We start from the raw sequence: 562,952 nt of genomic DNA on the forward strand, positions 1-562,952 counted from the left end.
AGTCCAAACCCTTGACTTCACTGGTTGACTGCTGACTCTGACATCATGTGATTGTTAAACTCACAGGATTGGCTGGAGATTGGAACGTCGTGTCCCCTCCGACCGCCCTGCCATTGTTCTTGTTGGCCGGCCCCGCACTTGACACAGATGAAGCCTTGATGCTTTTTAAGCATGCGCTTTCCTTTTGTCTCGAGTGGTGTGATCAGCCTCGCACCAGAGAGCTGCTTTTCAATCAAGTCCACACTGTGGAGGAGATTTTGAAGTGACTATATTTGATGGTTGATCACAAAGCTCAACAAATAATTCTTTTGACAAACTGTGTTTGCAGAAGGGCATTGTGGGTCTTGAAAATAAGTCAAATATTGATTTCTACAGCAAACATTCTGAAAATATTTCATTATCCTTCTTTATAAGTCTGGCTGTCCTTGAGCATCCAGCACTGTGTATTGAAATGAAAATAAATCAGCTGCAACCTTTTTCAATATTGCTTATAATGAAACACAAACGCAGTTTATTATTAACACATGGCATTATGGATACTGTCATCGCTCTTGTCTTGTGAAATGAAAAGCTATTAATGTAATAAACTTCCGGATGATATTCATAATTCATTATTAACCAGTATTGTTGAAGCATCTTTCCAGTTTCACCTTATGAGATTACCATATAAATCAGGTATGACTTCATTAAGGAATTAAATGCATTGATAGATTTTATTCAATGCCTAACCCCTTTTACAGGAGCCTTACATTACATGTTAATTATCACTGCAGGGGTCTTATCCATACATGTTGTTATTGTACTTTTTATTACTGATAGGGCTCGATTTATTGCTGGGTCTCTGATAAGTTAGAATAGTGATAGTGCTGTGCTCGGCTTAATGTGAGGTCAAAGGAAAAACACACCAGACTTTATCTGGGAAACTCCAGACACTGCAGGACACGATATTTATGGCATGTTATGGAGTTTCTATCAAGTAATTGTATTTTCCATCATGGACATTTGTATTGCGAAGGCCCAAAATCTCTTCTGTTTGACACAGCAGTGTCCTTCTAGTGGTAGAAACGGGTAAAGCACATCATTTGCTCTTCTGCACAAGAATAACCAGCAGATGGCACACACATAACAGTCAATACAGGACTATTTGAACTCTCCTATGCTCTCAGCATCTTTACAACCAGACTACCAAGTGTCGTGCTGTAAGTACACATGTTTACATCTGTTTCAGACCGTGGTGGAGGGGAGTCAATGCACGAATTTCTGAGCATTTAAGGTGGCAGTCACTGGAGAATGAGGTCAGGTGAAGTGCTTTCTATTCATCATTTCCGAAAATAATATCCTGTGTTGCTATGGCATTCGGGGAAAAAACATGTCCTTCAGCTAAGAGACACTTATTAAAGAAAATGTAAACCTTGACATTAATTTAAATTTGACATCAAACTTTCTGACACTCGCGGACATCGAATATATAAGCTAATTAGTCATTAGCATACCGGCTGCTGAAGCATGAATTGGAAATTAGAGCGGCAAAGAAGGTCATCCGGGGACTTCCACTGTCCAAGCGTTGTTTATTTCTCCACTAAGTGGAAGCAGACACTTTAACATTTTGTGCCAAGATCTCCTTCGGCTCTTTTTACAGATTCCAGCAGGGTCCGCTGAGGAGACAGACGTATTCGTCGATAACAGCTTGTCTCGTGGCCAGAGGGGTCAGAGCAAAGTGACTTTATCAAACCTGTGAATGAGTTTCACTTTCCAGGGAAACCATCTTTTTAAAGGCACTCACATAGAGTCTGCTGTTATTGTCAAAAGCTAAAACCTTTTCCTTGCATATTGCTGAGCCGCATAATATTTACTCAACATGCCAAATCGTAAAATAAGACGCGTCGACTTGACGCTATGCAGCAGGCTATTGTGGCAGAAGCAGGTAAATTGGTTTCTACTTAGTTCGTCATTATCATCACTTTTAAAGGTAATTGTTCCCCGTAGATCTACTGCAGTTGGCGCTTTTCGGGGCACTTTTTAATTCACCAAACAAGCAAAATGCTAATAGGCGCCGGCGCTCCAATAATTGCGGGCAATTATCTCAAAAGTCCTATTTTAATCTAATTGCGGATAATGAAATCATGAGAAACAAGGGGGATAATTTCAGGGGAATATATACATATCAAAAACCCCACTTTGACTGTCGAGTGGGTCTGCTTGACGTCACCAAGCTCTAGAGGAAAATATCCCGCCTCAATATGACCAGAATAACACGGGTCAGCTGAACATCTCTCATAACCTCACACCTGCTTTAAAAAAAAAACTTTTCTATCTCGCTCTTGCACACATCCTCACGTGACATCGATAGGAGCTCATTTTCATTTGCACGCCGGGGCGAAAATGAAACATTTCATAACCGAGAGCTTCACATTTCCCTTTATGTTTCATAAGTCAGTTCAGTCACGGCGTGCCACACTGCGGCGAGGCTCTGCGAGGGGTACGAATTTCATCAATGCCCGTGCGCTGGTGAGTTGAACCGAGGAGAATCTCCTTCAGTTAGCAAAGCCCTGAAGGGGGAACTGAATCCAGCCAGTCAAATAGAGTCTCATGTGTGGAATTGAATGCTCACTCGAGGCATTGGAATGTACATGAGGAGAAACGTACCAGCCTTGGCTCAAAGGGTACAGCTACAATGTTTATGTGTGCAGTCATTAATCATCCAGAGCAAACAGATGGACGAATTAAAGGAGAAATGTCACGGGAGCACACATCATCAAGGTCCTTGAGAAGAAATGAATGCTACTGCTTGGATGGAATGAATAGGTTTACAATTATTTTGCTCGTTAATCAACTTAGAGGGTATCAACCAATCCTTGGACAATTGAACACAAAGTCCTGCAGGATTGTTACGCTCAAATCATACAAATTGGAGCCTGTCAGTCGGAGATTTGAATTAATAATTTGTTTCTACATTTCAATTATGTTGCCGTGAAGCAAACCTGGTGCTGTAGTGAGAGTTGCATCAGTCCCAAGGAGGTCAGCTCCAGCAGGATGTGTCCATTGTTTTTCTTTTGTTTTTTTCACACACAATCATGCACACAAACAAACCAATTCAAACACTGGGTGATTACTCAAATCCAATTCACGCTAACTGCGAAGATGTTACTATAATCATTATTTTTGACCACTATTTCATCCTTTTGTTGTTGTTTTGTCATATTGTGTCAAGTTGACCTTGTTTTCTTTTCTTTTCTTAACATTATTGTACCTGTAAAGTCAAACCAATGACAAGAAAACACCTGCTGACACTCGTTGGCCCCTACATTCACACTATATTCGGGTTTAAATTACTTCTGTTACCATTTATCGATGTGAATCACAACCTATTGGATTATAGGAGGATGTGAATATCAACATTTTTGTAAAATACTATTTCATATGAATAAATATATACATACATGGTTACTCAACGTGCCGTAGAAACTATTCAGAGCACTAAACGGCTTTCTTTCGGCTCCTCATGCTTCACAATTGTCTTGAAACAGACTAAAGATAACAAGACTGATTGTCCTGCCAGTGTAATTAAAAGAGATTGGCTGGAGTTGCGTAAATACATCTTGTAAAGGAAAAATATTAATTGCCGTACTTTAAAAATAGATCTCTTTGTGTCAAGATCCAAACATAATTTTCTTATGGCTGATATCACAATTGAATTATGCTACATTTACATCCAATCAGATTTTAATGTATTTCTTTACAATGTTTCCTTCAATGACGCGTTGAGAGGATATAAAGGCGGTCTGTTTTTAGACAGAAATGTAGCAATAAAGTCTTCATAATAGGACGACTTGACCCCGACCCACCCACACTGGTGGTGTTACTCATGTTATCTAATTGTACTTCTTCTCAAGATTGTGTGTGCAGGTGCAGCTACCTCACTGTCCTCTTCTGTTGCAGTGTCAGAGAGGCACGATGTGTACACTGTTATCATTTTAGCTCATATATCATAGCAAAGCAGAGGTCTAATCAGTTTAAACTAATATCACATACAATGGCACAGGAATGGGAAGAGCAGAAAAATCTTCCCGTTATTCTGACATAACGTCTCGTGATTTAGGTCGCTAGCAATAAGCGAAAAGTGTTTTGGTGTTGCTTTTTTGGAGCCGTTACATGTTATATGTTACAGAAAAAACTAGTAAACTGTGCATAGTTCCTTTTATAAATGAGCTGGAGTCACTGAATTAGTCTTTAAACTTGATTTTATTTCACTGCTATGGTGGCTTTGCTTCCTTTCTGCCAGAAATTGAAAAACATTTTTTTACAGAATTTTAAAAATTGAATCTTGTAAACCATTTCTATTCGAGTGTCCTGAAAAGTTCCAACCACAGACCTGATAAAGTAGTGTCTTCTTTCTGCCAACACCCATCAGTGCAATGTGTTGCATTTGATAGAACATTACAGCCTACAGCCACCTGCCAGTAATGACACGAATGGATAGTAATCCCCACATTTCTGTTTACTGCTCACTATGGAGTAATGCATCTGACACGGCACAGATGTTTACATTTATTCTGGCTGATAAGACCTCAGTCGATCTTTTCACAGCAGTCATTGTGTTTGGACATTGCAAGAGCAATGAATATGATTAACTTAAACTAAACAAGCAAAAAGGGATCACACTATACCGACTGTTGCCTATCTTATCTTTTAGAATTTATTTAAAAGTGCTTTTTACGTATTTATTAAGCATTAAATTGCTAGTTTCTGCATCAGAGATAGTTTTTCATATTAAGCTGCAGCCAGATCACTATCCATGGCTTTTCTTTTAAATCTTCTTTAAATGTCCCATAAAAGTAAAGATGACAGCCTTTTGTTTTTATGGCGCTAAACGGCCTCTAGATATTAGGATGACAAGCGCTCTGTGCATTTTGTTAAAGACATTTAAGACCTATCTCTTTAATCCGCCTTCAATTTTGAGTTATGTTATAGCCTTGAAGTTTCTAAGCTTTAATAGTTATTTTACAATATTTTTTTCCGTGCTGTTTATTTTATTTCATTGTAATGATTTTTAAAAAATGGTGTGTATTACATAGCGTATTAAATTCGTGTTCATACATGTTGGGCTGCTAAATGTATCAAATTACCATATTTAATAATACAAAAATCAGTATTTTTGTTTCAGATTAAGATTATTAAAAAATATATATTTTAAAAGCATCGTACATTTTTTGTCTTGATTAAATACATTTAAAAAAGGAGTAGAGTAGTACCAGCAGTGATACTAAATGAACAAAGCAAGATGCTCAGAAAAAGAAATCAAACCAGAGACACGTCGATACGTCCTCACACACAAGCAACCGGTATCACAGATCTGGCTTTTGTGTCAGAGTTCACGCAAAAAAGACACTTTCCATCTCCCCATTTGCACTCGCACAATTGTGTGTGTGGGGAAGTTAGATGTCACACTCTTTGGATGAAACACTTCAACACATCACTAGAATAGGAGTTTTCATTCCAACATGTTGCCCTCCGAGTCTCACATCGCCTCAAATCTATAAAAAAACAAGATGCTTACAATTAAGACCTGAGAAATGATCCTGGACATGTTGGGGGTCCTGTCTGGATAGGTGGTGTAGTCCTGTTTCCCCTCAGTGAGCCAGCCGACCCCAACACACACCGCCCGGACACTGACAGGTGCAGAATCGTTCTACTTTTGATCTCTCCGCAGAGTGCCTCTCTATGATTATCTCAAGCTCGCTGCCTTTGATTCATTCGATGCTGCACTGTGGAATCCATCTATTTTAGTTTGTCTAGAGCGTGGCTTTTCTTGTGTTTTCAGATGGCGGCGGTGGAGAGCAGACGGGCACAGCGGGCCAGTGTTATAAAGGAGTACACCTACACTTTTTCATGCACACAACTCTACTGTGGGAAATAAGAATAACCGTTAATTTATGCACTTGCAGCCAATGTTATGTCTGAGTCAACCTCCTCTTTGTAACCGCATGTTGGGTTCCAACACATTCACATGGGAGGAGATGGCCCTGAAAGCCAATCAGGATCTGGTATTGTAACTGCATGTGGACTTCATTCAACAATAAAAGTCAAATGATACATTTCTCGCAAAATATATAAGGAATGTGCTGAATTTCACGAACCGCAGAATATGCTAGTCAATCAAGGCTGCAAAACAATCGATGAGTTGATATTGATGGTGGCGACCAAGAGGCAGAAATGTCCCAGTGTGTCCTGAATGTACTCCTATAAAAGGAACAGGTTGGTTCTCTTTTGGCATCTGAATCTAGTGTGACGCAAACAAATATTTGGATTATGAATGATGATTGTTTTTTTTTTCTTCTGGGAGAAAGAACCAAACACAGCAAAACCTGAAGAGGAGGAACTGATCTGCTCTTTGCTCTTTGTGGCTTTTGTTTTAGTGCTGCTGGAAGTCGTGTGTGTGTGTGTGTGTGTGTGTATGTTTTTCCCCTGAGTAAAAAAAAAAATCCCAAAAGCTGCACTGCCATACAGAAAGTACACACATCCAAGTACAACCTTTAATGCTGAATAACAGTTTGAGACGCATTCGGCTGAATTACCTTTTTCAATCATTATTATTATTTACAGTGCTTTACCTTGCAAAGCCAAGATAATCACTCGAGATGTTTGTGAAAACATAACAAGGAATAAAACCCCAAATAAAACCATCTTAGATGTATCGGCCTTGTCAGTATTATTTCCAGCTTGTGGCTAAGATCAATAATTGCCCCGCAGTTAATCACATCAAATGGCCTCATTAAAGCTGCCACAGATATTGGCTTTGCTTCGCAGGGAATCTCTTTGCATCTTCTGTCTCTTTTCTTAAGGTGCTGAGCAAATTGTTTTTTTATATATATTCTGCAACAAGGCTTGTCTGAATAACATTTTCTTTTTGTGTATCACTATGTTTATTGAGGCGCAACGCTTCTTCGACAGGCCAAGTGAAAGACAAGCAGAACACTCTCACTGTGAATCCCTGGTGTTGAAGAGACGTTGCCGCGCTCACGGTGTGCGATTGCTATATTTATTTTTTACGTCCAATATGATACGACCAGACAATGCCAGATGTTAACCAGATTTCCGTGATAGTATTTCCGATTGTGTCATCAAATATGTATCACTTTATTTCTGTTTGTATATATATATATATATATAAAATGAATGAGCAGAAATTCAAATGACATTTTCCACAAAGAGAGCGAAGGAGAGAGTTTTCTTGGCCTTTACTCCTGTACAAAGGATGTCTTTTAAAATATGACTTGCATTACTTACGACTGCATGTCCCCCTGTTCTTGCTGATTCACATCCTTCACTTTATTCACAGAATGTACTATGAATACCGAAATTTGCCAATGTGATAGAGGGTATTCAAAATACGAAGGAAAAAGAAAAACAAGAATTATTTCCACTTAAGAATGATAACATGATACATACTGTTTAAGGGGGAGTGGATTCCCGGGTCACGGGAGGACAGCGAGAAGGCTATATGAGCATAAGTTAGCGTAATGAAGAGCACTTATGACAATGCATGAAGTAGATGTTGAGGAATTTCAGTCTGGATCAAAGTGTAACAATGACTGTCTGAACCATGGTCATATAACATATTGATAATTGTGCTTGAAGTAATATACAAATAATTTGACTTTTATTAATTTTTTCCTTTGCAAATATGAGTCTTCCAAATACTTTAGCGCGTAGCTCTCAATAAATACCATTGTTGTAGATTCATCTTAAATCTACTTAATCAAATCATTTCACTGAAGTCATGTGTTGCACCTTTGATAAAGCATTATGCTCTCAAATCTCATTTAGCATTTCACACATTAAAATAGTTTCACTAATACTGACCTTGTTGTGAGGTACAAACAGAATTGTAAAAGATGAGATTGAGCTCTGGATCTAAGTGGAATCATTGGTGGGAAAATGGAGCAATCGGATGCTAATTAAGATAGCTGGCTCCAGAGAAGTTGGCAAAGTGGAAACCATTATCCACAAATGGTATCAGTGACGTGCCAATTCAACTTGTGATACCTGCGAAAATCTATCTGTATCCTTTTTATTTATCTTATCTCACATCTCTCTCTCTTTAGAAGCTGCATCAATTCCTCAAACGGGTAATTTTCTTGACCTTATATATCACCTGCTCTCTACATTTTGAACATCCAACAGTGCCCGGCGGGGAATCAAATTTGTCTTGCCACCTTACAGAAATAAATCAATACTGATAAATAATGATGAGTCTCACAATTACACAGACACACGCCACCCCTGTGAGTGATAGAGCTTCACCCCGGAGGCCAAACGCATGAATGCACATATGGTGCTCTGAATTTCATTGTGAATCTCCACAGCTGCGGTGTTTTAGCCATGCAGCGCACCATGCTGAACTTGTTTGACCTTTTTGGGGGAGAAGCATTGAGTGAAGCCCGAGAAATCTACGCTTCTGCAGCGATACATTAACGGTAAAAGTGTATATTCTATTCTAATCAGTCAGTGAGGTGCAGTCTTTCAAAGTGGAATGTGTTGGTGCTTGATAGCATGTTGGGGGAAGGAGTGTTTGAGGATTTGTGCTTTCATGTGGCTCTCGTGGGGACAGCTGCATTATCTACAGCACACATGAAGTATTGGCCTCTCTGGGAATTCCTTTCAAATGCTCCTGTACGCCTACAAGCTTATTAAGTGGGAACGAATAAGACATGCAGTCTGTGGCTTCTCTTGTTATTCTGTAACCACCGTCAACACTGTCAATGGGAACTGCTCTCCAACAGGGCTCGGAAGGGAAAATGCAATGGATATCTGTACGAGCATTCTGGGTAATTATAGGCTTGCAGTGTCAGCATCCTCATTTAGCGTATTCATATCCATTTAGTACTCTATATGAGAGGAGTAATATTTGAGACTAGTCATGGTCATAAACTCGTAATGAGCGTCCAGTTCATCGGTTCATCAGAGGGGATTATCAGAGGCTGATACTGTGCTGAAGTGATAATGCATGCCGGGAGGTTTAGCATATTTCTCTCTGGAGCCCCTGCATGTGGCTTGAACTGGTGTCACAGACGGTTGACGATGGACCCGATTCAAGGAGACCGACGATGACCGCTCTGCTTTGAAGATTGCCATGTGCTCGTCCATGCCGTGTCGCTTCGTGCACACGTTTCCTGTGAATCAGAGGGCTGCAATGAAGGTTTGATTGACCTCAGTGTGGCAGCTCCTTTCTGGCTTGATGAGGACAAGTGACACATGTACACACACATACACACACATTTCATTTACACTACACACATACACACACTTTGCACACTGTCTATATTTAATATTTTTATATTTAATTTAATTTGTCATTAGTATTGTGTATGCATATATGTTATATATATACATTTATATTTTACTTTGTATACTCCTATATCTTTCATCCCTGTTTTTTATATTTTATTTTTTATTCTCGTGTGTTTAGTTTATTGGTGCTGCTACTGTGACGACAAATTTCCCCTTGGGGATTAATAAAGTATATATCTATCTATCTATCTATCTAAACGTAATGATTTACATTACGGAGAGATTCATTTTGTCTACAAAAGGAAAGCGAGGCACCACAATGTGACCGTGTTAACAGATTTATGTTCCCACAACAGGAGCAATACACGCCCACACACACAAACTAAAATAGACAGCCAGTGTGTCATTTCCTAGCTTTTACAAAACCAAAAATACTCGAGCAAATGTGTTAGGAATGGATTTAACAGTGTCTGTTATAAAGTAGGCTGCCATAATTAGCATGTCTTTTTAACTGTAGCTCAGCAGTAGCTACGTTTGTGGGGTTACAGGTGACGGTAAAATAAAAGCACGAGCAGCATTGTGTGAAAGCCTGGATGCCATCAGAGTTTAGAATAATGTGAGGGCTTCTGTCCTGCTGCTTATTGGATTTGGGGAAGTTTATACTTGAGCAAACACAGCGAACATTAGCCTACTAGAGATTACATATCTTAGGACGCTGATTGGCTAAATTGTATGCCACTCATTTATATCTTTAATCAGTAATTGACTAAACTGCTTCTTAGACCCGTGTTTTTGGGGCCAAATCGATTTGGCCCCAGCGCAGCTGAGACAGGCGGAGAATACGTGCAGGAAAAGCATATATTTTGCGCAGATATCCTATTTTACAAATATTATTGGGTATGTTCCATATTTCCATAACACACATATTACCAATTTGTATTTTTTGTTTTTGTATTTTGTGGCTCAAGGTGGGGCCAGGCCCCATGAAACATTTCTTATATGTTTATTTTCCAACACAGTGAACAACTCCAATGTACTTTTCATTTAATATTCACGCCTGCTTTTACTATTCGGATCAACCACCCACACAATACTTATTTCAATGATCCCAGACAACATGCTTGAGCTACTGGCTCGCTCCTCTTGAATCTGCACACTCAGTATTTGCGATCGGCCACATTGGATAATCAATAATCGAAAGAACACTGGACCAACTGCTATAAAAAAGGGGCAGGGGTAGATAATAGGGCTAAATACAGACTCCCTTGCATTTTTGCTCGTATTTGTTGCATTATGTATCTGAATTATTGATAATCATATAAACAATTAACACAATCCACACATTATTGCTTTAAATGTTCTGGTTAAGTATACTGGACGTAACATAAGGACACCACACGAACATCCTGATAATATACATTTCCTGGGTTTCCATAATTTATTCAGCATTTCCTGCTCTGCCATTCATCTACAATAATTGAGACTTAACATTTTAGTAATGTGCTTCTTCCAGACAGCAAGTATATGCAAATTCAACCTTTTCCTCATGCAGTTGGAATCTCTCAAAAACAGCGACAGCAGAAGTGGAAACTAACAAGCAATCAGCGGGCCACGAAGGGTTACCGTTGCAGGGATTTCAGCAATGCACAATTTGTCAAAGACCCTAATGAAAATGCTATAGCGGCACACAGAGATGTTTTTCCATCTTATGTTGTGGATATTTTTGTCTCTGGTGTGGATACAATACAATAAATCCAATTAAGATAAAACTTGCTTCTATCTAATAAAAAAATCATGCTAAAGCCAGGGTGAACAGAGCACCATATGAATTCCTGATCTTAACTGATGTTAATAATTCAATTAAAATCAATTCAGTTTATTTGTATAGCCCAATTTCACAAATTACAAATTTGTCTCGGAGTGCTTTACAATCTGTACACATAGACATCCCTGCCCCAAAACCTCACATCGGATCAGGAAAAACTCCCAAATAACCCTTCATGGGGAAAAAAGGGAAGAAACCTTCAGGAGAGCAACAGAGGAGGATCCCTCTCCAGGATGGACAGGTGCAATAGATGTAATGTGTACAGAAGGACAGATTTAGATACAGCTTGCATAACAGAAAATGTACCCGTTAAATCCGTACAGATGTATTCCTTCCAGTCATTTTTGTTCGTCGTGCTTGTTGCTATGGTATTCTGGATCCCAATGATGCTCATCTTGGGAAAACAGCAACAGAGAAATGTTTTCACTGTCTGAAAATGAGATAATGGGGTGTCCAGGACCATGTAGTTGGTTTAGTGCCTGCCAATGTGCCACAAGTATCTTCTGAATATGAATGTACTGCAACAATGGAATGCAAAACCAAGCCTGTTCCCGCCCCTGGGACCCGTGGTGATAACATATGAGCTGTAGTGCAGGCTCTTGTTCCAGTTGCAGAGGTTGGGTCAACATGATTTCTTCGGCAGCTCTAAGGCTGGCAAGAGAATACAACCCACGGGCGTTAAACTCCTGAAGCTCATGGTCATGCTGCTTTTTGCCGTCGTTCTGAGCATCAGGCAGGGTCATCAACCAACCTTTGTTCCCGTGCAACAGAGCTCATTCATATTGAAATGTTTCTTCAAGGGAATTCAAACCAGGAGCGCTCACATTGGGGATGTACAGCTGTGTTAAAAGGGTCCCGCCACGCACCTCGCCACACATCAAAGTGCCGCGTGCAAACATCTTCTGAGCCGATTGAGATGAATGAAGGGCATCGCCGTGGGCTAAATCAGCTGAAATAATAACAATAGATATGCTCTGTTTTACCAAAGTGCCACACCGTTTTGCCAAGCATGACATCACCCACTGCTCAATCCTACCCTCCGGCGGGCTCGCTTACCGAGAGAAGTGCCTTCACTCAGGCACAACGTTGCCGTTTCTGTGAACTCGGCTGGACTTTTGTATGCAAACGGAGGCAAGCTTTTCAAGCCTGATATCAACCTGAGTCGATTGCACAAAGGCACTGAGGTATAAACCCGTCCTGATATGTCGCCGGTTGTGAATAGGACATATTTGTTTCTTCGCTTTTTCTCCTCACTGGATACAAGTGGGAAGTCGAGCAGACTTTTTGAATCTTGTCGAAAGAACAGTTCACATCTCCACTGTCCTTTCTGTTGCACCCATAGGCATCCTAAACAACCTGGGTGACTGAGACTCTTCGCAGACATGTTCAGAGCTTTCTTCCACTGTCTTGGTGCCATAGCAACAGAGTATGAGGCTGCGTTGGCTTATCTTTACAGGACTGAGGGAACATGGGAGTCCACCTGTGTCCATCAGACAGTCTTGTTCACTCGTTTCACTCTTCAGTCTGACATTGCCTCTGCTCTCATCGATTTCCATGGGGGGTTCGATGTCCGCCGTCCAATCACCAGAGACAGATGTATCTGTCTGAATGCAATTTCACGTCGACAGGTGATGCGTTGCCGCGACAACATACTTTGTGCGGGTGTTTTAAGATCGGAGCGAAGCCAGTCAGAAGAGAAAGTTCTAAAAACACAACTAGCCGACCATGTCGGGCGATAATGAGAAGACATGTACATGTAAAATTAATTTGTTCATCAAGGGGGGTCAGATCTATTATTGAGCAGCCCGAACATAATGGAGAGGATAATGAATGAATGATTCACGACTGTATAAGCCCGGCGTTGAGCCTGGGAGGATTTGTGTACACGTTTTAGATTGTTGAAGGTTCACAGTATATTGTAAAGAGGTGGCAGTTGGTGCTTAACGGTACAGTTGCACACATTTAGAGCAGCCTGGATAGCAGCTTCAATGTATGCAGCAATCCCCTTTGTTGTTTTTGTTTACTCTTGGGTTTAACCAAGGCAAACCTGTTTCTGCTTTGAATACACTTGACTCAAATGGAATGACTACCAACACTGTAACCTCTTTGTCTTTGGTGTTTCTGCATGACTGTGTTTCAGTCTCCCCGATGAACACATGGTGAGACATGATGAACACATGGTGAGACCTCCCACAGTTTATTATTTACCCACTCGGAGCAATCACATCCTGAATTAGTTTGCTCGTGATATTCTGCAATTTCGAAATTAAAGCGCCACCTGCCTTTTCTCACCGGGAGCCAGCCCTCTCGCAACGGCATTTAGACTTATCTGCCTGCTCTTTGAAAAACTTCTCTCAAAAGTCTGTGTGTTCATTGCTTTAACCGAGCCAACTGGGGTGTACAATTGAAATGCAGTCCACGGAAACTCAATAAATATGATAATGTTGTTTAAAGACTGCATGTCCAGGATCTTTAGAAACAAATAGTGTGCATACATACTGTAGCATGTCACGGTTATCTGAAGAGGATGCATTACAACTGAAAAAGGCTTTCAAGGCAGAAATAGGTTCTCCAGAGCGCCTCCATCTAACATTTCATTGGCTTATCCTAGTTCATCAGCGGGACTGTGGCACAGCAGCATATGTGGAATCTGCTTGATATTCTTCCCACCTACATTGTATTAACTATTCATGGCCTGGCAGAGTGAGTTATTACAGTGAATGAGGGGGTCAGAAGAGAGAAGTAGCAGAACCAATAGCAACACATAAGCAAGGCATCAGTGTTTAGGGCAAACAGACATCATTCATGATTACAACCTCCAAAAAAAGACTGAAGGCAATTGTCTGTGTGTGTTTGCCTTGAGTTTCAAATCCTCTCGTTTTTTCCTTTTGAGGCTAAAAGGAAACTTAAATAAAGTGGTGTTTTATCTTCATATGTTACAAGCTTGAGACCCCGTCTCATAAAGTTTTATTATCAACTGTACGGCTGTTCATTTAAAATGATGTTCATGTTTTGTTATTTTTTTGCTTTTTTAATATCTCTGGGAAAACTCGGTTGGAAATTGGCTATAGTTTTGTGTGCTTTCATGATCCCTCTTTCACAGGCTTATTGAGCACAACTGAATATAATTTGTTTTCACCCGAAATTGATAGTTCCTTTGCCAGCCACATAGCAGCAGTCCTGTCGTCAGTTCTATAAAAATAAAAGATCTCAACAACTTAAAAATGGATTGCCGTAGAATTTGGTGCAGACTATTATTTCTAAAGCAGACCAAATATTGTACAACATAATGATATTTACATTAGCATCAACTGCAATGTGTTAATATTAAATATTAAACATTTTACGTGAACATTTTCATGTTAGCATTTGGCACAACACTGCGTCAGTGTGAACTCATAGCGCTAGCCGGCTGTAGATTCACTTTTTTCATATTGATGTGTTTTTATCTTGTAAAAATACAAAACCAGCAACAGAAAAAGAGGGAAAAAAAGTTAAATCAAGTTAAAAAATAAAATCAGAAAATTCAAACGTATTCATCTCTATAAACTTAATGTTTTAAATACTGTTCTGAATATCTTACTTACTGATATTTAGAGAAAAGAAAAATATTTTTTTTAACTTTTCGGTGTCAAGTTACAGCTTCAACCCAGCACTTCAGCAGAGCTCATGAATTAAAGTATAAGGAAAGAAACTTCAAAAATCCAGGAGGCACTGTCCACCCCAGTTCTGTCCCGGGGCAAAGCACGGTTTATCACCTCGTATCTCCTCTGGGGTATTAAAGGATTTTCACATTTCTCTTTCTCCTCCAATCACTTCTGTTTTTGCCCCCGAAAACCTGAATTAAAAGCTAGCGAGGGGCCGAGCGGAGGTTGAGAAAGAGAGAGCGATGTGCTAATTCAGATCACATATACTCACGCTGACTGGAATCCTCCTCTCCACAGTCCTGCTGTGCAGTTTGTATTGGGATGAAACTGAGCTGTCACAGAATAACAAGTGGAACAACAACAGAGTCATGCAGTCGCCGACACCTCAGCCAGGAAGAGACTGAGCCCACTTTGTTGTGAAGATAGGAGAGACGAGGCAATGCAGGACATCTTGTGCTGTCTGGTCATTCTACCCCCCCCCCCCCCCCCCCCCACACACACACACACCCCATGCACTTCACCCATAACTTCAAGCCTGTTCTATTGTTCCCAAAAGCTTGTATTGGCAAATTACAGCTCTTTGTTTACATGTAAACCAGCTGAGATATTACAGAACATATGTGGTGTGCAGAAAATCCACATGCAGAACGAGAGCAGCGGCTGTTTACAGTGTTGAAAACATATTTGATACACATGTTTAATTATTAAAAATACTCACGTGTCTCTCTATTTACCCACATATTCCGTTTGTTGTCATGTTCTTTTGTTCGTTGCTTCTTTTTCTGTCAAATTCAGTAGCCAAAGCACAGTTTTGCCTTGCCTGAGGCATCTGGTTCTAATCCTCAGTCAGTTTAGCCAAGAGCCATTTTCATGCATCCTGTCTTCCCTGTGAACATGGATGGATGCGCTCCTTTGAACAGCAGGCTCACTCATGCTGGCAGCGGCCCTGTGGAGATGTCGGACGAGCTAATGCTCGTTTATTAAATGACTTCCCGGAGTTGGGCAATGATGATAATAAAAGTGAATTATTATCAAAACAGGAACACTTCATTATTTCACAGCCCTTTTATTCAATGCAGGCCTTTATGTGTGTGTTTGTGAATAAATGTGTGTCCGCAAAAATCCGCCTGTGTGCCTTGAGGCTCAACCTGAACAGCTCTTACTTTCATAAGCTTTCATGCCAAAGTGCCAAGCTTCACGCTGCGTATCTCAAATCGAGGGCTCGTTTATTGTCAATTTCCTCAGCCAAGGTTTCTGTGGAGGGAAACATCCACACATTGAAAACAACACTGACACAATAACACATCAGTTGTCCACTTCTTTTGTGTTTGCTTTTTTGAAAACAAGTATGGATTTCCCAAAAAGTCCCTCTAAAGGAGGTAATTGTCAAGTTTTTTTGTGAAGCCAGGGAGTTTGTGTGAGGTTGTTTCTTTACTGAAGGGATTTCCAGATAATCTTCCTTTTCTAAAAATCTAATATATTTCTTTCATCATCTACAATTATGAGCATTTTGTTGTGTATAGTTGAGAAAATAATAAACAATTTGTTCTTGGGAGATTATTTATCGGGTTCCTTTGTGCAGCTCAAAAATATCTTTCTTCAATATTTCTTCCAGCTTTACTTTGAAATGATTCCCAGCAGCGGATATATATGACAACATATGATGAAACTGTTTACGAGGGAGTTAACACGGCTTCCTTAATCTTTTCCGCTTTTTGTAGACACAGTAGCTCAGACACCCGTTTCAGTCCAGCTGTGATGTCAGCAGGGTAATAAACAAGACAAAAATAACAACACAGATCGTTAAAGACAGTTTTTCAGACGGTCTCTGGTTATCATCCATCTGACGGATGATTGAGTGACGGGTACAGACGGGTCCGTTCTCCTCTGCCTGGAGGAGTAACACTGTGCAGTGGATGCTGGTGTAGTGCGTCTGCCCAGCGCGCCGAGCGGCTCAGCGCTGCCGGGAGAAGAGGTTTTTCAGGGCATTGTTGTAGTTCTTGTTAAAGGCGGTATATATGAGCGGGTTAAAGAAGGAGTTGGAGTATCCCAGCCACAGGAAGATGCTCTTCCAGATGGGCGGGATGTCACAGGAGCACAGTGGGACGATGAGCTCGGTGATGAAGAAGGGGATCCAGCAAAGTACAAACACGCCGATCAAGATGCCGACCATTAGCGCCGCTTTCTTCTCCTTCTGCTCACGCCATGTGTCGCCATCGGTCTGGAAGGTCACGGTGGCGTGGCGCACAGTGAACACCATCTGCGGCTGATGCGCTTCGTCCTTTACCTTGGAGGTAACCGATCAGAGAATAATACAGTTACATCATTGAACAAGCTTTTACACTCACACGTCAGTATATATATATTATTTTTCCTAAATACTTTCAGACCCATTTTTAAAAAGTTGTGTTTATTCACCACGCCCCCAGTTTGTTAGAGCCTTTATAAATAGAAAAGCAATATCCTCAACAATGTAGGACATTATGGCTGCTCAACAAAAGATGGATTATTGGCTGAAAAGAAATGCGTATCAACAAGCCAAAACCTATTCCTTCATCACACACACGCACACAGACACGCACACGCACACACACAGACACGGGAAATGAAATGTCAACATCAATATGCACACTTTCTCCTATTTGTTGCTTAGCACAGTTCAAGGCTGACTTTATTTTTTGTTTATCCGTTGAAGTTGTGCCTGACTTCGTTCAGGAGGCAAACAGCCTTCATAAAGACCTTCTAAATGTGTCTGAAGTCAAGCAGACTGACACGCTACACTTTTCAACATTGAAACAGGAATCTGGAGATGGAGAAACTTGTTCACTCTGGAGTAAATGTAGTTGAATCCATACGGGTCAGGAGGGCCTATAACTGATGAGATGGCTAAAGCAAGTCCATCGACAGCAGAGGCGAGAGGTTAAAAGCTTCGTGCTGTTGGGAAGGAGGGTTCAAATCATGTGGATGGTTCAAGGAAACCTCAACATTAGATTGTGTAGGAGCTAAAATAACAAATGATCTTCCTCTGCACCGTGCATCAGTGTTGAGGTAATATACTCTAGCTATGCAGATAGCCATATATATAATATATATATATATATATAGAGAGAGAGAAAGCTTATCCTCCTTTTTTTACGAAGCCTACCAAGTCTTTGCAAACCAAGAGATCAACATAAACATGACACTAAAGAGAGGCGATGGTTAGCTTAGCACAACAACTGGAAGCAGTGGCTTCAACAATAAACATGATGATACAGTTATTTTCAGCTGAAATGTAAAAATTATAATTTGTGTTTTTTTTGAGGAGTTTAATGCTGGCAGTACTATTTATTGACTGGTTCACTCAATCAAATCAATATTTTTTATCAAGGATCTTTCTTAAAATATGACTACAGATATTCGAAAGCTTTATCTTAAAACACCGACAGAAGCTTTGAATGTAACTAAAACAATCCGACAGTGCAGCTCGAGGGCGGAAGGAGCCGGTCCGTGAGCGTTCTTTTATTTAATGTGCCGCGTGACTGGCCCACTGCAGCAGCCACAACCCACACAGCCGGCGCTGCCTGCCAGTGAGTGCAGTCGTGGTCTCTATTGGCATCACTTTAAGGGGGCTGGTGTTGGTGCTCTTTCAAAACGATACCGAGCCATCCCGGGTGGAGGCGAATGTGAGTTTAAGTATCTCACGCTGCATTCTTTTCCCCTTCAGCTGTCTGTGACACCATCGCTGCATCCTGTGCTTAGCGCCACCCAAGCCTATTGTGATTGTTTTAAACAAATTCAAACAAGCCAGAGTGTTTTTTTCTTCGCCCAATACCATAACCATAATGTGCAGCTTTTAAAACATGTAGTTGTATCACTGACAGCTGTGAAGATCTGGAGGTCTAGCTTCTCCAGACTTCAGACTATATGACTGGCGTTGCCTTTTCTCTGACGAGGACAGTCTCCCACCTGGCTGTCTTTTTAAAAATCTCCTCAATAATTTCTCATTTCTTCATATGTTAAAAGAAAACAACTGTTGAAGGAACCAACGCAAGTGTAGGATAGATACTGTTGGGCTTCAGATTATTCAGTCAAGCCAGAGAGAGTCTTAGGGTTTAATTAAATCTATAATCTAAAAAAAAAAAAAATTATGTTACAACGCTACAACATTAAACAGCGTTCATATTGGTGGTGACATTAAGCTTTTTCTGAAACTACATTTCATGGCTTCTGGTACTGTATTGTTGAATTATTTGTGCATCTCGGCCAAGAATCTGCGCTCATCCATAAACTACATTTGTGGTGTGTGTATGTGTTTGAGTGGGTGTTGTTTACGGATGAGAGCATGTTTATTATCTCGCATGTGGAAGCCATCACTCACATTACAACTCCGTGCCGACACTTTGCAGGGCTCGGTGCCTCGACACTTCGATGCGCGCTGGGGAATGATGACACACTTTGGCTGGGTAACGAGACACGTCTAATACAACTAACTATAAGCAGGGGGTATATCATTGGAAAGCAAAATGACTAATACATCATATTCAATGTAATTGCTATAGCTACAAGATTGATTGCCTGTGTAATGAAACTTGACAAAATTAGCCCACCAAAACATTAAAAGACAAGGCGAATTTATGCAACAATTGGTTCTCCTTGTCCATAAATTCCTAATTCTGGGCCGACTGATGTCACACATGCAGAACTAAGAGGTACCTTGAGGACTGGCTGACTTAAATAAAAAGGAAAAGAAAAGTCCTCCGAATGTTCAGACGTTGAATGATTGTCATAAAAAGCCTTTCGTAGGTGAAAGGAAGCAGTGTCTGCTCTAAGGTGTCTAAAAGTGGCATAATCTCTATCACTGAGGTGCTATTGGGGCTTTTCAAATTGCATTTCCCACCATAAGGGCAGGTGAAAAGTGGATGCAGGCTAAATTTTCGCGGGGTAAATGTGTCCTCTGATGTGTTTGCTAATGCTTCCGGAATAGATCTAGACCTTTTGTGTCTGCTGATGAGAGAAGCGCCAATGCCAGGAAGGTGCAGTGGCCCATTAAAGAAGCTGGAGGTGGTATTTATAGCCTTCTACCTTCTGCCTATGCACATTGCCATTAGCTGGTGGTGATGATCAGGATAGCTGCAATTATTTGCCTCTATGCTCATTCATCAGATGTATTATTATATTTCCCTGATTGCTGTTGAATATCTCATCAGCCAGAATGATAAATAAATGCACAGCAACTCATATCTGTGGGTTTGGGGCTTCAGTTCGAGGGGGAAATATTCATCATAAATATGGTGTCATATAAACTGTCCAACACAGATTATTTGTACTCTCAACACATGACTTATTAGAATGTACACAAAACTGCTGACTCGCGTACAACTCGTCACACTGCGCCTGCTCATTAAAGCTCTCGGATTGGTTCCATGGAGTGTCCGTCTACCACCCAGCACCTTGCCATCTCCCCCCTCCAGTTTGCAAGCTTAATCACAACTAACTCTTTTAAATGGAGAATTTAAACATACTTGTCCGCGTTACCTTTTTGCACCGACGCCTCTATTCATCATCCACAGAACTGACGGTCTAGACGTAAACAATATTGTCAAGATGAACAATTCGGATTCTTCAGAATTTTTATATAATACACCTTCACATACAAGCTCTACTGCGTTTACGTTCAGCCCCCCCCCCCTCCTCCGCCTCCCCGATGATGGATGCTGGTCCTCTCTATGCCTTTGAATACCTGCGTCTGATGAGGGCCACGTAGGGAGCAGATTATTATGCAAGTGAATGTGAGTGTGGAATTGTCCTGGCTTCCCTTCCTTGCTGCTCCGAGGTAAAAGGTGTCCTCTTTACTAAAAGGGACTTCTCTTATTGATTTGAAGACACATTTTTCTCTCCCAATGGCCCTTTTCCCCACACTCAGAGTCTAATGCCGGGCATTTGCCTCGGGCATAATGCTTCTGCTTTCTGCATCAGCACACTCCCCAAAGTGGGCTTGCTCTCCGCCATCACTTCTCTCCTCGGCTGGCTGTCTCCCACCTCTCTTCAATGGTCGCCAGTGTATAACCTCCTGTCAGGTGAATGCTGCCGTTTGCTCCCGCTGGCTTATCTGCTGTTCTTATCGTACCATGTACACGGCAGCTTTCAATGACAGACGGGACATTTACTTTAATTCTTGAAGTTCTGAAATTAAATAATTGTTGACTTTGTGGACCTAATGTGTGCTAACTTGGATCTTGACGCCTTTCTTTCCTCTAACTTTGCAGTCAACCTAAACTGGGTGAACCTCTGTCTCCAGGAAGGCCAGTCTCTATGCCGCTGAAAATGGAAGTATCCTGGCACACTGAACTTTGCCACAGCCCCAAGCGTTTCTCACTTCTGTCCGCTAGTCAAGTAAACTGTTGGCGGTCACAGCTTATTTGCACTCCAAACATTTGGCATATTTCTTCCACAACAGCATCGCAACATAAGCTTTAAACCAAATCTTACCGACTGATTGGTTTCAAAGAGTACATGTAATATCCAACACCATGAAAAGGGGATTTATAGAGGGATTAATGAAGGATTTGAACAAAGGAAAATTAATAATCACCTCAGCCATGGGTGTTATTGTGTTGGTCTTGCGGGAACCAATCCGAAACTTGGCAGCCTTGTAGATCTTCCAATAAACAAAGAGAACCACACAAAGTGGCAGATAAAACGCTCCGAAGGTGGAGAAGATGGTGTAGGACGGGTCCTGGCTCACCTGGCACTTCATCCCCTCTGTGTAGGTCTCCCCCCAGCCGAAAAGAGGCGACAGGGAAATGATGGAGGACAGCAGCCACGTGAGTGCGATCATCACGTTGGAGATCTTTTTGCGCGTCTTGAGCGTGTACTCCAGGTGCCTGGTGATGGACCAGTAGCGGTCCAGAGCGATGGCCGTAACGTTCCAGATGCTGGCTGTGCAGCAGAGCACGTCGAAGGAAATCCACACCTGGCAAAGCACCCGGCCCAGTTTCCACAGCCGGCCGTTGAGCTCATGGACGAGGCTGAGCGGCATGACCAGAGCGGCCACCATCACGTCGGAGATGGCCATGGAAGCCACAAGGTTGTGTGGCACCCGGTGGAATGTCCTCACCCTCAGGATGGTCACCAGCACCAACAAGTTCCACACAAAGGTGGCCGCCACCAGCATTGCCAGTAATGTAAGAGTGAGCACGCTGAAAACAGAAAAAGGCCGGTAGATGTTTCCCCCGGAGTCACGGCCGTCAAAGGGTCCACTGAAGTTGGCTTTCAATATGCTGGTGTTGGGATACGTCATGGTAGCTGCTCACGGCCCCACAGCCGAGGGCCCAGATGATTCAGAGACAGTTTCTGCAGACGGTTGATGCATACTGCAGTTGGGAGAGAGAAGAGGGATAAATAATTCCTATGTGATTGTTATGAGTATCTCACATCTGAAAACGTTTTGTATTCATAGAAATTCAACAATATATGCTTACAGCGGAAGACGCAATCCTCACAAAAAGAGTAGCTTTCACGGCTGGCTTTGCCTCGTTGTGTAAATGCCCGAGTGTACATCACTGTTTCGTTCACAAGAGAGGCCCTTCAGTGGTTTGCTCACAATAGTAAAAGGCACTTGAGTTTCTAACAGCCGTCATGCAACCTGCGTACAACTTTCAAGAGCAATTTCATCTGCTATTAAAAAGACTCAAAAGTACTCTGGGACATCTCGACTTCTAGAAGAGACCATAAATATTCAGTTTCATCATCCCACTGCTGTCTTTTGATTTGCATCAAAGTGAGACTATGTTACAAAATGAGCAGTTTTAAGTGGAGTCTTTGTTGTAAACTTATCTGGGAATATTTCTCTTTCGTATTCCAAGAGAGAGATCCCTCCGCTCAACATTGTAGAGCTGTATGTTTTAAGTGGTTGCGGAGAGCAGCATCTATTTCCCCTAAAGCAAAAGAGACCGTTGAAGAGATACTCTGTAATAACATAGGATTGTCTCCATTTCAGATTCACAAAAGAAAGGATTTACCATGGCAGCTCCATCAATACATTCACAGGAGAGGCTCAGCTCAAAGTCAACACTACGGGATGTCTAAAAGTTCAGAAACGATGCATTTCAAATCACCAACCAGGGATCTTTAGGCTGGATGTTGTTAAGTGTGATATTGATCTTTACAGCTTCTATATAGTGTATAATGTAATAGACACACTAAATAATGAATGGCATAATTATAGAAAAACAACTATTATATGAATGCAGTGTCTATATTTTGAATACTAACTTGAAATGAAAGTACACAGAAGGATTTATCCGACATTGGAAATCCTTCATGTTGGTTCAAAATACATTTATATGATAACTTTGAGGCATCTGACTCACAGAAGCATAATTTTTTCAGCAGCATCACTGGGGCAATAACGATTTCATGCATCGTGTCTCGGAAAATATATTCAGATGTGCCTCGTCTAACAATATCATAATAAGTTAACATTAATCAATTATCATTTCTTATTTATAAATCACTTTAAACTCCTCCTGCTTTCACCTATCCCTACGAATTGCTCGTGCTTCAAACAATCCTCCCAGGCGTTTAAAGAAAATACAGATCACAGTTTCTTACCTTGAGCCACTGTATTATTTACCAGACTGACTGAAAAATATTAACCACAATCTTGAATATTAATACAAATATTAATGCTGCATGTCTTCTCCTTGTGACATTGTAAACACAGGATCTAAATGATCCCAGGACTAAGTGTTCATAATGAGTGTAATTGTCCCCAATTGATTTTGATTTGATTTGCAGGATTTAAGCAACAGCATCATATTCGTGTGGCTGTTTGGCCTCGAATAACCTGACTCGTGGCTGTATTATTGAAGCATTAACCCGATATGGAAATCAATGAAAAGTTTGTGTTGATTTTTCTGCAAAAGATTTAAATGTTTCTCATGAAATGTTTTATTACTTCCAACATGGATGTTATGTTTTCAATGTGTTTGTTTGTTCATTAGCAGGATAACGGAAACAACTTATGGCCCGATTTTCATGAAACTTGGTGAAAAGGTGACACACCGGACCAAGAAGAACTCATTACATATTGGAGCGTATACACTAGCATTGCGAGAAAGTGTATTAGGGCCTTGGCTGAGGGGTTCTCTTCTCCGACATATATGTGTTTACACCCAGGGGGTTGTATCAGGAGGATCTGCTTGTTATCAGTAACTCATCAAAGGCCAGAGGAGTCATGTCCCTGTTAGCCGGTATATTTATGTGACATGTGCCACTGTCTCTTAGCATCACAGACCATGCCTTCTAATCAAAGGGTCCAACTAAGCACATTAAGCCCCCTTCTTCTTCTCCACACGTCTATTAACAAACCCAATAGCCATGAAATTGGACAACCGTTTTGAAGGCAACAGGCTATCCAACATGCGCGCTTCAACAGCGGCTGTCACTCACTCTGCGAAAGACACGCCACACAAGGCAGAAAAACACATGCAAATGTATATGTGCATATGTGAAAGGAGTAGGGCAGGGGAGACACTGACAGGTAGTAAGACAGGAGTGACACTCACTGGCGTCAAAGGACAATAACTGAATACATTTAGCTCTATACTTAGAACTGTTTTTTAGACAGCGAGGTGGGGAAAGTGTCAATTCAGATTAGTCACTGTCATGAGACTTGCTAGCGTCAGCGAGTTCACTGGCCATATTTGCCCTGAGAGCCTTGTGGGGTTTAAGCTAACCATGATAAATTAAATGGGGACATCGGGTGATTACAATCTATTACCATAAGGCCGTATGCTTTTACTTTTGAATTGCATGTGGGAGGAAAGAGGTGGTAATGATAGCTCTAATAGAAAATAATTGTCATGATGATCACAGAGCTGCAGCAGAGATATTTCTAGACCGCGTATATTTCATTCTTATTAAAAAAAGAGCTAATCAAATCAGTTAATACGATCTTATCTGAGCGTCACAATGCTTCGCAAGAAAGCCACAGGCCAACTTAGATTAATCTGTTTTGATTTTACTGATGTATTAATTAATTATTCTCTCTAATTATTACTCTACTCGTTTTTTTCTGGCCACCAAACAAATGAGAGTATCATTTTTCGGGAAAAGAATAGTAATTTGTCACATATATTTGCTTTTTGTTTATCTTATTCACTATTTTCTTTCTTTATGTCTCTTCCATGCAATCAGCCTGCAGATATATATATAGAAACAATTAAAAACATGGAATGCTGTCAGCTGCAGACGCTGGCAAAAAGTACTTTTGACATCTCAGTTCCATTACATCCTGTCCCAATACACACTGTTACAATCTCATTAAAACAGCACGAGTGTGAATGTCATCCTCTTTGTTAAACGGCTGCACGCTCATTTGTGACACGGTGCTAACCCCCGAGGCTTCAGAGAGCTCTCATGTGCAGCTGTAAGGTATGAAGAAGATCTCCTCTGACTCTGGTTTTTAAATCATCAGTGGCAGCCTCACGTTATCTTTGGCTGAGCGGAATATGATTCCAAACAGATTCAGCCTATTATGAGATATTTAAAAAAGGAGGACAATCTAGCTCCCGGAAATAAACACATGTATGTATGTGTGCATTATTTATTGAAATAAAGTGTTTCTGAAAGACTTCTATTAACTTGACCGTACAGATAATTGAGGATTCCCTGGGGGGGCTCACGTTAGGGGACTTGTTTCTGATTATATAAGAGTATCAACCGAGACACTTGTTACACAACATCTAAACACAGCCTCACTTTTCAGCTATTCTAGAAGAAAGAAGAACAAGAAGAAGAAGAACAAAAAGACAGCTCATCAGTGTTAAGAGAATACAACAAATCATATCCGGAAATAAATAACTCACCCATTTAGCAGTCCTGCACGAGGAGACGTGTGCTCGGCGTGAACCTCTCCATCGCGATGCGCTTGTCGGCGGAGTGAGTGAACCGGCTGGCCCCCGTGTTGAAGACGGCAGCAACACGCCTCGCGCTGAGGACACCGAGCCTCTGGAATGAACCATGCGGTGGTCGGCGGGGGGAACCGAGTCGGTCCGTGTACGTAATGTTATTTCGTTTTTTCGTTTCATTCCAAATACGGAATACGGAAAAATGGTTTTTTTTTTTTTTCCGAAAAAAAAAAAAAAAAAAAAAAACGGAATACCACCTATTTCGTTCGTCGCCGTGAAACCAAAAAAAAACGGAGATACGAAGCTTAAATGATGAAAAAAAAATAAAGTGATATGATATTTATTATAGAAAGATTATTAAGAATATTAATAAATCATAAAAATAAAAAAACGGATATTTTAACGATTTTAACGATGCAAACACATACAGGGTAACGTTAATAAGAATCAATATTATAATATAAAAAGAATAAATAAAATATGGATTATTAGTGGTGACAGAAGACACGGAAGAAGTTACATCACAGCAACAACAATCACCTTCTTAAATCATGTTGTGTGTGTGTGTGTGTGTGTGTGTGTGTGTGTGTGTGTGTGTGTGTGTGTGTGTGTGTGTGTGTGTGTGTGTGTGTGTGTGTGTGTGTGTGTGTGTGTGTGTTGTTTTTTTGGAGGGATTTGGAAAGGAACAAACAAAGAATTTATAACACAAGGCAACAACAGAAAACACTACATAACAGGAGGGTTAATGTTGCATTTTGCATTGTGTTTTATTTTGTGTTTTCCTTGTTTTATTTATTTCAGGTTTATACGTGTTATAGTTTTGCTTTTGCTTTGATACTGAAGCACGCAAGATGGACCATACTCAGATATTGTACAACTGTACTTGTATGTTAATGTAGGTGTAAGGATGATGAGTGTGTGATTGTGGGAAATAAAAAAAACGCGAAATTTGTATTCGGTGTCGTATAGAATGACGTCGTGGCCATGGGTAGACAAGAAGAAGACAGGGTTAAGACAAAAGACAGCGGTGACGGACTGAGGCTACAATAACAGTCTCCATGTGCAAACACTAGTGAAATTTATTTGCGAAATAACGAAAAAAAAAACTATAAGTGTGTGTATATGTGTGTAAGGTTAATTATATACCTCTTTACAGTTGTTTTGTTGTTCTCTTCGTCAATGTCAGGCCTCCCAGGTCAGAAAAAAAAAAGTTAAAAACTAAAATTTGTATAACTAACACCACATCCTCATTACACCAAATCAATTACTAAAATTGATTATCATTTTTAGTGGAATTTTTTTAGTTAAACACCCCACATAGACAATATGAAAATACATGAAAAAACAATTTTAATTAAAATTTAAAAAAAAATCTAAATTTAAATTAATTTATTTTATTTTATTAATGTAATATTAGTGAAATTTTTTATAGGTGATGTAGATGAATGTATCATGATGAAGACATGATGAAATGCCTACAAAAAAACCAAAAAGCTTTGTATGTAAAAAAATCAAAATGAAAAAATTTAAGTTTGTTTCAGTTATAATATAGTATAAGATTAGACATTTATAATGTATGATGACAATACATAGTCATATATAAAGATGACAGATCACAGCACATAGTCATCCTCTTGGTGCAGAATGCCTGATCTGCAGTAACTTGAAATGTCTGTCACAAAAAGTCCCCAAGTCAAGTGTGTGTCCTAGTTAGTACCACTCTAATTAGTAGTAGAAGAGAGCACCATTGTGTGAGGAGACATGAAGAGTGTCCTAGTGTCAATAAAGGTGTATTTAGGGTGTAGGGGAAATAAGAAACATAGTATGGCTGTGTGGTTCTCGTGGTAGATGGTTCATGGTAAGAGATGGTAATACAGACTGAAAACTGAAAGGCTATTGTATTGGTTATAAGAGGGGTGATTGTATATCCATTGTAGTATTTTATTTAGTGTTTATATAGTTACTAAACTAATTCTACCTCACTCTTTCACTCACAACAAAGGCCCAACCCACAACCACAACACATAACCAAAACCATATCTCAAACCATATAAACAAAATCAACATGTAAATCAATGATTAATAACATTTTCATTTATATTTTAAAAATTAAAATGCAATTTTAATAATTATTCAGAATGGTTAAAGTTAGATATTGAAATGTGTTATTGTTAAGTAAATCTGGGGGAAATCTGAAAATAATCAAAAATTGAATCTGAAAAAGAAAAATAATTATCTACAGAATCATATCCCAGATGACAGAAGAAATTAATCGAACCGAACTTAAACCCATTTAGCTAACTGAGTTGGTAGATTTGCTCAATCCGAACTGGTGGATCAGGAGGAGCTGGACATGATGTTGAGATATTTCAGTTATGTGCTAATGGCTCCATGTCGTGTTAACCGAATCAGTTGGCATGGAAAGCACAGGATGTGTGGTATGTTCAAGGATTTCTTTTGTTTTTCTTTTCTATTTTTAATTAATCAAATATGTTTTTAGATGTTTTTGCAATAATTGGCATGGTTAAAAATACATCCAATGGTTATTATATGAGGGTTAAATAACATGGTTGTGTTGCATGGATACAGTTTGTGACAGCCATTGAATTATTATTACAGGAGGATGGATAGAGCTGTCCTGTCAAAAGAGTGGCACAGATGTGTTGGCCAGACTGGCTGCCTGCCAGCAAGTGGCTCAAGACCTGTGGTGCAAGACTGTGGGAAGTGCCAGAGACAAGACAGACCAGGGTTCCAAGATGAAAGTTTTGTGCTTTAATTTGCTGCAGTGACAAGGATGCTCGTGTACTTGACAAATGTATACATATGTAATGTAGTGAAATTTCTAAGATGGACTCAAAGACAACTGTCAAAAGATGGACTCAATCTCATTTATCTATTTTCTTTTTTTGTTGTCAACGCTGTTCTTTTTTTTGTGTTAATTGGTATGTTAAGCTTTTGTTTTTTTTTTTCTTTCTTTTTTTGTTTTCTTCAAATGTTCTTTTTCTTAAACTTAACATGTAAAATGAATAAACATAAGTGTTTTTATTTCTTTTTGTTCTGTCATTTTTAATCTGTGTAACACCAACTGGTGAAAGTCTGGACCTATTGTGAGTGTGCCAGTGCGTGACACGTGTGGTTTTGTGCCAGTGCTTGTGCAGGTAGTGAGTGTGCACCTGAAACACACAACCACACTCACAATACACTAACACCACTACGGGAAGTCAAGATAACTTGATACAATACATGTTAAGTATCACATGCACATGTTAAGGGCTGATAGTGATCACTTGGGTCAGGACAATCGGACCAGGGGTGACAGGATGACACTGGAGGATGGAGGAGGACGACCCCACCTCACTGGGGGTGAATAGTAAAGCAGTTTGGCTGGGTGACACCTCAGTTTGGATGCCAATGAGATTACTTCAATGACACCTAGAACAACGATAATGACTGAGCACACCACAGGCACTACATTCAAAAGCAAAGAACAAACACAATGATAAACAATCAAATCACAAAATACTGATAATAGGCAATACAGTACATACTGAGCATACTAGCAGGTATCAAAGCTCAGGAAGAGCAAGTCAGGGGAAGTTCATTCATCATCACACAGTTTTTAGTTTGGAACAGGGAATTTTTTGATGATGTAAATCATGATGTTGAATTAATCAGAGATGGAAGAATCAGATGATGTAAGACTACAGATACAATTCAAACACATGAAATGCAATCATAATTTAATGCAATACCTAACTAATTGCAGAGGAATTAGGGTTGGGGAGTTTTTAATTTGAAAGAAGAAAAAAAATTTTAAAAATTGGAAGATTGATCTAAAGAAAGAGAAGAATATGCAGATATAAGAAGCTAACTTCGCTAGCTGAGCTACTGTGTAACTGAAAGAGCTAAAGAAAACTATATGTACTGCAATATCTGTTGCTGCTGAAGCTAACTTAGGCCGCCACCTGTTGCCTGAGCTAAACCTGTTGAATTTAAACCTACAAGAGCCTGACAACATATTGCTGCTCTAAGCTAAAGATATTAAAGAAAGCTATGAAATGACTATGCATGGAATGCCATGAGATAGCCTACTATAATACATTACTATAACACATAGAACAACAGAGATATATCACTATAATAAACTTTGTGAGACATGTGCAATAATGTACAAACATAAACCATGTTAAACAATGATACAATAACTCATGGAGTTTATACACAAACATGTTCACTCAACATGTGACTCATCAGAATGAATTGACACACTACAGAATGAGAGGAGAGAGTGAGAACAGACATACATGATGATGATGTATTGTAATTAGACAGGTTACATGTTTGACATAACAAAACAATACAAATAACAAAAATATATACAATTATAATAAAACAAAAAAAAAGAAAGTAGCTAAACTAACCATAAACTAAGAACAAAGAAATTATAGGTACTATGGAATCACATAAACGAATATATATAAATACATACCATATATATTACATATATACACACAATATACATATACATATTAACATATATATATATACACATACACACAAACTATACACACACCATATAAAATACAAACAAAAGCGAAAAACAAAACAAAACTTATGATGAACACCGTTGATGTAATGATAAGAAATGAAGCAAAGGTGATGATAAAATGAAATCTCAAATGCTAGTGATTAAGAAATTAACTCATGTGCTAATATCTTTTGCTGTGGAATCCAGTCATACTCTGTCTAATTTTATTTATCTCTTCCATGTGGATCAAGTTGTGGTCAAATGCAATGAACTCTTGTATGAAATCCCCATGATGAAATAACCAAAATATAAAACAAAAATAAAATATATATATCAATAAATAAAATACAAATATAATATAACATAAATAAAAAATAATGCTAATATGTATCGTATGTGGTGAAATATATACTATACTATCTATATATGGATAGAAACAAACATTAACAATTGAACCGATTCTATATTATGTTACTGCTGTAAAAAACAAATAAACAAAAACATAGTGTTGTTTAATTACAATTAAAATAACAAATCTTTAACCTATTCTTTCTTCTACATGAATATTAAAATTTAATTAATCTTTTTATATTGCTTTATTCATATTATAATTCGATTAATTATATTTTATTATTTTTTTTATATATTATATTTAATAATTAATATTCTTCTTATACGGAATATATTCGTTCTTTTATTTTTAAAAATTTATATGTAATTATTTTATTTCTATTGTTTTTAAACATTTCCGTTCTGTGTATTTTTTATTTTTCACGGCAATTTATTTATTTTTCATTTTAAGGTTTTGGTTTCAGACGTTTTTTCACGAAAACGAAAAACAAAACGCATTTTTCCGTTATATTTTCAAACGGAAACGAAAAAACAAACTAACAAAACGTACACGGACCCGAGTCCAACTCAGGCGGTAAACCCTGCTGTTGTCGAGGCATGCGGGAGACTCGCGCGCGTGTTCTTTGTGAGCAGCGCGCGCGAGCAAAAGCCGCCTCGTCAGAGGCGCGCGTGGCGGAGGGACACGATGCCTCGGTGCTGCCAGACTGTTCCCGCTGCGTAATGAACATGCCCTCCTGTAATTAGTCGTATTATGCAGTCATCAGAGGTAGGTTGTTTGAGGACAGGGATCCTGCTGCTTTATGATGGATGATACTTCCACGCGACCAGGCGATACCCCCCCCCCCTCCTATGGATTTGTCCCATGTCCTGCAAATTAATGCGCATTACGCGCAAAGTAAATATCGTATATCACGTTGCCAGCAGCGTGGCTCTGTACAACTTGAAGTTTCTGCGGATTGGGCTTCATTTGGGATGACAACTTCTTTTGTTTTGAAGACAGGCAAGAGTGACATTTCCATCAGCACCCCCCCCCCCCCCGCAGAACCAGCTCATGTTTGCGCGCTGCGGCACATTAAAACATTAAATAGCCGAGAGTTTTTTTCAGCGTGAGAAATACGATGTGTGGCGGGAGTGCGTGACTTAAGACCGAAATGCGTGAGTCTCACGCTCAATGCGTGACACTTGAGAGCCCTGACAGAACACTGTGATTGTTTGATAAACCATAATAATCTGTTTGAGGGGGCTTTCAGTCTGAAGCCCCAACACTGTCTTCTATCTTGATTTCGAATGTTGATACCTTCCTCAGCAATAGACCTGGAGCTGTCAAAAGACCAGGAGCGTATACGATAGGCTACAGCAACATGATTATAATGACGTAATGAGGGGCATGGAAAATAAAAGAGAACCAACATAAAAAGGCATCAGAGTGCAAGAAGTTGTGGCACATTTATATTGAAAGAGCTGCATCGTGTTAAGATTAACATGGTTTTTGTATGTGTCTATTTAAGTTTTAAATATGACTGTTAAATACTAGCCTAAAATGTTCTAATCCAGTTGGTTCACTCGGCATATTTAGTGTATATGGCACTGTGTCACGTTTTCGCCACTGGAATGGCAATCCTGGAGGCCTGTACCTGGCATGACTGGCTGGAGGGAGGTCATGTGAGAAGAAATGCCGAAACACAGATTTAGGATCTGTGTCATGCTATCTGGAAAGTCATTACAAAGAGACAGGGCAGACTAAAATGTACGAATTGTAAGCATCACAAAAACGACAACATGTTAGCTATGTAACTTTTTGCATTATTGATCGTACAGAGGGCAAAATGACCGTAAACAATCCTTATAGTTCACCTGGCAACGCTGCGGCCACTGCATTTAATGTTCTCCATTGTAAGGACACCTTGTACATCAGTGCACAGCATCACGTGTTCATGCACACCGGGCCTTTGGATTGGCCATTTGATCACATTTGATGTACCTTCGAGGCATCCAAGAGGACACCATTGCAGTGTTTTCCCCGAGTCAATCACTGACTGTAACGAACATCCAATGGTCCTTATAAAGCAACAGTCCTGAGAAATGCCATTGCCAGCGCCTTAGGAGGCTTGTTCATCACCAACATGAAAACAAAACTATTTGTGGCGGCACAACCTGCATTAAGTCCCATGTTGGAACTCTGAGTATAAGCGGCTTTATTGCCGCTGCTGCAGTGTAAATGTCCCATTGCACACCTTCTACTTTCTTTACTCCAGCAACCTCAGAGAGTACAATGAGTGTTTATCTAATTGCCAATTGTGCCGAAACTCACTTCCTCCACTTCCTGTTTGAAACATCTGCTGAAAGAGGATGAGTGTGCTTCGCTAACTAACCAGGAAATATGCAGCTGCACACATGTATAGGCACACTTTGCGTTTATCACGTCACCCTCTGCTCAAGAGAAATATTTGAGTAGCTGTAGGGCCCTTTCCCTGCCCCCCCCCCCCCCCCCCCCCGTTATTCCTCCTCCCACTTAACACCCTCATACAGGTGCGTCACTGCCGAATAACTTGCTTTGTGAAATTGTGTCTCACTAATTATAGGACTATGAAGGCATTAATATAACCCACTTAAAGTGTCAGTGCAAAGTGCTCTTTATTAAAACACTTCCAGCGGTTTAGCTGTTTAGTGGAGAACATTAGCTGCAGCAGATTCATATGAAAACACAGGATGGACTTGTATCATGCAGTGTTGTTTTTGCAAAAAAATAAAACATAAAGTATGAGCACTAATTAGCTTAACAGTTACCTCTGTATCACCGGAGAAATCACAGTGTGTCCTGTTTGGAGCAGCTGTGGCTCAGTTTCCTTATACTGAATGCAAACATCACAGTTCCTCTGCTCTGCACCCTTGTCTGAGGCAAAAGAAGAGTCTTTTTATTCCTATTTTCTCTTGGCACATTGCAGTAAATCACATCTCTGACCTTGTCCTGCCAGGCTTGTCTGATCCTGATGAATAGCCAGTCATCAATTGTTCCTGTTAGAACCATCATTTGACTCTGTCAGCAACTACAACCCCACATCGTAGGTCCTATACAATTACAAAAGAGAGACAAATATGACGTGATCCTGGATTGGGGATTTTGCTGGTGAACATCAGTTCCGTGGTGTGTCTGACCTTCATATTTGTGTCATAAGTGATTGAATGTTAAGCACAGAGAATCATGGGATTTCCTCTTCGGACAACCCCTGTTCCGTGATTACAAGGTCACATGGGAACGTTTTGAACATGCTAAAACCGTAAAGCAGTTTAATTATTTATTGGGTCTTACATTCACGTTTATTAATTTTTACAAGTATTTGCGGCACTCAGAAAGACCAAGATGTTTTTGTTTCAATGTTGTTGTCTTTTCATTGGGATTTTAATCCAAAATGTGAGGTTATATGTGCCATAGAAGATTAAGGGCTAAACCTTTTGAACCGGACTGAATCTCTATAAGCTCTATATACTGTCATGCGTCTTTGACAGGTAACGCTGTCTGTTTGCACTGGATGCCACCCACTCTTAATGAGATCGTCAGTGTGTGTCAGTAGCTGGCGAGGCAGGAGTAGGTTCAGACCGGCAAGGTGTTAGGCTGTGATGTGATGAGGCAAGCAGCACTGGGCCAGGAGATGAAGGAAAGGAAGGAGGGATTCAATAAATTGCAACGACGGAGCAGTGTATGTCCTCTACGATGTTCTGTTGGCAGAGTATACAGGGAGCAGCAGCTCCTGCACTTAAACGAAGCTCATAACTTGTACTATATGCTCTTAAAAAGTATTTGCCACGGTTGTGGCAACGTGCCAATGACCTCAGGTACAGTGTGCATGCCGGCGGCCGGCAGCAGGTCTTTGGTATGCGTGGTAGTTATAGAGGCTGCAGTGTAATGGTGTTTTTCTTTTGAATCACATCCTCCCTCCTCTGCATGTATGTCTATTACTTAAATTTAATACATTTGCACATTTCTGCCAAATGAAAAGGATTCTTGCTGTCATCAAAATGTTTTGTGTGAAAGGTGTAGATGTGAATATGGATTGCGATGCCATTTGGTACACTCATTCAAATTCCTCTCCGGATATTTTTTTTCTCCTTTCCATATATAGAGCCATCGTCACGTCACAAGTTCAATGAGTCAGTGCTTTGGTGTTGTGATCCAATACAAACGGGCGATGACATTGTATTTCCTCTCTTAAGCTGTTATTGTCTTCTATTCCTTTTTCCTGAAACGCCAAGTAGTTTTTTTTTAGGTTTTTTCACATAATGTGAGGGTCAGAAGATTTGTTATTGTACAGCAATCATATTGATAAAGTACTCTGACCCCATGTGGTGCTGTGAACTTTCCAAGGCTGAATATAGTTTAGTAAATGACAGAATGAGTCTTGTGTTGTTTTTCCTCCAGAGACTCTTTTCAGAGTATAATAAGAAGAAAGGGCAGATTGCGAGGGCAAAGCTTTATGATGTGTTGCCTTCGACATTAATGTCAGTGTACAACACCTCTTCTTCCAGAGCTCATGAAGTTATGAAAAGCAAAATGACTGGGGCAATCTTATCCAGAGATGCTTTTAGTATCTTTATAATGATTTTTTTCTCAGGGAATAATAGGTTTTTAAATATTCCCGTCCTGTTTGCCACTGATATCTGGCAATTTAAATGAACATTTTTAAATAAGTACATGAATTGTGAATCTTTGGTCACATAATTCTGAAATTGAAAGGTATTAAAGACGTCAATCAAAACATGAATACACTACATGAATACACTCGCATTTTATCGTAATATTGATCAAGTTCATAATTCACACTCCCTGGGGAGAATCTAATTGTTCCTAATGAGTTTATTATCTTCATGAATGAGGCTTTTAATTCAAGTGGTTAAATGTCATTTTGTGTAAATCACTTTTCAGAGCATCTCGACTTCACCCTATAATTATTCTGCATGATAATCTATTCTGCATTTTTCTTTTTAAAGTGCTGTGTTTTGTTACTTGGTATTGGACTACATTGCATACAGTAGGCATTGTTGGCCAAGTTTAGTTTTAAATACATTCTGATAATCTTTTGACTGACTCCTATCCCTAAATACCTTAAATAATACACTCCTTTGAATAATTGAAAAAGAGTAGCTTACACATGAAACAAAAGCTAATTTGATCATTTTAATTTAATTATTCTTCAACAAGATTTTTTAATTTAAATAGTTAATGAATTGTTGGAGTCTTTTTGACTGGAAATTGTCTAATTTCAGATGTTATGCCTCAAGTGATCCCCTGGCTCATCTTTTAAGTGAATAGCCTGAGGTATTGCCCTAAAAATAAGAAAATGAATAAAGCACTCAAGGTCATGTGCCAGGAAACTCTTCGACGAGCCATCCATCTCCTGCTTCTAGGGACCGGCCAAGGTAAAACAGGCTGAGGCTTCATATTTCTTTAAAATGACATTAGCATTTCCAAGTACACCAACGAAGAAGTGTGGTTTAGAATTTCAATAACTCATCTATAATTGCGCTTTGACTTCAAACAATAAGGTTCAATCATCGTTCGTTACATTCATGTGTTCAGTAGCGGGTACACATGCTCGTACAGTTTGCTTACAGGCATGTTGATTTCCCTCGTTATTCTTGTGTATGGGGCCTTGAACGCTTTCCTGCAATCCTCCACACACACACACACACACACACCTACACACACACACACATCCCAAGTCTGTGATTCACATGTCATCTCAGACACCAGTCAGTGTGCCGGGAGCACTTGTGTAACAATCTGAAGGGCCTTTTAGTCTGTAATTTGCTGCAATCAGAGAACCTGGACCTTTGGGTCGCAGTGAGTCAGATACTTGAAATTGATCCCTCGCCAGACACCAAACAATGATGACATAACTGTCCTTTTGTTTCCCTGTTTGGAGGCCTGATCCGAGGAAGGTGTCTTCTTCACACCTGATCTCAGGGGAAGGCGTATAAATACCACACCATCTCAGGGACCCTCTGTCCATCAAACACATTTCATGCTTTTCGAATGTCATTTTTTCGCCACCTTGTTTTTGTGGAACGACTGCAGTTAGGTTCAGGGAACTAATCCACGTAGGTTTCGAGAAAATATCTTGGTTGGACTTAAAATAAGTATGTAAATGAAGTTAAATGTATACAACATAACATATGTATGGAAAACATGTATTTTAAACATCAGTTGAAAATAACTCGACAACACTTTGGGACACAAACACCGGTCTTGAACACTCGTCTCCTGGTTCAGAGTCCTGTGTTAGTTCAATTTGATTACAATTACAATAGTCCATAATGCAATTTAAATTACATCTGTATTAATTGTGCAGCCATTTGCAGCTCTAAGTTTTAGACTGGAGCTGAGGTTTTGATCCTGGAAAAGTATCTGGTTTCATCCTTCCTTTATTGTGATCCTCATTTAATCTAATATAACATTTAAATTAAACACCAAGCCACACTGACATAGCTTGCAGCACTATTTCAAAATAGCATCTGCTCATAGAAAGTGCTTTTCAACATATTCTGTATCTCGCAAACAGATTACACTTCCCTCCAGCTGCAGTAATATTCCCCTTGACATTAAAATTCTTCTTTTTACATTTTAAAATCATATTGAGCATTTAGTGGAAATGCATTTTACTCGAATAACAAATTCACTTCAGGCTGAAATATCCTCATCATGATCAAACAGATAATTTATAAAGCGGATCTGATGAACAGGTTAGCCAACAGTTGCACATCGCGCAGACGCGGAGCAACCTCGGTGTTCATGTGGACTCATGTTTCTGCCCCACTGGGAATGATGGTCGAACACTCGCTGCCCTCCCAGCTCTGCTTTGGTCTCCACCAACCTCCGCAGGGAGTCGGTGCTGGGCAGCTATCCCACAGCTGCAGGTTCGGGGAATCTTTTTCTCTGGTTGGCTGCTGCTGCTTACTCTATTGTTAAACTGCTTCACACACTTGTTGTTAATGCTTCTGCAGTTGTACTGATAATCCATCCATCCATCCATTCTCATCCGCTTATTCCGGGGTCGGGTCGCGGGGGCAGCAGACCCAGCAGGTTGACCCAGACTTCCCTCTCTCCCGCAACATTTTCCAGCTCTCATTCTGGGGGATCCCGAGGCGTTCCCAAGCCAGCCGGGAGATGTAATCCCTCCAGCGTGTCCTGGGTCTTCCCCGGGGTCTCCCCCCAGTTGGACGTGCCTGGAAAACCTCTCACGGGAGGCGTCCAGGAGGCATTCGAATCAGTCCTGATAATGTAACAGTCCAATTATGACCTTTTTAAGGAAAAGTCATGTATGGAACGCTGGAAGTGTCGTTTCATTGTCTCTGCTGTGGCAGTTTGGGTGAGATGCTTATCTCCGCTTCACAAGGTGCTACCATCTGGTGTGGCTCTGTGCAGCTTGTGTTGCTTCAATGCCTCACATGGTGTTGGTTGTTAAATTGCTCTCTGATAAATTTATTTGTGGCCCACATATTCTGCTGGCTGCTAATTTTCTGCTATCACTTCCCTTCGTTCTGCTGTTGATTTGTTTTCGCCGAGCCTCTCGTCTCTTTGGCATGTGAATTCTGAAGCCTTCCTGCTGTAGATTTGCAAAGTGGTGAAATGTGAATACTCATGTTGGATTATTGTGAGTGTTTTGGGGCCATTCTGCCGAGTTTGTGCCTTTCCTGTCCCCAGGACATTACTTGCTAAATATGCATGAATTGTATCTGCATAATACATTTCATCATCAAGAAAAGTGTCCTGCCCTTTGTCTTGATTACATTTTAAAGATACAATATGTAAAACCTTCTTAGAAACTGAGACAAATATAATGTCATCTTTCCCCTCTCTATAACAACACTACACCTTACCATGAAATATGATACAAAACATTTGTTTTGTATTATTGTGTGACCATTTTAAATGTAGATGTTAGATACATTTTCTCATGGGAAATGTTGTCCCCAGTGTTTCTCTCAATCCTCTTAACTTATACATTCCCTTTCTCACAATTTAGGCCAATATACAAGTCACACAATCAGCTGGAAGTAGCATCATTTGAGCCTCCTGGTGTCATGGAGTGTCACGGTTGTCGCAGCGAGAGAGGACCCAAATGCCGACATTACTGCACAAACTAATATTTAATTCCACAAATTCCACAGACCAGACAGGCACGACAAAACACGGACCAAACAATACGAAGCCACACCGGGAATGAGACAAACAGGGTTAAAAAACACAGGCAAAGTGAGAGGATTGGACAACGGGGAACGAGACACAGGTGGACACAATGAGGGCGGGACCAGCAATCACACAGAAGGAAACAATCAGGGCCAGGGCAGACAATCACAGGGAGAACGAAGACACAAGAACTTCAAAATAAGACAAAAAACGAGACACAAACTCCAGATCCTAACACCTGGAGGCCATGGGAAGACCAATAGTGGGTAATCTCTCTCTGTCCTCTGTATTGTTGATCATATTGTAAGTATTACTGAGAATGTCAACCTCAACATATATTTATGTTACTTTAATTATTTTGAAGATATGTTTTTTACACTAAGATAGTTTTGGTGAATGTGCTATAGTTTAATCTTTTAACATGTCATGTGACTACTTTTCTTGTATTTTTTATGCAAAAAAATAATAATAAAAAATTGCCTGCAATTGACTATTATACATTTTAAATGTATTTTAGATACATTGCTGGAAAAAACTATAATTCAGTTTAATTTAGAAAAATTATCAAATACAAAGGGCACCGATTCGGTAAGAGGTCATTCTCATTGGTTTTTTCTGGGTTGCCCAGAGAGTAATATTATATATTGGCTTTAGGGATGTAAACATGACTGAATTGTGCCCTTTTGAATCATTATTTTTTTGTAAGAATGGCTTCTAAATAGAAACTCATCGCAATGCATTAATAGTCATAGTCACATTTTCTCCACAGACTTTCTTATTCAGCGAAGAAATCAGTAAATATTTAAAGTCAATGCGGTGGGATTATGGGGCAGCTTGCTTTCCTGTTCTTCACATCATAACACATCTGAACCTTTGAGTGCCTGATTTGTGTTTTAAGCTGCTGCTGCAACCAGCTCTGCATACCGATGGCCATCTGTTTAATAATCTCAGCATCTTTTGATGAGCTAACTCTTATGAGAAGAGACTGTCTGCTTCAAGTGTGTATGCTTTAACACGTGAGAGGTTTAGATTCTTCATCTTGCAGAGAGTTAGAAAAAAAGCTAAAGCCAGGAGATAGTTAGCTTAGCATAACACAAAGACTGGAAACAGGGGGACACAGGTCCGCCATGTAGAACCGATAAAGCTTACTAAATGTCACATTATATCTCATTCGATTCATCTCTGTGTGTAAAAATGTCTCCAGCCATGATTTAATATCAGCTTGCTGGACTTCTTATTGGCTCTGTATCACCGTGCAGTCGCCAGGAGTATATATCTAACTTTGGACCGGGACAAATTGGATCACAGTTACAGAAGGCATTAAGATTATCTTTCCTATTGGCATTGGATCATCATGGCGGCTTCCACGTTATCAACAATGTTGAGGTCTGTTAGTTTGTTATAAAGTCACACACAAACAATTGTGCAATATTTCCCACTCTATATGTTATTTTGCAGCATTTCGAGCACGAGCCACCTTCAGTGATTTGTCTACAGGCACTGTTGTTCTGCATCTTGTTAACATGCCGCTCACAAACCTCTGTGTGTGTGTGTGTGTGTGTGTGTGTGTGTGTGTTCTTTCTCAAGTATTTTAGAGTCGGAATGACTTTGTTCACCGCGTACAACGGCAGTTAAAGTAAACAGGCTTCGTTAATTTGTGTTGACACATGATGCGACAGTTATACAATACACAATTGACAAACTTAGTGCACACAATTCACATTTAATGCAGGGAAGACAAACGGAACCAGCTCAAATTAACATAAACAAGTGTAGTTGAAGAATTATTGAGCGATGTAAGTTACTAAATAAATAATAAGCAGTTAATGCAGAAGTCAAAGATGTGCAAAACATCTGTAGACATGTGACAGATTTAATTAGATGTCAGCTGTTCAGCTCTAAATATGTGACACTGACTTATATTTCTATCTTTTTTAAAAGTAATTTACAGACCACTAACGCATGTGTTCTCTATAATTATTCCCTTAATTACAACTGTTAATTAAAGACTGTGTATTTTGATTAACATCAAGTTTCTATTTGGTTTGTGTCCTAGAAGACTATATCAACTCTCAGTTAAAAAAAAAATCATCAATTTAAAGTAATAATTATTGCAACAGATTTCACTCTTTGGTGTCTGCTGTCCTCACATCTGGACTGAGTGGGTTTGTTTTAAATATGGAGCGATAGGAGTCAGGGATTAGCAGCTAATTAGTGTACCTGTGTCATGGGATTAATTAATTCAAAGCATTTACATATATTATAATTGTCTTTCCACAGTTGTGCCTCAGTTGTAATACTGAGGATTGTTGAAGTTTATTTGCTTCCCATATAAGCCACTATGTCAAGCCGATGCTTGTTGTTGTTGCCCGATCAGCTTTTTGGAAACACACTATTAAACCCTTACTTAATACCAATATTCTAAATTCATTTAAAGACTGTTCATCACGGTCTTGGTCTACGTCCAAGGCAATACTGTCATTTTTGTAATGAATGTTGTCAAACACCTGAAACCACAATACTCCTAAAAACGCCAATTTATTACTTATTGTATACACAACAAATATAACGACTGTTGGAATACTTATGACCAAAGAGATACATTTCTTAAAAGTAATAAAAGTTCATTTTAATGACGATTGAAAATGGATTAAAATCTCTTTTTTTATGCTTTGTGTAATGCACACATTTACAAACTAGAATGTAAAACTTAAACTGAGTGGATTAAGTTACTGTATTATTAAAAATGATACAAAAGTTCTAGAACATCAGACGGTTCATATATTCTGGTGGCAATTCAGATTTTAAAAACGTTTTGAAAATGGACATATTACCACTTCCCTTTATGTCATTTTATTGTGCTTCTCAGAAGACGCTTACTTATTTCTTCTCCAAATGTAAATGTGTGATCCAACGATATTAAATAATCATCTATTCTGATCACAAATGATTTGTTTTATAATAACTTCTCATCAAACAGTTCTTCAGTGCAGCTGATGAAGCATTAACTGTGCTCAGGGAGACTTCTAACAAAACCTCAAACCTCACGCTCAAACATAAAGGCTAGTATTAAGCTGTATTTCTAATTAAAGCATTAAAATCCACGGAAGGTGGGGTCATGAGCTCATGTTCATGCATTTAGATAGATCAGCATCTTGCTGCACACGTTGAAGGATCGAAGCTTTAGATTTAGTCACTACGTTTAAACCTATTTGTATTTATAACTTCCACAAACTCACTGTTAGTTGATTCCAAAAGGCTAAAGAAAACTCACAAAAATGTCAGAGATAATTGATGCTCATCTGCGTTGCAGATCATGCTTCAATATTTTAATTTAGCTGTACCCAGCAGAGTGAGGGGGCTTAAGAAGGGAGGATAACTTGGCACAAGGTAGGACTTCTGTTTCTCAAACCAATCTCTTTTCTCTGCATAATTATATAAATTTAATTAATTGATGCACATTTGCATATCTAGGTTATTTCTCTTTTGGAGAAAAAGGTCTTTGGAGAGTATAGAAACAATTAAATCTCGCCAGACAGTAAAACACCTCTGTTTCCTCCTTCACGTCTGCCTTCTCCCCACAGGGTTTTACTCTAGGGAAGATTTGGCCTCAGTACACTAGTGGAAAATGTGATAACACCACAGTCACATCCAAGAAGCAATTTAATGGACTTGGCAGTCACCCTTAAGCACACACTATCACCGGACATCTTTAAATTAAAGTTGTTGGTCTCTATATAAATGGAACTATTTGTTTTGTCAGGGAGGGAATAGTTGAAATTAAGTTCCCAATGAAATGTTTGATCTGATACTGGGTGGTAAATGGTATGGGAGGACTGTAATCTTCTGCTCTTGCCTGAGAATGCTTCACTGCTGCATTGTACTAGCACTGAGCAAACAGTGGATACAGCCATAGCTATATTTAATCACAGCTTATGTTTACATTGCTAGGGGTGTAAATAGTACCTCACTATTTGAGACTGAAGTGGCATTCTGCTGGAGTTTAACTCTGAATAACAGTTATTATATTTTCTCCACGAGGGGCCAATGAAGCAGTTAAACTGTAATAACATGAGTGTGAGTGCACACTCCCAATTCCTCCCGCTCCCATTTAAATTCAATGATGCTTTCCAAAGTGATGCTGCAACTAACTAGAAAAGGGCAAACACAAAAAGTCCCCACTATAATGGCCCAGAGCCTAAAGGTGAAATCTTACAATGTCTTGTTTTGTCCTGCAAATGGTTCAAACCCCAAACATATTCAGTATTCAGGAAAACAGAAATATTCCCATATGAGGAGCCGGAACCAGTAAACTTTGACTTCTTTTGCTTAAAATGTACCTAAACGGTTTATTTATTCTGAAAATTCAGTCCAACAATCAAACATATTGAGCTTATGATAATAAAAGACCAAAAAAGATTGAGTAGTATCGAGTGGTGAGGTTGCAGATTGTATCCAATTTAAGGCCTCACTGCTCACCGCTCCCTTCCAAGCATGTCAGAGAACGAGCGTGGCCTTCAGGTACCGTCAAAAGGGGAAAGCCCCTCTTTGGACCCAGTGTTTTGTCTGTCCATTTCGGGTTATTATAGAACGCTTCAACATGGCAGCCATCCGTAAAGAGGACCCGTTCCCTGTAGATGCGTAGGGCCCATCCGAAGCGAACTTGAACACAATGATTCTCAGTTTGTCGGTGATTATTGTGGCTACAAAGCCCTAACAATCCTACACACTGAGCTTTTAAATAATGAATCAAATATCAATTACTTTCCAAAAAAATGTCCAAAACCTTTCACTGAGCTCACAGAAGACATATAATCATTTTCAAATTTAAAACCAATCAACTTATCAATTGGAAAAATATGTTTTAATCAAACTTTAATGAAAAGCCCTCCTTATTGAGCCACAATCTGCAGGCAGCTCTGTAATTCCAAATGTACTGCAGAGTGTAATATTGCATCAAAATCAATGCTTCTGGAAGTGGAATTACTGACTCAAACATGTACACAAAACTAAATTAGTGATTTTCCACTTCTGTGTGATCCATTAGTCTTTTTCTGCGACGACCCTGAAAGCAAATCATTTCTGTATTATGAAGCCTAATGAAGATAATAACAATCTGTAGAATTTCCCCCAAATGGGGCAGTCAAATAAATAGCCAGTGTGAGTTCATCATCCGGGTCACGGATATCCACCCACAACATCGGGCACTTTTGTAATCCAATATCTGTAAACGCCATAATAACACTTCAGCAACCGCAGCACAAAGCAACATTATATGGGAAGTTTGTTGTCAATAAGTTTTCAATCCAAATATTTAGAAAAAATGACATCCTGTCTCTGCATCTTATTACAATAGTTTGAAATGATAATATGTTGCATTACATTTCTTTATTTTCCCCCAGTGAAAAGAACTGCGCTGTGCTGTCACCATGTACATCCAGAGAAACATTAATTGTATGTTGTATTTTTTTCCCCCTCCGCTGCTTTCATCTGAGGTTGGTTTCCATTCAGCTCAGCATCCTCATCAAAGGCTCACAGCCATTGGACATGTTTGATATTCTGTTCTTTAAAGCCGCATCCAGCTAGAGGGCACTTGTACACTTGGTGTGATTATCTCTGCTGTATCATGTCACAAACACAGGCGAGAGATGCGGGCAGGGAGTGGGAGAGGGCAGACAGGGGTTTGATGAACTCGTCGGGGGTTAATGAAAAACTCAAGCAATTATGTTTATTGTTTGTTTTTTTAACCTTGTTTCAATTCATACTTAGAGCTCAATGTTCATTATTTTATTTATTTATTTGAACAACAATGTTAGATTTGACCTAAAAAAACAAAAAAAGTACTGTGAACCCCTCTGGACCCCCCAAATCCTTTTGATTTTTTTTTTATCCTTTTGATTTTTTTGACCCGATTCAATATTTAACCCTCCTGTCGCCTTCGGGTCAATTTGACCCGATTCAATGTTTAATGTCGGTGTTCTTTCGGGAGTCAACAAACAAACATAAAGTACCTCACACTTAAACTTGGAAAACAATATTAATTCTAATAATTTTCTGGAGATTTTAATAGCTGGGGTCATATTGACCTCAAGGGTAAAATATGTTAGTAAATATAAAGGTAACAGGAGGGTTACATTGAATCGGGTCATATTGACCCGAAGGCGACAGGAGGGTGAAACATTGAATCGGGTCAAATTGACCCGAAGGCAACACAAGGGTTAACTGATGAAATTTAGTTTTGAATCATATGCTCAATCAATATCTCTCCACAAGCCTGAACCACTATGCCATCTTCTGGTGCAGCATGAACGATGTTAGATCCATCATATTCTCCATGTGGAGCGAGTATAGGCTGCCCCCTGTTGGTGATTACTGTAAAGTGCACACTTGCACGATGTAAGTTGATTTGATTGTTTTCTCAGATTTTGCAGAAGTCGTTCTTGACGTAGTCGCTTCTGAGGTCAGTGTGCCACACTTTCCCACTGCCCTCAGATGTCACCAAGAGCTCTGTGGCAACCGGTTTGCTCGATTCAGCCGTGTGCAAACATGTAGAGATGACATGGATCAAGCTCATGGCGGTCATCAGGAGCATCAGGAAACCTGAAGGTGAGGGACATAGTAAACCACACAACAAATGACAGATTTGGTTGTTGAATGTGCATGAAGTGACATCGTCTTACCGCAGTAGACTGTGTTTTCGCTGAGATCGTGGTAGCGATAGCTTCTGGTGAACATTGCACCAAGGCCCAGAACGAGAATGGCGTAAACGCTGAATGTGTAGCGCATGTACTTGGCTAGCAGGCAGCTCTGTAGGATGAACCTGCAACATTTACAGTAATTTCTTTGAAATGAATAAAATAGTTAATTAATTTTCATTTTGCTTCACATACAAAAGGCTATATTAGGTATTTGGCATCCCTTTAAATCTCCAGTTCTTTTTGCCTTACCATATTATAGCGAACGTGGAGATTATGGTGAGGACAATGGTGCTCATCAGTGGGTCCGGCACACTGGCTTTGTACTTGAGCACGATGCCAAAACCCACCACAGCGTTCAGGAGAGACCACCAGCCAAACACGGCCAAACCATTCTGGGTCTGCCTCAAATGATTATACGGACCCATTTATGTAGAAATACATGGAAAAAAGAGCAATGGTGATGAAATGCTTCATATTCCAAATATATTTGACAATTTGACATGGCTTTCATTTGGTACGCGTCCTTGAGTAAATTAGCGTCTTCACCAGGTAACGTGTCCACAAGACCACACGAGGGCTGTTAACGGATAACCAGGCCGTGTGCTTGTTGAGGTTATAGTAGGATGTGTAGAGCATGGAGAAGCTGAGGACTGGGAGAATCCACTCAAGTATGACGGCTCCAAATATATCGCTGTAGAAAGCAACAGCAGCTTTTATTGCTTGTGCAAACACATTTCTTACATGTCGTTGTAGGAGCGGCATTATAAGACCAGTGTCTCTACTTACTGTCGCTCCCATAGAGGCAACCTGCACATCCTTGCAATGTTTATCATGGTCCACATCAGATAAAATGTTGGGGGGTGGATTTCCGGAGCATTGTCATGTCTGCAGATGGAACAATAACACTGAACTATGATCACAGACAGCACTTCAAAGTTATGACCTTTGAGGCTTTAATAGAATCAAATCCAGCGGTTGATTCGGTTGAGTCTGAACCGTTTATGCAAAAAACATTCAATGTATTTACATTCTGTATTTATCTTCCTATATAGTATTTTTCATTATAGCGGCGGAGTCCGCCATTCCCGCCTTGGATTCAAGTTGCCTACGTATTCCTGCCCACAACATGAGCTTGTTTGATTGCACTGTAAACAGATACACCAGTTACTATTATTTATATACGTATACGATCAAACGCTGTTTGCTGCCCCGAGAATTCTGGGACCTGTAGTATTGAACTGCACAGGTGTCGCCAAATAAAACAGGAATACAAGAGAAGTTCTGGTGAACTACAATATGTTCTTGTATAAATAGCCCACTCATGCTACCTTTGAGAAAGGTTGACCACTGCATACAAGAGCCACGCCTTAGACCACAAGTCCACGATATCCCAGTAACTGTTGGACCACCAGTCCATCGTCACCTCCAGGGGAAACGTCTCACTCACATTCCTGTATGAGGTCTTAAACAGAGCTGGAGGCCAAGACAGAAGTAAACAATCACTGATTCCCGGTTAAGATACATGAGAACGTCCCACACAGTGACACACTATGGCTGTAGGGCATGTTTATGATAATATATCAGTGTGTTGAGATTTGACATACACTCTCCTAAAGCACTGAAAAACGAAACCCATCATATTGTATGCTACAGACTATCAGTCTAGAATCTAGATAGTGAAGTGTTTGTGTGTGTGTGTGTGTGTGCTTATACGGCCTTGTTTCATTGGCCTCCATCCAGGTCAATAGCTTGCTAAATGAACCCAACATGACTGGAGGGGCAAAGGTCTTTCAAAAAGAAGTGTTCATGCATGACAACTTGGCATTTTTTTATTACATTAAATATTCTTGACTTAATAAACCTCTTTAATTGTTATTTATCACACATATTACACAACAACTGCTTAATTTCGTCATTGTGATCGATGAGTATGTGACATTAGCATCTACACTCAGTTAAAAATAAGTAGTGCGGGGGAAAGCAAGAGCGCCTGCTGGCCCCTGACAACACACACACACATACACACAGACACACATGCACACATACACACACACACTTTAAAACATTGAGTTTAATTCTCTTATTATAATTTGGCTTCTAATTTTGAAAACACACACACAAGAACACATCACGTAGAAAACAACAAATTATCTTGATGACAAAACTCTGAACATAAACTTCTGCTTCGTTTCCATGATTTAAATATCCAGTAGACGTGGAGTCACTCACCGTTGGGCACACTGCCGTCCTTCGCCAGGTAACGGAGGATGTCTGAGATCACCTGAGCAGTGACAGCCAGGGCGACGCTCCCGGCTTGTATCACTTGTTTAGCGTTTCTCACAGAGAGGGGAGACATCTGGAGCTTCAGGAGGTTGACGACAGATCAGAAAACTGTGAGGCACAATAATTATCACCACAATCGAATGTGTTGGACTTTGGATGGCTGCATATGCTGTTAAATGTGACTGAACACCTGATTAGTTGGTGTGTGTGTGTGTGTGTGTATATGTGTGTGTGTGTGTGTGTGTGGAAGAAATAGAATAAGCGCTATTTCTCACTTCACGTCTTACAAAAGACAGGTACAGACATTAAAAAACCTTAATCGATACATTTGAGCAGAACAGTTTTCACTGGCCAACAGGAATATGATTATGCTCAAAAGAATATTGATTCGTCAATTAATTATTTAATAAAGGTGTCAGCTTCTCGGTGATGCATGAATATAAGTGTGTGCATGAATATATTTTTGGAATAAACCTCTTTGCCATTATTTGGCTTTACAGATATTTTTATTTTCATATCCTTGTGCATCAAAACATGTATTCCATTTCTTAATATTCTCATCAACCCATTATTTGTTCAGTGTAATGTTATTTCTTTAGTTATTTCTTTTTGATGAAAAACATGATACAAAAATGAAGAAAAAAATATATATTTCCTTTTATCTTCCATTTAGTCATTTATTTGATCAAGAAGCCATTTTTTAATGAGATGTGCGTAATCTTCAAAGTGTTTTGGTTTTCATATTTCTGCAGTATTGACACATCCTTTTCATATTTATTGTTACATTCGGTCACTCTAACTCACATTCAGAGAAATAATTTACTTTGGCTAAAAGCTATTTCCACTGGTGACAAATTGGGTCTACTGTCACTGTAAAGCGGCCTCTTGTGATGCTTCCACGTGACCAGGGCAACGCGTGTCGCGAAGACGACGCAGGAAATAGCCAAGATAACAGCTGAGGAGGCAAAAGGAGATTAAATATCTGTATGAATCAATGACATATATTGGAAAATGTGTGTGGCGTTGATATCCCTCAAATGTCAAACAATACCTTCAAAGATGTACACGGGACTTCCAGGGGACTCAGAATTGCTCAGGGTGCCGGTCAACCACAGGATGACGACGGGGTAGATGGTCACAATGTAACGCACGTGCTCGTCAAGGTGGAAGTTCTCCAACAGAAACCTGGGGGCGGGGGGGGGCAAAGATGACAGTCTCCCAGGTGAAGAGAAAACAGAGAGGGCTAAATGACAGATGGACTCACCAGACCAACAGCTCCATCAGAAGCAGCAACAGTGACAGCATCGCGCAGTCACATCTAAAGGTCTCAGTCTGATACTGCAAGTATATCGTCAGGTTCAGTAGCGTGAAGAGGGTCCCCCATGTTGCCTGCACTGCTACTCCATTTTGCACCTGATTCAACACGATGAAAGAAGACTTCATAAAGCATGTAAAGCTACGAGCAGCTCCGATGGCAGCAGGCAATATTCTCATCCGGAGGTATTTGGCCTATTTTCTTGCAGCTTTAAACTCGGTTTACTGTACTGGATGCTGGCGAGTCACGGTGCTTTATCTAACTCTTCTTTAATGTGAAGCGCACGGCGAGGAGGGACTGGAAACCAATCTCGAGGTTTCTCATGTAGCCGAACTCGGCTGCTTCTCACCTCCTAATCTCGGGCCGCAGTCGATTTTACACAAGCAGTCGGACTGGGCATTTCGGCAAGAGTTCCCTCTTTAGATATGGGCGATGGAGCCGTGACTGACTTCTTTAACCTTTTGTAGTGTGTCAGCAGTTTGCAGTGGGATTTAACAAATGGAAGGGTACCAACTGAGTGATAAAATGTGTCCTTCAAGGAAAAGTTTGATATTTTCGAAAAAACTTGTAGTTGCTTTTTTGCAGAGTATTAGATGAGAGAATAGTTCCCATATGCAGGTCTGTATAGTACCAAGCTACAGCCAGCTTATCTAAGCATAAAGACTGCCATGAGTTTTAAAAAACATCTTATTTAGTTTAAGAAGTAAGGGACCTTTCTCAAACCTTAAGTTAATCAGTAATTTTTCCGTTTAACACATTTGTGGAGATACAAGGTTTTCAGTGAATATGGCTGTTAAAGCTTACAATTACAACTTTCGAAGAAAGTCGCTGTCATGGTTACATCTCACATCTCATTTTTATGCTTTTAAATATTGATAATCTTTCCCAGAATTAGCAATATGTTCCCATTTGCATCGAGAGAAATCAAAGGATGTCAATGTCCAATTCTATTAAAGATTAAAATGTGCCCTTATGAAGGTCACTACGAAGACACGTACTCTGTAGGTGTAACGGAGAGTGTCTTTTTAATCACTCCAAAGGGCACATTTGTTCACAGAATGAGTGAACTTTATTAGCTTTTACAAGCTTTTTAGTTACAGTGTCAGTAAACCAACGACTTCCTCCCTTTTAAACTTGTTGTTCCCTTTGAAGCCAAGTGGGGATAGAAGTCAATACACACACAAAAAGGGCCTATAATATAATTGTACCAATATTCTGATGAGCCAGAGGTCTGCTTTGTAATATTTGTTCAAGCAGGCTCCATAGACCTTCAGTCCATGACAGGAGAAAAATAAAATCATGTAATCGGTGAGCGTCATGAGTGTGGAGATTATCAGCGTTGGCATCAAGCACCTAGACACACACACAAAAACAAACGCACATTACAGCTGTTAATCAAGTTTTTGGAAATAGAGGAGCACAATTAGGTGGCCAACCTGAACTTGTCACACTTACTCTCTGTCAAACAGAAACAACCATGCAATGTTCAAGCAAATATTGAGGAGGATTGAGACATGAAATCCATAGGGTAGCACCGCAGGCGTGGTGTACATCCAGTCGTACGCACCTCTGCAGAGAGCAAGGATATCGTTGTCTTATTTGTGAGAGAAAACACACCACAGCAAACAAATTGTTTCCCTGGGGAAATAATCAGACTCTTTCGTACAAAGCCAGAGAAATCGGCAACATTGAAGAGCAAACGACTGCACAGAGGAAGACTAAATTACCTCTGGACTTGGTGTAGTGATTCGCTGCATGCAATAATACAACAGGGGAAGATACAAGTATTAAGAAAGCGGCAGTTATGCAGTATGATGCGGCTATTAAGCATTATTGTCTTTTTGTAAATTGTAAAAATATGCCAAATAGTACTACCTTCGACAGAGTCCCACTAGAAAGTATAAAAACATGGCAAAAACCCAAAAATATGTGAAATCCCAGACAAACAGAGCCCACGGAGCAGGAGTGAATGGTGTTGTATACTTGAGTGTCACATCATCTGTTCTTTGCTTGAAAACACCTGTAATGAGATAAGAATAGCTTAGTACTTTTGCCTTTACGAAACATTCAACTGATTGGATTTATATGACAAATGTTTACCTGATTTAGCACCAAATCCTGAGAGGATGTTGAGCGTGATTGAGAATGAAAAGGCAAACAATCCAAAAAACATGAGCACAACGCGACCTGTGATGCGGCTCACCATGTTGATGTTCTGAGGGTAGAAGTCCACAAGGGGTTTAGATCAAAAAAACAACAACAAAAGCACAATATTTACATTCTCAATATAGACATATCTGAATTGTAAAACCCACCTCTTTATATATCCACTTATGTGCTGTGTTTATAGTGCTTCCTGGGTCAATGTAGTCCAGTTCTCACAGGCGGGTGTAGGAAAGTTCCTCCCATAACTTGTCCCAGCATGATATGATCTATATTGTGTCATCTCTTTTTATTGCTCCCGCACTGACCATCCGTTATCTTTCGCCGTCATAAACGCTGCTGTTCAAAGCAGGGTAAAGATTAAGACATCATTTTTTACGTCAATAAAAAGTTTTTGAAATCTGCAGGATGACCTTGATAGTCCGGCGAAGCCTGAAATATAGATGAGCGTGGATGTAGGACTCTTTAGAGTAGTTTATTTTGAAAATGTCCCCTTTGTGCTTCTTTAGTTAGAGCGAATAGATGGGGGGGGGGGGGGGGTGTACGGATTACAAGAGTTCATATCAACCAGGCTGCAATTCTCAACATCTCTCTTTTACAATACCGCATCAAATAAAATCTAGTATAATGAGGTTATGGCACTAGGCTATTACCAGAAATAATGATGTTGATTGTGTGTGCGTCTGATAGATTTGCCGTTACGTAAAATCCCTGCCGCTCTTGTGTGTGCAGCTCTGCTCCACACAGTGGCACCATTGCATGACAGTGTGGCAGTGGGGTCCTGTGAGAGTGTAATCAGCGTAATTCCATTAATTCAATTTTAAAAGCATATGAGAATCATCTCTCCACTTGTTTCCACATAAAAAGGACTTCCCCGCCTCCTACTAGTAACACTTAGTTGTCTTAGCTAAACTAGATGGTACACAGTTTTCACAAGTCAGTCTTTCCCACCTCCAGTCGGAGATAGAAAAAGGTATTTCGTTTCCATTTGTGCAATTATTTATATGATCCAATTATACTGCCTCTGAGGACTGAGTTAGAGGGCCGGCTGTGACGCAGCAGCACAGCTGAAGCTCAACCTTTATAAAGGGAGCGCTCGACCCGGCAAACCTCTCCTGCTGGTTCCCTCACCCGGCACCAGATGTTGGCCTTGTGGTGTATTGTATTTACCGCTGTGCAATAATTAATGCGGAGCTCCTGAGGAGAGCTTAATGGTTTTTATGGCGCCTCAAATGTGTACTCATATACACGATTATTGCACACACACAAATGATATACTGTACACTCCAGTTGAGTCATACGTGTGGGAGAAAGCTCTGATGCTCATGAACAGCCGTTATTAGTGACCATCGAGTCAACAAGCTCTCGTATGAGACTACATTTACCAAAAGAACACTTCCCGCTGCTGTTGACTTCACAGAAGCGTCATTTGGCTTCATTTGTGATCGGTTGCGATTCCACATTGTGTCTGGATGACTCCTTCAAGTTTACCGACTGCCGTGACCCACACTGCTGGCAGAGGACAAGGCCCAATTTGTCGGCTGCTCATCATCTAATAACGGAGATCATATCCAATTACACGCCCGCCATCTTTGATCACTTACACGATGAGAGATATGTGCATGATGGGAATTATAAAGGATCACTGTCACTTCGGTAACACATTACGATTCACTTTATGACTCATGTGGGTCTCGGCGACAGTGAGTTCTCCAAGCATTTATGCATCGCACAGCGATTACGTCCGAACTTTTAAACGTCCAAATATTGTCAACATTCTTTTGACGGTGGATGGCGGCAAGAAAAGCAATTACCTTGAACTGACAGGCAACCGGATAAACGGAAAACAGTTTGTGGCTTGAAATCTTGATCTAAAGAAAAACAAAAATTATTTGGAAAAATCGTCGAATATTTATGCGCGGCTTCCTCGGCTTCGTTTCTGTGCAGACTAGATTGGACAATTGGGACCTTCCTACACGAACCGCTCTTTAATTAGGGCGCCATGACTAACAAGCTCTGTGTATTTGGAGTTTTTATCTCCTCACAGCTCGTGCTATGTGACTTTCACACTGCATTTGTGGACGACATTTGTGGATCCCTCTAAAACCAGCTTTAATGTCACACTTAGACTGCCGTGACCAATAGTGGCGGCTGCGCCAGCTGGATTACAAATGAGAATGGCAAAGGACAACAAAGGTGAGTTAGCCTCTGAATGACATCACGATGTACTGTGAGTCCCAGAGCCATCATTTAGACATTAATTTAAAAAAAGGGCTAAAACTGTCATGTATGAAGAATCCCAGCTCTTTATTTCTCGGGATAAAAGAAGACTTTTTAAGCTCCAAAGATGTTCTTGCTGTGGCACTACTGAACAAAAATAGCAAGGAACCAGACAACAACAGGGTTTGTGAAGAAAATAAAAATAAATCACCCCCTTTGACCAGCAGTAGACCCCATATGTTCAGCTTTGAACAGGGATCACATCCAATCTTACTCCTTCCCGTCTTTGCCCCATTACAAGCGATAAATCTCCACATATGAAACCACTTTGGTCTGTAAGCTGTCAAAATATTATTTTCATTCCTCCAAACGACCCCGGCAACCACTGCTGTCTTCCGCTGTGCCATGTTATCGCCGAGCATCGAGTTTGGACACAACGCAGGATATTTTCTCTCGTTTCAGGACGTGGGATGTGCACAAACTGCACAACCTTTCTCAGTGACACGACTGTTCCGTCACTCAAACCCCGGGCGCTGCTCGTGGAGTGTGTAGCCTGGAGGTGGGGGGGGGGGGGGGGGTCACAGGACCCTTCAGACAAGCCACTTGATGTAGGACTAAAACCAATTTGCAGGATTTGGAGGCCCAAAGTCAACTTGTCAACTAGACTTCGAATTGCACTTCAAAGACACGACAGACACATCCCAGATCTGTCGTGGAGCTACAGCCAATGAGGGCGCAAGGCACCGGAGAGTCTTCTCACATGCTGACATGCCTATATGGGCTCTGTGTTGCATTGGGAAAAAAGGACCAACGTTTGTTGACGTTGCACATAGGGTGTCGGATGTTTGCATGAATAAACACATCAGCCTACAGAAGAGGAATAGTAACGACATGTGGCCAATGTTGGACCGAAGTCCTGTTTGTTTGACCCTGTGTGGAATATCGTGCATGTTATATTACGTCAGCTGCGTCACATACACACGCTAAATGAAGCATGGTGCGCTGACCACGCTGCGTTATTCCACGCTTTGGCCTCAGCACAGTCTTTGGTCCAGCAGCTCCAAGTCCTGTTTGCTTGTAAGGTCTGGGGTTGCAAGCAGACATTTAACTTTTATTTTTAGGGGTCACAAGCCAATAAATAAAATAAAAAACACTGTTAGACAACGCTCTCCATCATCAGAACACCAAATTAGGGAATTTCTTTCAGAGGAATGGTGTTCGTCCCCCGAATCGATTTTCAGAGTCTTGGATCTCTGCCAAGGAGCACGGAAGCTGTTCTTGCACTTTATGTTGGCTTTTCCTTTTATTTGTCCCCTTTCGGTTTTGTGTGGAGTCACACACACACACACACACACACACACTGTTGTACACACACAAATGCAATGATTTTAGAATCATGTTCCCGTCACTCCGTTCGACTCTTAGTTCTCACATGTCAATCTGAAACTCACACTGCACCATCCATCATGTTGAGCTCGGTGCGAGGAGCACACACTGTATAAATGTCAAGAGAAATACGACTGGGTGTGCCTTACCTTAACCTGGCCCCTCTAAACTGCAACGTGATTAATTATACACACAGTGTAACTGTGGTTACTGTTTAACTGTGGTTACTGTTGGTGGTGGGTATAGAGCGATGATCTCCTCCTGTCAGCCCGGCCACACAGCTTTCCTTCAGCACGTGTCTGCCCCTCCGCAGCATGCCGCTCATTCACTCGGCTTTCTCTCTTTGCGTCCCCCGTGATTTACTTTCATATCCTCCCCTCCCCCCAACACACTCTTTCATCTCTGCGATAGTGTCAGAGCTCTAAGCTCCCAGCAGCAGAATAAATGGCGCTTTAGTGGCATTGTTGGACTGAAATGTGGAATTGCGTGACTCCAGGAAAGGTTTGCAAGGGTTTGTTTCTTACAAAGACTTTGTTTGCCCCTCGAACTACCTTTAAGAAAATTCTATTCTTACATTGCATATCGATGTATGTTCATTTGTAATGAAGAAGCCATTCTACTCCAATTAGGGATTCAACACATTTCCCACTATAAATCCATTTGTTCCATAAAGGCATGTATTGTGTGGCTGCAGTGCATTATGGTCTATTGAAGCCCCTGTCAGCAAAGCCATTAAAGCCAGTAAAGCAGTCCCCTCTCTTACACACTGGTTTTCAGGCACATTTCTTAAATTTATTCAGCTCAATTGAAAGTAATTGACACTGGTTCATAGCTAGAACAGTGTGACTGCATTTTGTAACCCAACCACATCATTACCTTATTATATGAATACTTGATAATGTGAGTCTATTTCAACTCACATTTAAACCCACTCAGTTCCAGAGCTTCACTGGAGTTAAAACGACAACGACTCTCATGTCTGCTGTTTTAAAACTGGTATTGAAAATGAGAAAGATGTCATGATGAATGTGACACCAGCTGACTGTCTTCCAAGGTGACACTCTTTAGCGAATACGAGAGGAGCCCTTCTGACTCCTGTCACTTCAATTGGGCTCCAGTGAATTAAGGGTCCGGACAAAGAGACCGTCAGAGACGAAGAAAAGAGGGAGAGCGGGAGAGGTCAAAGGGCAAGAAAAGCGTCGAGAAAGCAGAGCAGTGAAGCGAAGATAATGCAGTCGCTGTTTGGTTCTCTCAGCAGTTCAGGCAGACATTGCTCCTGCAGTCTCGACCATAATACCATGAGGACATGGCAGCTGCAGCGCAGGATGACAACAGAGTGACACACACATTCCTATCATGCTAATATAAACAACTATTTCCCAGTGACGGAGGACTTGACAAATTCAAGGCTCTGATGTTATAAAAGCCGGCTGGAATGTATAAAGCATGCTTAGTCAAGGTTGCACATCGCTCTTAAGAACGTCCCCATAACCGGAGGGTCAGCGTTTCAATGTGTTCATCTGCGCTTTTAACTTGCTCAATGACGAACGACAGCATTATGTATTGACAGAAAAGGGATAGCAGAGCTTTCGGAAAAGACTAATTTGGCTTTCTTGTTGGGAATTAAGAAGATAAATATCACTTTCAAGTCTGTAAACTTAAGCTAACTCTAAGCTAAGCCCAACCATAAAGTTCTCCCTAAACCTTTGATGAAAGGGTTTTGTTGCCTAAACCTAACTTTCGTTTTTTTTTGCGGAACCTAAATACAAGTTGTGTTGAAGGACACTAAAACATTTGAAAAGGTTCACATTTTGTGAATATTTCACAAATTGCTGTGAGACATGTTAAAATGTTATCCTGGATGCATTCAATTATAATGGCAAGCAGTGATGAGTGAGGGTAATTATTTGAGGCATATTTACAGCACAGTTTATTTTGTTTTCCATTTTTCTTTCAAGCTATGTTTTTTTTCACATTTTTGGGAAGGTGGGTTTTAGAGTTTAAAAAAAAGGGTGAGAAGCCTGTTAACATCGTGTAGCACTGGTTGCCTCATGAAGCCACAGTGACAATGTGAAAGTGCAGCTCCTTACATCGTAGCATGTGTGTATGGTTCTGACTTTATGCCTTAATCCACAAATCTTGTGGCAACTTGCTCAGCCACGGCACCCACAGGGGACCGCTCCAACATTCTCACTGGTGCCGTTCAATATTTAATACTTCACTGTGAATTTCTTTTGTAAAGTTTAGGGAAGTGTGAAAAGCACAAGTCCCATGGAAGGATGGAGAAGGGCAGGCGTACGAATGTGGCAAATAGAAAGCGCTCTGTTCAGGGAGATGAAGTTGTTAAATGGAGGAAAAGACATGAATGTAAAGTTAATGGAAAAGACGAACTTGTTGACTCTCGAATGAGAGGAGACAGCTTCTATTAATTGTACATGTGTTTTACTGACGTGCGATGTGAATTCCTGAGACTTCAGCACTCAGATATAGTTATATTCAGATATAAAATGACTCAATTTATTTGAATGAACCCTCACCTATAGGGACCTCGTAGAAAATGTCATGTATTCCACCCACTGCGTCTGAATTATTCAGCTTCAATGCCATTTCTATTCTTAGAACTTCTAGTGGTGTTTGCATGGCTGCAGAAGGACCATAAGTGTACAGTGAACAACATAAGTTACGTTCTGTACGTTGCATAATGCCGACAGAACATAAGCAAATCGTACAGCTCTGTTCATTAGCTCAGCTCTTTCCTGTGAATACTCTGGTTAAAGAGTTCCAGATATGTGCATGAGCACATGTAATGAGTTCAGATGTTTCTAATGGGTTCTGGTAAAAAAAGATGTGCAACATTAATTGGGCAATTATACATGCAACAGTTCGATGTTCCTCAACTTCAGACCTTCGTGTTCACGCCATCTGCTCGTTGCTTTAAAATGTGCATACATACCGCGAGGTTAAAAAGACAACGTTTACACGTCAGCTTTCAGGCTGGAATGAATTTGCTTCAAGACAAAGAGGCCTGAATTAAATCAAGTCTAAAAAGCAATAGAGTCTTCAAAGGAACATCAAAGGTTTGCAGACGTCCCTCTGGGCCGTTTCATGAGCATTGATCCAAAATGCCCCGTGGGAGCGTACTCACGGTCTCCCGCCCAGGGAAACTGTTTTCATCCAGCCGGACATGGCTGCTGAGATCCAGCTAATCTCTCAAGTCTGTAATTGTTCTGAGAGAAGCAGCAGAAGAAGAAGAAGGATGAGTGGCAGCCATCCTGTTACCTTAGGGTCAATTTGACCCCATTCAATGTTTAACCCTCCTGTTGCCTTTATATTTACTGACATATTTTACCCTTGGGGTCAATTTGACCCAGCAATTAAAACCTCCAGAAAATTATTAGAATTAATATTGTTTCCCAAGTTTAAGTGTGAGGTACTTTATGTTTGTTTGTTGACTACCTAAATAGCCCTTTAAATATATAAAAAAGTTGATATTTCTTATATGTTTGACACAGTGAAAAACAGCCTGGGGTCAAATTGACCCGAAAGAACACCGACATTAAACATTGAATGGGGTCAAATTGACCCTAAGGTAACAGGAGGGTTAAATATTGAATGGGGTCAAATTGACCCAAAGGTAACAGGAGGGTTAAGGAAAAGATGGGAAGGTAAAGCTGAAACGCTTAAAATGATGCCACGAATACAAATTTGATTGTTTTTCTTTTAGATGTCATGCAATTCGGATTGTTTTTTATTATTCACTCAACATTCCAACGGCAACATTCATCTCCACATTCATCTCATAAAAAAAGTGTTTCTCGTGTTATTTGTTTTGGATAAACATACCCATGAGGCTTTCCACTGTTACAGGGCTGTCATTGCCATGGCGGCATCAGCAGAATTTATAATGAAGTCGAATCATTAATGATTTACATTAACATGGCCCGTGCTATATCTTACAGCATCCTACATCTTTATCAAATTAAGATTGCTGTGTTGACAGAGTCAATGCATGTTAAGCACACTGAGAATGTGTTAGTGCTGACATTAACTTGTAGCAATATATCTAAAAAGCAATAACTATATTATAAGACCATCGTTGGAGTTTTTTGAAAGAGAGTTTAACAGTTTTTGGCTTTGACGAACTGCCAAAGTAGGATTTATTAATAATTCTGACAACAAAGTAATATAACAGTTACCTTACACTCTGTCATCTTTTGTATTTGTGCAACTATACTCCTTTTATATGAATTATTGATAAATAGCTGGCTGTTGCATGCTGAGCCAGAGAGAGGTGTAAAATATGGACTGGATTCAGCCACAGACAGGATCTTCAACTGCTCTGACAAAACGCTCACATTTCATCTGACATGTAAAATGTGTTATAACACTGATGCTGTCACAAATTGTGAATATATATATAGTGTATCCTCTTTTCCCCAGTGGCACTTTTAAACAAAAATATACCAATACAATTTAAATCTTGTTGAATTGCTTTGTTGACAAGCCCCGGGGATCGGAGGATTTTGTTTATTCCCTATGTGCATATTTGCGTGTTCTCAGCCTCAAGACACATTTTGATAGAGCCAAGCTTTTTCACACCCTTTGATGTGTCGGCCAGCATCATGGATGTACTGTACTTGCAAAGATGCTGTGACGCAAATAAGATCACACTGGTCTCCTGAGGGACTCACTGCACCAGAGCAAGTTTCCTAAAAGACTCCACACACAGAAAACCATCTTTCATTTCAACACAACCTGTAACCACACACACACACACACACACACACACACACACACACACACACACACCCTCCTTGTTTAAGCATAATGGAGAGCGATGATGTTGTTCTTTAGACAGCTCTGCAGTCACCGTGACCGCTCAGTTTTCCACCAAGAAAAATATGTCACCACACAGGGATCAGTTTGAAATAAAGCATCACGTAGATAATTACACCTCTGGGGTCATTTTCTCGATTTTACACAATTTCTTAAAATCACCTTTTAAAGTCAAAGGTGAATGAAAGGTAGAACATGGTTTAAAATGATCACAGTATATTATGAATATGGAATTGTACACATCCAGGTCGTACTTAATTCGGCCCCATGCACTGGCAACAAAGTTAATCAATCTCATTTGCATACAGTGCAGTGAGGCCACTCATTACCGCTGCTTATTTTCTCTCTCTCTCTCTCTCTCTGTGCTGTCACAGGGGGGTATTGATTTCCCTGACACTTCATGGGAATGCTTTTATTGACTGTCTGCCAAGAATAAATGGTTGATTACTGGTTGATAAAAAGGGTTCAGCCTTCAATAAATCCCCTGATAATGTCTCAATGCAGAATTATTTTAAAGCAGGATCACATAACTGATTAGTTTCGAGCACATGTCCATATAACACACACCCGATGCCTAGTAAGTTCAATCTTTGCTGCTGCTGCCAGGGTTATGCCATTGAAGTAAGCTATGCAACTTTGTTATTAGATTCAGGCACAGAGCTCTCTCCCGGCAGAGTAGCCTCCAGTCATTCATCAGTATCACTGCTCCAGAGAGACAGAGAATGATGGGAGAAGTGTGTGTGATGTACCTCGGTGCACTGTGCAGCACGACTGTCTCTGTCATTTTGTGTGTGTGTGTGTGTGTGCATGCGTGAGAGATTTAGGTGACAGAAACTGCAAGAAAGGATCTCATACTTCACGAACCAAATGTCACGATGTTCCATTATGTATTATGTGCAGCTCTTTTATAAATACGATACATGATAATCAAACATTTGCCCTAACCTGAAATTCAATACGCATTACAAAAGTACACAGAAACGTATTAGGTGATGGCAGTTGAGTAATGTAAAAATAGGTCTATTATTTTTATTTTGTAATTTGCGATATTGGTCTTTACAAAAAAAATAAACTGAATAATATAATGTAAAAAGCTGTTCCTCAGCACATGGTTTTGTCTCACTTTTGAATGGTAGCAAATTACTAATTTATGAATAATTTTACTCTTCTCCTTCATGTTGGCTTAAAATGTGTGAATAACCCCCCTTAACCCCTAACCACGTAAATACATATGTATACCATTTTTAGAATATATATTTCATTACATTACATGTCATTTAGCAGACGCTTTTATCCAAAGCGACAATAAGTGCATTTAACCAAGAGTACAAACTCAGAACAACAAGAATCCAGAAAGTAACATTTCTTCAAGAAAGTTAAAACTACAAAAGTCCTATAAGTAAATTCCATTTAAATGCCACTGAAGTGCTAATCTGATTTTTAATCCAGATATAGTCGGAAAAGACTATATAATATAATACAACAAAGAGATACGTTTTTATAGGGTACTTATAGAGCCTACGACGAGGCTACTAATAATTTAATACATCTTTAACAAGAAACCATCTCTCAATGAATGTGGATGAATGGACCGCCGGAGAATCCCAATCGGAGGCTCCATGCCGGACTTTGCCTCTCGCCATCCCGGTGAAGCGCTGTTTCCCAGGTTCAGTGATGCCTCTGCAGCTCACAGACGGAGCGACACAGGAAGATCCTCCGGTGCATGGGACCTGGACGTCCAAGTGACGTCCTGCGCGGTACATCCCGACGCGTTTCATTCTGAAGGCACAGAAGCAGCTTCATCATAATTCACGGGATTACTCCGGAGGCGGTCCTCGGCCGGCCGCTGCTGATAAGGTAGGGAGCAAATGCGCAAATTGTTGATCTGGTTTCCATTCATTCTGCAGTGGGGATTTGTTTGCACTTGTCATGACTTACAGGAGACCCATCTCTTTTATCCAAACATGTTTCGGCAGACACTTTTAAAAAAATGTTCTCGCGCGGGCAGTCCGTTCTGGTTTTCATGTCGGATTGCGCGCGGTGGACTAGATTGATTGGTGTTTTTTTCCCCCCTCTCACAACTTTCTTGTAAACCCGGGATACTAAAAGAAATTAGCTAATTTGTTTTGACCAAGTTGTTGGACTGCATCCCCCCCTCCCCCTCGTGGCACATTGACAGGCGTCCTTACCACTCGCCGTAAGTGATACTGATGCGACGGGTACATTATCCATCCGAGAGCCTTGACGGAACAACCGCGTCTGCAAATGCGTCTTTGGGCATTTTATTATGAATATTAGATGCAGAATATTGATCAGGCAAGAGAGGCTGAACAGCCACCACCTGTGAGACCAGTGTAATGGTCAGCTGAACCTGTGCCCCCAAATCCCACTGTGCCCGTGGCTTTGAGGTGTTCATCTGAGCACATCTTGCACTCCGAAGCTGCAGACACTCCAGTGATGGCTTCTGGGACACTCTGCCTGCCTCCTTATAGCCATGTCTGTTTGCTCGATGTGTTCATTCTGGCTCTCTGTCCCCTTGGATATCGGTTTGGTGCTGCATGTGATCTGCACAGAGAGCATTGCTCCAGACTGAACGTGTGATTCCAGTCATTAAAACACTGCCACAAGTGCAGTCGAATGTCTTGTGAACATTCAGTCGGCATAAAAGAACAACATTACATCTGTAAGTTACTCATAACTCCAGTTGTGATATGAATGTCTCATGCACAAGTTACTGGAACAGGAATATTGACTGGAAGCGGCAGGCCACACAGATCCTCCAGATTTTAGGTAATGTGCTTCAGGATAAGAGGCATATTTAATGCCCCCCCCCCCTCTCTTTATCTCCTGTTTCTTGCCTGTACTCCAAGTGAAAAGCATTGCACGGTAGACATTTTTCCAAGTGCATTCTTTTATCTCTAAGAAACCGATGTTCACGATTCTGATGTTCCCGATTTCGACGTTCCCTCTGTGCCTGCACGTCACTTCCTTAAGTCGTCAACCACACCTCACCCCCACCCTCATTTGAGACCCTCTGCATTTCACCCGTACGACTGACTGCGGTGGCTTCACGTGACAGTGGGTGTTGGAGTGACCATTAGCTGCCTTTCCTCCTTGCTCGACAGATAATGATGCACTCTGTGCTGAACTCTGAACCCTCCAACAGCTTTTCCCCTTTTGTCTGGATGCTGTCATCAGCTGTAGTGACTTCCCCCTGTCTCATTTTCATATATCTTATTCACCTGATATGAGCGAAAATAATTTATAGATTTTCTTTTGGTGTGTGACTTCCTGGTATTATTCCCATGTCAATTAGAGGAGGGCTTATCTTAGTTGTTAGTTAAAACATGATGAGATCCGCTCAGCTGCAAAATACCTGTAAACACTGCTTCAGCTGCTTGCTTTGCACATGCCTGTGGAATATTAAGGATGCTTTCGAGGGGAGATAAGGGCTGTTGAATATTTAAAAATCTCTGTATATTATTCACACTTCTACCATACCCGGCAAGCCTCGCTTTTCCATGTAATTATGCAGATAATGCTATCCGGATGTTAATGTGTCATCCCAAGAACGTCCAAATAGCCTCGTTTGTGTGTTTGATGCTCCGTTTTGAGATAGTCTTCGAAGCCATGGAACCCTAAAATTAAAAAGAAATTATAAAAGGGCCATCAGGTTTGAGCAGAGCAAAGAGCAGAAGGAGGCAAGACTATAGTACGGGCACAAATATTGCTTTCTAACGCCCCAAGGCTTTACAATAACATAAGGGATGATGACAGCAATGAAGATTGCGCAACGCACAGTGGTGACATAGCTGTTACTCATGACTTATCCCCCTCGGGTTTTATTTGGGAAGGCCAGAAGTCACAATCGTGTTGTAATGACGGTCGTAGATGACGGCAATGATGAGTCAGCGATAGCAGTATTCTCTGATGCGCTGTAGTTCCAGGCTGTGTTCTTTCCTTTGTAGAATTTTAATTACACTGCACTGTTCACGGCCCGTCAGGTGCCACAACGTCTTGTTGCTCCTCAGCACGACATTCTCCGTGTCTTGAGTCTTCTCTCTTCCACCAGTCAGAATTACTAGCTTATTTTAAGAGGACTCTTCAAGCACCCCGGCACTAATCTCCACCTGAGCACTTTCCCGCTGCACTTTGCGTGTGTGAATGGTCGTACGGGAGCCGTGAGCTGGCCAAATACATCTGTTTTCATCTTTTTTTCCCGTGGATCTTTTTTTTCTTGATACTTCGGGGAGGAAACCAGTGGAGAAGCTTTTATGTTTTTTGTGCTCCAACTGTGAGGTTTAGAGAGAGCTGAACTTTTTCTTTAATAAAGTCTGTATTCACTGAAGACTACAGGTCTGTCTTCTCAATGCCCTCGAAAACAGGCCTCTCTGTACCCGGGCACATTGTTACTCGCGCTATTCAGAGCTCCAATAATTGTATTAATCCCACTCCTCTGAGATTATCTGCCTTTCGAGGAGTTTTTTGCAGAAAATGTTTTCCCCTTTCTGCTCCTCTTGTATTTATTCCTAAAATTAGTCGTTTTTTCCCTCCTAATCTTCAATGTCAGCAATCACCGTAAAATGTTCATTTAGCGGCCCCCTTCACTTAATTAGTATTGTATTGTCATTAGTATTGTATTGTGTATGCATATACTGTATGTTGTATATATATATACATATATATTTTATTTTGTATTTTATATTTTACTTTGTATACTTTGCACAGTCATTGTATTATATTTGTTTGTGTGTGTGTATATACAGGACTGTCTCAGAAAATTAGAATATTGTGATAAAGTTCTTTATTTTCTGTAATGCAATTAAAAAAATATTAAATATTAAAAAGGGTTGCAAAATTTCAGTTGATCTGTAATGAATCCAGAATGCAGTTGATTTGTAATGAATCCAGAATGCATGACATTTTTGTTTTTTTAATTGCATTACAGAAAATAAAGAACTTTATCACAATATTCTAATTTTCTGAGACAGTCCTGTACATATATACATATATGTTTCATTTTATCTACATATATGTATACTATATATACATATATACTTCATTTTGTATTTAATATTTTACTTGTATACATCTATATCTTTCATCCCTGTTCTTTATATTTTATATTTTATATTCTATTCTCGTGTGTTTAGTTTATTGGTGCTGCTACTGTGACGACAAATTTCCCCTTGGGGATTAATAAAGTATATATCTATCTATCTATCTATCTATCTAATATACAAATGTAATTCCTTTTGGAGGTTGAACCGATTAGCCTTATATTGTGCTGCAGCGGAGGCATGAGGCAAAGTACAGTACTCTTACTGATGAGGTCACCTTGCTGTGTACAGTATGAGGGAGCGCTGCGTGTGCAGCAGCAGCAGCAAGTCACAGCTATTGAATGTCTGACGAAGAGCATTGTTTACCATTACAGTTTCCCTTCATGCCTGCGGGACTTATACAGTCTCTGCCTCAGGCGTTCCCTCTGTGTTGACAGTGTGTGTTTGTCTTGCTCACATTATAAACAGACAGTCGCTCGCAGTACGTCGTTTCTCATCCTTATCGCTCCACACTTCCGTCAAGCCTTCTGTCTCGTTCTTATTTTCATTCGTGACGACATGCCAACGCAGCCGTCTCACCTTTTCTTTTCTTTTTTACCTTACAAAACATGCGGTGACACCGGGGTGCCTTCGCACGTGGGATGTCATTCATGCCACAGCATGCCATGTCGTAACGCTTTGGTGTGATAGCCCGCTTTCCATTTGTCTTACAGCAGAAAGCGGGGCGCTCATCTGTTGCTATGAAGATGTACTGTCGACCTGCGTCCGACAGGGGACAACGTCGGTCCTGGTGGGAGAGAGCGAGGGGGAAAGGGGCGGCGGCATGTCTGTATGCCTTTCAGCTATTGGAGCATGATCCGACTGCGAAAGGCCACTGCCATTGTTAGGTAACATAATCCACCGGGGAGGACTTCGGCCAGACACCGGTGGTGGACTGCCTGCACACCCCCCACTCACTCCCACCTCTCAGTACTAATGCATATCCCTTCATGTGCTGGAATCAGCTGCTGAATGCTGAGCACTTTTCAACTGTCACTGAACCTGTGTTTTGGGGCGATATTGTAAACATTCACTTATTGTTGCCAGACACAAACGGTGTGCTCGCTGGCAGCTTGTTTAAACTGTCTTATTGAGAGCGGTATATATTCTGCTCTGCTTCACTGTTGAGTGGAGAAATATAGACAAACAAATACCTCATAATACTAAGTCATTCCAGAGATAAGTCTGTGTGGATGGTTTAAATAAAGGAGGATGGCGTGTAGGGCCACCTGCAGAACTGATAACACAAATAATGGGTCCGATTTGTGATTTGAGAGTGCAATTGGATTGCTTGGAATCTAATAAGTATAGACATTATTCTCATAATCATCATCATGGTGACATATATATTGTAGGAGGCTATGTACTCGCACTCAGACTACATAAACACAGGCAAACAAACGCACACTCATACAGATACAACGGACCCTTGAGAGGAGATCAACCGGGTTTGGGCTGCCTGATCAGCCTTTATCTATTGCGCAAGCTGCATACTGTATGTTTTCCTCATTTTGGGTTTATTGCAATACATAACTTAGTTTTTAAAGCCACTTGTAAGTACATGGAAAAAGTACTTTAATAGAAACTGTTATATGACCATCGCGAATTGTTGCATTTATTAATTATTTTATTAATTTTGATATATTTCGTTTTTGGACTAGTCAAATTAATTGCTGAATTAAACCGTCCACCCAGGACATCCCAGACCCATCTCATTGACCCAGAAGGAACGTACTAAGTTACATTCCACATCTATTTCTAACCAAATCAGGTTATCAAATATCTTTAAAAGTCAACTAACAGTCATGCCGTCAAACGACCATAAAAGGTTCATATATTCACTTTTCCCACACACAATTTCATTTTGTTTGTGAGTGAACAGCCCCTCGCTGCTAAGTGAAGCCCTTCATTTCCTTAATTGTGAGGGCTATTCACGTGAGTGGGTAGTACACATATTTCTTGTTCATAAAATTACCTCTTTTTAAAACAAGATTTTGCTAGCATAATACAGAAGGCACATATCGATTATAAAGCAATCACGCCTCAGAAATGTCTGAATGCTGATGTTTTACAAACATTCTGAATAGTTCTAATGAAGGTTTTCTCCTATAATTCCAAGCATCGTTCAATATCTAAATCTAAGCTCTGGCAAGTCAGTAGCAGAGCTGATGTGTACTTCTTTGTATTACAGTCAGTTAGCATGTGTACCCAGTAAATGCAGAGAGAATCATCTGCATGCAGACTGATGCTTCAGGAAAGTCCTGATGGCCTGTCTATCAGACTGACAGTGATGATAAGATAAGATCAGATAATCCTTTATTCGCCCCGCAGTGCGGATATTTACAGGATTACAGCAGCAAAAGGGTAGTAGGACATAGTAGGATTAAATATAACAAAAGGCAGTAAACGGTAAATAAAACAGTAAACAGTCTAATTGAATAATACATGCACTAATATATAGTACAGGCAGAATAAATACGGCTAAATGGTATTGGTATTAATATTGCACAGGTTGGAGTGGATGAAGTGTTTTTAAGTGTTGTTGTGGTCCACTGAGCGCTCAGCTGGCTGTGCAGCGAGAGAGAGGGCTGCTGCCTCTTTTGAGAGGATCTTATAAAGACTGCATATTATGATATGGAACAATGTCAAGTCAATGTATGTTCTTTACCACATTGTAATTCAACTGGATAGAATTCCCTTGAAACCACATTTATTTTTTGCCATTTTCTGACTAAATAATAGGCAACTTAGTCTTTTATCCAAACAGTGTCAGATGAAAGCATGTGATGAAATAATTTGTTTGTTACTGAACGGATAGATACTCATGCCTTTCTATGCTCTGACAGTTGTCTAGAGAGGATAATAGATTCTGTTATCATTCCAGCATTTTAAAAAGGTGTCTTACTCCTCGATCAATAAATGATCATGGGGCAAAGTATTTTCACGGTGATTGTCAAACCTCAGCCGCCTAGATGGGATGATGGGTGGAACAGGAATGTGGTGTCATCCTATTTAACCCTGTTCCTGCATAAGTGTCACATCCTATATTTAAAAAATAATGTGACATTTTCACCACTCCCCGGCACTTTTGCAAACCGACCGAGATCCGGTTCCATCTGGTTCCATCACTTCACTTCATGCAATATTTAAAACGGATCCACTGTCAAAAAAGGATGTTTCATAGATGCATATTTGCTGAGATTTCATGGTCAGCGGTAACTTCGGTGACTAATACTTGCTTCACAATAAAAGCCACGCCATGATTCACCAGTTGGACACTTTGAATGTAAACCAACAGCAGCAGTGTGACATGTTGGGTTTGCTTAGGCAGTCACGTGATGCAGCTCTGATTGGGAAAGTAATCACCTATAGGCGGATCAATACTCTATCCAGAGATATGGAAGTTGCAGAAAAAAATGCCAACCATAAACCATAGCAACGATTCTCTTTTATATCATGAAAATCTCTAGAATCCTAACTTTCCCACTTTCATCCATGTGAGTACTGGCTTTGCGGTGCAGTGAGGGGGGGGGGGGTGGAAGCTTGTTTTTCGACCTGCCGGCATTCCTCCACACCCACCGCTTTCTGCACTGCCCTGTTGCTGCCTCTCAGTGGCTGTGACAGGGGAAAGGAGGATGACGAGGAATCGGGGGCATGACGAAGATCTCCCCAGCGCTGACATCTCTCTCTCTCTCTCTGAGTCGTCGGGCACTTTCACACAACGAGAGAGTGTGTGGTCACAGTTACGTTCAGCCATTTTAGAGCTCATAGGCAAGTGTGGGTCCGCACAAAGCCGGCGGCGCACATGACTGATCCACAAGGCCAGAGTTTACAACTGGCTGCTGGGAAATGAGGAAGCATTTAGCAATCTGTTTATAATATTGTTTTATTGAAACTCATCAGAATTCCACTAACCTATTTATTGGTGCCTCATCAATTATTATACATGTTTTATAACAGCCTCTCCCTTCAGCCTAGTATACAGAGTTGTCGGCATTAGACGGTGAGGGCGTCTCCATTGCAGGCCCAGGTTGGGTTGGTCATGTGACCCAACATCAATATATATAATATATCAATATATATAAGTACATTGACAGAGCCGCCAGCCAACGCTGCTTGTTTTCAGTAGTGGCGTTTGCTTTTTATTTTATGTCTTTTTTTTTTTTTTTCTTTTCTTTTTTTTTTCTTTTTTTCTTCTGTCTTAGTTACGGGACCACGACACTTTTTTCGATAATTTTACTTTTTTCTTGTGTGGCTTGTGTTGAGTGTCGGTGTCGGGCAAACAAAAGCAAAAGGCCAAAGCGTCAGCGTGTCGCCGTGCTCAGCTGATCTCAGCTGATGCCTGCCTGGCCTGGAGAAAGAGACCCTCTGGAGTGGTCTGGGCTGATGGCTGGGGCTCGAGGCGCGGGCGGCTGCAGAGCGGGAGGCAAGCGGAGAGGAGAACGAGATACGAAACTCGGTACCGCCGATCATAACGGGGAACGTGGAGGTCTTTGATAATAGAAGGGATGAATGAGAGAGGCGCTGTTGAGAAGCAGCCCTTGTGTTTCACTGAGTCGTTTCTTCACTGAGAGCTGCCGCGGATCCGGCTCAGAGCTGTTCGTTGCCTGAGCTTTCTGGACTCACTGACGAGGCTGACAGGGCGGGCGAGAGAAGAAGGGGAGGGTGGGTGTAGTGTGGTGAAATGGGTGGTGTGGTGGTGCTGTGTGAGTGCGCGTGAAGGCGGCGCTTCTGTGGCCGTGGGGAACTTGGCCGGGGGGGCCGCCGGCCTATTTCCGCCGCGAGGCCGTCCGCCATTGTGCCCCGCGTTGTCGTGTGGACGCTCATCAGCACTGTCTGTGTCTGACTGTGTGAATCCACTCCACTGTGTCTGCTCTGTTGCCTGAATCATCAGCCTGGGCTTCACTGGGCCTGGTAACCACCACCACACCACAAGCCATTGCCACCTGCCAATAATCCATCAATACGAATACTGCTAAACAGGAACAATAAAACTCTGACTTGCTTGGCTAATACTCTATACGCCCGCCACCATACTGCCCCTGGCCTTCCCCCTCTGCTGAGGATGCAACAGGTGGCTGACACCCAGGTTCCTGTGAGACTGGAGGATGGAGAGGCTGACCTCTCTGGGAGGAGGTGGTGGACTGGGATGTGTTGGCTGGACAGGACTGATGGACACGTGGACAGATGTTGTGTGGATGACGACGGGAGGATGACCGACTGCATCACCACCGACCATCACTGCATCAACATCACCATCCATCAATCAAGACTGTGCGCTGGACCCCAACAACAAGCCCTTTCACACACCCTCAGATCAGACCTGAAGGCCGGATGAGCTGAGCTCAGGTGAAACTAAACTGGGAGGAGGTGAGGGGAAGAGCTGGAGCCTGTGGCTAGCCAGGGGCAAGGAGACAATGAGGGGGAGGGGCCAAGGAGAGGAGCAGCTGGACTGGAAACTCAGGTGGGTGGAAACAAGGGTGTGGGGTGGTGGGAAGGTGGAGACTGGCTTCAAGTCAAGGGGGGCAGCCAGCCAGCATCTGCTCCTGGAACACCTCCTCCCTTCACCTTCTCATCCCCCCCTCCCCCCACCTTCACACCACCCACACACCTCTCTCCCTCCTCCCTCCCCCTCTCCTCCCACCCTCTGCCTCACCGAGAACCTGGCTCCTGAGCCAACACCCTGACCCTCTCTCTCCCTCGACTGACCAGTGACCAGGTGAGAAGAAGCTACACCAGCGCAGTCCTGCAAGGTCCTGATGGTCTGATGGCATCCAGCCTGGGGGTCCCAGGACCCTGGCCGCCTGTTCAACCTCAGCCTCTGGCTGGCCCTGCGGGGCCCTGGGGAAGGTCCCTGGCCTGTCAAGACGCCACCTGGTCCTGATCCCAAAGTCAAGTGGTCACTTGGCCGCCCTCCTCCGCACCGACCGGCCTGATGAACCCGCTGGTGGGTGGGCTGGAGAGGCTGGTCTTGGCTCACCTCCGGCCGCAGGCTGGTGAAATCTACCACCCTCATGCTTTGCTTGCTCAGCCGCACCTGGGACTGAACCCTCAACGCTGTCATCTTCCTGCTGACCTTCAAAGAGTGCCACCGAGATTCACTGAGGACTTGCTGAGTGTTCTCCTCTGCCAGCGTGCACATGCCACCATCCACTGAGTGCTGTCTGGCAGTGTGGAACGGTGGTGGACCCACCTGCTATCTCCTGGATCACTCACTACCTCACAGGCAGGAGATGTCAGAATGGGGAGGGGTGGTCTCCTGGTGTCTGGAGTCTGGGTTATGCTGTGTTCTGTCTGCTTCTGTCCTGTTACCTTCCTGACCCTGTACACCAGTGGAGTGTGTCACGGACCATCTGCAGAAGTAGAACCATGGTGGTGAGGTGGTGGTGGCAGGTGGTGGGAGATGGGGAGGGAGGAGGAGCAGGGTGTGAGTGGTGAATGACTGAGGTGTGAGACTTCAGGAGGGTGGGTGAACCTCAGGCCATGAGACCAGAGAGTGGGAGATGGTGGTGGAGAGGGGGAGGAAGGTCCTGGGCCTCTCACCTGGGGTGTGAGCGACGGACTGGTGGGAGGAGTGTCAATACCGAAAGTAGCCTGCTGAACTGGAAGTCGAACATGCTGGAAAGAGCAAAGCAATGTACAAGAAGGCAGAGTGACACCAAGTCGGTTGTGGCCAGTGTGCTGCACTTTGCTTCAACATGCTGGGGTTATTCTACCAGTCGCTGCAGTGTGCTGCCGTCTGCTGCTGAGTGCATTGGAGGCTGCAGCACCAGGGGAGCAGCATCGCACCCTGAAGGAGGTTTGGTGGAGAGGCTCCGTTAGGAGCTGCAGGTGCCAGCTGTGGAGAGGAGGGCACCAGGAACCAGTGGAAGCTACAGGTGTCCACATTGGTCCTCTCCACCACCTCTCCACACCTCCCTCCAGAGAGAGAGAACCCGAGTCTCGCCACGCTCCCACTCACAGAGAGCAAGGAGTACCTCCTCTTGAGGCTATGAGACGGCTATGAGGCTCATATATAGTTCACCTTCTCTTTCAGATCACCCTAACCTTTCTTATATTGTGTTTTGTTTTTCTTGTGTGTTGCTTTATCTATCTATCTATCTATCAAGGAAAGCTCAGCTCCTGTTTATTTAAAGCGAGGAGATTTATTCAAGAGCTCGTTACACAAGATAAGCTGCACAAGGTACAGCTCTAAATGGAATAGATGATCCAATTTGTACATGTGCACAAGTGCCAGGGTTAAGTGCCCGACTGAGATGAATAGAGGCGATAGGCAAGAGAGGATCATTTCAACAATGGGTATTTGAAAAGCTCTTTAATTTATCTCACCACTTTTGAATATTTCTTTTAATAAGGGTTTATTTATTAAGCTCACCCAAACGTGGACGGCACTCTGTCAGTTCACAGAGAGCAATCGTTGGAAAGATGGCCCGCGAGGAATTGTGACACATCAGTGGCTGACGTTTGTGTTGGGCCTAACATGCTCAATAGAGCGAGCCACTTGGATCCCATCGTCCACAATGAGAACCTACAAGAGATGGTCTGAGGCAGAACTTCAGCCGTGAGGTTTGACGCGGGTTGTTTCGGATCCAAAATGTCGTCAGCTCAGGCGGAAAGCCCCTTCGTGTTCTTGATTTTAATTGAGAGAGAGCCCCTCAAGCGTGCTGCCAATCTTCCGAGTCGAAGAAAGCCGACAGGGAACATTTCCTGAACTACTCATCGTCCTTCAGCGCCTTTTCTGTCTCTTCCTGTTATGAGAGAGTTTCAGCCATTATTCTTTTAGAACCATACCTTATGAGACGTCGTGTACTTCTTCTCTGATGTGCGTGAAGTACATGCATACGACATGCAGCAATAGTGATGTGGCTGCATGATCTATAGGATGATTTAGGATTAGCGTCGCAATCCAATTTCACAAGACGGCGATAATAATCTGTTTTTGAACTGATCACCTCTTAATCATGTTGGGAAAATATTTATTCCCAGATGGAAGAGCCGCCAACACTTTTGACCTGACACTTGAATAATAGATCAATAAAAGAGCCGGGGGAGGGTGTGTGTGTGTGTGTCTGGGGGGGGGGGGGGTCCAGCTATGATCCTAACATGCGCTTGAGTTTCATATCGGGCCCCATGTACGGTGGAATGTCCATGTGAGGAAAGGCAAGGCCTTAAAACTCTGCCAGATTTCATTTCACGCTCCGCCGAGCACAGCCTCTGAGACGGTGACATTTACATGGCCCTCTATACGACCGCCAGTTGCTGCCGGCCCAAGGCACTGGCTGCATCCGGCACAGGGGCCAGTGAATGGGGAGCCAATGCGAGCCGGAGAACAAGAAGGAGATGGCTCATGTGCTGCGCAGAAGATGAGCGCGGAGCACATGCGTTTATGTTAAAAGGACTGTATCACATCAGTCATCTTTCGGATAAGGATTTCTCTCCAGAGGAACATGCAAATATATGCATTATGTAGTGATAATTCATCCTCTTTGTCCGCGTCATCGCTAAGATGTTACATGCAGCTTCTGTGCTGACCTTTGCAAATGATTATTGCTGCTTTGTGCAGCAAATATGCAAATGCATGAACTGAAAGATATTAATACAGTTAATTCAGGCAAACTCCTTTATACAGACAAATGGTACTGTGCGTGTGTGTGTGTGTGTGTGTGGGAGGAGACCATTGTTCTGTCAGTAAGATCATCTTTTCAGGGATTATCTTCGACAGAGACCAACTGGTCATCTCTTAACCAAAAGGTCACCGGGCTAGTTTAAAGAGCTCTTTAACCCCTCCTGTCCATGCTCGCTGTAATCTGATTGGCTCTTTCGACGTCTCGTCGCTGCTTCACTTCAGCCAGCATGAGTAGTTCAGTTCGTGCCGAGCTCCATATTGGCTCTTTTCTTGTTGATGGTGCTCCCCCTGAGAGGTTTCCCAGGAGGTTGAAATAAACATGCTAAGCAGCTGAAAATGCTGAAATGTTTTTGGCTCCATTTAAAGGAAAGTAGAGGAATGTTTCTTCCTCTGAAACCGTTACAGACTGCTTTCACAGGTCTTCCGGTAAACTCCTGAAATTGTATAAAGCAATGCACATTTGGCTTATATAATTACTGCACAGGACAACTCGGGTATCATCTCCTCGTATCGTCTGAGAGGGTTCTCCCGCTCAGCCAATTGGCGCACATTTCCTGCTCCTTTCGGTCTTCAAATCCTGGCTTTAGTTTTTGTTTTTGTTCCCTGGTAAGTCACTTTGCTCTGATATCTTCTCCCAGGTGGTGTGAAACTATAGAGCCGTGTGTGGAAACGCATCACTCAGTGTGTGTGTACCGGGAGCGTGTTCAACTCAGAAAGCCGCGGAGTCGTACGTGACAGCCTTTCATTGTCCGCACATTATTTATTTAATTCACAACATATTTCAAAAACAAATGTTGAGCCCGTCACTGTCCCTGCGATATAATCCGATGTAGAGGTAGATGGACATAATGACGGCACCAGATCGAGAGCAGGTGGAGGTCAGCGTCGCCACCGCACAGTCTCAACTGGCCTGTTCGTCATGGCGCGGTGAATCAAGCCGATGAGTCCGCACTGCTAGTCCATGACAAAGTGGTAAATCGAGCTTTGCCGCGTACTAACTGCCATAATGAGATGGTAACAAAGTTATGGAATCATTAGTGAGCATGTGTCCCGGCAGGACGGCGAGGGAAAGTGAGCTCAGGGAGGTTACAGCGTGACAGATGGTGATTGAATGTGTGTGTGTGTGTGTGTGTGTGTGAAGGAGTGAATACCCAGTGCTGTTACTCAAGGTTGTTTTTGCACAGAAACAAGTGAACAAATGAGAGATTACACTTAGTGTAGGGATGGTAGCTTTTACTTCTTCATGAGGAGGGCTAGTTTTGACAGGAATATTATTTTAATATTGTTTATAGTTTGGAGGAGTATTCATTTGAAGCTCTTGCTTCAATATTGTCTGTGTGAATATTTTTATTATATTTATTTAATTGGTAGTTTTGACAAATATCTCATTTCAATTTAGCCAGATTCAAGGCTCCCTAATCAGTCACATTTTCTGAGTAATAATTCATCCCAAACAATAATTAAAATGGAACTAAACCAAATGTCATGTTTGCATTAATTCCTGGATTATCTCTTTGGTTTATAGCCACAATCATTTGTCAAATTACGTCTCTGCGGATTACAGAAGCCAGCGAACAACAGAATTATTCTCATAATTTACACAAGACGCGGGACACAAATATGTCAAATATGTCAAAACAGTGGTGTAGAATAAACGCAGATCCTTGTTAGGTGTTTTTTAAGTTTGGTCATAAATCACTATGTTGCATTTTGGCTGCAGGGAGAAAAAAGGGAGGGAGAGCGAAGGAAAGAGGGGATGTAATTGGTATAAAACACAACCGGTGCAAAGGCAGCAGGCATGGATGAGGTAGGAGGGGAAACATCTTCTCAATCTAATAAACACATCGACAGTGAAGGGCAGAGGCCCTATTTATGACTAATCATCTAGATTGCTGCTATATTTCATGCTTTCTTTTTCATACAGCTAACAGTCAGGACAGTATGAGGGCTTGATGGTTTATAGTTTGAAAAAACTATTTTAATACAGACTTGAAAAGTCAGTCACTGTTATTCTGGTGTGCCTGCATCATACACAGTCACTCACCGTTAGTCATTTGACACCACGGGGAAAAGACATGGTCTCATTGTATCCAAATTAGTCTCATCTTTAAAAAAAAAAAAATCCACAATTATTTTAATTGATGAAATAGTGTAAATACTGTTACAATTATTGCGGATAGAAAAATGATTTGGAATTATATTATTGTTGAAAAAAAGAAATTTGAGTCCATCTTACACTTCATCATGTTGTCTTTCCAATCTTCCAGAGAGTGTATCCTCAAAGTGTGATAACTGCACTTTTTCTAGAGTAGCAATTTCTGTGGCTTATTTCAAACTCAGATAATAACAGTGTAACAGTGTATATGGCTCTGCACCTGCCCAGGGGCCAGAAGGGCAATGAATCAGCAGACCCCGCCATCGATGTCGTCTTCATTTCGGCTCTTCTCGTCTCTTGACCTCCACACCCTCTCGTTTGTGACAGAGAAATTTAGTGTCTAGATTTATTAGTAATTTAATTAGCGAGGAACAAAAAGGTCAGCGCTGAGATCTTTGCACATGTGCGATAGATAGAGTTCTCTGCTAATTGAGCACAAAACAGACAGACAGCTGGAGGTCAGACATCAGTCTGGCCCTGTGGGCTGAATGATGGCACTGCTGTTGAATTAGCTGGCTTCTCTTCCAGTTATTGGTCACCACTTGTTCAGGTCACCACTTACGCCTGTATTCTCTTATGCCGTTATTAGTATAGATAGTCTATGTTTTTGACTGACTGGCGTGTGTGCATGTGAAAGGGAAAGGGAAAAATGACTGAATGTCCCTGAGAGCAAGTTATTGCAGCTTGCACGGTGACTTCAGCACCACGGACAGCGCCTCATGCTTCATGCAGATCATATGGCTCTTTATCTGTATTGCAGCACTCCATCTGTTCCACACACACACACACACAAACACGCACACAGATACACACACACACACACACACAGACACACACAAACACACACATACACACATTCAAAAGCAAACGTATGGATTAATGAGCGTGGCTGTGGAGCAAGTTTCCGCGATAAGCTCAGCAAACACAAGTTCACAGCCTGCAGAAGGACCGTGGCTTAATTTATGTTATTTTATCTGCTTATTTCCACAGTTGGCTTTGACAATTTACGGATTTACAGAAATTTAGTTTGACTCTTTTTATTGCAATATGTGTGCAATAAATGCCAACGGAAAGGCTATTTTTTTTTAATCACTTACACACATTCTACAATTACAGTCTCCTATAGTGTATAGATAATATCTGAAGCGTCTGTTTGAATTGGTCATTCTTCAACCTCTACCGCCCCATGACCCTTGTTTATGAAAAGGTGTTTGTATTAGTTCAACCTCTAGTGTATCCTGGCTGGCAGTCTTTGATCAAAAGGATGCCTGGATGACTGAGTGGGATGCTCACCATTCACTCCTGTTTAGGTAGATGAAAATCATCAAGCCATCTATCCACATGACAACACTTGGAAGAGGTGCAGCCTTAACCCTCCTGTTACCTTAACATTTACTAACATATTTTACCCTCGGGGTCAATTTGACCCCAGCAATTAAAACCTCCAGAAAATTATTAGAATTAATATTGTTTCCCAAGTTTAAGTGTGAGGTACTTTATGTTTGTTTGTTTGTTGACTACCTAAATAGCCCTTTAAATATATAAAAAAGTTGATATTTCTTATATGTTTGACACAATGAAAAACAGCCTGGGGTCAAATTGACCCCAAAGAACATCGACATTAAACATTGAATGGGGTCAAATTGACCCTAAAGGTAACAGGAGGGTTAAGTTGTTTCATCCCAACTCTAATTGAATATTCATTTCCATTTTAGTAACTTCCCTGACTCCATTCAGAGAGACGTTTCATTGAACTTCATAGTCTGGATAAGACGGTTCTGGCCCGGATTATGCTTTGAAAACTTTGGTCTTGTCTTCGTATTTGCCAAAAAAAAGAACGAGTGGAAAATGCGAACAGGCACCTATTTACTCACTAATTTGAGATCTAAAGCAAATCAATTAATGCCATAGAGTTTCTTTAGAATGAGATGTATCTAATGCATTATGGACAGCAAGCAAGCCTTTGTAACGTAATTAGAAAGTTGTGGAGAAGAGGATTCTGTTTTTTTTGCTCCCTAAATGCTTTCCACACTGCCAGGCAGACAGAGAGTGAAAGCCTGCGTGTCGAAAGCATGAAATACTGGCATCCGTGAGGACACCCAAATCTCCTTGGCGGTTCTGGCAGAGCGAGAGAGGGGAGTGCACATGCAGCAGAAACTGGCTTAGTCAGGGTCATCACTAGCCAATAGCTTTGGATTGCTGTCACAAACCAGGGCATTTTCTCAGGCTCCAATAAGCTAAGTGAGAAAAGATCTTGACGCTCCGATGCCAACAAACACTTTTCTCACGGTCTTTATCAGCCATAATTATCGTACATTTTATGGACTGGTTCAGATTGCAGTGTGTGTGTGTGTATGAGTGTTCGTAGCCACAGCAGCGGGACATTTTGTGGTCCAAATGAAATGAAATGTCATCTCCTTGAGAAAATAAAAGTTGTTTTGACATCGATATGCTTCTGAAAGCACCGACGTTCTTTTATTAACTGACAATGACCAAATAACTGACTGCAATATGACACAAAAAACCGACAGACTTTTTGTATCGCAACTCAAATTTGCTTTCAATCCAATGTCTCCTTCATGTGTGGACATACATCTTGTGTGTATTGAGCTGCTAACACTTTGCTAACGTAATTTTTCAGGCTACAAAGCTACTTAGCGAGTTGGCTGCTGCTCACGATAAGCTGAACAACTTTCAGTATGACGGTAGATGTGAGGATCTTTCAGTTTCGATGCTACATCATGTGTTCCTATCTCTTAAAAAAACACTGCTGAGAGAACACTGGCAGTCTTTGGCTTGTAGTGTGTTTACATTGTGCTGCTGCCGGCTCAGCTTTCAATCAAAGACTTACACGAGCGCGCCCACTCAGAAGCTTGGAGGCAAATGTTCCTGATGTACCTCAAAAGATGTACCTTCTTCAATAATGAATGACAGAATTGTTCTGATTCATTGTGTACCCCACAGAGACGCTGTTGTCTAATCCATATTCCATGTTGAGATGGCTGAACCCCTCTAAAAAGTAAAAATAAATCCTCATTGAATGTTTTATTCCATTTTCGGTGAACAGCCACAGCAGGGGGCACGGTACCTCAGTACGGCTGAAGCCGAACGTTGTCACGATATCTTTGTTTACCGCTCCGCGGTGGGGTTATTCTTTGTGCGTCAGAGTGCCTGGATGCTCTCCACATGATGGGTCTTATCACTAGAGATGCATTTAAGCACATATCGCTGTTCAGTGGCCCACAAAACAACAGATGTACTTCCTGTGTTGACAGAAACAATAGCCTCTCCAAAGTCACTGTGCATTTGTTTGATGTGATGAAACACAGTCGGACCCTCTCTGTTCAACCTAGCTGAGGGTTAGTCACGTTCAAGAGGTTCTAAGGATACAAGGATGCTTTTTGATTTATTTGTATTCTTTTGTTGAGCCCTGAATTGCGCACAATGTGAGCAAATGCGCATATTCGGTCCAAGCAATAGATTCTGCACTGACACAATGCCACCATGCATGCAAGTGCTCAAAAACACACGCTCGATGATGTCATTTGTATAATCTGATGGAATCTGGGCCAGCGTTGACGAGAAGGCAGCCAGCGGGATGAGCAGTCACTGTCATAATGATTTGTTGTGTAGGAGGGGAGGTACGGGGAAAAGAGGAGTGTGTGTCTGTGTTCCTGCGTAGTGGGGAGGAGTGTCACCTAGTAGGCATAATTCTCTTGCTCATTTGCTTTATATGAAGGTTGCAACAAAACAAAATGTACTGAAGCATGAGTCATTATACCTTGTGCTGTTGTAATTTATGCAGTCATTTGAATTAAAACAAAGTGGTTCTGCGCCACGTGCACCGTTACGCCGTTAGTCATTTATGTTTTGTTGATCCGAACAGGAACATGAGCAGGAAATGTGACAAGGAAAAGATAAGAAAATGGAAGATCATTCTTACTTCAGAAGATATATTTGGAGAACGGCTTGAGTTTGGTAAACGCTGTGATTAACTTGTCGCGTTTACAGCCAGCTGTGATAAATGGCAGATTTCCTTCAGGCTTAAACCCAGTCATTCAGTAATTTTGAATGTACTCGGCCTTTAAACGTTGGCATTGCTTCTGCAATCTCTCATGTTTCCAAATGCCAGACAATTTGAAGGCATCATCATTACGCAGTTTGATAAAAAACATTTGCTTTTGGTCGCAAGCCACACAATAAATTGTTGGAAGAAATCCTGAACAAATTACAGCGGACATTTAGACATCTAATTAAGCTTTTACTCATTGCCAAACATGAGCTATGATTATTTTTTATTCTCGGGGCACAGCAAATGAAAAGGACTTTTTAGTGGACTTGGAGAGGTGTTGTCATCTTCGTATAATAATTGTGTTTTTCACAGTTAACTGTAAAAACTCAGCTTGAAGCTATAGGATAGCTTACAATCAATAAGTGCCGATTGATCTGCACAGGTCCAAAACAAACTAGACCAGACCGTTGTGAACATCCTCTGATTGCCCCAGAGCAAACATCCATGAAGATGATTAACAGGCTCCTGTGTATGATATAGAAAAGAGGGTGGGCATGTTTGGGCCACAAAAGGTGTTGTTGCTGCATCTCGTTTCTGGTGAAGAGGGGGCTGAGCCGCAATGCAGACCCTCATCCATGATCCTGAGCTTATAGTGACCGAAAGGATGAGATACAAGCGGCCAGAATGAGCTTCCTTCGTTCGGTGGCTGGGCTCGGCCTTCAAGATAGAGTCGAAAGGGGCAACGGAGGTGGTTGGGCCATCTGATCAGGATGCCTCCCTTTTTGAGGTTTTCCAGGCACGTGTACCCGGTGAGAGGCCCCGGGGTCGACCCGGAGCACACTGGAGAGATTACATATCTCGTCTGGCCTGGGAACGCCTCGGGGTCCCCAGAAGGAGCTGGGAAGCGTTGCTGGGGAGAGGGATGTCTGGAACACCCTGCTGGCCCTGCAACCCGGCCCTGGATGAGCAGAAGCTAATGCATGGATGAATGTTTGATATCCACTACCGTTCAAAAGTTTGGGGTCACTTAGAAATGTCTTTATTTTTCAAAGAAAAGCACTGTTTTTTCAATAAAGATAACATTAATCAAAAATACACACTATACATTGTTAATGTGGTAAATGACTATTCTAGGTGGAAACGTCTGGTTTCTAATGAAATATCTCCATAGGTGTATAGAGGCCCATTTCCATCAACTATCACTCCAGTGTTCTAATGGTACATTGTGTTTGATAATCGCCTTAGAAGACTCATATCTGATCAGAAAACCCTTGTGCAATTATGTTAGCACAGCTGAAAACAGTTATGCTGGTGATATAAGCTATACAACTGGCCTTCCTTTGAGCTTGAAGTTTGAAGAACAAAATTAATACTTCAAATATTAATCATTATTTCTAACCTTGTCAATGTCTTGACTATATTTTCTATTAAATTTTCAATTCATTTGATAAATAAAAGTGAGTTTTCATGGAAGACACGAAATTGTCTGGATGACCCCAAACTTTTGAACGGTAGTGTACATTGTATACATTTAACAAACAAAAAACCCCACAGTAGATCAGTTTGAAGACTTCTATTCTGCTAGATTGCCTAATTAACTGATGACCTCTGTGCTTCCATCTTACTCTCTATTTTACACAGCAGTTTTATAATGTTTTGTCCTTCATGCCAATTCACAGGAAGGCATTGGTTTAAGTTGCAGCCAGTGAACAAACAGCTCTGTCCAGAATTCAACTTCCTATTCTTTATTTGAAAGTGTCGTGTACATATTTCATTTGTGTGGTGGTACATTACTCATGTGGATGCTCAATGTGTGTATGGCTGTGTGTTTCTGTGCATGAATGAATGTGTATTAAGCCGATGTTCGTAGTAATCCTGTACACATGTGTTGCACGGCTGTGTGTTTATGTGTATTTATGGTGCTGGATGCATGCAACGTGTCATTATGGGAGGCAGGCGTAGTGTCTGGAATGGTGCTGCTGGCTGCTGGCCTCACCGTACAAGAATCTCCTCAAACGATGGCGCTTACTGTCGATCCTGGCCGATGATGTAACCGCTGCACTCGCTGGCAAATATAACTTACACTTGATTTATTTTGAATGACTTAACTCTCTCAGTTCCTCTGGTCCAGCTGGGCATGTGCAGAGGGGAACGTGTAGAGAGCACTTGGACACTGAGTTGCCAAAATGTAAGCGCAGTCTAACACATCAGCAGGTATTGCAGAGAGCCCTCAAGCCTCTTTAAATGCAGTCTGTAGACAGTAACCGATAATTGTTTTCATGATAGATTAATGCTGACAAGTTTACGTGGGCATGCACCAGGTTGTGTCGTATTCCATCTCAGCCTTATTGTGTTCAGCGTGTGTAATCCCTTTATATTCCCCACTGATACCTACCTTCTCTTCAGATTATCTGAGGTAGAGATTAAGGAGTGCTCCTCTCCCCAGCACAGAGGGACACATGGTTCCAAATAACAAAACCAGTTTCATCAACGATACTATATATATATAATATACATACATTTGTTATCACGAACAGATGGTGCTTATGATCACGCATGTGTTTTTCATTTATACAAGCCCTCACGTATAATAAATAAATAATATAATACACTTGATTTATTGTCTCGCATCTTGTATAATCGTCCTTTCACAGAAATGTGCGAATGTAATATAGGCCTCATAACCAGGAATGCATCTCTTTAAGATGCCCAAGCATTATCCTTTCTAATGAGTCATGCTTTAAACTGTATTAAACGTATAACCCACAGACTCTTGTGAACAATTACACACTCAGTAACGAGTTCATGGTAAGGTAGCATTTAGCGTGTACACTGATGTCATTATTTGACATGCTCCATGAGGTTGCTCGTGTCAGCTGGATGGAGGGGTGAGTGTTGAGTCTGCAGGTCCCTGTTTCAGGCTCTGCACGCAAATGAATGTTTCTGTATATATTCACTTTTATGTCGGCGTGGATGCCATCTCTTCTTTATTTATCTGGTTAAATTGTCAGATGCAACAAATGTTCAGGAGCCATCAACACAGTGGAGCGTATGTTCCTTTCCAAAAGGGGGGGGGGGGGGACTAATGAGACTGCAGGAGTGGAACATTAGAATTACACGAGCATATCCCATGTCTTCTGAAGTCTCTGTAGAACTATCACAGCCCTGCCGTACGTGAATTCAAAGTCGAATTTGGTGCAGAGGCACAATAAAAAAACAACACTTGCAAACCGACAAACAGTTGGAAAACAACAGGATAAAAGGAACCTTTTTACGGGGGTTTGATTATTTATTTTCTTTGATTTTAATGCAGTATGTGTTTCTCGAAGATGTTTATAAGCTGCAATGTGGTTGAGAGATCTTCGGCTGTTTCAATTCCATCACGGATAACACTTTTATGACCCTATTAAGAGAATAGCTTGACATTCTGCAAACTATTCCGGTAATGAAACAAAACCCGCAAACAATGTCAAATATTATTCTCATAAACCGAATGTGAGCGTTCTTTGTCATCCGGTATAAGGGCACAGTAGAACAGTAGAAAGTCTTAGAACACCGACATTTATCCAGTTTTTATTGAAATGAACACAGTTTCATTTCTCAATGTTCTCTGAAATTAAAACATAAAACAAATAAACAATTGGAGATAACATTTTTAAAAATCATGGAATCGTTTTGTTAAAAAAAATGTAATCTACATTATTTTCTAATCAAAGTAGCCACCATTTATTAAATATATTATTATTTGCACTCGTGGCATTCTTTCTACAATGGAAATAAAATATTGCTCAGAAAGTTCTCCCCAACACTGTTTCAGGTTATTTTCTGGACTTGAACTGCTTACATTTCCAATGTTCTAAAACTTTTGCCCGGTAGTGTTCAAAAGTTTGGGGTCACTTAGAAATGTCTTTATTTTTCAAAGAAAAGCACTGTTTTTTCAATAAAGATAACATTAATCAAAAATACACACTATACATTGTTAATGTGGTAAATGACTATTCTAGGTGGAAACGTCTGGTTTCTAATGAAATATCTCCATAGGTGTATCGAGGCCCATTTCCATCAACGATCACTCCAGTGTTCTAATGGTACATTGTGTTTGCTAATCGCCTAAGAAGACTAATGTCTGATTAGAAAACCCTTGTGCAATTATGTTAGCACAGCTGAAAACAGTTATGCTGGTGATATAAGCTATACAACTGGCCTTCCTTTGAGCTCGAAGAACAAAATTAATATTTCAAATATTAATCATTATTTCTAACCTTGTCAATGTCTTGACTATATTTTCTATTCAATTTTCAATTCATTTGATAAATAAAAGTGAGTTTTCATGGAAGACACGAAATTGTCTGGATGACCCCAAACTTTTGAACGGTAGTATATATAAATATATATATATATTCACGATATCGTTGCATCTTGAATGGCAAGTGTCCACTGGTGCGTTGGAGCAGAATAACAGTCGGGTTCAAATGAGACGAAGGAAATGCAAGAAGTTAATTACATGAGTGCTGTGGAGCAGGTACATGAACAAGGTGCCTGAGGCCAAATGAGCTACTGTACAACGACGTGTGCAGAGGAGTGCAAAATTATGCAACAACTTTGCATGGCAATGACAGTTCATCACGGTGAGAGAAGAGAAGCCGATGTTTTATTAAGCAGCCTAACAGTCAGCGGTGCACTCCTCAACCTTTCCGCTCCATGCAGGCAGGATTGATGTCACACATTCAGAGATCGTTGTTGTCCCTCTCTGTTTGTGTTTATCTGTGAGACGTCTCCTCCCCACCTCAGCTCGCTCAAAGTCACTTTTCACAACACTCTGCCTCACGATTTGTATTCATAAATTACATCATCACTTCATCCTGATTAATCTCACATCATCAGACGCAGTGTTTCAACAAAGACTCAAACCACATTTCGAGAGCCAGAGGATCGTTGTTAGACTTGATTATTATTTTATTTATGAGGGTTAATAAATATAATGGACTTCAACCGGTACAGACGAATAATAAATCTACTGGAAGTCCTATCGGTGATCAGGATTAATTATGTTGTAACTTTTAAATGTTTTACCATTTTTTAATTTAGTTTATTCATTAATGTTTTTGGCAGGTTGTAATCATTTGAGATTCTTTTTTTTCTATTTGTACAGTTTACAGACTACACTCTAATAAATGTGCCTCTTCTCTCTTCTCATTACTTTTCTTGAGATTGACATCTCAACAATCATTTTGACATGTTATAGCAGGAAGAGAAAAGTTTATTTATACTATTATAAGTTTTTATTCTTGGTTTGACGAGTCAACATGTTTGTCATGAAACTTGTTTATTGTAACCTCAGAACCAATTAACTGCAATATTGCCAAATGTTTATCATTATTATGCTATTGTAGCAAATTACTTAACATTATTCAAAAGCCTAATTGAAAATGATAAAAACATATTGTTACTATAAATCATGGGACAACCCATATATTACATCACATAGTATTTTACAACAGTGCAGTGTTTTAGAGGTCATACGGGAGAAAGGTTATCTACAGTCCGTCTATTTAATACAATACATATGATGAATTAATTATTTTAGATTAACTGTCATTTTGTTATTTTAGTTGATAGTTGAAGCCATTGTTATAAAGGGTTGTCAATAAACAAAACCAATGCCTGAAGTAACAATAAACATCAAAAGTAGCTTTAAAAAAGAATGACTTGTTATCTATGTCTTAGGCGGCCAGACAGAGTGCGATAATACCGTATATTGTTAAAGTCAGCCCTTCTCTCAAGGCCTGTGTCTTTTATAATGCTATTGAACAAAGCGATGATACTTGTATTCACTGGGTTTGAAAAGCACTGTTATTATCCTCTCTCATTCGTCTTGTGTTCTTTCAATTCTGTTAAAGATTATAGATGACCTGTCTGTCGGAAAATCTGGACTACGTCTCCTGATAATTTGACAAAAATCCTAATTTTGTCTCCGACATATTTTCTCTTTTAAATAATCTTTTTGTTCCTTTGTTGGTCCTCTGAGCTGTACCATGCATCTGTTCCTCCGCCGTAGCTCATCCACGTGGAGTCCCACTCTACTTGGGCTGCTCTCTCCCTCTGCGCTCCTTCCCTCAATGGGAGGGTTTAACGGTGTGTGTTATGATAGCTTCTGCTTGCTGCCCTGAACTGTAGATAGAGCTTAGCACACTTATTGGGTCAGTAATGGGATATCTGCTCCCTTCACATTCATAGGTTTGATGTATGAGGTCTGTCTGTCTTGTTTTGCCTTATTTCTTCCTCCTCACACATGCGTTTTATTCTCTTCATGCAAAATCCTGTTCTCTCCTTCACTTAGACAGCAACATGGATCAATTCTGCATCAGATTGATGAAGACACTGGTCTTTGACTGTGGTTTGTAGACTGGAAGCACTCCATCAAAATCCACCAAAAGCAATGTGTTTTCATCATTTGGTGGCAAGAAATAGTCTGACACGCAAAATGATGATAATCAAAACACTTCGTTTTGATCGTTGATATGAGTGAGTTTACATTATTATCTTCTTTAAACCTTGAATATATATATATGTATGTATATATATACAGTATATACAGGACTGTCTCAGAAAATTAGAATATTGTGATAAAGTTCTTTATTTTCTGTAATGCAATTAAAAAAACAAAAATGTCATGCATTCTGGATTCATTACAAATCAACTGAAATATTGCAAGCCTTTTATTCTTTTAATATTGCTGATTATGGCTTACAGCTTAAGAAAACTCTAAAATCCTATCTCATAAAATTAGAATATTTCCTCAGACCAAGTAAAAAAAAATTTTATAACAGCAAAACAAAATCAAACATTTGAAAATGTCCATTAATGCACTCAGTACTTGGTTGGGAATCCTTTTGCACGGATTACTGCATCAATGCGGCGTGGCATGGAGGCAATCAGCCTGTGGCATTGCTGAGGGTTTATGGATGCCCAGGATGCTTCAATAGCGGCCTTTAGCTCATTTGCATTGTTGGGTCTGGTGTCTTTCAGCTTCTTCTTCATAATACCCCACAAATTCTCTATGGGGTTCAGGTCAGGGAATTGGCAGGCCAATCGAGGACAGTAATGCCATGGTCAGTACACCAGTTACTGGTGGTTTTGGCACTGTGGGCAGGTGCCAGATCATGCTGGAAAATGAAATCCTCATCTCCATAGAGCTTTTCAGCAGACGGAAGCATGTAGTGCTCTAAAATCTCTTGGTACACAGCTGCATTTACTCTGGACTTGATGAAACACAGTGGACCAACACCAGCAGCTGACATAGCTCCCCAAACCATCACTGACTGTGGGAACTTCACACTGGATTTCAAGCAACTTGGATTTTGCGCCTCCAGCCTTTCTCCAGACTCTGGCGCCTTGACTTCCAAATGAAATACAACACTTGCTTTCGTCTGAAAAGAGGACTTTGGACCACTCTGCAACTGTCCAGTGCAGTAATCCGTGCAAAAGGATTCCCAACCAAGTACTGAGTGCATTAATGGACATTTTCAAATGTTTGATTTTTTTTTTTTACTTGGTCTGAGGAAATATTCTAATTTTATGAGATAGGATTTTAGAGTTTTCTTAAGCTGTAAGCCATAATCAGCAATATTAAAAGAATAAAAGGCTTGCAATATTTCAGTTGATTTGTAATGAATCCAGAATGCATGACATTTTTGTTTTTTTAATTGCATTACAGAAAATAAAGAACTTTATCACAATATTCTAATTTTCTGAGACAGTCCTGTATACATGCATGTATATATATACATATATATATACATATATGTATATATACACACACATTTATTAAAAAAAACATCTTTCAAAAAATGTAAATGAAAATGAAAATAATAAATAAGAATGTATCAACAAATCCCATGGAATGAATATGATCCACAACTAATTTGTCAGTCTCTCAGCCAGTTATTGCACTCAACCCCATGTAAAACGTGGCCAGCAATATACACTTTGATGTTTGAGAAAGACTAAAGAGTAATTGAATAAAACAGTTGGACATTGTCAAATGCCACTCTGCAGCAGTAAATGGTGCATTTGCTGAGGTCTATTTCCATCTGTGCATGTGGGGAGCTGGTGAGTATTTACAGTAGCAGGAAGGTGTAAAAGGTATTGACTCAAAATAAACTGGAGTGCCCATGTTCATTGTAATAAAGGAAAAGGTCAGCCGGTCCAATGATATGGCTCATTGATGTGTTGTTATTCATCTTAATTAATAAACCAAAGTGCGTTTATGGCCCATGAGGAATAGATTAGATCAGGCTTTAGCTACACAGACATTACTTAGTATATCAATTTATTGTTGTTTTTGACAATCATTCAATTGAAACGAAAGCTAATTGGGAATATTTTAGCCTGGTTTTATATAAGCTTGACTACTTGTTATGCAGCACACCATCGTAATGGTCAATGATCATTTGGTTCCTTTCCTAAAGAGGCAAGATGACATTTGTCATCTCCGCTATTATTAGGTTCGAAGCCAGTGGAAAATGTACATTTTCTGCTTCCAACCGACCATGGCTGCATCGCAATATCCAACTCCTCATCTCACAGTGCCATCGGCTGCCTTTAATAACGCAGCAGTATTTATTGTCTGAACAACAATCCAGCAGCAAACATTTATCTACTGTATGTCAGTATATAGTTCAGTAATGTCTATAAGTAGAGCATGGAGTTGCTCTCCCTCTGTGTGTGTTGTCAGCAAAGCTTCTCTTGGCATTGTTGATTTTGCCGGGCAGGCTGTGCGTGATCATAGTGCACGTGAGCGCGCCCCACTGGTTAGCTCTGCAGTGCTCTCACACACCATCCCCAGCAACATTTTGTATCTTAGCACCTTTAACCACACACAATTATTTAACATATTCAACAGGACAGAGTTCATATATGGTCAAATTGTTCACTCACTTGTCGTCTCTTTCTCACCTCTTCCTGCCCCCCCCCCCACTGTATGGCTTCCACCCTGAGCTGTGTGCCTGTGTCGGGAATATAATGTGCACTGTTACTTTATTTGTGCATGTGGCAGGGGAGCAGGGAACATGTTTGTGAATATATCTCTCGATGTGCTTTATGAATAATGATCTGGAAAGATTAAAAAAGGGACAAAAAGGGACAAAAAGGGAGGTAATCATCGAGCGATAAAATAAATCGTCAGCAACGCCTCCATCACACTCATCATCAACCTTCGCCGTGTCCCATTCATTATCTCTTCAAAGGACCGGGGAGCATTGAGCGATGGAGCCGACACATGGAAACGCTTTATTGTCTGACCCATGATCAATGTTGTCTGGAATGCCTTGGCATTGTCGGTTAAAAGGAAAAAAACAAATGTCTCATAACTGCCTTCTCTCATTCATCTGGCTTGTGTCCAGGACTTTCAATACATCCGTTCACAGCAATAACTCAGAAAGAGATTGAATTAGGTCCTGGGCGTTGAAACACGGTTTCTTCATTGGCACAGGATTAGTTCACATTGATTCGGCCTGATTAGAGTCCCTCGCTTGTGTTTCCACTTAATCACTGAGCACACCCTTCTTTTGAACCTACATTTGCATGCACCCTTCCCCTCAGCTCCCCGTCACTCACTCACATTCCACGGCGACCCCTTTTTTCGATCAGCATGAAATCATCGCCCTCGACTGTGGCAGCCCGACGATCGCCGCTTCTGCTGCACACATACCACGCAGCGTACATCTGATTTATTGGTGTTATTATTACACTGTCTTGATACAGTATAGCAAAAGGCTGATGCTCTGCCAGGTCGACAACGTTGCCCTCTGGTTACAGAACATGTTCCGATAGATCGCTGCCGTTATTCTGAGTGAGCAGTGGAGAGCGATGGAGTGAGAGAAGGAGCCACGGAAAGATTGTCCCGCAGGACACGAGAAATCACAGATTATGCATGAGAGAGAACAAAAGAGTGGCAGAGGGCGAAAAAGATCACGAATATGGTCGTGGAAGCGATATGCATGGAAAGGGAGCAGCAGAAAGAAGAAGGGGGAGACCGATATGAATGCAAAGTGAGACATAGAAGTGGAGATGGACTGGAGCTGTGGCAATAATGTCTATTAACAGGGAATTCTGTGCTTCCGCCTCTCAAAAGCCAGACCTTGAAGGCAAGTGTCCCGATATAATTCAATTTATTCGATCATTGTATTTTCTGTGGACTTGACATCTGGAATTGTGCAACATTTTGCTGCCTATGTGTTCATGTGATAAAACCCATCCTCTCAGAATCAGTTGTGAGTTATGAGTGTTCACTAGCGCAGGATGTATCATCTCTCCACCGACATGATTTGATATGATTATAGGCTCAGACTACAGATGGGCATTTATAGGGGGGTAATCTCACCTTGCCAGACCTGCCTCTCACAGGAGAAATGTCAAACTAAACACACTTTAATTTTAGATAAAGAAAACAATCTGGGCTGTTTACATTTCTGAATTCAATCAGGATTGTCATGGGGATGTGGAAATAGCACAAAGCTGGTACGGGAGCGCATCGGGGTGAAATATTATTGAAAACGGTATTGCATGGAACTAATTGCCTGCCTTATGTTCAACTCAACATTTCTTTCCCAAGTTAAACTGATTGTTTTCTTCATCAGCATTTATTCGTTTTGACTTGTGTACTTATTTTGTCAACGAATTATAATCACCAAAATTATTTAATTACATTTTCTTTCCATATTAACCCGGATTGTGAAGCTGTCGTCAATTTAATTCAGTTTATTTTATACAGCCCAATATCACAAATTAAGAATTTGCCTCAGAGGGCTTTACAATCTGTACACATACGACATCCCTGACCTTTGACCTCACATCGGATCAGAAAAAACTCCCAAGACATCGGAAAAAAAAGTTGCACGGGGTAAAAAGGGAAGAAACCTTCAGGAGAGCAACAGAAGAGGATCCCTCTGCAGGATGGACAGAAGAATAGACGTCATGTGTACAGAATGAATCCGTACAGAGTTCGATAAACACATCAATGAATATGATAGAATGTATAAATAGTTTGTAGAAGGCATGGACCACGATCCAGACCTCCACAATTTATGAAACCGAAGGAGGTAGAGAGGAGGGCGGGGGGAGCGTAATGTCAGCTTGGACATTGTTAGCCATTTCTTTTTTCGCTGATTATTTGAGAATTTGAGGATACCATCGAGCTCTGCAGCTGATTGCATTTTGCCCAATCACGCCAACGTAGAGGGAAGAAATCATTTTGTATTAGTTTATGTATTAACCTTGTATATTTGTTTTCTCATAGCACAACTCTTCATAGAGTTGGTCCATACTGAATGTCTTCGTCATTGTCAACTGAGAAAGCCTCGGGCTCCTCTGTGCTCAGGGGCAATTAATCAATGATATCCTGCACATTCTATGATCCTAAAACACTCACTGTAATCATCCTAGCTTTCGTTCATCTTTACCGCATTTGAGTCGTGAAGTAAAGCATTGTAGAGCTTAACAAGACAGTCAGTGCCGAGTCCCTTTCGAAACGTACGGTACACAAACGAGGGAGGCTTAACGTGCAACAATTTCATAATTTTCCGCAGGAGATATCACCAAGAATACACCAACATTAGTTGCACCATTTTAGTTAGTGTGGTTGTCATGCGTATTTCTGTGGAAGCATGCTGAGTCGGGTCATTCTCACCTCCATGGCCAATGAGAATTCCTCACAGCGTAAAGCACACACGGCATTACCAAAATAGCTCATTTGAATAGAAAGACTCCATGGCAAACATATGGCTATTACCTGGAAATTGTTGTTGTTGCTTGCAGAATAGCATTTAGAATAGAGTTTATTTGTGTCTTTTTTGTGCAGGTTTAGTGGGCGAAACCACCGGGCAATACTTTAGCGAATTCGCTCCTGTGTGTACAGTGTCGCCAATGCAGGAGTTAAAATGATATGAACAAAAAGTAACAACATCTAGTGGGAGTGTGTGGAAATAAAACAGATACACCTCGGGTGAGTGAAAGAAGGCAGACTGCAATAGTCAGCCAGTAGGCGGGCTTATCTGTGCAGTCACCATCTATTTAGTCAGACTGTAAAATAAGAAACTGATTCTGATTCTTAAAATGATTCTATCGATATTACATTGGTATCCATTTCTCTTTCAGACTCAGCAACATTCACACAGTCAGACAAAATGTGCCATATCTTTCCTTTACTCTTCCACGACATTCACACCACAGGCCTTTATGCTCCGTGCCAAATGTGCTGCTCATATTTAATTGTTTTGGCTGCTGTTCGTATGTATTCTGGGATGAAAAGACATTTCCTAATGTAAACTGACAATGATGACAAGAAGACAAATGTGCACAGAAGTATAATGACAGAAGGTATCGCCTCTCGTTTTGTACATTCAGTACGCTGCTCCTTCTCTCTGCAAAGGTGAGCCGACTTGTATAGCATACGGCACCCTTATGCTAAGACCCTTGAGTCGCATGCAAAAATAACCTGAGCAAATGAGAAATAGCTGCTAAACAACAACATTGTTTTTATTTATCTTTTATTCTTTTAATAAGTATCAGCATGTTTAAGGTCAGACTTTTAAGAAATCAATGCCCCTATGCACACATTTACTGAAAAATAACTGATCTGACATGACAAAAAAAGTACAGTCAAATCTCCTTCTTGCAACAGTTGTGTGTTTCCACACGTGCACACATTCATACACACACCTGCTTTTTAATAAAATGACTAACTGTCATCAGCGTGTGGTTCTCACATTACTGCACTGTGAATTCATTAAGTGTGCCCTTTGGAAGTCTAACCAGCCAGGCGGGGGGCCGTCAACCCCCCTCCTGCCTTTTGAATCACACCGTGCATTTAAAATTGAAAATAAAGGTACACGTCTTAGTGCTCTTGTAGAAATCGCTAAAACATGCACGCGACTGCCCGTTCACATGCAAACCGTTTCTTATTATGAGTAGTGCAAGGAGTTTGACCTACATCTGTCTGTGTAGTGTTGGAACATATTTTTATGGCCTGGAAATAGATTTATAAGCTCCTTCTTGGATTGGTCTCTGGCTAGCTCTCAGACACTTTCACAACTTTCTTCAAGACTGAGCTCGTAATCTTTTGATTGTAGACTGACCCCAATGGTTTTGATGAGTTTAATTTGTGTCGGCCGCTTTTTATTCGTTGTATGTTTTGTACATCGACACATTGTAATTGTCCAAATCTGTGTTGATTATACTTATTATATCTTCACTTCAACACTCGTCACATAGTGGTGCGATGGCATTTTTTCGATGACCCAATTATTCCAAAAGCTCTTTGCTTCGAAAATACAATTAACAGAAGATCATGGTTAATTATTAGGAAAACACCATCAGATATTATCGGTTGCATCATTTTTTTACCACTAGTGGAAGGTGTGATATAATGCTAATGGTTGGCATAGCATGATATTCTTGCCATTCATTTAACTAATCTCGCTGCTCATATCGAAACCCAACCAGCCTAATGAAGTGCTGGGTCATGCCTTTCATCAAAAAAGAGGTCTGATGACATCTTTCTGCATCATAATTAGCCATGTGCATTGTTTGTTTTGAGAGATAACAAATTGGCTTTCTGAGCAATGTGTGTTTGTTTTGGGATAATGGGCTGTCTGACAAATATGCTCTTGGTCCAATAAGACATATTGCAGACTATTTGGATTTTGGGCCATCAGAACACAGGGTAGTTTCTCCCATATAGCAACATGTCAGAAAATGAGCAACAATTAGGGTGTTCGTCCGGGTGTCATGTTTCCGCACTGCCGCCTGGAGCCGGAGGCGAGGAATACCTGTAACTACGGCAGAGTCAATTGTCGCTGCAATGAATTTCGATTCTAACCTTTCCCACTGCACACAAAAGCCAGACGTTAGTGGGGACGTTTTTTCTCACATAGGAAAGGGCCTTTGGTTAGATTAACCATCCATGATGTATTCAAAATCTGGAATTATTGGACTCTCAAAGAGATTTGGGTCTATTTTGAATCGGATTAGTGTTTTTCTGCAGATTGATGAGATTCTAAAAAGTTGACTGACTGTTTATTCCTTCATTCATTTTATATGTACACCGGTCTGACCTTCAGCTTTTTGAAGGATGTTACTGTATGTTTATAGCTGACTGTGTTTTGAAGTTATGGGATAAGGCCTAATAAAAAAAGTCAGGTCAGACCGGGGAGCAGCTTGGATTTGGGGTTGCCTGAGCAACGCCGGTCCGAAGTGACCAGATACGGTCTTACTGAATCATCACTAGTTCATGTTTCAGTGTGTGTGTATGTAGAGGGGATGGGTTAGAGGCTTTTGTTGACTGGCAGTGCTAAATCTAAATCCTCCTCTTTTCCATCAATAATTCTCTGCTTTTTCACAGCCCCTCTAATCCTCTTTCTCACGTGACTCACCTCTATTTATCACCTCTCTACTGCCCGCTTGCCTCAAACAATCCGGCAAAAGTGTGCAAACAGTCGGTTAGTAAGCATACGTGTGTGTGTGTGTGTCTGCATGTGGTGATTGTGACTTTCAAACTGCACTGATCCTGATCGTCTAAATAAAGGTCTTTAGTTTGTTTTATTTCTTTTGCCGTCTGCTGGCAAATGAGGAGTCGCATGACGCCGGAGTTGATATCATGAGCTCCACCTCCACAAATTCCGTCTTTGTCCAAAATAAGCATCGGGTCCGCAGCTGAGTGTTGCAAAGTCATGCCACTGTGGGAATGGAATAAAGCATAGAGATAATCCACTGTTTAAGTTTGAATAATGGCTCTGTGTATTGGATCCTTGCAACACCAGAGTCGAGATTATGCATCATGCTGGGTTGGAAGGCAGCCCGCTGGTGCTGCTGCTGCTGACTCAGTGCAAGCATAGCTGGGGCTTGAGGGGTTAATGCAGCAGGGCCACGGGCTGATCCACAGCCCATCCTCATCTGCCAAAACTTCAAAGGATGCCCTGACTGAGTCTAAATCGCCATCTCCTCCAGTCAAGGCTCTGCAGAGAACTTCCCCTCCCCCTTAGTGCACAGGTCAAACTTGGCCTCATCTTTTATGTATCGCTTGGGCTCTAAGAGATTCATGAATACAGAAGGCCCTATTGTCGTATCACAGTCCAGCATATGGAGGTTTCCCATTTATATATATTTTTACCAAAGAGTGGAAATATGTCTCTCGTTTGTACAGCTCTCGCTTTATTTCCCTCTCATCCTTGTCCATGTTTCTGTTCCCCCGTCATTCTTCTTCCCTGTCGTATTCTTATCTCTCTCCGCATATCTCTCTCCTGACTTTGACTTATTTGGGATAGAAGGTCACAGTCATTTCTCTTTTTGACGGAGCTTTTTTTTCTTCTTTTTGGGTATTTATTGTTCACTCATGAATTATTCAGATTGCAGATAGTGAATACAGTGAATTTGAGAGCTGCAGTTAATTTACAGGAAGCTTACTGGAGATGGATACTTTGAAATAACGTCTTCAAGTCAAATCTGGACACCATAACTAAGACCCTATACACCATCATAAAAAGGCCTTCCTAATCACTGACTCTAATCATAATACAGGTTTAATCCTATAGATGTGTGTGTGCATGCATGTGCCTGCTGCTTGGCAGGTCTGCTTCCTCTATTCTGCTGAGTTGTACTGAGAGCAGTGAAAGTTGTAATAGTATGCCAACGGCGTGTCTCAAATATTCATTTCTGTTTATCCCTTGGTTGTTTACTCATTCATGAAAACTTGTGTTGATCCATTTTTTTAGCAAACCAGCCCTCTGTTTCTCTACCTGTGTTTAAGTGATGTGCGTGTTATGCACCCCAGCAGAGTGTGAAATTGAAATTCTCCCCTGCAGAGGTGACATGATTGACAGAATAGAGAGGACACACGAGATGTGAAATACCATCTTTTACTGAAGTTTTGGTCTTCTATCATGTGGAACTAAGGGTTTCAGTTGAAAACGGTGTTATTGCTCTTGATAATATTTAGATTTTGCCATATTATCACATGTTTTTAATACTATAAACCCATCAGGGTAAAAGCTGCCGTGTAAATATTCCTCAATCTGTGAGGGAATTTGGGATTATAAAGTTTGACCTGCAATCTGATTGGATTAAAGATATATTTAACATGTACACATCCGACATAGTAAAACTGCATGTATTGATGTTGCCTTTTATTTATTTTTTAAAATAACAGACCCCTGAGAGATACTCTAAATACCAAATACCTCTCACATTTATAAATTGGGTTTTCTAGATCTGATGAGTTGCAGACCGAAACCTTCTAATACTCTAAACTAATGTATCACTGGTAACACTGATGTTCAATAATTCAACCGCTATAAAACTGAATTTATCTCATGTTCCTATAATGAAAGCTTTAGCCTGTATCTCTGACTCGTCACAGTAACTTTGAGTTATTATTACTAACATTACTTTTTGCTAACAAACAACAGCATGAGGGGTGTACTTGCTATTAGCATGCTGGTTTTATGAAAAAATAGTTCCAAGAAGATAATAACTATTGATTTCAGTTGCTTTTTAACAAAATGTCAGATATAATCGTTATATTTATGTGGATAGTTTTAGAACAAGTATGAACTAACTTAGCATGAACTTAACATTGCCAGACTTTAGTTTTTTGTTGGTATCGCTGCATCCTTGTTTTTTTGAAAAGGGCCTGAAGACCCCCGGGAGCATTGGCCCCCCTCTGACCTGTGTGTGTGCAACCTGTCCGAACCGAGTCCCACCTGGCGAGCGTCGGAGAGACCACCATCTGTTCCGTGCTCCCACAATGAACTACCTGCCACCTCCTCTTCATCATCTTATTGGGATATCAGGAAAAGGATTTTCGCAAATTCTTAGTCAATTCTCAAAAGCACAAATATGACTCTGGTATATAAAATGTTGCAGAGCAGGATGTTTCCTGCATTTTTCCATGTGAGAAAAGCAATCCAACAACATGACAGACCATTCACTGCCTTGTGCTTTATGAAATGGGAGTGAGAGATGGTGATCTGCTTCATCGTTGAGTAGAGTGAGTCATTGCCCTGAGACAATCACCCTCCCTAAAAACACCTCAAGGACTTTATTTAAAGATGCTCAAATAGGCTTAAAATTAATTTCCTCCTGTTATCTTTTTTCTTGCCTCAATGAATTCTTCATGTTCCTTTTGTATACTTGAGATATTCCTTCCCAAAAGACAGGGTTTAGGGTCAAAATGTGTTGCCATGATTTGAAAACTGAACAAAACTAGGATATTTGAATGTCGTTTAAGCCGCCCTCTCTCGTCAATGAATATCAAAGTTGTTGTTTTTATTTCTGGGGGTCAACTTAAAAGCAGGAAGGTTTTTTATTGAGTTTTTCCTCCAAAGAAGATTTGTTTTGTCCACCATCTCCAAGCATTTCACCAGTAATTGCAACACTGAAGTGAGTCTGGAAAAAGCGCAGGGAGCGACATCACAGCATGAGCACATGGCACATGGACCAGCACATTAGCCACCAGAGCGCCACAGGAGTGTTTTGCTATGTTGTGATGAATTTTCAAACATGGACTCTGTATTTATTCATCTCAAGGTGGAGAAATGTGCACACACCGAGGACGAGGAGCCTGGAGTTAAGCACGGGAGAGAAAAGATGCCGAAGATGAGACAATAAAGAAGGTGAGCTCCACTTCTCTGCACGCTTTTTCTCCACTGGCTCATTATTGCCTGCATTGCTCCTATAAGTAGTATGTAAGTTGGACATAAAGAAAAGCGTGATGTGCTGTGTGTAATATTCATTATGGGTGCTGTCAATTTTCACACCTGCATACTTACAGTTCACAGTTGACCCTTCAAACGCAGCCGTCCTTTGAATGCAGCCCGGTGCTCTAACATCTATAACCTTTCAGTGCACCATTAGTGTTACCATTAGGTTGACAGCTTAGCATCGACGGCAGCAGAAATGAGACGCAAAGAGAGCGACAGAGGGGCGAATGGCAGGAAAAAGGGGGATGATGGAAAGATGAGAGGAACAGACTAAATGAAAAGGAGGTTTAGTGCTCGTTCCTGTTTGTATAGTAACAACTGAGCAGATGGTGGTGGTGAGATAAACAGTTTAATAAGTGTGCAAAAGTGCTTAATAGCAAGTAAACGTGGTGAACATGTGGACTGTGCCAGGCGTAAGTCAAAGCACTCCAGCAATGTGGTGCAACAAGTAAGGGAGGGCAAACAGTAGGCAACGGATTTAGAGTTATTTGCGTCATAGGAACAAATAAAAACATTATTACTGACATTATAATCTGATATTAGGATCATAGTTTTATTACTTTCCCTCAAAGATAGATACTATGTAATACTCTAAGAATCGGTCCTGTTCATGAATGTTCCATTTTTACATTTTCTTTTTTCTCTCCCGTAAGATTGTCTTTCAGGATTCAGCTTCATATCTTCATCAACAGCTCTTCAGCAGCATTATGGGTTCTTCAAAGATTGCTGGATATTACATTTTTGGAAAATCTCTGCGTCTCAGATGCAATGGCAGCGCATGAGAGGCACAGAGCGGGGCGAAGGGCTGACCGTGCTGTTTGACAAGTTTTCTTTGCAATCAAGGCACAAGGGAATGAGGGATTGATTTGGGAGTGATCAGAGGCAGGTGAGAGAACAGGTGAAGGGAGCTGGACTGACGAGATGGGAAGCAGGATCTGGAATGACGTGATAGTTAGTGAGACAGGCAGACAGGATGAAAACTACTAATAAAAGGAAGGTGTGGAGCTAAAATGTTTCATACTTCTTTTCCAACAAACATAAAACATTATCATCACATCGGCTTAATTAAAATGGAAACAGTGCATCGTCATTATCATGAGCAGTTGATATATAATCACGCATTGTGATCCCATCTCCACCTCAGCTCTCGCTGACGAGCCGACCTTGACCTCTAACGCCTGGAGCAAATGCCAAAAAGCTGGATTTACAGCGAGCTTATCATTTGAAAACGTACCACTGCACTGGCTCGGGTGATCCTTGAAGGCCATTTGTAAAGAAGTAATGTGGTGTACAAACAGACTCAGAGCCAACGTGTACTGTACACCAGGGAAGTGTTGGGATGGCAGTGGGATAAACAGGTTGATGACTGACGCCGGATCACAGAATTCCCGCCGTGCAGTCGCACTCTTCAATCTAACATCTTTTTCAAATACTGAAATCTTGATGTTATCCTGCACAAACAAAAATTTTGGATTCCTAAATCAAGTGGTTTTCCGTGAAGTGTGTTTATGGAGATTAGGCAGCGAATGAGTGTGTAATTATGGACGATCCAATCAAGTAAATCTTGGCCAGTGGGAAGAAAGCCATGGCACTGATTCTGGCAATCACGGCAGAACAGAACGGACACCCGCGGTTGGGTGGGGAAAAAATAGAGGAGGGATTATCAAATCCTAGAGAAGGGAGCTAGGTAAGGTAGAGAGAGAGGAGAGGAGAGGATTTTAGGATTCAACAGAAGGCGACCCAAAACTGGGCTGGAATCACATCCACTCCTGGCAGTGTGGAGACGTGAATGCTTCTCCTCATACTACACTCTTGATACTCAAAGATTAACCATAAATTGCCCAGACTGAGCTAAACTGTGGTAGTCATGGTGCAAGAAACACATTTTCTCAGCTCGGGAGTGTTGTGATTTATTTCTTCCGCTGCAGGCGACCAAAGAAGAGGTTTACCGAGAATTCCCGTTGGCATAAATAAGTTCCAGAAGATGAGACAAACCATGTTGAGTAATAGTTTGGCGTGATCGTGAAGCACGGAGCATGCAAAGGAACTGCTTCAATCACAATATCAGGGCTAGTATTATAAAAGTAATCACAAACATGTATTCATCCATCCAAGCTTTCAGAAACTCTTCATGTGGTTCAGTGTTTCAAAGTGTTTTTTTATTTGTAAGTTATTACTGAGCCCTTAATATATTTGAATATAGAGCACAAAGAAACACTCTCAGCTAAAACCTCCTTATCTTTAAGCCTCCCTACTTCATAAATGAATTATTAACTAAGTATAAAGGATTTTTTTTAGTATCTTTCAAATACTAATTTAAAATCATATCATTTTATTGCAGAAATGAGACTCCTTAACCGTGGTTCACGTCCTGAGAGTTGCCCATGATAATAGACAATATTCAAAAAGTCGTTGTTATTTAATGTGTCAATGAGCGGCACATTTCACAGTTAATTTGGTCGTTAATGAAACACTCCACAATAAATCACCTTTACATCCTCAGTGCTTTGTTTCTGATTCCAACACTTCACATTACTAGGGCAGTGAAGGAAAGGCGTCTAATGTTCTCTTTACAACACTGCAACTCAGCGATAATATTAACATTAATAATTTATTGTAAGTTCAAGTATCCTTAAAATGCACACTATTCTTTCTTGCACTTGAGACAAACGCATTTTGTTTCTTCCGTCTCAGCTAAATAGTACATAAACTCTCACAACAGGCAAGTCACGTTACTAGTGTTTTACACACTAATTATATGACACCATTTATTTTTACTTGACCTGTATACGCGTTACTCTCTGTGGATAACCGTGAAGTGTTAATTAGCTGTTTTTATGTGTTTGACCCTAAAAGGAAAGAACAGAACATTCTGAACACATTTCTGAATGCATTGTTTACAGCTTGATGAGGTTTTCATATACAGAAATGTTGATTTAATGGAACTCGGATGAACAAATAATGTCATGTAAGATTTTAAACAGAGGTTTTAATTGCTTTTTAGATATCAGCTCATACAACTCTGGCCAGCTGAACGAATTATACAAAAAGGAGAGTTTATTAGAGGCAGTCAAGAACATGCATCTAAAAAAGCAACTCTATGTTGCACTTTTCATCTCATGTCTCTCTTTTTCTTGATGCCTTTCTCTGTTTACTCTCCTTTTCCATTTTAATGCAATGCTAGTTACTATAAATATTCTGCCCTGAATGACAAGATGTCCAAAGTAACCATCTCTGGGAACAGGAAATAGCCAGTAAATGATGTCTCAGTAATCTGAGTTCAGAAACGAGTCCCCTGCTTTGAGTCTTTGATGGACCTGAGGTGACAGGAGACATAATTGAGTCCATTTTGATGGCATTAGCCTTGCTGATTCCATTGCGTTGGGAATTTTCATGCCCTCTATCCGCGTCGCTAAATTGTGATGCGAGGTCAGCTGGGAGCTAGCTGCTGCCAACCGTCAGAGCACAGCGCTCACCTGGTTTGACACCTGCTCTCTGTGCAGGCATCTATGGAGGATATGAAATGTCTTAAGTCTAAATACATGCATGAATAAATACAGGAATAAATAAATAAATGCTTAAATAAATGTAAAAATAAATATAGGAATAAATAAATATAAGTTATACATAAACAGGACATCAATTAATAAATCTATTTCTACATTTCTGTATTTCTGCACTTCATTCATTTATGTCTCTATTTATGTGTCCACACATATTTCTTCATTTATTTATGTGTGACATGTATGTATCCTTGTATACAAATGAGCTGGGGCTTTCATGAAAAGATTTATTTCATGATGTCCTGTTTAGGTATAACTTATATTTATTTATTCCCGTATTTGTTTATACATTTATTTATTCCTGTTTTTATTTGTGTTAATTTATTTATTCCTGTATTTATTTTTACATGTATTTAAGCATTTATTTATTTATTCCTGTATTTATTCATGCATTTATTTATACTTAAGACATTTTATGTCCTCCATAGGCAGCGTGTTCGGTTCAGGCTCAACTCTCCACAGTGGAGAGCTGTAAGTATGCCTCCTAGCCTCCGTGTGACCGTGTGTTTGCAGTGTGGGTATATGCATGGTGTTGTATCTGTATTTATGATTGCATTCCTTGTGTATTTGTGTGCCGCATTGGATATGCGTTCACCAGCATTCATGCAAGAAGACAGCGGGTTAGACTCCCTCCCCCTAACCCTCTTGCTCAGTTGGATCTCACTCCCAGATCTGTCAGGCGTCCGGTGACGTGTCCTCGATGTGACATCCCACCCACAGTGGAGGAGAGACACAATTCATCCATCCTTTTCTCATTGGTCTCCCATAACCAGTCTGTGACCTTTGCCCTCCGAAGTTAAGCAGATAGCCTCGTATTGGTCTCACAGATGTAGTCAAGGTAATCTCATCAGAAGGCTTCAGTTGGTCGTCAGCCCATTATGTAATAATGAAACAGAAAAGAAACAGACAGCTACATCTGCTTGTTATGCCTCTGCGCTCGCCGTTGCCGGAGGCATAATTATTTCTGGTTGTCCGTCCGTCGTAAACGATCATGAGCGGTAAACAATCACAAGGTGGTAATTCTATTTTTTTTGCCTTTTTGCTGACAAGCTTATTTATTTGCTGAGCTCGAGGGAGTTATTTCGTATCAGAATTATATGCAAATCACTAATTATGGTTTGGTATTAGGCTTCACTGGCACCTAATACACTATTTAATCTTTATTTAGCACATATTGTCTAATAATAAACATTAGATATATATTGTTTGGCAACGAGCGGTGATTTTTTAGGTTTTTACACGACAACAGCTCAAAGAATATCAGCACAATAACTGTGTGCACTTGAGGTCAGCTCTGCGTGTTTCCTGACATGTAATTAATTGGAGAATCAGTTGCTTGAAATCACCTCTGCACTCAAAGAAATGATTCATTGGATGAACTCAATTAAATTGTTGGCAGGTTTTCCATCCAATAATTATATGCAACTCCAACTCAAATTTAGCACATCAGTGCAATAAAATGTAATTAAGTTAGTCCAACTCATTTGTATCAAATACATCTAAAATAAAATAACGATATTCATTAAATTAAATTAATTTGTGTTTGTCCAACTCAAAATATAAACTAACTAACTAACAAAATATGCAAACTCCACACAGAAGGACAGCCCCGACTGGGAATTGAACCCACGACCCTCTGGCTGTGAGGCGACAGTGCTAGCCACTACACCACCATGCAGCCCTAAACATTTCTTCACCTCATGCAAACAACTGATTTTAAGCTGGCACATACGCAAAGGGTAGTCCCCAATGAAACACATTTATTTTGAGTTGATATGCACACCATCTAACCTAAATAAATCTAATAAATGAAAGTATTCATACATTTTGTGTTACACCGATTAAATATAAATATCTATTTTTGTAATTGATTTATTTAAATGTATCAAACAATATTTAAATGTGTCACCTCGAAGAAGGGCTTGAATCGTTTTTGTGAGTGTAACCTAAATAAATCTAATAAATGAAAGTATTCCTACATTTTGTGTTACACCCATTCAATATAAATATCTTCGTTTTGTAATTGATTTATTTAAATGTATCAAACAATATTTAAATGTGTCACCTCTAAGAAGGCCTTGAATCGTTTTTTTTGAGTGTGGACGCCTGTGGCAGCAGTTTGATGCCGATGCTGCCTGGCAGTGGCAAGTGACTATCATGTGCTATACTGTGCAAAGCTGCATGCGCACAACCACGCTGCTTGTTCCAGCAGGGAATGTTTAAAAAATTTAAAAAACAACATGAATGCTTTGCAAGTCGCGTGCAATGATGCATCACATTTGTAGAGAGTACCCAGATGAGTATACAAACAGTTTTGTTTTGTACGGTTTAATTGACCATGTTCAGTTTGTGCTGCTCACAAGCACATGCTTGAGTGGAAATAGCAGCTGTAATGAAGAAGCAGCAGTCCTATTGTCAGCTACACGAGCACGCACACAGGAGAAATGCCACTAGGAGGAAATAGTTGCAAGCCTTACGATGAGATTAGCAGCATTAGCAATTGGTTTCACAGGTGTATCATAGGGAGATGGTTGAGGCTGCAGTGTGTTGTGCAGAACATGCACTGAGATGCACACACACACACACACACACACACACACACATAGACTCTACAGGGTTGAATTTACTTACTACCGTCACAGCACTACGCCGCTTCCACACAGTCCAGGATTAGGCGCCCCAGATTTCACAGCTCTTAAAAAAAGAATATAACATGAAGGTTATTATTGAGCACAGATTTAAATATGCATATCCAAGCAAATGGTAAACATGCTATTTCATTAGTTTGAGAGTTTACAGGCCCAGAATAGCCTTTTTTTAAGCTGTCACACTTTTTGAGTAATTGTGATAAACATGCATATTAAAGAAAGTAATTGAATCACTTACGGTAATTTTCATGTACATTCATGTTTAGAATGTAATGGTTGTCATTGTAGGGCTAAATCATTACATTTTGAAGTCTATTCTATTTATAAACTCAACACTCACGTTCAGATGATTGTCAAGTGTGTTTGTAAGGTGATGGGCCACAAGTAGCTTTAATATTATTACATCTTATCCATCCATTTGTTCACACTGGACTTACACCTTTTCTATCAAACAGTTGGACGAACAATGGTGGAAGAATCAATCTCTGCCTACTGTATGTGAACAATCAATATGACATATAGGGAACTTAACACCGTTATATTACTTTTATCATAGATAATAAGTCTTCATCTTGTAATATCTTTCTTATTTAGTGTTCCCAATCAAATATATCCTCTAAAAATAGATCTTCCTGGGTTTGGTCATTTTTCATTATTTCCTTGCTGGCCCTGCAGGATAGATACCTGAATATATAAAGCATTAGAAATGGCAACTTTGGTTGCTGTCCACTCACATAATCCCAGAGCGGCTGGTACATATGAGTTCTCATTAGCTGGGGGGGAAATCCATTTGTCACCATGGTGATGCTGTGTCCTCCCTTGTCCAGTTTCTTTGACTGCTTTTTATGGATAGCTTTATTGAATGTAATCTTTTTTTTAATGTTCATTGGCTTTTTTTCCATTTCATATATGAATAGGAGAAAAAAAAAAGGTTAGAAAAGTTTTCCCATCTTATAAATATCCTTCGCTTTACCAGATTGTTTCGCTTTTTAAAGAGAGATAAGAGAAGAGAGAATGAAACTCTCTCACTGTAATATTCTCTTCTTAAATTCAGAGGATGGGTTAAATTCCATGCATGTACCGTACCTGTGTGTGTGTGTATATGACGATTTAATTTTAAGTTTTAATCAAGTTTAATCTGATGGCTTGTGGATGTAGCTAATTTGGAAATGCTCAAAGTGAACTCATAATATTATTACCCTCTAAAAGACTTGGCTCCAGGCAATGAACTAACATCCATATTTCGTATCTATTGATACTTTTCATCCAGTTTGTTTTATCGATAATTGAAAAGAGAAAAATGTACTCCGTGAAAAAATATAGCCTTAAACTTTGAAAAAGTAAATCCTTAATCTCTGAATTTAATGTTGTAGATCGCCTCAAGGAATACTAACGGCTGACTTTTTTAAGCTAACATAAGCGGAAGGCAGTTGCATTTTGAAAACAATCGTACTTATTAATCCATAATTTTTTCATCAATAATGTTGTAAACTCAAAATACCTTCAAACTTTACAAATGCTTTTGTGTCATGGTTATCTCTTCAGCACACCTTGCTAGTTTTTTCAGTTCTACGTTAGCAAGAGAAAAATAATAGCCTAGTTTTAGAGGCCACTGCTTTGAACAAGGCCCAGCCTGGTCATTATATAAACTATGAATTTCAAATTCAAATCGATCATTATTGATTTCTTTATGTTGCCACGTTCAAATGGTAGATTTAAATCCAAAGTTGTTGTTTTTTTTACCAAGAATCCCCACGTTATCATAAGCATCCAGTCTTTGAAGATAAATTGCTATGCATTTGGCCTATTTAGATGAAAACTAACTACTCGTATGTGTTTTTTCTCATCATTTTATGTCTACATTTTTTGTCTCAGAATGTAATTTGTGTCTATAATGGCCCTTGTACACAGTTCTATTATGCTATTTAGGGGAAAACATAGGTAGTGTTACAAATATCCTCAGTGAGAGATCACATGAGTGCCTTCTCTAAAAAAGTTTCTTATATCTAACTGTAAATTTGACCTTTTAAAGTGAATGATAGGGGGCTATCTTCTTTATCCTTGACTCCCACTGTCTGCCCATATTGGATTCAACCTCAGGCCATATAATACCAATCTCAGTGGAGTCATGGCCTTTTGTTATGAGTCAAAGGGTTAGATCCACTCCAGTCTCCATGACTGACTACATTCAATTTATGAGAAAATGGACGATAGTTTTTCAGCACAGCAATCTTCGTCTGAACGCCTCTTTTGTATTATTGCAACTAATGTATTCCTACATACAGTGTCTGCAAGAAGTTAGAAGAAGAGTTATTACATATTTGTGGTCTTTCCTGGAAATTGAAATGAATATCAGATATGACCAACACAAAGTTCTGATACGTTATTGCTGAGCTGTACACAGGAATGTACTTTCAAACCTCTTGACATTACCTTCAAATTCCATTACCTCCATTGCTGCGTTTCTGACACTCTTTTTTGTGTTGTGAAGTATCCCGAGCGTCGGTGACAGCTCTGCCCACAGACAAACAGCACCAGTCTTTCTCTAGACTTCTTACGCCTAATTTGTTTACCTTGATCAAATAGACCTCATCACTTGAGGAATTTGTCTCCAGAATGTGTTTAGCTGGGTGTGAGCTATAACTCAGCACAGTCACTCCATTTGTCAGAGAGAGCTCTGACAGTCAGCCTAATTAGTTTGGTTGTGACAAAGGAGCTGTCTTGTGGAAACTGGGAACATCAATCCATCCATGAAGGCATGTGTTTTCATAATGCAGCCGATACAGTGAGCAGAAACATGCCTATAAGGCGTCGTCTGAAATCCCATCTACAACAAGACAATGATCTGTCTGGTTCAAAATAAATGCTTTTAAGACGCGTTGTAAATAAGTATTTGTCTTTCGGGTTATATAACATGTTTTGATAAAATGTCAAGCAAGTTCTTTTCATCCTTGGATAAATAAAGCCTGCATATTGGATTGGAAGCATGTTGGAAAACTGTCATGTATTGATAGAGTAAAGATATACGACCTGGCTTCTTATCTTCCTTGGTGTCAATTTTGAAACATCTTTATTAGACCTGTCAGTGATGGAGAGTGAATATGTCCCTCCAAGTAATAACAAAGATACTTCTAGAAATTTGCAATTGTATATACTTTTATCATGTCCTCTATTGCATTTGTAGACATTCCTTTATTTTATGAAACATCATATAAACTAAAACAAAATATTGCCTCGCTGCAGCCAGACAGGACAGTCAAGGAAAACAGTCATCTATCATTTAAGAGTCAATTTAACAGTAAGACATTAAGGTTGGTGGTTCTCCGCCTCTCCTGACATCCTTAAAAGCCACTTCTACATAATCCGGAAACAAAATAAAATTACCAGTTCCCTCAACGGCTTTTTGGCCCCCGGCTCTCTTTAAAATGCTCCACAGCATCATTCCCTGGGGATGTTTTTTAAAGGCACTGTTCACACATTCACAATGAGTCCATCCTCTCTGCCAGCTGCAGCTCTCCTGTGGGTTGGACTTGCCGTGAGAGTGTCTGTTAAAGTGCCTCCACAAAATAACTGAATATACCTTGTATGTGTATTTACTGCATTTATTGCATATTTATGTTCCACAATATTTTTTCGGGAAGATTTTCACGACATTGACTTTATTCTATCGCATACTGCTCGTTTATCTTTTTATCTTTATATTCATACGGTCAGTTCACCCAAGTTAAGTACACATGTTGTCAGCATCTGAACATACAGATAGTTTGGGGCTTTTATCTGAGAAAATGTTGAGCTATAGATCACTGAGACCTCTGTCATGACCCCATTATGGTGGACATAATTGGAATTTAGTTTTGTTTCATGAGTTCTTCTTTACTTTTGTCCTTTCTGTGGACTCCAGGAAGATTAGCATCCGCTAAGGCGTCAGCTAACGGGGATCCGGTTAATAAACAAAAACATTTTTTTGAAGTCAGCAAGGTCTGTAGACTATTCCGAGTTAATTTCATCTTTAAAAAAATGTTAAACACCACAATCTCACATCTACTGTACGATAGTGGCAGCAGAGGTCATCGAGGCATATTGCCTGAAACCAGAGGAAATGAAACCAAAGCTATCTGCATAACGGGATACCACCTGGGGCATACATATTGGCAGGATTCTTAGAAACTATTTTTACACGCTTGTCACTAAAATATGAGTAAAAACCCAGTGTGCAGTATGACGTTTTCAATCCAGCGTGTTTAAAATATGGAATTTAGGCTACATCAATTAAGTATGCAAGACATTAAGCATTTCGTGCAGGTCAGGAAATTAGCATTTTGGTATTTTCACAGTGAAATATGATTATTGATCATGCTGGAGTACTGTATCTTTTTGGTTTCCCAAGTACAATCCAGTAAACACTTTAAAGTATTTAGGCGACTGACATCCTTTTCTGTCTCGTATGTAGAAACATTGTGTGTGCATTTCCTCCCTTATGTCCAGTCGGTGCAGTAACATCATGCAGGATATTCTTAAATATACTTTACACATCTGCAGGATTAAAGGCAAAACGTCACTTGACCTAGAAATGGAGGTAAAGTGCTGTCCTCTTTCTTCCGCCATACAAACATAAAGACACATGCGGACACATAAGAACAGCCACGTTCACTGAGGTGATTGTATGCTCCATGGAGAGCAGACGCAAAGTGTTTTCTACCTTTGAAGAAATCACTGCTTCCCTTTAAGCGGGAGGAAGAGCCTTTTGTAGCCTTGTGGCCTCTGAACAAGCTCTGTAAACCAGGAGCTCCATTCTCCATCTTGCAACCGGCGTTTGATGTCAACTGAGGAATGTAGACGAGCAAGCAGCCATTTATATAGCCAGCAAGAGAAGCTGCAGCAGTCGTCTCACACTAAGGCCGATTGATTTCAGTGTGCAGTAAGTAAGTCAATGTTACTTTGCATTTTCCTCCCAACCTTTTTTTATTTGTTTTGGTAAGTCTCAAAGCTTGGGGTGAAGTGAAATAAATTAAGGGTAGATTTGACTACTGTGAGGCTGGCTTCAAGTTTAGCTCCTGAGATAGGTGATGGAGGAGACAAAAATCTATTCTCCATTATCTCATCTGAGCCCAAAGAAGCGTGTCATCTAAATATAATTCAGCCTGCTGTGCTGATGCAGTGCAGGCGTTAATTGACATTAACATTCATAGCCTGACTTGTTTGATCTACTTTGTTTGCACACCTTGCTGTGAAGCACACAATCACTTTAAATGTAATGAAGTGTCTGTAGTTTTTGCAGCCTGTTAACACAAAGTATTGAAGGAGCATGTTTGTTGGTCTCCTTGAGGTTTGTTGTTTGTTGTTTTTGTGTTGTGGAAACTTGTGTTTTTGAGCATAGTAGTTTGTGTAACTATTGTGCTGCTGGTGTGAATCAAGTCAATTGACCATTCGCAAAGTCCATCCCACTAACAGTAATTGTCCAATCAAAATTGAGCAATCGGAACTAGTCATTGCACACTTGTCTAATGTTGGATTTCTCCAAAGTTACATGTTAAGGCGGTGTTCTTGAGGCTCGAGTAATTTGGGTTTGGAGGGTGGTGTCCTGTTTTAAGTCTTTCGAAAAGGCTGCTCTAACTTAAGCTACATTCATTAGCATTTATGGCTAACTAGGTTAAAACCGACAATAGTAAACAATCATTACCAAGAAGGAAAACATCATAAAACTAACCACATTCGTTTTCATGTTTAAAGGTTATGTTAATGAAGCCCTTTGCTTAGTTTTTGTTCAATGATGTTACTATATTTCTATGTCTGTGGCTCATCAACTAGTGGGGATGCTGACTTTAGCTTTTTGCCATTATATCATGCAGTCATTGAGTGCATACTAATAACCCCTTTTGCAGGGTTCTTGTTTAAGGGTCAACCAAAACATCAAAAAGTCAGACTGTTTTTGACCAACTCCTGCAGACAAAACAAGCCTCTTTAGCTCACGAACTATAACTATAAAGCCAGGGCATGATGGGAAATGACTGATTGGCTCTTCGATTTGACAACAAACGCCACGTTTAGTAGAAAATCATATTTATTTTTCTGTGTAATTATAATACTTAAATGCTAGATTGTTGGCTATTTGTCAATAAAAGTATATGAATATAACCGCCAATTAGCAACATGCACGGAAAGACCAATTACAACCTGTGTGTTGACGAAAGTGTTGTATTTCTATTTCAGAGGTATAGTATAGCCTGTGCAGTTGTTGGTGTGCTATATTGAGGTTGACTTGGCCAGACAGGTAGAGACACAATTGGGTCAGTCAGCTACGATGGACATGGAGCATTATACAGAACCACAGCTGTCTGTGAGCTTTCCTCATGTCACTGTAGACCACACCTGACGGACACAGCAGAACCACCAGATACTTTTCTTTTTGTTGATAACCTGCACTTTACAAGCTAGCAGCTATATAAAAATGCAGCCTGTCAGATACACTATCTATTTGTTTGTCAGTATGTGTGTGTGTGTGTGTGTGTGTGTGTGTGTGTGTGTGTGTGGCTAGCAGGCAGAAAGCCAGCATGACCCAACTTCAGCTTTAGTGCAGGGCTGCAGACAGCTGTGCCACAAACACGCTGCTGTGGATCACCGCGAGGGCCTTTTATTTAGGTCACATTCTGTGCTCCAGCGGCCAACAGAAGGGATCTATGTCAACTGCAATGAATACCTTGAGTTGGACACAGCCCACTTTTTAAGTGCCCTGCGAGAAGCGGACACTGTGCGTGTCTGTGTGGTATGTGACGTGTGCTTTGTGTGGGTTGACAATGTGTGAGTGAATGTCTTGCAGATGGGGTTGTGTAATGACCACGATATATATATTTATTTAATTTACACTTTTAACAATACAAGTGTAATATATTGGCTACATTCTCTCCCCACAGTGATTTGATCCCCCGGTTAACGAGGAAATTGCATGAATAGTTTCCCACAACTTTTCAATTAATCCAGCATCCAGTTTATAGCCACGACAAAAAATAATAGATCTGACTCACTCTGTATTCATTACACACCGTGTAAGACTACATGTGTCCTACACAGTGTCCTCTGGTTTCAGTATGTAAAGAACTGATATGAAATGTCATTCCCCTGCTCTGCCTCTCTTGTTATATGTCCTACCTTCGTTTACGCGTCCCCTTTCTCCTCCTCCTTTTTAAAAATATTTTTTTATTTACCAACAGTGGCCTTTGGTAGAGTATTATAAATCGCGGTAATGAATTCCCCGCGCAGACTCGGCCACACTGCCGCCACAGTGCTGCAGCGCGGTGCGTGGGCTCTTCTTATCGTCTCGTTAGCCTCACCTCCGGTCCATTGTAAAGTGTGCGGGTTCAGCGGCTAACCAGCCCCAGATGGGTAAGGAGGGCAGTTTAAGGGCCCTGATGGATGCCATTGTTTTCATGTCACCATGTAAGGGAAAGGTCGTTTATCGCCGCTTGCCTCGACCGGCCCCAGAAGCTGTCAGCTGGGTTTTACTGGTCAATTAGTTTGCCCTTAGAGTAAAGCGAGCGGTACAGAGGAAAAGTGTAGGATCAGGCTGTGATCATTTGTTGTGTTTGTGAGCAGGTGTACTGTAAAGCTAAAACAAATGCACTTTTTCAGTACTACAACATGTTTTACAGCGGACACCTATGTGTCCGCATTCCCTTCACAATCACCAATTTGTAATTTCTAACAGTACCCTGAACAAAATAGCGTACATTAGAAATAGATTTGAACTCTTCCTGAGACCCCTTCTTCCTTTGTTTCTCTGTTTCCTCGATCTCCTGTCACTTTTCATTGACATCTTCCAGAGAGGACAGAGAGGTGGTAGAGGAAGCTTTAGATTATATTTGGATGGTCCAGGATCACATGCCAAATGGCTGCTATATTTAGAAATTCCCCCTTTTGTCGTTTCAAAGGATACAAATAAAAGAATATGTCCAAGTCTCATCAACATCATTAATTTGTCTCATTTGTGAAGGGGTGCCAAAAAGCATCTTCAAATTAAATCAGAAGAAGATTCCGTGCTTTAAGTATATGCAAATATGAGATATTTATAATTCTGTTTTCTATCTCTCTCTCTTCTTGTCTGTTTGTCGGTTTCCTCACGCCTCTGTGTTTCTTTCTTTTTAGAGCTGGTTCTGGGGCCTGTGCAGCCTGGATGCGCATGTCCACTCGGCCACGATGACGATGAAAGGCCTGTCCAGCAGCCGTAGTCTCCACAACACGGTGACCTGCGACGCCTCTTATGACTCCATGACCCTGGGACACTCGGACCGTCGGTCCTACTTCCTCAACCCCGGGGAATCTCATCCGACGGACCGGCCCTGCTACACCCAGCGTAACTCCTTCCAGTCCGAGTGCAGCGCGTACCCTGACTTGGCCAGCTGCACCTTCCCTCGCAGACATTACAACTCTCACCATGAACTGAAGGAGGAGTGCAGCGCTGTGGTGCCGTACACGGGGAGCATTAAGGGAGGTGGAGAAGGTTGTGGAAACTACAACCGCATCCCTTCTAACCTGCTCGAGCAGTTTGAGTGCCAGGCGCCGGTGCGCCGCGAAGGCTACCACACATTGCAGTACAAGCGCACTGCAGTGGAGCACCAGCGAAGTGACAGCCCTGGTCGGATACGCCACCTTGTTCACTCCGTCCAGAAGCTTTTCACCAAGTCCCACTCCCTGGAGGGGCCTTCGGGGTCTGGCGGTGGAGGCAGCGGGAGGACGAATGGCAGCAAATCCAGTCCCGACGACCCGCCCTCTTCTTCTGGCACCCTGAAGCAAAGTAAGCGCGGTAAGAGCAAAGACCGCTCCAAGTCGGAGCCGAAGATGCGCACCGCCATCTCGGGCTCCTGGAGCTCGGACGACATGCTCGCCCGAGAGATGTGCCTCCACCACCATCGCCACGGGGGAAGCAGCGGAGGCCTGCCCACACGGGTCATGACCATGGGGCGCCATCCGGAGAGATGTCAGTCGCAGTACTTCATGGAGTCCTACAACACCATCAGCGCCCACTCGCTCAAGACGTCGCGCGGCAACGACGATGTGAAGTGCTCGACGTGCTCCGGGGGCAGCGGCGGAGGTATGCCGCTGATGGGAGCGCCGGATGGACAAGTGCAGCTGAAGAAGAGCTCATGGTCTTCGACTCTGACGGTGAGCAGAGCGAGAGAGGTTTACCAGACGGCCTCGGTCAACCTAGATAAAGCTCTCGTGAAAGCCGAGCAGGGACGCACCTGCCACTTCCTACAGGTAGGAGAGTTACAACAGCCCCACGTCCGCATGTCATGCTTCATGCTTCATGCTTCCTGCGGTGCCAACTGCTCCTCCATGCTCCTGTATTCCCACATGTATCTCTGTTTCTTTGTACGCATGCCTTTTAGAGGGCACGACTGGAGAAGCAGTGGCCCCATCGTTTCACTTCAATAACTAGAACGGGCACTCGGTAGAGCGCATACCTTCGCATATCACAAGATTGGGCTTTGAATTATGAACATTTTGGCATTAGTTGCATGCCAATTGGACAAAAATGTATCGTGCTATGGTCAAAAAAAGATGTTGACCTTGACCTTTGACCCGACCAATTCCAAAATCTAATCAACTGCTCCCCGGATAATAACCAATCATCCCACCAAATTTCATGCGATTCGGTTCAATACTTTTTGAGTTCTGCGAATAACACGCATACAAATAAATAAATAAATAAATACACGGCGATCAAAACATAACCTTCCGCATTTTCAATGCGAAGGTAATTATTGGTCACGTGTTGACTTCAGACCGAGTGTCTTCGGAAAACATTCAGCAAAGTCATAACATTTCATCCGCTGTGTTCGTCTCCATGTGCATGGAAATATTTACACGTGAAGTCATGTGGTGCCATGACAGCTGCACTGCACGGGACGTCAAATCAATTGTCTGACAGGTCAGGTTCTTAAACCAGCATTTATGTTTCACAGTATACAAGCACAGTTCTGGTGCTGGTCACAGCAGTGTTGTGTGTGTGTGAGAATGAGAGCGAGTATATCTTATTCACTGAGCGAGAGTAGGGTGCTACTTTAAGATTGGAAAGAGCCAGAGGTGAGGACACAAAGAAATGGAAGCAGTCACAAGCTGAGGAGAGAGATGGATAAAGAAGCCAGGCAGGATAGATGTCTGCATGTGCGTGTGAGTGTGAGTGTGTGTGCGTGTGTGTGTAGGTGTGTGTGTGTGTTTTGTCTGAAAAGGACCAAAAGAGAGTAAGTAAGGGCAGCAGAAGAGGGCGTGAATGGGGATTGTCAGAAGCAGAAAGCGAGAATGAGGCAGCATAAAAGAGCGAGAGAAAGTTCTGTGTGGCTTTGTGCATTTCAACAGCCTGGAAAGTCGAGCGAGCAGATCAAGGAAGGATGTTGTCGCTGCAGTACGGAAACGTTTTCCCCAGCCAAAAAAGAGCCATTGACTTGTTTTTTCTTGAAAGAGAGACGGAAGAGAAAAACAGGCTTTCAAGGTGTGCAGCCAGAACAAGTTAAGCTGTAGACCCTTTTTCTTATATCCTCAAAACAAGACGTGCCATTCGTACTATCCTTTAATCCGTATTTGATAATAATTCTCACATGCACACATCTAACTAAATACCAAAACGTGTGCAACATTAACAGAACATTTAAGAATGGATGCACTATACTGTGAGGGGAATGACATTCAAAAGAATGCCTCTATTATTTATGTTCAATTTGTTTCCCCTTTTTCTCAGAAACCCAGTTATTACAATCCCGGTCTTTCCCAAGGTGTTACCACAGTCTGCAGTTGCCCCTGACATCAAAGTCAGCTCTGTTTCCTAGTTACGCACCAGTCTGTTGAATGACTCCCGCTCTGGATCTCATTTCTTTCACTTCAGAGCTGGTGCCCTAACAGCCACTCTCATTGGGACTGCAGTGGTTCTGCTGAACAAAACCCCCTTTGTTTCCCCTCGCTCCATGTCTATACTCTCTCTCTCTCTCTCTCTCTCTCTCTCTCTTTTATATTAGAGATGGGAGATAGCTTTGCCTCCTTTTATTTTTACCTTCATTAGTGCGTGTGAAAAGTCAGGAGAGCAAACCGAGGCCAGGGCACCGCAACGTTTTGTCAACAACAACAAAAAATCTCCGCTTTTGATATGTCGCATGCATCACAGGAGAGACAAAGGAAGGCCTCTGGCACTCACGCGCTTATGGTATGATGAAGCTGGACCTCGCATTGATACGCTTATTATTGAATGTTTTCAGGCATGAAGTGTTCGGTGTGATATTTGTATCAGGGCATGTTGCAGTCTTGCATTTATATTCATGTGGAAGTGCATCTGTATGAGCTCTCGCGTCTGGAAGGTGACCTGTGTTCGCTCCTTCTTTACATGGTCTCACTTCGTGTCGACAGGTGCCTCAGGATGACTGGAGCAGTTTCTCTCCGCTGGGGAAGGATGACGAGATCCCCTGCCGACGGATGCGCAGCGGCAGCTACATCAAGGCCATGGCAGAAGAAGACTGCGGCGACTCGGACTGCAGTCCCAAACCCTCGCCCAAGGTCCAGGCACGACGAGCCAGCTACCTGAAGGCCACGCAGCCGTCCCTCACAGAGATGACCACACTCCAGTAAGTGTGTGTGTGTGTGTGTTTGTCAGGGCTTAGATTGTAATTATATATCAATTATTCTGTGAATTTTTTTTTTTTTTAATCAGATGTCAGAAAATGAAGGAAAAAAAAAATTCCCCCCCCCCACCGAAACGACCAACACTTTTAAATTAACCAGAATCTTTGACTATTTTTGCTTGAAAAAGGACAAACAATGAATCAATTGTTGTTGTTGAATTCTATGTCATCTACCTGATCACTTGATTGACTAATTGGTCCAGTATTTAAACGTGTCCATGTGTTGGATGACTGTTTGCCTGCCTGTATATTATGGTTGAGTGTGTCTACAGTGTCTAAACTTCAAGTTCAAGAGTTCACAAGATTCAAGAGGCCTGTTGATGTACTGATGCCTCTTCAAAAATGCATTGTGGGGTGAGAACATGAAAATCTATCTTTAAAAATCAATCTGAGGTCAAAGGCCGAGCTCCATCATTTGAAGGTTTAAATCGAGTTGTTTCTCGTTGTATACGTCGTTCTCAGCTCGGACGACTATTTTTGACAGCGTGAGCTCAGAAGGTTTTAAAGCAATATTAGAGATTCATGACTTAAAGTCTTGGAACACATCAAGCTCACAACATTGTCCTCAATTAAGTCCACATAAATTAACTTAAGCTAACACAAGGAGCCCAATGGTTATGTTGATTTTTTTTTACTTCAAAACTACTTTTGAAGGAATAGACCACATTTCAGAACTACATATGTTTGAATTAATATGACATATATTACATTTAACATTGAACTAAACAAGTTTAATCCTGATATCTGCAGAAATAAATGCATTTGGGGAAAGAGCATGCACAGTTAGAAAGAAAAACCATCAATCCCGTTTTACAGAGCAACTTCCTGTTTTGACTCGTAGTAATCATGCTTGTTTCAAGTTTCAAGTTTCAAGTTTTTATTGTCACATCCCCTTTTATACATACAAAATCAATTCGTGAAAAAAATATGTGCAAAAAAACTCCACAGCAGTAGAAGAAAAAAAAAGAATGAGATGAATATAACTATATCCACACAAAAAAAAAAAAGAAGAAAGTGTGCATTTTTGTGTGCAATGACGAATATTACAGGTGTCCTCACTTTTGGTTTTACCTCAAAAGCCTGAAGAAGTACAAAGACACAAGTTGTAAAACAATCTAAATTGTAGGAACGTATCACAATGACATATATCCGTTTACTGTTTTCATGACTGGACATGACTAGTCATGAAAACTCGAAACACTGAAAGTATTTGGAGCCCAAGTGCTGCGTTGCAACACAAGGCTGTGACTGATTAGCTGTGTCGTATACAGAGATGAGAAGAACACCAGTGGGTGCTCAGTCATTGTTACTTGCACAAACACAAGCGCACGCACACAACCTTATGTAAGTGCAAGTGGCGCAGCTTGGGGCCCACTAATGACTTGCATTTGGCCCGTCATCGTCTGATGGAACCCAGCGGAACAAACCGAGCTGCGGTGCTGCACATTGGAGATGGAGAGCGGGCAGGGAGCAGCTGACATCTTGTTTTCGCACTGATCTTTTGGGAGCTGGCACATGTCTGTGTTACACTCCGCAATAATTCAATAATCAGCTTTGTTGTTCTATAACGTTTCGGAGACCTTTTTCTGACCATTTGTCCTTGACTAGTGAAGAACTGCTCCGGAGGAGTTGTGGAATTTGTTGAATCTCACCAAAGGCTAACCTCATCCTTTATTAAAATACACAGTGCACAGTGCATTTAAATAGCTGGGATTATTCCTGGCAGACAAACAAGTTAAGGAGAAAATGACATCCTTGTTTGCCTCAGTCACTCACAGTCTGCTTTCTTTTTGCCGCAAAATTCATTTATTCCTGGCCTCGATTTCATCATCTTTATTTTTTTTTATGTCTCAGCGAGAACAGACATGCTGAATAATGGGTTGCAGTAATCACATCTCCGTCTTTCTGTCCTCCCATCCCTCCAACCACAGTCATCACTCCCCAGACCGTTATTCAGGCAGTGACAACGAGGAGGAGGAGGAGGAGGGGGGGGGGGGATGAAGGAGAAAAACTTCTCAAATGAGGAAGCAGGAGAAACCCACCGACTGGAAAGATGAGGTGAAGCAATCAAGGGGACGAAGACGTGATGAAAAGGGAAGAAGTGAGACGAGAAGGAAAAAAAAGAGTCCTTGAGTGCCGCGAACGCTCGGTAATGGCGTGGAAATCAACACTCGGCGGTGGCTGGCCCTGATCCTTGACTGGCAGGGAGGAACATGTGTTCATTAATGTCACTTGTTCGATAGAGGGACACCCAGGGACAGACTGAACTTCCCCCCCATAGGTGGTACTGATTACAGGCTGGGTCTGCCATTCAAGTTGCCACAAAATACATCATTGGTTCTGCCGATAATCAGCCCCACAGGGAAATCAAGAGAAGATGTGGATGGAGATAATGGTGTGAAGTGGATTCTTCCTTCCATGCACAGTCAAAGACGTCATACCAATCTTTGAGGTTTGAGATTTGCAAATATGTATATATTTTATTCCTTCAGTTGAATAATTTACTTTCTCATTTCTCTATTGACCCATTAGATTATGGAACCCCAAGCATGAAAATAGATAATATTGTTTAATACTAGCTGAAATATGCATTAAAAGCACAGTGCTACTTTGGACTTCTTTGGAGGGAAACCTTTAGATTACAAAAGAATGAACTGGATTTATAAAATGAACCGGTAAGCCTGACTAACCAATGCCTTGATACAGGTGCTTTCAGTAGATTCTGCTCAATATTTTAAAGGCCCGGAGGATGATTTGTACATCGAGATATATTTTATGATTAGTAACTGCTTTTCCAAAATCATCACTTTTATTCCCATCTCAACAGCTCATCTGTCCTTTTATTACTCTGGCTCTCTCCACTGTCATCTCCCCTTCATTCTTCCATCCAAGAATGAGTAATCCAGTTTGCTTTGCTGCAGTAACCACACTCTATTTTAAGGAGGAAATACATAATTAAAGCAGGCCTGACCTGGAGGCATAAAGTCATAAGAGTTGTGTGTGTGTGTGTGTGTGTGTGTGTGTGTGTGTGTGTGTGTGTGTGTGTAAATCCTTTTTATATTCACACAAGTAAACATAAGGGACAACGTGTGAAATAAAGGGGATATTGGATCTAACTCCTCACAGTTGATTTGAGATTAGACGTTGCACTTTGTTTTCTGGAAGTTGGTTTGCTCGGCCACGATGTTCATGGAGAGGAAAGCGAGTCAGCTTTTTGAGTTTCATTTCCCCTGATTATTAAATTGTTTTGCTGGCATCCGACTGCTACACACCCTACACACACACACACACACACACACACACACACAAACACAAACACACACACACATATAGGCATGTATGCACATAGGCGTGATGCATGCTGAGCGATCAGAATGGGGGAGGTGAGAGCTAATGAGACACCTATTCATCTTCCCTGGAGTCGTGTTTGTGCATTTGTGTGTGTGTGTGTGTGTGTGTATCTTCGGTTGATTACGTGAAGGTCATTAGCTTGAGCATACTTCACAGCGACGCACACATAGTTCCCTCCTCTCCTATGCGAGTGCTCTCCCCGCCAAGTGTTGAAGAACGTGCTTACAAGGCGCTTCAAGGACAGACCTAAGCTACTGCTGCTGTTTCTCAATGCTGCTGCTGCTGCTGCGCTTGTTGATTAGATAACAGGGTCTCCTCAAGCAATCGTGAATTGATCCGCATATTTCGCTTTTCACCAAGTTCCTTTTTCTTTGCTTTGACTTTGACTTGTTCTTCTTTTCATGTCCCTCGTCTTTTCTCTCCTTCCTCCTGTTGTGGCAGGATTTCCACAGAGCATTCACCCAAGCTGCAGATCCGGAGTCACAGCTACCTGCGGGCGGTGAGTGAGGTTTCCATCAATAGAAGTCTGGACAGCTTGGACCCGGCAGGGCTGCTGGCCTCGCCTAAATTCCGCTCACGAAACGAGAGCTACATGAGAGCCATGAGCACCATCAGCCAGGTTAGTGGCACCCAGCGGCCTGTGGCTCTCTAAAGGCAGCCTTTATTTAAACCCTCTGTACCTCTACTGCTATGTCCAATACGATCATGTAAGGGGGAGGAAATCCCATCCGTAGTTGTCCTGAAGGCATGAATTAAAAACCAGGTCGCCATCCAGCAAAACATGGGCAGTACGGGGAAAAAAAACATCTCCCAATTAGTGTATACGTCTGTGTGCTGTTTTCTGAAGCTCTGATGATTACGGGTGTATTCAGATTGGCAAATTAAACAGGATAGCAGGCTATCCCCCCCCCGCCCCCTTTCACCCTTATGCCTCTGCATACTTCGTGATGCAAAACGACAGGCTAAAAATGTTCTCTTCAATCTGGCATATGCTGCGTAAGAGATGAAAAACAAGAATTAACATGCAGCCGTTGCAATGTTATGATTAATTGAAATTGGGATTGAATCCAAATGATGATGGACATTTGCCTTGATTTGATAGTTATTGAAGAATTGGCAAGGAAACACTTGGCATCGCAGGTCTGTTATTGTCACGGCAGCTGCAAAATAGGATGTTAGTCATTTTTGGATTTTGAGCACAGCTTTGTTTTCTTGAAGTGACAGGGGAGCAGAGCTTACCTTTTCCCCCTGGGGTGCTGGGGATATGTACTCCCCTCCAAAGCCCAGGGGCAACCCGCTGCCTCCTGAATGATGGAACCTAGAGACGTCCCACTGAGTCCTATCATGGAGCAGGCCCAGAGCAGAGTGTCACACTGGACCTGGCATCTACAAAAATGCCACAGAATAAAAGAGGTGCTGGGAGGCTCTCTACCTCACTTACTCACTCACTCTCGTATTTGACATGTGTGCGCGTAGAGTGTGAAGTCATGCACAAGTACATGCAGGACAGTGGATTGAATCGAGGTCCACAAACCGTTCTGACTCCAAGCTCGACAGTATCTACTCCCACTTGTCTCCCTGTTCACTCTCTTCACTGACACACACCCAAACCAAACGCTTTGGTCCTGAGCCACATCCCATCCCTGTGGGCTGCTCGATGTTTCTGGAGCAGCTGAACAAGGTCAAACCTCAAGGAATGGAATGGAGCGTCACACGTACTCTACCGTTCAAAAGTTTGGGATCACTTAGAAATTTCCTTATTTATCAAAGAAAAGCATTGTTTTTTTCAATGAAGATAACATTAAATCAATCAGAAATACACTCTATACATTGTTAATGTGGTAAATGACTATTCTAGGTGGAAACGTCTGGTTTCTAATGAAATATCTCCATAGGTGTATAGAGGCCCATTTCCAGCAACTATCACTCCAGTGTTCTAATGGTACATTGTGTTTGCTAATCGCCTTAGAAGACTAATATCTGATTAGAAAACCCTTGAAAACCCTTGTGCAATTATGTTAGCACAGCTGAAAACAGTTATGCTGGAGATATAAGCTATACAACTGGCCTTCCTTTGAGCTAGTTGATTATCTGGAGCATCACATTTGTGGGTTCGATAAGACTCTCAAAATGGCCAGAAAAAAAGAACTTTCATGTGAAACTCGCCAGTCTATTCTTGTTCTTAGAAATGAAGGCTATTCCATGAGAAATTGCAAAGAAACTGAAAATTTCCGACAGCGGTGTGTACTACTCCTTCAGAGAACAGCACAAACGGGCTCTAACCAGAGCAGAAAGAGAAGTGGGAGGCCCGGTGCACAACTCAGCAAGAAGACAAGTACATTAGAGTCTCTAGTTTGAGAAATAGACGCCTCACAGGTCCTCAACTGGCAGCTTCTTTACATGGTACCCGCGACACGCCAGTGTCACCGTCGACAGTGATGAGGCGACTCCGCTGTGCTGGCCTTCTAGGTAGACTGGCAAAGAAAAGCCATATCTGAGACTGGCCAATAAAAGAAAAGATTGGTATGGGCAAAAGAACACAGGCATTGGACAGAGGAAGATTGGAAAAAGGTGTTCTGGACAGATGAATCCAAGTTTGAGATGTTTGGATCACACAGAAGAACATTTGTGAGACGCAGAACAGGTGAAAAGATGCTGGAAGAGTGCCTGACACCATCTGTCAAGCATGGTGGAGGTAATGTGATGGTCTGGGGCTGCTTTGGTGCTGGTAAAGTGGGAGATTTGTACCAGGTAAAAAGGGATTTTAAATAAGGAAGGCTATCACTCCATTTTGCAACGCCATGCCATACCCTGTGGGCAGCGCTTGATTGGAGCCAATTTCCTCCTCCAACAGGACAATGACCCAAAGCACACCTCCACATTGTGCAAGAACTATTGAGGGAAGAAGCAAGCAGCTGGTATGCTGTCTGTAATGGAGTGGCCAGCACAGTCACCAGATCTCAACCCCATTGAGCTGTTGTGGGAGCAGCTTGACCGTATGGTCCGCAAGAAGTGCCCATCAAGCCAATCCAACTTGTGGCAGGTGCTTCAGGAAGCGTGGGGTGACATTTCAACAGATTACCTCAACAAATTAACAGCTAGAATGCCAAAGGTCTGCAATGCTGTAATTGCTGCAAAAGGAGCATTCTTTGACAAAAGCAAAGTTTGAAGAAAAAAATTAATACTTCAAATACAAATCATTATTTCTAACCTTGTCAATGTCTTGACTATATTTTCTATACATTTTGCAACTCATTTGAAAAATAAAAGTGTGAGTTTTCATGGAAAACACGAAATTGTCTGGGTGATCCCAAACTTTTGAACGGTAGTGTATATATATCTGCCCTCACACACAACCCACTCTGTCCAACACGGCCGTCTCACAAGTCCGCAGCAAGAGTTTCAGTGTTGTGTTTTTTTCTCTTGACCCTGTTTTGAAACACGAACTGCACTCGCTGAGGATGCAGCTGCAGTTCGAGTTTGTCGAGTCTCATCTCAACTCCCAGCGGTCCCGGCTTTGACACTTCCTCGTGCTGCTCACCTGTAATACCACCGCACTCGTGTTTCACTCTGTTGTGCGACCCCTTGAAGTTGTATATGACAGTGATTCCTCCACCCTCTGCACTTCTTGAACGTTCTTTTTATTTTTTTAATATTTTCCTTTTTATCGAATATGAGTAAATACCTATCTGTGTGTGAAGTTAAAATAGAAGACTTTGTTAGTTCAATTGAGTCAAACTTTCTCTTTTGGAAATTGAGTGAGAGGTTTCTCAGGCTCTTGTTTAACCTTTTGTTGACCGTAGACCCCCTAGGGTCTGGGGTCTTTATTGTTTTAAACCTTTTAACTGAGTTTTTAAACCTTTCAACTGCCTCATTCCAAAAATAGAATCATCCTGGAAGTGCTTTTTTCAATTTGGACCTGACATTTTTTTTTTTCTGTGTGCCATCTTCATTTACTCTTACCCAGTAACATGTAGACTGATATGTACACATCTGAACAAAATAAAACAATGTTTAAAAAGGTAAAACCCTAGTGGCACTGGTTGCAGAGATGCAGCCTTTTTAGTTTGGGTGTACAATTTTCGTAGCAGAGGCCTAAAAAAATCTTGGTGCTTAAAAGGTTAAAAGACCACTCCAACATTTGTGATTTAAATGTGTTTCTTTATTAAACTGCCAAATGAAATTGTAGTTAAATAGCTCTGTACATTGAATCTTACAGAGAGATGCTTCCCTCGCTTTGGCCTCTGTGATAAATTGCCCTTTCTCCTTTTGTCTTGCGCCTTTGCATCTTTATCATGCACTCTTACTTTCCCCTGTTCCCGGGCATGTACGCTGCCTCCCGTGTGTGTTTGTTTTCCATCTGGATCTTTGCGTGCACGTACTGTATGTCGGCGTGTGTGTCCTCTCTTCACAGGTGAGTGAGGTGGAGGTGAACGGGCAGATCGAGACTGTGTGTGAGTCAGTGTTCAGTGAAATGGAGTCGCAGACGGTGGATGCCCTGGACCTGCCCATACCGAGCTGCTTCCGCATGCGCAGCCACAGCTACGTGCGTGCCATCGAGAAAGGCTGCTCGCAGGAAGAGGAGGAGGCGGGCGTCAGGAGGACCAACACATCCCCGCGTACCACCACCACCGTCAGAACCATCCAGAGCAGCACAGGTGGGCGGGAACATGCACTCAACACACCCAGACTCATGAACATGTGTGAACATACATAATCCATCGTGCATCATAAATTGATACGTGTGCATAGAAAGTAATGTACTATAGATGTTCTGCGTGTGCTGCATGGGCATGTGTTTAGAGTCAACAACAACAACAACTAGAACGGGCACTCAGTAGAGCGCATACCTTCGCATATCACAAGATTGGGCATTGAATTATGAACATTTTGGCATTAGTTGCATGACAATTGGATAAAAATTGACCGTGCTATGGTAAAAAGAAGATGTTGACCTTTTCATGACCTTGACCTTTGACCCGATCGATCCCAAAGTCTAATCAAATGGTCCCCGGATAATAACCAATCATCCCACCAAATTTAATGCGATTCAAGAAGATGTTGACCATGACCTTTGACCCGATCAATCCCAAAATCTAATCAAATGGTCCCCAGATAATAACCAATCATCCCACCAAATTTCATGCGATTCGGTTTACAACTTTTTTTGTTACGCGAATAACACGCATACAAATAAATAAATAAATACACGGCGATCAAAACATTACCTTCCGCATTTTCAATGCGAAGGTAATAAATGATTTATTAATACAGTTAACACTAAGAGGGATTTACCCTGGTATAAAGATGAAATTAGGATCAAGGGCCAGCAAATAAAATGATTTCATTCCTTGTTCTCTTCTGTTAAGTATTTTTAATAAAGGAAAGCGTTACTTTGATCAGATGACAGAGGAGTAGTTTCAAAGCCAAACCTTTTGCATTATTCTCTGTCTGACCCAGTTTTCTTCTCAGATACAATATGATGCACGCAGAACTGTTTTTCCCACATAAGAGCTTATTTGAGCTGTAAAGCTCACTGGCTGCTGGATCTTATTTGAGCCCTCTTGTGTGCCTCATGGTCTGGAGCGCTTGGCTTTCCAGCATTACTGCATGCAGTATTGATGCTGAGTGGTGCTGGCACCCGGCGCTGGGTGCTTCTATGTTTCCCTCTGACGATCCAAACGCCATTCCCTTACATTGTGCATGTTGAGTCACCGTCGCCTGACGCACACTGACTTTCTTCTCCATTCCTTTTTAATTATGCCAATTACAAGACAGCATTTCCCCAAACGCAGCCCACATGGTTACAGTCAGATTATAAATAATAAACGCCTTCGATGCAAATTGGAACGATGGCACAACTAGTTTAATCAATTAAACATGGCCTAAAAGTAACTCTGAGAGAACATTTATTTAATGACGTTCAAGTCTCGCTGCAATTAACCTCTTCCGAGACAATAATTAATTCATCTAGTTAATAAAATATTAAAAATACGAATTTGAAATGTCCCAGTATTTGTACCATTTCACATGGATTGGCAATACCTAATAACAACGCAATCAAAGGCAATAGAGGATTCAGTTGATTAGTACATTGTGTGGTGGTTGTTATTGATCTAAAAAAGGAGACTGATAAGATCAAGAAAAGGACATTCGGAGCTCCTTCCCCGGAGGAAGCAAGAGATAATGAAGACCATCTATCAGGTGAGGTGTTGTAGGGACTAAACTCTGGTTTTCAAGGCAGACAGCTGCTCTGTGGTACTCCACACACTGCTGCTACACATCATACAGGAAGCCTCTTACCTCCAGCTGTGTGGCGTCTCACACACACTTTGCAGATGGAAGCGTCTTGATCCGTAATCTTTCGGTGATAGTGTAAAGATAACACCTTTAATCCCGACTCAGGTAACACGCGGCTGAGCAGAGGTGTGTTATGTCTGCAGGAGCCGCCTCACAGCTGTTGGCCATTTGATGAACATTTATTTTTGGCACCTGAGTTTGTCACATGATGAATGGCCCTTGTGGAAGTAGAAAGCAGAGATGTTAGAGCTCTGTGGTCATTTATAATCCAACATTAGGCTGCCGCTTCCAATTGAGAGCTAACCTTGATCTGGCTTGCATAGCTCTCTGATTGGCTGCCGACTTCTTACGACCCTTGACCTTTTTTTTCCCGCCTACGTCTTCGTGTGTCGGCATCAGCTCTAACTGAGGCTCAAACACACGAGACAGGGAGGCTGGGTTTGTGTGATATTTTACGAGCAATGTGGAGAGCAGTAGGTAGTGTTAGGTCGGGGATTGCCTCCGATTACTGTCATAGTTGTGCGGCTGCACAATTTATCACCTCCTTAGATCCTCACCACGGAGTCGTCAGTCACTGTGATCAATTAGCTCCTCCTCCTTTTTCTCCTCTTTCGGGGAAAGCTGCGATTGACGAGGAGAGGAAGGTCCGTTCATGGGCTGATGTGCATCTTGTTAACACACTGACCATTTTCTGACTTTTACCATTTTCTTACAAATACAGGGATCGCAGGTGGTCTCGGACCCTTTCATTACCACCACTTCATATTATCTAATGCACACACACCCTTCCGCTCCTCTCCAGTTTGCCCACTGCGCCGCTCCAGTCCATTATTATTGATGACTGTTTTAATCCGAAGGAAGGAGACCGAAGTAAGGGGCTGTCCTTTGATCTCTTCTCTTTGAACGTCAAGTATCTGTGGCTGATTTTGCCTTCCTCTGTGCACACTCAAACTGGCAAATACGCACACACTTGTTAACCCTCACACACACACATATTACAACCGTCTCGGACAGACATGTTGGCCTAGGCATCAGCTCCTTTGGATCAGTTTAACACAATCTGGAGCAGATCCTCTTTTACAGCCTGGGAAAATCCATAGCAATCGGTTAATGTGAGGATTTTAGTGCCTCTAAGCCCTGGCTTCTCCTCCCCGGGTCCTCTCCAGTTAACATATTCATCACCTCTTTACTCTGCTTTGTCTTGCCCTTCCTTGGCCTCTTCCAGCTAGATCCCCTGCCTTTTCACAACAGCAGCATTTAGGTGTGGGGGTAAATCAACCTGTTGTTTCACTGGGAAGACGAATTGACCTTCACTTACACACAGATCTTAAGTCTGGGAAATGGGCCAGTGTTTCTGTTGCCTTCCTCTCACCCTCGGTTTCCCTGGCTCACTGACCTGCTCGCAATTATACAGCATTTATTTTTTCGGAGGTGCTGAGGGATTGTCTGAAAAGGGTGTCGTTCCTCCCCCAGCTCCTCTTATAGGCAACAGCACAATGTTTAATTTAATGGCTGTGAATTTTCTTACGTCCCCAAACAGAGGCGCCGCGCTCAATAAAGCATTCCTTAAGTAAGCGCGTGAGGCATGCTTGTGGCTCATTTTGCTGACGGTCTTGTCAAACATTGACGCAGCTCCGGGAACACTTTCTATTTGTTGTGTAACATGAATAATAACCCGGAAAAGACCTTCACACTTGCTTTGTCAAATATTTATTTATCATATTATCAGACTATTTATCAGTCGCGCCTTGACCAGGTCCCTTGTTTTTAGATAAATCGATAGGTAGGTAGGTAGGTAGGTAGGTAGATAGGTAGGTTGATAGATACAGTAGATGGAGAGCAATAGATATGCATTTATACATAAAGGTAAGCAATACAATATAAAGAATGCACAATATATACAAACAAATTGGATAGAATCATAAGAAAAATGCACAACAACAAATAGATTAAAATAATATTAAATCAAATGAACTAACAAAGCAAAAAAAACAATACTCGATGATAAAACTATCTTGTTTATGAATTAAGAGGAACAGGAAACGATGTTAGGAAACAGTGAAGAAGAATCCAACTTAAAAAGGTGAAGTTCATAACAGCTGCAGGAAGGTTCTAGTTCCAGGATGCTGCTCCATGCTAGAATGAAGCCAGGGCAACACTGCCCCCAGGGACTCAGAGGAGCACAGCACTGCACCGCTGCCCTTTCTTCCTGCTGGAGCTGTGTGAGTGGGTGGATGTAAAACTACGAGACAGGCTGACCCAATTAACAACAATCGCTGCCATCACTGGCACTTTCCCAAGAGTTGTGTTCTGAGAGAGCTTGTGAGAATAAGTATCTTTGGATTTCCCAGTGTGCTAAATATATATATGGCAGGGTATACTACGACGGTCTGGTGGAATCGAGATAAAGTCCAGATCTCCCCGCACACCTTCACCAGCCCACGCACATTTCCAAGAGCAGAAATTAGTTTTTCATACGTCAGGATGACTCGCATGTTATGAAAGCAAAGACGATTGCTGCTCAAGGGTTCCCCGTGTGTTTGGAAAAGGTCCCCTCTCATTGTGGGTTTGAGGAGGATTTCAGGTGAAGGCCCCCGTGGCAGCCTTAGGTCCTGAGAACACTGAACTTTGCTCCATGCTGCTGCTGTGAGCTACTGTGGATTTGGCCATCTGCGAGCCTGTTGTGCTCGTTAACAGAGAGTAATGAGTTCACAGCAAGGTCAGGAAGGTAAACAATCCCCAAACCTGTGATCAAGTCATTATTGCACATAGCCATGTGATCGACCTGCTCATTTTTTGATCACTAAGTTGAACACACGATTTTGTTTTTTCATTCAATTCAATTCAATTCAGTTTATTTGTATAGCCCAATTTCACAAATTACAAATTTGTCTCGGAGTGCTTTACAATCTGTACATATAGACATCCCTGCCCCAAAACCTCGCATCGGATCAGGAAAAACTCCCAAATAACTCTTCACGGGGAAAAAAGGGAAGAAACCTTCAGGAGAGCAACAGAGGAGGATCCCTCTCCAGGATGGACAGGTGCAATTCATGGTTAGATTCAGATCTAAATGCACAATAATCTCCACCAGAGGAAAATAACACCATCAACCAAAAAACATCACGCTTAAATATATGGCTTGCATGATTTAAAAAGGGGCAACCTCACTGCACCACGCTGTACTAAACCACAAGGGGGCAGTTATTACACTCACGTCTGTTAGTTTTTGGGGGGTTTTAAAGTTCATGTCACAATCACTCCAGCTGTAAGTCAAGCTATGGAGGGAGATTGTAAAGTGGTCCTCTTTTATGAATCTCTAAGATGGATCATGGAGTTCTGGATCGTGGAATATGCCTACGACCAACTATTCATACACTGCCATATTCATTGATTGTGTTGTTACTGTGTTTTAATTTGTGTATAATGATTACTTCTGTACACATTACATCTATTACACCTGTCCATCCTGGAGAGGGATCCTCCTCTGTTACACTTCTAAAGGTTTCTTCCCTTCTTTTTTTTTTTACCCGTGAAGGGTTGTTTGGGAGTTTTTCCTGATTCGATGTGAGGTTTTGGGACAGGGATGTCGATATGTACAGATTGTAAAGCACTCTGAGACACATTTGTAATTTGTGAAAATGGGCTATACAAATAAACTGAATTGAATTAAGTAAGTATATAAGTATATATCTTTATATATATAGTGGTGTGATGTGTTGAGCTGGTGCAGTACAAATAAGTTTAATAGAACAACTAATACAAAGTGAATTCCTATTCAGTTCATACAATATATAGATATAATATATATATATTTAAATGGTGCAATGGTCCAATTTAAACGCCCATACAAGTCTCTATCAAGATGCATTTGTTCCACATCAACAGAAAGTTGTTCTCGATGACTGCACGGGACTGTCCCACCCAGTGCTGGGTGAGCCATAACGTGTTTGTGGGGGGCGGGGGGTGCGATCAAGGCGCGTCCACATCCTGACATAAGAGCCAATATCGCCGTCAGAGTGGAGGAGGAAAAGAGGGAGAGAGGACTCCTCCTGACATCGCACCCCGGCTCAGTGTTGCGGATCCGCCGCTGTCATGTCGCTGCTTCAGTGTCTGTGCAGCGCGCTGCTCGGCGCGCGCGATTACGGGATCCGCCTTCGTGAGTACACGCCGCTGCTGTGTTTCTCTGTTGTTTGAGAGCGAGACATGAGACAGGGGGGGGCGAGCTGGGTCAGGCGAGTCAGGGCCCGGAAGTTAGGTTTATGCAGCCTTCAGAATAAAGGTAGCGAGCACAGTATGTGTAGAATAGAAAGATGCCAACATAAAATGCTACCTGGACGCCTAAAAAAAACACCGGCATTCTAACACTTAATAAGTATATGTATATTTATAGGGTGGTGACAATAGAAGTTAACTTCCCGATGCCAGGTCAGCCAACAATAAAGAAGACTGTGCTACCAATGAAAATGCGTCACTGGGCTTTACTTTGAAAGCGCTAACAGGAAGTCGTGTGTTTATGGTCAGTCGCTTGACACTGAACGTGTCAGTGCCCATCCCGGCTTCTTTCTGCTTATTCATGCTTTTCATGAAAATGGACGAAATTGTTCATATTAAATCAGAATAAAAATGGAGCAAGTCAATAACAGGATTATTATGGTTAACATCGGCTGGAATACAAACCAAAATAATTATTGGAGTTGGATTGTGATGTTTATGAACTAATTATAAACTGGTGGTACACTTTTGAAATGACTAATTTATCAAATTAAAAGATAAACTACATTTAAAATACTTGTATACACACTCAAAGTCGAGCCACATTTTTTAAAGGCCCTTTTAGCTCCCATGCCCTCTTATCTTAGCAATAACCTACGTGCCATTTGCATTCCCCTCCACTCATGGTTCCCAGAAAATGTTGAAACAATTTCAGCTCACGGCCTATTTTTGGTATCATATCTCTGACGGAAGGACGACAGGTTTGGCCCATATCATACCGAGCAAGTCTTGGCACAGCATCACGCCACATGCCTCTGCAGGGTCTAGTTATTTAGGTCAAGGGGCATCCAGAGGGCGGATGCGAGAAATGCTTGTGGGAAAAGAGATCACTGCTGCTGAGGTAGATGGAGAGCCCCTAACACCGTATACTGTGTGACAGATAAACAGTCTGTGGCCCCATGTCTCCAACTGACCATCTGTGTTTCAGTGAGTCATGCACACGCTATTCTCGCCACTGATGCCACCTATGCTGCCTGCCTGCCGGCCCGCTCACCTCCCAGCTTTCCGCTTTCTATTTTCGGACGTGGCTCCAGGACCCTCTTGAGCTCAACATGCCACGGACACGCACATGCTGTACACATGCTGTGTGTGGGGATCCGAGCAGGCCACAGCAATGTTGGGGTTTTGTTATGTCATGTAAATAAGGGAAAGCTTAGCTGTTGACGTGTTGATTCAGGAAGGCCTTATTTGTACTTAATTATCAAGTTGTAAATAACACCAATACAAGTTACTGTGTCGGTAAACATTTTAATCAATAAGGTTTTTTTTTTAAGTGTGATATTATTCAGCATTCAATTCCATTAATTTGCTTTTTTGTTTTTATTATTATTATCATGGCTTACTTTACATTCGTTTTTATTAGTACTATTATTTTTGGCTTACTTTGCATTCTGGTTTGTGCGCAGACATTTTTCCCCGCAGCTGAATCACATTGCCGTCTTTGCTGAACCTATTCCACCCCGAGGGATCATTACTTTCCCTCAGTTTCATTCACAAATCCATGACTCAAAATTCATCCTGAAAAAAGAAAATGTTGCCACGAGGGCAAAGTCGCACAGGCATATTTTGAAGTGTTTCAAAGTATTGGCATTTAAACTGATAATGCTGGAAATGGTTTTAGGAGTGACTTTTCCCGGCACGCAAGGTTGTGTTAAAGAGCAGAGTCGGTTCTTGGCGAAGTGTTTGAGTGCAAAGGAAATATGTTGAGTAACATATGACCTTCTGGCTTGACTTTCATATGTGGTGTGCTGCTTTTGTGGTTTCTGGACAAAAAAACTGATGTAATCTAAGTTTTCAGGAATGGTTTCATACTTTGGGAAATACGTGTCTTGTATAAGAACATTTATTCCACTCTCATATCTGATTGTGAAAAATGAAAGTGCAGCTGAGAGAAAGTTAGCTCAGCATAAACACAGGGGACTGGTTAAAACCGCGAGGCTCTCTCCAAATGTACAAAATAATCTGCCCACCAGTTAAAGATCACACATTTAGACATCTTTTGTACAAAAAGCAAAGATTAAAAGCGAAAAATTGATCATCAAAACAATTATCTTCTAATCTCAAATGTACTCAATATGTCAATATAACCATATGAGTCTGATTGCAGATCCTAATGAACTATTCATTGCTATTATATTGGTCCGTGATCATTTACAGACCCTGCGGTCTGAATGGTTGTATTGTCAAAGTATTACCAGTAATATTGTTACCTTGTTATCTTCTATGTGGAAGCTGCTGAGTATATGTCAAGTTGTAGTTTATGTTTGTACTGCTTGCGGTGTTCTCCTTCTATGTATTTGTGACATTCATTCCCTCCCCCTCTTTCTCTCACTTCATTTCAGTGAGCCTTTATTTGAGACATTCTTGCTGAAGCCCACTCCCACGAGTCTTTCCCCCACTTTCTCCATCATGTACTGTCATATTTTCCCAGCAGCTCTCCCTGTTATCGGGATGCCCCTTTCTGTCTTTTAAGAAGCAATTATCATGTTAAGCTGAGGAAGTACGTGCCAAGGGAAAGGCAGACACTTCTACTTCAGTCATCCAGTGGAGGTATCAGGTGTGCACATTTACAGGAACTTTGGGATGACAGGCAACTCAAAAACACACAGCCTCCCTGGCTGGACTGGACGGCGCAAAGTTCCTGCATATTTAATGTCTCTTCAAACTCGCTTACTTTTTCTTTACTCACTTTTAGTCTCTTAACTTCACTCTTTCATCAGTCTCTTAATTCTTCTGTGCTGTGGGCAATGTTAACTCCAGATTTCTCATAATCCACGTAAAATAAACCAGAACAGTAAGAAGAACAAAGATAAAAGAGGTTTAGGTGGAAATAAGGTTGTTAATTAAAGCGGTTACACACTAAGCCATGAAGCAGTGGTTGCTGATCCTGTCCTTATTTATCAACTCCTTAGTAACATGCGTTTGTCTCCTGGCTCTGAATATTGAATATTAAATATTGAATATTGCATTGAATGATAAATTCTAGCTTATCAATATTAATAATAAATAACTGTAAAGGATGAGTAAAGCTTTCTTAAGAGGTGAGCCATCCTACCATTGTGGATGAATACCACAAAAAAATACGGTTGAGACGGGACAAAAAAGCTCTGAGTATTCGCTTAACCTTGACCTGATTCATAAAATCATTCGGCATCATAATTAAGTGAAAAATGCCAGTTGGTCCATTTTGTTGTTGTTTATGTCTGATGTAATGCTCAGAGACTCACTTGTAATTTTGCAGTTAACTTTTGATGTCATGCCAAACATTTCCCTCATCCCACATGAGATTGCGAGCCAAACTTCCACCAGAAAAATAAAACATATGAATAGATATAAAAAAATTACTTCACAAAAAAGATTATCATTATGACAGTATATTAATTATTTCAAATATTCGAAAACTAGAAGAAAAAAAACACGAAAAGATGAAGTTCATTTCTGATAACGTTTTTTTTCCTTCATGTTCCAAATCTTAATAATCTGTTTTGCATTTCAACCTTTCTGAAATATTACGAGGTGGTTCCCAGAAAAACACAAAGACCAACACAAACCAAAAAAAACTTTTAAATGCCACTCAGTTTTTGAATCAATTTAGGGTTATCACCACAAGAGGGAGCATCATCTCCAGTTTAAAAAATCCAACTTGCCTTCTGACATCTTACCAAAGCAGTGAGTCTCAGCCTCTGAGGCAACTCAAAAGTTTCATCTTGTGGTAGTTTAGAATCGCAGTGGGTCTTAAGTTCCAGTGACACGTTTGAGTCCAAAAGACCGAAATAGAGGAAATGAGATGTGAATCATGACTGGTGTTCACACTCTGCTTGATGTACAGTATATGTGCCTGAAAGACATGGAGATCAAACATTGTTCATTGAGGAGGAATGCTCCTTTGAGCTCCATCAATCCCTCTTGCCATGTCTGTTCCTCAGTCCCGCACACACACACACACACAGATCGGTCGCCGTGCTCTGGCGTTAATTACAGGGACAGATAAAGCCCTGAATTAGCAGCGTATGCCGCTGCATGTGAAATACACCTGTGTGTCAGTGGATCAAAGCTGGCATCCTCTAAGGTGGAATTATTATTCAAAGAGTGGGGATGTACATTAAACAGTCCTCTGGTGTCATCTGTCTCTCCAATTCTCTCCCTTGTTCCCTCTCACACGCACACACCTGCATAATGCTGTCCTCCCGCATGCTTTGATGGTGCAAGTAGGTGTGTTTGACAGGAACCGAGAGCTGGGTCGAGGCATGTGGCGACACACCGGCACACGCACGGCCTATACATGTGTAGTAAAAAAAAAAAAGGAGGAGGATGCCAGTCGCGGCAGGCCTCTATACCTCGATGGAGCTTCTGAGCGCGTGTGCACGCATGTGACCGGAGAGGGTCTGTATGGCTTCTCTGTTTGCAGCTGCGGGACCAAGCCCCAAACTGGGAGCCTCGATGTGGGTAAACTGTGATTTGGCTATCTCTCTTCCTGGAGGAGATAAATCCCGACCATGCTGGTGTGTCAGCCACTCCGTAATTACTTCATCCTGTCACGGCTGTCTGAGAATGCGAGCCAGTGGGAACTTGCACTCTTTCATTGACGCGGGGCAAAAACACTCAGCATCTTTTTTTTATACGGTTCAATGTCACTTCCAGGGTGTAAGTCATCAGATAAACAGATGCAGATGGATTTAATTAAGTTTGAAGTGTTTTTTTTTACATCTGTGGGTTTATTACCTGTTATTCCAGCATGTAGTGTTGCAGTTAAATGTGTCATTCAAGCTGAATTGCTGCATTGAGTCATTCAATTCGAGTGTTTCTGACGTCAAATTTACTTTTGGAAATAAATCACGGCGCTGTGATCCAGATGTAGGCCGGGGAAAGAGAGAATTCTTGACTTGCAATACAAAATGTTTCACTAGATGTCCTCCTAGCCTCAGCTGCTTTACGGCATGTCGCCAGTCGGATTTGTGAAATCTCAACTGCCAGTGTTGAGTATGGACCCAGATAATGCGTATAACATGACGCTGTGGTGCAATGTCGTCGTGGGTAATCTGTGCCGATGCTTAACAGCTGGAGGAATGTGTTGAATATCTGCAGAAATGGAAATATGGTGATAGTATAAATTCGGGTGAAATCAGTGTGCATTTCCACGCCTTGAATCAACAGTGATTTCCTGCCTGGACATGCTCTAAAGCGGAATAAAAGTCAATAGGACGTATCTGCTTCAAGCTTTTGTTGGTGGCTGTTAGGTGTTCATGTTTACTTACGACTTAATTGGTCCCAGTGTGTTATGGCCTGGAATGCTTTGATTATAGCTATTTAGGGGGAAGAGTGGCGTTTGGATGTCTTTTGACACAGGAAGGGAATGTCATTCATTCCTCTGCTCCTGCTCTGAGTTTGAAGGAGAGGGGGGAAAAGGCAGAAGAGAAGGGCACAGGGAGGAACTGACAGGGCTACGGCAAATACAAAGAATGTCTGCGGCATTGGACCCCTGCTGTTCGCCGCTCTGCAGAAAGAGCACACACACACACACACACACAACAGCTTCCTGCTCAACAGAAGGATTCTGTAGTTTTACTTAAAGGGATTATCAAGATGTCAATGGCACATTTGGCGTGTCTGATCAGGTGGACAGGGGCTGCTCTGTCAGGTAGGGGCTGTCCCACTCCTCCCTTTTTCAAAAAAAATATTTGAGCTCTTCCTGTCTCTGTTTTGGCATCAGAAGGAGCAAAGGAAGACCAAAGCCCCGAAAGGATTTCCTCTGTGTTTACTGTGGATGATCCTCATGGCTCCTGCATGCTAAAGCCGGGCCGGGCAGGGCCCCGCAAACTCAAGGCGTACAAGGTGAAAGAGAAACACAAGAGGGGTTGGGATACGGAGTTAAGTTTCCTCCAAGGAGGCATGAAGACAAACACGCATTTTGCTCCGCTCTCTTGACAGGATGTTGACTTTTTTTTTTTTTACTTGACAGCTAAATTGTGTGGTGCATGTTGCCTTCACTGTTCGGCAGGGCAGGGAGTATGTTGAAGTAACTCTTAGGAATGGTGCATGGCTGTAAGTGGGTGGTTTGGGCTGTGCAGTGTGGGAGGCCAGGCCCCAGCGCAAATTAAAGACTTCTCTGTGAAAGTCCCAGACTCAGCTACAGTAATGTGTGTCTGTCTGTGTGTGTGTGTGTGTGTGTGTGTGTGTGTGTGTGTGTGTGTAAAAGCGGCCGGCGGGGAAGAGACCCAACCCTCCCTCTTTTTTATTTTTTTAGCCAGTCATTAAAAATAAGCCACAGCTCACCCCCGGTACACACTGAGAGACAGCGAGAGGGAGAGAAAGAATGCATCTCCTCTTTCTCCTCCCTTTCTTTGAGCTTTGCTGCTTCACTACCCAAGTAAAACGGGGAGGAAAGGGAGGGGGGGAGGTTGTGTTCAAGGGGTACTGACTCCAGTCAGAGGTTTTTAAGACACACTCACAGACCCCCACCCCCGTGTAAAGTTTTTTTTCTTCTTCTATCCAGGAGGGGAGAGCGAGAGAGAAAGAGATGAATGGGGAAAGGAATGCAGGAGACAAACGAGTGCTCTCGGCAGGAGAGTGGGAATGTTGGAGAGTCTATTGTTCCTCCCCCATAAGGTTCTGCAGGGGAGTGGATGTAAACACGTCGGAAGAGGGGTGTGAAAAATCACACCTGAGAGACGGAAAGCGCTTTGGAGCATCTAGTCTGATATTCATATGTTCTCTGAAACACGCTGGCTCCATTGCTCTCTACGTTGGACACACAGCTGCACACACAACCATCCAGTGCCTATAGCTGCCATCTCGCCTTTCTTTCCTCCCCCCCCCCTCTCCTTCCTCCACCCCTTCAACAGGATGTATAGGGTCAGAGGGTCAGGACTGGAAACCACAAAAGATACTATACGTCAGTGTAGCCTGGTTCTTGTTCCAAATCCCCCCTCATACCCTCTTGTTCCTCCTACCTTTTTCTCTCTCCCCCTCTTTTTTCTCAAACGTTCCTCTTTCTCTCTCTTAACTTTCCATCTCCTTCTCTCCATCCGTCCTCCTCCGCCCGCCCCGTTCCTCCTCTCATATAGGAGACGCACAATTTGGTTTTGGGCCCAGATGGCTTTAGCATGCCTCTGGCGGTGGATTAAGCCCGCCAGTGTCTCCTTTCCCCTCCATGTGCAAGTGGTCAGGACAAAGAACGTCAAACAGGACGAATGGAGGAAGGAATGCGAGGGGGGGCGGGGGGGGGAAGAAAAAAGACCAGGACTGTGAAACAACACCCGACGCTAATGTTTCGCGGCATTCCTGGAAGAGTAAACTCAAACGCTTGTAAAAAAAAACGTCAGCCAGCTTTCCTGCCTTTTTTCCCCTCCGTGTCTAGTCATTTTATGAATCAAGTACTGGCCTTCGTACCTCTTGGAGTTAATCACCAGAGTGTGTGTTGCATATAAACCATGGAAAGAAGAAGTGAACTTTTGACCACATTCTTATGCATTTATATGTAAATAGCAGCTGCAGCAAGCAGTGATCCTTCATGTAATGACATGACATCGGCATTGTGTTTCAGCCCTCTCACTTAAGACTGTATGTGTGTGTGCGTGTGTGTGTGTGTGTGTCAGCCACTTGTCTTTTCGTCTATCTGGCTGTGTTTTTGCTATTTTGTCCCAGTCCATCGCTCTCCAGGCCTGCGGTTATGTTTTCCTGTACTCTGCTGTAAATTCACAGAAGTTCAGCTCTCGTGGACAGTCTGTCATGTTTTATCAGGGAACTGTGTTCAGCACTTGGAGACAGTGTGGTGGCAACATCGCTTTGTATTTCTAGTGTGGCAGACGGGATGTATTATCCACTCGGCAACAAAAAATACCACCATTAAGACCCTGTCCTTTCTTCTTCTTTCACTCTATCTTCATCTCTGTGTTCTCTAACGGTGACAAGATGTATGTAGACGTAGTCAGCGCTCATTCACATAAACAGTTAAATTAAATGACTAACTGATCTCTCCCCCCCCCCTCCCCCCCAGCGATATGATTCTGTTTATAGGTATGCCACGGCTTATTCCAGTTGCCGTGCCGTCATTGCCGACACATGCGATGTGTCACTCTGCACAGTCTACTCTTAAAGTCTCAGTGGGCCGGTGAGCAATGCTGTGGGAAATGAGTGCAGTGAAAGCACGCGTGAGTTGTTTGGGCGTGTTAGCTTTAGCGCTGGAGCTAACGCTCAGTTTTCATGCCCCACAAAGCAGCTGGAATGTACAGGAACTGAAGGAAACCACAAAGCAAAGTTATCCTCCGTCCTATCGCCCTTTTCTCTTCCACATCCCCCTTTTCTTTATCTCTCACCCTCTTCTCTTCTTACGCTGAGTGACTGTGCTAACTCTTTCAACCCCCTGCAGGCAGATCTTTTTTAGACGGAAACAAAAGACGGAGGTGTCTCTTCACGTGGTTGTGCACTAGTCGGGGCAAAGCCCTCGCCAAGGAGTAACGGAGAACACTAGAAAAGAAAACTACGACCATGTAAGAAAAGTCTTTCGGAGATCGGCTCACATGCTTCAGTGCTGTACATGGAGCAGTTTAGGGATTACATATTTAAACACAATCCAAAATGATTATACCCGACAGGGTAACAAATGTCATCTAGTTGGTATTTACAGTGTTGACGAGTGCACGACTGTTAGAGTAATTGTTAGTTATTTAGATATTTTAGAGGGGGATAAAACAATCGGTTAGTGATGTCACTTCCCCCACATCGGTTGACTTCAAAACACTGCGTCTTCCTGGCCGTATGGATCTTGAATAAACGTGATCACTAACAAGTGTGTTTTGAAAATCAACTCTCAACTGATATTTTCCCACCCCTTTTTTATTTATTTAAATGTTTTATGTTTTGTAACTCTCAGCATGTCTGTCCCTGCCTGTCACTGATTGACATTGCGCGGAGAACGCCAGGTCATAACAGAGGAATGCAGGTAACCGGGCTCTCTATGAACTTGAAGCTCAGGGAAGTGGGTTAAGTGAAGTGAATATATTGCCTCACAGCGAGTTGCTGCCTGCCAGATTTAGCGTTGGCTGACAGTTGTAAACACACTCTTATCTGCGGATTCAGGGGACTCCAGCCTGCCAGAGCAGTTACCCACTGTTGATACGGGTTTCTGTCAAAAAGGGCACGCTGAGCACACGGCTTTGTTGATGGCACTGTTGGTCTGAGGACACCGGAGGCATATTTCACAAATGTTTCGAGCTGATAGGCTTTGCATGCTTATGTTTAACTCGAGGAGAAGAGAAGAAAAAAAACAATTTAAAAGCTGCAGATGCAGGATGTTTACAACACTGGCACCATTTGCATTCCTTCCCCGACAGCCAATCACACATGCTAAATGTACTTCTTTAAAAGGCACTCGTTTGACTGCCACCTTCCCCTCTGCGCACACAGTGAGCTATTGTGTCTGAGAGAATTCAGGCATCTGGAGAGCAGAAACCCTCTCTGGTGACCTCTGACCTCTGGTGGCTGGGAGGCGTAGACTGACATGAGGGTGTCAGGGAGACTTTCAGGTGACTCAGAAGGCTGTTAACAGACTTTTTAAGGACCATGGTATCCGCTGTGTGCAGTTTTTGTTGCGTCTCGCAGTATTGTCTGATCAGCAGTGATGAGCAACAAGCCTGCTATCTGTGTGAGTGGAACACAACACGTTGAGACTCAAGGCCTTCTCCTGTTTAACAGTTACTCACAGGAGCCTACCGGAGGCCATGTTGAGTCATTTAGAGTGCTGCTCGCATTTCTGCATTGTTGTTCACAACAGCAGTGTCATGTCAACCTGTGTGAACCTTTCAGTGCATTGTCTTCTCACGACGTTGCCCTGGAAACCCAGTGGCGAGCTGTATTTTTGACAAGGGTCCAAGACAAATTGGTTGCTCGAGTTAAGTACTCAGCCTCACAAAGCTCCTGCTTCTGGTCCAGGACGATTATTGGATATTCATTTGCAACACAGTGGCAACCAGTGGTCCTCTCGATGCTGTTATCCTGGTGTTTATTTTATTTTTAATTTACGCTCGCTGTGACCCATTATTCCTGCTGTGTGCTCTTGTTGGCCGGTGTTTGGGTGGGTGTCAGTGCAGCTGTAGTTTACCCTGTCAAGGTAAACAAATGGCCAACAGAAGCTTCCCTCGGCTTGCTGCTGGTGAACCGCCAAGCCACCCTGTAAACTTCATGTTGCTATGTGTCGCCATGGCGACGCCATCACAAAGGTCTCCAGCTGGTTCTCTATGCCTGTGTGACAGAGTGAGAGCGAGAGAGAGAGAGAGAGAGAGAGAGATGGACAAATGGACAGAAAGCGAACAGACGGAGCCAGGCAGCAACTCTCTGATTTACCCTCACTACTCCTCCTCCTCCTCCTCCTCCTCCTCCGTGTTGTTCAGCTCCTCTACCCTGTTCGCTATTCTCTGCCATCATCTCCCCTCTGGCAGACCCTCATCCCAAACACAGTGCAGCTGGGCTCAGCTGTCAATGTTCCCCCATACTGACCGCCCCTTTTCCGGGCCTTTGTATTTGTTTGGATGGCGGTGGATTTGCTCCCGGCCCCCGCGCGGGGGAGCCCGTTCCTGTGAGCTAACCTCCTAAACCAAACCGTCTGCTCTTTGAAGTGGCCTATCACACAGATACACAGATTGGAGATTACAAGGCAGCTGCCTGCCTTCAATACGTCCAGTATCGTGAACACGATGACTCAATAAAGGAAACACCGATGCAGACACACAAAATGGGACTCAGTGATCAGCAGAGCCTACATGAGGCGGCTAGCAGATCTGTTTTTGTTCTAAAGGCAAAATGAATGGAGCCGTTGCTTTGTCCCAGGGGAGGGAGGAGGCATTCTTTGATATTATGAAGCCCAGAGGTGGGGGAGTGCTCTGCCAAGAAGAACTGCTATTCACACCAACTTGTCGGCATGGGACTTTTGAAGTATTTGTCAAAAGAGGGATTTGGCAGAGAGCCACCAGAGTGTTGTCATTCACAAACTCTTCTCTTTGGGATGACAATGCTCGCAGCAGGCTGCACCTACCTCTATGAGGGGAGAGATGAAATTCCACAATTCCATTGAGTGAGGAAGTTGTTCTCGTTTCACAAGATATACGAATGATGTCTTTCTTTTTCTGCCATCAAAGCTCCACTAACCTGATATCATAGATTGACAGAAACAACTTTTTTCGTGTGCTTGTCAGTGTATTTGTGGTTGGTGCAGAGAGTTTTCCACATTCCTTCTTGAGGGTCTGGTGGAATCCTGCGTCACATTTCTACTTCACTTTGTCCTTGACTGTCTGTGTGCGTGGGAGGTCCGGGCTGTGTAGCTGTCTAATGCGCCCATGGCTGCATGAGGATCAAACCATTTCCTTATCATTACTGTGGCAACTGGAAACTTGGCTGCTGTTCTATCGGGACGTTTTTTTTGGGGGGTCAGCTCTCCCTTTACTATTGACAGACGGGCAGGAATTAAATTCACTGAGTTACTTTTAAGTCTTTCCCCCCAGAAAGAAACTCTAATCCATTAATTCTGCTCCATGTTTTGATGACGCATCTTTACACACACACTTGCATCCAAGTCGGGGGCATGAGCCCAAGTCACTGTTGACAACGGCTCCTGATGAATGGAGAGCATATCAGTGGCAGGAAATCTGTGGTCTCCCTTGATGTGGAGAGGTTGAAACGTTAAGCTGGCTTGTGTCAATGTTACTTGCGTTGCTTACGGTTGCATGTCTGTAGGCCAGTGTGCGAATACATTGGTGTGCGGGCATGTTCCGACTCCTGAGTTTGTTTACCTAACCCGTCTTGGCATTCAAAACCCCCCTGTCATCCTCGGCGTGTCTGGCTCTCGCAGTGACAGCTCGGTGGGACGTGGCGTGTCGTCTCCCGTTTCATACAGCGCCTTATTGAGCGGATGAAAACCCTCTGTTCTTTAACCCTTCTCTGGGCCCGATGGGGGCCGCGCACACACACGCTCGACACACACACACGCGCAACGGTGACTTTTAGATGACTTCAGGGGATAGAGGCTCTGAAAGAGGCTGACATTCTATCCTTTGAACCTCCACGCCTGATAGGGGCAGGACCTCGCCCCGTCTCCCTCTGTGCGAGTGCATGTGTGTTCACTGCGTATGTGTCGCTCTCCCGTGGGTCTGGACTATGTGACCTTTCGGAAGCTCAGCCCTGGATGTCGATCATATTCCCCAGACATCTGTGAGAAGGCGAGACAGCGCTGTATATCGCGACATTCTCTTGTGATCTGCGGCAGTCATTCCTGCATATACAGCATCTCCCTAAACGTATGACATTTAGCTGTGAAAGGAAATGCAGTAAGTCACCTCCTTTTTGTCTTTCTTGTGGTTTGCTACCTCGCCATCAAAGGCACTCGTATAAGCAACCGTGATCTCATCGCGGCGCAGCCTTCATCCGGTCTGAGGACTTTCCAGCTTGTCAAAACTTGACCGGAATCTCGTCCGGGATCATCCAATCACTGCTGGCGAGGCGGGAGCAGGAGGAGGGTGGGTGCCGAGCGGAGGATGACTCTGACAAACCGAGAGGATGAAGTCAGCCCTCTGTTCACCTCCAGTATGTTCGGGCCCATCTGTAGCTGTCGATGAGATGGCAAGAAACAAAGCAAACAAAGTTCCGCGCTCATAGTTTTACACACGGCTGCTGGCAACAGTTGGTCTGCCGCACAGAGAGCAACGATCTCTCCGCGGTAGGATGTTTGTCTTTTGTAGGGATTAAAACGGGATCCAGGAAACCCGGTGTCCTACTTTTGGTGCGGAGCAGAGAGAGAGAGCGACCTAGTTTTGATGATAGCACTAAGCCAGGGAGGAGATATCAAAGCATCGTGTAGTTAGGAGGTGGCTGCTGTTGCCTTTCTTTATGTCTTTTGTCTGTCGGCATGTTTCTATACCCAGGCTCCTGAGTCAACGCGTGAGAGGCTCCGTTGTCTATGCAGAACCTTTCGCTGTAACCTGAGAGGCAGAGTGTACCTGAGCAGCACTGTGATGCTTTTAAATATCTATTTTCTGGGATCTAATGCAAAGCCTTTGGAGTGCACTACGCTCTCCAGCTGTCTTTTACAATATAATGTAACTTCTGTGCTTTATCAGAAATTGAATTTAACTTCTGTGCAATTATGTGCGCAAACAACAGCAAAGCACGCAAGCACGTATAGGGCTACTTAGTGCGCCATCAAATTCTTCTGGATGTGGACAGTAAGTGCGTAGATGGCTTTACCATCGAGATCAGTGGGTCAAGTGGCTGACAAACTAATCCTATTACTAGACCAGGCTCTGATTTGTTAAAGTTGCCCCTAATCTACTGTCCATTTTGACTCCCGACTCAGGGGCCTAAGACCTTGTGGTAAACTGTCTGTCTTTTTCCTCTCGGGTCATTAATCTATATTTTATATATTTTTTAATTGCACATGTGTTGCATAACACTACATTCATTCATACAATTCTACGTATAGATGTGTGCCATATAGTTGCCGGTTATTCTATTAAATATCCTGCATATACAAATATTGTACACATTACGTATTTAATTATGATTTTCTTTATTGTCATTATTTGCTATCCAAATCACTAATAAGGATAACTAAAGGTGCATTTCGATGATTTAATAATTGCACTTCTATAAAACTCCCAAGAGAAATATAAAAAACTAAAAGAATGGTTGAAATTGAGAAATCTGGACTTTTAGTTTTGAGAATGAGTCTAATTTTAAAAACTTTATCTTAAATGTCTTATGATGCAACCCAACCCTTCCTCTTGAATGCCCCTTTCATTCTCCACAGCGACAGTTTGTAATACAGGTTTTCAGTTAGAAATATTAAGTTGAAAGTACAAATCTGAGATGACGTCACAACGGTTATTTCCCCAGAGTTAAGACCCCTTCCTCCTGAGCCACGGAAGAAAATGTGCACAGGCCCAATTCTCCTTCTCCTCTTCTTGAACGTCCCATGTAAAATAGTTGTCGTTTAAACGTATCTTTTATTGACCAGATTTGTGTATACCTTTTAGTCACACTTTCCATCTTTCTCCGTCTCCTCCCTGCAGTGTCATCATGCATCACCACCTACAAAAAGATGCCTCCCCCGGTCCCACCGCGGACCACCCCGTCCAAACCCTTCATATCCATCACGGCACAGAGCAGCACCGAGTCCGCTCAGGATGCCTACATGGACGGGGGCTCCGGAACGCGAACGGGAACCGGCTCCCAGCCGGGCCTGTCCAACTCCACCGAGAGCATCGACAGCATGAAGGCCCTGACGGCAGCCATCGAGGCGGCTAACGCGCAGGTGCACGGCCCGGCCAGCCAGCATGTCACCAACAGCACAATCGCCATCACTGCCACCGCCGCCACCTCTGCCGTCGCGCACGTCTCCGCAGACAGCAAGGCGCAGAGGGAAGCGCTCCGCAAGTGCCTCTCCATCGGGATCCAGGTTTGTGGACCAGCCTGTTTTAACCCTCCTGTCGCCTTCGGGTCAATTTGACCCGATTCAATGTTTAACCCTCATGTTACCTTTATATTTACTAACATATTTTACCCTTGAGGTCAATATGACTCCAGCTATTAAAATCTCCAGAAAATTATTAGAATTAATATTGTTTTCCAAGTTTAAGTGTGAGGTACTTTATGTTTGTTTGTTGACTACCGAAAGAACACCGACATTAAACATTGAATCGGGTCAAATTGACCCGAAGGCGGCAGGAGGGTTCAATATTGAATCGGGTCAAAATGACCCGAAGGCAACAGGAGGGTTAAGTCCTAAAGAGCCACTCTGGCTTGCACTTTGACAGTGTCCCCCCTCCTCTTAGGTGGACCCAGAGGAAGGAGGGCCGACGGAGGAGCAGTCTAAATTCCAGTCGATCGGAATTCAGGTGGAGGACGAGCGATGGTGAGTGAAGAGAGAAATGGAGAAAGAAAGAAGGGGGGTGGTAAACGTGAAACTGGATGAGTCTGATGGGAGGGATGAGGCAGAGATAGCAGGAGCAGGAAGAGGACGTCTGGAGACAGGCACAAGTTTGGAGTGTTCTGCAAAGCTTGTGCCCCCCTGCCCCGGCTTTCCTGCAGCAGCTGTCCCCAATTCAGGGGAGGTTGGCGTCAGAGCCCCCTCAGCCAGGGGCCCGCAAGTGACAGCTGGGCCAAAGGATGTTGTGCAGGGAGCTGGGAAGGTGGAGGGGGTGAGTTGACAGCCATCTGTTGCTCCAGTCATTGTGATTCAGGCTACTTTGAGGCTGTGTGGGTGAGGTTGGGGTTTTTTTTTGCGCATGTGTGGGATGGAGGGAGGGAGGGACGGGGGGAGAGAGAGAGAGAGAAAAGGGAGGGAGTTTTATTGGGTTTGTTTAGTTCTGAGAGACCGCTGTGGTGTTAGCTTTACATTCTCTCATCCTGCAACATGTTCCCGGCCTGAGGAGCAGCGGCCTCGTGTGCATGCTGTTTCCATTAGCTGACATTGCACTTCAGGCTTATCGAGGCCTGTGGTGGGACACGCAGGCATTTATTTGGTTTCTTTGTCTGCTTTCGTTTACGCTGTCATAACAGGGACCTTCTGTTTGGTGAGGCAAGGTGACAAACTTAGCCCCGGTACTTGTTTTCCTGCTGTAGCCAGGGCATGCTTTGGGAATTCAAAGAGACATCACCTTTATTCAAAGGTCACAGTGAGGTCTGAGTCCAGCACTTTAAAACACACACACACACACACACACACACACACACACACACACACACATACACACTTACACTAACACAGCGTCAGGGAATGTGAGGGGCTTTCTGAAAGGGGAGGTCTCGGCTGAGTGACCAAGATCTGAGTTTTCGGAGTTGCCAAGCCAAATATTAACTCACCCAGACCCCTTCTAGTCTGAGGGGCCCTGGATGTCATGCAGCACTGCAGCTTGTGCATTTCTCTGGTTAATGTTTGGAGTTGGAGGGAGGGAGGGTATTTTTGTGAGTGCATGTTTTGATTGTTTACCTGTTTGCTTGCGCGTGTTTGTGTGTGTGTGTGTGTGTCCATGCATGTGTGTGTACCTGGGAGGTCTGGGCATTCTGCCCCCTACATTAGTTTCCCAGACAGCGAGAGTGCCAAACTCCTACAGGCTCGCTCCAGTGCTCAAACTGCCTTATTTGTGTGTGAGAGAGAGAGAAAGAGAGAGAGAGACTTACTCCTTCTCTGCAGCAGTCGCAGGTCATAACCTCACCTCGCTGTTTGAACTAGGATTAAGTGAGTGGGAGTGGAAGAGAGCTGTTAAAGAGATGACCACAACCAACAGCATGTTGATCTTTTCACAGACTTCTTTCTATTATGAAATGTTGGGAGATTAAATTCTCTCAAAAATGTAAAAAGTCAGCTTTAAATAAAAATTATATATTTACATTTTTTTCTTTTTCTGTATGAATAAAAGTAATTAATTTGATCACAAACATGCAAAAAGAAAAGTAAAAGATGAAAACTATTTTTTAGGGCCTTGCAAGGTTCGCGTCTGGGATTGGGGATCACCAAAAGGCTTTGTGGTCACAGGGAAAGTGGGGCATTGCTCATGGTCCTATAACTAAACCATATGCACCATCTCGATAAGGCAATGGAAGGGACAGCTAGACCTCCCTGTCTTTTTATTTTTGTCCTAGCTCCCTGGAGGTTTGTCATTACTGACACAAGACAAACAAAGAAGGAGCCTCTCATATGCAATGTTAAATGTCAAAAATGTGTTTTCCATCATCCGACAGATCTCTCTAAGCTTGTTCCGGCACTTCTTCCCCACATAAAACCTTTTTTGTTTATAGAGGCTTCAGTATTTTCTCATGTTCTGTGCAGTTGAGAGGAAAATGAATTCAATTTCAAACAAAAACCTTGAGGTTACGGGGCTCTCCGAAAGCGGCAGCGTAAGGAATGCAAGACTCCACCTATGTTGTGATTTATAACTTTCCGTCATGTTCGCCACATGAATGTAATGAGAACATGTACTTTCAGCCTTTTTTATGTGTGCTTTCCTTTTCTCCTGCATATATACCTTCCTGACATTTTACAGTCTCCTCTCTCACATAGGCTTTTTTCTTTAAATGCACCTCCTTGTTCTCTTGCCTTCTGTCTATTGATACGTCTGTCTTTCTGTCTGGGCCGTGTTTGGCCTTGCCCGTCTCTGCCCCTGCAGGAAGTTGTTAGCAGGCTGATAGAAAACAGGCTGAGGTCATTAGAACTGAACACCTGCTCGTAGGAGTTACTCTTTAACTGCTCTTCACACACACTCGCACTCACGGGCTGCTTGCATGCACACAAAAAAGCACACACACACACACACACACACACATACTGTTTGATCTTGCCGAAATCACTCCCTTGTTCCTGCTCTCGCTCTTTTTCTGTTCACGGAAGGAGAGATGAATGAGAAAAGGGGAGGTTAGAGATGAATGGGTAACTCGGAGGAGGAGTGCGCGTCCGGAGACGGGCCGAGGCAGACAAGATGGAGCTCAGATCATTTGTGTGTGTCGCGCTGCAGGCATGTCGAGCTGAGGTTCACGTGTGAGAGGACGGCTTGGATCAGAGTTTGTCACAACGCTATTAGAGTGGACCCAAAAGCACGACTCAGACACGAGTGACAAAGATTACTGTCTTTGGTTGGAAACATGCTAGGTCAAAACCGGGAGATCAGTCGAAGACGCAAACAAGTCCAAAAAGGGGCGGGGCAGAGAATCAGAGGTCAGGAATATACTCTAATAACACTGGAGAACTTGGCATGAAAACACAAGACAATCTGGCAGAGGACAAGTGGAAGTGAGGGAGCTAAATAGTGAGGGACTAATGAGGGGATGGGCTGCAGGTGAGAAGGGCGTGAGGACCAGGTGAAGGTAATGAGGGACTAACGAGGTGATCAGAGGCAGGTGAGGGGAGTTGGATTGACTAGATGGTGTGACAGGATGAAAACAACGATTACAAAAAGGAAGGCGTGGAGCTAAACTGTTACAGAGTTGGCTGGCAGGTCGATCTTATTTTTCTGGCTTGGCAAAGTGGCTACATCTTACTAATTTCCTGTTTATTAACTGCAAAATAGTAAAAATATGTAAACCTACACATGTATCGGTCAGATGAGGAATGCTTGGTATTCAAAGTTGGCATGACGACGTATGGGATTGCATCAAATGTGTACTCTCCTGCTTTTATTCGCTCTTTATTTGTGTCTTCTGAGCCCCGGTCCGTGCTGGCCCTCATGTATGCTGAGCAAAGTGTACCTCTTGTTTACGCCCTGGCACATTTTTGGATGTGTGAATAAAAGATGTGCTTTGAGTCATGTCCCAATTTGAGTTGTAATCCTGCAGCGATTACACCACCGGCTCCTCCAAGCACCCAAGTCTCCCCCCCCCCCCCAAGCCCAACTCTGGTGTTCCAGTCATTACTGGGGTGGCGAGCTGCTCTTTAGAACATAGCATACTGTCTGTGTGGGTTGATTTCATCTTTGTACATGTGTGTGTGTGTGTGTGTCTGCTGTTACACGTAGTGTGGAGGGACTTGGCAAATACGACATGGCACACACAGCTGTAGGGAGGGTTCCTAGGTGTGTGTGTGTGTGTGTGTGTGTGTGTGTGTCTTGTGGTGCAACGGACGACTGCATACTCTGTTGCTTCTGAATGAGCCAGGTGACAAAACACACACACACACACACAAAGGACGCTCCACAGTACAAAAGCTATTCATCGCTATCAGTGATGAAATTGCTGTGATCATTCCAATGCTTCATACTGGGATCCCCTCCAAGAACTGTGTGTAAACAATTTATCATAATTACCGCTAAAAGGAGGCGCTTATGTGGTATTACCATACAATGTGTGTGTAATCAATCGCAAAGAAAAGTGTGTTTCTGCTTCCTCGCCTAGTTACCGCAGGATGACCCGCTCCAACAGCGTCACCGCGGCGGTGCAGGCTGACCTCGACGACCCCTCAGACGGCCCGGAGCTTGGCCCGCGGCACTTTGCCACCATGCCGCGGCAGCTTTCCCGCGACGCTGCCTCCTCCACGGTCAGCATCCAGGGCTCGGGGAACCACTACCACGCCTGCGCCGCTGACGACTCTGGGGAGATGGAGTTCGACCCTTCAATCCTGCCCCCGCCGGACCCTTGGATGGACAGTGTGGCGGAGCCAGAGGCGGAGGCCCTGCAGGCCGTCGGCCGATCGGTGTGCCCCCCCGACGGCCGCTGGTTCCTCAAGTTGCTGCAGGCGGAGACGGAGCGGATGGAGGGCTGGTGTCGATGCATGGAGCAGGATGTGATGGAGAATGAGCTGCCTGATGAGCGTGAGTCGACTCCTACAGCTCAATGCCAAGATGATGAGATTCGATTTTTTTTCATCCTCTCCTCTCATCTCCTCTGATTTGGAGGGTGCTGATATTCGTGGTATTGGACCACAATAGCTGCTTGTTCCTGTCTCAGGCCCTCTGGCCTCCACTGACATACCGTGCATACTTATCAATAGGCCGCTGCTGGCCCCAGCCACACATCTGTTCTTTAGACACACTGTATTATGAACTCTCACACAAACACAGTGAAAGGGTTCCCCTCCCGGCTCCTCCGGGCAACTATTATTTGATCTTGATGTGACACAAATATGCACACGCCAGAGCATGTCTGTAGACACACGTTAATATGTTTTATGCATACACACTCGCATGCCGGACGGAGCGAATGAGCCTCGGGCGGCAGCAGGCACCGCATTTACACCTGACCGTATTCTGCACAGCTGATTTCAAGTCTTCCCGAAAATGACATTGTTTATGCAGCCAGTGTGCTGTTATGGTTCCAGGCAAAAATATTCTCTCACATAACATGCTGAACAGGGAGTCTGTCTCAAGGTTATGTTCTCCCAGATCCCACACTGCCATGTGTACACACACACGCATCCTGAAGGAGTAAACAACTGTATCTGTAGTGCAGATTCATTTCTCCCCCTCTTCGTTTCTGATCCCATTTTTCTTCCCGTACACTAATGTATGCACTGACAGTTCCTCTCCACAGGGATATGTGAGTCAATAGGACTGGCGGTGTCAGGTTATGCAGTAAAATCTTGTTTATCTCCTATGCCAGTCCACTGAACAGGCACTGTGAGAGAAATATACTGGAACAGTATATTCTTTTCGGAAAGACATGCTTGATTTTTATCTTTATTTGTGATACAGGACATCAATGAATGCATCTATTATGTGCTGTAAATATAGCATTTTGAATTGTGTATTCATATAGGATTGCTATTTTTGTATGTCTTCGGATTTGGAATTTCAGTGCATTTTAGTAAATATTTCACTTTCCTAAATGATTGATGCTCCTGAGACGCACAGATAAATCAGGACTTTAGCGTATCCTTTTTCGGTTGCGTCACCATTGCGCCCTCTCTGCTACTGCTGCACCATGCCTGCAGTATGCGGTACTGTGAGTAATTGCATTGTGAATTGTGTGTGTGTGTGTGTGTGTGTGCATGCATGTGCGTCCGTGTCTTTCTGCAGTCCTGGGGAAGATCCGCAGTGCAGTGGGGAGTGCCCAGCTGCTGATGTCCCAGAAGTTCCAGCAGTTCCGGGAGCTGTGTGAAGAGAATCTGGTATGTGTCACCTCATCCTCTGCATGCTTCCCCCGCCCTCCCCCCACACCACTGACATCATCCTGCTCAAATCATCCTGACAGGACCGACCAGAGCTCATTTACTATGCAACTAGTGTAGCGTGTGCATCTGCACACCCTTACTGTCCTTCACATACAAGACAATGGAACTTGCAGTGTGTAAACTACAGTCTGTCTCGTTTATCTATCTGTATTTAAGAAGCCAAATGCTGTTTATTGCATAGCTATTTGCATATCTACATGTTTTAACTACCCGTGATGCATAATGTAACCATCATAATAACAAGATGAATACAATTTGTGAACTGTAATATGACGATATTCTTATTGTTTGTGAAGCAGTGGACAACATTGAATAAAAGATGATAACTGGACAGATAGACTGACAAATTGATATGCCAAATAATCTCAATACACTGGAAAGCCAAATCTTTGATTTGTGCATTTTCGGTAAAACCGAGTCGTTAGATTGCGACAGCACATTTTCAGAAATCTACATCTACACATTCTGTGTTTGTGTATATATGTGTTCATGCAGTTGTCTTTTTTAATATTCTATTGTTGTGTATCAGAACCCAAATGCAAACCTACGGCCCATCTCCCAGGACCTGGCCGGTTTCTGGGACATGCTCCAGCTGTCTATTGAGAACATTAGCCTGAAGTTTGATGAACTCCACCAACTCAAAGCCAACAACTGGAAACCTCTGAGCCCACCAGAAATTCAGGTGCAAAAACTACATTGCCAATATCAAATCCATCTCATCTCAAACTTCGTTTTGGAGCGCTTTACTAACCCTTACGCGAGCTGGCTGCGGACGTGTTGCTCCTTTACTGTGTTTAGCTGCAGCTCGCCGTGAGGACCCAGATCATTAAGACTTTGTCATTCCTGTCCAGGAGAGAAGGATGCCCCCTCCTGTGCCAAAGAAGCCCCTGAAGGGCCACCGCCCTTCCCTGGCTCGGGACCGCTCGCTGGAGAGCTCCGAGCGCCAGCGCCTGGAGGCTCGCAAGCGCCTGCTGGCCGCCAAACGTGCCGCGTCGGTTCGGCAGAGCTCTGCTACCGAGAGCGCAGACAGTATCGAGATCTATATCCCAGAAGCTCAGACCAGACTATGAGACACACAGACGCATGTACCCACACACATGCCCGATACACTGTTCCACACACACTAAAGCACTGAATGGTAGGGCTCGGGTGCTAACATAACATAATCACATTTTCTGCGGACTTCCCAGATCACTGTGGGATTAGTCACAATGGAAGAAGAACAAGAAATGTACATGTACAGCTTTTATTTATTGGTCGTCCCCCCTCCTCATTTCCTCCTCCCAGCTTTGATGTAGCAGTCCCTCTTCACCCTACAACGATGTATCTTATCCCTTTTTTAAGTGGCCTGATATTACAAAGTAAGCCAGGTGTAGCACAGCAGTGATGCTTCACATTAATATGTTTCAAGTGCTGAAAATCAGAGGGAAACAGGGAGGGAACATGCATGTCCATGTGGAGTGTGTGTATGTATGTATATATACATGCAAATACTATAAACAAGTGATGAATTTGATCTGATCGAATCAAATGTAAAGACCAGACCTGACCTATTGACTTATATTTAAGAAGAATTATTTATGCCTATTTTGTTTTGATCTTTGTATAAAACACCATAATCTAAGTTTTGATATATTTAATGAGGCCAAACATGATGAAAGAAGATGATGGTGAAAAGACCAGACACTACCGTGTCAGTTCAAGACACAATTCGCCCTCTGTCTGAAAATGGGCCAATCCCTGTAAGAAGGGTCAAGAGGTCAGATGTTGCTCCTCCAGGTGAGGCAAAGTGGCCATTGAGCCTGTGGTTCCTGCAAAGATGGCAATTCACTGAAAGAATCCCTGTTTGAAAATGCCACGAAGCTAATCTGTGTGTGTGTGTGTGTGTGTGTGTGTGTCTGTGTGCGCGTACGTGTGTGTGTGTGTGGTATGATTCAGACGTCACATTCAAAAGTGCTTCCTATTTTTCTAGGTCTAATGGGTCCTAGTTGTAATTGAATATTGAGGTAGCAGTGCCAACCAACAGAAAACAAACCACCCATCTTGTCTCATTCTAAAGAGAGAAACACATGTTTGTATAAAGACCATTCAGTATAATGACATGGCACGCAGGCAGACACAAAGTAACTGATTTTCTTAGTCATTTCAAAAAAAAAATCACATTTTGGGTTGCAAACTCTTCGGTGTTACAGGCATTGCTAAAGTACTGATATTTGGTACAATACTCTTAGCTTTACTGCATTTTATTACGTCATTTTAAGAAGAGAGAGGTTTATTGACAGTAGTGAGACTAAAGAACTGAAAAGGGACTATTTTCTCCTCACTGTGTGTGCACTATCTGCCTCCAAATGAAGCAATTATTTGAAGGTCACACAAAAAAAGATCAAATTTCTAATATTTTGTATAAATGTTTAATTTATTGGTTATAGGAGAACTTTTTACTGACATTGTGACTATTATTATGCACTGACAACAAGGCCCTTATACTGTGTTTTTTATGTTATTTATGTTGATTCTTTAGCATGACAGGCACCTTTTTTTGTCTTTTCCGTTTCAGTGATCAGCCTTAATTTCTAATATAGTCGAGCACAACAGCAGTCTCAGGGGAAGAAGTGTGCGTGTGTGTCTGAGAGTGTGACTGACGTTATGTGACCCATGGCTTCGTCTCTCACTGTACATAAAGCCCCAGTCACCAGGATCGGCCATGATGGTAAACAGGGGATTCATATCCACGCCATCTTTTGAATGATGCTCCTATTGATCTACATCTCAGCCCTCATTACTTCCATGTAACCGGGTGTTTCTGTCAGCTGCTTGAATGTGGAGACAATCCTAAGCCAGTTTACCATCACATACTTGTTTCGAGAACAGAATAGCCAGACAGTGGTGTGTAGTTTGATTCTCTGTATTGATCCGACAACATTTTGTGCCATTGGATAACTATAGGGATGGATATATTCCTGCTACTTGTCCCAGGAAAACCTCCACCTGATGTTTTCATTTGGAGCTCCAGTGATGAAGTAACCGTTCAGTATGATTTGTATTTCCTTTGGTCGGTCGATATGAAGTTAAGAGAGGATGCATACGAGGAATAATAGTTCAAACTTATTGCCATTTCATGGAGATGAAGGTTATTTTAGTATTTTTTTTAACTTTGGAATGTGTATTTCAATAGAATTGTCTGTCAAATGAATGACTACCTATTTATGTTCATGATATTAACATATCAATATAATAATGGTAATCCTGGTATAGCAGGGAGATAGAAACCGGACTGTTGGATTGGGGTTAATTGCTAAACTCTAAAGACACTCCGGCAACTCTGAAGCTTGTGAGTTATATTCAGAGAAAAACATTCAAATCAACATTTGTACATACATGAATGTTTCCCTATGTAAATGTGACACCCCCCCCCTCCCACAAACAAATAACCTATTAAGCAAATATACATTTTGTAATTCATGTTATTACACTGTTGATGTTATGGCACGTGTATGAGCTTTTATCAGCATTAAACAAATATATCATTGCCATCATGTTGTTGTGTTCATTTCTTTTGCTGTTCTCCGCATGTGTTTTCAATTCTAAGATAATTAAACAGATTACAAGGCCAACATGGTGTGCTTTTAGGGCATTCCCCTTCCGCAGGGGCGGTCCCCCATAATTAGACGGCACTTTTGGCCTCGGCTTAGCCCCCGACGCTCCTGTACATGCAGCTTCTGGTGATTCGTCATTCATACATCAGTCATGCTGATGGGAGGCATGCTGACCTCAGTGGGCAGAGTTCAAGTGAGGGGGGGGGGGGTTACGGAAATGGCTGTCGTCTTTGTATAAAGATTGGCCCAGGGTCAGTCTACCTCGCAGAGGGCCCACCATGGCGGTCAACAACTGCCCACTGTGTGCCACGGAGGTCTGTTTAAACCCATATTAGTGATTACATCCCCCCAAGTTGGAACCCGACCTCCAACACAAGAGCCGCCACTTCTGACAGGCGACAAAGGATAAAAAGTGAACAACTCCGATGACGTTTGGTGAATCGCTCCAGCTCCCAACTCGCCTATAAATAAAAAAATAATGCTTTTTTAAAATGATATTGCCCTTTTAGATCCAAAAGTATACCAAAGCTTGCTTTTTCTTCCAAGAGCAATAAAGACAACACATTCTATTGAGGCCAATGGAGACGCTTCAGCAGGACCAGGAGGGAACAGCTGTCCTAGCCGTGAACGAGCCACCGTACTCCGTTGTAAGCTGATTTACATTGACTATTGAGATGCAGGCGCACATAAAGCCCCTTTGGCAAGAAACTGTTGACGTCTGCCATTTGCTCGTGTTAATTTATGCAGGATTATGCTAATTGGCAAGAGCTGTTGTGAACCTCTCACACACAGGAATGTCTCTGAGAGCCTAACGGTAGCCTGTGGGAAGACATGAACACTATACTATTTCTGCTCCTTTTATTTAGAGCATTCTGACTTAATACGCTCTCCGTATCCTGAATGGGTGAATCGGTAATCTCCACAAAGTCCAGTCGGATTTACAAGAACACAGCCAGTATGAATGATCCACTCAAATCTGAGATGTAGAAAAACAAAACTTTATTTGAATCCCATGTGACCCCTATTTGCCACAAACATTGCACAGTATGGAAAGAAATCACATCATTGGGCATCATGTCACATTAACTATACACATGGTCCTATTATACATGAAAATGCTTTTTTGGTGATTTTCTAAATTGCTCTCTTAGTCAGGTTGTAAAACAGCAAATGCAGAAAAGACATCTGTAGTGTTTAATTCTCCAGTCCACTGGCCGTCGTTTTTTTTGCTCAGTGATGGGATGGAGGCTCAGACTAAGAACCCGCTACATTGGTCATCTGAAACATCCCTTGGTGGGGGAAGAAGAAAAAAAAGCATAGGGTTTTATTCTTTTAAAATAGCTCAAAGTAAATTACAAAATCAAAACTATACTTATACTCATGGAAACACAGAACATGTACTACAGTAGTGAATACGTTTGTCATAGAGAGCAAAGTATGTTTAAGACACTGAGATGACCTTCCTCTGCCTTTAGTGTGCAAACAAACATGGCAGACTAATCATGAGCTGATCTCTGAAATGTAAAAGAGTAAACGTGTGTGACCGATCTATGTGATTGGTCTCTGAAGGAGGGCCGATTCGAGCTCATTCTCCGTTCCCTAAAACCATATACAGTATAATGGAAAGACATAAGACGGGCAGCATTTCTCGGATAACATTGTTGGTCCCTGTGTGCAAATAAGATACACATGTAGAAACACACGCATGTATGTGAAATGAATAAAGAACTTACAGCCAAGGCACCTCGATACGGTTTTCTTTTTTTCAATAAAAAAACGTCCTCATCAATTTGATTGGTATACCAAAAATAGAAATGATCAGGCTTTCATGTGGATTTGTTCTCTGTTGCGTGCAGACAAGTCACTGAGTTCCCCAGTCGAGACACAAAGTCAGTCTCTAATCCATCTTCATCTTCTTCTTCTTCCTCCTTCTCCTGTCACTTTTAGGAGACCAGCTGTTTGGCTTGCAGCTCCATCTCCGCAGCCCGCTTCAGGGCCACATCCACCAGGAGCTGGAAGCCGCTGAAGTCTTGCGTGAGGTCTGGAGGGGTGGGGGGAGGGGTGTTGAAGAGCCCGCTGCGGGGGCTCAGGTTGCCCTCCATGCCGGTGGTAGTGGTGGTGGTGGCGGCGGCGGCGGTGAGAGGCTTGCCGCCTTGCCCTTCCTCCTTGCACCTGAGCAGCGCCTGGACCGGCACAGCCTGCAACAGCTCCGCTGCCCTGTCACAGTTCAGTCCCGGCGCCGACGGGTGGGAGGCTGTCGGGCTTCCCTGCATTGCTGCGGTGACAGTGGTGTGACAGATGACGGAGGGGCGGGTGGGCGCGAGCCCCGGAGACGGGGACAAAGAGGTCGGAGAGGGAGACTCCGTCTTCGTCAGGACGCCGGGCGCAGCGGATTCGAAGCTGGAGGGGTGGAGAACGCGCTTGTCGTAGCTCTCCTCCGCACCGCCCGCCGGACTGCTGTGTTTGGGGGACTGGGAGCTGTCGGAGAAGCTGTCGCCTGCTTTGCTGCCTTTCCTGGATATGGTAAACTGGTTTGGATCTTTGCCGTCTTTCCTCAGCATCTCTGGAAGGAGTCTCCGCCGTGCGTTGATGAACCAGTTGCACACCTGGAGGAACAACAACAAAAAGTATGCTGTGAGAAAGTAGCAGTAACATCTCTCCCTGATGTTCCTCCACGCCATTTAAAAAGAAAACCTGCTGGTACACTCATCCTCGGGTTCAGAGTGCACCGGTGTTTTCAAAAGAGAAAAATCTAAAGAGTGAAATCCCACTCTCCTTCACACCAGAGGCTCTGTATTTCACACCATTAGCATTGTCAACACTGCAGAAATGCATTTTAAAAAACACACCAAGATTAGGATAACTCAAGCGTCTGAGAAGCTAAACATTAACTTTCATTCAAAAGTCCAGTTTTGGAATTCGGAATGCGGCATTCAAGAGAGTCTTCAATAAAAAGTAATCTCCTTTGTCAAAGCAGTAATCACGGCCATCGCTCTTCTCCTCTCCTCAGTTCTCCAGGCTAGTCGTAACTAGCTCAGCTCTAACCATGTCAATGACTCTGCATTGTTCCCAGACAGCTGGGATGGAAAGGGGCTGGAGGGAGGGAAATTCCTGTCCAAGTGCCTCGGCCAAGCCCACAGCACACAGGGAGTGAGTTTACTCACGTTGTCTCAGACTTTAATGTTGCAACATCAAGCTGGTTTGGATGACCTTCAATTCACTCTTGATGTGCCGTGCTTTGTTTGTCATCGAGACAGGAAATGAGTCAGTCGAGCTGACACTTGCTTCCTCTTGACTTTTACAGTGAAGTGTTTATGCTCCCGGGGGTTCAGTGGTGGCAAAAAGCGAAGAGACAATCTTATCTTATCTTTTTGTTTGTTTGTTTGTTAGGTCCATACCTGTAGTGTGGAGAGCTGCGTCTGCTTGGACAGGAGGGCTTTCTCCTGCTCTGACGGGTAAGCGTTGTAGCGGTGCTCGTACAGCCAGTCCCTCAGGATCTGAACCGACTCCTTGGGCAGATTTCCCCGCCGTTTCCTCTTCCCGCTGCTCCCCGAGCTGGACGACAGATCCAAGGGGGCGTCGACGCTGTCCTCGTCGTCAGTCTCGCTCCCCGACAGCATCATCAAACCTGCGCACGCGGGAAGAGAAGCGGCATCGTGAAAAACCGAGACAAAAGAATATGTATCCTCTTATGTCGGGCCGTCTCCCGGCCGCTCTGCCGCAGCCGTTCGCACAAACACAAGCTGTCTGGGAGGCAGCTGATGTGTCAGAAGCAAGCTGTCAAGTTCAGCCATGTGATTCATATATGGAGGAGGGGAGGAGGAGGAGGAGGGATGAAGGGGGGGGGGGGACGTCACAAAGGCTGCTCTGATGCTGTGTTGGTTATAAAACCTGCCTCAACAAATACATGGCAGGTCTATTGCAGACTGGGAGCACACCTTGCGTGCTTGGATAAGTAAAGCACACTGAGATGACCACAAGAACAATCTCAGCATGAAGGGAGCAGTTGGGTTTTCTGTGTAAATATTATGTAGAGTTGTCTCTCATTTAATTTGGTAATTTAGTTTTAGGCATGTCTCATCAAAGTCAGTCATGATCAAACATGATTTGGTTATCTGACTTGTATTGCATGGGAGGGAAATACATCTGCTTTATAAACTGTTAAATCTTTAATCGGATTTTTAGTCAGAAATTAGTCTGTTTGAAAATAGTTTTCAGCCCAAAGTACATGAATATAAATACATATATATGTGTGTGCTGCTGTTGGTATCCATGTGCACCATTTACACATGGATGCTGCCCAGACGCCATTAATAAGACATTGCAGAAATGAGAGTCAGGGGGCATTTGCGAGGCAAACTGGTGCGAAAGCAGCAAGAAAGTTCCCAAGTCTGAGCGGCCAACAGGATGAGGTAATTACGTAGGCTGGCGCGAGGGGAAGGGGGAGGGGAGACCTGTTGCAAATCAGCGTCTCCAGACTAAACAAAAGAATCCAGGGCTGCGTGCTTCTTTGTAGGCGATTCAAAAGTTTCTACACGCTAAAAATATATTTTAAAAAGCAGCGAATTCGCACATAAACTTTGCTCCCACCGAAATATCGGATTTAAAACAGAGCGGGTGGAAAGCATGTTTTTAAAAAAAGAGACGTAAAAACGGGCTGGTTTTGGAAGTTGAAGTAACTTGTAAGCGGGTTTTCTATTGTGTGTGCGCTGCACCACGAGGTCCGCCAATGTAACAAGGCAACAGCAACTTCCCACAATGGGGTCATGGCGGTTATTAAACCCTCGTTTAGGATTGAGATACTATGATTTAAAGTGGCGGAGGGTTAAAAGATGCTAGATATCGATTAAATTTTAACGAGCTTATTAGTCGGAGCGTAAACGCAACACTTTCGTCCCCTTGAAGTCACAATAACAGCCACACTTTGACTCGAAACATCACTGTCCTCAAACTTTGACACACATGTAGCGCTCGCGACGAACGAGCTCGAGCTCAAACTGAAAGAGTCGCTTTCCTATGAAGTTTTGGAAATTTTTAGTTTTCTTCTCTTTCTTCTTCTTCCTGAAGTTTAGCCCAATTCCGCCGTGACGAGGAAAACAACACGCATGGCGAAACAGTCTGCATGTTATTGTGCCGAAAGTGTCGTTAAACGTGTTTTTAAACCAACAACCCCACAAATTACTTGCAAAACGTTGCTTTGGTGGACTTTTGGTATCGCGCCCAGCACATGGCGGAACAAGAAAAGCCCCCTGTCATGTCTGGAAAGGAAACAATAGACTGCATGCTTTGTAGACGAGCGGAAATCGTTCCGATAAATGTCTCCGTGTATCTAAACTCGTTTCGACTTTATTTCTCTCACAAGCATCCAACCTACCCTTTTTCGTCTTCATTTCCCCCCGAAAATGCCCACTTTTTTCCCTCGTCGAGCGCCGAAGAAAATTGCCTTTGTGTCAGTGCGGTGCTTTTCCTCTTTTCTCCAGATATCCCCAGCGCGTGTATCCGAATATCCGAAAATCCTTATTCATCAAAAGCCGCTTCTTCCCCCCCTTTTTTTGAGTGCGTTTAAAAAATAAGAAATGAGGTTTTTTCGTTTCTTCTGGTCGTCCTTGTTTGGAGACGGGAGGGGGTGGGGGGGTTACCTGAGATCTCTGCGTCCCTTCGGCTCAAAGCCCTTTTCTCATTGACTGTGTTTGATCCTGAGACTGGGTGACAGCTATCTTTGACAGCTGCGTGACTCAACGCAGAGAGATCCTCCCACCGCGGAGAGGGCAGAGAGGGGGAGAAAAATCTGTGACATCAGCATGGCTTGTTCCACTGACATGGATACAGTCTAGCGAAACTGTTATTGCTGCAGCCCCCCCCCCGCCCCCCACAAAGCCAGACAAACACCAACACCTTCTTGTGTATTATATTATGAACCACAGAAAGGCGGTGATTTAGGCGGGCAGCTCCGAGTGAACAACAACAACAACAACATCAGGCTGCTGGAGAGCACTGCGGACCTCGTGGTAACACCCCACTACAAATAACAACCGCGATGAAATATCTCAACGTTATTGATAAAAGGCTTTGGGGCACAGTGTGACTCGTGGTGTACCCGCGCGGTATTGATATGATCGAATTTTGCGTATTTTTTATTTTAAAAAAAAATCTAATTTGGTGTCACTTAATTCATTCGCGATTGTGTAGCACGTCGCGAAGAAGTGTAGGTGGAAATTAAATTTAAATCCACTTCGTATCGCGGTATTATGGACCATTATTCTGTTGAGCGATAGCAGCAAATGCTGTGTTTACTGCACTTTTTCCTCCAACGTTCGTCACCACGGTAGCTCATGCTGTCCCTGTAGCCATCACTTTTTCTTTTCTTTTTCTCTGTTTTTTTTGTTAATTACCTTTTAAAATGTTAACATTATCGAAAGCACTGCTTCCAATTTCTCCCGGGAATGAGAACATGTGTAAAAACAGTATAGTCTTATGTTATATGGGGGAGGGGGGTGTAGAGCCAGCCCCGTACCAGCTGGAGGTCGGTGCACCAGTTCAGGTTACTATAAAGACAAACACAACAACGGCCGAAGCGCTCATTTGTATGCGGTGCACAACGTTGCGACAGCTGCTGTGGCGTCGCCTCTTTGCGTGCATTTGTTCCAGACAGGCGTTCGTTTCTCCGCGTGGAGCTAAATAGCGCCCCCGCGCGTGTGTCTGTGGTACTGCACTTGCATGCCAAGTCCTTGAAAATAACTTAGAGCCTCGGCCGCCCTCTGGTGGTCGCTGCGCTGCAAATGCTAATTAACCTGCAGTTGGGTAAACAAAAAAACACTGGGGCTGGTTTGAACCCCCCCTTCCCAAAAAGCACATCAAATAAATAGACAATATTTTTTACTTCAGTTATTAATTATGAGGTTACTTGACACCTGCATTTAAACTGAGGTCATATGTATCTATATTAAGACCCACATGCAGTGTGATTCCGTTTCAACCGGAAGGGCTACAACAGTCAGTGTTAAAATTAGAGACGTGAGCGGGCCACGCCTGCTGTCGCTCCCACTAAGTCATTATAAGTCAATCTAAAAAATAATCATTCTGATAATAAGTATCATAATCACTACTGTAATAAAGAAAAGGGTTAACAAAATGTTTTAAAACTAATTGTAGCGCTTGTTGAAGTACATTGTTTATTTGGCAGGCCTCTTAAAATACTGGTTTAATTATTTATTTAACTGAAAAACAAACAAACAGAAATTCAATAAGTTGACTTCGACTGTTTTGTTGATGCTGTGAGCTTTAGTTTGAATTTCTTTATGATAATGGTATATAGGGGAGTACAACAGAGAGGTGGTATGTGAATTCATTACATTACATTACATGTCATTTAGCAGATAAGTGTTCAATGTTCTTTCTTATTAGTAATCCCTTTTTCACCGTGACTTTTTTGATGGCTTGTCATTGCTTGAGTCACACAGGAGAAATGTGTCAGAGGAAAGAGTAATTGCCAACTTTAACGCGTGACTGTCATACACACCACCAGCTCGCGTATGCACATCAAATCCTTCACATTGGTCGAGTGGTTAACACTGACGCACTCCTTCAGTCAGAACCTGAAAGTGGAGAGCTGCGTCACCGCATTCCAACATCATGAACCATACCGGACATGGCTAACTTGCTTTCAAAATAAAGTTGTCATTATATCACGTAATTCTCGTAACAGTCATTTATGTTGCCTTCTTATACGTAGGCAATGGTTGTGTATGCACAGTGCCCGGATTTTTTTCTTCTATGTTCAGATTATTTTGAACATAGGCAAAGTCATTCGTCATAGTCTTTACTTTATTGGGATAGAGTTTATGGAAACCGAAAGTTGCTCTGTTTTAGAAAGACCACAGCTTAATTGTTGTTACCTCAAGTTATCAAACTTTCACAATCAATACTTTTCATCTTATTGTCATGAGAGGAGAAACATGTTCTCCTGTTAAGCACGCTTTACTTTATATGAGGTATTGAGAATGCTCAGGCAAAACAAAAATATACTTTAATGTGTTTAAAATATACTTAAAATGTCAATAGTACATTTAAAATATACTATCAAAGAAATATACTTTCTGCGAATATATAAAAAGTATACTAAAGTACCACTTTCACCTATTTTAAAAATTCAACTTTTAACGTACTGTAAAATAATTGTACTGCAGTATACTTTCAAGAAATATATTATAAGAAAAATATACTTTTAAGTGTAAGTTATATGCAATTACTATAGCGACAACAATGACATTATTGGTAAGTATACTAACATAAATATGACAACACATTTCATACACACAATGCAAAAGCTCAACACAACGCTTATTCTGAACATGCATATGTACAAGTAAATTATGCACTACTGTATGCACAGAACTCCGTATGGCGGAGAAGAAAAGTAATTTGAAACCCACACAGATTGTATGCATTAAACTAATTAGCCGTTGTGACTTCTAATCTAATTGGCTGATCTAGATCAAAGTTGAATCAATGAGTCCGAACGAGTATTTTGTATTTTATGGCCTCAGACTTTTCTGTTTGCTGTTGCCTTTAATTGAACAAGATTCAAGGATATCAATCAATTTCTTCTTCACACTACTTCATTTTATTTCTGCACTGCAACCTTTATTCTATTTCTTGCTTTTTTACTGTATTACATTTTTTAATGAATGTTCCTAATTGTTTTTAAATGTTGTTTTCTTTTGCATTATGTTTTGATTGCGTTAATGGTTTTATGTGAAGCACTTTGAATTGCCTTGCTGTTGAAAAGTGGTATACAAATGAACTTGCCTTGCCTTGCATGGCATACTATTTGGTATATCAATTAATAAAAACTGGCAGGGTTTAGCCTTTGCTAGTGAGAGACAAACTTAAGGTGAGAGAGAGTGCTGACCACAGCTGCAATCGACTCAAAACAATAAATAAGCAACACAAAAGTTCACCAGCAATGCAATATGAAAATAAGATATGCTGAAAATGTTTACAACATTTATATATATATATATATATATATATATATATATATATATATATATAATGTATATGTGTGTGTTTACTTTCCGAGGTGCATTGTATTTCCTGAACAATTTGTCGAAAATAACTTTATTTTGAAAGCATTTAACCGGAAAACGTATTTCGTTTTCGACCTAACTTTACATTGTTAAAGCAGAGAGTCTTGTTACATGTTCAAGTCTAAAATTAGGGAGGCCAAATGACGCAAGCCGTCTAAAGCGGCCCGTCTGGTCGTCTCCGGGTGTCGGTGGAATCCGGAACCAGGGCCATGGAAACGTCCGCTACAACTTCGCTGTTTGTTTATGACATGGGGGGTATTTTTAGACCCTTTTGTCATCTTTCCTCAACAGCCCGGCTGCGACGGTCGGTATAAAGGGACTCCTTTCAACATGCAGCTGTACAACAGTGCGCTGACACACTACCCACGATCGTCTCGCAAAGTTACAATAACTTTATCGACCGGGTCCGAGCGCTTGAACCGCACAGCGCCGAGCTCCTCTGACGCTCGCGCAGCGGGATTTACGCCACCGGGCGCCACTCCAACGACCAACGGGGATCCGGTGAGAGACGGCGCTTCTTCCGCAAACATGCCGGCATTTTCATGTTACAAGGCTATGAGGCCTGTTCACTTCACATCGACTGCTGAGATATCAATCCGCAGACCCGATGGAGCGGGGAGGACTGTCACGAGGGGATCCAAGACCAAGCCCCCCTCTCCAGACTCACACAGTGGGCAAAGACCCCTCTATAATGACTCTGGTGTGATTGTGGACTTGATAGATCATCTCAGAAATGGCAGAGAGGAGCTTTTCCCCGAGCTGGTGGGAAGTCCCTTTTTCAACAGAAACGACATCTGTGGATCCAGAAAAGAAGAAGGCAAGAAGGTGGTTGGAGGTTCTAGTGAGGAGGAGGATTCAGTTTCAACTCCTGGAGCTAAAGCGCCCTTCAGAAGCAATGGGTGTGACTTATTACACAAAGGGGAGCCAGTTGCCTCCAGAGCTGGTCACCCTAAAGACCCCATAAAGGACGATTTGAGAGATCTGAGCGGTGGCCCAGCCGCTCCAGCATCGGACGAGAGTCGGGCCTTCGAGCTCAGCGTTCTGCAGGAATCTCGTCCTCGGGGATGCAAAGAGCGAGAGGACGGCGACCTCAAAGTCAGCCGGTACCTGGCGGAAGTCGAGAAGCAGAACAAGTACCTCCAGGAGAGGCACAAGTACAGGTACCACGTCATTCCAGATGGCAACTGTCTGTACAGAGCGGTGTGCAAAGCCACGTACGGGGACCAGGCGAGGCACGGGGAGCTGAGGGAGCAGACGGTGCACCACATCGCCGACCACCTGGAGGAGTTCAACCCCGTCATTGAAGGGGACGCGGGGGTGTTCCTGATCAACGCGGCGCAGGACGGCTCCTGGGCGGGTTACCCCGAGCTCCTCGCCATGAGCCAGCTGCTGGACGTCAACATCCACCTGACGACGGGGGGGAGCTCGGAGAGCCCCACCGTCTCCACCATGGTGCACTACCTCGGGGAGGAGGACGCCTCCAAAGTGGCCATGTGGCTGAGCTGGCTGAGCAACGGCCACTACGACGTCCTCCTGGACAAGTGTCTCCCCAACCCGGAGTACGAGGACTGGTGCAGACACTCGCAGATGCAGAGGAAACGGGACGAGGAGCTGGCCAAGTCCATGGCGGCCTCGCTGTCCAAAATGTACATTGAGCAGAACGGATCGGCGTGACGTGAATGGATGAGTTGGAGGGACGAAACGCAGAGCCTCCGGTTCCGCTCGGCGTCTCTACGCGGGTTGAACATGTATTTAGTTTTATAAGATTGATGTCTTCAGAAAGAGGAAGTGCAGTGCACATACTTTTGTTTTTGTACATGCCAAATTAGTGGCAGTGGTTTGTGGAAGTGTTTGAAAGCGTGTGCGCTTGTTTGTGATAGTTTGGGTTATGTTGACGTGAGTGAACCTCTTTAATGATGATGAGTTACTGTATGGGGAAGTGCTTTTGAGTATTTATTAGCCTTTTATTGGCAGACTTGTTGTTTTTCTATGTTTGTGTTTTGTAGACCAATGCCAATGCCAGAAAAAAGCTTTGATTTGCTACATAGCTGCTGTTGAATACCTGTAACGCTCCTCTCTTTTGCACAAAAGTCCTATCAGACAAGTCCGGAGAGTTTTGATCTGCGTCTGCGAGAACAATTCACGGCTTCTTTTTCTATTATTCCAGTTCTCTTCAGGCTTTTTGACAAAAGAATTTTTAAAAAATAAAGTTGTGAAGAAACGTGATTTACAGTGATCTCATGTTTACTTGTCATGCTCATTGCTCCATAACATTGCCACACATTCTTATTCGGTACCACAATGACAGCCGCGTCGTCCTGGGTGCAGAATGTAATGCTCCTGTAATGGGAGCCATCCATTACATTGTAGCCATCGGTGATGTGTGCAGGACTCACCCGTCACCCCCTGCTGTCCTTTTTTTAGCATTTTGTTTGAACCTTTCACAAAATATTTAATGTCTAATAAAAAACAGAAAACGTTATCTTTTTTATTAAATTTCCGGTCCACCGGTAAAGCAACTTTTCCCATCACTACATAATTATAATTTGGATTATATTTGTTATAAAATAAACAAACAAGCAAACAAATTGATTAATAGGTTTGTGGGAGAGAAAATATACTTGTACACACATTTATTACAAACATAGAATGACAGACTGACTTAAGAAAGCATATACCTTCGTGACCTGTTGGCCTACAGTGACCTATGTTTTGAGATGTTCCCAGAGAGGAAGTGATTCAGCCCTTTGTTGACTTTTCAAACTGCATGTGTCCATTATGAAACATAGTTTGAACAGACGCTTTCTGACGCTATAGGATGGCGTTGCACGTTTCTTCCACTAGGTGGCGATATAGCCCCCCAGAAAACGTGTGAAAAACTAATAGTATAGGAATGTGTGTCTAGATTAGGATCTGGCATCGTCGGATTTATTGGCTTCACACAACTTTTCCTTTTGAAACAAACGAGAAAAAAAGTAAAGTTTTATAATCATAGACAATGAGGAGGATTTTTAGCTTTTTGCCCAATCAACTAAAAAAAACATAACTTTGTGTTGAATTGTGAAATTGCGTTTCCCTCCTGGTCCCACAAGAGGCTCACATCATCATCCAACTTGCTACTCTCTGATGGGTTCGTAATGTTTCCTTTCCCCTGAACGCCACAGCGATGACGTAACCCTGAAGTCATGTGGACAGGGTAAAAAAAAAAAATTTTTAATCTCTCTTTAATGCGGGAGGAGAGATTTCCCAGCGCCTTTGCCGGTTCCAGTGAGTTCCGCATGGTCCAGGAAGCGTCGGGCTACGGAGCAGCGGGCAGGGGACACCGGACCGAGCGAGCTGCTTCACCGCAGTACTGGCACAGAGTCAGCGCACACGCACACACACACACACGCACACACACACACACACACACACACGCGCACACACACACTGACACGCGCGCTAGGGGCAGAGGGGGGAAGTCATCGACAGACCCCCCCCCCACAACACCCGCCCCTTTCCAGTGTATGCGCGTGTCCGTGAATGATTCCCACGCGCTGAAAACACACGGGGGGACGCGGTCACATCGCCGCAGTTCAGCCCCCCCCCCTCCTCCCCTCCTCGCGTGCTCGGAAGTTACCGGATACTTTGAAACAGACCCGGAGACCGGAGAACACGCTGGACGGTCGCGGGGCTCTGACCTGAGAGGTGATATCGGACCATGTCGGGACACCGGGTGCAGTTCGCGGACCTCCCTCCGAGTGAGCACAAAGGAAGTCCCACGTTTCACAGTAAGGACATTATTCATGCTGACCTTGATTTCACCTAGAAAACTAAAGTATTTGCATGGGGAAACTTTTGGGCTAATTGTATGGGTTCCCTCTTAACTTCACATTTAGGCCTACTACTTCACTAATACAGGATATGAGTCGAGTTGGAATTGAAACATGTGCTTTCCCCTCCTTTTTTTCTTCTTTCATTGCTCATTGTAGCCATAATGTAAGTCTCATAATTACACACCTAATTAAAGAGTCAGCTCTTTCGAGGGAAACAGTTGTGTTCCATACACCTATATGACTATTATTATTGTTCTCTACATGCCAACAAATGTGGATTAGTTTTAAAATACCATTTCTTAGTTATTTGATATGTAATCATTGTGTGAGACAACATGTATATGTTGCTGGTCATATTGCACATGTTCTGTGTGACTAGTTTGTGGAGGTTGTGTGATGAGCCGCATCTCCATCAGTGCCGTGATCCCATTCAGTCCCCTTGCTGCACTTATCTGAAGTAGCAGTTGCCCTTTTAGTGCTGCTGCTAACTTTTAATCCTCAGCCAGTGTAAGACTCCTCATGCTCTGTCGGGTAAGGTGGCGCTCACCTTGAGATGCACTCTGAGGGTCTATATAACACATTAATAGCTGTTATAACACACTCTGAGCTTTTGGGCATTTATTGCACACGTGTGTGGTTTTATAGATGCGAAGGCATGCGAGGCGCGACACAGTCAGCATGCAGCTCTGCTTGCTGTGTGCTGCAGTGAATATCCACTTCAGCATGAGACGCTGGGAAGCTGAGCTCATCTCCATGGTGACGGGCTGAGTGACAGCAAGGAAGCAATGAAAACAAAAATGGCTAGTTTGCTGCAAAGCCCTCCCAGAGGTGCATCTATAGTGGTGCACGGTGGTTTCCATGGCGGCACATGTGCAAGTTTGTGAGCAGTGTGATGGAAGTTGTTATGTCAGTGTGATGGGGGGGGGGGGTTGTGTGTGTTTTGCCAACGTCAGCCACTGACGTGCATGTGAGCGGCAGGGTGAAAAGTGCTGCTGTCGTGTTCAGGTCAGGATGAGGTTGAGTCCGTGGAGGTTAAGAACGGCTTCAGCAGCGAAGCACACATTCTGACTCCGCCCTGATGTCCAGATGCAAGTGGCAGTTGGGTCATCATGTTTCACTCTCCCATGTCTCTCTGACGCGTGAAATACAAACGGCAGCAGAACAGTGGCTCCTCCGTTCGTTTCCCAGGCTGCTGATAGCGGCTCACCGTGTTGCCGTCACCTTGAATACTACACGGCAGATGTGAGCGTTCTGTTGGTCGAAGCAGCTCTGGGAGAGCGCTGCTGCTGATTCCCGTTCATTGGACTTGAGATTAAGCAGCGTGCGACATCTGTGTTTTGACACTTTCGCCCCAAACACGGCCGTTGTTGTGTCTCCTGTCTCGCACAAATAAAACGGCACCGCGACATCCTCTCCTCAGGGTTATTGATAACGTTGGCGGGTGGGGCTACTCTTGTGGGTGTATTCAGCCAACGGTGGCCGCTTCTGCTCGTGCTCACTGAGAACTTTTCTCTGCCGTTTGTTGCTGTTGCTGCTGCAGCTGGCGGATAAAAACACACTAATTGCTGTGTGACCAAAGGATGTTTCCCAGGAAAGCCCTCGTAAAGGCTTTCATGAACAGGTGAATATGTAGAATCTGTTGTGCCCGTTTGCATAGCAGCAGACAAATATAAGTGTGACTTTATTAGTTCCGCATTTCTGAAGTTCGACCATCTCTGCGAAAGAGTGATGTGAATCTCGGCTTCATTGTGGAATGTCCGTCTGTAGAGCTGCACATTTAATACGTGACAGCGTCACAGTCTTCCAGCGAGCTGCTTTACGTCCCCAGGCAGCTGCACTCTGGTGTTTATCATCTCAGGGTGTCAGTGAGGTTGGAGGTTGGAGAAGGATATGCGTCCTTGATTGGAAGGCAGATCGCAGAGATCTGGCAACAATCGTCATGAAGGAAGAGTGGAGCGCTCCCCTCAGCTTGCTCTCTGCCAGGAGGTTCCATCAGCTGATGTTGTTGCTGGAGTTCATTCCATCGCCGTTCCCCGTTAACTCGAGTCTGTCGCGTCTCTTTGTCCGCACGCCAATTTAATCAAATAGACTTGCTGCGAGTCCAAATTGTCTGTCATTCTACGACTCCCATTCAAAAGCCACCTGCTTCTAAACCATCATATCACAGTGGGGACATCACTTTGCCCAAAATTCACACAGGCATCTTCTGTGCATGAGATTACTACCCAATACCCGATATGGAAATGATTGTAAAATGGATTAAAAGGACACCTGACTGAGAAGTGGGACCATACGTATTAATATGTACATAGCTACCACTAAAGCCACACGTTTACTGTGGTATGTATCACATTCCAAGCATACTGTGTTGAGGTTATTGTGGACTGGGAGTGTCGGGTCACGCCTGTCTAGCATCAATTCTTCAATAAAAGAAATTCAATATTTGCATGCGTGTTATTGGTGATGACATCATTTTCAGTGCACGCCAATAACAAGAAGAGCATACGAGTTGTGTGTGTGTGTGTGTGTGCAACACTTACAAATGCTCTGCTTTAACTTGAACAGATTCAAATACAAATCCATGCCTTTCCTAAAATAACTCAACGATTCGTTAATTGCCTCCAAATTTGTCCCACAGCTTCATAACGACTGACACAAAAAAACCATCGGACCAACAGTCCCTCGTGATAACGGGACTCCATTAGCCCATCGCTTTGGTTGAGTTTCCACTTTGCACTTCTTCAGGCTACATGGATGTTATCTCTTATCAGCGTCCCTTTGTCGGGACGTCCATGAGAAACGCTGAACATGGCTGCATGCTTTCATACGCGGAGTCCCCGTGAGCAATGTCCTGGAAATGGCACATGCTGTGTTGGAATTGATAATCACAGAATGCGCTTGTTCACCAGCAGCTCATGGAAGACAGATACCGTCTGCCGGTGTCTCGCTGTACAAACCAGAGGGGGGGGGGGGCTATAATTCTCTGGGAAAAAACATATTAATCATTGTCACAGTGAGGATAAAACACAGCCTTTATGATTAAATGACATACTTTTCTAAACATAGTTCACTCACTACTACTAATGTGATGTGTTTTTTTTATTACGTGAGTGTCTGTCACCACGGGTAAGGTGTGAAACGTCACGGTTGGGCGGCTGTCGATCCCATTGAAGATGCTGATCTCCTTGGAGAGGCTCTTCAGACGATCCTTCTGGAAATAGTCAGGCTTCTGAGACGCTAAACAGCTGTTTTCACAGCGGATTAAAAGCCTGTCCCTTAAGGGCTCTTCAGTTCCCTCCGAGTGTAAAGCACATTAGATTTAAAGGAGCACCGTGGCCTTCTGTGCCCTACGGTAATATGCTGTTGTGATTCTAGCTTTGACTCGGGGTGCCACTCTCTGATAAAAGGCATAACCTTGAGTTGTTATCCACTTGGCTTTGTGTTGCTAAAGTACTGAACATACTTTCAGACGGGTACTCACAGAGCTGAGGTTTGGTTGCTTTTTTGCTATTATGTTGCTATTTTCATTGTAATGAGCAAACCAACATTTCTCTCAGCTTTTATATATACGTACAGTATATCTTACTGCTAGTATTGATTCATTACTACACTGTAATTTCTTTGAATTTATTCAAACTATTATGCTGAATATGTCATGAAATAGAAATCAAAAGGCTTGAAGATTTTTCAGAAGAACCTATTGTACTTTAGGATCATCTTTAAAAATATACCAGCGTGTATTTAATCTCCAGCACTCTCACATTTCTTCCACTTTCTGCTGACCTTTTCATATCTTTGCAGGCACTTCGGTCACTTTATCCGGCTCCCGTGTTAGCAGTGCTTCGTTTCTCTTTGGCCTATTCTTGGGGGAAAAAAGAAAAGAAAAAACTTCCATCATCAAGCTTCTGTGAGCGAGGAGAGTTAACGTAAAGGTCGTTCTCGAGAGAGAGAAAGTCAAAGGGAGATTTCAAAAGACCAAAAAGAAGAAAACAAGGATGAAACATCCCAGAGATCTACAATAAGAGCGTAACATAGTGCAGAGTAGACGGTATCGTGCGGCTAGAATTACTCCTGGTTGAGTCATCATGTCTGTCTCACTGAACTGCTCTGCATCGTGAAGCTGTGCGTGCCTAATGAATGATCCACCCTCTCCTGACTTCTCTTGTCTCTCCAGCAGCGGGGTGCCCGTGCTATGTGGAGAGGAACCAGATGTTTCCCCCTGTGTTTGTTTCTTTTAATTATGTGTTTCTTCTTCTAATTGATTCCCTCTCCACCGGTTCCTTCCTGAAGAAGATGGGACGAAGTATCTAGAGTGGTCTCAAAAACTTCAGTGGAACTAAAGCAGTAGGTGCAAAGAAATTCACCACCTTTTCATGTGAAGAATGGGAGATAATGAAGCTCTCCTGACACACAGACCTCTCAGCACCGGGGCACTTCAAGCGTTCTTATTGGCTGCTGCAGCCGAGCGAGAACTCGCTCGCAGCGCCCGTGGACACCGCGGCGTTGTCGTCCCCTCCGCTGCTCTTTTCTCGCCTGTAGAATCGGCTGAGGAGTAAACAACGTTCCATCTTGTTTATAGTCGTCTTAAATCTGGAAGGATCTAAGGCTTGATAATACCCAGATGGGAATCACTGTTAAAATTGATGATTCCCAGAGGGTTTGCCGCAGCTTTCCGCGCAGTTGTCATTCAGCCGCCCTGAGCAGTGGTCTTGAAATATCTGCGCTTCTTTATTGGTGATTAGAGACAATCTGGCTGTATTTCTGTGCTGTTGGGATACAGGGTGTAACAACACTCTCTGCATGCCCTCCTCAAGCACTAATGATGTGTGATGCCAGCCCCGATGGCAGGTTTTTTTTATAAAGCAGCTTCGGGAACCAAACATTTGCTTTGACGCAGATAAGTGAGAAGTCAAACAGCCTCTGCTTTGATGCTGCGGCGAGGTCATGTTCAAAGGAAAATATCAAATAGATATGCAGGGGAGGAAATGAGGCACAGTTTACGTGAGTACGGTTGTGCGCTGAAGCTTAATATGAAGTGTGTGTGTGCATATGTGTGTGTGTGTGTGTGTGGGCACCTGATAATTAGGCTTATTTCAGGCTTATCTTCAAACTCCATGCTGACGACATTGAGTCTATTATTCTCCGTCTGAGATTTTAATGACTTTACAAATCAATCAAAACATCTGGGTCACTGCCACAGAGGTCGGCCTAGACACACACACACACACACACACACACACATTTTCCCTGTATCATTGTGGAAGACGGAGCATTTTGAACCTCAATTGATGAGATGACAAGATTGATCTTTGCTTAACTTAGCATCACGAACACTGAAAACACAGAGCCAGGCATGGTCCGAAATTAACCAAATCTACCTAGCAACACGTCACAACATCACTCATGTTTAATCGGTATAAAAAGGAACATAATAACAATTTCAGTTTCCCGAAATGTCAAACTTATCCTTACGTTGTAAGAAATGTGTACAACCGTTGCAACATCTGCCTGTGTGTGTGTATGTATGTATGTGTGTGTGTGTGTGTGTCATGTTGTTTTACCATCCAGTAAGTATGTGTTGCTCAGACACATGATCTGTACACTCAGACAATTATTTCAACATGACTGATTGAGGTATGGGAGAAACCAATAACACACATACTTTTTCTCAGTTTGATAAAACACCTCCTGATTTCCAGTAATTCATGCTCACATTTAGCTAAAAATATGCCCTTATCTGACACCACTCATTTAACCTCCCCAAACATTTAGCTCTGGTATCTAATTTGATACGTGAGCTTGTGGATGGTAAAAGAATCCACTCCCGGTCAATAACCGCAAGCCGCTGCTGTCAATGTGATGAATGGGATGTTTAGTGCGTGGATACAAGTGGGTGTTTCTAAGTGGAACGGGTCGTCACTGATTGGATGCGGTCACAGCAAGGGGGGGGGGGGGGTTATGTGGGAGGAAAGCACACATCGAGAAAATGCTGAGACGTTCTGTCATCGTCCCGCAGCACATTTTAGCAGCTATACGCTTTTTCATCCAGGACCTTCAGCTGCAGTTGCAACGCAATTATCCGTTCCGAACGTCCATTTCTTTTATGATAAGAGAGAAAATTGAGTGTCGGAACAAGCTGTGACCTATTGCTTTATCAGCAACATTCTTTATGTAGAAATGAGGACATTAACATAGGCATTGCTGTGTGCAGTGCATTCTTTGCTATTTCCTGTGCATTTTCAGGTCAAGTTGGGCTAATCCACTCGACTCCCTGGAAGGTCTCTGAAATACCAGCGTGCCAATAAGAGTGGTGCTGGCATCAGCAAATGGCTGTTGCTCCCTCTTGATCCCAATGGTAATCTGAAGACAAAGGACTTTTTAATTAGGAGCCCTTCCTATTGTGTTAAGCCACCTACCACATTTAAATCCAGTCATTCTCTCCGGGTCTTCTGAATGAATAGGGCTCTTACAGAAATCTGGTTTCTTCTCTTTTGTTTTCGCAGAAATATAACCAGTTAGAACTGAAAAGAATCAACTTTGGTCCCTTCAGAGTCTGTTCCTCACGCTGATTGAAGACTGTGCTGATGTTGTCACCTTTGCAGCTCAACACGCCTTCCACGCTTATCGGAGCTCTTGAAGCTGCCTTTGGTCGAGGAGGAAATATTTAACAATCAGATGTGATGTTATGTATGTAAAGCTGAGATGGAGCAGACTTGGCTGTCAACTGCCACTGCAAGGGCCAGCGGTGGTGTAAGAGCCTTAATGGCCGAGCCTGGCAGTCTAAAGAGGTGGCAGCAATCATCGGACCTTTTGGCGAGGTCAGCGAGGTCCTCCACTCCCTGCTTCTTTTGTTCAGTATAAAAAATAACTTTCCTCCTCCCAACCTCGAGTGTACTTTTGTCCGCTTTTTTGTAATCTTCTGTTTTTAGCACAAAGAATGTAACAAAGGCTAGATTATGTTATTGACATGTCCGTTTGTGAAGTGAAATTAATGAAAGCGTGGGTTTTGTCTGCTGTCCTCTGATAGGACCCCAACTCCTAACCACTGAATAACCGCATACACGTGTGTGTGTGTGTGTGTGTGTGTGTGTGTGTGTGTGTGTCACGGATCTGGGTTCATGTCCCAGCACAGCCAGATGAAAGAGGAGCGGCCGGTGTGTGTTCGATGCCTGCTGCGGTGTCTCTGATAGCAGCAGCTTGTGCTGCTGTGACCTGAGTCGGCCCAGCTGTACGCCTTGGACCACCAAGGGTGGAATGTATACTCAGCAATATACTCAGCATTTATAGTCTCGTTAAGACGCAGCCACGCGGTGTGTACTTCTCCTTGTTTCCTAGACACCTCTGTTGGGCCCAGAGAGCTCATAAAGTCAGTGTTGTGTTTCCAGCTGGTTTCACGCTGGCCTCAAGAGAATCCAATTATCAGTTAATGCTGCTGTTACCTAATTTAGGCTATCCATATTTAGTAAAGTCAACTGACATCTTCAGGGCTTTTTTTTTCTTCTCAAGAATGTGCAACCCGTTGGTTCACTATATTTCCCAGCATGCATTATTTTAGGGTTAACCGTCTGGAAACCTTTCTTCAGAAATCCGTTTCATGTCTTTTCTCTGATCATAAATTAAATAGGCATAACTGTGATGAAGATTAGTTTGTACATCAGCCCTTCAGTGAGCGTACCCTTGTAACCCTTAGATGTTCCACCCATTATTTTAGCACTAGCACTGTTTAAAAGTGACTCACCTGGAGGAGCTGAAAGGTTTATGTGGAATATGAAGAACTGACCTTGATACAACTTCAAAGTGAGAGAATAAATGTGGCAGGAAAGCCAAGCGGACCAGGGACCTCTTCCAAATACGACTTAACAGTTTCTGAATCAGATTTTGAACTTTTTTAGTTGCGTAAAGTCATTTTACATTACAACCAAGAACTTGTAAACTCAGGAAGTTCAGGTAGCTCCCAATTGTACGGCTTGTGTTTTCAACTATAAATGGTTTCAAATGTTATGACAGCATCTCACAGCTGCTAGTGACCATTATCTACCCACAGCTGCTAGTTATCATCTTCGTCTTCCAGCAGAGAGCTTATGCAGCAGCCAATCACTGAGGCGAGAAGAAGTTAGCTCAAACTTTTCACTGACCTTCAATTCAATTCAATTCAGTTTATTTGTATAGCCCAATTTCACAAATTACAAATTTGTCTCGGAGTGCTTTACAATCTGTACACATAGACATCCCTGCCCCAAAACCTCACATCGGACCAGGAAAAACTCCCAAATAACCCTTCAGGGGGAAAAAAAGGGAAGAAACCTGGAGGAGAGCAACAGAGGAGGATCCCTCTCCAGGATGGACAGAACAATAGATGTAATGTGTACAGAAGGACAGATTTAGAGTTAAAATACATTCAATGAATGTGACAGAGTGTATGAATAGTTCATCGTAGGCATATTCCACGATGGAGACCTCCACGATCCATCAGGCAGATGGCGGTGGGGAGGAGGAGTGGGCGGAGTCTCAACAGTGGGCGGAGTCTCAACAGGACAGTGGCGCAGTCAGGAGCAGGAATTCCACGACCCAGACGATCCATCAGGCAGATAGGATCTATGCCGTCTCATAGGGTCCGATGACCCCATGAGACGTGAAGTCAAAAGGACTCCGGGGAGAAAGCAGAGTTAGTAACGTGTGATTGAGAGATGAAAATTCATCCTTAAGGAGAGAAAAAAGAGGAGAGAGGTGCTCAGTGCATCCTAAATTTCCCCCGGCAGCTATAAGCCTATAGCAGCATATCAAGGGGCTGGACCAGGTGAACCTGATTCAGCCCTAACTATAAGCTCTGTCAAAGAGGAAGGTCTTAAGTCTACTCTTAAACGAGGTGACTGTGTCTGCCTCCCGGACTGAAATTGGAAGCTGGTTCCATAAAAGAGGAGCTTGATAACTAAAGGCTCTGGCTCCCATTCTACTTTTTAAGACTCTAGGAACTACAAGTAGTCCCGCATTTAGTGAGCGTAGCTCTCTAGTGGGGCAATATGGTACTACAAGCTCCTTAAGATATGATGGAGCATCACCAATCAAGGCTTTGTAGGTTAAGAGAAGAATTTTAAAAGTGATTCTTGATTTTACTGGGAGCCAGTGCAGAGCAGCTAGTGCAGGAGTGATGTGATCTCTTTTCTTAGTTTTAGTGAGAACACGAGCTGCAGCATTCTGGATCAACTGGAGGGACCTAAGAGACTTATTAGAGCAGCCTGATAATAAGGAGTTGCAGTAATCCAGTCTCAAGTAACGAACGTGAACCAATTTTTCTGCATCTTTTGAGACAAGATGTGCCTGATTTTTGAAATATTACGTAGATGAAAGAATGCAGTCCTTGAGATTTGCTTTACGTGGGAGTTAAAGGACAAGTCCCGATCAAAGATAACGCCAAGATTCTTTACAGTGGTGTTGGATGCCAGGGCAATGCCGTCTACAGAATCCACATCACCAGATAATTGATCTCTGAGGTGCTCAGGGCCGATTAAAATTACTTCGGTTTTGTCTGAGTTTAACATCAAGAAGTTGCAGGTCATCCATGTTTTTATGTCTTTAAGACATGCTTGAATTTTACAGAGTTGGTTGCTCTCCTCTGGTTTTATCGATAAATATAGTTGAGTATCATCTGCATAACAATGAAAGTTTATGGAGTGTTTCCTGATAATATTGCCCAAAGGAAGCATGTATAAGGTAAATAAAATTGGTCCAAGCACAGAACCTTGTGGAACTCCGTGATTAACGTTGGTGGTTATCGGCGTCATCGTTTACAAATACAAACTGAGATCGATCTGATAAATAGGATTTAAACCAAATTAGTGCCGTGCCTGAAATGCCAATCGACTGCTCCAGTCTCTGTAACAGGATGTCATGGTCAATGGTGTCGAATGCAGCACTAAGGTCTAACAAGACCAGGACAGAGAGGAGTCCTTTATCTGCTGCCATTAAGAGGTCATTTGTAATTTTCACCAGTGCCGTCTCGGTGCTGTGGTGTTTTCTAAATCCTGATTGAAATTTCTCAAATAAACTATTATGATGTAGAAAGTCGCACAACTGATTTGCGACCACTTTCTCAAGGATCTTGGAGAGGAAGGGGAGGTTAGAGATCGGTCTGTAGTTAGCCAACACCTCTGGATCCAGAGTGGGCTTCTTCAGGAGAGGTTTAATAACAGCCACTTTGAAGGAGTGTGGTACGTGGCCTGTTAGCAGAGACACATTGATAATATCTAATAGGGAGCCGCCAATTAAAGGCAAAACGTCTTTAAGCAGCCTCGTCGGGATGGGGTCCAAGAGACAGGTAGACGTGTTCGAAGTAGAAACCGTTGAAGATAATTGGTCACCTTAAAGTTACCCAAACCCTGAGTCACCCGAGCCCCTCCGCCTACCTCAGAACTTGACACTGAATGGCGCCTGGGAATTTTAATATCACGGGGATTGAGGGTGCTGCTGACTGATAGAGGTTTGGGGTTGGTCTTTGATGTTCTTTGTGCTTCTTAATGAGAATCAGACTCGAGGGTTTTTGGCTAAAGCCCTCCCCCCTCCCTCTTTCCCTCTGAGCAGAAATCCAGCCGTATTGAAGGAATAGTTGTACCTCAGGACAGGATTTTTTCCCCCCCTTCTTCTCCTCTTCCCTTCTATACATTTCTCCTTCCCCCTACACTCCCCCTCCCCCCTTCTTTCTTTAATCAGCCTCTTCGGCACCCAGAGCGTCTCTGAGTGAGTTCCTCAGTTCATTAAGGGGGCCTCCGCCCACATCAATCGGGCCTCTCGAGTCTTTTCATCAGCACGTTGGGGAAGCGGTGGGTGCACAGGAAACACCAAAGTGGTCCAGCCCGGTCTCGGCTGGACACAAACACTGAAACGTGTGTACAAAAAACCTGTGACCTGGCAAAGGGTCAGAGCAGATGTCGGACAAGGGGTGGGGCAGACGGACCCCTAACTCAAGCTCTGAAACTGAAGGCCAATCAAAAACACGTGTGCCGGAGCTCGAGTTAAGTCGCCTTTCCTGTTTAAATATTTGAAGAATTAACCCTGGAAGACAAAGAACCACTGTTGTGTCACCTTCCTGGTAGGATGTGATTGACTTGTGTCAAGCGACACATTGTCCTCTTGTCAGTCAGTAGTTGTGGAAACTTTCACTTCTAAATGACACTTATAGAAACCCAATCTTTTTCCCACGAGGGGGGGGGGGGGGGCTGAGATTGAGGAAGTGAACTGCGGATGTTTCGGCATGAGAAATACAGTCATCGTAAATTCAAATTAGACATAGCACACTCTGTTTCTCAAAGGCTGGGCTGTCAACATTTTCCTGCAGACATTTTTTGTGCATTTTAATACAATTAACATCAAGTCAATGCTATTTCTGGCTAAGGAAGTGTTAATAATTGCCACAGAGGAAAGCCATAAAGATCTGAGCTCATTGCTCCTGTCAGAGCATTTGGGCCATCGTATAATAAAGAGAAGTGGAGAGAAATAATCTGTATATTTAGTCCGATTGTAAAGCCCGGCTTCAATATCTTCACTCATCTTTATCGCCTTTTAGCCCTGATTAATTTTCACACGCGTCATATTTAGTGCCCTCATGTGCCCCCCTTTGTGTCTTCATCCCTTGTGTCTCTCTTTGTCAGATTGCTTATCTCTGTCCTGTTTGTCCGGCCCCCGGCCCCGAGCTGTTGGTTCAGCAGATCTCTGCTGCTGACTGAAGCCTTGTGTGTGTATGTGTGTGTGTGTGTGTGTGTGTGTGTGTGTGCCTGCTTGCATTCATGTGTGAAGCTGAAGGACTTCCTGTTGTGTTGTGACATGGATGCTGATGTTTGCTGTCACTGCAGTTCACTCGTAGGCTGATGCTCATTCGTTACTGAGACCTCTGGAGCTGCACACACGCACACACACACACACACACACACACACACACACACATCTTGGTTCTTTCACTCGAGAGGTTTCATGTATTTTGGGGGTTTTGCCTGCATCATCTTGAGCACCAGACAGGATGTAGCAATATTTAAATCACAATTTGATGTTATTTCTTTAGCTACTGTCAACTCTCAATGAGTATTACTTACTGGAACCGATACTGTTCGGTTTCCTTTAAAAAAATGTGTGTCATATGTTTAAAAAGGTCTATCTGCAGATATGTCATGATTGTATTTTCACACATATCGGTGTCGGCACCTTCTTAACCCTCCTGTTACCTTAGGGTCAATTTGACCTCATTCAATGTTTAATGTCGGTGTTCTTTCGGGTCAATTTGACCCCAGACTGTTTTTCACTGTGTCAAACATATAAGAAATATCAACTTTTTAATATATTTAAAGGGCTATTTAGGTAGTCAACAAACAAACATAAAGTACCTCACACTTAAACTTGGGAAACAATATTAATTCTAATAATTTTCTGGATGTTTTAATCGCTGGGGTCAAATTGACCCCACGGGTAAAATATGTCAGTAAATATAAAGGTAACAGGAGGGTTCAACATTGAATGGGGTCAAATTGACCCTAAGGCAACAGGAGGGTTCAGAGTCCTCTTTTTTCTGACTCATTCTCTCTGGTGATCCTTTTATCCCTTCAAACTGTTTCTAACCCCTCACTTTAAGCCTGTTTCCCCCTTCTAGAGCACATGGCACTGTCACTTGATATAAACTCAACCCCACAACGGTTCTCATGACTTTGGAGTTTGGAAAAACATTCATATTCATGTGTCATCTTACATCTGAGCACTTGGCCTTCTGCCGTGCAGTGGAGCAAGACAAGCGATGCTCAAGTTCCACATTAATGAAGATCTGTAGATCGTTGCATGCCTGGAGTGTCTAATCTATCTGTGCAGACAAAGATTATCAAGATTTAGAGATTAAAATGTTTTTTTAAATTAATTGGTTGATGAGGTCATGAATAAACCTATGTATGGTTTTACACAGGCTTCTATCCTGTGAGCTGTGAGTGACATATTGTTGCCACTGTGAAATCACTCAACTCGGCAACATATGATAGTATTGTAACCATCTGTGCATTTGTGATGTTGAGTGGAATGATATTCACAGGTGAAAGTATGCACATTTATGGGGACGATGATATGCCGTTTGAAAGCTGTCAGCTTGATTTAGAGACTCCAGCCATGAAAACCTCCCAACGAAAATCGACTTCTTTGTTAAGCGTGCGTACACACAGACGTGCAAACACGCATATATGGACACAGACACGCAGATTATTCACGATCCCCCTAGAGAGAGCTTAGACAAATGGCATATTCACATGTTAAAGGTCAAAAATGAAAGGGAGCCATCAGTATATAATATTACCTACGTCAGATTAATCGCTGAGGAATTCATGCTTCGACTGTTCTCTGTTCGTACGTGGCACGTTAAGACAAAATGTTGTTACATTTGTCTGGAAAATGGTCCCCATGCTAATCTTAATTGTCAAAGAATCTGAATTTGTTTGTTATCCTAACCTTGGGTGTCCAAGCTGTTGACTAATATAATAATTGTAGGAAATCAGGACGTATATCAGGGGTGTCAAACTCATTTTCACCGTGGGCCACATCAGCATCATAGCCGCCCTCAAAGGGTTGTAACTGAAACATATAAAGGTATAAACCACTCCCCAACATATTGCTAAATAACTCTCTTTGCATTTGCTTATTGATTATTTGAGTGTAGAAATATTGTACATAAGAAATGTTCTCTAATATTATAACATAATTTCATTTGAAACCTTGAAAATAAAAGCACAGGATATTTTTCTCACATTTTTAAAGAAAAGATAATCATATGTCTTTAAAGTTGTCAGGGGCCACATAAAATGATGTGGCGGGCCGAATTTGGCCCGCGGGCCTTGTGTTTGACACCTGTGACGTACATTTTGAACATTTACTTTAACCCTTTTATTGAAAGAGCTGAGAGCTGGAGGCGACGGATGTTCATCTGTTCCAGAACAGAACACACAGTCGTTCCTCGTCCTTAATATAGGAGTCACTAAAGAGCTCCGTTAGCTCCTCAAGCTGTTACCGTGATGCTAACAGCTACATCCAACAGGTGCTTAAGGTGGGGCGTGAATGCATGATCCTGTTTGTGTTTATGTATTCAGGTCTAATTGAGCTCTCCTGAAGATGAACAGGTGTGAGATATAAAAAAGAAATGAAAGAGATGCATAGAAAGACTTCAGCAAACATTTTAATATATTAACCTTTTTCTGTTTCTTGAGCAGCTATTTTAGCTCAGCCATGAGTCTGGAAACATCATCTTATTAATTCCTCCTCTGTAATACTAGAATGTTGTTCACCCAGCATGTGAGTAGGTTCATTGTGTTTTCCCACCACATCTGACGAGAAAGTTTCAGCCTCTTTTCTTCTTTTACCGTTTTGGTTACTTAACATGAAAAAAAAGTATACTCATTACGATAAAGGTAATATATTATCTCATAGTACAAGTTTTAGTTGTGTTTTTATCGGGGATCTGATTTCATTATGACTTATGACTTATGACTTATGACTTGTTTGTGTGTTATGTGCCATTAATGTGGCTCTGTTTCTGTTCCCAGAAACATGCTTCTGTTTCAGAGTTCAGTAACCACCCCCTCTACATCTTTCTTTCTATTTCGCCCTCTTTTCTCTGTTGCTGTCTGCAGCCAGACGTCAAACTCAAAATCAATAAGCCATAAAGAGAATGGAGAAGCCTCTTATTTACATCGGTCTGAATGGAGCGGTGGTTTATCTCCCCTCTTATCCTCTTTATACGCTTCAGGCGGAACCGTTCGGTTTGCCTCCAATAACACTCTTGGCAGAATGTCCAGATAAAATGCTAAACTCTCCTAAAATGCTGAAGCGTAAAGGAAAGGCCGAGGGCTGCGAGGCCAATGCGCTGCCATTGCCTCAGGGTTTAAAATAAGAGTTCAGAGATGGATATTTCCAAACTGCGTGCGGGGTTCTGAGCCCGTTGAAGGTTGAGAGCAGAGAGGGGTTGAGGGTAGAGAGTGATTCATAAGGCCACAGGGGGGCCCCAGAGAGGGAAGATTCACCAGGACGATGGGTCTTCATGCAGAACCCCTTCTCACCGAGAGCGGTAAAACAACTCAATGTTCACTCTTTGGTCATTTGGGGTTTTGCTGTTTGTTGCCTTGCATCATGTTCACAACATTTGGAGGAAATATTTTCTGTTTCAGCATCTGTTACAATAGTTATCTTACGGGTCCACGCTAAGAAGGGGTTCTACTTACACTACCGTTCAAAAGTTTGGGGTCATCCAGACAATTTTGTGTCTTCCATGAAAACTCACTTTTATTTATCAAATGAATTGAAAATTGAATAGAAAATATAGTCAAGCCATTGACAAGGTTAGAAATAATGATTAATATTTGAAGTATTAATTTTGTTCTTCAAACTTCAAGCTCAAAGGAAGGCCAGTTGTATAGCTTATATCACCAGCATAACTGTTTTCAGCTGTGCTAACATAATTGCACAAGGGTTTTCTAATCAGACATTAGTCTTCTAAGGCGATTAGCAAACACAATGTACCATTAGAACACTGGAGTGATAGTTGATGGAAAAGGGCCTCTATACACCTATGGAGATATTTCATTAGAAACCAGACGTTTCCACATAGAATAGTCATTTACCACATTAACAATGTATAGTGTGTATTTTTGATTAATGTTATCTTTATTGAAAAAACAGTGCTTTTCTTTGAAAAATAAAGACATTTCTAAGTGACCCCAAACTTTTGAACGGTAGTGTATTTCCAGGGAGAGGAGCTCACCAAAACAAAATGACATTGTTCCCCCAAAAACAGTTTTCTAGAGACCTTTTCCTTCGTTTGAACACACTCACATCAAGAGGATACAGTGTTTATTATATTTAGGTGTTTTTAGCCTGTTAACTATATACATTTTGGAAGAAAGTGGAAGTGGAAAATGCTTCACTATTCTTTTTTTACCTTCATAGTGCTGCAGTATGATGTGTGTGATAATGCTCAAGATATGTAAGAGTCAAGTGATGTCCGAAGTGAAATTCATGTTTCTTTTTTCATAAAACACCCATCTCTGCTTTTTGCCTTTGTTCATTTATTTATTATTATAATAGTCAAACAAATTGGAAAATGAGCCACTGAAGAAATGTGTGGTGTGGTATAATTCTTCTAAAAGTATTTGTTACACTGTGAGATGGTATTTTGTTTCCTTTAATTCATGAGCTACTTCAACAAAACAAAACGCATCCCATTACAATCCGTCACCAGATACCGACCAAACATTTCTAAACTGTATTTATCGTTAGAATAATAACTTGAGATGATCTTGCAGCCTCGGTGCAGACATGCGCTCACACAATGCTTCTCGATCTTTAATTTTTTGTAATGACGTAATGCTTTTGGACGGCAGATTAATACTTCTTGGACTTCGGAGCAACCATTCGAGTCTTTAAGAAGCTGATTTCCGAAACATATTCAAATGAATAAATGTAGGAAATCAAGCGTGAACACTGTAAGTGTTTTTTTGTAATTGTCTGAAGTGATTGCTTGAATCTAAAAGCTTTAGTTTGGTCCTTTTCAAAATGTCAGTATAGTACGAAAGACTTGGTGCCAACTTTAAAACTGAAGATACCACGTTGTTAGGTTTGATTAGATAGCAGGCAAGTCGACACGGCCGTAGACTCGCCTCCATCTGGTTTGTTTAAGCTACAGTTGATGATAATGGCAGAGACTGAACCTCCTGACTGGGCCGCCGTCTCCTCTGACTTGCTGACTGAGTGGCGGCTCCTCTGCCGTGAGTAGTGCCACATTTACTGTGACTTAATGCGGCAGATGATGTGACATGTTGGGTGGCGTTCCCCAGGGAGCAGTTCTGTGTTAAGACTAATTGGTCCCAACTGGCAGCGAGTCGCATCGTCTTATAGACTCCCTTTCTCTTTTCTTCTGCCTTTGAGTCACTTTACCCGGGAGCCGGGGGAAGGCAACAGCTCCAACTACGGGGAGGGTGGGAGGGAGAGAGGGAGGGAGGGAGGAGTAAAGGAAAAGCAGTTTGTTGTTTTTGATGTCATTGAAGCTCCAGTATGTTCCAGATAGAGATAGAGATCACATTCAGATTTTCATTCCAAGAGTCTGTGAACTACTGAAAAGTCTCTGATAAAATAGGGATTGTTTGCGAGGTTGAGAAGTTTGAGTTTAGCTGTAGCCCCGGTGCAAATATGACCACGTTTGCTGCAAGTGATGAGCTTTTCTCGAGAAATAAACACAATCTATTCGAATAGAGTATGTTTTGGTACTGCTGTCTCCGGAGGATGACAGCTGCAACCTGGTCTCGAACCTGTGTTTTTTTGCACATGGTGGGCATCCCAACCCACTGCAGTGCTGGTCTCCACACACTATATGCTTCTGCTGTGCATGTGCAGCGTGTGTGCGCCTCCAGAAACGGATTCAGCAGCTGATATTGAGTGAATGTTACAGTCAGTAATGACTCATGATATGGGAGGGAGGCAGCTCGGGGATGGAATGTAGGAAAAGAAACAAGCGAGCCCGGCGGGCTTGGAAAACAGACTCAACCTTAATCCGCAGCAGAGAGGTACACAGCTCACCCATCCCCCCCGATTGCTTCCCAAATCCCCCAGCCTTGTCGGCCACCACCAGCCCTGTGTACATTTGGCCTTTGTGTTTATCCTGCCGCACCAAGAGCCAATCAGTGTGTGATTAAAGCCGCTTTAATCAATATTTATATTGTAACAAGTGATCAGATAATGATGTATCTTTGGCAGAGATCACTCATAGTCAGGAATCCACAGATAATTACCATCTGGGTCTTCAGGTTGTTCGAGTCGTTTCCAGCTGCAGCAGGCAGATGTTTGCAATGGAAAAGCTTTAATACACACACACTGTACACCACCTGCTCACCACCACCGGCACACACTGTACGCAATAAGCCGGTGGAGCATTGAGCTGCTAAAGAGACGCATATTCTTCTCAAAGGTCGCTGGTCTAAAGAGCTAAATGGGGACTGGATGTTCGACTCGGAATAAGCCTACCCCCCCTTTTAGTCGAGTAGTTGACTAATCGACTAACAGGAAGTAGTTGACCTGTATAATCTGTTTATTGAAAGGCTTATTTCCAAGAAACATAGAGATGAGCACATCTCTGGTTAACACGATATGATAAGTGATCATTTCGTGTGATTCTTTGTGGAGGAACATATTTTTACAAATCTGTTGATGTAATCAACTATTCAGTAGCCAAATAATGGGTCTTAAAAGACTAAGAATTTCTTTGGTATGGGAGAGCCCTAACTATGATTATTCATGACCAGAAACGTGACTCCAAATACATGCTAATGTTGTTCCATATTTGCCAGATGATGATCAACAACAACTTGCTAACAGTTTACACAGCTCGTTCATGCTGCTTTGGTTATTCTTGGTGTCCTCTCCATTGGGTATTGTATGTTAAAATAAGTTGGTTGGATAATCGTTGAACTATATCACATTTATTGGATGTATTTCTTTTCTCCAGGGTTGAGTGACTTGTGTACATGAGAATATATTTGTTGGCAAACTGCAGGCAGGTTCTCCTCAGCTCAGTTCATGGAGTCATTTGTTACCGACGCCCCCCAGAGTAATAATAACCCTCAGACAGAAAAGTTAGTTCATTAGAAAAATAATGAAGACTCACTCAGACAACTCTGGCTGATCACACCATTTTTCATAAATACGTTCTAAGAGCCCCTCCGGGACAAACGTATGCCATGAGCAGATACACCCAAAGTGTGTTGGATTTTCTTCACCATCGTTTTCTCAAAACTTATCATCCCAAACTGCTACTTGGCATTAGGAAGCCCGGTGCTAGCCAGACAGCTGTGGGTGGCAGTTCTGTCATGCAGGTCTTTATTGTCAGAGCCAATTTCAACTCCTCAGATATTCATCTTCCACAAGTTCCGTTTTTTTCAAGTTGAAATACTTGCGGTAGGTTATTTGAAATGCAAATTGATGCCGTGCCTGGATAGTATGTCGACAGTGGGGTTAGCTATTTGATACTTAGATGTACTTTATGATCTATCATGTTGCACAAAATCACAGGCTTAATTAGGAAACTCAAAATATATCCATCCCTAAATGCTATGTCATTTGGAGCCTTTGAACCACGTTCCCGCCGTTTGCCTACTGTGCAGTTAGACATGGCTCAAAGTCTGGGAGGCATCCAATCCACACAGAGGGCTTTCATTTACTCCCAGCACGCACACGCACACACACACACACACACACACACACACACATCCAAATAGCCACTAACCATAGTGAGAGAGTTGCCATTCACTCACTCGTTGAAACTTATATGGAGGTTGTGTTTTTTCATGGTCAACCTTTTTTCTTTTTTCTTTTTCTTTTCTTTTTAGGTTTGATGTAATCCTCCTTAGTACTACAATGCCGTAAACTCAGCAAAACTGGTGACGCACAACCATAATCTGGCACGGTTCTAATATTTAATACTTCTGGAAATGTCTCTATCTTCTTGACTTTTTCTCTCCTGCAAAATATCCATCAGACATGCAGCGGTTCCCATGAGATTGTTAGCCCTACGACTATTCATTGGTGAAGTAGGTCAATCTGCTTTGGTCTTTATCCGACGCCATACAGATACGTGGTAATATGATGAATATTTCATATCTATACAATCAGTGACGTCTGTCATCGTGTTCAGGGTTTAGTAGTCTAAAAAGGCAATTGGGTAGGAGGGCTGCATCATGCCATGCAGGTTCCAAACACAGCAGTGGATAAAGCCTGGTGGCATATATGAAATATTAAATCTGTCTTTTCCATTCTCGGACTTTCAACTGGGACGTTTTATGGTATCTGAGTGGCGCAGCTCCAGGTCGGAGAGAGAAGTCGTCCCCGTGTGAAACAAAGCCGTGGTCCGGTCCATGTGGACGGTCGCTCTTTTATAACGTTTTGCCTGGACACGCTTGATCCTTTTGCTCACTGTAATCCATTTCCTGGTGTCGAGTCATGAAGCACGGAATGGTGTCCCATTGCGTTATATCACACGTCCATTTCGCTTGCTGCGGTAAATCACACAAGTGTCACAGACTCAGAGCTGAAAATAGGGTGAACTGTGTGTGGAGTTAATGAATTAGACACATTTAGAGGATTGTGGTTTACTTTCCAGAGTCTGACTGTGTCGGCAAGATGTGATTTTACAACATGAAACCGACTGGTTCTCACTTTCTTTCAAAAAGAAATGGCTGTCAAATCCTTCTTTAATGGTTGCTGTTTTTGCTCTTTTCTGCCCTACCCTGTTCCTGTCTGGCAATGATCACTGTGAGCTGAAGAGATTTCTGTGGGTCCGAAAATAGTTCTGAGCACTGTGTCACGTGAGAAATTGTGTGTTTGTGAGGATGCAAGGTGGATTCTTTTCTGGGCACGAGGAAGGGAAGTGTGTCTGATCTTCTCCTCCTTATTATTTCTCTCCTTGCCAACTTCTGCCGTCTTTTTTTCTTGTCACAGCTGATGTCAGGAGATCAGAACCGCTCCATTGTGTGACGCTTGTATACACACACACACACACACACACACGCTGTAATGCTCCCCTCCTTTGCGCTCTTTAATTCTCTGTAAATTCCACTAGTGAGTGAAGGGATTGGTGGGTTGTGTTGTGCATGTGTGCATTCCTGCCTCTGGTAGCCGGAACATCTCATCACATGTGAAGAGTATCCAGACTGGAGTAGAGGGACAAGAGAGAGAGCGAGAAAAAGAGGACGAAGAAGGGGAAATAGGATGAGGTTAAACCAGGGATTGTACCCGCGTGGCTCTGAGCGGTCGGCTGAAGACGTGAAGCGCTGCACACACATCTGGAACCGCTTGTGCAGCTGCACCTGAAGAGAAGGGCTCCTCTGCAAAGCCTCTGCCAGCACTTTCTCTATCGCCCTCTCTCTTTTTTTTTGCCGTCTAAAAATCTCTCCGTCTGTGATCTCCGTCTGCCGGAGCGCTGGAATGGTCACCCGCTGAGCCTCGGCAGAGAAGAGCGAGTGAACCGAGGCAGAGGAGAAGAGAGGAGAAGGCAGAAGAGGACAGCGACACAGGAAATAATGATCAGGTAGGAGAGAGAAGTTGACAAGCCGAGTGTGAGAGCAAGTGAAGAAGAGAGGGAGCGCGAGGAATTTACAAAAAAAGAGAGGGATGGAGAGGGAGAGAGTGTGAAAGACGGAGAAAGAGTGGCAGAGCGGGGATAAGAAGAAAGCCGGAATGCGCTGACACCGGAGACCTGAGGTTTCTGTTTGCATTTGACACAGCACGTCCTGTCACTCCACAGGTTCATCCACACATGCACCAATTTACCAGCACACACTCACACACACACACAGTCACTCACTCATGCACTGTTTGCTTTGGAGGACGATCCCAGGAGGCCACGCCAGGAGAAGAGAACACCTTCCAAGGATCTGTTAACCCCCCACCCCTCACCCTCTGAGCTCGCCTTCCCCAAAGTGCCCTCCCTCTGGCCCTCGCAGCCTCCCTGCACCAGTCACAACACGCTGGAGAGTCACCGAGTCACACTCGCTGAGAGCTGAGAAACCCTGGATTGCCAACGGGACACAGCTGCAGTCACACTGGCTGAGAAAGACTGAAGGAGCTTCACGGATCCGCCGAACCGCAGGATGTCCAAAGCCTCCAGGTTGGCCCGGCCCCCCTCGATAGGGGCTCGATCCAAGCTGCCCCCCTCCAGGAAGGAATGCCATGGCACTGTGGGTCGAGTCCGGGTGCTGAGCGTGGGGGAGAAGCTGATGAGGGCTGGTAGCGACGGTATCCTGAGCAGACAGAAGTCTCTAAAGGCAGCGGCGCCACCGGACAAAGCCCAGAGCGAGACCCAGACTGAGACTCAGGCCCCCAGCCAGGGTCCAGATGAGAAGGGCCAACTTATGGAGATGGTAGCTCCCAAGAGCAGGATCTGCCCACCCAAAGTCGCCAGTCAGCCGCAAGGCTCTGTGCAAAGTAAGTAATGGACCAAGCTTCATAATCTGAATGGCGACTTGGTCTACTTTTCTCACATGATTAGTCCACACGGCACACTTTGGTTTGACATCAATGCAACTGCATGTTAAGAGAGCATTAACAGATCCCAGTTGTTCAGTTGTGTCCTCTTTCTACTCATTTGTCATCCCAGCTCAGCATGCAGGGGATTAGGCTGGTTTGTGCTTGTTGTCTCTAATGCTAGGTCACTGTCGACTGACAGTATTGATTGGGCATTCCCGGGTTATCTGTGATCTCCTTCCTGCCCTTTGGCAAAGGATGGGATGCTCATGTCAAACATCCGCAATTACCAGGCATTCGGACCAGAAATAGCATCGTTAAAGAAAAAAAGAAGCGGGTCTGCCGGGGTAGAGCAAGTTATTGCAGATATTTGACTTTGCAGATTTGTCAGGCACAACAACTTTCCTTGACATTGACAATGTTCATTTTACAAGGTATTCCATCAGGAATGCACACCGGCACTGATTGGCAACATTTATTCCCGGACAACCTTGCATCTTCTGCCGGATGACCCCGCATTTCCCCAGAATCCCGCCGATGCATTGGTCTCGTTGTCATGAACGAGGAAGCTTAATTGTGTGTCGCTGTTATTGTCGGTGTGAACATGACCGTAATAGAGGAGAGAGGAAGGACTGCTCATGGGATCTCTGTCACTATATCTCACTGTCTCGGTCTCTGTGGGGTGCAGATTAGGAAATGGGGGGGGGGGGCAATGGGGGGGCCAAGAGGTTGAAGAAAGTGGTTTTATCATTCCCTTTTGGCTTTCTCGCCAGATTCTGCAGGCCGCCAGATTTAACCCTTGTGTTGCCTTCGGTGTTCTTTCGGGAGTCAACAAACAAACATAAAGTACCTCACACTTAAACTTGGAAAACAATATTAATTCTAATAATTTTCTGGAGATTTTAATAGCTGGGGTCATATTGACCTCAAGGGTAAAATATGTTAGTAAATATAAAGGTAACAGGAGGGTTAAACATTGAATCGGGTCATATTGACCCGAAGGGTGAAACATTGAATCGGGTCAAATTGACCCGAAGGCAACACAAGGGTTAATGGTTTTGTAAAATCCCAGTCATCTCACACTCTTAAAGGCAACTTGACCAAGATGGCGCAGAGGATGAAGTTGAGTACCTAGAAGCAGTTTCCCCCCATTCGTAAAAATGTTTCCTGTGAATCACACTTGACTGTTTAGCTTGTACTAAAAAAACAGCAGTACGGGGGGGGGGGATGGGTTCAGTGTTGTGGGGGACATAGATGTAGGCAACAGGGGTGAGTCAAGTGAAAGAGTGACAGAAGGAGGTCAGGAATGTGAGCAGGGCATGCTGGGAAATCAACAGGTCTTGAGCTGTGTCTGCTTGGGAATCCCTCCCTGCAGTAAAGACAGGTTATGGGTTCTAGGGGGGCAGGTTTGTACTGGAAACCAGATGTTGTCTGTGTAGCTTCCAGTTTCTTCTTCACACAAATAAAGGGTCTTCCTGCAGAGCGGATTCACTTCTCAAAGGTCTCGGGTCAGCGTGGGTTTAGTTCATTTGGTCCTCGATGTGCATTGAAACAACACTGCTGGATTTGTTGAAGGACGTGGAAAGTGACCCAACCCCTCTTTTTACAGTCTATATATATCGAAGTTGGTTTTCTTCTGTGTTCTGCACTCATGTCCTCCCTCGCTCATCGCTTTGCATGCGTTTCTTTGTCTCTCTTCTCAATGACACACACTACACTTTTGTTTCTCTCTGCATCTTTCTCCACGTCATTCCTTTTCTTCCTGTCACGTTTTTGACAGCAGTTGACACTTTTATTGAAAGATGCCACCGCCGCCCACACACACACACATATATGCAGACCATCAAAAGGAATGCATGAACTGTGTGTGTGTTCTCTGCATTTCGCCTCTGTCCCAGTGTGCAATTTCAAGTGTAAGATTTTTTTCTTGAGCCTATATTTCTTGTTATGGACAGTAACTTTGAAGTTACGCATTGCAAAAGCAGTGCTCCCTATACAGTAGACTGATTCCACAGCCCTTTGATGAATATGCTGTTGGCTACATGAAGCCATATGCTGCTTAAGTATTTGGATTTTAAATAGGCCAGCACAATTAAATACCCTTTCATTTCTGCCTAATGGGCAGCTCATCATATTCCCTATCCACTTATGGCTTGTATACAAACAAAGCCGGTTAATGTGGCGAGTTTGGACCGTGCCAGGTCCTCATCTCTCCAGCTGATGCCAGTTACAGGGCATGGCGGCAGCTGAAGCACAGAGCCACAGGGTCAGACAAGAGCTGATGCACACCGCACTGGCAGACGTGTGACAGGTGACATTTCCACTGTGTGAAAGCTTCGGAGCCAACTGCTCCTCGCCAAAGGGTCCAATTTCAGGATGAATGTGCCAGCTTACACCGAAAAAACGAAATCCGTTTGACATCTTCTGTCCAGGGAGGATATGATCGAGTTTCAAGCACAGATTCAAGTTCAGCCTCCTTTTGATACTGTATGACATTGCATCAACCCAAGGGTCAGCAGCATTTGGGCTCCTTTAGGCATCTCTCATCCTGGGTCCACATGTAATCTTGATTTATTATTCTGTACCCTACATGGCAAAAACCATGTGGACATCCAAACGTTACACCCATATGTAAGACATCTCATTCCATAAACCATAACAGCCTCCAGCCCTCAACAAGATTAGAAACCTGGCTGAAGCGATTTACTCCATACAACCGTATAGCAGAAAGAACATGAGGTCAGGCATCGATGATGACTGATAAAGATTGGCTCGGGATACTGTTTGCAAAGGTGTTGGATGGGATTGAGGTCAGGGCTCTGTTAACTTCTTCCTCACCAAACTCTGAAATCTGTTTTCCTGTGCACTGGTCCTGTTCCTCCAATGACCTTGGATATATCATCTGTCTTGTTTCAGAGATAACAGTTTACTGGTCAATTTATAAAAGGTTATTTCGTCCCCCTCCCCCCCCCAACCCACCCCCCACCCCCTTCTGTTACTTTAAAATGATTCTAGCTCACTTTTGTTGACTAAAACATAGTGTAACATAGTATTGAGACAAGTGAGCCCAAAGTCAGCTCTACAGAAAGTTCTACCTACATGGAGCTAACATTAGCTCGCATTATCCACCATAAGCTACTGGTTAAGAAAGGTTGTGTTGGTTATTGAATGGAGGAATGGTGCCTTTTATTGTTCGTTATTAGAAGTGTTTCATTTGGAAGAGAACTAATGTGTTACACAGGCTTGCTTTAATGCTTTTACATTCCACCATGAAACAGACATATGTAAACATCAGCACAGGCTATTGTACAGAACTACCAGGCAAGGCTAACTATTGATGAAAACATCTGGAAAGGGAAAAGTCTTGAAAGACTTTAACTCAACCTCACTCTGGCTCCCCTATCAATCTTTCCTATCTCCAGGCCTCCCAGACTCTTTTCTCTCTTTGTGTCTGGATCAACTTGAACGTAGTTCAACTCTTGTGTAACCATAGAGGTCTTTTGATCCCATATGCCCCATCGTGCAAGGATTGGTTTTCCAAATGCTCTCGAGATAAAGTCACATTTTTCGGTGACCTCACCTTTTTGGTGATTGAGAGGGTGAGTCAATAACCGGGGGCTTCATGAGCCTCGTCTGCATTAGATTTACTCACCCAGACTCGGGCACCAGCCCTTGTGTTGTGTTGCTTCTTGCCTGATATGTTCTTTTTGCAAGCTTTGTTACAACATCAGTATGTGCAGAGTTGCTTCAGCTTGTTTACAGGTGATGAAGGTGGAGACATTTTAGTGTTGCCCCAAGTGAAATAATGTACATGTGTACCCCAACCTGTTGACATCAGCGATAAATCCAGTGAATCATTGGCAAGAGAAGTGTTACATGCTTGTACAGGCTCACTGTGTAGAACACCGTGGCGGTTTAGCTGAACACACTTGCGGTTGATAGTCTGAATGGTGTGTATCCATGGCAGATCTTCTTTTTTTATCGCAAATGCTGCCTTACTTCCTTTTGGGGAAAAAACAGCTTAGTGTAGTGGGAATGAGTTTGAGGATTGGGATGTGATCGCACATTTCTTTGCCATTGAAGCCAAGAGTAGGGATTACTTTAATTGCAGCCTCTCTTGACTCTTTAAACCCTGAGTTGTCTCTCTGGGTTTTCTCTTCTTTGACAACTATCAGGCAGACACAATATTTATAAAGAGTGCAAAGTATTTCCCCATCACTTCATTTGACTCACAAAACAGACATGTAACTCCAATTATTCAGAAATAATTACCTTTTTATGCATGTCTTTTACAGGACTGGATCGTTTTCGAGTTTCTTCCACACAAAAGTCTCAGCCAGGCTTTTTACCATGCCAAAATGAAATTTGAGGGAGTGAGTTTCTTTGTACTATACAGACCTTCCATTTTGTGTGATTGAGCTGACAAATTGAAGCCCGTAAGTAGGGGGTTGATTTGAAGCAAATCCCCTCCCCCCACAAACACACACTCTCACTGTAAATTGAGCAATCACAAACTTTCACTATGAATTCATATGATTTACTCGCCATTCTTTCTTGCTGTTCTTCATCCTTTGCATATGATTGAGAAGAAAACAAAATAACCTGTGGCAAGAAAAGATTCACCAGTCTATCTCATTAGTGTGCGAAACCGAGCCAAACAACACTAGAAGTAGCAGCAAAAAAGCAGAAATTAAAAGGAGGGGGGTGGGGGCACATGTATTATACCATTTTGGCATTTACTAATTATTGTGTTGATCTATTGAATTTTAGTTGAGGTGAGTTTTAAAAAGTTTGAAAGTCACTTTTACTCCAAATGTCACAGTTAGTAAGTGGATATAAGCCAACCCTTTGTCATGCCATGCCAGTGTTTTCTCAGCTGTGGGAGACGACTCGCTTTTGTCTCTGTCTGGTCAATAAGCCCCCAAAGACTGCAGCCGAGGCCAATGAGTCATAAGAAGAAAGACGAGTAGGTGATGGACCTGGGATGTGTGTTAAGAAAATAAGTGGATGTGACTCATCCCTCAAAAAGAAACAGAGAAGAATTGGGCCACTGAGCAAGAAGAAAGAGCTTTGGTGATGTGACGACTCATGAGTGTGTATTGTAAATCCCCTCTGGTGTGTTTTTCTTTCGGGGTGTAGCTTGGGGCAATGTTGCTTCTTCCTGATTCATGAGGCTGCGCAGCTCCCAGAGAGAAGAAGCAGAGGGGACTGCGTCAGATTAAGGATCAAACAAAAGCCTCTATGTGATGCCATCCATGACATTAGTTCCCAAGGCTTTCAGTTGTTGAAGTCAAATAACATTTCTACATCTTTTACTTCAACGTGACCTATTAGTTTGGCTTAATTACACATTAAAGTCTTTAAATCGAATACTGAAAATGTGTCATGACATTCTTTCAAACCAAACATCTCACTCCTACATTTTTTTAATTAAATGTAGTGTGTGTGTGTGTGTATGTTCTAGCCCAAAGCATAAATGTGGTTCATTCATCCAACCGAGGGGTGTGAGCGGATGCATGGCCTCCCTCAGGGTTTCCTCTCAAAGAGTTGACAAATAAATCAATATGTCTCCACCTCCCCTCTTACACGCGTTTGCCCTTCAGGCAAACGTGACGTGGTATGTGTGTGTGTGTGTGTGTGTGTGTTGGACAGTCATTTTTTCTGTCTGTGTGGGCATTAGTGAATATGCACTAAAATGCCGTTGGGCCCTTTGTACAAACTGTTCAATATTCACACACTTTTATCTCCATAGTTCAGACGATTCAAATTGAATCTCCCACTGTATTTATTTCTTTAACATCGACATGTTGTTTCAGGGGACTGAATTTTTCATTAACATTACATTCATATTTAGTGTTTCTGGCAGTACCCATCTGTGATCATTTGCTCGAGGAATATTCTGAGGATATCATTAAAAGAATTTTGTGTCCATGTTGCAAACAGGCTGAGGGAATTTTCTAACAGAATTTAACTCAAGGTTAAGTTAAAATAGAAGAAATAATGAGACTTTCTGGGAAAAATACTTCAAATACTTCACTTTCTCGCAAGGACTTAGATGAGAAGATCGATCCCACGCTTCTGTTTGTGCGCTCAGTGTGGAGCTGAAGTTGTAGCAAGCATCAAAGATGAATGCAGGTGGAAATTAAGGCTGCCAGGCTGTTTGTTGCACAAACAAACTAAAAGCAAACCAACACAATTATGGTTGTACCTGCTGGAACTGTTTCTGTTTCTTAGTGACCTAGCGGTGCAACAACGACTGTGCAGCTAACGGGAGACGGTTATTAAAAACTTTGTGGTTTTCCAGGGAGTTTGGTACTATAACTATTTGTTGGATGACAAGTGGGACCAGTGCAGTAATCAATACAACATACAATAACAGCTTTAGAGGTGTAGACATATTTCCTTTGACAGTGACTGAGTGTTTTTTCATTACCTCCAGACATAGTGACCTACTGACCTTGAGCTAAACTCATAACAATCATATCTAAGATAACATTTATAAGAGCAATCAATCACCACCCTCAAGCTATGACCAGAGATTTGAGTAAACCTCATAGCTGAATTGGATATTCCAGTGGGCCTTTATTGAAATGCCCCCTTTTTGAGTTACCCAACAGGGACTACACAATGGAGGTTTTAAGGGAAACAAAGTAATGTTATGTCATTGCTGAGGACAGAAAGGGCACTCGGGGTTCACTTCTTGCATGATACCCTAAACTTTGCATCGGGAAAACATCCTGTGTTTGCATTTCACTTTTCAACCAGAGAACCGTATCACATTCTTGACGGCCTTTTTTAATTTTGTGATGCGATTACATGCAGAAGCGATGCTCCAAGATGCCTGGGTTTGGAAGTTTGTGGTTCCAGCAGGAGCAATACATTACCCTTGTGTTTTAGACAAGCCACAGGAGCTCGTAAAGATTATTGATGATGTACACCATGTGATACGAGTGCTGAGCAGGATGGGGCGGCATTAAATCTCACTGATGTATAGGTCTATCTCTCTCTCTCTCTCTCTCTCACTCCACTCTTTCTCTCACTCTCACTCTCTCTCTCTCTCTCACTGACCTGGCAGAGGAATAGAGAGGGTAACTGTCAGATGAAGAAGAGAATTACAAGTAAAGTTGCAGGAGTAAAAATGCCAGATAGATCTGGTCCATATTTTGCTTTTTATATTTTTCTCCCTTTTTTTCTTGCTGCATCATTTTGTGGTCACGGTTCGTCTGTCTGTGTGTGTGTGTGTGTGTGTGTGTGTGTCTTGTCTTGCAATTGCAGTGCTGAGAGGGTAATATAGGCTTCAGACAGGTGCATGTATCAACGTGAATATAATAAAGGTGCATTTGGAATGAGATACGATGAAAGTGTGTTTACCCACGGCTGTAGTTACCTGTGTGGTTGTTATGAGGTTTTATCAACTCCTCTGACATTATCTGTTTCCCAGCAGCAACTAAGATTTCACACACATCTACATTATAGCTTCCTTTTGCGATGCGTGGATAATGAATCATATCCCAAGCAGCACTGAAGGAGCATCTCTTTTGGCAAACGGCCTCAAGTTTGCAAGACGGACACATCGATAGTGTTCGCTCTAAGCAAACTGCTTTGTTAATTATCCGTCTAAATATAATACTGATAACTCAAGCATGCCTATATTTTGGAGAAGTATTTACTCAGTGTTTACTCACCCCAAAAAACAATCATTTCTTTGAAAAGACTGTTCCAGCCCCTCCACAGACTCGGTAGCTCGTGTGTGGTTTTTCTTTTAGAAATGGATGCCAAGAGTTAAGAGAGTTTCCCCCCCCCCCCCCCCCCCCCAAATGTTGATGAGCTGTACTCCTTAAGGCCTTCGATAGTAAGCGTGATGAACAGAATATTCATCATTAACAAGTCAGAGTTTTCATTACCAGCTTTAAATATGGGTATAGTAGGCCTATTGGATTGTATTAACCATTTGTTTACAGTGAGACATGATCTATGTTTATCTCAGCCCCCCAAAGAGGGCCTAAAGACAAAGTAATTGCGTCCATTAGAAATGAATTAGGAAGATAGAGAGTGAGGTTGTACATCACGGTGCGCCGGAGCAGCAGTGCACCGAGTGCTTGTTCTGTAAGAGCGCAGTGTTGATATCAGATGCTGCAACTTCCCACCTCTGAATAACTGCGCGTGCAGCCGAACTGTGGCTTATCCGAAAATAATTGAGTCTTAAATGTACCTCGTTTGTCAGCCGAGCAGACAGACGTTGTGCTATAATTGTCACGTCAAGGTCTCGGCCTGTCATTGTGCACTTAATGACTGTCGGATACAGAGAACACTCTCGTCCTGCTCCGAAGCCATTAGGATCACCGTGACCCACACGGCCCGAGTTATAATGTCCCGCTTGATGCATTCCTTCAAATTAAGGCGACACGTTTAGAACACAGAAAAAGATTCTCTTCCGACACCTTTTTTTGTTTTTTTTATTTATTTATTTCGATCAGCAAAATATACAACCACCAGTCATAAAAAAAAAAAGAAGAAAGATACATGTGGCCTACCGAAAGGGTTAAGGCTGAAGCTATCTAGTTTATAAGTGCCCTAACCTATGATTGCTTTAAAAAAAACTGTATATACAGTATATATTAAAAAACGAATAAACCGGAAATCAATCAATCTTTTTGATATTTCTGCCGATCCGTACAGCAACTGAGTCTAGATGTGCAGGGGGTCGTGTTCATGAGGCCGCCATGCCTGTGCACTATGAGGAAGAGCATCGCTGTATACCACAGTGTCCTGTTTAATCCCAAAACAGGGTCAGATTTATTCCCGCTGCACGGCACTTTGTGCTCACTGCAACGAGAAATAAACCAGACTTCCTGGTCTCGTACAGGATATCTCACCTTCAGCTTTTGATAGTGAGCAGGTTTCCTACCACTTCACATAATTACACCCAACATCACTTAAGTCGTTGACATCAGTGAAAGTGTGGTGAGTTTTTTTTCCCCACTCCATATTGGAGAGTTCAATAGCTCCTGGCATATAGCGCCCCCAGCTGTACGGCGCATAGGAGTTCAGGTTGAACCTGATTCATTCTCATGGCCACGCTGGGGTTCAGTCCTGGTGACGATGGATGCCTCTCATGCGGGTTTGTCAAGGAGTTTGATTTGACGTTTACTTTTTGTATCCCTGCTAGCGCAGCTTGTTCAATTAGGCTGTGACTAAAAACTTCACTTTTTTCTTTCTCTTCCCCTCAAAATAAAACACTTAGATGGGTTTGACGGCCGCCCTGTGCCTCTCTGCGTCTTTGGTACATTTTTACAGCGTTAAACGCTTAGAATGTTGAATCAGGGATGAAATGTACTCGCATCACTTCTCTCGCACTCTTAAAGCTGGGGATTTTTCTAAAGGGGAATAATACAGGTTGGTTTCGTGATGAAGTCATTGGTAAGACATGCATGCTCTCCAGCTAGGCAGCGAAAGCTATCACCAGACTGACGCAGCATTTTAGCCTGCGCTGCAGGGAGAGCCTGGAGGCTATTTCTGCCATAACTGATGTCAACAGCTGGAGCTTTAATACAGAAAACTGTGGCGCACATGCACATTTTGTGACAGTAGTTTCTTTAAATTCTCTCTTTTTCCCCCACTTTTATCTCCAAATCCTACCAGGCGTGTTCCCGTTCATCACACTAATTAAATCAAAAGGGGTGAATGTGTTATCAGCTTAGGAGCACTGGAAGCTGGATCGGGGAACATTTAATAGACCATTCAACCAAGTGACAGGATAAAAAAAGAATTACGCAAGTTATTACTATCCTTTTGATACAGTGAAAATACATTTAAAATGTAATTATTGTCGCTATGCAAAAGTCAATAGTTTGGCATCCATTATTTGTAGAGTCTGTTTCTCTGATTCAATTGTCTCTTTGAATTATTCTCAGCCAAATAACCATTCGTCATGATCCTTCCCAGCCAATAGGTTTGCAAGACTGCCAGCAGAAGAATGTCGATGGGGTTTGATAGGCATCAGAATCCTTATATAACATCCCTTGTTATATAATATTTGATTTCTTATGACAGAAAACCACAATGTAAGGCAGCACAGGCAGGACCCATCCTCGTGATACAACAAGGATAGAAATCAAACATGATCATTTTGGAGTGTTTTTTGCATGAATAGGAAAACCTATCGGTACTCCGATGTGATGTGTTTCAACATCATACGTCTACAAATGCATCAACACCTGACGGGTGTATACAATCAGGACGGATGATGCATGGAAGACATGCTGACACTGCGTATGCCCCTGCTGCTTGTTGTTTTCAGAGAACATATGCCGGGGCTCTGGTGATGGCGCTGACTGTCTGTCTGAACCCTGTTGGAACATCCTTAAAGTTTCAGCACCCTCGCCCAGTGTACTCCTCATGGCTACTGCAGCCCCTCCTCTCCTGTCTCTAACGACAAGCGGAACTCACATCCATAATGAATAGCAGTCACAACATTTGAGTTGGTCTTGGTGTTCACGGTAATTCTTCCCCCAGCCACCCGCAGAGTGCTGGTGTCACAGTGGAACTGGTTCCTTGGCTGTAGAAACGCAAAGAACCGGTTCAAGGTGAGGCACCAGCTCCGAACCGGCCCTCCAGGACCACCTCGGTGCAAAAGGCGAGGCACGTTTATTTGTAAACATAATGCAAAAGAAAAGAAGATTTAAAAACAATGAAAAACATTCGTTCAAAAAAACATTAAACAACAGTCAAAAAGCAAGAAATAGAATAAAGGTTGCAATGCAGTTAAAGAAATAAAATGCAGGAGTGAAATGCAGATATTGATTTATAGCATTGAATCTGGTTAAATAAAAAAGCGGTATGAGACTCATCTTCTTTAGAAAATTCAATTTCAGCGGTGTAAGTGAAAGCATACTAAAAACAGTAGTTTTGTGTATAATAAAATGTAGATTTATAGATGGCTTAACACTTTATAAATTATGTAATGAGAAATAAAGCTTCTTACTCTCGCCTCTCTCTTATTCTCTTTATGTTCATGGAGGCAGTATATTAAGTGTGATCGGGACCACATGTTTCTGTATATTTCATAACACGTGTTTGTTGTTGTGCGATACCCTGAACTCCTCTAACCGGCAGGGAGCGTCTAATATCAATGTGAAGTCATAAAGGATATGCTAAGTTTCTGATTCAGACCCACAGTTCACAATGTGACAGCTGGCAGTTAATTTGATGTGCAACCATCAATTATTCATGGTTAAACATTTTTCAGAGGAGAAATAAAGGAAGCTTCTATCGATAGGCAAATCACTCATCTTTAGGGCCAATTTAACTCCAAATGCTGTGTTTTGCATGACAAATATATCCCCCAAAAATTGGCGATAAAACCCTTGCAAAGGATATTTGTTCATTTTATTTTGACATTACATGAAACATCTGATAAATATTATAGTGTCATTACTTTCATTTCATTTCATGAAGACTAATCCTTTTTATATTGCACCATGAAGGCACTAAAGTGCACTTATGAGCCAATCGCAATTAAGTTAATACATTGTATTACTCCATAAACCTGATTAGGAATCACAGTTCTATGACAAAACAAAAAAAATTTACTCACCGTTGTTGTTGTTGTTGTTGTTGTCTGCTCGGCTGCACTTGCAATGATTTAAAAGTGTTACATAATAGAGGGGTAATATGAGAGATGGAAATGGAGTGATGGACAGATGTGGGGACAGGTGGGAGAGGAGAAGAGTCCTGACAGGTTCACCGCCTGACCCAGCTGGTCTTCTGGCTTTATTTCATACACTGTCTGACATGATCCTAAAGATCAGTGGTTCTCAACCTTTTTTCAGTGTAAAATATCTTTTCAGCCAAGTACCCCCTAACCAGTGGAAACATTTTTGTTGAAAAAAGATGTAATGCACCGCACTGTGCCATCAGTGTCTGATTTAATCTAGAATATATACTGTAACATTCAGTTTCTAAACGTACACCCATTTTTTTACAGGATTTTCAATGGATGCTTATTTTATATATATATATATATATATATATATAAACTAAATCTCACGTACCCCCTGCAGTGACTTCACGTGCCCCCAGGGGTACATGTACCCCCATTTGAGAACCACTGCTATAGTTCGTATATATTATCTTTAAACCAAGTGTGTTATTAAAAGCAGGAAATGTGTGGATGCCAAAGTTCATAAAGGGCGTGTCTCAGTTCATAACAGCATCTGGACCCAGCTGGTAAGATTCTTCTGGATAGGAATTCAGTCTTCCAGTTTTTAATTACTTTGACCCAACTGGTCGAGTATTATTTATAATCTAGTAATTACAATGATCTAAAATGTGCACTAGACCAAAACTTCTCAGAGATGATCTAATATGGTACCAATAAAAACATGTAAAATCATAGCAAAGCTCTTCAATTTGTATAACTGTCCAAATGTGTACATAACCCACTATCCGTTTGATTTTAACAATTTCCTGCAACTCTGTGAAATCATTTTCTTATTATATTGAAATTGAAGACATGCTTAGCGTGTAGATGTTAACATCAATTGGAAAAAGGCAGACACTTTTAATCCAACCGGATATTTTAAACTGTGGCTGTAAAACCAATGATGATCATTCTAGAAAGCGGGCATTGTGTGTGTTAGTTGACAGCAGTGCAATGGGAAGGCATTATTGCTGCATCATGAGTCATTTGGTCCCCTCTGTAGATGCATTTTTGTAGGAACATCTTTACATGAGGGCGTAGATTAGAATAACTTTTCTGACTTTCAGATGGTTCCTAAAAGGTATTTCTGCTCTGTCTGATATTCAGACCTGAGATCTGGGAAGAAGTTGGCTCGCGATCTTCAGATTGCCTGCTGGCTGGCTGGCTGGCTCCGAAGCTGGTGCTTAGCCTCTGCTTTGTTAATCTCTGGACCAACTCTTGGCCATCAGGTTCTGCTTAATACCTCTGAGATTGTCTGCCTGGAGGACCGATTGAAGTCCTCGCCACAGAAGGATGCACTCACGTTCTCTCAAGGACGTAATCTGTCTCACCACATCTTCATTGTTGCTGCCGCTTGTATTCAGGCACGTGTGTGTGTGTGTGTGTGTGTGTGTGTGTGTGTGTGTGCGTCCACCCAGAGACCGAGAGACCCACAGCCAGATGGGCAGACAGTTATAAACACAGTCATGTGACCCCCTCTGACCCTCTGTGCTATGTCTCATTGTTCCGTCACTGTTGCATTGGACCACGGGACAATCAGACTGGCCTCATCGTGCCACATTCCCTCCTCCAGCCCGGTCCGGTCTCACACCTCTCCCTTCACATTCTCATTACTTCCGGCTGTTATTAATTTAAATAATTAATGGCTGTTCAACTTCTCCGACGCGTAAAGCCATAATGGCAGACTGCTACATCGAGATACGAGCGTGAGTTGTGGTATCTCCGCAGACTGCAGGTGTGTTTGCGATGGGTTAAATACGTTGTCATGCATGCTTTTTATGTAGCGTAAGGATCATTTCGAGAACTCCGAACTTAAGTAAGATTTCTGTTTGTGCACTTTTGGAATGTTTGACGCTGATCCAGACACATGGCTCCATTGTGGCCATCGGCTAAACTCTCCAGCCTCCCTGTTGAAGATTATGAAACTTGCTTTAAAATAGAGAGCAGCAGCTCAGCAGGCTTTGGATGATTTGAGGCTAAATATATGAAAAGGGCAGCTTGGTCCATGAGCTAGAGTGGGATCTGGGTGGATTGCAGCCAAGGCCTTTTGGTGACTCTTTTTTTTTGTTGCACTCTGTTTCACTTTGGTAGAAAGATGCCCTGGAAACCAAAAGCTGATGTGAGCCACACGACACTGACTCCACAATTATGGTTACTGAAGTGAAAATGACTTGCTGGAATACCTTTAAAGGACTGTTAAAACTGTGGTGAAGTAAAAAAAAAAAAAATGTTATTCCGCACTGATGGATTGAATATGTTCTACTGAGTTATCTGTCATTCAATAACTGCGTATGAATGCTAAACGGGGCATTGACGCAAAGCGTTAGATGAGTAAAGCTGTTGGGCGTTAAGTTGAAGTAACATTATGTAACAATTGTACCTTAAAATAACAGCTTGAAAAAAATTGTGCCGCTACAATGACTTTTAATATGGCGATTTGCGCCTCCGCCATTGCCATCGGGGGTCTGTGGGGAAATAACTCCGCTATGTAGGATTCTGGAGCCGCCCGCTCCGGGGCGGATGTACTTCGACCTGCTTTCTGGCAGTGATTACGCAATGTCATAAAGTGCCACTCCACGCTCGCAGCTACAGTATAAGGGTCGCTTTTTTATGTCGCTTTTTGGTGTTATCAACAATATTGTATTCGATCACACGTACTCCACATTCAAACATTTAGAAAACAACATATATTGGCTGAAAACGCGATCGGTATTTCATCTAAACTAAATGTTGTCATTCTTTTGGTTATGTTGTAACAATTCGCCCTTAGCAACTCAATCAAGGGCAAAAGGTACAATACGCTAAGAAAAAAAAAGGGAATGGGCGGATCTGCGAATTCTGGTGTTAACTCTCTCTGCTCAAATGGTCGTAAAAGAAAAACACACAGTCGACATGCGGAAACCCAAATGTTATTATATTAAATCAAATTCAATGCATCTGCAAGCCCCCAAAATGAACACATACACTCCAAACAATCAAACCCACTCAAAACGAAGTATAATCCCCGGATCCCGACAGTCCCAAAGTCTTTGCAGTCCCCCAAAACAAAAGTAAATGACTGCACGCGCACACACCCCCCCTCTCCCCCCAAAAGCCGGCAAACAGCTGACCGACCAGGCGGAAACGTGGCGAGGCGCCGCGTTCAATCCCCGCGCTACTTCACCCTAGTCCGGTAGGTGCTGGGCCCAGTTCACAGTGTTCCTGCGCAGTCTTCGTATCAGTGATCCCGCCCGTTGGTATAAATCCAAAATAGAAACAGTCGCCGGATTGCTTCTACCGGGCTGCATCTATCGTAACTGGCTATTTACGACACTGAAGTAAACGTTAAATACCTCAAAAACTGAACGGGGCGCTAAAAGGGAAAAACTACATAATGGGGCTTTAAGTGCAACAGAAAAACTGCCAAAAATATCAAACTTGATCTGAAAATGTGATTTTACTCCCGTCTGTTGCGCAGATATGAGTGTTAAGTGCGAAACGTGAATGTTTTCTGTGTGTGGATTCCAGCAGCATGAGGACCGTTTTTAGCATACCAAGTGACGATGCAACATTTGGATTCAAGGGGCCACATGACAAGCTGTCATGTTGGATAACTCCTCCTGTTCTGTTTTTCTTTTTGTATGGATATGACTCATCTTTACTGAATTTCAGAATGTTGTCCTCGTCTTTCAACTTTATATACAAAATTGTTAAAACCGTCTTTGAGACGAGGAAGCTACTGAATCTCTTTTTTTCTGCATCTTTTGGCATTTGTGTTCCTGAAAGCAAACTGCCTGTCATTTCACTCTCTGAACTCAAGTCAAATCATACAAGCGCAGTGGAGTTTGGTGTCTTCCATGGCGCGCAGGTGGCTCATTCACTCGTTCCTCCATTGCAGACAGGCCCAGGCTGAGGCTTCCAACTGAATAGCCTCAGGTGTGATCCTCACCTGCTCTCTCAATGGAAAATCCCAAATGTTTTGATTTGTCTCCCCTCTCCATTTGTTCGTGTCTCTTTTCAGCGATGCAAGGCTTTAACACGGAGGGATTAGTCAAAGTGGGCCCTCTTCATATTGTTCATGCAGGAAGAAAGTGATGTTTAGACCTTCCCACTTTCACGTGGCAACAAGAGTCCAAATGGCATTCATGAGCATGTGCTCATACTGTTTCACGTTTACACACAACTGCTCAAATATGGCACTGCATCCGATCCCCGCACCTGCCTCCTGTTGTCTGCTTCATGAATGACTCTTTGCCCAGAGTCAACATCTCTTTCCCCTTCTTTATTCTATGATTAAAGCAGCATAAGAAATGGACGCTGACGCACAAAGCCTCCACGCTGACACACCTGAGCCACGCAGGGAGGCCACAGTTTTTCTCTTTTGCCATCCGTGCTGTTTTGTAGTGACTCGCCGCTTTGAAGTTTGCTTGTTTTGTGCATCCGAGCACCTAAACAATGAACCACAGTAGTGAATGTCCAGATCGTGTCTGTCAGTGTGGGGGTTTTCTGTGCTTGTGTGCACAAGAGGAGAGGTCTGCGGAGGAGAGCGAACTCCCAGCTCCAACACATAGGGCCCAGACTAAACAACAAGATGAATGTTTCCTGAGTCCAGCCTGGCACGGAGGCACCCCGCTCTGCCCGTGTGGCAGACTGAATGAGAAGCATTCAGAGCAGAGGATAGGTTATAGGAGAGGAGAGGATAAGAAATGAGGAGAGAAGGCAGAGGAGAGAGGTTTACTTTGGCCATCTTTAAGTTTAGATTCCATCTCTATGGCATCAGTTTACGAATAACTCCAGTGTATTACAAAGCAGGTCCTGTTTTCGTAGTTAGGACCGTCATATGTGTGCGTAATAGTAGCATTGTGCTCACTCAGTCGATGGTTGAGCTCTTTGAACACAGCAGTGTCTCTCATAAGAAGTCTGACTGTTGTATATAAAGGGTCACTCCACCGATTGTACCCATCAGAGTTGGTTTAGTGTATAATGGGTTCTGTGGCTCTGGAGGAGGCCCTCCAAAGTGAGGCAACAATAACCTTTCATTGCACTCGGCCTTCAGTCTTTTTAAATCCTACAATTTTGCCCTGAATATCCAGATTATTATTAAGTTATTTGGATAAGAAAACAAAAGTCAACGATGAAATCATTACACAATTGTAAACATCCATCCACAATGTATAGTTGGTGTGTGTGTGTGTGTGCAGTTTTCAGGTGCATTTGAGGATTACTTTTTATATTTTGTGTATTCTCACTTTTAATTTTTTCACTGACTTATGTATTGTGTATCAAAGCCCTGTTGCACTTTGTCATAGCAATGTTACCATCTTCACAGAATTACTTTGGTGAGTACAATGTTTTCATAACCAAACAATTAAAAAGACCCAAGTTGTAAAAAAATAATATAAAAATATCCTCATCCTATTTAATCCAAAGCACACCCATTCACCTCAATAACGTATATAGTTTTGCCTCCAAAATATCTCTATTTATATAGTAAAACGTGTTTCAGGTTATACCACCCCCATGTCCTCAGCTTGCTCTGAACTCTTCCACAACCCACAAGGTGTTACCGTCATGCGATGATGGAACAGTTAACACCAACAAAAGCTCAGTGTGCTGCTGTCAACCTGTCTCCGCCCACACGTCACCTTTCGACCCCACTACCCCTCACCCCCACATCACACCTCCACCCTTTTTACTCCACCCGTAAGCCAGGAGAGAGCTGACCCGGCCGTGCTAGCAGCGCAATGAATCAGTGAAGAGGAGGCTGAGGGCTTTGGGGAGACGGGGTCGAGGTATCGTGGCGAAAACCTTTGTCAGACTATGGGAAAGGGGCCTGGGGTTTGGAGACAGAGCTGTGAGGCTCCCTGGGGGCTACGACGGGCTGAGCCTCATTCCGGTTTGTAACAACAAGCTGTTGGAGTCGGAGAGAAAGTTCCAGACACACCCCCAACTCTTACTCAACGCTGTGACCCCCCTTTTATTCCTGCCAGAACGAGTGTATCCCTCTCAGCGAGACACTGGAGCAGGAATCCCCCTCCAAGCTCCAAGAGCTTCTCCTCAGCCGACCAGCCTTGTTCCCCCTCTTCAGCTCGGAGTTCGCTCCTTCGTCCCTCCTCTTCTCCTGATTGAAGAGAGCTAGGCGTCAGGCAGTACCAAGAGGTTCCCTCTTGGTCGAGAGGGAACACACACACACACACACACACACACACACACACACACACAGACATCTACATGTGACAAGCCCCCCGCTAAACAATGGCTGTTGGCTGAGGGAGAGGAGGGGGAGGAGGGGCGGCAGCAGTTTCTTGGATGGCCTGATTGGAGCATAAACAGCAGCCCAGGAAGTGCTGAAGTAAGAGAGAGAGAGAGAGAGAGAGAAAAGGAGGGAGGGAGGGGGGAGCAGGGGATGTGTGCAGATCTGCCGGGAGTGAGCAAAAAGTTTGGGACTGTGACGGTGTGTTAGTTAGTCTGTGTCACTCTGGTCCACGACTTTGGGCTTTATCCATCAGGACCGACTTGCAGAGAGCCAGAGAAGAAAGGTGAGTCGCCGCCTCTCACACAGATGTGAACTTAAGTACGCACAGATGCTCAGTCATATAGGCTGCGTGTGAGTGCAAGCAACACCCATTTTCAGACTGAGCTGATGTATTCTGAGGAGAAGGTTATCGCATGACTTGAGAAGAGGCTTGTTGTTGTTGTTGTTGTTGTTGCTCATGCAGTGAATGTCATTTTAAATTCCGGGGATATTTAAATGGCACACGGTGTCGTTTTCCGATGCTGTGTGTGCTGTTTGCTGATGGTTTCCCTGCCCCTGAACGCTGCTTGTTTTGCAGAGCTGTTTTTGTGGCGCCTTGAACAGGAGCCAGCCATTCAGTGTGTGAAGCAAAGAGGGGGCCATCTAATGTGTGTGTGGCTGTTTCTAATTCAGCTAATGGGGGGGGGGGGGGTCGAGTGGTGAGGGTCAGACCACGAGAGGCTGAACAGTCCTGACACAAACTATCTGTGCACAGGAATCGTCTCACATTGAACCACTCCACAGAACCTTTCCTAATTTCTTTCACGGCCTCGGTATCTCCCTTTTTACAGATCACAGAGAGGAGTGGCATTTTTAGATGAAAGAAGCTGATTTGAGATCAGATTTAGTGTGGGTTTGGCCATGTATGGGTCTGTTTGCTCTCTGGATCAAATGGATTGTTAAATGCTGCATTCCTCCTCTCAAAGTGGACATCAATGTCCCAACACGTCTTCAAAGAGACTGCGCTCCTCAAATAGATTCAAAGGCCGAGCAGTAAACTTGTAAATAGTGATCTCTTTTTATCTAAATGCTCTGCCTACCAGTTACTACTATTTCACTATTCTATCACCAGGCTGCAATTAAAATAGCATTTTAAGCATTTTAATGTCTTAACAAGGCTATTTTCCTGTCTGGAGCTCTCCAATACCGCTGAAGCTTTTTTCCACTGTTGAGGGGATTCACATCTGGACAGAAGTGGTCCGCCCAAGCACAAACAAATAGAAAAGTCAAAGTTAATTTCACAGCCATTCAGGTGTAAGTATTTGATAAGCATCTCCCTGAATGATTTAAAATATATTTGTTTGTAAAATATTCCGATAAAAAAAAGAGAAGATAATGAGAAAAAAAAGAAAAATCACATTTCAATGTTCAATCTGTTTTAAGCACCAGAGCCAAATGGCATAAACACTTATTGTCCCAGCTTCATACCAGTTTACTCTCCCCCGTTTCCACCATGCCGCCCGCAACGCTGTCAGGCTAATAAAGGCTAAACACATGTTTTTGTTTAAAACAAAGTAACAAGCTGAGGCAGCCCACCAATTAGACTTTTTTTTTGGGCTTCACTGTTTTGTAATGAACTCTGCAGGAATACAGGTATGCACAGATTCCATAACCCTACTTCTTTATGAGTCAGGTGGGTGTGAGTTGTTGTGTCTCCTGTCTCATGTCAGCAATGAGTATATCAACTTCAGCTACTGTGCTGGGGGGGCTGGGTGGGGGGGTGGAGGGGGGTAAACAGGTCGGAGAGGAGTGCCTCGTCAGGAAGACGAATGAGCTTGCACCCTAACACCCGGCCAGAGCCCCCGGACTCCATCCTTTATCACTGTTTCCGGCACTTTGACAGCGTTAGACGTCTCTCACAAGTTGTATCTGTGCTTTGCTGATGTAGCAAGTTGTCAAAAGACCAAACTGTTATTAACTCTAAGGCGCTGCTTTGGCTGCCAGTTAACTTCAGCCACGCTATTTGTCTAAATGCTAGCATATGAGGCACAGTCATTTTGGCAGTGTTTTTTATTTTTACAAGCCTAAAGGCACACGGTAGCTCCTGACCATAAGCATCCCGTTGTCTGATATCATTATGAAGGTAATGTTTTGACCACTGTATTACCTTGCCGGATTGCTCTCTGGCGTCACTATCCAGACTTAACGGCTCGTGTCTGGAGCTGAGCAGGAGATCCAGCACTAACCTGGTCCAGATGTGTTTGCTGATGCAAATCTGCGGCTGTGGAGTTTGATGGCTGCCACCGGGACATCGAGCCCGGTGGAAACACACCTCGGCATGTGGCCGAGCAGCCGTGAGGCCGGTGGTGGTGGTGGTGGTGAGGGGCTGACCAGGTGTTTCTCCCGCGAGCTGTCCGCGCTGCCATCCCTCATCGGGCCCCGAGCCAACTCGAGCCACGTCTCATTGAGCGTCAGGTTTTGATCAAACTTCATTACGGAGCTTTCATTTCAGCCACCGTTGGTGGAGTTACAGACATTCACTGAATGAAGCTCCTCAAAGTGCATTGGTTTGTTTGGGTTTTTAGTATAGAATAGACACGGCAAGAGAGGAACGGACAGAACCACAGAAAAAGAGAACGACGTGCTCATAATGCATATTTTGCTTCTGAGATAAAGAGTTTCAGTTTCCCCAAATTACACAATCCCCCATTTTTATAGCAGACGGTTGCAATAAAAACTTTTCGATCAAGTGTGTGTATTATCCAGAGCAACACGGACAGGGACTTTGGTTTTCTAAATGCCATTCCAGTAATTATGGCTGAAAGACATCAAGGTCATTAATTGACCTTCAAGCTCAATGGGTTTTTTTTTGCAGTTGGGTGAACTGACCCTTTCAAGCAAATCCACCTCTGCTTGGTCCAATTACAATCAAGATAAAGACATTTGTTTTGTGCTTTATATAAACCCTGACCTCCTTCACGAGGTCACTTCATAGCGTTGTTGGACAGTAAAGTGTCAGTAACAGCTTTGTTCTTTACGATTTTTCCTTGAGGCGCGTTTCATTCACAATTAGCTGCGAACAACTGATCTCATCCCCCAGGAAGATTTACTATCATTTCAGCAGCTTCGACCAGAAGCTGTCCTGATGGCCAAAACAACTTGAGTCTAACAGAGGTGGAGATGATTGCAAGGTATAATCAGATGACATCTCAGTCACATTAATAGCAAATGTTGAGCTAAATCATATTATGTGCTTCTTGTCTTTGTGCAACGACAGTAAGAAAGTACAGCCTATAACGCCCTTAAAATGCAGAAGATAAACAATTTTATTTCTATACATCCTCTTGGATTAAAGTGAAATGACCTTCAGCAAATGTCAATATGTTCATGCCACATACAGCAAAATGTGACAGACCAGCAGAAAATGATTTAATAAGGCAGCAATTTAGTTTTCAACTGATACTATTGCAATCACTGTCAGACACTCATTACCTGTGCCCTTTTTATTTGATATTCACAATTGGTCTGAATGATAATTAATACTTATTTCAACCACCGAAGGAAATCGAAAGCAGAAAAGAACTCGGGTCCAAATAAAGACGTCGGGATGCAAAAAAAAGAGGAAAAATCTTTTAGAAGAGGCAGTGATATTATGAATGTGTTTCCCTGGAGTTGTTTTCTATTGTTGTGCTGTTGGGCCATGATGGAGGCTGATGTGAGACCTCAGCATTTGCTGCAGTGGACGGTGTCGGCTTTGCTGTGACGAGGATAATCCACAGAGGACAAAAATCATGCTTCCTGTCATGATGTTGGATGCTGCCGGAGATGATGGACATTTTGCCAAAACATGAAATTAGATTAATTTTTTTCTATGCCTCTCTGCATAGACCGTGTTGAAACATGTCACTTTGGGTTAACCTACAAGTGGGTGGAGCTAAACAAAAACAACTGTAAAACATCTGTTAATTTTCCCCCGAGATTATTACATTCGGGACTATAGTCTTTATTCTTGTCAAAAAACGTCGTACTTAGATGACACACACTGTCCTTTTTCCTCACTCTCTACTCCCTCGTGACTCTCGTTACGTTTCATATACCTCCGTGACTCCACCTACTCGGTGAAGTCATTTGTTTGACCATCTCCTCTCTCACTCTGGCAGTGATGAGGGGGGGAGGTAAAACAAATGTTCCCCACCCACAGGCTCAGACGGAGGCGGGAGAGGCTCAAGAGGACACTGTTCTGACACTCTTCAGTCGCTATCAACCCCCCCGAGGTCTTTTCTCCCAGAGTAAACACCCCTCCGCCTCTCCCATCCGTCCACTCCTTGAGGCATTCGCTTTTTGACGTGGCGCCTCCCACGACACACAAGAGCGTAGCAGGGCTGTTTTTGTCCAGTGACAGACGTGCTTTGTGCACACATGAACAGGAGTTGTAGGTTTTTGTCCATCTGTCTACAACCTTCTCTGCCCACGTGAGGCAAAAGGAAAGAGGAGTCACGGAGATCAATCTAAGGAGGCCAAGTTTATGATAGAGGGAAGATGAAATGCAGTGAAAGTGCACTAATTAAATAATATATTATGTGTCAGGCCTGAATAACTAAATTTGCATACGCCACTCTCACTCTTTAAAAGTACTCACGGTTTTCTGTTCCCATAAAGCGTTGGTAATTAAAAGAAATCTGAATTTGGGTCTTAAAGCTGCTTAATCCCAATTGATATGGATAAGACTTCTGTCCTGAGCCCTATTAGTATTATATTGTGTATGCATATACAGGACTGTCTCAGAAAATTAGAATATTGTGATGAAGTTCTTTATTTTCTGTAATGCAATTAAAAAAACAAAAATGTCATGCATTCTGGATTCATTACAAATCAACTGAAATATTGCAAGCCTTTTATTCTGATTTATTGCTGATTATGGTTTACAGCTTAAGAAAACTCAAATATCCTATCTCTAAATATTAGAATATCATGAAAAAGTATACTAGTAGGGTATTAAACAAATCACTTGAATTGTCTAATTAACTCGAAACACCTGCAAGGGTTTCCTGAGCCTTGACAAACACTCAGCTGTTATAAATCTTTTTTTTTACTTGGTCTGAGGAAATATTAAAATTTTATGAGATAGGATTTTAGAGTTTTCTTAAGCTGTAAGCCATAATCAGCAATATTAAAAGAATAAAAGGCTTGCAATATTTCAGTTGATTTGTAATGAATCCAGAATGCATGACATTTTTGTTTTTTTAATTGCATTACAGAAAATAAAGAACTTTATCACAATATTCTAATTTTCTGAGACAGTCCTGTATGTTGTGTATATATAGATATATATATACAAATATATTTTATTTTGTATTTTATATTTTACTTTGGATACTTTGTACAGTCATTGTATTATATTTGTGTGTGTGTATATATATATATATATATACAAAGATGTTTCATTTTATATACATATATATACTTCATTTTGTATTTTATATTTTACTTGTATACAGGACTGTCTCAGAAAATTAGAATATTGTGATAAAGTTCTTTATTTTCTGTAATGCAATTAAAAAAACAAAAATGTCATGCATTCTGGATTCATTACAAATCAACTGAAATATTGCAAGCCTTTTATTCTTTTAATATTGCTGATTATGGCTTACAGCTTAAGAAAACTCTAAAATCCTATCTCATAAAATTTTAATATTTCCTCAGACCAAGTAAAAAAAAAGATTTATAACAGCTGAGTGTTTGTCAAGGCTCAGGAAACCCTTGCAGGTGTTTCGAGTTAATTAGACAATTCAAGTGATTTGTTTAATACCCTACTAGTATACTTTTTCATGATATTCTAATATTTAGAGATAGGATATTTGAGTTTTCTTAAGCTGTAAGCCATAATCAGCAATATTAAAAGAATAAAAGGCTTGCAATATTTCAGTTGATTTGTAATGAATCCAGAATGCATGACATTTTTGTTTTTTGAATTGCATTACAGAAAATAAAGAACTTCATCACAATATTCTAATTTTCTGAGACAGTCCTGTACATCTATATCTTTTATCCCTGTTTTTTATATTTTATATTTATATTTTATTCTTGTGTGTTTAGTTTATTGGTGCTGCTACTGTGACGACAAATTTCCCCTTGGGGATTAATAAAGTATATATCTCTATCTATATCTATCTATCTATTTAACCACATGCAGCACCCTGGCCTTTTTCCTTATAGTTCGCTCTTATATGTTCAAACCAAATTGACCGCTCGCTATGGACTCACTATAGTGGCATGATTTCATAATTACCTCTCTGCCTGGCAGACCCGATACACTCTCATTTAGCCACAGTTGAGATTATAAAAGTCCTCCTGCTGAAAATATCCCGTAAATCCTGTGACACACAGGATGTTTTTGTTAAACCGGGTTATTCTAGGAACGGCCCCTACCTGAGCTTGGCGTTGGAAGTTTTGAGGAAACCTTCTATCTACTTCCACATGGTCTGTTTTGGTCTGTTTAGAGAGCTCCTTCCTGCTCTGGCTGATAAATGTACTATTAGACCATAAAAATACTGGAACGAAGCCCAAGAAGAGCAGTTTAATGAGTATTTTTTTAAATGACAGATAGACAGGCGTGACTGTACTTGCAACCACGTATGTAATCTGTTTATTCTCAGGATTTTATTTAAGGAGCAGTGGATTATACAAGCGAGACACCTCTTAACTTTAAATCCGCAGTTGATAAAAGAGTTTGTCACGCAAGCTAGACGCAGCATTTGGTGGAAGGGAAGTTTTCAGGCTGTCATTCTTCATCGTAATAGTTTCCCTCTTCCCGAACAGGAGTACACGGTGTTCTAGTTGTTCACCGTTTTCAGTCGTAGAGTTGGTGTGCCGCCGTTTATTTAGGGCACCAGGATTGTGTTTGTTGAATCAATAAATAATATAATAGATAAATAAACTTCACTTTCCTTGTTCATCATGATGAAGGAAGATGTACAACGGTGTGTTCTTGAACAGTTTCTTTTTTTTATAACAATGGAGGTCTATAAGGAATAAGCTACATTTGGTCAGGTAGGCAATACATGTTGATACAATAAATGTACTGTTGGTTGTATCTTTGCTTTTTGTCTTCTAATTTACACCAGAGACAATTAAAAAAAAACTTTTTCAGTTTTTAGCAGCATTGCTTCCGCTCCAGACGGCGCTGCTGTGCCAGTGAGCTATTCCACCCCAGGCTCCTCTCAGAGTAATGAAAGCCATCTTATAAAACCTGACATTTTCAATGTTGTAGTAAGTCTTTTACCATTCTGCGTCACCTCAGTGCTCTGAATAAGTTTCAATAGTAGTGCCAGTGTTAATAAAAGTGAAATATGTCCCTCCCCAGTGTGAACATATTTGAGTCATATTTTAGCAGCCTTTCACGGTATTTTCCATTTGAGCCTCTCCAGTAGTGAAGGAGGAGCTCAAAAGCTCCTTCACAGCGTTAGTTTTTAAAGCTCGTCTTTTCAGATGATATCTGTATTACGGGGCAGCCATAAGGTTTACCAGTCTATCATTACATTCCTATAAAAAGGGGAACAACTATGGCTTGTAATTGGTTTGCTGAGAGTTTCCATTCCCCCAAGATCCCACTCTGCTTGTACCCGAACAATTCACGGCCACAGAGAATTCCACGAAGTTCTGAATATTTCCATTTGTTCTTTATTTAATGGCAAGAAGAGGCGACGCGGACCCATAGAACACACGTTCACCCACACACAGTTCAGTCCCGTGTGCTTTATCGCCCGTTCCTTCGCACTTTGTTTCGAGGTTTCCTTCCCGTCAGGTTTTCCTTTCACAAGAGCGTGTTTCCTTCCCGGCAGCAACATAACAATGCCCTGCTTCATTTCAGCTCCCCGAGTCCTGAGACCGCCAGAGCCAATGCGCCGCTCGGCACATGCTAAAGCCATTAGGCGGTGGATGACGGTGGTTAGCCACAGAGGCTTCGCAAAATAACCATCTCACTATGTACATAATGAAGCTGAGGGAAGGGGCGGGGTACTGTACCAGCTATCTGCGTGTGTGTGTGTGTGTGTGTGTGTGTGTGTGTGTGTGTGTGTGTGTGTGCACGTGCAGCCGTGTTGAAATGTGGCGCATTGCCTGTCTGGCCAATCATACAACCAGCATATCATCAGGAGGAATGTGCTCTATGTGGTTTGTTCACATATTAAGATATCAATTCATATTACCCTCAGCTGAATCTTCCTGTGAGTTTAGCCAAAAGCTCCTCCGTGTCTGCTCAGGCGGACAGATTCCAGCCATGGTTGAGGAGGCATTTTATTATTAGACTCAGACACATCCCATTTGGTCTCTCAGTCATTCTTAGACAGTTTGATGGAGCACTCGAGAGAATGACTTCATTACAGTCACTATCTCAATCTGAATTTACTGGGACTGCATCCATAATGCATGTCTTACTTGGTATCAGCGGGCCCCAATTGGAGGACTATTAGTCGACTAATAACTCTAAAAGCTTCTCACGGGTTTCTTTGCAGATGTGCAGCTTGGCCTATGTGCAACAATAAAAAGTGGGGTTCCAACTAAGGACTGCTTTTTTGACAACTTAAGTATTCCTTTTACATTATTCTAATACTTGTATAGACGATGTCAGAAGTTGTGACAAATGCCCATCAAAAGGTAGCCGGCCACTTGGGGGCAGCATAGCAAGGTGTAAACACAACACTGACATTGATTTAGTGAAGGGTTCAGCAGACTGTTATCTGCATGCACATCCAGAAGACACAGTTTGATTGGCCATCTGATAAGTGTCAGTCCAATATTCATTTGCTGTTATCTTTTATGTCCACCAACTACCCGCCTCTTTAGCACAGAAGGCTTGTCGGAGCATTTCTTACTGAAAGAAGCCGCTTCCTGTTGCCCCTGGAGACCGCGTTGACGAGAGCAGTGAGACTGAACCAAACAGTGACGCTCGGGGGAGTCAAGTGATTACTCTCTGTACATCCGTCACGTCACAGCATGGGACTCCTTTCACACGGCTCATATCATTTCATTCATTCTCCACATAAAATAGCTACTGAAATATTATTTGTGAATTTTGACAGTAGTACTCTTGAAAGGAAAAAAGGACATTTGCCTTATCTACCACAGACCACTTGGAACCAAATGGCTGTTTTTATTCTGTAAACCTCCTGTGTGTTACATACTTTATTATTATCTCCATGACCAACATGTGAAATTATTGTTTCTGCTGTATTGGGCTTCATTTTTGTGTGTGTGATTTTGTACGAACTAAGAATGCAGGGGACTCTCTGCGCTGCGTTTTTTCTTCAGAAAACACCCGGTACTTTCTCTTTAGATTATCAACCGGTACAGTTTCTATGGAGCAGCTGCATATTTCACACTCGATGGCAGCATTTAGTTTGAGTGTCAGCTCTCTGATTTCCAGCTCCGCTCAAAAGTTTTTCCTCTCACCAGAATTGTGTCTCCACGATAGGAAAGAGGTAGAAGAAACGTCCCCTTCTAAAGGAACAGCGTTGCAGCTGGAGGTCGACAGAATGGGTTTGCAACATCTAAAGTATCATTTCCACGGGGGTTATGTGTTACACAGCATGTCCCAGTAAGCTGGATTCTGTGCCGCTTTGATCAGGGTAGAGTCCCCTTGCTAATCCGCTTGAGCTCTGTTTGCCCAGGACACACACACACACACACACACACACACTCAGTCACTCACAAATTGTGATTAAAAAACAGATGTGAGAGCCTAGTCAAAAGATGAAATGGTCTGAATGAATCAAAGAGGAACAAACTGACATAACACTTAGATGTTGGACTATACACTTTATGGTTAAAGATGGCTGTGTGTGAGTTATATATTGTAGCATCTCTGTCTTGTAGTTGTTTGTATCTAAGTCTCCAGAATAATGCTTGTGCTCTGTAACCAGAACAGTTATAACGAACCTAATGACGTCAGGCCCACACGGTCTTTAGTCACACCTCTGATCTCTGATCCATATTTTAATTACAACTGCAGGACACCGTCAGGATTAGGAAATGTAAATGCTCTCCCCTCCTGTCAATCCTCCTTGTCTTTTTATTCGGAGCCATTTTAGAGGTCTTATTTGCTCGGGGCTTAACTGTAAACTCTATGCCCTGTACCGGAGCGCTAAACAGGTGCAACGGGATTTGTATCTGGTTGCAGCTGATGAGCGGGGAAAGGGCATCATGAAAAGATGAAAACGGATGAGAGGAATGGGAAGGAAGAAACCGGATGAGAGAAGAGAGGAAGGCAGGGGAAGGAAGAAGAGGTGCTAACTTGAGTACCTCCCTGCATTACATCACTGAGATGCTTCAGCACTGATGACATTGTCGGGCAGGGTGGGGGGACTGGCACTGGCTCTGGGCATGATGTCATTAGTAACCAATCAGAAAACCCGAGGCCGATGCAGTCTGGCCAGCTCCTTAGGCTGAAATAGTCGATCTCTGAAAATGTCCTTTCCCTTTCTTAAATAGCAGAGCTTTGTGTCTTGTGCGCTTTGTCCTGCGGTTATTTTTAGACTTGTGTGTTAAAACAAATATTTTTCAGACCAGTTCCTGCCTCTGCAACAGAGCAAATTGTATAAGCATAGCTGGCTCTCTCAAAGAGGACACAGCCATGTAAATATAGCCCCAAAGGAATTCACATTTAACTAACTTAACAACACTTGAAGGGACTGCTTTGTGCCTGTCCACATGAACAGACCAGTTTCTACTTTACTGTGTTTGTTACTGACCAATCAGTGAAGAGCATCAATTCCAAGCCAGGAAGGTCATGCCACGAGGACATTTTAAATTACCTCTGGCTGTTCACTTTAAGGACTGTAACAGTAGCCTTTTTATCACTCTGCACAGCTAAAGTAAAATATGAAATGTCCTTGGCCACAAGGAGCCTTTAACAGCATGTTCTGTGTTGTCTAAGAAGTAATGAGCGGCTAGACATTCATTAAAGGTGGACAAATAGATGTTAACGGACACACACACACACACACACACACACACACACGCACCACAACATGTGGACAGTTACCAATTTGAACATGCATGTGTTGTTTTAACATGTTTAACATTTATCAGAGTCAGATTCAGAAACATGTATTTGCTACGTGTGTCAGACACACGAAGAAATTGACAATCAAAAACAATCAACAGTCAACATATGAGATCAAATAAATCAAATAGATCTGTTCATGAGGGTCAGTGGAGGTCAGTGGGGGACCCGGGCTCTATCTTTCTGTGGCTTCCTGACATTGTCCGGCCCTCATGACTTTCATATATTTCTTATTTACATCCAACAAACACAGAGCAACACTTGCGTTCATTTGAGGGTCTTCTACCAACTCTTGTGTGAAATATTTGTCCCCTTTAGCGGCTAAATGGTTCATTATGTTCACTCACTAATTGTACCTGGTGCTGGTGTGGTACAGATGCCACCTGCATCTAGAAACAAGGCTGATGAGAATCTAAAAAGTACAGTCGAGTGTCAAGACAATAAGATGAACGCCGCTGAAGGGAACTGGAGAGGTGTCTCTGAAGTCCTTTAACATGTAGTCGTTTGATCCATTGTAACTACAAATAAATGGATAAGAGCAGCTTTAAAGTTGTGACTTTAGTTGACTTCCGATGCCAACTTTTCCTGTTGCGTCACTTTTTATGCGTCGGGCCTTTAAATGAGCCTGCTGAGCTGCAGGGAGGACGGGTTGATTACAGTACAGAGGCCAATAACACGAGGAGGCCGAATGATGCCAGGTAACTATTTCATGTGCACGGAGTAAAATCAATCACTGGAATTGTGCAGTGAGACTTGTGCCCACACACTCCTCTGCCAACCATTCAGCCGTGACCTGGCGGTGCATTACGGCCCCACAGTGATGAAACTATTAAACTTCGCAGGCACTCACTTTTTCTCCTCCTCTCACGTGGGACAGTTGCTGCAACCACACGATAATAAAGCTTGTGTTGCATCCTTCCCATCCAAGGCATCTCGTGATTCAACTAAGTTGTATGCTCTGCTTGAAAATATATTTTAAGTGACTACAGTTCTCAAACATTCTCATTTTTGTACACAGCGTTGCGTAGTGTGTGTGTGGGGGGGGGGGGGAGGGTAATGATGCACTTAACCTACACCATTTCAGTGTATGCATGCATTTGAATATTTTTTTAATCTGGCCACATTTACAAACCTTTCAGCCCCCTCTGCTGCACAGAGCCTCAAGCTTGGAAGCGGTCCACCCACTGACCCACACATGCGCACACATCCCACCCTGGGACACAGGGCCTGAGACGCACAGACGGCACACAGCAGGTTTCACAGATAAAGACCGGGACAGAGGCACTAGTGTTCCCAGGGTTCTCAGAGTGGCTCCCCCTGAACGGGGGCCTATTTCACATCCCTCCACCACCTGCATCACTTATCAGCTCCAGCAGCACTCGCCGCTCCAAAGCAGGACATCATGGAGCCACTCAGTTTCATCAGCTCTCTGACGCACACCGTCGGAGACGCGTGGCCAGGGCAACATAAGCGGAGCAGTGTAGTTTGTAGGTGTTTTGAGCTGTACATCGTTATAATACACATGCATCCTCAATCTGAATGTCATACAGTGAATTTTAGCGGATAAAAAAAAAAAAAATTCATTTATTCAGAGTTTCCTGAGCTGTTGGGTAGCGATACGCTTTAAGTTTACGTTAGTTATGCTGCGCGAGCATGCAGAGGAAACAGGAGAGAAGAAGATAGACAGTGCAGGGGGGCGGGGGGGGGGGGGGTAGAGAAACACATCATTGACTGGCTGGCCAAGTCCAGGACCTAAGCTGCTTATCACGATGAAGAGAGTCACTTGCAGCGCAATCACTTTTTTACCAAACTTGTGAGAGAGCAGGCATATTGAAGGGCTTAAGCAGGCTCAACGCGTAGTTCACTCGCTGCAGCAAAAGGGACCAAAATTGTATAAATTAGCTGAGGACTTTGCTGGGAAATCTCTAGTGCCTCTTCATAGACGTCGGTCTTATACAATCTAATTATCACCAGATAAGAAGAACAGGTGCCTCCCTCTGTGTTTTAGGCAAACCATACTTTTAATTTACTGGAGGCCCACAATGTGCTCGTGTGAGCTTTTGTATATGTGTTGATATCGCAAGTGCGTTTCCGCTGTGTGCACTTGTTTTGAATTTGTTGACAGAGAGAACGTGCCAAAATAGATAGGAGATATCTTATCAACAAGCACACAGTTTGAGAGAGGCCTGGTAGTTCGACTGGTTCTCACTGCATGCAGTTTACCTGTTGCAGAACACCGTATAGGCAGATCACATGACCACAGTCCCATGCAGATACAGGCTTAAAGGATCAATCTTCCACAAAATAAATAGCATAAAAAGTCTGTTGATATTTTGTTATCCACAACAGCCCTGCATGAATATTATAATGATGAGTTTTTGTGTTGAGGTGTTTATTCAGCTTTACATACAAACTGGAGGCGGTATTGTGTGGTGGTCTTAAATTGCATAGTGTGTTACAGAGTGTCAATATTACATTTTAAGATTTTAATTCTATTATTCCGGGTCGAGTAAATGTAATCTAACAACTGCCATGGCAGTCACTCGCCTTGCGCAACATATATTGGTGTTGAAACTCAAATACGGAATTGGCACTAGGATGAAAATATGAAAATGATACCCAGCCCTAGTCACACTTGGCAGGCTGTTAACCAGATGAGTCACTCCCACCGGGGACTTGGTGTGATTAAATTACCTGCAATGAAATAGTTTCTAGCCCAGTGCACTCGTCATCCAGAGAGAGCGTTCAGGGCGGATCTCCTCTTGGTCCTCGGGAAGTGAATCAGAAAAAGTTTCTCATAGTCAGTGGAGAAGAGGTAGCACGATGTCCTCTTCCCAGCTGCAACTGGTGCCCCCCCCCCCCCCCCCAGGACGCCAGCAGCCTCGCTGTTGGCCCAGAGACGGTTGTCATGGGAGACCCGCAGACATCCGAGCCGGTGTATTGGTTTACTTACACCTACTCTCGCCACGAGTTAATGAAGTGTACACACTGCTGGGGTTTACTGGCAAACACATGTGCACTTGTGTGCATACACACATCGAGAGACACACTAACAAACACACCGGTTCATTAAGCAGCACTTAGTGATTCTGTTAATAAACGACAAAGGAAATATGCCGGAGTTTACTTCCTTGTGCAAGATTGAGGAGCCACACAAACACACTTTGCTCTTGTATTCTCTTTTACACACACACACGCACACACACACGCACAGACACACACAAATCCCCACCTGATGGTTCCACATCACGCCTGGTGCATCATCAGCAGCACCCCCTGGTGTGATGAAAATGCAGTGCGTCTCAAACATAGAGCAACAACTGGTTTAGAACAGAGGGGGCAATAGCCGGCGGTCTGGTTCAGATTGATCCGGGCCTGGTGTGCGTCAGAGAGGGGGAGAGAGGCACAGCGTCTGTGCTGATGAGTGGAGCTGGCCAATAAACAAAGCTGTTTGTTTGAGTTGTCCTCTGGCTGTCTTAACAGCAAGTATCAGAACTAACAAGCCCGCTCTGCCGATGGCTCCTCTCTCAGCTCCTGTTAGCTTGTTTACGATAGCTGGAGAGAGGGGAAAAAAGAAAGGGAAGGAGGGGTGAGGGAGACAGAGCAACAATATGTATTTGCAGACTTGTAAATAGGGATTTCATCCGATCCAATGAGTGAGTCAAACCATTTTCGAAGTTGTTGTCTCTTCAGTGGGAAAAAGGTGTTCACTTTTCACTTCAGTTCAAGAGCTACGAGTCTTAGGATAAGCAATTCCACTTGGAAGCAAAACTCTATTTGCCGTGCTTCATTGATCCGAGCTACAGTTAAAAGCCCCCCATTGGGAGTCCCCTGTGTGGTACATATCCTTTAGATGTAACCTTTATTTTTCAATGTTAGGCCGTCAAATGCTCTGCAGTTCCAACGCTGCGTGTTTTGATATCGCATCTACTCAGACCGCGCGTCTGGAACTCATATCTGTTGGCGTACTGCCGGTCAGGCTGGCAGCTCTGTCTGTTTATAAGGCTTCACCAGAGCAGAAAGTTTGGACAGGCCTGTGTGTCTGACTACACGCGTACACACATTCTTACTGCTTGTCTCCAAACATACGCACGTGTATCTTAATTGAAAAGTGCATCACAATCAGTGTACGTAGCAGAGAGCTGTGTGTGTCCACAAGTCTGAGCTAAAGCAGATGTTGCAGTGGTCTAAGCCAACAGGGTGTGGACGCACGGTCATTAACAGCTGCAGGGCAGCCGGGAGATGTCTCATTAGGAGGGAAAAAGAGGCGCGGGAAAGATAATGAAGGTGAAGACGAAGAAGAGATCAAAAAAAATTTAAAGCAGGGGGGGGGTGGGGGGGGTCCAGTCATGACTCATTTGCGGAGCAGTCAAGAGTTACAGAACCTCTGCAGGAGAATCTGTATCTTGACTATTTTAGCCACTAATGAGATTTAATTTGTCAATTTCATATGTGTAATTCATGTGTGGTGCTTTCTTTCATGATATTTTATTCCTGAGAGGGAGTGGAACTGTTGTGCGTTTTAATGGGGAGGACAGCCAGTGAGCAGATAGTTTAGAAACGATGGTATCTGTTGACTTGTGCTGTCGTTCACAGTGTGACGGAGTCAGTGGGCTACGGGTGAACGCTCTTCGTACACATGCGCATTGTGGACTTCACTCCTGAAACCGCAGGTCACGTAGACACAGAGAGAGGAGAAGGATGTGGTTCAATCACAAAGCACATGTGTGGTGGGAGTGGGCCTTTTTCTTGAGAAGAGCAAGAATTTCTGAATTATTTGAAAACCCATATTGAATTCATTAAGGCCAGTTATGAAAAAACAAGTCCAAATAGCAGCCCGCTGTCCTCCGGGAATCGTGACATTGTGACCTGAAAGTCATATAATCAACCTCCCGAAATCAAAACAAAGTAGCACTGATCCACGGCCTTGTGGAGGGGAGGACTTGGGGGGGTAAAGGTCGCCTCATTCACAATGGCCTCTCTGATTGGTCGATTTCACATGTGGACAATGTTTCTTGGCAGCGAGCCTGAGGAGGAACTACAAATGAAATCCCTCCCACCTAAAGGTTCCTCCTTCACCTTTCTTTTTTTTTAAGAATCACTTTCACACATGTGGTGTGTTTTTCCAATTGTGGGCAAAATTCTCAAGCGTTGACATCCTTGAAATCTGCAGTTTTTTATGACTTGAACATGCAAAGAGTGAAACAGATACCCCGATTGGAAGTGAGATATTTCCTGCTCGTGAGTGCAGTGTTAGTGTGTGTGTGTGTGCGTTTGTGCATATTTGTTGAGAAAAATGTGGCCAGTCTGCATTGCGGGAGCATTTCTGGAACTGTGGTGTCAGTTACCTGCACGGAAAGAGCTTATCTGTCACATCAGCAATCGGTGAAGATATCTGCGTCTCTTTCTGTGCGCTTTGAGGGCGTCACCTCCACAGACTCCCACACTGCTCCTGCAGGGTCAGTGTGCAGCGCTGACTGTGGGCGGAAGAGAGTCATGAGATAAGTGAAGGGCACGGAATCAGGTGGTCCGACAGGAAGGACAACCGATGGGACAACAAAGGATCTTTAGGCACAAGATGCGGAGCAGTGGGGAAATATGTCGACAGTTTTTAGCAGTTTCAGGAGCCATAAATCCTGTTAGAAAACAAATGAATGAAATTAGACTATTTCACTTTGCTAACTAATTTACTTCAAGATGTTTTTTTACACACACAATCGTTCCCTGTTTTATTTTAAGACGTTGTGATTAGAAAACAATAGCGCGGCTGTACAAAGAGAATGAGCTAAATGCTATTATTTGCCTGCTAACATGCGGTTATTTAGATTTGAAAAAACTTACATCATTATATAATCAGGGACTCTGAATATTTTAACAACTGAATGAAAAGATTAAAATCAGCAAGTGATATTTTTGTTCCCACCATTACAATTCATCATGTCGTTGTCAAGAATTTATTCATGGCGATGCAAAAGGAAAAGTCCCGCGATATTTGTGAAGGTATTTCTGTCTGGACCAAAGCGATGGACCGACCGGTATGGATAGAAACCTTTTTAATGAGCCATTATTATTTCCTTCCACTGGCAGTGTTTTTCAAACAATATTTAAAGTCTCAGTCCAAATCACGCTAAACTGGTCATTATTTCCGTGTATTGAATTGTATGAAGCAAATGTATTATGATCACATTTAAATAAGAGGATTTTTGTACACAGGGCTCGGTTGAATGGATCATGTGATATCCCGATAACTTCTCCATAATAAAAATACTGTCTGGGCCCCAGTGGACCAGCGTTGTTATGTGTATCACTATTCATGGCTTCCGGGTAGCGCTATGCGACCGCTGCTTTTATTACACACAACAGGGCTTTGTATCTAACTGCATAGTTATGGGACAGTAATAGTAGGGGCGAGTGGGAGTGCGCACAGGGATACATTCCTCCATAAATAAGTGACAACCAGAAAGTAAGTGCAAACAGGAGGAGGCCCCACTCCTCATCAGACCCGGGTGCTCCTGGGCCAGTGGTTCATGTTGTCGTTCCACTGAGAGGAACGCCATTTATTCCGCACTGGCAGCTGTCAAAGAGAGAGCGACGTCCTGAAGCTGTTGGACCGAGACACAATTCACTTTTGTAGTTTTGAAGTTACATTCTTTCGGGGGTAAAAGTGCATCGAGGCATGTTAAGACGACAGGGTGTAATTTCTCGTTTGGAAGCGCTGCTTTACTTACGGCCGAGGGCCGGCTGAATGCTGACCTCTTGGTCGGTTGTGATGTGTGTGTGTGTGTTGTCAGGACAGAAACACGGACACTAACCGCTCTGGCTGCCGTGGATGTGATGAAAAGAACTTCAGTTGCATTTCTTTAGAAGTCTTTCACATTTCAGACCATGTTTGACACTATGAGTCAACTTATGTCATGTAAATGTAAGCTAGAGGATAGTTGTTATTGAAAAAGCTAGTTTAAAGTTTTTTTATTTACCTATAAAACATTGTTATTGTATGCTGGGGGCTCATTTTGTTGTTGTATTCTCGTCATTACATACTAAAGGTGTTTTCAAAGAACCTGCAATGTGTTTCATAAAGATTCAGCTGAAGTTGGAGGTAAAGTAACTTTCTGGGTTCTATTTTACTGCTTTTACCAATTACACTGGAGAAATCTATAAGAAAAGGATGCAAGACCGTTTTTACTGCGCCACAGCCGTCGCTCTATCCATCTGCTCATAAAGCCCTTGCTGAACATGTTGAAGCCTGCTCTCTGGCCGGAGGAATGTACTAACATATGCAGAAGAAGGTGGATTGAGGTGAAGTTTGTGCAACAACAACAAAAAGGAAATTACATTTCCTCACACAAAACAACTCTCGCAAGTGAATGGGCATTGCAGACAGCGATGTAAAGAGTGTTCGCATAGCATGGCGCTAACTCAATGCTGCAGTATAATGACATGATCCCTGCCTATTGGCCTGTTGACTGTCTGCCTATAGTGGCGGAGAGCCTGAGCGGGTGAGACGAGACAGTGGGTGGAGGCAGACTTGTCTCCATATGTTAGACATCATCCGTCAGCTGCAGCATTGTGTTTGTTCGCACGCTCACCCCACCACTTTCAATTACATGGCCCACGAACTAGGCCATTGATCCCCTCACGTTTTCCTCTTAAGGTATGCCAATATGCGCCTTGCACATTTAGAGCAGGTCATTTAAATCAGCTGCTGTGAAGAAATGATCTCATGCAGCGTCACAGCCCTTCCCCAACCTGTCCTCATTTTACATAACCCTTGTGTCGCCTTCGGGTCAATTTGACCCGATTCAATGTTTAATGTCGGTGTTCTTTCGGGAGTCAACAAACAAACATAAAGTACCTCACACTTAAACTTGGAAAACAATATTAATTCTAATAATTTTCTGGAGATTTTAATAGCTGGGGTCATATTGACCTCAAGGGTAACATATGTTAGTAAATATAAAGGTAACAGGAGGGTTAAACACAATAAATATATATATCGGCTCCAGGCGTTTATGTGCTGGCATGTTTGCACAATATACCAAGTCGTCGAGCACGTTTGCTGACTGTTAGGCAAATAGGACAGTGATGCTTTTAATGAACCCCAGAGAAGCCACATACACAAGCACTGGTGTCTCCTGTGAGGTTCCTAATTGGAAACAACACCGCCTGCAGGACGGTTAAATGTCTTAGATAGTCGTGTTGATACGATAACTCCATCTCATATGAGCTGGCTGCCATGCACTGTGAGCATTTTGGATGTGGCTCAGAAGTAGGTTATGACACATTTGGATGCATGCTTGTGTCTGGTGGGCCCCTCTGTGGGGATTGAGAGTTTAAACAAGAGACAGCTTGCAAACAATGACCTAATAAAGAATAAACTGTGGTTATATATATATGTGTGTGTGTGTGTGTGTGTGTGTGTGTGTGTGTGTGTGTGTGTGTGTGTGTGTGTGTGTGTGTGTGTGTGTGTGTGTGTGTGTGTGTGTGTGTGTGTGTGTATGTGTGTTAGACAGTTTGACCGACACTTGTTAGTCTCAGAGTCTAGTTGAAAGACGAGATGACGTGTTTGTTGTCTATCTCCTTTTGCAATGCTCTTTATACTCTCTGTCTCTCTCTCTCGGACACATTCACATTCAGCCTATGACCACTCCGTGGCAGAAGAAGCGCGTTTAGCCTGAGGGCGAGGGGCTAGTCGCTCTGGGTCCTGGAATGCAGTTGACTTTCTAAATCCCCACCAGTCTATCCTGGGGCTGTGGGGCAGGGCCTATCTCAAGCCCCCTTTTTCCACTTGAGCTCCGACTGGAATCTCTAAGCGAGCCGTTCGCTGATTCCCCGAGTCTCACTCCTTCACCGTCGCTGTGTGTGTTGGACCCCAAAGTGCAATGGAAGAGGAAATAGCAGTCGAAGACAAAGATTGTTCACTTGGGGAAGGTAATGAGCTTTCTGACATGCCACCCGCAAATTAATTCTGATCCTTTCGAGGTTTGAGTCTGTTCTGTCTGCTGAGTGTAATTTGGTTAGCAGTGGGGAAACTGTTTGGGAGTTAAAAATAGGATTGGAAGAACATGAGATGACTGCAGCTCTGAACTTCAGAGGCGCGGGGGTTTGGGCTGATGGTGCTGGTGACTTTGAGTATTTCTCAAAAAATGTGGCCGGATTTGATGTTAACTGTAACAAGGTATTTTTTCTGCATAAGATCTGCAGGTGAAAACTGTAGATTACGTGACCTCCCTCTCAGTCCCAACATGTCTTTGACAAGCACAAAGCATGCTTTCATCCCTCAGAAATGAAAATAAAAGCCATATTAAACAACCCGCAATAGTGGAAAATGACTTGACATGTTCAACTGTTGAGGAGCTGAACTCAATAAGAGGTCCTTTATGTGCTGTCATTATCCTCTGAAAGGTACATATTACAGCTCTACCTGCCTCTCCTCTCCTCTCTTGCAGAATCGCACAGGAAATATGTCAGATTGATGGATTATTTATCTATTCCCCGGGCACTGACTGATTTAACAAGATAACAGAGTGCAACGATGTTTTTGTGCCAAAAGAGGTTGTATTTACTCTGCCCTAAAATCATATTCTTTTGTTGAAGAAAGTATTTGTGTGTGATAAAATGGGACAACTCGCCTATTGCAGTTTAAGTATGGCCCAAGCCTTAAAAAAGTAACATTAAAATGACATCCTTTAAGTACGTTTATTGTATTAAGCAGTTTTGCAAATTTTTACTTTTTTCCAAGGCTCTGGATGCATAAACAGATGCTCTGGATATCATTTCCAAGTCTTTCCATTTGTGTTCTTACTTGAACGGATATCCTTGTCTATTATATTAAGGAAGGAAGCCTGCAAATCTGCTTCAATGCGGCGTTTTCATCCCCAATTTTCTGTCTGTCAGATTAAATTGTGGATTTAATACCGATGTAAAACAACATGACTATATAATTTACCGGGTCAACGGCATATGTTTATTTTGCCGTTGCTTCTGGAGAGAATATTAACATCATTGTGCATATGGATTCTGTTAGTTTCATCTCTTCTTTACTTTCTCGAATGGAGTGCGGTATAGTAAAAGAGCAGAGCTCAAAATCTGAGTTATCTGCACTTTGTTCCAGATTTAGTTCTCAGATGGTTGAATTTGCCCTGATGTGCCCTCTTCGTGACCTATGGAATGACACACACACAAACAACTCACACATACTCGCTGTCAAAACATCAGCACAGCACATTTGTGTTGACCCCTTGCCTCTCTGTCCCCTCAGAACAAAGCAAGAGCAACCTGAAGGTAACCTCCTCGGAGGACGCCCAGCACGTAAGCCGCAGACAGGCCTCCCCAAATGGGACGGCCCCTTCCAAAGGGGACGCCAAAGGCAGCCGCACTGTCCCTCGGAGGCACACATTAGGGGGAGCCCGCGGCTCTCGAGAGATCCTGGCGATGCAGCCGCCGGACATGGACAAGAAGAGGGAGGCCTTCCTGGAGCATCTGAAGCAGAAATACCCCCATCATGCCTCAGCGATCATGGGCCACCAGGAAAGGCTGCGAGAGCAGGTCAGTGCGGTTGAGAGAGGAATCGGGTGTGCACTGTCGTCGTTTGTCTTAGTTTAAATATAAAAAAATGTATGAAGCGATAAAGTGTCGCGTGAAAGATGTCACACATAGTGACAAACCCACAGAGCTCGCCCTGAGCTTGTAAGGAGCGTTTTAGCATCTTTCAGGGTGTTGTTTTTGTTTTTTTGGCCTGCAAACTCCATCCACCTTGTTTCTAGATGGAAGCTGTTGTTCGTGTAAAATGTCTAAGAATTGTTTATTCTTTGACGTCCGTAGAATACCTGTCCGTACAATATAATCTTTCATGATATGTCTCCTTTAATGTATTTAATTTGCCAATTTAATACCCACTGCAGCAGCTATATTTACCATCATTTCATATTATTGATCAATATAATCTGACACAAAAGTATCCTACATCTGCCAATTCAAATGCGACACAAATAACTCCAATACATAGGCAACTTTTTTCCCCAGAGAATTAGAAGAGTAGATAGCACTCTCAAGTGTGTATGCTAACTATGGAGCTGGTGCTGGTGGTGTTGGCTTATCTTCAAAGGAATCGTCCACAGATCTCCCGGTACGATGGCACATCGTTGTTTATAAAGCGCAGTTTGTATCCAGATTAGACAAACAAGGTACTAATTGATGAGGGAGCTTTGGAGGAACTGGCCCATGGATTTTGTTACTACCCTAATGGACAAAGCCAAGATGCTGCTGGGTCCAGCTTCATGTTTACTATTCACATATGACAGAGGTATTCATTTTCTTGTCCAACATATTTTCTCATAGACATTGAAGTAATTATTAGAAGTGAGAAACGAGATCGCCGATGGCTGGCAGCACGCATTACAAGATGCATATGGCTGTTTATTACACACTCGTATGTGGACGTCTAATTGCTCTTATATGGTCACAAAAAGGAGGCATTGTTATTTTCCTCTGCAGACTGAGGTAGTTACATTGCAGCAAAACAATTTTCTCCTCTCCCTTTTTGTGCCGCAGGTTAAATGTGAAGTCTATCCGATAAATCTGCCTGTCACGTTTCCCTCCCACAGCTGCTGTGAAACCGCAATGTGCTGTTTTTTTGTGAAGGAGTCGAAAAACACGTGAAGAGTTTGAATTGTCCGCACGCTCTTCACGCCTATTTTCACATTATTGGATTTGTCCATAGCTTCAGACCGCTTTTCCATTTTCCATTCACTATAGTCGACAGCAGGGCGTATTAAGTATACACGTCTTCGTGTTGTTGCGGAGCATTTACTCATCGCAATTACTTGTCGTCCTTTTGAAGTCGAGGAAGTTGGCGGGGGGAGGGGGCAGCACAGAGAGAGTCACGACCGGGGCATTTGGCTCACCTGGTCATTGTCTGCTTGTTTGCGCCGGGTCAGGGGAGACAAAAGGGAGGGGCAAGCTGGCTTTGTAGCCAAAACAATTGAGGTAATGATGAGATTGGCACTGAGCCACAGGGGAGCTCCAGGCAGTGGTACGAGGCATTGTGCAGGAGGAATTGTGTGTGCTGCTCTCAGACCAGCCCACGCAGCCTATCCACACATGCAAAGTGAACCCTTTTCACCAGGAACTGATCGGGAACTCTTTGCATTTGCATGGGTAATATCAGTCAGCAGGGATGCTGTGTTATGTTATCAACCCAACTGTGTTTTTGTATATATATATATATATATATATGAGAGAGAGAGAGAGAGAGAGGGAGGGAGAGAGAGAGAGAGAGAGAGAGAGAGAGAGAGAGAGAGAGAGAGAGAGAGAGAGAGAGAGAGAGAGAGAGAGAGAGAGAGAGATCCATCAAGTGTCTGTGGAGAAGATGTGCGCATCTAAAGTTGCGCATGGTAATGGAGGGAAGAGTTTGTTGTGAGGTTGAGGTAGTCTGACAGGTAAATTCAGCTCTGAACTGGGGTGGAGTCAGAGTTGCCATAGTGACTCGTGATGTCACTGCTGGAGGGGCTCAGTTTACGTGTAGGTGCCTGCTGGAGCGAGCTGGCTGCGCGAGCGCTGTGCAGCCTGTGTGTGCGCGCGCGCGTGTGTGTGTGTGTGTGTGGGGACGCTGCTCTGCAGAACGGGCGATGGATCTGAAGAATGTCTCGAGGCATGGCTCCGCGGAGGAATAGAAGTAAAGTTTACAGACGGACGGAATAAAAGTGTCTGAGCGACGCCTCCAGCCCGGGCAGAGGCAACACAAGGTAGGAGAGCCGACAGGCGGAAACTTTGCTGTTCTTTTGACGCAGTCCAGCCATTGCGTCCCATTGTGAGTTTCCTACTACCGCACGAACGGATTATTGCGCTCTGAAGCAAAGTGTAGGGAGGCTTAGTGCTGCGGCAAAGTGCACGCCGGCGCGCGTCAGGTGCTGCAAACTTTTCCAAGAAGCAATAGCAGAACTTTTATTTGGACGCACGAGATGTATTAGGAAAGAGAAGAAGAAAGGGGGGGGAAAGGGAAAAGTCTTCAACCGCAACTGATCCCTCCACGTCTCGCGGATGTTTAGCTCGGTGAACGCCGTGAGGTGGTCGGCAGTAATTCACCCTTAAAGAACAATTTACCTGCAGAAGCTCCCCACGACCCGAACGACATGGCACGAGCGTATAAAGCGATCATTGCAGAGCAAACGATCGACTGCGAACTGAAGTTACGCGGTAACAACGGGACATATCTCGCAAGATGGTAGGCTAAATATGGAGTATAGTATAGGCATTTTCTTTCTGATTACATGCTGTTGGTTACTGATATTACGGATACATGTGGTGCAATGACGTTATAATAGATATATGTGGTAAAGGAACCATTACGTGTGAGAGTTGGTCAATTCAAATTTACATATATTTAGGTGTCAATTGAGCTTTTCTAAAGATCCAGCATGACTTTCAGAATCGATGCAACTAGTAGAACACAATACCCTTCAAGTAATTGCTTTGTATGGTCTTATTCTTGTCATGCATTGACTGTATTATTGTGTTAACAGTTTTCAATGTTCGGAGATTTGCTTTGTTTCTGGCAATTTGATTCCATTATATTATCTTTGATGTGTCCAGGGTTGGTGTATGTGTACATACAATAAGAAGCAGCAAGAGGAGGACTATTTTATTTTGTTTATGTATGTGCTTTGTATAGACAATTATGTCTGGGGTTGTTCCAGGGTCATAGATCATTTAGTTTTGAATATACTGGTCTTATTAACAAGGGGTTAACTAATGGTTAAGTTACTATAAAAAACTGTAAATCCAATATGGGTTATGAAAAAGCGTTTTCAAGTTCCTCTCTCAGCTGATGAATTGCTGACATAACAATGGGAGATTAAATGATCTGTTGGTGCTGATATGCAGATTTTGGGATAAAACTACTCGTATGTGATCAAACAGGATTTATCCAGGGCCGACACTCCCACTCAAATTTACGAAAACTATTCAATGTTATCCATTCGGCCCCATCAAGGTGCCCGGAGGTAGTGGTTTCTCTTGATGCAGAGAAGGCCTTTGACCGGGTCGAGTGGAAATATCTATTTGCTGCCCTCAAAAAATTTGGTTTCTCTGAGGAATTCACTGCCTGGATTAGACTACTATATTCCTCTCCCTTAGCAGCTGTAATCTCGAACAATACTAAATCTGACTACTTTCCCCTTGGACGGGGAACAAGACAAGGGTGCCCTCTTTCTCCTCTTTTGTTCGCTCTCGCCATTGAGCCCCTAGCAGTGGCACTGCGACGCTGTGGGGGCTTTAAGGGTATACCTCGGGGTGATTTGGAACTAAAAGTTTCTCTCTACGCGGATGATTTGCTGCTGTATGTCTCTGACCCCTCTCTATCTCTTCCCTATATTCTAGATATCCTGAATCAGTTTGGGAAAATATCAGGATATAAGTTAAATTTGCAAAAAAGTGAACTTTTCCCTCTAAACTCTGAAGCAGAGGCACTCCCCTCCAGCCTTTTCCCCTTTAAGGTGGCCCGGGATGGCATTAGGTACTTGGGGATTGAGGTCACGCGGTCCTTCCACTCTACTTTTAAAAATAACTATATTACCCTTTTGAATAAATGCAAACAGGATATGACTCGCTGGGCCTCATTACCATTATCATTAGTGGGTCGTGTTAACCTAGTTAAAATGATAGTATTACCCAAATTTTTATATCTCTTTCAAAATATTCCTATCCTGATTAAAAAAATCTTTCTTTAAAAATCTTGATAAAAATATAATCTCTTTCATATGCAAAACTCAACTCCAAAGACCAAAGCGAGCGGGAGGCTTAGCTTTACCTAATTTTCTCCTTTACTATTGGGCATGCAATATCCAGAAGCTACTACACTGGTGTGAAGACAGTCCAATTGAGGGAAAAGGCGGACTGGGTACAAATAGAATTCTCCTCCTACCAGCACCATCTCAGCTCAGTGGTCTGTGCAGCCCTGCCTCTTCTTAGCAATAACTTGAGTACAAACATAATAGTAAATCACACAATAAGAATATGGGCTCAGTTTAGGAGACATTTTGGGCTGCAAGCAGCCTCCACCCGCTCCCCCATTAAATGTAACCTTATGTTTACTCCCTCATGTACAGATAACGCATTTGGTCTGTGGTTTGACAAAGGGATTAGATCAATCCATAATTTATACATAGAAGACACGTTTGCTTCATTCTCCCAATTATCGCAAACCTATGATCTACCGAAGAACAATTTATTCCGCTACTTGCAGATCAGGAGCTTTGTAAGAAACACGTTTAACTCTTTTCCAAACAAGCCCTTGAAATCTCATGTTGACAGCCTCCTAGAACTGAACCCGAATAGTAGAGGATTGATATCCCAAATTTACGGGCTCATTAATGATATCAACCCACACTCCTTGGAAAATGTAAGAATGGCCTGGGACTCCGATCTTGGAGTGGTTATAACAAATGACCAATGGGACTCTATTTTAGATTTGATATACACGTCATCTACATCCGCTAAACACAACTTAATACAGCTGAAAGTGGTACACAGGGCGCATTACTCTAATGCTAGACTGGCAAAATTTACCCTAACTCTGACCCATTATGTCCTCGATGTAGAGGCCAGCCAGCAGACTTGTTGCATATGTTCTGGCTGTGCCCTAAACTCGCCAACTTTTGGTTAAGTATTTTTAAAGCGTATAGTGAGATGTTTATGCTCAATTTGACCCAGACCCAATTTGCGCACTCTTTGGCTTAATTCCAGAGGAAGTCCGTATCCGTTTACCAAATAAAGCCAATGTGATCATAGCCCTCACGACGCTTCTTGCTCGACGTTTGATCCTTCTGAGATGGAAGCAGCGCGCCCCCCCATCGTTACCCCACTGGATCAAAGATGTCATGTATTTCCTGACACTTGAAAAAATCAAATATACCCTCAGAGTGTCCTCCCAAACCTTTAGTAAAGTATGGAGACCTTTTCTAGAATACTACGACTCCTTACAAGAACCTCTCGACATAGACTAAGGTGGATCCGCTCCAGAGCAACAGTGAGCATCCCCCCTCCCCTCCCCTTGTTGTTTTTTGTTGTTGTTTTTTCTGTTTTTGTTTTTTTGTCCTTTAGCCATTACTCATTCTCTTTTTTACATGCAACTTCTCACTTTGTTAATTTTCATTTCCAAATTGCTTTACATTACCTGATGGATTAATCTAATTATTTGATTCTGTTTACATTTTCGTCTCCTGAATGTACCTGAAATTACCTGAATGTATTGTATAAATTCTGTAGCCTGTAACCCTACAGTGGGTGGGGTGGGTGGGTGGGTGGGGTAAGGGGGGGGTCGGGAATGAGGTTTTAAATTTTAAATCTGTAATTGCCCTGAGACAAGTGTGAATCCTCTTCCCTGGTGGGATAAAAACTGTGAAAATCAATAAAACATATTTTTTTTTAAATTAAAAAAACTACTCGTATGTTATTCAGCTGTTGGAAGAGATGAGTGGTGATTGCTCTTGAGTTCATGTCAGGGAAGAAAACACAAGATGTTATCAGAAAGCAGACTGGTTTGAACAGGAATTTCTGGCAAATGAACACAGAGCTAATACATTTAAAAAAAAAGATAATTGAAGACCGTATTTGACGTCATCTTGTGATGTCAATATGAATGCAACCATTCCCCGCTAATATTAACGGCAGAAAACAAAAGATGACACGTTTATTGAAGCGTTTGTCATTCTGTGTCCCCCCGGGGAGGTGAAATTAATGATTCTGCGTTAAAGGAAAACCATAAAGGAAACAAGTCAAGTGGCTGATAGGCAGCGCAGCACGGAGGTTCTCACGCAGGCATTAAAGTGCCGACGATACAGGAAAGACGACATCGGTGGCAACAATGCACGCTTCACAGGTGAGAAAGAGTTGTCTCCGGAGGTTTGAGTTACAAAAGCGGGGATTTATCAAGGTCAAGCAAAGGTTGGGGAGATGATATCGCTTCAGTCTGAAAGGTGGATGACCCCACTCCACCCATCATGACTGCACACACAAATGCATGCACACACACACTGACTATAATGTACCCCTCAATTCTTCCCTCACGTCCTTCTGTGATCTCTAAACCCGCTACAAAAGCGAGTGGTTTAATTTCCTCCTCCTCTCATCAGGCTAGCATAAACCTGGATGCCACCCAAGGGAGATGAGATAATATCCCATTGGCCTGCGTGCCACCCATCCTTTCGACTCTTTCTCTCTTTCTGTGTGTGTGTGTGTGTGTGTGTGTGCTCGCGGGGCTTTGACGAGCACACACTGAACTGCTTGACCGATCACAGAACCACACACACACACACAATTCCCTTCTTCCGCTTGTGTGTCAGTGTATGTGTGTGATGAGCTGTGACTTGTGAGGCCCCCGGTTTCTCTACAGAGTGCAGCGGTCATGTACAGCTGTTTGCAGCTGTGGGCACCAGACAGACAGGCAGGCAGGCAGGTCTGTCACCCCCTGACTGTGATAATCCATTGGCTGATGAGAGCACAGATACAGTAGCAGCGTGAGTCACAACAGGTTGCGTGTGTAAGTGGTCTGTGCCGAAGAAAGGTGATGTCAGGTATTTCTATGCACCAATCACAGACTGGACAATACGATGACCGGATTCAGACAGCAGTTTGCTTCTGTTCCAACAAGGATGCATTTAAGACTGAAGATGTTTTTAATTTCTGGCTTTTCAATCCATCACAATGCAGTCTCTCATACTTGTAATGTGTATTTTGTCTTTTTTTTTAAAAAAATTTGGAAAACCCGTTTTCGGTTGTTTGCCATTGAAATGATGGCACACATGTTGAACATGTTGAGAGCTGCTGTCTGCGTGCACTAAAAAGCCAAGATGCCGTGCAACCCTTCGAAATTAAAAGCACATTATGCATTGAATGAATATAAATGTGTTTTATTCAACTACAAAATAATATCGCAAATATAGCATTGGTGGAAGTAGGCATAATCGATTATTAGTAACACGCCAGCTGTTAGTTCTTGCTATATACCAATTCATGTTGAGAAAAAAAGCCACATAAATACTGCTCGTTTGTCATTTATACACAGTAAATGTACTGTAAACTTTCCCTCCGAGTCTGCAACATTTGGCCGGACCCCCACACACTTCACTCTGTGGGCTCCTGGCTCTGCTTGCTACACTCTTGCTCCCTAGAAGCAAGGTCGGCTAGATAACGCTGAGAGAGATCTGATCAAAGAATAGGGAGGGAGTTTTGGGAGGATTGTTTTTTAACTAAACTGCACAAAGTAAAATAATCACCCTTTGTCTTCCACTCTTGGCCCAGTATTCATGCAGCATCACAAGAGTGGACAGAGATGATCTGGTAAGCACACATGCAGATTATTGCACACTGAAACATGTTGACCCATGTGATATTTTCACAAAAGCCCTCTTTGTCACGGCCTGTATTGCACCTTGTGTCTGAAATCACACAAGCAGACACTGTGTGCAGCAGGTCTGCAGCAAAACATCTGCTTCGGATCATCATCAAACCTCCTCCTGCCGGCCATCGGGAACAGGAGCGGCACTGTTTTTAATAGCATCTGCCACCTCGGCACCGAGTGACAGTTTGAACGCGACGCTGCGAGTAACACAAACAAGAAGCACGAGGTTAATGACGGGCATGCGTTGACCTGCCGGTTAATAGGGGTTATGTGGCGGGGGGGGGGGGGGGGGGTGCAGCACCCCAACTGAGAGGACAAGTGGTCCGTGGAGCGGCGCCACGGCTCTGTCTAATCCTGAGTGGGGAGGGGAGGGGGGCAGCGGGGGTTAAGCCACTGACAGAAAGCCCGGATGGACCTGCCTCTGATCACCGCTGATAATGAGTCAAGCCAGACTGAATTTTACACACAAACGCAACACCAGTGTGTTAATCAGACCGAGCTCTTTTCAGTGTACTGCGCTGCAGCTCGTCTCACCAACAGCAGTCACAGTTGTCTTCAGGTGTGTGGTTGCTCCTCTAGTTTAACAGGCGGGTGGCGGGATGGAGGATCCGACAAAGTGCAGGTTTTCTTGACATATTAGCTGAGAATGGGGGAGAAATGTCTGGGACCTCTTTAACCTTCCGCCATTACATTCCTTTAGGGTGCAATTAAGGCCGTTTGTCAATACAGTAGTTTGCAGCCTGAGGAGCATTCCTTGACTTGGATCACCCTGGCTGCCGCTACGCTGCAGCACACCGGCAGAAACAAACGTATCCAACGTTTGAATTTTGCAATGCATTGCCACTCACAACACTCGATGAGTTTAACTGTCAGTTACTGAAGAGCCGACGCCCTCAAATGCCACATCCTTCCCAGTAGTTACCTGTTCGGTTGGTTTTTAAAAGTTTCCTTGGTTCTCGAAGGAGGCCCAAGGCTTCAGGCATCGTTGTCATCCTTCCCATTCTTTGTTTGTTCAGCAAGTTTCAATGCCAGTCGTGAATGGACAAAATGTTCTGCGACCAGTCAGGATGATATGACGCACATGCTGTCGTGTTCATGCTTCACATCGAGAACATCCTTCATTTTGATGGCACATCTGTTCATATCTCTTTCTACATTGACAAATATATTACACGTTTTATGACCGCTCCAGGGGGGGGGGGTTCACCTTGTTTTCTCTATCTGCACCGCTGCTATCTTTGCATGCAGCCTGACATCTGGACTCCACCTTGGGCCAAAGGTATGAGCCTAACTTCAAAAGGCAAATCAGACACAGACGCACATGGGGATGAGTTCCCCGCTGACGGGGCCGGCTCCAAGCATCTGGCTCAAACCTTATTTTGATCCCCTGTGCTTTACTTCCAGTCGGCCCTTCTCGGTGCAGACAAAGGGGTGCAGTGTGGTTGTGGGGCACAGCAAAGCCTGGCGGGCAACTCAGGCTCAAGGTCAGACTTGTTTTTCTAAATGTTTCAAACACATCTTCAACAGATAGAATGAGAAGGAGGTTTATATTTTACTAAACAATAATGACATAGAGTTATAGACGACTGGGAACACCTGGGATAGGAGTAAGTGTACGGTGGGAAAGTATGTATTTTAGCCATCAGCAGCAAATGGTTCATGTTTTGTACCTGTTGGTTGAATGTGTTGCTTCACACTTTGCAGGTGGGAGCTAAAAAAACAACGAAAAACAGAACATATAAAACTGTAAGCATCAGGGCGTGCTGTTGTTTATTGACAGTTGAGTTGTCATGACTTATTACATCACTGAGTCATCCAGAGCTAAGAGCTCACAATTGTGTGTGAGCAATGTTTCTCATTGTCTCTCAGAGGGCAAAAAAGGGTAATGTTACGATCAGTCAACACGAGGATAAAAACAATGGCTGGTTATAAAAAATACGCATGACAGATAAGCACATAAAATAGTCGGTATTACACTTTCAAGTATAAAATAAACTAAAGCTGATCACTTTTTTCAGGAGATTCAGAAACTTTAAATGCAGTTCAGCACGGTGGCTCAGTGGTTAGCACTGTCGCCTCACAGCAAGAAGGCCCTGGGTTCGAATCCCGGTCGTTCCAGGTCCTTTCTGTGTGGAGTTTGCATGTTCTCCTCGTGCCTGCGTGGGTTTCCTCCGGGTACTCCGGTTTCCCCCACCATCATAAAGACATGCACCGCAGCCTCACCCCGGTTCGTATGGATGTGAATGAATGTTGGTGGTGGTCGGAGGGGCCGTAGGCGCTGATTGGCTGCCACGCTTCCGTCAGTCTGCCCCAGGGCAGCTGTGGCTACTGATGTAGCTTACCACCACCGGGATGACTGTGTGTGTAGATGACTACTGGACTCTGGACTCTGTAAAGCGACTTCGGGTATTTAGAGAAGCGCTATATAAAATAAATGATTATTATTGTTATTATTAAGTTAAATTAAAACTTCAGTTTAGTCCTAATTTTCGGACTCTTTTTCTCCATACACAGAAACTCTCTTCTGGCAGAGCGGGTATAATAAATCTCAGTAGAGCAGCGCATGTTGTTAATTAGGCATGAATAGCAAAACCATTATCAGGGCTGGTTTTATGGGACGAAAGAGGAGACTTGACATTTGACAAAATACTGTGATTTATAACCAGCCCAGACTCCCAATATATTGTTCTGGAATAATGGTGCAAAAAGCTTCAGCTTCGGCAGCACTAGAATAAAGCCCCTTTGATCCCAGTAGATTATATGCGCGTTTCTGTGCGTGCAACATGATGTCGAGGATGCAGGACTCCGGTTTCTCGGGAGAGAAGAAAGCCGTCTTTGTTTTGGTGACCACAGGCTCAGAGCCACACACACATCCACACGTTCTCAGATATACTTCCAGAGAGGCTCAAATTAGACCTGGAAGGTGATTTTCTTTCAGGAGAGACGGACCGGGTTCACGTGAGGACGTGTCATATGAACGGGCCATCGGAAACATGAGCATGGCTCCGTCCACTGTGCATATGCAGATGGGTGCTCTTTGTGTTTCAGCACGCAGGGGTCCTGTGTGAGTGAGTGTGTGTGTGTGGGTGTGTTTGTGTGGGTGTTATCCTGGGATAATGTTCGTGTTCCCAGGTTAAATGTGTTTTACTTGTTGATAAAGTGATTTTAAAGAACAAGTCTTGACAGATCACGGCTCTGCAGCCCCGTTGGCATATAGTTGGCATGTATTTTTTGGGGTTAGAGACGCAGTGAGCGAAAAGACTTAATACTTTTTGTGGGCGTGTGCAAATCATTGCATGCGAGACGAGTAAATGATCTGTGTTGGTATAAGTCTGGACCTGTCATTTTATGCAAGGCCTCGCCTTGAACCTGCCGTTTAAAAGTCAAAAAATCTAGTCCAGCAACACCAATGGCTCTTCCTGCAATGATTCTAACATTCATCATTGTAATATTTTTTGCATTGGTATTTGAATGTGTTGAGCGTGTGGTCGTGCATTCGGTGTCTCTGAGTGTGTGTGTGAGTGTGTGTGTGTGTGTGTGTGAGTGTGTGTGTGTGTGTGTGTTCTATAGGACGAGGGCCTGCTGAGTTTATCTATCTTGCATATGCTGTGAGGATTCCTGAAGGTAGAGCAGGGTCTTATCTCCTCTGGACACTACTGTCATTTCTCTGTCTTCAGCCACAGCCACTGGGCAGTGAGATGGAAGCTGTGTTTGGACATGTGGAGATTGGACATGTGGAGATTGGACATGTGGAGATTGGACATGTCGATTAGCGTTTGTGCTGCCGTTTTCTAATGAAATGCATTTTTTTTTATGCCCTGAATGGAAACTTTATGTAGTGTTAAAGCTGTTTTGCGGATCCTATTTTCTACTCATAGGCTAGCTGAGGAAATATTTGAACGTTGTGATTCGCACAGACCTCCCGAATTCTAAGTCTCGCAGTCGTGCACCAATGCATAGCGTCAGACATTCAAAAAAGCGGGGGCATCCGCTGTGAGTTACATCAGAAAGGGAAGGGAGCAGGATGGGGCGGCTGTACAGAGGGCTGAAATAACAAGTGGAGGAAATGATCCTGTTTACAGTCACTGCTGGAAGGATATCGCTGTTGGTCTGATATGGTAAATACTGCGTTTATGTTTTTAAGACGATTTAAAATGTGATGTCCTTGGTTGAAATGTTCTTGAGTCATGACTCATGAATTCCGTTTGAAAGGTCTTTTCAAACTTGTGTGGCGACTCAAGACTCAAAGAGTTTTCTACTCCGCAATTTCCCACTGGCCGATATATATCTGATGGTCACGCAAAGTTGACTTTTGTAACCTCTGTCATTCACGGGGTTGGGCGATGTCTGCCGGTGATAACCGTGACTAAGTCATGTATGCGTGAGTGGGTGAAATCAATGGGACGGCGCGGCTCAGTTGTTGGAAATGTCAGTGGCGGAAGAGATAGTCATCTCGCCTCCTCTGAACGGGGTCAGCAGTCACAGCATTGTGCTTTCATTGGCAGTCTGAATGGCAGATCTGCTTGTTTATATTCCACTTGCCAATCTCACATTGTGTTGATGATAACGGCTGTGGTTATTTTTCTGCCCAAATACTTTTGACATGGTCTTTTGATTAGAATCGTAGGACTCGGACCGCCGCGACTTCTGGCTTCACCTCCACTGTCAGCTTTGACTGTGGACACTATATAAAATCATCTACTTTTAACACACGAATTAACAAGCGGGCCCATTTTTTTTTTTTTTTAAGGTCATCTGGGGATTTGGATGAAGGGATTAGAGGAGGAATGCATCAGAGGAAGGAGGGAGAGAGGGATGTGGTAGCAATGAATGGGAATGGATGACTAGGGGATTTCGGTATAATGTCATTAAGGCTGGAAGAGACAAAGGATGGTGGTCTGTCCACAGACAGCATATGGGCTGAGCGCTGACTGGTTGACTGACAGGGGCTTTATGATTCAAAAGTTGAGTGTTAGATCCGCGGCTGTTTTTAATGAACTCTTGCTCTCGAACTTTTGTTCTTTCGTGGATAAACTGTAACACTGTGCACCGATTCTCAAGGACACGCATTCTGAAAGCATCTCACCCAAATGTGACGCTTACCACACTGAGCCGATGCTCCACGTTGAGTAGCATGTCACGATGAGATCAGTTAAGTAAGTAAGGGTTTAAACGTCTGCCGTCTTCTGTGTATGCGTTTGCCATAGAGATCAGGCCAGGTAATTACATTTCGCTCAATTCCCGCTTCCTAAAGCTCGTGCCAAATTATTAATTACAATAATTAAGTGGGAAGCTGTGCTCACAACACCGTAGTTTGTGTTTAAAGCCATGCAAGCTTCCACTTCCACTATCGTGTTAGTATTTGTTCACATCTAGAAAGACAATATAGAGTCAATGCAACTTGTTTCCCTGGTTACCCGTATGCGTTTGCTCACTCTGTGTACACCAGAAATGATGCCCGAATTCACGCTATTGTATTCGGACCCTGTTAGTGGCTGTAGATAAATGCGTAAAGGTTATATTTAGCAGTTTACCATCACATTTTTCCAAAATGATGGAGCCCAAAAACTAAAAACATCTACAGATGTCGGGAGAATCTTTCTTTTTTATAAGGTGAAAGCCACGCTGTGTTATGAGTACGCTATTATAACCCCAATGTTGTTGAATATATTAGAAAGTAGTCCCCAATCAGTGGGCTTTGTGGAGGCTGGTAGCAGGTGGGGTGCATGATGCTCTGGCAGCTTTCTCCATGCAGGCTCCGGCTGGAAGCCGCCGTTATTCTTAACAATTGTGATTTACTTTAAAGGCCCCGTCTCGGCGCCGCGTGTCAGGCTGTTTGTCAGGAGCTAAGACAGGGGCAGCGTGATATAACATAATCTGTTCTGCTTGGTGAAATTGTGCGAGATTGTCCCTTCAGCTTCAAAATTGATCTGTACAATTTCCAGACGCGTACAAATGAAAAGCACCCGTCCCGGTACCTGCACGCTCGCGTGAAATGCTGCCGTTTGGAAGAGGGTGCAAAGTGTTTTATAACGCATGTAAATCATTTGAATAATACATTTGTTTTGGGTGTGCAGACATGCACGTGCACAGACCTGAGCACAGTGTTTGTTAAACCACTGGAGCGTAAATGTTTTTTAGGATGTCCTGGGTTCGGGTCAGATTTTCTGGAACAATGGCTTGACTCACTCGTGCATACGCTCAGTCTGTCTTTGTATCCCTCTGTTTCAAACACACACACACACACACACACACACACACACACACACACACACACACACACACACACACACACACACACACACACACACACACACACACACACATTTGAACTGCTTCCTTTCTTTTATCAGTTTTTTTCCGACAAGCATGGTTGCTTAATCGCGGCCTGTCAACATTGCATTCCACTTGACATCCATTTGTTCTAAAGCTGCTGCAAGCAGTGCATTTAGATGAGGCGGCGAGCCTGCCGCTCTCAGAGACTCTCATCATGACGACTGACTCTTTGACAAAGGTGGCAACCCGCTGACATTGGCTACAGCACTTCACAGACAGCCATCCTTCTCGTTGACATTTCCAGATGTCTCTGACACTCCTGAGATCTGTCTCCTCGACGCGTTTCTTCTCAAGGGGCTCTTTTCGTGACTCTTCAACCTGTCACAGTCCTATGAGCTAATGTCAGCGTCTCGGTTCCACATTCATCATAGCTGTCGGAGCAAATGTGGCGTACAGAGGGAGCCGCTGCTGAAAAAGCCGAATCACAGGCTGTATGGTTTTGACTGAAGCGGGGGAAATCACTGGCGTGGAATGCCCCATAGGTGCGAGCGGGTTGAAGCTGGTTTTACGGTGGCAATCAGCGGTCGGCCTGTGGTTTTCACATCTGGACGCTAAAGCGGTATGGGGTTAGCCAGGATAGGCAGTTGCTTATTATAATGCGAGGCTTTTCGGCAATATCAGAAGGAGCTATTGTCGGTAAAATGATCCGAGTTTGCATGCAAGAGGAAGAGGGAGAGGGAGAGGGAGACAGTGGAGTTCATCTGGACTAAATGGTTGACCTTTGGAGGGGACACCTCATTTGTCAGGTGTGGACTGGCGCGTAGTGGTTTAACTTAATTACCTCTTTTCCAAAGGGAGGTAGAAGGTCTCATTTGCAATTTCCTGCACTTTTATATGCGACTGTTTCCGCTTTAAATAACTTTTTCTCCCGTGCAATTCTTCTCCAGCTGTCGCACAGTGCTTATATAAACACACGATTGTGATTTCTTTGACATGGAAAGCGACGGTTTTAATTAACGCACTTAAAAGTAAAACAAGACGGTCACAAAATATTTAACTACTAGCTTATCCTGTGAGACTTCAGTGAACCGTGTCAGGAAATTGATACCGCTCTCCTATCCGTTCATTAAAAAGAAGCTGAAGCCAGGAGGCGTTAGCCTAGCTTAGCATAGAGACTTGAAACATGGGGTCCATATACAGTCCGTCTTCCCCACGAACGTTTGACAAAGTGATTGTGTATTTTTCCAATATCTGATACTGTTCCTGTGAAGCCTCTGCTCCTCTACATTTCCATATTTAACTGTATATGTTCTACTAAATGTGCCTGATGGTAAGGCCGGGCAAAATTCAGCAGAATCATATTTTGAAGATATTCATATTTCATTTAATTTTCTAACACATTTTTTGTTAGTCAGTCAGTTGAAATACAAAAACTAATTTTTTTTCCCAAAAATATATTGTTTAATTATAGTTGATTTGATCCCAGCCCTCTCTGATGGCTATAGTATACATTTAGTTCACCAAGTATGATTTCTTTCATGCAATATTCCAAATAAAATATGTGAAGTAAACATTTATCTCAGTTAAAGATGAACTGCAGGTTTGTCTTTGGTATTTTACAATATATTTGATTACACTGCCAGACCAGTCTAAAATAATTACAAACTGTGGATGATGGAGGATATGATTCAGCATTCAGTGACACGGTAGCATTTGAGAAGACAGAACCGCCGTGTGGGAGGGCTGTTTGGACCCAACACTCATTAATCATTCCGTATTCATATTACATTTCCCTCCACATTTCTGGTTTCAGGTGACCCGTCTACTGCGTGTGACCCCTTTGTTATAAGAGGTCCCGATCATCATGTATTAACAGTGTACGGGCTTATTTTTTATTCATGTATGTTTAATCTGTGGGTGCTGCAAGCCTAAGCACATTTCAATGGAATTACCGGAGTTGTTGAGTGATGGCTCAGCAGTTTTGCCTGCTGTGTCAGGTCGCTGCATCACATACAGTAAACGCTTGCTCACTATAACTCAGCAAATTCAAATTAATGTATTGAATAGAAAGTATTAAATGGTGGGGTTTCAAGGATTTCTGTCAGTCCTGATTAAGCTGAAATAAGCTTATCATATGGAAACTCTCTGCTGTAAGATTGTGTTGAAGACACATTTACAACTAGGTTCTCCCTTAAAATCTCGTTGGTCTGCTGTTGACATTGATTTGTTTCCATGGTTCCTCTGTTTTTGTTTGATGACCATTTCTTTTTCCATCTCGCCCTCCCACTGGCATGTGCGAGCCATTTGCTTTATATTTTATTCTTCTCTCCTTTTTTCTCCCATCAGTCTTTGCAGGGCATGCTCTCCTCCCTTCACTCTGAGCTTGACATTCAGAGGTACTTGATGAAAATCCAGTTGCCCCACAGAGTCAGTCAGTCTTTTATCATATCTGCATCATGCCAGTGTGTGTGTGTGTGTGTGTGTGTGTGTGTGTGTGTGTCTACTTTGCATGTGTGCATCCTCACGAGCATCTACTGTGTGACCATGTTCAAACCCTGATGCCTCCGTGCCTCTCAGCGTACGCCCTGTCTGGGCCTGCCGAGCGCACTGGTCTGGCTGCCAGGATAAAGCCGCTCTGGCCATGAACGCCTCCACCACTGTCAACTGCACTTCATATGAGAAGCTTACGTTCTTAATTCGTCCGTACGCATACGAGTGTGAGAGAAGCGCAGCGCGTGCATGCCGGTGCGTGCTCGAGATAACCCGGTGGACCCGGCTTTGTGTCTCCGGCTGCATTGAGCTCGACAGCATCGCACTGCCGGGGGAAGAAGAGCGTATCATAAAGAGCCCAGTGTTCGCTGACCTCTCTGGTCCCACCTCGTCCCTGTGGAACAGATCACCTTACAGGCACTGTCGTATCTGGTCACACATTGTCTTATTGTCGCTGTGGCTCGATGTAGATCAGATTACAAGGGATCCTCAAGTCTTCGATGACACAATTCTTGATCCTTAATCAGTGGTATAAACAAAATGTACCCACACTGCAGGTTTCTTGTTGATCTCTTTTGCCATCATGCCGGGTTTGAACTGTTCGTCATCGATTGTTAGCTTTCGACCCTGGGCTGGCTCAGGCAGGTGCAAATTAAAATCTAAAAGCTGAGACTCCTGCAGCATGATCGGAGGTGACGTTTAGTTGCTGTGATGCGCGACAGCAATGAGCAGCGTTAGGTGTGTGAGCGTGCATCAGCGGCATCCAGTATTAACACCTCTCTGCCTTTTTGCGTGACTGCAGTCGTTTGGTATATTTAGTTGTGCCGGAGTCACACATCACCTTAACAGCATCTTTATCCCCACCGTCCAAATGCATCATATCTTAAGGAGTATGTTTAACACTTATTAGATGATGAGAGCGCTTGGTCGTCAAGAATGAGACGCTCATGCATGTACTGTATCATTGTGTGTGTGTGTGTGTGTGTGTGTGTGTGTGTACTGTGTGTCCCTGGTCTAACCCTTGCCGTGTCATGTTTCCATGTGCCTCCCCCTCCAGAGCAGAAGCCCAAAGCACGGCCCGCATTCCAGCGCCGGCGACCAGGTCGACCACCTATCCCTGGCTTCCCTGGATTCGCTGGACGCCATGTCTGAGGCCGACTCACCTACAGCCTTCACCCGCGGCAGCCGGATCCGTGCTAGCCTCCCCGTGGTGCGATCGACCAACCAGACAAAAGACCGCTCGCTAGGTATGTTTACGATAAGGCCTTTCTGTTGAGAAGACGTACCTGAGTTAGGCTTTGCTTCTTTTGGTTCAACTGTCTTTTTATTCTGTTTCCCCAAACTGCCACAGAGAAAATCGTATATAAATATATATATACATATATACAGGACTGTCTCAGAAAATTAGAATATTGTGATAAAGTTCTTTATTTTCTGTAATGCAATTAAAAAAACAAAAATGTCATGCATTCTGGATTCATTACAAATCAACTGAAATATTGCAAGCCTTTTATTCTTTTAATATTGCTGATTATGGCTTACAGCTTAAGAAAACTCAAATATCCTATCTCTAAATATTAGAATATCATGAAAAAGTATACTAGTAGGGTATTAAACAAATCACTTGAATCGTCTAATTAACTCGAAACACCTGGAAACACATTTTCAAATGTTTGATTTTGTTTTGCTGTTATAAATCTTTTTTTTTACTTGGTCTGAGGAAATATTCAAATTTTATGAGATAGGATTTTAGAGTTTTCTTAAGCTGTAAGCCATAATCAGGAATATTAAAAGAATAAAAGGCTTGCAATATTTCAGTTGATTTGTAATGAATCCAGAATGCATGACATTTTTGTTTTTTTAATTGCATTACAGAAAATAAAGAACTTTATCACAATATTCTAATTTTCTGAGACAGTCCTGTATATACATTTTTATATTTAATATAATAATAATAGTAATAGTAATATTTATATACAATTTTCTCATATTATATATATATATATATATATATATATATACTGTCTATATATGGTCTATTTAGAAGTTATTGAGAATAAAGGCCCAATCTAAAATGGATTTTGTGAATAAATTAACGGGGAATTGAACTGACACTAATTCTTTCTCGATACTTTTTGCATTTCTTTAAGCATAACCTTGGCACAAGAACTCTCTTAAATAACTCCTAACCACACCATGATCTCACCGTTTCACCTTGTCCAAGTCTAAGCCTCTCACTCCATCTATCTTCTCCTCTGCTCCCTCCTCCCTTTCTCCATCTCAACTCACGGCTCCGTGGTAATTATAATTAATTCCCTCTGTAGTGAAAGATTAGGGAATCCATCCACAGCATGCCATCGTGTTATTGACAGCAACAGAAATGGGTCGTCTTATCAACACAAATAGGGCTTCATTTGCATCCATAACACAGAAACGCTGTGAGTTGTGCAGAATTAGGTTGCTGCATTAGGGGGAGAAAGAGGTGGAAAGAGTTTTGAGAAGTTCCCAAACAAAGTGGAGAGTCTGTAGTTTTTTGGGGAGAATAGTCTTCAAAGGTAGCTCACAACTCAGCTCGGCATCTGCTGCTGGATAATAGAAAAGCGTCTGAATGGCAAACGCCTTTTGACCAAAGTGAAAATGAATGAAACTATAGGGGGCCACTTTTCCACGCTTTTCGCGCCTGTCGCGCCTCTCGCTCTGCGTGTGAAGCAGAGATGCAAAACTTGTACAAAAAGCAGATATGCTTTACCACCCATGCACATACACACACACACACACACACACACACACACACACACATGCACCCACTCTCGCTTTTGCCCTCTGAAAAACATCAGGACCTGGTGTTATGACAGTGGGTGGTTATGGTGTGATAAAGGGGGAGGAGAGAAAAAGGGGCACCACTGGGATACAGTGTCCCTCCTCCCACAGCCTCTCTCACACACACATACACACACACACACACACACACACAGACACACACTTCGGTGGGTCCCAACGGACGTTTGGGGCTTAGTATACTCAGCTTGTGCGGGAGGAGTTGTCGCGTGGGCTTTTTCCAGAGCATCACAAGACTTAACAGAAAACAGGAAATCCTTTAAACCCCTACTGTGAGTATCAGATTTCACCCAGAGTGTGGCATCAAGTGTCGATTATTTATTCATCCTGCGGTTCTGATATTGCATTTTTCTGCTTTTATGGTCGCATTTAGAACTTTGTGATGATATTAACGGGCACATAATGAGGTTTTTCGGGATTGTGCTTAGTTTTAAGATGTCGTGTCCCACTGGATACATTTGGGAAATATTTAAAGCTCAGACAGTCTGCAGCGCTGTGCCCATTTGGTCCGGAAACCCACTGGCCATTTGCTTCCACTCCTGAGTGAAACCAGGCGCTCAGGAATGTAACACGACTCTGTGCTAGAAGCAAGCTATTCAACATTGTTTCGGCAATTAAAACGGAAACTTAAAGAATTACAATCTTCATAATGCCTATTCAATCAATGGTGCTTTGTCATCAAACTCATTCGCTTTAATTGCCAACATCTGGATGAAAAATAGCCGACTATTAACATAACAGCTCTCAGAGGAAGGATGAAGTTATTTTGCAAATGGGCACTTTGTTATGTTATTACTACCCAGAAACCCAGACATACCAGAAAGAGCAATAATAGACTCAGCAATTTTATTTCCTGGATTTGTCCTCTCTCTGTCTCACCCTGTCTCGTGGAGCATGTAGGGTCCTGTATAATATTTCACCAACATCTGGTAGCTTTTACTGGCTCTTTCCTTTTATGGGGTTACAAGTAAAACCATTCCCCTTTTTCTTCAAACCAACTATTTGTAGTGCACGAATGTAAAAGTGAAATGACCGAGTTATGGGTATCACGGCAAGACTTTTGTCTCAGCAGATCATGAAAGGTGACATTCTGGATGACTCTCATGAAATAATACTTTGTTCTGTTAATTAACGTTTTAATGTTGCTACTTATGACTTCAATAGAAATCTTTGCAATGCAGTTTCGAGCAATGAATCAGAGAATAGAAATAGAAACCTGTTGTCTTCTGTTCCCTGCCATTGTTTATACAAGTGCAGTATGGGCGTGTCCATCGATTTTAAAACATCTGTTTTTGAAAAGCACAGAACAGAAGCCACACCCAAGGTTCAGAGGTACAGGCTTTGGTCTTTTTGATGCACATCTTGAGTACACAGCCTGACTTGTGCCCCCTATGTTTCACCCCAAACTCACTTTTTAAATATCAAGTCATTCGTCTGGAATATACAGCATGCCACTGGAGATCTATCAGGACATTATATGCCACACAAGAAGAAGACAGAGTTTGCAGTTCAAACGCTTCAATAGCCTTTGGGCAACAAGTGAGGGTAAGCATTCATTCTGTGGCCCATTTCATAAGTAACATAACAATTTAAAATAGATTTCCAAAACCACGAATGGTGAATATAAAGGAACGTTTACCAGCTACATATTCAGAGGATGAAATTGGGTTTTCTATGTTAGGTGCAGTGGTTTGATGGCATTAATGGAACACCAGTGGAAAAATGTGGAAATGGATTTTTGCACTTTTTAATCTGGCCAAATATCTGCACTGGTCCAGGCTGAGCAGCCATGAGCAGACTCTGTGACATGGGCATGATGCCGACTGGGTTTTCACAGGTCAGGAATAACATCGGAAAACTGCAACGCCTTTATGGTAATGCTGTGTATTGAGCTGTTTTATGTTGCATTAATCCGGAAAGGTGAAACATTTCTTAAAGAGGTAAAAATACAGATTTTGACCATTTTTTGGTTGACTATAACTCGTTTCTAATTTCAGCTGCTTAAAGCCAGGGTTGGTCATATTCTTCAAAAATATTTTTCGTCATGCTCGTAAAAGTTATTTTTACATCCCAACAGCAATCATAACATCAAAGGCTAGAAAAAAACAAAAAAACATCCTGGTATCTGTGACTGCGGCCGGACTGTAATAATCCTGTCCAGACCACCTGTCTGTTTACAAGCTGCGAATACTAAAAATAGCAAGACTCACATTGTTTACATTCATTAGGAGATGTTTATGTTCATGATGATACATTTGAGGGACTGGCCTTGGTCAGAGGCCCTGAAGGGCCAACTTGGCTAATCCCCCTGCGCCCCTGCTTTCTGTCTGCAGGTGTGCTGTACCTGCAGTACGGGGATGAGACCAAACAGATCTGCATGCCCAATGAGATCACCAGTATCGACACTATCAGAGCTCTGTTTGTGAGCGCCTTCTCACAGCAGCTCAACATGAAGATGCTGGAGTCGCCCAGCGTCGCCGTCTACGTCAAAGACGACATGAGAAACATGTACTACGAGCTCACTGATGTCAGGTAAAGGCCGATATGATTGTGTGTGACAGACGTGGACAGAATATGTTGTTTGGCTGCATGTATTGTGTTGTGTTAGTCTAAGTTGGGACATCCAGGGTTCAGAATTGTTTCACTCTTCCTCTGAAGTCTTTTCCCTTTCCCCCTTTCTGTGAACTTCCTGTAGACTTTCCTTGCACAGGAAGTGTCACTGGCCAGGAAAAGCTTCTTGCTTCCTCTTTCCAACATGTTAACCCTTGTGTTGCCTTCGGGTCAATTTGACCCGATTAAATATTACACCCTCCTGTCGCCTTCGGGTCAATATGACCCGATTCAATGTTTAACCCTCCTGTTACCTTTATATTTACTAACATATTTTACCCTTGAGGTCAATATGACCCCAGCTATTAAAATCTCCAGAAAATTATTAGAATTAATATTGTTTTCCAAGTTTAAGTGTGAGGTACTTTATGTTTGTTTGTTGACTCCCGAAAGAACACCGACATTAAACATTGAATCGGGTCAAATTGACCCGAAGGCGACAGGAGGGTTAAATATTGAATCGGGTCAAAATGACCCGAAGGCAACACAAGGGTTAAACCATGTAGGAATCATTTTTATTTGGAAATGAAGCCCTTTGGCAAGATGTCTCCGATGTTCTGTAAACTTGGATGACTTTCCTGCCTGTTGTCCTCGCTCCTCGTATCCTCTGGGGAAAAGATTGACAAACAGAGTCATTTACAAAGGGAACGATTTTAAACCCTTTTAAGGTCTTTCTATGCTTTTCAGAATGTAGTTTCCAAAGTATTGTGGAGTGTGTTGTGTATTGCATTCATTTACAAGCGCACAAACACACATAGCGCTGGAAGTGCATTCCTCTTGTTCCTTATGTCTTCCTGGTTTAATATTCCCCAGCATGTCTTCGCAATAATACAACAGATTGTATGTGTCGAGACAGTGAACAGCCCGAGCTGGAGTTGTTTTTTGAGAAAAAATATAGACTTCTTAAAGACACAAGAAACTTCGCCCTTTTCTTTCCAGAGCGCCCAAGTGTGTGTGTGTGTGTGTGTGTGTGTGTGTGTGTGTGTGTACTCTGTGACTCAGTCTTTATCAGGGCTGTAATAAAGTGTCTCGTGATTCCTTAAGGTTGGTACAGGTATCCAGGGTGCAACCCCATAGTGAGAGTGAGACCAGCATAAGAAGGAGCAGACGGCGCACCGTTTATGTAGTCGAGCCACGTTTCAACCCAGTATTTATTCAGTGTTTTTTTAGACTTCAGAGATTTAGAGAAAATGTCATACGACCGAGGACTGTCAGAGCCTCTGACGGGATATGTGCCCTTGGCGGGGTTGAGGCAGAGATTGAGATCCAGGCTGTGGGAGGATCGGCCGCTGTCGGATGGTGATTACTGGGCTGCCTATTTACCGCGGGACACCTCTTCCCCCTACAGGAACATCATAGATCACTCCTGCCTGAAGGTCTACCACAAAGACCCAGCGCAGGCGTTCAGCCACGGACCAAGACCGGCCAATGGCGATGCCAGGGTGAGTACTTAGCTGACACACGTGCAAACACAGCAGTGAAGACGATGCTCGTTAACGGGAGCAGCTGCATGGAGACAACCCGACTTGTTGCCGATAGAATAGTAAGGCCGGCCTCCAATTCTTCTCATTATCACGTCCTGTTTGCAGTTAAGGGAAGGAATGTCCCCCTGCCTCTTCCTAATCTGTTGAGAGGGGGTCTCATATTGTTCTCCCGGGGGCCTGCCATTGGGTCTCTCCTGCACGCTCTGGTGCAGCTTGCTTAAGGGGCCATTGAGCTCAAATCTCACAAATATTTTTCCTGTTCATTCGTCCCCCAATACCAGCTTGTAATCTCTTACTCTTGTTCCGATTCCTGCCTGTTTTTTTCTTGCTGATGTAACACAACTAAAGCCCCGTAGAACCCGTTCGCCAAATGTTCCTCTTCAAATCCGCCTCTCTAATCCACCTCTGACCCTTTATCTAACCCGATGCTCCTCTCTGCCTGCTGCAGAGTTCCAGCTGCAGGGAAGTGCTGTTGTGATACTGCAAACATTATATTAACCTTAGCCATAGTCCCATGTCCACATACAGGACTGTCTCAGAAAATTAGAATATTGTGATGAAGTTCTTTATTTTCTGCAATGCAATTAAAAAAACAAAAATGTCATGCATTCTGGATTCATTACAAATCAACTGAAATATTGCAAGCCTTTTATTCTTTTAATATTGCTGATTATGGCTTACAGCTTAAGAAAACTCAAATATCCTATCTCTAAATATTAGAATATCATGAAAAAGTATACTAGTAGGGTATTAAACAAATCACTTGAATTGTCTAATTAACTCGAAACACCTGCAAGGGTTTCCTGAGCCTTGACAAACACTCAGCTGTTATAAATCTTTTTTTACTTGGTCTGAGGAAATATTAAAATTTTATGAGATAGGATTCTAGAGTTTTCTTAAGCTGTAAGCCATAATCAGCAATATTAAAAGAATAAAAGGCTTGCAATATTTCAGTTGATTTGTAATGAATCCAGAATGCATGACATTTTTGTTTTTTTAATTGCATTACAGAAAATAAAGAACTTTATCACAATATTCTAATTTTCTGAGACAGTCCTGTACATTATGTGTCACATACGTGTGAAGTGGAATTGGTTTTAAATGAATGATGAGGCAAAGATGATGATGTTTAAGAGGTCCTGGTTCAGATGGCAGAAACTATTTTTACTCTCTGCTGCAGACAGTTGAGGTGCTTCTCTGCGAGGGAGCCGTCAAGGGTAATTGAACAAAGACATTTGAGAAAAAAGATGGCAAAAAAAGATACAACTGAAAAAGTGAAATTGGAATTTAATAGTGCAAACAGTTTAAAGAAGGAAAGATTTCTAGCCACAGTAGAAAAACTGAACAATAATTGTGTGGAGCAGCTTCTTTTGTGCTATTGTTCTTTTTGTTATATATTTTTGTGCTATATATATATATATATATATTGTTTACAGAATTGCCTATTTAATAACTACGGGACCTTCTTCAGGATTGAAAAGTAGAACAAGAGCAACTGAAGTGCTTTAAGCAAAAGAAGCAAGGCAGCTTCACAAGGTCACTTGTGCAAACATTGTGAAATCCGGGCAGAAGAAGGTTGTAGTCACCAATAGTTCTGTCACTGTTTAACCGAACAGCAATTGACACAGATACGAAACTTGGCCGTGTCTGCGGGGTGCGGAGGCCAGGTGGATGAACGGGCCCAGGACGGGACCTTCGAGAAGAAATTAGTTAGAAGACATTTGTTGCATTAATCTAACTCCTCCGGCTAGCCTTCCCCCGTGTCAAACACAGACGTCATATTCTCCTGTTGTAAAGCATTGTCTCTTATTCTTGGCTTCTGTAAATCTTGGACTGAAGATTTTCATCTGTTTTATTTGCCTTTTTTTTAAAATGGCCTTTCTCGAATTTGGCAACACCCTTTAATAAAGAAACAGAAACCCTTGCACTCAAAGCAAAAGAGCCAATACTGCAACCGAATGAGCTGTCCACCTATTCAAACACTTTTTTTGGCCGGTGGTTATTCAAACACTTTTTTTGGCCGGTGGGTATACTTCGTATCTGTTGGGCTCTTAAGAGCCCTCTTGTCTGAGGCTGCAGATCAGATTTCAAACGTCATCTGCATTTACCTCTGTTATTGTTTGAAGCTTTCTGGCCAAGTAAATGTCCCTGGTTATGAATTAAACCTTTTAATCGGTCAGTAACTGATTTAGAGTAGAAAGATGTAGACCTATATAGTAGCTCATAATTAGATTTTAGGCAGAATAGGCAGAATAAAGAGGCACTTTCTTGCATTTGAAACATATTTATGATCACGTTTCATCGAATTAAAAAGCAGTAAATATTATTGAAATATTAATCTGTAATCATATAAGCGGTGTATTTATATTCATAGAATAGTCAATAATGGCTGTCAGAATTAATATTATGTACACATTGCTGGAGATGTTTAGTAAACAGAGGTTCAGTTATTGGCTAACCTCTAATCTGTTCTAGAGCAAACAACCTAATGTTCTAGAGTTGAAGATTTGTCATGTTTTGACTCACTATTATCTAAATTCACAGGATGCTCCCGTCTTCTTGTCAACACGTCCGTGTACACAACAGCATAGCACATGCAGCCATAGAGACAGCTACTTAAATGTTGACACACTTTCTGCAGGCTCAGCAGTTTGTGAATCATCTCGAGCGAGGCAGGAGATCGAGAGGACTTTGTGAGCTCCCGGCCATGCGGCCCTCGTTATTGGAAGCTTAAGAGCTCGGTGGAAACAGACAGAGAGTTCACGACTCAAACTCAAACCAAATGTTACTTCACATGACTTCTCGTTTGCCTGACGTGGTCCCTCGTGTTTGTTTTTTAAGCATTTACTCCTCTCTTTTCTCTCAAAGCACAAATGTGCGCATGTTTTGCAGACAAATACAGACCTCAGTTATACTGTAAGTGTATTTTACGGATGTGTAGTCTTCCAAAGGTGTTACATCTGCTTGGGATTAACAAGTTATGCCTTTTTGGCCCAAATTGTTCTTCTGCAGCTTTTCTGGAACTGGCAACGCAGCCAGAGATGTTATTTCGGGCTCCAGAGAAATTCCTGCACAAGAGGGCAACTTTTCCTTTTATGTGTGTGGGACCTTTAATAGTGAAAGCCAGTTGGGTTTAGATGATTATCTGCAGAGGCTCTTTGCTTCTTGGATTTCTTCTTGTATTAGTTTTTGCTTGGTCAGACTTGTTGCTGCCTTATTTATGAGCTGTGTGTGCTTTTACTGCCAGAAGGTTCTTTTCTTTCTTCCTTTTGTTATCACAACCAAGCCTCAGCCCTTTGTTACTGTACACTATACACAGTGGTTGGTTTCCAGTTTGCACACACCTATTTCACACACTCACACGCGACTCAGCTCAGTGTTATCAGACCAGGCATAACACATATTCATAGATTATGTCACTGTTTACACTGTGTATTTCAGGTGTGCTCTCTAGCACAAGGAAATGTTTACTTTTCTATCAAATGTAATGTGTTTGGAACAAAGGAACTCCGTATATATGTGTCGTTCTTTTCGGGAACTTCCTTAATGAATTCATACAACCTAGTCTACGCAATACAGTATCTCTCTAAAGTGTACAATAACTCAAGTTGCCAACCATCCTGTAAAAGAAGGAATCATCCCATGATTGTAAACTAAATTATGGAAGGGTTTGTAACCTACGAGTGTAGTTCGCTGGCAAAAAAAAGAAGAGATTACAGAAGTACAGAGGTTCTGTCATGCGACAGAAATTATGTTTAACTGTTGGTTCCATAGTCAAAAGGAAACTCTTGAATGATAATTTGTTGCCTATGTCTTAAAAATGCAAAACATATCAAATTCATGTTTGTATGTTTGCTTGTCCTCCTACAATAGCCTTATAGGTAGATACATGACGAGTGCATGTGATTATGTGACTGCTGATCTATTAATTCCATTGTTTCCTTCATGAATTCACAAGTTGTAACTCAAACTAGTCTATGCATGTGATATATTAGTAACAGCAAGACAATGTAACTTATTTTGGAACCAAGGTAACTGTAGCTACCTGTTAGACTTTAACCTTTTTTAAATAGTTGCATCACCTCCAACCAGACCGCTCATATACATATACAGGACTGTCTCAGAAAATTAGAATATTGTGATAAAGTTCTTTATTTTCTGTAATGCAATTAAAAAAACAAAAATGTCATGCATTCTGGATTCATTACAAATCAACTGAAATATTGCAAGCCTTTTATTCTTTTAATATTGCTGATTATGGCTTACAGCTTAAGAAAACTCTAAAATCCTATCTCATAAAATTTTAATATTTCCTCAGACCAAGTAAAAAAAAAGATTTATAACAGCTGAGTGTTTGTCAAGGCTCAGGAAACCCTTGCAGGTGTTTCGAGTTAATTAGACAATTCAAGTGATTTGTTTAATACCCTACTAGTATACTTTTTCATGATATTCTAATATTTAGAGATAGGATATTTGAGTTTTCTTAAGCTGTAAGCCATAATCAGCAATAAATCAGAATAAAAGGCTTGCAATATTTCAGTTGATTTGTAATGAATCCAGAATGCATGACATTTTTGTTTTTTTAATTGCATTACAGAAAATAAAGAACTTCATCACAATATTCTAATTTTCTGAGACAGTCCTGTATATATATACACATTAAAGTATATATATATATATATATATTTCTATATATCCTTTATCCTGGAAAGCCACTCTAGTTACATGAGGTTGGGTTTATTACATGTTGGCCTTCAAGGGTCATTCATGGGTGGTCAAGCAAAAAAATAGCAGCCCAGATTGGCTGACTGTTTAAATAGACTAAACGAGACAGATCTTGTTGAAAATTAACCAACAGCCTTCTAGTCCTGGAGGTGCACACACTCTTCTAAGAGAGCCTCAGTCTTATCTACAAGAGATCAATTACAGATTTTGTGAAAGCTGAAAAAAAAAAAATCACATCAGACTTTTCATGCAGGACTTTAAGTGAAATGATGTACTGTGTACTTGGGGATAGCAGTCTTACGAGTAACTATTTTCTGCTCCTGGAAAAATTGCTGACAGTCTATTTTCTTTGAAAAGCAACAGTGTAAACTGAGTTAGATTGATGTTTTTGTTTCAAGGGCACTTCAGTCCACAAATAAAGGATATTTATAAAATAAACAGTAGCTGAATCTCTCAAGCGGGCAGAACTATGCAGTTCATTGAAAACCCTGACAGTGAGGGATTTGTATGCATTATTTTAAATGATAACCAGTTTATGTTTGTTGGTGTTAAAAAAAGATGTCTATATGCTTTTGTTTTTTTAGCAGATGCACGGCGAAATGATACATGCTGTTCAGGGTGGCCCGCACCCTCTGAGACAGCCGCCCATGGGACCCCCTTCACACCACCCAATGCAGGGAGCACTTCCACCAACTCCCAACTCCATGCCCCCTTCCCCCTCCAGAATCCCATTTGGCCCACGGCAGGCCTCTATACCTGGCAACGGCACTATCCCAAGGGACCGGCTGTCTAGTGCCAACCCTCCGGCCCGCTCCATCTCACCCTGTCCCAGCGCCATCCTGGAGAGACGGGATGTCAAGCCGGATGAGGACAGGAGCACTAAAAGCCATACCCTATCGAGGGGAAGTGAGGGGTTGTACGCAGACCCATACTTGCTCCAAGAGGGAAGAATGAGCATAGCTAGTTCCCATGGACCAAACCCCAGCCCTGGGCTTGATGGTCCAGATCATGGCATGGGGAGCTTTCACCGGGCCTCCATTCGCTCCACAAGTTCTTACAGCGGGCCCAGCCCCACAGACACTATGGATCACCCTTCTCTGTACAGGCAGAAGTCCAGAAACAGCCAGCTGCCTACTTTGGGCTCCAAGACTCCTCCCCCATCCCCTCACCGGATGGCTGAGGTACGGATGATTGACATCCATGGTGGGCCTCCTCATGGCGGTCCTCTCCATGGCGGGCCTCCCCATGGCGGGCCTCCCCATGGCGGGCCTCCCCATGGCGGACCTCCCCATGGCGGGCCTCCCCATGGCGGATCTCCCCATGGCGGGCCTCCCCATGGCGGACCTCCCCATGGCGGGCCTCCCCATGGCGGGCCTCCCCATGGCGGGCCTCCCCGTGGCGGATCTCCTCACGGCGGATCTCCTTATGGCGGGCCTCCTCATGGCGGGCCTCCCCATGGCGGACCTCCCCATGGCGGGCCTCCCCATGGCGGGCCTCCCCGCGGCGGGTCTCCTCATGGCGGGCCCCCTCATGGCGTACCACCTCATGGTGTTCCCATGGAGAGAAGCTCCCCTGTGCGCCAGTCATTCAGGAAGGAGGAAGTGGCAGGGACCAAGCCCCAAAGCAACATGGCATCACCTGTAGTTCCAGACCTCCAGGGCCCCATCCCGGTCGTCGGTGAGCATCATACACGGTAAGCACCAGGGGATCGGGCTTTACAGACAGTGGGCTGAGGGGATTGTTCAAGTTAGGATTAAGACATTGCATGGGATCATGGACTAACTCTGCATCCCAGTTTCATCCTAACCATGAGCTGCTGATTTTCAATCCCTTGCTCTGACTGTTTCATCATCCATCACTAAAGGCAAGATATATAATAAAACCAACTTTATCACTGTCTTGAGCGTCATAAACTGCATATTAGGAACAGCACATAATAATGCCTTTGGTTTGTGAATCAGTATTGCTTATCTGACCATTGTTTTCACACTCTATTCAAACTTGCTGACGGTGTTGATCATTAAAAGAGTGTGTAGCTACCATAGTATCTGGAGACGCCACGAATCTACTGTATATTTTTCTGTCACTCTGTGACTATTGTTTTATCAACAAACCCTCTGCAGAGTCTATTCAGTCTGGATAATCCAGCAGGCATGTTGGTACCTGGATTAGGTTTATCCACTCTTGAGAGCACATAAACAATGAAAAGAGGGTGCTTAACCACTTTGCCAGGCAAACGTGGTTTCACTAAAGGGGAGGTGGCCGAGGCCATGCGCTTACCTAGGAGAACCAACAAAAACATTGAACAGGTTGAATAAGTATTTAAATGGCCCAATCATTCAGACAGATCAGACTGGACCACCTGGGAAGTCCACAACTCCCATTAGAAATGCTGTGGGAAACTGGGAAACGAGTGTTGGAATTTGAATGTTAAAGTACGGTACTTAACTTTCAAAATAAACATAGTCCAGACACTCAGCGCTAGATAGCTGTCATAGAATGTATTCATGTGAAATATGCTGTGTGACACTGAGGTTGGGCATTGCTGTGTTCACTTATACCTTGTGTGTCTGTCTATTGTCTATTGTACAGCTACAACCACCCAGTAGCCTCAGCCAGCCCCGTACCATTTTCTCAAGATAAATGATGACATTTAAAAACAAAAGTTATTCTCTTTTCCAACCTCTTGGTTTACCAAACAAATTCAGTGTACGGTCCGTTATTCATCCCTCTGGTGTTTGGCGTTATTATGAGTGTGTTTTTTTCTTCAGAAATGGTCATGGCCATCACGTGGTGACACACTCTTGTTTTTTTGTTTTTGTTTTTTATGTGACTTGAACATCTGAACTTCAGGGTACTTTTTCTTGTCTTGAGTCTTCGCTCTTGTTTATTCCGTTCAGACTCTTTTTGTGAAAATAGTCAAGTGGAGTCATTCTGAAACTATGTGTTGACCAGAGTCAATATGTACTCGGGGCATAATTCCAGAATGATGGTCAGGAAACATTTGCTTCTTCTGTCACAGCCCTCCCGTTTTCATGCTGAGCTCATATTTGCTCGAGTGGCAGCTGTAATGTCCAGTAGGCCTCAGTGTTGAAAGTAGAATTTTCTGATGTTTCTGCAGAGTGCGAATGAAGGCTATGGAGCAACAGATTGCCAGCTTGACTGGTCTTGTTCAGCATGCACTTTTAAAGGAGCCAAACACTAGTGGCACCACGGAGCTACTAAGGTAAGCAATCACAGTCAAGGGAAATGGAGTTTCAAATGAAGAGCCTGCCTATCCAGCCAGCGTGGGAAAGATAAAGTGTCCTCTCCCTAAAGGCCATATCAAACACTCAAATAGCATCTGGTGAAGGGGAAATAAGCTTGACTTTGAATCTGATATTGGAGTCATTTGCTCTCTAAATAAATGGCCAATATCTAAGGTTTATGTGGCTGCATTTCAACTCTTTGCATTTCAATCTTCTCCGTGGACCCCCTGTGTGCTTGTCAGTTAATCTGAAAGGTGTGTGATTGCTGTGGATTCTTTGTCATTATGCTATGTTGAACTGGTAACATCATTAACATCATTTTAACCTCTCTGATTTGTCAGTCTTTTCCCATCATACTTTGTTGTATTGCATTGGTTCTTACTAATACAAACCTATAAATCTTAAGTGCCACAAATACAGTTTTTTTGGCAACCAAAATCCTGCTCTTATGATTTCTTTCTCCGGCTGTAGTGAGAGAACATCATCGAAGACATCCTCTCCAGCCCACAGTGCACATAGCTCAGGTTAGTATCATTGTCATTCTGTGCTATTTCATTCATTTTATTTCCCTCTAAAGAGTTCTGGTACCATAATGTCTCGTGCAGACAAGCCCACACATCAGTGTCAGTCAACAGTCTGCAATCAGCAGCACTGGAGGGAGGGGAAACACAGTCGGGCATCTTAGCTTTGTCATCGGTTCGTATTTCCCGAGAATCCTTTGCTCCGTTCGGTACATCCAGTTTAACAGGAGCTAAGAGGCGAGAGCCAGCAGAGCGGAGCTCACACAAGCTCAACGCACTACTTAAAACTATATACTATTACTCCTCTAGCCTGCCAGGACGATTCCTCGCGTCAGTCTCGGCCCTGTGGCCAGATCTGGGATGGATGTAAAAGATCTGCAAGCTCACCAGTGGCGTATGCGTCTTGAGAGCTAATCTCAAGTCTCGTGACACATTCCGTACGGAGCTCCTGGAGAGATTTACTTGTCATGTTGTTGCTTGAGCGATTCTCCAAAGTGTCAGAAAAGTTCCTGCGTGGGCTTTTGATCTCGCCAGACATCAAACATGGGAAATCAGTGGCACTTTATTTTGCTTTTGCGCAACTGCTTCTTTGTTGTCACAACACAGCCCCGCACTTCTTTTGATTGACGCTGTGTCCCCGAGGCCCAAAACACCGCCAGCATGTGGATATTGTAACCTTTACTTCAGGTCGAGAGCTGTCAGGTAGCATGTGAGAAATATGTTGTGAATAGAGTTTTAAGGATTAGGAAAGACAAAAGCTAGTTCTTCTACTGGGTGAGTTTCAGTCTCGAGGGAGCTTAGAGTGCACTCTGAACATTGCGTGACCTGTTGTGTAACTCACAGGTAGGGACACTACTTTCTTTAATGGACCTCATGTTTCTGACGTGAAAGGATTGGTTCTTCCAAATTCAACAACCCCGTGTTATCCTTTACCTTAACTTGTAACGACTCGTGTGTAGACCCAAATGCACCCTCGACTCCAGGGATCCTTCGAATTTATATTCCACACTCTGGAAACGGCAGGCAGAGTATCAACAGGACGAAGGGCTGGTAGGTTCTCGGGGAGTTGGACTAGCGGGTTAACCAGGGACAGTCCGGGTCGGCGACAGGACAGAGTATCAACAGGACGACGGGCTGGTAGGTTCACGGGGAGTCGGACTACCAGGGACAGGCAGGGTCGGCAACAGGAAATCCGTCTAGAAACAAGTGCTGGAGAGTCTGGCATAGAAAAGGAAGAACAATCTGGCAAGGTGTGTGAGGCAGGAGACTATATAGGGATTTGATTAGTGATCAAAGACAGGTGTATGAACAGGTGAAGGAAGTCAGACTGACGAGGTGGGAGTGACTGAACCACAGTGAGGAGCTGAACTGTGACAACAGGTGTGTGAACAGGTGAAGAAAGTTATGGTGTGTTCACACCAGACGCGTCGAAATTTCGACGCGCGTCGAGATTACATGCAAAGTCAATGCACAGCTGCGTAGAAGCTGCGTATTTTCCAGCGAGCAGCGAGTCAGACGCGTTTGAAGCAGCACGAACAGAGGGTTTGCCGCGGGGCGAACAGACGCAGCTCGACGACGCGCGAGTTGAAATTTCCCAACTCCGGCAGCAAAAACGCGTGAGTCATAGTTGCGTCAGTCAATCAGCGTTGAGCAGCTCCGCTCGTCATCGTCCTGCCGGTTTAGAAAGTGGAGGAAAAGATTATTGTCGCCGTCTGTGGGCACCCTGAACTTTATGACACGACTCTTTTTACTTACCGAAACCGTAGCTATAAAGCTGAAGCGTGGAAGAAGGTCGGAGAAGCTATTTGTTGTACTTTACTATGAACCAACCGCCGGCATATGTGTTTCATGGCAGAGGAGATCTGCCGCCGGAGGTGGAAAAGTCTCAGAGACACGTATCAAAGAGAGAAGAAGAGAGAGCAGCGAGAAGCGCAGTGGGAGTGCAGCTCAGTCCACTAAAAAGTGGAAGTACTCTGCGGTCGCGACGCGTCTGGTCTGAACACACTTTTTTTCGACGCGCGTCGAGACTGCTGCGTCAGACGCGTCGAGAATTTTTTCGCCGCGTCCGGTGTGAACGCACCATTAGACTGACGACGGGGAGTGAGGAGGGTGTGGAGCTGAAACTGTGACAGAACCCCCCCTCTAAGGGTCGGATCCCAGACGACCCAAAACAAGAAAGAAAAACAAAACAAAAAATCTTCGGCCTCCTAGGGTGGGTGGCGGGGGCCTGGAGGAGGGAATTTGCGGCACGACAGGAACAGTCCAGGGGTTAATACTCATCCGACCTCCCCATCCTCTCCTCCCTGACGGGTGAGTTGTCGTGATCGGAAGACGACTCCTCCTCATCCTCTTCAACATCTGACTCCGTCGATGACCGAGAGGGAACAGGGTTTGGCTGTGTAGCCACTGTGGCCACAGGACCCTTGGCGGGCTGGTCAGGGTGGCTGCGGTGAAACTCCCTGATGAGAGGGGATCCAGAATGTGTCGCGCCGAACCCAGGATCTCTCCTCTGGACCATAACCCTCCCAGTCAACCAGGTATTGTAGCCTCTCCCACGCGGCGGGAGCAGTAGGCGGCGAACAGTGTAAGTCAAACCTCCATCGATGAACCGTGGTGGTGGAGGACGCTGGACAGCAGGAACCAGTGGGGACTCCCGAACCGGCTTCACCCTGGAGACGTGGAACGATGGATGGACCCGCAAGGCCCGGGGCAGTTTGAGCCTCACCACTGCAGGATTGATGACCTTCAGGATCTCGAACGGTCCAATGAACCTGGGTCCCAACTTCTTACATTCTACCCGCAAGGGAAGGTCTCGGGTCGAAAGCCATACCCTCTGGCCAGCCTGGTAACTGGGGGCTTCAGAGCGGCGCCGGTTGGCTGCCGCGGAATAACAGTTGACCAAGCGAAGAAGCGCAGCTCTGGCCTCAGCCCAGGTACGGTGGCAGCGGCGGACAAAAGCCTAGACCGAGGGGCAGGAAACCTCCTTCTCCAGGGCAGGAAACAGTGGAGGCTGGAACCCGTAGGCACACTGGAACAGGGACATCCCAGTGGCAGAGCTGGTCAGGGAGTTGTGGGCATACTCCACCCACAAGAGTTGCTGGGACCAAGACGCCGGATGCTCGGAGACCAAGCACCTTAGAGCCGTCTCCATCTCCTGGTTATTGCGCTCCGTCTGGCCGTTAGACTGTGGGTGGAATCCCGATGACAGGCTTGCAGTGGCCCCGATAAGCGTGCAGAACTCCCTCCAGAAGACTGACGTAAACTGAGTTCCCCGGTCAGAGACCACGTCCGTGGGAAAACCATGAAACCGGAAGACATGCAGCAGGACCAGCTCAGCATTCTCCTTGGCCGAGGGGAGTTTGGGCAAGGGCACGAAGTGAGCCATCTTACTGAAGCAATCTACCACTGTCAGGATGGTGGCATGTTTATTGGACAGCGGGAGACCGGTAACAAAGTCCAAGGAGATGTGCGACCAGGGCCGATGGGGCACAGACAGAGGTTGCAGAAGACCCGCAGGAGCCTGGTGAGATGGTTTATGCTGGTTGCAGACAGGGCAGGCGTTGATGAACTCCCGGGTGTCTCTCTCCAGAGTAGACCACCAGAATCTCTGCAGCAAGACATCCCTCGTACGCTGGCTCCCGGGGTGGCAGGTGAGTCTAGAGTTATGGGCCCACTGGAGGACATCAGACCTCAAGGTCTGAGGGACAAACAGGCGATCAGGAGGACAGGAGCTAGGACCGGCCTGGTCCTCCAGGGCGGCCTTGACTCTCCTCTATCTCCCAGGTGATCGAGGCAACCAAGACGGGGGCAGGAAGGATAGTATCCTTGCAAGGGGTGGAATCCCCCTTGTCCCCAAACTGGCGGGACAGGGCGTCAGGCTTGACGTTGCGGGTACCGGGCCTGTAACAGAGAGAAAAGTTGAATCGGGTGAAAAACAGAGACCATCTGGCTTGCCGAGAGTTCAGTCTCTTGGCGGACTGAATGTACTCCAGGTTCTTGTGGTCGGTCCAACACAAAAAGGGCATACTGGTCCCCTCCAGCCAGTGGCGCCACTCCTCAAGGGCCAGCTTCACAGCAAGCAGCTCCCGGTTACCCACATCGTAGTTTCTTTCAGCAGGTGCGAGCCGCCTAGAAAAGAAGGCACAGGGATGGAGCTTCTGGTCACTAGCAGCCCGCTGAGATAGGATGGCCCCCACCCCCACCTCGGAGGCGTCCACCTCCACAACAAACTGTCTCTCTGGGTCAGGAACTTGGAGGATGGGGGCAGAAGTAAACCGGGCCTTAAGGTTCTGGAAGGCCTCCTCAGCCGAGGATGACCACTGGAAACTGCACCTTGGATGAGGTCAGGGCTGTGAGTGGGGCTGCTACGGTGCTATAGCCATGGATAAACCTCCTGTAGAAGTTCGCGAATCCCAGGAAACGTTGCAGCTGTTTACGTGAGTCAGGAATGGGCCAGGACGTAACAGCTAACACCTTGGCAGGATCCATGTCCACGATCCCCTGTCCCACGATGTACCCCAGGAAGGAGACTGAAGAGACGTGGAATTCGCACTTCTCTGCCTCAACAAACAGGGCATTCTTCAGGAGGCGTTGGAGGACTGCTTGAACATGGTGAACGTGCTCCTCTCGGGACTTAGAGAAAATAAGAATGTCGTCTAGGTAGACAAACACCTGCTTATTCAACATGTCTCTTAGCACATCATTCACTAGGGCCTGGAAAACGGCCGGGGCATTGGTGAGACCAAAGGGCATAACCAGGTATTCGTAATGTCCGGTGGGGGTGTTGAAAGCTGTCTTCCACTCATCACCCTCTCGGATCCGGACCAGGTGATAGGCGTTACGCAGGTCTAGCTTGGTGAATATGGTAGCCCCTCGCAGCAACTCGAAGGCAGAAGAGATGAGTGGAAGTGGGTAGCGGTTTTTAATGGTAATGTCGTTGAGGCCCCTGTAGTCAATGCAAGGCCTCAGTGACTTGTCCTTCTTTCCTACGAAGAAGAACCCCGCACCTGCAGGAGAAGAGGAGGGACGGATGATCCCAGTAGCCAGAGAGGAATTAATGTAAGCCTCCATGGCCTCCCTCTCAGGAGCAGATAAGGAATACAGGCCACCCCTGGGTGGAGTGGTACCCGGTTGCAGGTTAATGGCGCAGTCGTAGGGTCGATGTGGAGGCAGAGATGAGGCCTTGACCTTACTGAATACCTCCCGATAGTCATGGTATTCAGTAGACACCCCCGACAGGTCCAAAGCCGAGCTGGGGCCGGCTGACTGCCGAGGTGCAGCACCCTGTTTCAGGCAAATCAGGTGACAGGATGAACTCCATCCCAGGATGGCTCCTGTGGCCCAGTCAATGTGGGGGTTATGGCGGCGGAGCCAGGGGTACCCCAGAATTAATGGATGCTGTGGTGACCGCAGGATAAGAAACCGGATGGTCTCATGGTGGTTACCAGACAGGAGCATCCAGACTGGCATGGTCTGGTGAGTCACTGTCCCCAGTAGGTGGCCATCCAGGGCGTTGGCAGGAACAGGGCATGGCAGAAGTACCCGCTCGATACCCAGCTGGCGAGCTAGGTTCTCGTCAAGGAAGTTGTCGTCAGCGCCGGAGTCAATGAGCATGGACAGGGTATGGGATCCGTCTGCGAGCAGAAGCTGAACATGGCACAGGGGTCTTTGATGGGAAGAGAGTCTTGTGGTTCGGCTCAACAGTACCTCCCCTACTTCCATGGGTTCAACCTCCCCTGGCTCCAACCCTGAGGTGCTGGTAGCTGCTGGCGGGCGTTGAAGCCAGGTGGAGGGGCGGCGATCTGTCTCCCACTTACGTCGCTCTTGTCGGGATGCGTCTGTCCACTCGAGAAGTCAGTTCCACTAAGCCATCCAGGTCGGCAGATAAGTCGAAAGAAATCAGTTCGTCCTTAATGTATTCAGCTAATCCAGCCAAGAACACCTCGCACTGTGCTGCCGAGTTCCAGTCGCTCAGACGTGCTCTTGTGCGAAACTCAAGAGCATAATCCACCACTGTCCGGTCTCCCTGACGCAGTTCCACCAGTCCCCCGGTGGGATCCGGGCCCTTGGAGACCGCCCCGAACACCTTGCGTAGCTCCGCCGAAAACCGCGGGAACGAAGAACAGGCTGGCGTGCGTCTCTCCCATTCAGCGGTACCCCACAAACGTGCCCTGCCGGACAGGTGATTTATGGTAAAGGCTACCTTAGCCTCCTACGAGGCAAACGTGTACGGCTGCAGGGAAAACAAGATGGAGCAGTTGGTGATGAACGGATTGCAGCCCTCAGGTTCTCCAGCATAGCGCTCTGGGGTTCCCACACGGGGTAGACAGCGGAAAGACAGGAGGCGTAGCTGAGGCAACCTGCTGGGTCAGGACAGTAGTGAGCTGTTGCACCTGAGCTGTCAATGCCGACATAGCCCGCTGATGGGCTGCTGCCAACTGACGCCCCTCAGCGGCGAAGCTGGCCATCTGCGCCTCGTGCTGCTGTAGAGCCCCCTCGATCCTCTCGAATCGGCTCGCCGGTGCAGGAGTCTGTGCTGGGTCCATGACTGGCCAGATTGTAATGTAACGACTCGTGTGTAGACCCAAATGCACCCTCGACTCCAGGGATCCTTCGAACTTATATTCCACACTCTGGAAACGGCAGGCAGAGTATCAACAGGACGAAGGGCTGGTAGGTTCTCGGGGAGTTGGACTAGCGGGTTAACCAGGGACAGGCAGGGTCGGCGACAGGAAATCCATCGAGAAACAAGTGCTGGAGAGTCTGGCATAGAAAAGGAAGAACAATCTGGCAAGGTGTGTGTGTGTGTGTGAGGCAGGAGACTATATAGGGATTTGATTAGTGATCAAAGACAGGTGTGTGAACAGGTGAAGGAAGTCAGACTGACGAGGTGGGAGTGACTGAACCACAGAATGAGGAGCTGAACTGTGACAACAGGTGTGTGAACAGGTGAAGAGAGTTAAACTGACGACGGGGAGTGAGGAGGGTGTGGAGCTGAAACTGTGACAGAACTGTTACCTTGCCAAGCACACACTTTTGCTTTTATTTTCTCACGCTTTCAGATATTACTCAGGCTTTAAAAGCCAACACAATGGAGGTGAATGGGCTTTTTATTTGTTATGCTCACAGTATGAACATTTCATTTAAACCACCCTCTAATGTTTAAGTCTGCAATTTAACCCACTCCAAGGAAACATGTATTAGATATATTTATTAACTGATATTAAATGGACTCAGTTCTCCTTCAGATGACCCCCATTTGTTTTTAGATCAAAATAATAAAGAAAAAATCTATTATTATTGTTTTTTAGGACTATTTAGGGACGCTCAGCCAAACCACAAACATTACTTTCCTTAGTTTCCATGGTTTCAACCTCTTCTTCACCTCTAGCGTTGACTGAAATGTCGAAAGTCAGACCAGTGTGCTGCCAGGGAAAATGTGTTTGTACAATTTAACCAATCATTTGTTGAGTGAAGTTAGAAAATGGGAGAGTGGGAGAGTTGGGTCTATTCTCTCTCCCTCTCTCAGGGAAGAACTACAATTTTATTTTATTTGCCTATTTAATAGTTGCATGTGTAATTTCTACTGTATTATTTGTTTTTCAAGGAACAAGCTCTAACTTGTTCCCCTCCCACGCAGGTGGTTCTCCAGTCTTGGCTCCCAAGAGCAGCGCAGCTCCTTTAGACAAGAGTCCAGTTCCTCTCAAAGTCAACCTCCTGCAGTTCAGGAAGAATGTTTCTGACCTCAGGATGCAACTCCATCAGATGAGACAGCAGCAGGTGAGACCCCTTTTTAATTCATTTCGAGTGTGTCCGTATCCACTGAGGCTTGGAATGAAGTCGTCTGCTAGTTCAGGTGCTCTGACATCCTCCTTCCCACTGTGTGCACCCCCTCAGGTCCAGAACCAAGAGGCTTTACGAGTCCAGCTGAAGCGTGCTGAGCAGGAAATCAGTGTTAAACTTGCCGAGGCCATGCGTGGCCTGGAGGACCCTGTGCAGAGACAGAGAGCTCTGGTAGAGGAGGACAGGCACAAGTACTTGGGTCTGGAGGAGCGTGTCCTCACACAAATCGGGTAAGGCTGCTCAACATTCACTGATTCTCTTGCATGACAGATGCTGGGCTTTATATCGTCTAATATGGACAGATATGATTGTTTGCATTCTTTACTGAATGTGTATTGTTCGTGATGATTACTAGTACATACCCATGTGACTCCAGTCAATGTTATTTCATTTATAGGAAATCACCAAAAGACTTCTTCTTTTTTTATCAGCTTAACTGTGCTATTCATACCTAAACTCTTTGACAAGCCAACGCCCTCCAAATTACAGCTCACACAGGTTTATACAGGCCAGCAGTGCCTCTCTCAGAGACAGCAGACTAGAACAATGGACCCAACTGTGGAGGACCTGCTCTGCTTCTATTCTAGTTCACTTGCCAACAGGGAGCAGTCAGTGAATGTTTTTTCGTTGGATGTTCACAGGCAAGGTCACACAGTGTTGTCTTGCGACACAGTAGTGAACACGTGCTCCAATGAATACAATGTTAGCAGCTCATGGAGACGGAGAACCGAACAGGCGGAAGTCAGTTGATGAAGCTCTCTGTTACTCTTGGTATGCAGCCGGTTGAGACTCAGCGAAACACAACTGCTGGCTCCTTAAATATGGTAATTAGGATTGGAAAGGTAGAGAGTGTGGTGTGAAAACCACTGCCCTCTCAAGAGCACAGCTACATCTAACATGCCCTATGCGGTCACATTTTATAACATGTTATAGCTCTGTGACAACAGAGAGCCTCAGTACTTTAAATAATGAAACGGATACCACTAGTTTGTCATCCAAGGACAGGAATAGTTGAAAAGCAAGGAAACAAATTAGATGTAGATATGACGGTTTGTCATCTTAAGATGACAGTACTGATGCTGGTGACAGGGGAAAAAGTGCAGAGCATTTATTCATGTTTGGGATTCCTTACGCACAGTTTAAGTTATGGTGTTCATCTAGAGCATATGAAAAGAACATTTCTTTGAGCAATGGCTGTCTTCGGTACTTCATATCTCGAGGATATTTGAAGGCCGCACCCTTTACTCTGACTCACAGAAATATACATTATGGAGACGTAGTGTATCTGTTTTTGTCTGTGGGAGGCTAAAAAATACAATCTGTTAAATTGTGTCCTCAGCTGGTATTTCCCATCCTCATTCCCAATACCAGTAGGCCTTGGCATAGCAGGGCTTTTAACACACTGTCTCCATATTACCTTTCCCACTCCCTTCAGGGAGGTTCTACGAAGGAGTGTTTCTCAGGGGTACCGGGCCACAATGAAACACAATGTTAGTCCCTCTCATGCAATACAACACTGCACACAATGTTATCTTTCAGCACATTTCCCTGCAGAGTAGCCATATTTTCTCACTCGCCGGCTCTGTTGTGAAGCAGCGTACTGTGTTTTCCATGTGAGGAAGTGCTCTTATACAAATAAGCTCTCATTCAGTGTGTAAACACGTGTGGTTGTGGGATGACATCCAATCCAAGCAATCTAATGGAGACAGGAAAATGAAGTGCTGAGTGCAATTTTTTTCATGTCAATTTTATTCTTTGCCATATGTTCTAGTTTATTTGTATTGTTATGAACCATGTCCCAAAGTCAGCGCTCACCTTTGTTCAATCAGTATTGATGGATGTTGGCTTCAAGATAAATGATTGTGTCCTGCCCCCTGGTGTTAGTAAAGAATACATGCAATGTTATTAGTAGTGTGATAAAACATTCTCTTCATCAAAATGGAGATAGTTATCAGTATAACAGAAACAAAAAGAGTCCCTGAAGGGAAACCAAATATATACATTAAGACATATAATCAAGAGTTTCCATTAATTGTTCATCTCTGCCGTTATGCTGCATGTGCTTAAAAGATCACTACTCTATTTCCTGACAAATTGTCGTACAAAAACAAATAAACTCTAAATTGTTTGTGCACCCCTCCCCCCCCCCCCCCCCCCCCTGCAGTGAGCTGGAGCAGTATGTCGGCTCCCTGCAGAAAGACTCAGCAGTGACACACAGAGGAGTGACTCTGAAGGACGTGGAGGAGGGAGCACTGACTCTGAGAAAGGTGGGAGAGTCTCTGGCAGGGCTCAAAGGTAAGACAACAAATCATATTCTCACTACAATGGTGCTATATGATGGAAATAAGCTTTTTGGATTTTTTCCCCCGAAAATAATGTATATCATGATGTCCAATGTACACACATATACAGTGAAATAGTTACACTGATGTTCAAAGTTTTAAAGTGTGTTCCACTATTATGGACCAGGTTATAGATTTTCCTGAATGATTCTTTTGGACAATACATTTGGAGAAGAGATAGATCATATATCCCCATAATTAAATTTTGCTGCACTGTGTGTAATTATTTGCCCAGCCCGATTAGTCATGTAGTTCACTGCTGTTGTGATGGATGTTCCTTCCTCCCTTTAAGACGTAGTTATGTGCAATAAAAAGTACATTATCCTCTCATAGGCTATGTCATTATGTCATTTTTCAATAAAGGTATTTCTGAACAACTTTTTTTCCAATGTAGTCATGTAGAATGTAAAACATGAACGCTGTTTCTGTGCGTGTTTTCTTAGGAGAATTCCCATCACTACAAACAAGAATGCGGTCTGTGCTCAGGGTGGAAGTGGAAGCGGTCAAGTTTTTGAAGGAGGAGCCTCATAAACTGGACAGCATGCTGAAAAGGGTCAAGAGCCTGACCGACACACTCAGCAGTATGAGAAGGTAGATGAAGAAGAGAAGAAGAAGAAGTGTCAGTGGCGATAAAGTAGGGATCAGGAGGAGAGGTGCTCGAGTATGAGGGCCGAGAGTGAGAGAGGGAAGATGAGAACAGAAAGCACTCACAGGTTTCTATGATGTGTGAGATTGTACTATTTGATAATGCTGACAAACCGGCCCTCATCCCATCAAAGAGGTCATTCGCCGTAGACAGTGGAGTGTGGCGTCCAACTTGATAGACGTCCACCGCCTTCACTGAACCGATAAGTGACTTAATGTGGTGGGGACGACAGTGGCTCATTTCCATTTTAATATGTCACAGATACGAGGTTCACTCTCAACTTTTCTCAAAGTCTCCCTCCAAGAATCTATTGTCTTTTAAACAAAAACAGTCACAAAACCATATGGGCCAGCCACCACATTGCAGCATAGCTTTTAGTGGTGTCATGTCAGAATAATCAAAACGTTTTGTCAACTTTATTATCGGCTTTCATGTATTTTCAGTCTTGATGTGAAATTTTAAAAAGACCTTACGTAAAAAGCAAAAAAAATGCAAATGGATTTCTATCTATGGTATGTATTGTTTGATGGGTTTGGATTTAAGTGAGTGACCCAGTGTTGTAAGAATTAAAGTTTTTGAGTGCGCACATATTTGAAGATCAGTGTTTTCTCGATGGTTGATATCGTATTCTGTTTCCCTCCTCTGCAGATGTGCGACTGAGGGCCCTCAAAAAGGACCTGAGCCCTCTGCTAACGTGCCAGTGGACAACAGCTCTTCGGCAGCAGAAGCTCCCGCACCATCAGTCCAGCCTGGCTCCACATCAGCCCCGCCGGAGCCCCAGAGCTCCACCATCAAATCAGAGGTGATGCCTTCCTCTCCGGTGGTCATCCATCATGTCCAGAGCTCCCCGGTCCACATACAGCAGTCCCAGAAGTCTGCAGCCTTGACAGCTCAGCCCAGTCCACCGCTCTCCCCCAGCCCCTCTCACATCCCCAGTCCCACACTCGGCAAGAGTCAAGGCCCGGACTCTCCCAAAGGAGCAGCCTCCGATCCGCCAAGTCCTGCCCATCATAAGAAGACACAAGGGAACCCAGTGAATAATGGCAACGGCACCGTTCCCCAGGTTGTCGTCAAAGAGGAGCTCCAGAACAGTCAGGACAAGAACCAAAGCAGAGCTATGTCCATAAAGGTAGATTTCATCACCTTATAATTGTCATTTGTTTGATTGATTTGTATCCAACATTGTAAACTGGTGATTTTTCTTTCTTCTTATAAGCATCCTGTAAATTTTCAACTCAGTTCAAGCTATTGGCATTCACTTGATTAATAATCTCCTTCCTTAGATTCAGAGAACTTTTAAAGAACTCTGTCCCCCTCTTTTCCAATGTTCACCTTGCAGGCAGCAGAAAGGGAGTGGGAAGAGAGGAGGCAGAACATGGGTCATTATGATGGAAAAGAGTTTGAGAAGATCCTCCAGGAAGCCCAGGCCAACATGATGAAGGGCATTCCCAGTCTAGAGGTGGAAGAAAACCCATCACTGACACCTGATGCCACTGCAGAACAAGCAGCCATCCACAACCCTGTGGAGTCACCGACAGGTGCACATCTAACACCTTTAAGACACCGACATGGCCTCCACACGTTTGATATTGTATTGCTACATGAACACATGCTTAATATGTCACCTTATATAATTTCATCTCTGTTTATTTGTATGACCGAAGAGCCTCAGTCCGAGCCTCAGTCGGACAAACCAGCGAAGAAGGGTCCTGAGAAACTCCCAAAGCCTGTGATGGAGAAACCGTCAAAACCTGCACTGGAGAGACCCCCCAAGACCGCCACTAAGCCAGCCCCGCCTGACAGCTCTACTAAGCAGGGGTCTGAAAAGTCCAGCAAGTCGCCGCCACCACCTCCTCCAAGGAAGACTTACTCCAGCTCCAGCTCAGGCATGACCACCACGCGCTCCGGCGAAGTGGTCTTCACCGGCAGGAAAGAGTCCGTCTCGCCTCAGGTTAGTCCGATTTTTTTTTTTGTGAGTGATAAAAGGTGATGTATTTAACGTTCTAACTGTTTGCTATGTTAAGGTATAGGAGAGTGATGTCTACCTGAGCAGAACATTAAGTTGCTCTCCCTCTGTATGGTGGTAACCAAGGTTTTCAGTGCTTTGTTGACATGGTCGGGCCGTGTGAGCTTTTAGTGCATGTGAGTGCATGTGAGTGCATGTGAGTGCATGTGAGTGCATGTGAGTGCATGTGAGTGCATGTGAGTGCATGTGAGTGTTCCCCACTGGCTAGCTCATGGCTGACACTCTGCATTGCTCACATATGCCTCCGGGTACACCTGCTGTTCCGACTGACAGCATAAGTGAAAGTTTAACACCTCCGCCTCAGGTAAACACTGTCAGCTCTGGTATCACTTCAGCCAACATTTGCACTGGTAGTGCTCTTAGCACCGTTACCCATGAGCCATTGATAGGCAATCGGAATGCTCCCAATCTCAGATCTTGCACCTTTGTACAAATGACAGTTTGTAAAAAAAATACAATGCATTTGATGATTTACGTAAAATGACAGTCAAACAGTTTGTGAAGTGTGGTGGTTTTGTTTCCTTGCTGAGAGTTGAGTACGATTACCACTAAGTATGGAGCAAGAGCCAAGAGGTAGTTAGCTTAGCTTAGCATAGTATGAAGACTGGAGGAATAGGGGAAACGAATACACTGGCTGGTTAGAAGACTAATGACTCAATAAATGACCTTCTCATGAATTCTTACAGGAGGGTGAAGAGGACACTCCACCGCCCAGTCCCCAACCCAAGCCCATCAAGGTTCCGCCAGAGACCAAGCCAAAGCCAGCCACCCCTCCACCCGTCACTCTTGTTGATACCAGAGAAGAGGAGGATGAAGGGGAGAAGATCATGGCAGAGCTCCAGGTTAGAGGCACATGTGCACTCACACACATACATAATTCCCTCAACATGAACAAAACAATCAAGAGGTGTAAAGTCCTCTGGCTTTGGTTGATTTCTGCATCGCTGGAGTGGGTCTATCTCTTCTTCCCATGGTGGCTGTTTTTCTCAGAAGTGGCAAAGGATGAGCTCTCACAGCTGCCAAAAGAGTGAACTCCTTGATTTTGTCACATGCCGGGTTCAATAGCTGTGACAAAAGCGACGATACCCAGACTTCCTCCCGCCACAAAATCCTTGTTCCCATTTCCCCTTCACCTTTCTCCACTCTTCAGGTTTTCCAGAGGTGCACGGTTAAGGATGTAGGGGTGAAAAATGTGCGAGAACCAACCTCTCGAATTGAACCGCAAATCAGAGAACTAAGACCGGAGGCCTTATTGCCCCTCAAAGAGAAAAAGGTAAATTATACGTCGCTGTGCAGCTACCGACCTAACTGCCTGCCTCTGCCCACTGTCTGATGCAATCGATGGCTGTGTCCTTAACCCTTCTACGACTGCTGCACCCTTGCTTTGGCCCGAGAGAAACCTGTAACAACTGCCTCCAAAAAAAACTCCTTTTCCTTTTCGCCTCAGTTTCCTTCCCTCTTTTCATTCAGCTGGATCTCTCAGCTTAAATATATTTCAGGATTAAGTCTGCATAAAATGAAGCCTCTGAAAAGACGCCGTGTCTTTTGTGCGCCTGGACCAGACAATGATATGTTTTGCCATTGATTTAATTATCTCTTGTCAATAAAAAGACCTCGGCACTGTATTCTACAGGCAATTACATCGTCTTGTGTCTTTCTTTAATTACATGTCTTCATACAAATTAAACAGAACAAATAGTTCTTACAAATTTTTGACAATTAAGAGAACAAAGTAGTTAAAACTCACTTTGCAGACACATCTGTTTTTGCAGACTTGGTTCACTCGAGGTCAGTCCGGCCACTATGCATGCTGCTCTCCACCACTTGTACTTTTCTGAGGGATTACTTTTCTGTTTCTCTTTGTCTTTGCACAACTTCACTTCAGTTTGCTTTCCCGGCTTTACACCTATATAACCAGCACAACCCTGAAACTGTTCACATTAGGTTTAACAATATGCATATTTTATAAGCTTTGTCAATTGATGTGAGAAAGAGGACAGACATGTTCGAGGTCAACAAAATGTACTAGTGCACAGACAAAGTAAAACATTTGATTAAATAAAAGTATCAATTTAGAAGTATATGAGCAGATGGTAACTTACTAGTTACTGTAAATATTTAAACGTAAAAAGACAGGAAACAGGATGTATATAGGTTTGTAGGAAACATGTAAATACTTAAACTTAATTGCAGTATTATATACAGTGGAAGGACAACCAAAAGGAGAGAGGGTTTGGCTATCAAAATAAGCTGATTTGGCTTTTTGTAGTGGCTTGTAATATAAGCTTTCTAAACTATAATATTTGTTTAATTTTCCCAGCATGCATTTTGATGTATGGCATTTAGTATCAGAACAACATATACTTTTGATGTCACACAGAATGAGTATCAGTTTACATACTGTATATATTTTGCTGTTGCCTTGTAGAAGGTAACTGTCCAATGCAGTGTTAACACGTTAACACTGTCGATGCTCCTGCAATACTACTGTATGTTAATTCACACTAATCCCGCAGCAACCAAACACACCAGTTACACAGTAATATTATTCCCTCACACACTGTCCTAGCAGAGCTCTGAGCCCACTCGAGATGATAAAGATCCAGACACAGATGAAAATGGGAATACTACTGTGCGACAGAGCCAAGGGGTATGTATGACTTTCTATTATTCACATTACATTAATATATAGTTCATGTATGTTCAATATTTAAGAGATTTTAATCAGCTACTTCTTCATTTCTCAGGTCATATACTATGTGACTGGTCAGATTCCCAAAGAGCATCCACCCCCATCAGGAACAACAGAGGAAACCCCTGAACACACAGAGCCCTCACAGTCTCCAACACAGGTGTCAAATGTCAATGTTAACGACAATTCTCCAAGCCAGCAACAGCAGCAGCAGCCACAGTCTCCACCACCTACATCACCCACACCTCGAACACCTCCACCTATATCCCCAAAGCCTGTGGGACTGAAAGGATTCAAACTTCCTAGGACGCAAGTTAAACGCTCCGAATCCTTGAAGACCAGTACAGAAATGGAGAAGGGAAAAATCCTCAACAAAATTAACACTGAAAAGAAAAGTATAGTCATCCAGGAAAAAGTTTCTTCTAGTAAAAATATAATAACTAAGCTTGCGGCAACCACAACCACAACCACCAGTACCGTAAGAGAGGCGCCTAAGTTTTCTGTCGCTCTACCAAAAAAGGCTCAGAATGTGGACAGCCATCCACCAAAATTTCAATCTAATCATGAGGAGTGTAACGAGGAGGCTAGTCTTAGTCCAGACTTGCCTGGAGAAGAAGCCCCTCCACCCCCTGACAACATCGCATTTATGATCACAAGCACCAAAGTTCAGGCCCTGTCCTGTGGCGAGTACCAGGACCTGGTCAATGCCAAGAAAGGAAGCGTCCAGACTGTTACTATAGGTAATGCCACCTCCCGAGGGAGAGGCACGGCAGATCCCTTTGCGCCAGAGGACATCGGCTTCAACAAGAAGCCTGTCATCATCATTTTTGACGAGCCCATGGACATCCGTTCGGCGTACAAGCGCCTGTCCGTCATCTTTGAAGGTGAGGAGGAACTGGACAGGATGCTTGCAGCGGAGTGCATCGAGGAGGAGGATGAGGAGTCGGACACTGAGGGGAGTGGCGGGCTGCAGGGTAAAGCGCGAGGGACCGAGGCGGTTGATGGCAAAAACGTCCTCGCTGCCGACCACATTAGCTTATCGTCCTCGTCTTCATCGTCAATCTCTGAGCTCACAGACAGCGGAGGGAATTTAGACTCAAATAGTGATGCGAAGCAGGATGGTAAAAAGAAGTTCAAATTTAAGTTCCCGAAGAAACAGCTGGCGGCACTGAGCCAGGCGATTCGCTTGGGCACCAAGTCAGGAAAGAAGACTATTCAGGTGGTTGTGTATGAAGATGAGGAGGAATCCGACGGGACTATCAAGATGCACAAGGAAGCAAAGAGATTTGAGATAACACGCTCAAAATCCTTATCCGACGCTTCCAAGGCAACAGACTCAATCGGGCTGAAGAGGCAGAACGCCGAGTCTCTCCACAGGACGGACGAGATCCGGAAGAACACGTACAAGACACTGGACAGCCTGGAGCAGACCATCAAGCAGCTGGAGACCACCATCAGTGAGATGGGACCACACTCCCCCGGGGAGCCAGTCTGCACGGAGGAGGCTGAAGAAGAGGATGGGAAAGGCTCAGAAGTAGTGGGGCTGAAGAGGTCTTCCTCTCTCCCGACCTCCAGAGGGCCAGGTCCTAAGGTACCCAGCAAAAATCCGATGCTGAAGAAGACTAAACCTCAACTCCTTCCTCGCCCTGTAATCATCCCTACCACCACCACCACCACCACTGTCCCCAGTGTCCCCACCACCGTACAACAGGTCTCTCTCTAGCTCTTGTCACTCCGGGAGGTTTTGGGTGTCCTACTTTTTCAGTTTACATCCTACCTTCACTCCAATCCTAACCACTCAAATTACAAAATCACTAATCCAGTCCACAGGTGCTTGGACACGTTGGAAATGCCCCCCGCGGCTTTCTCTCTCTCTCTCTCTGTGAAATCATGGTGACTTGATTGGGGGTGGCATTTTGTTTGGCGACCGTGTTTCTCCTTCAGTTCATTGCTAAACCTCTGAGGTGTTCAGCAAGTGGCAAATGTATCCTCAACAACACTCTCATGATGATTAAGCTCTGATATCTTCTTGATTCTTGACTGCATGTATGACTGTGTTTTGACTTAAAGGTGTATGGTCCCACTGGGTGCATGGGGCTTTCACTGGTGTTAAACGTTGAGGTTTACCTGTTAGTGCCTTGATCTTTCATACTTGCTTCATGTTGTGTGTTTTTTCCTTTCTTTTGTTTTATTTCTTGTTTTGTTTTTTCGTTTGGATCCCCTTGCAGAACACCAGTGTCGCTTCCCCTACTAGTCGGATGCCCGTCCCTTTGTCTGCGAAGTCCAGGCAGTCGCCGGGTACTACTGACAAAGCAGGAAAACAGCAAAAACTGCAGGACGCTCAGAGGCAGTTCCGACAGGTAGTTTTACTGTAGGGCCTTACCAGAGACTAGAGGAATCAAACATGTAGGGATCAAAAACATGAGGCATGTATTATTATTAGAGGAAAAAAGACTATCAATGCTGTGAGATTTGAAGTGTTTAAAAAAAAAAAAGATAGAATGAAGTCACCGTGGATCTGTTAATGTTTCTCTCGAGTCTGCTCGGACAAGAAGGCATGTTTGACTTTTGACTGTTACCCCATAACATCACTGTCCTGTATGCTTTTGCATGCCCACACTGCTCATGGTTTTCACTGTGTTGGTGACGATAAAAAAAAAACTTTAAAAAAGGAAGTATGACAAAGAAAAGCGGAATCCCACCCTGTCATCATCTGAGTTATCATCACATCTCCCGTTCCCATCACAGCTGAGTTCCTAAACAGTGTTGCCAAATGCCAGGATGCTTGTGGCTATGTTAAAATACAAACCTAACTGACCTTTCGGCTATGCTCCTCCCTTCTCACAATGCACCTATGCTCAACCCAACACTACTGCACAGCTTCTTAACCTCACGGTGGTATATTTCCTTACCCTCGAGACCAAGCCACGACTCACCATCTTGCCCCGTCACTCTCAGTGGAAGACCAGCTCACATCTCCCCTGTCTTCCCACTCTTCAAACTCCTAAGCCTGTTATCAATTTCTCTCCAGCCTTCCTATGCATCTTTGCACTGTACATTTCCAGCCCCCCACCCCCACCTACCTCCCCCCAGCCCCTTTACGAGGCCTAACTCTAACACGGTCTGTAGAGACGCCCCTCCTGTCTGCCATCGCACGGTCTAACCTTTGCAGTGTTGTGTTTCTTGGTAACATGTCTTTCAGTCCAATGTGTCTCACTCTTCATTTAACCTTGTAAAAACAGACCTGTTTTATGTTTTGGTGTGTATGGTAGTGTCTCAGTGATATTCATGTTTGTGTAGTCTTAGTGCATTTCTGTGTGTATAACTTGTAGTTGTTTTTTTAACTTTGTCTTGCCTTTTTATATGTATTATTTGACCAGATTTCTTTTTTGACAACAAGTATCTGTTTTGGCATCTCTGTTTGCAGGCTAACGGAAGTGCTAAAAGAGTGGGAGGGGATCATAAAACTACTTCCCTTACTATACCCACCTCTAAAATCCCTGCTTTTTATCCTAGCTCTCCTAAAGGCAGCGCCCAGTCTGCGCAAAACCCAGATGCAACTAATCCCATTAACCCTTCCTCTTCCTCCTCCTCCACCTCTGTAATAAAATCCAACATCCTGTCCTGCCCCGCTCCTCGTTCCGGTTGCCAACCCTCCTCCCACATCCCCTCCCTGTCTAACGGATCCCTCAAACTCCCCACAACCTCACAGCACACAGGTAAAGCTCTCTCGTTTCCCTCGCAGACTCAGAATGGTCGAGTGCACTCCTCCTCTTCCTTCTCCTCCTCCTCATCCTCCTCCTCCTCCTCCTCCCCCTCCCCTCTGTCGCCCACTCCTTTGGGCCCAGGTGGAAAGAGCATCCGCACCATACACACCCCCAGCTTCACCAGCTACAGATCCCACAACGGCAGCAGCGGCAAATCCTGCATCCCGACAGCCACCGCAGCCAAGGACGCCACTTAGCCCCGTTACGGCCCCTCTGGCTTTACCGCATAGCAGGTAGTAGAGCTGGTCATGTTTCATTTTGTATGGTTTTCTTTTTCTTTTTCTGTTTCTGTAAAAGTATTAAGTGATGCACTTCATGTTTTATTTGACACTGGCATTCTCACACCAATGCTTCTATTTGCTTTAAAATGCAATTTCCATTATTGAAAAAAAATGTATCCGGATTATTTCTTGGAGGTGTACCACATGTTCTGTCAAAATATTTTATAATGGAACTAAAAAATATTTAGTTTGACCACTTTGTAGATGAAGGTGGAAGGCTCTCGTGGTGTTGAAAATCTATTTTTCTTGCTGTAGCTATGAATAGAGAACATAGAGTTGATGTACAATCACGAAGTATACATGTAAAACATGTGTTTTATTTTTCAAACCAGAGATTGAATAATAACCATAGTATATTTAATCTTCTATATTTCCTATGTTGTCAGACATTCAACACAGCCCTTGTAAATGCCTTTTATGAGTGTATACATAATGTATACAGACATGTTAAAGTTAAACTCATTATTAACTTCTGTTTTCTAAGAGTATTTTCTCATTTTTCATCCATATGAACTGCCAATTTACTTTACAGATATGTAAAACTGGTATCATAAGTAATACAAGTTTTAATTTTAGTGTGCCTATTTGCCAAAGTTGTTGTACAATGACTCACTTCAGGCCTGACCCAGTCACTAGATTTAGGGGAACGTACAAACACTCTCTTGGTGTGGTGGCTGAAGTGTTGACCTCGGTGTTAGTACTGGTGGTCTCGGTTTGTTAAGTTCACATGTATTGTTGTCTAAATGTAAACTGTACTAAAACAAAGTGAATCAGTTCTACCACATGTACATAGATGCTTCTACTAAGAAAATACGTAGTTTTGTTAACATACCAAAGTTTATTTGTATGCATGCCTTTCAAATACTTTAGGAGAGTGGTGTAAAAAAAGAATTATGTTTGCACAAATAGATTTTTGTAAATATCTGGTTTTCTCTCATTTTTGTAAAGCTTTAAATCATACTATTAAGGAGCAATGTGGTCAAGACAAAAACTGTGTTGGAGTAGCAAAAATAAAGACTTGCATGCTTGTAATGCATTGAGCTTCAATGTCTTTATTTTTGTCAGTTTTGTTTCTGGCTTCCTATTGAAATGTATGTGTGTGTGTGCGTGTGTGTTAAAGTGACGATGCATAACATTTCTGAATTTTTATTTTTCAGCCATGTCTCTTTACTGATTCAGGTGTTAGTTTCAAGGATAAGTTTCTTGTAAAGAATCGGGGGGATCTTTCTCACCTCGAACGGCTGTGAGGTTTTGGTTCGTGGAATCAATAGATCTTAAAAACTAGAAACAGGGTTCGTACGGTCATGGAAAATCTGGAAAAGTCATGACATTTTAAAATGGTAATTTCCAGACCTGGCAAAGTCATGGAAAAAACTTAAATCATAAAAGTTTTAGAAAAGTCATGGAAATTTGTTATAATCACATGTTCATTTACGCCAAGTTTGAAATAATTAATATGTTTTTTAAAGAAAGACGCTCAAAATATAAGCCAGCATACGCTCCCAATTTGCAACATTTTCAAAAATGTTCATGTTTATACCGAGATTTCATGTTTGGTTTGGTCATGGAAATTTGGTTTACAGTCATGGAAAAGTCATGGAAATCCATTGGTCAAAATGTGTAAGAACCCTGTATGAACACACACTTCCATTCTTAGTTATACATTTTTAGCAGAACAGTCTTTGGTTAATAATTAAATACAAGACCACCGTCAGTTTCACTGCATTCTTTGTTGTTGTGCTTTTGTAGTTAATTGCTGATCCAAACAGCAAGTTTGAACAATAGTTCAGTGTATCTGGATGATTTAGAGATCACGCTGCTGTAATGGGCGTTGTAATACCTCCACAGTGTAACAGAAAGTTCCCACAATGCTTTAAACTGTGGTGGAGATGGTGGGAGGAGTATTGAATGCAGCAGGAAATAAAGGTTTGAAAGGAGTGAGAGATTTATGTCTGTTGTACTTCCTTGTATTGTGATAAACACACACACACACGCACACACACAAACGGGTGAAAACATAGTGTCTTTTTACACTATACTCTTCAATGGAGGTCACAGATGAATGTGATGGTGGTCAAATTACCATAAAGCCACCAACCTGTGGGTGTGTGTGTATGGGTGTGGTTATACATTTCCACATCTTGCATTCTTAGTTTTGTTATGATATCACATTTGATTTAGTGAATCACTTGACAAGGCTATCATCAAAACAAGTTATTTGTGTCTATGCTGCAACAGGCTGATCCTCTCCACAACAACAATGAACATGTCAGAGGAGGAGATGCAGGGCTTCTGTGGCAGTGACTCCCACCAACGGAACATTTTATATTCTACATGTTACATCCTGATTATCACCATGGCTGTGCCTGGGAATGCCTTAGCACTGTGGGTCTTTTTTTGCCAATAATCTCCATTTAAGGTCTTCCTGAGGCACCTATCTGTAGCAGATACAGTATGTCCCACGTTCTCATTTTACCCATGCGTATAGTTTACCACCTGTCCGACATGTCTTCTGTCAACTAGCTGGGATTATATCTCCCAGCTGGCCAAGGAATGCTTCCAGATACCCCAGAGTGAGCTGGAAAGTGTTGCAGGTGAGAAGGAAGTCTGGGTCAGCCGGCTGGGTCTGTTCCGCGAACCGACCCCGGATTAAGCGGATGAAAATGGATGGATGGATGGATGGATGGATGTACTGCATGATGTACTTAATAAGTTTCAGCAGCCTGGACAGATGCCTGGCTGTGGTTTTATCCATAAAATCCCTGTCAGTAAGGAAGGCTGTATGCGTCTTTGAGTCCTATACTTTTCTCTAAAAAGAATGTGACCAACAACTCAACTGGCATCTGCAACAAGCTGTACTTATAAAAAATCTTTAGCTTCCACTATTGTGGCATCGGTTGTTCCCCTCACCACCATAGTGGTTTGTTTCATGCTGATTCTACTGAAACTAAGGGCCACAGTTGCGGTATGACTGCGGCGAGCAGGGAGACACTGGGTAGAGTCAATCGGATCACATCTGCAATAAACTGTGTTAATGGTATGCTAGGTCATGTGATGTATCTCTTCCTGAACCGTGGATACAGAGACAAAATGATTCAGCTGTTCTGTAAAAGATGAAGATAAAAAATAAGCAACACGTATTACGTAGACAATTAATATTTGAAGATTAACTCTTTTTGTATAATTTCTAGAGAGGCGTTCAGAAAAATGTTTGCAAACTTGGTGGAATAGTCACTGCTTTTTAAAAATATAGACCTGCTGTTTGAAGAGTCTTAGTAGGTGTAATATACTCCTCTGTTTGGTGTGTGGGACACTTGATAATATCCCAGCAAAAACATTTTCATGGAATTGGGTGTAAATGTATTTAGAATTGTTATGGTAACTTAAATATTAAGGATACAAGACGTAATTTCCCCCTTTGCAGTAATTCAAATGTTACATTGAAGACGTGTGAGAGTCACATTCTTGTTCTACTTTCAAATAACCCTTTTTGAGGAAGCTGAATGAATTATCACCACCACTTCACCTTGTCAGCAACTCGTCCGAGACATAATGGTGATTTAGTCGGCTATTTTTATTCAACGTTGCCACTTATTTTTTTAAGTAGATTACATAATTATATGCAGTGCAACTCACATCTAGCCCCAAGTTACTTAATACAAACCCAAACACTTACACAATAGTTCTGCAGGACAATGCATTGCCCATGACAGATTTGACAAAAGTATATTATGACTTTTAAAAAATGGACTACAATTTCAAATAACTATTGCTATTACTGCTACAGCCTAATAATGGTCGTAACACACTACCTGCCAGTTGGGCTTTTATAGTTACTGTACTTCAATACTTTTTACTTCATCGACTTTTACCCAATTTGACTCTTGCGAGCACCCGTATTATGACTTGTTACCAAGGCAGCCAGGAAGAAGCTGTGAAGGGAGCGGACTGTGAGTGCTTTTTTTTTAACGTAACTCCATATGTTTTCACCAGGAGTGGTGTTATAGTCAATATTCTGTGGAAGATAAATATGTAGAGACATTATTGTCTTATTATATTAGTCTTGAAACAAATTAATGCTGTGACGAGCGCGTTTGGCAGCTATGCCGTTAGCTAACGCTAACTAACCAAATAACTAACGCTACTTTATGAACTCTGCCCAAAACTCACTTTGTCGATTAGCGTTACAACTTTCTTTATTGGCAGATATAAATAACTAATTGGCTACACGAGTAAGTTAACGGTAACTGCAAACAAAGCACCTTTTATCTGCGGAGGCGATCGTGCATGATCCGTTAGTTTCGTGGCTGGAACTGGAGCATTAACGTAACGTCACGGTGCTTTGCTGCTTTGCGTTTGTGATACGGCGCAATCCTATCAACAATCAGAAGTTGCTCCTATTCATCCCTGTCATGTCTGTCATCGCACAGGCGCCGCTATGGGCATCCGAAAAGGTTGAGCACGTTGGTACAGGCTGCCATCATGGGCACCGCGTCCTCTTTGGTCAGTCCAGGAGAGGTGATCGAGGATGGATATGGGGGTGAAGGAGGAGAAGCCTGTGAGATCCCAGTGGAGGTCAAGCCCAAAGCCCGACTCCTGCGCAGTTCCTTTCGCAGAGGACCCCGGGTGATTGGGGCCAGTTTCAAATCCACAGGTTCTGTGGATCTAGAGTACGCCGCTGAGTATGAAAGACTCCGAAAAGAGTACGAAATCTTCCGTGTCAGCAAGAATAACGAGATCTCGTCCATGCAAAAGAAGGAGGCCAAGCTGGATGAGGAGAACAAGAGGCTGAGAGCTGAGCTACAGGTGACATTAATGAACAGGACACTACTGAGATTCAGATACTAGTTTGTCAAAGCACAAGCTTAAAGTTATATTCGTAACATTTCTCACTGTGATGTGTATTGTCAATGTGACAACAGGCTCTACAGAAGACCTACCAGAAGATCCTCAGAGAAAAAGAGAGTGCGCTTGAGGCAAAGTATCAAGCGATGGAGAGAGCTGCCACCTTTGAACACGATAGAGACAAAGTGAAACGACAGTTCAAGGTAAACCAAACCACATGTTAACCGAGGAGCATTCTTTCCAGTTGTCGTGATTGCGGCACTAACCAATTGGCTGAATCACCATCAGATTTTCCGGGAGACAAAAGAAAAGGAAATTCAGGATCTCCTGCGGGCCAAGAGGGACTTGGAGGCCAAACTGCAACAGTTGCAGGCTCAGGGCATCCAGGTCTATGACCTCAATGATTCTGACTCAGATGACAACCAAACCGCGGTTACTGGTAAGACCAAGAAATACACAACGTTGGGACCTTTTCTTGTCTTTTTATTAATTAATCCATCCTTCGAGTTTGTAATTTGCCACTAGAATGCAACATTTGAGGTCTTGTTTTTTTTTACACTCAACATTTCTTCCAACGCCTTGTTTTATTTATTCACTTTACGTCTTTAGCTGCAGGGACACAGTGCGAGTACTGGTCTGGGGGTGTGCTGGGAAGTGACCCCTCCATGGGGAGCATGATGCAGTTGCAACAGACCTTTCGAGGACCGGAGTTTGCCCACAGTTTGATAGATGTGGAGGGACCCTTTGCAAATGTAAGCAGAGGTAAGTCAACTCATAAAGTCTGTAAAAAGAATGGAGTCATTATGACATGGGATGTAGGCAACACGGAGGTAACCAAACATCTTTAGCCCACAGCTCTAGTGGCTAGTATGACGCTAAACAACTAATAAAAAAAATACATACATTACATATTTATTCAAACTTTTTTTAATGGGTGTATATTTACGTTTACATTCGGATAGCTTTGGAAGTATGCATTCACTTATCTCCTAACTTTTCTTGTTTGCTTATGTCAGATGACTGGGATGCTGCAGTGGCCAGTCTGCTTCAGGTCTCCCCTCATGTTCCCCAGGCCTTGTGGAGTAACACAGTGCGCTGCTACCTTATCTCTACCCAGGAGACCAAAGCTGAGCTGGATGTCTTCATTAAGGTTGGTTTAATGGGCACTGTGGACAAACTGTAGATATTCTCTTTTCATGGGGTTATTGTATGATTGTTTATTATTACATTAAGGCATGACTATGTTTCTTCATTAATAGGGCCATAAAAAAAACATTGTGGGTAAACCTGGTAGAGACCTGACGTTAATCATTCACTGGTAAATATGTTCCTTGTGTTTCATGTTTTCATTTCAGAAACATTCACCCGTGTTGCGGAGGATGTGCGAAGCTCTCGGACATTTCTACCTGAATGTCTGCTTCCCAGAGGAGAACGCTGCCGCCTATGCTGTGGAGCGCACGCAGGAGATTGAAAGGAGCTCGGTGTGTGTGCTTCTTGTCAAATCTACTGTCACTAGGTACAGTAGGTCCTATACCTATACTCACTAGAATATCACAATGTAGTTAAGATTGTACTTGTGCTCTATGTTTTATTTTTAAGAAGATGTCTCACAATATTCATGCATGTGTGTAGCTCTGTGGTGGAGGATTGTGATGAGGCTTTCGTGAAGAATCCAGATGGCCATCCACTGGTGCTCTACCTCAGGACTGAAGAAGATCACAACTTAACTGGACCCACAAGACAACTGCTAGAAAGAATCAATGCTGCAGACAAGGCTGCTAAAGTCAAGGTGTGTGTGCCATAGATTATATTTAATAATCAAAAGGATACAGGAGAGAAGTAGATATGTCACAAAGTATAGACGGTTAATATTGTGCATTTTATTTATAGTATGACATTTATAGTCTCAAGAATATCAACGTTCTTTTTGATAAATTTACGTTAAATGAAGCTTTAAGTTGTGTGTTCATTGCTTTTTAAAGTTGACACCTGGTTGCCAGAATGCCACAGGGTGCTTGTTCTCATATATGGTTTCAACATTAACCCAGGTGGTGGATCATAGTGGTTCTGCAGAGGAGGGGGCTGAACTCATTTATTTCCAAGTGGAGAAAGTCATCAAACAGGTACAGCCCATCAGCACCATCAGTCTTTATCGCGATCCAACTGCAAGTGTTGGGTGTGCATGGGGATTTATGTTCATTCCTCCCGTCCAGCTCTTGAACTTCCACTTCTCCTCTCACTATGTAGGAGTTGCTGGGACTTGAAGGAGCAGATGTTGATTCTATGGACTCTGTGATAGAGGAGGGGCGTGAGGAGGACTCTGGAGATGTGCTGTGGGACCTGCATGATGAGCAGGAACAGATCGAGTCCTACCAGCAGGCCTGTAGCAGCAGCACCACCTCCCAGTTGGGCTTCCAGAAGGTAGGGCAGATATTCCCCAATTTGTAGCACTTTAAATCTTGTCTTCCAGTCTAAAACTGTCTTTACTCACTGTAAATCTGTGGTGTGCCTGGTGTCCTTCCCAGTATATAGATCGTTTAAATGACATGATAGCTGCTCCACCTCCCACCCCTCCTCTGCTGGTGTCTGGTGGTCCAGGCTCAGGAAAGTCTCTCCTGCTCTCCAAATGGTGATAACTTATTTATTCAGTTTAGTGCATGTAATTCCCCCTGTAGGCACATCTTCACTCAAACTAGTGGGTGACCATTGCAGTGTAAAGTTGTTTGTATGCTTTTGAGGGGTATGTTGAGTAGTTCTCCTAATGTAACACTTTAAGGCCCGTTTTGGTCATTTTCCGCTCCTCTTTTTAAAAATTTACTTTTATCCAACTCTGAAATGTGTTTTCTGGAAGGAAGAAAAAAAAATACATAATATAATATGCTGTCCGTCATTCTCCAAGAGGAGGTGTCAGTGCTTTTTAATGGTGTGATGTGTCTGATATGTGTTCTTTAATCCTTTTCAGGATCGAGCAGCAGCAAAAGCTGTCCCCCAACACCTTGTTCCTTTACCATTTTGTCGGCCGCCCACTTTCCACGAGCTCAGAGCCGGTTCTCATTATCAAACGCCTCACTGTCAAAGTAAGGGCCCTCTCTCAGTGGCTCTTGAAAAGGCTAACTTCCAGTGAAGACACTGAGTCTTGCTGAATAACGGTGGGAATGGGTTTTCTGTCTGTTGTCACACAGCTGCTGCAGCACTTCTGGTCCATTTCTGGCTTGTCGATGGAGCCCAGTAAGATCTTAGAGGAGTTTCCCCGCTGGCTTGAAAGACTTTCCGCACGGCATCAAGGAAACATCATCATTATCATCGACTCCATTGACCAAATAGAGGTACACTCCAGTTTAGACGTTAGTGTTTTGTCTCCGTCACCTTGAGAACAATTATTTTTCCTCCAGAATAGCCCTTTTAACCCGGCTGTCTTTCTACTTTTTTTTCAGCAAGCAGAAAGACACATGAAGTGGCTAATCGACCCTCTCCCTGTCAATGTCCGAGTGGTGGTGTCTGTCAAAGTTGAGACTTGTCCTCAAGCTTGGAGGTGAGAGCCACAGTCCGATTTCTAAATATCCCAGCCAATTTACTGTACATGTACATTTTCTATGCAATGGTATATATTTCTAAATATGTTCCTGTAGTATTGCCATTTGTAATCAGTGACCGTGCCCGATTAGGTTATGGCCCACACTCCACTTAGACCCACTGAGTCCCAGGGAGGTGAGGAGCATTGTCAATGCAGAGTGCCAGAGCATGGACCTCAAATTGACCAAGGACCAGGTCAGTTATCATCCCTCCATCCCCCTTTGAAAGGATTTGAAAGTGTGGAAAGACATTTGGAATTGTTAGCAGCGATATGTTTTTATGGGGGAATGCCACACGTAAATGTTGTATCTTTGTTGCAGGAGAAGATGCTAGAAAGGCATTGTCGTTCTGCATCGACCTGCAATGCGTTATATGTCACACTACTGGCAAGAATGCTCATCAGGTTAGTCACCTCTGGTTTCACAAGTCTAAATGTATTGACCATCACAGAAGAACTGATACAAAATGAGTTTGTGCTCACTTAACTTTGTGTTTCATTGCAATAGAGGGTTTTCTGTGACTTGCTTCAGAGAACTTTGGTTGAGTAAATTAATCCCGTAATGTGCATTAAACATGCATTACGTGGGTTAAACATGGCCTTTCCTTCCTAGGTTGGATATGGAGGTCTGTGAATGTGTTTTTTTTAAAAACATTTTGTTAATGGGCAAAATCGCCATGTTTTGTCACTGCCCAGCAGTCTGTCCGGTTGGTCACTGGAGAAGAGCCTGGAGGAGTGTCTCCTGTGTCAGGACACCATGGCACTCTACCGCCTGGCTCTCAAGATGACTCTGACCTCCCTCAACACAGACAGAGAGCAACACATCATGAGAGAGGTGACAAAATAACAAGAACACCTCCACTTAAACACAGAGTTATTTCATACCCGCTGGTTGTCGTGTCACCTTGTTATAATTGTGTTCTCATGATACCAGTCACGTCGACTTTCGATCAGTTTTTTTGCTGTAATTTCTCTCTGGTTTCCTCTGTTCTCACAGGGACTCATGTAAACTCACAAGTTTCTTTCTCTAAGTAGCACAATAATATGAGCTTGTTGTTTTTGTCCCTCTTTAGATGCTGTGCCTTGCATGTGCCAGCCATAATGGAGTGAGTGAATCAGAGGTGCTAGACCTTTTCCCAGAACTGGAGTTGCCTGTCCTGTCCTCTCTGCTTTACCGCCTGAACAGACTCTGCATTGTAACCCTCCGCTGTGGCCTCATCACGTTTCAACACCTGCAGGTAACTGGAGTATAGTGGGAGCCAGTAGCATAGTTAGCACAAAGTCATTCAGAATAAAAAATGCAAAGAAAACCTGTCTTTCAGGCTTGGGAAGCTGTACAGTTGGAGTTCCTGGGTGGAGGAAGTAGCTTGGCAGCTTACAGAGAGAAGCTCCTCCAGTACTTCAGCCAACAACTCAGGTAGAGTCGTCATCTTCTCCTCATACAACACACACCCACCGTCCTCCGTCAGCACAACTCGTGCCATTGTGTGTGTGTGTAGCCAGGACCGTGTTACGTGGCGTGTCGCCGATGAGCTGCCCTGGCTGCTCCAACAACAGGAGGATAGGACGAAATTACAACTTAGCCTCCTGAACCTGTTTGTTTCCCAAAACCTCTACAAGAGGTAAAAAGCATCCACACACGCGCAAGCTGATGTAGGACATTTATTTCGGTATGGTCTGGAGTCCGGTATGTGTTGTCTTTTTTTTTTTAGGGGGCATTTCTCTGAGCTGCTGGCCTATTGGCAATATGTGGGCAAAGACAAAAGCTCCATGGCCACTGAGTACTTTGACTCCCTGAAACACTATGAGAAGAGTTGTGAGGGCGAAGACAGCATGACCAAGCTGGCCAACCTGTACGAGACCTTGGGGCGTTTCCTCAAAGACCTGGGCCTCCCGAGCCAGGTAGAATTCATGCATACACAATTTTTAAAAAAACATGTTAAATGTTCACTCTTTATTATTTCTCTGCCATACCCAGTTTTCTTGTTACAATGCAGCCTAAATGTGTCTTTACATTTCCCGTATTTCCCGTATGTCTTTAATTCTGTCTCTTTTTGTAGGCAGTAGCACCTTTACAAAGGTCCCTTGAGATTAGGGAGACCGCCTTGGACCCGGACCATCCCAGCGTAGCTCGCTCCCTGCACCAGCTTGCTGGGGTTTATGTTCAGTGGAAGAAGTACGGCAACGCTGAGCAGCTGTACAGGCAGGCCCTGGAGATCAGTGAGAACGCATACGGAGCGGAGCATGCCAGCGTCGCACGAGAGCTGGAGTCACTCGCCATGCTCTATCAGAAACAGAACAAGTAAATGGTTCCCTCTTGTTGTTGAAATGGATTGGTGTTATCTAGTATAGCTCATTGGCAACGTGTGAGAGAGGAATCCCACCTATAGTGATGATCTCATGACTGAGGCCCTCGTTCTTACAATCAGGTATGAACAAGCAGAGAAACTCAGGAAAAGGTCCGTGAAGATCCGTCAGAAGACCGCTCGCCAGAAAGGTCATATGGTAATAAGCGTGTTTCACAGATCCCCACATGATTCGCTGTATGCACTTATGCATCATTCCTGATGCGCATGCCTCTTGTCGATTCCTCCTTTTCAGTACGGCTTCACTTTGTTGAGACGGAGAGCCCTACAGCTGGAAGAGCTGACCCTCGGAAAAGAATCGGCAGACTCTGCCAAGACACTCAATGAACTAGGTGTCCTGTACTACCTGCAAAACAACCTGGAGTAAGGCATGCATGTTACAGCCGCAATGCACAGACACAGACACTGCATTGCGGACAGACAGAGCGTCATTGCGTCTCCCTCTGCTTAATTCTTGTTTAGTTTTTGGGGTTTATTTTGTATTTTTGTGTGTGTCCACCAACGTCTGATACTTCTAAAAATAGATGACTAAAATCCAACTCTTTGCCCTCCCCCAGTGCAGCCAAGATATTCTTGAGCCGCTCTCTGGAGATGCGGCAGAGTGTCCTCGGCGCCGATCACCCAGACTGCGCTCAGTCCCTCAACAACCTGGCTGCACTGCACACAGAGAGGAGGGAGTACGAGGTGGCGGAGGACATGTATGAGCGGGCGCTGGACATCCGCAAGACGGCCTTGTCCCCGGACCACCCCTCACTGGCATACACACTCAAACACCTGGCCATGCTCTACAAACGCAGAGTGAGACCCACGTGCATGTTGACGATGAAACTGTCATGTTCTGTCTGTCGAGCTCATCCTGTGCTCGTCGTAGGCTGAGAATCTGATTTATAAGAGTCTGTGTGTGTGTGTTGTACAGGGGAAGCTGGAAAAGGCCATGCCGCTGTATGAGCTGTCTCTGGAAATCAGGGAAAAAAGCTTTGGGCCGAAACACCCCAGTGTGGCCACAGCGCTGGTCAACCTGGCTGTGATCTACTGCCAACTCGTGAGAATGTTCACGTTGCACTTCATTCACTCTTTTCCACATATTCCCGACTTACATGTTTCTGAAGAATTTCTCGCAGTGTTTGTGGCTTATATTTTGTTGTATCGAGCAAAGCTGACTGTATATGTTCTTTTGTCTTTGGCAGAAGAAGCACGTTGAAGCCCTGCCCCTTTACGAACGAGCCCTGAAGGTGTATGAGGATAGTTTGGGCCGCTCGCACCCTCGAGTCGGAGAGACACTCAAAAACTTGGCTGTGCTGAGGTACGTAGAGTCGTTGAGGTTGCATTTCAACGTGCGGCTAATCGGGAAGTCGAGTCGCGAACGTTGAATTGCGATTAAAATCTTGTTTAACTTTTATCAGCTACGAAGAGGGGGACTTCGAGAAGGCAGCAGAGCTTTACAAACGTGCAATGGAGATAAAGGAGGCCGAGCCGTCGCTGGTGTGCGGTAACGCTCCGTCCCGCCACTCCTCCAGTGGGGACACGTTCAGTCTGAGGGGACCTGCTCCACTCCCACAAGCCCAGAGGTGACTCTGTTCAGCCGCTTATTGCCACAGAACAATACAGGCTGTTGACATATAATGGAACAACTCAAACATCAGATAAGAACCATTCTGGTCATGTTGTCTAGATGGATGTTTTAGGGTTTGGTCAAATAGACTCTACCTGCTAGTATAATTATGAGGTCTGTTTTACAAATCGGTGAAGCCTGTGTATTTGCCACAAGTATTTTTTTATATATTTCTTACATAATCATGCGCGTAGAGATCTTCGGTTATATCACTACTTCTTTTTGAATTCAAGTTTACATTTATCACTGATTCACACTTTGTTCCCATTTACATGCCGCACATTTCAGCAAATTAGCCATGAGGGTTTGCCATTTCATAACCCATAAAACATCATTAATAACCAGACACATTCTGTGCTTTCCAATGTACAGAAAATAACTCTATGCACTTTTAAAAAAAAATATTTTTGTAAACTAGTCACAGGTATGAAGAAAACCCAATTATTCTTCCGTTTGATTTTAAAGAAATACCTCTAAAAATTCAGTAAACAAAAGAAAACTGTTCTCGAGCTTCTTTTAAGGACATAAAATACGAGCTATGAAATATTTCCACAACTCAGTCCGATTGTGTCGTTATGTCTTACCAAAACTGTTAAGACCTTACAGATTCGTTTCCAAGTTTACATTCCTGATGTCGTGAAAATGTAATGTGTATATTTATATGTTTAGATACCATTTATGTTTACATTGCATAATGTTTACCTACGAGTATAGAGTACATAATCCAAAAAGAGAAAATGACGAACCAAAGACCGAGACCATGTCTGAGAAGACATGACCTCCGAATAAGATTTCATGCTGTTAAATGTCTGTGTTTACTCAAAAAGGATTTTAAGGGATTTGCCAAAACCAAGATAATGCCATAAGTACAATGGAGTAAATATTCATTGTTTGACTGAATGTACGTGAATCCCAAAGGGATACATTACCACATTAATGTAAGTGTTTTAATACATGTGTGTATCAATGAAACAATTATATTATGTAAAGGTTACACAGGACAACCACAAAAATCACATCCAATATATCGAGAAGATTGTATTCCATCTAATAAATACTTTATTGAAACAACTTCAACATGTTTTAAATGGTTGCAGCAGATTTGTTTTAATTTTCTTGAAAGCTGAGTGAATGACACAACCATTAAAAAGGTCGGCAGAAAACCCGTTCACGAATCAAAACCGTAGAAAATACACATTGTGGCTATGTTAATGCACTGACAGTGATATTATCCTCGGTTTATATACATTTCATGAGAGACTGTACCAACTCCAAGTGCTAAACACCTTCCTAGTATATCAACATGTTCTAAATTTGACTGGTTTTTTTATTTTTATTTCCTGTGGAGCATGAAATGTCATCAGCAGCACTTTTCATGCATTTCTGTTCTTTAGCCGTTAGATGAGTTCATTCTGAAATTCTTCATTTGACATTAATTATTTTTATGAGGATGCTCGTTATCAAAGAAGTCGATGGCGTCTGATTGTTTGCCTACAACTTTCGCATCTGAGCCATCAAGTCTTCGAGGCTCTGTTCGGTCTCCCCCACCGTCTCCCCACTTTCTGTATCCTGTTCCGAACAAGAGAAAACAATATTGTCCGTAAAATTTAGTTGAGGTCATTAGTCACAGTGAATATTTAACTGACTTTATTATTCATGTTTACAAAAATATATTATGCTGCATTTTTCCGGGAAAAGAAGGTCAGCAATAATCGTACATATTTTAAACGAATGAGCTCAAACACGTCAGACTAAATACTAACCTCAACTGGAATGGTGTAAGCCACCGTAATGCCTTCTGGGAGGTCAGGCACAGCGCCCGACGCAGCCTGTAACTCTGCATCCGTCACTTCTGATACGAGTTCAATACCTGCACGGTACAATTGTGAGCGTTAATACACGCAAGACAATATACTGTAGTGTACAGAGACAAGCAAACTGCCACAGATCTGACATTGTTGCCTTGAATAGTTGTTCGTTGCACGCTCACCCCACTGGTTGTCCTCGTGTACGACCTCCTCCTCCTCTTCCTGCACAGCCTCGACCTTGGGGCACTCTGCTTCTTTCTTCTGAAGGAAAGTATTCATACAGAGAGACACGGTCAGCTTTCCCAACTGGTGCAGGGCGGTATTTTAGTACGGAGTCTATTTCAATTTTAAAAAGGGCTTTTTTCGACAGATGATAAATCGCAATACTGGAAAACAATCATCAAGCGCACACACCTTGTACTCTTCCTGTTGACTCCTGCAGTAGCGGTCACTACACTGGGTGTTGGGCTTCATGGTCATGGTGGGGAAGAAGTCCTGCATGGCGTTGTAGCCGAGATAATAACTGACCGTTCCGAACTTCAACAGAAACCTGGAAGACAGAGATATTTAACTTCACTTTTAAAGACAACACTTCCACCGTTTAGGTTCCCCACTGCCTATGAATAATGACATCTTACTTGAGGACATTTTGCACCAGGAGGCCTGCGACCACGCCCATTGTTGTCGGCAAGCTGGCAGCACACACACCCTCTCTTTTTAGGGTCTTCTCATCTATGTTAGCGGCCACCACCAGAGGAGGAGCACACTAATGAGGGATATGTATTACAAAGTAACTATTACAATTGTTTCTCACAATGTTGTTCAGGTATTGCAGAGGGGTGGTGGGGGTATATTTTCGGTGAAAAATAAGCACAAGTGTGTGTTAAAAGCGGTTGTGTGTTGACGTACTGCGAAGCACGCCGTCTCTCCAGGAATGATGAGCTGGATGTGTCCCGATACCGCGTTCTCACTGACACCAGACTCCATCCAGATCTGACCGAGTTCATTACAGGCCTGTGACAAACATGACGAGATGAATACAATCTGGAAGGGCAGCATGTCCAAAGCACTGTGTCTAACATGTCATCGCAGCTTTGTGTTTGTTTTTTTCTCGAACAGTGCTGCACTTACGGTATTGATGGCCATTCTGGCTTCATAGTTGTCCACACAGCTCAGAATCAAATCCACCGGCTTCCCTTCCTCCAGCCCTCCATAACTGAGAAGACAGAGTCGTTTGTGGTGAAGGCGTGTAACCCGCTGAGGAGAGAGCAGAGTCAAACTACAAAACTGGAGAGCAGGAAATGCTCACCTGATGCGCTCCATAAAATGTGTAAAATTGTCCATTGTGGTGATGTTGTGGTTGTGGCTCTCAAATGACACGTCTGGGTTGATGCTCCTGTTGGGTGAATCGAGCGACATGTAAGCAAAAAGAAACTTAACGGCTCTATTTCTTGGGGGGGGGGCTTAGATTACTTGAAACAATAGTATACCTGAGAGTGTGTTCCGCAGCCTCCACTTTACTGAGGCCGGCCTGGTGAGGCTGGAAGAACAGCCGGTTCATGTTGGCCAGCTCTACTTTATCGTAGTCAAAGAGGAGCAACTGTGATGGTGCAAGCGCAGGCGAGATTCGGGGGTTAGCACAGGCACACAATCTACTGAACAGGGCGAAGAGGTGAAAGGCAGCGTAGAGGGAAGAAGAAAAAGGTTGCATTACCTTACCAACGCCACATCTAGTGAGCATTTCAGCTGTCACACTGCCAACCCCCCCAACGCCGACCACAGCGACTGTGAATGTCCGGATTTTCTGTCAAGATATTTCAAGATGATTACTCTGTGATGCATTGATCCTTTAATTAGGGCAGCACTGTTCGCTGTCCTTTGACATCAGATATAATAAACATTGATATGTGCAACTCAGTTGTTTCCTTTCATCAAGCATTTGGGAGGTTCGTGTTAGCACAGGTCACGTGGTCTTTCAAAACACTTAACCTTAACCCCTGTGAACGTATTCACTTTCATAGATTTTCGCATTTCCTTAGACTATTGTGATCATTTCTGTTCGGGATACGGCAGCAAGAACTAATTCACGTACTGCAGTGAATAAAGACCAATACTTAAATATCATACCTCATAATCCTTCACGATGCCCATTCTCTTTAAAGCCATGAGACGACTGCAATGACAACACAGCTGGGGTTAGCTCGCGGTCTATGAAGTACCACCATATGGGATGAGCGAGTCATAAGGCGTAGCCCCTCAGCGCCCAGGTCAGCCCAGACAAATTGTGTCAAAGGACAACATAATAAGATTTAAAAAGTCACCTGTATGGGTTGGAATCCACAACCTCCGCACTCATTTGGTCAATCTTCGGTCTGTGGTGTTCCTGGCTGTGAGCCTCCGCCATGGAACACTGCTTCTGCTTACATTTTATCAATTCATTCTCCAACTCTCGCACGCGCAGCTTCAGTTCCTCGACTGTCGCCATCAGGAAAATAAATATATCGAAACAACGTGAACGAAATAAAGGTGATAATTCGAGTAAGAATAGTGAAAATGAACAAACTAGACGGCAAGATCGGTCCGGAAAGTACAGGTCTTCGGAACTAAAATCATCTGTCAGAGTGTGTGCTCTCGTGTATAACGTCCGTGTAGAAAACAGGTAACGTCGCGAACAACTCAATTCCTTCCTACATTATTAGTTAATTATTCCATCGGCGTACGAGGACGTAAACTGGCTGTTAAATTATGTATCTCCACCTGGTTGTTTTTAAATGCTGAATCTCTGTAAGATGAATACTTTTTGAGGAAATCACGTCAATGTGCGCAGACGTAAACGGTCCGACCACCATTATCAACAATGCGAAAGTTAACCCAACAAACGCACCTGGGAAATGATTGACCCACTCGTTAGCTGAGCCATGGAGGAGCTGACAACGTCTGTTCGACAGCAACACAAGTTCAGTGTTGGCAAACTGCAAATATATCTGTCTGCCGAGTCACTGACCGTGTCCAACAATGACACGCTCACTGTTAGACAGTATAGGTAACGTTTCAATATAACTAACTTTACATGTCGCTGGTGTGTAACAGTCCTGTTAAGGTGACTGTGAACACGCTAACAGCTTCCTGTTGTCTTTCCAGCGCTGGCCAGTCAAACCCAACCTTCCTCATTCAATCCCCCTCAGACAGAGCATGTTCTCAGGAAGAAACCGCCAGGCGAGCTGCTTCCAGGAGCTCACAAGGTAAGGGTTGACTCGTGAATATATTTGCTCAATAACAATGTTCAGGACTAAGGAGCCTTTCTGTATACCTCACTGTCTTAATGTGGCTGCATGTGGTGTTCTTGACAGAAGTTGCTTGTGGAAATGAAAGGAATACAAAATTGCCCAACATTTTTTTAAGCACAAGTTTTCCTGGAAAAATAAATGCAGTATATGATTGGGAAGTAATTACAGGCAAACTGGAGACACATTCCTTTACTTTTATAGTTTTATATTATAACAATCTACTTTAGTTTAGGTATAATTGTGTTATAATTGCCCACAGGAATTCCCTTGAATTAAACTGCTAGAAATCTTTCTATATTAAACATTTATAAATTTCTTCCTGCTCTAAATGTAATTCCCCATATTTATTGGTGTGCTCTTGTCAGTTCACTAGTTTCACTTTTCAGCTGACCTGTTATGCACTGACCGTAACACTGTTGGTTAAGCAAACCATTTTTGGGAAATAATGAAAATAGAAGTTTACCAACTGAATGTTGTCTGCATTTTTTTATAATGAATTCAAAAGCGCAAATGTTTCCTATAGATTTGTACTTGCATATCAGTAAATGTCTTGATAATATGTCCTACAGCGTGGGGGATGTTTTTGTGTTAAATGCTGGACCTTTGTGATTTTATTTATAGGTGGACAGGGAGTATCGGGTGCAGAAGGCCCTCTTCTCAGCTGGATTCCCTGTACCTCAGCCTCTCTTGCACTGCACTGATGCTGAAATCATTGGAACAGAATTCTACTTGATGGAGCATGTGAGGGTAGGTTTGTGCAACCAAGACTACATTTTACACTGTGTCGCTGCATACAATATATTTATTGCTGTTTTGAAGAACCTTTGGTCTATATTCTAATAATAAAAGATGAAATTGGACTCGCCAGCGTTCGCTGACGCACCCTGACTTGACATACCCAATTGAGGCCCAGGCTTCTAAAAACATAGTTTATCATCTTTAAAGTGGTCCCCTGTCATTGGATTAAAAGAAATGCTTGCTCATCCATGTGTGTTATAACAGGGCCGTATATTCAGGGATCTTCGTCTCCCTGGAGTGAGTGCAGCGGAGAGAGCAGCCCTCTATGTGGCCGCAGTAGAAACGTTGGCAAAGCTACACTCACTGGACCTGGCATCACTGAACCTTGAAGGATATGGGAAAGGATCAGGTTACTGCAAGAGACAAGTGAGCACAACTCTGTGTACCCATCCTACTCAAGATCATTCTTCTTTGGGGGGAAAAACAGATGGAGTTGTGATGTCTTTCCGTCTCAAAAGGTGTCCACCTGGACAAAGCAGTACACCGCAGCAGCCCACCGAGACATTCCAGCCGTGAATGAACTGTCTGATTGGTTGATGAAGAATTTGCCAGCCACTGACGACGAGGTCACGCTTGTGCATGGAGATTTCCGATTGGACAACTTGATATTCCATCCAAGAGAGGTACACCTTCTGCAACAATTATTCCTGCCTATCTGCTTCAAGTGACTGTAATGCTTTCCAACGTGCATTTGATGTCATTAGGCGCGTGTGATGGCAGTCTTGGACTGGGAGCTGTCTACCACTGGGCAGCCGTTGGCGGACCTGGCCTATTTCCTCATGCCTCACTACTGGCCCACAAGCATGAACATCACAAGCACCATGGGCAGCTTAAAGGGAATAGAAGGTAGCAACACATGCAGAACATTGCTCAAATAGATCGACATACTGTGCTTCAACATCTTTCTGTAAAAGTGCATGTGCATAGACGTAGTATCTGTTCCACAAATTGTTGTGGCTTCTCTGCCAACCAATGAGCAGGCATCCCAACTGTGGAAGAGCTGATTTCCATTTACTGCCGAGTCCGGGGGATCCCGTCTGCTTTGCCACAGTTGAATTTCTACCTGGCCCTGTCTGTCTTTAAAATGGCAGGAATTGCACAGGTTTGTTCCAATTTGTATCAAAAATTGAACTCCAATGCATCCCCATTTTATTTTATTTTTTAATGGATAGATCGATATACAAACATTTAAGTACCTTACATACACAAAAACATTAAGTGCCAGTCTAAGTGCACCGTAACATTGTTGGGGTTCTTCAAATGTTTCAAAATGGATTGGTATTGTCTCCTTAACTACCGGTACATAGTGACCTAGAAGAATCACTCTTTTATTTACCTTTTTTTCTCTATCAGGGGATCTATGCACGCCACCTACTGGGTAATGCCAGTGCTCCCAATGCAGCACAGTTCGGCCAGTGTGTGGAGCCCTTGGCTAAGGTTGCCTTGCAGCTTGCACATAGGTATGTTGCTGGAGTTGTGTAAGACGATACATGTGTGATACAGATGAGCACTTCAGTGGCACTTAAATGGCTCTTATTATGGTACTTTTGTAGTTTGACTATGTTGAGGAAATGTTACTTTCTGTATTCTTGTTGTTCTTAGTTTGTACTCTAGGTTGAATGCACTTATTGCAAGTCGCTTTGGATTAAAGCGTCTGCTAAATGACATGTAATGTAATGTTTCAATGTATCAATACAATTTAATTCAATTCAGTTTATTTGTATAGCCCATTTTCACAAATTACAAATTTGTCTCAGAGTGCTTTACAATCTGTACATGTAGACATCCCTGTCCCAAAACCTCTCATCAGATCAGGAAAAAAAACCATACAGTGACTGAACAACTATTTTCATATGATGCGAGAAGTTTGTGTTTGGAATTTTTACGAGGCAGTGTTCTTTTAGTAATATGCATAAATGTGTTAATAAAAGCAGTACTAGAGTTTGATATAATGCAAAGAAGACAGTCCTTTCCTCCAGCTTACAAAAGAAAAAAGATTGATTCCACCTGCTGACTAAATAAAAATCAGCAACAATTTGATTTTTGGAGTTGCTACTTCCGGTTTTACCTGTGGCCTTTTTAACGTGTGAGATGTGTTTCTTGCCAGGTCTGACACCGGTCCAGCAGGAGATGGCCTGTTCCTGCAGACGGCCAGAGGTCAGGATGTTCTGCAGCAGGTCAAAGACTTCATGAGACAATACGTGCTTCCTGCTCAGGAGGTCAGTGACGAGAACAGAGGAGAGATGTGTTTGCCCAGATGGAGCTTTAACTTTCATCTGAAAGGGTTTGACAGAGCATATCAGTTCATTCATGCAATCAGGATTAATAAATTGGAGCGAGAGAACAAGGAGTCTATTGATTACTTGAATTATATTGCATGCATGTGTAATTACCACGTCATAGCAATCTGAATGCAGTCCCGCAGTGTAAGGCTAGGAGAGGGCATTGTAAAGCTTGTTCGGCTTTATTTCTGTGAGCAGTGGACGGTGGGGATTTGTTTTTTCTGTGGATATATCTTCAAAATGACTACATTAACACAGCGTAAAGTTTCATAATTCCTTTTTTTTATGGTACCGCTGATGAAGAGAGTGCAGAAGTGACATTAGAGCACAAAGGAAATGGATCGAGTTAAGCTATAAAACGTGTCAAAAATGTTTTTTTGTTTTTTTTCAGGAAGTCGCAGAGTACTACTCCAAACACGCTCAGTCTCCACAGAGGTGGCACACCCCGACTGTAATACAGGATCTAAAGGTGTGTAAAAAAACTGAGACCTGTACAAGTTGCCACTACAAAAACAAAAACGATGCGATCAAACTTCAGATAATGATGCAGTTATTACAAACAATAAAAATCACATAGGATAGAGAACAAAAAATACATCTCAATAGGACAACTCCAAGAGGTGTTACTTCAAAATCAATCCAGCAGGTTGAAGGGTCAAGTTTATTTCAAGCTTGTCTAAACGGTGCACCTCCCTTCTGAGTCAGCCTGACACTGCAATCCATCAGTCACTGTTTCAATTATACAATTTATACCGTTAAAAAAAAATTAACTACTAAATGCCGTCACAATGTGCTGACTCTTGCTTAATGACTGTCAGCTGAAGAACATTTGATTGCATTAATATAATGGTGTACTTATCATGCGAAAAATAAGTGTTGTCCCGCTGAGAGAAGACAAGGAGCAGACGAGTATCTCAACCCTGAACTTGTGTCTGCAGCTATCAGTAAAACCCAGAGATAAGAGAGAGTCTGCTTTCTTTCTTGTTTGTTGTTATGAGAACAATTCTTGAGGTAGGGGGGGGTTCGTTACTTTGTATACAGACAGATTAAAATTGTTATGAGGCAGAGAACATATTCTGCCGCGTGACTTTTGTGTCAGGCTTCCTAGCGCTGTGTCCTCGAATATAAACGGGTATTCACAGTTCCGCTGAATCCAGCTTTATTCATGAAGAACATAAAGAATCCAACATTTGTCTGACCACATGTGCCTGTGTTTCCAGGTGAAGGCGAGGGAGGCGGGGCTGTGGAACCTGTTCCTGCCTGCGGTCAGCGGCCTCAGTCAGTTGGACTATGCCTACATTGCAGAGGAAACTGGACGTTGCTTTTTTGCCCCTGAAGTCTTCAACTGCCAGGCTCCTGGTAACAGATCCTACATGTGGTCAGATGTTGAGATCATTTGGAAGCCATGGACTATAATAACTGAACCTTTCACTGTATTTTCTCTAGAATCTCGTGTTCTACATAACATCCTCTGTAGTCAAGAAAAATCCTCTCCAAATGTCAACCTTTCAGTCTTCTTCATATCATAACAACAATTCATTCTTATGATTTAGTCACTTGGTTTAAAAAATGAAAATCCCCAAAATTGGCTCTTAAAGGCATTTATCTGTCAATTATGTCAAATGTAATGATTTCATTCCGAAAGAGCATTTTAAAATGCGGCTCCTAATACCCGGGAAGACCGACAGTGTGTGGTATGATGTTTCTCTGCAGACACGGGAAACATGGAGGTGCTCCACATGTTTGGCAGTGAGGACCAGAAGAGCAAATGGCTGGAGCCTCTGCTCAAAGGAGAGATTCGCTCCTGCTTCTGTATGACAGGTATTTACACGACCATCCATGCCCTCCAGCATCACTTGAAGAGTTTCAAATATATGCTTCATGTCACGGGTCACTGCTGTATAAAAGGCCGAACAAGGAAAACCCCCCATTTTCTGTAGTCAGTGGAGAAACTAGCGGTGATCATGTCGGGAATGTTATTTTAGAGGTGGAAAATAATTCACCTTGTGTAGAGTAACATTTTCCAGTGATGTTCTGGTCTTGAATGAGTCAGGCAGCGCAGGTTCTTCGTTTGAAAATTCTACATGCCAACAGCATACACAAGCTCTTGGATGAGTCATGCATCTCTTCCTGGAAACCGCAGCATGCCGTTGCCAATGGTGATCACAGTGGGTGTTAAACTCCCCGTGGTTTTTGGTAAACACAGATGGTGATTATTGTGTTTTGGGGATGCTTCTTTGTCAACGGTTTGGTCCATTTTACTTCCACTTGATGACGTTGAACAGGAACCTCCATCTTGTGCTAATAAACATTACGACTCGTGACTTTAAGTTATCTGCTATTTAAGTATGAAAATGGTGTGAGTTGTTTTAAGCACTCTCGCTGCGGTTTGAATTTTGGAAAAGATGGAACATAAAGCAAAAGCTGTTGGTCTAAGTGTCATTATTAATGACTTTTATTTGGTGTAAAATGTGTATGTTGGGAGTTTAAGCTGACCTGTGGTCCCTTCCCCAGAGCCTGATGTGGCCTCCAGTGATGCAACCAACATGGAGTGCACCCTTAGCAGGGATGAAGACAACTTCGTCATAAACGGCAAGAAATGGTGGATCAGTGGTATGTACATTGTATTTCCATTTGTTATAAAAGAAAATAACTGTTATTCCACACTTGAGTTCCATTTAGGACTGTAAACACCATTAGAGAGCTCAAGACTCAATTAACATCAAGGATTCATTTCATGTCCGTCCCAAACTGCAAACATGTGGAGAACCAAATAGGGCAGATGCTTTTACTCTAAAACAACCCCTTTAACAAGTAAGCAAATAATCTTGGACCCAATTTCATTCTGGAAAAAATGTGTCAGAGCAGCTTTGGATTGCCAGCCGGTCGGACCAGTAAATGTTAGAGAGTCCACTAACAATGCACCGAGTGTGTGGACAAAGGTTCAGCATCTTACCTCCAATTATTCATCGTAAAGGATTCACGGAGAACAAGATGGCTAAATGCCCTGAAAATAACTATATATATATAGATATATATATATATTGTAGTGTGTTGATTCTCTGACTCAGACTAATTGACTCATGTGTGAGTCACTATTCTTCTGGTTTTATAACACATTCTCTTCGCTTCTCATTGGCTCTTTAACCGGGTTTCATCCTGTTAAAGTTGTTAAATAAGTTGATGTAGGTACCTCCGCAAATATAGTCACTAACTTTATTAAACTAAGCCTTTATACGTATTTAAATATATCCAAAACCCTCATTAGTGTGTTTAGATGTTTATCATTCGCCTCCTAAATCCATTTGTACTAAAAGATACTCCAGATGTTTCCTCCGACACAGATGTGCTGTTTGCTTTTGAATCCCACTTAAAAGGAAAACAGTGGCCGGTTGTTTTTATGCTCTTGTTGTTAAAAAAACTTACAGCGCCATGGTTTACCAAGAAAGAGACAAATTCTTCCTTTCAAATGATTGTCTTTATGTTCATGGCATCATTTGCCTAAAGCGGGTCTCCTTTTGTTTCTCTTTTTCTTGGAAGTCAAATTCTCATCAGTAGAAATCAATCTGTCGTCTGCCGGCATGAAGCATGAAAACGTCTCTGTTCCGAAAGTCCGCTGATCTGTTGATGGCCAGTTCATGCTGGCTGGACCTTGTTTTGCGATAATCCAGATTATTCAAGAGTAGAAATTGGAGGGTTTGGTGCCTCTGTGCATTTGTTTATATTTGTACAGTATCTTTTCCCGTGGAGAAACAGGAAGTTAACACTTCTCACCGTCTGGTTTGTATGCAGTATTTCATTATAATAATTTTACAGCAATTCCCGCATTCGGTTGTCGTATTCTGATTCCCACTTCACGTTAAACTTTACCCATCCTACTTTTTCTCTAAAGATGTCTGTGGCAAACTGTGAGTAGCTCGATGGGAGGGTCTCCGCTGTGGATGTTGCTCTGGCAGCTCTGTGGTGTGGAAGCTGTACAGACTGTCCCATGCGCATGATAATGTACACAAATGATTCCCAGACCTGCAGTCTTTTATCTTCAGGCCATTGGCGTCTGTGTTTGCATACACTCTCACACAAGCACAGATGCTGTACACATGTGTTCAGTAGTTGTTAGTGGAATGGCGTACAAGTCAGTACAATTTTAGTTTAGTTAAACAATCATATGATTTGGCGTTGTAGTTCATAGTGTACATGTAATAATGACCTGGTTATTTCCTGTTTAAGAACAGCCTGATGTTCATCTGGGTCAAACCATCAGACATTCATATGAAAGGCAGAGTTTAAGGATGACTTTGTTCCTTGTTTACCTATTCAGTCATGTGACATCCTGGGGAGTGGGGACCCAGTTCCTCCTCTGCCTGGAGTCTCGACAGACCACATTGTGGGCCATCGTTTCAATGGTCTCCAAACAAACCCACCAGCTTGTTAAAGTTCAGCTCCCACTCGTCCGAGCTGTTTGTCATTACAGTGGATAGAGGACGACTAATATGTGCTGCAGAGGGAAAGAATGGTGAACAATGAACGTTGGCTCTAAAGATCTCTTATGATCGATCTAGTCTGGAGGTTTTGCAAAATTCCGCTGCGTCCTCGATGTCTTCACTCCAGTAATCTGACTTGAGACTGTGGCCGTCCCATGTGACCCGACGTTAGACGGACAGTGAATGCATTGGGCTCAGCTTAAGCATAATATAAATATATGTATAATTCTGTAATTACAAAGGGTCATTTATATTTACAGTCCAAGGAGAGTGTTTAAATGCCTCTAAAATGTGAAGTCGTTCCAGAGAACAGGGGACAGCACTCCTCCGCAAACCATTTGCTCTTTCAAGCTCATACCATTTAAATAACTAGAACGGGCACTCAGTAGAGCGCATACCTTCGCATATTACAAGATTGGGCATTGAATTATGAACATGTTGGCATTAGTTGCATGACAATTGGATAGAAATTGACCGCACTATGGTAAAAAGAAGATGTTGACCTTTTCTTGACCTTGACCTTTGACCCGATCGATCCCAAAATCTAAACAAATGGTCCCCGGATAATAACCAATCATCCCACCAAATATCATGCGATTCGGTTTAATACTTTTTGAGTTATGCGAGTAACACGCATACAAATAAATAAATAAATACACGGCGATCAAAACATAACCTTCTGCATTTTCAATGCGAAGGTAATAAAGATGAGCAGATGAAAACGCCACTCAGACTTAAGGCGTTGTTTCCTGTTCCCAGTCTGGTGACAGGTTGATGTCCTGCTGTTTGCGGCTCTCTTTGTTACCTTCGCATTGAAAATGCGGAAGGTTATGTTTTGATCGCTGTGTATTTATTTATTTGTATGCGTGTTATTCGCATAACAAAAAAAGTTTTAAACCGAATCGCAGGAAATTGTCAACATCCTCTTGAATCGCAGGAAATTTGGTGGGATGATTGGTTATTATCCGGGGACCATTTGATTAGATTTTGGGATCAATCGGGTCAAAGGTCAAGGTCAAGGATAGGTCAAAATCTTCTTTTTACCATAGCACGGTCAATTCTTATCCAATTTGCATGCAACTAATGCCAACATTTTCATAATTCAATGCCCAATCTTGTGATATGCGAAGCTATGCGCTCTACCGAGTGCCCATTCTAGTTCTAAATGTTTTTCAAGTTAACGGCTCGCCCACTGTGGATCCCAACCCAGAGCCCCGGGAGGTCAAACAATGAGATGCAGACTTTGGGCTTGAATGTGACTTGCTGTACAGCTGTGCTTCATTGCAACAGATTCTGGTCGATGCGTGTCACTGAAAATGTTTCTCTTATTTAGAAATATACATAATTCATACAAAATGACATAGTGCTTATAAACTGTGCATATTTATTTATTACAAATATAATGGTTTGTTGACGTCTGTCTTTTATGATACTAAACGCGTTCATATATTTACATAGATATACAGCGAAAATTCATAGTTTCCGTCTTAAATGGTGAAGCTGCTGGTGACTTGTTCTCCTGAGCCCGACTGTGACTGCGTCCGAGTGCACGCCTTGAGTGGGATCTCCACTGGCTCCTCTTGGACATGTCTCGGGGGTCTCCCAAGGCGCTGTCCGAGGCGCTTGGCGGCCTTGAGGACGTGTCCCCTGAAGGACGACCCGATGAAGGCGTAGAGGAGGGGGTTGATGCACGTGTGGACCAGCGCCAGGCTCTCTGTCACCTGGACCGCTCGGTCCAGGCCCCTGCTGACGCCGCAGTCGCTCACCAGGCCGTACATGATGTCCATCGCCCGGACCAGCTTGACCACGTTGTAGGGCAGCTGCGTGAGCAGGAAGACGCCCACCACCGCCAGCAGCACGCGCAGGGCGCGCCGCCGCCGAGCTCTCCGCACCCCGGCCGCCCGGCTCAGCGTCCGCCCCACCAGGCAGTAGCACACCGTCATGACCACGAGAGGCAGCACGAATCTCAAGGTCACCTCCATCAGCTCCAGGGCAGCCTTTGCCGGTCGGGCCATGCTGGACGGGTAGCGAGCCGCGCAGGCCGTCCCGTGGTGGGAGTGCTTCACCACGCAAAATATGAGCTCGGGGAGGCCGAGAAAGCTCGCGGCGGCCCACAGCAGCACACACGCCAGGATCCACTGGACCCTCGCCCGGGCACCCGGTCCAGTCCTGCCCGCAGGACCGAGGGCGACGGCGCGGTAGCGGTCCACGCTGATGCACGCCAGCAGCAGCATGCCGCAGCTGAAGTTGGCGCTGTAGAGGAAGGAGGTGAGCCGGCAGGCGACCAAACCCAGCCGCCAGCCGTGAACGGCATCGGCTGCCCAGAACGGCAGCGTGAGCAGGAGCATCAGGTCCGAAACGGCGAGGTTCAGGATGCACACGTCTGTGAGGGTGCGTAGGCGCAGCCTCGAGGCGTAGACCGCCACCACCAGGGCGTTCCCAGCCAGGCCCACCACCAGAGCCCCGGCGTAGACGGCCGGGAGGAAGACGCTGCCGAAGGAGCGCACCGCCTCCTTGTCGCAGACGCCGTGCTCGTCGTCGTACTCGTAGCTGTCATTGAAGCTCGAGTCCTCGTCCTCGTAATCGTATGTTTCCATTTTTCTGCTGTTCAGAAAAAAAATCAGGAAGTACAATTAAGGGAAGCATTTGTTTATCGTTTTTTTTCTTCTTTTGTTGTTGTTGTATTTGGACATGTTGTGATGTATATGGGCTGGTTGATCAGTCCATGGCATGCAAGTGTAATTAGTGTGTGATTTATATAACGAGAGCATTAGATTACATGAGTAAACCACACGCTGCTTTTCATCAGCAACAGGAAACGGGAGTTTTCTCTATTCTCCATGAAAGGAGTCTCTCCTGCTTGGTTTCCCACATGTCTGAAGGCATGTCGTCTGAACTGTGCAAGAGACTCTTTAAAGCAAGCGACTTCTTTTTAAATGTTATTATCCCGTCTTCTTTTGGGTCCTTGGGGAACTCCAGACGAGGAAATCGGCAGCATTTAGTTTACAACTCCTATTATCACAACTTCTGATTTTAGTAATTATCAATAAGGACAAATATCAACATTCATCGTTTCCCAAGTTCATAACGACACAAGCGCGTCACTGCAAACCGACAACACCTCCTCTGCATTATTTCTGACAATAGAATAACAATAGTCTTTACTTTATTTCAGTCATGTATATCATTTGTCAAGAATGAGAGTAAATAGTATATGGCGTGAGGGACGAGGATGACACGCGTGTAACGAAGGTCTCTCGACAGATTCAAGTCCAGGATTTAGCTTCTCTTGGTCTGCTGGTTCAGGTCATCCCATTGAAGGGAGACTTCCAACCAGTCCTGCATTGTTAACGTCCCCTCCCTGTTTTCACCCAGTAAACACAGGTATGTGTGTGTGTGCACAAGTCATTGTGTTACTGATGACATATTCCTGGTTTAAGACCAGTATATTATGCATCCCAGGATCATCTTTATCCAGGTTTGAGATCTGATGAGTCATCATCTCCAGTTTGGGCGGAGCAGGCGTTTCTGAACCAGATGTTCATTGAACATTCTGAAGTATGTCAAGGATTCTGCTGCCGTCAACAGCTGCTCTTCACATGCAGGAGGTCACCATTCACTTTCTTTGTTTTTACTATAGTCGTTTGGATTATTCGGTCTCCACAAGCTCAATATAGCAAACATAATCTAGTTAGAAGGCCTAGGTCGTAATTGGAAATATATGCTGGTTTTATTGCTGTTTGTACAAACATTATTGATGTAAAGTAACTTTTAACAACATCAGAAAACTTCAACTTTCAATACCTAACTTTAAGAAAGTCAAAGAAAAGTCTTTGTTGTTCTATGTTTTTAAAATGCCTCTCGGTCAGTTCGGGAGTGAGTTTAAAAAAGAAAATGTTTAACTTATTTGGATCGCACACTTTATGCATTTTATGCAAACGATCACAAGCAGAAGTGTTTTTAAATCCTGATTGTATGAACTACACAAACAGGAGCTCTAATAATAATATTAAAACAAAGTGTTTTAAAAAGAGCACAATCTAACGCTGAGGAGGAACGGGGAAACGGACCGCAGCTTGTTATCATTACCGCAACGGTTCTAACAAGAATACTATAAAATATCCTGAGCAGGACTTTGACTGTCGAGGCCAAAGTGAACCTTTTCATCTGGAAAACAACTAACAAAACCCGCTTGTTCCCAACGAACGCCGCGGTGCAAGAAGTAAACGTCCGATGTAGAAAGCTCCTTGTCTTCTTCTCGTTTCTTGTCCTGAATTGTAGTTAAAAATATTCAATAAAGTGGAGGTTACAATTGAAAATATGTTCTTACCTTGTCTATTCCTCTTTGAGGGATCATACAGTTGCATATATCCTTTTTTTAATCACACACACACACACACAGTTAAGTATCCTGAGGAAAAGGTTGTATGCACCCCAGGACTGGAGGAGCGATCTGTTCCCCTCCGCCCGCCCCTTCCCTGCTCTGACCCTCTCGGAGTGTGTGTGTGTGTGTGTGTGTGAGTGAGAGACACTTTCAGACTGTTTTATGATGCAGGAGAGCTGCGTAACAAAAGTTGCCCTGCTGGCTGCCCCTTTGTTTACGTCTCTGAAAAGACTGAAAGGAGAATATAGAGTAACATCCCAAGTGGATCTAAATGTTTGACCCATTTACATACAAGACTTATTTTGTTGTTGTGGTTTGCTGAGATGCCGTCGTTATTGTTTCGTTGTGTGTATCGTTCCCCGACCTCACTCACGTGAGCAAACACGCCGATGACTTTACCGTTGGACTTATTATTTTAACTTGACATTCTTGAATTGAACTTTCTGATAACTACTGATACTTGTTTTTAATCTCTCACTTCTATATCCATACAGAGAAAAGGACAACATTTACTTTTTGGTGAAGTAAAAGGTATTTGTTTGAGAAAGATGTCGTATTGACGTGTACCATTTAAATAACTCTTGTCTGGAGGCACAGATTACTGAGCGAAGGTCTAGTTTCATTCCAGTGGTGGCGGATGTGTGTGGGCACGGCTGTCACGTGACAGCAGGACTCGCCTTGTGTCATGGAGCATGGGACTTCAGAGGGTTCAGAGGAAGACACACTCTCCTAGATTGAGTTTATGAGTTATCAGATATATATTTTTTAGGGGCCTTTGTTAAAGTTCAAGCATAATCCTTCAATGTTGATTAAATGTCTGTAATCAGAGATTGAGTTCAAAGACTAAACATCTGTCAGATTGTGTTTGTTGAAGTGTTCCGATGCACTCGAGCTGGATTCTGTCCATACGCTGTAAATATGTTAACACTCTTGATGTCTTGTCTGTGGCAGGAAGGCCGGCATCGGTCACCCGGGTCGTGCCTTAGGGACCCACGGCCACATTGGAGACCGGTATTCTGGAAGTGGACTCTCTAAATTATTCTGCATTTGTGCACTTCAGATATCTGGTTTTTAAAACAACAACGTTTTATCCCATGAAGAAACATTTCATCCAGGTCCAACTAAAGTGGAAAAAGAGCTGTCCCGAGGTCTACGGTCAAATAAATAAACAAAACCATCACACTAACAACATGGCAAATAAGAAATTCAACCGGGCTCGAGAAATAACAACTAAAACAACACTAAGCTCCCAAACTGACCACAACACAGAAATGCCAAGAGAGCAGCCAACAAACGGCTCTGCAGCCGGGAGGAGAAGCGTCTCCGCATCTGGAGGTTGATCTCTGGCGCTCTTCCAAAAAGAGGCCACAGTTAAAGTCAGGAAGCGGAACACAAAAAAACAAGACTCAACCAAGTTTCTCCCCAACAAACATTATGTTCTTATTGACAAACGAAACGCCACTGAAAGTGAAAGAATCCGACTCGGGAGATGTAAACCAGTCAGCGGCTGCCCCAGCGGGCCGTCGATCTGTCTCCCCAGGCAGGGAGCCGACCCCGGCCACGGAAGGGTTGAGAGGCAGACTGAACGTTTCTTGTTTCTTTTACCACGAGACGAGAAGGGAACCTGAATGCAACATGGACGCACTGAGCCCCCCCCCCCCCCCCTGTCTGTTCCCTGCAGGTGCTGGCAACCCCCAATGCAACGTGGCCATCGTGATGTGCAGGAGCGACTCTCAGGATGTTAAAACCAGGTCCGTAGAACAGTCACGTGGAATAGTGGCATGTCAAAATACTTCTGATGTCATGTTTTTAATAATATATTTGTATGTATTTTTACCTCCAAAATTCTACTTCTACCAATTAAGTTTCTCTTCTGGTTTTTTATTCAGACGACTCTGTGCTTTTTAGATTAGAGGCTTTTCTTTTTACATTAACTTTTTTGTTTGTTCCAGTAATATATTATTGAATTTGGACTTTGGTTTGGGGACGGAGTTTATTTCCCAGCATGCACTTTAATTTGTTATACTTTCTGCCTAGAGTTTTGCTCGCGTGACAGAAGGATATATAAATGTAATCTTGTTGACGCGTGTTGTCTCATCACGGAGCTGACGTGTCGGCTCTCAAGTTCCAAGCATTTAAGATGTGGAGAGAAACACAACCACACCCGAGACATGCGACACACTTTGTTCTGGTTTTGTCGGCAATAAATAAATCCTCTTTCACAAAGAGTCAAATAAATCAGCGTGGCAGATTCTCACCAGCAATTGTGAAATGTCATAATAATAAAACTAGAGTTGTAGATTTTAAAGAACAACTGGGTCAAAACCACCGTTAAAGCTTTGCCGACCCACTTGTGTCCAGACACGGCCAACACAGCATGGTCCTCGTGCCCATGGACACGCCGGGCGTGAAGCTCGTCCGACCGCTCACTGTGTTTGGACAGGACGGTAGGATCAAGTCCGCCATTACGCCTTCACGCTCAACCGATATGTTCGAGTCCATATGCTTTCACACACACTTGTTTCCTTTCCATGACAAATGAGCCTTCCTGACTACATTAACCAGCGATGTCCCTTGTTTCTGGGCTCAGATGCCATCCACGGCGGACACTTCGAAGTGCACTTTGAAAACGTGCGTGTCCCGAAACGTAACATTATCTTGGGTAAGCCGCTGTATCACTGTGTGTTCCTGTTTACACTTGTTTACTCGCAGTAGGTCTTAGAAGTCGGCGCCATCTGCAACGCCAGAGCAATGAATGATCCCTGAGCACCACTTTGTCTTTGGACAATGACGTGTACGAGGCCACGAGGCCAGAGCTATAACTTCCCTCCTGGGATGATTCATAGTTTCCTTTTCCGGCGTGCCTCTGGTCTCCGTCTCATTGTTTTATGTGTTTCCAGGGGAAGGCCGGGGGTTTGAGATCGCCCAGGGTCGTCTGGGGCCGGGCCGGCTGCACCACTGCATGAGGGCTGTCGGTCTGGCCGAGTTGGCCCTGGAGCTGCTCTGCCAGCGGGCGGCCTCCAGGCACACGTTCGGAAAGAAGTTGTACCAACATGCAAGTGAACGTTGAACATTCCTCACTCTTGAATGTCGAGGCTCGCGGCGCTGCGGCGCGCGTCGAGCTCTTTCCCTGTAGCGCCACCTGGCGGACATGGTTCAGATGCAGATAGTGAGCGTGCTCTCCGTGTGTGATGCAGGAGGTCGTCGCTCACTGGATTGCAGAATGCCGAATCACGATAGAGCAGACGCGCCTGCTGACTCTGCACGCTGCTCGAGCCCTGGACACGCGGGGCAGCCGGGCTGCTCGCAAACAGGTACAGCTGACGATTATGTACGAGGTAGTCTATACAAATACTCAATACATTATAGTGTACTGTTTTTGCATTTAGTTATGGTTAGACCTCAGAATGCAACAGATAAGGGCAGACTATAAAGCACCAGTTTAAATGACATTAAATACTTTGACTTTTTGAGTTAATATTCTAACTTTTTTCTCTCCAACATACGATATATCATTCCTGAATACATCCTGGAACAGTATTCCAATAACCTCCCATTTATCTTCGCTGGTCATCTTCTTAGATTGCTATGATCAAGGTGGCAGCAGCGAGGATGGCGTGTCAGGTGGTGGACTGTGCGATACAGGTCTATGGAGGAGCAGGTGTGTCTGGAGACTTCCCACTAGCACAGATGTAAGTGTACCCCCACAAACACATGCGTGAAACTCATTTCCTTCCTAGTGCAGCATTACTCCATATGCTTCCTCAGGTATTCATATGTGCGGACGCTCCGCATTGCTGATGGGCCAGATGAGGTGCACCTCTCCACCATCGCTCAGCTGGAGCTGAGGGACCAACTCAAGAAGGCACGGGCCAAGCTGTGAAGTAATTACATCCTGTGGCCACAACTTTTTAATCAATGACTATTTGCCTTAATAAAATTGTTCTCACTAAATGTCTAATGGAAAAAGGCTTTGTGAAACTCGTGCCATCAAAACAAGTAATTGGTTGTATATTTTTCACTGCAACGGACTAAATAAAAATATTACAGTTTCTGAATGTCCACACCATGTTTGATTTAAAAATGACATTTGTTTATTAGGAATCTTTTAATGTTAACTACAAAAACCGAAAATGACAGCATGAATATGACTATCGTCATAACTGTACGATGTGGTCGACCACATGGATGAATCCATCGGGAGGTGTTGGGGAATCCGGACACACAAGCACTTTTTTTTTTTGTACAATATAAAACAGTAATGGCTCCATCCATCTGAGACACCCGATGGCAACCCATGCTCCACCCCTCATTATCTATACATTTACATCTGGCAGAGATCTTCAGCTACCAAATCATTCAGTCAATCATTTATACAACACGGCGCAGGGAAGAATGAAGAGGGAGGATGAAAGGCTGGTTTGGATTCAGTGTTTGCTCTTCTTTGATTTTTTATGAGACCGGTGAGGTGACTTTGATTTGGAGCGGGACTTCTTTGCCGATTTCTTGGGCGTCTTGGAGCGCGACCTCCTGGATCGTTTGGGTGTGCGAGGTGAGGGTGACCTAGGGAGACAGACGGGATGTTTACACTCAACCACACTGCAAATAATATGAATGTAGTCTCGCATGGCCAGACTCATCTCCACAGTGCTAGAAAGTCTGACTTGAGTCAGACCAACCAGAACCGGACTAATGACGACTTGAGTCTCACCTCTTTGAGGACTTTTTGTTGCTGGCTCGCGGGGAGTCTTTGTGGGCGGAGCGGGACGACGTGTCTTTAGAGTACGAGCGGTCTGAGCGCTCTGAGCGGGGTGAGGATGACCGGCCTCGTCGGGTGCTGCTCCTTGTTGGGCTGGGTGACCCGCTGTGACGCCGCTTCCTATCAATCAGAGGAAGTTACATTTAAAGTTAAATGTTCTGTAAATGACACCTGAAGGGCTCGTTGATCCTGCCGACTGGCGCCCACCTCTCTTTCCTGGTCAGCGTGTCGTCCTTTTCTTTTTCCTTCTTCAAATCCTTCAAACGGGCCTCTGCTTTCTCCTTCTCTTTCTTCTCCTTCTCTTTCTCTCGTTCAAGTTTCTCTTTTTCCTTTTCCTACGATAAAAGGAACAATAAATCAACCCAGTTTTGAATTTAAATGACTGATACCATCTCTAGTCCAATCTACAGAGCCCAACTCCATACCTTTTGTAGTAATTTGTCCCTGTAGTGCTCCACCTGCTCCTGAATACTCTGCCCAGGCTTCTTGGGCCTTTTTCCAGACTCCAGCTCGTCCTGGAACTTCATGACCTTAACCTAATAAAAGCAAAATGCTTAAAACAATTATTGCACGCAAAACACCACAAACATCATGATGTGCTGGTCATTTAGTAATGGGTGCTTTATATGGTTATGAAGTACCTCTATTTCTCTGAGCTTTGTGCGTTTCTCCTCATTCATTTCAGACATTTTGACCTTGACATCCGAGTCCTCTCTGATGGGGTTGGAGTAGCTCTGGTTATCATCGGAGCGAGGGCTTCTGTCCTCATAATCGCTGTCCTCCTCATCCCTTCAGAGGGAAACAGTCGATTAAAGAAAGGTCACGGGAGCAGCGATGTATTTGTAGAAAACATTTTTAGCTGATAGCAAACCAATAAGCCTTACCTCTTTGTTTCTTCAGGCTGCTCAAATGCTTCCCATTTAGAAGTCGTCACAGCTAAAGAGCAAAGAAAAGTCAAAGCTGCAACTAATAATGCAAACCACACAATTGGTGCCGAATGTCGTCAAGTCGAAGCTTTTCATGGGTTTAATGCCACCGACATGTCTCACCTTGAGCTTGTAACTCCGCCTCATCCACCGCCTCCCATTTGGAAGGTGCTACTTTGAAGGTCGCCTCTTTGGACGGATCCACTATGAAAACCAGGAAAAGAGAGAAATTTAGCAACTTCACAAGAGCTGCATACAATGGAGCATGTCGGACTGAAGACCGTAACAACCACCTCAAACTACAAACTGTCGGTCTGTGCAGAACTCACAAGGTATCCCATCGATGTCCTCTTCCATTGGCTTGATAGGAACACCATCAAGGTCATCCAGGGGGGCTCCGTCAATAGGAGCTCCATCAATGGGCCCGGCGTCAATCGGCACCCCGTCCACATCCTCCAGCAGAGCTCCATCTCCATAGTCCCCTATTGGAGCCCCGTCAATGTCCTCTGCCGGCTCAGCCTGGCACAAAGACACAAGAATCAGGCTCGAGTGACTCGGGGGGGGGGGGGCACAGTTACAGATATCATAATGGTCAAGTATTGTTGCGTCATGTACCTCCTCAATGACGACAGGGGGTTCCTTCTCTGCAGCGATGTTGACGAGCCCCAGGAAGATGTTCTGCAGCTTGATGAGGAAGGGGTCGGGGTACACGGCCCAGTCCTCCCAGGCCCGGAAACACGCCATGACTCGTTGCTGCCACAAGGAGGAGAAGTAGAAGGAAGGTGGAGTGACTTACGGTCGCCGACAAACAAATAGCGGGAAATCATCCGTTTATTGGAATTTGTGGGTTTCTAATGTTTTGTACCTTAAAGTTCTCACTCTGAAGATGGCCCTGTATCGATTTGTATGTTGCGTTGAGGTCAGCGAAAATCTGGCAGAGCTTTGTCTCAAAACTGTCAAGAGGAGCATGAAGGTGAATTTTAAACAGTAGTAGGCGACCGTGGTATTCACATCTTAAATCGATAGTGCTGTGTCATACTCACAACTTTCTGTAGTAGGACGCATTGGATACTTTGGCAGATGAGTTGTACAGCACATCAGAAACTAGATATAACCGGGCAATCTGAAATGTAAACGACATTATATTCGGTATATTTCACAAGACGGTCTGCACGGAATGTCATATTAATGGCGTCATTGGCCCGTTTCCATGCAACATAACGGCCACTTCATCTTGCCTTCTTGGGAAGAGGCGTCTTGAGGATGGAGAGAGACTCTGCGACGCACTCCACGATCTCCTCAGCGGCTTCGGCGCGGCCGAGACAAAACAACATGGCTTCTGCGATGTCTCCCCTCCTGGGACTCATTCCACGCAGCATCTCCTCGAGTTTGTCTCGCTCGCTTCAGAAATGAAGGACAATAAATATGAATCCGCGAGACGACATCAGCATTCACGCGGAACATTTGAGATAACATTCAGGACGACACATGGATCGTGTCAAAAAACGTGAGGAAATGGTCTTACTCCTCTTTCAAGCTGCCTTTCCTGATGCCCTCCTCATCTTCCTCCTCTTCCTCACCATCATCATACGGACCATGGAGGTATGGGTTAAGAGGAGGCGGATGCCACAAGGAGCCATTCTTAAACATCCTAAAGTCCTCTGTTTTCCATTTGACTGGCGCTTCACCCTGAACAATAACAAGTTACAGTTAACACCAAAACAAGACCTGCAGGAATGTGATCACACCATCATCATCAGCAGCATCATCACATATGACTTCAATGTGGGAAGTTATGTCCCTGAAACGTGATCAAGCAGAAGTATGATGTAAACAAACCTGTAGTATGGTGTAGATCTTCCAGCGGTAGTACACATGTGCTGGGCTTTGGTTCTCAAACAGAAACCTGGAAGAACAATCAGAAACCTGAGCATGCCAATATGACCGACATGTAAAAACGGTAGCGCGTTACTGATGTGCAGTGGCGCTGACCTGTACATAGGATTGTTGATTTCTCTGTTCATGATCATGGCTTCAAACATTGGGCCTTCACGCACCACAAACTCGATCATTCGGTGGATGAGAGAGAGCAAATTCCTACAAGAAAAACACAGTTAAAGCAAACGGATTCAGACAGGCCTGACTTGACAACAGCCTGTCTGCTCAGTTTCATTTCGCTTGGTGGTTTGACACTCAGAGCGGCCGTCTCGACACAGCCGATGCATAGTTAACCTTTATTGTTGGTCGTCACCGAAGATGTGACATGCAGCAGGCTGGAACTGAATAGTTCTTGTAATGTGTCACTTAAATGACAAAATAACAAGCTATTCATTACCGATTCACTGCGACGCTGAAGCGAGGCACATTTTAAGACAACTGTCCAAGAGTGTCACATGACCAGGCAGAAATCAAACGAACTGAGCCTGTGTGTGTGTGTATATATATATCTATATATTTATAGATATATATACACACACACACACATATATATATATACATACAGAAAATCAATACATAAATGCTGCCAAAGAAACAAACTTAAATGACAACAATGTTACAGAAATTCTTTCGATAACACTTTCCATTGTCTCCCATGTCTATGATGCATGATAAAACATATTGATGACGCGTTATAATCGATACGTTAAGCCGAATCGAACCAGAGTATTTCACCAGCTCGGGATGGTTTCCCCCGCCGTAAGACTCGATACTAGCATATAACACCAAGAACTTCATCTGCATATAAATTGTGGTCATCACCATCTTGGCAGTGACAACCATAACCATTTAAAGAGGGGAATTATGTTAAAATATTCCCGCTTTACAATTGTTATGACGGGTATAATTAGCTACAGAGAGAAAACTGTGCTTGCGCCAGGCTGTAAACTTGTTTATTTCCACTGGAGTTGGAGTCCGGTGGCCATTTGATGAACTGGAGGGTTTGTTTTGGTTTCTCACCACCGGAGGTTGCTGCTTAGTTACCGCCTCATATTAAATCTATGCTTTACTTTATGACCTCCGTGGGGGTCAAAACGACGATTAATACACCTATTTGAGTATATTTCACAAACGTCTGACCAATAGTTTTTTAAATGTATTATGTTCAATATAAGTTATCCAAAGTGGTCATTATTAGCTGTCAGAAAAATCAAAGAATTAACTAAAATCTATATTTTGATGTCCACTTAAATTATGGTGACGAAGAATTAGGAATAGTTGCCTATAACTATAATTCTACAGTGATTAAAGCCAATTAATGTGCATTATACAAATATATATAATGCATTATAGACATGGGAATCATAGAAAGTGTTACCAAATCTTCATAGTAATTAAGAAATATTGAAAAAACTAACAATTCTTGTAAAAGAAGTTGTTTAAGTAGTTGATACATTCTTGCACCAAGTTGGTGACTATGTTCTTTAAGGATACAGTGCAACAGGTCTTAATTACATTGCACTGCAAGGAGCCTTTCTTTGAAATCTTCCTAGATTCAAATTTCAAAAAAATGGGCAAAAATCATATAAAAAAAGGGCAACAAGTGAAGCTGAAGAACTTGGGAAAGTAGGAGCGAGACATTGACCAGACACTGCATTCCCTGCAAAGCCTGGGAATGCAGTGCCTCTCAATCCCCACTCCTCTCATGACTACGTGTGGTGAAGTAGAACCAAACCAGTACAGGATTGATGGCCTAAAGAGGCTAAACACGATATTTTTCATGCTGGAGTTGGTAAAAACTGAAGTTCTTCTGTGACAATTTTGGGGAGCTATACGGTGCAGGCTGCATACAAATGGCCGAAAGTGTCGGACAAGACAAAGGGCGTCTTTCATTTGACAACACAGAATACATTTACTTGTATTGGAGCCGATCATACCAATGGCGGGGTAAAATTCAGTATACTTTCCCAATCCATCCCATGATGCTTTTCAGGTCCCTCGCTGCTGCAGACAGTTCAACTTGTGCTGCTCACCAAGGCCAATGTCAAAGGTCATATATATAATAATAGGGGCAGGTTTGGATTTGTTGGCAGGGGCCAGATTTACCGAGCTCCTCATCAAGTGACAGAGGCCAATGGGGTCGACGGTCTGAGTGAGCAATGGTTAGAAAGCAGGAGTTCACAACTACAGCTCTAGAATCAGCAGACTATGTATGTGGCAGAGGAACGGGCCAAAAAGTTGAAAAAAACATCACAATTAAATGTTGATGTATGGAGTGGAACTGAGATGGACTAAATTCATGATTAAATAAACACTAACATGATGTTTTTGCTACATACTGTAAAGGAAACATGAGTGATGGAGCGTGAAAGAGCAAACGTGTTGGTCAGTATTAGTCTATCTACTGATAGATGACATCGTACAACAGCCTCAACCATTGCTCACCCATACTGACCATCCCCTGTAGCATGCAGTGATCAATCGATCAAACTTTAGCTTCATTATGGGATGTTTTTTTTCTCTAACTTTGTACACCAATTTAAAAAAAGAAAAACATGTACCTTTCTGTTGGGATAACCACTTTGACTATGGCTTGCGACAGAGTCTGTATATGAAGTCACATCAGATAATAAACATAGAATGTGAGTATTGTTAAAAGGCAACAGGTGAAAAATATAAAAAATGCATTTTAAAGTGAAAATAGACAACAACTTTCCTTTACTGCTGTCAGTTTTACTAATGGCCAAATACCCCTGACACTGGATTTATTAACCATAAAAACCTCTCTGTAACAATGAGCATTTTTCCAAAAGCTAACATTTCCTTATACCCACACTTTGATTTATAGTGCAAAACTAGTTTAATTCAGCAAAAAAACTATTACTTACATAAATGGATCAAAACATGTATTGACTGCTCATTATTAAGGCTAACATCTAACCAGCTGAAATAACAAAACACTGCCATAACCCATGAGAAATGCCTAGACTGACATGCTAAGTTACCTTCTCAAACTCCTCCTTGTTTTTAGGTGGAGGAAGCATGGGAGCTGTGGGGTTCTTTAACCTCTCCCGGGGCTGTGCATTGAAGGGCAGGCCAGAGGGAGGTGGTGGGAGTGTGTGCTCCATCATGGAAGGAGGGATGTAGATGGGGTGGGGTGGGATGGGTACACCTTTGCCCCATCCTAATTTCATCTCAAAGTTCATTATCATCTTTCCTGTAAAAAGAGTACAAATATTAATGAATACAAATATACACGACTGCTTAACAGTTTGTGATCACCCGTTATATTGAGAATTTAAACAGTATAATTGAGATATATATATATATAAAAATTACCATTTAGGTTCTTGAGTGCTCGCTCAGCATCCCTCCTGTTCATGAAAGCCACAAAACCACAGTTCCTCTCCCGAGCCCTCTCCTCGTCGGTTCTCGGCCACATGATCTTCACACTGGCCAGCGGACCATAACGGCCGAACTCTTGACACAGCATCTCCTCATTCATCTAACATTTAAAAGATATGCAGGTATGTTATTACTTCATGAATTGACATTGGCTGACAACTGCCCAACATAACCACTTAAAATTAGGACTATAGGCAACACATCTGTTTAGTTTTTAAAGTTGGCCCATAGCAAAGCAGCCAGGGCTGTCAAAAATAAGACAAAAATGACATTTCATTCAGCCTTAAAATACACAGGTTCAAACTTTTTGGACCTTTATGTCCATGGCACTGCGTCCTAATTGGCCACGAGTTATGCAGCACGCTGTTTTTAAGTTGGCCAGATGTCTTATTTTTATTTATTCCTTTCACTTGAAAGCAGTGCAATAAACTCGAGTAATCTATATGATACTTCTTCATTTTACTACAAAAATATAGTCACGGGCGAGCTGAATGAAGTGAGCTCCGTGAACTGAACGTGTCATACTTGATGTTGAGTTTACTGTATGTAAGGTCCAGTATAATTATTTTCACGATTATACATAATTTGTTATAATTTAATATACATGTTATGTATAATACATATAACAATTTTAGTTGACAGTGGTAAAAAGTAACAAGCTCAAATCATGCCCTCCTGATGACAGCAAAGCTATATCAGTCGGTGCTTTAGTGTTTCTTCTCACCACTTCATATATGTTGTACCTGGGGATTGATGTTTCCGAGATACAAGTTGGTAGTGGATGGGTCTCCAACATCATGGGAACCCGGCGCACAATCATCCAAAACTGCAGAAACAGAAAAGAGAAGATTTTCCTTCGGTGTTTGACAGGACAGCATGTTTCCTTTGCAAGATGAGGATATTCACAGCCACTATAATGAGTTAAAATTACCACTTGACGGACGGTTTCTTCTTGAAGAACCATCCGCTAAAAGAAGCAGAAACGCAGTATAAATTTTGTTTCAGGGCAAAAGTGGACGAGGAAGAGGTCTGGGTGAGTAGAGGAAGGCGTGCAGGACAGCGCCATTTCAGTCCAAGTTAGTACATGAAACAGTCAAGAAGCTTTAAGACACTTACCTGAGCGTCTTCCGTCCGTGCCCGAGAGAGGTTCGAAGCGACTAACACGTCCTTTCAGCTTGTGTCTTTCATCCCTTTCTTCTTGTATTCTGTATTAGAAATCAGAAAACCAATTACACATTAAAGCCCCATTATGTAGTTTTTCCCCTTTAGCGCCCCCTTCAGTTTTTGAGGTATTTAACGTTTACTTCAGTGTCGTAAATACCCAGTTACGATAGATGCAGCCCGGTAGAAGCAATCCGGCGACTGTTTCTATTTTGGATTTATACTAACAGGCGGGATCACTAATAGAAGACTGCGCAGGAACACTGTGAACTGGCCCAGCACCTACCGGACTAGGGTGAAGTAGCGCGGGGATTGAACGAGGCGCCTCGCCACGTTCCCGCCTGGTCGGTCAGCTGTTTGCGGTTTTTCCTACAGGCGGTATAGGCGGCCGCCTAGGGCGCCATTCAGAGGGGGGCGCAAAAAAATTCTCCTTTTTGCTGGGCAGTTTTTTTTTGCGCCCCCATCTATATCTCCAACCAATATTTTGACGGCAATGCCAGCCGTTAACAGAACAGAAAACAAAAAAAACATTAAAGCTGCAAGCAGCGTCGAACGGGTCCTTGCTCATCTGCGCCGGTCGGGGACGCCGGCGAGAGGCGATGCCGTTCGGGGGCACCGGCGTCTCGCCGGCATCGCGAGACAGCGTCGAACCGGTCCTCGCTCATTTGCGCCGGCCGGAGACGCCGGCTGGCGAGAGGCGAGACGCGATGCCGGCGAGACGCCGGTCGGGGGCGCCTAGGGCGCCAAATGTGCTAGGGCCGCCCCTGAGGGGATGTGTGTGCGCGTGCAGTCATTTACTTTTGTTTGGGGGGACTGCAAAGACTTTGGGACTGTCGGGATCCGGGGATTATACTTCGTTTTGAGTGGGTTTGATTGTTTGTAGTGTATGTGTTCATTTTGGGGGCTTGCAGATGCATTGAATTTGATTTAATATAATAACATTTGGGTTTCCGCATATCGACTGTGTGTTTTTCTTTTACGACCATTTGAGCAGAGAGTTAACACCAGAATTCGCAGATCCGCCCATTCCCTTTTTTTTATTTTTTTTAGTGTATTGTACCTTTCCCCCTTGATTGAGTTGCTAAGGGCGATTTGTTACAACATAACCAAAAGAATGACAACATTTAGTTTAGATGAAATACCGATCGCGTTTTCAGCCTATATACGTTGTTTTCTAAATGTTTGAATGTGGAGTACGTGTGATCGAATCCAATATTGTTGACAACACCAAAAAGCTACATAAAAAAGCTACCCTTATACTGGAGCTGCGAGCGTGGACTGGCACTATATGACATTGCGTAATCACTGCCAGAAAGCAGGTCGAAGTACATCCGCCCCGGAGCGGGCGGCTCCAGAATCCTACATAGCGGAGTTATTTCCCCACAGACCCCCGATGGCAATGGCGGAGACGCAAATCGCCATATTAAAAGTCATTGTATCGGCACAATTTTTTTCAAGCTGTTATTTTAAGGTACAATTGTTACATAATGTTACTTGAATACTTTTGGAACCGCATTCATTCCCAACCATAACACCTGGGAACACTTGTGTCCACTACCCTAAACAGTTACAATGCCAAAAAGGTTACTCTACTGGAACTTACTGTTTAAGTTCTTCTTTGAAGAGCTCCAAGTTGCTCTTCTTCTTTTCCTTCTCAGTAGTTTTCTTCACAGACTGAAATACACATGGGAATAATATCAGCACAGTCAAAAACTAAGCATCATTAACTACAACATTTACAGGAGAGGCTCCTTGTTGACAGCGATCACGTACATGTCTTTTGTCTATTGGTAAAAACTGAGTTGGGGTTTCCAAAGGCAAAAAGCTTTTCGGTTGGTTCTCGAAACGCGACTTGGGCTTGTACAATTTTCCTTTCTTCTCATCCGCAGCAGCCTCCTCTGAAAGGTAAAAGAGTGCATTTGTTTTATATTCCACTAAAGGTATATCACATCATGGGTGGAGGATGTTGAGAACTAAGATTGTGCCCAAACACATGATCAAATTTGACACGTAATGGAGATAATACAAATGTTGTACCTTTTGATGCATTTGCAATACCACCACGGACAAAGGCTTTGCCCTCCCCATCTCCTTCAAAAGCAGCAAGAAACTCCTCGTAAATCTCTGCTGCTGCCCGCTCATCCTCCTGAACACAGAAACCAGTGTCAAAGTAGAACAAACACATCATCTAACAGACAAGCCAGTTACCACAGATCATATAGAAAAGTGTCTCTGCAAACGAAGCCAATACTTACTTTTTTCTTTAAATCATCTTGTTCTTTTTTGCTTAGGGTCCTCTTTGCCACTGACATTTTGCCAAAGCTGAATGACTTCAATTTGCTCTCAAGCAACGCCTGTCGATGTAAACAAATCGTGAAGCTTTCAACAAGTATTCCGTAGTCACTCAATTTAACACTAAATGTGAGTGCATACGACACGTACAGTAGGACAAACTGATCAATATCACTACAAATAGTGTTCATTGTTATTATTTAGATGATTGAGAAAGTGTGACAGCAGGTTACGCGGGATCCACAACCGGAACAACTCGCACTGCAACGCAAAGTGGGCCGTGTCCACTTGTGGCTCGCAAACCATCGCCCAAACCTTTTACGGTTATTCTGGACGTTGCAAATGCCGCATATGTTAAACTTAGTTACATCCAGACAACAGGATGTAGATACAACTGAGCAAAATGCACCCGAGGCCTAAACAAGAGGCTGCAGCGCCACCGACTGAACGCTTTAATCAGCGGATGACTGAAACAAGGACCCGGCTAAAGCTCAAATATTGTTAGGCCCCACTTCCAAAATATTACATTTAACCACTTCTTCTGAAATCAAACATGTACTAACTAAACTTTGTTATAATGTCTCTCTTCATCACCATCAGCTTGTGAGCTAAGCTCACAGGACTTGTTCGTTGGGTCCACTGCTCCGACTAGTCCTTCGTGTTAGCTACATCGCTTAGCTAAACTAGCCAGTGTAGATAGCTTTAGCACGTTGGTAGCTAGCTATCACCATTGCGCACTCCCGTAACTCGAGTCACTTGCGTGCTTAACATATATAAATAGTCACGGTTGTTCAGGCATACTCATATTTAAATCGTTTCATTGCAACAGAAAATGACTGACTAATGCAAGTACAAACGGTAAATTCACCTTCGCGCTAGCTTTCTGAGAGCCACCAGGCGTTCGATCCGCCATCTTTTGTGTGACTAAAATAAAATCGATCGTCGATTACATGATAGCGGCAAACGTGAAACGCCAGGCGACATAATCAATCATCGAATCAATGATGGGCTAAACTTATTTTCACTAATACTCTTTGGTGGTGATATTTACATGAACAAAAAAGCAAGTCGAGCCGTTCATGAAAATGTGCAATGTTTTTTTAGAGACAATGAGAGCTAATTTGACATGATCAATTCCTTTTATCATTTTACAATTGTTTTATTGGGATGTCACAAAGTGGCTACGTGTTTGTAGCTTCACATATACATAGGTGTATGATGCAAGATCTTAATCTGTAGAATCATTTTACTGGTGTATGAAAATAACAGAGTATTTATAAATATGTGCCAAGTAGCTGCTTGTAGCCTACCAGGGTTAGTCCAGCAGATGGTGCTCTCCTCTCTATCGCTCTCATTGTATATCTATATCTATCTAGAAGTATCTGTTACCGTTAGAATAATATTACCCTGACAACATCCAGCCTACGGCTATACCTATTTAAACACATGTTGTAATGCTTCTAGCTGGTATAACATGTACATTCATGTTTAAAAAACAAAAAAACAGCTGCCACAGTTATCCTCTCTCACATCTGCCAGTAAACTGTATTTCTCTCATTGCAGGCACATGTGATCTCTGCCATATGAGATGGAATACCAAAACCAAGTATGACTTCGGGAGTCAAGTTTATCCATGGCACCTCCTTTAAGGGTTTTCAGGCCAGGTGTCGTAACTAATGTGAAAACTCAAACCCTCCCAGTGTTTCTCTAATTTAAATTTTTCCTTTTTTTCCTCCTTTTTTTTTTTTTTTTTAAAGCAGCACCCTGTGCTCCGTCCCCCCTTCCACGCAGAACAAACGCTATATTCATCTGCTCCGACTTGCAGTTATACTGAAACTCCCTGCGGGAACTCCTGGGGAGCCTACTTTGCGCCACCGTTTGGAGCCGAACACAAAGCCATTCATATCAGGGGGTGAAAACAGGCGAAGAGCCTGCTCCGGTAGCCCAACTATGTGGAGAACATGCAGCATTTTTGGCGCATGGAGTCTAATATTCTTGACAGAGGTTTGCGCGCAGTCTCAGCGGAGGTACATCTTTAATTTAATTTATTTATGTTCAATCGATTGGAAAGCTTTATGAGGGAGCACGGTGTCGAGGATCTGAAGCAGCGTCAGTCGACTGGAGTTTATTTCGAGGAATCTCTCTGCAGTCCGGAGCGCATCCAGTCAGGACATGTGGCGCATTGAATTAAGTCTGTGTTAAATCTGCCGCAGGCTGTCGTTAACGTTGAAACATGTTTATTGCCTCTCACACGCCATCAACATTTCATATTTTGTGAAATAGTAAACCTTTTCTCCCCCCCCATCTAGACCAACCTTCACATGCGGTGGAAACATTACAGGGGACTCTGGAGTAATCGGGAGCCAGGGGTACCCAGGAGTGTACCCTCCAAATACCAAATGTGTGTGGAGAATCACAGTGAGTCCAATTTCATTTTCACGTTTAGCTTTCATAGTCAAGAATACATTGTTGTTTAAGAACACAGCAAACAGCACAATATAATGATGTGATTCTCTAACCCCAAACTCCCAACTTTCTTCTAAAAATACTCAACCACAGCCAGCTTAATGCGGTTTTTGCTGACTGGCTCCCTCCATTACGTTACTGTCAAATTAAACAGTCATGGTGTTGGCTGGACCAAGTTGCACATTTTCCCTTTACACAAGTCAGATCTACTGTTCACAATATGTTGTTATAGTGTCTGCAATCACATGTGGAGAACATCGTTTTACGTCATTAAAACAACAACAACAACATTCTACTGCTCTCATATTGACATAGCCTACGTTTAACCCTGTTACCCTCTTGTTAATTCACACCCAGGTCCCTGAGGGAAAGGTGGTGGTCCTGTCATTCCGCTTTATTGACTTGGAGAACGACAACCTGTGCCGCTATGACTATGTGGATGTTTACAGCGGCCATGTCAGTGGGCAGAGACTTGGTCGCTTCTGTGGGACGTTCAAGCCAGGAGCCCTGGTTTCCACGGGCAACAAGATGCTCTTACAGATGATATCTGATGCCAACACAGCTGGGAGTGGCTTCCTGGCCGTTTTCTCTGCTGCCAACCGACATGAAAGAGGTAGGCAAACATGGGAGGAAGAAGCTTCGAGAAAAGCTTTGGCATGCTGGCTCCTATGTTGCTGTCCTATATGTATAGGTGTAGGTGTAGAGAATACCTTGCTGCTACCCAAGCATGTAAAAGCCAGACACGTGGGACTGCATCTTAGCCAGGATTTCTCTCCTTAAAGGAATCTGATACTGGCCTAGGAGTGTGTCTGTGTTGGCATGGGCTCAGTCTCTAAAAAGCCAATTAACAAGTTGCTTTAGTGAGGTCATTGCACAGTCCAACTATACCCAGGCGGTCAAAGAAAAAATGGACTTCCTCAAGCAGAATTCAGTCTTTAGGCATATAGAGGTGCAGTAAAAGAAAAGGATGTATAGGTTGATGTTAAGTCAGTAATAAACGGTGAGCTGTGGGTTTAAGGTTCCAAAAGGGAGGAATATCTTTCGCAGTATGATGTGGAATTTCTCACTGACATTTTTTGGAGCACCTTAGTGGAAGGCACAGGTCAGAAGTATTACTTGGAGTTGAATGAGCCTCTTCCTCTCCGCAGGGTTGCAAAGTAACTTCTTCCGCTTTTGTGGGATTTGAATGGCCGTCCGGTCTGGCTCTACACGATGGATGGAAGTGGACTGTTGCCGTTCCGTCTTTTAGCGTTGTCACAACTGTGCGGCACAACATTTGTTAGGTGTCTATTTTTGTCACTGTGCTAACTTGTACTTGTTCATGTTGGAAAGAGAACATCAATTTAAGTGTATGGTACAAAGAAAACTGGTCTATAAGAGAGGTAGTCTGAACAATTTAGTAGTCTGATGCATATTGTCTTTTTTAAACTGTCCTCTGCACATAGTGAATACAACATACATTACTGGAGGCTACAGGTCTTTGTGCATAGTTCATAAATAATGTGGGCATGTGTCTTGTTTTCATACTCAAACTCACATTTCCACTGAGGACCGATTTACTTTTTAGGGTGGACATAATGACAAAGAAGGCAATGATGATAAGATCTGGATCATTCCCTTTAAAGAACTTGCCTGATATGTTGCAGATATTTCCTGGTGACTCCAAGGTTAATATTTGTTATTACTCCACAGGGGACCAGTACTGTGGAGGTAGATTGGACAAGCCATCTGGGACGTTCAAAACACCCAACTGGCCTGAGAAGGACTATCCAGCTGGAGTCACCTGCTCCTGGCACATAGTTGCACCAAAGAACCAGGTCAGAGTTCAACAATATATTCATTTCTTTTTTGTTCTTCCTAAAAGGAGATGTTAAATGAAAGTTCTTAAAGGAATACAGATATAGGCAAATGTGCCTATTGAACAGCTTAACCATTAATAGATAAATGAAGACACTAATTAATCCGTTTGTCTACAATAATTCACTGATGGTCCATGCGAACACCTTTCAGAGCCACGGTGTGATGTTGTGGTTGAATAAATTAGTCTCTTGTGAAATAAAACATGTATGACAAGTCACCTCAGTCTGTTTACAGATCTTGGGGAATACTACTGCATATGTGAAATAAAGTTGTATAAAGCCTTTCGTGACTCTAGCATAATAACCCCTGAATTGTGGGTAATGTAGGCACCAGCTTTCAGAAGAATAATGCATGGACTAAAACAATATATCTAGTTTTTCTGTGTTGATTTTTAAATTATCCTTCATGAGTCCAACATTGTTTTAAGTGTGCAATGCTAAATTGTAAAGGACTTTTTTAGGACAGCTTAATGTGCAATGGGTGTGGAACAAGACTACATCATCCCACAAATGATAGGGTACCCTTTCGTCAAACAGCGTATCTTGATAGCCCTGCTACAAGCTTTTGGTTCATGAAAAAATATTTTCTTTGTGATGTGTCTCCTGTGGCAGATTATTGAAGTCAAGTTTGAGAAGTTTGATCTGGAAAGGGATAACTACTGCCGCTACGACCACGTCTCCATCTTCAATGGGGCAGAAATCAACGATGCCAAGAGAATTGGCAAATACTGTGGAGACAGCCCCCCAGCGTAGGTGATTCTGATTTTTTTTTCACTAAAACGTCCATCCTAGGAATTCCTCTCACTTTACACTCTGCTTGTCTGCGTTTCCTTGCAGGCCAGTGTTCTCAGATGGGAACCAGCTCCTCATCCAGTTCCTGTCAGATCTCAGTCTAACCGCAGATGGCTTTATTGGACACTACAAGTTCAGACCAAAGAAATTCCCCATCACCACGATACCACCCACCACTACCACACAGCCAGTCACCACCAGGCCCATACGTAGGTAGCAACTTTGACCCAATAAAAACATTTAGAGGTCTTCTAACATCTGCCTTTGTTGATGCAGCTATGAGACATGCTGGCTTTGCACTGATTCTCCAGCCAGCACTTTGAAAGCAGTGAAATCTGCAATCTGCTTCTAATAGCAGATCTGGACAGGAAAAGAAAAAGTGAAGTGTACTGTTAGAGTCCTCTTAACACCATTTATGTGTAACCATTTAAAATAAAATGGGTAAAAGTCCATTAAACCAAACAAAAAGGTCACGCTAAACTTTGGATCTTCACAATTTGACATGCAGTTGTGATGCATCGTTCTCCGTTGTGCAAAGAGTGAATATAACATACATTACTGGAGGCTACAGGTCTTTGTGCATAGTTCATAAATAATGTGGGCATGTGTCTTGTTTTCATTCTCAAACTCACATTCCCACACACTGTTGTTTTTTCTCTTAGTCAAGCCAGGTTATTTTGGCGACTCCCCGCCATGATGTCATACTGTGACAGTTGCTTTCTGGTTGGTTTATCATTCCTGTCTTTTCCTTCTCCAGTAAGAATAACATTGAGACTGTCACTTTGAATTTTCTTGGTTCTTTCCTTTATTGAAACTGATTCTGTACTGTAAAAACAGATGTCCCCTTCACATTATCTCGCTATTTTACGCGACACAGTCTTTTGGAGAGACTCTTGTGTTCCTTATATTTCTACAATGTAAATAAACCATCGTAGAAACAGATGCAACCATAACTTACACTCTCGTATCACTCGCAGGCAAAAATACAGAGACTGAATGTTCTTATGTATGTGTGTCCCTGCAGCTCTGAAGTACTCTGTAGCCCTCTGCCAGCAGAAATGCAAAAGACGAGGAACACTTGAGAGCAATTACTGCTCCAGCAATTTTGGTAAGAACATCAGTGCTTATTGCAATTCATTTGAATGTCCCAGCTCTGATAATGTTATTACTGTACATATTTACTGTGACTGTACATGCATGCAAAGTAAAAAACCCTAACAGTACACATACTCCAAAGATTCACAACAGCACCGGGAGCCAAATCTCCCCAAACAAGCAGTTTACAGTCATGTCACTATTTGCTCCTCTGATTTCTCACTGCGCATCTCAAAGACTTCCTTGATAGCCTGTCAAGAAGTGAAGGAGTGTATACATACAGTAGGACACAGTTACATCCAGTGTAAACACACACACACTCTCCGCCTCTGACTGTGGGTAAACTGTTGATAAATGAGCGTGTTGATTCAGGCCTCCGTTTGCTACTCTCCTGCTCTCTGATGTTTTCCACCATTGAGATGTTTACCACATGCGTTAGTTGGCATTTTCAAAGAGTCCACTTGGAATTGCATCGGGAACTGTGAAAAGACGAGTGACGTGGTGGTGCGTGCGGACAAAGGGACCCGTGGGATGGGATGTGGCGGTGGAGTCGGCACACAATATGTGACAACACATTTGGATTAAGTGACGAGACGACTGATCGTTCCTCTAATTAACACTTAAAGCCATAACTGTTGCTAATGTTTAATCCTATAATGTGATATATGAACTTTTAAATGTCAAAAGCCATTTCCTGGTTTATATACGATAGCATCAGATATAATAACATTACATTAAACAGGCAGTCTTCTAGCTATTCTCCTCCATGTCAGGAAGTGAAACAGTGAGGCAGTCCAGACATATTGGTACCATCAATGAAAAGAATCCTGTTCTTACTGAATGAAACATGATTCCCTCTCGCTCCACTGTCCCTGCTAAAGGTCAGGTCCAGACAACAAGCAGTCACGAGACTTGGATAGACTAAACAGGGAATGACGCACCCATTTGTGAGCATAACCGAATATCAAAAAACCCAGTAGTTAGCAATTCTGTATTCAGACAAATTAACCTATGAAGTTAACATTTGTTAGTGTCTTTGTTTTGTTTACCAATGTCCTAAAACACAAACATTACACAAAACAAAACATACATGTGTGCTATCTATTTTCTCTCTATACTAGATTGTATAGTTCTCCTATCGGGTTACCTTCACTGACTCAAAACATTTTAGTTCTCTGCTGGATAATTATGACATCACACATTTAACTTGTCACAGACAGGGCCTTATCATGGAAATACTTAACTTTGAAAGTCTCGACATTTCCGTAAGTGATTTCCTTGATGTGTTTTTGTGAAGGAGCTATTAGCTCATGGATGGATGAAGGAGCCATAAAAAGGTAAAAAGGGGAGTTTTGAAAGCCTTTAATTCACCATGACATCTTTACAGACGAGCACTCGTCGTAGGCACACATTGTTCACAATTCGGTTGGATTATTGATGACGACAATACAAAAGCAGATTCCCTTTACCACAACTAGGTCTATGTTAAATTCCCTCTTTAAATTCCAGGCTCCCCTTTCTCTGATCTGCTGAGTTCTTCGCGCTACACACATTGGCCCTACGGCTCTAAATAAAATAGCGGACTAAACGCGTTGGCTTCAAGTATAATAACATGAGTATTTTAATAATCAGATGGAGGTGAAAATATTGTTGTGGCATGAATAGTAAGAACTTTAGGGATCCCCTGATATTCCCATCAGCCTCAGAGGCACTTTGTGCCTAGTCATAATTAGCATGCTAACATGCTCAAATGTTACTATGTCGGCATTTAGCTGAAAGCACCAGTGTGCATGAGCACAGCCTCACCAGCCTGTAATCGTGTTATTGCCCTTCTGATATGAGTTAGTGACATCTTCTTTTACTCTTTTTGTTTGTGTCATTATGCAGCTGCTGTTGCTATAAGCATTTAATTTTGGGCTTTTGTTCTCACCACAGCCCAGAGACTTGAGATAATTTTGTAGTTCAGCGACATTTCTAGATCCGTGGGCTTTATCCTTGTTCATGAGGAAGTGTGTCAAGTATTGTGTTCATGAAAGGCACACACATTGTCTTCAAGTGGTACACTATTTTAGTGGATTTTCACGTAAACGTTTATTTGTGTGTGTCTATGACAGCGATAACTGGGACAGTCATCACTGCTGTGATGAGAGGAGGAAGTATGTACGCCACTGTCTCCATCATCAACGTGTATAAAGAAGGCAGTCTGGCCATCCAGCAGGCAGGAAAGACCATGAGCACCAAGATCATCATCCTGTGCAAGAAGTGTCCGTTTATCAGAAGACGTGAGTTCACAGAGTGCTTCATCAAATTGGCACCACAAAAAAAGTATCTATATCCAGATGATGATAATCAATAGAAAGTTCCTGGCTGACTGTTCTGAATAACTTATGGCTCTGAGTTTGCCTCTGTTGCTGTGCCGTCACGCTCAGTTGATAGAGTTTGCCCCAAAGTGTGAGGTGAGCGGCAAAACTCACTGTCCAAACAGTCGCAACATTAAATATGTTTATATCTATGCATATAAACATATGGTATACAGACCCGCCGCTGGGAGATTCTGATATTGATATTTGGCCTCCCTGAATGTCTCTGCCGTTCCGCCACTGCATTCAGGTTTTTTGTGTGTGACCTCTCCAGGTTTGAACTACGTCTTCATGGGCCAGGTGGACGAGGATGGCCGTGGGAAAATCGCCCCTCAGCACTTTGTTATGCCATTCAAGGCAAAGAACCAGAAAGGACTCAACGTTCTGAGAAATAAGCGGTGCTGAGTCCCAGTATCGCTGAGGACTTCCACTGGACTCCTTGGCCTGATGCTCAGCTGTGAATGGAAAAAATTAAGGGAAAAATTATCTCCATCTCAACAACACAAACGCAGGCCAACCACATAATTTAATCTGGATGCAAAGACGAAAAAACAAAACATGAAATCTACATTATTCATTCACTTAAGTGCAACAAAGATGTTTGTATTTATAAATTAAGCTGCAGATCACAATCCTTAAGAATAAACAAGAAGACATTGTACTTCTACTCTTTTACGAGACCAGTCTTTTTTTCCACCTCAGACTAATCAGCAACCAGATGAGTTGTTTCCAACGTTATTCCACCACAGCCCATTCTCACTCTGCCTCGTCACCTTCCTGTTATGGCCTGAGCAGGAATTTAAATTGTGGCCAGTAATAGGAGCCCCGAATATCAAATATCGCGATTCACACAGATGTGCTTCATAAAACAAACATTACTCGGATTGTTTAAAACTTCCAGTGTCCACATCTGACCGTGTCTTGTGATGGTAGGCTACTATTCATTTATCATTTTTCCCTTTGAGTGAATAAACAGTGGGATTTATTATTTAATATGCATGAAACCAATATAGTATTCAATTTCCCAAGCCTAATATCCATAGGTGATTTGTCAGATTGTTGTATTTCTTTAATGACAGTAGTCTGGAGTTAATTTGTGTGAGTTCTATCCGATTGGCCAGGATTTGGATGTTTTTAAGTGGCGATGAAAAGTGCAATATTTAATATGTACGTGATTCTTTTTGAAAGATTGTATGCTGGTTTTATGTGAAACAAATGATGAACTTCCTAGCTAAAGCTCTTTTTCTTTAGCTTGTTTACAGATGCAAAGCACCGCTACCAGCATACATCATTTACTTGTTTTTTAAAAGGCAGAGGTATGAAAAAATATTTTCATATGAAAAAGTCTGAATATTATTTCTATTTTGTTTTCATCTTCCCAAATAAAACTCCTTTTACATATTCCTTACGAGTGTCTGCCTTTGTACAAGAACTTTCAGCTAGAAATCGAATAATGCCAAATAATATGTGGATCGGTCTGTTGAGAGGTCAAGGCAACTTATGCTAAGCCTGAGAACGGGTCAGGTGTGTATGTGACTCACGTGGACTGGATCGATTTCATAGCTTTCTCAACTGAGTGGCCAAAGATCAGTTTTCAAGGAGAGGAATCAAAAAGTAACAAAAAGCAGCATTTATATTCAGCAGAATCAGCTCTTTATGCCATTAAATCATTTTTGTCTGTTGAAAACAATAGTTTTCTTTATTTACAAAAAGGTTGAATAGCTGATTAATACATACGGGGCCTGAGTCAGGAGGATTTGGTTGAGAATATCTATATATGTATATAGCTATATATATTTCTAGTTAAGGTCCAGGTTTAAAAGTTGCTTCTGTGACTCAAAAGAGTTCTTTGCACATGCTCGGATCAGAGCATCCCATACAAATGAGAAGCAGAGGTTCTGTCAAGAGGGGAAAGGGGAAGTGATATCTAGTCTTGTTTTTTTAGCTCCTTTGGTAGAACATGGCATATTTGGAGGTCCTGAAGCCCAGCAGGTCCCTCATTTCGTTGCGAAACTTTGAGAGGTCCTGGCGAAGGTCGTTCAGATTCTCCACCGTGGCCTGGTCTGTGCTCTGCATCTTCTGCCGCGTGGAGGTCAAGTAGCGGTGAACCAGACAACACATGATCTTCTGATAGTTCTCATCTCGCTTCTGCTTCAGGTTCTTCCACTCCTGGATGGAAAGTGACAATAAAGGGATTTATAACAATGACAATATATTGCACAAAACATCAATTAACATTTTTTCAAGATTACAGGAAGGGATCGAATTCAACTTTACAGAAAATAAATAAAAAACAAAGATGCACAAGCAGCAGTCTTCCTTATACAAGTTAGGGTTCTGCATTTCTGACCTGTATGAAAGAGTTGTTCTTACCCTGAGGCTATTCTGTCTCTTCACCATGCCTTTTGAGGTGTGCGAACAGAGCCACTTGCTCATGCTGATCACCAGGTAGCAGACAGTCTTTGGGGAGGGGAGGATGTTGAATGGCGGAGGCATGGTACACTTGTCATTAAAGTAGCTCAGCCACAGTTTGGCACGAGCAAACTTCCACTCCTTGTCCTCGTGATTCTACAGCAGCCCAAAACCCAACGAGAACTTTGAGAACACAGAAATGTAAGAATATTCATCCACACACACACCCACAACTTTCTATTTAAAGAGAAATCTTGAAAAAGCAACACAGCTATTTTTCCTGTATAAATCATTGAGGGCAAAGATTGTTCTGGACAATAACGTTTTGCTTAGCATAATCTAAATCAGTTGTTCAAAATAAAAATAAAATGTGCAGCACAGCAGCATCGTTCCAAAGTAAACACTATTCAACGTATGTGCAAACAGGGTGATTTTGAGAAATATTTAATCTGAACAGGAAATAAAAACAGTCGCAATTTTTGGTTCCGAGTTGAACTTAAATGACCCTTGACAGCAGTTAGAAACAAAGTCCTTAAGCACCAAAAGTTGTTCACACTTACAGCAATTTGTCTGAAGCTTTTATGGAGCATGGCCACCAGCAGCTTGGTCAGCACAATGACCACCACAATGTTGTATGTGCCTATGATCATGGCACCCACAAAAGAGCGCAGCTCCTCTGTGTAGCTGATGCGGGTGACGAAGAGCGCCACGTGTGCCAGGGAGAAGATGTACCAGAACAGGGCGTAGCAGGTCCCCATGAATCTGTGAAGCAGAAGAAGTCGGTAGATGTCAGCGGGCATTTAGGAAACATGTCTGTCATCTAATTTTACACTTAAATCATGAGTCAGACCAACTTAATCGGCTGTATTTTTACAGCCCCATAGCCGCTAACATCTCTCAACAAGCATTCTGCACATTCATCATTGTATAAAATGACGGACTGAGGTTGGCTCATACGTGTGGAATGCATCATTGCTCTGTTGCTGGCAGAATATGCCCTCGCAGTCCTTTGCTGAATTCTTGTCTGGGTCTTGCTGGTCCTTTCCGTAAAGTTGGGTGAGTCCAATGGTGAAGGAGAATAACACCAACAGGAAGAGGCCTAAAAACTTTCCAAACTCCTGCAGCATCTGACCCATGGAGATCTGAGGACACATGCATATTTGTTGTGTTAGTTCAAGAAGACATAACTCCTTTTTTGTTGTTGTCAGTTTTCTGCCAGCAAATACCTTTGAGTCATGCACTTGTCTGAGTAATGTGCTCTGCAGGGTTGATGTAATGATATTACATAAACCCTAGATGTTGTTGTTATTCTTATACAATAGCTTCTGTATACTTTCACACTTTTAAGAATTGGTATCTTTAACATGTTGGCAGGCAAGGTAAGCTGTATGTCTACTTGATTGTGATGTTTTGGTACACTTTCAACATGTATCCTCTGTAAGAAAATGTTCTGACCACTTGTAGCTACTCCCTCATGTTCTTGTTTAGCAGTGAGCCCCTGAGGAGGTGGAACAGGCAACATATTCTAGCAGCTAAAATACTCTCACCCGACCTGTGGGAAGACGGAGCATCATGGAAGAAGCCAGAAACAGGACTCAAAGACAGAGAACGTCTGCTCAGACCACTGGAAACACACTATTTAAAGACCTGCGTGGCTTATCTGTTCTCTAGGACCTAGTGATGCTCAAACAAGGTCAGAATGTTCTCGCCCTTGGAAAACACACACACACACATATAGAGTGTCCAAAGTGAGGGATGACCACTCGCCCTGCACCTCAAGGTGAAATGCTTTGAGAGGCTGATAAAGGACTACATCTGCGCCTTCCTCCCTTCCTCCATGGACCCGCTGCAGTTTGCTTATCGCCCAAACAGATCGGATGATGCTGTGTCTCCCAGTACTGCACCACACCACCACTCTCATCTGACAGCCAGAGGGGGCTATGAGACTGCTGTTCATTGATTATTATAGTCGCTTTCACACCATAGTCTCCAGACTGCCCAGCACTGACTGAGCTGACTGACTACCCACCCCTGTGTGCTGGATCCTGGACTCCCTGACCGCCAGGCGCCAGGTGTCAGGTGGGCAGACACACCAAATCCGATCCCCCAGGTTGCGTCCTCAGCCCTTACTGTACTCCTGCACACACACATGACTGTGGTGGCCAGGTTCAGCACAACACCATCATCAAGATGACACAGTGGTGGGTGGTGGGCCTGATCTCCCCGAAGGCCTACCTGGAGGACCTGTGTGAATGATCTGTCCTGTGGTTGATTGTGGACTTTAGGAAGGTACAACACAGAGGACGACCTCACCACACTGGGGATACTGGGACTACTGTGGGGGGTGAGTGGTAAATACTTGGAGTCCACATCACACCAGGTCAACAAACACAGACACTCTGGTAGAAAAAAGAGGCAGCGCTCTACCACCCCTCAGGCAGCTGAGGAAATTTTTTAGGATTTCCCAGAGGATCCTTCAGTCCTTCTGAAGCTGTAGAGAGGTCCTGACAGGAAGCAACTGCTCCGCTCAGGACAGAAGGCTCTGCAGAGAGTAGTGCGTCTTGCTGAGGCGCACTGTTGGACACTCACACACCCCCTGCACTGTACACCAGGAGGGTGCAGAACCAGCAGGGCACAGGATCGGATCATATCCACCAACAGACTGTTTCAGCTGCTTTCAGGCAGGCGCGCGCCCAGGCAGGCGCCCGTAAGAGAAGAGAGAGAGACAGAGAGACTCTTTCCTCAGGTTTCCAGGAGGAACTCAGGATTGTGAACTCCACCCCCACCCCACCCTGCACTCACAGGCACACACACACACACACACACACACACACACACACACACACACACACTGTTTAATGTGTGTGTTTTGTTTTTTTTTTGTAAATGTTGTACTTGTGCTTTGCACTGCATTGCCTTGCCAGCACTGCCATTAAATCACACACCCTGTGTGTGTGTGTAACATCTTGAAGGTGAAGGGCGACGGGAGTGTTTGCTCTAAAACCCAGGCAGCTTGTTTGAGGAGACGGGCTATTTGGGTGATTCATTCTCTTGTCATGTCTAAATCCCTCAAGCGTATTAATTCCCGTGCCACTTTGTACACATCTGGAATAGGAGCTGAGGGTGCCAGCCTATAGCCTAACACTTCGTTACCATGCAAACAGAGCAAGGACGCAGTGTGTCAGGAGCTCTTAAACTTGACTGGAGCGGGTCTAATGCGTTTACGCTAACTCAAATATTAGTTCCCCACCAAAGCATACAGTACAGCACCAGTTTGCCTTTTGGTTATATGAAATGGTGTACTTTAGCATATTATTATAACATGAAATAATACCAAGTTTGCAACAATGGATGTAAAAGAACACTGAACTTCCATCATTGCGATTCAATTCTTTATGTTCACATATATTATTTAAATAGATTTTTACCCTTTAACATTTTTTGTTGTATAATTGTTCTGTAAATAAATTAACTTGACTTCCAATTCAAAAATAAATTCTCTTTTTTACCAAGATGTTGCTAGAACGGGCTCATCACTCTTCCAAATGTGTTTTAAATATGTTCCAGCTGTGAGTGTCTTTGTTCGATGCATTCTGGGATAAGTATTTTACGCTTTTCGCAGTGTGAACGCACAGAGATAAATACAACCGGGGCACAACTTTTCTGTCATAACACAGTCATACATGTCTCCTGGCATGTCGGTATCAGCTGCGGGAGATTAACACGGTTGGTGAGGTTAAGTCTGGGCCATGAGTGAGCTCATTGTAAGCACACTGTTGATAGTAGATGACAAACACTTTCAGTCACTCTTTCCAACCTCAGTAGGGGGCACCAGCCGGCAGAAATATGAGCTGGCCTCTTCGGGAAGGACAGAATCATCCATTACTGAAACCCACATAGCACTGCCTCACTGTCTGTGCGTGCTCGTGTGTGAGCAGGAGCTCGTCCGACTGTAAATAATTGTGCGCACTCAAACAACACACAATTGAGGAACTGTGTGGGTGCGGGTGCATTAGTGGGAAGGTGTGTCTGGCATGTGACTGCGGCTTTGAACACATTGCCACATCAATTTCCAAAGCTAATACTTTTTCCATCATGCCAAGCCAGCCAGACGGTGATGTCACAGAGTGAGTGAGTGAGTGAGCGGGGAGGAGAGGAGAGAAGACAGGAAGGAAGGAAATGGAAGCAGAAAGATGGAGATTGTAACTGAACTACTGTGTTAAAAGTCACGCACAAACAGCGATTGACTTAATAGCAGGAAGGCATCCATACAAATGAACTGAAATCACTGAATACGGAACTATTAAATTCTGCCAGAAAAAGACAGACATTGGCTGGCTTCATAATATTCCTGCCAGCTGGCTGGTGGAAACTCAAAATCAGGATGCAATAATAAAAAAAGGGGACACCCATGGCACTGAAGTTGTTGAAAAGAAATGATTTAAACCAGATTTCTGGCTCGTCTCGAAAGTTGAAAAAAAGAAAAGTGATTGAATGAACGGCATGTCAATCAAACTCATGCGGAGAAGAGCAAACACATCTCTTCCTTTGAGAATAACCCTTCAGTGCCTTCTTTGCTCTTCTTTCAGTGAGGAAATACTCTCCAGTTCTGATACAACTGATACTAATGCAGCATCTTGAGAATCCATCAGAGTTGTTTCGAACAGTCACCCCTCTGTGATGTCTCACACACACACACACTAAACCATGATTGTGTCGCCCCTCAAGGGACACTGATTACTTCAAGCCTGACAAGATGGATTTTCATGAAAATGATCAGATAAGAAAATGAAATCGCTCTTCTCACGATTTATAGATAAGGCCCATGGTGTTGCAATGGCTTGTCATTATTACAAATGTATTGCTCAACATTTCCATAACCTTTGAGGGGGGAAAAACAAGTGAAGAGAACATCATGTCTGCCAATTGTGAATGACTTAGCCAGCTCAGATTGAGGGTTAATCAAATACAGGATTTATAAAAGTTTACTTAACACTGTCCACTTGGATCTCTTTTTGACAACCATCTGTGCTTAATGTACGGCACTTATATTGAATGTAGTCCAGTTCTCTGTTGTTGAAAATGTCAAATCCCTAAAATGTCCTCTTGCCAGAAAAAACAATGTTATCAGACTCGTTTGTCAAATTAAATCCACACAGCAGTGACAAGTTCAGAAAATGAGTTTAAATGTTTTCAACTGCCTCGACACGATGTAATGACTGTACTCGTCCCTTTAAGTTACGACCATGCAGACAAAGTATCAGTTCAGATGGTAGTGGATCAGACTTAACTGTATGTCAGATTGTGATAGAAACCAACCTAGGATCCAATGACAATGTGTTGAGTGAATAGAGTCTGATCCTCCAGCCTCAAGCGCAGTTAGCTAGAGAAATCTATTTTGTGCAAACTGTCTCTCCTTCATGTAGATGATATACATGATGAGAGCAGGACAGTGATGCATATGGCAACTAAAGCTGCAAAGCTTGATGATGTTGTGCCCAGTTTGTGAGGAGCACATTATTACAGCAGGACACATCCATCTTCTGCCTCAGTTCACTGTGCTTATTCCTAATGCTCATGATGATGGTTATGATTCTGCGGAGCACAGCTGGTGTGATGTTTAGTGTGGGCTTGAGTGTTCACACTTCACTGAGGGAGGAAGAGAGTGGGTGGTGGGGTTATAGAGAGAATGATAGAGGAGGGAAGCAGCAGCATCATTTTTACATATGAATTTGGTCATTTTGCAAGGTTGTTTTTTTCATAAAATCATGCCTGAATACATGATCTCAAAACTTATTGCATGTCTGGCTCCACTGGGAATCAATTATAACTATGAATATGTCGAGATGCTGAGCCTGTGACTACTTTTTCAGAGTGCGTCACCACTGCTTCCTTACCTGTAGCGGTCCCAGTATGGAGCTGGTGGTGTACATGAAGAAGAGTCGCAGGTAACTTAGAACGTTGGCAAAGGCAAACAGGCCCTCAGCCACCAAGATGGGATGGAAGGCATCCCAGTTCTTCCTCTCTGTGTCCTCCACGTTCTTGAACTGAGGAACAAGCAAACACATTCGTAAACACATACTTTTGACAGCGCTGATGGGATCCAGTCCAATGTGATGCTAACTTACTTAGTTAAATCAAGTGTGCTGGCTAGCTGTTGATTTGCAGGACACACCTGATTCAGCTAGGCTTAATGACGGCTGCCTGGTTTAACAGAAGCTTCATCAGAGTGGCATCACAACTAACTGTTTCTATGAAGTGGTGATACAGTATGCACAATCAGGAAAATGTGGAAATTAACTTTTTAATATCTAGGTTGGAAAACAGTTCAAGAGCGGATAGAGACTGGCTTGACTGTTTCAGAGTAAGTTTACACATCAAGCTTTCTTCAGAATGAACAATACTGACACATATAAACATGTGTTGTAAGTATAGCAATAATTCAACACTGAAATTAAACTATTACGATTAGTACCTCTTGTATCTGTCTGGTAAATGTAAGGCTACAACCCTAACGACTGGAGTCCTGGAGACAGGGGGAATCTGCTCGCCTAGTCGAGTAAAATAAAGTACAATAAAGCCACAACTTGTAATTTTTAAACTTCAGTTTTTGTACAGATGAAGAAATAATATACTGCATGATGGATTAGTGCGTTCATTTATGAACTTTAGGTGTTTTTTGTTTTACCTTTGGACAGAACTCTATATATAGCGACAGGAATGAACTTTCTGAATCCAGTTTTATATGCAGTTATCCATCCTCTAATTATAAAGAGTTTGTGTGATGTGTGTGTACCTTGCTATGAGCAACTATCTTAAGGGCAAAGGTGGCTAGGTAAAGGGAATTCATGACGAAGCTCAGCTGGTTCCGAGACTCATCCAGAAAGTCTTCCAGCCCCTGGTACCACAGTCGCTTCACATCCGACCACACCATCCCTACAGGAGAGCAGGAAATCCCCATCATCACACACATGTATACACACACATCACTGAAAAAAATAAACGGCATTTTGGTGGCATCCTCTACATTTTAAAATCACTTCAACCATAAGTCATCTCACGGTGCAGAGGAACAGGAATGTGTGAGACCCAGAGATCAGAGATTCATTGGCTGAAGAGCCGTCTGTGAGATTTAAGGAGGTGAATAAAAATGGACGTCTGTGTCTTGTGGAATTTCATAAATTCTAAATGTACGGTAAGGATAATAAACTCACGGAAACTTAACTCCGGGGATACAGTAGTGTGACATTTTCTATGCCTTGATTCTAATAAATTCTGACATTACATTGGACCTGAATGATCTGAAGTATGCAGACAGGGTTTGGCATGGAAATTCCCTTTCTTTTCTTTTTTTAATAAGGAATGGTTGATTATGAGTTGAGAGATGCCATTGAGACATATACAAACACACACACACAAGTGGCCCAGCCCAAAGCCACACTCAACGCATCTGATTTCCCCATTAATGTGAGGCATCTGGGGGAGCAGCAGGCTGGAGAGAGCAGGAGACAGATTAAAGGGGCGGGGATGGCGTGGGAGAAAGAGAAAGCAATGGAAAGCAAAAGAAATGGAAAGCTGCTGTGTGGCTCGTCAGTGCTGTCTGTAGACATGTAGAAACATTAATGGCTCTCTTTCACATAATAATAACGCTTGCATTTGATTTGTAAATCATTATGACTCTCATTGTTGTTATTTTAACAGAGCTTGGTTTTTTTGTTAATGCAGCAGATACACTGGAGCTGAAAATCGGCACCACAGCAAGTTCTTAAAACTGAACTTTGATGTTACTTTTTTGCTGTTCTTGAGGAATCTTTGCCCTAAGGCTATCTTGGCCCATGAAAGAGCTCATTAAACTGTCTAACTGCTGATCTCACTCCTGCAAAATACAGAATTAATTGCAAATTACCCCACAACTATCTTCATAACATTAAATAATAGAAGTCAATTGCTTTCATAAACTGTCAGGTGCAGTTATTGGCATCATTTATCAACCCTGCAGCGATAGTGGAGCCCAGAGCAATGAGGTGTGGTTGCCATGCTTTGTGTCTGGGAGAGAAGGGTGGGATGCTGCAACCATAAAACAAATATCTCTGCTGAGAAGACAGGGCCATTAAAGCAACTGAATGATCATGCTAATGGCTTCTTGGCTCAAGAGGTCCTTCCCCAGAGAGAGACAGAGTCCATTTCTAACTGTCACTATCCCGCTTCATCCGAACAGATATGGCTTACATAGATGTGTTTGTCTTTGTGCCAAGACATGTTTGTATGTATGTGAGCTGAGTCCAGTGATAGCAGCACTCAGATGGGCCGCAGGGGATATGAAGAAGAAGCTTTCCTTTCTCTACGGCTCACTTAGAGGCAGAACTGACAGATGTAATCCAGTCAAGGCAGTCTTTCTGTCTTTGAGTATAGAAACGGCTGTTTGTCATGTTGTGCCTGATAGGATTACGGTTACAGGATACTGGACTTAGCCAAACCATTACAGGAATCTCTCATTTTCACTCTACCATGCAACGATATTCTATTAAATTCTCGTTTGTACAATTTAATTATTATCATATTCGTAGTTCTATTGTGTCCATATAAAAGTTAGAGATTAATTATTATTTAATTATAGCAATCTGTCTTTTCAGTACTGCAATATAAGCTATATTATGATTGCAATTTACATGATACCCCAATATACATACAGTGTATTAGTATGATATATATTGATTCAAAGCTGACCTATTATCCATAGGATGAGCAGGTAATCTATCATCTCCAGCGCAGGGCCCATGGTGTTTTTCTTGCCGTCATTGTAGACCAGAGAGTACAGGTTTAGCAGCAGCAGGAAAGTGAAGTACGAGGCGCTGTGGATGATGAACTTGACGAAGGGCGTGTGGATGATCTGGCCCACCCGGGAGCGTGGCACCAGAAGATAGCAGATAGAGAGCAGTGGCCAGAGCATCGCCACGCTCAGCACCGTGGCCATCTTTAGACAGGTGTGCTTGCGCCGATAACTGGCCGTCTCCCCAAACCAGACGGTGTTGAGAAACTGTTGACAGTTGGACTGAGCCACAAACTGTGAAAGAGGCACCAGGAAAGAGATCAACACGAAGACGTGGAATTTAGGGGAATTACAGTTTCACTCTGTCGCCGAGAGTTAGGTTAGGTTAGCTGAGGATATCTCTCTCTCTCTCTCTCTCTGAATATTAGGCTGCAGCCGGTTAGCTTAGCTTAGCACAAAACACATCATAAAATGGTGGGAAACTGAAAGATCTGCCTGCCAACACGTTTTTAAGTGAGTCAGCTACAATTGTATCACTGTTCTCCCTCCAATAAAAATCCATGTACGAACCATAAATAACACTCTAAGTAGGAGTTTTAAGGCAACCATGACAGGGATTTTTCTCCAGCAGGATACAACGCTATGCCACTCGCTGTGCTGTGATATATGGGTCACACTTTTCACACTGAGCCATCCCAGCTGTAAATCATCATCGGGGCTCAAACTTTTAACTTCAGTTTGTTGCCAGGAGGAAGAACTTTATATTGCCAAACTTATATTTCCAAAAGACGAATAAAACTTGATGGAACAATATTGTTCTGCAAATAAGAAGTAATTCATGATGAATAGTGTAATGTTTTATCTCACTGATCTGTCGACAGTTGTGGAATTAAATGATCAAGTAACATATCTACCCACATCCTGAACCCATCATATCATAGATCGGCATGCTACATGACAAAGCCAAAAAACATGAATGTCTCACCTCTTTTTGGTTGTACTTGATGGCGAGCTTGAGTCGACTGAGGTTCATTCGCTCCTCAAGCAAACCCCTCTTGTCAACTTGATCCTCGTTGGATGTGTGGTTGAGAATCACTTCTAGCTCTCGAGAGTTTCGAGCCTGAGCCAGCAGGTCCTTGGCAAACATCTTACACTGCTTCGCCAGATCATCATAATCATTTCTGGAACACGAAAATTAAGATAAGAATGATTATTAATAATAATAATAATAATAATAACAATACATTACATTTTTATAGCGCTTTTCAAAATACTCAAAGATGCTTTACAACACATAGTTAAAATATCCTAAATGCTATGCAATAGAAATAAATAAAAATACAATAAAAACAAACGATAAAAGCAAATAAGAATGTAGAGAGCACACAATCACACATTAAAAGCAGTTTTGAACAGGTGGGTTTTGATTTGTGATTTGAGCAATGAAAGTTCGGTGCAGTCTCGGATGATTTTGGGGAGTGAGTTCCAGAGGGAGGGGGCAGAAATGGAGAAGGCTCTGTCACCCCATGTCCGGTGCTTTTCTTATCTCTTACATTCTATAAAGTAAAGTGGTGTACAATGTCACTGTGTGCATGCATGTACCCACATCTGTGTGTATGCAACATGTTTATAATCATTATGTGCAATGAAATTAGATGAAAACGACGCACTTAAATGACGGACAGACATGCCGCGGTTGATAGGAATTGTACCTGAACTCCACCTCAACCAGACTGAGCTCCTTGAGGTCTGCACTCAGCTCAAAGGCCCTAAGTATGGGATCTTCTTCAGTCAGCATGATCAGAGAGGGGCTGGCCAGGCAGCGGTAGATGTCCAGGCGGAACCTGATCCAAAATATATCAAGTTGAATGAGGAGACGAACGTGGTGGCAATCAAGAAAGGGAAGATGAACATGTGAGGGAAGGAACAAAATCAGGTGGGCAAAAAAAGGAAATGTGGAAACAAACATCCAGCCATCGAGCTGTTTCACTGCTTTGACCTCGGTGTTGTTTGCCCACGAAGCTGCAGACTGATTCATTTAGCTCACTGTGTGGGAAGCTACACTGGCCTGCAGAGAAGGATCTCATCTCAAGATCTAATCTGCGAGATGGTATCAGAACACCAAGAACCACTAATTAGAGTAAAGCAACTTTCTTTTATCTGACAGATCGTAGTGATATTATCTTCCGGTGTAAAACCACTACTTATATGACCAGTACTGTTGACCCTCTCTATTCAGCTAGACGAGCTCGGAGTTAGGAGTCCTCTGTGTGACAAAGAAAGCACTGTAAGTATTCATGGAACGGTAGAAAAACAAAGTCAATGCATATGATAGTAAATCAATTATTCCCAGATGTTTAAGATGACATTTAAAGTCGGTGCTATCATTAAAACAAGGCGCCCGGATGCTTAACTAGAACCTTGACACGCCAATTGATTCAGGGCTACTCTGGAGACATACCAGAGGAAGGCCAAAACAAGTATGTGAAATGACGCAGGCATCACCTGGAAGATAAAAGTGATTTTGACCATTCCAAGTTACAGTTCAGTGTAACACTAGTGTTCTGGTTTAAATCAACTTTTCTGTTTTCTGACTTCGAGCTCACTGCACTGCCCGTACCTGGAGTGTCGCAAGCTGTCCTTTTTGTTTTTAGCGTTGCAGAGCGTGCACTCGCAGCCGACAGCGTGCGGCCGGGGTAGCGAGATGTCCTGCTTCAGCAGCATAGTCAGGATCTCGTAGTTATTCCTGTGGGCCGCCAGGATGACCGGAGCCACGTCCATGGTGGTTGAATACTCTGGGTTCTGAATACGCTGCATCAGTTTCTGAAAAAGATAGAAATATATAGACGGAGATCTGTGATACTAGGCAGAAACTAACAGAAAAGACACATTTTTTCTGCCTGTTCTTTGCATCTGAAGTGTTTTTTCTTGCAAGAGGGTTTGTATAGTAACGGTAAGGGGAGACTAACTGCAATGGAGGGCTTGGAGGATCTCCTCGGCCTATGGTTGAGGAGGATGTCCACAGCTCCCACCACCTCAGAGTCTATGGCCACCAACAAGGCGTCCGTCGCCTACACAGAAACACACATTTTCAAAGATTCAGGTAGCAGGTTACGTGCCAAAACAACTTAGATAACAACAAGGTTTTTAAAAAAGTGATGTATTGTACACGTGTGTGTCTCTACCAGGCAGCCATGCTCCAGAAGAAGCTGCAGGATGTCTAGATTCTCATTCTCGATGGTGATGGTGATGACATCCCGGCCCAGCACGTCCATGCAGTTGAGGTTGAGCTCGCCGTGGCGGTTCTCCTGGAGCAGTTTCTTCACCATGTAGTAGTCGCCTGAGAAGCATGTCAAAGACAAAGCAGCATGAAGGGAATCCACTTTCGAGAATGTTTGCAGTCAGATCTATAAAAACAGCAACGTATTATGTGGTTTGAGCCAAACAGACACTTTTGCAGGCTCAGCTCCAGCAGTCCTCTTCACCTCAGTCGTGTATAACAATAACATCTCCCTCAAAGGACACTTGCTGTTGCTGAGCCATGCTCATAGTTACTTTATATGGTCACAATGGCAGTTGCCGGCCAGTTCACCTAAAACAACCACTGACAACTATGAATGAAACATTCTCCTCCCATCTGACGTGATGAGAAAGCCCATGCCTCTTGGCTATTTTACGTGTGTGCCGTTTGTGTGCATATAACTTTCCTCATGCAGGAGCTGTGAAAGGTCAGCACACCGGGGAGAAAAACATTCAGAAAATCAGACGTTCAGCTAATTATATCATAACCCATAACCCCCCCAAATACTCAACAATTTGGTGCTTGCTGCCATGGCCCTGCTGGAAATCTGTCCAGTTGTTAGTCATGGTGCATTTTAATTATCACACATAATGCTTTATTAAAATTATGATTAGTTAAGATTCCACCAACAACATGAGCTTTTGCAATAACCTTAAACACACCATTATGAGTATCAAAAACAATAACTATGGGATTGGGTTTAGGAGGAAACTAGAAACAAAGCACAACAAACCTTTCTCGCATGCCAGCAGGAAGAGCTTCTCGTCCAGCGTCGTCTCCTCTTTCACCTCTCTCACGTCTTTCAAGGCCAGAAATGTATACGGAGAGGAAACGTCCGTGCCCTGGTACAGAGCTGCCATTACGACAGAGAGCGAGTACGGCCAAACACTGATGTGCATCCCACTAAAAACCAGCGACCATTCACACGAGAAAGCCGGACATACGGGGGTGACATGCGAGGGCTCCTGCTTCCGTCGTCTGTCGCAGCGCAGCAGAGAAGACTCAAAGCGTCGTCATGCGGCGAAACCGATTTCCTCCGGTGGTGTTATCGTCGTCGCATCGTTCCGTTTGCGCGCGGCTGCTGGGCTGAAAATAGGACCTCCTTTTGTCTTTTAGTTTGAGGTCCCGCACGAAATGAGCTCAGATGTCGGTTTCATAAATGCAAGCGGCGACTGCGGTCCGGCAGAAGGACACAGTCAGCTCCCTCGCCGTGTTTACTACATGCACCATCTTCTTCGCATCGCAGGCTCTCCCGTGGATCTTTTTGGTCCTGATGCTGCCGACGAGGCTGCCACTGCGCATGTTTTCCTCCTCCACCTGCTCGTTTATTTCGCAGGCTCACAAGCATGATTATGTAACAAGGCACGTCAGTCCAGCTTTGTAGGTTACTGACCATCTCAGTGTCTGTGTGTGGTCATATTATGGCATGCCTATAACACTCAGCATACACTCTTGAGCATTATATGAAATGCATATGGGATAAGGTATATGCATATGATCATCCAATGTGACAAAGAGAAAACTAAAATATTCCTATGGATTGTGCAGGATTGTGTTCACCTGTAATGTGAACATGTCCTTCAAATTAAAGTGTTTGGGCATGCATGGGGAAGTTTACTGGATATGTGGGAGGAGAGCAACACAGATGTGTGAGTACACTCAAAAAAACGATTCAAGCCCTTCTTAGAGGTGACACATTTAAATATTGTTTGATACATTTAAATAAATCAATTACAAAACGAAGATATTTATATTGAATGGGTGTAACACAAAATGTATGAATACTTTAATTTTTTAGATTTACTTAGGTTACACTCACAAAAACGATTCAAGGCCTTCTTCGAGGTGACACATTTAAATATTGTTTGATACATTTAAATAAATCAATTACAAAAATAGATATTTATATTTAATGAGTGTAACACAAAATGTATGAATACTTTCATTTATTAGATTTATTTAGGTTAGATGGTGTGCATATCAACTCAAAATAAATGTGTTTCATTGAGGACTACCCTTTGCGCATGCGCCATCTAAAAATCTGTTGTTTGCATGAGGTGAAGACACTTTCAGGACTGTACAGTGGTGTAGTGGCTAGCACTGTCGCCTCACAGCCAGAGGTTTGTGGGTTCAATTCCCAGTCGGGGCCTTCCTTCTGTGTGGAGTTTGCATATTTTGTTAGTTAGTTAGTTTATATTTTGAGTTGGGCAAACACAAATTAATTAAATTTAATGAATATCATTATTTTATTTTAGATGTATTTGATACAAATGAGTTGGACTAACTTAATTACATTTTATTGCACTGATGTGCTAAATTTGAGTTGGAGTTGCATATAATTATTGGATGGAAAACCTGCCAACAATTTAATTGAGTTCATCCAATGAGTCATTTCTTTGAGTGTAGACTGGGAGTGCCATGCTGTTCTCCTGGCTCACATCCTTATACATTAGTCTGCAATCACAGACCAGTGAACATGTGAGTAATACAAATACTAATAGGGTATAAGTAAGGCCATTCGATACACACTATTTTACATTCTAGTAAAATATGTATTTCCAGTAAAGAAGGTGTGTTAATGACGTTTTTAAATATGAACTTAAATGAATGTTATGTAATGTCATAGCAGGGTAAACACAGGTGTTTATAGTCTCGTTCTATTTAGTGTGACAGCCATTGCAGTGAGCCGGCATGCACATTATAATTGTTTGATAGGTTGTTGCAGTACCCAATATTACATATATGCTACTATACCGTGGGATTTCTGCAATGCAATAGAAACAATAATGTATTTATATTGTTGTTACTGTGTTGCTGTGAGATAAATGAGGTGTCCTCTTACGACTTCTCATCAACTGAAAAAAACACACAGAATATTTTTAATATAGTTAAAGAGTTCAGAGAAAAGCCCCCCAAATTCCACGTGCAGTCACATTTAGCTCTTGGTAATTACAATGAATAGAGGAGCTGTTATATTAAATGAGCATTTCATAACAAGCTACTCCCAGTCCACTCTATTTCTAATCATCCTGTACCTGCACTTTATTATCCAACAACACAGCCTCCTAGAATGGTCCTTGATAATCAGCCTGAAATACTTTAGAAACAAAGAAAAAGAAGACTATGTACAGTGTAGGTGGGACACATACAGACAGTTTTCTAAAATAAAAAATATATAATGCAAAATGTAGGACAACATATAGAAACATCTGTTTCTTTGGTCTTGATTGAAACATTGTGCTCCAGCAGAGGGCAGTCTGCACAAAGGAAGTTCTTCTATGTGATGAGTAACACACAATGACTACATGTGGGATAAAAACATCAGGGTACACTTAACAGAGCATACCGAGTAATTATTCACTGCGTCCACAATCTAACTGATATCTAAAAGCTCTTTCAAAAAGTATTCACAGCTTCAATTGATCTGTAGCAGATCTCCTCTCAGGAAGCAACAAGGCTATATAGTGTTATAGTGACCATATCAACATATATTATAGTTAAATAGCTAAAGAAGATTGTGGTGTAATACGATATATATTAAAACATACACTCAGGGGTCACAATAAAATCACTAAACATTACTATAAAACCTATAAAATCCCGATCTGGATATTAAAGGGACGCAGATTTCTCATCAGGGGTCAAAGGGCCTAATCCCTTTCACTCTGTCTTTTGTACGGTTCAATTGTCCAGGACTGTAATCCCAAACTGGCAAGCTTCTTAGGAAAGATGATTTTCAATCTTCAGAGCATGTGGTTTCCTCTGTTCAAACACACGGCCTTACAGTTTCCCTGGACTTGTCAGTTCCTGGGGAACAGCTGTCAGATGTCACAACTCAGACGATTCCTCTGGAGAGGACTGTCAGTCACTGTTGCAGATTTTTTTCCAATACATTCATGACAGAAAAGTACTGCTATGTTATTTAAGATCTACTGTTATACATTATTTTTAAATATTTATTTGAATATTTCATCTCAAACAATATCCCTGTGATACTTTAGTAGGAAAACACTTTACTGTGAATTGTTTATAGTATACTGTTAATGAATCATAGGCTTTTCTCCTTGGGCTTTGGATCTGTTGTCTTCTGTATAGATCTGGGCTATCCTCTTGAGTCTGTAGTGGGGAAAAACAAATACGTTTCATTTGGAATACTGATTATTCGCTGTGAAGAGGACATACATGATGGAGATCATACATAATATGAATGTAAATACAGGATTCATCATAGAATATCGACTTAAAACAGATGAATTCAAACAAAGAAAAAGACAATGGGGATGCTTGAGGTTGTAACATTATAGATGAGTCGCCATTAAGCCCCCATTCAGCACGTGCACCTGGTATAGTGGGCAGCTGCACGTCTTCAAAAGAAGGGTGGAGCATGGTCACTACTCGGATGCAGAGAGTGAGCTAGGCCTCTCGGAAACACAACAACAGCATCATTTCCCACCGTCTACCATTGCTGCGATCTGTGGCAGGAAGAATCGAGTCCTGCCAGCGAGACCGACGCGCCGCTGATCCAATGGACGACGCGCGACGCCGCCGCGCGGGCCAATAGAATACCCCCCCCCACACACACACACACACACACGCACCCCCCCCCACGAGGGCGGGTCTTTGTCCTCGCATTCTGATTGAATCGGTCTAGTTTGTATTAGTAGGACGAGCGGAGCGGCAAGAAGAGCGAAGGGAGCCTGTCGCCAAACGCGGTAACCGTGGCTACTGGTCCGTCCGCTGATCCGCTTCGGCCAGATGCGGAGTGATGTGAGCTCCGGGGAAAGGCGCGCCAACTCGTGACGCTTCCATTGTCCGCGAGATGCCGGAGTGTTTGCAGGCTGCACTCGCAAGAGGATGCATCCGACGGTAACTGCGCAGGGATGCCTCCGCTGAACGTGGACAAACAGGGCGTCTGTTACGGTGATGAAGACTTCCTTTCCTTTTTGTTGTGAACACCGGGCCACACGCAGAATCGTTGCAACGTTCGCCATGGTCACCGTGCGCGCTCGTCTCAGCCGTTCCCGTGAAGAACATTGCGCAATGCAGTGAAAACGGGATATCGTGTTGTGGATTGTCTGATTCGTGGTGAGTGTTTTACCTAATGAGCCGCTCTTCGACTGGGCACCACGTCCCCGGTGGAGGCTAGACACATCCAGCAGAGAGTCGGTCCACAGTCAATGTAAGGAGCGTTGTCCAGTGGTGAGAGCCACTCTCCGAGGGTACAGATGAGAGGCAAACAATACCATCAAACACTGAAGTTGACAGCGCCTTGGGAGAAGGATGCTGGCTTTGGGAGGAAGCTTAAAACCTACAGGAATCATACCAAGATAATAGCGCAGCCTGGGATCGTGATGAAAGTCCTCCGCAGGAAGAGGATTGTGTTATTCATGGCCTACTTCTTGCTGCTGGTCCTCACCATGCTCAACTTGGCTAATTATAAATGGACTAAAGAGCCTCAGCAGTGTAATCATCAGATGAGGAGCACCACGTATCAAAGCAGATCGGACATTCGCTTCCTCTACAGGCCTTCTTTGCCCAAAAAGAGACAGCTCATCTATGTTCTGACCACCTGGAGGTCGGGCTCGTCCTTTTTCGGCGAGCTTTTTAACCAAAACCCTGAAGTGTTCTTCTTGTATGAGCCGATGTGGCACATCTGGCAAAAACTGTACCCGGGCGACGCCGTGTCTTTACAAGGGGCGGCTAGGGACATGCTTAGCTCCTTGTACCGCTGTGATCTGTCTGTTTTTCAACTTTACAACAGCCCCGGGGGCAAGAATTTCACCTCCCTGGGACTATTTGGGGCCACCCTCAATAAAGTGGTGTGCTCCTACCCCCTCTGCTCGGCCTACAGGAAAGAGGTGGTGGGGTTGGTGGATGATAAGGTGTGTAAAAAGTGCCCCCCTCAAAGCCTTAGACTGTTGGAGGAGGAGTGCCTCAAATACAGCACCATCGTCATTAAAGGGGTACGCATTTTGGACGCTAACGTGTTGGCCCCACTCATGGAGGATCCATCCTTGGATTTGAAGGTGATACACCTGGTCAGAGACCCGCGGGCAGTGGCCAACTCCCGGATCAAATCCAGACACGGCCTGATAAGGGAGAATCTACAGGTGTTCCGCAGCAGGGATCCTAAACTCCGCCGGGTCCCTTTTGTGGATCCCGGTCACAAAGGCAACAAGAAGGACGGCGCCGACTACCACTCCATCGGAGCCATGGAGGTGATCTGTGACCGCACCTCCAGGACTTTGAGGACTGCCTTAAACCCACCCAGCTGGCTGAAGGGAAAGTACATGGCAGTGCGGTACGAGGACCTGGTGGAGAACCCAGTTAAGACCCTGAGGAACATCTACCGCTTTGCCAACCTCACCACCAACCACGACATCGAGTTGTTTGCACTGAACATGACCAGTGGCTCCAGCTCCTCCTCGAAGCCGTTCATCGTCTCGTCCAGGAATGCCACACAGGCTGCGACTGCATGGAGAACAGTGCTCAGCATTCAACAGATCAAACAAGTGGAGGACTACTGTCACCACGCCATGTCGGTGTTGGGGTACGAAAGAGTCAGAACAGCCAGGGAGGCTAAGGACTTGAGCAAATCGCTACTGACATACTCCAAACTGTGACAACTTAGTCTCCACCAAAGACCTTTTAATTTAATGTTCATTTAGCATCTAGTGCCGTTTCCTCTTATTGTGGAAGTAAAGCTTTCCTTTAACTCAGTGTTGGAGGAGCTCTACTGGCCACATTTGGAATGTATCATGTTTCTCTCTGTTGTGGTATTTGAAAGGACCACTTCTTTTATACTGGAATATTGGATGTGTTCGACAATGTAAGGCCTGTGAACAATGACTTAATTAGTGAAGCTGCAACAATGGAGAAAAAAACAATGACAACTGTATAATTCATGTATCTCTTTATTATGACGCTTCAAAGTGAATATTTTTTAAGGGTATTTTTGAATGTTCAAAACCGTACAAAAAAAAAATCTGTTTTTTTTCTCCAGTCTCCATACTGTCTGTAAAAGTGAAAATAGTTGATGACAGAAAAACAATGAACTGATTAAAAAAAAAGAAAAGAAGAAGAAGCTCATTGCTAATGTATATTTGTAAAATCCGGTTGAAGTCAGAGACAATCAATACATTGGTGTGTTGATGTGCCATAGGTAGAGGTGTGATTCATAGGCTACATCAGAACAGCAGTAATGCTCTTTATAGATTTTTAAAAAAGGAGGATGTTTTGATTTCTGTCACCAAATCCTCGTAGGATGATATCATGCACTGTGGACACTGATGTCACGGCTCCGGAGCCGGGGAGTCTCTCGGCGTCAGTGTTCTGCCATTTCAGCCTGCTCTTATAAAAACACATGATCTGGGATGTATTGCTTTGTGTCAAGTTATGCTATTAACATGTATATATTTTTGTATTATTATTAGGGTTTGTAATCATTCTGTCCTTTATAGATGCGAGGCGCTTCACAGCATCCCTCGGTTTACTGCATTCTGCATCGCTGCCTTGCCTCACCATTTGAGAACCATTGTGCTGGAACAGCTTCACACTTGTTTTGCTATTCTCTATAACTTGAAAGGTGCCTTGTGGAGTTTCTGTTTGCATCCAGGGTTTCTCACCCAAACACACCACGTGTTTCTTTGAGGTCTAAGTAACACGTTGAGCGCATTTCCTTCCTTATAAAAAAATTGCAACGCTCGTATGAAAGCTGCATAGTCACCATCAAGGTTTCCCTTTACCTCTTCTGCCCATTACCATTGCTGTAAACCGGTATTGGTGAAACACTCTACAGGGTACCTTTTAAGTATGCGTCATACAAATGTTATTCATTATCAGAATTACTGTAATTAGTCATTATAGTTACTTCAGAACTTAAACTTTGTTACAACACAGCCTTATGGAGGTCAGAGAATGGTCTCAAAAGAGGAAATACTTTAATATCAAATCACTTCAATACATAGATACAAGTTGAAGGGACACTTAAACTACAACAAAGCTGCATTTCCACTTCAACTCCATCTAGCTTTTCTTTAGAGATTTGATCTCACTTCAGTGAAACAGCTCAGTCAAATGTGGTTTGTGATGCTCAAAAAGCCCAAAAGTGTACATTGTTTCTTTCTCAACAAGGTTCCACAGAAACGTGGTGAGCCCTTGCGAGAAGCATCTTTCCCCTGCACAGAGATACCTGCTGTGGCTGGTGGGCGTACTTCAATGCGTACTTCAATGAGTACTTCTCAATGAAAAAATAAAATAAATGTTTTATTCTCATTGAGTGTTCAAATGTTGATGTTTTGATGCTTTGAGCGTCACCGACCAACAGCTTTATTGTGCGTCATGTTGGGATGATAGCTTCCAATCTCAGCAAATCACACCAAAACTAGTAGAATTGTACTCGGAATTAGACCAACACAAATAAATTAGAGGCAAGATAATTGTATTTTGGGGTGGGGGCGGAGGTGTAACAGTTTCTTTATGGACTGAACTAGAGCACGAGCGTCTCCGTCTGAGGACATTCAGTCTCTGGCTCGGAACAAAACACCATTGCAAACAAAGCAGAATGCATTGTACTTTCTCTGCATCGAGTGAGGACTGAAACAGAGGAGCATTCTATTTATGCGATCGTGCATTCACAACATAAAATGGAAAGCCCTCACTTCAAGGACAACGACTGTATTAACAGTGTGTGTAGTCACGAAGCCTAACCTTCACCGATTGGATGTGTGCGGTACACAAGTAATGCAACCCAGATATTCATAATGATATACTCACAGAGCACCAACGTCCAATCAGGAAAGGCTGTTCATAAACTTGCATTTGGAATTATTTTAGCAAGACTCAGAATAAGCAAGTCATGTATATTCAGTGGAATACATTTTTAATAAGTTAGAATGAGAAAAAAAATGCATTAAAAGTTTAATCAGAATTTGGGAAAGAGCCGAGCAAAGTTGGCAAAACAAAAACATTTTAGCTGACAAAGGTACATTTTGTAGCCTTCAATTCGGGAGCAATTCTTCCTGAATCGTGAAACCCAGACCTCATGCAAGGAGCAGAACGCCGCTCCACTGGCTCCACTCAACAATGTGTGACTTAACATGCTGTAATGGAACCAGAAGTGTTGACTTAGATGTTAGCTTGCTGTGTGAAAAGTTCACCGAGCACACACAGGTCAGTTTCTGCCTCCAGTCGGTTGTGCTCAACATGAGGCGCCACTTAAAGACCGGATGCATCTTTCTATTTCAGCTGTTGAATTCCTTGAAACTGGAGCAAAAACAAGCCAAGAAATCATCAGCCGAGCTACAGGAGGAGCAATGGCCTCTGTGTCCCTCTGCGAGGGTGTCTCTGCATGCAGGTCAGCTCAAGGGCACAGCGTGACCTTCCTGGAGCCACCGTAATGCCGATTCCTGGTCGGCTCCTCTCGGACGCCCCCGGCCAGTGACCCCATTCCCTGTGGGAGGCCGGGCCTTCGCCTCAGGGAAGCAGGGTCTGATGCACTTGGCTTGGAGATGACTCCTGGAGGGTCAGACCCCCCCAGAGAGCAGAAGCAGTGCCAAGTCCCAGGTCTCCCTCCAGCAGGTCTTCCTGATGTGCTGATCCAGAGTCACCCTCTATAGATCCAAGCCGGGTTCTCCGGGTTTCCCCGACTCTAAGGCTCGCGCTCACACCGCTGCCCTCCGTCCTGAATGACGAGGAGTGACGTTCATTTTGTCCTATTCTCTGAAGATATTTACAGTTTGTAACACAAGGGAAGTCTCACCTCCTGGACATGGAGTCTGGCAAGTACCCCACAGCACTGTGGCAGTGAGTCGGCGAGGGGCGGGCCACAATGCGTCGGCAGCGGCTTTAGATATCGGTGACCTTGTTGCCTTAGGGTCATTTTGACCCGAATCAATATTACACCCTCCCCCCGCCCTAGGATTAATTTGACCCTATTCAAAGTTTAATGTCGGTGTTCTTTCGGTAGTCAACAAACAAACATAAAGTGCCTCACACTTAAACTTGGAAAACAATATTAATTCTAATAATTTTCTGGAGGTTTTAATTGCTGGCGTCAAATTGAACCCAAAGGGTAAAATATGTTAGTAAATATAAAGGTAACAGGAGGGTGAAACATTGAATCGGGTCAAAATGACCCAAAGGCGGGGGGGGGGTGTAATATTGATTCGGGTCAAAATGACCCTAAGGCAACACAAGGGTTAAGTCATGGTGGCCGAGGTGTGGACGTGTCACTGACAAAACAAGAGGCGGGAACATTGTGTCCATTTAGCCTCTTTCCAAATCTGGCTTCAGGCCACCAAGTTTTTATTGGAATCATTTGAGATATGTGAAATCTGGCAGTTGTTGTCTTTGCACAGATGTGCTTTAGAGAGTTCATAACGGTTCAGAAAGGGGTGTGGGGTGTTATTGTTTAGCCACAGATGTGGAAGAGAAAATCAGGACAGTGACTAGTATTGATTAGACAGAATATTGTTTAGAGTGAGTAATTATTTTCGGCTGGGTCGCTGTAAAATGAAACAAAACAATACAATATGCAATGAAGAAAGACTTTTTATGATTTACTCATAGAAAAGAGGCATCAGTGCAAGAGGGGTCACTGGCTGTCGTTTGAAATTTGAGGCACGTGATGGTATTTTTAAGTATTTAGAACAATGCCTATTAAACATATTTCTAATTTGTGTTGAAAGGGCCGTTTTCAGATGTCATGTCACATGCTTTGGTAAAGTGTCATGGAGGGCTTGTGAGCCTTAATGGTAGGTAGCGATTTCATAACAACAAAGACATATTGTCTTCTATTTTATTATCCTCTATTCAGGCCAGATTGCTGCACACAAAAGCTCGGTGACAGCCGATCTTGTGAAACACCTGATTCTGTATCCTCTCCATTCCCGACCCTTACAAATTACAGCACGCAAACTAGCTTTCAGCTGAAAAAAAGGTCCGAATAATAATTGCCCTTCTGCGGGCGTTCGCACTTTGCTCTCCTTGCGCCACGGGAAAAAAAAGACGAAACAATATTTCACCGATGCTATGATTTCTGTACAAAAAAAGGCAACCTTTGTACCTCAGAGCCTATGATGAGTAATGTGGTACTTAGGCAGCACACAAGTGCACACTGCCCTGGCATAAGCACATAAAACAAAGAGCAGAGGCAAATGATCTAATATGGTTTTTGGCACCGATTCGTATGCTCTGTTGCTGTTATCAGCAATAAGCAAGAGGTGGGAATGATGGGCCCTATTCTGCCAGCGAAAACAGGATTTATTTATAAATATCTCAAATGAGGGACGGAGAACAAGCACAGGGCTGGAGGATGAAGAGGTAGAGAGGAGGAGTAATGACTTCCTGGGGACCTGCAGGAAGGAGTCGCTTCATGTCGGCGTGGTGTCCTCCTGTCCCACGCTGCCATAACACCAGTCAGCGTTGGTAATTGGAACAGCTCGAGCTGCTTTCGGCTCCACAATTCTCTGAGTGTGTGTGTGTGTGTGTTTATGAGTGTGAAAAGGTGCTGAGCAGTTGTGTGGGGGGGGAGAAACACAACTGCTGCCTCAGGCATCATCGCAGCATCATTCCCTCCTTAAATGTACAGATACATAGATTGATACAGGTATGGATTATAATAGGTGAAAGCTTATTTTATAATGTGGACAATGTAATAATCTAAGAATACCATTATTTGCCTGTGATCATATTCCCACGTTAAACAAATATTTTGACATTTATTCATCATTTCCTTTCCAGAAATGTTGAAGTATTACTTTAGAGCTTGTTCGTGGCTGTATACAAAAACTAATTGTCATTACTTTATACTTCCACTCTACTACATTTCAGAGAGAAAAATATTGTACTTCATATCCCACTATATTTATCTGACAACTGCAGCTACTGTTTACTTTGTAGATTCAGATTTGACATACAAGTCATATCATTATCTATACCATCAATATTATGTAAATGTATAGTCACTGTGACCAGCTACAACAACACAATGCACATACAACCCCACAGCATGATGACATGTTTATCTCACCCACAATGCAAGATGTCAGCAGCACATGCACATTACAGTTGGTGACCTCGCCCTCTATCACTTTTTAAAAAATGTTGCATTGTTTATGACATGCTACTCTCGTGTATTACATAATATCACAAATAATGAAAACACAAGACATTTCACTTCCGAGTCACGTCACAGACCCATCCAGAGGCCGAGCAAACTGCATCATGCAGCCACCCCGGGTGGCCTCTGGGAAGCCAGAGTCAAAACAAAAACAGCGGTTGCCGGACCTGAAACCACAGCCTGCAAACCACTTCAGCAGGAAAGATCAGACGGGCTTTGATGTCCGTCAAAATCACTGGCGAAGAGTAACATGTTTCTCCTAATGAGCCTTAAAGCCGGGCCGACAGGGAACCGTTTAAGGAAGCAGCAGTGAGCCTTCAGGGTGAGACGCCGGCGAGCAGAGCTGAGGTTCAATTACCTGGCAGCGTGTTCCAGGCTGCTCTCACCTGGTCCACATCAAAGCAGCTCCACGATACGCTTTTCCTTTTCCAACATTAAGAAACTACGGCCAGGTGTGTGTCTTTCATCCTGCTCACAGCTTCTCTCTCTCTCTCTTTCCAAAGGTGAAAGATCAGACGGGTTAAATAAACAAACAAGATGCAACATGTCAGTCGTTATGCTAAGCTGTAGCAACCAGCTGTTGAATCTGCCGCCTGTTGTTCAGTGTGTATTGTCAGAAACCGTGTATCATTCTATGTCAGATGACCATCATTTTGAAATTCCATCAATTATTGACTCAACAACACCTCCACCAGAATTGAACCTTTAATTGAGTGGACATTTATGCAACGACGAAGAGTTTCTTCGTGACAACTAGCAGTCGGTTCTGAGAAAGACGGCACATCTTCTTCAACCACATTCACCTTTTTTTGCATTTCGTGGTTTAACAGCCTGAATTGTGATTTATCGCTAATCCTTACACAACAATCTATAAAGTAATCCATGAATGTTTTTGTAAAAAAAGGCACACAAAAATGTCAAAGCACTAAATATGAACACAATTCCAAGGATTTCTTTCCGAGATGAGTGTAAATGTATTCAGTTGTAATGGTGGCTGCGTGGCAGAGTGTATCACTCCTCTAACACCACTCTGTGAAACCTGGTGGTGGTGGTGGCAGTATCGTGTTGGGATGGAGCTTTTCAGCAGCAGGACACGGAGACTTGTGAGAACACAAAGGAACAACAAAGAGGCACTTCAGAAACAATACACCGTATGAAATGACCCTTTCCAATAACTATGACTCACTTGAAGGTAGCATTAGCAGATCATCTCGTTGATTACATTTGAGATGATGTGCACGATAACAATGTGAAAAAGATCTCTACATCTAGTGGGGCCATGTTAATACGGACATAAACATAAAATACATCGTTTTGAAAACTGATGTTAATTTTTTCAAGATGAAATGTTTTGACAGTAATTTGATTGTATTTCATGTATGCTATCATCATAATAATAGATTAATTAATTTGTATTCATCTGGCCCAATGCAAACAACTTCAGAGGAGTTCAATACCTTCTAAGGACTGTAAAGACAGGCATCATTACCTCATAAACTCTTCCTCATATATATATATATACAGGACTGTCTCAGAAAATTAGAATATTGTGATAAAGTTCTTTATTTTCTGTAATGCAATAAATAAATAAAAATGTCATGCATTCTGGATTCATTACAAATCAACTGAAATATTGCAAGCCTTTTATTCTTTTAATATTGCTGATTATGGCTTACAGCTTAAGAAAACTCAAATATCCTATCTCTAAATATTAGAATATCATGAAAAAGTATACTAGTAGGGTATTAAACAAATCACTTGAATCGTCTAATTAACTCGAAACACCTGCAAGGGTTTCCTGAGCCTTGACAAACACTCAGCTGTTATAAATCTTTTTTTTAACTTGGTCTGAGGAAATATTCAAATTTTATGAGATAGGATTTTAGAGTTTTCTTAAGCTGTAAGCCATAATCAGCAATATTAAAAGAATAAAAGGCTTGCAATATTTCAGTTGATTTGTAATGAATCCAGAATGCATGACATTTTTGTTTTTTTAATTGCATTACAGAAAATAAAGAACTTTATCACAATATTCTAATTTTCTGAGACAGTCCTGTATATATAAAAACCCTGCTGCATCATACTTAGAAGATTTTTTTTAAAACTTACACACAAATGAAGTAAAAAAAAAAGAAGGGTGTATATAGTGTCATACTGTTATTAACATGAATCAACAAGCCCAACTATGCTGTGTTTCTCACAATGTTGGACAGCTTGTGGAAAACAGTAAGATTTAGACATTTAGTTTCACTGACAGAAGATTATAATTTCCATAAACAGCTCCATTTTACCAAATCCTGCCATGCTTCCTGCCCTCTTTGCAACCTTTCCAATACACAGTGAGTGCTTATTGATTTACAAACACCGTCAATTCCTATACTGTATGTCCCCTAACAGAGATTCACTTTAAAAGGCACTTCTCAAACGCATAATCAAATATCAAATGTTAACACAGTCATGCATTAAATGAATGCACAAGCCGACATGCAACTATTGTTTTGCAGTGGAGATAAAGTCCATCAAATAAAATTATGTGTTCCCACCAAGCACCAGGCCAGGTCATGAGGCCATTAAGTGGTCGCATTAGATTAGTTTAACCCTTGTGTTGCCTTAGGGTCATTTTGACCCGAATCAATATTACACCCTCCCCCCGCCTTAGGATTAATTTGACCCCATTCAATGTTTAATGTCGGTGTTCTTTCGGTAGTCAACAAACAAACATAAAGTGCCTCACACTTAAACTTGGAAAACAATATTAATTCTAATAATTTTCTGGAGATTTTAATTGCTGGCGTCAAATTGAACCCAAAGGGTAAAATATGTTAGTAAATATAAAGGTAACAGGAGGGTGAAACATTGAATCGGGTCAAAATGACCCAAAGGCGGGGGGAGGGTGTAATATTGATTCGGGTCAAAATGACCCTAAGGCAACACAAGGGTTAAGCGTAATGAATTCCACATGAAACTCAGCTGCAGAGGCCAGGATGATTCTTATTGCCAACATGATTTCACTACATTCTCTGCTTTCAGGATCCCAGCTCACGGTGTAGTCAACAGCAAGTAAATTAAAGAAAATCATTTTGGGGAATACCCTTTCTTCTTTCTACCAGTTAGATGATGTGGTTTTCCCCCGTGTAAAATCTTGTGATGTTATTTTATGCACTTTGATATCGTGTGAAACTTACTTGTGAGCATAGCCAGGATTGTTGTTTCCTTTAATGCTGCACACTCATGTAAATCTGTTTCAAAATACCCCTCAAATATGCGTAAATAGACCCAATCACGCACCTGAAGCAGTTCATGAACTTCCTGTTTGCTCTGCCATCACACCACATACAGGTCTTTCTTCACATTCCCTTAAATGAATCGCTCTGCTCTTCTACCTCGTACTCACCGGATGGTACTACCCCACAGACAGGGGCATTAACCATTGTGAGTTTGAGCAGATGTGAGAGTGCTTTTGAGAAGAAAGCAGTGAAAGGATACTTGGAGTCCAGACGGTGCCACAGGCCTCCTGATGTGTCTGGCATCCCTGAAGTGACCTGTAGACCATGAGAGAACCACTGTTACTCATTGGTACATTAAGACCCTCTGGGGTGGCGATACATGCTGCCTGATGGAAATGCTGAAAGCCTGCACCCCTGGATAGTCAGTGGGGCCATATCCAATGACCTCAGCTTTTACAAGCGGGACCAAGGGCCTTGTGCTTCGATAGGATAATCCTGTCGGAAGAAACATCCGAGTCCCAAGAGGTGCCTCCTCTCTACAGTGAGAACACGCCCCCAACAGTGGGCAAGGTTACATTGAACCATTTCCATAAGAAAGACCCAGATAATTGGCCTCACCTCTCCCCTGAGATCCTCTACCGGCCTTGCCTGTCATGTTGCCTATTCTGTCTGCCCCCTTGGCCTCGCAGTGCCCGGGAGCTGCCCGGACCATGTCCCATTCACAGTGTGCAGATAAGCCAGGTCAAATAAGAAGATCAAAGAGAGGGGATGGAGAGCTGCTGGGAAGCACTAATTGAAAGGCGGGACGTGTGAGTAGGTGGACGCATCTGCACGACAAAAAAATGCACACTCAGGAGTGCCTGTGTGCTGGCAAGTATGTGTCATGTAGCAGGAAGCAAAAAGCGCATTCCTCCTCTTGAACCGTTCTCACTTTGATGTCATGCAGTCTTAAAATAAACAACACAGCCGAGACGAAAGGGTAGAAACTTGATGCGTCAGTGGAAGAGGATGGCGGGATATACTGAACATCCATGCTGTGCACAGTTTGTGTAGAAATGCTGCATATTGTTGTCCCTGTGATGTGTGCAAAAACAAACTGTAACAGGAGTCAAGCACAGACATATTCAGCATATGACGCAGTAAAGCCCTGCATCCCTTTAGTGGTATTTAAACATAGCTGTTAACCAAATTAAGTTACATTGTGTTTGAATGTGATCGCACCTCTCCCCACTGTTTGCTTCCCTCCAGTGGGGAGAGCTGTGATGCTGCAACTAAGCACAAAACACAGCGATATTCCCGTGTGAAATGAAAGAGGGAGGCTATATTCTTACAGTCCCTGTCAAACACAGCCGAGATTGGCGTATTTTTTCGTCAGTTAATCGTTATATTATATCTAAACAAAGATACAAGTGGAATATTCATTTCCATTAGCTATGTAAACAGCTTTATTAGGAATATTATTTTTTCCCGGAATACGGGCAACAACTAATATTTGGTGCATGTAAATGTAGTCAATGTAACTTATTTCAAGAATTGTGAATAAGTGATTGATAGAAGCTGTTGGGCTTCCATCGGCTAAAGTCATCTGGAAAACAAAGTTTATTTTGAATTGTTATTTATGGAGATTCGAAAGAGATATCACGCTGAAGATAATTTGATTCCTGATTATTGAATCTTTGAAGCCTTGACAGTTGTTTTTCTGTAATTATTCTCTTCACACTTTGGGATTTCGCTCTGCTTTTCAAAATGTTTTATGTATTCTGGCAGATACCTTTCTATAACAAATGCAATCATAGAAGATATAACATCTCGATAGTTGTGGCACTGCAGATTCAAAATCATTTCAATGCCAGAGCAGACTGCAGCAATAAACAACATGGATTACTGAATAGTGACAATAACGGGCTTTTATCTCAAGAGAAAGGTCCTCTGGATTTTGATCTGCATCCACACCAACTCTGTCGTAAATGAAAATAAAAAGCACAGTCAAAGACTCTCAATAGAACACAATGAAGAGGAGACAGAGACACATCCCAGGGGGTTGATTCTCCACTACATGTGAAGCTATACCTGTTTACAAGTCAGGCTAGCTTTGCAATGAAAGTGAAAGTCAGCGTGGAGACCGGCTCAGTTTGAACGTGACCTTTCAAACAGTTTCACCGAAATCAGCCTCGTCTTCCACATGACAACTGGAAAATGTCAGCCGACTGATGACTGACAAACGGCTGTGCAATTATGCTCGATATTCTGCACCTCTGCAATTATTACCCCGTCGACACTCTGCTGCAGGCCGGCTGGAGCAACGTGGGTGAGGGGAGAGGCCGGCTAGCTGGCTGGCTGCTGACTGGCTGGCTGGCCTCCTGCTCTGAATTGAAATAAAGTGACTCAGCACTGGCCAGTGACAGCCTGGTGAGCTGCTTCATCGGGAGACAAAGGCGATATCTCAGTGTGCGCATGCATTCTTTGCATCTACACGTGGGCCGAACACCCACGGTAAAGCGCCATCACGCCAGACTTCACCCTGAATCTGAAATCAAAGGCCGACGACAACTTTGTCGCATTCCCTGAGGACACATGATGATCATTTTATATACACTTTTCCCTGCTTGACACCCAAATCTATCATTTAAGGTCATACAACAGCGCAACAAAAAAGCTCCATGCAGTACACTACAGGTCTAACATTTCCCACAGAGCTTCGTGGGATGCTGTCGACGGTCGTTCCAACAGGTCAGCAGTTACCTCTAATAGCCGAGCATTACTGCTGCAAGGCTCGCTATCGCTGCAGAGTGCAGTTTGAATGTGCTGACGCGTGAGTACGCCTTTCACTGGGAGGCTCCTGCAACAACACAACAGGGAGGAGATTCTTTCATGTGCAGATTTGTGTCTTGGCTGCATTACCTCCGGTGTTTGTCTCCTGTGATTTTTTATTTTCTCCATTTCTGATCATTGATCTTGTTGGTATCGGTCTTTGTTTTTGACCACGGTATGAATTGAGGCTATTTTGCATTCTGTTGGTATCAAAACATCCTGGACATTGTTGTACTTGGTAATTAATTAGATTTTTATCCTGTGGTCTATCCCATAAATCCATTCATCCATGAGTCATTTCCTCTTGTTTGTTTGTCACCTCTTTTCCTCTGTTGTTTACCCTCTAAGTTCCTGTCTGCATCTTTATCTGAACCACATCCATCTTTTGTCTCTTTCCTCTTCTTTTGTACCAAAGACATTTAGAAAATCTCTCTCGCCACTCTCCGCTGTCATTGTCCTCCACTTTCTTCCAACTCTTTCTCCCCTCAACATCAGATCACTCTTCCTCCCTTTGTCACCTCCTCCTGTTATGACCGTTTCTTTGTCTCCTCCTACCTCCAGCTCTCTGCCCACCACGTGGATCTATTCTTCTTGCCGGAACAGCAGAGAGAGGCACGAAGGTTGAAATTGTGCTGAAACTGCACAAGAGATCGAAATAAAAAGGTCTTTGAGATCTTTTTTTATGATTCAAAGTCATCCCGGGTCGACACTGGAGCAAGTTGTTTTGGTGCAAATTGTTTTGGAAAACCCTCTCGGATGGGACAGGCTGTGACAGGCTCAGACGGCCGGCCCTATGCACGCCGCATCGCCTTCAGCTGGTGGGACACATTCCATTCCGACAGACAGGCTCCGTCACTGAGCTAAGCCGATAGAAACAGGAAAGCTAAGGTGCAAGCTGAGGGTAGAGCAACAGAAACAAAAAAAGAATAGGGGGAGGAGAGCAACACATGACACAGAAGGAGTTCCAGTTTCCTGAGCCCGATGGTGTGTGAGATCATCTGCAGTGACGTGAGAGTCACAGAATGAGTTGTTGCTGCCGGTGAGCGTGTTGGAGAGGGAGAGATGGCTATTTGACTTTGAGTGAACGGTTGACGAGTGGAGACAGGGCAAGACAGTTAAACAGAGACAGAGAAAAAGGCATGAAAGAGAATAGAAATCGAAGCCAGAGAGGGAACAACGGTAACGAGGCGGGGCTTGTTTTTGCGTGGGACGAAAGTTTTGTGTATTGTGTCACGGGGAGAATATTTAGTCTGCCGTCACATTTTAAGATTGATAAGACCCCATGAGAGCTGATACCCTTATGTTGCACATAATGAGACTCAATCAAGTGGAAACTTGTCTAAAAACTCTGGGACGGTGAGTTTACGGAACGAAAAAAATGTGCAGCTGAGTGAAAGTGGACATGAGGCACACGCTGGGAGAGGAACGTCTGTAATCCTTGCGTATCAATATCAACAGCTCAGGTCCAAGACAACAGCTGAGTCACAAATACTTCTGTCATGTAGTATGCGGTCCCGTCACGGCTCAGTTACCTCCCAAAATGAGGTGGAGTTCCCCATTCTGCAGGGAAACCCAACCCCTGTGATGAAACCCAGTCGGAAGAGGAACACACAATAGAAACAACTCAATCTGCCGCAATCTGGCAACATTGTACATTTAGGTTGTGGCTGCTATCCTGACGGTATATCCGCAGCCTCCAGAATCCACGTTGATGATTCCTTTTTTGCTAATGGGCTCTTTATGTGCTGAAAGTCTCCGTTTGTAGAGCTTCGCTGTGACTAAAATATCTCTGGTCACGTTCCAGGATGACAAAGCGCTCTGCACAGGGCCTCCTCGCACGACTCATCGGGCTTTTGGGGAATGTTGCTATGAATATGAACACGTTTTCAGGTTTCTGTTTTGGGCCTTTTTTTTTTATAAAGACAGATTTTTTTTACTACAGGTAAAATGCGCAAAAAAAAAGATGAAATTGCACTCCAAGATATATGAAGAAAGCACTCATGGTCACCCATAAACACCTCAGATTTAAATGGCTATACCTCACAGACAAGAGGAAGAGCAACATAACTGGGCCTTGAGCAGTGATGCAGCTTGTGTGTGTGTGTGTGTGTGTGTGTGTGTTTGCCTGAGTCTCTGTAGTGTTGTCATCACAGACAGTGGTGGTGTAGGCACACTACACAAGGCCTCAAGAGAAGACATCACAACATCAAAGACATAAATGCTTTACACACACACACACATATATATATATATATAAACATTGTACCTTGGAGGCAGCTCCGGGGTAGAAGTTAACTGTGTTTACGTGCAGGCAAAACATTTCCCTCGCAATCGTTTCCTCAGGAGGAGAAAATCTCCTCTGGATGTGATCAGCGGTACTAGTTAATAAACATTCAGATGAGTTCAAGTACTCAAGTGGCACACTTCCCTCTGCTGTGCTCACTCTGAGAGCGAGCGGATGAGAGAGCACAGACAGATGGAAACGGGGGACAAAGACAGAGTCTCACAGGGACTGTGTTGCTCTATGCTGAGAGTCTGGACAAGAGGAAAGCTGTAAGTCGTCCTCCCAGTTTCCTGTTTGCAAATCCTTTTTGTTGGTTCTTCCCACCAGGGATTCACATGGACTTCCTATTCGACAGCATATGTGGAACCGGCATCAAAATGAACACCATGCACTACAAGAATACATATATATATGTAGATATACACAAATAAGGAACAAGGGATGAGTGGTATAACTGGTATGGCTGGCAGATCGGTGAAATGATGAGAATCTGGCTAAACTGTTTACCACACAAAATGGATTTAAATTGACATATTTAATTAAGTTGCAGTGTAATCACAATCAATAAGAATACATGTATCTGCAGACTACGCATGGTAATAGTTGTTGCAATAGATGGCAAGACAAGCACCATCTTTCCTCTCCTCAAAGAGGGAACACGTCCGTGACGATGACGAATATGCTCGTTCCAGCAGTTGTGTAGAAAAAGAAGAAAAAGTCCACAACGCTGACATGAGAGCCGGCAGTGACTCAGACCCTGACGGCAAGATCTCATTGTATTGAGTGAAGTAATGAGAGAGAGTGATAAGAAACACAATCAGTGCAAGGACTTTATAAAAGGAAGAACTGTGCATTCACGACAGACACGGTCCTCTTTCAAACTGTGGAGATAGACGACTTCAAAAAGGGAGCGGTTTGAAATGCGTTATGCTCTTATAAATTAAAATTACATTTGGATATGTAATGGAACAGTTTGTCGTGATGACATCTGTTTCTCTGATTTAACTGGAATCATAGGCCTGCTTTACTGTCACAAATATTTCCAATAATACAAACCTTTTAGAGCATTAGAAAGTATTTATAACCGTTGTCTAGAGTGAGTCTATGTATTACAAGAGCTGTCAATCAAATTGCAAGAGACTGCAGGTTGCGAAGCGAAGACATTTCATCCCAAAATAAACACACACACACACACGCATGCTTGCACACACACGCATGCACACACACAAACACACACACACACACACACCGTCAGCTGTGCAGTGAGCTAAGTTGTTAACTTCCTTCACCACATTATTTTGTAATTATATGAAGAAACAAAAAGTGTATTCTGTGTCATATATTGGTACAGTCCCATATTTAGACTGGACTTAAAACGTAGGTAATAATGCAAAGCTTTGCAGAAGAAGTGTACTGCATGAGGTACTGAGCTGTCCATCAGTGTTACAACTCTGCAGTGGATAAGGAAATAAAACAAAGAGCAAGACACACATAAGCTTCTTTTCCTTTTTCTGCAGTGTTACAAACTAACAATCCATTCATGGCCAACTCTCTGACTGCAGTATTTGGGTCAATCTACTGAAACCTAGAGTGAGAGTCCCACACTCTCTGCAGCTTTAACCTACATTTCCCATCACTTGATCTGGTATAAAAATAAAAATTGCCGCTTGTCGGTCTGTGTGTGTGTGTGTGTGTGTGTGTGCGTGTGTGCTCTCACATATACGTGTGAAAGTGATATTAGTCAAACATCCATCTGTGCATGTTGCAGTGGGCTGTAAATCATTTACATCAGAACACAGTTCATTGTCTCAGAGATAATGTCTTTTGGCAGATATCTCATTGAACCTGACCTCTGACCTTCCATATTCCACACTGAAGAATGATCGCCCACTCAACAGCAGTTGAGTTATCATATCTGTGGTTTAATCTGAGGTATGAGGGATAATTATGTAATGCCATCTTAGATATTGCAACTACGGTACTCACGAAACCAATAGCAGTCATTACCTTTACATTTTCCCTGTTGTGAAATGCACTTGAGCGATATTACAACTTGTAATTCAAATGTACTCAAGCATAGTTTATCACAGCATTCGTCATGACCAATGCTAATTGACTGACATAAAGGGCTGTAAACAAACCAGAGTGAGACACATTTATTCTCAATTGATCTTTTAAGTGTTACATTATTTATGTGGTCCTGCGTTTACAGTTTCTTGCAAGAACCTGTATAGCTCAATGTTATTAGTATGTTCGTATGTTAAACCATCCAAGAAACAAAGTGTAAGAAGAGCCAGGCTCGCTGTTTCCTTTTGTTCCTTTGCGTCAAGCCAAGCAAACTGGCTGCAGCTTCATATTTAATTGACAGGTATGAGCAATATCCATCTTCTCATCTTACCCTCGGCAATAAAGGGAATAAACGTACTTCCCAAAATTACCAACTATTTGTTTATTGTTGTTGTCTATAACCAGATATTGATTTGTAAGTGTTTTTCATTTTGCATGTCAACAACTACAGCCATCAGATCAATGTATGTATAAGTGAATTTATTACGGCAATGTAGGGTACAAGTGAATTGAACTTATCGGTAATGTGCCACTTCTCTGCTTCACTATCGTAGGTACAGTACTTTAGATTAAAGATACTACGTATACTCTGCAACTTTCTTCATCATGTCATTGCTGTAGGGATCATACTGTGCTACATGTTTGAGATTTAAGGTGAGAAACAACAGGAAAAAACTGTAATAATACAGTAACGTATGTCAGTTTAACCCTTGTGTTGCCTTCGGGTCAATTTGACCCGATTCAATGTTTCACCCTCCTGTCGCCTTCGGGTCAATATGACCCGATTCAATGTTTAACCCTCCTGTTACCTTTATATTTACTAACATATTTTACCCTTGAGGTCAATATGACCCCAGCTATTAAAATCTCCAGAAAATTATTAGAATTAATATTGTTTTCCAAGTTTAAGTGTGAGGTACTTTATGTTTGTTTGTTGACTCCCGAAAGAACACCGACATTAAACATTGAATCGGGTCAAATTGACCCGAAGGCGACAGGAGGGTTAAATATTGAATCGGGTCAAAATGACCCGAAAGCAACACAAGGGACTCTCTGTGCCAACAGCTGGGGAAGAAGACACCCCTCCACCATGGAAGCTGGCAGCCATCAGTGTTTCAAACGCTGTCTGTTCATCAGGAGGGGAGTCTTTTAGCATTTCAGCCCGCTGGATCCCTGTGGACCGACGGGGACAGTTGGAAGCAGAGGAGCCCGGGGAGCCAAAGATATTTCCATCACACAGAATTCATTTCCCTTCTCACAACGATCACCTGGATGTCTCAGCACGACAAAGGGAAAAGGTCTACATTTAGCCTGGTGGAGTCAGCGGGAGACGGAGCAATTATTGGCTGGAAAGCACCGGAAAGATAACATTTATCAAACTAGTAGTAGAGCTACAACAACCAGCCCACCAGTTTTGATGGTGCAGATTAATGCCTTTAAGATATAATAAGATTGCTTTTGACAAATATATTTTTGCTATATTGCCAGCTCAAAAGCTCTGCTCAAATAAAACACATTTGACCATTGGCATGTAACCATAGCCATGCAATACAAATGTAGAATAGCTATGTAAATGATATGCATTGCAAAGGGGAAACAAGGATTCGAGATAGGACTTAATACATTCACATAATACACTTAAGCTGACATACATGTATTTAGGGGGGCTTTTCTTTTAAGTGTTGATGTTGCCCCAAATAATACACAAACTATGAATATCTACCTCATGCAGCTCCACTTATAAAAATTCAATCTGTCTGTAAAAGTGTAAAACGGGTACAAACATGGACAACCATGCCAACGTCTCTCAGCTGCATGTCAGGTCCTTGTTGAATTGCTCTAGAAACCTCAAGCTGTTTAATGATTTGTAATGACTGGCAAAGTGTTTCAACTGAAAATACAATAATAGCCTGTTACATTACTGCTCACTGATGTGAGTAATGTGCACGGTGCACTGGGAAATCATAATGACAAGGTGGTTGTGCTCAGTGAAAAAGAAACCCATTTAAAAAACAAGATTGTCGATGAACTTTTTAATAACTGGACTAGTCCGATAGCACTTGCGGGTCTATTTTACCTTCGAAAATATTCCTAATTGTGGGACAGAACAAATCCCTTTATATGGCTTTATGTCTCCTTCCTTCTTCTTTGTCTGATAACGCCGGTGAAACTCTTTCATGGTTGGCTCTGATGCCTTGATTCTGAGTTATATTTTTGGACGGTGCCACATCGATATTGAAGATAATCAAGGATGGTTTGTGAGTGAATCTCAAAGAAAGGACAGAGCAGTGTGTGGATTATCATAACGAGGCAGTTGCAACAACGGTGGCCCTTTTGCGTGTGTTATTCATGGCACTGGGCTAATGGCTGACTGGAGGGATGTCCTTGTCTTTTTTTCTTTTACAGGAAAACGACCTGCGTTTGTATTGTTCTACTTCACCTCAAGCTTAAAAGAGGACGTGAATCGAGACTTGAGAAGGAAAAACTGTGTCCACTGTAAAATCGTTCAAGTGGAAGCGACACTGGTAAGATGGCAAGGAGTGGTGGGAGAGTATGAGGAAAATGTATTTCTGTGTGTCTCGCTGTTCAGCGTGACGAGTCGTCGAATCTGACAGATAAATCAGTGTCAATCCATTGTCTCACGACGCCCAGGCCTGCAGCTGGAAAAATGTATTTTCTGTAGAGCTACGCATGCATTCGCTGCAGCTGCACAAGTGGTCAATAATAGTTGATTTGAAGCCGACTTTCCTCCACCTGCTCACTCATCTGCTGTCGCATCATTCTCTCCCTCTCACACACATTCTTCACTACTCTGCTGCTGTGGGGGGATATTGTTCTCCATATGTAGGTGCTGATGAAATTTGAGGGCGAGTGTTGAATTATTTAAGAGGGAGGATTATGAAAGCAGCTCCTTGGCGCGTTGCTAGTGGGTCTGAATCGATAGGAGCCCCTCTGCCCCTGAAACCACAGACCCTCTGAACAGAAGTCCAGACACATGGTCACGGGGCACAGCAGGCTGGACAGCCAGATGCACTGTGCTGGTGTGAGCGAGAGGCTTGATGAAATACAGTACGTGAGAAAGCCAGTTTAGAAAGAGGATGGGAGTGTGCATCTGTGTGTGTGTGTGTGTGTGTGTGTGTGTGTGTGTGCCTGTGAGGCTGACAGAAGGGCCTCATGCAGACTGACCACATCTACAGGAACAGATGGCCAACTCAAGGCCTGCCAAGTCTATTCTTCTTTTCCTCTGGGTCTACAATCAGAGGGCCACACACCCACACCCACCCCACACACACACACACACACACACACACAGATGTAGAGCATGTACACACACACGCCGACATTTCCGTGGGTGAAGTCGCGATAACAGTTTCTTATAGAAGCCTTCGATGCAGATTGTATTTTATGGATTTGATTTGTGCGATGCCGAAGCGCGGAAGCTTTCAAGACTGAATAAATGACTCTGATTTGGCACTCACTCTCTCGTTTCACATGATTGTTTTATAGTGAGTTACTTTATATTCATTTTTCATTTCTCTCTGTACCCCCCCCTCTCTTCGCTCTGTGTGTGCCCATTATGCTGAACCATTAACTCTCCCTTTCTTTTCTCATTTGTGTATTGGGAGTGTGTGTTTGGCCGACGCTGTTGTTCTCTCTGAGGCAAATTGTTCCCTGCCTCAAGAGCGAGCAGTTGGGACCCAACAAGAACCACCTCAGGGAGCTTATACTCCACAGCACCAATCCAAGAAAAAATGGACAGGTTTCAACCTTGTGGTTACGGGGCAGAGCGGTTCATCATTCACGAGACAGAAGGAAATTATGAATGTCTCACGAAGAATACATAGTGTTACCTTGAGGGGAACCTCAGTATGCACGTGCCTCAACAATGACAGGGAGTGGAGGAACAGGCCAAACAAAAGGAATGACAGATCAGTGTCTGAGGAGACGGATGCTCTCAACCGGTGGACCTTAAGGTCGTGTGTGAGTGAGCTGCTTGACTGAGCGATTGTGTTTATTTTTTATTTCCACAATAATGTTTATACATTTAATTTGGTTTATTGGTTGGGTTTCACCTTAGTATAAGTTTTTCGGTGTATATTTTGGGGTAATAGAAAAATGGTGCTGGTGAAGAGCCCAGAGGTGGTAGAGCAAGTGGGTGGAGGTGATGAGGCGGAGGAGGAAAGTGTATATGGGTGGGGAGGGGCTGGGCAGGTGGAAGGAGCGGAGATGGAGGAGAAGGAAGCAGAGGAAGCAGGAAGGAGCTGTAAAGAGGAAGCAGCCATCGTAGAGTGCAGGAAGTGAGGCGAAGGCTAGCAAGGTGGAGGTGAAGCAGACGGGTCGGGGGGGTCAGAAGCAGCGACTCTCCTCTGGTTTTAAATAACAATATATACAGCAAAAAAAGAATATATACGGCTGAAAAAATCAAGGCTTTTAAAAAAACACACAGAACAAGAAAGGGGTCAAAGTTGTTGAGTTCTTCCCTGACCTGCATTTGTTTTTATTATTCTGCCGACACCACAGGAGTCGGAGGGAAGGGTCCAGTCTGTCTGATAGAGATGTTTAGAAATAAGAAATAAGGGGAATGTGGGAATGTTTTTATTAATTTATTGGTTTATATTTTTGTTTGTTTTTTAAACAGCTCCCTTCTTAATGAATCGTTGGTGTTTAATAATGTTTGTTCCATCATTGAAGAGGAGTTGGTGTTTGTAAAATCTTTTATCGAATAAATTATGCAATTTTTTTATTATCTTTTTAAAAACAAAACATGTGATTTCTAACACTTTATTTTGAAATTATTTTAAACATTTTAAATATGAAAATAAAGTGTTTTTGAAAAATCAAATCTCTCTCTCTCTCTTTCTCTCTTGCTCTCTCATTGTTCTAGAAACTGAGAGATGAAATTATGGAGGGCTAAAAATAATGGCTCTAAAATAAGAGGTGCCCATTGAGAGTGATTGAGAGCCGAGGTCGCTAGGCAGCTGGGTAAATTGGATTCATTAGCGCTCTCGGCTTCCAAAGAGTGGCCCCCACAATCCTCCCACACAAACACACGGCACCGTTTCCTCATGATCAACACACACAAACACACACACACACACTGATGCAGTGTTGGCTGTGAGTGTCTCAAACACACTTTCTATCGCTACCTCCGCAGCAAATTTAGCCCCATCAGTACCATCCATCACCCCTCATTACCCATTCCCTCGGAGGACTCCATCCAGACCACAGTCTTAAAGCATTGTTCATCCAGCAGCGGAGTGGAAAAATATGTGTGCACGCGCGTTTGTGTGCGTTTGCATTTATGCATGTGTGAGAGAGGCACCCTGTGTCTGTTTTATTATTCATACTCATGTGTGGATCCTCTTTCATCCCACAGACACCTGCCTGAGAATCACACAGCACATACTGATGTTCTCACTATTTTCTCTCTGCCATCTCTTCCCATCTGTGGTGCTTAACTGAGACTTTCTTAAAACAATAAACTCCAAATTACTACCCAACACATCCTGTTATATCTATGTGAGTCAAATGTGCATTCTGTGCCTGTTTTTACATTGAGAGCATCAATCTGCCCTCACACACCAATACAAGTACACACACATGCACACAAGTGGGCACTTTTATAGCCCTGATGCTCTTTTTAATGGCCCTCCTCCTCCCTCTCCGTATTGACGTCACGTCCATTAGGCCGTGCCTCTGGGCCTTTTTAGTGGATGCTGGAGCCCAGGACTCCAATGTACGAGACCCTCGTCAGGAGTCAATCTCCACCTGATAAACCCGCCGTATTGGCTGATCTGACAGATGCAGTTACCTCGGCAATCGGTTCAGTCTCTCCGCACACTGCCATGACTATCAATCCACTGGTCGAGGAAACCCACTGAACTCTGGGCCAGCGGGGAGAGCAATGTGTCAACAGCAGCGCTTGCACTCTCTGAGCTCTCACCTGTTTATTGTCCACACACACACACACACACACGCACGCACACACACACGCAGCTCAGCTATCAACACGCATACGAGTGATAGTTGAGCTGAGACAGGACTATCTCTGTATCTGGTGCCAGAGTGTAACCCCGGCAGTCTAATGTGCAGAGATAACGTTTCCCGTCTGATCGGTGTCAGAATCCTCCTCTGCTGGCCTCCTCCAGCCTGCACTCCTCTCATAATGTTTTCAACAGCAACATCTCCAATCAGGGTTATCCCAGGAGCAATCCTGTTTTCGGGTCCTGAATCTAGCACTTACGTCTCAGCAACACTCCGCTACCCTAGTAAGTAAAAGACTCTTTTCCCCTTCATGAATATAGAATGAGTCCGAAGTACACGGGCAACTTTAGTTGCAAAACAGAGTTAGCGCGACAATGCCCGGCGTAGACAGAAATGTCAACTGACGAGAGGGGGGCATGCCGATTTAAAGCTGAGAGCCGCTTCCGAACGAGGACGGGCTGCGTTTTGATGGCAGAGCCTTCGTCCCAGGAAGAACCGTCTGAAATGTTAATATGAAGCTCGGTTCTTCAACACTCAGGAGACATCATCAATGGTCGGTGCGGCTGGCTGAACTTGCAGGGCTCCACTGTAACTTAGGGCTGCACATCTAAACCCTGTCGCCCAGCAGGAGCTGAGCTCACTGTGATGAGAAATGAGACTTAACTTTCAGCACCGCGAGGTACGGGAAATCTCCCAGAAGAGAGAGAGAGAGAGAGAGAGAGAGGACTGCAGGTTGTTTTGATAAATAACAGCGACAAAGTGCTGTGGGAACAGTTTTCAGCTCCAACCCATCACCAGATCATCAGACTGCATCAATAATAAATGTGTTTTGGAGATATCAAAATGTCTGTGTACAAATCAGACCAAAGCCCTTCGCTTTACCGACTAAAAGTCACCTGACCGTCATGCTCCATCCCCGAGAGGACACAAAAGGAAGGATGATTTACCCGATTCAGAAAGCTATTGTAGCATAAAGATTCCTTTGGAAATCCCTTCATGGAATATGTTACATTTTTAAAGAAAGAAAGAAAAGCCTCCCTGTCGAAGTCCCAAAGCCTTCCGTTGTTATAGATTGGTCTTCTAATTCACATCTATTTATTTCACTTTTACTAAACAGACTAAATAATATAGTAACAAAGAAAAAGTTAGGATCTAAGCATTCCTCTCTCTTCCACTGTCTTATTGCCTCCTTTTCTTTTCAGTATGGGCAAACCTACTTTGGCGTATCTTTCATCTACATCCTGCTATGTGTATTTGCTTGAGTACGTGAAGATATGTGGGAGACTTTCCTCTCCCCTTCAGTCTGCTATGCCTATATATAAGGAGGTACGAGGTATGCAAATGTGTGTGTACACGTGGCCTTATTCTTGTATTGCACAGTCCTCAAAACAGGAAATAATGTTATCAACACTGTACAAGCAGATGGATGTCAAAAAGAGAGAGGAGTGAGCGAGCGAGCCAGAGAGAGATAGTGATAAGAGGTCAGTGGGACATGAAGGAGAGTGAGTGACATCAGAGACATAGTTTTCCATCCATCTGTCCACTCAAAACAAAAAGGCCAGTCACTAGCCAGGCTCCAGCTGTTACATCTTAGCCTCCAAGTTCTGTGTGCACAGTCAAGGCCTCCAGTCCGTCCTGCACAGCCACCATGACATCATCACACAAAACGAAAATGGCTTGCATGTGAGCCGTCTTCTCGTCTTGTCAAAATCCCTCTTCCTCATTGGAGTGTGCAAATAAACGGTCCCGCGGCTCCGCGAGGCTTTGCATGCAGCACATTGGTGCTTTTAGATAAATGTGAAAATCAGCATGCAGTAATATGCATAATAGCATAATATTGACTAGGGTCACCATCATAGCTTATAAGTGCATCTTAATTTGATGTAAATATCCTGAGTAGTCTGGATCAACCAACTACCAACCTTGTTTAATAGAGCCATGTTTACATATACAGCAAAGCTACAACTGCATCAAACACAGAGAAGAGGCAGCAAGTCCACGGACTTTGTGATCACTACTGCACATCTACAGCTACACGAACAATAAGCACCAGTGCTAAAAGCACAATAAAACTATCAGTCTGAGCTGGGACGAGGAAAAATAATGATATTGAAAGTGAAAGGGCTTGAAGAGGACATGACTGGCCAACGTTCAAAGCCTCGGGGCCCCAGGCTGCTCACTGTGACTGGGTCTCAGATCTCCCCAGGGGTGCCCTGCCACCTCCAGCCCTCATCAAAGCCAAGGAGACCGAGCACCGGGAGTGTTACATTGTGCTTGTGAGACTGCTTGGGCATCGAGTTACATGGGCAGAAGAAAAGAAAAGAGAGAAACAAGCAGAACACTGTAGCGGGTTTTTCCCCCCAGCTGAATAGTTTAGTATACTGAAACCAATTTGTGATGGAAAAATATGAATCTTTACAATAATGATGTTATTATTTTATTGAACTTCAAAAAACAGTGTTTAAATGTTCCCTTATTGCACTTGAAGCTATTGATGTGCTGTAAAGATGGAGAGAGCCTTAAGGAGAGATCATAGCGCAACATGTTTACTGTAATAATCGACCAATCACAAAATAGTGGCGGTGAACACAAAAACAAACACGGCTGTTTTCCATGCTGGTGCAGACTGCCAGTTCCTCCCTGGCAACAGAAAGGGTTCTGTCCTCGAGGCTCTGTGGACTTATTGAATGGCTACAAGCAAAGGGGGGCTGAACACAAACACTAGCTGACACGTAACCATTAGTATTCAATTGTTAATTATTAATTAGCACCAGGTACTAAACACAAATGAATCATTTGGAAATTTGAAAAGATAACAAATATTTTTAAAATATACATTAAAAGGTGAAGGATATGTGAACATTAAAATATGAAGATGCTGTAAGCTTTTTAAAGTTGAAGATTTTCTCCATAGGATCTAATGAATTAAAAAACAAACATTAAATGATTTAAAGATACAAACATTTGAAATATGAACGGTCATACCCATCGAGTCCTGAATAAGCTGATTTTTTCAATATTTGAACGGTTTCTGAAGCTGAACATATGAAGGAAGAGAAGAGGTACAAAAAAGGTACGGAAGAAATAGAATAATAATATTAAGTTTAAGTAAAGAAGTGAAGAACAATAGTTGGACTGCTGAAGCATTCCAACTAATAAACACAACCACCATAGGAGTACAACTCCTTGCCCACAGCAGTACAATTCATCTTTTAAACCAAATCTCTTGAGTTATCACATATACTCCAACAATACATTTAAATTCCAATAGTTAGACCTTTCCTCCAATAATATACACATTGTGCCACATTTGAGATATTTATCATGTCTACAATGCACTTCAACAATTACAACATTCCTAAATGTCCTGAATAGCCCTCAACATAACAAAGACTGCCCTCTTGCTGCACTGCAACAAGCTTATGCTTTCATCCTTAGACACCAAAGTGTGTTGGTTGGTTGATCTTTATGTTCGTTTCTACATTCATATTTTTCTTCTCCCTTTTTTATATTAGACGGATGGTTTGTTTTCGCCCCCCTGCAGAGTAAAACTACGATTGGCCGACATGTTTGTGGGGTTGGTCTAACGCAACAAGCCGCCAAGGCAGATGAGAAAACGACAACCAGAGAAAAGGGAAGATGACCATTACACAGTTTCATGGTAAATTGGGATGAGCTTTATCAGAAATGAATGTCAAATAAAATAAAATGTTCATAACTGTATGCAGTTTAGTGTAAATAACCACTTTTTATGCAGCGGCATGATGAAACTCACAAGTGTGGGCTATGATGTACCTTGAGATTGAGACTGAAATGGAGAGGAACAGAAAGGAGGAGGGACAGACAATCACGGCTTTAGATGCACATTTTTGTTTGTTTGTGTTCAAAGTCTGATGAGCTGACTCAAAACGGAGGCAGTGTGTTTTATTCTGTTACTAAGTAGTCTTCTTTCAGCTTTAACCATCTATCTAAACACGAGGCACATGAATTTCCCTTTGCAGGCTGACAGGCAGCTCACGCAGCTCAGCTCAGATCACCCTTGTATGGCATGCATTTCTGAGTGTGTATTTGCATAAATGTGTATTTGTATGTATATGCGTGGCCGGCAAGAGACCGCAGAGTAGTGGAACATACAATGACATCCTATATCGAAATGATGTGTTTTGACTGATAGTGATGAAACCAGCGTACTGTATGAACCGCAGTAGTTCTTTCGTCCATCTGTCTGCAACGCATGACCACCTGTTTACTGTTTGGATTTGCAATTCAAAACACACACGTCAGACTAAAAGAGAGAGATACTCATGGACACTTCTTGTCTCGGGAAATACAAACCGTCCTGCTTTACTGCACACACACGCACACACACACACACACACAGACAGCATGAGAAACAAAAGACATTTAACTTCCTCTTTTTCTTTTCTTTGATACCTGTTGTGGTAGGTACGTACATCTTTTAAAGTAGAAATTGGGGTAAATAAAACAACCAAAAAACAGACCGGAGTCATTTCACACGGGTACAGCAAGACTCCGGCACAAAGCCATAGCCGAGATTGAATGGAAGTTAAATTTGCTGTGAAGAGATGTGATGTATTATTCACAGACATGAAGTCTTTCAAATGTTGTACTGGTCCCTTCACTTCATGCAATCCGATGAGGGAAAGGAGATGAGAAGGGAGTTTGGGACGTCAGGTGAGGAACACAGAGCTACTCTCTGAAACATGGCAGCCCTGAAGGCTCGTGCCGTGAACTATGATGGGCTCCACAGATAGAAAGACTCCTCATGAAGACAGCAGTGACATGGGGGATAGAGGTATGCAGTCAATTCAATCAGGAGAGACGGGTATATTTAGAATGGAACAATCATTTATTACAATAGAATATTGCAATAGTGCAAAGTCTTTTGTGGCGATTGGACTCCATCCTGAAGTAGGATAACCCAGGGGTAGAGATGCTGATATCTGCGCAGGCAGAATCCCCCCATGGAGTCCAGACACTGGTGATGGTGTCGACGAAGAGTTGCCACAACTCCACCTGGAGGAGCCTGGGGTGGCGGAGGGTCGAAACGACGCGAGCTGAAACGACAACTGACAGCAGCAGAGAACAGAACTTTAAAGTGTTACCAACGACTCTGTGATAGGCTTATCCAACTGGGCTGGCTCTAAATGGTTGGTTCATTCATCGGGCCCGCCCCCAATCAGCTAATGGAGTAATCGCTGCAAGACTTGTGAATGAACCAGCTGTACCCACTGTCTTCCTGTCTGAATTTTCGCTAAGCTACATTTCAATCAGGAGAGACGGGTATATTTAGAGTGGAACAATCATTTATTACAATAGAATATTGCAATAGTGCAAAGTCTTTTGTGGCGATTGGACTCCATCCTGAAGTAGGATAACCCAGGGGTAGAGATGCTGATATCTGCGCAGGCAGAATCCCCCCAACCAGAATTATTTTATCTGTATAAAATAACTTCAACCTTACCTACAGCCGCCGAAGTTTCCTAGGCTCCCCTAGACCCATTTCCTGAAACCACTAGTTATGGTTCGAAGGGATTAATGCTAGCCGTCCTAGTACACATCACCGAGTTACGAAGGTCTGGCTAAAAAGCAAGAGAGGAAAGCCCCGAAGGACGGCAGACAAGGATACGGGGGTCTCTATCGACCGCAGAAGCTAATAGTGCCGATCTAGATATACAGCACTAAGACAGCAGGATCCGACCGGATCCCGAAAATGATAGCGGGGTCGGAAATGACGCAGAAAGGCAGATTGGGGGTGAAGACGCACCGCAGACAAGGACAGGAGGGGTCGAGTAGACCGCAGAACTGGACAGTGTGGAGAGTGATTACCACTTCAAAGGAGAAGGGGATTTTAAGATCCCCGAATGGATAGCGGGGGGTCACGACGTGCTTGGTCGCACCCAAGGACCGGATAGGTTGGGTCAAGTGAGACCGCAGACAAGAATAGATTGGGGTCATGGGTAGACCGCAGACAAGGACAGGTGGGGGTCCTGTGTAGACCGCAGAACAGGATAGTAGGGGTCACTTTCAAGACCGCAGGACAGTTCGAGTCGGATTTGTATCGGTCGGTCGCTTCTCGTTAGACCCCTGTCGGACTCTGGCGCTCCTACGCATCCGGGGAAGTACGTCCGGGAAACAGACTGTGTCCTCGTTGGACGGGTTCGTCGCAGACCCAGAAACAAGAAATACCCGGAAACAGGAATATTATGTCAGCTTTGTGACGGCCCTCCCCGGACCTGTAAACGAGAGCGGGTTTCCATACCATCTTTTGCCTGATTTTTTTGCTGGAAATTGGAAGATAATCCGCTTTGCCAGGTAACGGAGACCTAGGAAAATAAGAAGAATACCGTTACGCAGGATGGCGTTCACCTAGGAATTTAAGAAAAGATCACGTTAAGCCGGGCAACGTAAACCGCTAACTATTACGTTAAGCTAGGCAACGTCAACCAGGGAAGTAGAAACTTCACGTTAGTTAAGGGCAACGTGAAACCAGAGAATGCTAGAAGAACACGTTTAGGCGAGACAACGTAAAAGCAGGAAAGATACTTCTTCTTCTCTTAGATTTAAGGCCAGCATAGCCGCAATTACACACCACCACCAGTTAGATGTATACCTTACCCAGTTTAAGGTTTCAGGGACCTTTGACTTGACCATATGGTGTCGAGGTCCAGCCGGATGTCGGAGCCAACGGCAGAGGAGGACCACCTCCCCTTTCTCTGGAGAGTAGAGGCGGAGATGCCTTGGCGGCCGCCGAAGTAGCAGCCCCTATCCGGAAAGAATGCCCCGAGTAGTTTGGCTAGGCTAAGTTGGGAGGATAACCTTCCAATGACCCCGGAACCAAGTCTGAGATATGGCCACCTTCCCCGGGGGAAGGAAGAGAGGAGCAGAGGAGCCAGTCTTAGGCCGAACCAAGAGGTACTCAAGCATGCTTCATGTTAGTTAAGGGCAACGTGAACCTAGAGAATGCTAGCAGCCCACGTTTAGATGAGGCAACGTAGAAGCAGGACATTGAGGAAACGCACAAGAAAACTGATCACCTCGCACCAGCATGGTTCCACACGTCCGTGTTAGCGAGCGGATCTGGAACCTTAGCTATGGTGAGATACGGCTGTACATACGATGACTGACAAGTCACTGCCAACCAATACTTGAAACGGACACCACAAACAATTATATGAATGACTTACCATATAGTGCCGGACTTCAATGATTTATGACTGGCCAGCATTAGGTTGAGGTCAGGGTAAAGGTCTACAGCTGTCCCCTTCCCGGCATCAGTGCAACTGTGATGCCTAGGGGTTAGCCAAAGTAGCAGCCTCTGTGCTACCCCTTTGACCTACATAATGCTTCGTTGATCGAAGAAAGGAGGCCCTCCCGTCCCAAGCTGCCTAGATACTTGGAGTATTGCCCGGGAAGACCATCCCGGCTCCGAAAATGGCCTGAGGTGTTTAGGAAGCTGAGCGTCTCCTAAGCTAATGAAGTTGCTTAACGATCACCATTGACGGACTGCACCTGTGTCACAGAGGGAGGCCAGTAACCCCCCAAAACCACGGATGGCCTGCATCCGTGTCGCCCTTGACTGCATAAGGGAAATGCCCCATCAGCCTTTGCAGCAAACGCAACTCCATACAGAAATTGTCCAACAACCTGCCCCGCAGGTCATACCGGCCCGTCAAGATAGATAATATCGGGAAAATTTGAGATAGGCCGATGCCATATCCAGAGAGTAGGCCACAAACACGCATTCGTCAGGTATGATACCTCTGACGACTGTACCAATGGCCAGGTGAGTGAGTAAGCGTAACTCTTTTACTTGTTCTTGCGTCCTAGACCAAGCCTCCGCAGACGCCCACGACTATACTGCCGCGCTCACACCAAAGCGTTTATGCAGTCCTTTATGCAAGGGTCACGACCCAGCCGATATCATCCTCACGCTGGACCTACCCCTGATAGATACTTACTCTCTATTCTACCTTCTTACCTCTCTAGTCATTCCACATGCAACAGTACTAACCTGCCAATCAGATTGCCCGCTGAATTACTCCTCAGGTGTCGAGCACACAGCTAGCGGTGAATATGAATTGCCACACTGAAGTTGAAATAGATTGAGATCGTGATCACGATATCCTGATTAATGAGCATTAGTTCAACCACATTTCTCCTCGGATTTAACATTAGACAGGGAGCATGTACTGATGGAAAACTCTTCCTTTTGCCATCTGTCAGGTATCCTTACAACCAGCCAACGTTATCATCCCGTTTCTTCTGAAAACTTACCACATTTAAAGACGAGCTGTTGAATTAACGTTTAATGACTATTTAAAGAAACCACAAAACCCACGCCTACTAAATATATGCTACCTCTATTATACTTCTAAATGTTGTATCCTAACAAGCCCACTCTGGTTTTTCCTTATTCTGCTACCAAACTACAAATATGGGACCAAGCACAGCCATCTTTCCCCCAAACCGGTAGGCAGAAAGAAAGTAAATCTTTGAAAGTCTCAAGTTTCCAACAGATCGACTCCCCTTCCCCACCTTAGCGGCTCAATGCTTGCTTCTGCCTGCCATTAGAGGCTCAATGCTCGCTCCGGCCAGCTTTTACAGGGTCAATGCTAGCTCCAGCCAGTCTTACAGGCCCAACGCTTGCTCCAGCCTTCCGAAGCTTAATGTTTGCTCCAGTCTTCCGAGGCTCAATGCTCACGCCAGTCTTCCGAGGCTCACTGCTTGCTCCGGCCTGCCATTAGAGGCTCAATGCTCGCTCCGGCCAGCTTTTACCGGGTCAATGCTAGCCCAGCCAGTCTTACAGGCCTCAATGCTCGTGCCAGCCTGCCTTCCAGACCCAAGGCTCGCTCCAGCCAGTCTCACAGGCCCAACGCTTGCTCCAGCCTTCCGAGGCTCAATGCTAACGCCAGCTTACCGGCTTAATGTTTGCTCTAGTCAGCTTTAAGGGGCACAGCGTTAGTCCCAGCTGTCTTGTAAAGGCTGAAACTTGCCCCGGACTACATCGACTCAATGACTTCGACCTTCTTTATAAATATAACCTAAAATATAAAATATTTATTTTCATTTGTATACATTATATAAATATATTTATATTTTATTCTCCCTGACATCCTCCCACTAAATGTACTTACCGCGGCAGTCAACTATGTTACGTATTATTTAGTTGCAACTGCAACCTTAAGTTAACCTAAATTAGAACCCTTTATTTACACTATGTATCCATTGATACAACTATCAGGCTATGTCAAAACAGAATACACGTTAGACCAGTGATGTCAAAGTCAAATACACAGGGGGCCAAAATTTAAAAAATGGTACAAGTGGAGGGCCGGGCTGGTTCAATGTTTATTAAAACTCGCAATTATTGCACATATTGAACCAATACCAATAACACAGCCTATATTGCACTTAACATTAATCATTAAATTAAGTAAAACATAAATAAAATCAGTTGCAATATTTTCTCAAGGCTCTTTCAGTAAAATACATGTCAGAGATGACATGGCCCCGCCCCTGCAGCAGCAGGTTCAGTTCATTCAGATGGCCAGCGATGTCACACAGAAATGCGACTTCACACAGGAACTTTTTATCACGGAGCTCTGTAGTGTCTTTCCCTTTGCTTTCCATGAACAGACAGATATCCTCACGCAGCTCGAAGCACCTTTTCAACACCTTTCCCTTGCTTAGCCACCGCACCTCTGTGTGATAGGGCAGGTCACCATAGTCTGAATTTAACTCCTCCAGAAACGTCTTGAACTGGCGGTGATTTAAACCTTTTGCTCTAATGAAGTTAACTGCTCGTGTTATGGTGCTCATAACATGTTCCATTTTCAAAGCTTTGCCACACAACGACTCCTGGTGTAGGCTATGATGCAGTGATAAGATATCAGCTCACCCGTGCCGTCTTTCTCCTTTTTTCTCTCCCGAATCCTTGCCACCAAGCCACTTTTATGACCGCACATTGCGGGCGCTCAAATCTGTTGTTAGTGCCACAAGTTTGTCCCAAGGCAGCTCCATGTCATTTACACACCCGGATACACCTGTTCATACAGATCCTTTCCTGTAGTTGTGCCATGCATCGGACATAATCCCAAAAACTCTTCTGTCACGCACAGGCTTGAGTCCACTCCACGGATGAAAATTGACAGCTGAGCAATGTCCGATATGTCGGTCCTCTCATCCACAGCAAGGGAGTATGCGATGAAATCTTTTCCTTTTCCCACAAGCTGTTGTTTAAGATTAGTGGAAAGCTGGTTTACACGGTCAGCAACTGTGTTTCTGCTCAGACTCACATTTGAAAATAGCTGCCTTTGTTCTGGGCACACAACGTCACAAACTTTGAGCATACAGTTCTTTACAAAGTCTCCCTCGGTAAATGGCCGGGCTGATTTTGCGACCTCTTCAGCCACAATAAAACTGGCCTTGACTGCAGCCTCGCTTTGTGATTTGGCTTTTGTGAACATAGCCTGCTGGGACTTAAGATTTCTTTTAACTCTGCTACCTTCTGTAGCCTTTGTTCTGTGTTCATATTCTTGTATTTGTCTTTCTGTGCGTCTGTGTGTTTCGTTGATGTTTCATAGTGCCTTCTTAAGTTATATTCTTTCATAACAGACACGCTGTCTCCACACACAAGACACACAGGCTTTCCTTTTACTTCGGTGAACATGTATTCTGCCTCCCACCTGTCTTGAAACCCCCTGTTTTCAGCGTCTACCTTTCTTTTTGCCATTTTGGGGAGAGGGAGATGACAATTGAAGGCGATGTTCAGGCCTCCACTGTGACTCTGCTGCTGCTGCTCATGAAGTGAAGAGAAGACGCGGGATCGCGCTCGCTCACGGGCACTCGGTACGCGCCAATGCACTCGCAGTGCATCTTGGGACTTGTAGTATTATGGTGCTGCGGACACATAATACTGCGGGCCGGTTTTAATAGTAATTAGATATCATCCCGCGGGCCAGAGAGAACTAATTCACGGGCCGGATCTGGCCCGCGGGCCTTGACTTTGACACATGTGATCTAACCTAAATAAATCTAATAAATGAAAGTATTCATACATTTTGTGTTACACCCATTAAATATAAATATCTATTTTTGTAATTGATTTATTTAAATGTATCAAACAATATTTAAATGTGCCACCTCTAAGAAGGGCTTGAATCGTTTTGTGAGTGTAACTTAAATAAATCTAATAAATGAAAGTATTCATACATTTTGTCTTACACCCATTAAATATAAATATCTATTCTTGTAATTGATTTATTTAAATGTATCAAACAATATTTAAATGTGTCACCTCTAAGAAGGGCTTGAATCGTTTTTGTGAGTGTAACCTAAATAAATCTAATAAATGAAAGTATTCCTACATTTTGTGTTACACCCATTCAATATAAATATCTTCGTTTTGTAATTGATTTATTTAAATGTATCAAACAATATTTAAATGTGTCACCTCTAAGAAGGGCGTCAATCGTTTTTAGTGTGTCTTGTTGAGCTGATAAACCCATATTCTGAATCATTAGTCCCACATCCAACAATGAGGCACAGCACCATAATCACAAGGCACACCGCTTTGAACTGAAATTGTGTCTCCTTCAGGATATAATGGTAATTTCTAAGGAAGAGCGGCATACAAATAAGCAAAACAATGCCGTGGTGGGACCCCAACATGGCCGCCAGAGTTTGTTGTGGTCACGTGAGTGAATACGCTCTATTCTGTAAATCAAAATAAATGTGTAAAAGTATGATTGTAAGAAGTGTTTCATCATTGCTTCAACAAAAGGCCACTGGGTTCCTAAAGCTGCAACAAGTAATAAGTAACAGGCTTTCCTCCTGGAAGGTATATGTTTTAAAGCATGCCGTCATGAACACTTTTTAAAAACGCAACTTAGTTTTGCCTCTTTTGACCTGGATGAATTATTTTACGGCGGCGGTTTGAGTTTACCAGAAGGAAGGCATGGATTCATACACGACGAGCTATAAACTGGATGGTTCAGGCCAGGGAATGTTGTTTGCGTGTCATCAGACCTCAGCCCATAAAACCGTTCCCTTCTTTTGTATGCTCCTACTAGATAAACAGGGTGAGCTGGTGGCGCCCTCATCTGCTCTGATCCTCACCAATGACTGTCTTTTATAATAAAATTAGAAAAGTTAGTGCAAACTTGCAAAAGTGCAAAACAGTTGCATTAATTTCTTAGGCAACATTTCCCTGGGTCCATTCAACTGGAAAAATAATAATAATTCCCTTCAAAGAAATATCAAGTCCAAGTCCTTTCTGCTCACTTGTCTGAGGCTGAGCCCGATACTTGGTGTCTCATCTTGAGTACAAGTTCATTAATGTTTGGGGTCAGGCTCTGAGCTGAGGAAATCCTCAGGATTGACTTCAGGTGTTCATCAGTAAGACGACTCCTATGTGATGTTTTGTTTAGTTTCATCAACGAAAACAGTTGTTCACACAGGTATGTGCTACCAAACATAGACAGCATGTGAGCAACTTGGGTGCGCAGCTCAGGCATTGTGTCGGGGATGAAACGGGCAAACTCAGCAGTGCCCACGGACTCATATTTTGCCTTCAGTGTGTCATTACACTGGAGCTCAATCAGCTCCATTTGGAGATTTGCTGGTGCACTTTCCACGTCAACTGCAAATGGATTGCTGAGTAGTTGAAACCTGCTTTTTTGGGCTTCAAAGTCGGAAAATCTCCGCCTGAAGTCGGCAGCAAGTATGCCGAGTTTGTCAGCAAACTCTGTACTGGAACACGACAGTAGGCTCACTGGGCTCAGTAGGCTGTTTAGAGACCAGCTCGTGCATGGTCTTGCAACACGAAACATGGTCAAAGTTATTTTTCGCATCTGCGTTTCCCACAGGCTCAGCTTGGTTTTAAACGCCCTCACAGTAGAATACATGTCAGAGATGACATGGCCCCGCCCTGCAGCAGCAGGTTCAGTTCATTCAGATGGCCAGCGATGTCACACAGAAATGCGACTTCACACAGGAACTTTTATCACGGAGCTCTGTAGTGTCTTTCCTTTGCTTTCCATGAACAGACAGATATCCTCACGCAGCTCAAGCACCTTTTCAACACCTTTCCTTGCTTAGCCACCGCACCTCTGTGTGATAGGGCAGGTCACCATAGTCTGAATTTAACTCCTCCAGAAACGTCTTGAACTGGCGGTGATTTAAACCTTTGCTCTAATGAAGTTAACTGCTCGTGTTATGGTGCTCATAACATGTTCCATTTTCAAAGCTTTGCCACAACGACTCCTGGTGTATGATGCAGTGACAAGATATCAGCTCACCCGTGCCGTCTTTCTCCTTTTTCTCTCCCGAATCCTTGCCACCAAGCCACTTTTATGACCGCACATTGCGGGCGCTCCGTCTGTTGTTAGTGCCACAAGTTTGTCCCAAGGCAGCTCCATGTCATTTACACACCGGATACACCTGTTCATACAGATCCTTTCCTGTAGTTGTGCCATGCATCGGACATAATCCCAAAACTCTTCTGTCACGCACAGGCTTGAGTCCACTCCACGGATGAAAATTGACAGCTGAGCAATGTCCGATATGTCGGTGCTCTCATCCACAGCAAGGAGTATGCGATGAAATCTTTCCTTTTCCCACAAGCTGTTGTTTAAGATTAGTGGAAAGCTGGTTTACATGGTCAGCAACTGTGTTTCTGCTCAGACTCACATTTGAAAATAGCTGCCTTTGTTCTGGGCACACAACGTCACAAACTTTGAGCATACAGTTCTTTACAAAGTCTCCTCGGTAAATGGCGGACTGATTTTGCGACCTCTTCAGCCACAATAAAACTGGCCTTGACTGCAGCCTCGCTTTGTGATTTGGCTTTTGTGAACATAGCCTGCTGGGACTTAAGATTTCTTTTAAACTCTGCTACCTTCTGTAGCCTTTGTTCTGTGTTCATATTCTTGTATTTGTCTTTCTGTGCGTCTGTGTGTTTCGTTGATGTTTCATAGTGCCTTCTTAAGTTATATTCTTTCATAACAGACACGCTGTCTCCACACACAAGACACACAGGCTTTCCTTTTACTTCGGTGAACATGTATTCTGCCTCCCACCTGTCTTGAAACCTCCTGTTTTCAGCGTCTACCTTTCTTTTTGCCATTTTGGGGGAGAGGGAGATGACAATTGAAGGCGATGTTCAGGCCTCCACTGTGACTCTGCTGCTGCTGCTCATGAAGTGAAGAGAAGACGGGATCGCGCTCGCTCACGGGCACTGATGCGCGCCAATGCACTCGCAGTGCATCTTGGGACTTGTAGTATTATGGTGCTGCGGACACATAATACTGCGGGCCGGTTTTAATAGTAATTAGATATCATCCCGCGGGCCAGAGATAACTAATTCACGGGCCGGATCTGGCCCGCGGGCCTTGACTTTGACACGTGATCTAACCTAAATAAATTCAAGATTCAAGATTCAAGATTCAAGATGTTTTATTTGTCACATACACACACAGGGTGTGCAGTGAAATGAAAGTGGCAATGCTCAGCAGGAATGTGCAAGGGCAACAAGTACACACTATTTACAAATAAAAAACAACACAATATTTACAGTAAGTGTGTGTGTGTGTGTGTGTGTGTGTGTGCCTAAGAGGGGCAGTTGTGTGGGTCTATGTGGGGGTCCTGGTGAGGTCGGAGTTCACAATCCTGATGGCCTGAGGAAAGAAACTCCGTCTCAGTCTCTCTGTTCTTGCAGCGTGACTACGGAGGCGCCTGCCTGACCGCAGCAGCTGAAACAGTCTGTTGTTGGGGTGGTGAGGATCCTTCATGATCCTGCCGGCTCTGGTTCTGCACCTCCTGGTGTACAAGTCCTGCAGGGTGGGGAGTGTAGTTCCAATAGTGCGCTCAGCCGAACGCACTACTCTCTGCAGAGCCTTCCTGTCCTGAGCGGAGCAGTTGCCAAACCAGGCTGTGATGCTTCCTGTCAGGACGCTCTCTACAGCTCCAGAGTAGAAGGACTGAAGGATCCTCTGGGAAACTTTACATTTCCTCAGCTGCCTGAGGTGGTAGAGGCGCTGCCTTGCCTTTCTCACCAGAGTGTCTGTGTTTGTTGACCATGTCAGATCCTCGGTGATGTGGACTCCCAGGTATTTATACCCGCTCACCCTCTCCACAGTAGTCCCGTTAATCCCCAGTGGTGAGTACGTCCTCTGTTGTTGTGCCCTCTAAAGTCCACAATCAGCTCCTTAGTTTTGGTGACATTCATGATGAGGCTGTTGTCCTGGCACCAGAGTGACAGATCAGCAACTTCCTCCAGGTAGGCCTTCTCGTCGTTGTCGGAGATCAGGCCCACCACCACTGTGTCATCCGCAAACTTGATGATGGTGTTGGAGCTGAACCTGGCCACACAGTCATGTGTGTACAGGGAGTACAGTAGGGGGCTGAGGACGCAACCCTGGGGGGATCCTGTGTTCAGGGTGAGGGATTTGGAGGTGTGTCTGCCCACCCTGACCACCTGTGGCCTGGCGGTCAGGAAGTCCAGGATCCAAGCACACAGGGGGGTGTTCAGTCCCAGCTCAGTCAATCTAATAAATGAAAGTATTCATACATTTTGTGTTACACCCATTAAATATAAATATCTATTTTTGTAATTGATTTATTTAAATGTATCAAACAATATTTAAATGTGCCACCTCTAAGAAGGGCTTGAATCGTTTTTGTGAGTGTAACTTAAATAAATCTAATAAATGAAAGTATTCATACATTTTGTCTTACACCCATTAAATATAAATATCTATTCTTGTAATTGATTTATTTAAATGTATCAAACAATATTTAAATGTGTCACCTCTAAGAAGGGCTTGAATCGTTTTTGTGAGTGTAACCTAAATAAATCTAATAAATGAAAGTATTCCTACATTTTGTGTTACACCCATTCAATATAAATATCTTCGTTTTGTAATTGATTTATTTAAATGTATCAAACAATATTTAAATGTGTCACCTCTAAGAAGGGCGTCAATCGTTTTTAGTGTGTCTTGTTGAGCTGATAAACCCATATTCTGAATCATTAGTCCCACATCCAACAATGAGGCACAGCACCATAATCACAAGGCACACCGCTTTGAACTGAAATTGTGTCTCCTTCAGGATATAATGGTAATTTCTAAGGAAGAGCGGCATACAAATAAGCAAAACAATGCCGTGGTGGGACCCCAACATGGCCGCCAGAGTTTGTTGTGGTCACGTGAGTGAATACGCTCTATTCTGTAAATCAAAATAAATGTGTAAAAGTATGATTGTAAGAAGTGTTTCATCATTGCTTCAACAAAAGGCCACTGGGTTCCTAAAGCTGCAACAAGTAATAAGTAACAGGCTTTCCTCCTGGAAGGTATATGTTTTAAAGCTACGTCATGAACACTTTTTAAAACGCAACTTAGTTTTGCCTCTTTTGACCTGGATGAATTATTTTTCTGGCGGTTTGAGTTTACCAGAAGGAAGGCATGGATTCATACACGAGCTATAAACTGGATGGTTCAGGCCAGGGAATGTTGTTTGCGTGTCATCAGACCTCAGCCCATAAAACCGTTCCCTTCTTTTGTATGCTCCTACTAGATAAACAGGGTGAGCTGGTGGCGCTCCCTCATCTGCTCTGATCCTCACCAATGACTGTCTTTTATAATAAAATTAGAAAAGTTAGTGCAAACTTGCAAAAGTGCAAAACAGTTGCATTAATTTCTTAGGCAACATTTCCCTGGGTCCATTCAACTGGAGAAATAATAATAATTCCCTTCAAAGAAATATCAAGTCCAAGTCCTTTCTGCTCACTTGTCTGAGGCTGAGCCCGATACTTGGTGTCTCATCTTGAGTACAAGTTCATTAATGTTTGGGGTCAGGCTCTGAGCTGAGGAAATCCTCAGGATTGACTTCAGGTGTTCATCAGTAAGACGACTCCTATGTGATGTTTTGTTTAGTTTCATCAACGAAAACAGTTGTTCACACAGGTATGTGCTGCCAAACATAGACAGCATGTGAGCAACTTGGGTGCGCAGCTCAGGCATTGTGTCGGGATGAAGCGGGCAAACTCAGCAGTGCCCACGGACTCATATTTTGCCTTCAGTGTGTCATTACACTGGAGCTCAATCAGCTCCATTTGGAGATTTGCTGGTGCACTTTCCACGTCAACTGCAAATGGATTGCTGAGTAGTTGAAACCTGCTTTTTTGGGCTTCAAAGTCGGAAAATCTCCGCCTGAAGTCGGCAGCAAGTATGCGAGTTTGTCAGCAAACTCTGTACTGGAACACGACAGTAGGCTCACTGGGCTCAGTAGGCTGTTTAGAGACCAGCTCGTGCATGGTCTTGCAACACGAAACATGGTCAAAGTTATTTTTTTGCATCTGCGTTTCCCACAGGCTCAGCTTGGTTTTAAACGCCCTCACAGTAGAATACATGTCAGAGATGACATGGCCCCGCCCCTGCAGCAGCAGGTTCAGTTCATTCAGATGGCCAGCGATGTCACACAGAAATGCGACTTCACACAGGAACTTTTTATCACGGAGCTCTGTAGTGTCTTTCCCTTTGATTTCCATGAACAGACAGATATCCTCACGCAGCTCGAAGCACCTTTTCAACACCTTTCCCTTGCTTAGCCACCGCACCTCTGTGTGATAGGGCAGGTCACCATAGTCTGAATTTAACTCCTCCAGAAACGTCTTGAACTGGCGGTGATTTAAACCTTTGCTCTAATGAAGTTAACTGCTCGTGTTATGGTGCTCATAACATGTTCCATTTTCAAAGCTTTGCCACACAACGACTCCTGGTGTAGGCTATGATGCAGTGATAAGATATCAGCTCACCGTGCCGTCTTTCTCCTTTTTTCTCTCCCGAATCCTTGCCACCAAGCCACTTTTATGACCGCACATTGCGGGCGCTCCGTCTGTTGTTAGTGCCACAAGTTTGTCCCAAGGCAGCTCCATGTCATTTACACACCCGGATACACCTGTTCATACAGATCCTTTCCTGTAGTTGTGCCATGCATCGGACATAATCCCAAAAACTCTTCTGTCACGCACAGGCTTGAGTCCACTCCACGGATGAAAATTGACAGCTGAGCAATGTCCGATATGTCGGTGCTCTCATCCACAGCAAGGGAGTATGCGATGAAATCTTTTCCTTTTCCCACAAGCTGTTGTTTAAGATTAGTGGAAAGCTGGTTTACACGGTCAGCAACTGTGTTTCTGCTCAGACTCACATTTGAAAATAGCTGCCTTTGTTCTGGGCACACAACGTCACAAACTTTGAGCATACAGTTCTTTACAAAGTCTCCCTCGGTAAATGGCGGGCTGATTTTGCGACCTCTTCAGCCACAATAAAACTGGCCTTGACTGCAGCCTCGCTTTGTGATTTGGCTTTTGTGAACATAGCCTGCTGGGACTTAAGATTTCTTTTAACTCTGCTACCTTCTGTAGCCTTTGTTCTGTGTTCATATTCTTGTATTTGTCTTTCTGTGCGTCTGTGTGTTTCGTTGATGTTTCATAGTGCCTTCTTAAGTTATATTCTTTCATAACAGACACGCTGTCTCCACACACAAGACACACAGGCTTTCCTTTTACTTCGGTGAACATGTATTCTGCCTCCCACCTGTCTTGAAACCCCCTGTTTTCAGCGTCTACCTTTCTTTTTGCCATTTTGGGGGAGAGGGAGATGACAATTGAAGGCGATGTTCAGGCCTCCACTGTGACTCTGCTGCTGCTGCTCATGAAGTGAAGAGAAGACGCGGGATCGCAGTGCATCTTGGGACTTGTAGTATTATGGTGCTGCGGACACATAATACTGCGGGCCGGTTTTAATAGTAATTAGATATCATCCCGCGGGCCAGAGAGAACTAATTCACGGGCCGGATCTGGCCCGCGGGCCTTGACTTTGACACATGTGATCTAACCTAAATAAATCTAATAAATGAAAGTATTCATACATTTTGTGTTACACCCATTAAATATAAATATCTATTTTTGTAATTGATTTATTTAAATGTATCAAACAATATTTAAATGTGCCACCTCTAAGAAGGGCTTGAATCGTTTTTGTGAGTGTAACTTAAATAAATCTAATAAATGAAAGTATTCATACATTTTGTCTTACACCCATTAAATATAAATATCTATTCTTGTAATTGATTTATTTAAATGTATCAAACAATATTTAAATGTGTCACCTCTAAGAAGGGCTTGAATCGTTTTTGTGAGTGTAACCTAAATAAATCTAATAAATGAAAGTATTCCTACATTTTGTGTTACACCCATTCAATATAAATATCTTCGTTTTGTAATTGATTTATTTAAATGTATCAAACAATATTTAAATGTGTCACCTCTAAGAAGGGCGTCAATCGTTTTTTTAGTGTGTCTTGTTGAGCTGATAAACCCATATTCTGAATCATTAGTCCCACATCCAACAATGAGGCACAGCACCATAATCACAAGGCACACCGCTTTGAACTGAAATTGTGTCTCCTTCAGGATATAATGGTAATTTCTAAGGGAAGAGCGGCATACAAATAAGCAAAACAATGCCGTGGTGGGACCCCAACATGGCCGCCAGAGTTTGTTGTGGTCACGTGAGTGAATACGCTCTATTCTGTAAATCAAAATAAATGTGTAAAAGTATGATTGTAAGAAGTGTTTCATCATTGCTTCAACAAAAGGCCACTGGGTTCCTAAAGCTGCAACAAGTAATAAGTAACAGGCTTTCCTCCTGGAAGGTATATGTTTTAAAGCTCGCCGTCATGAACACTTTTAAAACGCAACTTAGTTTTGCCTCTTTTGACCTGGATGAATTATTTTACGGCGGTTTGAGTTTACCAGAAGGAAGGCATGGATTCATACACGACGAGCTATAAACTGGATGGTTCAGGCCAGGGAATGTTGTTTGCGTGTCATCAGACCTCAGCCCATAAAACCGTTCCCTTCTTTTGTATGCTCCTACTAGATAAACAGGGTGAGCTGGTGGCGCCCTCATCTGCTCTGATCCTCACCAATGACTGTCTTTTATAATAAAATTAGAAAAGTTAGTGCAAACTTGCAAAAGTGCAAAACAGTTGCATTAATTTCTTAGGCAACATTTCCCTGGGTCCATTCAACTGGAGAAAAATAATAATAATTCCCTTCAAAGAAATATCAAGTCCAAGTCCTTTCTGCTCACTTGTCTGAGGCTGAGCCCGATACTTGGTGTCTCATCTTGAGTACAAGTTCATTAATGTTTGGGGTCAGGCTCTGAGCTGAGGAAATCCTCAGGATTGACTTCAGGTGTTCATCAGTAAGACGACTCCTATGTGATGTTTTGTTTAATTTCATCAACGAAAACAGTTGTTCACACAGGTATGTGCTGCCAAACATAGACAGCATGCGAGCAACTTGGGTGCGCAGCTCAGGCATTGTGTCGGGGATGAAACGGGCAAACTCAGCAGTGCCCACGGACTCATATTTTGCCTTCAGTGTGTCATTACACTGGAGCTCAATCAGCTCCATTTGGAGATTTGCTGGTGCACTTTCCACGTCAACTGCAAATGGATTGCTGAGTAGTTGAAACCTGCTTTTTGGGCTTCAAAGTCGGAAAATCTCCGCCTGAAGTCGGCAGCAAGTATGCCGAGATTGTCAGCAAACTCTGTACTCACTGGGCTCAGTAGGCTGTTTAGAGACCAGCTCGTGCATGGTCTTGCAACACGAAACATGGTCAAAGTTATTTTTTCGCATCTGCGTTTCCCACAGGCTCAGCTTGGTTTTAAACGCCCTCACAGTAGAATACATGTCAGAGATGACATGGCCCCGCCCCTGCAGCAGCAGGTTCAGTTCATTCAGATGGCCAGCGATGTCACACAGAAATGCGACTTCACACAGGAACTTTTTATCACGGAGCTCTGTAGTGTCTTTCCCTTTGCTTTCCATGAACAGACAGATATCCTCACGCAGCTCGAAGCACCTTTTCAACACCTTTCCCTTGCTTAGCCACCGCACCTCTGTGTGATAGGGCAGGTCACCATAGTCTGAATTTAACTCCTCCAGAAACGTCTTGAACTGGCGGTGATTTAAACCTTTTGCTCTAATGAAGTTAACTGCTCGTGTTATGGTGCTCATAACATGTTCCATTTTCAAAGCTTTGCCACACAACGACTCCTGGTGTATGATGCAGTGACAAGATATCAGCTCACCCGTGCCGTCTTTCTCCTTTTTTCTCTCCCGAATCCTTGCCACCAAGCCACTTTTATGACCGCACATTGCGGGCACTCCGTCTGTTGTTAGTGCCACAAGTTTGTCCCAAGGCAGCTCCATGTCATTTACACACCCGGATACACCTGTTCATACAGATCCTTTCCTGTAGTTGTGCCATGCATCGGACATAATCCCAAAAACTCTTCTGTCACGCACAGGCTTGAGTCCACTCCACGGATGAAAATTGACAGCTGAGCAATGTCCGATATGTCGGTGCTCTCATCCACAGCAAGGGAGTATGCGATGAAATCTTTTCCTTTTCCCACAAGCTGTTGTTTAAGATTAGTGGAAAGCTGGTTTACATGGTCAGCAACTGTGTTTCTGCTCAGACTCACATTTGAAAATAGCTGCCTTTGTTCTGGGCACACAACGTCACAAACTTTGAGCATACAGTTCTTTACAAAGTCTCCCTCGGTAAATGGCCGGGCTGATTTTGCGACCTCTTCAGCCACAATAAAACTGGCCTTGACTGCAGCCTCGCTTTGTGATTTGGCTTTTGTGAACATAGCCTGCTGGGACTTAAGATTTCTTTTTAACTCTGCTACCTTCTGTAGCCTTTGTTCTGTGTTCATATTCTTGTATTTGTCTTTCTGTGCGTCTGTGTGTTTCGTTGATGTTTCATAGTGCCTTCTTAAGTTATATTCTTTCATAACAGACACGCTGTCTCCACACACAAGACACACAGGCTTTCCTTTTACTTCGGTGAACATGTATTCTGCCTCCCACCTGTCTTGAAACCCCCTGTTTTCAGCGTCTACCTTTCTTTTTGCCATTTTGGGGGAGAGGAGATGACAATTGAAGGCGATGTTCAGGCCTCCACTGTGACTCTGCTGCTGCTGCTCATGAAGTGAAGAGAAGACGCGGGATCGCGCTCGCTCACGGGCACTCGGTACGCGCCAATGCACTCGCAGTGCATCTTGGGACTTGTAGTATTATGGTGCTGCGGACACATAATACTGCGGGCCGGTTTTAATAGTAATTAGATATCATCCCGCGGGCCAGAGAGAACTAATTCACGGGCCGGATCTGGCCCGCGGGCCTTGACTTTGACACATGTGCGTTAGACAATGCGATGTCACGAACAAGCCGCGACCATAGCGGGACTACCAGAGTAATCGCCGGCTGCGATACTTCTCCTGACGCGTGCATGCCTGGTGCCGTCCTACCGCGACATTAAAGTTTGTATGAACTGCTGCCCCGTTATGTCATTTCACAAGCGGCATCACTTTCGACCACGCTCCCCTTCCGTGACTGGAAGGACTGGTTCGTACTGCTTGAATCGAAAAGACGGTCCGGAGTTTCGGGCTTGAGTCTGAACTCAGAGTGCACTTATTTAGTGTTCCGGTTCCCCTCACGGAGCCCAGTTAGCGCCGCCGAAACAACGTAATAAAGACACAGCGGTTACCGGGATTTGACGAGAGCATCGATGGTGTGCATGAAGCTACACCATGACTGCAGGGCGGAGATGACGTCGTTGTCAATCGTAGAGGAGACGAATTCCTGGCGTACCAAATACCAGAAGCGCCGTGCTACCTCCCCGCCTGCAGCCTCGGCATACCCCCGCTCTTCCGGTCCCGTCGCCGTAGAGGGAGCAGCTGATAGCAGCTAACTAACTAGCCCTACTTGCTAGTGGAGCAGGAGAGGAGGCTCGCTGCTAGAACCACCCCCTGGGTGAGTACCCCTGAGCCGGGCAGCCCGCCGGCTGCCACTGAACACACCTCTCCACGAGATAACCACAATCGGAATCTGACACGTTTCAGCTCCCCATAATTAGATGCAATCAGCAGAGGACCAATCTCCCCATTCGAAACGACGCGAGCTGAAACGACAACTGACAGCAGCAGAGAACAGAACTTTAAAGTGTTACCCACGACTCTGTGATAGGCTTATCCAACTGGGCTGGCTCTAAATGGTTGGTTCATTCATCGGGCCCGCCCCCAATCAGCTAATGGAGTAATCGCTGCAAGACTTGTGAATGAACCAGCTGTACCCACTGTCTTCCTGTCTGAATTTTCGCTAAGCTACATTAGAGGTGTTGTATTCAGGACAGACATCCACAGGCCCACATGTATGCACACACACACACACACACATGCAAAGGGGATGGGCATGCCCTAAAACAGTAATATAAGTCCAACTGAAGATTTGGACTTATAAAGTATGCCGCGGGGCTGGTAAATGTTAAAAATATTAAACCAATACATATATTTTAATAAAATACTTGTCACATGATGTATTTTCTTTATGGTTTCGGCTGCACAATCAGCCACTGTGTGACAATTTAATGTCCCTGCATGGGAACCAATTAACTCAATAAGCGTTGACTCGAAGCAATGCGTGCGACATGATTTTATTGCTCATTATTTGCTGTTTCACATTTGTACTTCACACTACATTTATTATCTTGTAATGTCTGTACTTGTGTTACATGTGTGCTTCTCTCGTTTGTCTCAAAACACAAACTATCATGGTGGTGTTTTTAAATATATTATAACACGCCAACATATTAAAACCGAATATAGCAGCAAAGAACTCTTTGCTCTGTAAAGATGGAGCGATGGCATCTCGAGCTGAGAAGTCAAACTCTGTCTGCGTGTGTTGTAATCTGAGTCTCTCCGTTCTTTGTTTCGGTAGCCGGGCGTGTTCGTGCATGCGAGTCCTTCCCATCATGTCCCACTGGCCAGCGGTAACTGTTGTGTAAGCTACTATTACACACACACACACATATATATTTATATATATTAATGTGCTCAGAGAGAGAGCGTTTTTAAAAACAAATGGTCCAGAGTGTGCACTTGGGTAAACTATATATTCTTGCAATTTCACTGAACTTGATTTGATAAACAGCTTCTTATTTATCACCTGTGGTTTTATTGGTTTCTTATATTATTCTTTCATAATACAAGACATTTTATCTATGTCCCACTCACACACACACGCACGCACACACACACACACACACACACACAGGAGCGTGGCACCATGCCGAGGCATGAAGCCAATCAGGCTCTGCCAGCTGTCTCTGCCCTCCACATGCAGACACACACACACACACACACACACACACACACACACAAATACACACACAAAAGCACTGCCTGTGGCTGTCAATTATACCGCTGTAATAAGGGCCTTAGATTAGACATTAATAATTTAAGTATCTAATTACTGTCTGGCATCCTTCACGCCATCACAGATAGTACGCAAACTTGTGTGTGACTATGCGTTCTCTCTTTATAGCTCAATATAGCACGAGTTTCTGTGTACAGCGTGGAAAGCTTGGCTGAGCAGCAAGGGGACGAGGGAGAGGCACTGTAGCATCCGAAGGAAAGCTTTACAAAGCGCTGCTGCATATTAAGTGGGGTAAATACTTAATGCGAGTCTAATTAAGCTGCGTCTGTGTGTGTGTTGGAGAGACAGAGAAACCGCAAATGATGGAAGAGAGACAGAACGATCTGACTTGCAACACACACACGGTGTCACTCTGCGAGGTGGTCGCACTAACCTGATGTTCAGCAGCGGGGCCCAGCACCCAGATGGAGGAGCCGACCAGCAGCAGAGTGGTGGTGAGGATGGTGCTCCTCACTTCTGGGGAGGTGTCTCTTATTACCAGGCTGAACGCCACAGACCCCCTGAAACCTGAGAACAGGGAAGACATTTCTGAGCAAACAGCTGTATTATTGCCATCCATCAAACCACCAGACAACCAATTATTTGAAAAGGGCAGGAGAGACTCACCCAGTGAATAACTGTCCATGGGTAACAGATGTCATCCTGACTATCACTAGCATTGATCAGCTGCTCACCAGCAAGAAGCCCCAAAACAAACTTCGAGCTTGCTGCACAGTGGGGACATCGTTCTTAAAGCCAAAAGTATTCCCAAAGCGTATCCTGTACTGCCCTGAGGAACACCTCGGGGAGGCAATGGGAGACTTTTGAAAAATAGCAAGACAAGGTATTTCATTTTTAGTTATTTTTTTTTACAAAGAAACCTTCTTATGTAAGAGGTAGAGTGAGTCAGGGCAAGCAGTGAAACATGCTGCTGCTGCACTATCCCACATCCCACTTCACATTGAATATTCTTTTCTCCTGCATCATCAAACTGTTCACAGCTTCAACCATGAGACACTTTCGTGGGTTGATACTTTATTGAGTCTTCTCCAAAATACAGATACAACAATAGAAAAGGCTGCAGGTGAATTGTTTCAAAACAATGCAAAAGGTGCAAAACGGTAAATATTGCTAAAACAACAACAACACAATGTTAATCGGTAATTTTAAGAACTGTACCTGCAAACATCGTGAAGTGCTGGAAGGAGCGAGGCGCCTTGGTTGTTGGTCTCAGGTTTAAGAGAAATGAAAAGAGTTAGATGTGACAGGCTCTGGATACAAAGATGGAGATCTGTTTGTGCAGATTAAGGAGAATACTTATGTCTGAGACACACCCACAGGTGGAAGTGAGTCAACATGGACATTTGGTTATTTTTCAATGAAAATCACAATTTCTTTGATTCATTATAACATTGACAAACAAAAGAGTTTGTTCAATACAGTAATGTCAAATATGTCGCCTAGAATAATAAAAGGACCAATATTTTAAGCAGGGGACCTTAGTCTGAAAGGGTTTTTTACTAAAACATCCCCCTGCGGTCAATATTAAATCTTACCATGGCTTCTAGATCTACGGCTTTTCAAAAGCAATATCCTGCTCCCAAAAGTAGACATTTCTCTTCATCAAAGGCCTGTAAGCTATTTGAAAGGAGGTAATTAAACACTTTCAAATCAGCCTCATTTCCAATAAAGCTCATCTCCATTGTCACTGGCCAAGGCTGGCTATGGCGATTACAATCTACTGCGTAACCAAAGAACGAATCACGGGGGTTATTTCATTGTTATGGACACTTTAAGCATCGTACAAGAGGACTTAGACCTCCATTTATTCTTGTTTGTACATCCGGATCAGCTGAGTTAACCACATTTCTCTCACCTGAAGCTTTTGTTCTTGAAGGACGATTTCTCCCAAAGTTAAACAGGCTCACAGCTCAAGTCGAAACATTTTCTACCTGGCAGACTGAACACTGAACACAAGAGGATTGGAAAAAGAATCTCCTCTGTCGACTCTTTCTCTTGCCCCTTTGACCCTATCGTGGAAAATGGATTGTAATAATAATTGCGGGCCATCTGGGCACTAGACTGTGAAAGAACAGCCCCTTGGAGTGCGGCCACTCGACTCGTTCCTCGGCATACGCTACGGTCACGCCGGCTCTCAGGCGAGGACGACTGTAGCCAGCAGTCCATTACATCCCCACTGTTCCCCTCAGGAAGCACAGCTGACGTATACAACAGCAGCTGTGAATGCAAAACATCTGTTATGATGCTACAGCTTCAACATGTGATGAGAATCATTACTGTTTACACAACATGTATTGGTATGGGTTTTGAGACTTGGGGCCAAATATTTATTCTAAGAAGTTACATTTGAGAAACAGTTCAAAAGTTAAATATATTCACAGTGATATAAAACACAGAAGAGTAATAATCCTCACGTTTGAGAAGCTGGAACCAACTGGAACAATTGGCATGTTTGCTTAATATAGGACTTATTATTTAAAATCCTTCTCAAATAATGTTCTGTTTCTATATTTGAAAGCTCTTTCGCTCGAAGTTCGAGAACTAATAGGATTTAATCTCCAACCTAAACAGGGATTAAGTACAAATTTAAGTACTCTGAGTTTATTTCAAGCAGGCAAACGTCTTTATTCCACTGAGCTTTGCTAAAGAACAGAAACAAGCAGCAGTAACAATAATTAAAGACCCATTTAAATGTCTCAAAGGCGTTTCTCAGCGCAAACTCTGAACTGCAGCATCTTAATCTGGATAGATTGTGATCATGGGAGACCGACTGAATGGCATTTGCAGAGCTCACCGGATCAAACTTGCTGAGTTCAAACTTCTTCTTTTTTTTTAAGAACTGGGGAAATTACTGCACTGCAGCACGGAGGCAGGATAGCAAACAGGAAAACCACTGTGGTAAAAAAAGGGTTAGAAGACTGTACATATGGGGGTCGTGGCACAATGTGGAAGAAACAGAACTAAATGGAACGGAACAATCGCTTCTGTGGTTCCGGGCACCAAAAGGCCGCACAGCAGGGAGTGAAGAGGCTCTTTCACGTGGAGGAAAAGGATACAAATGCCCCAGTAATGAAGAGAGCCTTAAAGACATAGTGGGGAAACGTCAACAACACACATCCCATGTAGCTGAAGATGAAAATCTCCCCCAGGAATTTGAAGACTTCAAAGAGCTGCACATTATAAAAGGGTTTGAGAGGATCATGATGGAGAAGGTCATATGAGTTGGGGAGGGGTTCATGGGGGATGGTGTGTGTGTGTGTGTGTGTGTGTTGGGGTGTGTGTGTTTTAGTGGGTTAAAAGTGAAGGACTCGGATTCATATCTGAAATGGGTAAACAGGCTTAGATTTGCACAAACATTGCACACACAGTGCAGATGATTTTCCCTGATCCAATGAGCTGCCTGCATGTCGCACCCAACATGTTTTGATCATCATTCTATTGTTACAGATTTTGAACATGGCATTTGTGTAAATGTGTTAAGAGTAGCTTTGTGGATATTCTGATATTACAACTCAGTCCTATTTGCGTGTCCTGTAATGATCCCGGCCGTACCAAAAGGCTTAGATGTCTTTTACTGTCGGCGACAATAGAATCGGAATTATTTGAATGGAGTACTTCTATATAAGAATATTAATATTAATCAAGGTCCTTATGTTGTGTTTAATTAGAGCAGATGTTATGACACCATTCATTATTTATTATTTTCTGTTTTTACCAGTTAAACCAGCTTTGGTAAAAAGCTTTCTAATTAAATACTTTCTTCGCAAGGACAAGAAAGGCCACAGAGAAACATATTTCTCCTACTAGATATTCAACCAGTTTCTGCACACCCTGAATCCATTTGTCTTGTCCTTTGAGCTGCAGCTGCATTTATAAATCATAAAAATGTAGATAAAGGCAGGCTGCCAAGTAAACATACTGCGCCATACACATCCGTAGAGCCAATCCACTTTATAGGCAAAAGCTTCATCGGTGCCGCACAGCATTTTAAAAGGCCTTTCTGTGATAAACAGTTAGTCCAACTGTGGCACCGATAATGAATAATGAATGCATGTATGAGTATATGTGTGTACCTCTGATTTATTTGCTCCTCTGTGAAGCTTGCCGGTACAGTATGACAGAGTGCTCGCCTCCATCTGTGTTCAGCCTTTTAAGCAGAACGCTGGAGTCTGGCCTCCCACACAGACACACAGGAGAGCTAGAGCACTAATGGCAATTAATGATTGCTTCCACACACACGCAAGACACAAACACAGCATCAAAAGGGTAAACTGAAACGGGTAAACTGAAAAAGGCTGTCTGAAAACTACCGCTGAAGAGGCCTCCATCCCCCTCCATGAACCCACCTGTCTGGTCCTGGTCCTGGTCCTGTCCTCGGAGGATCAATTGTGAATCGTGTACCTTGCCTGGATCAAGCCACAAAACAGCACCGTCACAATACTTGAAAAAGATACATTTAAAATAAATAAAAAATGCGGGGGGGGGGGGGGAGTGAATGAAAAAAGAGAAAATAGCCAATTAAGTATTAAACATAAACATACATGACATCAAAGACGAGAGACGGAAAAAAGGATTACGTCCATGAAAAAGAGACAAAATGCTAATTAACAACAATAAAGCAATTGCACCATTAATATGTAAATATGAGTCTTACTGATGCTGAAACATTAAAGCGGCGATATGGTTTATGGCTTATCATGGAGTAAATGTGAGCGTGAACATTTTGTGTGAAAAGCCATAGAGGACTATTCTGTAAGCAGAAGGGAGGTAAACAATGTGCTGTATCTAATTAGTACAGAGTACGTGAGATTGCTAATACATGCACATATGATGTAATTAGGTGTGTGAGTATGTGTAAGTATGTGCCTTGGGGCTTTCTCATGTCGAGAATTTGCTGCAGTAGGTCCTTCCATCATAGGAAAATGTTTTGTGGAGAGTCTTTTTTACTGTATATGTGGTTCGACCCAGCATTTCTTAAATCAAAGCAACTGACCAAAGATAAACTGACGTCTAAAAATTAGGATTGAAATATGTTGAAAAATGTGCAGGACAATGCATGTAGGCATTCACAGTCCAGGAATCCAATTAAATCATCCTCGGTGCCGTTATTAATTGAGTTTAAATTACGTGACATCAGATCAAACGCTGTATCCACCCATTGTCCTGGTTCCAGTGAGGTCCAGCTGTATAAACAGCCTTAAATGTACTGTCCAACCCAATTCAAGTATCCTCATGTTTCTGGCCAAAGACGCTACTTCCATTTCTACTCCAGAGACAGGAAACTCTGGCAATGACAAACTCTAAAAATGACATCATCTCTGTGGATTGTGCCCTTGCTGGGAAAGAGGGGGCCGGCTGGAGCAGAGAGCTGGAATGAAAAAAAAGCGTGTAGCATTAAAGGCGAGTTGCTGCCTCTCAGGACATGTTTGTATTTGTTACAAAAATTCAATTCCCCATGTTTGCTCCTTCGAAATTGAAAGAAAATCACAGATGAAAAATGTGAAATGATTGTGATGGGGAGCAACATTTCGAGGACAGAGCTCTCAGAAATAAATACGGCTGCAAAGAAAAGATAGCGCCTGCAGTTCAGGCTGCTCAGTGAAGCGAGTCCATTATTTTCTCTTCCCATTCGCCCGTCACACTAGAATGCTGACGTGTACTTGCACTGTGCTACCTCAGGTAATCCCTGTCCACCATTTCTCTTTCCAGCAATGCTCAACCACGTCTAATAGAGCGTGCCAGCATGGCGGATCTCATTTCGGTTCAACATCCTCCTTGGTTTACATACACAGTGACGGAGGTGCAACACATCATCCACACAGAGACTCCCCAACTCAGGGCGCTTGGCAACAGATGAGATGCATCCCATAATAATGAGGAGTTATGAGGGGCATAAGATGAATGATGGCAGGGCTCCCTGCGATGTGGATGGTCATTAGGCACACCCTAAACTCCATCAATTAACATAAAGCGCCTTGATTACCAAAGGACACCAGGGAGGACTCCTCCCGCTCACTGGGTCGCTCCGTATGAGCTGCCGCTTCACCCTAAATGGACCATTAAAGGCCTTTGAATGAAGTAGCACTCATCAGATTAGTTTAGTTAGGGTCTAGTTGTGGACCGAGAACATTGAAGATTGCAATATGACTCATTTCTAGAATACTGTGACAAAATCTTAGCATCAGAACCAGCTTTCTGACAATTCGAAGTTGAAGGCAAAATTAGGTGTTTCCTTATTAGCCCTGATAGTACAGTGTCAATACAGGAGAGAAAAGTTGAATATGCACCAAATACACCCGAGGCTCTGCATCAGACAGTAGAGATAAACACTGCCCTTGCTTTTGCTGCGGTGAGCCTCCCACACAGGGCAGCATTCAGTGGTGTACTTTATGGACAGGGCATCTGGGTCCAATAGAACAGGGTTTCTATTTCATTAAATCCCTCTGACACAATGGGGCAGGAGGAACAACACCACTAATGTGTGCATGTGTACACTACATTCATATTTCAGAACTACATTGCGCCTGGCAGGTGAAGCAATAAATGAAGACAATGCCAGGCAGCTGAGCCAAGTAATTGTTTGTTTTCTTTCCGAACATAAGTTCCCCAAGATTCCACACACTCTGAAACAATAAAGTGGAAACGAAAATAATGTAATAGGAATACAACCTCCCTTTGGCGATGGATAAAGAAAACACGAGCAAGGTCACGTTGTATCCATTTTAACAAGACTTGGGCACATCTTGACTTTCCAGGATATCTGTACAAACAGCGAGAATTCTACTGTTATGGCGTGCTGCCTATCTGTGGGCATCTCCAAACTAAAGGTCCATGGATGCTCCGAAACAGTAGGGCGGACACCATTTCAAAATGAGTTATGGGGGTTGAGCCCAGAAGGGGATTGGCACCGGCACTGAGAGGAGACGGTTTCATACTTTCTCATCTGTACATTATTGACTCGCTACAATTCCAAGGACTCTCAGAGGGTGAAGGCCTTCATCTAATGCCGGTGTAGGTTTTCGAGGAATTGTGCAGATGGTCTAGTCTAGACGGCAGACAAGTGCACGTATCGTTCCCAGGTTTGTGAAGTGTCAATGGCCCCAGAGACGCCCGGAGACAGCAGAGCTTTGTAAACAAACCGCTGCTCGTGCCACCGATATTGTGGAGGAGGGAGCGCGTCAGTGCGAACAGTTGAGTAGGTTTGCGTGAGGTGGAAAGGGCAGCAGTTGAATAACAGGATTTGTGTTTTGTCTGAAGCACTGACATCGCCACACACACACACACACACACACGGCTCACCTGAAAGTCCGCTGGCTTCAGCTGAGAGGAAGCTCTTCTAGGACAGCAGGAAGAAGACGGATGCTTCCAGCAGTGGATTCTCATATAGCCGAGTGAATTTGATGAGGTGCAAAGAAAGTTAAAGATATGCAAGAAGGTAATCAAACAGCACTTATCATTTTGCATCAGGCCAATGCGACTGCAACACAAATGTACAGCTGCTGTGGCAGAATGCATGTGCCGAAGGGTGCCGCAATTTTCTGCAGCCTTTGCAAACAAAGAGTATCTGCAGAAGCTGCTCATGAAGCCAGGACATCCCACATTTAGAGTAACCCACTGGGTCTTTATGAGATCCTTTTCTGCACGTTCCCCAACAGATGACAGTCCACATCCCACTCCTTTCTCACTGTCCCGCATCCCCTCTGGCAAAGCTTCATAGCAAGGCCTACAGTCAGTCTTTACACAGTGTCCCAGAGAGGACAACACAGGTTGAAAGGTCAGTGTCTGCCCTGCATTCCCAACCCCCGTAAATACCCTGTTGTTTTACAATATTGAAAACACCTCCCCAAGACTGGTTGTTTTTGTAATTAACAAGGACGGGTAGAGCAGTAATTAAAAGATAACTGAACAACTGTTCATCAAACTGAGTCTCTTTAAGAAACTACCGTTGCACACGAGAGCAGACTGTTGCGATGGTCGGCATCAGCACAATCGAATAAATGCTCACTTTGTGCTTTGCCCACACCCAGAGATAAGTCACTGTGAATAAGGGCTGAGCTGTGCCCCGAACCTCCCATGACACTTCCTCATTTGTCATCCTAAAACTAAAAGATCAGACGGAAATGCTGGACAACAGCGCAAGTCGAAACTTAATCAGAGGCTATTGGCTTGATTGAAGACCGTTAATGTTGCTGAAGCACTTTAGACTTAGCTGCGATGCTTTTGTTCAGGTGGTACAGTCGGAGTTTATTAGAAAAGCAATTGCCAATCGAGGAAGTGGATAGATTGCGGCGGATCCTAAGGTGATAATTGAGTTTGGGGTGCAGAGGGAGAGATGGGAGGGGATGAAAGGATATGAGGGCTGTTATGACTGTGAATATGAAACAAAAGAGCGAGGAGCTGCCAAGCAATCCAAGAAAATAACCAACAGAGAGGAAGAAGGCCGGTTGAAGATGTGTCCTGCACCCATCTGGCTGTTGGTGGTGATGGCTCTGGAAGACAAATGGACAAAGACAGAAAAAAGGGTTACGTTCATAAAAATGCGACAAACTGCTCAAGAACACAAAGAAAGCAATTGCGCAATTACTCCAGAAGTGAATGAGTCTTACTGATGTTGAACCATTAAAGCGTCAACTTGGTTTATGACTCAGAAAAAGAAATGCAGTCGACATAAATATAGCCCACTTGGTTCTTGGTGTAAACCAGTCTGCAGCAGTGAGAATAAATCCACATGCTTATTATGCTGAGCTGAGCCTTTAAAGGAAATGTATTGGAGGCACTCCTAAGAACACATGCCCTTCTTTACAAGTTAAATCCTTCCCTGATAACAATCCTTTCTGAATTATTTGCCTTCGAGACGTCCCATAGTAGTGAAAGGGAAACAAGGGAACAACTATTGTTGTTCACAAAGACAGCAGCATCGTGCTATTTACGCCGCTATAAATATTGACTCTTTCGGGGGAGGGGGAGACTTCCACATGGAAGTCACCGAGTGCAAAAGAGGCCTCAAAGGGTGGAGGAAGGGAACGGGGGAGGAGAGAGAGAGGGCCTGAGGTGAAAGCAAGCAGAGACAGGCCCTCATGCTAGTGCACTCTAAAAAAAAAAAAGTTGAGTCAACTTGAAAAAGTGAGGCAACCAGCTGCAAAGCCTTTTTGAGTTCACTCAACTAAGGGCTAATGTGTTGTGTCAACTTATGATAAGAAGTTCACTCAAAGTGATATCTTAAGTTTGTCAAACGTAACATTACTATTCAGACGTACTTATGTATTTAAGTTAACACTACTTACAATATTGCATTTGATCTACTCATGTACTTAAGTTCAGAACACTTAAAATATTAAATTGGAGAAACTTTAAATTGTGTGTTCTTGTAGATTAAAAACATACATAAACAGCACTTAACATTTTTTGTTGAGAAATGTTTTGTTGAGAGAAGTTACTTTCAACTTAAAATGTTTTGTTGAGAGAAGTTACTTTTAACTTAAAATGTTTTTTTACTAAATTTCACTGCCCATTATTTGAGGACACTCCACATTCTTTGCAACGTTGCCTTCATTTAAATTAATTAAAAATGTACACCGTTTTTTTGGAAAAGTCAACAGTTAAAGAAAACAAACTTCTTCAAACACAAAATGTTTATTAACAATAACTAAACATTTGTTTGCATAACTATATGAATTCCAGGTGTCAACACTTGAACATAGACAGCAGAGGGTCAACATCCTTAAAAATCAAAATGGCTGCATAAAGAAAAAAAAGAAACAATTCTGTTTTGTGAATCCAAAATCAAGGCCTTGAAACAAGCTTTGGAACATGGTTGTGACACGTGTGTAGCCGTCACGAGTAGGTTCCCCCCCTAAAGCACCAATAAGCAACAAGTAGCCAGAGAGATATTCGGTAATAAGGTTTAGTCCGACAGCAGACTGTGTCTCTGCTCTCCACGCTCCTCTCATCTCCTGTCTGTCCAGCTCCTTTATGGAGACAGACTCAGATAACCAACACAGATCGTCATCAGCTGGACTGATTACCAATCTGATTACCAATCAGTCCAGCTGATGACAATCAGACACCGTTCCCTGAACCACACCCCCGCTCCACCCACTCTGCAGTATTCCCAGTTCAACTCCTTTCACATAAGATTCCTCCGGGTCTGTATTCTACACAAAAACAAGCATACAGAGACTATAATAAATATTCACCGCCTCTTTTAACCCTTGTGTTGCCTTCGGGTCATTTTGACCCGAATCAATATTACACCCTCCTGCCGCCTTCGGGTTAATTTGACCCCATTCAATGTTTAATGTCGGTGTTCTTTCAGTAGTCAACAAACAAACATAAAGTGCCTCACACTTAAACTTGGAAAACAATATTAATTCTAATAATTTTCTGGAGGTTTTAATTGCTGGCGTCAAATTGAACCCAAAGGGTAAAATATGTTAGTAAATATAAAGGTAACAGGAGGGTGAAACATTGAATCGGGTCAAAATGACCCAAAGGCGGGGGGAGGGTGTAATATTTAATCGGGTCAAAATGACCCGAAGGCAACACAAGGGTTACATTTTCATTTTTTTCTTCCCATTCTGTAACAATACAATTTAAAAGTCAAGACATTTTTATGCAGATTTTAAAAACTAAAATATACCACTTTCATACAAGAGTCACCTCCTACACATTAGTATTATAGTATTTCAATCTTCATAGTCTGTTAAATTAAATAAATAAATGGAGCAAAATACAGGGAAACATTTGCTCTCACGGTACAGGCTCCCTTTAATTCAATAAGTGACAAAAACCTGAACTGGAGCAAATCTGCCATTAAACAATGGACAATATCCTTCCAAATCTAATCCATATCTAAATATAATAAACAAACAATGGTATCAAAAACCAATGAATTTTAAACAGGGGCTAAAGAAAATATTTTTATATTATTTTATTATTTAAAATATAAGATTAAAGTAGTATATATATGTATTTACATATATATGTATTTGTATATATATATATATATGTGTGTGTGTTTACTGACATACCTGCGCAGTGGCCTTAGTTACCTCAGCAGATGCCCAAACCACTATATTAAGTTTTCTCAACTTAACATTTTCAGTGGATTCCACAATTTATTAATGAAATTGACATTTTGAGTGAGTTCAACTTTTTTCAAAGGCATTTGTTGACTCAACTTCAAAAAATGTGTTAGGACAACAAATTTGAAGTTGGGCTTTTTAGAGTGTGGCTGATGGAGCAGGCTGCTGCCCCCCCCCCCCCCCCCCCCTTATCCCTTTAGACTCCAACGGTTCTAAATTAATGTTAAACCATTGAGTCAACAAAACAATGAGAAAGTGGTGGTCGTCGTTGCGTTTGCTAACTAAATGTGGGACCCTGGCTTCTTCGAGAACTCACGGGACTAACTTTTTACTCCAGCTACCATTACAATGGATTAAGGACTTACGATGTTGAAAAAGATCTGACAAATGAAAACGTGATGCAACTCCACTTTCTCTGCAGTCAGGTTGAAATGAGCTAGCGCACGCATTCCTTAATCTCCATCGCAGAGCGGGGAGAATCAATCCAGCTGTCGCTAATGAGCTCAGCAAATTGAAAGGGGGGGAATCTATTCTTCCCCTCATGAGAATAAAGACTTGATTACATTTGGTTTCCAGTATTTTGGTCAGTGTGGCCCACGAAGACGACAGGCATCCGCAGGCCGTCATGTCAAGATGTCAACACAGGACCTGGTTGAATGTTGGCATGGGTCAGGGCTGCTGGAGCCGCAAGTGTCGTGCCTGTGAGAGGGCACATCAGCGTCAGGCTGAGCTGCTCCGGGAGCTTGTTAAAATGCCAGTGCCAGGGCCCCGCGTGGCTCACTAATAAGGGCAAGCTTTGTGTGTGGAGCCAGGGCGACCGGCAGGCCAGCGAGCCAGTCAAGTGACAGGAGATGGCACGAAGGCCGGTCACGCCACTCCAGGAACAAACACGGCACTATCTCGACTGTTTGCCCGGGAAAGACGTGCAGGCTCCCTCCTCTGCACGTCAATGTACACACAACAATCTGCACACTCGTCCTCCTTTTCTCTCCATCTGCCTGCCCATCAGGGCCCATTTGTGCGATCGGAGAGCGAGATGTCAAGAGCGCTCAAGTACTGTACAAGTGATGCGTCAGTCTCTTCTGAAAACAACATGCACATATGGGCATATGTCTTATCCCGGACATTTTTTTTTCCTCGTCTGTTGGCTCGGCCATTAACGTGGACCTTTGTGAGCTGTCGTTTCTCTCTCTGCTCCCCATCTTGCCATCTGTTTGCATGTTTTATGTCGGCTGCATTTTCCTCAGGGTTTGACAGTAGCTGTGTTCGCCGAGTTCGTTCGCTGGGAGCGCGTGTCTCTGCCCGGGCGGTGAGTCTCTGCACTGAGCACCTTAATGAGATGCTGACAGTGCCCGGGGCAACTCGCTTACGCAGTCCATTGCATAGCATCCGAGGCGCTCTGGCGTTTTCTTGCCAATCGCGCCCTTTCCTTAAAGCTGGCAGCATCCATGCAGCCTTTACTCACTTACACATCCACCCCCATAATGCCATCAGTTGAAACTCAAAATATATTGCCTTCTTGAAGGCAGAGACAAATCTGAAAGCGAGATGCTCACTGCGTCAGCGCGATGGCCACGGCGTCGTTCAGGACCACGCGTGGCTCTCACAACAACAGTTGCTGCTCGCGAAGACTGCAGGAAGTGCAATAACTGCTCTGCTAATAACATGGCCAAAGTGATGTGGAGTATCACCTCTTCTGCGACAAACGGGAGGAGGCAGGGGAATTAGAGTTGCATGAGTGTATTACAAGCACAAAATGTCAGCACTGAAAAGCGGATTTTGACACTTGGAACAGCCGGAGGAACTCAACCGAACTTTCATCGTTTAAATCACTAATCAAAACCCACCTGTTCAAAACTGCTTTTAATGTGTGATTGTGTGCTCTGAACGTTCTTATTTGCTTTTATCGTTTGTTTTTATTGTAATTTTTAATGCATAGCTTTTAGGAATTTTTAAATTATGTGTTGTAACGCGTCTTTGAGTATTATGAAAAGCGATATAGAAATTTGATGTATTATTATTATTATTAAACCGAGCAAAGACTTGTTCAAGCTGATGCAAATACAGAATGAGACGATATTTGTGTCGGCAAAGGAAACGGAGCAGCACCAAACACCATGCTGATCACTGGCCATCTTCAATGACTCATGAAGAATAATCTGCATATTTTAAACTGTCGTAGCAAACTTAAGATATCTAGTATTTAATGTGTGATGCTCTCTGTGTATGATGCGATTGTCATGCAAGTGCACGAAGCATTAAATAAAATAGTTTGGCCTTTGTGTACCAACACTGAATGACTACTGAGTCACTGTGTACTCTGAAGAACCACAGGAAAAAAGGTTTGACACTTTATAGTATTTCCTGCCCAGATGGATCAACACATTTTCAAGTAGAAAATAAAATAAAAAATGTAACGAGCAAAATTATTCTACAGGGTAAATGTCTCCTGTGTCATAACACGGCAGTCCATGATTTGCTGGCGGCGGTAGCAGCGGTAGACACCCGACTAAATTAAATGGCTTATTGTTAGCACTGCAGGTGGTTCTGTTCCACGTGTGTTCCTGTTTGCTGAGCATGCATATACTGTGTGTGTTTATTGGCTCGGAGCGTTGCTGCAGTTTTCACCATAGAGGGAGATAACGACCACGATTCTGGGAATATTGAGAGGACGCTTGTTGGAGAAGAGGGGAGATTAGAGCTACAGTGCTGCAGCTGATTAAAATTCCCCAAAGTAGCCAATTACAGTCTACTGTAGGGGAACAGATAGAGAGCTCCATGCTTTAAATAATGTAGGAATCACTTACTGCTCAGCAACACAACGACTTTCTCCCCACATAATTCAGTTTCTCACACGGGGGCCTCGTGCTAGATGACGTTAAGTGGACGTGGATGTTTACGAAGACTGAACCTGCAGTTGTGAGAGTGTTTGTTTTGAATACGATTGAGTGGAATGCAACACATAGATGGTACTGTTCAACTTCTACAGCTAATCTCACGCACAGCCCAGACACGGTGATGACTTGGAATGGGAAAATAATTAAAAACAAAAAACACAACCTGTAAAGAAAGAGGGCTAACTAAACATTTTACAAGAATGATGACTTTCTAACCATAGCTATTCATGAGTAGTATCCACTATGATGAGAAATAGTTTATAATCAAACTATTACAGAGGGTTGAGCTGCAAAGATGGACTTTGTGTATCTGAGCCTCCATCGAGGAAATGTTGGAAGATTTTGAGAGCCGAGGAGAATGGATGTTGACTAATATGTCAAAGGCAGTTGGGCTTGCTGTGAGTCGTATCGGTTTCACCAGCACTGATGGTTGGGAAGGAGCCGCCGGCATTTACTGTAACCTCCAGATCAGGCACGTGCACAGATAGACCCCTAGTGGTGCTCAAGCACCAGCCCTTTTGCCCTGGATGAGAAAAGTGCCCTTTTTGCTGGAGACACATTTTTTTCATTCATCAGGATTTAAGAATAAAAGTTACTCTTTCTGTCATCAACTCCCCACAAATGTGTTTTAATATCCGACGGGGCATTTATTTGAGTTCGAGTGAGAATTTCGCCCCGACATGCTCCGCGGTGCTCACGAGCTCCCCTCCTCCTCCCCCCGCCTTTGATTACTTTGGTACTTTTGTACTTTTTCATTACTTTTGTACTTTTTATTACTTTTGTACTTTTTCATCATTTTTTACTTTTTAAATACTGTTTATTCATTTTACTTTCTAATTACTTTTTATTACTTTTTCCTTTGTTTCTTCTTTTTTTGAGTGCTGTAACTGGAACAATATCACTGTTATTGGATCAATATCACCTGTAAAATAATACAAATTAATAAAGTAATGAAAAGTAAAAAGGTAATAAAAAGAAGAAAAAAAGGAAAAAAATAATAAAAAGTAATTAGAAAGTACAATGAATAAACAGTATTTAAAAAGTAAAAAGTATAAAAATAATGAAAAGTACAAAAGTAATGAAAAAGTACAAAAGTAATGAAAAAGTAAAAAAGTAATAAAAAGTAAAAAAGTACTAAAAAAGTAAAAAAGTAATAAAAAGTACAAAAGTAATGAAAAAGTAAAAAAGTAATGAAAAGTACACAAGTAATGAAAAAGTACAAAAGTAATAAAAGTACAAAAGTAATAAAAAAGTAATACAAGTACAAAAGTAATAAAAAAGTACAAAAGTAATGAAAAGTACAAAAGTAATGAAAAAGTACAAAAGTAATAAAAAAAGTACAAAAGTAATAAAGAATACAAAAGTGATGAAAAAGTACAAAAGTAATAAAAGTACAAACGTAATAAAAAAGTACAAAAGTAATGAAAAAGTAATAAAAAGTTATAAAAAGTTACAAAGTTTTACAAAAGTTATAAAAAGTTACAAAGTTATAAAAAAGTTATTAAAAGTTATAAAAAGTTAAAAAGTTATAAAAAAGTTATAAAGTTATAAAAAAGTTATAAAAAAAATTATAAAAGTTAAAAAGTTATAAAAAAGTTATTAAAAAGTTATAAAAGTTACAACAAGTTATAAAAAAGTTTAAAAGTTATAAAAAAGTTATAAAAAGTTATAAAAAAGTTATCAAAAGTTAAAGTTATAAAAAAGTTTAAAGTTATAAAAAGTTAAAGTTATAAAAAAGTTATACAAAGTTAAAAAGTTATGAAAAAGTTTAAAAGTTATAAAAAGTTCACGACCCCCTCCCCGCCCCACACTTCCTCCGCGCAGTGCTCCTCGCGCCACTAAACGGGTGCACCTCCTTCTCCTCTGACCCGCAGCATCAGACCAACAGGTCATGACGGTGTTTGTCCCCTGACGTTGTTTTGTGATAAATCAACCACAACATTAGCGCTTCTGAAAACATGACGTCACAACTGGTCCGACGTTTCCTTAAAAAAGAAACAAACAAAACTCGTGAAATCCCTGATTCCAAAGCCTTGCAGCTGTTATGTTTAGAGAATAGAGGGAGGAGAGAGAGAGAAGAGAGAGAGAGAATTCTTATTCCGTTTTATTTAACGGGCTAGTCTAGGATTAGCTTGGCCAGACTGAAAAAAAATCATAAGGCCTCTCTGGTATTGTTCAGAGGGCCAAGCCGTATCCGGCCCGCGGGCCTTAGTTTGAGGACCACTGCTCTTGGCTGTTGATGTCTATCAATATCGCTCATTTTGAAAATGAGGTCAGAGGGCTCCGTATTAGACCAGCGAGGAGGGCAATACGTGGCTGGCATGACGACCCATTAGCCAATCAGAACGCTTGTACTATTGTTGCTATATAATAATTCATCTTTATTCATAAAGAAAATGTAAGCTAGCGGTCTGATCCTGCCCAGACGAAACGCAAGTCGAGGACAGCTTCATCAGTGCAATGCTGCTTAAGCTTCAACTCTGTCAGAATTTTATTTTGGCATTGGGTGCCCTTTTCTTTGGTTTGAGCACCTGCCCCCCAAAATATCTGTGCACGTGCCTGCTCCAGATGATTCTACTCTTATGTAACGACATGGTGCGAATCATTTCGCGCTGGAACCCCCAACCAATCAGTAGAGCTGATGAAACCTCTTTGATCAGTGGCAGAACATTATATATCACAAAAAGAACTAAACCACAAAAAGTCCACTTGCCTTTGATTTAAACCCAGATGAGCAAAGATGCTGAAGCAAGGCAATTTCAAATGATTGCTGTTGAAGTTTGAAGTTCTTGGAAAATGAAACACTGCATCGTGCACTTTATCTGGGTCCCTCGTGATAACATTTAATTTGCCTTCAGTTTTTAGCTCCTGAACTAAAGTTGATAAAGCGTTTACACAGTTACTTTGGTTGTTTCACTGGCTGTCATTTCTGATTCTTGGGAAAGTAACTGCAAAGAACTTATATGTATACGTTTTGGGAACTGGGGATGGCCATCGATAGCACAGTGGTTGACGCACTTCTTTTGGGCTGTCAATGGAGCCTGTACAGATTGTTCCGGGTGGAAGACAGCATTGCGTAGTGAAAGTAAAACTATAGGGAACCGATCTCACCCCCGATGGTGTCATTACTCTATAGCCATGCTTCATTACAACAATCAACATCATTATTTCATTAAAAATAAATTAAAAGATAGAAGAAAAAGAAAGAAAATCACAATCTTTATCTTGCAGCTCACGACATAATCTTGAACAAATGTTTTTTCAGATCATTAATGATGAAACACTGTGGTGAAAAATACAAATACCTTATTCCGCACTTGTTTATTCAGCTGAATCTCTCAACACATTCCTGTTCTTATAGGAATATGAACCGAACGGTAAACAGAAGATGCAGAGCATACGAATGAGTGCACACGCAACGTGCTCGGCCCCGCAGGACGGCTCGGCGATGACTGAGTGACGAGGAGGATACCGACATTGACGAAGAGGTGACAAGTCGGCTCAGCACTCCGAGACACCTCAAGTATCTCCCTCTGCAAAGATATTGCCTGTGGCATTGTTTACAGAGACGGTAGGTACGTTTACATCAGATTAAGAAAACAATACATCCCATTGGATAGATAGATGAATACGTAGATGGAACGAAATATAGTACTACGTGGAAAAAAAACACACTGGCACAAATCTTTATTGAAACTGCCACAAGAGGGTTTTAAACAAGCAAAACAAAACTAGCATAATTTAACAAAAACAATGAGAAAGACAACACAGATGTACACCAACAAATAAACACACACATACGGATATAGGCATGGACAGGAAAAGAAACTGAAGGCCGGACAATATCATATTCAAAACAATAACAGCCCCGAGTAGATTAATATTCCACCTCTTGACACATCAGGTATGATTAATGAGCGGCGCTCCAATGGCGGGTTTGGCCCTGCAGTGAATACCAGGCCGGTGAGGGCACCACGGTGTACGACCAGACTGATAATAAGAGCGGCCTCAGGACGTGTTTTGACAGATCTGGCTCTTTGGTCTTTGAAGGGTTCAAAGCTCCTGGTTGGGGAACATCTTTTATCTGGATCGGTGCGGTTGGCCCTGGAGTCAGGATTGTTCCATCTCCCTGCTCCCCTAATGCCTGGCTGATGACAGCATGTCGTGCACCACTCACACTGCAAGACGGGAATACAAAAAGAATAGATCCCACCCCAAACGCGCGAGTGCGGGTTGGCCGTGTTGTCATGGCAACCCCGTCCTACCGCTGTCATGTGTTCGTCAGTTTCCACAGCAACGCCATAAGGTAGAGAGAGTCAGCAATCATTCCAGACATAATACAGTTGAAAGGGATGAACGGAAGCCTTATTAGGTCAAATTACCCAGCTGCAGAGGTTTAGCAGAGGCAAAGCTCATGACCATCTCCGTCAGAGAGCATGGGATTTGCTCGCTGATTTGACCAAATTAGGCAGATATAATACTGAAAGTGATGCATTAGGGAAGCCATAAACGTCAACAGAGAATTACTATAATTTCCCCAGCTCCGCCTAAGAAGTGCTTAATTTGGGAGGCATTGACAAGAGCACAAACAGGGGTCACAAGACTGCAGCCGGAAAAAAGCCTTCCTTGCAGTTTGAAAGCAAGTTGAAGTAAACCAGCACTATATAATTAGATGTTTTCCATTTTTTCTTCCTCTGAATCTCAAAGCACTTCCTTGGCACGTCAGCTTACGGTCTTTTTAAATCTCCATTCATTCTAATTCATTTTTAAGATCAATGGGCACAAAGTTAATTAGAGCATTACAGGAATGGATCATGCTGCTCTTTGTCTCGGGTTGGGAGTCTCGCACCATGAATCTATGGCCCATCAGATTCTGGGACACTGAAGAGTTGTAATAGCCCAAACGGGTTAACCTAATATTTACAGCTAGATAGAAGTAGAAAAAACTTTGAACCCAATCTAATGTTACTGTATGTTACAGTGGACTCACAGCTAAAGCACACAGTAATGTCATGAGAATATGACAGGTGTTATATCTCTGTTAAATCTTTGCAATTTCACCATGTCTCATTTGTTATTCTTTGCATATGTACATATTTATCTAATTAGGGTGTATATTTTTACAAAAGTTTCATTTCTGCATTTCTGTTGCCACTGCTCCGCTGCAATAGCAAACTGTAGTTCTGTTTATAATGTTGCAATATTGCTGGTAAATCGTGACACATGCACATTTACATATTTGTATAACTGTGTTTGTATAATTATGTAAAACTGCATTTTAATATTGGTATTTACTGTTAACATCTGGCCCGGGAGTGAAGAGATGTAAATAAAGAATTCATTTCCAGCTCCGGCACACTAAGAGAAATAAGTATGTTCAGTGTCCCTGTCGAGAGAACTCCTGAAGAAGGAAATACATAGAAACTCAAGGATGAAAGGGAAGAACCACAGCGGCTCCCACCCCACTCCCAAAAAAAGACGTTCCTTTGAGAAATTGAGTGAGGGTTTCACTGACCTTTTGTACCCATCCCTGAAGCGAGAGGATGCAGCCCAGCAGGCCTTCGACATTGGGACCTGAGCTGTGTCTTATTCTGAGGCTGAAAAGAACAGGTTTCAAGGCTACAGAGCTTTTATATAAAACCAGCTATTTAAAATCAATAGATGATGGAATGTGTAAATAATTACATGCTAGGGATATTTACGTCTCCTAAGAATTACATATTTTCAAATGGATATCAAGAGGGATATTACAGATTCAAAATTTTGTCTTTCCTGTCTCGAACTGATTAATACTTCGGTCCACGTCTCACACGAGAATGTGAAGCACTGCAAAAGAAATGGGAACATAAAGGTGCTATTTACAGCTACTTGTAGATCTGCTACTGTTATTACTAGAAATGTTTCAATACTTTACTTTATCGTTTTAATTGTCAATAGGAGCTGGAGTCCATCCCTCGCTCATTTAGGGGCAACAGACTCACCCTGACATTAACTTAGAGTCTCCAAACCACAAGGAATTTGAGAAAAAGTATTAATCGTAATTTCTCCCAGTGCCGCCTCACCTGCCGAAGAAATATTTACTGTATATACACGATACATCTTCCGACATGATGGTTTAAATACTGCTTGAAATTATCTTCCACACTGCTAAAAATGTAAAATTGAGGAAGAAACATTTAACGATATCTTTCTACAAATATTATCTTCATCAACTTAAAAAAAAAAAAAGCCCCCATTTTGTAATCTGTCAATAATTGCAAAATGTTAACTCCTCCGGTCACTAAAATCTCCAGTCCAAATCAAGTCCTAAGTCAGTATCAAATGAATACCAAAGTAATGTCACGAGCAACATCCCCATATGCCGAACTACGATTGCTTTAATATGAAGCTATCGTAGCTATTAGTTGGCAATGAGAACCTGGCCTATTACATATCTTTGTTTCAGAAAATATAGTCCGGAGCGAGCAATGTGACAATTATGAAGAAAGAAAAACAAGTTCAATTATTACTGAACACTAACTTCTCATTGAGTCACTGTGTGTGTGTGTGTGTGTGTGTGTGTGTGTGTGTGTGTGTGTGAGTGTGAGTCTATTTCTGGAGCGTTTCTTTGCTTTGGTCCCTCTCAGAAAATCAGAAAGCCGGCGCTATATTTGGACACCTCGAGATAGAGAAAGCCGAGGGTGTTGTTGTTTATGCCATCGATGCATTGCGGTGTGATTCTAATCAAAGTGACGAGGGCGCCCGGGCCGACAGGGCTGAGCACAGCGTGGCATCGGAACATCAAGTCAAAGTGACAGCTACGCCATAATCTACAGCTCCTCTTTGACAATCAACCAGATCAATCACTTATTGTCATAAATAATTCATCACCAAATGAGGAGATTAACATTACCACTGCCGTAGCGTCGCGGGAAGCCTTATGACATCCCACTTGACTCCTCTTAATAATGATAATAATAATCATTTATTTTATATAGCGCTTCTCAAGGCACCCAAAGTCGCTTTACAGAGTCCAGAGTCCAGTAGTCATACACACACACAGTCATCTCGGTGGTGGTAAGCTACATCAGAAGCCACAGCTGCCCTGGGGCAGACTGACGGAAGCGTGGCAGCCAATCAGCGCCTACGGCCCCTCCGACCACCACCAACATTCATTCACATCCATATGACCGGGGTGAGGCTGGGGTGCATGTCTTTATGATGGTGGGGGAAACCGGAGTACCCGGAGTAAACCCACGCAGGCACGAGGAGAACATGCAAACTCCACACAGAAAGGACCTGGAACGACCGGGATTCGAACCCAGAGCCTTCTTGCTGTGAGGCGACAGTGCTAACCACTGAGCCACCGTGCTTGAAGAACACAGATTATTTTGTGGTTCCACTAAGGATAAGGGTGCACCGAATTCAAAGCAGTCAAAGCGGATGCAAATGTATGCCGATATGGGAAAGGATGGCGTAAAGCACGAAGGGCATTTCACTGCGTTACAGATGTGTGTGTATGAAAAGGGTTGACATATCAGAGGAGTCTCATATGTTTTCTGATACTGCGGAAAACTGCATACATCCACAGTAGCAAATCAAACACCAGAATAGACCGTTGCTCGAACAGGCACGTTATCCGTCTTTGATATTTTTTTTTCAGATTTGCATTTCTCTTTAACTCATTTGTATGTTTATCTCAGGCAGATCCCTCTGATGTGTGTGTTTTCATTCACTGTGAGCAAGTGGCAAACATTCCTAAGAATATGTATTTTTATACTTGTGTTGTACAGCAATAAAGTGTATAATAGAGTAGTGTGGGTAACGGGGCCAGATGCTACCAGCAGGTGAGCTGACCCGTTTCCAGGCAGCGGCTGCTTAGTGCAGGTGACACACAAAGCTGTGAGTACGCAGGGGAGCATTTCATTTGACCACATTTGCTGGAATCTGTGTGCATACGGATCTATATGACCCTCGATTCTATCCAATCGACACTCAACGGCATACTATACACACACAGACATATGTCAACTGCTCCTGCTAAGACACCTCATCTCAGCACTTATCCATTTCCACCCCCATCATTTTATGACATCAGACATCATAAAAGGACACCAGAATTATGAGTATGCGTGCTCGTGTGAACACGGAATCACCCGAAAGAATAAAAAAACCATGCGGAGGGTTTTGTGAAGGGCATTGTGACAGAAATAAAACTGAAGCAGTGATCTTATCTGCTCTAGGGCATGGCAATAAAACAAATCTAACTGTCCCAGAATGCACCACTGTATGCTCTCCCTTGTGAAAATATTATACTAGATCAAAATCATGCAAATATGTCCATTCTGCATTCAACACTGCAGTCCAGCTCTTGACTAGTAAATGATAAGTGTGTAATCCTGTCGCGGTGAAGCATCCCATAATAATCAGTATGCCAGCTTGTCCTCGAGGGAAGCTTTCTGTCCATGGGCAAAACTCGGTTACCATGGTGATGGCACACGACCTGTCCCCAAGGCTGGCATTTAAAGTAGTGGCCTCAGGTTGAGCAACTAGGCTGTCTTACTCATCTTTCTCTCAGGGAGATTTGAAGTCGTGGTAATGTCGTACATTTCATGTGTGTGTGTGTGTGTCTGAGAGAGATACAGCGGCAGGCGAACACAGAGAGAGAGAGAGAGAGAGAAAGAGAGGAAGTGGATGTACTTCGTCAGTTGAGTCATCAAGGTTCATCCACTCCCATGAGACTCTCTTTTCCCCGTGGGAAATGGCAGTCTCACAAACAAGCAACAGGATTGGTCAGGTCTTGTGTCTTCGCATCCAAGAATGTACACGTGACCCAACATGTCAAACTGTGTTCGGACTCCCGGGGGAATTGGGGAGAGTTTTGCCGAAGGCCGTTTCTGAGCAAGGACTAATGTATGGAAGAAAGAGTGAGTGAAGCGGGGAGAGACAACATCTTTTACGCTGGGTTTCAGCAGGCTGGAGAAGCCCATCGGCCATAATATCTAGAGGGCATGAATCTTTCCCATGGACATAAAACATTGTGAATCTATTGACAACTAAATCATTACATGACGGCGGAAATAATAGCATAAATAAACAACACACACACCAAGTAACTCTTCAACCCAGTAGCAGCTTTAAAGGTATCAGAGTATGAGAACACATTGATAGCAATTTAAAGACGTTAGGTTCACCAGTACAATCTAATGAAGTACAACACAATAGAGGCCCTGCCATCATGTCATTTTACAAAGCTCATAAAGCTACGCTATTGGTGACACTCTCAGAAATGTGTAAATTCAATCATGTTTATTATCGATGTCATAGTTAAAAGGTGTCGTTTCACTGAACTACATTAAGTTGAGTACATTATATATATATAGTCTCTAATCACAAATGACATATTTTTCTGGTTTCGGGTTAACCCATTGTGTGCATTATACGACAGCCTCTGTGCACGGTTTCTCTTTTTTTTGGTGAAGGAGGTATAAATATGAGAGACACCTTTCAATAAGATGCTCGTACAACTCCATCATTCACTCAATGGTAAAAACACATACTTTAATTGAGACCTCTAAAAACAATGCTTTTGGATTTCATTATATTGTATGGGTGTGCCTAAAACATTGGTCACTGGGTGTATACCTGTAGGTGAAATGTGTGTATGTGTGTGTGTGTGTTTTAAGTAAAAACCTTGTATTTCTAAAAATGTCAGAAGAGGGAAAGAAATATATACATTTTAAATCCTTCATAAGATTTCAGGGCTTGACGAAATTGAAGACTGCTTTTCTGATCAAATAGGACCCTGAAGTGATTACAGGAAAACAACAACTGGAGTTATGAGGTTTTCGCATAGTCTCCATTTCCTCCAAAGTCCGAGAGCGCCATCTAGTGCCGTGAGGCCATAGTGGCAGCCCAGATTTAACCGACACACTAATGCGAAGCAGGTTTTGATTATTTGATAATCTCGTGTGTGCTGTTGGAGCACACTATAGAACTGTGCACAGCAGATGGTTTGACTAGTTATAATAGCAAAGGCACTGTTGTGATTAATAACCTTGATTAGCGCAGTTATAATCACCGTGATAAAAACATGTTCTGTATATGATAATACAGTAAATACATGTTTCATGTTCTACTACCACTCATGGTTACAACACTTTCCATGCAGCAAATACCGCATTATGAGTATATGATTACTTTTTCTTGACTTTTAGTTTCTACTATCTTATAATACTTTTACTTAATGTCAGACACTGAATTCCTGTTAATTCCCATTAATCCAGGACTGTATTGCTCTGATGTTGATGAATTCTCAGAAATGATGTCTTTATAATTTAAATTAGAATAGCATCATTGCCTGGGTTCAAACCTATAAAGTGAGTCCACTGACATGTCTGACACCGTGACATGAAACAGTTTCTCAATGAAAACATCTACCAATCAGCGCAAAGGCGGGTGTAATGACTAACCAATCAGAGGCAGGGGCGGGACTTATGCCATTGTGAAATGCATAATAGAAGCCGAGCCTATATGGGACAATAACCTCGACATCTCTGAATCACTCATTCAATGGTCTCTCTTTCAGCATTTTAACTACTGAATAACAGTTTTGAATTTCATATGACCCCCTTGATGAACTGATTAATTTGAACATATCTTGCTATTCCCTGATATCGTGGGCTAGTTCTGTTCTCTTTTGTTCTCACTCCACGTACTGCTCTATTTTTAAATCCGGCACAACGTTGTTGTTGTTGTCATGGCAACAATTCACCTGTTGATTTGAAATGATGTGCAAATCAGGCGGATGCGTTGGCCTCTAGTGATTGGATATTGAAAATTATGTTTGGTTTGTCCGTTCTGGGTTTCCGTAGAAACATGGCAGACTGTGAAGAGAACCCACTCCCCAGGTAGATATGACGGGCTCGTTCTAAGCTAACGAAAACCCCACGATTCTTAGTTTTAGGTGATTATACACAAATGCACACATCGCTATCAATATCATATAATATTTATTCTAAAACAGACCTCGACTGCGACACACTGTAATAAAACAATTAATAATTTACTGTGGAGCTTTGTAGAAGAACATTTTGTGATTTCCATTATCTCAGCCAGTCTCTTCTTTCTGTGCACTTAACTCTGTGTGTGCGTGTTCATGTATTTTTGATGTGTTCATTTATGTGAATGAGAAACAAAGTGCTTACCCTATAGTGACACAGCTGATTGCGGTTCCCAAAAACACAAGAGGTCAAAACAGATACAAGATTCCCCAATTAATCGATTCTGGAACAGAAATTTGAATGAAATCAATAGCATCAAACACGCAGGTCAACAGCATGCAACACGTTGACTTCAACTCCACGTCACCAACAGCAGCACGCGCTGAGAGGCTGAGAGTCTTAGAGGCTGAGAGTCTTAGAGGCTGAGAGGCTGAGTAGCTGAGAGTCTTAGAGGCTGAGAGCCTGAGTGGCTGAGAGTCTGAGAGTCTTAGAGGCTGAGTGGCTGAGAGTCTTAGAGGCTGAGAGGCTGAGAGTCTTAGAGGCTGAGTGGCTGAGAGTCTGAGAGTCTTAGAGGCTGAGTGGCTGAGAGTCTGAGAGTCTTAGAGGCTGAGAGGCTGAGTGGCTGAGCGTCTTAGAGGCTGAGAGTCTTAGAGGCTGAGTGGCTGGGAGGCTGAGTGACTGAGAGGCTAAGTGGCTGAGAGGCTGGGAGGCTGGGCCTTGTTTCCCAACTGACGAGGCACTCACAGAAAAGGAACAGTCCTTTGATGATGTCTTTTCCCCCTCGACACTGGGGCATGTCGGGACAGCGGTCTCACCTGATTGAGGGTGTGAGCTCCATGGAAGATGATGGGCGGCAGGAACAGATTGAACAGGACCTCGGGATCAAAGGTCTCCTGTAAAAGACAGAGCTGTTGTGTTGTTGAATGACAGGGCTTACTGGATGTGACTGACAGCTATTACACAGACATTGTTCACGTTGGCAGCTCTGTTTTGCAGACAGGCGGCAGTTATTCTTTCTCTTCGAATCTCAATGTCACAATGGTCTTTTGCTACCACGACAACATTATCTGTCCCGTTTCTTTTTTTTCTTCCTTTCGAAAAAAAAAAGAATAAATATACTGTTTCGTATTGGTGATAGAAAAAGTATTACACTCCAAGCTTATATTTTGTTATTCTTCCCACCCATGAACATTGCAGTGGGAAGCATGTTAGGTACCAATACACAGTCAGCTACCATAAAGAAGGCTTTAACCTGTAGACATACAAACATCATATTGAAGCATAAAATAATTAAACCCAAACATTAACTGTGTTTAACTGCCATGTGAGGAAATGCTACAAATTCTCCTCAAGAGCAAACTTTAAATCTTCAGTCGGGCCACTACTTAGATGGTGCATTATTACATCAGCTCTATTATATAATTACTGTGTACTGCATTGTCATTCTGTACAAGTGCCGTGATTCAGACTTCCTCAGCTCATTAAAGCAAGGCATAATATAAAATGTGAGAAGTCTAACAGGTTGTGTAAGGGTTCACCATCGAGGCTCCCAGTGTTCTTTGGAACGGGAATAAGCAAGAACCATTAGTAGACACACACGTTGGGACAATAGACGGATGAACATCATACAAATTCTAAGCTGCTGATCGCAACGGCCTACATTAGCTTCAACGTAACCGTCGCCAGAGTGCAACGCCTTTTTTTTTTTTTTACATACCGTGCACGTTTTTTTGCCTGTTTTTCATCCCAGTCAATATGATGCAACCATTAGCCGCCCAGAAAGGTAGCCTTTCATGTCCTTCATCCTCTAATCCATTTCATTTCTATTGTGGATACCTTCTGAGGATCAAAAGGCAGTTATATTCAATTCAGATCAATTCTTTTTTCTTTTTTTACTATTTCCCGATTCCTACATCCCATAAGGTCTCATTACATTGCTCGAAAAGAAATTCCAGTTCAATTAAATGTCAGATATGAGGGGATGATGCTTGCAGAGAAAATATTGAAGCAGCCAGAATTGCATGAATATTTGGACAAATGAATATAGGCCTGTCTCTGTAAATGCCCTATTTCCATGAAGCATTGCATTTGGGCGACCATTTACACATGTGGAAGATTGCATTTTTAATCATAATTTCTGATGCTGCAAAGCCCCCTATAGTTTGGAGTGACCATGCTTTCGCAGTAATTCACACTTGAAATGGTTGCAAGCCCTACAAATTGCTCCCATCTTTCTGCTCCTGTCACCCAGCTTAAAATAAATTACTTTCCTGTGACTGCAATTACCCGCAGAGCCCAATATATATGTATTTCTGCAGACTGTGCATGACAAATACAAAATGACATAACAGAGACCAATGCAGACACTGTAATCAATTATGCATATGCTAGTGGCTTTATTCTAAGGGCCACCTGCACCACAGAGTCGGGATGGAGGTGTGTTGTATACACTAATTGCCTCTTCAGCTGAGCAGCACTAAATTTAATCAGACCACAAACTTTAATGCGTTACTCCCCAGTGGCACGTAATGGACTCAGTAATGCAATGAAATTCTTATCTCTCTCTGCTTGGTCCCCATATGTATCAGGCTTAATAGCGTGAAGACTACACAGAATGGTCTGACCGAAGTAATGGCCTTTGTGGTGGCCTCCGCTGGTTTTCTAATGAGATCCCAGCATTCAAAGGGGCCAAAGAGTCCAAGCCATTAGTGAAGAGTTATACTTGCCCTGGATGATTTGCAGGGTTCATGGGTCACTTGCTCCCTTTCTCTCGGGTTGAAACATCGCTCTGGGATTAAGAAATACATTTTCAAACACACTCACTCCACATCCACTCATGCTTGTTTGCCATCATGTGAATGAATCCCGCCTCATTGGTTGGTTTCTTTGATATGAGAGCTCTCGCCGAAAGCGAGCAAGAAAACAGTGATATTACTAATTACAGCCAGAGGCGTCTGTCAACGCTTGGGCTCATCAACTTGGCCGTTATATTACGGTCTCTGACTAATTCCTTCTCCATAAATAATTTCTGTGAGAAGTTTGCGACATTATTCCTGTTGCATCTCAGTGACTTAAATTGTTTAACAATCCTTGCATGTCGAATTATAATGAGACCATCAGCATTTTTAAAAAAAACATAAAGCTCCCTTCTGTTTAAAAGTGATAAACAGTATCGGAAAAATATTCTGAGAATACATTTTTGACTGGATGTTCATTAGAAATATAAAAGTATATTGAAAAACTCAGGTTATGATTACTGTTTTAACCGATATACTTCATGCAAACATATATATGCACACACATAAGTACATAAATACATACATGTACATTAGGGCTGCAACTAACGATTATTTTGATAATTGATTAATGTGTTGATTATTTTTCAATTAATCAATTAATATAAATAAAAAATCCCAACCTTTTTTGAAAAGTAATTCAAATGTGTTATATTCAAATGTGAATTTACACGGTATGCTTTCAAATTCTAATTATTAGTTAAAATACTACATCTTCTCACTTTTTCATGTATTCACAGAGTTTTAACAAAATGTTTAATCATGGAAATGTGGTTTAAAGTCCTGGAAAGGTCCTGGAGGTCCACTGGGGGGTGGGGGGTAGATAGGAGCACCGAACCAGACCAGGCGATTCTCTGATATATACACATGTACATACATAAATACACACACATACATCGATATAAATATACACATACATGTACGATACGATTCTCTGAATTAGTGTAACTGAGGGTTTTACGTTACTTAATAACACAAGAATCATGGCAACTTTATCTATTTCCGTCTGCTCCTTCACAATAAAAGCCCTGCACCGGAACACTGGTGAACTAATATCTTACATTAGGTTGTTCAGCTGTAGTAAGACGGCATCGAAGGCCTAGGTAGAAAATGCACGGCCTGCCACTGCTGTATACAACAGACTATATTACACTATGCCATATTTATGTTATATGTGTCACATCAAAAAGCAAAGAGGTTCCATGTTATGCTTTCAACAGAAACAAAACAGATCTCTCTATTGTGAAAAATTATATATATATAAAACGTGTTTCTCATTATGAGAGTTCTGCAAGTAAACACACAGAATGTCTCCAGGGGGACCCACATTTTTTAAAAAAAATAGAAATTGGGTTTTGTAATTGTATTCACGGTTTATGTTTGCAGTCGTTGGCAGGAACACAGCTTTAAGAAAGTGTGAGTATAAATATGTTTTTGTTCACTGATCAGAATGTGTGTTGCTTTATCTACTCCACAAGAGTATTTCTGGCTCAGGAAAAACAGAACCCCTGCCCACGAGCAATATCCATGGAAATGGTATGATAATATTGCAAATAGCTTCACCCGCGGAAAGCACTTGGACCTCAAGGCGTGTGCAGATCAACTGGCAGATGTCCTCACAGACATGTTCAACCTCTCACAGCTTCAGTCTGTAGTACCCACATATTTTCACCATTGTTCTTGTCCCAAAAAGACCAAAGCCCTCTGCCTGAAAAACTGACGACCATAACACCCACCTCCATCCTTATGAAGTGCTTTGAGCATTTAGTCAGACTCACTGGACCCACATCAGTTTGCATGTCATATAGATGTAAGGACGCCATTACCATAACCTTCCGCTCTGCCCTCTTCAACCTGGACTAGAAAAATACTATTGTTAAATTACAATAGTTCAGCATTCAACATCATTGTGCTCTCCACAATGGTCATCAAGCTCAGAGACCTGGGCTTCAAGATCACCCTCTGTGACTGGATCCAGAGCCTCATAATGGGCACATCCTCCAGCCTGACCCCTCACCACCGGCGCCCCCGCTGCATGCTTAGCCCACTCGCTGTATCCCCTGTTCACGCATGACTGCGTCGCCATCCACAGCTACAAGGACATCGTTAAGCTTGCTAACGACGCGACCACCATCCTGTCCGGTGGCGGCGACACAGCCCACAGGGAGGTCAGAGCCCTCGTATTGTGCACGACAACAACCTCCACCTCAATGTCTAAACTAAGGAGCTGGTTGTGAGGAAGCCACGGAGAGAACCATCAATAGGACTTCGAGTGTCTTTTCCTCCCTTCAGACACTATAATAAAGGTTACATTGTTTTCTATTTCTATTGATACCGTCACTCTCTTACTTTACTAATGAACATGCATGTATTTTAAAAGAAAACCCCAAATTAGGCAACTTTAGAGGATCCTCTATACACAAGGGACAACATATATGATCAAAGGAGGCAATGAATAAAAAAGAGAATACCTCTTATCTCCCTGGTCTAATGGCAAGCATCTCACTACCAACCCCACCAGCATGCCTGCAGAAGAGGACCACAAATAAGCTGCATGGTTATTAAACCTATACAACATACTAAAAACTCTCCCAGAAGCAAATACATCATAATGCACCTATTGTCATGAAAACGATATAAAACAGAACTTTATAACTAAATATGAATCAGGTATACTACTACTACCTTTAATAGTTTAGGGTATATAACACATTATTGTTTTGGTGTAATGCCTAAATTAAAAGGGTTGATTCCAATTTTATGTCAATTAACCAGTAAAAGTCAATAGTGTATCACACCTTCAACAATTATTTAAAGCAAAATTAGAGAATGTGACCAATGCATTCCGACTAAGGCCCAGATTCAAAAAATTGTAGCCTAAACTGACTTTATATTATGACCATTCTGATAAATTTAAACAGTGACTTCAGGAAGTGTTGATCAATAACGGCGTCCCCGTGCTATAACCTCTAAATTGGCAAATCAGCACAGACTACTTACCGTTAAACATCGCACCTCCATTTTCAGTGAGCCTATATTTAAACTGTTTAAACTTCCACAGACTGAGAATAGTAACAAGGGCCAAGCCAACAGCTGCGAGCATCAACAATGCACTGTATTTTGCGTGGCCGTGCCCGACATCTTCAAACCTCAGGGGAAAATTTGCGGAAACATCTGTTTCAACTTGTGATTCAATTCAGCAGCAGCAACATCCGTATCAGCAGCGCTCGAGAGCTCCTGCTTGGTAATTTTAGATTTCCATTTCACACATAGTGAAATAGCGCTTTAACGTGTTGTCCAATTCAGGGAAACTATTGAATGTATTAAGTAGTAATTAATTAAGTATTTATGTGAGCGTGTGTGTTTGACAAATTAAGAGATACAACGTTGTTTTGCTGAAGTACCAATGCAAATTGTATGACACGTGCGTGCGAGTAAAATGCAGGAGCACTGACACATACAATCTGGACATGGTCTAGACCAGGGATGGGCAAACTTTTTGACTTGCGGGCCACAATGGGTTCTAAAATGTGACAGAGGGGCGGGGCCAGGAGCTGTTGGACACCCAATGTAATTTATTAAACCTGGAGATTGCATCTGATTTTTATACATTTCAATTGAAGGTGCAAAGTTAAAGAAATTGACATTTACTGGAAAAAGATCAATGGAATCACTTTCAACATTCAAAACATATTTTTACCCAACGAAATAATCAAGCTCAATAATTTCTAATTGTTTTAAACCCCACAAAATAATGGACGGATTGTCTCAGCTCTCTATATAATGAGGCACAATTGTCCTCAGGTACAAGTGGAAAGAGAAAATATGGCCCTAAAGCTGAAAATTGAAGTTCGATTTTTAAAAATTCTTCATATCTCTTCTGAAACCCCTCTTTACTCATGTGGACTCACTATTTTGGTGTTTGAAATTAGTTTACCAAAGGTCATAGGTTCACAAAAGCAGTGAAATATCTTAATACAATGCTAGATACATGTAAATAAATGTGGAAAACAAATTTTGTTATTATCGTTTTTTGAGTACAAATGATGTGGTCCGTCACACATTCACCAAAATGATAAAGATGGGACTGAGAAATGACTTCATATTGCAGATAAAGCTTCATGGGGTGTGTGCAAATAAAAAATGACCATTACGTTTTTTTTTCTTCAAATAAATATGTATTGTACATAAATAAATAAATAAAACTACATTATATCCATGTTGTGAAATAGAAAACAGAACACAACTATTGACAGACTATTTACAATATGGCTTCACTATAATAACATAATGTCATCGTGTCACGAGACCTCTCTGCTGGCCGGGCAGGTGGAGCTGCAGGCGCTGGTGAATCCTCTCTGTAAAATACAAGACTAGTCAGCACCGCGCGCACGTTACGGACACCGTGATGGGACACGTAACGATGTAAAGACTCTTACCCGGTCCAAGTGGACCTCTTCTGGCTGTGTGTTCCTTCTCGTGGGTCCGCAGCTCCTCCAGGCTCCGCGCTGCTCGCCAAAATCACTGCGGCTGTTTCTAAATGAGCCTCACCTGTATGGTGGGCGGGTCCCTTGTGATTTACTGAGTGTTCATTGGTTGTTTTTTTCGCAAAATGTTGACAGACAAACGGATTGACAAATCATGGTGAAGGGTTTCGTGTGACGAGTACTTTCCGCGCCAACGCACACCGGAAGTAAACAAAGCTGCGATTTGGACAAGTTCGGCGGGCCGGATTAAAAAGCCTAACGGGCCGGATGTGGCCCGCGGGCCGTAGTTTGCCCATGTCTGGTCTAGACTCTAGACTTTTGTTACTATTGACTGAGAAAGCCACATTACAGCCTGTTAGAGATTTTACAACGATATAGATCACATTTTCTCAACATGGCTTATGACGTTCTTCTTTGATGTGTATTGGCGGGTGGCAAATATCGAATTGGTGCGTCACCGCCATGGCTCATGGCGTTTAATCTCTACTACGCTTTCAAACAACATCAACGCCTCACACGTGGGCTGTCCGCCTCTGATTTTCCAGCAGGTGGCAGTAGGTTCAAACTAATCAACCCGGAGCGCGCAGGTGCAAACTGCCAGAGCTCCGGGTGGTTTCTCCACTTTCTGTCTCTCAGATCTAAGTGAATCAAGCATATGCTTCAATTGGCAATGCATTAAGTGAATAGTCTTTTGGTGATGATGTAATGATGAGTTACTTCGATTAACATACAACAATGGCAACAATCTAATAAACAACAACAAGAACAACAACGTTAACATGTCTAGAAATAGCCGGTTGTATGTGTCACCAGTGTTGACTCTCGACCAAATGCATTATACATTAACATGATTGAATTAGGTACACTGGTCTTATTATGCAGTTGATGGCGTGGACCAACTTCCTAATATGTTGTCTGAAAACAAAGGGGCTGTTTTTTTATATGAAGCTCGGCTCACAATGCAATTAAATATGTATCAACAGTTATCCCTTTTCTACGTTATTTTTGCAGGATGATCTCATCATAATCAAGTTTGTAGTTCAATTCTGACACTGACACCTGTTCTCAGTTCAGTTATGGCCACAATGCTTTATTCAAGCTCTCCATTATGACTGCAGTATGCCTGCACTATTTTGTACATAACCTCTTTCTATGAACTGCAGTATTGTATGTTGTTCTTTTAATTAATCTACCACTTTGTGTTTAGCATTTGTATTCTGATCACATGCATTTGTGTTGCACGTAAAGCTGTTAACGTTCATTATTCGCTTTTGTGACTGTCTTCCGTCAAATGTCGCTTTTAGATTGACGGCGGCACGAAGAGAGAACTAAATACATAGCTATTTGGGCAAACTTTGCACTGTGGGCGGTATTCCAGACAAGACAATATTAGAATACTCGCTTAGCAACCGCTGCCGTAAACGGACGGCGGGTGTCGTAAAAGGCAAAGAGGCTGGTGTTGAAAAGACTCCAAACACAACCCATTGTGGTCTTGGAGAGGAGTGAGCCGCTGCCCGAGAGGAGAGAAAAAGAAGGCAATTCAGTGGCCACAAAGGGACTCGCACAACGCAGACGTCTGTGTCTTTTTTTGTGAAGAGGACCGTGTCGTCCGGTCAGAAAAAGTCGGTGTAGGAAGAGTTAAGACTCGACATCCCAACTGTTTATTCCAACAGCTAGCAGGCTAGCTGGCTCGATACCCCGGGAGCTAGACACGGGGAGACCCGTGTGAGTTTGCCTGAGAAGCGGTCTCCGTCGAGCACTGAAGAAGCTGTTTTGCGGCTCACTCGCATCGTCGGCGAAGATTTTTTTAAGTATGCGTCGCCGCAGGCAGCCGCAACTTTAAAGAATGATATCAACTGAGCGCTGAGCGTTTCAGTCCTACTACGGACCCGGAGGGAGACGGGAAAAGTCACACAGGTTTGTTTCAGTGTTTCTTCTCGTTGCAAAACCGCGTTCACGTTGAACTAAGCTCCCCTTTTTTTTTATAGTGGCAATTGGCCCCAAATGTGAATTGTTCAATCTCGACTTGATTACTCGACTAAAGCGTAAACTCTCATTTATTTTATTGGTTGTTTTCAGTATGTAGCCTTCAAACGTGAGAGCGTGCGCGACACTCGGAGCGTCACTGTTGCTAACGTTACCTCAGGACTGATGACATGATAACGCCAGAGAGGACCGTGTTTTTTGTTGTTGTTGGGAGGAACACACTATGTTATCAGATGCTCGACATGCTGGTGATGGCGTTTGGTTACAACAGAAGCTATCTCGGCGTCTCGTTCCCTGCCATGTAATTATACGCCGTATCTCTTTTTGGCAGCTTTTTCTTTTCTTTGAAGCGCAATAATCGTGTCCACCACTGGTACCTAAACGCAACTTAATGACTGACACTATACAGGTTAGTGTCTCTTTTATACTTCTAAATATATACTAATTTGGTCGTGTGTGTGCAGAACATATATTATAGCAGCAATAAATGATGACATGAGAAGATATTTGATTGACTTGAGACACTATTCACATAGAAAAAAGTATATATATAAATAAACATGATTACAATTATTTCTTCAACAAAACATGTATTTGCATTGCATCCTATTTCCAGTGAAAGGATCTCCACATGTCTCTCATAGGCCACCCTCATTTAGATTGATTTGGTATATTTGTTTTGTCTGCATGAGCAAACGGCAGATTGAGACGTTTGCATGTCAGGTAGAAATGCACAGATGTGGAAACTAATGAGGTTTATTGAAATCCTGCCTCAATTGACCTGACCATGAGATGTCTGTAATTGCACGCTTTTAGTGAACTTCTGCCCTTGAGTTCTCCCAATAAAAATACATGATTACACACTGTGCTACTGTTTGGTTTAGACAAAGTCTATGATAAGTCCTTTTTATTTTCTCTTTACTGTCCAATGAATAGAGCGGGCTGCTTAGAACAAATTTCAATTTGTCATAACGGGTGACAAATTGTGGAGCCTTGCTCCAAGGTTGGTCATGGAAGTTTGAAAATAGACCAATTTGAAACACTTCAGATTTTCTGCTGTTTGTTGATTTGAATGTTTTTCAGTGCTCTGCAGCATATTCTAGTTTTTGACCTTCAAACTCACCAAATCCAACTCTGATAGAGCAACTCCTACAACACATGCAGCTTAATTAGGAGTGACCTTAAATTAAATTATTCCTTTGTCAGATCATCAATCCCTCCTCTCTCCAAACATATTTCCCATTTGTTTAAAACGAAAGCTTGTTTTGACATCTTGTCTTAATCAATCCAAGTGTAACTTCAGTTAGATGACACGGTTGTTTTAGCAATGGAATTAACATGATATTTAAATGTGTGCCAACTTTAAACTCCTCCAGAATGATGCTGTCTTGTGAAAATGTGCAGCTGTTTAAAGTAAACAAAAGATGTTTATCAGTTGGAAGAATCCAGAGCAAGTCTCCCCATGCAAGTGCGCCCTTCCAAACGGCTCCATCAGTTTGGTGGATATCATTGATATTCCTAATAAAAACCTCTATTGTTTGGTTTTGGCCAGAGATGAATGGTTTAATGTTCATGTTGGGATTCGGCAAATTGCTGCTTATCTTCCGAAGACTGAACGTTCCATTAGGTGGGCGACTGTGGCGTTTGTATATCCGTCACCGTCTATTTGTTTGATGTACTGAGGCATTCTGGTGGCGTCTGAATGTTTTCTTTCTTTCTATCTAACGTTATTCACTCCCCCGGTTGATAACCTTGGCAACAGTAGTGCCTCTATCCAGCACATTGAAATGGAAGATGGGGGCTCTTTCCGAGCTTTGACTCGGTTTTGGTGGCAACGCCGGCGGACTCGGTGGGTAGAGGCGTCCGTGTGTTTGTTTGCATCCGCTCAGAGATGGAGGACTGCTACTCTGTATGCTTGTGGTCTCTTTCCATTCATCTCCATCACAAGAGCAATAACTCGGTTCCTCTCACCTTGATGGCCATTTGCTATGCATTAGTGATATCTTTTGCGCTGTATTTTCCCCCCCAGCCCCATCCAGTGCTTTTCAACACTTTGTCTTTTGCACTCTCGTTTGCGCACCCGGTGGAATTAATCGGGCATGTGTGTGCGACTTGACTTCATTATATCCTAATGAAGTTTAGCCTCAGGTGCAGTGAAGGAAATGGGTTAGCCCGACGGTAGCCTTGCCCTCGTACGCCAATATCTGAAACCAGCTTTGCACAATGAGCTGTGGAAAAGGTTATTCATGGTGGACATTTTCCTTTTCAATACCTTCCTTCTTCTGAGTTATTCCTGACAAAATCTAAGTTTTAATAAAACTTAAAATATTAGGCTATTACAATTTTATCTTCCTCTGTCGCGACCTTTGACATTCTGTTTTAAGCCAATATGGGGCCTATTGCTTCATCTTGTGCCTTCTCAGTCTCAGTAATGAGCCGTTTTGCAGCCCTTAACATCTGCCAAGCTTGGAACATTTTGAATGCGAGACTCGTCTCCCATGCATGAGGAGTCAGGCATCCTTTGATTTGCCCTCTTTTCTTTGCCTCTTTTCGAAGTGCTCACCGCAGTACTTTGTAGCTGAAAAACTTTGTATGCTGAAAAACCTCTTGCCCCAGTTTAGGCAGTGGCTGTGTGTGTAATGAGAGGTAATTTTGGTGCTTGCGCTAAACCAGGTTTTCCTCCTGCAATGCTCCTCGCAGAGGCACCGTGGGTGGGGGAGGGGTAATTTAAAACACATGTTTTTCTGTGGTTAGAATTAGGTTTATCCAGAAGCAAATACTGCTTCAAGTTTCATTGCCCTTCTCTTCTGGCGGGTAACATCTGTGTGGGACCACACAGCATCTGGCTTCAATTTAGAGCTTTAAGTGAACTTTGACCGTATCAAATACAAGTATAGGCAACCATGAGCTCGATGCAGTCTGCCTTCCCTCTGCCAGTCCCATTGGATACCTCTGTCTTGGAATGGCATGCAGCAATAGACGGTGAGGTATAGCTAAATAGTGATCGCATTGCAGGTGTAAAATTAATCAAAAATAAAAGCCATCTTGTCGGGTAATCGCCAGGGGAAAAATCTCCTCGTCCTAGATGACAATGCATCTCTCCAATACAGTTGAAAGCGTTGGCCTTATTACTTTGTGTAGAAGCAGCAGCAGCAGGCTATAAAAAGTCTAATCAAGTAGCGCCTCAATTCTTATACTCGCTTGCCTCGTGCTAAACAAAAGTACAGGATCAAGGATAAGCCATCGGTGGCACCTTTCGTGCAATTCACTGCATTTAAACAGCTTTTTGTCTCCTTAATAAACAAAATGCAGCGTGTGGCTTATACTTTACACTTCAGCAATTAGTACGATCACTGACATAATCCAGGTGACGCTCCAAAGGTAATCGTGGCCTCGAGCTTTCTCTGGAGAGGAGGAGGCCAGGTCTCCTTCCCGTCCACGCCAGGCGGCTCGTGCATCTCATGACTCCCTCTGGGGGCTTGTTCCAGCTCGCCCTGGCTCTCGGCCTTAGGATGAATGGGGTTATCAACTTCTGGGCCTGGCTGAGGTTATGTTTCGTCCTTTTTGAGCCGTCTGCTGATCCTAGTTAAATCGCATAGCTCCACTCGAGATCTCGCAGCTCCGTCTGTGGTGTGACTGCCTCTGTTAGGTGCTAAATGACACTTGAATCGAGATCTTATAGCAACGGGATATTCAGTTTTCCGCTGAAGCAATCGGCTTCCCCTCGCTCCCCGTAGAAAGAGGCACGAGGCACACATCCTTTTGGCTCCGATTGAAGTTGTTGTTTTCGGTGGTTCTTCACACAGACTTGTTTCTTTCTTTACCATCTCTCACTCATCTTCCTTTCCCAATTTAATATGAATATCCTGAAGAATTTGAATTAATTTCTCACATTAATAAATGAGTGGCAGCCTCTCAGCTCTTTCTGAATGGATGCGGCTGAGGGGTTATTGTTCATTTATCACACTGGAGGCATTCTGTTGAAGTCGGCTTGATGTTCAGTTCCTTCATTTAGTTTGCCCAATGAAATGCTGTTTCAGACTAAATAAAAATAATTGATTTTTTTGTACATAGCTTGCTTCTAAGATTAATCAGATCCATGTGGGCATGAAATAGTGTATATATATATATTTAGTACAGCAAAGCATATGATCATCTTTCAGTCACATCGCCTGACTTTTAGATTTGTGGTGACAACAAATAAATGAATGCATGAGTCATATTTTTCTGTTCTTCAAAATATATGCAGTGCAGCCATCTGTAGTTCCCCTTTTCGGGATACGGCCTATTTTTACACAAGTGATGTTTGCCTGATCTGCTCGGTGTATATTCAGACAGGGTGTGTGAGGTAAAAACTAGTATATTCAGCTTCTTATCTGACACTCCGCAGCTGCACATCACTCTTGGCCGCCTCGAGCCCCCCGTGTTTTTCCGCATCTCAGCCACTTCGATCTGAAAGCGAACCGCGAGAGGAACCCAGCGACACGCACACTAGTCACACGAGTGTGAGCGCTTGTTCGCCATGCCCTCTCAAGTCAGCGGTCCTAATAGGCATGTCCTAATGAGCTCTAATTGAGGATTGCTAATTTGCATGGCCCGAGTCATTGTCTCTCTTAAAGCGACTTACAAGGCTCATTGCTAAAAAAGCAAGGCGTCATCGTGGGCGGGCTTAGTGGGGAAGGCTTCTTGGACCCTCCTCCTTGTGCTGTGAATCCCGATTGTTGTCTCTTTTTCTCCCGTGCTTAGTTCTCAGCGTTCCCTCTTCTGCTGACATCGATATGCCTAATACACGCATTCACAGATTCTTTCACCCCCTCAACCACACGTTATTTTAGTGACACCAGCCATTTTCAAAGAAACGACTTCAAAGCCCGATTTAAAACGGAGCAGGGCAACTCTGATCAAAGGTTAAACTGCTCAGCGTGAGATTTCTCCATTTTTAAAGCGAGAAGAAGAAGAAAAAAATGTACGATTCAATTTCTGAGTTCGGTGTAACTATTGCGGTGTTCAGGAGGCGTGTTATTGTACTGTGCGTCGAAAGGAAAAGTGATGGATACTTCTGGCTGAGGAAGGTCCTCTGGGGAGTCATCCTCGCAGTGCAGGACATTTTATTTATACTGGGAGAGAATGTTGTACATTTCCTTTTTAATTGAATCATTGAAACTTTATTTTTTTCCTTTTACATACTTCTCTTTATCTTTTATATTGGGGCAGTATACAATACATCATTTCCCAAAGAGAAAGCGCTCTGACAGGCAGTTGGGTACAAGCATGAGTGTTTTTTGTTAGTTTCATCATCTGAGGACCGAGGAACGTATTATTTGATGTCCGTGTTTTTGTGAAATGTAGCCGTTTCATTTTTCCCTGCTGTTATGAGACTCCCTCTCTTTGCTTGATTTCAGGCCTGCTGGCTCGAGTTTGCACACAAACACCAAGAAGGGGGAACATGACTCACTGGCCGCTACCGGAGACTGGCACGGGGCAGCTGTGCCAACCTTGCCCCGACCTGCCGCTTTAGAAGCTACCCCGGTACACCATGACGGGGAGGCATTGAGGCGTGCTCCCTGACGATCGTCTCAATACCTCTCCCCCTCCCCCATCCCTCAACAAACCCCCCCACACCATCATGCTGCGCTTCCTGCCTCTCAAACTCGGCCGCCTGTACCGCTGTCTGAAGCTCTTATTGGTCGTGGGGTTGTTTGCCATCTTGTTGATGAACACCCACAACCTGTTCGCCTCCTTCCAGAAGAATGAGCTCACCGACCGACGCTTCATCAACCTCAACAAGTGTCCCGCCTGCTTCGGTACCAGCTGGTGCCGCAAGTTCATGAATGGCCAGGTTTCCTTTGAAACCTGGGGTCGCCTGCGATTCCTCGACGTTTTCAACGTCAAGAACGTTTTCTTCGCGCAGTACGGCGAGCCGAGGGAGGGCACCCGTCGCGTGGTGCTCAAACGGCTCGGCTCCAACCAGGAGCTCGCCGAGATAGACCAGAAAATCTGCAAGAGGGCCACGGGCAGGCCGCGCTGTGACCTCATCCAGGCCATGTACAAGACCGAGTTCGCCCGGATCAACGGCGACGTTCGTCTGCTCACGCCGGAGGTGGTGGAGGGCTGGTCAGACCTGGTGCACTGCCCCTCTCAGAGGCTGCTGGACCGCGTGGTCCGCAGGTATGCTGAGACCAAAGACTCTGGGAGCTTCCTGCTAAAGAACCTGAAGGACACAGAGCGAATGCAGCTGCTCATGACTTTGGCGTTCAACCCGGAGCCACTCGTACTACAGGTCTGTTTTAAACTTTGTTTCACTGTTGTGTGTGTGTGTGTTACCATTTTATGCTTTTTAAGGCTATTTATTATGTCGTGTTGACTGATGTTTGACTATTACTCTCTTTATTAAGATGCAATATTTCTTTCAAAGAGGTATCCGTCAGCTGATCTGTGGCCCCAGGTGTTTTCAGAGTTGTTGATGAGGCACGGCTCCTGGATTTCCTCTGCTACAAAGAGGATAAGAGCGTCAGTAAACAAGCCAGGGTGTTGGCCCACAAAGCCCCCAGTAAATTACAGGGTGGGAATTCTCCTCTTCCATTACACCCCTCCCTAAACTCTAGGCTACATCGAGACTATGCGTCAGCTATCTGGAGCATGCGTGTTCCTCTGCTTAGAATAGAGAAAGGTTTAAGCGTGGCCTCCCAAAAGATGAGCTTTTCGCTGGCGGCAATACTGCATATTTTACACTATGTAGGGCAGTTTTGAATTATTCAATAATGCATCTTTTAAATGGTCCGATTAGTTTTTTATTTTAATATACGTCTGTGTCCACTGGACTCACTTCATTTGTTGGAGATGGCACGTGACTGATATTAATACCTATACATCTAAGTCCTTTGCTAATATTTCAAAATAAAAGCTTTTAACCATGATTTAGTTGAACTATTTGTTTTGCCTTAACGGGTTTATTTTTTTACTCGACAGATTGCGCAACACTTTTTTCACACAGCTGGATTAATAATAATATAAATAATACGCCGTAACATTAGAAATCTTTTTAAAAAAGGCCGCCTGATAATAAATGTAATTGTCTTGCTTTGACACAGTAAAATTACGACGTCTGAACTTTCATCCTGCATGTCAGAGCAGCCATACTGTATATCATATATGTCCATATCCTTTTTGCTCACTGATTTACAATCGGCTAATCAATTTCAATCTGGCATTGCCCGTGTCCGAACAACGATGGTCAAGGCCCGTGTAGACATTCAATTACTAATGCAGGCCAACCCCCCCTACAATGGAGCCGGACACCTCCGGGCATTTCTCAGGACAAAAGACGAGTTCGGCCTTTTATTCCGGTTGATCTATAAAATCTGATTAGCCTTTGGGGTCACTTCGCCCTCGCCCTTTGTACACGTTTCTTTCTCATTTTTGCCTTTTCCTCTGTCATTCTCTGCGATATTTTCCCCCTCTGTTTGTGTGCGCTCCACAAACTACGGCCAGATAATTCGATCAGGGTTTTTAACTGTATTATGCCCGAGTCCAAAGGCTGGATGAATGAATCTCCCCGCCTCCCCCATCCTCATCTCTCACACAGCGGCAGACACCGCACGCCAACACACGATGCGCGTGCTTTTTTTCAACGGCTTTCTTCGCACGTTTACAGGGACTCATGAATTGTTGATCCCGTGCTGAACTTGTGACCTGCGGGTACATCGGAAAGAAAGAACGGTAGGTCGAGTGTAAGAACTAGGCCAGAGGTAACCGACTGGGCACGGATTATATGGATGGGTAATAAACTCAGAAATGTGGCAGACAATCCCAGAGAATCACAGCGCCTGACTGTTCTTCAGCGTCACTGAACTCAAAAGGTTAGGAGAACATTTTTCCCAGGGATCTTTCTACACAAGGTTGGGCAGCAGTAGACCATAAAGAATTAATGGTGTCTATAGAGATTAAATAAGAGACATGCTCTTCGACAACATCATGTGCTCCTTTTAGCCCAGGAGGTGAGTGCAACTGTGTGGGGGACTGGTTTCAACAAAAGGTAGAGGAATGTGGTTTTTGGCACCGGTAATTAAATGAAACCTGATCTCAGTTTGTCACGTCAGGCGATGTTTCATTCTGCTTCATCGTCAAACACAGCTGCAGTAAGCTGGATAGGTCGGTATGGCTCTGATAATAAGTTTGCTAAATTTAGTGTAAATGATTTCCAACTGTCATCAGTTAAGTTTTGGATTGATTTTTCCAACTCTCTCTCTCCTCTGGCTTTATCCAGTTGGATAATGTCAATAATGTTTCTGCTGTCTGCTCTGTGAGCTGCACTTACTTCAGTTTCCAGTCTTGAAGCCACGGGCAGTAAATCTGCCACGTTTCACTATGAGAAGCCAGACCTTCTTTGTCAGTGGGAAACAATCTGCTGTGTTTCGGGTCAAGCACTGCGTTTTCTGTGTGATCTGCAGTACACAAGTGTGCAATCACTCCCACACGCCTACACCAGCCCCACTGGGTTACGTGGAAGCTGATTTGGCTTTGGGGGCAACGATATGTTTGGAAGACAAAACGACGACAACATTCTTGTCCAATGAGGGGCACCTTGTGCATCTTTATCTTTGTGTCGAAGAGGTTTTGTGTGGCAGTCATGCATCCGTTTGTATGGCGGGGTTGTCTCTTTGCCAGCCCGATAACTTGCATGACACCGTTTAATTTGTACCCCTCGTTGGACAGTGACTTGGTTTGCGTGACAATTTAGCAATTCATTCCTCTCGAGTTCCCTGCCTAGAACCTTATTTGCCTTCCTTGGCTTCGCTCCTTTCGGCCATGTGACTCGCTGCTTCATCAGGCGATGGTGATGTTTGATGAAGTATCTGGCGCAGCTTTAAATTAGTTTGATTCCGCCTTGTCCTCCTTTCCAAATCATTAAGCTCGCTGGGTTGGCCAGGAGCACGTGACTGTGCTCCCACTCCTTTTGGTCCTCAGCCCCGTCTTGCTCAGCGAAGCTGAGAATAGGATGCGACGGGCCTGCGGTGTTAACTCCGACTCAAAATCTGTGCTCTCCCAGACGGCGCTCGCTCTTCCTCTTTTTGTTACCATCTCACCCCGCCTCCCACAAATCCACCACCACCTCGTTCAACACGCGCCCTCACCTGACAAAGACATGCTCGTCAGAAGGCACGAAGCTCTCCCATGATAGTCTTTTTTCTTCTTCTCATCCCCTACCCCCCAGAACACGGGCGTCTTGACACTGATCCTTTATCGGAGGAGAGGCGAAAGAGAGATCGGATGGATGACCTTATCTCAACTTTCCCCCGAACATCGTTGACAGCTGCATATTAACTCAAATGTGAAGTAAACATTCACAGCGCTTTGCGCAACACGCTAGCAGCTTGTTTGAATTTTCGCAAAGGGGGGAGGAGGGTCCCTCTTTTTAGTATGCTATGATCTAATGAGGCTCTGCGTGATCTATGACAATGCTCGTCCACTTTGGGAAATGAAGCCAAAGTAAACTGTGTAAATTCCGGGTGGTTTTTGGCACAAAATGAGGCAAAAGGTGTGAGCTCGACGGTGACCTCCTGAACCGTGACTTTTATTTTCGAAGAAATTGAATGAATTCTGGTCGTAAGCAGATGCGCGACATACCTACACCAGTAAAATGACGAACGCTGGTTTTTAAAATATGGCGGACAAAAAATGCTTTGCAATAAATCTTTTCACGAAGATTTGTTTTATTCTGTCATTCGAGGCCATGTCTCCATGCATGTGGTGTTTTGGATGTATTGGAATGCGTAAAACAAAATTACATTACATTTAGCTGACGCTTTTATCCAAACTTACAATCCTACACATCGACTAGGGCGGGGATTGAACCACCAACCCCCTGATTGAAAGACGGACCTGCTACCCACTGACCCATAGTCGCACACACAAAACAATGTGGTCTATATTGGAGAAACATGAGAAATTACAATTGTGAAATGAAACGTTTGTAAGGTGGATCACAAAATGTCTGGAATAGTGTATTTAAAAAAAAATCTTCTTATTGCCCACCTGCACAGAATGTCAGCCGCCATGTCGTCTGTGCGGGAACAACTCTGCAGTTGTACGGTCTGGCTTTCTGGGTCATGCCTCTTTTTCAAAGAGGATCAAAGCCTGTTTTGTTTTTAGTTTGATTGATGTCTTTCCAGTCGCTCACAGACACTGCATTCTATCCCGGCTTAAGTGAGAGGCTTCTGTCTCTGAGGCCGGCTCAGTGGCTGAGGTCTACTGGTAAATAGTGTTTAAGTTGCTAGTCTTTGATTAGAACCTTTTGTTTTTGGATCTGGGGGATTGCGATGCTCTTGGCACATAAGAGAGGAGGTTGTGTACGCCGCTTAACCCTGCTTCAAGTGCTCCCAAACCCCCTTTCATTATTCGTATCGGCCTTTGTGTACGGACTGAATCCTGTTAGGATAAGACGGGGAGTTATCTGGGCCCGACTCCCCTCTCTTGGCTGCCCTCGTTGGATGGAGGCCCTGGTGGAAAGAGGAGTGGGGGGGAGGGGGTGTTGTACAAACCCGAGCCTTGTGGTGTTTTCCTCCATTTGAATGAGCCAGCCTTCTTGTGTTACCATAATCCTTTCTCTCTTTCTCTCAAAACACAGACACATACACACGCATATATTTTATTTCACAAACACACATGCATGACAGCTGTGTTTGGTTAGTTAAATGCCTGTGGCTGAACCCCTCCCACACACACACACCAACCAGCTCCTTTTTTAGATTCCCCCCCCCCCCCACCAATCCAAAGCTTCCTGGTGTTGCAGCGTGCACACCAACCTACCCCCTTTCCCAGATCCTGAAGATGCAGTTCTGTAACTTTGAAGAGTCAGACCACATTCACAGCTCTCCCCGGGCTCCTTAAGATGGCCAATATGGATCGGGAACAAGTGGTTCTTTACGGTGCGGTGTCCCCTGGAGAGCCTCGGGCTTAATGTAAAGGAAGATTATGCTTTTTAGCACACCAGCTTGTCTGCAGTAATAAAACCGACCGCTGCATTAAAGCACCTTGCTCCTGTCAGAGTTAATATAAGAGGCGTGGGATGTACTGAAGTCTCGAGCCTTTTCACCCTTGCATTTGTGGGGGAAAAAAAAACTATTTAAACTGGCCGCGGAGCTATTTTGGTTCACGCTGGAGGCCGTCACTTCCTATTATATTAATTGTCTAATTAATATATTAAAAGTCTTTTCTAGCATTTAGAGCGTTCATTTCTCTTTGTAGGGCAACTTCTCTGTGTGCCCCGTTCTGCAGAAAGGGCACAGTGCCGGGTCAGTGCCGGCAGCCCCCCCCCTGGCTGCCCCCGAGGTAATTGGCGCCTGATCTGAAATACACAACCCTTGATGTAGGCCACAACCCACAGTCCTCAGGTCTGAGGCCAAGCTTCACTCGGGTTCCTCCTCAACCGTGTGGGCGGCAATACCACCTAGACTGAGTCAACACTACTGCTATGACTTAATACATTCCTCGTTTTCCCAGTGGTGGGGATTTACGAGGTGGCTCTGTTCGCAGGGGCTCGGGTTCAGGTCGGCTAGGGGTCTTTCGGCGAGCGACCCCGAGCAGCACGGCCGCGTGCTCTCGTTCCTCTTCCTCCTCTCATTCTCTCCCTCTATATAAAGCGAAGTCTTGCAGAACTCGAGGACTAAGCGAACCCATTTCTATCACTGATCAGCAGAGCGCCCTGACTCGTGTGCATGTTCCTTCACGCTGCACAAGCCCACTGTACACGCTCCTATTTGCCCCCATCTACCTGACCTCTTGGTTTGGATTTCTCATCTGAGCTCGGTGTTCACGCATGCATGCTCGCGCACTGACAGGCATATACACACACACACACACACACGCATACACACCCAGCAGTCCTTTCTTGTTTCAGTCCTCTACCCTTAACGATTTTCCTGTTTCCCAAGACTGCTGGCAGTTTGACAGACTGTGACTTTGCACTCTTTGAACCGCATGTCTGGTAAATAAAGGGGCGGGTCTTATTCTAAATTCAGATACGGTCTCTATCTCTACTCCACAGGCATACACACATTCTCCCCTCTGGCGAGGCATTTGCTGGCGTCTATCTGGGAACGGACAGATCGCTGCCCCGTATTGCAGGTTTTGGGGTTGGAACAAAGAGAAAGAGGTAGACGGGGGAAGAAGCGGGATGAGCAGGAGCAGGAGACGTGAGGAGAAGAAGGAGATAATGCCTTGTGCCAGGATGAGGAGTTGGCACCTCCCCTGTGGGGCCTGAGCTCTCGCTGCAAACTAACCAACTGGATTTTTAAGTTAAATGGCCGGCAAAATGCCAGACGGGGTTCGACACAGCCTCCAGACACACGAGTTGAACAGGAGAGCTCCACAGAAAAGCAACGTTTCAAGTCCAGCGCTGCAGCGTTTGGCTCGCATAGCAGATGTGACCCCTTCTTCACACTGAGCCCCTTTTGATAAACGGGATGAATGATAATTTAGCGGCATCAGGGTTGAAAGTGTGGGCGTTTTAGTTGCTGCTGTTGTGTCTCGCTTAATGCGTCCGTCCGCCATGCTTCCACATCTTTAGCGTTTGATCCCCAGAGTCCCGTCTCAACTTGTTTACAATGGCGCCGTTCAATTTCCCCCGCGAAAGAGCATTTTGTAAACCACACCCTGCTCAGGGCTTTAACACACATGGAACGCCTCGGTGGCAAACTACTCATTTCCTTTTTGCATTAAGTAGTTGTGGTTGCAGGATGAACCGTTTAAAAAAAAAAAAAATCTTTCATTTCTAAACTGCTGCTCTGTGTCCATCGTATGCGTGTTTATGGACCAGTGTTCTTTGCAGACCGGCCAAGGCAATGTCTTGGGAGCCGTTGATGTTTACTCGGCCCCTGAATAGAGGTTGTTATCAGCCCTGGTCACGTTGCATGTTCTCATGCCTCAATACAGTTTCACATCGACGGACACATACATGCACAAAGAGCCTCTTTCGAACTCTCTCACACATGCACACACTCACGCACACGCCCTCCCCCCAGTGGCCAGTAGAAGGGCATGCCTTTGTCAGCAGACGTCAGGACGCAGGTGTGTTCCTGTGGCTCTCGCTCTATTCGCTTCATCCTCTCCTCCAGAGTCTGCCCATTTGTCTGTGGCCCTGTTTCATTTCAGCCCACTCCAATTCCTCCCCCACGCCCCCCAAGAGGATGCCAGTGTGTCTGTTGTAATACAGGGACTGACAGACAGCCCCCCTCCCCTCCTCCTCCCTCCTACTGAAGTGCACCAGTACAACCTTTAAGATTAGATTAGTCAGACGAAGGCTCAGAAGTCACTGGGAGGTCGACTGTAATGACTCCATTCTGTTTTGGTCCGTTTTCCACCCCAGCGTTCATTGTCTCCGGGGTCGGGCTCATTATTTCTGTAACACTGAGAAATTCGACCCCAAAAAAAAAAAGGAAGGGAGAATTTGGTTCCAGGTTTTAGAGTTGAAGGTTTTACTAAGCAGGAGATAAAAGGGTTTTTAATCCAATGACGGGAACAAGAAGTGATAAGACCTTTTTTAAAGCCGTAAAAGCCGCTGAGATGTGACGTTGGCAGTCCTGCACCCTCAGCGTTTTTTAAATAGCCCAATATCATCAGAGGCGACTGGTAAAATTCACTACCAGTGCAGTCCTCGCACATACAAGATACAAGCGCACATACAGTACCTCCCTAATTCTGCTCGGAGAGTGCAGTAGGTGTAGCATTCGGCTGGGCTTTCCAATTTATCCCCTGCTAACAAAAAAAAAGAAATCTACACTGGTCGCCAAGATGATGCGGTTGTTGAAAAAAAATTACTGCTCAAGTCTAATTTTAGGCGCATGCCACCATTTGGTGTCTCCCTGCCCCCTCAACGCCTCATTGCAGGCATTAATGACTTCTGCAGAGCAACAGTTTAAAGAGCGCCACGGGAGAATGATTGGTAGCACGCGTGGAGTATTTTATCAAACTTTTGCAATAGGAGTTTGAATCCGAAGCTCAGGTGCCCACTTCCATGTGCCAGCCGACACAGTTCGGTACTTTGACCCTTTTAGACTTATTGCATATGAAGCATTTGGAAGCTCGTGGACATAGGTGTGAGCTGCCAGGGCCCGGTTATTGACGGTGCGCACTGAGCCCGTCGGAGCGGCGAATGAGCGACGCCTGCGTTAAGACCCGCGTACGAGGGCTGGACGGACATGAAGGCCTTCTCATAACAGCCGTTGACAGTAGCCGAAAGTAGCCTTAGGGCATTCATCCTTTTCCTCCTCCCCCATCCGCCGTTGCTCTACTTTTGCTCCCATTCAGGCTGCAACCTGACAACAAAGAGAGAGATGTGTTTAGCAGGCAGGTCTTTGCTGGTTTATTCCTCCTGTCCACCGGAGCAGTGAAAGACACTCTGTTTGTCTCTTCTGTTTGCCGTCTCTGTCGTATTCTCTCCCTCCTCCTGCTCTTCTTCACTCTGTCTATATACCCACCACAGCCTCCCCCCTCCCCCACATTTATCCATCCGCGCTGCAGGGGTGGGAGGGAGGATTGTGCTTTACAAAGCAGGTTTAGCCGTAACATTGGACCGGCTAAGTTTTGTCAACAAGACCCAGAGCCGCTTGGATTTGCAGCAGCATAAAGCGATCTGAGGTTTGAATCTGGGTCAAAGGGAAGCGGGACTAATGGGGATGTGCGCCCAACTGATCCAGCTTCAACCTAATCTTGTGTGTATACCAACTGCAGAAATTAGAAAGCCATTTTAGATATTTAGCCTGTTAATTCTCTAATCCTAAAATCTCTCGTGTAGGAATGCCCATTGGCTTCCAACATGTGAGTAGCCTGGATCCTTTCCTCTCCAGCCAGTACTCTGTGTTTGGGAGTGCAGTGGCTATTATACTTTTGTTTCTTCGTATCCGTCCTATCAGCTGGATTTTTAAAAAACTTTTGTGAGACATGTCTTCTTCCTCAGATTCCCCTTCCTGTCGGGTTTGCGACATCAGATCATTAGGTATGCTATTAAGTGAGTTTTTTTTGGGGGGGGGAATTTGGGATGAGTCATTGCCAAGTCTTAGAACGACAGGCACAGGCTGCTGGGAGCCAGTAGTGCTTCCTCCACAGACTTTTTGTCTGGCCCACAATTGATTGGGTCACCGCTTGGGAAACGGGCTCGACCAAGACTGCATTGTCCTCCCCTCTTGGTGGCGGATCTTTCTTCAAACTGATGGAAACGGGAGATGCGCTGATCCTATAGATTTACACCACCCACTGTAAAGGTCTTCCTCCCTGTGTAAAAAGGCTTTGAGTCGTAGTTGCATTAAGAGCTTGAATGCTCACCCTTAAGATGAATTCCAATGTCTTGCTATGCGAGTCCAGTCAAGGACTCCCTCACCGGGCATCCTCGGCCTTCAATGCGGTCCGCTCGTTGCACCTTGTTCGATAGCGAGGGAGGGATCCGTAGCCTCGGCCTTCGATGCGGTTGGCAAATTACAGCCTAGTCGAGGCATGTAATAAATAAGGTGAAGAAGAGCCGCGTCTGTGACGAAACGCCCGACGCTGCACAAGTGAACCTTCAATTCGCTCAATGAGCCACGGTCTCCTTGTCACTGGGCCACATGGGAGACATGTGTGGCACGGGTCCAGCTGTAATTTGTATTTCATGTAAAGGGAGTTTGGACATCTGCATATATATATATTTTTTTAATCGCCTCCCCCTTCCCCCTCTGGGCATAGATTGAAAGCTGGAGAAGTATTGCGTCACCACAAGTGTAAAGTGAGACGCAGCAGTCGTCGTAGTTCACACCTCTGGCTCGCCTCCAGCGCCACGGTGCGCTGCCCGCCGTATCGCCGATGCCATCGGGTTTCAGAGAGGGAGGGTTACCGAGGCTCCTGTGAAATGTGAGCATTTGTCCGAGACTCGTGTCTGTGCGGCGGCTGCCTGCCAGAAACGGCAGCCTAGGAGAGAATTGTTACATAGGAGTGGTGGGCTATCATTAAGCTTACATATGGAGGGGGGAGTTTATTGGGAAAGATTGAGGCCTATGGCAGAAGGGATTTATTGTAAAAGATGGGAGCGTCTCACTTGCAGCGAAACCAGTGTGGGCTGCAAAGAAATGGGGGATTTCATCTCTCACACTCCCCCCCCCCCCCCCGGGCAATAAAATGGACCCAGGGAAAAAGAAAGTGATGTGTGGAAAGTGTGAGACACCTGAGCTTATAAAGAGAGATGGAAGCAGCAAACAGAGAATCGGGTCCCTTAGGAGCCGAGCACGCTTCCCAAATGCAGCTGCTTCACACCAACTCATTTAAGTTGCCGTTATATGTGCAGATGTTACCGCTTGACTTGATGGTGTGTGTGTGCTCGACAAAGGAGAGTCCATATGAGAGGGATTACGGTTTTGTGCAGCAGCAGTGATACAACTTCCTTCTAGCAGTATTGCCTTTATTATTAATCAGTTTTGACCTTGCCATACATCTGATTTCTTGTCGGCATTAACGATGGCCAACATCCTGCAGCAGTTAAAATTGTCCCTCTGTTGCATGACAACACGCATGGCTTTTCACTGCTGCTACCAGTTCTCTGTCAGCGCTGCAGCCTCCATCAGCTCGTAGCTGTAGGGCTCTTTTCTTTTATTAAATGTAATCTGTTATACCCAGTGCGGGCTTCATTTCACGTGATCCTTTGGCAGATGTTCAACTATTGTGCTTAGAAATGTGGCTCAGAAATGACCCACGGCAGCACGTGGTAACTTTGTGTTTTGATGTCTGGGATTTCTTTTCTTTTGTCTTTATTCAGAGACTGGTTTCTGTGCCAGTTAAACAAATATGTTTTGACGGCGGGGAGGTTCTCGCAAATTCTGATTTAGCCTTTGCTTTTAAAAGCCAACGGGCTATTTCTGTTTTTGTTTCAGCCAACTGTACATTTCGCAGCCTGACGTCTTTGTATCTTTTGTTTTTCCCCCTCCCAGAGCTTTCCGTCGGATGAAGGGTGGCCGTTCGCCAAGTACCTGGGAGCCTGTGGGCGCATGGTAGCTGTCAACTACGTGGGCGAGGAGCTGTGGAGCTTCTACAACGCGCCCTGGGAGAAGAGGGTCGACCTGGCCCGCCAGCTCATGGACATTGCCGAGCAGCTCACCAACAACGACTTTGAGTTTGCCCTCTACCTGCTCGATGTCAGCTTCGATAACTTTGCGGTCGGCCCGCGCGACGGGAAGGTCATCGTCGTTGATGCCGAGAACGTTCTTGTGGCAGACAAAAGGCTGATCAAGCAGAGTAAGTGCCATTACCCCGACGCAGTCCCACTAGAGCTAACTCCATATTTTTTTATTTTACCTTTTACTACCATTAGAGCGACATAAGATAAATGCACCTAATCTAACAGTATTGATATTCACACTTAAGACTACGTGACACATTTAGATTGCCGTAATTGGTGTTTGTTTACATGTAAAGGTCGGTGCCGCTCTAAAACTTGAGGTGATAATTAGCCCTTTATTGTCATGGTGACATGTCTACTCATGCAGTGGGGGTTCCTCCTCTTCAACCGTTCGTCACAAACAGTGGCGGCTGGTAATTTTTTTGGGGGGGGGGCGCAGTTGGGCGACGCGGTTTAAATAGCACTCAACAATGAGAAGAAAAGAGGTTTTGAGTAGAATATTGTAAAAAACAAAGCTTTATTTCAAGAACACAGCGTGCTCAACACTGTCCAACAACAACTATCAACACACTGTAACTTTGGGCATCAGAGGTTCAGAGCAGCTTTAAGAAACATTGGGTTGGGTTTCAGAGGTTTGCAAAATAAGAGTTTCACCCTCACATGAAAGAGGTTCAGAGCAGAATAGAGTCAGAAAGAGATCACATGTTACATTGGGTGACAGAGCAGACTCACTCCTGTAAAGACAAGTAGCCTCCTCTCTTTAAAGTTGGCAAACTTCTCCATAACTCTCTGGTTAAAGTCAATCATGTCTGTAACCAGCCTGTTTCCATTATTCTTGAGGGAATGTGTCTGTTTTTCAGAACTTCTTCGTTGTGTTTTCGATGCCAGTTCGGTCTCCTTCTGCTGCTCTGCTCTGCAAACAGGGTTAGCTTCATGCTGTTAGCTAGATAACTGCGGCAAGATTCGTGCTTTACACGGTATATTTACTATTTAAATGATTTGGCATATAATGTTTTTTGACAGGATGTATTTTTTATTTTTTTTCATCTCAAAATGTTAAGAGGGGCGGCGCCCTAGCGCCCTCTATGGACGCACCGCCACTGGTCACAGAGCACCTCAAAAGCCAACGTGTGATTCAAACACCGCTCACAGCCTGAAGAAAGCGCTGCACTGTGTCAACACGACCAAATGGAGCTCAGGAAGCACCGACAAAGGTTGGAGGAAAAGGTCTCGTGCGACAGTTGGCTGAGGGCGACTTTGCAAAGGCTCGAAGCTTCCTCTCTTCTGAGAAAACACTTCTTTAGCAGCCCTTGTTTCTCCGGCACGCTCGTCCCCATCAAAGCAAAGATCGCTGGGATAACAACCCATCTCCGCTGCCCTAGATTCTTCTCTTTTTTTTGCCCCTCCAGAATAAACTTCATAACAAGAACAGAAAGCGCAATACATCACACACTCAGTGGGGCTGGTTTCTACACCCCCCCCCCCCCCCCCGTCCCCGTCCTGCTTCCTGGGGCTACTTCAAAGAGAGGGACGATCTCCTAGTCAGGCTCTTAAATTATCCCTTCCTGCAGAAATCCTATTAATTGATAAACTGTTTTGTCGCAAGGTGTTGAGTTTCCACGCGCGTGTGGTATTTTATATATTTTTTTCTCCAGTTTGCAGGGGAAGTATTATGAGGAATCTATACTGGGATTAAGTGCCGCTTTGGTAAATTACGAGCGTTGACACCTAAACAAATGCATATAGATGTGTAACATGGTATCTGTGTCCTGTATTTTTTTCCCCCCCTTGAGTTTGAAGTCGATTTCCTTTGCAATTACTGTGGTGTGTGTGTATATTCACCGTATTGCCAATAGCTGCAATTTCCCTCCCTGTCCCAGTAGCCCTCTGTCCCGGAGCACAATCCAGGTTGAGACTCCCTTTGTCTGGCCAACAGATTTAGAGCTTGACGACTCAAGCTGCTTACCCCGGCCATTCAGAGTGTAAGCCTCGGGAGTGTTTATTTGTTCTGGTGTGTGTGTGTGTGAGCAAAGTGCCGGGCCCCAGCATGAGGAAGAGGGATGACGGCGGTAATGAGCATTACGAGGTTAGGGCCCTGTGTCGGACAGCAGCCGGAAACGGCCGCGGTAACTTCCACAAACCGCGAATGTGATCCCTCCAATTAGAGCCTGAGATTGAAAGCAAGCGAAAGGGTGTGTTGTGCATCTCATCGGTCCGGGGGGGGGGGTAATTGATTCACGAGTCAAACGCGCAGAAAGTTGTGCGCCGTCCCCCTCTTCTCGTTAAGGGGAATCCATATTGATGCGACGTATCGGCGAGATGAAGCGCATGCCGAGTTTAAATTGCTCGGCGCCGTGCGTTTGCAGTCCGGTGGTGCGAAAGGAACCATTCCCCATCATTGAGTTTATCGTGTTTGAGGATGGTTTCACACACGCTCTATAATGTAACACCCACTTCACTCGCTCTCAATTCTCTCCCTGGCTCAACCCGCATTTGAAACACACACACACATTATTTTTCTCTCATATTGAATAATGCACTCTAACACAGGCGTGTGTTGTTAAAACCGCCGGGAGCTCCTGAAAGCCAGTAAGGCCGCACTAACAAGCGATTCAGGCCCGATGTCCCATCTCCGTGTCGCCTTGGGAAGGCGGAGGTGTGAAGCCAGTCCGGCCGGAGCTCCTGAGCACGGCAGGAGACGGGAGAGGCTCGGCGGCCGGCCTCCTCCTCCGCCGCTCGCTCGCTGATTTGAATTGGAAATGAAGTCGTTTGCTTTGGAGATGCTGGAGCTTTGTGGCGCTCGGGGCCCGCCGTAAGAGGAGAGCAGGAGGGATCGGGGTGCAGATGAAAAGGTCGGAGGCTTCTTTTAGCCTTTTGTCGAGTTATTTTTTCTTGCTGTGCTCATCGTTGTCCTCGAGGATTCTCCTCGCCGCTCGTCTCTTTAGCCGTTCTTGCTGTGTGTCCGTCGGTACGAGGGAACGCGGACGGGACGCTCTCCCGATGCCACCTGTCAATCAGTGCTGATTCAAGGCTCGCTCTGACACTTTAATTGCTTTCAGCTGCTTATGCGCATACATCCTTTTGTGTGTGTGTGTGTGTGCGCGCGCTCGTGGCAATCCATCTCATCACCCTCACTGATTGAGGTTGATGTGCCCCTCATCTTCGCGGGGCCACAGGGGCCCCTGGCTAACAGGCCAGTGCTAGATGTTTGATTGAGTTGTTCTGATGAGCCGGAGGTGAAGTGCATCACAACGCAAAAACACTGATGATGTGTTTGCTTCCTTTGGGTCCACTGCCTCCCCAACAATGTTATTGATCTGCTTTTTAATGCACAAACCAATAGCTCCCATCATTCCTGGTTATTTCCTTGGCTCCCTCCGTTGCCAGCACAAGTCTCCAAGGGGAAAAAGCGATGTGAAATGAGCTGGAGAAAGGGTTTTATTTGCCCAATAAATCTGGAAAGTGTTTCATTTCTGTCAAATGAAGCTTTAGATAGAGTTGTTTGGACGTGTGCTTTGAGAAATAATGTCATGTTTACGCCCCGGGGTTGTCAAATACCGCATCTCGGCCCCGTCGGATTCTGGTCAGGTTGACTTCTTGGCGAATAATTTGCACAATATTTTCTTATGGAGTCAAACTGTTGGTGGTAATCACTTCAAATGAGTTGTCCTTCAAATTTCCCATGTATAGCTGTTTCACAATTTAATAACGGTTATTATATATATATATATGTGTATATATATATATATATATACGTGTATATATATGTATTTGTCTGTGATAAAACATTTAGGCAATTAGATTTTCATCAGACAAACCTTTATTACACCTGATTAAGGCTGTAAGAAAAGAAAGAAAGCTTATGACTCACTCGATGCTTTCTTTCTTTCATACATTTGAAATGTTGTGCACCTTAGGACGACGTAAATATTATTGATTTGTTTTATAACTGTTTTTATTGCCGTGTGTCGTTGAACTGCCTCTCCGTCTCCCCGCAGACAAGCCGGAGAACTACGACGTGTGGTACGAGAGCCGCTTTGAGGAGTGCGACAGGGAGGCCTGCCTGTCCTTCTCCAAGGACTCTCTGTGCTCCCGGGTCACGGTGGACCACAACTACTACGCCGTGTGCCAGAACCTGCTGTCGCGGTTCGCTACGTGGCGGGGCACCACTGGAGGCCTCCTCCATGACCCCCCCGCCCATATAGCCAAAGACGGGCAACTCTTGACCCTGTTGGACGAGTGCACCAGACCCAAAAAGCACTACGGCCGCTTCCAGGCGGCCAAGGAACTGCGTGAATACCTCACGCAGCTAGCTGCCGCGTCCTCCTCTGCCACGGCCAGGTAATGAATGGAGTCGGCGTTCGCCGGACGCACTGAGAGACCGGATCCTGGCCTCTTTAGCTCCAAACTCTCGAGACTCTGGTTCTTGTACATGATGTCATTCGCTCCTCTTTGCCCACCGGAGCAGGAAGCGGTCGAGGTCTTGCATCAGGAAGTGTAAGAATCAAAACTTCAAAGCAGATTTGTTCAAACTCTCGCTTTGATCCCGTCTCTGCTCCTGTGAGAGAGGGGCGGGCCGCCAGGAGGTCCCGGTTAGAACCAGGATGGAACGGGGATTTGGGGGTGCCCTCTTCTCCCCGCAGGTGGGCTGCCATGCTTCAGGGCGAGGAAGGCCTCTGGTTTGCGGGAGCGCCGAGTCCACTGCGGGAGGCGTTTACCAGAGTACCCCAAGCAACAAGAGCAGCCCGGACCCCCCCCCCCCCCCCCCTCCTCAATCCATCAGAACTGTTGTGTTTTGTAACATTAAATCTTAACACCTGTTTCAGTTTGCCCCAGGATTTGTTCTTGTTTTATTATTTAATTCAGGGCTGAATTTAAGTACATTGGTGCGTTTACATTTTTGCTGTGCCATTGGCTTTTTTTCCCTTCTCTGTAGCATGGCTGCAGGGAAGGCGGCGGTAGCATGAATCTCCTACTGGCGGCCGGCAGGGAAGGCCGAGCTACAGCAGGTAGAGAGGGGGGTGGGTTACATGCAGAAGGAAAAGAAAACCCTCAATGGCAATAGTCTCATTTCCTGCTACTCAAATCAATCACTTGATTTCCAGGATTGTGGTAATCATCTTTTTTGTGTTTTTTTCTTCTTTTTTTCAATTTGAGTGAGACGGCTGCACATAGGAAAAAGGAAGGGAATAATTGGACAGTGGTGATCCCTTGATGCAGTTGTGCCTATACCAAAGAGGCTATATGTAGTATAAAGTACCATGAGCAGTACAGGGTGACGGCACCGGTCCCTCCAGTTGTTTCCCAATAGCGCTGTCCAAAGGAGCTGTAATGTGGACACGCTCCGACATGAGCTGGCAGGCCGGCATTCTGATTGATCAATAAGGTATAATCCAGAGGTATACCGGTCTAAGATTGGACGTAGAATGCCACACGATCCCCTCTGCTTTGTTAACCTCCCCTATGATTGATAAATGCTGGTCGGACTGACCTCGGCGTGCTTTTCTTTGACCGCGTAACTAAATGGAAGGGGCAGAACAGAAGTGATTCTTTAGAGGACGAGAAAACACAATAAAGCAGCGCAGTAGTGGCCTCCAGTGCCAAATTCTGTTTAAATGTCCGTAATTGATAAATGGATCCTTTTCTCAAGCTTCTCCCACTAGTGCAGAGCGCAGTAAGCTCCATCAAGTAAATGTTAAAAAGGGGGAATGAATATCTCCTAAATTACTTCTTTGCTCCAATAATGGCTTTTGACTTGGACTTTAAAATTTAGCAGCCCAGAAATGTCTGTTTAATATTTAAAGACTTGGCTTGGGGGGGTGGGTTGGTTTCTACACTCGCATGAAAGCAAAATCACATATGCAGCCTCATTTGGGGATGGATTACGTGAGATCTTAACTCAAATTGGGCGCCATATGTTTTGTATTTCATCTTGGTGCCGCTGAATGCCCAGTGGAGTGTTGTGTAGCACGGCCCAGGAATCGAGTGAATAAGAGCGCCTCCACGTCGAGGCGCACGAGAAGACACGGCAGTTAATTTTGGCTTCTTCGAGACCCGAAAGCTGACGAGATCCCTGCGAGTTAGGAAAAGCAATCAAGAGAAGTTTGGCTAATGGATTTCTGGTTTTCAACCCTCCTTTTGTTGTGTCAAATATATTTCTGTTCTCCCCGTCGGACCTGGAAGGATTTGTACGTGCGTAACTAACTGTCCACTTTTGTACTGTAATTTTGTTTTGGTATATCAGCATTGTCTGATTATTTTTCCTGTGCCTTTCATTCAAAAGTTGTATTTACAACTTTTAGTGGGTTTAAATATTAAAATAAATGAAGATATATATAGATATATACACAAATGCTCTGTGTGGACTCTTCTTGATTCTCTTTCCCTCTTATTATTTGAAATGTCAGTTGCGGGCCATTTGGCTCTCGTTCAGCGTGGCGCAGCTGAATGTCGGTGTTTGCCAATTCCTATTCCTTTTTTCTCATTCCTTCTCCTCGCTTTTGATCTTTTCATATCTTCATCTTTTCTCTAATTTGGACCCGAGCCCGAGTTCCCTTTGTTGTGCTCTCCACGCAACGAGGATGCGAGCCCTTTATCTTTTATCCATATTTGGGGAGATCGTTTTTTTGTCGCTACACTGTGGCCGTGTGGAATTTTGTGTGAAATTTTCACGAGTGAATTAAATTACATTTTAAAGGCACAACATTGAGAGGAGCTTGAATCCTTAAGAAGAAAAAAATCATGACAAACTCATGCACAATACTTAACCACTTGGATGTAATTTTTTTTTTTTTTTTACTCCACTCTAAACTATTTTCCGACTCATTATTTGGTGTGTGTGCACTATATTGTTGCTCCGTGTGCTCTTTACTAAATCAATAGCTCTTCTTTCCCTCTCGCTCGTGCTCGCAAGCATAAAAGCCCGGAGTGGAACAAAGTAGAAGCTACATCACGCATTCGCTCTTTTCTTCTCCTTCCTCTTGTTTCTCCTGGTCATTAATCCACCTCTTCCCTTCTTTTTCTCCTCTGTAATTGTGCTTCTTTTTGACGCACCCGCTGGTTTGTGTGTAAAGCTGATGTCACACTCATTGTGCTGAAGTGCTGTTTAGCCCTCTGTGCTGCAGCCACTGATGAATGGCTGGCTGTAAGAAAACACCACAGAAAAGGAATGAGCTCCACTACCGCCCTCTGAGTTTAAATAAACATGAGGCCATTTCAAGGGATAACCACCAGGGAGTTTACGCATAGGAAATGGAGATGTAGGGGGGGGGGGATTAAAAACGTAAATGAGACTATATGCTTGTGGAGGAAGAGCTTCGGGAAGTGTGTAAACTCCAAACCACGACAAATAGAACCCCAGACATTTCCTCCCTGCATTAACCAATGTGCTGCAGGAGAGCTCGCCTCCAGACTTTGCAGTTTAAGTTGTCAAAGCTACAATGTCGGCGAGAGCAGCGTGTTCCTATTGTGTGCAGCTTTGCAGCCACTACCCGAAGGAAGAGCGGATATTGTTGTAATTTATCTGCAACTGGTAGAGGGGGGGAAGATAGCTCTCTACACAGGTAGGGAAGAATTGTGCCGTCTGCCATGCGACTACCTTTTGCATGTCGAGGCACTCGGCAAGTTCGAAGTGTTTTGAAATCCAACCCCCGAATGGCCGCTTATCAGCATGGAGGAAGTCTTGAAAGGCAGAGGTGGAAAGCGCAGTAAAACGATCCGCAACCATATTATCGAAATCTCGACACAACTTTAGCCTCGCCTGTCATATTCCAAACCTGGCAAACTGCTATCTTATTCAGGTCATAAAGTGAAAGAGGAGGGGAGATAGAGGACCGCCATATGTTAGATTAGAGCAACAAAAGGGGATGACGAATGGACAACGACCCCAACAAAAAAATCAAAAAATAAAGGACAATTTCTTCGTTTGTTGTTGCTTGGCTAACGGGATGTAAAGTCTATTTCATGCTCTGGCAAGCCACAGGGAGAGGCGGCCATTTTTAGAACCGGCATGACCTATATTTTTTTGAGAAGTTAGGGGGGATATAGATTTGGCCGGCGTTGAGGGCGGGTTATGAATAACATCGTGTGAAGCTGTGTCGGGGAGCTCTCGCCTATGTGCACGTGGCTCGTTTTTTGGTTTTTTTTTTTACGGGTTTGGTCTGAAGACTGAGCGCCTCCTGGAAAATCATCACTAATGCAACACAGGAGTTGCTAGAAGCCATGTTCCTGTCAGGCTGCTTACATCCCTTCAACATGCTTGTGTCTCTCACATCTATTATGCCTCATTTAGATGGCGCTCTGTTTCTCGAGCTTTGCTCTTTTTTTTAAAGCTGTCGCACACTACAGCCCAACAGAGAGCTCCTCGGTGGAAAGTTATTCGTTGTTTGAGAAATACAGCGGCGGGATGCTTGACATTGGCCAAAAGGAAAGCGTCGTGGGAGCCATGTGTTTATAAATAATCTGGTTTTATTTTGAATTTATGAATTGGAAAAAAAACAGCCGACTGTGAAACCATCTTGCCGCTGAAGGCAGAGGGAGTTCAGGAAGGGCCACACCTTTAACTCCTCCCCTTCAGAGTGCAGCTCGGAAAACCTCTGTTATCTCTACTGAACCGAGGCAGCCAGGTGTCATCAAAGCGTTGTGCTGAATTTGATGACACGGATATGAATAAAGCTTCATATGCATACGCTGTGCGCCGCATCGGCAGTATTCACTTCACTTTTTGACCTTTTTTTAAGTTCAAGAGAAAAGACTAACTTTGAATTAATCACATTTACAAAGGTGTGCCATATGAAGTTGGAATGCCTATTAACTGCATATGTCAGCGATAAAAGGAGGCAATCAGCTGTTTGATATGCAGGTTTTCAAAGGACCACGAGGCAGCACACGACTCCGAAGAGGACAAATCCTCTCTGTCCAAATCAGAAAAACTGCAAGATTGCTCAACATGTCTTTCACATCATTGCAAAACTGTCCTTCTGCTTTCACAAAGAGGAACGACGGTCACAAGTTAAAACTCACCGACAGAGAAATGACACACACTTATTCCGGGAGGGGGCGGGGGGGGGGGGGGCATGCAGCCTTATATTAGCCTACTACATTTCTTATATTAGCCTACTACATTTTAGAAATATTTTTCTAATTGAATCTACTTCCCGCAGTCACCAGAACAAGAATCCTCCTTGAACTTTGATTACTGGTGACTCGGTGAGACCCGAATAGTAATCTCACAAGTTAATCACATGAATTATGCGCTCCCTCCTGAGCCCTCACTCCAGAACTGTCCTCCCTTTTATTAGTTGGACTGCTTCAGCAGTCCAACTCTTGTTATTATTTGTTCTTCGCCTGTACTTTCATCGTGTTGGGAAATGTGCACACCGTGTACCTCTTCTTTGCCCTTTTATCTCCTATATGACACCTGCCGCCTAAACACACACATGCACCAAATAGACCTGCGGTGACTTCCTGTCCCAGTTAACGGTGAAGAGGTCAATGGCGCTATCAGGGGAGCTTATCCAGCATGCACACAATCCCATTACCCACCCATGCACAGCAGTTTAGACCCACATTATGATCTGCCTCGGAGGGGCTTGTCTGGACAGATGATTGCAACTCCCCCCCCATCTCCCCGGGCACATTAGCTGGCACCCAGAGTTATGATTATAAACATTATTTTTTTTCAGCCGACTCACTTATCCAGGCTTGTATTCATCCCCGCTAAAGACAACATATTATCCGCCGCGGAGGCGGAGCAGTACGAGCACCAGACGTCGAGATAGCAGAGAATGCCAATCGCACATCCTCGCTCGAATCAAATTCTGATGGGCACATCTGTTCAGAATCGAGGCTTTATTTTCAATGAGTGAAGCCCAAATAGTTTTTTTTCCTTTTTGTTTTCTCCCTTAGCACTCGCCATATGTCTCTGACGAGATGTAATAAGCATTTAGCAAGTTGGAGATGATACTAGGTGACATTTTCACTGATTGCGTATTCACGCTTCCACTTCAGAGGCCGGCTACAGGATGTCGCCACTGCTACCTCAGCACTCCTCTGTGGATGAAACACATTATATACGTCTCTACCAACAAATTAAACTGCATGGATGTATAATCCCATCACTCACTACAGCATCCGGCCAGATGCTTGTCCTCTTGTCCTGTCCTTGGTGACGCACCCGAATGATACGCTTAGTTTTCCTTCCACTCAGAGCCCGGACCCAGACTGAGGTCTTTAACACTCTCGCCGCTATATTTACTCCTCTGTGACCTCACACTGCATCTCCACTATGCCTGTGAAAAGCGGAGCCGAAATCCTCGGCGCTTTTCACATTTGCTCGGCAGGCAGCTGCAATAACACTGCGGGCCCGGCTCTCCCCCGGAGGCGTCCATCACTCGGTGACGCTTGAGCGGACAACGTGGAACATTTTCTCTGATGACTGTCGTCCTCGTTGAGTGACACGCGGCTAAAGCTGTTGACGCGGCGGCAAGTCCTGCACAGAATTGCTGTCCCCTCCCTCTGGCTCAATTATCCTTGTGAGCTTGCGGAAAGGAGTGGACGTCGCTCACGGAAGAGGACGCGTGTGCTCGTTCCCCTCTGCAAGCACCAGGAGAAAGTCACTGGATGTCCAATGCATTTATTTCCACTCGAGAAAGGGAAACCGGGACAATGGGAAAACGCCTCCTCCCTTGTTTCTCGACTAATTTGTGTCGTGAACAGAAGCTCCCCGCTGACGAGAAACGTTGATTACTGCTATTCAAAGATTCCCGGCTCTACATTGTTGATTTGACGAAGTAAAACCTTTCAGAGAGATGCTTGAATAAACTCTCGACACTCGCATCAATCGTTGGGGTCGATTTGAGTTATTTCCTTCGCTTTTTGATTAATGCTTCGAATATGTTAACACATGTCTTGTCTTGCATCCGCACAATCGGAGTCTTTCTGCACATACGCGATTGATTAAAACAGAGCAATCCATCACAATGCTCAGCATGTCCAACGTCAAGCAGCAGGTGTCACACTCTCAGTGGTAACAAGTGCTTGGGTGGACACAACAGCTTGCGTTGTATGGGGTGTCTGGCCTGTCTTGGAAAGGAGACAAAATTATATTTGGAAGAAGAAGAAAAAACAAGAAGAAATGAATTCTCCATTCAGAAGCTGTCTTGTCCATCTGTCGGGGTCAAACCTGCGGCTTTTATACTCAGCCTGCTCTTCCCTCCAGCCGCTCCGACAACCGTGCAGGGAAACGCAGATGTGAAGTTGCACGTAGCGCACACTCTCGCCACGCAACGTCCTACAACTCAAACAAGTCTCTTCGCCAGACGTCAAAGAAGCCAACAAGGAACGACAGACAATTATTTCCACAGTTTCCCCCGTCAGCTGCTGCTGCACAGAGATTGTGGCTTGCATGTGCAAGCAGAGCACTCCAGAGAAACTGCATAATAAGCAATTCAAAGCTGTCGTGGGAACGCTGAGACATGTTGCACGTAGGCCAACAGCAGGCTGAACAGCAATTTGTTGAGTAGTTATGGTGTCTGACTGCCAAGTTTTCTCTTTTGCGTGAGGGGTGTGTGTGCGTGTGCGTGTGTGTGTGAGAGAGAGAAAAAGAAATGGATAGAGAGTTACTTGGTATGTGAGTGCAGCCACATGTTGAGACAAAATCGTGCTGTCATCCGAGGCTCCTTTTTGGATTTGGAAAAACCAATTCTCCTTCAACTGGATAATAGACACCTTTTAATGTAATTCCTTATTAGTCGTCACAATTGTTGGTTTTCTCTGGTCGAATATGAGCTCCAGATGATCAGATTGCTGTTTCATTCTCCGGGTTTTTGCAAGTTGGTGTCAAACGTAACAAGGCAGGGAGAGTCCAAAGGAAATGAGATTCGAGGACGTATAGCGATGTGCAAAACGTCTGACCTTGAAAGTGAGTTACTGCATGAATTTGATCTTGAATGGCCAATCGGAGAGTGTTCAGCACAGAAAAGGAGGAGGGAAAAGGTTTGGAGCGTGACTATAGAACCATGCAGGATGATATTGTCCGTGCTATTGAATCTGTTCAGCGTTTACATTATTTCATTTGAAATGTTATGACTCCTTTGACCTTGTGAGAGCACTGCGTTCTGTTATGCAGGTGAAATTATAATGTTCAGTATTCACACAATGGTTTCCTTCAAGGTACGACTGTGTGTGGAGTCCGTCTTCACGGGACATCTTGGGGATCTGTCTCCTCTCAAAAGGCTTGAGAGTTAGAAAATATGGAAACCAGAAAAGTAATGCAAAACTCGTTCACCAAAGGATTATTTATAAAACAATTTGTGAGGGTAAGTGTGACTGAAACATATGTATATGGAAGATGTATATATATATATATTTTTTTTAATTTTCTTTAATATTTGTATTTATTTTATATACATTTTCTGATTTATTTGATGATAATAATTTAGGATAGGAATATATAAGCATGTTTTTCTTCTATCTATACCTTTTCAGTCTTTCTGTTTTGTATATTATATAGAATAATATTGTATTGTATTACAATGATTGACTGAATAAAATACACAACAACTTTCAGCATAACCCCTCCCCCAAACAACAGTGGACCAATCATAACTTCACGACTGTAACTCGGCGTGGCAGACCAATCAAGCTTCGGGGAACTTTGATGTCTTTTTTCTATCTCTTCCAAAAAAGCAGAAATAAGACTGCACTGTCTGTCGGCGTTAACCCTAACCCAGCCTAACTTTGAGCCCAGAAGCATTTGCTCATTAAATATTTTTCATTTGTTATTACAGGATATGTAAGATTCCTGAAATCTTAGCGTCTCCTGCCCTGTAATATATTTGGCCCTAGATATACTACCATAAGAACTACTAACAAACACGTGCTTCGTCTTATCATAAAATGTGAAAAATACCATTTGGAAATGCAAACAATACAATGACTTCAGCCTCAGTCTTTTACCTCGACATCATGTCATCAAGTGTTCACTCAAGACACTTTTCATGGGGCTCATATATTAAAATGCGGCAGTTGACCAGAGACCGCGTTTTCAACCAACTCATAGTGATAACCTTAACTTAATTAATGGTCCATCATTGGCACGTGGTAAATCTCCATAGTCTCGTTTTTATTAAATGTGGATCGGATGGCCTCGTGTCTTACGTGGAACATCTTGCTACTGTTCTCACGCGCTGTGACGGTGACACAATAAATTGAGAGACCATTAACAGTTGAAGGGGCCTGTGAGCTTTACACAGTATATTTTAATCAAGTCTGTGGAAGTACCTTCATTTCGACTGGCCATGAAAAGGTCATAACAGACAGAAAAATGAGCTGATAAAAGGAAGTGAAGGGCTATTTTTACTGTCAGACATAGTGGAGCACATAGAGGAGAAAGATATACTGATGACTTCCGAGGGTTATGAAAGATATGGTCGGCATAGGGTGTACTTTAGTTTGAAGTTAACAACAAAACAACTTTTTTTGGTGAAGAAGAATTGTGTATTTGTGCACCTTGGTGCACATGATTACTGATATTCAAACATTTACTTTCTGGTTTTGCTGTTGCATCATTGTCTGCAACTGATTCTTCACCAAAATACATTTCTCTACACTTCAGTACAGCATTGGTTTAATACTTGATACCCCTCCATATGTCCACGTAGGATATTTCCATGTACAGGACTGTCTCAGAAAATTAGAATATTGTGATAAAGTTCTTTATTTTCTGTAATGCAATTAAAAAAACAAAAATGTCATGCATTCTGGATTCATTACAAATCAACTGAAATATTGCAAGCCTTTTATTCTTTTAATATTGCTGATTATGGCTTACAGCTTAAGAAAACTCAAATATCCTATCTCTAAATATTAGAATATCATGAAAAAGTATACTAGTAGGGTATTAAACAAATCACTTGAATCGTCTAATTAACTCGAAACACCTGGAAACACATTTTCAAATGTTTGATTTTGTTTTGCTGTTATAAATCTTTTTTTACTTGGTCTGAGGAAATATTCAAATTTCATGAGATAGGATTTTAGAGTTTTCTTAAGCTGTAAGCCATAATCAGCAATATTAAAAGAATAAAAGGCTTGCAATATTTCAGTTGATTTGTAATGAATCCAGAATGCATGACATTTTTGTTTTTTTAATTGCATTACAGAAAATAAAGAACTTTATCACAATATTCTAATTTTCTGAGACAGTCCTGTATAATAGATGCTGGAACCTTTATTAATGTATTGAGGCAGATACTGGGTTAGCTGTTGAGGGGCTCCAGATGGCTCGAGGGGCTCCGGCCAGTTAAACCAGTGTATGTATGTGTGTGTGTGTGTGTGGTTGGGACTGTGTTTGTGTGCACATGCAAAATGTGTATGTATGTGTGTGTGTCTGTCTTGTGAGAATGAGATGAGAATAAATATGCTCTATTCTCTTTGCAGCGTTATTAAAAAATCATTTAAAAACAACAGCATTAAACCTGCAAAGCACCATGATTTGAAGCACCATCAGAGACGTGGAATGCAGTCAGGTCACTGGAGCCAAAACAAGAGGCCAGAAGTCTTTTCCATATTTCATCCCCAGCTTGCCCTTTCACAAGGAGAAACAGGAACATCAACATTGATGTTCCACAGTGTATTAACTGATGTATTGAACTGATCAATCAATTGTTGGTGCTTATTGTAGCAGTGCATATTCATACTGACACACTGTCTGGAGTTTTATAGAAATCAAATAAAAAAGTTGTTGTGAAACTCATGAATGAACTAATGATGTATTGAATTAGGGGAAGATTCATGAAGTCACTGTCTGAGACTGGTCTTCAGGTTATGAACAGTACATATAGAGTGAGTAATTCAAGTGTTACGCAGGGTTATAATTCCATATTCACTAATCTGATGCGCTTCGGGTGATGAGGTTCAACATATCGCTTCAGACCAGAACTCTTTCTCCTTCATTTGAACCGACGGCAAATAAGAGATTCACTGCACATCCCGAAACCAATTGATGAGAGGAATGAAAGTTATCGTCAGGAAGATGCACGGATGAGATTAAATCATCTAATGCTGAAATGAAGCAGCACAAAGGATTAGACGCGGCGAGGTATTCAGAGATCACAAGAACAAAAGGATTACCCAGGGAGAGGGATGTGGGTCACACCCGGCCGATAGTGAAAGCAGCCAGTCAGAATGCCCCGAGGCCTCCTCATAATCCATCATGGGGGGGCGGGGCGGGGGGGGGGGGGGGGCAGGCAGTGGAGTCCTGTTTTGGGACAGGATTGGTTGGATTTTACAGTAAAAACATAGTTCAAAAGAAACCGAAGAATCATGTGTTGTCATACACTTGCTAATGGCACTTTTTAAGAAATGGCCGCATATTGCGATTCAGATTGTCAGGGAGTTGTCTGGAGGGTGGGGCATTACCTGGGTCGTGAACTTTGACCTGCGACTCAGGGGATAAATCCTGAAGAGCACAATCTACCAGACGGCCGTCCGATGAGGATTACACCAGTAAGGTCCTTGTTAACCCCGTGGCACGAAACCGACCTAAGCGTCACGAGAGATGCTTAGAGGGATTAATGCTAAGGATTCCTTAGGTCTGTCTGAAAAATGATTATATTACAGGCAGTTTGAGCACTGCTTCTCATCACTTGTTTATTTTGGATTTATTCATAAAGATCATACCTAATTCTAAAATAAAATCTTCTCACACTCAGATATAGCAAATAAAAGGAGGCCAACATACTGGGATTTAGCTTCTATTACTATGAGAGGATGAGTTGGGGTCGATGTTATCATGGTGCAGCAATTACTCTGACATGGCCTCTCCAGCAGTCTCAAAAGACATGAAATTTCCTCAAACACAGGAAGTAAGACGTGGCGACAGATCTGATAGGGTGTCGTGCCGGGAAGCGGCCTTAAAAACAACCTCCTCTTCATCTGATGGGATCAGTGGGAGCGCAGGAAACTCAGTGACCTACATCATCCTTCAGACAGACATCTGTTACCTTCCATTCCACACCCTGGGCCAAAGTGAAAAGAACCAATTACTTTGATGAACCACTTCAATGCCTGCCCCCTCGCAGCTATACTGTAACTTCGAATGTTCAGGCGATGTATCGCATTCTGGTGTCCGGAGACAGAGCGTGGATTTTTGGAGAGGATTTTAATCAAATGGTGCCATCTGCGGCGGAGGGATAATTACAAAAAAAGATCCATGGTGGCATGTGTTGCATGGGTATGGGACAGAAGCCGGAGCGATGATTATTATTGTTGTATCATCTGAATAAAATGTGTGTGTTCAGTCTTTAAGCCTTGGAGGTCAGGGCATAAGAAAGAGGATTACAACCTAAGAGCCAAGTAGATTAAAGAGTGACTGCCTCTCCTGTACTCTACTCAAACTCATTCCTTCAGCCACAGTCTCATCTGCACACAGGTCACACTTTGAACGAGTATAACCAGTGTCTGTGTGTGTGTGTGTGTGTGTGTGTGTGTGTGTGTGTGTGTGTGTGTGTGTGTGTGTGTGACTGCAATCACCCTCTAGCAATCACTAGCAGTAATCAAAGGGAACTAGTAGCTCAAAGAGAACAATCCCCCAATGCATTTCTGCTACATCAACAAGGGCCTGACTGTGGCCTCGTGATCACGCAATCGATGCTTATAATAAATAGACTTTGGTTATTGCTGGAATGTATTTTAAAAAAAGCACAATATATCAAAAGATGGGACTTATGTAACGTCTTTCGTGAGAAATAGTCATTCCAAGAACAGCACATGAGTATTATGTGTAGAAAACACGAGATGTTGAAAATATATATATTTTTTACATTAATATGCGCTTTCTATTATTCATCTAATCTAATTAACACTGAGATATATATAGAGAGCGGATATCCGGTTAAACATCTGAGCTAATACGAGTGGGAGTGTGTGTGAAAATGACCGAGTACAGGCATGTTTGCAAACCTTTCCCTGCACTCTAAAAATAATGTAATTAGTGAATAACTAACAGGCTCAATTTTGCACGGCCACCTCAAAACCAACTAAATGCCATCTATTGCACCGTGAGTTATGAGCGTGGGAGTCGGGGAGCAGGAGAATGTTGATCCATCTGAAATCGGAGGTGGATCTGGCCTCTCAAAGGACACAAAAATCACACCGCGGATGACATTTCCTGCTTTGCATCGTCCACGAAAGCGATTCGCGGCGTACTCACTGATAGGGTGGGCAATCTTTCAACTCTGCAATTTAACCGCCGATGATGAAATGCCAGCATGGCCTATGGGCACTTGATAATAGAGGGAATGCATAAACAGAGTGTAACTCTACGCCTTGAGGCTGATAACAAGGTTAATAAGAAGATGCAATCCATTACGTAAAAGACGAGGGCTGTAACTAAAGTAAGTTGTTTATTTAGTGAAAAGCACTAAAGCCGTGAATTTCTAATGCCCTTTGGTTGAAAATTAGTTCCAGCATCACTAAAGGGAAATTAAAGGGTTAAGACATCTATTGGCTATTGTGTATGGAAGGCAAGTCTGAGCCACGGTAAACACTTCAACACACTCAAGCGACTCCTTATCTAAGCATGGCAAGTGTGAGGGTTCATCTTATTAGGCTTTCAGAAATAGACTGGAGTGAATCTCTCCCCTCATATGGGGAGGTTGGCAGTGCAGTCAGGGAAGCGATTTCACCACTGCATTGAATTGAATTGCTGGGGGAGGTTGGTTAAGCAAGGGGTTTAATTTGCTCTGGAGTATGTATTCTCATACTGATATGCCAAAATGTAATTGGAGTCGGTACAAGAGCTGGTCGTTTGAGAATAGAGGGGGTTTTGGTTTGGGATTTTTTCTCAGAGTGAATTGTATCGCCTAAACAGTATGTTTTACCCTGCCTGTATTATCATTGTGCATTGGGGGGAAAACTGGCGAAATGTAAACATATCTGTTAGGGAGTGTAAATTAACCCTTTCTTCTGGGATACAATCGTGTCTAGTGTGTACATTTTTTAAAATAACATGCAGCTATCAAATGCAACGGCATGTGTTCATTTGCCCCGAAATTAAAGCCAAATCCACGTCCATGGTTTACTGATTGGCTGGGGTGGTGACAAATGGAGATGAATGTCAGTAAGAACGTGTGTACACATTGAATCAACACACAGCTCTCCCAGTATGATTCCCATGTGATGATCTGGGGAGTCTGGACAGCCGTCTGCTTGGCTCTGCCCCGCCGTGGGGTGCTGAGTGGGGGACGAGACAGGAGGAGATGGCTTTCTTTTTTATCTCGGCAACGCTCTCCATCCTGTGCAGAGATGTGAGAAATTAACAAACACAACCGCCCGCGGTGATGGAAAAAAGAAGAAGGTTGAAGTAAAAACCCTAATACATGACGGCGGTTCATTGAACTCGCTCAGAAAATCAGCATCCACCACGAAGAACAAACACTTGAAATACAATCCTCCCATTTTGACTTATGTGTGTGATTTCATTCGGAAAATCATGAAAATAAAGCGATTGAAACAAATCCATTATTCGGGATGAAAATCAGAGAGAACATTTCTTGCGTCTACTCATGCGGAGACATGAACACCCTCTGTAGCTCTCAGTCCATTTATGAATATTTAAAAATGCATTGTTACAGTGGAACCCAACATATTTAGGATAAAGAATCCTCAAGTTGACCTTTTTGTGAGGTCCGGGCTTTCGAGACCATTCAGTGGGGTTTCAAAGCCGAGTCCTTCTGGAACTTGCTGTTGTGAAATCAGTCAAACTGCCAGTTTAAGTCGGCCACTCCTGCTGAGTTGTTGCTTTATGTTTCTGCTCTGGCCTCACATGTACTGCTGAAGCCGTTGATGCAGCACAGGAAGAGATTGTGATATAGTTGTGCGTCCATTTGGAACAGCTGAATGCCGACTGACAACTGTACATGGCAGCTGCAGGAAACTCTTCCCGACGTGGCCAAGGCGTGACGGACGGCTTTTACTGGATATTATGAACTTCTTGCTTCATTGGGAAAAAAAACTATCTAAGGAGGAGAAAGAATGAGGGGAGGATAAAGAAGAGCAGAGTTGAAGAGGAAAGAGAGCGGAGGCGGGGTTTTAAGAAAGGGGGAAAAAGACAACAAGAAACCCTCGAGGGCTTTAGAATCCACAAATGAGAGAGCTGTGACTTGGAGACACTCATTCAGACAAGATGCATTTGAGCAATAGAAGAAAGGGGAGAGACAAAGCCAGTTGAGGGGGCTACTTCCTGGAAGAAAAGACAACGATGGATGATGAGCTGCAGATGTGACAAAGGAGATTGTGCTGGAAACCAGCCATCAACAGATCCCTGAGACACTGGCGCCATGCTGGGCAGAGCACACACTCACTGGGTTATGCTGCGTGACACACTTTCAGTCCGTCTCTACTGCAAACTTTATGAACACCTTATGTCTCTATTACAACTCAAATTGATTGTTCGAGAGAGTTTATAGATTATGGGTCCACGCCATTGATTGATTAAGTTGCTAATAAAAAATAATCATTACAGTCCTGGTTTTTGAAAAACAATAATACACCTTACATGTTAGGATAATACAGGGTATTTCATTCTAAACAACCAATATGAACAGAGTGATAATATACCCAATATTGACAGGCAATACTATTAATTCTGCTGGTGTATTATTTAGGAATAGTTGGACAATTTGGGAAATATACTCATTTGCTTCTTTCAGATAATAAAATAAGAACAATGCCACTTTTCATGTCTACAAATGGAACTCCAACCAGCAGATGGTTAGCTTAGCTTAGCATAAAGACTGGCAGCAGGGGGAAACAGCTAGCCTGTCCAAAGGTAAAACAACACCATGAATCTTCAGTCAGGCAAGCGCCTTTGTGAGGCTGATGTTTAGCAGCTAATACCAGGTGTTGCATCTGAGTTTAGCCGGTAGCATGCTAACGTACCATTACAGCAGTGGTTGACTGTCTTTGATTTAGTATTTTCCACTTGCACGGCAACCTGATGTGACTCCAAGAAGTCTCTGCCCACGGGCGAGACATTGCTCTGCATATAACCAGTCAAACCACAACTTGGCTGGCTAATCAGTGACCTTCAGGGAAGCTTGAAGGAACCGCACCAGCTGTTTCCTCCACGCGTCATACGCTTTATGCTAAGCTAAGCTAACTGACGGCCGACTCTAGCTTCGTATTTAATTGACAGGCATGTTTATCGATTATTTTCATCTAAAGTTCAGCAAGAAAAACAAATTTTTCTGAAAAAAAGCTATATCTCTTTGATCATAATAGCGTGGTTCTGTGGCGTCACAAAATAAAAACCCACTTAGTGTGGGTTTTTTGAATGACTCATTGTGGGCTTTACTTTAGGTCACTAATTTAAATTTGTGGGATTTTGTCATTGGAAGACAGACCAAAGATATGCCTTTTGTTCCTTCCCAAATCTCTTCACGCTGATCCTGCACAGATACATTCTGAGGAGTTGTTGTTTTGCTTATGGGCACATCAGCAGGGTGGAGCATGAAGCACCTCCTCTCTGCCTCAGTCAGCATGAGGCCGAATGGACACCAGACGATTCAAACACCTAATATGAATGGGACCACAGTTCTGATTTAATTATTGTCATTCCAAATATTAGGAGTTTTGTTGTTTGTTTGTGTGTCTCTCAAAAGGGAGCCTGTGTGCACCGCTAAACAGGATATCATGAAAACGAATGTGTTTGCTTCCGTTTGATGGTAATTCTGGAAAAAACAACAACTCACACATACAACAGGAAGCCGACAACCCAAACCTACGCAAAAGTTCGCAGGAAAGGAAAACAAGCATGCTGGGGTTCAGGGTCAGGCTGGAAAAGCTGTATCGTTCTGTCAAAGTGTTTTATTGACACTGCCGACGTGGTTATCGTTGTCCATGTTTCAAGAGGGAGCAGAAGGATTTTTAGACCCTGTGTAAGGATGACAGTATAGACTCATTGCCCAAAGTGCAGTATGTCTGTTTTTCCAGATAAGTCTTACCCACCCTCCGGCATCTTTCTATATTAATTTGAAGTGGTGGATTTTTCATAAAAACTGTTTTAAATTAAATTGCTGAATATTTTGTATCGCTCGTGTTGGATATTCCCATTTATTCCCAATTATTTGATATGAAGACTTTCTTTTGAAACACATCTATTTAATTTCAATGTTGTCAAGTACATCAAGCTCTTTCTTGTCTTGGATCCAAAATGTTATTCCACAAAATAATTTACAAATGACATCTTCTCGGAGAGCGTTACAGGTGGATGGACGATCTCTACGCTTTAAACGACAGGTAATGGAAGGAAACAAAAGGGTTTAATAAGCTTCTTCGTAATGTCTCACATGAAATGTTTCACTCTTATATTCTTTTTGAAACTGCAGATACATATTTTTCTCATCTTGAAAACAGACAGATGGAATGGGAACATCAGAAATGAGGCCAGACAACTCACTGATTTACATCGAGGATACAAATAAATAAAACAAATAACTGACTGCTTGGATGACTGCACCCACTGAACACACACATCAGTGTAATTTTTCCCCCAGCACAATGTTGTTGATGCAGATCTGCCTGTCGGTGACATGCAGAGAATGTTTCACATTCATTGTTGCTTGAATTGGTGTCAAAAAGCCTTGGAGGCTTCTTAATCCTTCTCCATCAAAATAGGACACGTTTCCAATAAATTACAACGGTGTACTCGCATAATTACCGTGGACCCGTGTTCCTTAAACAGCTGGATGTGCTGATGAGTTTGGATCCTCCGCTAATTTAGTTTGAAAGTATACATTTATTCTTTATGGTGGATTCTGTGGGTTGTCTCTGTATCTCTCTGATGACAATATGCTTCTGGAATTATGCTCACTGTACACTCGGGAAACCACAGTTTGAGGTCGAAAGATTCTGATTCTGATCTCCTTTCACCCTTTGCTTCTTTAATTCCCAAGAAAGACTTGTGTTATGTCACACAGTGCAACATGTCATATTGCAGCTCACATTTGAAAAATCTCACGTCTGCAATATCTGTCGTCTGCTCGCTTCTGAGCCTTTTATCCAAGTTTAAGGAGTTTGTAGCAGCACAGTGTCAAAGTGAGAGCACAGCTGGAGCTTTTGGAGAGGGAGTCACGCTCAAAGGCAGTGACTGGTTTTTGGAAGATCTCGTGCAGTGACATCAGCACTCAGTCACAGTCTAGCACTTCTTATTTAAAGTAATAACCACCAAGGTGTAATCATTTGCAGGTTTGGTTTATGTCTCCATAAATTAGTCCGCTGCAGGATGAGCATTATGCAGCTTTCGTTTATCTTTCCACAGGAAGATATTCCCCTTTAGAGGTGTCAGGCTCCAGGGATTGATCTGTTTTATTTCTGATATTTTTCTCTCACCTCATGGCAGCTGGTATTATATGTTACTGTCATTCTTAAATTACTAAATATGCAGTGTTGTGTTTTTAACTATAGCAATATAAATCCTCAGGCTTTTTAGTGGAGAGGGGGGGAGAATTCATTTGATGAAAATCAGACAAAGTACGAGCAATGCAGAAAAGCATGACAGATTTTTGTAGAATTGCTTGAAAACAAGGAGAGATCCGGAATTTTTTTGTTATGCATCGTGATCTACAGGTACACGGATACAATCTTTGATTTATAATTTGCAGTATTAATTCTCATCAGGGTGGTTAGACTTCAAAATACTTACATTTAAAAAATAAATTGTATTTTAATCAGATACATCATATGTTTAAATGTTAGAAACAAACGATGGTGTGTCTACTATGACATACTATTGTTTGTTTCATAAATCAACATTTGTGAAATGTACAGCCTGCTCGGGGTGGTATGTTCACACCTGCTTTGGTCACCAATTTGGACAGTATTGTTGACTTGGTAAAACACTCATCCATACATTTTGTCTCGGGAACACCGGCACAAACACACACACACTGACACAGTTGTTGCAACGCGCTCAATTTTAAGCACTTTATTTATATCCATCAAGCTAATTAGTGTGCACAGGATCCAGATACTGAGAGGTTCTTACAATGTTTGGACAATTATAAACACATAAAGCGCCATCTGCTCGACACCGCTAGGCTACCAGTGGCAGTTGAGATGGAGCAAAAATGTTGCCAACTACCAACTTAGATCTGAGTTATCATCCTACAGTATGAATTTTGCAAATTACAGTGATTTATTGCAACACAACCTGGGAAGTTACAGCCTCCAGAAAGCTGAAATAAGTGTGTTGTATCTTGTGGATACTTTTTGCAATAAGAATTTTACAACAACGGTATCCCCCCAATGTCAACTTATTTATTAGTTAACTTACTTAATTATTGCAAGTACACAAGAGACGTCCCTTTGTGCTTGATAATCGTTTCTCTCATAAATAATAAAGCAACTTTAGAGGGAGCCGCAACACAGGGTTTAAGCATCATGTACTGTGAACATATGCAACAGCAACAGTTGTTCAGTTTAGATAATCTGGTGTGATTCATCTCATTTAGTTATCAGGCTTGTTAACCCCTTGTATTAAACTACATTGTTGTGTTCCATTATTGTGTCATCTTGCTTCCTAAACTACACAAGACCTACTTTTAAAAAAATTATGAGTTTGCAATCATTTTAAATTCTCTGCTATGTACAGTTTGCTGTTTGATGGTTACCTTCGCATTGAAAATGCGGAAGGTAATATTTTGATCGCCGTGTATTTATTTATTTATTTAATTATTTATTTTGTTATTTATTTATTTATTTATTTGTATGCGTGTTATTCGCATAAGTAAAAAAGTATTAAACCGAATCGCATGAAATTTGGTGGGATAATTGGTTATTATCCGGGGACCATTTGATTAGATTTTGGGATCGATCGGGTCAAAGGTCAAGGTCAAGGTCATGAAAAAGGTCAAAATCTCCTTGAATCGCATGAAATTTGGTGGGCTGATTGGTTATTATCCGGGGACCATTTGATTAGATTTTGGGATCGATCGGGTCAAAGGTCATGGTCAAGGTCATGAAAAGGTCAACATCTTCTTTTTACCATAGCGCGGTCAATTTTTATCCAATTGGCATGCAAATAATGCCAAAATGTTCATAATTCAATGCCCAATCTTGTGATATGCGAAGGTATGCGCTCTACCGAGTGCCCATTCTAGTTTTTAATGTTTCCAAACAGGTTTTGCTTCTGCTTCATGTGTACCATCTACAGCAGCGGTCCTGAACCCCCAGGGTAGGCTACCGGGCCAAACAGAATAAGTAAATGAAAAAAAGTTGATCAAAGTCGGAAAATCATTTTCTTTTGAAAAAGGACCGGGTACACTCGTCTGTGTGTCTCAGCCTCTCAAGAGGTCACACAATCTGTGACACGTCTCAAGATGTCATGTATTATGGGAAAAAAGCTTGCAAACGCACAAGTTATAACTCACAAGCTAGCAAAAATGAGTAGGAAAACCCCAATAAATTTGCTTTGAAGAGCTTCTTTGGCAAGGGGAATAGCCCAATAAAGAGACAGAAGAAGAAGAAATGCCTAAAAAGAAAGCTGCAAAAGACGTTATCATGAGTCTTAAAGTTCGGGTTTATCGCTGCAGGCGAGTCTCACGCTGGAGGCACATGTCAGTGACAAAGAATGGGTCTTAAAACACATTCAACCTGCTCAATGAACTCAATCTGTCACTTCAGGAGAAAACTACAACTGTTTTCAAGTTGGCCGATAAAGTCGCTGCAATTTTGGGGACGGCGAGTGAACAGGGGAATATTTATAAGACCGGGATTTTGAAAGAGACTGAGGCTGAGCCATTGTTCTCCAGCTGGTGCACGATTACTTGTCTTTGCTTTTAACCCTTGTGTTGCCTTAGGGTCATTTTGACCCGAATCAATATTACGTTATATTTATAACGCTATATTTATTACGTCATATTTATCACGTCATATTTATTACGTCATATTTATTACGTCATATTTATTACGTCATGTTTGGCCAGTCCGTGAAATTATTGTCTGACACAAAACCGGTCCATGGCTCAAAAAAGGTTGGGGACCGATGATCTACAGAACACAGCACATTTTTATTGAATTTGGGAAATGTTTAGATTTTAATTGGGTTTCTACTGCACTGTCTTGAAGTAAATCTCCTTTTTTGTTACTTAAGCGACCTCCGACATCGAGATGTAATTTGTCGAATTGTTGCTCAGTCGCACACCTATCCTTTCACGGAGTCCTATTTCAACACTTATCTGATCAATACCGTTGCTATTGGAGAGTTATGCCTGAAACAACTGCTTCACGACCAAGCTAGCTAGCTCTCCAGGACGGATATTAAGTAATGCCATAAAGAAAGGTTTTCTACAGTAAAACAAAGAAAGAAAGTCTGCATCCCCGAGCTAAGAAGACCAGCTTTTACAAGCGACCACTTCAGCTTCCAAACTGATGAAAACATCTTGCATTAAAAGGACGTTAATGGAATGGAAGATTATCAACAAGCAGAGAAGACCTTCAAACAGTACCTATTCATGCTAACGCAGGTGCTCATTTTTTATGGACCGCCATGTCATATTTATGAGGCTTCACTTGTGCCTTTGTGGCTGTAACCTTGATACCTACGTTGCTATTACACTACTCAGAGTGTCACCTTCTGTTATATCTGTGTTATTGAAACAAGTGTGGAGGAATGATAACTTCCCCTCTCAATGTTGACCTCACCTGTATCCGCGGAGCTGTAAGCTAACGTTACACTACACACTGAGAGAGAGCTACTGTGGTGACCATGTTTCAATGTCAGAGTGGGTGTTTGGATGAATACATTATACAAGATTATAGTTATTTATATATATATATATATATATATATATTTATTTATTTATTTAGCTGTGGTCGCCGCCACTAAGTCTAAATTCTGTGTTTTGTGACTTCAGAATTAATTAAACCATGTTTAACACACCAAAGCGTAGATTATCTGGGGGATTGCAAATTAAAAAGTGTTGTATAATATATATAACGCAGATCCACCCGTGTGTACGTCTGAGCCGCGTTCAGGAGTCTTAAAGTTCTGGTTTATCGCTGCAGGCGAGTCTCACGTGCCGAACCCTCTGCTGGCGGCACATTTCAGTGACAAAGAATCTTAAAACATATTCAACCTGCTCAATGAATTCTGTCACTTCAGGGAAATGACAACTGTTTTCAAGTTGGCCGATAAAGTCGCTGCTGTGTGGACGAGTGAACAGCGGAATATTCTACATGTTTCAGACGTTGACCGGGTGGAAGAGGCTTTTCAAAGAGTTTGAGCGGTACTCCAACCACAAAAGACCCGACTGCAATAGAATAGACCTGCAACCCATTTGTAAACAAACCCACCCGGTGAATCGAGCCCGTCCGAGCTAGAAAAAAATGTGTTCGAGATGCAAATGACGGTGGCCTTAAGGGACATTTCACACAACAACTCTGCCGGTGTTCTAATGACAGCGACCCGAACTCGATTACTTACGGCGTACCAAACACACGTCTGTGTCGCGTCTCCATTAGCGGCTCGTTGCAGGTAAACAAGCGCACGGCTCACACTAATTCGGCGTAATGATGAGTTGTAGTTTTGGCACTTTATGCCCTTCGTATAATTGTATGACGTCATATTTATTACGTCATTTATATTGCCGGTCCGTGAAAATAATTTCTGACACGGAACCGGTCCGTGGCTCAAAAAAGGTTGGGGACCGCTGCTCTACAACCCTCTACAACAGTGGTCCCCAATCTAAGGCCCGCGGGCCGGATCCGGCCCGCCTCTCCATTTGGACCGGCCCCCTGAACAATACCAGAGACGCGTTCCGATTTATTATTTTTTTCACCTGGCCCGCTGCCGTTGAGATTGCAGTGAGACGCGGAGAAAATGTGAAGTGGTGCTCTTCGCAATAAAACATCTTTGATGAGACGTGTCGAGTCTCGGCCAATCAGCGTTCAGATGTCCACAGCGTTTGGGAAGTTAGGTTAGCTCGAATGTTAGTCCGCTACATCTGCTGCTGTCACGCTGCACGGTGTAGCGATACTAACAAAGTACCCGTACGTTAAAAACGATGTGATTTAGCATATTTTTAGTGTCGATACTTCATTAAAAGAGCGATCAGAGCGCACGCGCTGCTCCGCTCAGTTAAATGCTGTCTGCACGCGCAGCGCTCACAGCGAGTGGCGTGCGCATCGCTCAGCCGTGATGTGCGCACACAGGTGAGCACATTTCTTGTTTATTTAAGCAGGTGAACTTCAGTTTTTTTAATTAATTTTTTTACAATCAAGGTAGGCCTTTAATTATAAAAGGTTAAGAATCTCTGCCCTAAACTGATAAAGACATTTCAACTGCATACGTGGCTTGGTGAAAGTGCGCCTGAAGTTGGCCATGGGGCTTCTCTTTTTCTTTGTATTGTAATTATTGGAAACTGAAAACTGACGGAAGCAAGATTTATTTTGTCTTTTGGGATGTTTCTTTTGCATAGAGAATCTGTAGACTGTGGTCGGAGCAGGTAGATATGGGACTGGGATGTTTTAGCAGATGTCAATCAAAAAGACACCTGGTAGTTCATTAGCCAAAGGTTCTTTCAGACTGCTTAAATTTGCATCGACAACTTGAGTTCTCCTTCCAACGTGTCCCTCTCGCCGCTTCACTTGCAAATAAATGTACAACGCTCACCTCAGACGTGTCCTTGTCAAAATAAACCGAGGTTGTAACTTTGCATTTGAATTTTTGTTGCTCGTGGACGTTCACCACTTGGTTTCCTCGGGTTTTAACCTCTTAAACCCTGCTGCACCCACCAGGAGGGTTATCATTAAAATGCATGCAGTGGACAGCAGCACTGCTCAAATTCACACAAGTTTCTTTTAGATTCTGGTCACGACACAAACATTTCCAAAGACACCGACTATGTCAGGCTCAATTACAGAGAAAGGGATAAACAAGACTGTACTTAATTTAATTAATTAATGCTAGCATTCAGTTAATGCATGGAACATGTTCAGAATATGCGGCATCATACCGTAAATAATAACACTTGTTCACTACAAAATCTGAATGCAGGTAGCTGAGAGAATTAAAAAGGAATTAGTACAAAGAAAACACAAAAGCTAAGGGGAATTCAACATCAGACCTTGGATTTGGTAGATTCATTTGGACGTTAAGTGGAGGTAGGTCCATTAACCAAGGCCCTTTTCTTGAAAAAAATGGTTAATTGAACATCCACAAATGCCCTCCAGTACATAACCATTTTTTTTACTGAGCAGCAAACCACATATAATTGTTCTTTTATTTCTCATGTGAATATTATTTAAATATCATTCAAATGAACTAAAACTGTAATGTCATCGAGAAGCATTGATCATGTTTGGGAAGGCACTATTAAAACCAGAATCAATATGCAGTGCAAGGGATGAACTTAAAAAAGAAAAGAAAACTGTTGTTTGACTTGAGTCTAGCCGATTAAAAGGAGGAGCAGGATCTTAAACTCTATATTTAATGAATGAAATTCAAATGTTCCCTTGTTTCTGGACAAAAATAAAAAAAACTCTAAACTTTAGGGAAACACCTCAAATTAGAAAACATCACAAAACATCGTTTTACAGTTTAACAACAACACAGTGTGTGTACCTGAACACAACGCATGAGACCGTTGTAGATATTGTGACAGTCATGTTTTATCAAGTCAAATATCATTTTAAAGCCGTTTCCTTGCAGATTCTTTTTTTGTGATGGCATCTCTTTTAATGCAGTAAAGTTGTTTTTCTATTAGAAAACTCACATCACAGACATGCATATTAATGTACTATATTTTTCTCCGATGCAATGTATATTTGCCATATTACTAACATCAATAATAAATAATAGTGTAAAGATCATGGTAGTGCTGGGTCTTTTCAATATCATAAAAGAAAATGAGCTTATGTTTGTGTCTCCTCCTGGATGGTGCAATCAAAATAGTGTATTACCAACAATTGTTGTCAGCGTGCTTCAATTGTATAAAATAAGCATTTCACACACTTAACGCTACAGTGGAGATTATTCGGTCTTATATTTTATTATTTAGGGAAAGCCCCGAGGATTATGGTATTAATGTGAATACTGCAGCTAAAATAAGCTTAGATGTGAAAATTTAAAAGTCAAAATATATTTTCTACGGTGACCTATGCTACTTTTTTAATAACTGCAGAACTGACCAGATTGTGTGCTATTTGACATCATCCATCCGAACCGTCTCTCCTTGACAAGCTGACCTTGTTCTATATCTTGGTGATGGTAAGGGTGTGGTCATAATTGATTTGTCACTGAACTATTTTCAAACATAAAGTGTGAAAAGCTTTGACTAAGAGGAATTTAGTTAAAATAAATAATTAAATAGGCAAGGGGAGTGTTGTGTCGCTGATATGGAGATTATTTCTATACGCATAACTTCCATTGAAGGCAGAGATTTAAAATACAAAGTCCACTGGCGACTTACACAAAATTACTCTGCGTTTATAAAACCATTTTTAAAGTTATTTTTTTCTCCGGCTTATCCTCACGCGATGATTCTAAACTTCCACAGCACCGGCACACACAGCACGCGCTTCACATTATCGGAGAAATTCAGGTTAGTCAGAATTTTGTCCAGGAATTTTAAAGTTTTCTCCATTCTGCATTGTGTTGCATCGAGAGTTACTGGGCCAAGACTGACAGATGCTCTGTTGACTCGACGGCTGCCAGCCCTCAATCCAGCAACTAGGTCAAGTCCCTCTGACATCCATGACAAGTCCCTGCCACGAGGGCTGTGCCACTGTCCCCTCAGGCTCAGTGACTTACCTACGTGTCACCTGCGCTCCTCCGAGGCCTTTTGAGAGGACCTGAGGGACCGTATGGATTTTCCTGCGGTTCAGATTCGCCGCTCGCATGCCCATGCGCGGCAGCTGAGGCTCTGTCTTATAATTAGACTCTGTGGCATACAGGGGCATGCGACCTGCGTCTATCGTTTAGGGATGAAGATGACTGCTCCTTCCCCATCCTCGATGCATTATTAAGGCTGACAGGACTCGTGGCAGAGTGTCTCTACCATTCTCTTTGTACTGCGTCCCCCTTACCCGCCACCCTCCCCGCAAAGTACCCCCCGTCCCTCCTCCACACCCCACCTCCACGTGTGTCCTCTGTGAAATGGAAATGCCGCACCATTAAAAAACGCCAAGCTGAAGCAGATCACCGCTGCACTTATGCTAATGTAGACACAGGACAAATATCACACATGGAGAGGGAGAAAAAGGAAAACAAATGCAGAGAGGAAAGCAAATGGGATAAGAAATGACTAGTTTCAGAGGCGTAATGCATAGACTATAGTGAATCTAATTGGAAAATAAATACTGTTGTAGTGTGTCGATAAGAAATATTCACAATTGTGCGGGAGTTAGGGGGGGTTAAAAGTGAGAGTTGAGGATGCACTAGAGAGGACGAGAGGGAGAGAGATGAAAAACAGACAACAGCAAAGTTGGATGGGAGATAATTAGCCCCCACGGTTCGCCCCTACCGAGCAGCAGCGGTATCCGCAGACATCAACATGTTCAGTCGGCCACAATGCTGCGCGCAGGTTGGATTTACAGCAGTTTAAATACAGTATTATGACTTTCATTATTTTTAAAGATTTTAGGCACATGTTAAAAGATGTTTCTGAATAATTGTCCGCTGATTAAACATACATACATAGTTGATGTGTAGCGGTGGCTGCTGGGAAATGGGCCTTACAATCACTTAACAATTAAAATCTAACTAGACTTGGGTGTACAAGTGATGCATAAAATTACAGCAGAAAATAAGGGTCCTCTTACTAATCTGTTAGACTGCGTCTTGGTGGCCTGGGATCAGCCCCCCTGTCACCGTGGAGAGTGACAGTAATGATAAACCGTAATCAAATCTGCTCCCGCGAGGGACTGCCTCATTCCTCACTGCACATAATGGGGAGAGGGGAGGTAAATTAAGTGTCCCTTTGATCCGAGCGTCTGAATACTGAGAATGTAGCAAATTAAAAAGAGATGCCTGCTGCACCTGCCTGGAGAATTGCTCCCAAACAATACCGTTTAAAAACAAAGGCAATACTGTGACATGTTTGATTGTCAGTCTCAGACCTTAATTTTCTCTAAACCCAGCGGGTGTGTCTCTTATTAGTCCTGAGTGGGATTTGTGTGCCTTGTTCTTTTTTTTTTAATCAAAGGAAAAAGACTAGCAAACTTTTCACTTAAAAGTCTGGAACAGTAAATACAGTAATTATGTTTTGTTTTCCATTTACTTTGACTCTTTACCTCACTGTTAACTGTAAACTAATCCTGATGATGTTCATCACAAATGCACTCGGATATGCAAACAGCAGCGGTGGAATTTACATAATATGCTTTGGCTTTGCGACGGAGAAAAAGCGAGCTGAACTTAACTCACGAGTTCCAACATCTGTGCACCGCCGTTGCCAAAGAAGGACATCTTGATCAAATAGGTTGCTTCGTTGTAATGGTTACCACGACTACGATATGGTTCTAATGGGATTAAGTGATTGCAATTGGCCGTGCAAACACCATCGCCTCGCTGTCACACCGGGTGGTGCACTGGCATGCTATTCCTCAGGGGACCGTTTCCTCAGGTGATAGCACGTTGCTATGTATTCTCCTCCTTGCTATACACATGATGATGATGACGACGATGATGATGCTGACAACGACGTGTTGATAACTGTGGGAAAGATAATTATTACTCTAACAGCAGTCAGTTCCCAGATGCACAATTAGGTGTACTATAATCATATTTCTGCCATGGCTGGAAAGAAAATTAATTTCACATCTGATCGTTGTGTTTGTTCCCTGTTTTTGTCGATATCTCTTATTGGAGACTGATCACGAATTCTAATTGACATAGCGAAGCATAAAGTTCATCGATTATTCAACATACAATATTTAATGTACAATTTAGCACCTGTAATCTACTCTACAAGAAGCCAGTCAAAACATAACTATATAGCTTTGTTGACAATGGAAGTAAATTAGAGGGGATTTAGAACTGTTTGAAAATAAAGACAACACTCTCATGTTGTCATTTATTGCACACGATAATATGAGGTATTCGGTGTTAAGGTGAAAACAACATGTGAAAAACATGATATTAACCCCAAAGTAAAAAATGGTGTCACCATGAATAATAAAGTGTGTCCATCTCCAGTGTGCTGACTTTAAAAGGCCTCCATTTCAGATACTTCTAAACTAGAAGAGTGATAGCATGGCTAAGTATCATGGCCCAGCGTTGTCAGGCGGTCAAACCCTTCAGGAGGAACACATTATTCAGAGATATGTGGGAGGGGGGGTTGCCAAGCCATATTACACACTACACGGGTGAAAACAGATGTATCGCTGCTCATGAAAGTCATTGAGGCAGAGTTTTAATTATTACAAGTGTCAGGCTTGAGGATGGCCTCCACTCAGGGAGGCAACAATAGAAATGGAATTAGCCCCTTTACAGTATCCCTGACAGCCAATTACATATAAAATGGCCGACACTACAAAATAAAAGCAGATAGTTATACTTGGCTGTAGCTCGAGCTGAGCTTTAAGGGCTCTAACGCAGATCCTTAAACTTTGATTTTGAAGCGGGCTTAACGATCTTGGAAGGCTTCAGAACTCGGCTTGGTGGGAAAAGAAAATAGGTTCTTAGATTCTCTGGTGTACGATGATGACTCCATGCAGAAGACTCAATGTCTCAATACTCAATAAACACTTTATCACTGCAAAGCGTTGTTTTAATACAAGAGCTGAATGCCCATTGCCTATAACAGGGGGATTTGTTTGAAGAGAAGTATATACGTTTGTGAATAAGAGCAGCTTATTATGTAAAATGATTCAGAACATACTGAATTCTGTGTTTTTACTATGAGGGCGCTGCTACAGGCCCAATTTTATTTATTTTTACTGTTGGTACTCTTTGCAATAATACATCTCTTCTTTTTGTCACTAATATGAACTTAATAAAAGATAATGTAAGTAAATCCATCTGTTTTTGAACCATGAATCATTTCAAATGTATAAGCGGAGTGATAATAATCATATCTGTATAAATGTTGATGTATCAAGATGAATTGATAATCGTTTTATAATTGCTTCGGAGCCCTCTGAATCAGAATCAAATCGTGAGGTGCCTACACTGTAAAATGTAATAAGTTAACTTTACTTGAAAAAGGTGAGGAAACCGATTGCCTCAAAATTTCTAAGTAAAGTAGCTCAATAATTTTAAGTTCTTAAAACTAAAAATAAATGAGTTTTGGCAACTGATGTAATTGGAGTAAACATAAGTTAAGTCAACTCATAATATGTCAGTTCAGACAACTTAAAAGATACACGTGAAGGTAACTTAAAAATCTTTAAGTATGTTATAAGTTGACTTTACTTGAAAAAGGTGAGGAAACCGATTGCCTCAACATTTCTAAGTAAAGTAGCTCAATAATTTTAAGTTCTTAAAGCTAAAAGAAACTAAGTTTAGGCAACTCATGTAATTGCAGTAAACATTAGTATAGTTAACTTAACAATTATTCGTTAGGTTAACTTCAAAAAGACAACTTAAAAGATCCAAGTTATATTAAGTAAACAGTACTAATAAGAACTAGTTAACTTTAATAGTCAATGAGATCCCATTACTTAGAAATAGTGAGGAAACCGATTGCCTTAAAATGATCAAGTAAGCTGAACTAAAAACTGTAAGTTGTTGAAACAAAAGAAGGAGAACAGTTACAATGGAAGACAACGTTCATTTAGAAGAAAAACACATGTTTTAAAACTCAAACAACGTGCTTAAAACGCTGAACATGTTGCCAGATTAGGTTTTGTAACGCAGAAATATGATGAACACAGCGTTTTCGGCATTTGCTAAATTTAACTACAGAAACAACAAAAACAGACATTTTCTATAAAAGAGTTCTATTGGAGATAGAAGGGTGAAGTTCTCGGGCCTGACTGCACATCATGAACACAGTCCCTTACGGCATCAGTAGATTTTTGAGTGATTGTATTTTAGGGTTTTTGGTCCAAGTGAGAAGCACTCTATGAATAAATTCAGAAGGTGTTCCTCACTCGTTGAGGATACTCCAAATTCAGGGGTAAATAAGTCCGAAGAGTAGCCACACGGCACGGGGAAGATTATCACGGTCACCCATCACGACTGTTCCTCCCAAAACGATGGCAGTAGTTGTAGACTCCAGGTACAGCGAGTGAGGAGAGGCCACGATGTCTTCAGCACCGTCAGGGTCCCAATGGAGGTGTGGGACACGTCCAGAAGGTCATCAGAGTCCTAATAACAAGAGCAGCATCAAAAACACAATTACATGTCAAATTTCACGTTGCATTTCTATGGTAGAACACACAATGGTTACTTGGATTCTGATATTATTAGATAATCAAGTGAAAGATGCTCAGGAGTGAGTGCGATGATTAATTCATTGATCATGTGATTCACTGAATGATTGCAAAAGCTAATAATAAAGAATATGAATTATCATATTTACAAATAGGGATGATATTTGAATGGAACAACAATAATAGAGCAAATGTAAACAACAGAATGTAGAAGGGCCTGAGGACAGGTCGATGCAGTTGCATCACAACACACCCCGATCAGGACCCTTTGGTGGCATCTGCTGTGTTTCCATAGGGTCAAGTCGAAGCTTCACGCCATCCTAAACTCACACCTTCAATAAAGAAAGACCAACGTTTAATACGTGGGCAACCAACCATATTCGTGGTAAACATCCACATTTCTTTGTCACTGCTGCTTCTGGGAAATGTGCTCCTACCACAGGAGGCTGAACAGGTACCTACCATCGTCAGCCGTCACACCTGCATCATATTGGCTGCTCCTGAACCTCCTGTGGCAGGAGAGCGAGCATATTGCCCAAAAGCAACAAAGAAATAGCGATAATGTTACAAGTGAAAACCCTTTTTTGGTAACAGGAGATATTAGTAGAACCCCTCTACCATCATGCAGACATGTGAAGGTGTACAGATGCCCATTTAGGTGTGATATGATTTGTAATTTTTTATTTTGAAGGCCTTTGGGTTTTGAATGGCGCGACTAGAGAGCTGCAACTGGACCCGACTGGAAAGACGGGAGATCCCACTAAAAGGGCCCCAATCAGGGATAAGTGAATCAAAAAGTATAGAAGCACTGATTGGAAGAGAAGTAGCCAATACCAAAAGATTAACAGGCAGAACACATGAGATATATTGGGCATCCTGTGGTGTGGAATTAAATAATTTTGACTAAAGTCTACTTACAAATTCTTGAAAAAGTCTGCGTTGTCATCTCCAAGGTTGACGGGAGAGCCACGGAGGACTGCTGTTCACCTCCCAGTCACATCTGTACTCTAAAAAAATATTTTAAACACACACAATTCACAAGTGTTAAAGGACAATCATTTGACAGCTCTGCATGCAATGCTGTGACACTACTTTATTAACCACATAAAGAAAAATGACTGCTTGAGAAACTTACCCCAGGTGTGACTTGTTGCAGATGTTCAAGTTTCTGTCCGACACTTTCCCCCTCTGGGTCTTGAACTTCTCCAGGAAGCGAGGAATGTATTTGTCGAGATCTTTGAAGAACTCTGATTGCAACTCAGATTTTTGCTTGATAAGCGACAGAATTCAGCCAGAATCTAACGGAAAGAGAAATAAATTAAGATTTAGTCATATTAGACCTACAGTACACACATTACAACATGATATATCACACTGGGCAGAAAACTAGTGGCTTCTAGATTGAACAGATTTCATCAGCTCCCCTCATCGGCCCTTCATGGTCGTCACAGGAGACACTGTGTGAAGACATGGACTCAATCTGGCAACGCTTCCATGTGTTATGCAGTAGTGTGTAGAAGAAAATAAGCAATACTTACAATTCATTGCCAGGTTTTTCAAAGCCTACAAAAGAAACAACAAAAGCAATTAGTCAAACTGCAAATAACTCCTCGTCAAGATGCATTTTTACGGCTTTTTAGCCATCAGTTTAATGGAAGATTTCACAGACAAATATGATTAGAAATGCTTATCCTAGATATAGATAGATAGATAGATTGAAGTCATAAATTCTCTGTAGGGAGGTTGGCAGGGAGCTTAGTTTCAAACTTGCTATTGGTTATAATGGATGTCATTTCCAGTAAATATCACAAAATAGGAAATGATGTATAAGTAAAAAAATTAAAAAACGTTGTACCACATTCGCTGTGGCCGAGAAGTTCTCCATCATACGGTTTGTGGTTGAATTATTCCTCGTTACATTCAACCTAATATTGCATTCACTCTTAACTCAGTGACAGTAGCGTTGTGTGACTCCCGTAGTGCTGCGTTAATGCACACGAGTGAGACAGCCACGACGATGTCCGCCATTAACATTGTGACTCGTTTGTTTTGAACTTTTGACGGTCTAGCTAGCTTACATTAAACGCTTCGTAAAGTTAAGATTCAACTACGAATATACATATGAACAATATGGCGAAGATACGACGATGTTTACTAAGGACATGAACGGCAAAACGTTATTGAGACGCTGAAACTTACCTTAAAGTAACTCGCACAGTGCACTGCCTTCTCGCTGCCGCCAATCCGTCTCGGCCAAAGAACGTCTTCAGTGGTCGACTGCGCATGCGTATTCGAGCCGAGTGCTGCCGAGTGCGCCCGAGTTTCTTCCGAGTCCGCCTCACTAATTTTTTTAAAGTAAAGCTTACTTGAGATAATAAGTTTAATAACTTTACTCACCAAAAAGTGTTCTTTACTCAGTTTCTTAAAGTAAGGTCAACAAAGTAAGCAGAAATGAGTAAAGCTCACTAATTTTTTAAAGTAAACTTTACTATTACATTTTACAGTGTAGAGATTCACACTCCTATTCAGAATGCAAGAGACATCATCTGAATGTTTGCATGATTTTTTTTGGAGGGGGGGGAGATCAATACAAACCTGTTTAGTCTTCAAGTAAATGTGGGAGATACTGTCGGTTCATATTTGGCCTCGTCTTTTGATGCAGCCTCGTGCGGATATCAAAGCGCTCGTAAAAAGTCAACAGCAATGAATGCTAAATATGAGTTCAGCCAGGAGGACTGCTTCATTGGCCCTCATCCAGACGAACATTGACTTCTTCATCTATTTGATACATTTCTAACTCCACCCAGGGAACGATTAAGAGGCGGCATGACTCCGGGGCATCGTGAATGGATGATTCTGTCGCGTGTGTCTTATTCTAGTATTTTTAATTAATCATATTCAATATGGTCTAATCAATCTAATTGGGGGGGTCAATTACTTTCCCCCTGTGCTCCTGTGCTGGATCTTGGCAGGCTGGTGGCTGAATGGGAGTCGGTTTGAAAGGGAATGAAGGTCTCTGTGGTTGTCGGGGATGCTGCTTTGTGTCCTTTCCCAGCCTGGCAGAGGCTCCCCGCTCTCTGTGCTCGGAGTCAAAAGCCACCTTACCAGACAAAGGGCAGAGATGGAGGGAGAATGGTTCTGGCCTCGCTTGGTCTCTGGGATACTGAAACTCCGGGGCCTTTTCTTGTGACTTTGATCCACATTTAGTATGTTTGCCCGTGTGTCTCTGGTCTCTTTTAGTCTCTACTTCCTTATCCTTGTTGTTGGCCAAGTTTGCAATATGATACTGCAGGTGTGCTATCTCACCGTATGAGTTACGATCGCGCGTGTGTTCAAGAGGAACAAGCCCAGGAAGCAGCTGTATTTATGTACGCGTGTGCGTTTGTGTCAGCGATCCCAGATCAGCTGTATCACCACAGTGTGCATCCGGGCTCTTGTTGCTTGACGCTGGCATAAACAAGCAGGCGCTGATATGCAACATCCTCACATGACAGCAAAACAAAAAGGCGAGACAAAGCACGCGCGGGCCTCGGCGACAACCAGCGACCCACCCTCCCTCCCGCCGTGCTGGCTGAATCAAATTAGCCCGTGAGGCAGAAAGACAAGCCTGTACAGGCTGCTTTCATTATTTTGGTCCAAAGTTGAGTCTGCATGTATCGGGAAGGTGGAAGCAGTGGTTCCTTCGCATCATGTTTGATGAGCCAGCTGGACTCAAAACTACTTTTGTTCTGCCTGAGTCTTTGTTCTCAGCCAGCTGTTTACCAAAATAATGGCTGAGGTTGGAACGTGGCAAGCCAGAGATAGTGGCACAGTGGAGACAAATGAACAAAACTCACATGGGCTGAAAGGGTTAAGATTTTGACGCTAGCTGATCTTTTGAAACTTGTTATAAAAACTACGAGTTATTATATGCTGTGATGCGCTTTAATTTGCTGTTAATGTGCCTGAGCCGTCGAGCTGGTCTCCTTGGACTGCCAGTCTGGACAACCTAAGACGGGGCTTTTAATTAAGGGTATTATTCAGTAGCAGAGAACACATTTACAGTCAAAGTGATGCTGCACGGAGTTTGAGGTGATTGACATCAATTCCTCGTTGCTATTCTAAGCTTCCTATGTTAGAGCGTGGAATTGGATAAAGACATTATCATAAAGTTTTGTGTAAGTGCCTCTGTTCTGAGCCAATTCTCCCTTTTTTCCTGCGAGTCTTCTGGGCTCGGGCTGACATTGTAATGTAGTTAATGCACAGAACAAATATTCTAACTGATGCAAAGCAGCAACATCATAATGCTTGAAAGCCTTGGCAGTGATTGAGGCACAGTAAAGCACTGCTAAATGTTCTCAGCTGATGGACGTTTAGGGGGCCATTAATTTAAGATGAAATAGTTGCGGAGGTGGAAAAACGAATTAGACTAAAAGCCCTTTTTAAAGTGCAGCTCAAGATGACGTCCAGAATAGTCTTTCTTGTCATGTCTCCAGAGAGAACTCACACCATGCGACCAAGCGACAAAAAAAAAAAATGCAACCATAAAGGTTTTTCCATGTGGTTTTGAGCTGAGGAGACGGCTTGTCACATTAGCATCTGCATGAACAAGCACCACTAGCAATAAGCACATTTCAAATATCAATCAATGTCAATATATCCGTGGCGCTGCTAGTCTTGGTTCACTCATTTCAAATGTTTCTTCCAACATCCAGTATTATTTCACTGGTGAAAGAGTTATCAAGGAAAATTCTTCAGAAACATAAACAGTCAGTTTGAACTTTAACTTCCCCAAAGTATGTGTACTCCATAGATCACTGCATGGACCCCAAAACAAGTGACCCAAAAAACAGGAGATATTTGAACCCCCCCCCCCCCCCCCGCCCCCTGTGATCCGTCCTCGTCCAATGCCGGTAACCTCAGCGATGCCATGCAGAGTTTAATAATAAGAATAAGCTAATAAATGGAAACTATTCGCTCAGCTAATTAGCCACGGCTGGACTGTGGGGCTGGGGCTCCACATGGTTACAGTTTATTGGGAAAGGCCTGTGCCCCTTCTCAACAGTGGAGTCAAAGAGATTTAGGTCCTAATCAGTCTGCCAGGGTTTATTGAGTTGTTTGATACATAGTTATTAATAAAGGGAGCAGCTGTCTTTGAAGCTGCCATTGTAACAACGCTCGACCGGTCGATACAAAACGTACAGAAATTGAACCTGTTGTATAAACTTGTCGGTCCATAAGGTTATCACAGCATCTTTAGTTTCATCTGGAGATCAGTCTCCAGCTGCTGCCGATGTACCGGCCAATAGTTCTGTTCTGCAAAAAGATCCTCATTGAAGAGAGTATATAGGGAAATATTATTATCCCAGCGAGAGAAGACCCAGTAGGCGAGAAGCAGGTGTGTGTGTGTGTGTGTGTGTGTGTGCGTGTGTTTGCAGTATAGCTGATGAGGTTCAATAAAATGCTGAACTCTTGCTGAGTTCACAGGGCACTTCTCCAGTTTCAGTGTTGCAGAATCTAGATTGCACCACAACGGCCGTACGTCCTTCCCCTATACATCTGTGGCTGTAAGCTGAACGGGGAAGCATAGGCAGCAGCTCTTAATAGAGGTAACTAATTCCTCTGTTGCACTCAACCTACAATTCTTCTGAGATATTTATAACGGGATACAGCTGCCAATACCTGAATAAACAAATGTATTGCTGGTACTTTGGTCGCCATTTAAAACCTAAAGCCATTAGGGGTTTAAAGTGCATGTATTGGTCTGTACACTCCTTGGTGAACATTATGATGCGTTCAGGCTCTGTTAAAAAAAAAGTGTATTGGGCAAAGGTAAATTATAACGTTATCATGTGTACACTTGTAATCTTGGAAACAATTGTTTGGGTAAGAAACTTGAATACATGTGTTTGTTTGAAGGAGATGTTTTCATATTCATACAAACTAGATATTATAGATTCATTATGAACCTGTTTAACTTCTAACACTATAGCTCTAAGCACACTTTAATACATCATTAAATATAATAATGACAATATTTGTTTTAATGGATGAAAACACTATCTTTTATTTCCTTATCATTTGAGTTATGTGTTTTTGTGGGGAAATAAAAACACTCCAAATAAAGTTAAAGGATTACATTTAAAATATTTGATGCTTTACAGACTTTCAGAGAGGTCAAATTACATTTTTTTAGATTATTGGAAACATTTTCTGGATACTTGTAGATCAGCTGTACAATCACACACCAAAGGTATCTGTATCTGCCGAAATGGAACATCGAATTAGTATGAGCTAATACATACAGTACACTTGTGCATAATATTGCTTAAATACACTTATCGAACATAGTTTGGAATAACAAAACCAGGGGTGATCAACAGAGATAATGAATAGTCAATTCACAATAAAATCACATCATATACAATACTGCTATTTAATAATTAAATGCAGTATGTAATGAAAACATTTTCATATTAATTAGCTTTCTAACTTTCTGAAGGCAACACCTGGAATTCTGGGTCCTGAATATGTGTTCAGGGTCATTCAGAACTTTCTGTGCATCCCACAGCACATAGCTTTTATATCCGTGCTGAAGGTAGTGCTGCTCTGTTTTTCCCTATGATCTTCCGGTTTGAGTGAGCGACTGTGTGATCTTTATTGTACTGACAGGGTACCATGTACGTACCCTTATGTGCCAAATGGAATTACACTTTACGTTTACCAACTAAAATGTACTGATGCTCAAATTATTTATTCACCATTTTTGTGTTCTAGGTTTTTTGGGCAAGCGTGAAACGCTGGAACCCGGTAACCCATAGTAACCCATAGTAACCCATATCAAATACTGTTTAACTGATGGGATTTTACCCAGGTACACTTCATCAAACCAACAGCTAACGGTCAGCAATTACTTTTTAAAATGCATTGCCTTCAGCTTCAAATGATTGTATGGTTGTTCCTCCATGGCTTTGTTTGGACTTGGTTATGGCTGACAGACTAAGACAACTTTTTAAAAATATACTTAGCTCTTGAATGTGTTTTCATTGACATGTTGTTGTCCGGTCCATTGCTACAGGTCAGTGTAATCCCAGAAGCCGAAAAGCTTTTGGAAAGAAAAGACAAAAAGGGATAGAGCAATTGGGAAAGGTTTACTTTGGAAAGCTCCAGTGAAGTTTACAGTCACCTGCTAAAGCTGTTGGAGGAACATATTTACACAATAATACCCAATAAGATACATAATTCTATTTTTTAGCCCCTTTCTATCATTCAGAAGATCCCCTCGTGAGTTTTGTAGTCGACATAACTTGGCAGGCAGAGAACCATTACGGCTGGCTAGGGAACTGTAGGTGCCCAAGTCTATATAAATATATATATGAAGTATCGCCCCAGGCAGGAGCATGCCAGTTTGCCATGACTTGCTTTTTACATTCTGCGGTACCTTTGGTCTCTTAGGTGCTCCTCATTCATCATCTGTGGCATTTCTAATCATAGCATGCTTACCAATTACTATTTTTTTAGAATATTCTGGTGAGGTCACTTTTATATTTTGATCAAAATAAGTGCAGGTTTTCCATTTATTTAAAACACCATGGTCAATTATTTTGAGAGGTTGTTTGAAATTGGAAGATTATGGTGAGGGTTTGCTGTCAGAAAAGAATAGCTCTAACTGATAAAAGGGTTATATTTTACATACAGTGGAGCATTAATGGAACATTTCTGTCCTGTTCCACTCGGTCCATTTCTGTTTTTGCAGGCAGTAATCTGAAGGACCATTTATTCCCTTCAACTCAGTTGATGAAAATGTACCTTCTTTACTTTTTTTCCTGACATTTCAAAAGTGCAATTCAGATTCTCTTGACAGTTGGATTGAAACCATAATAGAGTCCCCAACTGAGGGCAGCGTGCTGCAGTTCTGCTGGCAGTTCAAAAGAACAATTAAACCAGTCACGAGTTGTGAAAAAAAAATAGGCATCACAATTTGGAAATAGGTACATGTTATTATAATTTCTTTAGCTTATGGTCAGCCAAAGAGAGCTGAATATATCTCACGGCTGTGAGGGAGATGGAAAAATGGGACATCAAAGCCCTGTGGCACCTTACCATATGTCACAACTGAAGACTCAATATTTGTGGAAGCAAAATGTGGCGTGAACTCAGAGGCACACCGAGAGTGTCCGCAGGAAATGAAGTTCCATGACAACGCAGAGGAGTCAATTAATCGTCGTGCCTCAGTTCAGGCAGAATGATGAGTTGGGGTTAAGTCTGAAGGGCCACTAATTAAAAAGCAGCAAAGCTCATCGCTGTCTCTGCAACACAATGGTACTTTAGATGGCGCTTGTGCCTACTAACGCACACACACACACACACGTGTGTACATGCATGTGCACGCATAAACACACAAACATGCACACACACACACACACAATTTAGTTCTCAATATATTACAATGTGGACAGGCTGCTGTTGCACTGCAAGTGTTGTGTGTGGGATGTGAACAGCATAACTCAGTCTAGTAAAATCCACATGATTATCCTCATCAAAGAGGTGATGAAGAGCCACGCTGATGTTGCCTAATAAACTCCGTAAATGCCGAGCATTAATTCAGTGGCAGTGTGAAACACAGTTTACATGACATTGAGAAAGCAATTATCAGCGAGACAATAATTTGGTTAATAAAGATCCGATTAACAATCATTATGCTACTTTGCTGATTCTTTTATCTCAAGGCGAGCAGGAGGAAAAGAAGACAGATGCCCTAACTGCTGACAAAGACCTTATTTAATTCCCTTTGTTTGAGGGGAACGACAGTATTAGAGATAGCCGTGGCGTTTTCAGCCCTTTAGAATGTATCCGTTGGGTTCATTTCCTTCCTGCGTAGTAAGTTTTAGGGAAGGACAGTGGAAGAATGGCTCACCTCCTCCTCGTCACCTCAATTTACCTTGTCCTCCACAAGCCCTGCCTCAGAGCGCCAGTGCTTCGATTTGCATTTGTGCTGCTAAATAATGAAAATGTGTGCTGTGCTACATCAGCACAGAATCCAAATTGGGTTTTTGGCAGGAGGACCGAAATGCAACCAAACTCTGCTTGGTTACACAGAACCCACGCATAATTCTGTCAGTCGTGTAATGGACTGAATGAACGCTTAAAGATATCCTGACCAGTAGCAATGGTTTGATGAGCAGCTCCATCTTCTGTCTATATCTCATGCTCTCCTAACATATGGAGAATAATGCATAAACATGTCTGTGACTCAGGGCTGGACGATATGATTAAAACCTTTATCGCGATATGTTATCAATGATTATTTGTTATCTTTAATTATCACAACAAAAAACAATATATATATATATAAATATATATATATACACTACCGTTCAAAAGTTTGGGATCACCCAGACAATTTCGTGTCTTCCATGAAAAATCACACTTTTATTTATCAAATGAATATAAAATATAGTCAAGACATTGACAAGGTTAGAAATAATGATTAATATGTGAAGTATTCATTTTGATCTTCAAACTTCAAGCTCAAAGGAAGGCCAGTTGTATCGCTTATATCATCAGCATAACTGTTTTCAGCTGTGCTAACATAATTGCACAAGGGTTTTCTCATCAGATATTAGTCTTCTAAGGCGATTAGCAAACACAATGTACCATTAGAACACTGGAGTGATAGTTGCTGTAAAAAGGCCTCTATACACCTATGGAGATATTTCATTAGTAACCAGACGTTTCCACCTAGAATAGTCATTTACCACATTAACAATGTAGAGAGTGTATTTCTGATTAATTTAATGTTATCTTTATTGAAAAAACAGTGCTTTTCTTTGAAAAATAAAGTCATTTCTAAGTGATCCCAAACTTTTGAACGGTAGTGTATATATATACTAGTGCTGTGAAAAATAACGCGTTAACTCAGTTAATTAAATTACAGGTTTAACTAGTTTTTTTTTTTTAACGCATGCGCAGAATGAGCTTCCAATCCGTCTGTTGTTGGTCGTCTCGAACCAGCAGCATGTCATTCTGTCTCTACGTGTCGTGTTAACACGACTCCGATCTCCGTCTCGCGCGCCGCAGAGCTCGGATGCCGGCGCGCGCACTGGTGAGCAATGCAGGGCTCTCAAGTGTCACGCATTGAGCGTGAGACTCACGCATTTCGGTCTTAACTCACGCACTCCCGCCACACATCGTATTTCTCACGCTGAAAAAAACTCTCGGCTCTTTAATGTTTTAATGCAGGGGTGTTCAATATGTCGATCGCGGTCGCCGCAGAGCTTCGATGCCGGCGCGCGCATCGCTCTGTCGCGCGAGCCGAGAATTGTTGACGGAATTACAGGGTGACGGGTAGAGATTTCCCCCTGTTATAATAGTAGGGGAAACACTGGCGTTGATAAGCGTGTCTTCTTGTCTGATCAATACGCAACTGTGAGGTGCGCGAATGGACCGAGCGGCCAGCTGCTGATCACTCACTCAACGAACAGACGGTTTTTTTTGGGAGCACCGAAGACCCATTTTGACCCAGGAAAAACCCTGAATGTATATATGGGATTAATCATGATTAATCCACAGAAACCTGTGATTAACCTGATTAAAAATTTTAATCGTTTCACAGCCCTAATATATACATATATATATGTATATATATATTTATTTATTTATATATATATATATATTAATATATATATATTATTTGTTGTTTTGATAATTAAAGATAACAAATAATCACATTTATAATAATAATAATTAATTTTTTTATCATTTGTATTTCATTGTTAACAGTGGTGGTCCATTTCAAACTGTTCCACTGAACAGTTGGTTTTGGTAACGTGCCGAGAAACGTAGCAATGCACCAGCGGAAAACAAAGAAGAAGAAGACCGCACACTAACATTAATGGAGGTTCCCATTCCTGGTGTCTAAATTATCGAAAATAATGGCTTTGTAAATGTTTAATGAGGAAGGAAATGCATTCACTAGAGGGGTTTATAGAGTTTATAGAGTGAGTTTATAAATAATAATACAGGGTACCTTTTACCCAGAAGGCATTTGTTTTTGAAGCAAACAAGCCGAAAGCATTCATTGTTGGAGGGTTTCCACTTTTCATTGGCCTTTCTCTTCTTTCTCTCCTCTCTGCTCGACCACGAGGCAACGCAAGAGAGAATTCTCTGCATGATCCGAAGAGTCCTGCTCAGTCCAACAGCTCAAGGACGCTCTCCATCACTCGCAACTCTTGAGATTTATGGATGTGTGCGAGTGGAACAGTGTCGGAAGTTGACGTGGAATATGAGATCTCAAAGGTGAACCTGTTATTGTTGGTGTAGGTCGCAGGTGGTATTTCCCCCCCTAGTTTTAATATGTTCTTCTTTATCCTTACCTCCATCTCTGTACAGCAGAATCATACACCGCTGTGCAGAAGTAAAAAACACTATATAATTCAATAACACAGCAGGTAAAAGTTAAGCTATAGACCAAGACATAAAAGAGAAACTACAGTCACAAAAGACATTTAAAAAGTGTATACAGTAAAACAAAATAATATGTTATAATGACCAAAGGACTAAGAGATAAAAGTTTCTTTTTCAATTTTGCTAGGATGAAAATGATATATTATCAGTATTCTCTAACATATTTCCCAGCCTCCTTTGCCAACCAGCCCCACACAGGTATGTGGATAATCTAATTTCCCGTGTCTTCATGGATGAAGGAGTAGAATTTGAGGTACAGTGGCAGCTGGCTCTTACGGACCGAAATACAGAGAATGATGGCGGAAGCATCGTGGAGCGGAGATAGAATGAGGAGAGCTGTTATTCCCACGGTTCTGGGAAAGAGACTTCATCTGAGCATCATCTGTGGGATTCTCCTGGGGGCCGTATAACCGGTTGGCGAACAACAATAACAACACATCTAAAGCCGCAGCCTGGAAAAAAACCCCCTTCTCATCGCGCAGCAGTTATCTTTTTCATGGAGCTAAAAGTAGTAGTGTATTGTGTTACACAGCCAAACCAGGAAGTGTTGTGTCCTTTGTGTTGTTGTGTGATGGGGAGACAAGCCAGCTGGATTAGAATAATAAGTACTGGAACAATGAGTAATTGATAACTTATAAAAAATAAAGGTATTCTTTTTTGATAACGACATATTTGTAGTATAACATTTCTTTCTGCTTACAGCTTCTCGAATTTAAGGGTTTGCAGCTTTTGTTTATATATATATATATATGATTACAAATACATTTGAGGATGTCACCTTGTGTCTAGAAAATTGTTATGGACATTTTTGTACTATTTGCTGACATGTTACTGATTTTAACTGACTTCGAAATAGGGCTGCTTATCAAATGATGAAGAAATAATTGAAAAGATTATTAAAAAGCTGACATCTCTGTAAGTAGCACAAGATGAATTGATAACCTGTGCAGCTAATCATCTGTCGTCATCGAGCCTCCACAATTAGATGTGTGGCATCGATGGTCTCCACAGGCGCCCTCCTGAGTCTGCATCCCTGATGGGGACAGTTTCAGTGATGTGGCTCCTTGGAGCCTCTGACCTTGGTTACCTTAACATCTTGATGGTGTCCAACCTCCAGGAGGCCACGTTCCTGTCTCTCTCACATGGCTGCTCTGTTTCCTCTCAGCAAGGAGGACCCACGATCAATAAGTTAATGGCGTCTTGCTGTTTTTGCATGTCTGCTCTACTCGGGTGGATTGGAAACCTTTTCCCGTGTAGAAGTCCTTTAATGCAACTTATGGCTGAGAACATATTTCCTATGGGGTATCCTCTTGTCGTAAATGTTTGCTATGTGATGCTCAGACCGAGAGATCAAATTATCACCACTAATATAACTTTATTGTGTCTTTCACGGGTATCTCCATGTTGTGTCTGAAATTGGCTGAATCTCACCACGTCTGGGAGGGGATCTGTGCGAAGCGATCGATTTAAAATTGCCACTGAGCGGGAGAGTGCAATTGATGTCAAGGCAGCTCAGAAATGGGTTTTCTTGGCTTTCCGATTGAAGTGACGTGGGGCGATTGTTACTGGGAGCAAAGTGGTGCCCAAGCAAGGACCCATCATCAAGCACTCCCCAACCCAAAGCCTTTCAGATTCAGAACCGGCTCCCTCTCCACCGTCCCACTCAGCCTCCTCCATGCATCGTATATGTCCCGGTTTGTCATCTGCCCCTTTCTGGGCCCAAGTGGGTCAAGGCATCTACTTTCCAGACGTCTGCTCACGAGAGCCACCCAATTGAAATGCTTGCCCTCTGTATCATCTTTTTTTGGAGCTGGAAGAGGCACCCCCAACACCTGTCAATATTTACTGTCCTACCAAAATACATCATTCATTGCCATCTAGTCTCTGGCAGCACGCATAGGGGCGCTGCTGCTGCAACATTAATAGCGCTTCTAATGCTCCCTTCTTAATGGGCCTAATCAATTAATCAGCCCTTCGCAATCTGGAGGCACCATGAACCAGTGCATAGATCCCTACTGCTGTCAAACGATATGAGTGTGGCCCACTGCTGTAACAAACTACGAGGGCCTTTTTGGCTGCATTTAAAATGATATTGCTTCAACAAGGTTTTTTTCTTATTATCATACGGCTTCGACACAGCGGCCAAATGTTTCTCCGCCTCGACTCGCGAACGTGAGAACAATGTGGACGAGCCGACGTGCTGTGCTGTGATTTATCAATACAGTATTCACGTCCTGCAAAAGCAGCACATAACATCGCAGATGAGAGCGAATCATCTACCAGTCATCTGTTTATGTGCAACGATAAGCACTGATAAAACGACGTTCATCACACTTAAGTGCCAAATCTCTTGGTAGTTACGGTCGGTTGGGATACGCTAATATTGTTATTATCATTAGCAAGACCTTTTTTCTTTTTAGTAATATCGAGGTGTTTTTATATGCACATTTTTATGATGAAAGGAAGCACTTCAAATTAGCTTGATTTAACAGGGCAAACATTGCCAGATGAATGAAATGTTCCAATAACCAGAGGTTGTGTTAACCAAGTGTTGTTTTTGTTTTTGACAGATTTTTTCTTCTTCTTCTAACCATGACTGATTTGAGACCCTTGAGTGGCTCGGTGACCACTACGGGTCACAGAGCCGTGCTGGTGCAGCTGTGCCACGGGAGCAGAAGGAGCAGAAGGAGCACTTGCAGTTTCATTAAATACCTGGTTTAGAGAGTCTGGTAATAACTTGTGACAGGAGAGCGGGTTCAGCCTTCAGAGCAAAATTAAAATGTCCTTGAGAGATCGTCTGTCCGAGGCAAATGCCCTTGTGAATAGATGGTTCTGTATATTTATTATCAAAAAACACAAACAACAAGCTGCCACTGTTGCCGCACTGCCCTCGTGTCCTCAGTCCAAGGCAAACTGTATTAGAAAAATAAATTAGATTTCCAAAATGAACAACTTTCGAACAAATATATTCTACCTCAATCCATATTTGTTGGTGTTTAGCTTTTTAAAAAACAGTTTTCACTGCGGTCAAAAGACATTTGCTCTCCCACTTGCAGGGCACACAGAGAGGCTTTAACAGACTTTATGAAGCTTCATCCGCCTTTAAATGAACCTACGTCTTTTATCATTTAAAAAATATATATTAAAGTGGTAATGGGTAATCATAGATTTATTAAAAATGTATACGACCAAATGGCTAACCATGATGAAGTCAAATCCAACCACTGAAAGTCTATGGTACATAGTATTACGATTATTATCATTCTTTTGACACTTTTTTGGATGCCCTGTTCAGTCATTAATTATTGATTGTTCATATACAGGACTGTCTCAGAAAATTAGAATATTGTGATGAAGTTCTTTATTTTCTGTAATGCAATTAAAAAAACAAAAATGTCATGCATTCTGGATTCATTACAAATCAACTGAAATATTGCAAGCCTTTTATTCTGATTTATTGCTGATTATGGTTTACAGCTTAAGAAAACTCAAATATCCTATCTCTAAATATTAGAATATCATGAAAAAGTATACTAGTAGGGTATTAAACAAATCACTTGAATTGTCTAATTAACTCGAAACACCTGCAAGGGTTTCCTGAGCCTTGACAAACACTCAGCTGTTATAAATCTTTTTTACTTGGTCTGAGGAAATATTAAAATGTTATGAGATAGGATTTTAGAGTTTTCTTAAGCTGTAAGCCATAATCAGCAATATTAAAAGAATAAAAGGCTTGCAATATTTCAGTTGATTTGTAATGAATCCAGAATGCATGACATTTTTGTTTTTTTAATTGCATTACAGAAAATAAAGAACTTTATCACAATATTCTAATTTTCTGAGACAGTCCTGTATACTGTATATATAAATAATCCAATAATCTACTTATTTTCCTGGATAATACAGTAGCACAGTGCACACTTCTAATTCATTAAAGTTATTAAAATATATCCAATTTATATTCTTGACAATTGAATAGCTCTACATTGAGAAAAATCGCTGTATCCAAGCTACTCCTCTTTTAAAACATTTATTTTTTACAAAATAGCAAACCCACTCCGGCGCTGAATCTTTTTTGGCCTTGCGGCCGTCTCGATTGGACTCTCTCTCTCCTTTTAAAAGTGTTCCTCTCTGTGGGTTGCTTTGCTGCAGAGACACCTGAATGAACCGGACTCTGTCCAGTATTTTGGTCGTCTGTATATCTTTGGCATTGAATACATGAATAAGTTGCTCTCGTTGGCTTTTTGCTGCATCATACATGACAACAACAATGCACTCCAAGCTAAAATGAAGCTGGTGCACATAAGTTCGATGAATAACTCAAATAAACCGTCTCATACTGTGCTCAGCCCCTTGAGTGGGGGAGAGATGGACGTCTGAGAGCTGCTGAACTTGCTGCTTTGCTGTGCATGAAAGCTTTGCGAGTAAACGCACCCGCCTGACAGCTGGCATAAAACAAAGCATCGGATATGGCTCAATCGCTTCATAAGCAATACAAACAAATGCCTTGGTCAGCCCCCAATAGCGCTTTTTAAAATCAAATCGGGACTTCTCTGATACAAAATGATGTGATTTATATGAAATTGCATAGTTTAACATCAAAACCTTTCACTTTTCTGTCAAACTTTTCCTTAAAAATGACTTCTTAAACATGTGTTGCTTCTCGCAGAAAGTTTCGAAGCAAAGCGCGTGAGTGTGGCCCCACCGCTGCCGCCATTGTTTGTCATCAGTACCTTCCCTGCTATGTCATTCGTTCCCCGGTATGTGACACATCCGGTGCCAGCGGACGCCTTGTACTAAGAAATATTACATGGGCAGCCTGCAGCTCGGGCCCTCGGGGTGGATGTGATCTTGCATTTTGACGTTCTGTCTCTGATGTTCAGGAGCAATCAAAATCGCGCCGTCCTGGAAACCAGTGTGTCTTGATGTCTGGATGCGTGTGTCTGTTTCAACACCTCAGGTCCCCCTGTTTCCCTTTTGCAAACACACCAACGCCGGAGACGACGGCGATGTAAAAGGTCTGTTTGGCAAACACTCTTCTCAGGAGGCTTTTCATTCTGATTTCACAACCCTCAGGCACCTGGAGCAACGGAGGTCCATCTCCAAGCCGAACACCGGATTGGAATTTCATCACTCTAGCATGTAGACCAAACAGTCTGGGGATTAGTGTGTCTATATGTGAGTGTGAGTGTGTGTGTGTGTGACATCTTAGTGGTGGCGGTGTATCTGTGAATACAAAACTCATTTCATCCGTGCACTCTCAAGCCATCAACAGTATGATCACGCATCAAAGTGGCTGCTGTGTCTGACTGCGTAATCACCAGAGCAAATCTCACTCCCATTCAGCCTCCAGTTATCAGAGAGGATATTGTTTTAACCCTTTGTCGTCTGGTTCTGAGCAAGGATACGGAGGCTTTGTGCGGGGCAGCTTGACAGAACTGTACCGATAACCTTGAGCATGTTATAATTGTGAAGGTGTGACTCACACGCTCACACACCCGCACACAAACAGCTGTCTTACATAGAGATATTCAATTATTTCAAATGAAGTCCTGACTGTCCCACATACACAGCTTGTTCTACTGCACCCCCCCCAGTCATACATGCACTTAAGCGTTCAGCTATTGCTGTCTCTCTCTAGAATACACACACACACACACACACACACACACACACACACAGACACGGGGGTCTCTCACAGCTACCTTTAGTACGCTTGAATTCCCATGGTAATGCTATGCCTCACGCTCAGATACACTCGTCCAGATATACACAGCTGGGTCTCTCACATCTCGCCCACAGCCTAATTCACATGCAAGGCCATTCAAATATTCCCATATCACTTGTGGCTCTCTCTTTTGTCTTTTCTTTTCGCGCCCACACAGATACACACACACACACACACACACACACACACACACACACACACACACACACACACACACACACACACACACACACATCCGTACCAGATCATCTATCCTAGGAATAGCGGTCAACATCTGGCGGACAGGGTTTTGTCTCCTGCTACATCTCCTGGGTTGCCCTTTGCCAGACCCCTGTGCGTCCTGATGGATCGCCAGCGGACTGGGATGGATGGTGTCTCCCCCCCCCCCCTCCCCCCCTGCACCCTCCTCCTATCTGTGCCGCTAATCTGTCATTCTCATAGGCCATTTGTTACTTCGGCGGGGCCATCGCATGCTTTACATATGCGCACATGTTTGCATATGCCCACACAAGTGAATCCCTGACCCCTTGCTCATGGCTCCTGATGGGCTGCCGCGACCCCCCCCCCCCCAGGGGAGGCGCTCCCTCTCGTAGCGATTTGTCTTTACCGTTCTTCATCTCCGACCGCTTCACAACAAAGTGTCTCTTTTGTACACACGTCGTAAGGTTATGCTCGGTGCCGTGCGTTTGTGCTCCGCTCATCTCACGCCTCTCTTTCTGGGGGGAATTAAAAAGGTGGATAAAAAGGTGAAAATTGGATGAAAAGGTGAAAATTGCTCCGTCTGGCAAGGCGAGGAAAAAAGTTTGAGTTCAAGTTGAATGTTTTCCAGTGTCACACCTAAGGTGACACTTTATTTGCAGAGACCAATGATGCCTTATGTATTCTGTGAAAAAGAACTAACTATGGCACAAGTGTCTGCAGACTGTTGGAAACTAGGAATTGCTGCAAAGATATTGAGTAGACTTCCAAATAAATCAAAGCAATTCCCCTCAGTTTTCAACTGTTCCTTTTGAGGTGTTCTCGCTGCACAAATGTGTTATTCGTCGGAAAGGCAGGATACCATGGCCAGAGGGGAACCCGTCCATCAGTCAAAAGCCTCAACTCGGAACCAAGGGACTTCGCACCGAGGTCTCCAATACAAACACGTGTTTAGCCCTGCAGCTGTGCAGAGGGGAAACTAAATAGAAAATCAAGGACACTGTAAACAAAGTTGAGCCGATCTGTGTCAAACAAAAACCCGGAGCCCGGGGAAAGACAGCGAAGACCTGACTTGCTCCTCGGCCTCGAGTATAAACACAAGAAATGGATTGTCTGCCTCGCCCCTTCCACATGTTCCCAGGCAGTTTCCATTCAGTAGAAATTGTTACTTAGGGTGCCCGGATGTGATTTTAAGCATGAGCCTCTTTATACACTGGAACCTAGGAGGGATGTGAAATTAAACACCCCTGGAGGTGCCTTTGAAAAAACATTTTGTTGCATTTTGTTGTCAGGCTCTTCTAATGTTATGGTTCATGTCGGCCAGCGAGCCCCATTTCATCCACTAAAGTAGCTCGGGGCCACGTCTCGGCCACTTATTGGAAGCACGAGTATAGATTGTCCGAGAAGCGGGTTGGATTGCTTGCAGTGTTTCTCACATCTGAATCACTTCTCTGTTGTGTCGAAGAGAATGGATGAGGAACGTGCTTCTTCCTGCGATGCTTTTATCAAAGCAGAGAGGACCGTGTGTTCCACCGTCTCTCTCGCGGTGCTCTCTGGCAGAGCGGTACAAATCAGCAGCTCACGCAGCGTTAATCAGCGGCCCGAGGGGTCAGCTGAGCATACCAGTCCCCTCACACACACATCCTTCTGGGGAGTCCTTGAAAATCTAGGACGTAGCAATCAATCACGGATCATTCCTGTGTGAAGCTCGGACGGCGAGACACTTTTGGTTGTGTTGAGGAAATGCGAGGGAAAAAAAGTGTGCAGCTGAATCTCCGGTTTATTTTGAGCTGCGTCAGCCTCTGCTTCTGCATCGGTACTCATAAGGCTTTTCAGGGTGGGGACCGAACTAAGGTCAAGGCGCAGAGGCTGTCGAGGTCTGTTCCAACTCCCAGCAAGACTTTTTCAATTGTCTGACCGTGTAATTAAGCTGCTTTGAATAAGTATGACAATGAGATAGAAATTATACGGTGACAAATCTCACTTAACTTGTTTTATGTATAATGTATGTATTTTTTACCCTCACATATAATAAGGCCTCACAGTTATGATCTAAACATTCCACGTTGGCCAGAAAACTCAGTACAACAAGCATTGATTGACACTTGAAGTCACACTTCTTGAGAAAAATATAGACTTTCATCAGCAAATAGCTTGCTATAGAGCAGTACGAGTCATTAATTAAATTCACAGGATATTACAGACCTATTTGATGAGAGCAGTGGGGAAGCTTCAGTGTACTTTTTCTAAAATATTCTGTCTGATTTTATCAGTTGGTTTTCTTTTGTCCCCGTCTGAAAGGATTTGTCTCTTTTTTGATTCTTGATCTTGTGGCCAGATGTTATCGCCGGTCTTATCGCAGAATTGCACAGCACTGAAGGACGGGACCCTGAAGACACTGGGGCCAAGCCTCATGCTCATCATATGTGGAATGGCGAGAAGAGCGGAAAACTTTCTTTCAGAAGGGTGTGTGTGTGTGTTTGCATCTGCGACGCAGCTTGTGTGCTTATTTTATGACTTTTTTCATTGCATTTCATCTTCTTGAAATAACATCTTATCTTTTCAAAAAGATATTAAATAATGTAATGGCATTCACGCAGCTTTGAAGACAAAAAAAACATTTATTATCTGTTATCTCTATATTGGGGTCTTTATTCAAGATATTCTGATTTTTATTTTTCAGTTACCTAACCTCAAGCTGGATTTAGTGCCACTATTTCTGGAGTCTTCATGAAATTTGTTGTGCCAGATTGCAGGACTTAAACATCTGTATTGATTCATGGGTCTTGTTCTCCCGAGATAAGACTATGGAGATGTTTCCCCCTTCCTCTGTTGTTTTTGGTGGATTTATATAGTATGAGGAGACCCGTAAAACTAAACCGTATATGCTGCTGTGCTGGCCCAGCATCCACAACTTGAGCCTGGGCTCCTGTCTCATATCACAGCACGAGGTCACACTTTTAAAGCTGCAGCTCTGACTAACAGGTGCAAGCTTTCCATCACCGGGACCAGGGAAGAGAGGGGCAAAAAGGCTTCTCAAATAAAAGCTGAGTTAAGTGATCTGAATCTCCCTGCCTCATCCAACACAACTGGTTGAGGCTTATAGGGTTCTGCAACACTGATGGCTGGATATATCTCTGCTCGTTCCAAGGGTGATGTAGGCGGAGGAAATAGAGACTGCGGTGCTCTGCTGCTTTCAGCCATAAATCAGTGTGATGACCCCCTACCCTCCCCCACCCCCTCACCCCATCAGGCATCTAATGCAGATTCAACATTATACACCCGTGGGCTTTGACTGATGAGCAGAAATCCGCTGCTTTAACCCAAAGCTGTGGATACGGACCAGAGGCAAGAGAAGTGAGGAGAGAGGAAGACAGTCTCTAGCTGTGATCGTCCATCTGTGAGCCCGCAGAGGAGGCATGATGAGGCTAAAGCTGCTGCCGCCGAGGTGGTGGTCGTGTTGGTGGTCTGATGGCCTCAGCTTAATGCATGCTTACTGAATGCAAGTTTGATGAAGACCAAATGTAAGGAGCACACTTGGGGCGAGAGAACACAGATCAGCTCACCACGCTGTGGTTGCCCGTGCAGGGGCCTGATGAAAGCTAGGGAATAGGAAAGGGGGGAACAACTTGCATCATGGCATCCCTACAAAAATAGCTCTTTATGTCGCATCATCCTTATTTCCCAGTTTCTTCCCTAGCAGCTGCTTTGATGGATCATTTTGTCTCCCTCATATCAGCTCCGAATCCCGGGATGTTCTCCATTTATGTTCTGTGGGAGACTATAACAGTTTAACAGAAACTAAAGATTAGTGCAGGAGAAGAAGAATGAGAAAAGACAGAAGTTAAAGCTTTACCCAAGAGGGAATCAAGTTGGACTTTATTTAGATTTCCCTCTGACTCTAATTTCTTTTAAGTCAATGCTTTGTCAATATTAACCATAGCTGCTGCTTGCCTCTTGATTCTTGAAGGAGCCTGGTATAAATGATGCAGTCCTTCTAGCTTGCAGAGGCCTTTCAATCATGCATGAGTGGTAGATAAGTGATGGAAGCTGCTGTGGCCCACCACTCGCTTTTCCTCCCTGTCTGGTTTCCATTTTAACTGGGGGGAAAAGGATGAGAGAGATTTTCTAGCATACCCGCTTCATCACAAATATCAAGAGCGGAAAAGAAAGCGAGTGATGTTTTGCACGGTAGTCTCTGCCAACCACAGTAGATATGTTTACGGTCTCGGAGACACATCAGCCAGAGCAATAACAGTCTGTCAATCAGCCATGGATGGCAAACTCTTTGTTTACGGTGTAGCTCATTAATAAAAGTGTGTGTGATCGCACTTTCTCATCATGACGGTTGACATAAATAACAAAGTCATTACACTTTCGCATAACTTTCATCGTACATGAAGTCTGCCCAGGAGATTTCCAATTAAAATTACAAGCATGTGTCATTTTGATTCTTCTGGACTGTCAACTAAGTCTACATCTCGACCCTGAGGTCTTGACCTTTTTACGTAGACCTAATGTGACAACAAAAACACACCTGTGTGTGTACGCTGTAAAAACAGTAGAAACGCATGTAAACGTCATCCATACCAAATGTTTTAAATTATTATTATTAAAGATGTCTCTCTGTATAGTATCTACAGGCCCTGCCACAGGGTGTTCCACCATGCAGCGTAAGCATTCTGAGAGATGCACTGACAACTCGGGGACGTTGTTTGTCATGAGACACAGAACATCAGTAAAATCAGTGCGTTGTGATAAAACAATTAAAAAAATGTTCCCGATAAAATCTTCGACAATAACGAAGATAAATCTATGAGATTTATTTGATAATTTTTTTTCTTGTACTTATTTGACAGGTTGCAGCTGAACATTGGATAAGACTAGAGTGGGAAGTGTGATTTTCAGCCAAGAGCCAGAGTTCAGAATCAAACCCCCGCCACTGCGGTAAGCACCCAACTGTATGATGAAAACCTCGGCGCAGGGCCTGTAAAAAAAATAATAGCTTGAAAAATAGCAACATGGCATATGGGGCATGACATTTGATGGATTTAATGTTTATCAAATCACAAATGAGATAAGAAATCACTGCTCGCTGCTGGGAGACTACTACTACCAGAGAAAGTATAAAGGAATTATCAAGCTAACGTTAGCTAGCTATCTAGCCGCTAAATTAGTCAAATTAAACAATTTAAGTGTAATCTACTCACTCATATCTCAGTATAGGAAAGCACATTGTTATTACCAGATAATTATTAACACACTTTCACCAATTTGCTGATAGCTTATTAGAAGAGACAGGCAGGTGCAGTGTGATTGTAATGCCACTCGGTGGTTTCGAATCCCCCCCCCCCCCCCTAAAATAAAAAGCGTTGTGGAGAGAGAAGGAGGGTAGGTGTGACAAAGGGTGTGAACAGTCCTTTATTTCCTGACGTAGATTAGTCCCAAACGGTCAACTTTTATCTCAGCATTGGTTTCATTTAAGTCTGCACCAACCATGAAATGTCAATTTCTTTGATAAGTTTGTCAATATTAAAACAAGCATTGATGTGTTTCATCACAGTTCACTCATATTGTTTGGTTAACAGCAAAAAAAAAAGAAGTGTGCAGTTATTTCATGAACAGAAAAATACAACCATTCACCTTCTGAATTGAAGTTTCTCTCGTTCACCAGACTAAGACCCCGTTTACACGATGGGGAAACGCATATATTTTCATGCGTTTTGGCCTTTCATTTACACAAAAACGGAGGTTTTATCACGGAAAACGATCATTTCTAAAAACTCCGGCCAAAGTGGAGATTTCTGAAAACTCAGTTTTTGTGTTTGCGTGTGAACTAGGTCAAACTGAGTTTTAGGTTGTCAAACGTCACAGTATGCGACTAAAAATGCTTCACGTCATGTGAGCGTCCTATGTTTACAGTTAGTTTGGCCGCTCCTACGTCCAGTGTCGACTGCATTCCGGTGCTTTCCTCTGACTGCCTTCATTTTCGTTGTCAGGTGCGCCCGAGTTATTTCCTCCTTGACATGAGGATACTCCTCGGAGGTCTCGGACGAGTACTGTTCTATGAACAATGCCAACATATCCCTATATTTAGTTTGGCATGATTCCCAATCCACATTATCGAGTGCTTTATTTGCCTTATAATCTAAGGCGACTCGAAGCAGCAGCTCCACTTCGCTGTCTGTCCATACAAATGAACCTCGCGCCATATTTACTCTCTCAAGGAAAAGGAAGTTGATCGTGTTTTTCGTAGTTGTTGTTGGTTTTGAGAATTCTGATTGGTTTGCATGTCTTTATCCTTCTCGTTACACTGCCGACTACAGGTTTGGCATAGTTATGATGGCGCCCGGGGGCGTATTTATGCGGGTTCATATAAACAGAAACTTTTTTGAAAACGACCTTGTGTGTACGATGTTATTTTTGTAAACGGAGGGGCAGAAATATTTGTTTCTGTAAATACCCGGCTATGTGTAAATGTGGCCTAAGACGGTCTGGTTCTCAGAGTCTGCCTGGCTGATTCTGTTGCCGGATTTATCAGCGCTGTGCCAGCTGCCCGCTGATCAGTGTATCATCTCCCTTGTGGGAAGAATTGGTCTTTTCAATTAACTTTTTAATTGACATGTTGGTTTTTGGATGCTGCTCTATGGGAGGTCTTTGTAATCAAGTCAACTTGTCTAAATGCAGGATCCCTTTGCACTTAAAATATTTAAATAACACCTGGTGCAGAAGCGCAAAAGGCTTTTAACATTTTTTTTACTTCGCACCATCGGCGAAAAACAGCTTTGGGTGTTGAAGAACATCACACCTTGGCTGTGTGGGTGGGTGGAGACACGGGACATTGTCGGGCCTCTCAGATAAAGCATGTTGTGTGGGACACCACAACGTCACATTATATTATGGACAAGAAAGGAAATGACAGGACAGCATCAGCAGGGAAATCACTTATGCAAGGGAACATCTTGTGCAACGCCAGGAAAATTGATGGCATTAGTTCCCAATGGACCAAAATTGCGAGACCGAGGAGGCAGAACCCATCTGCATCTGTCGAGGGATTATACTCCCAGTTTACTACGGGGTTTAATTTGCGTTGCGTGCAGCCGTAACAGGCCCGTGTTTTCCGGTGTCTATTTATGCAAAAGAAGTACCTTGGGTGCATCTGTAGGTGCGGGGCTGAGTCCTTAGCACTGAACCAGAGGGGAGGGGATCGGTAGACAGACGGAACACGTCACGCTTCTTGACGTTTCTTGAGCTTGCTTGCTTTTCGTGCCCCCCCCGTCCCGCTTGTAGCAATTAATAAATGCAAATTAATGTGTTTGTGATGACAGTTTGGTTTAGTTTTCACAGCTTGCACCTAGGATTTGTCTCCAGGCAATGTGGGTGTCTGATGCCTTCCATGACTTCTTCTTTCCCACTAACCCGACAGAACAGCAGCCTCTTTGAGTGCGATGACCGAGCACTGGTCGACTGTAAACACACTAACACTAGTCATACAACACGTAAACAGTGCTTGCCTTAATTATGATCCACAATATCAGTGTTAGAATAATCATGCAGCTCTCTAATCATCACAGTATTCCTATTAGAGGGAGATTTAGAGTACTTTGTGTGCCTTTGAGACAGCAAAGCTGTAAATTAGTTTTTATACTTGCACTGTTTCGTAAATCATTGTACCTGGACAGAGCGACGGTTTATGAAAACTGTTTTATTGAATATTCAAGAAGTGTTCCCTGTCAACTATTCTCGTCAAATCACCTCCTCCAGAGGGACCCGAGGCAATATAAGGTGTAAATTATTCATTTCATATTGTCTTTTAAATCTCAGATTTGTGACAAATGTAAAAAAGTATATATATATATATATATATATATGTTTTTTAAATTTTTTAAATGGTTTATTTAATAAGGGACAGTGCACATTGATAAAAACATTGCAGTAAATGTGCCAGAGTTAGCCAAGAGGCTATTTTTCATCTGTAGTCCCAATGTTGCTGATGTTAAGAACAAACCTAAAAACATAAGATTGCAAATACAATCTACAGATAAAGCAAATAAAATAGGGGAGAACAATGTTAAAATGGACAGAATAAAAACATAATGTCAGAGATACAACATAAAAGCTTACAGACTAAATGTGACATACAACTGCAAACAGGTGAACGACAAGAGAAGACACGCAGGTGGAGTAAACGGCCGACCAGCAAGTCAAGACATACAGAGACCGGACAACAGACAGACAACAACTGACAGACAGACAAAATGAAAGTCCAACCTGGATAGATGGAGGAGGTAGTTACAGTCTAGTGCTGACAGAGCTGGGTAGTAATGTACCATTTCTTTGTTTCTGCTTTAAAAGAGTTGAATGATTGTAGCTCTCTGATAGATACTGGAATGCAGTTCCAGTCAACTGCTGCTTGTACTGAGAAAGCAGCATGACTAAAAGCACTTTTCCTGAGAGGGACGATACAATCCTCTTGCTGCACCTCTTGTGAGCCGATATCCAGTTCGTGTGGTGACAAATTGTTTGAGAGGAGGAGAGGTCAATCCATGTATGATTTTGTACATCAGACAGACGTGCACATATTTAATCAAGTTATCCCAACTAAGCAAGTTGTATTTTTTAGAATAGGACAGTGATGAGACAGAACTTTTTTTATCAAGAGTTTTGAGTGTACGCTTGTATAATGACTGTAATGGTTTGAGCGTAGTGGCACTAGCATGTGACCAGGTTGTTAAACAGTAGGTGATATGGGAAATAACCATTGAATGCATGAATGTTTTAGCTGCCTCTGTTGACATGTAGTTGCGCGAGAATCGGAAATTGGATAGATTGAATTTTACCCGATTACAAACTTTTTCACCTGTGATTTGAAAGACAGATTTGAATCAAAAGTACTCCCAGGTACTTGTATTCAGATACAACCTTTAGCCTCTCCCAGATACAAAACATCCGGTTCTACACTACTAGAGTTTCTTTTGGTAAAAACATACACACAGTTTTGGATATATTGAGTTGTAAACAACATTGCGTTAACCAAGTAGTCACATTAGCCATGGATGTAGTGAGTTCTTTTGCTACATCTCCCAAATTGCTGCCATGCAGATAAATGACGGTGTCATCGGCATACATTTGAATATTGGAATGAGGACAAACTGATGGCAGATCATTAATATATAAGGAAAATAATAATGAGCCCAGGACAGATCCTTGTGGGACACCTGTGGACAAGCGGAGGGCAGCGGATTGATGTTTTTGAATTTGGACAGACTGTGACCTATTAAGCAAATATGATTCCATCCATTTAAGTGTACCTGAGGAGAAGTTGTATATGTATATATCATTTACATGTTTAATATCTGCCATGTATTTAGTGATGGCAGATAAAGGATTTTTATCGAAGAGGGTGATAAAACAATCCCTCATCATCAGAATCAGAATCAGAATCAGAAACAGGTTTATTGCCAAAGAATGTTTTCACAAACAACAGATTTTTTTTTTGGGTGGTGTGGAATGGACAACACACAAACAAAACAACAAACAACAACGACAAACAACAAATAATGTAGAGTGTGTGTGTGTGTGTGTGTGTTGTGTTAGTGTTTGTTTGTTAATGTTAAAGTGGTGACGTGTGGAGGAGGAGGAAGGGAGAGGGAGGAGGAGGGAAGGAGAGGAGGAGGGAGGAGGAGGAAGGGAAGGAAGAGGGAAGAAGGGAGAGGAGGGAAGAAGAGAAGGTGTGGTCCTGGGGGGTCAGGTCAGTCGGTCATTCATCCATCCATGAGCCCGACGCGGCTTTGTGTTGTTGGTGTGGGTTGTGGTGGTGGGACCGAGGGAGCCTCCTCCCGAGGAGGGAGGGGGAGAGAGGTCCACAGGGTGGGGGTGGCGCGACAATGACTGGCCCGCCTCAGTGACCTGGAGTGAAAAAGAGGACCTGGAAGGCAGATTGCACCCAGGATAACCCTCTTCGGCCGGCGGATGATGCAGCCAGCCTGCGCTTGTCTGTGGTGCAGTTGTGGGAGGCCGCTGCAGGAGGGTGGAGGAGATGTGGACGATGATGATGATGGCCTCAGTGGATCATCCAATTTCCTCATTGAATTTCCTCTCCCTCTGCTCCTCAGGCTGGGCCCTCTGCTGGATCTGCTGGGCTTGGAGCCGATGTGAGCTCCCAGATGAGCACCTGAGGTCCTGGGAGATGGAGGAAGGCGAGTCAGCTCACACAGGACAGGCGGGGAGAGGGGCAGGGGGGGGGCGGTGGGGGGCATCATTCCTCTGAATCCCCCATCTCCCTCCACTTCTGGCAGTGAGCTCAGGCAGGTCTGGCTGTCAGGTCTCCAGGTGGGTCAGTCTCAGTGGTCCCACGGCGGTCCCACAGATGAGAGATCAAGTCAGAGGAGTGTGTCCGCGTGCTGGTGTCTGACATTGACTTTGGACTGACTGTGCAGCTGTTGACAGAGGGAGGAAGAGAGGAGAGAGAGACAGCCTGAGGGGGGGAAAGGGTGGTGGAGGAGGTGGTGGAGCTTCAGCCGCCTCCCTCTGCCCCGTGCCTGTGCAGGTCAGCAGATGGTCCCAGGTGCAGGGCAGGTGGAGTGCAGCAGGGCAGCAGGGGATCCTGGAGCCAGCAGTGGAGCAGGGAGATGATGATTGAGGGGTTCCAAGAGCTGAAGTCCGGAAAGGATGTGGGTTCGTATGCCATCCTGTGCGCCATGACTGGATGATGGAGGGCCTGAGAGGTGATCTGAATGTGATGTGGGTTGCAGTGGTGGATGGGTGCTGTGTGTGAAGGGATGAGGGCGTGATGGACTTGAGGTGTGACAGAGGAGGACTTCATGAGGCGGAGGGTCAGGCTCAGGAGTGACCAGTCAGGGTGGCCTGTTGGAGTGGGGTGGGGGGTCATGATGGGGGGGGGATTTGGGGAGAGAGGTGGGGGGCAGAGCAGCTGGTGTTGAAGTCAGTGGTCAGGTGAGGAAGAGTGAGGTGTCAGTGAGAGAGGTGGGTGGAGGGGGGACAGGGTCAGGGGGCCTGGGGGAGGGGGAGGCTGCTCTGAGTGGCAGCCCTCTTTAAACAGCCTGTTGACTATGATGTGATGGAGGGCTCAGGAGGTGGTGTGGAGGGCTGATGGGCTGATGGGCTGTGCTCTGATGGTGGGGGGCTGTTGGCTGGGGCTGTGGGCTGGGGGTGGGTGGGCTGTTGTGTCTTCAAACAGTCAATTGTTGGGGTTTTGCTCAGAACTTTTTGGTTTGCCAGAGAGGCTGTTGATTGGTCTGGTGATTTGGTGCTTGTTCGTTGTTGATCTGCTTGAGCTCTCCAGACGTTGGAAGCAGAGTCGTTTGATCTGAGCTGCTGTTGCAGTCGTTTGGCTTGTCTCACTAGCATTGCACTCTCCTTTCCTGTATTTAGCCCTCCTGCCTTCAGTATCCTTCCCTCCTACCCTGGTCCTTTGGCAGTTCTGCAGCCTGAGCTCCTGTGAACCAGGGTTTAACTGTTGTGGGGATTCCTGAGCTGCTGGGAGGACAGCTGTCCTCTGTTAAGCTGGACAGCAGTCTGTGAAGTCTGTCAGGCTGTTGGTGGCAGTCCAGAAGACCTGAAGTCAGTCTTGAACAGTCAAGCCACGCCAGTCCAGTAGCGTCCAGCCCACCTGTCAGGTCCTTCTTCCACACTGAACTTCTTCACCCTGTGGGTTTGGAGCTTGCCTCTTCTTGACTTCCTGTCAGGGTTGTTCAGTGCAGCTGGAGGGAGCTGCAGATAGGCCCAGAGAGGCTGTGTGTTGTAGGTGAGGGGCTGTAATGCTCTCTTCTCTGTAGTGGCATTTATATTACTGTCTATATTTTTAAGTTTCCTAATTCTATATTTAGGGAGTTCGTGTTCGAGTACAATAACTAAAGAGTACACGAACTAAAGAGTCCGGAGTGGGCGCCGAGGACTTCCGTCTGTTGCACCTGTTCTTGGTCCGGTCCACTTCCCCCTCCAACAGGCGTTGTTGAGGTAACCCGTGATGAATGAACCTTTTTGCGTGGGAGACGAACGCCCAGGTCCCAGTGAACAAAGACCAGTAGCACCCAGTGTTCGCCGTTGTCAAGCAGAAAGCCAAGATTTTCCGTGAGGTTTTTTTTCCGGAGGAGAGTGTTTGTTTTTTTGAAGCCAGCGAGCGGTCCGCTCGGTGTTGCGGGAAGCCACCAAGCCGGAGCTGAGTCCAGCGAGAAGAGAGAGAGAAAGATGGAGCTGCCTCTCCCCCACCAGCTGGAGAGCACAGAGAGTCGTGTTGGGAGCAGCAGGTTGAGAGGTGTGGATTCGTGAGAGCGGAGAGCGTTGCTGCCACGTCGTAGCCGAGTCAGCTGCTCCCTGGGCGCGTCAAGCGCCTTGGCCTCCGGCCGGCGGTGCCTCACCCCCCTTTACGTAAACCGGTGTAACTCCAAAAAATTAAACAAATGTAAGTAACTCCACAGAGTTGTTCCCAGATGTTCAAAAATCCGCTGGGTTTGAAGAGCTCTGGGAATGAAAATCTTCAACAGTATTAGAAACAAAAAACAAAACAAAAACAACAAACAAAAAAGCAACAAAAAACGGGCGCACGAACGCCAATCAACAACAACATCCCATCTCTCTCTCATAAGTTGATTCTAGTGAATTGATTCTAGCCTCATTTAAAAAGAAAATATATATTATTTTAGTATTCATGCAGGAGACTTTCGGATTCATGATCACTTTACTGAAGATTGTTTTTCACCCAAAACATATTTTTCTTTTTCCGTCTGTGATGCAACAGGATATTTGTGATATTTGTTTATATCATCCCTTGGCTCCATGTATTACATGTTGGGAAACAAAGTGTGCTGTAGCTTACATAATGAGATACACCTAAACCAGAAAAATATATATCTTCTCAACTACCTCTAGTTAAATGCAGCCGTGTACGTAGTTTGGTTGAAGTGCCGAAGTGTCAGGCATCCAATAATTCAGCTTCCCATAAGCACTGAACATGGTGTTTTGAAATAAATAAAATAAAAATTAACAGTAATGTGTCCTTCCAGAAATAATGCTCTGGGCAATTTCCTAGATTATTTCTTCTTTCGAAAAAAAGTTTCCAATAAAAACTGTCTGCGGATTATCCAGAGAAATCATGACCTTATTTCTGCGAATAGTTGACTCCTTCAAATGTCACTTGTGATGCTTTGAGCACCACAGACACCCATAGCCCCCCCCCACACACACACCATTCTTACTGGGGGTGACATCTTAAATCTCAAAGGTGACAACTTTCTACATTGCCACATACCACACACATGTGGGAAACAGATATGTTTAAAATCTGGATAAAAATATCCTTTGATATAGCATGCAAACAGGAACTCTGTGTGAATAGCATCACTCACACAAAGTTGTCTTCCTGAGGATTTCCGGGAATGCAAACGCAAGACAAAAGCCAACCCCAATTTGGATGTTCTCTCCGGGCAACGACACAAACAAATCAGGAAGTGAAGGTCACCGGGCCAACTCCTTGGTTTGAAGTCCCAAGTCCTTTCCTGCAATGAGTGACCGCATAAATTTACTCCCACAATTTCCTCCAAATTAGGCCATCACCTTGGTTACGCAACTAAACTGGCAAAGGTTTTTGGTATTGTGGGACGCAGCAGTACAGAATGATTGAGGTCAACGAAGAGGTCAGCACGCCATTTTCAGAGGAACGCTCCTGTTACCTTGGCAAACAATGTATTGTCCCTTGGTTACCAATCAAAGTATTTTTGAGCCCCTTTGCTTCCATTAAAAGTAGTCAAAGCTCACTCTGTGTTAAGTCCCAAGAATTTAATTCGTGCTTGGGGGCTTCTGATATTGACACATCTGTCCCGTTTCCCTCTGGAAAACGACTTCCTGTTCTTTCCAGGTTCTCCTCGAGACCAAGATTCTTTGCACCCCCTCTTGAAAATGGCAAGATATAAAGAGTAAGCATGTTTTCCGCTGGCCCTTAGTTTTTAAGTGGTCCCGTGGGACAATGACAATACATCTGTGGTCGAAGTTATTAAAAAGCTTGAGAGTGGCATTTAGAAATGACATAGGGCCGTGGCAATAGTCGAGATTTCAGCATCTTGCTAGTTATTTGAGGGTGAAATACACTCTCCTGTCTAACAACAGTGAGTGAGTGGGCGCTTTTATAATATAGGAGCAGAGCAAGCTGTTGTTAATATTTCATGGCAATAGGTCACGAGGATGTTGATGTTGTTTTTCTTTTGTTCTGAGGCCTGAGTTGCTGACAGATTAAATGCTGTCATGATGTAAACCAGTTGCCGCCAAATAACTCCGAAGAGATCTCAGTTTACTGGTCGGTTTGGGTAATTAAATAGACCTGAGCTCTAGAAACACACATGACGCATGTCATGGCTCTGTGATCCTTTTATTAAACATCCACTAAAATATTCACATGAGTTTTCTGAAGCCCCTAGCTTTATTATTAGATGAGATATCCGTGTTCTGGTTGCTTTGAATATTGCTCCATACCCAAAGGAGCTCTTCAAACCCATAGAGCATGACATTGCTGCAATAATTTATTAAGAACCTACTCGTTGTATGTATGCAAATACGAATGATTAAGGCCACATATTTAGAAAGTTCATTTTAATCTTTAATTCCACTTAATCAGGTTTTGTATTGTCAATTTAGCTTATTTATGATCTGAGGCTTGTTTGCACTTGTGGTAATGCTGGGCTCAGCCACTTAACCACATTTATGTTACATTTCAGGCACTTTGTGGATCAATTTGATTGTCAGTGACCTCCGATTACTTGAGTGTGATTGTGAAATAAGGGTGCAAGGTTGGCGAGAGAAGTGAGATGAATAAAAAACATACCCTTCATCGAAGGAAACAAGCTTTCAATGTCTGACCACATCTTCTAATTCATGCTTCATTAGGAGCTCCGGTGCTGGTGCTGTGAGCCCAAGGCAGAGGCAGACTCTTTAATATCCTGTTTACAACCAGACTCGTGTAGGGAGCAAATGGAAGGACTGAGCTTGTTAACAATTTAATAGCTGCATTGACTGATTTAAGGATTTGCATACTCACAAAGGTCATATTTGTTACGTTCTTTGCGGGGCAAGACTTAAAGCCACATTCACCGAGGTTTTATGAGCCACACTGATCATTTTCAGGGATGGCTGATTATAATGATGCATAATTGGAAACTGCTTCCCTCCTTTGAGGCCACCCGATAGGTCAATAAATTTGTGTTCAGTACAGCAAACAAAGAAGAGTGTCGCCAATGTTTTACATTCCTGTCAAAACCAATTAATGTGGACATAAAAATGAAAAGGCATACAAAAAACGCTACACGTGTTCTTCAATTTATCATGGTCAAGATATTTCTCATTGCAGATTTTTACAACCAAGTACAGATGGAAAAAGACCAACAATAGCAGCTGATGGTGATGGACTGTCTTTACAGGATTTCTAGGTTGTTTTTTTACATTGAGTGGAGCAATGAATAATGCAGCTGCAATACTAACTTATTGCTTTTCATCTCACCGGGGGGTGGGGGGGGGGGGTGGCGTTAAGGAGAAAGGAGGAGGTCTTGCTTTCCTTATTAAGATTGAATTATGTAATCCCTGACGTGTGACTCTGTAGGGATGTATTTGCACTCCTGACATCGAACTGATGGCGGTAGGATTGAGCCGTACTATCGGCTATATGAGTTCTGGCACGCCATTGCTGGTATTGTTTACCATCTGCTCCGGTGGCCACAGTGTGAGTGACTTCGTTCATCACTGCAACACCACAGAACCCTCATTATGATCAGTAGCGATTCAAATCACATTTCGCTCTCTTTTGTCTTGACCAACTTTAAACAATTGTTGCTGCACAAAAGAGAATAAAATCATGGACCTACTATATCTCAATGTGATGGGGGAATAAAGCTTCCCCCCGACCCCTCCCCTTCAACAAATCGAATTGCAACCTGTTCGCCCCTTGTAGCCACTGACAAGTGGTGAAACAACAGGAAGTCCCTCAAGGAATACTTAAATTGCAGACTGGAAAATTATCTACGGGGATTAACAACGAGATCAAATGCCTTCTGAACAGAAAGAAGAGGGCTTTCATGGCCAAGGATCGCTTGGAACTCCAGCAGTCCAAAGGGAGTTAAAGAGGAAACAGAGAGAGACCAAAGACAACTACAGGGAGAAGAGTGTAGTCCAAAATGGCACAGAACGGTACACAGGACATGTGGAATGGGAAGAAGAGAACGACTGCAGCAAAAGCCCGCCCCGCAAATTTGCTGGTAAGCTGAATCTTTTCTACAAAAGGCTTGACCCGCACCCCCATGTGATGAGACAGTAACATAGGGCCCTGTTCAGACCGGGCTTTGACATGCGACTTGGGTGTTGCAACACAAGTAGACAGCTCCAAGTACTTCAGTTCACACCTGGCATTAGGATTCATCTCAAGTGATCACTTATGATCAGACCTCACTTCCCCGCTCTACGCATGGAATATTTCCGTTTGCAAAGACCAAATGCCTTGTGGTTTTTAACCATTTGTTTTTGTTTGAGCTCAGTCAACAAAGCTGTTAAGAATTTTGTGTTTATCAAAGATGTTCTCGTAAGTTCCTTAGAAATAACAAAGAAACATGGGTCAATTAAGACCAAAACGACCAATAGTCAACTAATCAACTAAGAGGGGACGGCCCTAAATTACTATTTAATAAGTGTCTGATTGAGTTAGTTATTCCAAACATTTTCAAAGTTGTTCCTCCACAGCAACTGCAGTTATGGCAAATTCCAAGCTTTTTGTCTTCTTTGCTAATACTGAAGACAAAAGCTTGGAATTTGCCAGAACTGCAGAACTGAAGAACTTTCACACCGACGACATGTAAAAGTGAACCGGACTGTTTGGCAGCCGATTGATTGGTGCATTCCTTTTGCATATACCTCTTATTTTATTTCTTCTAATTTTGTACTAAAATACATGTTCTATATATATCATTTTTGTCTCTGTGTCGCCACTAATAGACCTGAATTCCCCCTTTGGTGTTAAATAAAATCATGTATTATCTTATCTTTAGCTATGGCTTATCGTAAAAAAAGACTTTTGAACTAAAATAATAAATTAAGATCTTGTCAGTTAGCTTTCCTTTGAAGGAAAAGCCTGACCTTTTTAGTTCAGATTGAGGAAGAATTCAAAACAAAAGAAGAGCATTTCTATCAAATTGAACCGGTTTCCTTATCTCATCCTTTTTTTGTATTCTGCAAAAAGGAACGAAGATGGTGACCTTAAGAGGAGCCTGTGTTTTACCACCTTAGTGACTTCTGACAGCTCTTTCTTTCTTTTTTTATCACTTTCAGTTCGGCTCTGTCAGACCATGTAAAACATGCACGGGTACACGATGTCTGGACGGGGACTAAGGGCATACAAAGTCACTGGACCTTGCTGAAACAAGTGTGAATTTGCAGCAGCATGGAGAAAACTAGAGTTGCCTAGTGGCTGCTGTGATGTGACTGTACGTACAGCGAGTGTGTGGGCTGCAACTGTAGACTATAAACAAAGGTGGACTACCCACTGAGCACTAATACCATCCGACATCCAATCTGACCCAGAGCACTATGGGACTAGTGGAGGTGTTTGAAGGCTGCATTACCATACCACCACCTTCATCACATTATTTGTAATGTCTGTCCTTTTCTTTTTATGTTACTCTCGTCAACCTTTTGCAGCCTGAATTAAAAAGGCCAGCTACAACTATAGCTCTCAGATGACCTGGAAGGAGGACAGGTCCTCTACAAACGCATGCTTCTGGCCTTTTTGCGATATGTTTCTTGCTCATTTTGTTTGCTTCCGACTCGCTGCATGCCTCCGCCAACGTAATTCGGCTTTGAAAGTCCTTCCAAGTCACTGGTTGTGACAGCCTTTCCCCGGGCTCTTTCTGCTGCCCGGGGGTGACCCTAATACCCTTTTATACCACCATGTGGAACTGAGGGCACACGGCTAGGGTAAGCGGAGTGGGAATCCTTGACTGTAGATCGTAGAAGGAGTTTGTGGCAGGGATTGAAGGGATGAAGCATGTCAAGAGAAGAGAAAATGTATCAATTTAGGGAAGGTTAAGCTTTTGATGTGGGGAACATACGGGAGAGTTTCGTAGCAATGTAGGAAATGTTCAAGAGACGCTGCTTTAAAATATAAATAATGAAATTGTCGAAGAAATGATGATGCATTATAAACTAGCAAAGTGGTGAAGCAACACTGCAGAGATAAGAAGCAGCTGTACCCGTGGCCTTGGCCCTTGAACCTATCATCAGTCAGCCCAGCGCTCCGACTGTCCGTCCGTTGGTCTGTTCGCCTTCTGTCGGCTCCACGTTGGGCTGTTGAGCCCTAGAGGAAATAAATCCCGACCTCCCCAAACTGGCTCGCTTTTCGATGGCCGACTGTCAACATCCCCACACACAGCAGCATTGCCATCTGGAACATCCTCCATAAATATGTTTTTTTTGTATTCTCTCTTTGTTCACACACATACCGTCTCCTCCTTTGTTGCGCAAGCACATCAATATATGCGCAGTGGTAGAAACAATACAGCAAATACTCGGTCTAAACACCAACGGACAGAAGGTTTTCACTGATGCACACCCAAACATCTGCAAGGCAGGCTCATTTGGTTTCGTCTAGAGATGAAAGCCCCACATCATGTGATGATAAAGTCCGTGCAGAGGGCCGTACATATTAATAATGGATATTTATTATGTTTGGTATTCTTTTCATGTGCTCAAAGAGATAATCAGGCAGTGGAATCCTTTCTGTCGTTGGCTGGGAGGACAACAGCCTTTTTACAGGTCAATACACATTACATTTGGTTTCAGCTCTTCCGAGAAAATAAAGGTTGACGTAAATAATGCACAACCATACACCTGTCTCTTAACGAACATTGCTATACATGTATATTAACACAGTAAATGTTGCTGCTTTTTTAAATTCCCACATCCCTCCGCCGTGACTCACTTTTGTTAAGTAGATTTTGACATGCTTTCAAGCTGTCGGGCATTTGCATTCAGTCCAAGGTGCAGTCCCTGTCTTTGTCATGTGTTGACATTTAATTTAGTGTTCTGGATTGTCACATTATGCTTATTTTGTCTAATAAAGTGACACTGGCATTGCTCAGAAAAAGATTCCATGCATAATACATTCCACACTCGATTGACTGATATCATTTCCATCAGCTAGAAACCCATATTACAGCTTTGTTTAATCCACTTGTCCTCACACATTGGTTGCTTCATACAGCTTGCTGCATTGCATATTGACTGCATGATTGAAAATCCAATAATTGACAATCTCTCAGTGTCTGATCCAATGTTCAACCAGGAGCAATCACTTTAAACCTGCAATGGCTGCATGACTAGTATGCTAGCTTTTGTCGTGCTGGGATTTCATCAGGATTCAATAGCTGGCCTCTCCAGCTGGTGAGCGATGGTGGGACGCGACAGGAGGGACAAGCAGAGGAAAGAATAATTACTGGGCCTATTTCCTCCCCATGTCATCCATGCACCAGCAGGCCCAACGAAAAGGTATCTCCCCCCCGAATTGTTATTATGAAATGAAAAATGGGCAGCGAATCACTACAGTGACAGACTGTTTGTATTCACCTGTCATTTGTCTCCTTTCGGACAGGAGTGGACACCGTGCAGTTTGCGCCCACTGGTGATATCAGTTTCTGAGCTCCCGCTTTGTGTTGTAGATGGATGTGCTGCGCGGCCCGGTTTGTAATCTAGCCACATGCTGGTTGTCAGACACAGAGAGCAACACCGTGTATTTTAGATGTAGCATGTTTGAAAGCGGCCTAATTAAAAAGCAAACAGGCAGCACTTGGCAAGCATTGCTTGTTTGTGTACCTGCACATTGAGGATAAGGATGAGACCATTCAACTGCAAGGATACACTGTATTAATCAGTAGCTTGAAGTGAATGGTCGGCGTTATTGAGCTTAAGTGTCTTCAACATCCATTGAGTCGAATGTCTCTTACACAAAAAAAAATTAGAATTTGCTTTCCTAAATTCAAATAAGACCACATTGAAATCAAATGATTAGTTGAGTGAGACAGAAATTCCAAAGACACTGAATCTAGCACGAGTTGTCAGTATACCTTTATTCATTCAAATTAACAGTAAGAATAACAGTACAAATCTTATTATTTCTGTCAATACTCCTTACTGGGGGAAAGGCAATATGCACTGTCCCCATTAGCCTTTGGACATGGACACAAATATATAAAAAGGCATTTTTTTCTTTATGCATTACAGTTTAAAACTCACCACATTTAAGGTACCTCTACATTGGGCACCCACTTGGAGAGCTTCATTTGAGAAGGAAAAGGCCTTTGAGAGCTCCTGTAGAAGACTTCGCCAGAGAGACAGTGATGTGTAAAATACGGCGCAATGTAAATCAGTCAAAAGTACTGATGTTGGAATAATGGTGCTTCAGAAAAAAAAAAATATTGAGCAAAATTATAATGCAAACAAGATATGTTCAAATTCAATCTTCTGATCTTGTTTTTCAGTGTTTGTTTATTGAGACTTTTTTTGGTCAATTGCAGCCTTCATTCCCATTGATGCTTCTCAGAGTTATCTACGTGTTTATTTATAAGCTTTGAAAATATCAGAAGTGCACAACTTTATAGACTAATTTAAACATACATATTTTGACTCTAATTTATGTTCTTATTTTTTCGCCCTCCATGGGGGGGGGGGGGGGCGGGGGTAGATGATCTCTGCATAAACAAACTAGCTTGTCTGCACACGATTTGCTGTCAGAAATAAATCCAGAGCGATCAATCTCTGGTTACACTCACGACACACTGATGTTATTTTCTAGCATCGAGAGGACTGCTGAAAATCATAGTTCTATATGCACTCACAGGAAACTCAATTTACCCCAGCAATATGCAGAAGCAGATCATATCAGTCAAACAACACAGTGTTGACTTCGATGACACCAATCGCAGCAGCAATGAGCGCACTGCTACAGACGCTGGTGCTTTCAGGCATTTGTATTTTTTATTTTTTTATTTTCTTTGTCCTCTCGCCCCTTTACCTCGTCTGTCAAAACGCTCTGCACATGCATCACTGTCACGTTCTCTGACACTCAGCCCCTAGGAAAACACGATCATTAAAAAATAAATACATAATGCCGATGGCAGTGAAGCAGGTGGGAGTAGCAGCAGTGTGAGCCTTCGGATTGACTCCTAGCCCAGCGGCATAGTAAAAAATACGAAACCAATTGTTCAAATTGTTCTAAAAGCACCAAAATTGGCACACATGTAGATTAATACATTCTGAACAATTTTGGATATGGAGGCATTCAAGATTCTCCCCGTAGCACATTTGGCGGCCATTTTTTGAAAATGGCCGCTATTTACCATTAGCGTCATTGAATATGTACCATAATTTGTCTTTTTGTGGATGCTAGAGGTGATAAGTGTGCTAGAGGTGATAAGTAGTGTACAATTACACATACTTGTGTGCTTACCAAATAAAATGGCTACCATTTTACAAGAAAAATGAATTTTACTTTGCAGCGGCAGTGGTGGTGGCAGTGATGGCGGCTGCAGTAATAGTATAGTGTTGATAGTCATGGTACTTGTAGTAGTAGCTTGTGGTAACATGGTGGTGTTTTGTGTCTTTGCAGGTGAGGCTTTGATAACCATTCAACTGGTGGTGGATTACAGCAGCAGCAGCAGCACCACCTGACATCAGAGACGCGTTGTTCCAGACTGCAGCCATGGCAAAGAAGTTCCAACTGGTCGATACTTTTGAGCAACGTACTCCCACAACACCTCCTGAGACAAACTGGAAGCTGTGTCTTGTATGTCAAGAGGAGACAACAGAGTCACTTGTGTGCCCAGTACTGTCTAAATGCCGAGACCCTGGGAGTGGATACACGACAATGGCTGCAAACTTGGTCAAGTTTGATGAACTAGGAAAACTGCCAAGAACTGTTCAGTTACAGAGACTAGATGAAGGACAAGGTGTTGAGGCGACAATGGTTGCCCACCAGGCCAAGTGGCATAAAACATGTATGCTCCAATACAATAACACAATGCTACAAAGAGCAGAGAAGAGACTCATCGCAAGCAGCTCAGCATTTGGTAGTACTGACAATGTCCCAGGCAAGCGCGCCAGAACACACTCTTCAGAAGCCACTACCAGCGGCACCTCCTGCTTTTTCTGTGGAAAGTCTGGCACAGAGACCCTACATGAAGTAGCAACCTTCCAGGTGGACACACGCGTACGGAAGTGTGCAGCGCAAGTTGGGGACAATGAACTCATGGCCAGGCTCAGCATGGGTGATATGGTGGCTCTGGAGGCCAAGTACCATTCCAAGTGTTTGTTGGCTCTTTACTATCGTGCAAAGACCACTGTAGAAGCCGAGCAGAAAACTGACCATGAAGGTGTGATGTCAAGAATCGTACTGGCTGAACTGGTCCTGTATATCGAGGAAACCCACCTAGAAGAGGGCACCGCCCCAGTCTTCAGACTCGCAGATCTTGCAAAGCTATACACGACAAGAATGGAACAGCTCGGGGTTGCTTTGTGCAAGAAAGTTAATAGCACAAGGCTGAAAGAGCGCCTGTTAGCCCAGTTACCAGGCCTGAGATCCCAGAGCAAAGGCCGAGATGTTCTACTAGCGTTTGATGAAGACATTGGTGAAGCGCTAGGCAAAGCCTGCGAGCAAGACTGTGACACTGAGGCAGTTCACCTTGCGCGTGCTGCACAGATAGTTCGGCGATATATGTTTGAAGACACTGACCGATTCCGTGGATCATTCCCGGGCGGTTGTCAGGAGGACTCTGTGCCAAACGTACTAGTTGCAATGGTAAATATGGTGCTGGATGGCCCCAGCATCAAGGACCAAAGCCATTCCTCTTCGAGACAAGCAGCTCTTTCCATTGCGCAGCTTCTCAAGTTCAACAGTGTCAAGCAAAGTCGGAAACAGGGAGCAACCAAGACACAGGAGCCTCCAGCTGTCAGACACAGTACGTCTCAAGAAACTCCTCTTCCAACCTATGTTGGGCTGATGCTGCATGCTGAAACACGCAAGAGAGGACTTGTGGACAAGCTCTTCTCTCTGGGCCTAAGCATCTCATATGACAGAGTCCTGCGTCTTTCTGCCCAGATGGGAAACAGCGTGTGTCAGCTGTTGTCCTCGATGGAGCAGTAATCGTACAGATGTTGAAGCCGGGTACTGCCAACACGTTCGAGGAATATGCACAGCAAGTGTTCATCCCATACGTTGTACAACAGCTCCAACATGTATCACATCTTGACCTTGTGTGGGACAGCTACAGAGCAGATTCCCTGAAGGCATCAACCAGAGAACAGCGTGGAAAGGGAGTACGTCGGCGTGTTGTCGACTCGGCAGTCATACCAGGAAATTGGCAAAGTTTCCTGCGAGTTGATATCAACAAAGTGGAGCTCTTCAGCTACCTCTCCACCATGCTTGCAGAGTCCTTTCAAGAAGAAGGCAAGGAACTGGTGGTCACTGATGGGGAGCAGGTGATCTGTGTTCCACAGCAAGAGGACGTCAACTCACTCGCACCATGCAACCAAGAAGAGGCAGACACTGCATGATGCTACATGTAGCACATGCTGCACAACATGGTCACCACCAGATACAGGTTCGAACAGTAGACACTGACGTCGTGGTCCTAGCAGTGATGGTAGTCCAGAAACTACCAGCTGGAGACGAACTCTGGGTAGCCTTTGGGACAGGCAAGATCTACCGCTACATTGCAGCCCATGAAATAGCTTCCTCCCTTGGTCCAGAGAAGACATGTGCTCTTCCAATGTTTCATGCCATCACAGGGTGTGATACTGTGTCAGCCTTCGTCGGACATGGGAAGAAATCTGCCTGGGCAACATGGAACACGCTGCCAGAACTCACTGATGCCCTGCTGAGTCTGGCAAATGCACCCACAAGCATCCAAGAGGATACAATGCATGTCATCGAGAGGTTTGTAATACTCCTGTATGACCGCACAAGCAAATGCAAGGACGTCAACAAGGCGAGAAAGAAGCTCTTTGCAAAGAAGAGCTCTGTTCAGAACATCCGCCAACTTACGCTGCTCTGGAGCAGCATGTGAAGAGATCTGCCCTTCAGGGTGGTCATGTCTGGGGCCAGGCATTGGTACCAGAGCCCGTGCTCCCTCCACCAACAGACTGGGGCTGGCATCGGAGTGATGATGGGCCCTACACATCACTCTGGACCACACTCCCTGAGGCATCCAAGACCTGCTATGAGCTGGTGTCTTGCGGATGCAAGAAAGGCTGCAGAAACCGCTGCAAGTGCAAGAAGGCTTCACTGCAATGCACGGGTCTGTGTTTCTGTGAAGGCGAATGCCAGTAGATTAGGACAGAAAACTTGCTAGCCAACATTATGATCTGTAGACATTCATAATCCTGGTGACCAGATTTGAAAAGTTCAGAATCATAATTAACATAGTGTGGCAAAATCTACGTTATTGTATTACATGTATGTACTGCAGGATTACACAATACTGAAAGTTATTGTATTGGCAACTGTTTATTGTGTCCTCTTCTTGAAGCCACTTAGATTTGTTCATTTATATTAGATCTATCCATAAATGTATAACTGTAAGTACTGTGCCTAGAGACTGGGCTTTTGGTCGACTATATAACTACAATCTGACCATACTGTAAACTCCCCGTACTCTGTGTATTATTTTGACTACCATTCCATTGCAATTTTGCCAGCAATTTGAAATAAAAAGCAACTTGAGCAATTAAAGTGTGTTCCTGAAATCATGTACTGGTTATTAGAGGTATTATGTCATTGAGTATTGGAATCTTCATCAAATGTCCACTTTTTCCACAAAATGGCGGCCAGTTTGGGGGCCATTTTTGAGAAGATTCATCTAAATATATGTTAAACACTTATTGATGTTAATTCTGATGTAAAAAAAAGGAATTTTGGCCCATCTAGCACCATACTAACGACACATAATGAAGTCTATGTAATGACGCTAATGGTAAATGGCGGCCATTTTGAACAATGGCCGCCATATCTTCCACAGGGCTAATCTTGAATGCCTCCATATCCAAAAATGTTTAGAATATATTAATCTACATGTGTGCCAATTTTGGTGCTTTTAGAACAATTTGAACAATTGGTCTGCTATGCCGCAGGACTATCCGACTGACTCCTTCTGCTGCCCACCGACTGAATTCATTTACTCAAAACCGCCGCAGACTTTATGGATTCCAGGCATTGATTTTCCTATTTTAAAACGTAATGAGCTGTAAAGAAAAGCAAAAAGAAAAGAGATAATTCCCCTCATCTAGTGGAAGGCTTTCCTTTTGCTGCTGACATTAATCAGTTAGTCTGCCGTGCATAATTGAACGCTTTATGATTTCATTAATGGACAAGGTGGGTGAGTCTTGTCATCCAGTAAATGCCCTGACGGCCAATAATACTTCTCAAACACACATACAAGCTCAACAAGTGAATTTGGTCTATAATTATGCCATTCTCAACGGACTAACAGCTCAGTAAATGTGGAAAAGTAAAGAATATGTTTTAAGTCTTTGTGGAGTAAATACAGTGCATGTTTTAATAATCTATTTACTTGTATAACTTTGTGAAATAATGCATTTGCCTGTACTTTTGATTCAGACTCCCTCGTGAAATTAAGTTCAACCGCAACAACAAAAAACTGAAAGAAAACTAAATTTTACCTCAGAGAGAATTTAGCAGCTGTTCTGCATCAATCGATAATGCCGTATGATCTTCAACAGGAGATCGACATTACCACTTGGAATACCTGATGTTTAATTTAGTTTTTATCATATTTGTATGGCTTCTTTTACATTTGGGCTTAAAAGTTAAGACCAAACGGTATGAGTAAACGTGATTATTACAGATATTACAAGTGTAACGTTCTTCTGTGTCCTTAGTGCCGTTAGCTCAGTAAGCTGTATTAGCCATGTTAGCTATTAGCTTTTTCAACATTTTCAACCAGCCATCACCAGCCCAACAACCGGAAAATGTGGATGTATTTGTGCAGCTGTGTTTGTGTGTGTGTGTGTGTGTGTGTGTGTATGCAGCAAGCTTTTTTAGAATCAAAAATAAATAATATAAAATCAAATAAATGTCAAGAAAGGAAATATTCTTACACTTATTTTGCTTATTCAACAAAACAAATCAACCGTAGCTCTTCTCCAAACTAAGACTAAGTGCCAAGTTGCAGTGAGTCATCGTAAAACACACAGGAATTCAAACTCTATCGGGGGAGGCAGGACCCCCGACCCACCGGGCAGAGGAACCTCCCACACTGAGCAAGTTGAATACTTTGAGTAATTTATGATCATTATGAAACTGTGGCGTGCCTACCTTAATTGTAGGGAGTGAGGGAGGGACAAACAAAGGAAGGAAGAGAAGGATGGACGGACAATCTATAAAACAAGAGTTTTTTTATTTAAATGTCTCGAATAGCCCAGTACCCACATTTTCAAATCATATTTTAGCTGCTTTTTCTCAGCTGATATTAAATCTAACTTATTGAGTTACATAGCAAATTAAATCGTCTGATATTGATCTAAGCTCTCGTCGGCGGTGTACCCGTCTCACCCCCCTCAGCGGGGCCAAACACACACACACAAAGATGAGGGTCATCCGACACCCAAAGGACTCCCACACTGTTTATGCCGTCTCTCTTCAGACGTGGCTCCTGTGAATAGAGTGCACATTGTTAGAATCATGTTTTTGGACTGTCACTTTAAATGTTTCAACACAGTGATATCATATGGTCACTGGAACACCCAACATATCGTTATCTTAACTCACGGTCCTATTGGCCACCCCTAGGTCCTTGAACTGAAGCAAAATCGTGCTGTGGCAGACTTTGAAATATCAGCAAATATTGCATCATCATCCCAAAAATGAATATAATACTGTGTTGTGATGAAACTTACGATTTACACCCCTAACTGTAAGTATTTGCACGCAGCTCCTGTGATGTGACTATATGCTGAAAGGATATGTTCTGCAGCCCAAACAGAGATGCACACACACGCACCCCCCCCCCTCCCCCCATACACACACACACACGCACACACAAACAGCTGAAAACATAATCTCCTGGCATAGAAGATAATAACGCTTTAGTCATATTAGAGTATTTATTATGCTTACATGTTGTGCATTGTGAAGCAACCATGTAGAATAATGTTTTCTCCACGACTGTCTGACGTCTTATTGAATAAACCAACTCTGAATATTTTATCCAAGCAAATATTTTCTCCTCTGTCTGTGAAGATGTTGTCGTGGCCTCAACTTTTCCTAATTATTGTACGCTGAACTGTGGAGCATACACAGCCACAGGTTTCTCGTCTGTTTACGCGGGGCCTTCTAAATGATTCTGTTCTGCTCGGCTGCACACTTTAATGAAAGTGTAAATGCTTTTGGGAGAGCGGAATCAGCCGAGTTGGGCGGATTAGCACTTCCTTTTGCCACAGCCTTGATGTTTAATTACCACAAGTGTTGTTGTTTTCTTATTCGGCTGTTACTTTTTCTTTATAAACGTTTGCGACCGCTCACATTTAGCCCAGGGCCTGATTAATTGGTGTGCTTGGGAGGGGTGAAGGAAAGCGAGATGGGAGAGTCTGTGTGGCTTCTGTCCACCAGATAGACGATGTGGAAAGGTAGTTGGGGTCAGCAATCGTTCTCTCACTGCAACACAATCCACACTCTGCAAACCCAGCAGAACAGATATTTATATTCAGCTTTTAAATCTCTCCATCTCCTCGTCTCTGCTCTCCTCTACCGTTTACCCAGCATGCATCCCTTTTCCACTGTCCAAAACACACATACACACTCAATTTCTCGTTTTCTCCTGCAACATCAAGTTCTGGATTATCATCCCACCCAGCCGGTGGAGTATGTTCAGGCCATCGGTAGGCTTTGACCTCATATTCAGTATTTAAATCCGGCCCGTGGTAAACTGTGATCTCATTACCAGGCCACCTGACTGGTTTTGATGTAAAGGCTGGCCATTAATAAGGATCCCTCAAGGAAACGATGAGGCTTGTCCTGCAGCCCAGATAATTGACAGCAGCAGAACAAAATGGAGATACTGTGTTATTATAGACTTGATCGCTTGGCAGTTGGCAGCAAGGCTTGTAATTGATCTGTGCTCAGCACAAGTGCTCAGTGGTGATGCAGGGTGCAGTTGTGGAGGAAAAATGTGATGCACAATGTAATACATATTGTATAACAGTGAGACAGATCCATAGTTTGAAAACCGAGAGGACAGGCACAAGAGGATTAGGCAAGAGAATATTGATTTGATTTTTTTACAGGGCTTCTCCTTGTGACATAAATTTTGAAAATTATATGAGAATGGAGGTTTTTAAAGTTTAGCATATGCTCATAACTGCTGTGATAAGCATATTGAATTCAAGTCATTTGGAAGAAATACAGGATAGGGCTCAACCTAGTGCTTGAATACAGTTTGGTAGAAAATAAGTAGAAAAGAGATTGAGCTCAGCATTCGTCTCTCCCCCTTTTCCTTAAATCTTAAAGGTCATAAGGAGACGGACATCATGTATTGATTGGAAATCCTCTCTTACTCTCATCCCTGTGAGTGGTGACGCTATACTTTACTGTTAGATGTTACAAGTCACGATAAAACATAAAATGAAAAAGTACATCAAAAAATAACTATATTATAGCCAAAAAAATGCCATTATTTCAATTTCATTCAAACCTTAAGCTCTCTATAGTCATTGAAAAGCTGGACATTAATTCAGGTTTCATTTTTTGAAGAATGTTAGTTATTGCGCGTGTTCAGGCCCTCGTCTGTGAAATACAGTCCAGGTCACTGTCCATTCGTTGGGAACATTTCTCCTGGTGCCACGTTTATTAGACATGAATATAAAATAATTTGGTCGAAAAGATAGACACAAATAACGTGGCCACAAATAATTTGTCCTTTTTTGTTTAACATGGTGCACATGGTGCAACACCATAATCTATTGTTGTTATTTTCGTCATGAAAATGCGAAATGAACTCATTCAAAACAACATCTACTCCATCCCTCAACACACCCGGGTGATACGCCTTGCTCAACAAAAGCATAGATGAATACAAATCCTGAAGGGCTCTCTATAAAATTGCATTTCCTTACCGCAGTGCCTCTCATGCACAATGTAATGTCTTTTGCTTTGTGCATTTGAAGCATTATCCTTATAGGAGATGAAGGAAGCAAATTAATTCTCCCTGAACATTTGCCAAAACATTGTTTATCGTCGTCAGCGAAGAAGGCAGCATTCTCCAAAGTCTGTAGATGATATCAAAGTGGTGGCAAAGCCTTAGAGTGCAAATCTGGCCAGACAGTCATTTCTCTCAGCATCTGCAACAAGGCGATATTGATTGTTGAGCTCGAGGGAGTCAAACCTGCAACAAATAGAACATCTTGTCGAGGCTCATCGGAGCTAGCTAAATAATTGTGTTCTCTTCATCATGGCTGCTTACAGCAGGGTCCTTCTGGGAGCCCAGAATCAATCGGCACTGTGAAGGTCTGCTTATTATCTTTCAATATGGGATCCAAGAGTTATTTCTGGTGCAGTGGAGTACAATGAAGTAATTTAATATCGAGGGAGGGGGTGGAGGGGGGGGGGGGGGAGGGGAGACGGGTGTTTGCGAGGAAAGTGATGCTCAACCAAATAAGAAGAAAGTTAGACTTTGAAGCCTGCAAGCTGTTGGCACCCTGCTGCAATGTGGGACACCTCCTGCGTGAATCACAGCATTTGGACAGAATACGTAGCAGCCACAGCATTTAAGTTAGCCGGGATATGGCAGCAATGTCGCTTTGTGTTTGTCAGCACAGTCGAAAAGTTTTTGGGGAAATAAATAGAAATGTCTTTTCTCATCCGGCCCGAAATTCAACGACCTCGAAACATACAGACACAAACACCACCATCCGCTCTTCCGTCTACTTGGTCCACTGGTCTTGCTGAATGTCTGGCGAGGGTGCAAGGAAGGGTGACATCTAGGTCAGGATGAGTGACTCAGACCTATCGCAGGAACACAGGGACTTTGGAGAGTAGGAGGTGAAGAGACTCCACAGACACGCCACCATTTTCTGTCCTTTTCTGAACATTAGGCACGAGTGTTCTGTGACTAAGGATGCGACAGAGCGAGGGCCCATGCTGTCATGTCGACACTCTGCTCTGAATCCATGAGCTTTGGACTGTAAACGGATTGGAGTCTGTTGCGGAGCGAGCACAACTCCTATTTATTTCATCTTTATATTTACAGAAAAGGGGCGATTGCTTTTTTACAGGATGAAATCCAAACCCCGCGGCATCCCATTGTTGTCAGTGTTGACTTAATTTGCCAATGAATCTCGCAAGTTACTTTGAGAGCAACATTTTGTGTGGTAGGAATTCATTCGCTGCCTTAGATCAGACGCCTTTATGTTGTTCATCATCTTTCCCTTTCAGATGGATTATGCTTTGACACTGTCCATTAAAGCTCGATTAGCCACCATTATGCCAGGCTGTTTTTTCATTGGCGACAATAACACGGAACCAGAATGCAGTCGGATAGAAGCACAGGGTACAAGATCCGGCTGACAGTTACAGGATTCTTCATCATTAGCTGACATTGTCTGCGAGACACGCGGATATGTCATCTGCTAAAAGGGACGTTTGCCGTTACCAGCCGGATGGCTTCACACGACAGAGGACATTTCTCTCAGACTCCTACAGGATTCTCTATCAACACTGTCAATTGGGGGAGGGGAACAAAGAAGGACCCACTAATGACAAAAGGCGCGATTCATTTAGTTTAAGTGCAACACATCCATCCTAAATATCCTCTCCCGCACTGAGCCTTGATTAAGAGATTCTGTGAAATCACTTTAGAAGGAGAGTGTCAAGAGGAGAAATATCGGCCGTTTGCCCCGTGCCTGCAGTTCCCCTCTCTCTCTCTCTTTTTCCAGCTGTATGATAGATCAGCAAAAGGTGGCTGCGTGGTCTTTACTTTCAGCCAAGAGAAAAGATTGAGAATTGTTTGTTTTTGAAGTTGGCAAAGTCACTAATGATTCGTTAAACCTACCTATTAGCTGCGGAAAAGGCTGCAACTCATGCACTCTCTACATGAATAATTTAATCTGAAAATGACCATCATATCCAGGAGACTAGCCATTATTTTAAGTGCGAAAACACTTTATGCTGGTGAGCGGTACTTATTTTTCTTTCTTGTTTGTGTTCATGTTTTCTGCGTAATGCCCTGCAAACATTAAAATAAGGATTTATGTGGATTTGTCTCAGCAACTTTATGGTTAGGGAACCTGGATGTTGGAGTTGTCTTCCTCATCGTCTTTTACTATCACAAGCACTATATTGCATTGTATCTCCATTTCAATCAGGTAAGACCCATGAATAAAGAAAGGATGTTTATTGTTAACATGTGATGCGCAATGGTGAAGTCTCAGAGTCTTTGGCGCTTGGACTCTACGGGGAGATTTGTAGTTGAGTGCTGTGAAAAATAACGCGTTAACTCAGTTAATCCAATTACAGGTTTAACTAGTTTTTTTTTTTTAACGCATTTAACGCATGCGCAGAATGAGCTTCCAATCCGTCTGTTGTTGGTCGTTGGGACGAAAAAAAAGTCACTTGCAAAATGAGCTTCCAATACACCACTTCAATCTGAACTCTGTCCGCTCTCATGCAGACGGTCTGTTCATCGGTAATGATCCTTCCGCAGGTTCACCTACGGAAACCTTGTTACGACTTTTACTTCCTGTAGATCAGGGGTCTCAACACGTCGATCGCGACCTGCCAGTCGATCGCGGCGTAGTGTCGGTAGATCGCATGACATTAAAAAGATTGGCCCGCCCCCTGACATGTTCTCTATAGCACGTCTTTGTTCTTTTATTAAACTAAACGTCTGTTGTTGATCGTATCTCCACAGCAGCATGTCATTTCTGTCTCTACGCGTTGCGTTAACACTTATCGATCTCCGTCTGGCGCGCCACAGAGCTCCGTGCGCGCGCATCGGGACCGAGCAAAAAAGTCACTTGTCAATCTGTCCACCTTTAGATTGTATCATGGTGGAGTTAATGGTTGACAAACAAGAGAAAAATGTTCTGTTTAACCCTAACCCTGTTACCTTTACATTTACTAACATATTTTACCCTCGGGGTCAATTTGACCCCAGCAATTAAAACCTCCAGAAAATTATTAGAATTAATATTGTTTCCCAAGTTTAAGTGTGAGGTACTTTATGTTTGTTTGTTGACTACCTAAATAGCCCTTTAAATAAATAAAAAAGTTGATATTTCTGATATGTTTGATACAGTGAAAAACAGCCTGGGGTCAAATTGACCCCAAAGAACACCGACATTAAACATTGAATGGGGTCAAATTGACCCGAAAGGTAACAGGAGGGTTAAACATTCTGTTTAGGATGAAGATGTATTAATGTTCCATATGGAAGAAAACTGCTAAATAACTGCTGAGTTGCAGCACCATTGTATAGAAGAATGTATAAATGTATATATCCGTCTTTTGTCATAAATCTCTATGTTCTCACAAAATATACCGAGAATATCGGTAATATGTGATTAATCATGATTAATCCACAAAAACCTGTGATTAACCCGATTAAAAATTGTAATCGTTTCACAGCCCTAGTTTAAAGCAACCATTTCAGACTTGATTCTCAATTATTTTGACTAGATCAGATATTAAAATCTGTTTGTAGAAAAAAAATGTATAGTTAATATACAGCAATCCATGAAATGGTGTAATTCAGTGTTTTTCTTTGTTTCTTGCATCTACATAACTTTAGCATAAGCTGCGTGACTGGAGAATAAAAGCACTCCTCGGTTTCAGGTTGAATAAGACATGCCATTGGATGTGTCTCTGCGCGTACTCAAGGTTGCTAGACATTTATGTCCATGTTATTGCAGGTTTTATGGGAGGATGGAGTGCCATTAAGCCATTCCTGCAGTATGTAATTCTACTGCAAATGTATCTGTGTTTAATATGCATTTAACATATACTTTAGGAGAATAAATAGGGAATAACAATGTGCAAGTAATTACATGTTGGGTGGCTCCCTCCCAGCATCTGTCATTTCAATCACTGCATTGAATGTCGTCGTATCGGTTCTGTTTCTCACCCCGAGCACAGACCGAGGATTCTAATTTGCATTGCGTCCCAGCCTGGGCTCTCGAGCTCATTGACGATAAGCCAATAAAATTAAAATTTGGAGACTGTCTAATGGTTATTCAGGAAATATATATACTATTTGGCGGGTATGAATCCCTTATGATGGAGCATCAATAACTTTCTGAAAGAATATCTTCGTGTAAATGGCAGTCACGCCGAGAAACGGGAACCGTATTGACATTGTGATCAAAGGAAAATGACATGGGGAGAAGCTCGAATGGTGGACAGGGAAATTAAAGTGAAGTCTTATCACGACTGACATCCTTTGTGGACACCGCTATCTAAACTCTCCAATATTCAAAGATGATTGCATCGAGGCCACATCTGCTTCACGGTTGCAAGGGAAGATTCTGCTTTCTACTCAATACTGTCCACACACACAATGTAAGCCAGCATTAAGTTTTCCATCGGCTTTTGAAACCTCGCCATGACCCTGATGCATGCTCAGAACTTAAACTCATTACGTTTCCCTCTGCTGAATAACGGTAAAGAGCCGTATGAAGAGTGTGCTCGTGGTACCGCCGAGCGCACATGTGGGTTGCGGACTGGTGATGACAAATGATGCAGCGCTGAGAAGTCATTGATGTGTGATACTGACGTCAACACTTCATGGATAGACTTCGGTGCAGTACTCATGATGGTAAACAGGCTTTGATTTGCAGGGCTTTGAATGGTGAAAGGACTATAACCAATGTGTCTGTCACACCTTCTGATATTGATGTTTCACATGCGCTGCTCCCCCTTTGGAAATAATTGATTACTGCCGGCTACAATGGGCCTGCACATTGTTTAGCAGTGCAAGTGTTTCATCCAGGTCAGTGCTGTGAAATGCTGTTTCCTAGTTTCTTCATGGTGATTAAACTCTGTACATCCCACGGCAGTCAGACGGCACCCAGCGAATATCCTCAGCACACGGTCAGCAGTAATATTCTGCAATGGCAGCAATTAAATGCTTATGAAATTAATGAATAGAAAATCCTATTTTTCACAGAGGCGTCCTGTTGGGATATATTGCTGTGAAAGATTCATGTTTAAGTTTAAGATACATCAATCTTTCATACAGCCGGACCGGGCGAAACGGTTCTGAAAGCCTCTGGCTCAAGATGAATATCAATGAGTGGAGCGCCTGATTCTGATCTGAGCCGTCGACGCTTTTGAACTGGAAAGTGTTTTTTTACTGTTATGACCATAATGTATCAGGGCAATTAACACATGTTGTATTACAATTATGTTTGCGATTACGTTCTTAATAGATGCTTTAACAGAGTAGATAGAATGGCACATTATGTGAATGCCATATGGTAATGCACAAAATAAGTTCGCACAAACTTGTTTTATTTGTTCTCTAAGCCAGGATTTGGCTGTTCAAAACTCTGATTTCCAACAAATTTATCCGCAGAGCCTGCTGGTATCTCTATTAGCATCCGTTCAGCAGGCCCAGTGGAGGCCTGGCACTCAGTGCCACTTCTTCTAGTGCAGAGAAAGGGATGCCAAGCTGACTTAATTACAACACAACTGGCTGCTGGCGCCCTAAACCGCGATCCACTTCTTCTCTTTAATTTTCCACTTGTATTTGTGCCTCGTCCTCACTCTAAACATCGAAGCAGGTTTCAAAGCGACTCTACATTGACCAATAGCATTGATGTAAACATTAAAGCAAATGGCTCCCGTAGTACCCAAAAAAACATGAACAATGTTTGTCTTGGCCCATTACACTTTTAATGTTTTAAACAATGTTGACATATCCAGGTCTTTGCAATTTACTTTTACAGAGTACAATGTTATTGTCAAAGACAGGAATGATGGCGCTAAGTAAAATAAAATGAAGTTGTAACGAAATGACAATTTAATCAGCTGTAGATTATCATTGGTCTGGTTGGTTATGGATAAATAGACGGATAGAGATGCCGAGCAGTTACAGGGCAAATGAAATGTGTGGTTGTGTGTGAGTACATACATTACTGTGTGTGTTTATTGGTACGTTGTGTCAATGACTGAGTGAGTTGGCTTGACTAAGAATACAGTTAACACGCTCAGCTTAACCCTAAATGCACTTGGGCTATGATAAGCAACATCATGGGCCATTCACTTCATATGCAGAAAATGAAATCTACATTTAAATCTGACAAGTTAGGTAGCAGTAATCCGACTCGCTGTGTCTATGTAATTGAACAACAGACAGTAACACATCTGCTTGTAGAGATATCACACGATTCCCATATTTACATTTGTTATCCTTTGGCTTGCGCTATAGAGTTAATGGGGAAAATTAGGATCCTGCCCGAGGCAGTAAACAAAGAATTAGATATCAGAGCAGCACAAGGCTTCTGTGAAATGTTGTCAAACCTCTTTTGAGAACACAAGTGACACAAATTAACATATCATTGGAGGCTGTGATGCCAAGGGGCTGTACATGTAAGAAACATAATTAGGTATAAACATTAATTATTTATTATTTTGATATTTTTGTTCTGTTTTTATATCTGCTGTGAAGGGAAATCTCTTCTGGATGCTGTGTATTATGATATGAATCCTAGATGTTGTTTTCCTTCTTAAAAAAAAAAGTGACCCTATACTATAGGTCATGTTGTTTTAAAGGAGATCATTTTTAAAAGTTTCAATATTGAGCTTTTTTTAACATGAAAAATGTCTTCGGTCTGTTCCCACAGAGTTTGTGAGTGATTAGCTTCCTCACTGGCCTGTGGGTGAATTCCACCTGAGCTCGCTCTCCTGAGTCTCTCTCCATCACCATCTCAGAGAAAGTTGGCAATGTCACCAGAGGTTTAATAATTTCTCATAGAGCTGAAAAACCAGGGACAATCGACCATTCTTAAGCATATTCAAGGTAAAAAAGTTATCAATGGCCTTACTTTTTTAAAATGGCAAATCACATTCTTCTCAGCGCATTTATCTCATAATGTCCCGTCCTAAATGTGCAGCAAGGAGGAAAATAGACTACAGCCATGCAAAGTTCCCCCATCTTCTTAAGTTTCTGTTTAATTAACAGTTTACTACAAATTGTGCTTTTAATGTCATAAATGAATAATGCCCATTTAGATACTTGGAGTCTCACCAAGTTGAGCACATAATATATTTTAAGGTTTAAGGTTTTTTATTTGCCATCTGTGCCTAGACCAGCAGTCCAGACACATCGGAATTATTTTTGCAGGGTTCTCCGAGTCAAGAGGTACAAAACAACACACTATAATAACAGTAACAGTAACAATAATAGAAATATGAAACATATCTCAAAAAACACCGTACAAAAAACACACTGTACATAGTGTGGTAATGTGTATGTATGCAATATTTACAGTGTAAACAGTAATAAGTATGTAAGTAGGCTAGTGCTGTACCTGGCTTGTAAAAGGAAAGAAGGAGGGGGAGGGGACAGTGATATGGGGATATTGCACATGTTCAGATGTTGGGGGAAGGTTGTGTGGGGCTATTGCACTGATTGTAGTGTTGCACATTTTTCACAGTTTCAAGGAGTGCCTCTTTCTCAGTAGCTGTGTTGTGCCATCAGTCTGACTGTGGCAGGGAAGAAGCTGTTGAAGAAGCATGTCCTGTGGGTGACGATGCTGTCCGCTCGGCTGTGTCTCAGGTTGTATGTGCAGTGTTTGTGTCGGAGCAGAGAGTGAGCTGGATGAAGTGAGTCTCCAATGATTCCCTCTGCTCTTTTCCGACAGCGCTGCACATACATAGAGTCCATGGACGGAAGTTGTGTCCCTGTGATCCTCTCCGCGGTCCTTATGACTCTTTGCAGAGCCTTCCTCTCTGCCTGTGTGGTGTTTCCATACCACACAGTGATGCCTGCGGTGAGGATGCTCTCTATCAGTCCTCTATAGGCCTGGGTGAGAGGGCGACGGTTCAGACCAGCTTTCCTGAGCATCCTGATGAAATAAAGCCTTTTCTGGGCCTTTTTCACCGTGGCTGTGGTGTGAAGAGTCCAGCTCAGGTCAGATGTCACCTGCATTCCCAGGAATCTGTACCCGTCAGCCCTCTCCACCTCAGTCCCTTTGATGATGAGAGGCTGTAGAGGGGGAGGGTTCTTCCTGAAGTCCAGTATTATTTCCTTGGTCTTGTTTGTGTTGAGGATGAGGTGGTTCTCCTCTCCGTAGACCAGGATGTTGTTCACCAGGGTCCTGTAGCCCGACTCATCCCCGCTCCCCTTGATGAGCCCCAGGACGGTGGTGTCATCGGCGTATTTGATGAGGATGGTGTTGTCATATACTTACACAGTTAAGGCAGGAATATCATCACATCACATGGAATGCCAAATATTAGCAACATGTCACTCTGTTTGGATTGATTAAAAGACAACATAGCCCTTTAGCTCCTCTGTACAACACAATCATAAAAGTAGAGTTTCTTTATACTAACCTGCTCTATGATCACAAATGAGACACGGTTCCTTGTCTGTTCCCGCCTATGTGTAAATGTCTGCCGATGTATTTCACTGCTTCAAAATGTGAAGATAAAAAGTCACAGATTGTTTACCCTCCAGTGCATTCGGCTAATCAAACGTACATTATTTGGTTGCTCTTGCCAGTCGGCTGAGGATTCTGTGAAGCTACGCTCTGATTTCCCAGTGCTTCATTTCATGCCTGACTGTGAAGAGGCTCTTTGGGAAAAGGCTGGATTCTGCCACAATGTTGTCATCTACCATAATTAGACTTCTGGCACTGTTTTATTGAGCCTCAGTATTTAACCTCTATCTATGTTCCAAACTGTGTTAAGTTTGTTTTTCATTCTGACTCGAAATGAGAGAGCACTTCTGGAGGTGGCCGGAGGGCTTCCTGATTGATTAGAATTCCTCAGAAGGGAAAGAGCTGAGTGGTTCCGAGGCTTTTAGTTTCAGTGTGAAACACTGAGTGTCGAAAATGCACACCTTGAAGATCCTGTTTACTCATACGGGAACAAAGTTTGCTGATTTGGGTCGTGTGGAAACATTTCACATCAATGCACAAGGGCTCTTTGCAGTTGTCTGTGCAGGTGGTTTTGAATCCTGAGCCGAGCCTCGTGACATTCTGACACTGTAGTATATATTCATTACATTACATTACATGTCATTTAGCAGACGCTTTTATCCAAAGCGACTTACAATAAGTGCATTTCAACCTAGAGTACAAACTAAGAACAACAAGAATACAGGAAGTAACATTTCCTCAACATAGTCGAACTACAAAAGTACCATAAGTAAGTGCTATTTAAGTGCCGCTGAAGTGCAAATCTGTGTTTTAATCCAGATATAGTCGGATATATTCAGACTTGGATACAGCCTGATATGAACATTGCTGACATTTTATTTTGTTGGGGAGAACTCACATGCAGATTGTAAAGCACTCCGAGACAAATTTGTAATTTGTGAAATTGGGCTATACAAATAAACTGAATTGAATTGAATAGTTCATGGTCCTCGTAGGAATCTTGACATTTCACCTGTACCATAGGATGAATAACTGTATCACTCTAAAATATCATACATGACTCAAATGGGGATGGGAGGAATACATCTGGGGCACTTCAAAGCACAATTGTTCCAAACAATAATACCTCCATCAATGTGCAAAGGCATAAGTGAGTTTACTGCTCTACGTATACTTATATAAGAAACCTGACATGAAATGCCTCAAATTCGGAAAAAGAGAGCTTTCCTGATGACAAAAGCAAATTGGCCTGTTGGCTGGTGCATTACCAGGTATCACTTTGGTCCAGATTGAACTGTCACAACAATCACCAGGTAGATCTGCACACATTTTGGTACAAGCATTCATGGTTCCCAGACGATGTATCCCATTGACTTTGCCGATCCCCCGACTTTTACTCTTGTGTCACCACGTGATGGATATTTGTAGCTTTGAATGACGTATATCAAAAATCAACTGGATGGATTGCCATGACATTGAGTGCATCCATATTCGTAAGTAGTAGTAAGGGCATTACGTCTGTGAACAATGATGAAAACATGTGTTACAAATATCACATTTTCCTTCCCCCCTGAGTCATCTATTATCTTTCCATTCAGACAAACTGGTGGTCCCTTTGGCAATAATCTGTACCTGGAGTTATTAACCTGAAGTGGACATTGATGTCAGGCCAAAAGGAAAGCCCTCGACAACATAAACAATGACTTCCGTCTATGTTCACCGATGCTTCTGTGAAGCATATTTTAAAGGTTTACTTAGCGGTGTAGCAGCTGCTCAAACACTTGCCGTTGGACAAATGACATCATGTCAAATAATGAGGAAGAGCCAGTGTACGGGAGAATCCATAGCTAATTAGAGCAGCTGGCTTTTAAGCTAGACAGTTTGACGAGGACATTAAGAAAGCATGTAGCTGTGAGTCAATACTGTTTATGTTGCTCCCTCTTGCACTCTCGCGCCGTGCTCAGCAATATTGGATGGGTTTCATCTCCTGTAAACAGACTGAGTAGACAATGAATGAATGCCACATTGTGGTTATGATTCACCTACATCTGTGGCCAACAAAAGTTAGAGCAATTCATTGTTAAGTATTTCTTGGATATAACTTTTGCGCTTCCCCTCCTCCGATTGAATCTGAAAGTAATTTCGTTCAGAAAATTACTTTCTGACACCTGTTGGGCTTGACTTCATTTATTTTTCGTCCTCACTGAAGTTGACATGAGAATTTGACATGCAAAGGAATAACCACTGTTCGTCATGCTAATTAAAGTGTGTTGTTTATTAGCATCAACTTGAATGATGGATGTAATTGCGTTGAAGAAACAGGGAGCTTCATTATTTTCAGGAATTGTCTGATTGAATTTAGCGCTTATACCCCTTAAAATCTATGTAATGAGCTGCTTATGCTCTACCCGTAAAAATCACACTGATCAATGTTGACAGTGTCTGTGCTCTGCTTTGATTAGCCTGTATAGCGAAGGATTAAATCATGAACATACCTGAGGATACAGCTACATCATTTCCCACAACAACATATATATTTTTTGATCGCTGATTTTATGTGATTCGTATATTCTGTTTGATAGATTGCCAGAAGTAAAATTCGGAGTCCCTCACCAGGTCATGTTCGGTCTTTCCTTCGACTACATCGCCCTCATTAAACCCTCATTTTCCTCCGCCACGTGCCGTGCATTATGTGGTTGCAGTCCTCAAATAGAAGGGAGATGTTAATTATGAGAGATGAATTTGATCTTTAATTAATCATTAATGTTGTTTTACATTTCAGTTAAATTGAACTTGACAGAAGACGGAGTGTTCCTGTTTTCCAAAATGATATATGCACCTCAAAGAGTGAACTGGAAGAGAGGAACGTTGCTGATAATTAGTCATTACTTCACCCTCATAACTTGTGTCTTAAATACACACTATATGTTCTTGTGACTGGATATCAAGATTAACTCCTGAATTAATATAGTAACATTTGAAATCATTGTATTACTTGTCTGTTTTTTCTTTAATTTCTAGAATATAATAGACCATTTCCATTGCAGTGTTCTGCAGCCATTAGAAAGCAACCGTATTGCTAACATTGACAATTCTGCTGGTGGGTTTCGGAACTAACATGCACATATCTCTGTTTTCCACGGTCACATGCCTCAGTGTCTTGGTGAGTATCTCTTTTGAGTGCTGCATGAACAGAGAGAGTGCTGATCGAGATTTACAGGGCATGACATCATCATCTAATCATGTTTGCAAGGTCTTTGGCAGGAGGAGAGCGTTTCTCCTTTCAAACAGCACCTTTGTTTGGAGCAGAACCCATGTGAAGCAAATGCAGGAGGAAGTGCAAGTGGGCTGACCTTCAGCTAATGATGCTATTATTTGTGAGGGAAAAAATAACTAGCATAACTGACCAGCCTTTCACATCACAGCAACTCTTCAAGGCAACGAGAGGCGGAAACAAAACTTTGAAAGACACTCTGCTGAGAACTCGAGCCTCGGTGCAAATATCTGATGTCCATCTGTTTAATTTTTCCACTTCCAGACTGAAGTAGATTTCCTCTCCCCACCCATTGGTGTGGGATTCTTAACTATCGATTTTGACAGCTAGGCAGCTCCCGTAATTAGAATAATTCTATGTGGAAGATGGTAAACACTGCTCAAAGCCAACTGTGGCGGGGCTCTTCATCCTTAATGAGATTTCAGTAGAAAAGCTAAGCAACCAACCCGAAGAATCAATAGATTTTCTCTCTTTCTCTCTCAAATGCTTTTGATAATCTTCTCTAAGGCTCTGATCAATTTGGACTGACGCAACTCATGAATAATACTTGTCTAGCTCGACTAGGTTTATGTTTAAGTCTTAGAAAAAGATCAGAAACAACAAACATCTTAGTTATATACCATTCCGTGGCGCTCTGGGAACTTTATATCTCTCTGCAAAGGGGAAATAATCAGATGAGGATGGGATTATTCTGTGGGAACTACTCTTGCATGCATCACCCAGCAGGTGCTAGACGATGGACGTGTCATCTCATTAAAGCTTCTGTCTTTATTAACATCTCGCCTCATGTTATTATGTTCCTGTCTGAGGGAGGGGCGAAATCAATAAACCATTTACTTCATTTTGTACTTCGCAACAGCTAATCTGTCCACAGCTCCCTCCGCTGTGACCTCAAACCCCACCGTACTCCCACATTAGAGAGGATGCTGTGAATTCAGCAACACAATGCACTTTTCCATAGCATATCTATTTCAGGCCTGTGCATGAATTCGAACACGTCGTATGGCACAAACAGAAGGAGGGGAATGAAAGAGTGCGTCTGCATTGCTCTCCAATGTATAATGCCTTACCGTAATGAGCTGATCACACTATGGCATTTGCTTGTGTGACTGGCAGTAGCTCTGCAGGGACCTCATCATCATGATAAACAGCCCAGTAAAAGAGAAAAATTCAAGACAAAAATATAGGCATCATCTTCCTGGACCCATTACCTCGCACAACTTAGCCTCAAATAAATATTGTGTCACTGAAATTCAATTACATTACTCCTCTCCTTCCTGTGCCAGGTGTATTTTTATTTTTATCAGGGGGAAGAACATTTAATGTCTCTAGGGCTTATAATTGAGGACACAATTCTATAACAATGAAAACAAAACTTCACCATGTGGTTGAGAAATAATTTCCCCGGGGCTAAAACGCAACAGACAATGATTAACATAATTCCTGTTCATTTAATTTACAGACCTCAAAATGATTGTCAGCATGACAACATGCATTTATCTAGAAGGATAATAAAAGAGTGTGCCGTTGCATATTTCGGTGTGCTGCAAATATGTAAGCTTGAGCATGTATAACATATCAAACTGAATTTGCGTAATATTTATAAGGGAGAAACTGTGCAATAAATTGAAAAATGTAAAGGAGGAACAGTAGGAAGTCCCAGAAGACTTTAAGGAAAAAGCAGCCTGCAGCTGGAGGTACTTCTCTCAGTAATGACTTCCATCCCGACTGGACAGAAGACCTCAGTGTTGCCTGTTTCCCTGTCATATCTGGGCCCGCTGCTCATCTCCTCTCCACTCATTACAGACTGTATCAGTTCTGTCAAGCATCGGCGAGAAGGGGAGGCATTAGTGCACCCAGGAGAGGCGGGATGAGGTGATAAGAACATCACAGGAATCTGCCTCATTTAACGCTACACACTGCTGAAAGTTGTGTCTCTGGAATAACAAAAGGCGTGCAGCGCTTCGTGTGTGTGTGTATGCGCTTGAGATGTTTACAGTGTGTGAATGGGTTTAATCCTATTTTACACATATATGTGACCTCTACAGTAATAAGCCCTGCATGACTAGTGTTACTAGTGTTAATTACACTGTATCCTAACGTTAAACAGACCATGTCGGTAAGATGCTCAAAACAGGCTCAGCCTCATATCATTCAATATGTTTAGTGTTTCCTATCAATAAATAGTCAGAAATGATGGAGGTATTTTACTCATTTATTAAAAATTATTTCAGCTCAGTCATGATGAAGTAATACGCTATGAAAGACCATAATTTACATTTGTATAATTATTAGAAATTAGGCGTGATGTAAATTGGAGCTGTTCTAACACACCACTGTATTGAAATTAAGGGATCAAGAAAACATTCAGTCAGCCTTTTGTATTATGTAAAAGCCAACCATCTTAGCTATAATTGTAATTGAATAAACAACAAGGGAAATTGGACATATTTTGTCCAAAATAGGAAAAGGGGAAACGTGAACATTTGCTAGAAAAGAGCAGTGACTGAAAAATAAAAGACAAATAACAACTATTATATCCCTTTCAGTTATGTATGCATGCCACAACAGTTTTGACATTTCTCGCTTTGCGGGCTTCATATGTTTCAGTGCCATGGAAGCAAAGTGCTTCATTGACATTACCCAGACTCATCATTTGAACATCTGCTAGACAACTTAGTCAAATTGTATTAATAATATTATTTCCATGTGCTAGAAACACACATCATTATGAGCACAAGAAGAGCGGGGAGTACAGTTTCATTAGCAGTGCGTAGGTGTACAAATTCCTCCACTTTGTATGCAAAGAACTGCTGCACGAGCTCAGGAGATTTTTGGCTGAAATATTTGCTTTTTGGAAAATGCTCTTAATTTAACCACCACGGCCGTAATGGTATACCGAACCCTGGGCGAGCTAGTTTCAGTTAATTTGAGGAGAAAGCGCATTATTTTAACTCATCAGTCAAATGATTTCACCTCTATAAATGTCTCTTTATGAATCATAAGTAAAGTTAATTGCCTTTGCCCTTACAACATTTGAATTGGCAGCTGATGACATCCTCTACTCAGTCTCCTGCTTCAGTGCATGTCATTTCATATCTACAGCTAATTAAAGCTTGTGGCTCTTGCATATGCAGTACCGCCCCCATGCTGTATATACAGACAGTACCGCCCCCATGCTGTACATACAGACAGTACCGCCCCCATGCTGTATATACAGACAGTACCGCCCCCATGCTGTATATACAGACAGTACCACCCCATGCTGTATATACAGACAGTACCACCCCATGCTGTATATACAGACAGTACCACCCCCATGCTGTATATACAGACAGTACCACCCCATGTTGTATATACAGACAGTACCACCCCATGCTGTATATACAGACAGTACCACCCCATGCTGTACATACAGACAGTACCGCCCCCATGCTGTACATACAGACAGTACCGCCCCCATGCTGTACATATAGACAGTACCACCCCATGCTGTATATACAGACAGTACCACCCCATGCTGTATATACAGACAGTACCGCCCCCATGCTGTATATACAGACAGTACCGCCCCCATGCTGTATATACAGACAGTACCACCCCATGCTGTATATACAGACAGTACCACCCCCATGCTGTATATACAGACAGTACCGCCCCATGCTGTATATACAGACATTACCACCCCATGCTGTATATACAGACAGTACCGCCCCATGCTGTATATACAGACAGTACCACCCCATGCTGTATATACAGACAGTACCACCCCATGCTGTATATACAGACAGTACCACCCCCATGCTGTACATACAGACAGTACCGCCCCCATGCTGTATATACAGACAGTACCACCCCCATGCTGTATATACAGACAGTACCGCCCCCATGCTGTATATACAGACAGTACCACCCCATGCTGTACATACAGACAGTACCGCCCCCATGCTGTATATACAGACAGTACCACCCCATGCTGTATATACAGACAGTACCGCCCCATGCTGTACATACAGACAGTACCGCCCCCATGCTGTATATACAGACAGTACCGCCCCCATGCTGTATATACAGACAGTACCACCCCCATGCTGTATATACAGACAGTACCGCCCCCATGCTGTACATACAGACAGTACCGCCCCATGCTGTACATACAGACAGTACCACCCCATGCTGTACATACAGACAGTACCACCCCATGCTGTACATACAGACAGTACCACCCCATGCTGTATATACAGACAGTACCACCCCCATGCTGTACATACAGACAGTACCACCCCCATGCTGTATATACAGACAGTACCACCCCATGCTGTATATACAGACAGTACCACCCCATGCTGTATATACAGACAGTACCACCCCATGCTGTATATACAGACAGTACCGCCCCCATGCTGTATATACAGACATTACCACCCCATGCTGTACATACAGACAGTACCGCCCCCATGCTGTACATACAGACAGTACCGCCCCCATGCTGTACATACAGACAGTACCGCCCCCATGCTGTACATACAGACAGTACCGCCCCCATGCTGTATATACAGACAGTACCGCCTGTACATACAGACAGTACCGCCACCATGCTGTACATAAAGACAGTACCACCCATGCTGTATATACAGACAGTACCCCCCCCATGCTGTACATACAGACAGTACTGCCCCCATGCTGTACATACAGACAGTACCGCCCCCATGCTGTATATACAGACAGTACCACCATGCTGTATATACAGACAGTACCACCCCATGCTGTATATACAGACAGTACCGCCCCCATGCTGTACATACAGACAGTACCCGCCCCATGCTGTATATACAGACAGTACCCCCCATGCTGTACATACAGACAGTACCACCCCCATGCTGTACATACAGACAGTACCGCCACCATGCTGTACATACAGACAGTACCACCCCATGCTGTACATACAGACAGTACCACCCCCATGCTGTATATACAGACAGTACCACCCCATGCTGTATATACAGACAGTACCGCCCCCATGCTGTACATACAGACAGTATTATTCTGTGGGAACTACTCTTGCATGCATCACCCAGCAGGTGCTAGACGATGGACGTGTCATCTCATTAAAGCTTCTGTCTTTATTAACATCTCGCCTCATGTTATTATGTTCCTGTCTGAGGGAGGGGCGAAATCAATAAACCATTTACTTCATTTTGTACTTCGCAACAGCTAATCTGTCCACAGCTCCCTCCGCTGTGACCTCAAACCCCACCGCCCCCACATTAGAGAGGATGCTGTGAATTCAGCAACACAATGCACTTTTCCATAGCATATCTATTTCAGGCCTGTGCATGAATTCGAACACGTCGTATGGCACAAACAGAAGGAGGGGAATGAAAGAGTGCGTCTGCATTGCTCTCCAATGTATAATGCCTTACCGTAATGAGCTGATCACACTATGGCATTTGCTTGTGTGACTGGCAGTAGCTCTGCAGGGACCTCATCATCATGATAAACAGCCCAGTAAAAGAGAAAATTCAAGACAAAAATATAGGCATCATCTTCCTGGACCCATTACCTCGCACAACTTAGCCTCAAATAAATATTGTGTCACTGAAATTCAATTACATTACTCCTCTCCTTCCTGTGCCAGGTGTATTTTTATTTTTATCAGGGGGAAGAACATTTAATGTCTCTAGGGCTTATAATTGAGGACACAATTCTATAACAATGAAAACAAAACTTCACCATGTGGTTGAGAAATAATTTCCCCGGGGCTAAAACGCAACAGACAATGATTAACATAATTCCTGTTCATTTAATTTACAGACCTCAAAATGATTGTCAGCATGACAACATGCATTTATCTAGAAGGATAATAAAAGAGTGTGCCGTTGCATATTTCGGTGTGCTGCAAATATGTAAGCTTGAGCATGTATAACATATCAAACTGAATTTGCGTAATATTTATAAGGGAGAAACTGTGCAATAAATTGAAAAATGTAAAGGAGGAACAGTAGGAAGTCCCAGAAGACTTTAAGGAAAAAGCAGCCTGCAGCTGGAGGTACTTCTCTCAGTAATGACTTCCATCCCGACTGGACAGAAGACCTCAGTGTTGCCTGTTTCCCTGTCATATCTGGGCCCGCTGCTCATCTCCTCTCCACTCATTACAGACTGTATCAGTTCTGTCAAGCATCGGCGAGAAGGGGGAGGCATTAGTGCACCCAGGAGAGGAGCGGGATGAGGTGATAAGAACATCACAGGGAATCTGCCTCATTTAACGCTACACACTGCTGAAAGTTGTGTCTCTGGAATAACAAAAGGCGTGCAGCGCTTCGTGTGTGTGTGTATGCGCTTGAGATGTTTACAGTGTGTGAATGGGTTTAATCCTATTTTACACATATATGTGACCTCTACAGTAATAAGCCCTGCATGACTAGTGTTACTAGTGTTAATTACACTGTATCCTAACGTTAAACAGACCATGTCGGTAAGATGCTCAAAACAGGCTCAGCCTCATATCATTCAATATGTTTAGTGTTTCCTATCAATAAATAGTCAGAAATGATGGAGGTATTTTACTCATTTATTAAAAAATTATTTCAGCTCAGTCATGATGAAGTAATACGCTATGAAAGACCATAATTTACATTTGTATAATTATTAGAAATTAGGCGTGATGTAAATTGGAGCTGTTCTAACACACCACTGTATTGAAATTAAGGGATCAAGAAAACATTCAGTCAGCCTTTTGTATTATGTAAAAGCCAACCATCTTAGCTATAATTGTAATTGAATAAACAACAAGGGAAATTGGACATATTTTGTCCAAAATAGGAAAAGGGGAAACGTGAACATTTGCTAGAAAAGAGCAGTGACTGAAAAATAAAAGACAAATAACAACTATTATATCTGTGATGATTCAGTTTAGTTATGGTTTTGTTGTGTGCCTTTTTGTGTTTTTCTTCTGTCTCCTCCTCCCTTCTCTGTTTTCCTCTGCAGGCCTGGTGTGTGACAGGGAGTTGGCTGGCTCCTCCCAGCAGCAAGCGAGGCACACCTGTTTCCACTCACCTAATCACCTGTGTATAAAGGCCCAGTCCTCTTGCCAGTTCCCTGCCAGATAATTCCTTGTGTTCGACCCTACGGTGTGTCTCGCTGCTATCCTGGGTTTTGCCTCCTGTCTCTGACGTCTCCATGCCAGCCAGCTTCCTGCCTCCACTGCCTTTTTCTTTGCCTCTGCTTATCTAAGAATAAACTTTTGCTTGTGATCATCTCTCTAAGTCTTTTGCTTTGGGGTCCAGTATCTCTAGGCGTAACAGAATTATCTGGCCAAAGTATGGACCCCAGAGACTGAGAGAATTACAGGCTCTTTCCTCACAAGGAGCTCTGTGGGCAGCACGAGCAGGCTCTGCAAGGAATCATGGAATCCCTCCAGAACCTTGATGCCGGTGTAACTCAGCTCAGCAGCCGCCTGACCCAGTTTTCCACCCAGCTCAACGTTCTGACGGCTCCAGCTCCTGCTTCACCGCCTCCAGCTCCAGAATTCAAGTCATTCATCCCGGCCAACCCGTGAACCATTCATCCCCACCCCTGTGAGGTATTCAGGTGATTCAGGGACATGCAGTCAGTTTCTTCACCAGTGCTCCCTAGTCTTTGATCAGCAGCCTTTAACACTCCTCTGACAGAACTAGGATAGCTTTCGTTATGAGTTTGTTATCGGGTAAAGCGTCTGCATGGGCGGTGGTCATAGCCAAGGGTAATCCAGCTATCTATAACTCCTTTCCTGTGTTTGAGACCGAAATGCTTAACGTTTTGACCACCCGCTTCAGGGTAAGGAGGCGATGTCACTCCTTTCTTTACATCAGGGTTCAGAGTCAGTCTCTACATACTCCATTGATTTCCGCATTCTTGCAGCAGAAGCGGGTGGGGTAGCGGCTCTACAGACAGTTTTTCCGTGGATTAAGCGAGGAGTTAAAGGGCAGCTAGCTGCTCGAGATGAGACCTCGTCCCTTGAGGGAAATTTAAACTCTTTAGCCATTCGCTTAGATAATCGCCTCTAGGCGTAAGAACAGGCAAGCAGAGACCCCCCCTTTTCCCAAAGTCACCACGTCCGGCTGGACAGTCTGCACCCAATGGGGCCCTTTCCCCACGGGACCCACTTCCATCAGCCTCCTCATCTCTAAGCCCAGAGGAGCCTATGCAGCTTGGGAGAATGAGGCTCTCACCTGCGACGTGAACGCGCTTTCCAGAAGCTCTGCATATACTGTGGCCAGGCTGGCCACATTCGACAAGTCCGTCCTGCCAAAGAGCAGGCTCATCAGCCAGGAGGGCTGGTGAGCCATACATCCGTCTCCCTGCCCTCGTTAATCGCCTCCAGTTAAAGGGTACTGTTTCCTGTGCACAAGTTTCCTTCCCCCAAGTCTTAGTAGATTCAGGGGCTGAGAACTTTATTGACTCTGATGTTGTTTTCCAGTCCCCCCAAAACTTCTCAGAACTTCCGGGCCCCCCGCTTTTCTCGAAGTAAACCAGCCCCGTGTAATCAAAAGTACCGCCCCAGTGTCAAAAGGTTTCCCAGGTAATCACAGAGACCCCCTTTATCTCACCCTCACCCCTTTTCTTTTTTAAAAAGGGCCCCCTGGTTAAACTCCACCCCACACATAAAACTGCCACTTATCCATCCCCCCAAATTTTAATTTGTTCCACCCACTGTTCATCGCCCTACCCCCATGCTGTATATACAGACAGTACCACCCCATGCTGTATATACAGACAGTACCACCCCATGCTGTATATACAGACAGTACCGCCCCCATGCTGTATATACAGACAGTACCGCCCCCATGCTGTACATACAGACAGTACCGCCCCATGCTGTATATACAGACAGTACCGCCCCATGCTGTATATACAGACAGTACCACCCCCATGCTGTACATACAGACAGTACCGCCCCCATGCTGTATATACAGACAGTACCGCCCCCATGCTGTACATACAGACAGTACCACCCCATGCTGTATATACAGACAGTACCGCCCATGCTGTACATACAGACAGTACCGCCCCCATGCTGTACATACAGACAGTACCGCCCCCATGCTGTACATACAGACAGTACCACCCCATGCTGTATATACAGACAGTACCGCCCCCATGCTGTATATACAGACAGTACCGCCCCCATGCTGTACATACAGACAGTACCACCCCATGCTGTATATACAGACAGTACTAATTTACGTTGTACATACAGATAGTGAAAACACGCCCCATGCTGTATATACAGACAGTACCACCCCATGCTGTATATACAGACAGTACCGCCCCATGCTGTACATACAGACAGTAATTATTACCACCCCATGCTGTATATACAGACAGTACCACCCCATGCTGTACATACAGACAGTACCGCCCCCATGCTGTACATACAGACAGTACCACCCCATGCTGTACATACAGACAGTACCCATGTTGTATATACAGACAGTACCACCCCATGCTGTATATACAGACAGTACCACCCCCATGCTGTACATACAGACAGTACCACCCCATGCTGTACATACAGACAGTACCACCCCATGCTGTATATACAGACAGTACCACCCCATGCTGTATATACAGACAGTACCACCCCATGCTGTATATACAGACAGTACCGCCACCATGCTGTATATACAGACAGTACCACCCCCATGCTGTACATACAGACAGTACCGCCCCCATGCTGTACATACAGACAGTACCACCCCATGCTGTATATACAGACAGTACCACCCCATGCTGTATATACAGACAGTACCACCCCATGCTGTATATACAGACAGTACCACCCCATGCTGTACATACAGACAGTACCGCCCCCATGCTGTATATACAGACAGTACCACCCCATGCTGTACATACAGACAGTACCACCCCATGCTGTATATACAGACAGTACCACCCCATGCTGTATATACAGACAGTACCACCCCATGCTGTATATACAGACAGTACCACCCCATGCTGTATATACAGACAGTACCACCCCATGCTGTATATACAGACAGTACCACCCCATGCTGTATATACAGACAGTACCGCCCCCATGCTGTATATACAGACAGTACCACCCCATGCTGTATATACAGACAGTACCGCCCCATGCTGTATATACAGACAGTACTAATCCATGCTGTATATACAGACAGTACCACCCCATGCTGTATATACAGACAGTACCACCCCATGCTGTACATACAGACAGTACTGCCCCATGCTGTATATACAGACAGTACCACCCCATGCTGTACATACAGACAGTACCACCCCCATGCTGTATGTGGATGCCACCCCATACAGACAGTACCGCCCCCATGCTGTATATACAGACAGTACCACCCCATGCTGTATATACAGACAGTACCACCCCATGCTGTATATACAGACAGTACCACCCCATGCTGTACATACAGACAGTACCACCCCATGTTGTATATACAGACAGTACCACCCCATGCTGTACATACAGACAGTACCGCCCCCATGCTGTATATACAGACAGTACCACCCCCATGCTGTACATACAGACAGTACCACCCCATGCTGTACATACAGACAGTACCGCCCCCATGCTGTATATACAGACAGTACCACCCCATGCTGTATATACAGACAGTACCACCCCATGCTGTGCTGTACATACAGACAGTACCCCCATGCTGTATATACAGACAGTACCGCCCCCATGCTGTATATACAGACAGTACCCCCCATGCTGTATATACAGACAGTACCACCCCATGCTGTATATACAGACAGTACCGCCCCATGCTGTATATACAGACAGTACCGCCCCATGCTGTATATACAGACAGTACCACCCCATGCTGTACATACAGACAGTACCGCCCCCATGCTGTATATACAGACAGTACCACCCCATGCAGTATATACAGACAGTACCACCCCATGCTGTATATACAGACAGTACCCCATGCTGTATATACAGACAGTACCCCCCATGCTGTATATACAGACAGTACCGCCCATGCTGTATATACAGACAGCACCACCCCATGCTGTATATACAGACAGTACCTTCCATGCTGTATATACAGACAGTACCGCCCCCATGCTGTATATACAGACAGTACCGCCCCCATGCTGTATATACAGACAGTACCACCCCATGCTGTATATACAGACAGTACCACCCCATGCTGTATATACAGACAGTACCGCCCCCATGCTGTATATACAGACAGTACCACCCCATGCTGTATATACAGACAGTACCACCCCCATGCTGTATATACAGACAGTACCGCCCCCATGCTGTATATACAGACAGTACCACCCCATGCTGTACATACAGACAGTACCACCCCCATGCTGTATATACAGACAGTACCACCCCATGCTGTATATACAGACAGTACCACCCCATGCTGTACATACAGACAGTACCGCCCCCATGCTGTATATACAGACAGTACCGCCCCCATGCTGTACATACAGACAGTACCACCCCATGCTGTACATACAGACAGTACCGCCCCATGCTGTACATACAGACAGTACCACCCCATGCTGTATATACAGACAGTACCACCCCATGCTGTACATACAGACAGTACCACCCCATGCTGTACATACAGACAGTACCACCCCATGCTGTATATACAGACAGTCCCGCCCCCCATGCTGTATATACAGACAGTACCACCCCATGCTGTACATACAGACAGTACCACCCCCATGCTGTATATACAGACAGTACCGCCCCCATGCTGTACATACAGACAGTACCACCCCATGCTGTATATACAGACAGTACCACCCCATGCTGTACATACAGACAGTACCCCCCCAATCTGTATATACAGACAGTACCCGCCCATGCTGTATATACAGACAGTACCGCCCCATGCTGTATATACAGACAGTACCACCCATGCTGTACATACAGACAGTACCACCCCATGCTGTATATACAGACAGTACATTCCATGCTGTATATACAGACAGTACCACCCCATGCTGTACATACAGACAGTACCACTCTATGCTGTATATACAGACAGTACCACCCCATGCTGTACATACAGACAGTACCACCCCATGCTGTACATACAGACAGTACCACCCCATGCTGTACATACAGACAGTACCGCCCCCATGCTGTACATACAGACAGTACCGCCCCCATGCTGTATATACAGACAGTACCACCCCATGCTGTATATACAGACAGTACCACCCCATGCTGTATATACAGACAGTACCACCCCCATGCTGTACATACAGACAGTACCACCCCATGCTGTACATACAGACAGTACCACCCCATGCTGTATATACAGACAGTACTAATTTATGTTGTATATACAGACAGTACCGCCCCCATGCTGTACATACAGACAGTACCACCCCATGCTGTATATACAGACAGTACCACCCCATGCTGTATATACAGACAGTACCGCCCCCATGCTGTATATACAGACAGTACCACCCCATGCTGTATATACAGACAGTACCGCCCCCATGCTGTATATACAGACAGTACCACCCCATGCTGTACATACAGACAGTACCGCCCCCATGCTGTATATACAGACAGTACCGCCCCCATGCTGTACATACAGACAGTACCGCCCCCATGCTGTGTATATACAGACAGTACCACCCCATGCTGTATATACAGACAGTACCACCCCCATGCTGTATATACAGACAGTACCACCCCATGCTGTATATACAGACAGTACCACCCCATGCTGTACATACAGACAGTACCGCTCTATGCTGTACATACAGACAGTACCTGCCCCATGCTGTATATACAGACAGTACTACCCCATGCTGTATATACAGACAGTACCGCCACCATGCTGTACATACAGACAGTACCACCCCATGCTGTATATACAGACAGTACCACCCCATGCTGTATATACAGACAGTACCGCCCCCATGCTGTACATACAGACAGTACCGCCCCCATGCTGTACATACAGACAGTACCACCCCATGCTGTATATACAGACAGTACCACCCCATGCTGTATATACAGACAGTACCACCCCATGCTGTATATACAGACAGTACCGCCCCATGCTGTACATACAGACAGTACCGCCCCCATGCTGTATATACAGACAGTACCACCCCATGCTGTATATACAGACAGTACCACCCCATGCTGTATATACAGACAGTACCACCCCATGCTGTATATACAGACAGTACCACCCCCATGCTGTATATACAGACAGTACCACCCCATGCTGTATATACAGACAGTACCGCCCCCATGCTGTATATACAGACAGTACCGCCCCCATGCTGTATATACAGACAGTACCACCCCATGCTGTACATACAGACAGTACCGCCCCCATGCTGTATATACAGACAGTACCACCCCATGCTGTATATACAGACAGTACCACCCCATGCTGTACATACAGACAGTACCACCCCATGCTGTACATACAGACAGTACCACCCCATGCTGTACATACAGACAGTACCGCCCCCATGCTGTATATACAGACAGTACCGCCCCCATGCTGTACATACAGACAGTACCACCCCATGCTGTATATACAGACAGTACCACCCCATGCTGTATATACAGACAGTACCACCCCATGCTGTATATACAGACAGTACCTCCCCCATGCTGTACATACAGACAGTACTACGCCATGCTGTACATACAGACAGTACCACCCCATGCTGTACATACAGACAGTACCACCCCCATGCTGTATATACAGACAGTACCGCCCCCATGCTGTACATACAGACAGTACCACCCCATGCTGTATATACAGACAGTACCGCCCCATGCTGTACATACAGACAGTACCACCCCCATGCTGTATATACAGACAGTACCACCCCATGCTGTATATACAGACAGTACCGCCCCCATGCTGTACATACAGACAGTACCGCCCCCATGCTGTATATACAGACAGTACCGCCCCATGCTGTACATACAGACAGTACCGCCCCATGCTGTATATACAGACAGTACCACCAGATGCCGTATATACAGACAGTACCACCCCATGCTGTACATACAGACAGTACCGCCCCATGCTGTATATACAGACAGTACCGCCCCATGCTGTATATACAGACAGTACCACCCCATGCTGTACATACAGACAGTATGCCCCATGCTGTATATACAGACAGTACCACCCCATGCTGTATATACAGACAGTACCACCCCATGCTGTATATACAGACAGTACCGCCCCCATGCTGTACATACAGACAGTACCACCCCATGCTGTATATACAGACAGTACCACCCCCATGCTGTATATACAGACAGTACCACCCCATGCTGTACATACAGACAGTACTGCCCATGCTGTATATACAGACAGTACCACCCGAGGCTGTATATACAGACAGTACCACCCCATGCTGTATATACAGACAGTACCACCCCATGTTGTATATACAGACAGTACCACCCCATGCTGTATATACAGACAGTACCACCCCCATGCTGTATATACAGACAGTACCACCCCATGCTGTATATACAGACAGTACCACCCCATGCTGTATATACAGACAGTACCGCCCCCATGCTGTACATACAGACAGTACCGCCCCATGCTGTACATACAGACAGTACTAATACCCATGCTGTATATACAGACAGTACCACCCCATGCTGTACATACAGACAGTACCGCCCCCATGCTGTATATACAGACAGTACCACCCCCATGCTGTACATACAGACAGTACCGCCCCCATGCTGTACATACAGACAGTACCGCCCCCATGCTGTATATACAGACAGTACCACCCCATGCTGTATATACAGACAGTACTTTTCCATGCTGTACATACAGACAGTACCACCCCATGCTGTACATACAGACAGTACCACCCCATGCTGTATATACAGACAGTACCACCCCATGCTGTATATACAGACAGTACCGCCCCCATGCTGTATATACAGACAGTACCACCCCATGCTGTATATACAGACAGTACCCCCATGTTGTACATACAGCCAGTACTACGCCCATGCTGTATATACAGACAGTACCACCCCATGCTGTATATACAGACAGTACCCCCCATGCTGTACATATAGACAGTACCACCCCATGCTGTATATACAGACAGTACGCACCCATGCAGTATATACAGACAGTACCACCCCATGCTGTATATACAGACAGTCCCACCCCATGCTGTATATATAGACAGTACCACCCCATGCGACAGTATGCTGTATATACAGACAGTACCACCCCATGCTGTATATACAGACAGTACCGCCCCCATGCTGTATATACAGACAGTACCGCCCATGCTGTACATACAGACAGTACCACCCCATGCTGTATATACAGACAGTACCGCCCCCATGCTGTACATACAGACAGTACCACCCCATGCTGTATATACAGACAGTACCGCCCCCATGCTGTACATACAGACAGTACCACCCCCATGCTGTATATACAGACAGTACCCCATGCTGTATATACAGACAGTACCGCCCCATGCTGTACATACAGACAGTACCACCCCATGCTGTATATACAGACAGTACCACCCCATGCTGTATATACAGACAGTACCACCCCCATGCTGTACATACAGACAGTACCACCCCATGCTGTATATACAGACAGTACCACCCCATGCTGTACATACAGACAGTACCGCCCCCATGCTGTATATACAGACAGTACCACCCCATGCTGTACATACAGACAGTACCGCCCCATGCTGTATATACAGACAGTACCACCCCATGCTGTATATACAGACAGTACCGCTCCCATGCTGTATATACAGACAGTACCATTTCATGCTGTACATACAGACAGTACCACCCATGCTGTACATACAGACAGTACTGCCCCATGCTGTATATACAGACAGTACCACCCCATGCTGTACATACAGACAGTACCACCCCATGCTGTATATACAGACAGTACCGCCCCATGCTGTATATACAGACAGTACCGCCCCATGCTGTATATACAGACAGTACCACCCCATGCTGTACATACAGACAGTACTACCCCATGCTGTATATACAGACAGTACTACCCCATGCTGTATATACAGACAGTACCAATACCCCATGCTGTATATACAGACAGTACCAATTTCCATGCTGTACATACAGACAGTACCACCCCATGCTGTACATACAGACAGTACCACCCCATGCTGTATACAGACAGTACCACCCCATGCTGTACATGCAGTATACAGACAGTACCCATGCTGTATATACAGACAGTACCGCCCCCATGCTGTATATACAGACAGTACCACCCCATGCTGTATATACAGACAGTACCACCCCATGCTGTACATACAGACAGTACCAATTCCCCATGCTGTATATACAGACAGTACTCCCATGCTGTATATACAGACAGTACCACCCCATGCTGTATATACAGACAGTACCACCCCATGCTGTACATACAGACAGTACCACCCCATGTTGTATATACAGACAGTACCACCCCATGCTGTATATACAGACAGTACCACCCCATGCTGTATATACAGACAGTACCGCCGGCATGCTGTACATACAGACAGTACCACCCATGCTGTATATACAGACAGTACCACCCCATGCTGTACATACAGACAGTAATTACCCCATGCTGTATATACAGACAGTACCACCCCATGCTGTACATACAGACAGTACCGCCCCATGCTGTATATACAGACAGTACCACCCCATGCTGTACATACAGACAGTACCATTCTATGCTGTACATACAGACAGTACTGCCCCCATGCTGTATATACAGACAGTACCGCCCCCATGCTGTATATACAGACAGTACCACCCCCATGCTGTATATACAGACAGTACCACCCCATGCTGTACATACAGACAGTACCGCCCCCATGCTGTATATACAGACAGTACCACCCCATGCTGTATATACAGACAGTACCACCCCCATGCTGTACATACAGACAGTACCGCCCCCATGCTGTATATACAGACAGTACTAATTTATGCTGTATATACAGACAGTACCACCCCATGCTGTATATACAGACAGTACCACCCCATGCTGTATATACAGACAGTACCACCCCATGCTGTACATACAGACAGTACCCCATGCTGTATATACAGACAGTACCACCCCCATGCTGTACATACAGACAGTACCGCCCATGATGTATATACAGACAGTACCACCCATGCTGTATATACAGACAGTACTTACCCCCCATGCTGTACATACAGACAGTACCGCCCCATGCTGTATATACAGACAGTACCGCCCCATGCTGTATATACAGACAGTACCACCCCATGCTGTACATACAGACAGTACCGCCCCCATGCTGTATATACAGACAGTACCACCCCATGCTGTATATACAGACAGTACCACCCCATGCTGTATATACAGACAGTACCACCCCATGCTGTACATACAGACAGTACCGCCCCATGCTGTATATACAGACAGTACCACCCCATGCTGTACATACAGACAGTACCGCCCCATGCTGTATATACAGACAGTACCACCCCATGCTGTACATACAGACAGTACCGCCCCCATGCTGTACATACAGACAGTACCACCCCATGCTGTATATACAGACAGTACCACCCCATGCTGTATATACCGGGATACGCTGTACAGACAGTACCGCCACCATGCTGTACATACAGACAGTACCACCCCATGCTGTATATACAGACAGTACCACCCCCATGCTGTATATACAGACAGTACCACCCCATGTTGTATATACAGACAGTACCACCCCATGCTGTACATACAGACAGTACCACCCCATGCTGTATATACAGACAGTACCACCCCATGCTGTACATACAGACAGTACCACCCCATGCTGTATATACAGACAGTACCACCCCCATGCTGTATATACAGACAGTACCGCCCCCATGCTGTATATACAGACAGTACCACCCCCATGCTGTATATACAGACAGTACCACCCCCATGCTGTACATACAGACAGTACCACCCCATGCTGTATATACAGACAGTACCGCCCCCATGCTGTATATACAGACAGTACCACCCCATGCTGTATATACAGACAGTACCGCCCCCATGCTGTACATACAGACAGTACCACCCCCATGCTGTACATACAGACAGTACCACCCCATGCTGTATATACAGACAGTACCGCCCCATGCTGTATATACAGACAGTACCACCCCATGCTGTATATACAGACAGTACCACCCCATGCTGTACATACAGACAGTACTTCCATGCTGTACATACAGACAGTACCACCCCATGCTGTATATACAGACAGTACCGCCCCCATGCTGTACATACAGACAGTACCACCCCATGCTGTACATACAGACAGTACCACCCCATGCTGTATATACAGACAGTACCACCCCATGCTGTACATACAGACAGTACCGCCCCCATGCTGTATATACAGACAGTACCGCCCCCATGCTGTATATACAGACAGTACCACCCCATGCTGTACATACAGACAGTACCGCCACCATGCTGTACATACAGACAGTACCACCCCATGCTGTATATACAGACAGTCCCACCCCATGCTGTATACAGACAGTACCACCCCATGCTGTATATACAGACAGTACCACCCCCATGCTGTATATACAGACAGTACCGCCCCCATGCTGTACATACAGACAGTACCACCCCATGCTGTATATACAGACAGTACTAATCCCATGCTGTACATACAGACAGTACCGCCTCCATGCTGTATATACAGACAGTACCACCCATGCTGTACATACAGACAGTACTACCCCATGCTGTACATACAGACAGTACCACCCCATGCTGTATATACAGACAGTACAATTCTATGCTGTATATACAGACAGTACCGCCCCCATGCTGTACATACAGACAGTACCACCCCATGCTGTACATACAGACAGTACCACCCCCATGCTGTATATACAGACAGTACCACCCCATGCTGTATACAGACAGTATCCCCATGCTGTATATACAGACAGTACCGCCTATGCTGTATATACAGACAGTACCGCCCCATGCTGTATATACAGACAGTACCACCCCATGCTGTACATACAGACAGTACCGCCCCCATGCTGTATATACAGACAGTACCGACCCCATGCTGTATATACAGACAGTACCACCCCATGCTGTACATACAGATACTATCGCTTCTATGCTGTATATACAGACAGTACCACACCCCTGCTGTATATACAGACAGTATTTACCAGTACTCCATGCTGTACATATACAGACAGTACCATTTACGTTGTATACAGACAGTACTGCCCCATGCTGTACATATACAGACAGTACCACCCCATGCTGTATATACAGACAGTACCAATCTGTACACATACAGACAGTAATTACCCATGCTGTATATACAGACAGTACCGCCCCATGCTGTATATACAGACAGTACCGCCCCCATGCTGTACATACAGACAGTAATTCTACGCTGTATATACAGACAGTATCACCCATGCTGTACATACAGACAGTAATTCGCCTCCCCATGCTGTACATACAGACAGTACCACCCCAAGCTGTATATACGGACAGTACCGCCCCTTCCATGCTGTGTACATATATACAGACAGTACCACCTCCCATGCTG

General features: G+C 43.2%; 17 protein-coding genes and 1 long non-coding RNA gene across 39 annotated transcripts; 9 read left to right on the forward strand and 9 right to left on the reverse strand.

Annotated features, from left to right (window-relative positions):
* Positions 1 to 15,972: 15,972 nt before the first annotated feature.
* On the reverse strand, positions 15,973 to 25,797 carry htr5ab (5-hydroxytryptamine (serotonin) receptor 5A, genome duplicate b). 2 transcript variants are annotated; one of them, XM_056434188.1, is made up of 4 exons: positions 25,617 to 25,797; positions 21,491 to 22,118; positions 21,338 to 21,403; positions 15,973 to 17,050 (listed from the first exon to the last, which is right to left on the reverse strand). In XM_056434188.1, exons 2-4 carry the CDS (start codon positions 22,043 to 22,045, stop codon positions 16,718 to 16,720), a joined length of 954 nt encoding a protein of 317 aa, XP_056290163.1. In that variant the 5' UTR covers positions 22,046 to 22,118; positions 25,617 to 25,797; the 3' UTR covers positions 15,973 to 16,717. The 2 variants fall into 2 exon arrangements, with proteins under 2 accessions (XP_056290163.1, XP_056290162.1); XM_056434187.1 differs by having other exon boundaries at positions 21,338 to 22,118.
* An 18,338-nt stretch (positions 25,798 to 44,135) lies between these two features.
* Positions 44,136 to 47,776, reverse strand: LOC130206634 (uncharacterized). Its single transcript, XM_056434688.1, has 7 exons — positions 47,650 to 47,776; positions 46,749 to 46,893; positions 46,207 to 46,305; positions 45,967 to 46,111; positions 45,670 to 45,818; positions 45,403 to 45,542; positions 44,136 to 45,322 (listed from the first exon to the last, which is right to left on the reverse strand). The coding sequence occupies exons 1-7, from the start codon at positions 47,774 to 47,776 to the stop codon at positions 45,141 to 45,143; spliced, it is 987 nt and encodes a 328-aa protein (XP_056290663.1). The 3' UTR covers positions 44,136 to 45,140.
* A 13,618-nt stretch (positions 47,777 to 61,394) lies between these two features.
* dlgap1b (discs, large (Drosophila) homolog-associated protein 1b) lies at positions 61,395 to 153,248 on the forward strand. Its single transcript, XM_056434112.1, has 12 exons — positions 61,395 to 61,480; positions 97,099 to 97,184; positions 111,622 to 112,734; positions 114,874 to 115,088; positions 118,938 to 119,115; positions 122,911 to 123,154; positions 143,129 to 143,514; positions 143,891 to 143,970; positions 147,942 to 148,357; positions 149,561 to 149,652; positions 150,245 to 150,397; positions 150,567 to 153,248. Exons 3-12 carry the CDS (start codon positions 111,673 to 111,675, stop codon positions 150,783 to 150,785), a joined length of 3,045 nt encoding a protein of 1,014 aa, XP_056290087.1. The 5' UTR covers positions 61,395 to 61,480; positions 97,099 to 97,184; positions 111,622 to 111,672; the 3' UTR covers positions 150,786 to 153,248.
* A 1,040-nt stretch (positions 153,249 to 154,288) lies between these two features.
* On the reverse strand, positions 154,289 to 159,066 carry tgif1 (TGFB-induced factor homeobox 1). The gene is made up of 3 exons (XM_056433849.1): positions 158,686 to 159,066; positions 156,710 to 156,939; positions 154,289 to 155,917 (listed from the first exon to the last, which is right to left on the reverse strand). Exons 1-3 carry the CDS (start codon positions 158,699 to 158,701, stop codon positions 155,255 to 155,257), a joined length of 909 nt encoding a protein of 302 aa, XP_056289824.1. The 5' UTR covers positions 158,702 to 159,066; the 3' UTR covers positions 154,289 to 155,254.
* Positions 159,067 to 162,523: 3,457 nt separating this feature from the next.
* Positions 162,524 to 164,626, forward strand: LOC130206197 (OTU domain-containing protein 1). The gene has a single exon (XM_056434041.1). The coding sequence runs from the start codon at positions 162,644 to 162,646 to the stop codon at positions 164,072 to 164,074; it is 1,431 nt and encodes a 476-aa protein (XP_056290016.1). The 5' UTR covers positions 162,524 to 162,643; the 3' UTR covers positions 164,075 to 164,626.
* Positions 164,627 to 166,000: 1,374 nt separating this feature from the next.
* On the forward strand, positions 166,001 to 280,436 carry si:ch211-285f17.1 (sickle tail protein homolog). 16 transcript variants are annotated; one of them, XM_056433500.1, is made up of 22 exons: positions 187,437 to 188,196; positions 227,474 to 227,760; positions 245,436 to 245,625; positions 249,550 to 249,748; positions 251,175 to 251,268; positions 256,620 to 257,728; positions 259,157 to 259,261; positions 259,755 to 259,807; positions 267,444 to 267,583; positions 267,701 to 267,876; positions 269,811 to 269,941; positions 270,432 to 270,579; positions 271,283 to 271,763; positions 271,974 to 272,172; positions 272,299 to 272,585; positions 273,347 to 273,502; positions 273,811 to 273,933; positions 275,230 to 275,310; positions 275,408 to 277,063; positions 277,581 to 277,712; positions 278,780 to 279,071; positions 279,201 to 280,436. In XM_056433500.1, exons 1-22 carry the CDS (start codon positions 187,863 to 187,865, stop codon positions 279,314 to 279,316), a joined length of 6,489 nt encoding a protein of 2,162 aa, XP_056289475.1. In that variant the 5' UTR covers positions 187,437 to 187,862; the 3' UTR covers positions 279,317 to 280,436. The 16 variants fall into 16 exon arrangements, with proteins under 16 accessions (XP_056289476.1, XP_056289475.1, XP_056289470.1 ...); XM_056433501.1 differs by lacking the exon at positions 187,437 to 188,196 and adding an exon at positions 166,001 to 166,170 and having other exon boundaries at positions 278,780 to 280,436; XM_056433495.1 differs by having other exon boundaries at positions 187,438 to 188,196; positions 278,780 to 280,436.
* Positions 280,437 to 281,427: 991 nt separating this feature from the next.
* On the forward strand, positions 281,428 to 282,520 carry si:dkey-96n2.3 (uracil nucleotide/cysteinyl leukotriene receptor). Its single transcript, XM_056433512.1, is given in 6 exon segments — positions 281,428 to 281,849; positions 281,852 to 281,900; positions 281,903 to 282,179; positions 282,181 to 282,261; positions 282,263 to 282,351; positions 282,354 to 282,520. Coding segments are annotated over 6 exon segments (849 nt in total). The 5' UTR covers positions 281,428 to 281,660; the 3' UTR covers positions 282,518 to 282,520.
* A 1,272-nt stretch (positions 282,521 to 283,792) lies between these two features.
* nphp3 (nephronophthisis 3) lies at positions 283,793 to 292,871 on the forward strand. Of its 2 annotated transcripts, none has more exons than XM_056434819.1 (27): positions 283,793 to 284,206; positions 284,323 to 284,448; positions 284,534 to 284,684; positions 284,855 to 285,007; positions 285,262 to 285,395; positions 285,601 to 285,761; positions 285,878 to 286,034; positions 286,294 to 286,368; positions 286,493 to 286,666; positions 286,771 to 286,874; positions 287,208 to 287,322; positions 287,428 to 287,571; positions 287,680 to 287,777; positions 287,911 to 288,013; positions 288,139 to 288,221; positions 288,513 to 288,651; positions 288,890 to 289,054; positions 289,139 to 289,233; positions 289,316 to 289,438; positions 289,529 to 289,718; positions 289,877 to 290,118; positions 290,246 to 290,321; positions 290,418 to 290,545; positions 290,740 to 290,980; positions 291,099 to 291,224; positions 291,370 to 291,485; positions 291,586 to 292,871. In XM_056434819.1, the coding sequence occupies exons 1-27, from the start codon at positions 283,883 to 283,885 to the stop codon at positions 291,752 to 291,754; spliced, it is 3,912 nt and encodes a 1,303-aa protein (XP_056290794.1). In that variant the 5' UTR covers positions 283,793 to 283,882; the 3' UTR covers positions 291,755 to 292,871. The 2 variants fall into 2 exon arrangements, with proteins under 2 accessions (XP_056290794.1, XP_056290796.1); XM_056434821.1 differs by having other exon boundaries at positions 288,516 to 288,651.
* Positions 292,831 to 296,322, reverse strand: uba5 (ubiquitin-like modifier activating enzyme 5). Of its 2 annotated transcripts, XM_056434826.1 has the most exons (12): positions 295,924 to 296,322; positions 295,730 to 295,775; positions 295,317 to 295,406; positions 295,093 to 295,202; positions 294,912 to 294,998; positions 294,734 to 294,818; positions 294,512 to 294,616; positions 294,241 to 294,368; positions 294,017 to 294,152; positions 293,785 to 293,863; positions 293,558 to 293,664; positions 292,831 to 293,363 (listed from the first exon to the last, which is right to left on the reverse strand). In XM_056434826.1, exons 1-12 carry the CDS (start codon positions 296,085 to 296,087, stop codon positions 293,286 to 293,288), a joined length of 1,215 nt encoding a protein of 404 aa, XP_056290801.1. In that variant the 5' UTR covers positions 296,088 to 296,322; the 3' UTR covers positions 292,831 to 293,285. The 2 variants fall into 2 exon arrangements, with proteins under 2 accessions (XP_056290801.1, XP_056290802.1); XM_056434827.1 differs by lacking the exons at positions 295,730 to 295,775; positions 295,924 to 296,322 and having other exon boundaries at positions 295,322 to 295,407.
* A 137-nt stretch (positions 296,323 to 296,459) lies between these two features.
* acad11 (acyl-CoA dehydrogenase family, member 11) lies at positions 296,460 to 312,896 on the forward strand. Its single transcript, XM_056434824.1, is given in 21 exon segments — positions 296,460 to 296,645; positions 296,744 to 296,789; positions 296,791 to 296,844; positions 297,511 to 297,636; positions 297,892 to 298,053; positions 298,146 to 298,310; positions 298,392 to 298,533; positions 298,668 to 298,789; positions 299,041 to 299,147; positions 299,795 to 299,906; positions 300,361 to 300,438; positions 301,190 to 301,328; positions 301,683 to 301,790; positions 302,484 to 302,582; positions 310,516 to 310,585; positions 311,196 to 311,281; positions 311,425 to 311,496; positions 311,735 to 311,889; positions 312,032 to 312,148; positions 312,417 to 312,526; positions 312,603 to 312,896. Coding segments are annotated over 21 exon segments (2,310 nt in total). The 5' UTR covers positions 296,460 to 296,520; the 3' UTR covers positions 312,718 to 312,896.
* ackr4b (atypical chemokine receptor 4b) lies at positions 305,453 to 310,493 on the reverse strand. The gene is made up of 2 exons (XM_056434828.1): positions 308,781 to 310,493; positions 305,453 to 307,054 (listed from the first exon to the last, which is right to left on the reverse strand). The coding sequence occupies exon 2, from the start codon at positions 307,045 to 307,047 to the stop codon at positions 305,938 to 305,940; it is 1,110 nt and encodes a 369-aa protein (XP_056290803.1). The 5' UTR covers positions 307,048 to 307,054; positions 308,781 to 310,493; the 3' UTR covers positions 305,453 to 305,937.
* A 9-nt stretch (positions 312,897 to 312,905) lies between the features above and the next one.
* u2surp (U2 snRNP-associated SURP domain containing) lies at positions 312,906 to 324,249 on the reverse strand. 2 transcript variants are annotated; one of them, XM_056434822.1, is made up of 26 exons: positions 324,184 to 324,249; positions 323,279 to 323,377; positions 323,061 to 323,169; positions 322,797 to 322,921; positions 322,627 to 322,697; positions 320,979 to 321,067; positions 320,794 to 320,829; positions 320,606 to 320,688; positions 319,797 to 319,962; positions 319,463 to 319,674; positions 319,019 to 319,062; positions 316,512 to 316,616; positions 316,359 to 316,425; positions 316,045 to 316,208; positions 315,758 to 315,920; positions 315,563 to 315,642; positions 315,385 to 315,472; positions 315,135 to 315,272; positions 314,849 to 315,038; positions 314,643 to 314,723; positions 314,478 to 314,529; positions 314,235 to 314,382; positions 314,019 to 314,129; positions 313,801 to 313,928; positions 313,546 to 313,713; positions 312,906 to 313,397 (listed from the first exon to the last, which is right to left on the reverse strand). In XM_056434822.1, the coding sequence occupies exons 1-26, from the start codon at positions 324,226 to 324,228 to the stop codon at positions 313,262 to 313,264; spliced, it is 2,898 nt and encodes a 965-aa protein (XP_056290797.1). In that variant the 5' UTR covers positions 324,229 to 324,249; the 3' UTR covers positions 312,906 to 313,261. The 2 variants fall into 2 exon arrangements, with proteins under 2 accessions (XP_056290797.1, XP_056290798.1); XM_056434823.1 differs by lacking the exons at positions 319,019 to 319,062; positions 319,797 to 319,962; positions 320,606 to 320,688; ... (5 more) ...; positions 323,279 to 323,377; positions 324,184 to 324,249 and having other exon boundaries at positions 319,463 to 319,529.
* Positions 324,250 to 325,119: 870 nt separating this feature from the next.
* pcolce2b (procollagen C-endopeptidase enhancer 2b) lies at positions 325,120 to 333,291 on the forward strand. Its single transcript, XM_056434248.1, has 9 exons — positions 325,120 to 325,342; positions 325,625 to 325,733; positions 326,139 to 326,394; positions 327,474 to 327,598; positions 328,253 to 328,389; positions 328,478 to 328,641; positions 329,457 to 329,540; positions 331,642 to 331,809; positions 332,162 to 333,291. Exons 1-9 carry the CDS (start codon positions 325,266 to 325,268, stop codon positions 332,290 to 332,292), a joined length of 1,251 nt encoding a protein of 416 aa, XP_056290223.1. The 5' UTR covers positions 325,120 to 325,265; the 3' UTR covers positions 332,293 to 333,291.
* Positions 332,395 to 347,672, reverse strand: trpc1 (transient receptor potential cation channel, subfamily C, member 1). Its single transcript, XM_056434247.1, has 13 exons — positions 347,104 to 347,672; positions 346,255 to 346,409; positions 346,039 to 346,140; positions 345,690 to 345,892; positions 344,782 to 344,913; positions 344,055 to 344,250; positions 343,027 to 343,363; positions 341,096 to 341,235; positions 340,197 to 340,346; positions 335,257 to 335,441; positions 334,860 to 335,061; positions 334,261 to 334,455; positions 332,395 to 334,056 (listed from the first exon to the last, which is right to left on the reverse strand). The coding sequence occupies exons 1-13, from the start codon at positions 347,267 to 347,269 to the stop codon at positions 333,829 to 333,831; spliced, it is 2,391 nt and encodes a 796-aa protein (XP_056290222.1). The 5' UTR covers positions 347,270 to 347,672; the 3' UTR covers positions 332,395 to 333,828.
* Positions 347,673 to 351,062: 3,390 nt separating this feature from the next.
* Positions 351,063 to 354,644, forward strand: chst2b (carbohydrate (N-acetylglucosamine-6-O) sulfotransferase 2b). The gene has a single exon (XM_056433987.1). It carries the CDS (start codon positions 351,596 to 351,598, stop codon positions 352,991 to 352,993), a length of 1,398 nt encoding a protein of 465 aa, XP_056289962.1. The 5' UTR covers positions 351,063 to 351,595; the 3' UTR covers positions 352,994 to 354,644.
* A 632-nt stretch (positions 354,645 to 355,276) lies between these two features.
* Positions 355,277 to 430,477, reverse strand: LOC130206638 (sodium/hydrogen exchanger 9-like). The gene is given in 19 exon segments (XM_056434692.1): positions 355,277 to 356,013; positions 356,015 to 356,052; positions 356,131 to 356,228; positions 361,982 to 362,023; positions 363,621 to 363,674; positions 370,591 to 370,612; positions 399,621 to 399,754; positions 400,406 to 400,517; positions 402,304 to 402,417; positions 403,594 to 403,687; positions 406,540 to 406,652; positions 407,602 to 407,690; positions 407,693 to 407,736; positions 411,888 to 411,931; positions 425,026 to 425,103; positions 428,948 to 429,065; positions 429,477 to 429,531; positions 430,006 to 430,154; positions 430,467 to 430,477. Coding segments are annotated over 19 exon segments (1,578 nt in total). The 3' UTR covers positions 355,277 to 355,844.
* Positions 430,478 to 433,023: 2,546 nt separating this feature from the next.
* On the forward strand, positions 433,024 to 456,970 carry dipk2ab (divergent protein kinase domain 2Ab). 2 transcript variants are annotated; one of them, XM_056434143.1, is made up of 5 exons: positions 433,024 to 433,409; positions 433,810 to 433,887; positions 438,881 to 439,758; positions 450,431 to 450,734; positions 454,617 to 456,970. In XM_056434143.1, the coding sequence occupies exons 3-5, from the start codon at positions 439,105 to 439,107 to the stop codon at positions 454,961 to 454,963; spliced, it is 1,305 nt and encodes a 434-aa protein (XP_056290118.1). In that variant the 5' UTR covers positions 433,024 to 433,409; positions 433,810 to 433,887; positions 438,881 to 439,104; the 3' UTR covers positions 454,964 to 456,970. The 2 variants fall into 2 exon arrangements, with proteins under 2 accessions (XP_056290118.1, XP_056290117.1); XM_056434142.1 differs by lacking the exon at positions 433,810 to 433,887.
* A 27,401-nt stretch (positions 456,971 to 484,371) lies between these two features.
* On the reverse strand, positions 484,372 to 487,304 carry LOC130206200 (uncharacterized). Of its 2 annotated transcripts, none has more exons than XR_008834051.1 (6): positions 487,195 to 487,304; positions 486,534 to 486,558; positions 486,131 to 486,293; positions 485,914 to 485,995; positions 485,249 to 485,327; positions 484,372 to 484,930 (listed from the first exon to the last, which is right to left on the reverse strand). It is a non-coding gene; the product is annotated as an uncharacterized LOC130206200 (long non-coding RNA). The 2 variants fall into 2 exon arrangements; XR_008834050.1 differs by having other exon boundaries at positions 485,914 to 486,002; positions 487,195 to 487,302.
* Positions 487,305 to 562,952: the final 75,648 nt, after the last annotated feature.

This window comes from Pseudoliparis swirei, chromosome 16 (assembly GCF_029220125.1).
Source record: "Pseudoliparis swirei isolate HS2019 ecotype Mariana Trench chromosome 16, NWPU_hadal_v1, whole genome shotgun sequence".
In the NCBI taxonomy this organism is placed as follows: domain Eukaryota; kingdom Metazoa; phylum Chordata; class Actinopteri; order Perciformes; family Liparidae; genus Pseudoliparis; species Pseudoliparis swirei.

Excerpts from the sequence above, each read along its gene's own strand:
- htr5ab (XM_056434187.1), bottom strand. The coding sequence starts at position 22,045 with ATGACGTATCCCAACACCAGCATATTGAAAGCCAACTTCAGTGGACCC. Across the intron at positions 17,051-21,337 it reads CAATAACACCCATGGCTGAG|GTAAAGGACGAAGCGCATCA; the intron begins GTGATTATTAAT and ends GTTACCTCCAAG.
- LOC130206634 (XM_056434688.1), bottom strand. The coding sequence starts at position 47,776 with ATGTCTCCCCTCTCTGTGAGAAACGCTAAACAAGTGATACAAGCCGGG. Across the intron at positions 46,112-46,206 it reads TTGCCTCTATGGGAGCGACA|CGATATATTTGGAGCCGTCA; the intron begins GTAAGTAGAGAC and ends TGCTTTCTACAG. Across the intron at positions 45,543-45,669 it reads TCCACGTTCGCTATAATATG|GTTCATCCTACAGAGCTGCC; the intron begins GTAAGGCAAAAA and ends TAAATGTTGCAG.
- dlgap1b (XM_056434112.1), top strand. The coding sequence starts at position 111,673 with ATGACGATGAAAGGCCTGTCCAGCAGCCGTAGTCTCCACAACACGGTG. Across the intron at positions 143,515-143,890 it reads GCCTCTCCATCGGGATCCAG|GTGGACCCAGAGGAAGGAGG; the intron begins GTTTGTGGACCA and ends CCCTCCTCTTAG. Across the intron at positions 148,358-149,560 it reads GAATGAGCTGCCTGATGAGC|TCCTGGGGAAGATCCGCAGT; the intron begins GTGAGTCGACTC and ends GTCTTTCTGCAG.
- tgif1 (XM_056433849.1), bottom strand. Across the intron at positions 155,918-156,709 it reads CGCAGCTCTCCACACTACAG|GTGTGCAACTGGTTCATCAA; the intron begins GTATGGACCTAA and ends TTGTTCCTCCAG.
- LOC130206197 (XM_056434041.1), top strand. The coding sequence starts at position 162,644 with ATGACATGGGGGGTATTTTTAGACCCTTTTGTCATCTTTCCTCAACAG.
- si:ch211-285f17.1 (XM_056433495.1), top strand. The coding sequence starts at position 187,863 with ATGTCCAAAGCCTCCAGGTTGGCCCGGCCCCCCTCGATAGGGGCTCGA. Across the intron at positions 251,269-256,619 it reads CGGCCAATGGCGATGCCAGG|CAGATGCACGGCGAAATGAT; the intron begins GTGAGTACTTAG and ends TTGTTTTTTTAG. Across the intron at positions 273,503-273,810 it reads AGATCATGGCAGAGCTCCAG|GTTTTCCAGAGGTGCACGGT; the intron begins GTTAGAGGCACA and ends TCCACTCTTCAG.
- nphp3 (XM_056434819.1), top strand. The coding sequence starts at position 283,883 with ATGGGCACCGCGTCCTCTTTGGTCAGTCCAGGAGAGGTGATCGAGGAT. Across the intron at positions 285,008-285,261 it reads CTTTGCAAATGTAAGCAGAG|ATGACTGGGATGCTGCAGTG; the intron begins GTAAGTCAACTC and ends TGCTTATGTCAG. Across the intron at positions 290,119-290,245 it reads CTCTATCAGAAACAGAACAA|GTATGAACAAGCAGAGAAAC; the intron begins GTAAATGGTTCC and ends TCTTACAATCAG.
- uba5 (XM_056434826.1), bottom strand. The coding sequence starts at position 296,087 with ATGGCGACAGTCGAGGAACTGAAGCTGCGCGTGCGAGAGTTGGAGAAT. Across the intron at positions 294,153-294,240 it reads CTGGTGCAAAATGTCCTCAA|GTTTCTGTTGAAGTTCGGAA; the intron begins GTAAGATGTCAT and ends TCTGTCTTCCAG. Across the intron at positions 293,665-293,784 it reads ACACGAGGACAACCAGTGGG|GTATTGAACTCGTATCAGAA; the intron begins GTGAGCGTGCAA and ends TGTACCGTGCAG.
- ackr4b (XM_056434828.1), bottom strand. The coding sequence starts at position 307,047 with ATGGAAACATACGATTACGAGGACGAGGACTCGAGCTTCAATGACAGC.
- u2surp (XM_056434822.1), bottom strand. The coding sequence starts at position 324,228 with ATGGCGGATCGAACGCCTGGTGGCTCTCAGAAAGCTAGCGCGAAG. Across the intron at positions 322,698-322,796 it reads TACCAATAGACAAAAGACAT|TCTGTGAAGAAAACTACTGA; the intron begins GTACGTGATCGC and ends TGTGTATTTCAG. Across the intron at positions 316,209-316,358 it reads AGATCTACACCATACTACAG|GGTGAAGCGCCAGTCAAATG; the intron begins GTTTGTTTACAT and ends GTTATTGTTCAG.
- pcolce2b (XM_056434248.1), top strand. The coding sequence starts at position 325,266 with ATGTGGAGAACATGCAGCATTTTTGGCGCATGGAGTCTAATATTCTTG. Across the intron at positions 326,395-327,473 it reads TGCCAACCGACATGAAAGAG|GGGACCAGTACTGTGGAGGT; the intron begins GTAGGCAAACAT and ends ATTACTCCACAG. Across the intron at positions 329,541-331,641 it reads TTACTGCTCCAGCAATTTTG|CGATAACTGGGACAGTCATC; the intron begins GTAAGAACATCA and ends TGTCTATGACAG.
- trpc1 (XM_056434247.1), bottom strand. The coding sequence starts at position 347,269 with ATGCACATCAGTGTTTGGCCGTACTCGCTCTCTGTCGTAATGGCAGCT. Across the intron at positions 346,141-346,254 it reads TTCTGGAGCATGGCTGCCTG|GCGACGGACGCCTTGTTGGT; the intron begins GTAGAGACACAC and ends GTTTCTGTGTAG. Across the intron at positions 344,914-345,689 it reads GACAGCTTGCGACACTCCAG|GTTCCGCCTGGACATCTACC; the intron begins GTACGGGCAGTG and ends ATTTTGGATCAG.
- chst2b (XM_056433987.1), top strand. The coding sequence starts at position 351,596 with ATGAGAGGCAAACAATACCATCAAACACTGAAGTTGACAGCGCCTTGG.
- dipk2ab (XM_056434143.1), top strand. The coding sequence starts at position 439,105 with ATGCTGCGCTTCCTGCCTCTCAAACTCGGCCGCCTGTACCGCTGTCTG. Across the intron at positions 439,759-450,430 it reads CGGAGCCACTCGTACTACAG|AGCTTTCCGTCGGATGAAGG; the intron begins GTCTGTTTTAAA and ends TCCCCCTCCCAG. Across the intron at positions 450,735-454,616 it reads CAAAAGGCTGATCAAGCAGA|ACAAGCCGGAGAACTACGAC; the intron begins GTAAGTGCCATT and ends GTCTCCCCGCAG.